At 51.2% G+C, this 446,045-nt stretch overlaps 4 protein-coding genes, 2 long non-coding RNA genes and 2 pseudogenes across 19 annotated transcripts; 3 read left to right on the plus strand and 5 right to left on the minus strand.

Moving 5' to 3' along the window:
* Positions 1-2,866: 2,866 nt before the first annotated feature.
* LOC112205114 (U6 spliceosomal RNA) lies at positions 2,867-2,966 on the minus strand (annotated as a pseudogene).
* A 4,976-nt stretch (positions 2,967-7,942) lies between these two features.
* TEAD4 (TEA domain transcription factor 4) lies at positions 7,943-94,179 on the plus strand. Of its 4 annotated transcripts, XM_508934.8 has the most exons (13): positions 7,943-8,109; positions 8,576-8,668; positions 43,904-44,158; positions 60,383-60,447; positions 61,553-61,615; positions 66,756-66,884; positions 67,903-67,946; positions 68,475-68,530; positions 69,993-70,132; positions 71,210-71,383; positions 87,351-87,491; positions 89,490-89,642; positions 89,748-94,179. In XM_508934.8, exons 3-13 carry the CDS (start codon positions 44,152-44,154, stop codon positions 89,859-89,861), a joined length of 1,086 nt encoding a protein of 361 aa, XP_508934.4. In that variant the 5' UTR covers positions 7,943-8,109; positions 8,576-8,668; positions 43,904-44,151; the 3' UTR covers positions 89,862-94,179. The 4 variants fall into 4 exon arrangements, with proteins under 4 accessions (XP_508934.4, XP_063641470.1, XP_054518985.1 ...); XM_063785400.1 differs by lacking the exon at positions 43,904-44,158 and having other exon boundaries at positions 8,017-8,109; XM_054663010.2 differs by lacking the exons at positions 7,943-8,109; positions 8,576-8,668 and adding an exon at positions 8,831-8,981.
* Positions 94,180-118,812: 24,633 nt separating this feature from the next.
* On the minus strand, positions 118,813-121,507 carry LOC129136502 (large ribosomal subunit protein uL13-like; annotated as a pseudogene).
* A 5,012-nt stretch (positions 121,508-126,519) lies between these two features.
* TSPAN9 (tetraspanin 9) lies at positions 126,520-336,096 on the plus strand. 5 transcript variants are annotated; one of them, XM_016922797.4, is made up of 9 exons: positions 126,741-126,821; positions 133,098-133,164; positions 248,392-248,471; positions 327,966-328,157; positions 328,537-328,611; positions 329,928-330,029; positions 330,744-330,875; positions 331,283-331,366; positions 332,594-336,096. In XM_016922797.4, exons 3-9 carry the CDS (start codon positions 248,409-248,411, stop codon positions 332,663-332,665), a joined length of 720 nt encoding a protein of 239 aa, XP_016778286.1. In that variant the 5' UTR covers positions 126,741-126,821; positions 133,098-133,164; positions 248,392-248,408; the 3' UTR covers positions 332,666-336,096. The 5 variants fall into 5 exon arrangements, with proteins under 5 accessions (XP_016778289.1, XP_016778286.1, XP_016778287.1 ...); XM_016922798.4 differs by lacking the exon at positions 126,741-126,821 and adding an exon at positions 131,339-131,994; XM_016922800.4 differs by lacking the exon at positions 133,098-133,164 and having other exon boundaries at positions 126,520-126,821.
* LOC100610889 (small ribosomal subunit protein eS27-like) lies at positions 258,819-259,171 on the minus strand. Its single transcript, XM_009424638.4, has one exon. It carries the CDS (start codon positions 259,138-259,140, stop codon positions 258,886-258,888), a length of 255 nt encoding a protein of 84 aa, XP_009422913.1. The 5' UTR covers positions 259,141-259,171; the 3' UTR covers positions 258,819-258,885.
* On the minus strand, positions 313,970-328,064 carry LOC107967406 (uncharacterized). The gene is made up of 6 exons (XR_002938713.2): positions 326,874-328,064; positions 323,446-325,611; positions 322,550-322,688; positions 321,210-321,501; positions 319,459-319,727; positions 313,970-315,382 (listed from the first exon to the last, which is right to left on the minus strand). It is a non-coding gene; the product is annotated as an uncharacterized LOC107967406 (long non-coding RNA).
* On the plus strand, positions 332,755-336,096 carry LOC104001423 (uncharacterized). The gene is made up of 3 exons (XM_016924764.3): positions 332,755-332,932; positions 333,889-334,053; positions 334,583-336,096. The coding sequence occupies exons 1-3, from the start codon at positions 332,755-332,757 to the stop codon at positions 335,077-335,079; spliced, it is 840 nt and encodes a 279-aa protein (XP_016780253.1). The 3' UTR covers positions 335,080-336,096.
* A 16,121-nt stretch (positions 336,097-352,217) lies between these two features.
* LOC107967407 (uncharacterized) lies at positions 352,218-415,201 on the minus strand. Of its 7 annotated transcripts, none has more exons than XR_008538217.2 (9): positions 414,848-415,201; positions 380,550-381,131; positions 360,871-380,020; positions 357,286-357,356; positions 356,748-357,014; positions 355,487-356,406; positions 353,313-353,468; positions 352,868-352,934; positions 352,218-352,684 (listed from the first exon to the last, which is right to left on the minus strand). It is a non-coding gene; the product is annotated as an uncharacterized LOC107967407 (long non-coding RNA). The 7 variants fall into 7 exon arrangements; XR_010147937.1 differs by having other exon boundaries at positions 352,218-352,732; XR_008538215.2 differs by having other exon boundaries at positions 352,218-353,468; positions 355,487-355,598; positions 356,302-356,406.
* Positions 415,202-446,045: the final 30,844 nt, after the last annotated feature.

Here is a 446,045-nt window from a genome sequence, read left to right on the forward strand (position 1 = left end):
ACTACAGGCACATGCCACGACACCCGGATAATTTTGTTTTTATTTTTTGTAGAGATGGAGTCTCCCTATGTTGCCTGGGCTGGTCTCGAACTCCTCACCTCAAGTGATCCTCCTGCTGCAGCTTCCCAAAATGTTGGGATTACAGTTGTGAGCCATTCCGCCTGGCCTACATTTGTCTTTCATGAAGACATAATAGAATGAATAGTATGCTTATCAAATTATTGACTACTTTTATTCTATAGACAGTTGGGGAAAACAAAAACAAAAACAAAACAAAAACAAAAAAAAAACCTTTGATAAAGATCCGTTTTGCCTAGGTGGGAGGATAGCTTGAGCCTGGGAGGTCCAGGCTGCAGTGAGCCATGATCCTGCCACTGCACTCCAGCCTGGGTGACAGAGCGAGACTCAGTCTCAAAACAAAACAAGGCCAGGCGCAGTGGCTCACGCCTGTAATCCCAGCACTTTGGGAGGCCGAGGTGGGCAGATCATGAGGTCAAGAGATCGAGACCATCCTGGCCAACATGGTGAAACCCGTCTCTACTAAAAATACAAAATTTAGCTGGGCGTGATGGCAAGAGCCTGTAATCCCAGAACTTTGGGATGCCAAGGCGGGTGGATCACCTGAGGTCAGGAGTTTTGAGACCAGCCTGGCCAACATGGCAAAACCCCATCTCTACTAAAAATACAAAAATTAGCTGGGCATGGTGGCGAGAGCCTGTAATCCCAGCTACTAGAGAGGCTGAGGCAGGGGAATCGCTTGAACCCGGGAGGTGGAGGTTGCAGTGAGCCGAGATCGCGCCACTGTACTGCAGCCTGGGAGACAGAGCTCTCGCTCAAAGAAACAAAACAGGCTGGACGCGGTGGCTCACACGTGGAATCCCAGCACTTTGGGAGGCCGAGACGGGCAGATCACAAGGTCAGGAGATCGAGACCATCCTGGCTAATATGGTGAAACCCGTCTGTACTAAAAATACAAAAAATTAGCTGGGTGTGGTGGCAGGTGCCTGTAATCCCAGCTACTTGGGAGGCTGAGGCAGGAGAATCGCTTGAACCCGGAAGGTGGAGGTTGTAGACAGCCAAGGTCGCGCCACTGCACTCCAGCCTGGGTGACAGAGCCAGACTCCGTCTCAAAAAAAAAAAAAAGAAAAAAAAAGAAACAAAACAAAACAAAACAGGAAATGGTCTGTTTTGTCCTTCAAAGCACAAAATGAAGTTCAGCTGATGTCAAGTGAACATTCTCTTAAGGAAAAAATTAAATAAAAGTATAGGATGGGCCGGGTGCAGTGGCTCACACCTGTAATCCTAGGACTTTGGGAGGCCAAGGTGGGCGGATCACTTGAGGCCAGGAGTTCAAGACCAGCCTGGCCAAGATGGCAAAACCCCATCTCTACTAAAAATAAATAAATAATAAATATAGGATGGAGAGGTTAGAAAAGAAAAAGCACCTGAGTCACAGCTGACCAGCAGGAGTCATTGCATAATACTTTCCAAGGCATGGGGAGCCGCTTTGGGGAAATCTCCAAAGCAAGATGTGGCCCGGCACAGTGGCTCACACCAGTAATCCCCACACTTAGGAGGTCCAAGGCAGGAAGATGGCTTGAGGCCAGGAGTTTGAGACCAGCTTGAGCATATAGGGCAATCTTGTCTTTACAAAAAAAAAAGTTTTTAATTAGTCAAGTGAAGTGGTGCACACCTGTAGTCTCAGCTACTTGGGAGGCTAAGGTGGGAGAATCACTTGAGCCCAGGGAGTGAAGACTGCAGTGAGCCCTGATTGCACCACTGCACTGCAGCCTGGGCAACAGAGCGAGATACTGTCTCAAAAATAAAAAAAAAGTAAAATATTTGCCTTTCACCTAAAAGCTAGGAAACAATCTCTCTTTACTCTGTCAGTTTCCTATTAGGCCATTCGATCCAGCTGTCAGTTGTTTGTTTGTTTGGTGGGAATGGTTTGATTTATTGGGGAAAAAAGTTTCTAGAGTTGTAAACTGGCAGTCAGCAATAGTTGAAACAAATATGTAGGATAATGAGTGGATCGATAAGAAGTCTAGAAGACTTACATGGTGGCGTTTACTCGGAACCTATTCATTGAGTTCTTCTAATCCTATATAACCTTTTTGCTACCACCACCAGCTTTATTGAGGTATAGTTAACAAATAAAAATTGTATATATTTATGGTGTACAATGTGCATTTTTTTTTTGAGACGAAGTCTCGCTCTGTCGCCCAGGCTGGAGGGCAGTGGCACAATCTTGGCTCACTCCGCCTCCTGGGTTCCATGGTTGGCCACGCTAGTCTCGAACTCCTGACCTCAGATGATCTGCCCACCTTGGCCTCCCAAAGTGCTAGGATTACAGGCTTGAGCCACCGTGCCCGGCCACATTTTTTTTTTGAGACGGAGCCTTGCTCTGTCGCCAGGGCTGGAGTGCAGTGGTGTGATCTCGGCTCACTGCAACCTCCGCCTCCCAGGTTCAAGCGATTCTCCTGCCTCAGCCTTCCAAGTACCTGGGAATACAGATGCGTGCTACCACGCCCAGCTAATTTTTGTATTTTTAGTAGAGACGGGGTTTCACCATGTTGGCCAGGATGGTCTTGATCTCTTACCTCGTCATCCGCCTGCCTCAGCCTCCCAAAGTGCTAGGATTACAGGCGTGTGCCACCGCGCCCAGCCTTTTTTTTTTTGAGATGGAGTCCCTCTGTTGCCCAGGCTGGAGTGCAGCGGCGCCATCTCGGCTCACTGCAAGCTCCGCCTCCCGGGTTCACACCGTTCTCCTGCCTCGGCCTCCCGAGTACCTGGGACTACAGGCACCTGCCACCACGCCCGGCTAATTTTTTGTATTTTTACAAAAAAGGCGCCAGGCCTTTTTTTTTTTTTAATGGAAGACTTCACGAATTTGTGAGCTCGGGGGCCATGCTAATCTTCTCTGTATCAGTATCCAATTTTAGTATATGTGCTGCCCAGGCAAGCACCACAATGTGATATTTTCATATGTGTAAAGGGTTTTGTTTTTTAAAGATGTGGAGAAATTAGGGAAGGGTTAGATATATAGTTCTAGTCACATTTGTCCCTGATTATAAACTACAAGTTTGTTACAGAAAATAAAGAATAGGAGGCCGGGCGCTGTGGCTCACGCCTGTAATCCTAGCACTTTGGGAGGCCGAGGCGGGTGGATCACGAGGTCAGGAGATCGAGACCATCCTGGCTAACAAGATGAAACCCCGTCTCTACTAAAAAATACAAAAAATCAGCCCGGTGTCGTGGCGGGCGCCTGTAGTCCCAGCTACTCAGGAGGCTGAGGCAGGAGAATGGCGTGAACCCGGGAGGCAGAGCTTGCAGTGAGCCAAGATGGCGTCACTGCACTCCAGCCGGGGCAGCAGAGCGAGACTCCGTCTCAAAAAAGAAAAGAAAAGAAAAGAAAGAATAGGGCTGGGTGCAGTGGTGCATGCCTGTAATCCCAGCTACTGGGGAGGCTGAGACAGGAGAATTGCTTGAACCTGGGAGGCGCCGGTTGCAGTGAGCCAAGATTGTGCCATTGCACTCCAGCCAGGGCAACAAAAGCAAAATTCTGTCTTAAAAAAAAAAAAGAATAAAAACAAGAAACTAGATCCCCTTAATTTGCAAACTTTTAGAGATAATCCCTTTAAAATACTTTTTCAACTTTTTTCAAAAACAGGGTCATCTGATATATAGTTTTTATTTATTTATTTATTTTATTTTATTTTTTGGAGACGGAGTTTCGCTCTTGCTGCCCAGGCTAGAGTGCAATGGCGCAATCTCTGCTCACCGCAACCTCCGCCTCCAGCGTTCAAGCAATTCTCCTGCCTCAGCCTCCTGAGTAGCTGGGATTACAGGCATGCGCCACCACGCCCGGCTAATTTTCTATTTTTAGTAGAGACGGGGTTTCTCCACGTTGGTCAGGCTGGTCTCGAACTCTCAACCTCAGGTGATCCGCCCGCCTCAGCCTCCCAAAGTGCTGGGATTACAGGCGTCAGCCACCACGCCCGGATATTTATTTATTTTTTGAGATGGAGTTTCACTCTTGCTGCCCAGGCTGGAGTGCAACGGTGCGATTTAGGCTCACTGCCACCTCCACCTCCTGTGTTCAAGTGATTCTCCTGCCTCAGCCTCCCAAGTTGCTGGGACTAAAGGTGCGTGCCATCATGCCTGGCTAATTTTTTGTATTTTTAGTAGAGATGGGGTTTCACCATGTTGGCAAGGCTGGTCTTGAACTCCTGACCTCAGGTGATCCACCTGTCTCAGCCTCCCAAAGTGCTGGAATTACAGGTGTAAGCCACCATGCCCAGCCCCTATATATAATTTTTAGAATCTGCTTTTCCACTTATATCATGAATGTGTCTGGTTTATTTTATTTTATTTATTTTTTCTGAGACAACGTCTTGCTCTGTCGCCCAGGCTGGAATGCAGTGGCGCAGTCACAACTCACTGCAGCCTTGACCTTCCGAGCTCAAACAAGCCTCCCACTTCAGCCTCCCAAGTAGCTGGGACCAGAGGTGTGTGCTACTATGCCCAGCTAATTTTTTTTTTTTTTTTTTTTTTTTTTGGTAGAGGTAAGGTCTCATTATATTGCTCAGGCTGGTCTCAAACTCCTGGGCTGAAGAGATCCTCCAACCTCGGCCTCCCAAAGTACTGGGATTACTGATGTGAGCCACTGTGCCCAATTAATGTGATTTTTAACTTTGACTTTGGAATATAGCCAACACAAATACCCCTACATGAAACCACCCAGCCCTGCCCACACCCTTACTCTCCTCCTCCTGCACAGTCCATCATCAAGCTTGAGTGAGGATCCATTTGTAGGATCCAGACAGCTGAAATATTTCCACCAAAAGACTCATTCCTGAGGGTCAGTGAATTAGGGTCCTGTCCCTTAAGAAATGTAAACATCCCTGGGAAGGGCTGATGTGTGGGTAAAATCACCTTGCCTTTAACTCTTCAGAATTTGTACATCTGTTAACTTTCCTTTACCTAGACATTCCTCAACAGCTCCAAGCCTGAGGTCCCCACAGCTCCAGAGCTCTCCAGGAGACTATAAGGGTATGGGCCAGAAAGTCAAGATCCTGAAGATACACCTTCCCAGCTTGGATCACTGATGGTCTTGGATAGTTAAGACTTAGAGGGAATAAAGATCTCCAAGTTCGTTGTCAGCAGTCTACGCTAAACGTGACACTAGGGTTGCTTTCCTGTTTCCACTCTGGACTCTGTCCTGCTTTCCTCTCCGTCCCCTGAACCTGGCTGGATTCCCCTCCGACCTCACCCCACTCCCCTTTTGCTTGAATTTCTTTTCTTTTTTTTTTTTTTTTGAGACGGAGTTTCATTCTTTTTGCCCAGGCTGCAGTGCAATGTCGTGATCTCAGCTCACTGCAACCTCCACCTCCTGGGTTCAAGTGATTCTCCTGCCTCAGCCTCCCGAGTAGCTGGGATTACAGGCATGCACCACCACGCCCAGCTAATATTGTATTTTTGGTAGAGACGGGGTTTCTCCATGTTGGTCAGGCTGGTCTCGAACTCCTGACCTCGTGATCCACCCACCTCAGCCTCCCAAAGTGCTGGGATTACAGGTATGAGCCACCGTGCCCAGCCCTGAATTCTTATCTCACTTACTGACACCAACCATTGTTCAGCTGTTAAAGGTTAGCGATTTTTGTTTTCTCTCTCACTACACAGCCAAATGATCTGAACCGTTTCCTAGCTCCTTCCCCTCCTCCTCAACCTCAGGACCACTGCTTGAGTTTTAGGGCACCCCGAGTCTCCAGTCCAACTGCAAGACTGTTGCCAGAGGGTCTTCTTGATGGTGCTGCTGATTATGTCACACTTGTGTCTTTTTTGATGCCTAATTCTTCAGCATGGCACGCAATGACCTTCAAAGTCTGGTATCCACTTCCTTCAATCTTATCCACATCTCTATTCTCCAGCCACACCAGTTTACACAGCTTCGCTAAACACACCAGCAGACTGGCTGCCTCACCTTTGCAGGTGCTATTCCATGTGTCTTAAATGGGGTTTCCAGTCTCAGTTTGGCAAACCCTCATTTATCCTCAAGAGCTAGATCAAATGCACTGTAATTGGATTTCACTGTTCCTTCCCTTGGGTTCCCATTGAACTTTGCATAATTGTCTTCTCACCTAGACTGGAACTACTTGAGGAAAGGGACCTACCCCTTCCCTCAGTGCGGTGTCAAAGTCAACAAACACTCCAATGATTGCTGAATTAATATAATTATTATTAATTACTTTGAGACAGGGTTTCGCTCTGTCATCCAGGCTGGTGTACAGTGGTGCATTCACGGCTCACTGCAGCCTCAACTTTCTGGGCTCAAACTATCCTCCCACCTCAGCCTCCTGAGTAGCTGGGACTACAGGTGCAGGCCATGATGCCCAGGCTGGTCTCGAACTCCTGGGCTCAAGCGATCCACCTGCCTTGGCCTCCCAAATTGCTAAGGTGACAGGCGTGAGCCACCGCGCCCCCCATGATTGCTGAATTAAATAGTTGGTGCTTAGTGTGTACTTCACGTGGCGCTGATATGCTGCCTTGTGTTTTGGTCTTTTCATGTGCATGAGGTGTGACCAAGCCTTGACATGACTCATTATTTAACAAGAATACCACAATTCATCTATTCAAATGAGGGCTGCGTCTTCAACGCCTTCACCTTGCAGGACTGGATGCTTAGCTCAGTCATTGCTCGAAACAGTTTTGGAATACCTGTCTTGGAAACAACTTTGGCATCGATAGCACTTTCCTTTCAATATCTTCCACGGTAGCAATTGTTTTTCATTTATGCAGCATTTATCATGCACTTCCCTATCCCAGGCACCAGGCTGGTTCTGTGTGAAAGATAAGATAAATCAGACATTACTCTGTCTTCAAGGAAGTTTCTGTTTGGCAAGGGAGATAAGATCTAGACAACCACCCAACACAACGCTAAGTGATAATGCCCCAGAAAAGGTTGGATTTGATTTTTGGAAAAAGCCAAAAGTCCTTTGGTTTCAGTCTCCTGGCCAGGTAGATGATGGCGCTGCCTGCCAGCACACTGCTTTAAGCCCGTTTGTCCTAAGCGTCTCCAAACAAGGAGCCCAGCGTGTTTCCAGCACCTCCTGCCCCAATAAGAGATTCCTGGGCATGTGTGTCTGAAGTCCAGACTCTCACCGATGGCAGTATACACCGAGGCCTCCCCAGCTAAACTCTGAGCTCTTTGAGGGCAGGTGCTGACGGCTGATCCTGATCTTCACAGTATCTGGACTCATCATACATATTAGATGAATATTCATTGAGTCACTGAGCCCAGAAGGCGTCTCATGGCATGCCACATGGACTTCAAACCGAGTGCCCTTTCTCCCATGTGGTTTACTCGTAGTGGCTGTTTTACAGATGCCCAAGGGGCAGGAGAGAAAAACAGAAAGAGCTAAAGCCGGGGAGGGCAAGCGAGGGGGCACTGGCAGCGGATCTGGGAATGAAGCCCGCGAGTTCCTGCTTCCTGGTTCCCCGGAGCAAGTGTCCTTTGGTGGGAGCCGCAGGGAAGGGAGCAGCCCTTCCTGCGCGCCGGGAGCCCGCCCCTTCCCCGGCCTCCCAGGGACTCGTGCGGAGGGACGCCGGGTGGCGGGGCGGGAGTCTGGGCCCCGTCCACCCCCCCGCCCCCGGGACAGCCCCACCCCGGCGAAGAGGAAGGCTCTCGGCTCCTGGGAAAGGGAGTCGGGACCCCGCCAGGAGGGGAGGGCGCGGGGCGCGCAACGAGCAGCCAAAGAGTCGGAGCGGAGAGATCGAAGGGCTAGTGGGCGTGGGGGCCGCAGCCGAGGCCCGGGTGGAGGGGTCCGCGCCGTCCCTCGGCCCCCTCCCCCGCCGCCCGCCCCGGCCCCGGCCCCGGCCCCGGCCCGGCCCCGCCCCGCCCCGGCGGCCCGGCCCCTCGCCCGCCCGCGCGCGGCGCAGTCTCCTCCCCGAGGTGCCGGTGGCCCCGCCGCCACTCCCTCCGGCTCCCTCCCTCCCGCCGCGGCGCGCATCTCATTCCAGCCCTCATTCCGCGCATTCCAGCGTCCTCCTCGCACACTCGAGGCCAGGGGGCGGGAGGGCCGCAGCTCCGGCGCCGCCGCGTCCCGCCAGGTGAGAGGCGCCCGGGCCCGCCGCACCCGCCGGCGTCCTCACGGGCCGCGCGCCCCACGCCGCCGCAGCCGACCGCTCGCGCCGCGTGCTCGGCTGCTCTTTTCTTTCCGCCGCCCGCGTTCCCGCCTTGGACCTCTGCGCTTCGGCGCGCTCCGTCCCGACCTCTGGCTTCCCTCCGCGCTCCGGCGCTGCTCGCTGCCCCTCTCCCGCTTCCCTCCTGTCCGCCCCGCGCTCCCCTCCTCGCTCCCGGTTGACTCACTTCTCCAGGAATAGGGATCCCCGTGTTTTCCCGTCAGTCCCATTCTGGGAAAACTCCTCCCTCCGCGCGCTCCGCTCCGCTCCGCTGGGCGCACCGGGGCCGGTCGGCGCGGGGTGGGCTTGGCCCCGCGGCCCCGCCTTCACTGCGCCGCCCGTCGGCCCCGGCCGGAGCCCGGCTCTGCGCGCTGACGCCCTGTCGTCCCCGCAGAGCGATCGCCGCGGCCGGAAGAGTTGGCGCTCGGGGCGGACTCCTTGGAACTGGCTTAGCGCACCCATCCCACCTTCCCGCACCCTGGGACCGGTAAGGCTGGGGCGCGGGGACTTGGTAGGACTTTGCCGGAGGGCAGGAGTCTGCGCGGTGCGTGCGGAGCTCCCTCCCGGGACAAGACTGGGAAGAGCGAGGCACGTGGAGGCGGCGCGACTGAGGCTGGTGGAGGCGAAGCGGCTCCAGGGGCGGGTAAGGGGGGTGGACACTCGGGACTTTGGGGGAAAGGGAGGCCGGTGTGGAAAGGACCGGAGAGGCAGAACCGAGAGCATCGGCAACAGAAGAGACCCAGCACCCATGCCTCTTTTCTGCTGGGCCCTTTTCGAGCCTGGAAGGGAGAGACCTGGAGGTAAGCGGACTGCCTGTTTTAAGTGCAAAGGCGATGCGAAAGTGGGGGGACCCCTGCAAAAGGTCCTACACCTCAGGGCTTGGGAAGCTGCTGTGTTTCTTGATGGGGACTAGTGGATCGATCCAGGGAGCAGAACTTTCAAACCCCAAAGTGAACATTTCCCCCGTTGTGCTGAGGCACTTGAGGCCCCGCGGACTGACTGCGTCTGTGCTGAGTCTGTGTGACACCTGACTGCGAGTCCCCCTCGCTTTGAGTCTGTGTGTGGGTGATGTCTGTTCACGTGTGGCTCACCTTGGCTTCCAGTGGGCGTATTTGTTTGTGTTGAACGTGAGTGACAGAGTGTGTGTATATGTCTGCGTGAGAAGGGGCTGTCTGAAAGTGAGTATCTCTGAGTAGGTGTGTAATGCCACGTCTCTTGAGTATGTGTTTCTCTTCGAGGATGTTGGTTCTGGCTAGGACTGTTCTTCCTCCCTACATAGCCGTGGGCAACAGTCAGTGTCTCTGGTTGCCTGAGTGCAGGGATAATTTGACTGTGGTTTTGGAGTGTGTGGCCTCCAGGCTCCGTTTCCCCTGGACCGGGCAGAGCTGGAAGGAAGCTGTCTCCACCTGCCTCTTGGAGCCAGGAGGCTGACTTTCTCAGGGCGAGGGTCTTGTGCTTGCCTGGAATAGGTCAAAAAGCCGGTAGGAGGCTGAAGGAAGTTGAGATCTTTGCCTTTGGGGGATGGGATGGGCGAGTGAGATTTGGGAAGGTTTGTCGGGGTGGATCCCCGGGAAAAGGAGACAGTTTTGAATCTGGAGACTTGTGTAAATAGTGCTTTTAAGTTGGCCCCAAGGACAAACAGGGAGGTATACCAGCCTGAACTACTTTTCCTGGTTTAACTCTCCTTGGAGCTGACCAGGTAACCCAGTAGAAGAATCCCTCATTCTTTCCAACTTGCTAGACTCTCAGCACTTCCTTTGAGAAGAGGAATGAGTAGCTTGTTGCATGAGGGCTTCAACGTGGATATCATGTGTAGGGCTTCTTGGAAGGAAGGAGCCAGAAACTGTCTCGGGGGTTGGGGGTTCTCGTCCTTGCTCCTCCATCCATCCTGAGGATGTGGATGTTCTTGTGGGAAACACCTCACCCTCTCACCTCTTCGGCCTGGTGTGCGACTGGTCTAAAAGCAGCACTGATGGAGTGGAAAGGGCACAGGTTTGGGGTCAGGCAGACCAGGGTACAAATCCTGAGTCTCTCACTACCTTTAAGGCTCTCAGGCTGTTTCCTGGTGGGTAATACGAGCGGAGCTTTTCTGTCCAGAAAGTTTCTTGTGAAAAGTCGATGTCTGCAGAGACCCCACCCAGTAGCACAGTGCCTGGCACATCCCATGGACTCCATAGGATAGCTGTTGTATCCAGTGTTTCCTTCGCTTATTTCAGTAAGAACCCCTTTTTCCTAGGGATTAGTGTTTTTTGAATTAGTGTTTATCGGAGCACCATTTGAGAAACCTTGCCCTGTCTATCATGTTTATTTAGCAAACATGAATTGAGCATTTACTATGAGCCAGGCCCTACGCTGTGTTCCGCGTCCTTAGGAATCCAGGGTCCTAGTGGCCCAGGTCAGGGGGGAGGGGGACAGACAGGGCTTTGTCACCAGAGAACAGAGTGCCAGCTTCTATTTTCTGATTCCAGTTTTGCCTTGGCCCCAGGGTAAGCTTGCTGAACATTATTAGATACCCTAATGTCAGCATCTAAGTCCCCCATTTTATTTTACTTTATTTTCATTTTATTTTATTTTATTTATTTTTGAGACGGAGTCTCGCTCTGTCGCCTAGGCAGGAGTACAGTGGCATGATCTTGGCTCACTGCAACCTCCGCCTCCTGGGTTCAAGCGATTCTCCTGCCTCAGCCTCCCGGCCGGCTAGTTTCATATATATATATATATATATATTTATTTATTTATTTATATATACAAATATATATATATAAATATATATTTATATAAATTTATATATATTTATATATATTTATATATAAATATATATTTATATATATTTATAAATATGTAAATATATATTTATATATATTTATATATATAAATATGTAAATATATATATTTATATATAAATATATATATTTATATATAAATATATATATTTACATATTTATATATATAAATATATATATTTATATATATTTATATATATTTATATATAAACATATATATTTATATATATTTATATATAAATATATATAAATATATATTTACATATTTATATATAAATATATATATTTATATATATTTATATATAAATATATATATTTATATATATTTATATATATATTTATATATATTTATATATAAATATATATATTTATATATATATTTATATATATATTTTTGGGATGGAGTTTCGCTCTTGTTGCCTAGGCTGGAGTGCGATGGTGCGATCTCGGCTCACCACAACCTCCGCCTCCCGGGTTCAAGCGATTCTCCTGCCTCAGCCTCCCAAGTAGCTAGAATTATAGGCATGTGCCACCATGCCCCACTAATTTTGTATTTTTAGTAGAGACGGAGTTTTCCATGTTGGTCAGACTGGTCTCCAACTCCCAACCTCGGGTGATCTGCCCACCTTGGCCTCCTAAAGTGCTGAGATTATAGGCATGAGCCACCACTCCCAGCCGTTTTTTGTATTTTTAGTAGAGGCGGGATTTCGCCATGTGTGCCATGCTGGTCTTGAACTCCTGACCTCAGGTGATCCGCCTCGGCCTCCCAAAGTGCTGGGATTACAGGCGTGAGCCACTGCGCCTGGCCTAAGTCTCCCATTTTTTAGATGGGGAAACTGATGCCCCTAGAGGGACAGTCACTTGCTTAATGCCGCAACCCTGGTGAGTGGCAGAGCGGGGATTAGAACCTATGCTCTCCCCTTGGCGTTCTGTCTCCTGCCCTGTGGATTGCAGTGCTTGTACACCCCCTACTCCCCCTAGCCGCCTTCATCCAATAGGCGCGGAAGCTGGAGCAGACTGACGGGCCATGCCTTGTGGCTCAGATAAGGTTGGTAGGAGGCAGAAATACTCTGCTCCGTCCTGGCAGAAAGCACATAGCTGTTCTGGGGAAGGAGCCGTCTCACTGTGGAATCTGTGGAGTCGGGAAGGGGCCCTCGGGTCTTTAAAACACACCCTCCTCTCCCCTTGATGAGCCGGCAGGTGAAGGTTCTCCCTATCTTTTTAGATCTCCTGGGTTGCAAATGTCACAACCTCCTTTGATTTCCACTCTGGAGTCTTGCCCCGGTGACTGTCACAAAGCAATGCCTGTTGCCAAACCTGTGGCTCCTCCTTCTCCTTCCCAGTGGAAGTGGAGGACGTTGGTCCCCAGCTTTGGACCTTGCCTTTCCTGCAGTTGAGGTCAGTCCAGTGGCAGTTGGAAATTCAGGGCTTGTGAGGGTGGCTTTACCTTGCCTGTCTTCCTTTGCCCCCATGACCCTTTGTTGGCCGGGGCTGGACGACAGCTCCCTTTAAAGCTCTGAAATTGGAGCTGAACAGCTGCTGTCCAGTAAAGGGGGGTGAGGGGGCTGTCAGCAGCCAGGGGGGCCCAGGTGGAGGTGGGGGCAGGGCTTTGTCACTGGGGAGCACACAGTCTCCAGCTCCTATCTTCTAATTCCAGTTTTGCCTGGACCCCTTCTGAGATGACGGTTCTTCCCTTGCTTTTGGTTTTTCCCGCTACTATCCGGGAGATTCTAATCACACCTGTGTGATCTGGCCCTGGGGCCCTTAGCTGGTGGGGACTGGATATTTGGGAAAATTTCCACTAGAACTCAGGTCTCCAAGATCTATGCCCACGTCCTCCTGCATTTAATACAGGGGGGCTCCTGGAAGGGCCAGAGGATGGGCCAGGCTCCCTGTAGCAGGGGCTGGCTCCTTGGCTTGGCGTGGGCAGGCGGGCCCCCATGGGTGGGGACTCTGCTTCCTTTGACCCAAACTTCATGGGAACAATAGACTTCAGAGGAGTCACCAGGGGCAGGAAATGGGAGCTGTGCAGAGGCAGGGGTGACCCTCCTGGGGGATGGGATTGCATATCCGGTAGAGGGTTGGGGGCAGTGCAGAGGGCGCTGGGGAGGGGCTGATGACACATAGGGTGGGCCTCTGGGGTGGGGCCCTCCTCCAAAGGGGGCCGTTGACTCAGTGTGAAGCTAGAGCTCAGTGCCGGTTCTGTGCTGAGCTTTCGGCTCTTACTAGCACAGGGCTCGTGTTTGCCAGCCTCCGCTCGTGCCACGCTCGCCCCTGCCAGGACTTGGTCTTCCCCTTCCCCTCAAGCCCCTGAGATGTCTTTGTGAATCATCCTGGCTGGGATAAAAGGCTGGTGTTGTTGCTCCCTGGCTGGTCTCCACCTTGGCCGTGAGCACTGGACAATTGTGGCTGGAACGGCGATCTTGGGTTGTGGGCAAAGCTCTGGACAGGGAGTCCCCAGGCTGGGGTCGCTGGACAACGTGAGGGATTTCTTTCTTTTTTTTTTTTTTTTGAGACGGAGTTTTGCTTTTGTTGCCCAGGCTGGAGTGCAGTGCTGCAATCTTGGCACACCACAACCTCTGCCTCCTGGATTCAAGCGATTCTTCTGCCTCAGCCTCCTGAGTAGCTGGGATTACAGGTGCCTGCCACCACACCTGGCTAATTTTTTTTTTTTTTTTTTTTAATAGAGACAGGGTATTTCCATGTTGGCCAGGCTGGTCTCGAACTCCCAACCTCAGGTGATCCACCCGCCTCGGCCTCCCAAAGTGCTGGGATTACAGGCGTGAGCCACCACGCGCCTGGCCATGAGGGATTTCTTTAGCCGCAGGCAGAGCGAGACAGTGGAACGTCTGGAGGTGGAGGACTCTTATCTTGCCTCCATCTTTATAAGGGTCGACCAGACTTTGTGAGAAGGCCACAGCTTACCCTGAGAGAATTGTGAGTCAGACCACACGAGCTGCTTTGCCTGAGTTCAGGTTGCCGGATTCTCACAGATAGGCTTTGGGGTCCCAAGAGAAGGTGTAGGAGTGACCCCAGAACCACTGCCAGGACCTGGAAGGAGGGTAGGAGTAGGAGAGACAACACATGCTGTCTTGATTTGTTTCTTCAAGGGAGCAAGATGGGGACCCTGGAAATGGCAGACTCCTAGAATTGATTCCTTGCCCAATTCTTGGTTAGATTTTGTTTTTTAATGATTTTTTATTTTTTGAGACAGAGACTCACTTTGTCACCCGGGCTGGAGTTCAGTGGTGCAGTCATGGCTCACTCCTTGAACTCCTGGGCTCAAGCAATCCTCATTGCCTTAACCTGAGTAGCTGGGACTACAGGTATACTCCACCACACCTGGCTAATTTGTAGTTTTTTTGTGGAGGTAGGGTCTCGCTTTGTTGTCCAGGCAGGACTCAAGCTCCTGGGCTCAAGCAATCCTCCTGCCTTGGCCTCCCAAAGTGCTAGAACTGCAGATGTGAGCCATCATGCCCTGCCAATTTAAAATTTTCTAGTAGCCACCTTAAAAAAAAAAACATGAAGTTAATGTTGGTGTTTTCTTAAACCCTAGTATTATCAAAAATAATTTCAGTGTAATAATTTTTTTTTGAGACGGAGTCTCGCTCTTTCGCCCAGGCTGGAGGGCAGTGGGGCGATCTCGGCTCACTGCAAGCTCCGCCTCCCGGGTTCACTCCATTCTCCTGCCTCAGCCTCCCGAGTAGCTGGGACTACAGGCACCCGCCACCACGCCCGGCTAATTTTTTTGTATTTTTTAGTAGAGACGGGGTTTCACCATGTTAGCCAGGATGGTCTTGATCTCTTGACCTTGTGATCCACCCATCTCGGCCTCCCAAAGTGCTGGGATTACAGGCGTGAGCCACCGCGCCCGGCCATAAATTTTTTTAAATTATCATTATTATTATTATCGTAGACAGTGTCTTGCTCTGTCACCCAGGATGGAGTGCAGTGATGCGGTCATGGCTTATGCAGCCTTGACCTCCCAGGATCAAGCAATCCTCCCACCTCAGCCTCCTCAGTAGCTGGGACTGCAGGTGTACACGGTTGCACTCAGCCTAGGTTAGATTTTTGAACAAACAATATGTGGAGAGTGTGAAAATGAAGTTGAGATACCTAGTAGCCAACCTGGGTTCACTCTACCAAGTCTTAGAGAAAACAACTCTAATTTGAGTGGAGGAATGTTCAGGAAGGCTTTTCAGTCTAATGATCTTCTTGGTACAAGAGAAAGCAGTGTGGTCTGGCTGATACAGCAGGGAGATGGATGTGTGACTGCTTGAACCAATACGCTGGACGCTGACTCCTGACTCCTGGGCTTGTGTTACTGTGAGGAGGTCCCTGTGATGTGCCGCAGGGCTGTCTTTGGCTTAGTCCTCTATGTTTTCCATAGATACGAGCCTCTCCCAGGAGCCTGTGTGTCCTGTGTCTTCTGTTTCTCATTTCTTTTTCTTTCTTTTTTTTTTTTTGAGATGGGTCTTGCTCTGTCACCAGGCTGGAGTGCAGTGGCGTGATCTTGGCTCACTGCAACCTCTGCCTCCTGGGTTCAAGCAATTCTCATGCCTCAGCCTCCCAAGTAGCTGGGATTACAAGCACACGCCACCATGCCCAGCTAATTTTTTTGTATTTTTAGTAGAAACAGGGTTTCACCATATTGGTCAGACTGGTTTCGAACTCCTGACCTTGTGATCTGCCCGCCTTGACCTCCCAGAGTGTTGGTATTACAGGTGTGAGCCACCATGCCCAGCCTATTTCTTTTTTTTGAGATGGAGTCTCGCCCTATTGCCTAGGCCGGAGTACAATGGTGCGATCTCGGCTCACTGCAACCTCCGCCTCCTGGGTTCAAGCAATTCTCCTGCCTCAGCTTCCTGAGTAGCTGGGATTACAGGCACCTGCCACCACGCCTGGCTAATTTTTGTATTTTTAGTAGAAATGGGGTTTCACCATGCTGGCCAGGCTGGTCTCGAACTCCCGACCTCAGGCGATCCACCTGCTTTGGCCTCCCAAAGTGCTGGGATTACAAGAGTGAACCACCACACCTGACCCTGTTTCTCGTTTTTATGGGCGTTGAGGGTAGCAAACATTGGCTGATAGAACCAGGGTTCGAAATCATCTCAGTTGACTGGAATGCTGCCATTAAGTAGAAAGATGAAGTTTAAAAATATTTCTCTCTTAAAATTAATACATGTACATTGTAGGAACCCTGGAAAATAAAGAAAGGCATAAAGGGAAAAAAATGATACATAATACTATAATTCGGGTGGGCTGGTATTTAGGTGAATGTCCTTCCAAATTTGTGTTCATGCAAATCTATATATTTTAACATAATTGCAATTATACTCTATCCCGTTTTTTTCCCTACTGAATGCTATCTAATGGGTAATAGTGCATGTCATAAAAAATATTTAAAACCATAATTTTAAGGATCCAAGTAACATTGCATTCTATGACCATACTATATTTAACTATGCCCTACTGACTTAAAAAATTGTTTTTAGTTTTTAGCTTTTAAAAATTACTTGACATTGAGCAATGTTGAACATATACTTATCTCAAGAAGAAATGTAATAGGTCTAAGTGTAACATCCTGCATTTAAGTTCAAAACATCAATTATGTAAGTCTAGAATAGAGTGGGACTTACTATTCATTCATGTTGAGGGAAAAGGCTTGGGGTTTTTGGCTGAAAAAGGAAGGAAGAGGGAAATGAACATTTTAATGCCTGTTAGGTGCTAGACCCATTATTCTAGACATTTCTGCCTTCATCATCTCATTTCATCCTCTCAGCCCTGTGAGAAAGGTTTGCTTTGTTTTTGTTTTGTTTTTCAACCTCTACTTTACAGAGGGGACACTGTAGAAGTTATACTGCAGTTGGAGTTTGTACCCAGGTCAATCTGACTCTCAAACTGCCCCATTAAACCATAAGCCTGTGTGGGCCAGTGCTGTGGTAAGGTCTGTGTCAAGGGAAACCTTTACCCACTAAGCTCTGTGACCCTCCGGCCACACTGGAAGCCACATCTGGTTTTGGAAAGTTTATATATCCTGAGCTGTTAAGTATTGAGCTCGCCATTTTTGTGGGTCTTCCTCTACCCCCAACCAGTGATCTGATCTCAAACATGTGGGTCTTTTTTTTTTTTTTTTTTTTTTTTTGAGATGGAGTTTCGCTCTTGTTGCTCAGGTTGGAGTGCAATGGCGTGATCTCGACTCACCGCAGCCTCCACCTTCCGGGTTCAAGCGATTCTCCTGCCACAGCCTCCTGAGTAGCTGGAATTACGGGCATTTGCCACCATGCCTGGCTAATTTTGTATTTTTAGTAAAGATAGGGTTTTTCTATGTTGGCCAGGCTGGTCTCGAACTCCCGACCTCAGGTGATCTGCCCACCTCGGCCTCCCAAAGTGCTGGGATTACAGGTGTGAGCCACCGCGCCCAGCCTTTTTTTTTTTTTTTTTTGTGAGACAGGGTCTTAACTCTGTCACCCAGGCTAGAGTGCAGCGTTGCAATCACAGCTCACTGTGGCCTCAACCTCCCGCGCCCAAGTGATCCTCCCACCTCAGCTTTCTCAGCTACTCAGGTCTCAGTAGCTGGGACCACAGGTGATACCATGCCCGCCTAACATTTTTTTTGTTTTAATTTTTATTTTTCATAGAGACAGGATCTTGCTGTGTTTCCCAGGCTGGTGTTTTTTTGTTTTGTTTTGTTTTAATAGATAGGATCTTGCTCTGTTGCCCAGGCTGGAGTGCAGTGGTGTGATCATAGCTCACTGTAGCCTCAAACTCCTGCACTCAGATGGTCCTCCTGCCTCAGTCTCCCAAGTAGCTGGGATGACAGGTTTGTGCCACCATGCCCTGCCAATTTTTAAAACTTTTTGTAGAAACAAGGTCTTGCTATCTTTATTTTGCCCAGGCTGGTCTTAAACTCCTCGCCTCAAGCGATCCTCCAGCTTCAGCCTCCCAAAGTGCTGGGATTACAGGTATGAGCCACTGTGCCGGGCCTGTGAGTGTCTTAACAGAGGCTGGATGAGGACTTAGAACCTGCCCAGCATCTGGGTGCTGTCATTTCTCATTTCTAGAAGGTAGGCACCCTTTACAGCAGTAGCAGGTTAGGTCCATCTGACCTGAAGTCTATTACTTCATTATGTAAAACCACATAAAACTAGTGGGCCCTCTGTATCTGTAGGTTCCACATGGATTCGACCAACCCTGGATCGACAGTGTTCAGGGGAAAACATTCCACAGAGTTCCAGAAAGCAAAACTTGAATTTGCTGCTCACTGAATGCTGCATTGAATCCATGCAAATTAAGTGATGTGCATGCGTTGTGTTAGGTATGATAAGTTCTCTAGAAATGATTTAAAGCACATGGGAGGATGTGCGTAAGTTATGTGCAAACACTATACCGTTTTATATGAGGGACTTGAGCATCCTCGGGTTTCAGTATCCTTAGAGGCCTTGGAACCGATCCCCCACAGATACCAAAGGACTACTGTACATAGAGTTTCATTATGTAGAACTTACTAGGGATGCTTTGGAGGAGTCTCTGCCCTGCATGGGAAAGGACTAGGTCACCTCCAGGGCCACTGCTTCCTCGAAGATTTTGTGGTCCTGGGCCTCAGTTTCTCCACATATCAGCATGCGGGGATTCCACTAGATGAAACACTTCGGGATTCCTGCTACAGGGAGGTAGCGCGAAGCTGCACCTGGAGTTGGAGGCAAGGCTTGGGACGAGGGTGCAGTGTCTGAGCAGTCAGAGGAAGCAGAATGGGGAGATGAGGGAATTATTGCGTGGCTGCCATCGTCTTTGTCCAAACGAGCATGGTGTTAGGAACAGGCGGAATCTGGGTCCTGCCCTGAGGCTGGAGGGTGGGGAAGATGACCCCCCACAACCCCAGAGAGCAGTGGCTATCAGTGCAGACTCCAGAGTGGTGCTGTCCAATAGAAATACAATGTAAGCCTAGGAGCTACATTTAAAAAGTAAAAAGAGCTGGGTGTGGTGGCTTTTGCACATGGTCCCAGTTACTCAGGAGGCTGAGGCGGGAGAGTTGCTTGAGCCCAGGGGTTTGAGACCAGCCTGGGCAACATAGCGAGAACCCTGCCTCTAAAAAAAGAAAGGAAAACTTAACTGGTAAAATGCATTGTAATAATATATTCTTTAACCTATGACTACAATATTATCATTTTAACGTAATCAATAGTAAAAAGTATCCATGAGATAGTTTACCTTTTTTCCACAGAAAGCGCTAGAACTGTAGTGTGTATTGTACACTTAACACGTCTCAGTTTGGACTAACCACGTTTCTTGTGTTCAGTAACCACGTGGGGCGAGTGGTCGTGGTTGGCACTGTGTGGCTTTCCAGCCAGCCCGCCTGGGTTTGAATCTCTGTTCTGCCACTTAACACCTGGGTGGGATAATAAGATTAATAGAACCAACCTCATACGGTGTATGTGAAGACTAAGTGAGTTAATATCTGTAAAGTGCTTAGTTCTTTCCCCGGCACATAATAACCACTGTGTAAGTGTTTGTCAAATAAATGACCTATAAATGGTTCTTAAAAACTGTCGAAGCTGGAATTTGTAAGAGGTAGGGGGTCGATGATGTGTGTGGAAAAACCCAATCGTAGAGTGGCCCTGTGGAGTTACTGATAGTCCACGTCTGTACTGTGGTAGTTCTCCATAATGAAATGGACTTCAGATCCGAAGATCCTAATCTACTCTTTGCTGTGAAGAGCACCTGCCTTCTGGAAGTGAGAAATGACAGCATCCTGATGACAAGACAGGTTCCCATCCCTCAGCAGGTGCATCCTGAGCATCTGTCTGCCTGGGGCTTGAACTGTGCCGGGTGGCATGCAGGAAGCAAAAGCATCCTCGGAAATGCTCCATCATAAATTGCATGACCTCATGTTGGAATGAGAGGTGGGGTCACTTCCAGCACTTGGAGGTTGAAGCAATAGTTGCTGCTTATGCAAGAGAAGAAGTAAGCTGTACCAGTGCCTCCCATACCTCCTCAGGGCACTGCCAGCCCAGCACAGCCAGCTCTCCTCTCTTGGCATCAGCTCCCTCCGACTGCACCTGCCCTCACCCAATCCACAGCAGCCACAGCACCCACGGTGTGCCTGGCACTGTGCTAGGTGCAGTGGGAGTATGGAACGGAAGCCCTGGTTCCTGTCCTCACGGAACTTGCAGGGAAATGGACTGTGAAGCTAGCAGTAACATACTGCAAGACGAAAGAACGTGCACAAGCAGGGTCTGTGGCAGTGCCTGGTAAAGGATGATTGATTCTGTCCCAAGGTCCCAAGAGGAGGAGGCAGTTGAGCTGGCTTTGAGAGTGGGTGGGGTTCTGACAAGCGTGTATATGTAAGAGAGAGAGAAGCAGACAGAGAGGAAGAGAAACAACTATCCTTGAGAAGACAGAGAAAATGTAGTGATTTGAGGGCTATTGTCATGAAGTGATGAGAGGAGCGGAGGTAAGTGGGTTTTGTTTTTTGCAGGTTTTATTTTTATTTTTATTTTTATTTTATTTTATTTATTTTTTTGACAGAGTCTCGCTCTGTCGCCCAGGCTGGAGTGCTGTGGTGCGATCTCGGCTCACTGCAAGCTCCGCCTCCCGGGTTCATGCCATTCTCCCGCCTCAGCCTCCTGAGTAGCTGGGACTACAGGCACCCCCCACCACACCTGGCTAATTTTTTGTATTTTTAGTAGAGACGGGGTTTCACCATGTTAGCCAGGATGGTCTCGATCTCCTGACCTCGTGATCTGCCCGCCGCGGCCTCCCAAAGTGCTGGGATTACAGGCATGAGCCACCCCTCCTGGCTGTGGGTTTTATTTTTATATCCTTTTTTTTTTCTTTCTTTCTTTTTTTTTTGAGGTGAAGTTTCACTCTGTCACCCAGGCTGGAGTGCAGTGGCACGATCACAGCTCACTGCAACCTCCGCCTCCCGGGTTCAAGTGATTCTCCTGCCTCAGCCTCCCAAATAGTTGAGATTACAGGCACGTGTCATGATGCCCGGCTATTTTTTGCATTTTCAGTAGGGATGGGGTTTTGCCATGTTGGTCAGGCTGGTCTCGAACTCCTGACCTCAAGTGATCCCCTGGCTTCAGCCTCCCAAAGTGCTGGGATTACAGGCGTGAGCCACAGAGTCTCACTCTGCCACCCAGGCTGGAGTGTGGTGGTGTGATCACAGCTCCCTTCAGCCTTGAGCTCCTGGGTTCAAGCAATCCTCCTGCCTCAGCCTCCTGAGTAGCTGGGACCACAGACATGTGCCACCACACCTGGCTAATTTTTAAAACATTATTTCTAGAGATAGGATCTCACTGTGTTGCCCAGGCTGGTCTCAAACTCCTGGGCTCAAGCCATCCTCCCGTCTCGGACCCTCAAAGTGCTTGGATTATGGGTGTGAGCCACCATACCCGGCCAAGTGGGTTTTATGAACAGGGTGGGTTTGAGCTAGGCCCTCTGGGCAGGATAAGAAGGTCTTATTTTACGTTTATTTTTTACGTTTATTTAGAATCAGGCATCATCTCTCTTTTTTTTTTTTTTTTTTTTTTGAGATGGAATTTCGCTTTTGTTGCCCAGGCTGGAGTGCAATGGTGCAATCTCGGCTCACCGCAACCTCTGCCTCCTGGGTTCAAGTAATTCTCCTGCCTCAGCCTCCCAAGTAGCTGGGATTACAGGCATGAGCCACCACACTCCACTAATTTTTTGTATTTTTAGTAGAGACAGTGTTTCTCCATGTTGGTCAGGTTGGTCTCGAACTCCTGACCTCAGGTGATCTGCCCGCCTCGGCCTCCCAAAGTGCTGGGATTACAGGCGTGAGCCACCGCGCCTGTAGAAAAACATCTCATCCTATAAAATAGAGTGAATCTTTCCCTAAATTTATTTTTAACATACATACAGCAAAATACACTGTTTTTGGTAAGTAGTAGATGTTGACAAATGCACAGAATGTGTTTTAACCGCCACCATCAAGGTAAAGACTGTTCCATCCCCCAAACGATTCCATCATGCAGTGGCCCCTTGGAGGTCATCCCTCCCCCTTCCCCTCTTGGCATCCCCTGGCCACGCTGATCTGTTCATTCCTATAATTTTGCCTTTCAAGAATGTCTCACAAATGGAATCATGCAGTTACGCAGCTCTTTGGGTCTTTGCTTCTTTCACTCAGCAAGGTCATAGCTCACTGCAGCCTTGACCACCCAGGCTCAAGTGTCCCTCCCACCTCAGCCTCTTGAGTAGTGGAGACCACAGGCACACGCCACCACGCCCGGCTAATTTTTGTACTTTTTGTAGAGATGAGGTTTCGCCATGTTGCCTAGGCTGGTCTTGAACTCCTGGCTCAAGCAGTCCACCCGCCTTGCCTCCCACAGTTGTGGGTGTGTGCCACCATGCCCAGCTGTTGTTCTGAGAGTTCTTTAATATTCTGGATACAGGTTCTTTGTCAGGACAGTCAGATCTGTGATTTACAGATGTTTGGAGGAAATTAATTTATGGAGAAAATCTTCACAAGATGATGGGAGTGAGGAACTCTGAAAGTGAGGTGAGAGTTTGGTGTCCTGAGCTGTGGCCTTTCTCACAGTGCAAGATGGGACCAGGAATGAGGAGTGGGGTACACCTAGAGAATGACATGAAAAAGAGGAGTCACGGGGCCTTCCAAGAAGCTCTGTTCCTGGCGTAGAGCATGGTTCAGAATGAGAGGCACAGGTGGGAATTTTGGTTTGCCAGGCATCCTTCCTGCCTGGCGGGCTGCACCAGGTCTGCGGCTAATGGCCTGCTGGGTCAGGCCGGGCTGGCCCCATCCAGAAAAACAAATGTTCACGTCCAGCCTGCATTTCAACCACTTCCATGGCCTTGTTTCCAAACCGGATGAGCGTGCCTTCTGGAATGGGAGGCGCGGTAACTGGCAGGCCTGCAGGAGTAAGGTGCTGGGTGTGTGGCTGGTGCAAGACAGAATCAGTGGGGGTGAGTTTTCTGGGTCAGGGTGGGTCCTCTGGGATGGTAACCTCAGCCTAGGGTCTGAGTGAAGGCTTCCAGCTATTTTTTTTTCTTTTTTCTTTTTTCTGAGACGGAGTCTCACTCTGTCGCCCAGACCGGAGTGTAGTGTCACGATCTTGGCTCACTGCAGCCTCTGTCTCCCAGGTTTTCAAGGTGCCTTAGCCTCCCGAGTAGCTGGAATTACAGGCTTGAGCCACCACGCCTGGCTAATTTTTGTATTTTTAGTAGAGATGGGAGTCTCGCCATGTTGGCCAGGTTGGTCTCGAACTGTTGACCTCAGGTGATCCACCTGCCTCGGCCTCCCAAAGTGCTGGGATTACAGGCGTGAGCCACCGTGCCCGGCCAGCTTTGAGCTGTTAACAGAATGTCTGAAACATCATAATCTTCCTTCCTATCCCTGACCAGGCAGGGTGGCTCTGGGACAGAAGACTTACATGAAAAATGACCAAGGCCAGGATGGATGCCGCCTCCCACTTCTTGTCCAAGCTCATTCTAACCCCGCCTGCTCCTATGTCCTCAGAGCCATGGCCCAGTCCAGATGCTCGAGTCTTCATTCTTCCCCCGGGGGTGCAGATGCTTTTCCGGAGGTGCTTAGGGCGTAGGGCTGGAGAGTAGGGCAGAGCTGGAGTCCTACTTTCCCGGAGCTCCTAGTGCCCCACTGCCTCCAGCACGTCCTGTGGCTCCCTGAGGCTCTGGGTCCTGGAAGGCATTCGCTGGTGTGGAGACTCCCTCTTCTGCCTGGCTCCTCCTTCTCCCAGGGCAGGGCGTGCACCGAGGCCCCACCCCAGATGCCCGTGCTGCTTGGACACCTGGTTTGGGCTGACCCTCGGGTTCTGACAGGGTGGGATCCTCCTGCCTGTCTTTGAGACAGCAGCTGATTGAGGGCAAACCCACCCCCGAGGCTGAGGAAACAAGTGTGCTGGCTTTGACGGAATTCCAGGGCAAGTGCTTCTGCTAGTCACTCCCGGGCTAAATCTATTAATATTTTCAGATCTGCATTTTCCTAGGACACACCTCCTTAAAGTGAAGCCAACTGGTTTGGTTGAGTACTTTTGCCTCTCAAGTACTGTATTTTCATAATTTTTGCTTTTTGCTTTATTTCACTTTTAAAATTTTGTATTTATTTATTTTTTAGTATCCCTGTCATGGCAACTTTTGCTTTATTCTAGAACCCTGAAGAAAGGCCCCGAGGAGAAAAAGTCTCTCAACCCTTAAAAAAAAAAAAAAGACTATAATTTTGAGTAGTTTGGGGTTTATAGAAAACTTGAGCAGAAAGTAGACTTCCCGTAGATACATTCTTGCCCCGCCCCCAGTCAGTTTCTCCTAGTCTTAACATCTTGCATTTGTTGCAATTGATGTACATTTGTTGCAATTAATGAGTCAATATCGGCACATTATTATTATTATTATTATTATTATTATTATTAGAGACGGAGTCTCGCTCTTGTTGCCCAGGCTGGGGTGCAATGGTGTGATCTCGGCTCATGGCAACCTCCGCCTCCCAGATTCAAGCAATTTTCATGCCTCAGCCTCTCAAGTAGCCGGGATTACAGGCATGCGCCACCACACCCAGCTAATTTTGTATTTTTAGTAGAGACAGGGTTTCCCCATGTTGGTCAGGCTGGTCTTGAACTCCTCACCTCAGGTGATCCGCCCACCTCGGCCTCCCAAAGTGCTGGGATTACAGGCGTGAGCCACCGCGCCCAGCCAGCACATTATTAGAGTCCATAGTTCACATTAGGGTCCCTTCTTGGTGTTGTCCACTCTGGGTTTTGGCACATGGGTAGTAATGTGTACCCACCATTACGGTGTCATGCAGAATAGCATCACCGTTCCCCAAATCCTCCAGGTTCCGTTTATTCATCCCTCCTTCCCACTTCTGGCAACCATTGATCTTTTGACTGTCTCTGTAGTTTCGCCTTTTCTAGAATGTCATATGGTTGGAATCATACACTATGTGGCCTTTTCAGATTGGCGTCTCACTAAGTAATACGCATTTGAGTTTCCTCCTTGTCTTTTCATAGCTCATTTTTTTTTTTTTTGAGACAAAGTCTCGCTCTGTCACCCGGGCTGGAGTGCAGTGGCATGATCTTGGCTCACTGCAACTTCTGCCTCCTGGGTTCAAGTGATTCTCCTGCCTCAGCCTCCCGAGTAGCTGGGACTACAGGCACGTGCCACCATGCCCGGCTGATTTTTATATTTTTAGTAGACACACCATTTTGTGTTTCACCAAGACGCCGGGCTGGTCTTGAATTCCTGACCTCAGATGATCTGCCCACCTCGGCCTCCCAAAGTGCTGGGATTACAGGCGTGAACCTCCACGCCTGGCCAGCTCATTTCTTTTTTTTTTTTTTTTTCTGAATAGTATTACACCCCGCTCCCCTCCCCAACCTTTTGTTTTTGCAAATGGAGGCACTGAGGCCCAGAGAGGGGAAGTGACTGGCTCAAGAGGCACCACGAACCTGTGGCAAAGCTGCGCTTGGAGGCTAATTTGCCTTCCTCTGGGTACCTGTTTCCAGGGGCCTCTGGGCCGGGCGCTGTTCTGGAACTAAACCTGTATCATCACAGCTTTGTCCAGAGGCTGAGGGGAGGCCAGGGGGCAAGGCCTCTGTTCACCACTTGCCTTGACCCACTTCCTGCATGTGTTGGGTGGGGCCTGCAGATACCCACGCCCCTGACGCGGAAGGGGTTGGGGGTGGGGTTCCCAGCTTCCACCTCCCTGAGAGCTGAGGAGATGGGATGCTGGGTCCAGGCAAGTACTCGCCACCCCACTGCCGCCCGGGCCTGGGGGCTGGGTGGGAAGAGACTGCTTGGGTTGGGCCTGGGCTGGGGCCTGCAGCATTTAGGAATCTTATCTCCCTCTGTTGCTCTCTGAGCTGCCCCTCCCACTGGAGACTCCTCCCAGCTGGCCTGCATCCCAGGCCATCTCCATTTACTTAATTTACCTCCCCTCTTGCTAGCCTGCAGGCCTCCTGCTCCTTCCTCTCTGTCCCGCCCTCCATCATCCCTCGTGATGACTACAGGGCAATGACCGTGAATCACGTGCGAGGAGCCCCTGTTTGGGCCGGGCTCTGTGCTCCTGTCTCATGGACATGATGGAATTCAATCCTCACAGCCGTTATTTGGGGAGATTGAGATTGCACTGGTGCCTCTTCAGTGGTTGGGAGGACACTGAGGATTAGAGTAGCTTGCTCAGGACTCCCAGGTCCCTGTGAGGCTGGGCCAGGATCTGAGCTCAGGCGTCTTGAGTCCAGAGCCCAAACGCTAAATCTCTGCCCCAGGCGTCTCTCTCTCTCTTTCTCTTTCTCCCCTTCCTGCTCTCTCTCCCCTTCCCCCTTCCCTTCTTTTTCCTCTCTCTTTTGACCAGTCATTGCTCAAGGGGTCCAGCTCTCTGACTTTTGTTCCAACATCTCCTTAGCCTGGGAAGGATTGTGGGGCCTCCCCTCCTCTCACCTGCTCCCCGTTCCCCATCCTGTCCTGAAGCCAGGTGTGATGAAGGCCTCACACCAAAGGATGGCCGGGAAGGTGCTGCCGTGCATTGCCTTGCAGGGGCTTTACTTGCTTTTCTCAATCCTCAGTGGCTCTGCAGGCAGGAATGCTCATCCCCATTTGACAGGTGATGAAACAGAAGCTTTGGGGAGGTTCAGTAAGTTGCTGAACAGCTGTGCAACGTAGCTGGTGAGAGGCAGGTTTCACTCAGGTCATAGGACTCTGAGGCGTCTTTAACATGTCCCGGACTTCACGTGGCCTTTCCCGAGAACTTGTTGCATTTCAGGAGAGGAAGGGGCACTGCTCAGCAAGAGGAAGGCACTCCAGTGGTGGGAGCTCAGGCCCCGGGACACCTAGGTTTTCTTGGTCTTGTTTTCTGAGAAGGGCCCTTTTTTGGCCTCCGGCAGGCCCTGGCCCTTCCGAAATCACAATGGGATCTGTTTGTTTCTAACTGAGTACACAGCCTGGCCCGGCCCAGCCCAACCAAATCCATTTCTCTGCTGGGTTCTTTCCTTCTCCACCAATCCCTTTCCTTCCATCCCTCGGGACTCACCTGCCTGTGACCTGGGGACTCTCCTGTCCTTCTCTTTTCTTTTCCAGCTGTAACCAGGCCCTTTCCTTTGCTCCTGTATTTTGGGCCCAGGTCCCCTGCAGTCCCTCTTTTCCTTCTCTGCCCTCTTCTTTTTGTCTTCTATCTCCTGGTGTGCTTTAAACAATTTTTTTGGTGAAATGTATGTAACATAAAATTTGCCATTTGAACTCCAAGTGTGCAGTTCGGTGGCATTAAGGACATTCACAATTGTGCTGCAGTCTCCTGCTTCCATCTCCAGAACTTTTTCATCTTCCGAAACTGAAACGCTGTACCCGTTAAACAGTAAGTGCCTGGTTTTTTTTTGTCTTTTTGTTTTTTTTGTTTTGTTTTGTTTTGAGAGGGAGTCTCACTTCACTCACTTTATTGCCCAGGCTGGAGTGCAGTGGTACGATCTTGGCTCGCTGCCTCCGGGGTTCAAGTGATTTTTGTGCCTCAGCCTCCTAAGTAGCTGGGACTATAGGCCTGCGCCACCGCCCCTGGCTAATTTTTGTATTTTTTAGTAGAGACAGGTTTCACCATGTTGGCCAGGCTGGTCTCGAACTCCTGACCTCAGGTGATCCACCTGCCTCGGCCTCCCAGAGTGCTGGGATTACAGGTGTGAACCACTGCGCCTGACAATGACTGTTAATGTTATGAATGAAACTCCCCATTCCCCCATCCCCAACCCCTGATAGTCTCTCTTCGGCTGTCTCTATGGATTTGCATATTCTCAGTACTTCATGGAAGTGAAATAACATGAGATTTGTCCTTTCATGACTGGCTTGTTTCACTTAGTGCAATGTCCTTAAGGTTCATCCATGTTGTAGCCTATGTCAGAATTTCATGCCTTTTTTGTTTGTTTGTTTTGGAGATGGAGTCTCACTCTGTTGCCCAGGCTGGAGTGCAGTAGTGTGATCTCAGCTCACTGCAACCTCCGCCTCCCTGGTTCAAGCGATTCTTGTGCCTCAACCTCCCAAGTAGCTGGGATTACAGGCGCCTGCCACCATGCCCGGCTAATTTTTGTATTTTTAGTAGAGACAGGGTTTCACATTGTTGGCCAGGCTGGTCTCGAGCTCCTGTCCTCAAGTGATCCGCCCGTCTCGGCCTCCTAAAGTGCTGGGATTACAGGCGTGAGCCACCGCGCCCGGTCTCATTCCTTTCTAAGGCCGAATCATCCTCCATTACCTGGATGCACCACATTTTGTTTATCCATTCCTCTATTGATGGACATTTGGGCTGCTTCCCCTTTTGACTATCCTGGTGCCTTTTGACATTCTGTGCTTAGGAACAGTAGACAGCACTTCCGCACTATGCTTGGGGCCACTGGAGGCAGCAAAACCACCTGCAAAAGTGCAGAAGTCATAGCACTAAATAGACCCAGAACAAGACACTTGCAGGAGAGCCGACCCAGGTAGACAAAGTGCGGCGTTGCCGACCTCAGCTGGGAGCGTGCGCGTCAGGCAGTGAGAATTTGTGGCTGCTCAGTGCATGCATGTGTCCGCAAATGACTGTGAAAATACTGGGAGTAGTGATTTGGGGGTTAGAAATTTTAGCAAGTTGGCAAACTTGCAAATACAAAATCTGTGACTATTCTGTGATTAATGAGGATTGACTGTACTTGCATCTTCATAGATGACTCTCCCTCATTCCCTCCTGAGATGACAGCGTTAATCCATTCAGCAAGGCCCAATCACATCTTAAAGGCTCCATCTCCCAACATTCTTGTGTTGGGGATTAAGTTTTTAACCCATGAACTTTGAGGGGCACATTCATACCAGAGCAGCGCCCAATGCCTGTCATATAGTACATGCCCAGTGAACAGTGAGTGAATGAAGGGCACAAGGACTGAAGTACCCGTGCTGAGTTGTTAGGCATGAGAATCAGCAGGGAGAGATCTTTCTGGCAGGGGAGCCTGTTCCTCTCCTCCCTGGGAACAAGCCCTCTCCTGTGCTCACCGAGAGGCATCCAGTGATGGTCATGGAGGTTGGAATTGTGTGGCAGAAAAGTGCAGGCCTGAGATGTAGTTCTAGTCCCAGTTTTAACAGGTTTTGTGGTCTTTGGCAAGTCACTTCACCTCTCAGGGCCTTAGTCTCCTCACTTATACATTGGAGGGCAGTTTTCTCCCCCAAGATTCTTTCCTCACACAAACCCTGGGAACCCTGCCTCTCTCCGCTGGGATCTTCACTGGAGGCTGTGGGAACAGTGGGGTCCACGCAATGAAAGAGACCAAGAGGTCTTCGTGTCTGCAGAGATGAACTTCTCTAGCTCCCTTAGCCTGCCAATCCAGGCTACCCCTCCCTCCAACTCTGCACATCTAACTTGCATCCCTCGTGCTGCAGAGTCAGATCATCCCCCTTCCTATTGCCAACAGAAGTGTTTGCAAAATAGGCCGGATGTGGTGGCTTACGCCTGTAATCCCAGCACTTTGGGAGGCCGAGACGGGCGGATCACTTGAGGACAGGAGCTCGAGACCAGTCTGGCCAACATGGTGAAACCCCACCTCTACTAAAAAAACAAAAATTAGCTGGGCATGGTGGTACATGCCTGTAATTCCAGCTACTCAGGAGGCTGAGGCAGGAGAATCTCTTGAACCTAGGAGGCTGAGATTGCAGTGAGTCCATATCGCTCCACCGTACTCCAGCCTGGGTGACAGAGCAAGACTCTGTCTCAATTAAAAAAAAAAAAAGTTGGCAAAATAGGTCAAAGAAGCATCATGGCCAGGCGCAGTGACTCACGCCTGTAATCCCAGCAGTTTGGGAGGGCAAGGCGGGCAGATATCTGAGGTCAAGAGCGAAACTCCATCTCAAAAAAAAAGCAGCATCATGATGGGCAGGAGGCAGCTTGCAGTGGGGAAGGGCTTCAGAGCCGCAGTCTGAGCCTTGTCTCTTACTGGCTTTGGGCTGGGACACAGCACTTCACCTTAGGAGCCTCAGCATCTTCACCTGCCAAATGGGGCAGTGCAGCTACCTCAAGGGGATGGGGGCAGGATTGGAGGAAGATGTAGTCAAGTGCTTTGCCCAGTGCCTGATGCAGAGTGGGCATTTGAAACTGGCACCTCCTAGTGTTAAAGTAGTAAAACGTGTGTTCCTCGGTGTCCTGGGCACCTCTTTGACACTCAGCCCTCTCACAAGTGCTGGGCTGCCTGTATCCGTCCTGCAGGGTCGCCTGCCCAGTGCACAGGGGCTTGCACTGTGTGAGGAGGCAGCACAGCCCACCCGGCACTACCTGCAGGATAGGTTCTTTCCTGCCCAGGTCCCCTGGCCTCCTCCCTTTGTCTCCCAGCTCCTGAGTTTCCAAGCTTAGTTAGCGTGGAAGACAGCAGACAACTGACTGGCCAGAGTAGCACGGCACATTCAGGCAATCAGTGTAGCAGCTCAGGGGCCTCTGGGAACTGGGGCTCAGGGAACCCTTCAGGGTGGAGGGGGCCTCTCACTGCACTCGCTTGTGCCCTGTACCTACCTCCACCCAAGCCTCTGACTCTCCATAGCACTTACCTGTTTGCATGTCTGTCTAGTCTCCCATCCCCATCTGAAGTCTGAGCCCCATGAGGGTCTGGACCCTTTTCTCTAGAGTTAAGTCCAAGAACAGGTACTTTAAGTAAAGAGTTAGTTGATGGACTGTTGGCAGGAATTAAATTAGTACTGAGGCCCACCCTAAGCAGGGAAGCAGTATGAACAGACTTGGGGCTCAGGAGATGGTGAGAAGCCCAGGGGTGCTGGAGGGTAGTGGGGATGCGCCTGGAAGAAGGCTGGGGTCTGCTGCTCCTCTTTCCCGTCTCATTTTAAGAGATGATTTCTCTTAAAATGAAGAGACTTCTCCATTTCTTATTTTGAGAGATGAAGCCCAGTGACCCCCAAAATCAGGGTGTTTTCTTCTGAATTATCTGTCTCAGCTCTAGAGGCTGGAGGAGTTGTGAGGGGCTTAGGGATCACAGTGGCTGCAGAAGGCTCTGAAAGGAGGGCTCTGGGAGCTTGAGATGGATCGGACTGGGGAGAGGACGTCAGGTTGGCCTGGGGTCTGGTTCTGCCTTTTCTCGGGGCAGGTCCTTTGCCCTCCCTGAGGCTTGGCCTCTCCATTTGGAACTTAGCATCCTGATTCCCTTCCTGTCCTGAAAGTGTTTTGGGAGGAGCTTACTGTTCTGAGTATTAGGGAGATCTTAATAAAAGCCCATACATTCCTGATCCTTCTGGAAATTCCTGAGTAATTAGCACCTGTGGGCCCTAGGATGGAGCAACCTGCTGTCTTCTGGGGTTGCCCTGGGGGCTACCCTGTAGCTTTTGGTTGGGGCTGAGGCAGAGTAGAGGCTCCTGGGCTGGGCCCTGAGAACCAAGTCAGGGATTATTTTTACTCTTCTGTTCACAGCGCATGGCCCAGCTCCACGATGCCATCTGTCCCCCGCCTCCGGCTCTCCCCTGGCAGGCCCTCCTGGGTCACTGTGGAGCACTTGGGGAAGGAGGAGGAGGCTGGTGCTGGCTTACCCCATTCCATGAGCCACAGGGCAGGGCGGTGCGTGGGAGGTTTGCCTGGTGGCGGGAGGCAGCTGCCAGCCCCGGGATGTGGGCCGCGGGCAGATAGGAGAAGCTCGCCAGTGACGGCTGTGAACCTAGAGCACCAGGGACACGTGGGGCTGGGAGCAACTCCATTTCGGTAACAAACCCTGTGGCCCAGGGCCTTGGATGACCTGCTGCCCTGCTTTTCCTGGGACAGACCCAATCCTAGGGACATGGAGTGCAGGTCCTCAGAAAACCCCACTCGTGGGGCAGGGTCTGGCATTAGGAGTCTTTGGTTCTCCCCAGGTGTGTGTTCTGCTGGGCTGCCCTAGGCCCAACTTCTGCAGGGACTGATGGTGCTCACTTCACCAGGCCAGTCCAGCTCAGCTTGGGTGAAGGAAGGGGAATTCTGAGGAGGAGCGGGGCCCAGAGACCATAGAAGGGGTCAGGTGGGGTAAGGGAGGTGGCGGCCCTCCTTTCCATCTCCTGACATCCTGGTCTCCACCGCACCGTCTACCTGACTCAGGGCATCCATCTGTACTTAGTGTCAGGTCCAGAAGAAAATCTAGGCTACAACCAGGACTTAAGAGGCCTCAGGTATTAAAATGATTAATTAAGTATTAATATTAGGCATTAGGGCTTCAGACTTTCTACTTGGCATTGTTTATGGCTTAATAACAATGAAGACAATAAGAAATAGCTCTTATGAGCACTGACTGTGTCAGGCCCTACACTAGATGACATCTCACTATGTCATCTCTCCTGCGGGACAGCCTTCTGGGATGGATCAGTTCCCCAGCCTTCTGAGCAGAGCCACACGTGAAAGTCTGCAAGGTACTTCTAGAGGCCACTGGAGACTTCTGGGATCTGGGGAGGGAGTGTGAACCACAGATACTGCTAGCACAGAAAGGACCCTGGATCCCAATGAGGGCATCCTTCTTGTTTTACAGATGAGCAAAATGAGGCCCAGAAAAATGAGGTGGTTTGTCTGTGGTTGTGTAGTTGGTGGTAGAACTGGAACCAAAGCCAGGCTCTTGCTTCCCATACATCACACTTCCATTCTACAAGCCTCCAAAATAAGCCCCAAAGGGATTTGTGCACAATTCAAGCTCTTTTTCTGGTATGCCAAAATCCAGACATTTCCTGAGGTTTCTTTTGTTTCCCAAAACTAAGCACAGAGCAATCTGTTCTCCCCACAGAGAAATCATTATTCCACAATAACACTTAACAAATATGCCTTCGTTTGTTCATTCTGTGTTCATCAGCTCTGTGCAGCGTGCTGAGGACTTACAGAGGAAGACAGCTGTCCCTGTCCCCATGGTGTCTAAAGTGTGGTGGAGACCAGTCCTTACTGGGAGATGGGGGCTGGATATGGAAAGGCAGGAATCTGCTAAGGTTGGAGTCATCTTCCCAGGGGGAGTGACATACGGCTGGATCTTAAGGCTGAGCAAGGGTTGGTCCGGTGAACAAGGAATGGAAGGGAAGTTTCAGGTAGCAGCACCTCCACCAGGAGTGGAGAAAGAGCCTAGCATGTTGGAGGGTGATTTGGATGGCTGAGTTTGGGGCTTGGAGGTGGGTTCAAAGAAGGTGGTGCCTGTGTGCGGAAGGTATGGCCGGAGAGCAGGGATCAGCAGATGCAAGCGCTAGAAAATCCCATCATGGAGTGTGTAGTGTTATCTTAAGAACAAAGAAAAGGCATTCAAAATTTTTAGGTAGCAGAATCATGTGATCAGGTTTGCATTTTAGAAAAATCACTCAGGCTGGGGTGAAGAGATTATGGAGCCTGAATGGGGTTGCACCCGTCATCCAGATGTGCATCGCTGGAAGCTTGGATTAGGGCTGTGAGATAGAGTAGATTCAGGAGACATGTAGGCGACAGAAAGGCAGGATGTGGTCATTAGTTAGATGTGGGAGATATTAATAAGAGGGAAAAGTCCAAACAGTCATGTGCTGCTTCACGAAGGGGATGCCTCCTGAGAAATGTGTCTCTTGGCGATTTCATCCTTGTGCAACCATAATAGAGCATCCTTACACAAACCTAGATGGTATAGCCTACGACACACCCGGGCTGTGTGGTACAACCTATTGCTTCTGGGCTATAAATCTGTACAGCATGTGGCTATACTCAGTTCTATAGGCAACTATAACACAGTGGTAACTGTAACTGTTAGTATTTGTATATCTCAACATTCCTAAACATAGAAAAGGTACAGTGAAAATAAAATATAAAAGATAACAAATGGCACACCTGTATGGGGTACACCATGAATGGAGCTTGCAGGACTGGAAGCTGCTCTGGGTGAGTCAGTGAGTGAATGGTGACTGAATGTACGCTACTGTAGGCTTGACTGTACACTACTCTACACTAGGACATTACTGATACTACTGTAGACTTTATAAAAACAGATACTTAGGCTATACTAAATGTATTTAAAATGATTTTTCTTCAAGAATATATTAACTTGGCTTTCTGTAACTTTTTTACTTTATAAACTTCTTAATTTTTTGATTCTTTTATAATAACACTTTAAAACGCAAACACCTCACGCCTGTAATCCCAGCACTTTGGGAGGCCGAGGCGGGCGGATCACGAGGTCAGGAGGTCGAGACCATCCTGGCTAACATGGTGAAACCCCGTCTCTACTAAAAATACAAAAAAAACTAGCCAGTCGTGGTGACAGGCACCTGTAGTCCCAGCTGCTCAGGAGGCTGAGGCAGGAGAATGGCATGAGCCCGGGAGGTGGAGCTTGAGTGAGCCGAGATTGTGCCACTGCACTGCAGCCTGGGTGACAGAGCGAGACTCTGTCTCAAAAAAAAAAAAAAAAAAAAAAAAAAAACCCAAAAACGCAAACACATTGCACAGCTGTACAAAAATATTTTCTTAATTTATATCTTTATTCTATAAGCCTTCTTCTGTTTACAAAATCTTTTTTTTTTTTTTTTTTTTTTTTTGAGACGGAGTCTCATTCTGTCCCCCAGGCTGGAGTGTAGTGGCACGATCTCGGCTCACTGCAACCTCCGCCTCCCGGGTTTAAGCGGTTCTCCTGCCTCAGCCTCCCTAGTAGCTGGGATTATAGGTGCGCACCATCATGCCTGGCTAATTTTTGTATTTTTAGTAGAGACGGGGTTTCAGCATATTGGCCAGGGTGGCCTCGAGCTCCTGACCTCGTGATCCACCTACTTCACCTGTTTTTTTACTTTTTAACTTTGTCGTTAAAAACAGAGACATACCAGCCGGGCGTGGTGGCTCACGCCTGTAATCCCAGCACTTTGGGAGGCCGAGGTGGGTGGATCACGAGGTCAGGAGTTCAAGACCAGCCTGGCCAACAGGGCGAAACCCTGTCTCTACTAAAAAAATACAAAAAATTAGCCAGGCATGGCGGCGGTTGCCTGTAATCCCAGCTACTTGGGAGGCTGAGGCAGAGAATTGCTTGAACCCGGGAGGCAGAGGTTGCAGTGAGCTGAGATCGCGTCACTGCACTCCAGCCTGGGCAACAAGAGCAACACTCCATCTCAAAAAAATAAAAACTAAAAAAAATAATAAAAACAGAGACAAACGCACACATTAGGCCTGCACAGCGTCAGGGTCGTCAGTATCACTGTCTTCCACCTGCATGTCCTGCCCCACTGGAAAGCGTTTGGGGCAGTAACTCGCATGGAGATATCATCTCCCAGGGTAACAGTGTCTTTTTCTGGAATGCCTCCCGAAGGGCCTGCCTGAGGCTGTTTTACAGTAATTTTTTTTTTACAAGTAGAAGGAGTACACTCTAAAATGATGATAAAGGCTGGGCGCGGTGGCTCACGCCTGCAATCCCAGTCCTTTGGGAGGTTGAGACGGGCCAATCACCAGAGGTCAGGAGTTCGAGACCAGCCTGGCCAACATGGTGAAACCCCGTCTCCACTAAAAATACAAAAAATTAGCCGGGCGTGGTGGTATGTGCCTGTAATCCCAGCTACTCGGGAGGCCGAGTCACGAGAATTGCTTGACCTCAGGAAGCAGAAGGTGCAGTGAGCTGATACTGCACCACTGCACTCCAGCCTGGGTGACAGAGTGAGACTCTGTCTCAAAAAATAAAAAAAAAATAAAAAAATAGATATAATAAAAAGAGACGATAAAAAGTATAGTATAGTAAATAGTTAACCAGTAACACAGTCATTTATTGTCAAGGATTGTGTACTGTACATAATTGTGTGTGCTAGACTTACACAACAGGAAGCACAGTAGGTTTGTTTTACACCAGTGCCACCAGACACGTGAGGAATGTGTGGCACTGCCATGGTAGGATGGCTCTGATATCACTAGGCAACAGGAAGTTTTCAGCTCCATTATCATCTTATGGGACCCCCTTTGAATGAACGTTTGGGGCTGACTGAAATTTTGTTATGCAGTGCATGACCGCGTTCCTAGCTTTCTGGTCTCTGTGTGGATAGTGGTTCATTTCCTGAGAGAGAGCCGAGGAGGTGAACAGGATTTGGGGACAAGCTGAACACTTGGTTTTGGGCATGTTGAGTTTGAGGAGCTCTGGAGATTGATTAGAGATGCCTGGTAGGCAGTTTCTGTGAGGACCTTCACCTCAGGAAAGATACACAGATTTGGGGATTAAACCAATATAGTGGGAATGCAAGCCTTGGGTGGGGATCCCCCCAGGAGTCTGTTTAGGGTTTAAAAAGAAGAGGTCAGGTCAGAACCCAGGGACACATCTTTATAGAATGAGTCTGGTGAAATATGGAGCCCAGGGAATATGGAGAAAGGAAGCCTGGAGCCGACTTGGAAGACTGGAGACTCCTCCTGCTGCTTCTATGTGTTTTCAGAATCAGCTTGTTTTTTTGTTTGTTTGGTTGGTTTTTTTGTTTTTTTGAGACGGAGTCTCACTCTTTCACCCAGGTGGGACTGCAGTGGCGCGATCTCAGCTCACTGCAAGCTCCGCCTCCTGGGTTCACGCCATTCTTCTGACTCAGCCTCCCGAGTAGCTGGGACTACAGGCGCCCGCCACCATGCCCGGCTAATGTTTTGTATTTTTAGTACAGACGGGGTTTCACCGTGGTCTCGATCTCCTGACCTCGTGATCCGCCGGCCTCAGCCTCCCAAAGTGCTGGGATTACAGGCCTGAGCCACTGTGCCCAGCCTGGAATCAGCTTGTTAAGCTTTGTGGAAAACTGTGTGGAATTTTTTAAAATCACAATTTCAGGGCCGGGCACGGTGGCTCACACCTGTAATCCCAGCACTTTGGGAGGCTGAGGAGGAGGATCACTTGAGGTCAGGAGTTCAAGACCAGCCTGGCCAACATGGTGAAACCCTGTCTCTACTAAAAATATAAAAATTAGCCAGGTGTGATGGTGGCACGTGCCTGTAATCCCAGCTACTTGGGAGGCTGAGGCAGGAGAATCACTTGAGCCTGGGAGGTGGAGGTTGCAGTGAGCTGAGATCACGCCACTGTACTCCAGCCTGGGTGACAGAACAAAACTCCATCTCAAAAAAATAAAAATAAAATAAAAAATCACAATTTCATTGAATTTATGATTTATTTGGAGAGATTCAACATCTTCATAATATTGTTTTCCCATTCATGAACACAGTTTCTCTCCATTTATTTAGGTATTATGACACTGTGAAATACATACTAGGGGTCTGGCGCTGTGGTTCAGGTCTGTAATCCCAGCACTTTGGGAGGCTGAGGCGGGTGGATCACCTGAGGTCAGGAGTTCCAGACCAGCCTAGCCAACATGGCGAAACCCCGTCCCTACTAAAAATACAAATGCAAAAATTAGCCGGGTGAGGTGGCGGGTGCCTATAATCCCAGCTACTCGGGAGGCTGAGGCAGGAGAATCGCTTGAACCTAGGAGGCAGAGGTTGTAGTGAGCCGAGATTGCGCCACTGCACTCCAGCCTGGGCAAAAAAAGCTCAAAAAAAAAAAAAAAAGATATATTGGGACTTCATTCAGTTTCCTGCCATACAACTCCTAAAATCCTTGCAATCTTCAAAACGATGTGTCTTTTTGTATGCTAATGAGTCGATTTAGGGCTTGCAGTCCCTAGGTAGCTTCAGGATGGGACCAGACTCCAGAAAGACAAAGGGCAGGATTAGAGGGGTGGAACTTTCAGCCACACCCTCCAACCTCAGGGAGGCGAGAGGGGCTGAAGGTCAAGTTGATCACCAGTGGCCAATGGTTTAATCAGTCATGCCTATGTAATGAAGCCACCATAGACACCTAGAAGGACTGTGTTCGAGGAGCTTCCAGAAAGCTGAACAGGTGGAGGGACCTGAAGGGTGGCGTACCCAGGAGAGAACATGGAAGCTTCTCGAACCGTCCCACGTGCCTTGCCCTATGCGTCTCTATCCTTTGTGAGATCCTTTAGAATAAGCTGGTAAAGGTAGATAGTGTTTCTCTGAGTTCTGTGAGCTACTGTGGCAGGTTAATTGATCTTAAGGAGAGGGTTCTAGGAACCCCATCTATAGCTGGTGGGTCAGAAGCACAGGTAAAACAACCCAGGGCATGGGATGGGCATGGGAAGTCGGGAGGCAGTCCTGTGGAACCGAGCCCCCACCCTGTGGGATCTCCTGGCTTCAAGCAACCCTCCTGCCTCTCGGCCTCCCAAAGTGCTGAGATTATAGGTATGAGCCACCATGCCCAGCCCTGTTTTTCTCAGTGAGGCTCTTAGATTGGTAAATTCTCTATTATTTTTGTCTAAAAATGCCTCTATTTAATCTTCACTCTTGAATGATTTTTTGTTTGGGTTTTAAATTCAAGATTAACAGATAGTTTCTTTTAACAATTTGGTGATGTTATATTGAGTCTTCTAGTGTTACTGTTACGAAGTTTGCTATCAGTTTGTTGTTATTATTGTTTTTGAAACAGAATCTCCTTCTATCGCCCAGGCTGGAGTGCAATGGTGCAATATGGGCTCACCGCAACCTCTACCTCCTGGGTTCAAGTGATTCTCATGCCTCAGCCTCCCAAGTAGCTGGGATGACAGGCGCCCACCACCACGCCCAGCTAATTTTTGTATTTTTAGTAGAGACAGGGGTCTCACTATGTTGCCCAGGCTGGTCTCAAACTCCTGGCCTCAAGCGATCCACCTGCCTTGGCCTCCCAAAGTGCTGGGATTACAGGCATGACCCATCACACCAGACCAAGAAGTTCAATATCAGTTTAATAGTCCTTACTTTCTAGATAATCTGCCCTTTTTACCTCTCCATGCTTTTAAGATCTCTGTTTTGGGTATTCTGCAGTGTCCCTATGTTATGTGTTCCTTTTATTTGAATTTATCCTGGTTAGGATTCAGCATGGTTCCTGAATTATTGGAGTCATCTCTTCTATTAATCTGGAAAATTGCCTGCTGTTATCTCTTCAAATGTTGCTCTACTTTATTTATTTTCTATGTTCTCTTTTTCTGGAATTCTGATGTTGAATTGCCTTATTCTGTTCTCCTTGCTCTTTACTGTCATTTAAAAAATACATCTGGGTAATTTCCTCAGCTCTGTCTTCCAGATTGTTACTTCTTTATCTAGCTTTATCTAAGTTGTTAATCCCAACCATTGAGTTTTTAATTTCAATGACTACAATGTTTATTTTTAAATGTTTGATGTAGTTCTTTTTCCAGCCTACTTTGTAGTTTTGATAATATCTTGTTCTTTCCCATATTTACAATTCCTTATTTAGGTCAATAATCATTTAAACATAATCTCTTCAGAGATTTTCAGCCTGGGACCACTGTTTATTTTTAAGAATTGGCTAGAAGTTACTAAGTGATATAAAATTCAAATTTCAAATCCATTAAAGGGTAGGCCCTTGGTTACAAATTCTTTTTTTTAAGAATTATTTTTTATATCTACAATTTAGGCTAAGACAGAGAATTTTTTTTTTTTTTTTTTTTTTGAGATGGAGTCTCTTGCCTAGGCTGGAGTGCAGTGGCGTGATCTCAGCTCACTGCAACTCTGCCTCCCAGGTACAAGTCATTCTCTTGCTTCAGCCTCCCGAGTGGCTGGGATTACAGGCGTGTGCCACCATGCCAAGCTAATTTGTGTATTTTTAGTAGAGATGAGGTTTTGCCATGTTGGCCAGACTGGTCTTGAACAGCTGACCTCAAGTGATCCGTCTGCCTCGGCCTCCCAAAGTACTGGGATTACAGGCATGAGTCGCTTCGCCTGGCCCAGAGAATCTTCGCTGTCATATTTTGTCAGTGTTCTACTGGTTCTCTGAGGATTTAGGTATAGTTCCCAGTTTCAGCTTCTCTGCATCTCTCAGGTCTAAGGTCTCATCTCTGAGCAGCCATTAAAACCCGATTGTGGCCGGGCGCCGTGGCACATGCCTGTCATCCCAGCTCTTTGGGAGGCTGAGGCGGGCGAATCACAAGGTCAAGAGATCAAGACCATCCTGGCCAACATGGTGAAACCCCGTCTCTATTAAAAGTACAGAAATTAGTGGGGCATAGTGGCGCACGCCTGTAGTCCCAGCTACTTGGGAGGCTGAGGCAGGAGAATCGCTTGAACCCAGGAGGCAGAGGTTGCAGTGAGCTGGGATTGTGCCACTGCACTCCAGCCTGGCGACAGAGCGAGACTCCATCTCAAAAAAAAAAAAAAAAAAAAAAAAAAACCCAGTTGTGGCCGGGCATGGTGGCTCACTCCATGGGAGGCCAAGGAGGGAGAACTGCTTGAGGCTGGAAGTTCAAGACCAGCCTAGGCAACGTAGTGAGACCTCTACAGTAAATACGTAATCTCTACAGTAAATAAATAATTAGCCGGGCATGGTGGTGCGTGACTAGAGTCCCAGCTACTCAGGAGGTTGAGGCAGGAGGATCTCTTGAACCCATGAGTTTAGTGCTGTACTAAGCTATGATCTTGCCAGTGCACTTCAGCCTGGGCAACAGAGCAAGACCCTGTCTCTAAAAAATAAAAAAATATAAAAATTTAAGTGACGAAAAATAAAAAACCAGCTTCCTCATTACTAAGGGAGCTTTGCTCAGTCGTTTCTAAATTTATTTATAGAGTGAGAGTTTAAAATCATCTTATCTACTATATTGCCAGAAATTAAAGTTGACAACTCTTTTAAGTAGTTTGTTTTGGGCTGGGCATGATGGCTCACGCCTGTGATTTCAGCACTTTGGGAGGCCGAGGTGGATGGATCACCTGAGGTCAGGAATTTGAGACCAGCCTGGCCAACGTGGCGAAACCCCGTCTCTACTAAAAATACAAAAATCAGCTGGGTGTGGTGATGTGTGCCTGTAATCCCAGCTACTCAGTAGGCTGAGGTGGGAGAATTGCTTGAACTTGGGAGGCGGAGGTTACAGTGAGCCGAGACTGCACCACTGCCCACCAGCCTGAGTGAACGAGCAAGACTCCGTCCCCCCACAGAAAAAAAATAAGTTTGTTTTGGAAGTATGGAAAAATGTTTTCATGTTCAGGATAGAATCAAGACCAGAATTTCTGGTAAGAGAATAAGCTAGTTTATTCCCGATAAAGCGACTCTGCCCCCAAACTCTCATGAAAACTTACTTTAACAGCCACAGAGACAACCGGCAACACTTGTTACACTAAAAAGGCCAGTGACTCTGAAGGGCTGAGAACAAGACCTTGATCTGCACCTTGGCCTCACTGCACGACCTGGGGCATGTCCTTAGCCCTCTGGGCCTCAGTGCCCTTTTCAGCAAGCTGAAGGAGCTGCTTAGGTTTCCTGGTGGCGGGGGTTGGGGGGGGCTTTCTGCTTTTTTTTTTGAGGCAGAGTCTCGCTCTGTCGCCCAGGCTGGAGTGTAGTGGCACCATCTTGGCCCACTGCAACCTCTGCCTCCCGGGTTCAAGTGATTCTCTGGCCTCGGCCTCCTGAGTAGCTGGGATTACAGGCACCCGCCACCATGCCCGGCTAATTTTTTTATTTTTAGTAGAGGCGGGGTTTCGCCATGTTGGCCAGGGTGGTCTCGAACTCCTGACCTCAGATGATCCACCCGCCTCGGCCTCCCAAAGTGCTGGGATTACAGGCGTGAGCCACTGCGCCCGGCCGGTTCCTGCTTTACGTGTCAGTGGCTCTAACCTCTTTCCCACTGCATGTCTGTGCCAGCTGCTTTGCCAAGCTCCTTTTGACCTCTCCTCCTGGGATGTGCCTCCCACACTTATGCCCCTCCCTTCCCTCGATCCTCACCCCCTCCCTCACAGTGCCTCTCCGGGAAGGAAATTGTCCTTCTCACAGGCCATGGGTGGGAGATGAGGGGTTTGAGGGTATGGAGGGGAATGATAAGCAAGGAATGCTCTGGGAGGTCCCACTTCAGAGGATCCGAGGTGGAAGTGGTCGAACTCAGGGGTTTAGACCCCCAGCCTGGGTTTGGGCTGCTGGGCTGCATTGCTCCTCAAGGCTAGTGGGGGAGAAGGGACGGGCAATGTGTGTGACGGGGTGAGGTCCTCCTTTACAAGTGGACTCGGTGGCTGGGATGGGGAGAAGTTGGGGGCTCTGGGAGGGCTGTGGGAGGTACGTGGTTCCCAGCTGGTACTCATAACCCAAAAACTGCCTTAAGATTACTGGTATGTCCTGCTCCTTCACAAACCCCTGAGAACTATGTTTGGAAGCTTACAGCTTGGATGGTTGGAGCCAAGAGGTCACTGGATTTGTCTCATGTTAGGGGAAGGTGGGGTTGTGACCATGAGCCTCCAGAGGCACCAGAAAGTCAATCCTGCCGTTGCTCCAGTGTGTGAGGAGCTGCCCAGACTGTTTCTTTTAGAAAGAGCCTGAGTTGGGAAGGGAACAGGAGAATAGTGACCTACATTATATTGTATATGCATTTTTAAAAATTTTTCATTGTGGCAAAAAAGACCACAAAATGTACCATCCTAACCCTCTTGAAGTATGCAGGTTGGTAGTGTTAAGTATATTCACAATGCTGCGCAGCAGATCTCCAGAACGTCTTCATCGTGCAAAACCGAAACTCTGTACCTGTCAAGTCACAACTCTGTATCTTTCTCCCACCAGCCCCTGGTAACCACCATTCTACTCTGTTTCTATTTGTTTGACCACTTAAGAAAATTAAAAAAAAAAAATTTTTAGTAGAGATGAAGTCTTGCTAACTCCTGGACTCAAATGATCCTCCTGCCTCAGCCTCCCTAAGTGCTGGGATTACAGGTGTGAGCCTCTGCACCCTGCCGACTACTTTATTTTTATTTTATTGTATTCATTTATTTTGAGACAGAGCCTTGCTCTGTCACCCAGGCTGGAGTGCAGTGGCGCAATCATGGCTCACTGCAGCCTTGACTTCCCAGGCTTAAGTGATTCTCTGCCCTCACCCTCCAGAGTAGCGGGGATTATAGGTGCGAGCCAGCACACCTGGCTAATTTTTTTTTAATTAATTTTTTGTAGAGATGGGGTCTCCCTATATTGCCTAGACTGGTCTGAAACTCCTGGGCTCAAGGGATCCTCCTGCCTCAGCCTCCCAAAGTGCTGGGGGTATAGGCATGAGCCACTGTGCCTGGCCTAATGTGACTGCTTAGATACCTCGTCAGCGGAATCATGCAGTGTTTGGGTTGTTTTGTAACTGGCGTGTTTCACTCAGCATAATGTCCTAAAGGTCCGTCTGTGCTGCAGCACGTGTCCCGGTTGCCTTCCTTTTTAAAGCTCCTATTTCGCTGTAGGTATACACCACATTTTGTTCATCCATTCATCCATTGATGGACACTTGGTTTGCTTCTACCTTTTGACTCTTGTGAATAATGCTGCCGCGAGCATGAGTGTACACATATATCTTTGAGACCCTGCTTTCAGTTTGTTTGGGTATATACCCAGATATTGGGTCATATGGTCTTGCTCTGTCGCCCAGGCTGGAGTGTAGTGGCGGGATCTCGGCTCACTGCAACCTCTGCTTCTCGGATTCAAGCGATTCTCCTGCCTGAGCCTCCCGAGTAGCTGGGATTACAGGTGCCCGCCACCACACCTGGCTAATTTCTGTATTTTTAGTAGAAACGGGGTTTCACCATGTTGGCCAGGCTGGTCTCGAGTTCCTGACCTCAAGTGATCTGCCTGCCTCAGCCTCCCAGAGTGCTGGGATTACAGGCGTGAGCCACAGCGCCCGGCCTGTACCATTTTGCATTCCCACCAACAGTACCCAGGATTTTGCATGCTTTTTGCCCAGGGTCGATTTAATGTCAGTGCATCCCCGGCACTGCATCCCTGTCTCCTACTTTTCAGCCCTTGTCTGGGTTCCTTGATATCAGGGAGTGCCTAGGTCATTGTGCTCATTCGACAGATGGGAAGATGAGCTCTCCAGAGGGGAAGGGACCTGTTCAAGACCCCAGGCCTGATTCTCACAGATCTTTCACTTCACGCTTTGCTTCCTGAGCAACTGATTCGGGCTCTGGCACTCCCCGGAGTGCCTTCATCCCATGGCCCACGCAGTTCTTCCACCGCTCACCGGGGCTATGGTTCCTGTCCCCGCAGGTCCAACGAGCGCTCCTCCAAGCGGAGCCTTGGAGGGCACGGCCGGCACCATTACCTCCAACGAGTGGAGCTCTCCCACCTCCCCTGAGGGGAGCACCGTCTCTGGGGGCAGTCAGGCACTGGACAAGCCCATCGACAATGACGCAGAGGGCGTGTGGAGCCCGGACATTGAGCAGAGTTTCCAGGAGGCCCTCGCCATCTACCCGCCCTGTGGCAGGCGCAAAATCATCCTGTCGGACGAGGGCAAGATGTATGGTAAGGAGCCCGTCGGGTTCAGCCCTGTACCTGAGGCTGAGGCAAGGGGCCGACACCAGAACCTTGGGGTTCCTGCCGGGCCACGGAAGGGGATGACCACTTGGGGCTTTGTCGGGTGGACACTGCTTTCTTCCCTCCTGGGCTCCCAAGGGATGGGGGCATCTGAGGAGAAGCCTGTGAGGGGGTGTGGAGGGTGGGGCCCCTGGCGGTGAGCAGAGGTGGGAGTGGGAATCTTGGAAAAGGCGAATCTGGGTGGGGTAGAACATCCCCCCAGAGCAGGTGGGGAGCACCCCACAAGCTGTACCCCAGCAGGTGCCTGACCAGCAGGCTGCCCACCTTGGCTGTGAAGGATGCTCACTCATCCCCTCTTTCCCTCATTCACTCACTCATTCATGCAACAAACAGATGCCAAGCCTTCTGTGTGCCTGGTGTGGGTTAGACGGGTCTAGTCCCAGCCTGTCATCTGGGGTGAGGGTAATGTGAGCTCACAGATACCTGCTCTGCAAGGCAGCCTGGAGAGCTCCTAGGAGAGGCAGAGTGCTGGAGACCACTCCCCTAGGAAAGGCCCCCCCCAACCCAGCAGAGGGTCACCAGAAACGGCTTGATCTTTGTGAGTGGCTGGGGTTGCAGAACACAATGGAAACTGTTCAGCACTGCATGGGAAGGACCAAGCAGTTGGCATGGGGCCACGATGACTTTTGGATGGAAGAGGGGGCATCTGGAAAAATGAAGCAGGGGCTGGGCATGGTGGCTCACTCAAGCCTGTGATTCTAGCACTTTGGGAGGCCAAGGTGGGAGGATCACTTGAGGCCAGCAGTTTGAAACCAGCCTGGGCAACAAAGCGAGACACCATCTCTAGTAAAAATAAAAAAAATTACCCGGGTTTGGTGGTGCTAGCCTGTAGTGCCAGCTACTGGGGAGGCTGAGGCAGAAGGATCTCTTGAGGCCAAGAGGTCAAGGCTGCATTGAGCCATGATTGCACTGTTGCACTCCTGCCTGGGTGCCAGAGTGAGGCCCTGTCTCAAAAAAAAAAAAAAAATGAAGCAAGAATAAAAACGGAATGGCTGTTGGAAGGCCCAGATCAGGCTTCTGTTCCTGTTGGAAAGTCCTCAGGAATCCTAGCTCAAAACAGCGGTCTTGGGGCAGGAGTGAGAGCCCTGAGTGGGTCTCTAAGTGGCTGAAGTCAGTGACAACGGGGCCCCTTCCTGGCTTCCAACAGGATGGCCCCAGACCATCTGCCCACCCCCACGGGTTTCCATTCATTTCTCCCCCACACCCAACGCTGGTGCCACCCCCACCATTGTTGCTTGGCTCGGCTTCCCCAGGGTCGCCCTTGCTTCTGGGTTGGCCCTCCAGACTGTCCCTGCTTTGACCACTTCTTGCTCTGATGGTTGCTTGGCTCGGCTTCCCCAGGGTCGCCCTTACTTCTGGGTCGGCCCTCCAGACTGTCCCTGCTTTGACCACTTCTTGCTCTGATGGTTGCTTATTTTTTCCTTTTTCTTTTCTTTCTCTCTCTTTTTTTTTTTTGAGATGGAGCAACTCTTGTTGCCCAGGCTAGAGTGCAGTGGGCGCAATCTCAGCTCAATGCTACCTCTGCCTCCTGGGTTCAAGCGATTCTCCCACCTCAGCCTGCCGAGTAAGCTTGGATTACAGGCATGTGCCACCACTCCTGGCTAATTTTGTATTTTTAGTAGAGACAGGGTTTTTCCATGTTGGTCAGGCTGGTCTTGAACTCCAGACCTCAGGTGATCCGCCCACCTTGGCCTCCCAAAGTGATGGGATTACAGGTGTGAGCCACCGCACCCAGCTTTTCTTTTCTTTTCTTTTGTTTTTGAGACAGAGTCTTGCTCTGTCGCCCAGGCTGGAGTGCAGTGGAGCAATCTCGGCTCACTGCAGCCTCCGCCCCGTGGGTTAAAGTGATTCTTCTGCTTCACCCTCCCAAGTAGTTGGGTCTACAGGCGTGCGCCACCACGCCCAGCTGATTTTACAGGTGTGAGCCACCATGCCCGGCCTTGCATCTGTATTTCTAAATAAAGTACTTGAATGTGTTTGTGGCAGTTAAGATAAAATTTGTCTTTAGCAGATCCCAAATAACAGTGGCTTACATAGGGGAAATTTCCTTCTCTCTCCTATAAATGTCTGGAGGGTAGGTAGTCCAGGGAAGGTGTGGCAGCTCTGCTCCATGAAGCTCTCAGGGACCCAGGATGCTTCTGTCTTGTGGCTCATGAGCATGCCTTCCATTGTGAATGTTCCCTTAAGGCCCAAGCAGCTGCTTCAGCTCCAGGAGTTACATTGCAGCTAGCAGACAGGAGAATGGGATGAAGAAGAGTGACCTGGATACATTTAAGGAAGACACTGGGAAACTAACCCCTGAAATATTTACTGGCCAGAACTCCTGTGAAGTCCCTTCCACTTCTACTTGTGAAGTTTTGCTTCTTACTTTTAGCGCCTGGGGAAGCATCATGGGGGAGACAGCTGTGTGTGGAGCACCTGGGGGTGCCTGGTGTGGTGTTGGGTGCTTTGCAGAGGTTGTTGCCATTTAGCCAGGAGGGACGCAGCCTCTGGAACCCCCCAGGCTCTTTCCTCTGCTTTGGTGGAGGAGGGGATGGGTATAGATTGTAGCTTAGGTGTGAAATGAGAAAGGGCAGGGGGAGTGTAGGGAAGGGCAGGTGGCTTGGCTGGGGAGCTGTGGTGTATGTCCTGGACCCTTCACAGGGCAGGTCTGTGTGCTTTAGAGGCAGAGGTGGGCCGGAAAATGTAAGTGTGCATGAGGCATCCAGCAAGGGGCAAGGGCGGAGGGCGCTGTGGGTGTCTGGGAGGGCCCTGTGGAGACGCCAGAATGCACTAAATCAACAGACATTTGTGGAATTGAGCACCCCTGGGGACCAAGGGCTTAAGGGCTTTGAGGACTTGCTTTTTGGGTGTGTGTGTGTGTGTGTGTGTGTTAAAAAATACGTAACATTTTCCATTTTAATCATTATAGTTTTTCAGTTTATAATTTGATGGCATTAAATATATTCACATTGATGTACAGCCATTACTACCACCCATCGCCAGAAATATTTCATTTCAAAGTGAAATTCTTTACCTTTTAAACAATAATTACCTATTCTCGCCATCCTCCCCGCCCTCAAGCCCTGGCAACTGCCGTTCTGCTTTCTGTCTTTATGGGTCTGACTCCTTTAGTTACCTCATATAAGTGGAATCATACAACATTTGCCCTTTTGTGACTGGCTAATTTCACTTAACACAAGGTCCTCAACGTTTATCTGTATTGTAACCTAGGTCAGAGTTTCCTTCCTTTTTAAGGCTGAGTAATATTCCATTGTATAGACCACATTCTGTTTATCTGTTCATCTGCCGACGGACATTTGGGTGGATGCTTAGTTTTATTTAGTTGTTATAGGTAGATGTTTCTGTCCCTGCTTCACATATAAGGATACTGGGGTTAAGAGACCGTGACCAAGCCTGGGGAAGCGCCAGGCTGTGGATCTCTGGCAGGACTGGGGTTGGAATTCTGTTTGGCAGGAGGGAAGCCACTGACTCAGGGAAGCAGACTGAAAACGGTTTGGCAAACTGTCCTGGCCATGTTGGCATCTCGGATGCTGCTCCTCCCCTGTGCTGAGACCCAGGGAGGGGCATGGGATGGGGACGCTCGGGAGGGCCTGGAGGAAGAGTGAGGAGGGGCAGAGGTGCTGCTTCACTGTGCTTCATAACACGTCAGCGCTCCCAGCATCCTGGGCATCCGTGATCTTTCGGTCCTTTCAAGGGTCCCTTCAAGGAGGGAGGAATGGCACCTCTGCTTGCAGATGCAGAAATGGAAATTCAGGGAAGCCAAGAGTTTCTCCCAGTCTCTCAAGTTGGAAGTGGAGAGTGGGGCTTTAACCCAGTTCTCCTGCCTCCGAGCTTGGCGTTCCTCTGTCAGCTGAATGGCCTTGCTCCTCCACTGCCTGGCCCTGGCTCCAGGTGGGTCAGGCCCTGGGCAGGGCCCTGGAGGCTGTACTGCAGGCTCTGACAACCGCCCAGCCCCCACAGCACCTGTCCTGCATGAGAATAGGTTCTGCTGGGATCCAGACACCCGCTCACCCCGTCTCTTCTTACCAGTCCCGGGGGCCGAGCCAAGGCAGGACTGCGTGGGGACTGATGGAGGGCTCTCAGCAGGCAGCGCTGACCAGCCCGGCTGGGAGCTATAGATAGCTCTGAGCTCACCCGCAGTGTGTGGGATGGGCCCTCTGGGAGGCGGAATGGGAGGCCGAGCTGAGAGCTGACTCAGACCTCAGCTCACCATGGCTGCTCCCCTCCTGTCTTCTCATCTTCCCTTGGGGGATCTGCGCTTCCCATCCTCTGTGTACCCCAGCCCCATTCTGAGCCCCCAGCTGCTTCCAGCATCCCCAGAGCTCTGGTCTTTTCTCCCCGCTCACTTCCCTGCATCCAAAGGCCACCAGCCCCTTTCCAAGTGGGCCGGCCCGGTGGGGTACGGGGTGGGGCTAAGAGGATGATTCCCGACCTGGGGACCGGGCCTTAGCTGTTTGAGGACAGGGGTTAGGCTGCTCCGAGCTCCGCCCACGGCACATCCAGCATAGGACACGCTGACCAAGGCCAGGCAGACATGCAGATGACATGCAAAGCAGCACGGCAGATTAACACCTGCTATTTCTGAGCTGAGTCTCCCACGCTTGTTGGCTCCGGCCCTCCCCTTGAGCACCTCTTACCCTCCTGGGCCGGCTCCCCAGCCCGGGGTGCTTGCCTGCTCCTGCTCACGGCCGCTTTCATTTCTGCCCTGTCACTGTGTGACCCTCCCCCTGGCACAGCCAACGCTGGCCACGCTGACCTCCTTTGGCCAGGCTCACAGTCGGCCTAGCCTAGCGTGCAGGTGGTGGGACTCGAACAACTTCTTGCCCCCTTCTGCCTGCTCCCCGCCTTCCCCGCTCCTCACACTCAGTGCTGGCCGGGTGGGCTCGCGTCCCGCCTCCTGCTCTCTGGAGGGCTGTGGCTGGCTCTGGGGTTCCCTCTGCATTCATCCCTTTCTGCCTCCTATGCTTCTCACCTTCCTGAGGTTGCTCTTGACTTTCCCGAGTCTTCCTGCCTCTTTTCCCTGCCTCTCTCTCTGCTTCTCCCCTCCTGTGTCCCAGGTGGGCCATCCTATTAGCAGCCCGTCAGTTCTGATTAAGTGACCACCCCCCACTGGGCAGGCTGGGCTGAGGCCGTGTGGTCTCTGCTCTCCACGACTTCATGGTCTAATGAGAGGGGCAGGAAAAACTTCTCTGGACAGTTAGCCACCCAAGCAGACACTGGGGTTGTCCACAGCCGATATTAACCAGATTTATCTTGGGAGTTTTCCTGAAGGAAGCAGAGCTGAGGGTGAGTGCTTGTCTTGGTCTGTTTTCTGTTGTTGATAACAGAATACCTGAAACTGGGTAATTTATAAAGAAGGAGTTTATTCCTTACAGTTACAGAGGCTGGGAAGTCCAAGGTTGAGGGGCTGCATCTGTGAGGGCCTTCGTGCTGGAGGGGACTCTGCAGAGTCCCGAGGTGGTGTAGGCATCCCGTGGCGAGGGGGCCGAGTGTGCTTGTTCAGGCCTTTTCTTCCTCTGAGACAGCCCCCAGTCCCACTCCTGCGCTCTGTTAGCCTATTAATCCCTGAGTGGATTAATCCATCGTGAAGGCAGTGCCCTCAGGGCCATATCACTCCTTAAAGGCCCACCTGTCAATACTGCCAGATGGGGATTACATTTCAACATGAATTTTGGAGGGGACTAATATTCAAACCATAGCAGTGCTCCAGGCAAGGGGGTGGAGAGATTGTGAGCATCAGCCTAGAGGCGAGACTTCACATGGTGGGTTTGGGGGACCCTGGTGGAGGATCAGGGCAAAGCACTGTTGATTCCTCAGACTGTCAGAGGTGAAGGGATTCCCTCGTTTTCTGGATGAGTCACACAGCTAATAAGAGGCAGAACCGGGACCAGACTCAGGCTGAGTTTGGGACTAGATAGAGCACGTCGAGGGTCTTTTCACAAAGGTGATGGGACAGAGGTCACGGAGTCTCACCTGGGCTCCTGCCCCCGCTTCTTCACCATGGCCTCATTTGCAGGATTCTCTGCTCCTCTTTGCTTTGTTGCCCTGTGGGTTTCCAGCTGCTCCTATGCTCCTCCCTATGGCCTGCAACCCTGACTTCAGGTGCCTGGAGGCTTGATGACGGGAGTGTTCAAATCTACTCTGTCCCTGAGAGCTGGCGTGACCTTGGGCAAGTTATTTAACCTCCTTGGGCTTCATTTTCCTTTTGTAAAGTGGAGGTCATAATACTACTACCTTTGTGGGAGGTGTTTTGGTTTATTTATTTTATTGTGAGAAAAATATACATTACGTAAAATTAACCATTTAAGCCATTTTTATGTGTACAGGTCAGTGGCATTAAGTACATTCACCTTTTTGTGCAACCATCATCACCATCCATTTCCGGAACTTTTCCATCATCTCAAATAGAAATTCTGTACCCATTAAACAATAATTCCCCATTCCCCTCTGCCCCTATAGCCGCTGGTAACCTGTTCTATTTTCTGTCTCTATGATTTGCCTATTCTAGGCATTTCATAAAGGTGGAATCAAGCCAGCCGCGGTGGCTCACGCCTGTAATCCCAGCACTTTGGGAGGCCGAGGCGGGTGAATCAAGAGGTCAGGAGTTTGAGACCAGCCTGGCCAACATGGTGAAACCCTGTCACTACTAAAAATACAAAATTACAAAATTAGCTGGGTGTGGTGGTGTGCATCTGTAATCCCAGCTACTTCAGGGGCTGAGGCAGGAGAATTGCTTGAACCCGGGAGGCGGAGGTTTCAGTGAGCCGAGATCATGCCACTGCACTCCAGCCTGGGCAACAAAGCGAGACTCTGTCTCAAAAAAAAAAAAAAAGTGGAATCAGGCCAGGCGTGGTGGCTCATGTGGCTTATGCCTGTAATCCTAGCACTTTGGGAGGCCAAGGCAGGCAGATCCCTCGAGGTCAGGAGTTCGAGACCAGCCTGACCAACACAGTGAAACCCGTCTCTACTAAAAATACAAAATTACAAAATTAGCTGGGTGTGGTGCGCACCTGTAATTAGCTACTCGGGAGGCTGAGCCACGAGAATTGCTTGAACCTGAGAGGTGGAGGTTGCAGTGAGCTGAGATCATGCCACTGCACTCCATCCTGGATGACAGAGTGAGACTCCATCTCAAAAAAAAAAAAAAATGTAATCATACATATTTCCTCTTTTATGTCTGGCTTATTTCAGTTGGCATAATGTCCTTAAGCTTCATCCATGTTGTAGCGTGTGTCAGAATTTCCGTCTTTTTTAAGACTAGGTAATGTTCCATTGTATGGAGAGACTGCATCTTGCTTATCTGTTCACCTGTGGATAGACATTTGTATTGCTTCTACCTTTTGACTACTATGACTAATACTGCAGTGAACATTGGTGTACAGGTATCTTGAGTCCCTGGTTTCAGTTCTTGTGGGATTGGAATTGCTAGCTCATGTGGTAATTTTATGTTTGAGTTTTTGAGGAACCACCAAACTGTTTTCCACAGCAGCTGTATCAGTTTACATTCCCGCCAGCAATGAACAAAGGTTCTGATTTCGCATATCCTCATCAACGCTTGTTATTTTCCATTTTTTGGATCATAGCCATCCTAGTGGGTGTGAAGCGCTATCTCGTGGTTTTTGATTTGCATTTCCCTGATGATTAGTGTTGTGGAGCATCTTTCCATGAGGTTATTGGAATAAGACATTGCCTTCTAGTGTTGTAGTAGGGATGAGAGCACACAGTAGGTGCCAAATGCACAGCACAGGGGTGAGGGGAACACGTACCTGCCCTCAAGGAACTCACAGTGTGGCGGGGGAGCATGACTAGGACGGACACTGAGGCAGGAATGGGCATGCCCTCTTGGGTGGGGAGCAGTGCAAGCTTCTTGGGGCTTCCTGGAGCTGTGGCCTTGAAGCCTGGCTGATTTCACCAGAAGCCTCAGAGCCCTCCAGGGACAATGGTAGGAACAGCTCAAATGTCAGGCCCAATTGCTGCCTTCTCAGGCTTCAGTCAGAAGTTCCTTCTCCACAAATAGCCTCCTCCTCCAGCCCCAGGTGTTTATGGCTTCAGTTGATCCCTGGATAGCTGCACCCCCCCACACACACACCCCGGCCCCCGCTTCCAGGCCATTGGGGATTAGGGTGGGGCAGCGAGGATGGGCCCAGCCTCCTCTCCCTGAGCCCCAACCTACAGGGGTGCAGTGTGGCACTTGCTCACTCCACCAGAGGCCTACAGTGAACCAAAGATGTCCACACACACTTCCACCCACTCTTGGGTGGGGAGGCTTGTGCCCTCAGCTCCTCAGTCCTTTTCAAGTTTGAAAGCTAATAGCATTCATTATAATAGGGCTTCGTTAACAATATTAACAGTAATCGCTGACCTTGCTGGCCCTCTGCTGAGTGGTGCGTGCTTTACTTACTCCATGCCATTTAACAGTTTATGGTCTAGTGGGTGGGCTGCCATGGAGAGAGGGGACTCAGCACAGAGGAAATGAGATACAGAAATGACCTAGCCCAGGCAGGATTTTGCAGCTGGGGTAACGTTTTCAGCGGTGCTATGTGGCGGAGGTGGCCGGCAGGGTGTGTGTGAGGCTGGGTGTGGGGCTAGGAGAAAGCGGAGATTCCTCGTGGACGCTGCATCAGGAATGCTCCACCCTCAGCCTTTAGGCCAAGGCTCCTGTTTCTCCACGGGCAGCCTTCGCCCCTGGTGGGGTGGGGCCGTGGGTGTGAGCTGGGGGCTGTCGGACACATGTGCTCTGACAGATGGACAGATGGGCCCACAGTCTGGCAGGGGCGTCCTTCCCATCCCCACCCAGGCCTGCCCTGGGGTTGGCCGAGGCCACCTGCCACGTTGCAATGCGCAGCTGCCTGACTGGCCTCCTCCTTCCCCAGCCTGTGTTCTCAGCCACCAGAGGGGGAAGCCTGCGGTTATGCAGCTAGGGGCAGAGCTGGGACAAGGACAAGGACAAGCCCCTCCCACCGCCACCACCTCAGCTGGGTGCTTTACAAGTTTCTCACTGCCATGGCCCTTCTTTGCCGGCTGTCACTGTGGTTCCCACGCTCTACCTGTAGGCCGACGCTCCCTACTCCCTTCCCCTCTTGCCCCTGACTCTGGGGGCCTTCTGGTGTCTACATGATCCAGGATACGCTGGCTCCCACCAGCTGTGGGTACCACTGTCCATGACTGGTGGGCAGGACCTCAGGTCCAAGTAGTTGGATCTCCCTCCAGGACCTTACCTCATGCAGAGACTTAGGAATCGGGGGGATTGATCCAAAGGGAAGGAGCAGCATCGTCCCTTGCGGAGGAAGCTCAGCCCTGTTGGGGGAGCATATCCTGGGGGGAAATGGCCAGCATGTAATACTCTCGAAGCACTGGGGACAGCCTTGGAAAACATACCTTCTCGTGGTGCCTGGGACACTAGCAAGCCATGAGACTGTGAATAAGTCATTTCCCCTCTCTGGGCTTCCATTTCATCATCATCAGGCTAAACAGGACCTCTAGAGTCACGTGGTCCAGCCCTGCTTCTGAGAGAAGTGACCTCCAATTCCCTGTTCATTCGGAGTGGTACCATGCAGTAGCCACAGATGGGCACTGGCACCAGACTACATGGACCCGAATCTCAGCCACATGCTTGCCTGCGACCCTGAGAAAATTTCTCAACCTTGCTGTTTCCATGTCCATAGCGTCGATGAACCCTGAGGAAATTTCTCAGCCTTGCTGTTTCCCTGTCCGTAGCGTGGATGACAGTACCACCCTCATTTAGCTGTTGTGAGGATCGAAAGGGTGAATGCAGATAAAGCTGTCACAGGATACATATCCGTATCCGCACAGATACTTGTACTGATGAGGTATGCAGCAAGTGTTCATTGTCATTAACATTTTCACAGGAGTGACAGGCCACGGCAGCTCCCTCTGTGTGTAAAGCCTGGATTAGATGCCAGCTGGCCTGGAGGCAGGGAGATGGCTGCGTTGACCTCTAGAGCACCCCTGGTGGCAGGAAGGAAGCTGCTTGGGTCCCCTTGGCTCACACACCCACAGACACCCCACACTTCACTCCCTCACGGGGGGTTCTCAACTGCCGGCATCTCCCCTGACCAGCACAACGAGGCTGGAGGGTCTGAGATGAGCCAAAAAGGGAGAGGAGGAGGAAGCTCCACAGACAGCCAGGGAAAAGCACAACTTTAACAAATACAAACCTGGAGGACAGTATGCCAAGTGAAATATACCAGACGCAGAACCTGGAGGACAGTATGCCAAGTGAAATATACCAGACGCAGAAGGACAAATGCCGAGAGGGCTCACTTAGAGGTGGAATCTAAAACAGTGGAGCTCACAGCAGCAGAGAGTAGAATGGTGGTTACTGGAGGCTGGGGTGGGCGTGACGGGGAGATGTTGGTCAAAGAATATAGTTTCAGTTAGATGGGGAAATGTTTTTGGTTTCTAGTTTTTGTTTTTCCGTTTTGTTTGTTTGTTTTAGACAAGGTCTTACTCTCTCTCCCTGGCAGAAGTGCAGTGGTGTGATCACAGCTCACTGCAGCCTCAATCTCCTGGTGACCCTCCTGCCTCAGCTTCCTGAGTAGTTGGGACTACAGGCATGTGCTACCACGCCTGGCTAATTTTTTATTTTTATTTTTATTATTTTTATTTATTTATTTATTTTTTTTTTTTTTTTGAGACAGAGTCTCGCTCTATCGCCCAGGCTGGAGTGCAATGGTGCAATCTCGGCTCACTGCAAGCTCTGCCTCCTGGGTTCACGCCATTCTCCTGCCTCAGCCTCCCGAGTAGCTGGGACTACAGGCGCCCGCCACCATGCCCGGCTATATTTTTTTTGTATTTTTAGTAGAGACGGGGTTTCACTGTGTTAGCCAAGATGGTCTCAATCTCCTGACCTCGTGATCCACCTGCCTTGCCCACCCAAAGTGCTGGAATTATAGGCGTGAGCCACCGCACCCAGACTTATTTTTATTTTTTTGTAGAGATGGAGTGGGTTTCACTATGTTGCCCAGGCTGATCTTGAATTCCTGGGCTTGGGCGATCTTCCTGCCTCAGGCTCCCAAAGTGCTGGGATTATAGGTGTGAGTCATGACGCCCAGTCAAGGAGGAATGTTTTTGGAGACCTATTGCCCAGCATGGTGACTGTAGCGAATAATAACATATTGCATTTTTCATAAGTTGCTAAGAAAGTAAATTTCATGTTCTCATCATGAAAAATGATAAGTATTTGAAATGATGGATATGCTAATTATTTGATTCAATCATTGCACGTTATATACGTATATCATAACATCACTTTGTACCCCATAAATACAGGTTGAGCATCCCAAATCTGAAAATTCAAAATCTGAAATACTCCAAAGTTCGAAACTTTTTGAGATGTGCGCCTTGAAGGAGATGCTCGTTGGACCGTTTTGGATTTCGGATTTTAGGATTAGGGATGCTCAGCTGGCAAGTATATAGTGCAGATAGCCCCCAAATTTGAAAAAAACCCCAAATCTGGAACACTTCTGGTTTCAAGCATTTTAGATAAGGGCTAGTCAACCAGAATGTACAGTTTAAAAAAAGAAAGAAAAGCCAGGCGTGGTGGCTCACACCTGTAATCCCAGCACTTTGGGAGGCTGAGGTGGGCAGATCACCTGAGGTTGGGAGTTCGAGACCAGCCTGACCAACATGGAGAAACCTTGTCTCTACTAAAACTACAAAATTAGCTGGACGTTGCCTGTAATCCCAACTACTTGGGAGGCTGAGGCAGGAGAATCACTTGAACCTGGGAGGCGGAGGTTGTGGTGAGCCAAAATCGCGCCATTTCACTCCAGCCTAGGCAACAGAGCGAAACTCCATCTCAAAAAAATGAAAAATAAAAATAAACAAAAATAAAGAAGAAAGAAAAAAAAAACAAAGATGGGCCGGGTGTGGTGGCTGATGCCTGTAATCCCAGCACTTTTGGAGGCTGAGATGGGCAGATTACTTGAGGTCAGGGGTTCGAGACCAGCCTGGCCAACATGGTAAAACCTGTCTCTACTAAAAATAACAAAAATTAGCCAGGTGTGCTGGTGTGCGCCTGTAATCCCAGCTACTTGGGAGGCTGAGGTGGGAGAATCACTGGAACCCGGGAGGTGGAGGTTGCGGTAAGCCGAGATCACACCAACTGCACTCCAGCCTGGGCGACAGCGAGACTCCCTCTCAAAACAAAACAAAACAAAACAAAAAGAAGACGGCTGAGCTTGCCTTAGACCCTTGGTGTGGCTCCTGTCCCGCCCCATTACTAGCCTCTCGCCCGGGGCTGAGACGGCCTTTCTAGCAGCAGAGCCCTGGAACCTTGTGGCAGAGGGTGAGGGTAGTTGTGGGGTGGTGGGCAGGGGCTCCTTGCAGAGGCTGAGTCCTCTGTGATGTTTGGGGTTAGGGTCTCAGCTGATGGGGGCCAAGGCCTCCCTACTGCTTCTCACCACAGGCTGCAGAGGAAGCAGCACTGTTACGGGGCAGTCCTGCCTGATGAGAGGAGGTTCCATTAACTAAGCATCCTTGCTTGGCCAGGCCTCGGGCCATATTCAAGCACCTGAGCCAAGAGTCACACCTGGGCAGTTAGTCCTAGGTCTGCTGTGGGTGATCTGGTGCAGTTCTCTGGCAAATAGGTATAATTACCTGCCCATTGCAGGGAGGAGGTGGATTTACTGTGAAGTTAATGAGGTTTACGCGTTAGGACCCAGCACTTACATGGGCCCCTTCCAAGTCCCTAAACTTAATTTTTGCTTCATTGAAGTGTAACTGACATTACAACAAACTGTACATGCTTAAAGTGGCCAAGCTGATACATTTTGACAGATGTATGCACCTGTGAAGCCATCACCACCATCAAGATAATGAATATGTCCATTGCCCCCAAGTTTTTAACCTAATTTTGTATTTTTAAAATTCTTTTTCCCAAAGGGAGCCTCCCAATTGCTAAATGTCTTAGGCCTCACAAAAGTCTGGGTTTGCTCATGTACAGAAAAGTTCAATGAGACCAGGATAGGACACGCCTTAAAAGTTACGTTGGACTAATCAGAAGTAAAAGGTTATTTGCATGTATTTAACTTACCCCTTTGTCTTAGAAGGCTAAAACAGTTACGGGACATCTGACCAGCATCTTAGCATTCATTCCCTCATCATTCAGGCAGCAAGTATTTATTGAGCGCCTACAATGTGCAGGCAGTTTTCTAGGTGGTGGGTATAAATAAGTGAATAAATAGACCAAAAATCCCTATTTGCATGGACTGTGGTTCTGACGGGGGTGAGGGCACAGACAGTACTCAAATAAGTTAGATTATGTATTATGCTAGAAGGTGCTGTGGAGAAAAGTAAAGGCAGTGGGTGCCAGGGTGGGCGGGTAGGAGTATGATTTCAACCCTCAGTGGGGTGGTCAGGGAAGAGACAGTGGCACCCAAGGGGTGCAGGTGGTGTGGGACTCTGGGGCAGAGTGTTCCCTGGAGGAGAAACAGGAAGCACAAGGACCATAGTGGGGCAGGTGTGGGCCTGGTGTGTTTCAGGACAGCAAGAAGTTTAGGATGGATCGGGTAGACTAGATCAGAGAGGTGACTGAACTGGGGTGGCCAGATCCTGCAGGGGTTTCCAGGCCATTGTAAGGACTTGGACACTGTTAATCTGGGGCAGATGGAAGCCATTGGAGGGCTTTTGAATTTCGATAGGGTCGCTGCAGCTGCTGTGTTGAGCATGGACTTGGAGCAGGGAATACAGGTGGAAGGTGATGATCCTAATCCAAGTCAGAGATGGCGGGAGCTTGGACCCTGTAGGGTGCGGTGGTGCACAGTGGCTGTATGAATTCTGGATGTGTTTTGGAGGTAGAGCCACACCAGACTCATTCATTCATTCAGTGAGTAGGTGCCAGGTACTGGAGATGCAGACTTGAATGGAGGCATAGTCTCTTCCTCTGAGCTGTTGAGAGTCTAACAAGGAAAGACAGACACGGATAACTGATGAGCACACGATATCCTGTGTGCAAGGGACAGGCCAGAGGAGCAACCAAGAACCGTATCCCAGATGGTCTGCCATCCCCATCCCTCCTGCTACACTGTCACCCACTTCGCAGCTCTTGGGAACCTCTCTTCCTCCCTCATGCTTTTCCTTGCCCGTAGACTAGTCTCTGAGCTGGGTTACTTACTTGGGCCTAGAGCATGTTCATTTTACAGAAAAGGAAACTGAGCCACAGAGTGTTCTCACTGAGCCAGCGTTGAGGTCTATTTCCTATATCTGTAGAAATTTGGAAGAATCTGCGGGAAAAACCTTAAAGGAACTAGATTTAAGAAGAGACGGCTGGGCTGGGTGCAGTGGCTCACGCCTGTAATCCCAGCACTTTGGGAGGCTGATGCGGGTGGATCACTTGAGGTCAGGAGTTCGAGACCAGCCTGGCCAACATGGTGAAACTCTGCCTCTACTTAAAATACAAAAAATTAGCTGGGCATGGTGGTACACACCTGTAATCCCAGCTACTTGGGAGGCTGAGGCAGGAGAATCGCTTGAACCTGGGAGGCGGAGGTTGCAGTGAGCCGAGATCGTGCCATTGCACGCCAGCCTGGGGGACAAGAGCGAAACTTCGTCTAAAAAAAATAAAATAAAATAAAAAGATAAAAAAGAAGAGAAGGCTGAGTGAAAGTCCTTAAAGGGAAGAGACTTACCGTGCTCCCAAAGCTCATTGGTGGAGCTGCCAGGCTCTAGCCTGGCTCACCAGCTCCCAGGTCTGTGGCCCTACTTCATTCACCCACCGGTGATGACTTAGACCCGAGATGCTGCATGGGTGGCTTTAGTTAGACCTGGGGTAGAACTGTCGACCGTTCACTGGACCGCCAAAGCCTTTCCCTAGAAAGCTTTGAGAGGAGACATCTTGTGGACTCAGGGTTTCAGGTGCAGATCAGACCACAGACAGTGTCCCCAGACTCCAATTCTCCCCCGACTCCTTCCTCTGACACAGACGAGGCAGTGGTCCCAGGCCAGCTCACCTTTTCTGGCAGACCTCTGGAGAGTAGCCTCTTAATTCGGCCTTGGCACTGGGGAAAGGTCAGCTCGGGGGTCAGCTTGGCCTTGGCCGTGCACTCTGGTTACAACCCAGGTGGCAGGCAGCCCACTCCCCTCACCTCCCCGGGCATCAGCAGCTGCCTCCCACGGACAGCCGCAAGCCCTCCCGGTTCCGCAGCACAGGGCGGGCTGGCACCTGCTCCCTCTGATCCCCCCACTCAAACCCTCTTGCTCTGCCTCTCCTCATCCGATGCTTCTCCGTATGGTCTAACACTAGCCAGGGGTGAAGGGCCACCCAAGGGCTTGCCTGACCACCCAGCCTGAACTGGCCCCCGGTCCTCTGAACACGTCCCTGTCCGTAGCACCGGTGGATTCCATTGTGTGGGCACATGCTGCTCCTGAACTAGGTAATGCTTTGAAATAAGGAAGCCCTTTCCATCATCTTTTTCAATACTGGAAACCATGGATGCTCTGGGGTTTTCCAGGTTGCTTCAGGCACTGCAGCAGTCCCTCGGGGGCTGGGCCCATGGGGAGTGCTCAACCTTCCTTGTTGAGGGGTCTGAGTCAGCCATGGGGCTGCACATGTGCACTGACTGGCTTTTCTTTATGAGCGGACGGGCTCAGGCCTCCTCTCCAGGGACACTAAGTGTCTCCAGCAGTTGCACCCCCCCATGCCCGCTGCTGCCTGCAGACAGGACAAGAAGTCTGGACGCTCCTACTCATTTACAGAGGCGGAGGGCACGGTGGCAGTCACACAGGGCAAGGCCGAGGGCCGGGCAGCTCCCTGGAGCCTCCCAAGTGTGAAGAAGGCCCAGGAGAAAGTGTGGGGAGAGGAGAGGAGGCCGCCAGCGCTGGGTGAGGAACGGTGCCGGGGGTCAAGGGAGGCTCTGGAAGTTCCTCAGGCTGTGCGTGTTGGTGGCCACGGACCCTGCTAACCTTGTTCTCGGGTTTCAGTCCCCACAGTGAGGCCTTGTCTTCCTCTCGCTGCTGGGAGATCCCTGTGATCCAGAGAGGGAACCCACAGAATCCTCACCCCACAAATCCGCTTAGGATGGGCAGAGAGTGAGGGCAGGGCTCCTCCGTAGAGGGTACCCCGCACCCCCTCACTGCTTCCAGCCTTTTGTCCTTCTGTCCACTGAGAGGCTGCTGGTGTCTCCGCAGGTCGGAACGAGCTGATTGCCCGCTACATCAAGCTCCGGACAGGGAAGACCCGCACCAGGAAGCAGGTGGGCCTCAAGAGACGGGTAGGGGTCCCGGGGGTGGTACCCCAGCACCAGCCTGCTCCCAAGGTGGGCCAGGCCCTCCCAGGACCAGACGCAGGCTTTTGAGGGGCGGCAGCTCTGGATGAGTTATCCCTGTTGGGCGTGTCACGGGTGGTCCAGTTTTCTTTTTCTTTTTTTTTTCTGAGACGGGGTTTCATTCATGTTACCCAGACTGGAGTGCAATGACGTGATCTCGGCTCACCGCAGGATCTCGGCTCCTCCTGGGTTCAAGTGATTCTCCTGCCTCAGCCTACCGAGTAGCTGGGGTTATAGTCACCTGCCACAATGCCCGGCTAATTTTTTGTATTTTTAGTAGAGACGGGGTTTCACCACATTGGCCAGGCTGGTCTCGAATTCCTGACCTCATGTAATCCACCCGCCTTGGCCTCCCAGAGTGGTGGGATTACAGGCATGAGCCGCCACACCTGGCCGGGTGATACAGTTTTCTTGGGGTCCCTGCTGCCATCACTTAGGAGGAAACCCCTCGCCTCTCTGGAGAGTCATCAGCCCCCATCTCATCCTTCTCCAGGACAGTAGGACAGACAGTAAAACATTGGCACTACTTTTCTTTTTTGTTGTTGTTGAGACAGAGTCCTGCTCTGTTGCCCAGGGTGGAGTGCAGTGGCGCAATCTCAACTCACTGCAACCTCCGCTTCCCGGGTTCAAGCAATTCTCCTACCTCAGCCTTCTGAGTAGCTGGGATTACAGGAATGCGCCACCACGCCCAGCTAATTTTTGTATTTTTAGTAAAAATGGAGTTTCACTATGTTGGCGAGGCTGGTCTCAAACTCCTGACCTCAAGTGATCCACCTGCCTTGGCCTCCCAGAGTGTTGGGATTACAGGTGTGAGCCACTGCTCCCTGCCGGCACTGCACTTCTGAAATATTGCTGGCTTCTGGATTAGCTGGGCAAGGCAGGACTGAGGCCCCACCAGTTGACCCTTTCATTCATTCATTCATTTGGTCCACAGATGTGGGTTGAGGGCTGTGGAGGGCGAGAGTCAGGAAGCCAGGCTGGGGAACACAGGTTGTTGGGAGGTAGAGACAGGAGCCCTCTCTCCCTGCCACAGGTCTCCAGCCACATCCAGGTGCTGGCTCGTCGCAAAGCTCGCGAGATCCAGGCCAAGCTAAAGGTAAGGAAACTGCAGTGGGGGTGCTGGAGTGGCCAGGAGTGGTGGCCAGCAGCATGTCTTCCCTTTGGGGTCAGGGCATCGCTGCTGGTGTGCAAGTCAGTGTGCTTCTCTCTGTTGAGGAGAGCCAGGTTGGGCCTGTAACCTCTCTCCCATCCGCACAAGAGGGCCAAGTGTGTGGATGCCTGGCTCCCCACACCCTGGGAGCTAGAGGCCAGGCTCCTGCTGGGATCCCCCCTTGCTGGCTCCTGCTTAGAGGGGCTCACACGGCTCAGAGCAGCCGGATCACCCGCCAGCCCTCATTTCTTGAGGGCCCCTCAGTGCCCTCGACTAGAACATGCGCAGTGGCAGGGGCATGGGGGGGCGCCTGCTGTGGGGGTGGGGGTGGCGTTTATGGTACTGTGGGAGCTGGGGAATTCCTTCCTGCTTCCTGTCCTGTGGGACTGGGGGTTCCTTCCCTTCCCTGGGTCAGCCCCATCTTGCAGGGCCTCTGCTGATAGGTGACGGCCCTGGGGGGCCTGATGTTGCTGGCATTCCCCTCGGGGTAGCCCTGCTCCCCACAGGAGTCAGGCCTCTGGGACCCTGGAACCAGGGGCCTTTGGGTGAACACTGGGAGGGAGTGAGCTCTCCATCAGGGAGGTGATGACGACAGAGGCTGCACAGCCAGTTGGTGGGAAGATCTGACATTTGAGGCATTAAGTCTAGACCATTTATAAACATTTTTATTTATTTATTTTTAGAGACAGGATCTGTCTCTGTCACCCACGCTCAGTGCAGTGACGCAGTCATAGCTCACTGCAGCCTCGACCTCATAAGCTCCAATCACACTCCCACCTCAGCCTCCTGAGTATCTGGGACCACAGGCAAGTGCCACTGCACGGCCATTTTTTTCTATTTTTTTATAGAGACGAGGTCTCCCTATTTTGCCTGAGTGGGTCATAAACCCCTGGGCTCAAGAGATCTTCCTGCCTTGGCCTCTCAAAGTGCTGTAATAATAGGCATGAGCCACTGGGCCTCGCCTGCAAACATTTTTTTTTTTTTTAAAAGCAATGTAGCCCCTTTTCTTTTTTTCCCCCAACAAAATATCACCCTGATGTGTTACCAGAGGAGCCGTTCTTGTCAAAGCTCCTCTCCTCCCACGAATCCTTTCCCACCCCTTGGAACTTGAACTCTAGGGACCTCAGAACCCAGTTTAAAAGCTACTGGGAGGCCAGGCGCAGTGGCTCATGCCTGTAAGCACTTTGGGAGGCCGAGGTGGGCAGATCACTTGAGGTCAGGAGTTCAAGACCAGCCTGGCCAACATGGTGAAACCCTGTCTCTACTAAAAATATAAAAATTAGCCAGGTGTGGTGGCGCACACCTGTAATCCCAGCTACTCGGGAGGCTGAGGCAGGAGAATTGCTTGAACCTGGGAAGTGGAGGTCGCAGTGGGCCAAGATAGTGCCACTGCACTCCAGCCTGGGCAACAGAGTGAGACTCCATCTCAAAAAAGGCCACTGGGCTAGCTGGGCATGCACGCCTATAATCCCAGCTACTTGGAGGTTGAGGCCAGGAGTTGGAGGCTGCGGTGAGCTGTGATTGCACCTGTGACTGGCCACTTCAGCCTGGGCAACATTGTGAGACCCCATCTCTAAAAATATTTTTTATATTAAAGAAAAGCCACTGAATTAGATGACCTTGAAAGTCCCATCTGGCCCTGGCAGTTCATGATCCTGACACTGGAATCTCAGAACGAGTGGGTGGGAACCACAGACCTTTCTGCCTCCTAGGAAGCCACACCCCACTGCCCACTCAGTTCCATTCCTCCTGCCATCAGCCCAGCTGTTCCCCGAGCCCCACAGCTGTGGCCTGGCACCTCGCTCCTTTTTCCCTGGGACAGCTGACCAGCCCTCAGCTGTTGCTCCCTGCCTCTCAGCCTCAGCTCCCACAGCCATGGAGCCCAGCCCTGCTCCCTGTTTCCCCTCTTTCATCTGCCTCTGACTCACCGGGACCCTGCAGATGACCACGGTGAACAGACTTCCCACTACTGGGTTTAGGGCAATCCCTTGGGGGCCGGCTGTGTGGCCCACATTTGCTTCAGGGAATTGTACTTGTCCTTGTCCACAGGTTCAGACCTGGGGCCCAAGGACAGCCTTCAGTGGATGGCTGGACAGACACCAAGGGGAGCCATAAACTCCATAAAATATGCAAATTTTCATGTATATGTGAGTTGCCTTGGAGAGATTGCTGTGAGGATTTTGTCATATTCTCAAAGGATCTAGAACCCAAAGTGATTAAGCTCTGGGTTGGACAGTGATCCAGTAGAAATCCCTGAGTGAGAGGCTGGGTCCTAGGCCTGGATTTGCCCCGTGGCCGTGAGTGCTTGGGCAGAGTCACTGGGACCTCCTGGTGCTCCAGTTTCCTCATCTGTAAAGTGACAGGCGAGCAAGGTGACATCCAAGTTCCCCTCCCGGCCCCGGTTAGTGGCTCCGTGGCTCCATTGCCCGGCTACTGCTGTCACTCCCCATCAGGTCCTTCCCACTTCCTCTGACCCCTGCCCCACCCTGCCCAGGCCGCAGTTTCCTGAGCCCCAGCCGTTTGTTTAGATCGAGTATCCAGGAAGGCAGGCACTGAGCAGATGCAGCCCCGGCCTCGTGATGGAGTTGTTAAGTGCCGAGGTCTGCGGGCTCGCAGGGGTGTGCCTGCCAAGTCCCTCATGCCCTCCTGCGGGGAGAGGTTGGGGGCTGGCCTGGGCACTTTCCTCCTGAAAATTCCAAGTGTCCTGGGAGGAGACACACACTTAGACTTACTAGTTAGCTCCCTCTTTGGTTATCAGAGACAACCTCTGAGAGCAAAGTCCAAGTTTGGCCCCAAAAGGACAGTGGGGAGGGGGCCAGGAGGGGCCAGGGACAAACCTCATCTATTTCACTGCTTTGTCCACATTGACAATGGCCCACTACTCAGAACAGTTCCCCACTCCCCACCGCCCTCTATGGTGCATCTCCCCCGACCCCTTGGTTTGCATGGCCCCCCGTGTGCCAGTCTGGTCCAAGCTCACCTGGTCACCATCACCACTCTCAGCACCCTAGTCACCCAAATTCTCAGAGCCTCAGTTTCTTCATCTTAATGATCCTACGAGTCCTGTCAGTCTCACAGGACTCAGTGAGGTTGTGTTCTTGAAAACCTTCCGTGGGCTGCCTCATGCCACATGGGTGAAATGGTCACCTTGAGAGGATGAGTGGAAGGGCCTGCTGTGTTCTGGCTTCACACCTGCACGGCACCAGGATGGCGGGGGAGCACTGAGCCTCCCTGAGCCTCCGGGCCGCGGTGCTGCCCACCTCATGGAGCTGCGTGTGGACCGCGTGGAGGCATCCCTGGGAAGAGCTGGCGAGCTGCAGGGCTCACCGTTGCTTCTCAACTTCTGTTTTTAGTTTGTGTTTTAGAGACTCCACTCTGTCGCCCAGGCTGGAGTGCAGTAGTGCTGTCACAGCTCACTGCAGCCTCGACCTCCTGGGCTGAGGCCATCCTCCTGCCTCAGCCTCCCAAGTAGTTGGGAGGTTCTCAACCTTTGTATCACTTAAGGGAGATCCAGGTCTACCAAGTTAATTATTATTAGTTATTCAATAATGGTTTTATCTTTGTCATTAAAAAAAAATTCATGGCTGGGGGCGGTGGCTCATGCCTATAATCCCAGCACTGGGAGGTCGAGGCAGGAGGATCACATGAAGCCAGGCGTTTGAGGCCAGCCTGGGCTAATGAGATGCTGTCTGAAAAAATAATAATAATCATAAAGATATTTATTTATTTATTTAGACAGATTCTTGCTCCGTTGCCCAGGCTGGAGTGTAGTGGTACAATCTCAGCTCACTGCAGCCCCTGCTTCCCAGGTTTAAGCAATCCTCCCACCTCAGCTCCTTGAGTAGCTTGGCCTGCAGGCACACACCACCACACCTGGCTAATTTTTGTATTTTTTGTAGAGCCAGGGTTTCGCCAAGTTGCCCAGGCTGGCCTAGAACTCCTGGGCTCAAGCGATCTACCAACCTCAGCCTCTCCAGGAGCTGGGATTACAGGCATGAACCACCGCTTCTGGCCAGATATCAAATTTCTAATCAGAGCCCCTGAGTTGACTCAGTCGAGCCATTTAGCCCCGATAAAGCTGCAGACAGTGAATAATACTTGCTGTTCCAGCCCGTGTGTGTGTGGTCTTATTTTGGATAATCCCTGCTGGGTACAGTAACGCATGCCCGTGGTCCCAGCTACTCAGGAGGCTGAGATGGGCGGATCATTTGAGCCCAGGAGTTTGAGGCTGTAGTGAGCCATGATTGTGCAGTACTCTAGCCTGTGCGACAGAGTGAGACCCTGTCTCTGGAAAAAAAAAAAAAAAGAAGAAGAAGAAAAAGATACAATTTCCATTAGGCTTCTTGAAATAGGGAATGTTGTGTCATTGGTTTTGAAGACCTTTGGAATTCGGGCACTCAGGATGGAAACCACTGGCTTACATGAATATAACAAACGATTACTATTGTTACCCGTGCCATCCAAGTGGCTTTCCCTGTGTGCTTATTTGTTCCGGGCCTATTCAGGGTGAACCCATCCTCTGAGGTCTTGGAACCTTTGGAGGGCAGACAGTGGGTATTTACATTCTGACACGTGAAAGATGGGTGAGTCCCAGGTGCCTGCAGTGCCCAGGGAGATCCTTAGGGCAGGACTGAGGCAGGAGGGGCCACAGGAGATGGTCTCTTGCCTCCAGACAGCCCGTGTGGCCAGGGATGATGTTCCTGTGCACTCGAGGAGGGATCCAGCAGATATTCATGCATCGTTTTCACAAGACAGGTGCTGAGCTAGGCACCTGTGGTAGAGAGGTGAGCAAGGCATAGAAGGTGGCCCCATAATTAATAAAATGACAGATAATGTCTCTGTAAGCTCTGATGAAAGAAGCAGGGCAAGTATCATGCCCCTTTGACAGATGAGAAAACTGACCAGAGAAACCAGCTGACTTTCTCAGTTGCAAAACAAGTTAATAGCACGGCACAGACTTAACGCCTGGTCCCCCAGCTCTGGCCACTGGCAGCGAGACAGCTTCCCTGACCCGAGGGCCAGACCTGCCTGGCCTCAGCCTGACTAGTGACCCTGCTGAGGTCCTCCCTTGCAATGTCTCCCCCAGGACCAGGCAGCTAAGGACAAGGCCCTGCAGAGCATGGCTGCCATGTCGTCTGCACAGATCATCTCCGCCACGGCCTTCCACAGTAGCATGGCCCTCGCCCGGGGCCCCGGCCGCCCAGCAGTCTCAGGGGTAAGTGGGCTGCCGAGAGCTGGAGGCCAGGCCAGCCCTCTCCTCCTCCCTCCTCCCTGTTCAGAAGAGCCAGAAGCATTGGCCAGCCCAGATTTCTCTCACCTGAGTCCTCTTGGCCAGGGCAGTCAGGGAAGGAGGGAACAAGGACCCAAGGGCCACACACGTCCCGGCTTGGCTGGTATTGGGACGGCTTTCTTGGGGTCCTCGGCAATGACTCCACAGACTTCACAAGGGGGAAGGGGGAGCTTCCAGGAGCTGACCACCTGGTAGCTCTGCCAAGTTGGCCTAATTTACAGATGAGGAAGCTGAAGCCAAGGGGGCTGAACTGAAGCCTGAGACCAGCATGTACCTGGGCAGCTCGTGCCACGCAGCCTCATTTCTGCCCTCCTGCCAGGTGGAGAGCTGGTGCCCCAAAAACAAACCCCTGGTCAGATTTTAACTTTCCCAGCCATGACCATGTTGGCCACACTCTCAGAATGATCCAGAAAGGCCCCTTTTCAGAGCTGTCTCCTCACAGGGGCTTTCTTGGCTCCAGGGACTAAATGAGTCTTCAAGGCACCTGCAGCACCGCCCTAGGCACGTGGGGAAGGGGCAGTGCCAGGCCACAGCATTTTTCAAAGTGCGTCCCAGAGAGCACTAGTCCATCTGCATGTTAAACAGATAGGACACAGTGGTTCTGTGAGTAAGTTTGGGACCCTTGGCATTAAGTGGGTTCTTGGCACTGGGACTTTTCTGAGCCTTAGGTCTGCACTGTGACTCTGCGGGGGTTGCCCTGTGCCGTGTGGACCACACCTGGGTGCTTTTCCCATGGAGCCCCTCATCCACAGGGCCTGAGAGTCCCCTGAAACTCACTCTGGGGGTGCTGCTGTGGCCTGTTAGCATTCACTAGCTAGGCGAGGCCTCGGGCTCCAGCCTCTCCTCCCAGTGGAGGCCCTGCCCGGTCCCACCCCCACCCCCACGCCACAGGGCCCCGGGTGCACCTGGGGCTGTGCTGATTCCATGCCTTTTGCCTCCTCAGTTTTGGCAAGGAGCTTTGCCAGGCCAAGCCGGAACGTCCCATGAGTGAGTATGGCCTCTGGTTTCTCTTGCCAGTTGCTCCCTGAACTGAACTTGAACCCATAAACTCATGACATTAAGCCTGGGCCCCAGGGTGTGCTGGGGCCGCTGCTGGGGTCGGCCTTTCAGGATGGCTCTGAGCTCAGGGATTGGGCTCTCCTACTGTCAGCCATCACTGGGCTCATCTGTGATGTCCACACCCTAGGGTGGTATTTGCCAAAACTCCAGTCTGTCCAGGGTATAGGCAGGGCCAGAGTTGGGGTCCCCCAGGGGAGGAGGCTGGGAAGCAGACCTCTGGCTGGCCTGGGAGGAGGAGAGGGAGGGGTGGATTTCTTCATCAGACACGCTGTGTCTGTGGACCCGCCACGAAACCCAGGGGAGTCGGCAGGGGCGGGAGTAGGAGGCCAAGGCCCATCAGGACCACTGAAATCCAGACCACCAGGACCTACCACACAGAGACCACTGGACCCAGTGCAGGGATCCGGGGCGGCGGCCTGCCCGAGGCTGACACCTCCCCTCCTGTCTCTCCCGCAGTGTGAAGCCTTTCTCTCAGCAAACCTATGCTGTCCAGCCTCCGCTGCCTCTGCCAGGTGGGTGGGCGCTGCGTGGCCCCCTTTCTATCGCAGCCATGTGGCTCCTGCCTCTGGGCCCAGGCCCCCAGCAGCCAAACGCCTGCGTGTCCCTCTTCGATGCTGCCCCGTCATGCACTCTGACCACACGTCCTAGTCCCTGGCCACACCCCATTCCTTGCCCCCAGCATGCACACCTCAGCCGTGTGCCAAGCCCCTTCATGCCCCTCGGGTTGCCTTGCTCCTGTCTCCTCGAAGCTGTGCTCAGGGCTTGTGGGGCACGTGCAGTTCCAAGGGCAGTGCCTGTGCCCTGGCGGCTGCCCCACTTGGCCGGCCTTGTTACTGCAGTGTGCCTCACACACCTGGTCCTGGGAGGGCCAAGGGGTGTCTAGCTCACCAGCCTGGGGCCCCTCCCAAGAAGAGGGACCCTTGTGGGAGAAGACCTGGTGGAGGCAGCCAGCGGTGCTGACAGGAGCCCCCACCCCGCCCTCTCACTGACAGGCTCTGCTCTGTCCTCGCCTCTTTCTCAGGAGGGGCCCTCACCACCTCCCACTCTGTAGGACAAGACCAGCTCCTCACTCTTAAACTGCCCTTTCTGGTGTGGAGTCTGCCTGCCCGGCCCCTTGGCTTTCCCTGCCACCAAGAGCAGCCCTGCTGCCTTCTGCCCCCCAGGTCCTGAAGGCTGCTTTCTCTCGTTCACACATCAAAACAAAGTCACAGTGTCAGGTCCCGTCCACCCTCTGTCTCATGCCAGTCTTCTGTCCACACTGACCGTGTCTTCACTCCAGGCCTGCTGGCTTTTGCCTGCGTTCCTGCAGCGGCCTCTTCACCGGCTCGCTGTCTCGTCTCACCTCCTCTCGTCACCCTGTCACTCACCAGAGCTTCAGTCTCACGGTGTTGCTTCCAGGTTTATGGTGCCTTCCTGGCCCCCTGGTGCCTTCAGGACACGATCTAAACTACAGTAGGACTGGAGTAGGTTCATCTGTTAGCAACGCTGGATTGAGAGGCTCTTCTGGGCCAGGCCCTGTTCTGGGAGCGGGGGAGACACATGTGATGCAAACAGGAAACGTCCCTGTCTCTCCGGGATGATGCCATATTGTAATAGCGGATTCATCTGGTTATTTCCCCGACTGGAACAGAAGTTGCTTGAGGGCAGGAACTTAACAGTGCCTGTTCTGGAAGCCTCTCGGTCCCGCAGGGCCCCAGCTGCCCTCCAGAATCCAGTCTTGCTCGGCGGTTCCATGCAGAGTGCTGAGTGGCCCGAGTTGTACCAGGCGAGCCCCTCCCCACCAGGGCAGCTCCAGGATGCCCTGGCCCAAGCCTGGCACTCCCTCCACCACCTCTGATAGGAGGTCCATTTAGGGAGACAGGTGGTCCCCCAGGCAGCACGTGTCTGTCCGAGGAGGCCTGGGGTCCTTGCAGAGGGTGCGGGCAGGGCGGGTGTCCGTGACCAGGTTCCATGTGCCTTTCTCACTTTCTGCAGGGTTTGAGTCTCCTGCAGGGCCTGCCCCATCGCCCTCTGCGCCCCCGGCACCCCCATGGCAGGGCCGCAGCGTGGCCAGCTCCAAGCTCTGGATGTTGGAGTTCTCTGCCTTCCTGGAGCAGCAGCAGGACCCGGACACGGTAGGTCCTGGCCTCTGCCTGTCCAGCTCCCTGGTCACCCCCTCTCCCTCTGTTTCTGCTTCCGGCAGTCTTGCCCCACTCCATGCTGGGGCTTAATTCAAGTTCCCTGTTCCTTTCCGATCTTCCCTTCTGCCCTTCCCCCCACTCCTCCTTTCCTCCTTCACGTCACCCCTCTTCCCTCTTTCCCTCCTCCCTGGCTTCCTTTCCGTGTCCCAGCGCCCAGTCAGCGTCACGCTTCTCCCTCCCTGTCCTGTGTTCCTCCTCCCCTCCTAACCCAACCGACGCTTAGTCCAAGGTTGCTCTGGTCCCAGCCCCACCCCTACACTGTCCCAGCCTCTCTCTGGCTCTGAGAAGCGGGCAGGAAGCTGAGGAGTCTCCTGTGTCTGCTCCATATCCTATGGGATACCAGCCTGTCCCCTTCGGTGTCCAGTGTCCTGGGTGACCAGCGTCACCTGCAGAGGTCAGAGGGGGACCTGGAGGAGGCCAAGGTGACAGGATGCCAGGGCCCTTCTCACTCTGACATCTTCAAACTTCTTCTTCTTTTTTTTTTTTTTTTTCCTTGAGACAGAGCCTCACTCTGTCACCCAGGCTGGGAGTGCAGTGGCATGATCTCAGCTTACTGCAACCTCCACTTCCTGAGTTCAAGCAACTCTCCCGCCTTAGCCTCTGGAGTAGCTGGGATTACACGTGCCTGCCACCACACCTGGCTAATTTTTGTATTTTTAGTAGAGACTGGGTTTCACCATGTTGTCCAGGCTGGTCTTGAACTCCTGACCTCCAGTGATCCACCCACTTCGGCCTCCCAAAGTGCTGGGATCACAGGTGTGAGCCGCCGCGCCCGGCTCAGACTTCTTTTTAGCTGAGGAACCCATGAACCAAATAGACCTTTACTTAGAAGTCCAGGATGTAAAACAAAAGGAGTAGACTTTTACCATCTCCATTTTACTCATGGGGAAACTGTGGCCCAGAAAGGCCAAGCGGCTTGCACCAGGTCACGTGGTGGGCGCGCAGAGCCGGGGTTGTCTGTCTGACCGTCTGGCCTGTGCTCCGTCTCCCTCAGACCCACTCTCTCCACAGTACAACAAGCACCTGTTCGTGCACATTGGCCAGTCCAGCCCAAGCTACAGCGACCCCTACCTCGAAGCCGTGGACATCCGCCAAATCTATGACAAATTCCCGGAGAAAAAGGGTGGACTCAAGGATCTCTTCGAACGGGGACCCTCCAATGCCTTTTTTCTTGTGAAGTTCTGGGTAAGCCTGGGATAAACCCTTCCTTCCTGCCACCAGCGTGTCCGTGGTAGTGAGAACGGGGCGAGAGTGCCCAGAGTGTGCCCTTGCCACGGTAGAAACTTGGGGAGGTGGCACCAGTGAGAAGGGGAGAGTAAGCCCAGCATGGCTGTGGGATGGTCGGAGCTGAGCCGAGGAGCGGGGCGGTGATCCCAGAGAGCTGGCCTAGTCGAACGAGGCCTTGTCTCACGGGTGGGGATGCAGCTAAGCCCGGCTAGCAGTGGAGCCCTCAGGAGGTGAGGAGGTGTAGTTCCAGAAAAAGACAAACGGGACCCTGCGGGGATAAGTGAAGACATGACTAGGAGCGCCCTTGTCACCCAGGTCTTTGAATGACAAGTCCTGCATGGGTTTCCGGGCCTGGAGCTGGTCCTTCGGTGCTCGTGTCCAAGGCATGTTGGGCTGAACAGAGCTTGGAGAAGGGGAGGGAAGTGTTGGATGGGTCACCCAGCTGACTCTGCTCCAGGGCGAGGCCACCCCACAAGAAACACCCACCCAGCTTCTCAGATAGCTCAGCCTGTAGACTTGGCCTCTGCTGCCCTCCCACCTCACCCCGGGCAGGTATTTTGTGGGTGGAACCTCCTCCATTGAAACGTCTTGTCTGAGGCCGGGAGGTACAGTAGCTGCTCTGGGAGCTTAGCTTCCTGGGGGCCCAGTGTGTGCAGAAAAGGGGTGCGAGGAGAGAGTCAGACAGGTAAGTGCTAATGAAGCCAGCGGTGAGGAAGGGCAGGAAATCAGGCTCTGTGACTGAGGCCTCGAATATTCTCAGGACACGGACTGAGGCTTGGGCGGCTCTGCCCGCATTCCTCTTCCCCACTCCCCTTCAGCTCTCCTCACGCTCTTTTCAATGCCTCTTGTGCGGAGATTCTTACCCTTTATTTACTCCCAGACCACTTTCATAATCTGAAAGCTTTACTTTTCCTAGAAAGAGGCATATTCACACCAAAGTTTATATAGATGTTCAGATGGCTTGCCGGCTCCCAGTGAGCAGCTCCCAGCCTGGCTCTCATCCACAGCTGAACTTGGGGGCAGGCTGTCTCCAGAAGGGGCAAGTGTTGGAACTGAGACCTAGGGCCCCTGACCTTTAAGACACTTAGCATTTGCGCTCTGCCAGCGGAATGGAAGTTGGACCCTGGCCTGAGGGATGGGCACATCTATTGGCAGAGATGGGAAAGGCTGTTGCGGCCTGGGAGTGCATGAGTAGTAAAGGCAGAAGGAGGTGGGCTCTGGAGTGAAGTTGAAGCCGTGGGTAAAGAGGGAATAAGAGGAGACAACTGGGAAAGTGAGTTAGATTCTGGAAGGTCTTGATCATACTAAAGTTTGAGTTTTAACCTGTTCTGGAATGAAAAATAAGTAGTATTTTATTTTACTTGGTCTTCTTTTTAAATCAATGCATGTTCATGGTTAAAATGTTAATTAATACCAGGAGGCTTATTTAACGAAAGAGAATGAAGGGCCAGTTGCGGTGGCTCATGCCTGTAATCCCAGCACTTTGGGAGGCTGAGGCGGGCAGATCACGAGGCCAGGAGTTCAAGAACAGCTTGACCAACATGGTGAAACCCTATCTCTACTTAAAAAAAAAAAAAAAAATTAGACAGGCGTGGTGGCACACGCCTGTAATCCCAGCTACTCAAGAGGCTGAGGCAGGAGTAATCGCTTGAACATGGGAGGCGGAGGTTGCAGTGAGCAGAGATGGCGGCCACTGCACTCCAGCCTGGGCAACAGAGCAAGACTGTCTCAAAAAAAAAAAAAAAGTGAAAAGCATCATATTCTTGTCCTACTCCTCCCCACACCCAAATCCCAATCCCCAAAGGTAGTCACTGCAAATTTCAGCTGTTTATTTTGGGCTTTATCTCTTTAGTTCTAAGTAATATGCTTATATTGCTGTATCTCGATGTCAGGATTAAGACATTATATTTTCATTTCATTATGGTAGAAAAAATTAGCTGTGTTACATCACTTTTCCCCCTCATCATCCCAATGTAATAATATCCAATAAGTTATTTAATTTAGTAAAAGTCATAAAATGTTCACTTTTTTTTTTTTTGAGTCTTGCTCTGCCACCCAGGCTAGAGGTGCAGTGGCATGATCTCGGCTCACTGCAAGCTCCACCTCCCGGGTTCACGCCATTCTCCTGCCTCAGTCTCCCGAGTAGCTGGGACTACAGGCGCCCGCCACCACACCTGGCTAATTTTTTGTATTTTTTTAGTAGAGACGGGTTTCACCATGTTAGCCAGAATGGTCTCAATCTCCTGACCTCGTGATCTGCCCGCCTCAGCCTCCCAAAGTAATGTTCACATTTTTTGACAATGTAGATTGAACACCAAAGAGCCAAGAACGGGCTGGGTGTGGTGGTTCATCCCTGTGATCCCAGCACTTTGGGAGCCCAACGTGGGCAGATTACTTGAGTTCAAGACCAGCCTGGGCAACATGATGAAACCCCATCTATACAAAAAGTAGCTGGGTGTGGTGGCGTGGGCCTGTGGTCTCAGCTACTCAGGAGGCTGAAGTAGGAGGATTGCTTGAGCCTGGGAGACAGAGGTTGCAGTGAGCCAAAATCGCACCATTGCATTCCAGCCGGGTGACAGAGCAAGACCCTGCCTCAAAACAAAAAAACAAAAAACAAAACAAAAGTACAAAGAGTCAAGAAGGGTATTATGATTACATTTTTACCTCTTGTACAATTTTTTTTCCTGCAAATAAATGGCTCTTGCATATTTTTTAATAAGCCTATTCTTAAAATTTTACAAATTGCTCCATCAGAACCACCATATAAAATTAAAAATTTTTTTCCCCAAATATTCAAAACTATTAGATAATTTATCAGTTTCTCCTTTCTTCTGGAGATCTTTCTCCTGGCTGCCTCTGTTCTGCTCCAGTTTGAACGTGTTATTCTTTTTTTTTTTTTTTGAGACAGAGTCTTACTCTGTCGCCCAGGCTAGAGTGTAGTGGCGCGATCTCGGCTCACTACAACCTGTACCTCCCCGGTTCAAGCAATTCCCCTGCCTCAGCCTCCCGAGTAGCTGGGATTACAGGCACCCGCCATCATGCCTGGCTAATTTTTGTCTTTTTGTAGAGACAAGGTTTCACCGTGTTGGCCAGCCTGGTCTTGAACTCCTGACCTCAGGCGATCTGCCCACCTCAGCCTCCCAGTGCTGGGATTACAGGTGTGAGCCACTGCGCCCGGCCTGAGGATGTTATTCTCTAGGCTTGCCCTACAGTTGTCATCCTGAGCCTCCCCTATATTGATACAATTTCCTAGCTCTTGCATTTCTCTCTTTATTGGTATAACCCCTTCATTTTGTGGGAACACATCCTCTAGTACCTTCTAAGAAAAGATGCGTGGTACATAAATGACCTTGCTTCTTTGAAATGTCATTATTTTTATTATATCCTTATACTTGACTGATTGGTATTGGTAGTCTGGGTAAAGAATCTAGATCATACATCATTTTCCCTAGAAAATGATGACTTTTTTTTTTCTGAGACAGGGTCTTGTTTCGAGATGGAGTTTCGCTCTGTTGCCTAGTCTGGAGTGCAGTGGCGCAATCTTGGCTTATTGCAACCTCCACCTCCCAGGTTCAAGCAATTCTCATGCCTCACCCTTGCAAGTAGCTGGGATTACAGGCGTGTGCCACCAGGCCTGGATAATTTTTGTATTTTTAAGAGAGATGGGATTTTTCAGTGTTGGCCAGGCTGGTCTTGAACTCCTGGTCTCAAGTGATCCTCCCGCCTCGGCCTTCCAAAGTGCTGGGATTACAGGTATGAGCTATCGTGCCTGGCCTAGAAATGATTTTCGAGGATCATTCTTTAGTGCATTTGTCATTATCTTCTGACATAAATAGTCTGATAGCATTCTAATTCCCTATCCTTTATTATGTAACTTTTTTTTTTCCTCTGGAAGTTGTAATATTTATTCTTTCTCCCTAATGGCCAGTTTCACATTGGTGAGCTTTGGGATATGTGTTGTTTTACTTCCCCGTCTTGAGCCAGGTACTTGGTAGGCACTTTTAACTGTGAGATGAGTCTTTCAGTTTTAGGAAATTTACTCGTATTATTTCTTTGATAATTTATTTCCCTCTTCTGTTTTCTTTTCCAGGAATCTCTGTTATGATGTTGGAACCCTCTATGATGTTTACCATTTCTTTATTTTCTTGGACTTATCCTCTACGATTTTTACCATTTATTTTCAATCTTGGTCTGTTTTCTTAGCGATTTCCTTAATTTTGTATTCTAACTCTTTTCTGAATTAGTTAAGGTTGTGTCCAAGTGCATATCACACAAACCCCAAAGAAACAGTGGCATAAATAGTTTTTCTTTCACATCAAGGAAGTCTGGAGGTAAAGACTGTCCAGCGCTGGCCCAGTGCTCCTGACATCATGAGGGACCTGGCTTCTCTCTATCTGCTGTCCTCAGTGTATGACTTCTGTACTCAGGGTCATGACTGCTGGAGTTCCAGCCACTGTAGCCATCTTCCAACCATCAAAAGAAGCCAGTTTAGCTCCCTGTAAGGGGCCTGCTGGGAAGCCCCATAATTAGTTGTGTGGCTGCATCTTGCCGTAAGGAACCAGGGAAAGGTACTTTTTTAGTTGGGTAAGTTGCTGTTCTGAATAAAATCAGAGCTGTAATACTGTAGAAGAAGCTGCATACATCCTTTTATGGATGTATCTTAGTTCAGTTGATGACATTTTGTTTTTTCTGGGTAGTTTATAAAGTGTGCATCCTACAGTTACGGGTGAATTAGATGAGTGGAATACAGCAGCATCTCTGCCACACCTTCTGTTGAATATTTAATTTCGGCTCTGACATTTTAATTTTCCAGAGCTCCTTCTTGTTCTGTGATTGCATCAAGATGTTTGATGGATGTAGTTTTTCTCCTCTTTTTCTTAAAGGTATGAAGTAAGCGTTATTTCTTAAGTTTTCTCCTGCTCCTAACCCTCCCCCCACCCACACCGAGACTAAGTCTTGCTGTGTTGCCCAGGTTGGAGTGCAGTGGTGTGATCTCGGCTCACTGCAACCTCCGCCTCCCTGTTCAAGCAATTCTCCTGCCTCAGCCTCCCAAGTAGCTGGGATTACAGGTGCCCGCCACCACGCTTGGCTAATTTTTGTATTTTTAGTAGAGAGAGGGGTTTCGCTATGTTGGCCAGGCTGGTCTCGAACTCCTGACCTCAAGTGATCGATTTACAGGCGTGAGCCACCACACCCAGCTTCCTGCTCCTTTCTTTGTCTTTGTTTCTTTTTAATTCCGTTTTTCTGTTTGTTTTGGTCCTTGTCTTTCCAGCTGGAGGGTTTTCTTTGGTGTCTTTAGTTCTTAGCTGCCTGTCTGTATTTTTTTAACAGCTTTCTTGCAGTGTAATTAACTTACCTTACAGTTCACCTACTTAAAACATACAGGCCACGCACAGTGGCTCACATCTTAATCCCAGCAGTTTGGGAGGCCGAAGCAGACAGATTGCTTGAGCTCAGGAGTTTGAGACCAGCCTGGGCACATGACAAAAACCTGTCTCCACAAAAATAATACAAAAATTAGTCAGGCGTGATGGCATGTGCCAGTAACCCCTACACTTTGGGAGGACGAGGCAGGTGGATTGCCTGAGTCCATGAGTTGGGGACCAGCTTGGCCAACACGGCAAAACCCCATCTCTCCTAAAAATACCAAAATTAGCCGGGCATGGTGGTGCGTGCCTGTAATCCAAGCTACTCAGGTGGCTGAGATGGGAAGATCGCTTGAGCCTGGGAGGCAGAGGTTGTAGTAAGCTGAGATCACACCACTGCACTGCAGCCTGGGTGACAGAGCAAGATCCCATCTCAAAAAATAAAGTATACAATTCCGAGTTTTTAAGTATATTCACAAAGTTATGCAACCATCACCACAATCAATTTTAGAACATTTTCATCATCCCGAAAATAAGCCCTGTTCCCTTTAGCTGTCACTCCCCACTCCCACCCCCCAGCCCTGTGCAATAATCTACCTTCTGTCTTTGAAGCTTTGCCTATTCTGGACACTTTGTATAAAAGGGTTTGTGGAGGATGTGGTCTTTTGTGACTGGCTTCTTGAACTTGGCATAGTGTTTTCAAGGTTCAGCCATGTTGTAGCACGCACGTTCCTTTTTATGGCCAAATGCTTCCTTGTACGGAGAGTCCACATTGTTTATCCATTCATCAGTTCATGGGCATTTGGGTTGTCTCCTCCTCTTGGCTGTTAGGAGTAGTGCTACTGTGAACATTACGTACCAGTGTTTGTGTGGACATTCATTTTCATTTCCATATGCTTACGTCTGGAATTACTGGGTCATATGGCAACTCTCTTTCACTTTCTGAGGCACTCCCAAGAGTCTTCCGAAGTGGCTGCACCGTTTTCTGTTCCTACCTCCAGGGTATGAGGGTATGAGGATCCTATTTTCTCCACATCCTCACCAACACTTGATATTCTCTGATTGTAGCCATCCTAGCAAATGTGAAGTGGTATCTCATTGTGGTTTTTATCTGCATTTCCCTGATGACTGATGATGGTAAGCATCTTTTCATGTGCTTACTGGCCATTCGTATATCTTCTTTGTAGAAATGCCAATTCAGAAATTTAGGTCCATTGCCCTTTTTTTTTTTTGAGACAGAGTTTCTCTGTCACCTAGGCTGGAGTACAGTGGCGTAATTTTGGCTCACTGCAACCTCTGCCTCCCAGGTTCAACTGATTCTCGTACCTCAGCCTTCTGAGTAGCTGGAATTACAGGCACGCACCACCATGCCCAGCTCATTTTTGTATTTTTGGTAGAGGCGGGGTTTTACCATGTTGTCCAGGCTGGTCTTGAACTCCTGAGCTCAAGCGATTCGCCTGCCTCAACCTCCCAAAGTGCTGGGATTACACGTTTGAGCTGCTGTCCCCAACCCCATTGCCCATTTTTATAATAAATAGGGTTATTTTTTATTATTGAATTATGAGTTCTTAGTTCTGGATGAAAGTTCCTTATCAGTTACATGATTTGTAATTATTATTTCCCATTCTGTTGAATGTCTTTTCACATTCTTTTTTCTTTTTTTCTTCAGAGACAGGGTCTTGCTGTGTTTTCCAGGCTGGAGTGCACTGGCATGATTATTGCTCACTGCAACCTTGAACTTGGGCTCAAGTGGTCCTCCCGCCTCAACTTCTTGAGTAGCTGGGACTAGAGGCATGCACTACTACACCTGGCCAATTTTTTTTTTTTTTTTTTTTTTTGAGACGGAGTCTCGCTCTGTCACCCAGGCTAGAGTGCAGTGGCGCGATCTCGGCTCACTGCAAGCTCCATCTCCTGGGTTCACGCCATTCTTCTGCCTCAGCCTCCCAAGTAGCTGGGACTTCAGGCGCCCGCCACCACGCCCAGCTAATTTTTTTGTATTTTTAGTAGAGATGGGGTTTCACCGTGTTAGCCAGGATGGTCTCGATCTCCTGACCTCGTGATCCACCCGCCTCGGCCTCCCAAAGTGCTGGGATTACAGGCGTGAGCCACCGCGCCTGGCCCAAGTTTATATTTTTATTTAAAATTTTTATAGAGGGTGTCACTATGTTGCCCAGGCTGGTCTTGAACTCCTGGCCTCAAGTGATCCTCCTGCCTCAGCCTTCCAAAGTGCTGGGATTACAGGTGTGAGCCACTGTGCCTGGCTCCTTTTCACATTCCTAGTAGTGTCCTTTGATGCACAAATGTTTCTAGTGTTGATGATGTCCAGTTTATCAAGTTTTCCTTTTGTTATTTGTTCTGGTTATATTTAGTAGTGACTGGGAGCTCTTCGTGCAAGGTAGAACTTGTCACCTGGTGGGTTTCGCTTTAGGGTGATTGGGCTTGGGGAGCTAGCTGTTTGATTGGGGAAATCAATAAATATATGTGTTTACTGGACTTTTTTTTCCCCCTGAGGTGATTTAGTTTCTCCAGAGACGATTCATCTAATTTCCCTGGAAGGGACATACTTGGTCACAAGTGTTCTGGTAGTGGGATAAAGGGTCGGGGGTAGGGGCCCTGACCATTTCTGATGCTGGCTTTCACTTAACTCTCCTGTTCTTACTCCCCCTCTTCCCTCTCTTTTGAATAAGCCCCGTGTCCCTGAGACCCGATGCCCTCCTGTTTAATTTCTGAAGATGGTCACCCTTTGGTCTTCTTTAAAAAGTTTTTTTGTTTGTGTGTGTGTTTTTTAATTTTTAATTTCATAGAGACAGGGTCTTGCTATGTTGCCCAGACTGGTGTTAAACTCCTGGGCTTAAGCCATCCTCCTGCCTCAGCCTCCCAAAGTAATGGGATTATGGGCGGGAGCCACCACACCCGGCTGACCCTTTGATCTTCTACCGATGCATGGGAGGGGTGGGCCTGGGGGCTGGACTGTCCAGTGTACAGACTTTTTGTCAGTTCCTGGGGACAAATCCTGTTCCCTCCAGCTCCGAGCCACGCAGCTCAGCTTCTTATCTGTCACCCCTGAAGATATTGGTAGGTTGTGACTCTTTTTGCTTTCTCTACCTCGTGGAATCCAGTCTGGTCCTAATCAGCTTTGAGTCTCCAAAGCTTGCCCAGCTCTCTTGTCAGCTGGTCTCTTTGTTTTCTTTATCTTTGTGGTGCTGCATATTGTTTAAAGTTACTTGCTGTTGTCCTTCTAGCTGGGTCTCTGGAAGGGGAAAAAATAAACTTGGGTAGTCAGTCTCCCACCTTTAGCCAGGTGTCCAGGATGATGGGGTGACCTGTGTGCCACTTTGAAGGGGTCGGCAGTCGCTGTTTGGAGTGCTGGGCTGAGAAGGCTCTAGCAGGGAGGAGTGCTGGGTGGACGGTCACGGCCACGTGTGTAGCCAGGGAAATATTTGTCAGCCCTTCTCCTTAAGCGATGAGGAGTCACTTAAGGTTTTCGAACAGGGCAGGACGTGGCCAGGGTTGTGCTTAGTTGGTTAACTCCGGCACCCAGACTGGAAGCAGGTGTGAGACTCCTGCAGTGAAGACCAGGCAAGACGCATGCGCCTCCTGAGGACCTCGGCCGAGAGGCTGGCCTCAGGGTGTGGCGTGGGAGGCAGGATGCTGTCCACTTTTTCTCAGGAGGGGCTTAAATCATCTCCCAGTCTCCCTTCCAGCCCCGGTTGTGGGAATTGGAACCTGTACAGCTGGCAGTGGCGCTTCCCAACCCTGCTGTGAGTCTGAGGGGGCCCCCAGCCCCCTGGAGAAGCCTTCACCCTTGCTTGAGCACTCACCGCCCCCGGCCTGTCCAGGCTCAGCCCTGACTCAGCGGAAGGAGCTTAGGCGAGCTGATCTGTGGCTCTTTCCCGGCATGGCTCAGGACCCTGGGGATACAGTTGGGGTCAGAGGGGAGACCCAGTTGGCAGTGGCAGGAAGCAATCATGGGAACACTGCCTTGGAGCGGGAGGTGGCATGTCCGGGACCCTCTTGCACTAGCTCCTGCCTTTAGCTATTGGTGATATTCTGTGTTCTTCTAGCCACCCTCCAGATGAGGACCATCCTAGGTCTCTTGTTTCACAAGTAGGGGAAACTGAGGCATGGAGTAAGCAGGGCCTGGCCCTGAGTCCCCCAGCCGGGGTGACCTCTGTCCTGTGGGCACTCCTGTTGGATACTTGCTGTGAGATAGATGGGCCCAGATAGACTGAGAGAGATGACAGCTGCACTCTTCTCACCACGTTACATACAGTCACACGTCTCGTCCTCACCACAGCCAAGACTGTGGATAACCTCATCTGCAGAGGGGAAACTGAGGTACAGACAGGTAAAATCACCTGCCAAAGGTTGCCCAGTTCATAGTACCAGACCCATACCAGACCACGGATCCATACCTGAGCAGCCTGACCCCAGGGTGTGTGCTTGGAGCCACCATACTAAACAGTCCTCCTTGCGAAGTCGCTGGCTGCCCTCCATGCAGCGTCCTGGAGCTTCTCCTGCTCCCACTGGAGAAGGCTCTGAATTGTCTAAAACAGATCCCCAGCCCCCTGAGGAACAGCAGGCAGTGGTAGCGTGGGGAGAGCAGACTTAGCTCTGTGCAGTCAGTGTAGAGCCAGCCCCTTAGGCTTCTTGTGCGTTCTCGACCTCAGATATCCCTTCCAGAAAATAGGGCAGTGGCCCTGCATGGAGACTAAGGTTGCCAGGGAGGAAGGAGGACCTAGAAGGTACTTTTCCAAACTTGGTAGTGGCCTGTGTCCTCTCTTTCTTTCTGACTCTTAGGGGAGTTTGGAGGTGGGGGTTGATGGGAGAAGAGAGGGTTGGGACAGCTGGTGCCAAGGACATGGGATCCGGCAGGTTCCCTTGTGGACCGTGTGCTCCGGCCGTGTGCTGTACGGACCCAGCGCGGCCCTCGGCTTCCAGGAGCCCGCACTCTGGATAGGAGGATCCAGCACGAGTCTCAGGGTCCTGGGACAGGAGCCGCTGGACAGGGGGCTGTGGTGTGCCCACCAGCAAGGCCCTTCTGAATGTGTCATGGCAGGGCACGGTGGGCAGCAGTTGGCCCCAGCTGGGGCAGAGTCTCAGTTCTACCACTTGAGAACTGTGTCTTGGGCAAATATTGGCTTCTCTGTGCCTCTGCTTCTTTGTGTGAATAGTCAGCAGTTTGATCTTGGGGACCTGCCAGGGGCTGTGTCGCTGAAGACCCCGTGTGTGTGGCCGGCTGGTACTGAGTGGGGGGCTGTGGCCTGCCCTTGCCCCACCCCTTGCCTGAGCCCTCTGAGTGCCAGCGGCCTGGGCAGGATGAGGACGGGTGAAATCAGAGATGAGGGAGCGCCGGAGGCCAGGGCACCTTGGCGGTCATCTGCTCCCTCCTCCGTATGTGTGGGGCGGGCAGAGGCACCAGAGGAAGACACATATGTGACGGGGAAAGGTACATATTCGTGTTTGCTGACAACGAGACTTTGCGTCAATCGTGGGTCCTCACAGGCTGCCCCGGCTCCCCCTGCATCGGGAAGCTCCTGTCTTCTGCTCCCTGGCCTGGTCCCGCCTTCCCCCTCCATCAGCTGGTGTGAACTTGGCCACACACAATTAGGAAGGAAAACTGCTCAGGCAAGGAAACGGTGTCGCCTCTCCCGGAGCCTTTCTTTTCCTGCCTGGCTGTTTTCTCAGTCCTGGCTCCCAGGCCCTGAATGTGCGTGCTGGAGAGGCAATCAGAACCCCCTTGGAGTGGGAGGAGGACTTGTCCGTCCCCAGTCCAGCCTCCCTGCCTGCCCCCTGAGTTACTGCTCTTACTGAGGGCGCTGTGGTGGTCATTCATAGACTCTCGGACTGCTGGGACACATTTCCAGCTAGAAGTAGCATCTGCCAGCCTGAAGGGCTGAGGCTGCTAGGGCTGTGCACAGCCTCAGCCCTATCTGATGAGCGCCACGGGGCCTGGAGCAAGGGACTGATGTGATTAAGCCCCCTTCCTCCCCCAGAGCCCCGCAAGTCCAGCAGAGGCCACCTGTCTCTGGGGCCGGTGAGAGGGGGCCTTTGGTCACTGGTGGCCATTAACGCCGCTCTGCACATTGGAAATGCCAGGCAGAGCCGGGCTGCACCGTGGAGGCAGCAGAGTACCCCAGGCCTTCCTCCCATCTCAGCCTGCTGTTCCCTTTCAGGCCCTGACATTTCTCCCAGGCACATACCAGCACATGACAATGAATCTGAGCCCCTCCAGGCCCCCACACCCGGGCTGCGGCTGTCTCTGCTCATCTGTCAGTCACCCGATCCCCCACACCTGTTCCAGGCACAGCTGCCCACCCGCACGCACAGCTATGAATAGGGCGGAGGGAGGGTTGCAAGGGGGCACTCACAGGCCAGGGGACCGGGGCAGCTCTCATTTTTTCTTAGGCCAAGAAGCGTAGCTTGTTTGGGGTGGGTGCTCAGTGTGGGGGGATATGAGGGTGGACAGGAAATGTCAGGAGTATAGCTGCAGGAGAAGGGGTGAGGCTGTAATTAGAAGGATCCAGGCACTGAGGACCAGTCGAGGTGCTCTGGGGCGGGTCGTCCGCGTCGCCGGCTGGTGTGTTCCGGGTTTATGCAGTGTGAACATGAGTTCTGGGGCTGATTGTGGGATCTCTCTTTCTCCCCCTGACCCATTGCTCAACCCTAGCACTTGTATTCTATTTGTTCTCCCGATTATAAATTCCCTGAGAGCAGAAACAATGTCTCAACCTCTCTGGGCCCCCCTGCCTCTAGCACTGCTGGCCTGGGCTGGATAAATGGGCACCTGAGCGATGGGAAGAGCCAGGGAGTGGGAGCTGATGACAGAAGAGTGTATTTGAGATGGGGGTGGAGCTGGGGCGCAAAACTCTCAGGGTGAGCAGGACAGGGTAGGTTCCTGCTTGCGACTGAGGGACCTTGCTCTTCTCACTGGTGCCACCCGGAGGTGAGAGGGTGAACAGCCGCCTGCAACCTTGATTGAAGGCCCACCCTACTAAGGCCCTGGGAGAGCTTAGTTCTTGCCTCCAGGGAGCATCGTATCTGGAAGGGGGCAAGGACATCTGGACAGATTATAACAAGCAGGGTAACAGAGGGGGATCTGCCAATTGCTCCTGGGGGCTGGGGGCAGCTGCTGCCTCTGTGTGTCTGGAAGAGCTTGGAGGTGTGGATGCCAGTCCTTCCCAGCTTGGCACATAGGATACTTGTAAGGTGGCACATGGATATGCATTTTTTTTAATAGTTAAGTAGTTGCCCAGGCTCAATGGCTCATTCTTGTAATCCCTCCACTTTGGGAAGCTGAGGCAGGAGGATCACTTGAGCCCAGGAGTTCGAGACCAGCCTGGGCAGCATGGCGAAGCCCTATCCCTGTGTTTTAAAATAACTTTATTTGAAAATATGAAAAATAGTTATAGGCCAGACGCGGTGGCTCACGCCTATAATCCCAACACTTTGGGAGGCCGAGGCAGGTGGATCACTTGAGGCCAGGAGTTCGTGACCAGCCTGGCCGACATGGTGAAACCCCATCTCTACTAAAAAAAAAAATACAAAAACTAGCCGAGCGTGGTGGTGGGCACCTGTAATCTCAGCTACTCAGGAGGCTGAGGCAGAAGAATCACTTGAACCTGGGAGGCGAAGGTTGCAGTGAGCTGAGATTGCACCACCACACTCCAGCCCAGGCGACAGAGCGAGATTCCGTCTCAAAAAATAAAATTAAAAAAATAGTTATATAGTTATTTTCATATATATTAGAAAGAATAGAATCCTTGATTTCATGGATTTATTGCTTAGAACGGAATTAAGGAATAAAAGTGAGTTGATTTAAAAGAATCAGGATGTGTCGTAGATGGCACATGAATGTGGCATTGATCAGAGGGGCCATGCACGGTTAAAGTCTGAGGGTCACCACCATTGATGCCTGGCCTCATCTCTTGGTGTTCCCCACCATGTCCAGTGCATCCTTCCCAGGCAGCTGGGCTTCCTGCCAGCGGCATTTCAGGCATTGTTCACATTTCTGCCCTGTGCTTCCAGCTACAGCATAAGTCCTGAGCACACAAACTGTCCCCCAGCCCCTTTTTAGGAACAGTCTGACAAAGTCAGTCTCCTAGGAGGAGCAGGTGACTTCGAGAAAATAGGAGACAGGCCAGGTGCAGTGGTTCACACCTGCAATCCCAACACTTTGGGAGGCCAAGGTGAGAGGATCACTTGAGGTCAAGAGTTTGAGACCAGCCTAGGCAACAGCGAGACCCTGCCTCTACAAAAAATTTTAAGATTAGCCAGGTGTGGTGGCACATGCCTATAATCCTAGCTACTCAGGAGGCTGAGGGGGGAAGACTGCTTGAATCCAGGAGTTCGAGGCTGCAGTGAGCCGTGATCATACCACTGTACTCCAGCCTGAGTGACAGAGCAAGATTCTGTCTTTAACAAAAAAAAAAAAAGAAGAAGAAGAAAACAGGAACCCGAAAGCCTGGGTTCTGGTCCCATTCACCTTATATTTGCCTGTAAGACCTTCGGCCAGTCACAGCCACAGTTAAATCTAGTCCGGCAGAGGCCTCAGCCACCTCTGCCATGCCCCCCTGGGCACCCTGCCTACAATGTGTCATCCCCTCCCCCCCGGCATCACAGATGGAGACAGAGTGGGGAGACTGAGGCCAGCTCAGGGGTGGTAGTGGAGGGTGCTTAGGATAAATGCTGCTGTCTGTTTCAGAGGCTGAGCATTGACACGAATGCTTTTTTCCCCTAATGGCCTCATCAAAGCCGAGGCAGGTGCACTGAACCATATGCCATTCTGTTTCAGCATGAAAACAGCCTTTTTTTCCTCATCATAAACGTAATCCACCCTCATTCTGCTCCGTAGCCTGCTTTCCCACTCAGTGTGTTTGTAGTCATCCATGATAATAAATGCAGGTCCTTCTCAGCGTTTTTTGTGGCTACATAATGTTTCTATTGTGCTATAGACAATCAACACCCCCCGCCAGTCTAGAGAAAGGTCGTGCTCTGGGAAAACTTCTCCAAAGGAGAGAAAAATAACGATTGAGTGTCCCCTCATGGCCAGTAGTAGAATTGCTTGGTGCCTGGCTCTGAATCTGGCCAAAACCTTCTGGGGTTCTAGGGATCCCCTTATCTTTGCACGGAAGAGTCCTTGGTGTCAGAACCTTGACCAAGGCCTGACGCTTTACTGCATTCGTAGGGCTGCGCTCTGGGCACAGCTTGCAGTGATTTCAGACCGGGGTGTGGGTGGGAGGAGCGGCCTCCCCTGAGAATAAGCCTTTGTAATGTGCCTGTGCGTTGTTTCTGAGTCTTGACTTGTTCTCTTAGCACCCCTGGCTCAGATGGGGTGATTTGATGTGGGGCTGGAGTTCTGGGCATGGGGACCCCTAAGGCGTAGGGCTTCAGGAATACAATTCCTGCCTCAGAGTCCCCGAAGCACCAAATTGTCTCATCTGGTGCCTTCCTTTCTTCGCTGTGGCGCTCTGCTGGTTTGGGACAAGTATTGGGGTTGGAGGCTGAAGACCCGGGGTCTTTCACTTACCAGCTGGATGGTGTTGGGCAAGGCTAACAGTCAGGACCCCTCATGGATAAAGCCGAGGCCGTGGTTTTGGGTGTGAGATCGGCACAGAGTCTTACTCCGCCTTTTCTAGAAGGGAAGTTTCAGATCAGCCCCACATCCAGCAGGAGGCTCCCTGGGCTCTGTTTTCATCAGGGGAAGGAAGAGCAGCCTGTCTGAGGCAAGGTGAGAAGCTGACCTAGAGCACCAGTGGCTGGGCCTGTGAAGGGCCTTGTGAGCCAGGCCGGGGACCAAGACTCCTGTCCCTTGTGGCTAAATGGCTCAGTGAGACGGTGCAGTGACTTGTCTTCTGAAGAGACTCCCAGGGCAGTTAAGAGAATGAACCAAAGGGAGGGACAGCTGGTGCTGGGGAGATTGCTCTGGAGGCTGAAGCAGAGATGTCAAAAGATCCAAGATGACGGGACCCAGCAGTGCCTAGAGAGGGAAGAGGCCAGCCCCAGAGCCGTTTCTGAGGGAGCATCGATCAGGTCTCTGGCGAGACAAGAGGATGAGACAGGAGCAGCCTTCACCCCTTCCACCCTCCCCACTGCCGGTCTCTTGCCCTGGTTTTCTGTTCTCATGCTTCCTGCACTATCAAAATTGACTCTGGAATAATTCTGATAGACGCATTCAAACTAAAATAGAGCTGACTGGTAGAGATTCAAACCTTTGCAGTTTAACAAGAACAAAGTCTTAGACTATGAAACTTGAAGTCTTAAAGATGGAATCTGGGGCTCCCACCTGCTGGGTGTGTTAATATCGGGGCAGGCAGCAGTGGCCTGAAACTGTGTGGGTCCCAGTGTCCTCTTTTCCCATGATTTAGGCAACACGACCTGATTTTGTACCAGGCAGAGATGTAGAGGAATGTGGAAGCTTTCTGGCGTCCTACTGTCTACCCTCAGTCTGATTTCTTCCCAGCCCTAGAGCCGGGACCGGGACCCTGAGGTCTCCTTGATGCTCCCGTCTGACATGGCACCTGCTGACACTCCCTCGCCTTCCCCCTGTCTCCCTCCAGGCAGACCTCAACACCAACATCGAGGATGAAGGCAGCTCCTTCTATGGGGTCTCCAGCCAGTACGAGAGCCCCGAGAACATGATCATCACCTGCTCCACGAAGGTCTGTTCTTTCGGCAAGCAGGTGGTGGAGAAAGTTGAGGTAGGAGGCCACCCTGGCGGGTGAGGGCCGGTGGCAGTGGTCTGTGTTTGCTGGGCGTGGCTTCCATTTGCTTTCAGGAGGAAAGCCCTCCGTTAGGGAGCCAGGACAATCCCTTGTTGCCTTCCCTGTCTGCTGTCAGTGCTGTGTGCCTCCCACACTCCCCTTGGCACGAGTGTCCTGCCCAACTCACCAGAGCCATTGCTGCCCTTTCAGGATCTTCCAAGCACGTCCTTGCAGGCACCCCCGGTCCTCTCCAAGGGCAGAGCCGCAGCACAGGCAGGGCCCTGGGCATCTACCTAGTCCAGCCCTCTGGCTTCACAGCGGAGGCCCCGAGAGAGCGGAGGCCTCCCACCAATCGCCTGCACGTGGTCACACAGCTCACTAGTGCAGAAGCAGGGCTAAGATCTCTGTCCCCTGCTCAATTTGAACTCCATGAATGCCTAAAACTTTTCCTTCCCTGATTTTCTACTTATGGGTACCCTGGAGACCCTGCTGTAATGGAAGTTACAGAAAATTCAGGCCTGCCTTTTACAGTTTCTCCCACTCTGCTAAACCCCCGGCCAAGGGCAGTGCAGGGCAGTGGTGAGGAGCATAAGCTCAGGTGAATCCCCACCCAGCCACCCTGCTTTCCGGTGCGTGTCTGGGGGGTTGTGATAAAATCCTCTGTATTTTGGCCCTAAACAAGGGCCAAGTTATCTTCACTGTCCGGGACACGGTCTCCTGCAGCACCCTGTGTTCTGGGCCCGCTGCATAGTGGCAGTGACAAGGAGCTGGGACTGAAGGCCTCCAACCCAAAGCACCTGTGGACTCTGAGAGTCCGCGGCCCTGTGCCGCCCACACGCTTGTTAAACCTCCTCACCATGCAGGCCAGTCTTCGTCCCTCTCCTCACCCCGTCCCCAGATTGGTCTGAATTAATGAAGTCCTACTCTCACAGTCTGTCAGTTATTGATAGCCTTCCTCATGCCAAATGCAGCCAGATGCCCGGCCAGCACCAGGGAGGAGACATTCCCCCACACAGTGCTTCTCCGCCTGGCTGCACCTTACAGTCTCCTGGGAGCTTTGGAAACACACCAGTGCCTGAAACCCATTCATCACCCCTCAGTCTCTAGGGTAGAGTCCAGGCATTAGTGGTTTTTGAAGAGTTCCTCAAATTACTTATTTCTAATTAAACTTGTAAAACTTTTGAGATAATGATGGATCCACTTGGGCTCATAATCCCATGTGCGCTTTACCCAGCTCTTGCCCTGGCCATATCTTGCATAACTAGAGTGTAAAGTGGACAACCAGGAAATTGACGTTGATGCAGTCCACCAAGCTGGTTCAGATTTCACCAGTTTTATAGGCACTCCTATGTGCGCTTGCATGCGTGTGTGTAGACAGGGAAATTTGCATGATCACCACCAGACTCCCAGGGGTCCCTGTGTGCCCCTCATGGTGTCCTCATGTACAGCCAGGATTGAGAGGCTCCTACCACTGCTCCTGTGTCTCCTTAAGCTCCCCTCCTGCCATCCCCGGTTCCTGCTGGTCACCCATGGAGAAAGGAGGTCTTGTTTAATGTCCACCAACCTAAGAGGGTGACTTTCTTTTTTTCTTTTTGTGAGACAGTCTCACTCTGTTGCCCAGGCTGGAATGCAGTGGTACGATCTCAGCTCACTGCAACCTCCGCCTCCCGGGTTCAAGCGATTCTCCTGCCTCAGCCTCCAGAGTAGCTGGGAGTACAGGCACGCGCCACCGTGCCTGGCTAATTTTTGTATTTTAATAGTAACAAGGTTTCACCATGTTGGCCAGGCTGGTCTTGAACTCCTGACCTCAGGTGATCCGCCTGTCTTGGCCTCCCAAAGTGTTGGGATTACAGGTGTGAGCCACTGCCCCTGGCCGGGGGTGACTCTTTTCTTAAGGGCCCCCAGGCTTTCTGCCTTTCCTTCCCGTGGAGTTGGGTCTGGGCTGGAGGTGGGCAGAATGGGATTCTAAGCCCCTGCTGTCCCCGGGTCCTGCAGACAGAGTATGCTCGCTATGAGAATGGACACTACTCTTACCGCATCCACCGGTCCCCGCTCTGTGAGTACATGATCAACTTCATCCACAAGCTCAAGCACCTCCCTGAGAAGTACATGATGAACAGCGTGCTGGAGAACTTCACCATCCTGCAGGTGTGCGGCGGGTGCTGCGGGTGTGGCTGGAGTCTGTGTGTGGGTAGCAGCCATGGCGTGCCCCATCTGGGGCCCTATTAACCCTTGTCTTTTTCTCTCCCACAGGTGGTCACCAACAGAGACACACAGGAGACCTTGCTGTGCATTGCCTATGTCTTTGAGGTGTCAGCCAGTGAGCACGGGGCTCAGCACCATATCTACAGGCTGGTGAAAGAATGAGAGACTCGGGGAGCAGGGAGGGGGGAAGAGACGTGTGTGCAGGAAACGGGGACGTGGGGAGGGGACCTGCAGGGGCAGCCCCCTGAAGTGCCAAGAGAGCTGAGAGGAGCAGTTGTGACTCTACCCAGGAACAAACTGTGCCTGAACCTGAGGTGCCCAACCCCAAATAAACCCAAGATGCTGTGTATTTTCAGAGGACCTGGTCTGGCTGTGTGAGCCTCGGGAGGGACTGGGGGAGCAAGGGGGCCATCTGGGAGGCAGGCCGGAAGCAGTGCTCAGAGACGTACCCCGGGCAGTTCTGAAGCCAGCGTCCCAGTGGACTCAGCCGGGAACATCGCTGGACCCTGGAACTGAAGATGTGACGGTCCCTGTGCTACTTCTCAAGCCCCTGCACTGTGGTGCTGGCCACGCTGTGAGGCCCGATGAATGCATGGGCCACGCACCCACAGCCACGTGCGCCCCTGCTGCACTCCCAGGACGGTTCACACAGAGAGGCCCCCTCCCCTGGGGGGTGGGTTTTAGGTGTGGCGGTGACAGTTGTTGGACGGGGACACTGTTAGAATTCTCTGGATAGTTTCCGTCCATCTCAGTGGATGTGGATTCCGTGACCATCTTCCGTGACCATCTTCCGTGACCACGTTGGGGGCACTGGTTTCAAATCAAAGGACCCTGAGGCGGGGAGGGCAGGAGGCGGCAGGGCTGAGGCCGGCCTGAGGAGTCTCGGCGGGAGGTTGGGTGCACCAGTGTCCTCTTGGCTGTGGCCAGGAGGTTGATGAGAGGTCTCTGGTGCTCCGCTGGTCCCTGAGAGCCATTGGTGCTTGTGAGGCTTGTTCAAACTCTGTCCCAGCCAGGGTGCCTGTTAGGTGGAGGCCTCCTCAGAGCCAGCCTGCACCATCTAACTTCTTCCCTGAGGGGTAGTTTCTGTGCTCCCAGGGGTGGAGGAGGGGAGTGGACCCCACCCTGAGCCTAGACTTAGATATGCAGCTGAAGGGGTTCCTGGGTTTCTTTCTCCTGAGAACTGGCATGGGCTCTGAGTTTTGCCAGTCCTGGCTTCGGTCCTAGTATTCTAAGCTGCCTGACCTTGGGCATTTGTCAACCTGTCTGAACCTTAGTACCCTTTCCTCTCTGTAGAGTGGAAGAGATGGAGTCTGTGAAGCGCCTGGTGCAAGCTGTACTAATACATCTAACAATGAGCTCCTCCCTCCCTCCCTTCCTGCCTCCCTCCCTGCCTCCCTCCCTCCCTGCCTCCCTGCCTCCCTGCCTCCCTCCCTCCCTCCCTCCCTCCCATGGGGAGGCCAGAATCTGGCTGCTTGCTGCCACCTAGTGGCTCTTTGGGGTCATCTTCCCTCATAGGAACCACAGATCCAGTAGCCTAGAGCAGAAAGGGAAGGAAGATTCAACCTAGGGGTGTTTATGTTTATCGTGTGTCCGGCACTCGGGGAGATAGTGCATGGGACTACATAAGTAAGACAGCATCGAAGAGGTGTCTTGGAGTGTGGTTAGGAGCGAGGGCTCTGGAGTCAGACAAGCTACAGACTAGCTGAGTCACCTTGGGGCAAGTTATTTCATTTCACTGTGCCTCAGTTTCCCCATCTGTAAAATTTGTATAACGATAACCTACCTCGCGTATCTACAGTGCCTAGCATAGTGCCCCACATAAATGTGTTCACTAAATGTACGTCGTTATTAATCATAGGAGCTTGCAGTCTCACTAGGGCCGACTGGAAAACTATTAAGTGATCCTCAAAGCCACTGGCGCTCAGAGACTAGAGAGATCAAGGTGCAGAAGACTCAGGGAAGGGTAGTCTTGAGGGCAGCTGCCCTTAAAGGGTGGGCAGCATTTAGTGAAGCAGATGGAGGGAAGTTGACCAGCATCCCAGATGTGGGGAAGAGGCCAGCAGCCTTGTCTCCTCCACGGCCCAGCCCCCACTGTCTTACCAAAGAACAGCTTTAACCAAACCCCTCTGGGCATCAGGACCACCGCTACACCTCTTGCCAGGCTGCAGAGCTATGCAGTCTGGAGGCCCAGCTCTCGTCAGAAGCTGGGGCATGGGCTCTAGGGGAACCTGGGGTCGGATGAGCCCCTGAGCAGGTGGCAGGTGCCTACATGTCCCAGTGTGGGTTCGTGTTTGTGTAAGGCTCTCCTGCCCCCACCCCCAGGCACCAGCACAGCCTTTGCCTTCACTCTCTCCCCTCCCCTGTCCCTGGGGGATTGAATAAGGGAAGCTGGGGTTGGCCGTCCTTCTAGCTTGATTGGCAGCACCAGCGCTGTGACGGAAGGATGTGTCGTGCCAGCAGCCTCTTGGCCGCAGGACAAATGCACATTTAAAGAGATAACCTTTTTGTGTCCTGGCTGGGAAAGAGGTCAGTGCAGATGTTTTTGGGTCCAGGTGTTGGCTGTGAGTTTTCCTTTCCTCTATGAACTGACCTCAGCAGCCTAGTGGACAGTCACCTCCTTACAGGTGTAAAATCCAAGCCAGTCAACCATAGCAGGTGGCAGACTTAGCTGCCTTCCCTGTGGTGTGGTGCAGACCATGACCCTTGAGGCAAATGGGTGAGCTGGCCCCACCTCGCCTGCAGCCTCCTCTGAGGCTCCCCTGCTGCCTCCCCACTAGCCTCCCTGAATCGCCTACTTCCCAGCACCCCCAGCCCGTAGTTCTCATCCCGTCTTCCATCTGCGATCTGGCGCTCATTCTTCCAGAGCCAAAGAGGAATCCCCTCTTCTCATGCAGAAGACAGTCATGCCTGCCCTTGTGTGTCAAAAGCATTGCATTTATGCCCTGTTAGAACCCCTGTCACAAGCATGGTGCCTGAACACAGGTGCCTCTGTGGTCTCTTCTCATCCTCACCCAATGGGTACTATGCTAGCCCCATTTTACAGATGAGGCAAACGTGGCACGGAGAGCTCCACTAACTTGCCTGGATGATTCATGCATCCATCCATTCACTTAGCAAATACTTATTTAACTTCTGCTTTGTGCTAGGCAGTGGGGATGTGGCAGTGGGAATGTGGCAGTGAGGAAGACGACAGACAGGCTCCTTGGGAAGCAGAGTAAGCAAGTGAGACAGGCGGGCGTTTTGAGGCTGCGCAGGCGCTGAGATGAGTTGCTGGGGGAGGCCTCTCTGAGGCGGTGGGGCTTGAGTTGATTCTGAAGGACAAGAAGAGCCAGCCCTGGGGGGGCTGGGGGAATGGTATTCCAAGTGGAGGGAACAGCAGGTGCTGGGGGCAGGGAGGTGACAGATGTGTCCCAGGTACAGAGAACAGAGTGAACAGGAGAGAGGAGGGGGCCAGGGCATTCCAGGTGGGGAAAGGCAGCAGGTGGCCCAGTGGTACCCCCTCTTTTGGCGAGGGCTTTGGACCTTACCCGGTGTGATGGGAAGTCCTGGAAGTGTGTTAAGCAGGGGAGTCTTTTTGATCAGATTTTCTAGAAAACGACAGTGGGCTGCTGTGGACCTCAGAGAGGCATGTGTGATAATGTGTTTCGGGCTCTTCCCACGAAACTCGGCTCGGCTCATTTCCTGGTTCTGTTTGATGAGTGAGCGAATGCACATGGCAGGCGGTCATGTCCCTTGGGCCTGTGAGGTGAGGAAGGGTCCCTGAGCCCTGTGGGGATAGAGACTCTTCCACCATTCTGACATGATCCGAGTTAGCAGGCAGCACTGTCCAGATGGAAATGGGGATGGGAGACAGACCATCTCTCTCAGCGGGTCCAGCCATGAGCCAGCAGACTGTTTCCCGTTGGCCCCCATCTTTCAGAGTGGGATGATCTTTCTAACAAAGAAAGCCACACAGGAGTTTGGTGCGTGTGTGTGTGCGTGTGTGTGTGTGTGCACATTACCTTTCAGGATGGAAGCCGGTGGGGTGTGGAGCGAGGGGCTGGCATGGTTGGCCTCGCCCAGCTCCTGTACCCTGTGTGTGCCTAGAGCATGCACCTGCTCCCTCTGCTGGGCTGAGACTCAGAGGACACTGGGCAGGTGGTGGGGGGTAGGAGGGTCGTGGCTGTGTTGGGTGGGGCCACATCAGGTGTGTGGCACAGAGGGGGAGGGGGAGGTGGAGTGGCAGTGTGTTCCACCCAGCAGTCCCTGTGTTTGACCTCTTCGTACACTCTCTGTTGTATTAGCTCTCAGAATGAAAACGAGATACTTTTCCCCAATCTATGTACGTTGTTCTTAAGAATGTACACTTGGCCAGGTGCAGTGGCTCACGCCTGTAATCCCAGCACTTTGGGAGGCCAACGTGGGTGGATCACCTGAGGTCAGGAGTTCAAGACCAGCCTGGCCACATGGCGAAACCCCATCTCTACTAAAAATACAAAAATTACCTGGGTGTGGTGGTGGGCACCTGTAATCCCAGCTACTAGGGAGACTGAGGCAGGAGAATTGCTTGAACCCAGGAGGTGGAGGTTGCAGTGAGCCGAGACCGCGCCACTGCACTCCAGCCTGGGCAACAAGAACGAAACTCCGTCTCCCAAAAAAAAAAAAAAAGAACTTAAAGTTAAGCCAGGCCAGTGATTGAATTGACCTCTTACAAGTCATGTGATCTTGGACAGACACCCTCTAGGGAACTTCATAATCTCATTTGTGAAATGGGAATAAATGCTGCGACTTGGGACTGCCACTGGGAGGAGGACAGGTCATGGTGTGTGAAGGAGCAGGGCCACCCCTCGCTCACGGCGCACTCAGGGAATGTGAAATGTGGGTGTGTAAAAATGTCCCCTGACTCCGCCCTTCCCGCCCCTAAAACACGCACATGCACGCATACTTATTTTTAGAGAAAAAAAGCTCTAATGTCCCTCAAAGAAGGTGAGGAGAAGACCTCGAGTCTTGGTTTAGCGAAAACTGCCCCGTGCAAGGTTGTGCTTTTAGATTTTCGTCCTCACCCTGGTGTCAGGAGAGGGGAGGGAGTGTTCTAAATCGGGGAGATAACTTTGTGGCCCATTAAGGGGAGAAAGAGGCCCCAAGGGAAGGTCTAGAAAGGAAAGACAGGCCGGGTGCTGTGGCTCACACCTGTAATCCCAGCACTTTGGGAGGCTGAGGCGGGAGGATCACTTGAGCCCAGCCTGGGCAACATGGCAAAACCCCGTCTCTACAAAAAAATAGAAAAATTAGCAGGGCATGGTGGCGTGCTCTTGTAGTCCCAGTGACTTGGGAGGCTGAGGTGGGAGGATCACTTGAGCACAGGAGGTCAGGAATGCAGTGAGCTGAGATTACATCATTGCACTCCAGCCTGGGCAACAGAGCAGGACCCTATCTCAAAAAAAAAAAAAAAAAAAAAAAAAAGGAAAAGAAAAGAAAGGGAGGGCAGAGCAAATGGAGGACTAAAATACTCTAAGAAACTGTCAGGAAATCTGGCTTTCATTCAGCTTCCTGAGAAACAGCAGGGAGAGGTGGTCAGGTGCCTTCGTAGAAGGCGGGAGCCCCATTGGTAGAAGTGGCTGAGTCTTAAGCTCATGGATGTCTAATACTCAACCTTCAGGTTTTTTTTTTTGTATTTTTGCTATGTAAAACCCCTTCATCTCTCCAAATCTTCAGTAAAGTCTGCTACATACACAAAGGCCTTTGTGTGTGTGATCTTTTTCTTGGAAATGACAGGTGCACACCTGTCCACAGAACACAGAGGTGGCAGCAGCAGGTCGCAGCCACCGAGGCCATCACAGCCTGAAGCAAGGCAGTGGAAGTGGGGACTCAGCTGTGCAAGCTGCCCAGCCTCCCACCCAACCCCCCCTCCCAGAGAATGAAAAGCACTCAGGGACGCCTCCAAGCCTGGGGTCAGGTTCAAGCCAGTATCCCTGGGCTCCCCGGGAACAAGTGTCTCCATGGCTATCTGGTTATCTCAGTCCTTTACTGTCCCCAAGTGAGGTTCCAGGAGGGAGTTCTGTCACCAGGTTCTGTGAGCACTGCACCTTTAGGAGCAACAGTAAATGGACACAGGACCCCCTGGATTTGAAGAGTGGTCAAAGGGAGAGGTTCAGGCAGGGGCCGGCAAGATGTGATCCCTAGCTTGGCATCCTAGGAACTCGAGTCTAGCACTTGGCTCAGGAATAAGCAGTCTTACTAGCAGCCCACATGACTGACTTGCTAGCCAAAATCAGAGCAGCGTGATTGATAAGCCCAAGTGCCACTTCATTAATTCACACGGAACAGCACCGCTCCCAGCACATGGGAATGCTTGTATCTGCCTGTCAGCACATTCCTTCCTCCATGGAACACCAGATCACTTGCACTCGGGAGCTTGTGCCAGTGCTTACGCAGGGAGTTGCCCAACCTTAAAGGATTGTAGGCCATTGATGTTGAGGACCTGGTGCCCCTGCATCCACTACAGGGACCTGAATTCTCCCATCCGAGAATCAAGAAATCCTTTTTTCTGGACATTGGTTAGCAATGACTTTTTGTTTGTTTTTTTAGAGATGGGATCTCACTATACTGCCTAGGCTGGTCTTGAGCTCCTGGCCTCAAGCAATCCTCCCACCTCAGCCTCCTGAGTAATTGGGATGACAGGCATGAGTCACCGTGCCCAACAACATTTTTTGCCACCACAAGTCCATTCTATCAGAGGTCCCCAACCCCTGGGCTGCAGGCCAGTACCCATCCGTGGCCTGTTAGGAACCAGGCCACATAGCAGTAGGTGAGCAGCAGGTGGGAGAGCAAGCATTACCATCTGAGCTCTGCCTCCTGTCCAGCCGTGGCGTTGGATTCTCACAGGAGCACAAACCCTGCTGTGAACTGTGCATGCGAGGGATCTAGGTTGCGCTCTTCTTAAGAGAATCTGTTGGCCAGGCGCGGTGGCTTACGCCTGTAATCCCAGCACTTTGGGAGGCCGAGGCGGGCAGATCACAAGGTCAGGAGATCGAGACCATCCTGGTTAACACGGTGAAACCCCGTCTCTACTACTAAAAATAGAAAAAAAAATAAGCCAGGCGTGGTGGCGGGCACCTGTAGTCCCAGCTACTCTGGGCTGAGGCAGGAGAATGGCGTGAACCCAGGAGGCGGAGCTTGCAGTGGGCCGAGATCGCGCCACTGCACTCCAGCCTGGGCGACAGAGCGAAACTCCGTCTCAAAAAAAAAAAAAAAAGAATCTATTGCCTGATGATATGAGGTGGAACAGTTTCATCCCCAAACCATCCCACCTGCACTCCCCGCTCCATCCGTGGAAAAATTGTCTTAAATGAAACCAGTCCCTGGTGCCACAAAGGTTGGGGACTGCTGCATTACATCATGCAGAAAGCGACGATGCTGCTGGATAGGGTACAGTATGCAGCTAGCGGTCACTCCCCAAACACTACTGAGCACCTGAGAGTTGGCTGCTCGACTACACTCATTTTTAGTAGTTTAGGGTTCAGAGGGGGATCATTCTGAAGCCCCCTTTGTACCTGGAGCAGTTTCTCCCCGCTTCCTCTCCCCGTCTGGGTGGAGAGACAGGAGGCCTGCCGGTCACATGCTCAGCACCTTCCTTTCAGACTGTAGGCTGGACCAGTGACCTTTAGGGCTGGGAGGGTGGAGGAGGGTCTGCTTTAGACTGAGTTCTTTTTGGTTCAGGCTTGTGGGTTGTGCTGGGCATCACAGACAGGCTTACAATTTGAGACTGACGAAAGCAAGGAAGGAGAAAGGAACAGGAAAACACAAGTGGAAGGGATGTGGGAGGAGCCAGGCTGGGAGTCCCATTATTGTCCCTGAGAGTTGTCCTTTCAGGCACTGCCAGCAGTGATGAGCGGGGTGAGGGTGGCTGGCGCGGCCCAGTGCTATTCTGCCACAGCCAACAGCTGCATTTCCTGAGCAAACGCTAGAAGCAAGTACAGTCCTAGGTGCTGGGGATACAGTGGGCCAGAATGCAGAGGTCTTCAATCTCCTGTGGCCTCCCTTCTAGCAGGGGACTTCCAAGAAACAAGCAACAAAAAAGGTAGGTAAACAAGAAAGCAGCAGGAGGTGATGTGTGCTTTGATGAAAATAAAACCGGATGATGTGCTGGAGTAGGGTTTGGCTGAGTCCAGCCCAGCGCCTGTTTTGTTTGTTTTTCTTAGAGACAGGGTCCCACTGTTGTTGCCCAGGCTGGTCTTGAAGTCCTGGCCTCAAGTGATGCTCCTGCCTCAGCCTCCCAAGTAGCTGGGGCTACTGGCCCACACCATCACATCTGGCTAAGAATGGTTTTTACATTTGTTTGTTTGGAGACAGGGTCTTGCTCTGTTGCCCAGACTGGAGTGCAATGGCACAATCACGGCTCACTGCAATCTCAACCTCCTGGGCTCAAGTGATCCTCCTGTCCCAGCCTCCTGAGTAGCTGGGACCGCAGGACAGCGCCACCTTGCCAGCTAATTTTAAAATTTCTTGTAGAGGTGGGGTCTTGCTATGTTGCTCAGACTGGTCTCGAACTCATAGGCTCAAAGTGATCCTCCCACCTCAGCCTCCCAAAGCACTAGGATTACAAGTGTGAGCTACCATGCCCAGCCAGATTTTGTTTTAAAATGATTGAATAAAAATTGAAAGCAGAATAACATTTGTGACCCTGGAAAATGATATGGAATTCCAGTTTCAGTGTCCACAAATAGAGTTTTGTTTGTTTGTTTTGTGAGATAGGGTCTTGCTCTGTTGCCCAGGCTGGAATGCAGTGGTGCTATCTCAGCTCACTGCAGCCTCCACCTCCTGGGCTCAAGCAATTCTCCTGCCTCAGCCTCAAGAGTAGATAGGACCATAGGCACATGCCTGGCTAATTTTTGTATTTTTTGTAGAGACGAGTTTTTGCCATGTACTCCAGGCTGGTCTCGAACTCTTGGACTCGAGTGATCTGCCCGCCTTGGCCTCCCAGAGTGCTGGGATTACAGGTGTGACCCACTGCGCCCGGCCATAAATAGAGTTGTATTGGAACATAGCCACAGTCCCTTGTTTACAGATCTTCTCTGGCTGCTTCTATGCCACAGTGGTAGAGCTGAGTGGTCGTGGCAGAGACCATATACAGCTCACAGCACCTGAAATATTTACTATCTGACCCTTCACAGAAAAAGTTTGCCCACTCCTGCATTAGGGGGTGGCTGGAATGGCTTTTTCAGAGTGGGTGGTCCTTGAAGGCCTCTCTGAGGCGACATAGCAGCCAGCCACGTGAAGACCTGGGGAAGGAGCCCAGGGCAAGTGTGTGGAGGCAGGAGAGCGCACATGTTCAGGTGGAGAAAGGGGGCTGGAGTGACGTCCTGGTCCTGCTCCACAGGGTGTATCTTTAATCATTTACTAGAGGAGAGTAGCGGTTTCGGGAGGTGGTTTTTTCTCCCGCTCCATCTGTTTCCTCCCAGTTGGCTTTCTCTTGGTTAGTTTGGGTCTTGGCCATTCATGGCAGAGCCCTTCCTCAGAAGCCCAGCAGTCCTGGTTGTTCAAACTTAAGACTGGGAGCTAAAAGCCGATGAGAGGCTCTGACTGTGCAGCAGGTGCTGGCGGCTGGGTCGTGCTCTGTGACCATCTGGCTGGGCTCTTATTTTAGGAAGTGAGTTTCTTTAGGGTATTTCCTCCTGGCCTGGTCAAATTCCATGGATGGGGTTTCTTCAATTGCTTGCTGGGGAGAGCATGTGGCCACCAGCATTCTGGGAACCAAGTGCTGGAATGTCTCAACCTGCAGTATGGAAACTTTCACTAATCCCCCTGTTTCATGCACTGTGTGCTCTCGCATTCAGCTGTAGCTGGTGTCCCCCAGGGAGAGAACTCCCAGCTGCTGCCTGAGCTGTGGAGGGGAAGTCCCCCGACTGCACGGGGTTGAGGAGAGATTTGGGGAATCTATCTCTTCTTGAGCTCAATTTGATCAATTCTTCTGTCTTTGGCCCCATCTCTATCTCTACTTCCAGAGATACCTGGTGCCACCAATTCATGACTTTTGAAGGGTTCAGTGGTATGAGTCATGCTCCTTTGTGGCTTTTCCTGGTTTAGGATTCAGCTTCCTTCCCCTTCTCCTTTCCTTCCTTCCTTCCTTCTTTCCTTCCTTCCTTCCTTCCTTTTTTAAGAAGGAGTCTCGCTCTGTCACCCAGGCTAGAGGGCAGTGGCGTGATCTCGACTCACTGCAACCCCCACCTCCTAGGTTCAAGCAATTCTCCTGCCTCAGCCTCCCGAGTAGCTGGGATTATAGGCATCTACCACCATGCTGGGCTGATTTCTGTATTTTTAGTAGAGACGAGGTTTCACCATATTGGCCAGGCTGGTCTCAAACTCCTGACCTCAACTGATCCGCCTGCCTTGGCCTCCCAAAGTGCTAGGATTACAGGCATGAGCCACCATGCCCAGCCCCGTTCTTGCTTGTTTCCTTGCTTGCTTTCCTTCTTATTTCTTTCTCTTATTAATATTATTTTTTTGAGACAGGTTGGAGTACAGTGGCATGATCTCAGATCACTGCAAGCTCCACCTCCCCGGCTCAAGTGATCCTTCCACCTCATCCTCCAGAGTAGTTGGGACTACAGGTATCTGCCACCATACCTGGCTAATTTTTGCATTTTTTTGTAGAGATGGGTTTTCACCATGTTGCCAAGGCTGTTCTTGAAATCCTGGACTCAAGCAACCCACCCGTCTCAGCCTCCCAAAGTGTTGGGATTACAGGCATGAGCCACTGCACTCTGGCTTGGCTTTGCTCTTTCTTTCTCTTTCCTTCCTTCCTTCCTTCCTTCCTTCCTTCCTTCCTTCCTTCCTTTCAGCCACCACACTCTGGTCTCCCTCCCTCCTTCCCTCCTTCCTCCCTCCATCCCTCCCTCTCTCCCTCCCTCCTCTTTCTTTCTTTCTTTTTCTTTCTTTCTTCTTTTCTCTTTTCCCTTCTCTTTCTCTCTCTCTCTCCTTCCTTCCTTTCTTTGTTTCTGTCTGTCTGTCTTTCTTCTTTCTTTCTTTCTTCTTTCCCTCCTTCTCTCCCTCCCTTTCTCTCTCTCTCTCCCCCTTCCCCTCTCCTCCCCTCCTCTCCCCTTCCCTTGACAGAGTCTTGCTTCGTCGCCCAGGCTGGAAGCGCAATGGCATGATATAAGTGATTTAAGATAGAAAAGTATTTCTCTCTCATGAAATCTTTCCATAATTGTTAAGGTACTCCATGGTATCAAGGACCCAATATCTTTTTTTTTTTTTTTCCAGACAGTCTCACTCTATTACCCAGGTTGGAGTGCAGTAGCACGATCTCAGCTCACTGCAAACTGTGCCTCTCAAGCTCAAGGGATCCTTCTACCTCAGCTTCCTGTGTAGCTGGGACTCTAGGTGTGTGCCACCATGCCCAGCAAATTTTTTGTATTTTCCACAGAGACAGGGTTTCACCATGTTGGAGTATTTTGGACTCAAGCAGTCTGCCCCCTTGGCCTCCCAAAGTGCTGTGATTACAGGTGTGAGCCACCATACCTAGCTCCAAGATCATTTTACCTTGTTGCTTTACAATGGGTAGTTTCTATTCCTAAGGTAATATCATGGTCCAGAAGAGCTTCAGGAAATCCAAGACCATTACATAACATTCCATTCAACTGAAAAGAAAAAGGAGCGAAGCTTTTGAAGGCCCTGACAAGATTTTGTGGTAGGGAGACTGCTTTTTTTTTTTTCTCCTAACATCTGTTAACAAAATTTCTGTTATCATCTTTTTCTGGTAATATCTGGTAGTTATGTATGTTGCTGACACCTCAATGTCTGAAATCGAGTAAGAAAGTAAGATCTATGCGGCCGGGCGCGGTGGCTCATGCCTGTAATCCCAGCACTTTGGGAGGCTGAGGTGGGCGGATCACCTGAGGTCAGGAGTTCGAGACCAGCCTCAACATGGGGAAACCCCATCTCTACTAAAAATACAAAAAAAAAAAATCAGCTGGGCGTGGTGGTGCATGCCTGTAATCCCAGCTACTCGGGAGGCTGAGGCAGGAGAATTGCTTGAACCTGGGAGGCGGAGGTTGCGGTGAGCCGAGATTGTGCCGTTGCACTCCAGCCTGGGCAACAAGAGCGAAACTCAGTTTAAAAAAAAAAAAAGAAAAGAAAGTAAGATCTGTGCTGCTATGGTTTTAATGTGTCCCCTGCAAAATTCAGGTGTTGTCAATGTGATAGTATTAAGAGGTGGGGCCTTTAACAGGTGATTATATCATAAGGACTTCTCGCCTCATGAACAGGATTAGTGCCCTTATGAAAGAGGCTTCCCATGGCTGTTGGCACTTTTGCCCTTCTGCCTTCTGCCAAGTGAGGACAGTGTTCCTCCCCTCTGGAGGATGCAGCTTTCAAGCCACCATTGTGGAAACCAAAATTGGACACTCATCAGACACAGAATTTGCTGGAACCTTGATCTTGGACTTCCCAGCCTTCAGAACTGAGAGAAGTAAATTTTTATTTTTTATAAATAAACCAGTCCCAGATATCTGTTATAGCAGCACAAAAGGACTAAGACAATGCTTTCTTAGACAATGGGTTGCTCAAATGTCGAACTCTGCTGTTTTATGCTATTTCTATAGTTTACTTTTCAAGATTTTACTTTATTAATATAAGCTTTACAATTTTATAATGTACTGATACACATTTTTATGGTGTTCTTATTATATTCCATGGAAAATGGCAAAATAAATTTTAAGATTCCAGAAAAAAAAAAAGAAAGAAAGAAAGAAAAAGGAGTGAAGAAGAGCATGCCCCTCCCTTTTGGGAATTTCTGGAAATTGCATTTCTGCTTACCTTCATTGGCCTCACTTAGCTGCGGGAGCCCCTAGGAAATATGGTTTTTATTCTGAGTGACCATATGCCATATGGAGGAATCCTATTACTCAGGAAGCAGAGGAAACCAGGGATCTCTACGACAAATGCATTTCTCTGCCCTCATCTTAACTCTCTGTCAGTAGCATTTGACCACTACTCCCGGAAACTTTTTTTTCTTTTTTAGAGATGGCCTCACTCTGTTGCCCAGGTTGGAGTGCAGTGCCGTGATCATGGCTCACTGCAGCCTTGAGCTCCTGGGCTCAAGTGATCCTCCCACCTCAGCCTTCTGAATAGCTGGGGACGCAGGCATGCGCCACCACGCCTGGCTAATTTTAAAATTTTTTGTAGAGACAGGGGTCTCACTATGTTACCCAGGCCAGTCTCAAACTCCTGGGCTCAAGCAATCCTCCTGCCTTGGCCTCCTAAAGTGCTGGGATTACAGGCCTGAGCCACTGTGCCCAGCTTCTTCTTCTTCTTTTTTTTTTTTTTTTTTCCAGAGACAAGATCTTGCTTGGTTGTCTGAGCTGGAGTGCAGTGGTGTGATCATAGCTCACTGCAGCCTAGAATTCCTGGCCTTAAGCAATCCTACTACCTCAGCTTCCTGAGTAGCTGGGACTACAGGTGCATGCCATCGCACCCAGCTAATTTATTTCATTTTATTTTTTAGAGATGGAGGTCTCACTATGTTGCCCAGGCTGGTCTCGAACTCCTGTACTCAGGTGATCCTCCTGCCTTGTTTTCCCAAAGTGCTGGGATATGGGCATGAACCACTGTGCCCAGCCACCCTGACTACAGCACTTTTCAGTTTACAAAGCACTTTCTTTTTTGTTGTTGTTTTTGTTTGTTTTTTGTTTTTGAGATGGAGTCTCGCTCTGTCGCCCAGGCTGGAGTGCAGTGGTGCAATCTCGGCTCACTGCAAGCTCCGCCTCCCGGGTTCACGCCATTCTCCTGTGTCAGCCTCCGGAGTAGCTGGGACTACAGGCGCCCGCCACCACGCCCAGCGAATTTTTTGTATTTTTAGTAGAGACGGGGTTTCACCGTATTAGCCAGGATGGTCTTGATCTCCTGACCTCGTGATCAGCCCGCCCACCTCAGCCTCCCAAAGTGCTGGGATAACAGGTGTGAGCCACTTCGCCTGGCCCCCTACAAAGCGCTTTCAAATACGACGTCTTTCTTGCCGTTTACAGCTACACTGTGATACTGTAGACATCCTCTTCACAGATGAAGAAATAGAGGCTCAGAGAAATCACTAACTCAACGCCACTTGGTTACTAGGTTGCAGATCTTGCACTGTACTTCAACTTGGAAGTCCTGGCGCCTCCACAGTGCTCGTGAAAAGAGGTGGACAGCAGGTGACGCATGTGCAGGGTTTGCCTAAGGCCAGGTAGGAGAGTTGGAAGCTGGCCCTGAAGGCCCCAGAGAGCACCAGCATTAAGCGAGAAAGCAATCCCTTTTTGGTGCAACAATTACCCTCCCTCCCTGCCTCTCTGCCTCCCTGCCTCCCTGCCTCCCTGCCTCCCTGCCTCCCTGCCTCCCTGCCTCCCTGCCTCCCTGCCTCCCTACCTTCCTACCTTCCTTCCTGCCTTCCTGCCTTCCTGCCTGCCTTCCTGTCTTCCTGCCTTTCCTCTCTCTCTTTTTTTTTTTTTTTTCTTTTTTTTTAAGACAAGATCTCATTCTGTTGCCCAGGCTGGAGTGAAGTGGCCTGATCTTGGCTCACTGCAGCCTCTGCCTCCCAGGCTCAAGCAATCCTCCCACCTCAACCTCCAGAGTAGCTGGGACCACAGGCACGCGCCACCACGGCCAGCTAATTTTTCGGTATTTTTTTTTTGTAGAGACAGAGTTTTGCCATGTTGCCCAGGCTAGTAAAATACTTATATTTCTATAGGGGTGATGTGGGGTGCAGGAGATTGTGGAGAATAGAGGGAAGTAAACATTAGACAAGCACCACGAGAGGGAAATGTGCTTGCCAGCTGGCGCGCTAGCAATCCCATCTTAGAAGTAATCAGGGAGTAATCAGATGTTCAGACCAAGAGTCTGCTGAGTGTCTTGTGACTATATCAATGTTTTCTCAGAATCAAAGGGATCTGCTTCTCTTTGCAGCCTCCCTCCCTCAGAGGCCAAGCTGAGAAGTTTTGAAGTTTGGCATGATTCTCTTATTCTGCTTTTCCTTGTCAGTAACTACTTTGCTGACTTCTTTCCAATTTCTTTCTCTAAATCTCCACCAATCCTGCACAGACCCTTTGGGGCTGGTGTATGCCAACATTATGTTGAAGTTGCCGGGGACACACAGATTTCTGATTTTAAGCTGTTTAAGGGTTTGCACCGTCTTAACAGCAAGCAAAGGTGAGTGACTTGTACGTAACTCGCTCAAGTTGACACAGTCGGAGAGTGGAAGCTGGGACTCAAAGCCAGCCTGTGACTTCTTAGACCACATGCTGTCTCCCAGCATTAGTTCTGGAAAAGGAAGAGCCCCCAGGAAACACCATTCTGTCCATCACATCCCTGTGCCCCTTTCATCTTGAGGGACCCACCCTAGCACTGGCCCTGGAGACACATGAAAGCACGCCTCAGATGCCTGCTCCTGGGAAGGCCTCGAGCCCCTCCCGGCTTATAATTGGCCCACTTGCTCTTTCTCTTCATCTGGCTGGGGCTTGGATTCCTGGCTGGAGTCCCTGGCTTTGATACTTGCTTTTGCTCTCCTGGTTTGGCAACTCATCGCATTCCCCTGGTGGCCTCCATTTTCTGTTAGCCCTCTGCCCTGCTCCCTCCTCTGGGTTTGTGTCCTCCCAGGGCCTCCAGTAGGAATTCTAGGAATGCCTAGAGTCCAGACAGGCCTCATTCATCCCATAAACATGTACTAAGCACCTAGGGTGTGTCTGTCTGCTGGGGATGCAGCAGTGAAGAAAATCAAAGTCCCTGCCCTTAAGGAGCTTATATTCTACTGGGGGGAGTCACATAACAAATGAAGAGTTGTGTCAGGCCTCCTATTCTATTTCTCCCCCTCCCAGCCATACCCAAACTACTCTTTGATCTGATCTCTGTGACAGAGGCAAGGCCACACACACACTAGATCAACAGAGGGAGTGTGAGACGCAGAAGTGAGAGGGGGCAGGTGCCCCAAAGCCTCCTGACACAAGGTCACCGCTGCTGTGTGAAAGAAAATGCTAGAGAAGGCTGGGTGCAATGGCTGACATCTGTAATCCCAGCATTTTGGAAGGCTGAGGCAGGAGGATTGCTTGAGTCCAGGGGTTTGAGACCAGCCTGGGCAACATAACAAGACCCCTTGTCTATAACAAAACAACACTACAGAGAGAGAGGGCGGACCTGGCTGAGGGAACAGCTCCAGCCTGTGTTCACTGGGACCGTGGAAGGAGCCACATGCACAGGTGCTCACTTGTGAACAGCACCTACTTTCTGGGCTTCAGAGCATGGTCCCCGGAAGAGTGGCAGTGCATCATCTGGGAGCCCACTGCACGTGCAAACCTCACCCCACCCACTCCAGTCCTTCCCAATCAAAATCCGCAGGGGGTTCCTGAAGTTTGAGAAGCAACAGAGCTAGACTTTTTGACCAAGTACAGATTGATCACCCCAAGGCCATGGTCAATCCATGATAACTCCTCTCCCCCATGGAGATGGAGTAGGGATATGAGTGGGATACAGAGACTTCCTTCCATGGAAAGATATGTATTTGAGCAGCATATTCATCACTGTTTGTAAAAATTAGTGACTTTTCTCTTTACAAACAAAACACCAATAAAAATGAATGAAAGAAAATTTAATTTGAAAGAGGTGCTTCCTTTTAATTTGACTTGTAATATTTTTAACTGTCAAAATTTCAACAAATAAATCGCTTTCTATACTTTTGTGTTAGTTTATAAGCTACTGAGTCACGGTCAGTTGAGTTTTTAATGCCTGAGGGAAGCTTTTATGCATGAAGAGGAACAAAGTTATCTGTGTATTTTACTTATGTTTCCAGTTTATTGAAGGTGTACATTTTATTGTTATTTTCATTTTTATTTGTTTTACTTTATTTTGGGGGGACAGAGTCTCGCTCTGTCACCCAAACTGGAGCATAATGATATAATTATGGTCATTACAGCCTTCAACTCCTGTTCCCATGTGATGCTCCTGCCTCGGCCTCCCAAAATGGTGGGACCACAAGCATGAGCCACTGCACCCAAAGTTGTACGTTTTCAAGACTAGTTTTGTTAAGTTCAACTCATACGATTTATTACTTTGCTCATAAATCTAGTATTTTTATGTTACTTTGCTCATAAATCTAGTATTTGTATCACTTGTTCTTTGATTAATGCCTGATTAGCTTATAAATTCTCTAAACATTAAATATTACTTATAAGCTTGATTAATTAAATTAGCTTAGGCTCTTTAAACTATATTAATATTAATATTCAAACATCTAACAAGGCAGATATACAAATCTAACAAAATCTTAGACACTAAGCATGTAGCACTAATAATTTAAACACTATTCACAAAACATAGCCTCAATTTATAGACCCAATTAGATTTATTTAAGCATTTAACCACCAAACTTAATCTACCTAAATACTAAACTAATATCACAAGTTTAATGTCACATGCTTTTACACTTTTCCAGCACTTTAAAAAGCAGATTTTAAAATTCTATACTTTAAAGTTGTTAGTGGTTAATTTTATATTATGTGAATTTTACCTCAACTAAAAAGCAGATAAAACCCAAATCATCCCAGTGTTTGCAGTAGTTATTACCTAAAGCTATTAAAGTAGTTACTCCTTAAAGGTATTACAAGAGTATTAATCTACGTTCGTGTCCATCATCTTCTTTATATTTATTTTTAAGCCTCCATCCAAAGAAAGAAAGCAGAATTAGCCTCACAGTTGGGCTGAAATGGCTCAGTTGAAGATGTAGGTCTGAGGTACGGTTACAGATCGGGGTATGAGTTCCAGATTTGGAGCTGCCGTGCTGTTCCAGTATGGAGAGATGCTTGGAGCCTGGGCACTGGGTCTGGGAGTGGGGCCTGGATGTGCCTCCTACAGTCATTTCTCCCAGGCTGGCAATTATCAGTGTGGGTGGCTTCCTTTGGTCAAGTTTTTCCTGCCGCATCAACAAGATTCATAGAACTCTCACTGTTTTGTTTTGTTTTGTTTTTTGTTTTTAAATAACTCAGTGCATCTTTCATCCCTGAGTGTCCTTTAAATCTCATTACCTGATATAAATACATAAGTACAAGAAATTCGGGCTGGGTGCGGTGGCTCACGCCTGTAATCCCAGCACTTTGGGAGGCCAAGGCGGGCGGATCACAAGGTCAGGAGATCGAGACCATCCTGGCTAACACGGTGAAACCCCGTCTCTACTAAAAATACAAAAAATTATCCGGGCGTGGTGGCGGGCGCCTGTAGTCCCAGCTACTCGGGAGGCTGAGGCAGGAGAATGGCGTGAACCCGGGAGGCGGAGCTTGCAGTGAGCCGAGATTGCGCCACTGCACTCCAGCCTGGGCGACAGAGCGAGACTCTGTCTCAAAAGAAAAAAAAAAAAAGTACAAGAAATTCATAGCTTAATTATGAATCAAAACTTGGCTATGGTATGCACAGTGTTTGAAAAGTGGACACTTCAGAACAATTGGCTTTGGCAAAACAACAACAACCAAAAACCAGTTGACATTTTCAGGAGCTCACATATACTTCTTTTAGTATAACCCATATCCAGTACCATTATGGACTCAGGCTTTTCACTACACTTTTGTTTTCTTTTTGATAATCAGATGATCACAGTTTTGCCTTTTTTTCCTTTCTTTTCTTTTCTTTTTAGAGACAATGTCACTGCAGCCTTGAACACCTGGGCTCAAGGGATCCTTCCACTTCGGCTTCCCAAGTAGCTGGGACTACAGGTACGCGCCACCACACCCAGCTAATTTTTTTATTTTTTGTAGATATGGGGTCTCGTTATGTTGTCCAGGCTGGTCTTGAATTCCTGGCCTCCAGTGACTCTCCTGCCTCAGCCTCTCAAAGAGTGGGGATCACAGGCATGAGCCACCGTGCCTGGCTGGCTTTGACTTTTTTTTCTTTCTTTTTTTTTTTTTGAGACGGAGTCTTGCACTGTCGCCCAGGCTGGAGTGCAGTGGCACCATCTCGGCTCACTGCAAGCTCTGCCTCCCGGGTTCACGCCATTCTCCTGCCTCAGCCTCCCGAGTAGCTGGGACTACAGGCGCCCGCCACCACGCCCGGCTAATTTTTTTGTACTTTTAGTAGAGATGGGGTTTCACCGTGTTATCCAGGATGGTCTCGATCTCCTGACCTCATGATCCGCCCGCCTCGGCCTCCCAAAAGTGCTGGGATTACAGGTGTGAGCCACCGCACCCGGCCCAGCTTTGCCTTTGTATGCTGCGTCCTTTTTCCTTTTAATACTACCTCAAACATTTTTGTTTTTTAACTTACATACTTCTAGCAAAGTCTGCTCAGGCCGACTCTGATTTTTCTTGCACCAAGGTATGGAATCAGCTATTCCCCAAGGAGCCCTGTTTCTTTGAGTGGCAAATGTTATCAGTTGAATGTTATGTCTGGGCGCTCATGGTGCGAATCACATTATCCGTGTGAGAACTAAAGGCAGGCGTCTACTTCTAGTGCACTCCAGTGGGAGCTGGGAAATGAGTTTGTGCTGATGTGTCCAATCAACTCCAACTCTAAGTCCTTTAAAAAAATACACCCTGTTATAAAAGGTTTTCATTTGTTTCTCCCCTTTTAAACTTCCAGCTTATTCTTCTTTTATAAAAACAACTACATATATATATTTTTTTCTACCTCCTTCCGCCCATATGTGTATTCCAATTAAAACATTAACGAACTTTTTAATGTCATAAATGGATGTATACCTACTTAGATCCCAGACACCCTGGCAAGGGCTTCAAATGTGCCATCTTCACTTTTATACTCCTTGTGTGTCTTATCAACCATCATCCTCTGGTCATTTATTGACAGTCACACAATTTCATTTCACCCAACTCTATTGAATTCATGAGACTTTGATTTCAATTTCAAACCATCGGCGTGGGTTCCTGCTGTCCAGGAGCAATCGTGCCTTCTGACTCTTCCCTGCGTTTGGTACTGGAGATCGGGGATGTCATTTTCTCATTGTTTCTCCCTGTTGTCTTCAGGGCTCCTCTCAGACGGTCTCTGCGACGTGCTCTTCAGAGAGCTTCCGGAGGAAATATAATTAACATGCATGTAACAAAGTTAACCTTTTTCACAATTTTTTTTCTTTTTTTTTTGAGACAGTCTTGCTCTGTCACCCAGGCTGGAGTGCAATGGCACGATCTCGGCTCACCACAACCTTCGCCTCCCAGGTTCAAGCAATTCTCCTGCCTCAGCCTCCCGAATAGCTGGGATTACAGGCTCCTGCCACCATGGCTGGCTAATTTTTTTGTATTTTTAGTAGAGATGGGGTTTCACCATGTTGGCCAGGCTGGTCTCGAAATCCTGACCTCAGGTGATCCATCTGTCTCGGCCTCCCAAAGTGCTGGGATTACAGACATGAGCCACCACGCTCAGCCACACATGGGTTTTTATAAATAAGCAGATTTCTTTTTCACAGTGCATGCAATGGAGAAAAGCAGATAACTCTATCTCCATCAGCTTGTCCCCAAAGTCCAAGCCCCTCTCCTTGTCACCCAGCACACCCTCATCTCAAGTGCTCAGCCTTTCTTGTCCTGACCCAGCTCCTACCTTCCCCACATCCCACTTCCTCCACCCTGCTGCCCTGACGTAACCAGCAAACGTCCTATATCCTCGCCCCTTCTGAAGAGGACACACCCTAAGAGGCCACCATGATCCCTGGCTCCTGGTGCTCACACCTCTGTGTAATGCCCTCTCCTTGAGTACATGTGCACCTGTCACTTGCTTCTAATGAACAGAATATGCAGCGGGGTTGGATGTCACACTGTGATGGAGTGATATTATGAGACTGTCTTGCTAACAGACTTGTTCTGGAGACTTTTTGCTGGCTCGGTGAAATGAGCAGCACATTGGAAAGGCTCACGTGGCTAAGAACTGAGGGCAGCTTCCAGCAGACAGCCAGTGAGGAATCAGGAAACGAATTCTGCTGCATCCCGAGTGAGCTGGAAGCAGATTCTTCTAGTGGAGCTTCCAGATGGCACTGTGGCCAACACCCTGATTATAGTCTCCTGCGATCCTGAGCAGACAGCCCAGCTAAGCCATGCTGAGACTGACTCACAGACCCTGTGAGATACTAAGTTTGTGTTGTTTTAAGCCTCTGAATCTGTAGTAATTTGTTCTGCAGCCATAGATAAATAAAATCATACCCCAGTACACACTGTGTCTTCCGTAGCCCTCCTACAGTGGTGGTTGTCATTTTCTCCGTGCCACAGCTTAAAAGCTGGGCAGTAAGGTCATTGTCTTCTTTGCTTTCCATTTCCCTTAGGCTTTTTCTGAGCCTCAACCATACAGCTATGCCACCCTCTTCCCTTCCTGAAAGCCTCTGTCATCCACCGACCTCCAGGTCCCTCCTTCTTCAAAGATCTCTGCATCAGTCTCACCACTTCCTCCTCACCTGTGTGCTGCTGTCATCCTAGGTCAATTCACCCCTGGTTTGGGTGAAATTGTCAACAGTCCAACTGGGCTCTCAGCTTCTTGACTCCCTCTTCCCTAAAGATCACCTCTACTGTCACTAAGCCACCCACTTCCACAGTCACAGTTTGGGCTTTGGCACTATTGGAAGTTGAGACTTTCCACTTCCAAATCACTGATTATTCACTCTCCTCTTCTCTGACTGCTGCTCCTTTCCCCATGGCTGGCCTGTGCGGGTACCCCCACTGCACCTGTTCACCATCATCAGCACCTCTGATCTGTGGCTGTCTCTACTTATCCCCATACCATCAGCTGTCTCTCTCCCTTCCTTCCTCCTTTATCATGCTTAGAGTCCATGTCTCTAACAATGTTGGTCAAGCCCTAATCTTGATCCTTTGTCATTTTTTTATCCTATCTGGCAAAATCCCAACTGTGTATGGACCCAACTACCTATTACTGTGCCTGCTCTCAGGCAGCCTCTGGGAAAGTCACAAAACAGGGCATATTGGTTCTACATAAATTCATGATTACTACATCCAGAGGTACCCTCACTACACCTGGGGAACCCCGATAAGTGTCTGATTAACTTACTTTCCCACAGCGATTATTTCAAATCCCTGTCGATCTCCCCAAGCCCCTGGCCCTTCCTTCAAACCTCCACTTGCAGATGACCTTGTCTCTTTCTTTTTTTACTTAGAGACAAGGTCTTGCTCTGTGGCCTAGCCTGGAGTGCAGTGGTGTGATCTCAGCTCACTGCAACCTCTGCCTCCCAGACTCAAGTGTTCCTTACATCTTGGCCTCCCAGATAGCTAGGACCACAGGCAAGCACCACCACACACAGCAAATTTTAAAATTTTGTGTAGAGACAAGCTCTCACTATATTGACCAGGCTGGTCTCAAACTCCTGGGCTCAAGCAATCCTCCCTCTTCAGCCTCCCAAAGTGCTGGGATTATAGGTGTGAACCAATGCACCCGGCTTTGTCTCTTCCTTTCTCTTTCTTTCTTTCACTTTTACAGGGAAATAGAAGCCACCAAATAAAAATTCCCATCTCGAACCTATAAATCCACCTGTATTTGCTCTCATCCTATACTTCTTTTCCCTCTGAAATAGCCTTTGCCATATTATGACTGCAGAGAAATCTGGCATGGCTGACTCCATCTTGCTGCTGGCCTCACAGGCTGGCTGTCTTTGCTCATTCCTGGGCATGGGCCAAGCTAACTTTGTGAGAAATTTAGTTCATAATTTAAATGATAATAGCCCCCAAACTAAATTGCCCTTGTAACGCTAATGAAAGGCCATTGCATTAGGAGGATGAGAGGGGTCTGAATTCTACTAAGGTGTGGGCATAGTGAAACGCTTCCTAGTCATTATTGCAGATGTCACAAGATGTGGAATTTCCCCAATTACTCCTGTAAATAACATCACTATTGTAGAATCTGGCCTTTTGAGATGTCTTTTCTGGTTTTTGCATTTCTGATGATCAGTGGCTCCGCCTGGACTTGCCAACCAGTCCTGTCCCCACCGCTCCCCCCAAGGAACCAACTCAGTACAAGAGAACAGCTTTGACTTCTTATGATTTCATCTCTGACCCAACCAATCAGCACTCCCCAATCCCTGTCCCCCTACCCAGCAAACATTCCTTGAGAAACCCTTGTCTCTCAATTTTCAGGGAGGCTGATTTGAGTAATAAAACTCTGTCCCCCTACCCACCAAACCATCCTTGAGAAACCCTTGTCTCTGAATTTTCAGGGAGGCTGACTGAGTAATAAAACTCTGGTCTCCTGTTAAGACAGCTCTGTATGAATTAAATTCTTTCAAAGCCAGGCATGGTAATCCCAGCACTTTGGGAGGCTGAGGCAGGTGGATCACCTGAGGTCAGGAGTTCAAGACCAGCCTGGCCAACATGGTGAAACCTTGTCTCTACTAAAAGTACAAAAATTAGCCGGGTGTGGTGGCACTTGCCTGTAATTCCAGCTACTTGGGAGGCTGAGGCAGGAGAATCGCTTTAACCCGGGAGGCAGAGGCTGCAGTGAGCCAAGACTGCACCACTGCACTCCAGCCTAGGTGACAGAGCGAGACTCCATCTAAAAAAAAAAAAAAAAAAAATTCTCTATTGCAATTCCCCTGTCTTGATAAATTTGTTCTATCTGGGCAGTGGGCAAAATAAACCTGTTGAGTGGTTATACCTCCTGTTGCGATGCAAGTGCTGTCATATTTTCTGCCTTAGCCAAATCCCTACCCTTACACTGTGAATTCTATGAACCCATTTGTGGACCTCCCCAAAAGCTTCTAAGTGTATATTTTTTATCTCCTTTCTTTTTTCTTCTCCTTCTGAAATTCCAATTATCCATACATTAGACATTTTCATATTGTTCCACAGGTCTCTGAGGCTCTGTTGTCTCTTTTTCTTTCCAGTGTTCCATTGATCTCTCTTCAAGTTCATTTGCTCTTTCCACTGAGATGGTGGAATGGTCATTAAGCACATCCAGTTAATTCTTTGTTTTTGTTTTGAGATGGGGTCTTGCTATGTTGCCCAGGCTGGTCTCAAACTTGTAGGCTCATGTGATCCCCCCACCTCAGCTTCCTGAGTAACTGGGATTACACTGCACTGAACACAGCCAGTGAATTTTTTATTCTACATATTTTTGTTCTAAAATTTCCATTTTGTTCTTTTTAATATTTTGTATTTTTTGGCTGTGGCTTCCTATCTGTTCATTCATTATGTGTGTGTTTTTCTTTATATTCTTCAGCATAATGATAGTAGTTGCCTTAATATCCTTGTCTGATAATTCCAACATCCAAGTTACCTTGAGATTGGCTTCTGTTGTTTGTTTTTCCCTTGAGAATGGGTCATGTTTTCCTGGTTCTTTGTATGCTTAGTAATTTTGGATCATATCCTGAGTATTTTGAAGGTTATGTTGAGGAGACTCTAGATTCTGTTTAATTCCTCAGAAAAAGGCTAATCTTTTTCCTTTAGCAGGCAATTCACTAATCTTTTTTCTTTAGCAGGCAATTTATTGCAAACCAAGTTTGCAATAAAACCAGTTGCAAACTTGGTTTTATCCTCAGTGGGCAGGAGCTCGGGTCTCAGTTTAGTTAGTTAGTTAGTTAGTTTGTTAGTTTGTTTGTTTGTTTTTGAGATGGAGTTTTGCTCTTGTTGCCCAGGCTGGAGTGCAATGGTGAGATCTTGGCTCACTGCAACCTCTGCCTCCTAGGTTCAAGCGATTCTTATGCCTCAGCCTCCTAAGTAGCTGGGATTAGAGGCATGTGCCACCATGCCTGGCTAATTTTGTATTTTTAATAGAGACGGGGTTTCTCCATGTTGGTCAGGCTGGTCTTGAACTTCCAACCTCAGGTGATCCTCCTGCCTTGGCCTCCCAAAGTGCTGGCATTACAGGTGTGAGCCACTGCACCCGGCCTCGGTTTAGTTTTTTTATCTTTAGCTAGGCTGCCTGCAGGTTACCCTGTGCATGTGAGGTTAAGCAGGAATCAGAGACTTAGGCAGAGTTTATATACAGAATTCTGGGTTTCTCTTCTCTGGCTTTCCCCTTTCCAAGACTCACCCCTCACTCTTCAATAACTTTGATTACTCTGGGCTCCACTCTCGGGTTCCTCTCACTGGAAAGCCAGCGGGCTTCTATTGGAATTTTAGCTGTAAACCAAAAATAAAATTCTAAGCCCCCACAACCAACTGAAGGCCCCCTGCCACCTCAGCTGAGGGCATTCCAAAGTAAACTTGAAAAACTAGTTTGGGCAGTGATAAGAATAGGTGTTAGGACATGTCTCATTATACCCTCCTGCCTTTGGGATTCAGGCACAACTGACCAGCATCAACATCAAAACAGAGATCTTAAGACTGACAAAAAGACTCTGTGCAATAAGACACCAAATTCCAATCTGACTCTAGTATAGCATCACATGACATAGCAGTCTCTGAAATAAATTATAGTATTTTCCTCCAAAACGTATTTCTTTGACATATTTAAAAATGGTCCTGCAAAGCTGTCTCTTGTGGAGGAAATCTACCTTCTATAGAGAATTCCCCTTTTTTTCCAGGTCTTTTCCTGACCCAGGAGAGAATTAACTCCAAGTTTGGTGCCTTTTTAGATCTGATAAGAGACATTTCCCATCTATTCTCTCTGATGCAATAAGAAACTTGCCAGCCTGAACAATATGGTGAAACCCCATCTCTACAAAAAACCCCAAAATTAGCAGGGTGTGGTGGCACACGACTGTAGTCCTAGCTACTTGGGAGGCTGAGGTGAGAGGATTGCTTGAGCCCAGGAGGCAGAAGTTGTAGTGAGAGAAGATCATATGACCGCATTCCAGAGTGGGTGACAGAACAAGATTCTGTCTCAGGAAAAAAAAAAAAAAAAAAAAAGCCAGGCACAGTGGCTCATGTCTGTAATCCCAGCACTTTGGGAGGCCAAGGCGAGTGGATTGCTTGAGCCTAGGAGTTTGAGACCAGCCTGGGCAACATGGCAATACTCTGTCTCTACAAAAAAAACCCCAAAAATTAGTTGGGTGTGGTGGTGCGTATCTGTAGCCCCAGCTGCCCGGGAGGCTGAGGTGGGAGGATCACCTGAGCCTGGGAGGTTGAGGCTGCAGTGAGCCATGATTGCACCACTGCACTCCAGCCTGAGTGACAGAGTGAGACCCTGTCTGGAAAAAAAAAAAAAGAACCTTCATCCTCACAACCCCTTAAGCCAGACACTCCCTTCTATTGATTCCAGTTCTTTAGATAATAACTCAATCAATTGCCAATCAGAAAATCTTTGAATCCTTTGAATCCACCTATGACCTGTAAGCTCCCCTCCCTGTCTTCAAGTTGTCCCACCTTTCCAGACCAAACCAATGTGTACTTCACATGTATTGACTGATGTCTTATTGTTTTTTTGTTTTTTTTTTTTTTTTTTTGAGACAGAGTCTCGCTCTGTTGCCCAGGCTGGAGTACAGTGGTGTGATCTTGGCTCACGGCGATCTCTGCCTCCTGGGTTCAAGTGATTCTCCTGCTTCAGCCTCCTGAGTAGCTGGGACTACAGGTGTGTGCCACCATGCCCAGCTAATTTTTTTGTATTTTTAGTAGAGATGGGGTTTCACCGTGTTAGCCAGGATGGTCTCGATCTCCTGACCTCATGATCCACCCGCCTCGGCCTCCCAAAGTGCTGGGATTACAGGCGTGAGCCACTGTGCCCAGCCGGACTGATGTCTTATTGTTATGGGTAGTTAGGCATGAGTGAGGAAGGAGGGGGCTCCCCCACCCACTAGGAATGTCAGATGATGACTTGGCAATGATCACATTGCCTCTCTAAGAGTGATAAATGGCAGCTGGCACCAGGGAGAGGCCATTTCCTGATGGTCCACACCTGTTGCACTAAAGTGTTAACTGAATGCAGGCGCCAGGGAGAAGCAGCTTCCTGGGCAGGTGCATCAACAGACAAAATGGCAGAGTATGACTTTCCGGGGGCAGTCCACTGGAAAATCAAAGAAAGCCTCGGAGGGGTGAGCGTACAACTTCCTAAACACACTGTGTGTGCTCACTTCCCAAGGGTAAGGGGGACAGCACACGTAAGGGCAGCCCACCCTAAGGGAAGAATCTTGGGATGGGGCCAGCCTATAAAGTCCTAGGATCAAGGTTAAACACTGCACTTGACCTTGGTGCCTGCTTGGGTCTCTTCCAAGTGCACTCTCCTTTCCTTTCTTTCCTGTTCTAAAGCCTTCTAAATAAACTTCCACTCCTGCTCTGAAACTTGCCTCAGTCTCTTTTTCTGCCTTATGCCCCTCAGTCGAATTGTTTCTTCTGAGGAAGCAAGAACTGAGATTGCTGCAGACCCGTACGGATTCGCTGCTGGTAACTGGGATACCTTCCACCGGTAACATTATGCCTCCCTGAAAGGTGTGAAACCAAACTGTAACCCAGCCACCTTGGGCATGTGTTCTTAGGACCTCTTGAGACTGTACCTTGGGTCTTGGTCACTCATATTTGGCTCAGAATAAACCTCTTCAAATATTTTACAGAGTGTGACTCTTTTCGTTGGCATAGCCATCCTATGCTATGACCGTGGCCAACACAAGGAAAATCCACAAAATCGTGGACCCATTTCATGCCAGGTGCTTCCTGAACATATTGATTCCCCTCCAAAACCTACCTGCTTGGGTTTACTCTCCAGAGCCCTTAGGTAGGTAGGTTTTCTGTTTGTTTATATATTTTGTCCAGAATGTATAGATTTTATCTGTGGGGGATTGGTCAGCTAGGCACTGATTTCTCCATATCAGAAATAGGACTCTGCCCATGAGTTTTAAGTGGGCTCAATTCTCCCATAAAACTCCCCAACCCTCCCTTGATTTCCAATCTCCTTCAGCAATCTGCCCTATGTGTCTTCCCATCCACAGCCAATTTTCTTGAAAGAATCATTTTACCATCTTTATTCCTCAGTCCCTACTCCCTTCTCAGCCCCTCCAACACAGGTCTCTGCCTCATCATAACAAACAAATGGCTTTTGCCAAGTTCCCCAGTGACCTTCAACTTAACTAAATCTGATGGACACTTATTAGCTCTAATCTTCCTTGAATTCAGCATATTTCCCTTTACATCTAGTCCTCTTCCACTGTTTCTTATCTCAGTCATTTACTCCACCAACCATCCTCTTAGACTGGCCAGAATATAATGAGTCCTTTTTTTTAAAAAACACGGTTTTGCTCTGTTGCAAAGGCTGGAGTGCAGTGGCATGATCACAGCTCACTACAGCCTTGAACTCCTAGGCTCCAGTGATCCTCCCATCTCCATCTCCCAAGTAGCTGGGACCACAGGTACACACCACCATGAATGGCTAATTTTTGTATTTTTTGTAGAGATGGGGGTTTTGTTATGTTGCCTAAGCTGGTCTCAAACTTCTGGCCTCAAACTTCTGGCCTCAAGCCATCCTCCCATTTCGGGTTCCCAAAGTGCTAGGATTACAGATATGAACCATTGCACCTGGCCAATGTGTCTTTGTTTACACCTTCCTTTCTCTTATTCCTTATGTTCATTGCTAATGTAAATTTCACGTTTTTTTTTTTTTTTTTTTTTTTTTTTTTGAGACAGAGTCTCGCTCTGTCGCCCAAGCTGGAGTGCAGTGGCACAATCTTGGCTCACTGCAAGCTCTGCCTCCCAGGTTCACGCCATTCTCCTGCCTCAGCCTCCCGAGTAGTTGGGACTACAGGCACCCGCCACCACGCCTGGCTAATTTTTTGTATTTTTAGTAGAGATGGGGTTTCACCATTTTAGCCAGGATGGTCTCTATCTCCTGACTTCGTGATACGCCCACCTCGGCCTCCCAAAGTGCTGGGATTACAGGCGTGAGCCACCGCGCCTGGCCCTCAAAGTGCAAATCTAATCACGTCACTCTCTTATTTAAAACACTTCACTGATGACTTACTTATATACATGCCAACATTTTTTACCTGGCCTGCCATAGGCTGAGGCTTATCTAATTCTTTGTCTTTAGCTCACACTGTGATCCCCACAACTTCTGCTGCAGACATATTAACATTTTCTGTGCGCTGGGAAGTTTGTGTTTGGGTTCAATGCTTTTAATAGGTCAGACCTTTTATAGGTGGTTTTGGTCTGTAGGGCAGAATTTAAAGTGATTTTAAACCATGGAATTGCCCTTGATAAACACATAGGAATATTGTAAGTTCAGTAAGAAAGCTGATACAAATATAGCTGATATGGCTATTACTATTACATTTATTGATTCCAACCAACCATGCAAATTCCTCAGTTGTTACCCACCTGTTCAGATAGATGGTGTACATGTCCACGTGTGAGCACGTGTGTGCATGCACACGCACACACAGAAGCACTTGCAGATAGTTCCCATGTGTTTCTGAATACTGTACATCAGGTTGTCAAATGCCAACAGCTTTAGCTATACCTGAAGACCTTTTGCAGGGGCATTCTGCTTTTCTTGGCCTCTGTATTTACTGTCTGATTTTACAATGTTGTCTGTGCATTTCTGTCTTTACAGAGTACATGCTGACCATCAGCAATCCCAGACATAGAATCTGCTCTTCTTCAGACCACGACCTTGTAAAACCTAGGTGGCTCCAGACACCCTCCTACTCCAGAAGTGCATGCTTTCTGTAGGCAGTGACCCATCTCAGGTCACACACACACACACACACACACACACCCACAGAATTACCGGCACTCATTACGCTCAATGCTTCTGATCAATCTTTCTGTTTTTTACTCTTGGGAACTTGGATCCAGCCCACTCTCACCCCCACAAGACATCTGAGGATAGCCAGGAGTCTGAAGGCCCCAATTTGAAAAACACACAGTCTGGTATGGTCCCTGATGCCTGTTTTTGTAAATACAGTTTTATTGGAACACAGTCATGCTCATTTATTTATGTATTTTTTATGACCGCTCTCCTGCTTCAATGGCAGAGCTGAGTAGTTGGGACAGAGACTGTATACCCTACAAAACTGAAAATATTTACTATCCGGCTCTTTACAGACAAAGTTTGCTGGCCTCTTCTAATCTATGTTTTCCAATAGTCTTAGCAACAATCAGTAACAAAGTAGAGTTGCCAGATTTAGCAGTTAAAAACACAGAATATTCAGTTAAATTTGACTTTCAGATAAACAAATACTTTAAAAAAAAAAAAAAAAGAATAAGCATGTCTCAACAATCACACGGCAGCCCTGTATAACAAAGAGTTACACAAGACCCCTGTGGTCCTCTCAATCCTGCCACCTGCCTCACTTTGAGCCTTGGAGGAGAAAGAAGGTGAAGAAAGGAGGGGCCCTTGGGATGATGTGCACCCGCCAGAAGAGGGCATTTGGGATGGAAGCAGAAGAACAGTCTTTGGTCACTCTTCCCTGCCTCACCTTGACGACTGTGGGAGCTCCAGCGTTTGAGGTCCTCTTGGTGCCTGGTAGGTGTCCGTGACAAGTAACCACCCTACAAATTGCACGAGCGAATGTGGTCAAGGAGGTGAAGTAGGGAAGGAACTGTTTCCTCACTCTGGCATGTGCTTCTTTAAAACAGCAGCTCCAGTGGGCATTTAACTGATGGTTTATAAGTTTTCCCCTTGTCTAGTTTCTTGCCCTGTTTTTTTAAAAAATTATTATTTTTTCTCTTTTTCTTAAAAAAAAAAAAAGCTACAAAAAGTGGAAACAAGGGCTCACTATGTTGCCCAGGCTGGTCTCAAACTCCTGAGCTCAAGTGATCTCCCGCCTGGGCCACCCAAAATGCTGGGATTACAGGTGTGAGCCACTGTGCCCAGGCAATGCCCTGATTTTTATTTTTTCTTTAAAAGTAATTTATTTGATTCTGATTACAAAATACAGCTAAGGAGCACGGGCAATGCCTGCAGCCCCTTGGTGGCACATCTTCCCAGTCTATGCTTCTATAAATACCCTTTGTACAACAGCAAGCTCATGCTGTCCCAAAGCGCTTGCGCGTTCTAACAGCTGCAGAGTTGTATGACCAGGTGGAAAGTTAAACAGACGCTCCACTCACAAGGTAGGGCCCCTCTAATTAGTCTTCCGGCTCCCTTTTGCTAATAGTAACTGGTTGCTCTTCCTATTGGTCATAGATAAATTACACCTGCATAATTCTCCAAGTGCTTTCAAGTAACCTCAGAAGGCAGTGACTAAGACCCTTTCCTTGCTCCCAGCTTCCTATGTCCCAGGCTGCCTGCGGCACCCGGACTGCTGCTGCCCCCGGGTCCCGCACATTCCAGGGTGATGATGGAGGAAGGGCAGGCCAGGCCAAGCATGAGGAATGAACAGTCTTTATTGGGCTCAGACCAGGGTCTGTGGGTCTTGAGGACCTCTGTGTATTTGTCAGTTTTCTTCTCCACGTTCTTTTCGGCCTGTTTCCGTAGCCTCATGAGCTGTTTCTTCTTCCGGTAGTGGATCTTGGCCTTCTCCTTCCTCTTCTCCTCCAGGGTGGCTGTCACTGCCTGGTACTTCCAGCCAACCTCGTGAGCCAGGCGCCCCAGATAGGCAAACTTTCTTGTAGGCTTCACACGCACGATCTTGAGGGCAGCAGGAACCACCATCCGGTTTTTCTCGTCGTAGGGCGGTGGGATGCCGTCAAACACCTTGAGGCGGTCCAGGGCGGCCTGGCCTCGCTTGGTCCTGTGGGGCAGCATGCCTCGCACCGCCCGCCGGAAGATGCGCTGGGGGCCCGGAAGTGGTAGGGGCCTCAGGAAGGTTGGTGTTCATCCGCTTGTGGAGGAAGGCCAGGTGCTTTAACATGCAACATGTTTCTGTAGAAATTGCCAGAAATGTTGATGCCCTCGCAGCGTACGACCACCACCTTCTGGCCCAGCAGTACCTGCTTAGCCACGATGGCCGCCAGGCGGCCCAGGAGACGGCCTCGACCATCGAGCACCAGGACCTGCACCTCCGCCATCTTCCCTGGTCGCCTGGGAAAGCATTTATTTTTTCTTTATTTTTTTTTTTTGTGAGACGGAGTCTTGCTCTGTTGCCCAGGCTGGAGTGCAGTGGTGCGATCTCTGCTCACTGCAACCTCCGCCTCCCAGGTTCAAGTAAGTCTCCTGCCTCAGCCTCCGAGTAGCTGGGATTACAGGCGTTCGCCACTACGCCTGGCTAACTTTTTTTTGTATTTTTAGCAGAGACACGGTTTCACCATGTTGGTCAGGCTAGTCTCAAACTCCTGACCTCAGGTGATCTGCCCACCTCGGCCTCCTAAAGTGCTGAGATTACAGGTGTGAGCCATCGTGCCCAGGCGACTTTTTTTTTTTTTTTTTTTTTTTTGACAGAGTCTCGCTCTGTCGCCCAGGCTGGAGTGCAGTGGCATGATCTTGGCTCACTGCAACCCCCCCCTCCCGGGTTCAAGCGATTCTCCTGCCTCAGCCTCCCAAGTAGCTGGGATTACAGGCGCCCGCCACCACGCCCAGCTAATTTTTGTATTTTTAGTAGAGACGGGGTTTCACCACGTTGGCCAGGCTAATCTGGAACTCCTGACCTCAGGTGAGCCACCCGCCTCGGCCTTCCAAAGTGCTGGGATTACAGGCGTGAGCCACCACGCCAGGCCCAGGCGATTTTTATAGATGTGGAAACTACTATTCTGTACTGGTAGACATGAGAGTGGAACTCTTTTTTTTTAGACGAAGTCTCGTCCTGTTGCCCAGGCTGGAGTGCAGTGGCACGATCTTGGCTCACTGCAACCTCCGCCTCCCAGGTTCAAGTGATTCTCCTGTCTCAGCCTCCCGAGTAGCTGGGATTACAGGCCCAGCTAATTTTTGTATTTTTAGTGGAGACGGGGTTTCACCATGTTGGCCAGGCTGGTTTCAAACTCCTAACCTCAGGGGATTCACCCACCTCAGCCTCCCGAAGTGCTGGGATTATAGGCGTAAGCCACTGCGCCTGGCCGAGAGTGGAACTCTTCATACATTCTACCTCTCGCTCTACCCTCAGGTCATCTCCATGTCAGAGGGGTGGTGGAAGTCTCTTCAGGTGGAAGATTCCTCCGAAGTAACTTTGTGCATTACAGTCTGGATGGAGCAGTAGTTAACTGTGCAGGCCCTGCAGCCAGACAACCTGGGGTTATATCCTAGCTTAGTCATTTGCTGGTGAAATGACCTTGGAGAAATTACTTAACCTGTCTCAGCCTCAGTTTCCTCATCTGTAAAAATGTCGGGATGGTGATGCTACTACCTACCTCATGGTGTTGTTGTGAGGATCAGTGGGTTAGAACATGTAAAGTACTTAGAACTGTGCCTGGCACATAAACACTTAGTACATGTTAGCTGTCAGCTGCTTTGCAAGTCACTTGAAACCTATGGCCGAATGTGAAGTGTTGGCGGAACCCCGCTCCGGCAGTGTGCACTTTCGCCACTAGGTGTCGCAATTCAGCAGGCACAGTCCTGAAGCTTGACTTGGGGTGGTTGGCTGGGACTTTAATTTTAGCCTATTGTCATTTTTGATTTGATTTGGTGATTTTAAGGGGATAAACTGACATGCTATCTTTTGAAGTCCCTGGGGATCCAGAAATTCCAGCAGAGTTGCTGACATCCAGGCCTGGAAGGAGCTGTTTGGAGTCCTGCCTTTGTTCACAGTTAAAAGGGCATATAATTTATCATCCACACCAGGATATTTCGAGAGTGAAAGGGGACTTAGGAACTATGCCAGGACAAGAGGAGTAAGTAGGATGTGCCCCCGAAACCTGGATACAGTCACCCTACCTATATCTAACCTCAGCATTTTTCAGAATCTCCTCCAGAAGGGAAATGCAATGACATTTCCTCAGAAGCCTGGTATGATAAGCAGTGACTTCATGCGTTTGTAAGTCCCTTCCCCAAGAGGGTGGTGCCTCATTGTCAGGTTTACTTGCGTTTAGTCCTCAGTGGACACTATCAGTGTGTCTGCTTCACAGACCACTAGTCACCTTTGTGTCCTTTATGCTGAATAATCCCATCTCCTCTACAGCTTTTCTTCAGAGCTTCCTTCCAGCTGTCAGCCCCTCAGAGGCACTGAGGCATTCATCTCTGAATGTGGTGAAGGAGAGTGAGCAGTGAAGCCATTTTCTGGGCTATTGCTGAGGGATTTCTTCTAAGATTTCATCTATCTCTAAGACTTCACAATTCCATTATTTCAGATTTGCTCTAATTAATTAATTAATTTGAGACAGAGTCTCACTCTGTGACCCAGGCTGGAGAGCAGTGGTATAATCATGGTTCACTGCAGCCTTGACCTCCCGGGCTCAAGCAATCCTCTCACCTCAGCCTCCCGTACAGGCATGTGCCACCACGCCCATGCACACCTGGCTAATTTTTGTATTTTTAGTAGAGATGGGGTTTTGCCATGTTGGCCAGGCTGGTCTCGAACTCCTGGGCTCGAGTGATCCACCTGCCTTGGCCTCCCAAAGTGCTGGGATGACAGGTGTGAGCCACTGTACTCCGCCTATCTTTTTTTAAAGGGCAGGAGGAGTTTGGGAGGCCAAGGTGGGAGGATTGCTTGAGGCCAGGAGTTCAAAACTAGCTTGAGCAACATAGTGAGGCCTCTGTCTCTACAAAACAAAACGAAAACGAAAACAAAAACAAAAACAAAACAAACAAAAACCCCAATTAGCTGGGTATGGTGGCATGCACGTGTGGTCCCAGCTACTTAGGAGTCTGAGGTAGGAGAATCCTTGAGTCCAGGAGTTGGAGGCTGCAGTGAGCCATGATGGCATCACTGCCCTCCAGCCTGGGTGGCAGAACAAGTCCCTGTCTCAAAAACAACAAAACAAAACAAAAACCAAAAAGGGCAGGAGGAAGCTAGCATTTGTAGAGCAGTCACCACACATCACATGTTGTGCTTTTGCTCCATCATCTTGGTCAGCCCATCAACCCTGTGGAATTGGCTTTTTTTTTTTTTTTTTTTTTTTTGAGACAGTCTCGCTCTGTCAACCAGGCTGGAGTGCAGTGGCACGATCTTGGCTCACTGCAACCTCTGTCTCCGAGGCTCAAGCAATTCTCCTGCCTCAGCCCTCTGAGTAGCTGGGATTACAGGCATGTGCCACCACACCTGGCTAATTTTTGTATTTTTAGTAGAGACGGGGTTTCACCATGTTGGCCAGGCTGGTCTCAAACTCCTGATCTCAGGTAATCCACCCGCCTCGGCCTCCCTAAGTACTGGGATTACAGGTGTGAGCCACCATGCCCATCCCCATAATTGGTATTCTTATGCCCCATTCCACAGGTGAGAAAACAGGCCTGAAGAGGTCCCAGCCCATAAAAGCAGAGCCAGGATTCAGACAGGTGTGTCTGGCTCCCAAGCCCTGCGGCTACTCCCTCACCAGGCTGCGTCCAGTGGTCTGCCAGTGAGTTGGCTTGCTGGCAGACAATCCTAGTATATCTCTTTCCCTGTCTGAGACCCAGTTTCCTTTTCTGGGTACATGTACCCAACTCTGCCGCAGTGACTGGAGAGATTGGGGCTGGTGGGGGTTCCTTGGGAAGACTTTGTTAGGGGCATTGAACAGGGCTTTGGATGAAGCAAAATGTGGAAGGAGAATATTTTCCTTGTGGGGAAAGGGAGATCAGAAGGAAATGGGTTATGGGTTTAGTCTAATAGACAAAAACAAGATTGCATGTGTGTGACGGAAAGGGGCCCAGAAGATGAGTGGAAACTTCCAGTCTAATTAGCAGAAAGCAAAAGTGACCCTAGTGATTATAGCCAGGTTTAAAAAACTTGTCCCCAGTCAAGCTTAGTGCAGTGATAGGGCACGTGGGAAGCACAGCATACAGTTTCTTTAAAATTTTGAAAAATTTCACTTTTAAAGACAGGGTCTCCCTCTGCTGCCCAGGCTGGAGTACAGTGGCATGATCCTAGTTTACTGCAGCCTCCAATGCCTGAGCCTCAGCCTCCGGAGCAGCTGGGGCTACAGGGGTGTGCCACCACACCCGGTTAATTAAAACATTTTTTTTTTTTTGAGATGGGGTTTCCCTATGTTGCCCAGGCCGTTCTTGAATTCCTGAGTTCCTGAGCTCAAGCAATCCTTCCACCTGGGCCCCCCAAAGTCCTGGGATTACACGCGTGAGCCACCGCACCTGGCCTACAAGACATTTTTGATGACAGTAACGATGAGAAGAGATGGCCTTTTAGTGCTCTTTGGAAAGAAGTTTAGGCCTTCTAGCTTTAAGAATCCGGGCCTATAATCCCAGCACTTTGGGAGGCAGAGGCAGGAGGATGGCTTGAGCCCGGGAGTTTGAGACCAGCTTGGGCCCAGGGAGACCACCGTCTGTACAAAAAAAATCAAAAACTTAGCCGGACGTGGTGGTGCGCGCCTACAGTCCCAACTACTCTGGAGGCTGAGGCGGGATCACTTGAGCCCAGGAAGTCGAGGCTGCGGTGAGCCGTGATCGCACCACTGCACTCCTGCCTGGGCAACAGAGTGAGTCCTTGTCTCAAGAAAAAACAAAACAAAACAGAAAAACAAAAAACAAAAAACACATAAAATCCAGGCCTGAAAAAGCGCCCGGGCCAGACATGCCTAGCTGGAGTTTCTCCTGCCTTAGCGCACCCCTCAGGCACACAGTGCCCTGTAGTCGCCCTTGGAGGCCGCCAGCTCCCGGGGAGGCATGGCCCTTTCTGCAGGAGGTGTCTCAGGCAGGCTCCAACACACACCCGCGCTGTCAGCATCTCACACAGTCCGCCCGAAACACCAGGGAAGGGGTTCGTAGGTGTGGGGGTGGGGTGGCGAGGCCAGGCAGCCTGGAGCGAGGGAGAGAGCCGAGGCCTGGGCCAGGACGGCCCTTGGGTGCCGTGTGGGCGCAGAGCCCAGGAGAGCGCACTGCCAGGCCCGGACCTCCCCGCCCCTACCCCGGGAAGAGGCCCGTTCGCCGCAGGGGGAAGGCGTGATCATAGCACCTCGGAGGAGCGGCCGGTCCCGGCATGCGGGCGGCGGGGCGGGGAGGGAGGCTTCCGGAACCCCGAGAGAGCACCCGTGCCTCGCGGGCCCCGTGCCCCGTCCCCGGGCTCCCCTTCCTTTAACGCAGGGGACCCAGCCCGGGGCAGTGCCGGGCGCTGGCGCTGGCGCCCCCCTCAGCCCTGCGCTCCTTCTCTGCCCCGCCCCTCCCCGCTCCGCCCCCCGGGCCGCCCAGCCCCGCAGGCTCGCCATTCCCGGGCAGGCCCCGCCCCCTGTTTCCGCTGGCGGCGGCGGCGGCGGCGGCGGCGGTGCCGGAGCGCGAGCAGAGCGGAGACCCCCAAGTCCTGCGGGCGCGGTGAGTGCGGCCCGGGCGGCGGGCGGCGAGGCGGGTCTCGAGAGCGTGCGGAGTCGCGCGGCCTTGAGCCGGCGCCGGGCGGGCTGGGCACCCCCAGGCCGAGACCCGAGAAGGGGGAGCGGCCGGGGGCGCCCACGGGAGGCAGTGTGGGCAGGGCGGCGGTGGGACGAGAGGACGAGAGGAACAGAGTAGGCGCCGTGCGGGAAGCGGGCCGGGAAGGGGAGGATGGGTGCGGGGCCCGGGCACCGAGCGAAGTGGGGTCCTCCAGGGAATGGCTCCGAGGAAGACCGTTTCAGAAAGGGAGTACCCCGGGGCCGGCAAGGGTTTCCGACTGTGTGACCCAGTGCACCGCTTGGGACAGTCCATACAAGGACCCCAGAGAGGGCCAGGGGGCCTTCGGGCAGGGCTGGGATATGGCCTGCAGCCCCCCGGCACCCGCGACCGCTCCCTGGGCCACTGCTGGAAGATCAGCACTCCGAGTGACAGGACTCTGGCACACCCCGAAGTTGGAGATCTAGCCCATCTGTGCACTCAAGTTTGGGACTTCAAAAAACTTTCTTGTGGTTTTTAAAAAAAGATCCAAACAAGAAACCGGCTTGTGGTTGTAAGAGCAATATTTGTACTCGTACCTCTTGGAACTGGAGTCTTGGATCTCCTCCCTCTTTGAAAAATATACGAGTCACTTCTTCATCTTCCCCCAAATGCCTGTATTGTCTGGGGAAGCTTGGGCTAGTATGGGATCCCTTGAGCCACCTTTTTCTCGCATCACCAAAACGGGGGGTAAGAAGGCAGGGGCTTACCTGCCTTACCTGGTAACTCTTAGTTCAGAGACCCAGTCTCATTATGTGCGCGTGCCCTTCTGACCTGCAGCTGTCCTTTTCCCTGGGGTGACTCAGGTATTTCCTCCTCCAGGAAGCTTTCCTGGACTAGTGGAGAAAACTGGAGACTCATGCGAGGATCCCTATATATACCTGCCAGCTCCCTTCTCTTTACTGAAAATAGCCACAGAGAATGTTGAATATATGCTTTGCTCTAGAGATACGCAGCCAGCTTGCCATCATAAGTAATGGGGAGGGGAGGAGAGGGATTATGGATAATTTCAAACAATAGCCTGGACAAATCATTTATATTTAGCTAAGGAATGCAGCCAGAGAGGCAGACAATTACACCGGCTTCCTACCCTCGGCTTGGTCCTGGCATGGCTGATGCAGCTGGGCTGTGGGTTGGAGGGAGAGGATTGCGGTAGATAAAACTTGAAGTGTAATTCAGTTCTACTCTCACTCACTGAAGACCCCCTGTGTGCAAGTCCCTGAACAGGTGAGAGTAGGATTTTTTTTTTTTTGGTCTGGTTTAATCAGATTTTAATATTCTGGCAGGGCTTTTTAAACCTATGAACAGATATTTAATATTAATAACAATAACTAGTGTTGATAAAGTAATTTATAGTTGGCCAAGTTTTTTCTGTGCACGTTACATTAGCTGTATATAATTTTATTTAATTCATTCGTAATCTTGTGAAGTTTGTTACTTTTTTTTTTTTTTGAGACAGAGTCTCACTCTGTTGCCCAGGCTGGAGTGCAGTGGCAGGATCTCAGCTCACTGCAACCCCCGCTTCCCAGGTTCAAGCGATTCTCCTGCCTCAGCCTCCTGAGTAGCTGGGATTACAGGCGCGTGCCGCCACGCCTTCTAATTTTTGTATTTTTAGTAGAGATGAGGTTTTGCCATGTTGACCAGGCTGGTCTTGAACTCCTGACCTCAAGTGATCCACCCGCCTTGGCCTCCCAAAGTGCTGGGGTTATAGGCGTGAGCCACCGCATTGGCTGAAGTTTGTTACTTTTAATTGCCTTCTTATAGGTTAAGAAAATGATACTCAGAGAGAATAAGTATCTTATCTAAGGTCACAAAACTCATTAAGTGAAAGAAGCAAAACTTGAACCCTGGCTTCTGACCTTCATTCCTTGTGCCATCTATTCTGCCATCTGCCTCTCTGCCCTTCTTCTATTTTATTTATTTATTTATTTTTGAGACAGACTTTTGCTTTTGTTGCCCAGGCTGGAGTGCAATGGCACTATCTCAGCTCACTGCAACCTCTTCCTCCTGGGTTCAAGTGATTCTCCTGCCTCAACCTCCCAAGTAACTGGGATTACAGGTGCCCGCCACCACACCTGGCTCATTTTTGTATTTTTAGTAGAGATGGAGTTTCACCATGTTGGCCAGGCTGGTCTCAAACTCCTGACCTCAGGTGATCCGCCTGCCTTGGCCTCCCAAAGTGCTGGGATTACAGGCGTGAGCCACCGTACTTAGCTCCTTCTTCTACTTTTTTTTTTTTTTTCAGAGACAGGGTCTTGCTTTGTTGCCTGGGCTGGAGCACAGGGACGCAAGCAGCTCACTGCAGCCTCCAACTCCTGGGCTCAAGTGATCCTCCCACCTTAGCCTCCCGAGTAGCTGGGACTATAGGTACAGGCCCCATGCTCAGATAATTTAAAAAAATTTTTTTTTTTTTTGGTAGAGACAGGGTTGTGCTGTGTTGCCCAGGCTGGTCTCTGGTCTTGAACTCCTGGTCTCAAGAAATTCTCCTACCTTGGCCTCCCAAAGTGTTGGGATTATAGGCGTGAGCCACCACGCCCAGCCCCTTTCCTCTATGTTGAGCCTTGTCTTCACCTGGCACCACCTATTTGTGCAACCTTGGGCAATTTACCTCCTCTTTCCAACTCTCTGTTTTGGTGGTATATTGGATTAGAAATATTCTAGAGTCTCTTCCAGCATCAGATAATTAACAGTGTAAGATATTGGCAGCCACTCAATCAATTAGGAAGTGTGCTTTATATAAAAAATTTTAAAATTGTGGTTAAAAAAACACTGAATGTAAAATCTTTTTTTTGTTGTTGTTGTTTTTGAGACGGAGTCTCACTCTGTCGCCCAGGCTGGAGTGCAGTGGCATAATCACAGCTCACTGCAACCTCCGCCTCCCGGGTTCAAGCAATTCTCTGCCTCAGCCTCCCCAGTAGCTGGGACTACAGGCGCCCGCCACCACCCTTGGCTAAATTTTGTATTTTTTTTAGTAGAGACGGGGTTTCACCATGTTGGCCAGGCTGGTCTTGAACTCCCGACCTCATGATCCACCCTCCTCGGCCCCCCAAAGTGCTGGGATTACAAGCATGAGCCACCGCGCCTGGCAAATGTAAAATCTTAAGTGTACATTTTAACCATTTTTAAATGTACCATTCAGTAGCATTAAGTCTATTTACATTGTTGTGCAACAGAGCTCCAGAAATTACCTTGTAAAACTGAAGCTTTAATATTCTTGAAACAACTGTTTCCCCCTCCTCCCAGCCTCTGGCAGCCACTATTCTGTCTGTTTAGTGTGCTTTATTAAGCTCCTGCTGTGTGCTTAGTAAATGCCGACCTTGAGGAATTAATCAGGAGAGTTGTGGAGAAGCAGCCCAGCTTAGGTGGGAAGCCCTTGAACCTGGGGTGGCTGGAGGGAGTGCCCCCTTTTCGCAGGCCTGTAACCCCAGGGCCAGCCAGCACTGTTAAGTGAATGGGTGAGTGGGTTGGGACTTGGGCAGGTGCCTTCACCTCCTTTAGTCTCAGCTCCTTGCTTGCAAAATGAGGATAACAATACCAAGTACTCAGGGTGTTGGGAAGGAGCCATGAGCTGATGTATGTGAGGCACGTAGCTCAGGGCCTCATATACAGCAGGTGTGCAGTAAACGGTGGCTGTTATTTATAACCTCGTGGAGGAGACTGGACTAATATGCTTGGAACAAGAGAGGACAAGACTTCTTTTCTCTGCCGTGAGGGCCCGGCCTGCAGTGGTTGTCATCCTTACTGACTAAGAGGGAGTGGATCTAATCCAGGTGCATTCGCCTGGCATTCAGCATCCTGCCCTGTCTAGCCTTATCGCCACTCTCCTCCCTCCTGGAACCCTTGGTTCTAGCCAGACTTATCTCCCAAGCATGCTTTGCGCATTCCTTCTTGGCCCCTTAGTTGATCCTCTTCCACCTTCCTGGATAGTTCTTCCATCATTCTCCTCTTTCAAGACCTTTCTCATGTCTGAGCTCCTTTCAAGACCCTGGCATCCCATCCCAAATGAACCTCTTTTTCCTGGGAACCCCTGTGGCATTTTCTGTCTTCATTTTGCTCCTGGCCTTTATATACTTCCTTGGGTGGTTCTCTAGTGAACTCCACAAACAGTGTATGTGTCACATGTATAAGAGTCTGTGCTGGGCTGGATGCGGTGCCTCACATCTGTAATCCCAGTATTTTGGGAAGCTGATGTGGGAGGATCACTTGAGCCCAGGGATTTGAGACCACCCTGGGCAACACAGTGAGGCCTCTGTATCTAAAAAATTGTGTGTGTGTGTGTGTGTGTGTGTGTGTGTATATATATATGTGTGTGTATATATATATGTGTATATATATGTGTGTATATATATATGTGTGTATATATATGTGTGTGTGTGTATATATATATGCCAGGTGTGGTGGTACACACCTGTGGACCTATGGTCCCAGCTGGAGGTGGAAGGATCGCTTGAGTTCAGGAGTTCGAGGCTTCAGTGAGCCATGATTGTGTCACTGCACTCCAGGCTGAGTAACAGAGCAAGAATTCTGTCTCTTAAAAAAAAAAGTCTGTGCTAAGTTCTGATGCTGCAAAAATAAAAAAGATAAACGTCCTTTTCTTCATGGGGCTTATAAGCCAGTAAAGAGTTGAGAAACGGGTTTGAAAGATGACAGTTCAAAGGACAAGGCGAATGGCTTCTGAGAGCAGAATGTTATGTGGGTTGAAACAGTTCAGTCACCTTGATTGAGGAGCACCATTGCATGCAGCAAGTGGTGGTGGACATGAACCCCGGAGGGGAGCTTGCATTTCAACAGAAGGAGGAAGGATCAGCCTGGGGCTAGGCACTGAGAAAGTCGAATGGTGCTTGTGAATGGTGCAGGTGGGCCAGGTGTGGCATGTGTGCAGGGAAGCCATGGAGGAGAGGTTGGGCAGGTAGACAACAGCTGTATTGTGGGTGGCCTTCAGATCACCAGCCAAGAACTTTATCTGTCCATTCATTCTTCCAAGAGAACTTGAGTGCCCACCGTGTGCCAGCATTAAACTGGTGCTGTGGAGATAGCCATCAACCTTGGGAGGCCCTGGGAAGTTTGCAGGTTTTGAGCAAGGGTAAGAGAAGCAGGGCTGGGCTTAAGGAGGGTGAATCTGAGGTCTGTGAAGAGGGGACATCATGGTAGGGAGAGTGGCTGGGCACTTGTGAGGAATGGTGAGGAGGCAATGAACCTGAGACATTTTGGAAGTAGGATCAGGATCATTTGTAACTTGATTGGATGGGGAGGTGAGGAAAGGATGAAGGTGAAGGGGGATTGAAGCTGATTCTGTGCTGGGTGATTGTGAAAATGCAATGCCATTTGCTGTTTCCAGTAGGCATTGTTTCGTCCACTAGATTGCAAGCCCCTTCAGGGCATGGATTCTAACTCCCTCTGATGTTCTCCTTGACCCTGAAATCACTGCTGTGAGGCACAGAACAGAGTAGGCACAGTGGACCCCTCACGATCTCAAGAAATGAAGCTTGCACTTTCTGGCATCCCAAATTTGTATCCACAGCAATATTTGTTCATGGGCCTGGCTTTCTCCGGAGTCATGTTTCTGCAGAGTCAAATGTTTCCTGTATATATCCTCACACCCCAAGTTAACTGCCCTTTCAGTTTCTGCTGCAGTTTTATTTCTCACTTGATGGCCATTTTCCACCAAGTTTTTATTGCTCCATAAGAGTAATTTTGAATGTGGTAGAGATGAAAACAACAAGGTGGCCCTTTCCTTTATATTGACCTCATAGCGTACGCGATGCAAACACATCTCAGTGAGTTTACACACTTTTACATATCTTGAAACTTTGGGTCACTTGTGAGTGGCCAAAATTGTAATATTAAATCCTTGGATGACAAAGGTCTACCCCAGGGATGACAAATACATGGTGAGGATTCTGTTACTTCTGTAACTGCCCGTGGCAGACATCACTAATCAATCGCAGCTGTCTTTCCTGCTGGGCCAGGGCTTGGGTTCTGCTCATAATGCCTTGGGTACCCACCGCCAACTGAGTGGCATTAGCACACTGCCTTCCTGTTTGCCATTTCTGGCCTTCTCCATTTGTTGAGTGAGCAGTTTCTTGGTAGGGGACTGCTGCCCCAAAGAGTGGTCCTTGATGGACAGAATTCACCCGGGAGTGGCTTCTTACCAAAGTGATGACCTAATTTTTTGCCTTCCTGCAGGAATATCCTGGAACCTTCTTTTGTTTGTCAGCAGCCAAGGTGTTTCCAGGAAGTTCAGAGAGAACAGGTCAGTGTTGGTCCGGGTCCATTGTGGGGTAGGGCCTCTGAACGTCTGTGTGTTACAAACTCTGTCTGAAGTCAAGGTCTTTCTTGCCCTTTAACTGTGGGTTGGGCAGGATAGAAGAGGATGCTGACATTTTCTCGTTGTCGTGCCCTGACTCCTGGCTTTGATTTTCTAAGCTCCTTAAATTGGGCTTTGGGGGCCAGGCAAGAATGATCTCCTCCCCACTGTTTCTGATTGGTGGCTGATGGTACTCTTAGATTCTTTCTTGGCCACCCCATTTGTGTGGAGGAAGCCTAGGGAGAGGCCTGTAACTTCCTGCTTCCTGTCTCCTCCCAGCAGGCTTGGGAGCCAGGGTGGAGGGGCCTCCCACAACAGGCCAGAAGAGAAGATGCAGGAGTCCTGGCCAATCCTTAGTGTCTCCATTTTGCTCTGCCCACCGCCCTCCACCAGGACCCCTACGGGGCCCTCTTCCCTGATCCTCCAGGCTCCTGGGGGTCTTGCTGATGGTTTGTTCATTGTTCCTAGCACTTGTGCATTGAGGCCTCCGCTGTGCCAGACTACAGACCAGGCAGCCAGACAGTGGGGGTGGACGGTGCTGATTCAGGTTCCCTTGGGGTGCTGTTTACTGACCTGGGCCTTTTTATGTTTAATTTATGTGTGTTTTCTCCTGCGGCTTCTCCCTGCTGGGTGATTTGTAAAATCTTACCTTCCCTGAACCCAATGGTGTAGTCGGTGGAGCAGGGAGAGGGGGTGGAATGGTGCTGGCTGGTGGCTCATCTTGCCAAAGATTCTCTTGTCTGTGAGTTCAGCAGGGATTATTTGGTGTCCCACGAGTGGCCAGGAACCTCTTATTGTCCTGCCATGCCTTGCACGTTATACTTAGGATGCCAGTATTCATATTTGTCATCATGATCAGACTCAGTTTTAGACCCTTTACAAATGTCCACAACCAATTTAACTTAATCAGATGAAGTTATAATTTAAATCTCATTTAACTTTCACAAAGGCCCCGTGGGGTAGCTGTCACGTCCTCCTCCTTTACCAGCGGCAGCAGGTAAGGCCCACATAGAGTTAGCCGGAGCAGGGGCTCCAGCCCAGATGCTATGACCCTGCAGCGCCTGCCTTTTCTAATGCAGACCTGCGGCTGTTCTTAAGTGACTCTGGGAATCCGCTCCAGGTCCCTCCCTGAGCCTGCTTGTGGCAGGAATGCCTGAGCTCCCATTTTAAGTCCTCCTCCTGCCTCCCTGGGGCCCGGATGGGTGTCTGCTTTCATTCTTGCAGCTCTGGGATTTGAGGCACCGCGTATATCACTGGATGGTGCAGTGCCGCTAGGCACGTGGGCCTGGGTGGAGGAAAATCAGTCTGGTGAAGATCAGGCAGTAGCCGTCCAGGTGCAGTGGCTCACGCCTGGAATCCCTGTGCTTTGGAAGGCTGAGGCAGGAGTTCAAGACTAGACTGGGCAATATAGTGAAACTTTGTCCCTATTTAAAAAAAAAAAGACCGGGCGGCAGAGAGGGAAGGACTTAAGGACAAGGGAATGACCGTCCTGCTGTGCGGCACGTCCCCCACATCCCGTGGGGCCTGTTCCTGGTGGGCCCTGCCAGACAGAACTTGGTGAAGGGCTCCCCAGGAGGCCTGTATGGCCTTGGGGAGACACAGATAGCCCCTGACGTCACCAGCCGTGTCTATCCAGATGACTGTCTTTCCTCTGTGCATCTGCGTTGAAACCCAAGTGAGGGAGACGTGAGTGGAGGCCTCAGCAGACAGGACGTTGATCCTCTCTGATGGCTGTGGCTCCAGGGGGCTTTGGTTTTGCATTTCTCGTCATGCTCTGGAGCCGTGCTCTGGGATGTTGACCAGCTCTGGGGTGGGAGGTTCTTGTCCTGGCTCCTGCTCCTACCTGTAACTGCTGTGCGAACTTGGGCAAGTCGATTGGCTTCTTCAGGCCATTTTCCTCACCTACAAAGCGGCAGGTTGGGTGACCCACTGCCAAGGTTCTTTCTGGCTCTGCTGGAGGTGGTTTCTGAGGTGGGATGAGTTGGTATGCCTGGGTTTTGGCTTCCAGTCCTGGGCCTGCCTTCTGCCTCTGACTAGTGCCTTCCCGGCCTCTGACCTGGAGGTGGATGGAGGAGGAAAGAGTGAAGTTAATGAGTAAACTGGAGATGCTGACTTCTGATAGGAGCGGACTGGGGGTGGAAGTTGTTTGCGGAGATGGTCCCCTGCCCCGTGAGTAGCGAGTGGCAGGGTCCTACTGCGTGACTTCTGTCCTGTGTAGACGGCTCTGCTGTTGATTTGGTTTAAACTCTCTTCTTCGTGCCCGTGCCTGAGGCAGTGAGGAGTAAGCCTCCATTGCTGGACTCCAGCCCTGCATGTTAATCATTTCAACTTCAATCATAGCCACAGCATAACGAAATGAGAATATCTGCCTGGAGCAGGTTAGCTTCCAGACTCTCTCCTTGCTCTCAAACCAAAACTGTAACCAGAATTTTAGCCTGAACCAGGAGGGTGCTCTTCAGAATGGGAAGGAGATAGAAGAACCCCTTTGCTGGCATCTGGAGTTGGGAGCATGATCCTATCTGCATTTCAACCCGATACTTTGGAGCCAAATGTAGATTTTTTTTTTTTTGGCCTATTGTTTAGTATTATCTGTGCTTTGATTTACCACACCCCTTCCGCCCTCTGTTTTCTCTCAGGCTCCCTTACAGTGGATGGCTGGAAATTGATGATACTTTGAATATTCACTCACTTTCTGAGAGTCTTGTGACCATTTCTACTCTCAATGGTCATCATTTTTAGAACATCTGATCTTGTGTTAGGAACAGGAAAAGATCTGGTAGAGAGCAGTCCAGGGGGTCCGAAGAGTCAGGAAGCTCAGTAAGTGCCCCCTGAAATCCTCCCACCTGCTGGAGAGGCTTTGCTGTTATTGCAGGAAGCCTGGAGGGTCTTGTGGCCTTTGGGGTACAGGATCTTGGTGAGGCTTTGGCCTTGTCCTTAGTAGCTTAGGGTTGCTGCTAACTCTTACAGCACGTTTGTGCGAAATTTGAAAAATGGCCCTTCTTCAGGTTACAAGCAAAAATTAAAGTGAATATATTATTGTACAGCTGGAACAAGGTCCAACTGTGTCTGAGGCAACCCCCTTGAGCCCTCGTGGGCAGTGACCCTGGCTGTGCGCACACTTGGAGGCACGCCGCCTCCAATCATGGGGTGCACATGTTGCTGGAAACACACACAGTCTGGTCCCTCCCCTTGCAATGTGGGGAATGTGTCAGGTTCAGAGTCAGGGAGAGGGCCTCTGAGGACAGTGAACAGGTGAGGGAAGTGAGCTGGGGTGGGAGGGATTCTCAGAGCAAGATTGAAACAGGGTGCAGCCATGCGCATGTGTGGGTGTTAGTGACTATGTGCACACTTGCCTTACATGTGTGTTGGGTGTGCTTGCATGGGTTTGTGTGGGAGGGCACTCTGCATTGTTTTGGCAGTCAGTGGAGGGGCCCACGTGTGCACTCTCAATAGATCAGTATAGGCCAGACACAGTGGCTGTCATCTGTAGGCCCAGCACTTTCGGAGGCCAAGGCGGGAGCATTGCTTGAGACCAGCCTGGACAACATAGTGAGACCTCGTCTCTAATAAGAATAGAAAAAAAATTAGTCAGGTGTGGTAATCAGTGTGTGCCTGTAGTCCCAGCTACTCAGGAGGCTGAGGCAGGAGGATTGCTTGAGCCCAGAAAGTTGAGGCTGTAGTGAGCCATGATCGTACCACTGCACTCCGGGCTGGGTGACAGAGTGAGACCCTGTCTCAAGAAAAAAAGGGTCCGGGCATGGTGACTCACACCTGTAATGCCAGCGCTTTGGAAAGCCAAGGCAGGCGAATCATGAGGTCGAGAGTTCGAGATCAGCTTGGCCAACATGGTGAAACCCCATCTCTACTAAAAATACAAAAATTAGCCGAGCTTGGTGGTGCGCACCTGTAATACCAGATACTCGGGAGGCTGAGGCAGGAGAATTGCTTGAATCTGGGAGGCGGAGGTTGCAGTGAGCCAATATTGGCCACTGCACTCCAGCCTGAGCAACAGAGCAAGACTCCATCTTGGAAAAAAAAAATGTCAGTATATACCTGTGATATGAGTGCCTTCCTCTTAGATGGCAGGGTAAAACCTGGACACGGTACCTGGGAACCCTGCTGACGGCCTCTCCCCTGGCCACCTGCCAGTGTGGAGACTGAGGCTTAGGGGCCCAAAGCTCTCCGACAAGCCCTGGGGGTGGCAGTGCCAGGGACAGTAGGAGAAGATCCTGCCTCAGCAAGTCCCCAGCCCCGTCTCAGGGCCAGGCTCTACAGGAGGGCTCAGAGGGGCAGGGTGCCCAGCTGAGTTGGGATGAGCTGTGTCTTTCCGGGCGTGTGAACATGCAGGATGACATGTTTTGTTTTAGAGAAAATGAGGCAGAGGTCTGGGCTTGCAGTTCTCCACTTGTCTTAATCCTGGGAGATTCTAAACAGCTGTGTTTAAAAACTGGACATGCAGATTGCAAAGACCTGAGTGAGGAGGAGCCATTGGGTCCCCCAGGAAAACAATTAGGTTTGAAGCCAGAGTTTGGATTTGTTCGACCATTTTGAGTGCTGTCTGCAGCATGTGGGACCTGGAGGCGCTTACAGCATCACCCATGGTGTGAGTCACTCCAAATTAGCAGCCATTTCAAATTGGCTTCCACTGACTTGCTGCTGGGGATGGGTGGGGCTGGGGGGGAAGCTCCAGGCCTGGCTGTCACCCATCATCCAGGCCGTGGCCGGCAGAGAGGGGAGGGGGCTGGAACAACCTGTCTTGGCTCAGCCTGCCCCCACTGTTGGCCAGAGAAGCTGGAGCTGGTGGTCTGTGAAGGTCTCCTGGACGGAGCAGTTCGTGCCCGCAGTGCAGGGAGAACACTGGAGACCATGCAATTCAGGGCAGGGTTGGTGGAACTTTTTCTTGGCATCCATTTGAGAAACTCAGAGGGGATCAGGCTGGGCCTTGAGGGAGGGCTGGGATTTAGGGAGGGAAGAGAAGGGTCTCTGAGGGGTTGTAGTGCTGGCTGGGAGCTTGGTTGGGGTGGGGACAGGTGTGGCCTGCAGGAGAGGGTGAGCTGTTCCGTCTGGGGCACCTGACATACTGCTTGGAGCAGCTTAGGCGCGGGAGGCTGGTGGTGGGAGCCAGTGTTGGTCTTTGAACAGTGGAATGACAGGATGAAAAGGGACATTATAGGCTGGGTGTGATGGCTCACGCCTGTAATCCCAGCACTTTGGGAGGCCGAGGCAGGCGGATCACGAGGTCAGGAGATCGAGATCATCCTGGCTAACACGGTGAAACCCAATCTGTACTAAAAATGCAAAAAATTAGCCGGGTGTGGTGGTGGGTGCCTGTAGTCCCAGCTACTCGGGAGGCTGAGGCAGGAGAATGGCATGAACCTGGGAGGTGGAGCTTGCAGTGAGCTGAGATCGCGCCACTGCACTCCAGCCTGGGTGACAGAGTGAGACTCCATCTCAAAAAAGAAAAAAAAAAAGAAAAGGGACATTATAGGAAAAATTAGATTGTAGCAGAATTCAAGGTGAATTTTTTTTTTTTTTTTTGAGACGAGTCTTGTTCTGTCCCCCAGGCTGGAGTGCAGTGGCGCGATCTTGGCTCACTGCAACCTCCCACTCCCTAGTTCAAGCGATTCTCCTGCCTCAGCCTCCCGAGTAGCTGGGATTACAGGCATGTGCCACCACGCCTGGCTAATTTTTGTATTTTTAGTAGAGACAGGGTTTTACTATGTTGGCCAGGGTGGTCTTGATCTCCTGACCTTGTGATCCGCCCGCCTTGGCCTCCCAAAGTGCTGGGATTACAGGTGTGAGCCACCGCGCCTGGTCTCAAGGTGAATTTTTTTTTTTTAAAGCATCCTTTTGGCTGGGTGTGGTAGCTTATGCCTGTACTCCCAGCACTCTGGGGGGCCGAGGTGGGAGGATCAGTTAAGCTCAGGAGTTTGAGACCAGCCTGGGCAACATAGCAAGATCCTGACTCTATAAAAAATTAAAAAACGTAGCCAGGCATGCATACCTGTAGTCCCAGCCACTCGGGAGGCTGAGGTGGGAGGGTTGCCTGAGCCCAGGAGTTTGAGGCTACAGTGAGCTGTGATCACGCCGCTGTACTCCAGCCTGGGCAACAGAGTGAGGTCCTGTCTCAAAATAAATAAATAAATAAATAAATAAATAAATAAATAAATAAAATAAAAGCATCCTTTTTTTTGTTGCAAAATAATAAAAACTCATTATAATATCCAAACATTACATAAATTATAGAAGAGGAAAATCTCCCCTAATCCTACCCATCAGAGATAATCACTGTCAATACTTTGGTTTGTATTATTTCCAGATATTTCTGGATAGACTAGCATCCAGCCATCCACCTATTTATCTTCTCAATTTCCATAAATAGAATTGAATTCAACTTACTGTTTTGCCCGTTCTTTAGGCATCGTTTCACATCAGTACATTCAGAACAACCTTATTCTTTTCCGTAGTTGCGCAGACTTGCTGAATGGATTTTGTTCCATTCATCACTGAGGTCTATGCTGCATAGACCACCCCAAAATATAGTGGATTAACACAAACACCATTTTCTTTGCTTCCAGTTCTACGGGTTAGCCTTTTGGGCTGGTCTCTGCAGTCTTGCCTGGGCTTATTAATGCGGTAGCAGTCAGCTGGTAGCTCTGCAGGCCCTGGACAGCTCAAGGAAGCTTCATCATATATCTGGTGGTTGGTGCTGGCTGTCAGCTGGGCTCCCCTGCTACATTGTTTCTCACTGTCAAGGAAACTAGCCTTTCAGGTGAAAACAGTCTACAAGACCTCTTAATATCTAGGCCCTGAAGCCTCACACACGCATTGTCTGTTGATTGCTGGTAAAAGCAAGTCATGGGACCAGCAGAACTCCGGGGGCGGGCAGACTCCACCTCTTGGTGGGAAGGCTGGCCACGGCACAAGGAAGGTATGTGTGTTCCAGGTGGGGAGGACGCGGACATGCGATCCCTCCCTGTGCCCAGAAGCATGAGGAATAGACCCCACAGGTAACGAGGAATAATGAGGAATAGACCGCAGAGATAATGAGGAATAGACCCCACCGATCTTTGGAAGATAGTGCAGACCCCTTCTCCTCCCAGATCACTGTTCATCCCCAGATGGGTCATCCAGGGAAACTGGCAAACACTTGATCTTCATGTTGGGTGTCCTTTGAAGTGGAGTCAGTGTGTTGTGTGTGTGCACGCGGCTAGCACTGGCAGAGGCTTGGGCTTTGTAGTAGACAGTGTCTCCTGCCCTGTGGCTCTGAGAGCTGTAGAAGTCAAACCTTCCTGCCCTCTGCAAGCTGCCAAGAGCTTGTCTTCTTGGTACTCCCTGCTAATTTTCACGGCATCTCTGAAAAATGTGTCAGTGAGCGACAGGTCTTTAACAAAGCTAGTCCGGCCTTCCAGGCCCAGGCGTCTGCTGGGATTTTATTCATTCATTTGCCAACCACTATGCTCCAGGCTTCCTCCGCATCCGCTCATAACCTCGGATATGAAATAAGAGGGCCCAGGCCTATGTGATTCACAGACTCACTTTTCCTTCTCAGGCAACTCACAATGGACTCGACACCGTGACTTCCCACAAGGTGTTCGTTTTTATATTTAGTTTTCTCATCACCTGCCTTAGTGGCTGTTCCCTTCCTGTGAAATGTCACCAATGGCAGGGAGGCAGGAGGAGGCAGGGGAAGAGCCAGTGATGGGTCATTAATGCATCCCCAAACCCCAGCTTAGAGGATGCTGCAGTGAAGCTGCTGGTGGAAGAGTTCTCCCCAGCGCCAATCATTCATCAAACTTACCTCTCCCTGGAGATCCGAGGCTGGACCTGATGAAATGCACTTTCCCGTGCAGCAGTGTTCTTTTGCCTGTCAACTGCTGGGTGGTTTTTGCATTCATCAAATAAGAACAAAGGCAGAGTGGGCTTAACGCGTTTGAAATCCCCTTGGTGTTTTATTGTCTCCCTGCTCCCCCTCAGCAGCTTTTAGTAAAGAAATGTTTTGTAGCTGAAAAGGTTCACTGTGAAAGCATTCTGCACCCCCACAACTCCGCCTCTGGCCTGGCCTCTTCAACTGTGCTGTGGGAGAGGAGGTGCTGAAGACTGTGTTGGAGGAGGGAGTATGGCCTGGCACCGCAGCACCCTTGGGAGCTCCCAGTGCCTCTGGGTGACTTGGGGGTGCCAGCATTGTGCTCCTGTTGCAGGGTTAATGAGCTGATCAGCTCACAGGTTTTATATTAATCAGTGCTCAGTGTTGACAAAAACATGCAATGCTGACTGTGCAAACCTTTGAGAAATCTGGCATCACGGACAAGAAAAGAAACCTCAGCAACTGCTTTTGGCCATAGAATTGGAAAAAACTGGATAGAGCTCCTCAGCCTGCTCCAACTGAGGGCTCGCTAGCTTGAGGCCTGTAGCAGGTAAATTCCCCAGAAGCAGAGACCTGCGAGGCCCTCCCTGACTCCTTAGTTCTCTGCTTAGGTCCCCACTCCACCCCTCCATTACTTGTTCTCCATGGCTGTGAGGATGGATTCAAGTCATACTGTCAGTGAATCAGTAAGTCGTTACTGTGTGCTTTGATTCCTCAAGGGTCTGAGGCATCTTTTGGCCCAGGTGCTCCGTGTGATAAGAGAGCTTTAGCCAAGTGTAAAGTTAGGTCAGTCCCCAGCTCTTTCTGCTCATGGCTACAAATGTCTATTTCTGTTTTACCCAGTTCCCTCGTAGTTCCCGAGGGCCCAGTCCTGCAGCACCTATAACACCCAGGAGTGGGCTCTGAAGGCAGCAAGCCAAGTAGGAAGGGATAAGATTGCTACAGATACAGCCAGAGCCCCCTGAGAGGAGATGCCTGCCTTGACTCAGCAGGGAGCTCTCACTGCTGTGTGGTCACACCTAATTTGACATAAAAAATGACGCTACCCACTTTCATCATCCACCTTACCCACTGCTTATCCAAATGGGTCTCAGTTGTTCGGCACATTGGATGTCCCCGTAAGGACAAGGATGGTCCTTCCCTGAGGATGCTCAGTGGACTCCCTGGGCGCTGAGGATTGTTCTTCAGGAGCACAGTAGCAACATCTTCGGAACCAGTGTGTGGCTTTCCCAGAGAGGCCGCAGTCGACTGGCTGAGAGGGAGGTTAGAAATGAGTAGGCAGACCTCCCTGCCACCACGCCCAGGGCTGGGGGAACTGGCGAGTGCTTCCAGCCTGCTCTTGGCCTGGACACTGCAGGCTGGGCCTCTTCCTGCGAGGAGTTCACGTTCTGATGTTCAGATTGAACCTGGAACATGGAAAGCATTCAGAGTCCTGGCGTTGACCTGAATCATACACATTGTCTTCTCTGGGAATACTTTTGGGGCCGCTGGCCTTTGGGATGCTGACACGAATTGTGGGACACACTTAGGCCAAGAAGGGAAGCCACAGAATTGCCCCCAGTTCTGGGAGATGGGCTGGCAGTCTGGTTTCCTGGGCCCACCTTCCAGTTGGCTTTGGTTGTGCTGTGCCCATCAGCCGAAGTAGATGGACTTGACCCTGTCTTTGGGGGCCAGGCGTGGAGGGCAGTAGGGATCTTGAGTGTGAGCCCCCATCCTGATTCTGGGGCAAGGGAGAAGGTGAATTTGACCACAGGAAGAAAAGTGGAGAGGTAGGGTCTGGTCTCCAGCTCACCCATAAAAGCTGGTGAGTCTCCGAGTGCCCTCAGGTCTGTGGGGAGGGCATCAGCTGCAGTTCCTGATTCTGCTACAGAACGTGGATGGGGGCTGCGGGCTACCTCATGCCACCTCCAACCCAGCCACAAGTTTCTGTTGCAGGGAACAGAGGGCAGATCAAATGGATCCCCCATTAGAAGAGTGCCTGACATAGAGTAGGCCTTAACAGATATTTGTTGATGGGAGATAAGAAGGGGATAGTGAGTTACAGCTATGGAAAGAAACTCAACTGGGCCAATCACAGTTTGAGGGATTGAGGGAAAGACCCCATCCTACCTTAAAATGCCTCTTCACTAGCTTGGCCAGCTGGTGGAACCCCTGCCGTTAGATGTTTGTTCTTTTGGAGGCTCTTTGGTTTTCAGGAGTCTTCTCTTGATTTGCTTTGTTTTATTGTTAATTTGTACTTATTTATTTATTTTTAGAGACAGGGTCTCGCTCTGTCATGCACGCTGAAGTGCAGTAGCGCAATAATAGCTCACTGCAGCCTCCAACTCCTGGGCTCAAGCAATCCTCCTGCCTCAGCCTCCTGAGTAGTTGGACCACAGATGTGCAACACCATGATTGACTAATTATTATTTATTTGCAGAGATGGGGTCGCACTATGTTGCCCAGGCTGGTCTTGAACTCCTGGCCTTAAGGGGTTCTTTTGCTTCTGCCTCCCAAAGTGTTGGGATTACAGGCATGAGTGAGCCACCACGCCCAGCCCAGGAGTCTTCTCTTAAAATGCCACAGCCTCTTGGAGAGGCTTCCTGTTTCTAGCAGTGGCAGGAGATCAGCATGGCCTTTTGGAGATGAAATCTAAGAGGTAGGGTCAAGCCACCCCTAGATTCCTGCTTTCTTTGCGCACCTTCCCAACACTGCCTCTAGAGGAGAAATTCCCAAACCTTTTCTTTTTGTGGAAACTGCAGCAGAGCAGAAGACTCCAGGGACCTCCCCATGCCTCTCCAAGAAAATTATTGCCAAGCAGTCCTCATAGGCATTCATAGGATGATGGCGTGGCTTTAAAGAAACACCTAAGGGAATATCTGTTTTTTTGGGTGGTTGTTTTAAATCAATTATCTTCTTGTTGTTGTTGTTGTTGTTGTTTTGAGACGGAGTTTTGCTCTTGTTGTCCAGGCTGGAGTGCAGTTGTGCAGTCTCGGCTCACCACAACCTCCGCTCCTGGGTTCAAGCGATTCTCCTGCCTCAGCCTCCCGAGTAGCTGGGATTACAGGTGGCTGCCACTACTCCTGGCTAATTTTGTATTTTTAGCAGAGATGAGGTTTCTCCATGTTGGTCAGGCTGGTCTTGAACTCCTGACCTCATGTGATCCTCCAGCCTCAGCCTCCCAAAGTACTGCGATTACAGGCGTGAGCCACCACGCCCGGCAAAAATCAATAATCTTTAATACAGTCTTGATTCAAGTCAGGAACTAGAATATAGATACTGCCACATCCTAAACCCAGTGCTGTAGGGACTGGTCTGTGCACCTGCTGTTTCTGAGACCTTGCAGCCACCTCTGCCTCCCGATTCCCCACGACTCCAGGGTCTGCGCTGCCTGCTAGAGAACTGACTTACTGGCATGGGACTTCTGCGGCCTCACTGGCATTCTTAGAGGCAGGGGCATTTCTAACATCTCTCCTAAGTATCTCTTGTGCGTTGTCTCTTTATTCCTTCTGAAGAGCAGAGGCCTTGGTTTTCCATTCACTGGTGCTTTCCCTGTTTTCTCATTGCCTGGCACCTGGTGGACACAGAAATATTTTTTGAATGAATGAATGAATGAATACTGCACTTGTGATCTAAGAGAGGTGGCCCTAATCTCGTCCATTTCCCCAGGACACTTAGACACTTGCTTGCTTTAAAACCACCCATCTTCATATCGCAGGGGTTTCAAACATTTCAGGAGAGGCAGTGAGGATCTTTCTTTCTTTCTTTCTTTCTTTTTATTTTGAGACGGAATCTTGCTCTGTCGCCCAGAGTGCAATGGCATGATCTCGGCTCACTTCAAGCTCCGCCTCCCGGGTTCACGCCATTCTCCTGCCTCAGCCTCCCGAGTAGCTGGGACTACAGGCGCCCGCCACCATGCCCGGCTAATTTTGTTTTTTTGTATTTTTAGTAGAGACGGGGTTTCACCATGTTAGCCAGGATGGTCTCGATCTTCTCACCTCGTGATCTGCCCGCCTCGGCCTCCCAAAGTGCTGGGATTACAGAGGATCTTTCTTAAGTCAGGAGCTCCTTGTTAAAGTGTCCATGACTCTGGGAGGGGAGTTATGCTGCCTTTCCCAAAAGAGGTGGCGAGGACATTGAGGGAAGAGGAGGCCACTGCTCAGAATTTCACGCTGAGGATACTGAGGCTGGCTTTCCTTGGGTGTCTGGGCAGTTCAGCAGACGAGGCTGGAGCCAGGCTTTCTGGATTGTGACCCAGATTCTGTCGTTTCTCTCCCCCTCCCATGCCTGCTCCCGTCTTCGTCAGCTCGACCCAGGGTCACCTCAGAGCTCCCAGCAGAGTCTGTGGGCAGCTTTGGAGGAAAACATGCGCCCAAAATGGCCAAATCCATGAGGACTTGAGAGAGGCACGTGTGTGGCTATTTTGGGTTTGGTGGGCTGAGCTCAGATCTCTCTGGCATTCCCAGCCACTGGCTTCTGAGAATTGAGCAGAATGGAAGGATGTTAAAAAGCGAGGCTCCAGGAGCAGCCCAAGAATTTGCTCATTCTTCACCTCTGGGAGGAGGTGCTCACCCCGGAACCCACAAGGAGGAATGGGGCTGAGGGAAGGGACTATGGCAGGGAGGGGGCAGGGGAAGAGAGGGAAAGTTCAAGACGATTTCCTCTTCCTCTTCTGTGACTTCCTGGAGGAGGGGTGGCAAGTACAGTGCTGGCCCAGGGCCAATCTGATAAGGTAGCAGGACTTAGAGCCCAGAGGAACGGCTCCCCCCACAATCCATGCCTCTGGGGGAGTTGCCTGGTAACAGCCATTGGCTGGGGTGGTGCATCAGCCTCTCTGCCTCTCTGAATGTCTCTTTCAATTTCTCTGTCCTTCTCCCACATCAGGCTAGGGACAGCTCTGGTCTCAAATGATTGGGGAGTCCTCATCTCTTTCTCCCTTCCCCAGAGTCAGGCAGAGAAGCCCCTTTCACTCAGTGCACATGAGGGAGACATGTGAGCACCTCCTCCGTGGAAGTTCAGGAGCTCAGTGATGCCGGGGTCTGTCTTTGCCCCTGAGGAGCTAGTGTGGACGTGTGGAGACACGCATGTGTGGATGTGCATCGATGCAGGACGTCAGCCAGAGTGCAGAGTGCAGAATGCAGCCGGATGTGACAGGCAGAGCGGGTCAGTGGGAAGAGCTGCCCAGTAGGAGTCAGGGCCCCCAGCTGGCCTGGGGCAAGTCATGTCATTTCTTGGTGCCTCAGATTTTTCCGTCGGTCAAGTGAGGGGTTTACGATCTCTGAAGTCCTTTCTGGCTTAAGAGTTACCTGATTCCAGGAGTTGCAGGGAGAAGAACCTTAAAGATGGGTAGAATGTTTTCATTGCCTCTGTCTTTGTTCCAAATGGGGTCTACCCTTGGACCCATCTCAGCTGGGTTGTTCCCATGAAGAGGGGGCAGGCTGAGGGCTCAGGTGTTACACTCGGATCCCAGACCTCGCTTCTGTTCTCTGGACCCTCCTGTTAGGAAAACTGCCAAATTTGCCTTTAGATTCAGAAAATCAGTTGCACCTGTCTAGAACAAGGTGGTTCATCCTTGGCATGCAAGGGAGGGCTGAGTGACTGCCTGAGACCCACAGAGCCTGCTGGGGACTGACGTCTGCTCCCATCCAGCCTCGTTCTCCGCTTAGAGTCACTTTGTCCGTATTGTTTCTGTAATGCCAAATTACTTGTAGCTCTTCCTTCCTTTCCCAGTCATGAGGTTTCATTTTTCATTGTTCTCAGTGTGATCTACCTTGCTTGAAATGCTTCCCGGATATGGCATTGTTTTTTTTTTCTCGCTCTCTCTTTTTTTTTTGGGATGGAGTCTCACTCTTTTGCCCAGCCTGGAGTGCAGTGGAGTGATCCCGCCTCTCTGCAACCACAGCCTCCTGGGTTCAAGTGATTCTTGCTCCTCAACCTCCTGAGTAGCCACGTGACTATGGGTGTGCGTTACCACGCCCGGCTAATTTTTGTGTTTTTAGTAAAGATGGGTTTCACCATGTTGGCCAGGCTGGTCTCGAACTCCTGACCTCAGGTGATCCACCTGCCTTGGCTCTCCAAAGTGCTGGGATTACAGATGTGAGCCATGGTGCCTGGCCTATTTTATCTCTTAACTGCATTGTTTTAGCAAATTTGAAAATTTGCTCAGCTGTTGTTTAAGTATTTTTCCGTCTCCACTTCCCTCTCCTTTCTTTCTGGTACCCCAATTATATGGATATTTGACTGTTTGCTATTGTCCTGTAGGTTGCTGATGTTGTTATTTTTTCAGTATTTTTTCCTTCTGTGCTTCATTTTGAATAGTTTCTATTGCTATGTCTTCAAGCGCACGGATCTTCTGCAGTGGGTAATCTCATGTTCAATCATTCCCTCTGGTGTATTTTTCATTTCTGACATTGTATTTCCCATTTCTAGACATTCCATTTGAGTGTTTGTTGTATCTTTGTCTCATCATGTTGATGTTTTCCTCTGCATTCTTGAGCTTTGGAGCGTACTTATAATACTTGTTTATTTCATCTTTATCTACTAGTTTCATCATCTCTGTCATTTTTGGGTTTGTTCTGTTGACTGATTTTTCTGTTTATGATTTTTCTCCTCCATATTTTTCTGCTTCTTTGAATGTCTACTGATTTTTAATTGGATGCCAGATCCTGTAAATTTAATGTTGATGGGTATTGGGTTTTGTTATATTTCCTTGAGTGGTATTGGGCTTTATTCTGGCATTCATTTAAATTACTTGGGCTCAGTTTCATACATTTGAGGTTTGCTGTTAAGCTTTGTTAGGGTAGACCCAGACCAGCCTTTAGTCTAGGGCTCATTTAGCCTCACTGCTAAGGCAACACCCTTCAGAGGATTCTACCGAATACCCTGTGTTTTTGAGGTCTGTCCACTCTTTTTTTTTTGGGACAGAGTCTTGCTCTGTTGCCCAGGCTGGAGTGCAGTGGCACAATCTCAGCTCACTGCAAGCTCCGCCTCCCGGGTTCACGCCATTCTCCTGCCTCAGCCTCCCGAGTTGCTGGGACTACAGGCGTCCGCCACCACGCCTGGCTAATTTTTTGTATTTTTAGTAGAGACGGGGTTTCACCATGTTAGCCAGGATGGTCTCGATCTCCTGACCTCGTGATCTGCCCGCCTTGGCGTCCCAAAGTGCTGGGATTCCACGTGTGAGCCACCGTGCCCGGCCAAGGTCTGTCCACTCTTGCTGGTGGGAATGTGAACTCTGTCTGGCCCTGTGTGTGCTCCACAGATTGTTGGGCCTGTCGCTTTCCAGTGGTTCTTTTCTCAGTCTTGTGGATTTCACCCCACTGGTGTGCAGATCAGCCAGAGAGTCCGGGTACTCTTCTAGAAGTCTCTTCGCACTCTCTGCTGTCCTCTCGTCTCTGGTATTCTGCCCTAAGAATCTTAGCTGCATGAACTCTAATTCCTGTCTCCTCAACTTGGTGAGACCTCTGGACTCCATTTGGATTCCTGTTGTCTGAACTGCTGCGTGGAAGCTGCCTCCAGGAAGTAAGCTGGACAATCAGAGGACTTGCCTGTTTTGTTCCATTCATCTGTCAGGGATTGCAGTCCTGTGTTGCCTGTTGCCCGATGTCTGAAGTAGTTTCGTGTGTTCTGTCCAATTTTTCAGTTGTTTTAGGTGGGACGGTAAGTCCAGACCTTGTGGCTTCACCAGGGCTGTCCCCAGGAGTCCTGCATTATTTGAAGACTCACCCCAGGCATCACCTCCTTTCCTGGTGTCATCCTTCTGCACTGGGGTGGGTGCCTCTAGGAAACACTCCTACAAGAACCCATAAGCAGCATGTTCTTTTCCCCTTACTTAATTTATCTAGCTTTGTTGTTATCTCTCTAAGTTGGCTGTGTCTTTGAGTACAAAGATGATATGGCGTTTTTCTCATCATCCCTTGTACCTAGCTCAGTGCTAGGTGGCCAATGTTTGTTGATTGAACAAGTAAATGAGAATACATGGAAGACAATATAAGTGAACCATGCTTCATGGTTACTAAGAAGAACAGTACCATCCCGGGTGTGGAGCTTGGGCTCCCAGGAGCTCAGATCACACCTGTAGCATTGGGTTTACTTAATTCTGGTTGGGGCATTGGCAAGTCTGAAGTCATCTGGAGGAGGGTGACTGGGAGAGTGGAACCTACACTCCATAGGAATTGGATGAAGGATTTGGGAATGTTCATTCTGTTGGGCAATTGTCTTTTATGGAGTACTATTGGAGGGGGGCATAATAACAGTTTTCCAACATGTGTAGGATTGAGGACTGAACTTAGGACTCTTGGTGAAGGATTCTAGGCCATTAGATTTGGGTCTAGGTCCAGGAAGAACTTTCTGAAAATTGAACCATCCAGCAGAGAAATGGGTACCTTGAAGATAGTGAGCTCCCTGTTGCTGCTGGGATTTAAGCCAAACCCATGTCTGTTGCTTAGGGATGCTGTGTTTGGAGTTGTAAAGTTAACCAAGATGTTGCATGAGGTATCTCTTAGATGCCACTCTACACAATTTTGGATCTTACTCCTCCTCTGAGCCCCATGATTCATCCTCTGGCAGCCTCCCATCCCCAGCCTACACACACATCCAGAAAACACACCTGGAATGTGCTCCTTACTACTGTTTTATGAAACAAGCACCCCCTGTTTCCTGCCTAAAGTGGATTCTTCTCGGGCCTCGCGGACTGGCTGCTGCCACCCCTGGGCGGTGTCTGTGCTCATCTCCATCCTTCTGACTTCGGCCTGACTGGCACCCCATTGATCTGGGTCAGCCCCTTCTGTCAGCACCTTGTCCCATTGTCTCCTGTGTCTGGAGACATAGTGCCTTTGAGACAGAGGATGGCTCTGATTAGCCCGTTGTTTTCCCTGCTCCCTGGTGGCTGGGAGGCTCCCAGCGAAGCCTGGCGGCCTTGCTGCAGCCATTCCACTGCTCAGGAATATGGCTCTGAATGGATACTGTCACCCTTGATCTGTTCATCTGCTCCTTTCTCTGGGTCTCATGTCTCTTCCCCTAGGGTCTTTCTTTTCCTCGGACTGGAAGCTCCTGAGGAGGTGTCACCCCACTGGGTCAAGGATGGTTTGCTGCGCATTGTAGAGGCTCAGTTAGTAGTGGTGCTGGCAGAACTCTTGAGAGAATCTTGGACGCACCTGCTCTTTCCCCCTGCTTTTTTTTTTTCTTTTTTTTTTGAGTTGGGACCTTATTCTGTTGCTCAGGCTGGACTACTGTAGTGTGATCATGACTCACTGCAACTTCTGACTCCTGGGTTCAAGCAATCCTTCTGCCTCACCCTCCTAAGTAGCTGGGACTGCAAGCTCATGCCATCATGCCCTGCTAGCATTTTTAAAATTTTTTTGTAGAGGCGGAGTCTTGCTATTTTGCCCAGGCTGGTCTCGAACTCCTGGCCTGAAGTGATCCTTTTGCCTTGGCTCCCAAAGTGCTGGGGTTATAGGTATAAGCTGCTTACCCTGGCCAAGGAGGAATTTTTTTTTTTTAGACAGAGTCTTGCTCTGTCACCTAGGCTGGAGTGCAGTGGCGCGATCTCGGCTCACTACAAGCTCCGCCTCCCACCAGGTTCATGCCATTCTCCTGCCTCAGCCTCCTGAGTAGCTGGGACTACAGGTGCCCGCCACCACGCCCGGCTAATTTTTTGTATTTTTAGTAGAGATGGGGTTTCACCATGTTAGCCAGGATGGTCTCGATCTCCTGACCTCGTGATCCGACCGCCTCGGCCTTCCAAAGTGCTGGGATTACAGGCGTGAGCCACCACGCCTGGCCCCAGGGAGGAATGTTTTTTTGAGAGCTATTGCACAGCATGGTGACTACAGTAAATAATAACATGTTGCATATTTCAAAATTGGATCTGGAACAGAGGTCACTTAACCCATATTTGTGGACTGAATGAGTGAGCCCCAGAGAGGGACATCCCAGTGTCCAGGTGGGCAGGACAGTGTTCCACCCAACCTGCCCATCTTTTGAATGAGGAAGATGAACTCACGAGGTGAAGCCATGTGCTCCAGGCCACTTGCTGTTAGGTGGGAGAGCCTGTCTAGAAACCTACATGTTCTGCCTCCTAGTTTCCAGCTGGTTCCCTTGGGGGATGTCAAGACAGTAATAAAAACATGATATAATCCCAGTCAGCGTTGACCAAGTACATTCTGTCGTGATGTGCACAGTTTTGTCCTACTTCTTAAAATGCACTCACTGAAAAGAGATTTCCTGAGCCTGTTCTCTATTCCCCTTGGCTGCATCACCAGTTCCTGCCTCAGAACACACTTGCTCTCAGTGTGACTATGATGAAAATATATTCACTATTTTTGTCAGCCTTGTCTGTGGTAGCTGTTGTCTGCATGCTGTTTTAGGTCAACTAATATTTTACCGAGGATTCTTATGTTGGTTATCTTTCCATTCCTCACGTGCTTATGTGTATGGGATTTGCTCACTTATGCTTTAGCTGAACACTCATTGAACACTTCTGGTGTGCAGGCAGGCTCTAGGAACCAGGGACTCAGTGGTGAATCGGACTGGACGTGCCCACCTGGGGACCTCAAAGGTCCTGACAGCTGGGTCCCCAAGGCAGGAGCTGTGTCTCTGTGACTCTCTCTGTGGTTTCCTCTCCACACTCAGGGCCCCTAAACTGGGACTGCAAGTTGGCCTGGGGGATGCTGCTGGGAGAAATCATTTTGGGGTCTTTGTCTCCGTAGGGCTCCCCACCATGCCATGCACGAACATGTATTCCTAGACACTGCTCCTGTTGTCTCTTGGCTGTGACTTTGAGAAGTGGCTGGGATGAGGCAGCCACCAGCCTCAAAGGACTGGCACCTGGAGAGTGGGAAAGTGGGCTTAGGGCTTGTGTTTCTGGTCCCAGCCTCTGCTTGGTTCACACTAAGTGTCCTAAGCCTCATCCCACAGATATTTGAAGGGCTCCTCTGGCCAAGCACTGCTCCCGGCTCTGGGGCTGCAGGAGTGAGGAAAAATCCCTGCCCTCAAGAGCTCATATGTTGGTGGAGGAGACAGACAATGAAAATTGGTGTATATCAGGAGGTGGCAAATGCTATGGAGGACAGTAAAGCAGGGCAGGACGGGAGGATGAGGCGGGGTCAGGGAGCCGTGAAGGCGTTACTGAGGAGCTGGCATTTCAGGAGAGACTGGAAGACAGGGAGGGAGTGAACCTGTGAACATCTTGGGGTGGTGCCTCCTGGGGCAGCGGGAGCAGGAGGTGGGAGCACATGAGGCCTGTTCAAGGCTGGTACAGCTGGAGGGGAGTGAGCAAGGGGAAGGTCATGGGATTTGGATTATCTAGGCCATCTTAGGGGCTTTAGCTCTTATGGCAGAAGAGATGGGAGCCATGGAGGGCTTTGAGCAAAGGAGTGGGAGAGCTGGCATACATTTCAAAAGGATTGCTGTGGCTGCTAGGTAGAAAATCGGCTAAGTGACAGTAGCAGTACTAATAACTGTTTTTTTTTTTAATTGTTGTTGTTTTGAGGTAGGGTCTCACTCTGTCACCCAGGCTGGAGTCCGGTGGCGTGATCATGGCTCACTGAAGCCTCAACCTCCTGGGTTCAAGAGATCCTCCCACCTCAGCCTCCTGAGTAGCTGGGACTGTAAGCATGTACCACCACGCCTGGTTAATTTTTGCATTTTTTGTAGAAATGGGGGTCTTGCTATGTTGCCCAGGTTGGTTTTGAACTCCTGGGCTCAAGCATTCCTCCTGCCTCAGCCTCCCAAAGTGCTGGGATTACAGGCGTGAGCCACTGCGCCTGGCCTCTAATCACTGTTAGCTACCAAGTGCTTATCGTGTGCCTGGCTCGGTGCAGACTCTTTGTGGCACCTCATTTAATCCGCCCAGCAACTTTACTCCAATTTACTTAGCAAGAAGTTCAGAGAAAGTCAACATTTTGTCCGAGGATACAGAGCTAAAAGGTGGTGGAGCCAGCTGTCAGCTTAGGTCAGGCAGGTTCCAAAGGTTGTGCCCTGGACTCTTGTCCATATTTCCAGAGCAAAAGGACCGGTCATTTAGGACAACAGTGGACAGGCGTGTGGGGGTGATGGGCAGGGGGACCCTGTTCCTGTTCTTTGGCTGCTCTCAGGCGTTCAGCTGGTCACCCTGGGAGAGGGGTGAGGGCAGACCCTCTCCTTTAACTCACTTGTGTGGTAGGAGGAAAAGCAGATTGTTTCCAGATGAGGGGAGGCTGCCTGGGGAGTGGAATTTGTGCCCCGTCTGCGCACAGCAGCCTCTCTGGGCCTACAGGACCCTGTGTCTTTGTGTTCAGACAAGCCCTGCTGTGTAGAGGCCTGAACTTTCTGCCGACTTGGGCTCAGCGCCCCGAGGCAGGCAGATGGAGGAGTGCGGCAGATGTGCCGTCCTCTCCCAGGGGAGGGAAGCTCCTTCTGTTTCCGAGTGAAGTCTGGGCCAACATGCCCCGTATTTTACCTATCCCTTTCCTTCCAAGTAGTTCAGATCATTTTCAGAACGTCACTTCCATAATCCTTATATTTATTGCTCCCTGAGGAAGTAAGGAAGATATTTTTCCTTGTCTTAAAAAAAAAAAAAAAGCTACAGGCTGGAAAAATTGGGGTCAGAGAGTAAGGCTGGGGTGGAGCAAGGGAGGGAACCCGGGAGCCCAGGCCTCCGTGCAGCTTGCCTTGAGGGGGCAGGGAGGGAAGAGGCGAGCTGAGCGGGAAACAGGGGCTTCTGGATTTGGGGGTGCTTCCTTTTCTGTTAACCGTGTGCTTTGGTGTCTGAATCCCGGTGGGGTGAGGGTCCCTGCCCTACCTAGTAGCTGTCTCAAGGAGTGAACATGCCCCTGGGGGCCTAGGGCCTGCTTTGTGCGAACGCGTGCACACACACACACTCACGCATGCACACACTCACACATTCACACACACGCGCGCACACTCACACGCTCACACACACGCATACACACTTTCACACACGCTCACACACTCACACACACGCTCACACACACTCACATGCACACATGCTCACGGACACTCATGTTCTCAGGTGTGCTTGGTCCCATCCACAGTCATCACCGCCTCTCTTACCCTCACGTGCTCATTCGTATGTGCAGCGCACACTCAGTCTTGCACACACACACTCATATGCCCACTTACCCCTCACCCACTCCATCCTCACCCCATGTGCACCTACACATAGCATGCACACTCGCTCTTGTGCGTGCACGCACACACACACATGCCTGCCCATGCTGTGGCTCTCACACACACGTGCGTGATTGCTTAGTTCGCCTGTGCATATACCCACCTATACCCACAGGGTGGTGTTTGGGGGACACATGTCAGAGACGGGCACCAACAGCTGGCAGCTGACTTGGCATGGGAGTTTCTGACAGTGGTGGAGTCCCACAATAATGGCTTTTAGCTTACCATGTCCTGTGCCTCAGTTTACTCCTCTTGTATAATAAAGAGAGCTTGGAGAGACTGAGGACACAGGAGACACAGGTGGTTGAGTGTTCTGAGATCTGCAGACTGGGAGGCATTATGCCTGTAAAATGTAAAGTTCACAAAGGCAGAAACTGGTGGTGGGAAGGGGAGGAGGTCCTTGGAAAGAAAGATGGGACTGGGCCTGGTGGCTCACGCCTGTAATCCCAGTGCTCGGGGAGGCTGAGACAGAAGGATCACTTGAGCCCAGAAATTTGAGTTCACCCTCAGCAACATAATGAGAACCCTGTCTCTGCAAAAAATAAAAAAATTGGCCACACGGGGTGGCACGTGCCTGTAGTCACAGCTGCTTGGGAGGTTGAGGTGGGAGGATCACCTGAGCCCAGGAGTTCGAGTCTGCAGTGAGCCGTGACGGTGCCACTGCACTCCAGCCTGGGCAACAGAGTGAGACCCTGTCTCGACAAAACAAAACAAAACAAAACAAAACAGTAAAAGAGGTGCCCCTCCCTAGGCTTCCTGGCTATATAGCGCCAGGCTGCAGCTGGCTTCTCAAGCTCAGGCTGACTGTCTTCCCCGACCTTGAATATGTACCATCAGCAAAACCAAGACCTTGGCTGCAGAGCCCTTGGGGCCCTGGGGATGGAGGGTGCATTGGTCAGTAGGGTGGGAAAGGACCATTTTGGGAAGGAAAGGCTCCCTCCTGGCTGCTCAGATCCCAGCGGGTTTCCAGCCACAGAAACAAAGCAAACAGGCCCCTGACTTTGTTTCTATTTCAGAAACCTTGCCGCCACCACCACCACTGCTGCCACCGCAGAGCACGAAATCATCACGGGGCTGTGGAAATCCAATTAGACTTGAGCCGCCGGCGGCCCCCTCCTTGGGGAGTGGGGGAGGGAGGCTCTATCTAGAAAGCTGCCTCCACAAATTTGAGTTAGAGTGGTGGAGGGGCCAGACTGTTACTCATCCTTGACTGTTTCTTCTGACCTCGAAATCCAGCGAGTGAAAATCTGCGTGAAAACCTGAGGTCTGCCAGGCGGCACTGCAGGGGGTGGGAGTGGCCTGGAGGCTGAGATGAGATCCCCAGCCTGTTTGGCTGCCTGATGGGTTGACTCAGGGCCTTCGTTCCCAGTCTTTGGGCCTGGGATCTTTCTGAGCCTTAAATCTCTGGGTTTCACAGGCTGGGGTGAGGAGAGAGGGACCAAGGACAGCAGACCCCCAGTCCAGCCCCCCTATCCCTGTGCCCTTCATCTGGGGCCATGCATGCCTCTTGTTAGGTCTGGCTTTCCCTTTCTGTTTGGGGCACTGGCTTCGTGGTGGCCTCTTCCCTGTGGGACTGCCAAGCTGCTGCAAGGACCTTTAGGTCACCCCCAGAGACAGCCTTTTGCTTCAGTGTCCTCGTTCTTCAGGCTCAGATTGGCTGTATTTTATTTATTTGTAAATTACCTTGTTCCAGAAAAGGTGGTCAAAACAAATCCAGATACCTGGTGATATCGCTAGTGCTACCTGGGCATGAATTCATTTTTTCCTGGCTTGAGTTTTAAATGTCAACTGGGACTCTTGTCTCTGTCCAGGCCCCCAAGCCTTTGCACATATTCCTGCTGCCTGGACCAACCTCGTGCTATTTATACTTTTAACTCTATTCCTAAACCCAGTAAGAAACTCCCCAAAACCTCCATACCTGATCCTCACATTTCTGGATACTCCTTGTGTACTCAGTTTAGATGTCACCTCCCTCCACTAACTAAGCGTTCCCCTCTGGGTGGAGTGCCTTTCTTGTGTAACCCCATAGCACCTGTGCTCACCCCTGTGCTGAAGGTATTGAAAGGAATAAGACACAGTCTCTCCTCCAGAGTCTGTGGCGTAGACAGTGAGTCATCGGATGCTACAATGTGCTGTGATAAATGTATCACAGGGACAGTGCAATGGACCACATAGTAGGTACTCTGTGAATATTTGTTGGTCTTGCAAATCTGAAAAAACTATTCATTCTGCATTCACACTTCCTTGATATTTTGGCTTGGTATAGGATCTCAGCTAGGTTCCAGCCCCGCATCCTGTGCAAAGCATTGCTTAATTTTCTTTTAAATTCCAGGGTTACTCTCAAGAAGTCTAATGCCATTCCAGTTTTATTCCTTTGAAGGTAGCATGGCTTTTCTCTCTGGAGTCTCTGGTGTCCCGTGGAAAAGTCTCTCTGTCTCTAGCGTTCTGCTGTGTCACACATGACGTGATTTAGTGTGGCTCGACTTTCATCCACTGTGGATCCTTTCGGTCTTGAAACACCCACTGTTTAGTTCAGGGAAATTTTCTTGAGTTACTTCACCGATGGTCTCCTTCCCCCGTTTTCTCCTTTCTTTTGGAACTCATAGAATTTAGATATTAAATCTCCTGGATTGGTCTTACCATTTTATTTTCTTTCCTATCCCCCTCCTTTCCTTTCCTGGAGATTTCTTCCACTTTATCTTCCAGCCTTCTATCGGGGTTTTTATTTTAGTTAGCAGATTTTTAATTTCAAGAAATTTTGTTTTCTAAGTATTTGTCTTTTATAGCAGCCTTTTGGTTTTGGTTTCATGGGTACAATATCATTATCTTATTTGTCTAAGGATATTAATGATAGTTTCATTTTGGGAGGAAGGATTCTTTTTTTTTTTGAGATGGAGTCTCGCTCTTGCCCAGGCTGCAGTGCAGTGGGCGGTCTCAGCTCACTGCAAGCTCCGCCTCCCGGGTTCACACCATTCTCCTGCCTCAGCCTCCCGCGTAGCTGGGACTACAGGCACCCGCCACCATGCCCAGCTAATTTTTTGCATTTTTAGTAGAGACGGGGGTTTCACTGTGTTAGCCAGGATGGTCTCGATCTCCTGACCTCGTGATCCGCCCTCCTTGGCCTCCCAGAGTGCTGGGATTACAGGTGTGAGCCACCGCTCCCGGCCAGGAGGAAGGATTCTTTACTGTTTCATATAGTCTGTGTGTGTATGTGTGTGTGTGTGTGTGTCAGAGGGAGAGAGAGAGGGAGAGGGAGAGAGTGTGTGTGTGTGTTGGTGTGTGTATTTTCTGTCTTTCCTGTGAACATTTTCTTCAGAAGTCTAGTGATCCTCGGAAGTCCTTACATTTTTAGTGAGGCATTAAAAGGTGATTGGAACTTGTGTGTGTATGTTGCTTGTGGATTCTGGGCCTTGTGTAGGGTGACCTAGTTGGCCTGTTTTGTTAGGAACCTAGTAAGTTAGTGCCAGGCGTGGTGGCTCATTCCTGTAATCCCAGCACTTTGGGAGGCCGAGGAAGGTGGATCACCTGAGGTCAGGAGTTTGAGACCAGCCTGGGCAACATAGTGAAACCCGTCTCTACTAAAAATACAAAAAATTAGCTGGGCATCGTGGCAGGCGCCTGTAATCCCAGCTACTCAGGAGGCTGAGGCAGGAGAATTGCTTGAACCTGGGAGGCGGATGTTGCAGTCAGCCGAGATCGCACCACTGCACTCCAGCCTGGGCAACAAGAGCAAAACTCTGTCTCAAAAAAAAAAAAAAAAAGACTTTTTAGGGCATAAAACTACAATTTTAAAGAGACCAGAGGAGTTGATGATAGCAACACAATCTTAGAGACTGTAGGTAAAAGGACAGATGTTAATTGGCTTGTGAAAGCTGAATCCTAAAGCATCAGCAACCCTATGAGCACCCCAGAGCCGCCAAAAGGCTTAGCAATCTGCAGCACCAGGAGGGGCTGAAAACAGGAGGTCAGGTTAAATGTCTGCTTAAGAATCAGTCCCACTCCCCAGATCTCTGCCCCCGCTTCCCTTAGCCAGGTAAGTGTCCCTCCTCCACCTCAGCACAAGACTGGGGAGTGGGCTTTTTCTGTGGAGGGGGTAAAGCAGGAGGTCCTTAGTCTGTGGACTGAGGAAACCAGGCCCAGGGAAGATAGGGTGTTAGGTTTAAGTACAGAGGCCAAGACCCTGCCCTCTTCCTCCATAGGCTCCTGGGCACAGGAATTCCGTTTTAGATCTCCCTGGTAGACTAGAAGGTTCTGCTCTAGGAAATATTAACAGCTCAATAAAAAATACCTAGGATACTAATTTACAATTTTTTAAAAGAGACAGGGTCTCTTAAAGCCACCACGCTGGCCAAAAGTCTCTTTTCTCTTGATTTAGTGAGGTATGGGGCACAGTGGAGGTAAGTGTACCCATTCTCTTGGAGATCTTTGGCCAGGACATAGCTGGTGCATTTACTTGCCTTCATCTGTTGTTTTTAACAGTCCAATGAGTGTTTTTTTTCAGCCTTGTGGGAAAGGAACAAAAGTCCATTTCCTTATGTCTGTTTGTTGCAGGATCCTTTATGCCTAGAGCTGTGCTGGTTACATAGGAGTCCTCAGTCCTTGCTGGCTGAATGAGTGAACACATGAATGAATTGCAAACAGACTTGGAAACAAAAATGCAAACACAAGCACAGTTCACCCAGGTTCAGACTGTTCTGATGTGCCAGTCATTTACTGTAACTCTGAACATGTTACATATGCAAGTATTTAGCATTGTTTCTGGCTAGCGGTGGGGACACTGTTGACTTTTTCTTCATCCTGGTTTATTTTCTCTGGCTGTAGTGAACATATGTTGATTCTTCAATTTTTAACCAGGAGTTAAATGAACAAAAATAAAAAAGCATCCAGTTTAGAAAGGAAGCGGCAACCCAGGCACAGTCTACAGCTTTTACAACCTTCTGCAGGTCACTCTGTCGCCGTAGACTGTAGTTCTTGTTCTGTAAAACAAGTGGTTGGACCGGCTGCATCGAAGGTTTCATCCAGGTGCGAGTGCTGGGATTTTGCTGTTGTCCTCTCTCATTTGTGGCACAACAGTGTAAGTCTCCTGTGGAAAAGAACTGCTGTACCTTCACTTTTCTGGGCCAGAATACCTTTCTTCTGCTCCTCCTCTGAATTCTTGTACCACTTCAGAACATAGTCCAGATCCTATCTCCTCGTAACACTTCTCAGCTGCTCCAGGAGATGCCCGTCCCCTTTCGCCAGCCTCCTTTGACATTTTTGGTTCATAGTTGGATATAGAGGAAGGAGGATAGAACTTGAGGCCTAATAGTGCCAGGTTTGAGTTTTAATTCTGTTACTTGTTCACTGTGTGACCTTGGAAAACTCACCTAGTATCTCTGAGCTTCTCTTTTTTCATCTATCTAAAAGAAATTTATCATAAAACTTACCTGATGAGGTTTATGTGAGGATTAAATGAGATATGTATTTAAAACTGCTCTCCTTTACTGTGTGACACAAAATAGATACTAACACAAAAAATGATAAGAATGATCAGTGTTTATGTGCATTACCTTTTTTTTTTTTTTTTTTTTTTTTTTTTTGAGACAGAGACAGAATCTCACTCTGCCACCCAGGCTGGAGTGCAGTGGTGCGATCTTGGCTTACTGCAGCCTCCACTTTCTTGGTTCAAGCAATTCTTGTGCCTCAGCCTCCTGAGCAGCTGGAATTACAGGTGTAATTCCACACCTGGCTAATTTTTGTATTTTTAGTAGAGACGGGGTTTCATCATGTTGACCAGGCTGGTCTCGAACTCCTGACCTCAGGCGATCCACCCGCCTTGGCCTCCCAAGGTGCTGGGATTACCGGCTTCAGCCACTGCACTCAGCTGCATTACCTTTTTTACTCACATTGATTATTTTTATCTCACCATGAGGAGGCTGAGCTGTAAAGAGGTAATTTGCTCAAGGTTACAAATCGAGGACAGGTCGCCTTTACATTTTCTTTAGGTGTTTTGTGTTTGTATTTAGTCCGTGAATATTTATTGTCTAGGAATTTATCCGTTTCTTCTAGGTTTTTCAATTTATTGGCATCTAGTTGCTATTAGTAGTCTCTAATGAGCCTCTGAATTTCTGTGGTATCAATTGTAATGTTCCTTTTTTTTTTTTTTTTTGAGATGGAGTTTCACTCTTGTTGCCCAGGATGGAGTACAATGGCACGATCTTGGCTCACTGCAACCTTGCCTCCTGGGTTCAAGCAATTCTCCTGCCTCAGCCTCCTTAGTAGCTGGGATTACAGGCATGCACCACCATGCCCAGCTAATTTTGTAGTTTTGGTAGAGACGGGGTTTCTCCATGTTGGTCAGGCTGGTCGCAAACTCCCAACCTCAGGTGATCCTCCTGCCTCAGCCTCCCAAAGTGCTGGGATTACAGGCATGAGCCACCGCGCCCGGCCTGTAATGTTCCATTTTTATCTCTGATTTTATTTATTTGGGTCCTCTTTTTTTTTCCTTAGTCTGGTTAAAAGTTTGTGAATTTTGTTTTTTTCTAGAATTAAATTATTTCTCTTTTTATTTAAAAAATTTTTGTAAAACTGATTTTGTTTAATTGATCTTTTACATATATATTTTTTATTCTCAATCTCATTTATTTTTGCTTTTTTTTTTTTTTTTTTTGGAGACAGAGTCTCACTCTGTCACCCAGGCTGGAGTGCAGTGAGTGGTATGACCATAGCTCACTGCAGCCTTGACCTCTTGGGCTCAAGTGATCCTCCCATTTCAGACTCCCCAGTAGCTGGGGCTATAGGCACATGCCACCACACCTAGCTAATTTTTAATTTTTTTGTAGAGATAAGGTTTAACTGTTGCCCAGGTTGGTCTTGAACTCCTGGCTCCTGCGATTCTCCTGCCTTGGCCTCCTACTCCTAAAGTGTGGATATTATAGGAATACACCATTGTGCCCAGCCTGTTTCCAGAAATTCTTACATTTCCTTCTTAACTTCTATATTGACCCAATGATTGTTCAGGAGCTATTCGATGAATATTTATTGAGAGCTAACTCTATGTCAGGTCATAGTGCTGGGAATACAGCAGTGAGAAAAACGAAGTTACCGCCCTCATAAGCTCACATTCTAATGTAAGAGCCCATCAAGGGAATACATGTCTGTTGGGCAGCGGGAAGTGTGGTGGAGAAAGGGATGGGGTAAAGGCCTAGGGGCTGCAAAAGAGGGCATGTGTGGTGGGGAGGGAGAGCATCTCCAGTCAGTCACATCTGACGGACCCTCCAAAGGATGGAGAGAGCATCCTGGTGGATGCCTGGGGAGGCTCATTCCAGGCACTGGGAACACAAGTGCAATTATGTTTGAGTAGTGGGACCCGGCTCTGATCAGGTCCTGAGGCCATGATGAGAAATTGGGCTTGTTTCTTCAACTTGCTCTTTCCCGTTGAAGTCAAAAGATGGCTTCTTTCTTATTTTGTGTCCTGTACTATATTGGGTAAATAAAGTGATGTGTACTTTGTTAAGTGATCAATAGATACTTTTTTGGTTGATGAACTCTTCCATCTTCTATCGTCTTAGGCTGCCTGGTGTGGGGTTGTACTAGGTGTATCAGATGGTTCTCAGTCCCCTTCCCACATTCTCCAGTGACACAGACCTGGAGCTATGAAACCCGGGAGACCCTCAGGGGTGTGCCAGTTCGAGAGTGCCAGCTGCCATGCACGCCCTGCCCTTCACTCTGCCCTGCAGCCTCAGTGTCCTTTTACTCTTCTATTGGGCCTTGCGCCCTCCCTCTTTGAGGTTTTGCAAATGTGGCTCCTTCCATGTCCCCAGGTCCAGAGGCAAGTCCTTCTGCAGGGACGCTGTCTTTGACCTTTGGCCTGGGCAGGTCCCCTTGTTCCACGTGCTCACTGGGCAGTAGGTTCTTCCCCTCCCAGCAGCATTTCCCCCCATTTATCATTGTGTACTCACTTGTGTGATCCTCAGACCCTGACTGTCATCCTCAGTGGGCCATAAACCCCACGAGGACTTAATCATCCCTTCTCCTCTCCTGCATCTCTGACATCTAGCTCTGTGATCAGCCAGTTTCATCTGTCAAGGACCTGACTGTAAACATGTTAGGCTTTGTAGACCATATGGTCTCTGCTGCAGCTTCTCAACCCTGTCCTTGCAGCATAGAAGTGGCTGCAGACACTACGTAAATGAATGCAGCTGTGTTCCAAAAAATGTATTTACGGACATTGAAATTTAAATTTCATGTCATTTCCACACCATGAATATTCTGCTTTTGATTTTTTTTCAACCTTATAAAGTATAGAAACCATTTCTAGCAGGCAGGCCATACAGAGACAGGCGATGGGCTGTATTTGGCCCACAGACTGTAGTTTGCTGACTCCTCATGTAGGGCAGTGCGTGGTGTATAGCATGTGTTTAATGAGTTTGTTGAGTGAGTGAATGACACCTTAGACACTGGCAGGAGGTGGTGAATTTGTGGGGTGCTGTCTTTCTCATTAACGCCATAATCGCTCTCCTTCATCAGATTCCCTGCAGTCTGGCCAGGCATGGTGGCTCACACCCAGCACTTTGGGAGGCTGAGGCGGGTGGATCACCTGAGGCCAGGAGTTCGAGACCAGCCTGGCCAATGTGGTGAAACCCCACCTCTACTAAAAATACAAAGATTAGCCAGGCATGGTGGCGGGTGCCTATAAGCCCAGCTACTCCTGAGGCTGAGGCAGGAGAATCGCTTGAACCCAGGAGGTGGAGGTTGCAGTGAACCGAGGTTGCGCCATTGCATTCCAGCCTGGGTGACAGAGTGAGGCTCCATCTCAAAAAAAAAAAAAAAAAAAAAGATTCCCTGTAATCTGATAACATTAAGGAAGAAGGCCAACAGGTTTGTTTTATTGAGATGTTACTCACATACCATAGAGTTTGTCTATCCGAAGAGGACAGTTCAGTGGTTTTTACTATATTCTCAGCGTGTGACCATCAGCACTGTCAATTTTAGAACCTTTTTATCACCCCCAAAAGAAACTCCATTAGCAGTCACTCCCATGCCTCCCTTCCCTGCCCCCAGTTTTTCTCCCTGTCTGAGTCAACCATTAATGTATCTTTTGTCTCCATGATTTACCTACCCTGGACATTCATATGAATGGAATTATACAATATATGGTCTTCTGTGACTGACTTCTTCCACTTAGCATAAGGTTTTCAGGGTTCATCTGTGTTGTAGCATGTGTCAGAATTCCATTCCTTTTTAGGGCTCAGTAATATTCCAGCATACGGACAGACCACATTTTGTTTATCTGTACCCATTCGTCATTGACTGACATGTGAGTTATTACCACCTTTTCTGGCTCAGACATAATGTGGCTGTGAAGTTCATGTGCCATGCTTTTGTGTGGCCATGTGTTTTCAATTCTCTTGGGCAAATACCTGGGGGTGGAATTGCAGGTGGTCTTAGCTCAGGCTGCTGTATATCACAAAGTCCCACAGACTGGGTGGCTTATAAACAATAGGCATTTATTTATCCCAGTTCTGGAGGCTGGGGGTCCCAGATCGGGGTGCCAGCATGGTCAGGTGCTGGTGAAGCCCTCTTCTGGGTTCTAAACTTATATCCTTACGCAGTGGAAACAGGGCAAGAGAGCTCTCTGAGGTCCCTTTTCATTAGGGCACAATCCCATCCCTGAAGTCTCCATCTTCATGACCTAATCACCTCCCAAAGGCCCCACCTGCTAATACCATCACCTTGTGGCCCAGGATTTCAACATGAGAATATTTTGGGGACACAAATATTCAGTCTGTAGCACCGGGTCATACGATAACTGTGTGTTGAACTGTTTAAAGACTTCCAGACTGTTTTCCAAAGCAGCTGTACCGTTTTACATTCCCACTAGAAGTGTGTGAGGACTCCAGTTTCTCCACATCCTTGCAGACAACCTTTATTTTTATTTTTTTAACAACCCTTTTTACTGTCTGTCTTTTTGACTGGCTAACTACTTCTTAAGCAGACACATTTCTGATTGCAAGACAGTGGGCTGAACTTGATCATTTAGATAAAAGTTTCGCTATTTTCTTTTGTAAAAGCAATGTATGTTTATTGAGCATTCTGGGAAAACAACTTGATCCCTGCTAGTGATGTCCCTGTTGCATTTGATCACAGCCTGCCAACTCTTTAACAGGTCTCTCAAGACCAAGGCTGCTACCCCTATAAGCTGCATAGCAGATCAGGATGCAGGCCCTGAGGCTTCAGACTGGGGTTCACAAACAAGTTCTGCTGCTGCCTGGACACTTGACCTTAGCAAGCTGCGAATCCTCTCTGAGTCACAGTTTTCTCATTGGTAAAAGGGATGTTTCTGGGTACCTACCATGTGATGACAGGCATCGTACTTGTCTTACTAGGTTCTGATGAAGATGAAACACGGCAATGCTTGTGAAGTGCTGGGGATAATGCACTTCCTGAGCACTTAGAATAAACGATACTCAAAACCGAGAAAGAGCCCTCCGTCCTGAGGTCACGCAGCTCGGCAGGGCTTGTGGTTGTTGTAAGGTAAAGAGAGGCCCTTGGAGGAGCAAGGGTCCCCGTAGGTCACCCTCACACTGGATTCCCGTCATGTGGCCAGCATTTGCTTGGCTGTTTCTGCTGATGAGAGCTGCCCCCCGCTGCTGCACAGCTCAGGTTTTCAGCCCTGCCTTTCCGGAGCCATCCTTTGGCCGTGCCTCTGCTGTCAGAGCCCGGGAGCGCGCGCCTGCCCTGTCGTCCACATGACAACCTGGGAGTATTTGACAACAGAACCCCTCTGTCTCTTCTCCAGTTCCATCAGCTGTTTCTCAGATAACTTCATTTCTAGACCCCACCACCCCTGTGGCCGCCCTCGGACGCATTCTGGCTTGGTTGTTGTTTGTTGTTTCCTGGACTCATCCTCAGCCCGAGGTGGCTCTGAGGGGTACAGGGACATCCCCACAGGGGACAGACACAAACCGAGTGTCAGAAGAGTTATTAAGCCTTTCAGGGTGACAGATCTTCACCTTTCCAGGCAGGATGGCTTTAGGAAAGGAAGTAGTCAAGCAGGATAGATAGTCTCATTCTAAATTACGGAAAACATAAAATTCCAGCTAAGGCTTGTCCCAATTTCCCCTCCTGTTTTCCAGGCTGTCTTGGGTGGCTGCACAGACAGTTCCTCGTCATCCAGGTTTCCTGATGGGTGTTGCAAGGGTGACCCATTCTGCTGGAAGGGCTTGTGATGGGAGGGTTTTGAGTTTTCCTGCCGTCATTTCCTATCCTGATAGGGCAGAGTCGTTGGTACATTTTTTGGACTCTGTTTTATAAGCTGCAGGAGGGAGATTGTGGTGAGTGGCTCATTAATAAAAGCACTTCAGCAGAAACAGAACAAGGGGAGGGGAGAGGAACTGGTTGGACTATTTGCCCGATTTTTGTATCCTAGGGCCTGTCTCTTCCGTTGGTGGGAGAAATCCAAGTGCGTTTAGCAGTCCCTCTGCTGCTGCCCGTGGGGTAAAAACCTTGTCATTTTGTAAAGAGGGGCAGCCTGGAAACCCACCGTGGGCCCAGCTCTGCCCCGGGGCAGGCAGCACACATTCTGGGTATCTCCCACTTCCTCAGGCTGAGTTTTGGAAAGGCCATCCCTAATTTCTTTGTAATTGTGCTCCAGGCTGATTTACATAACTTTATTTTTCTGTGGTTAGTTACTCATTCAGAAATTCTCCTGTCCATCTGTTCTTCTGGGAATCTGAGACTGTGGGAACAGCACATCCCAGGAGAATTCTGGCCTGATTTAGGGGGTTGGAGCAGTTGTCCAATCCCCTGAGCAGATCCAGGTCCTGGAGCCCTCCAGCGAGAGGAAGCACCTTGGGAGGCAGTGGCTGCTGGTCCTGGGACCTGCGGAGCTGTCACCTCAGGGCTGGGAGGTGAAGGGAATGGCCTGAAGGTGGAGGAGGCATGTGTGGTAAGAGGCAGTGCAGGGAGGTGGTTAGCGCCCCATGCCAGGTTCCCCTCCTGGGCCTGCCACTCCCCAGTTATGTGACATGGGAAGCTATTTAAGACTCTTTTCTCGCCTGTGAAGTGGGGATTATAAAGGCTCTAGTTCACAAGGTTATTCAAATGTGAAGTGAGTTGATACGTGAAGCATGTAGAACCCCCCTGGCATATAGAAAATCCTCATCCTCATTTCCAGCACTAACAGCTGCATTATCACATTTACCTGATTCCCACACCGCACCGCCCCCCCACCCTCTGTTTTTTTTTTGTTGTTTTGTTTTGTTTTTTGAGATGGAGTCTTGCTCTGTTGCCCAGGCTGGAGTGCAGTGGCATGATCCTGGCTCGTGCAACCTCTGCCTCCTGGATTCAAGTGATTCTCCTGCCTCAGCCTCCCGAGTAGCTGGGATTACAGGCACCCACCATCATGCCCGGCTAAGTTTTGTATTTTTGTAGAGACGGGGTTTCACCATGTTGGCCAAGCTGGTCTCGAACCCCTGACCTCAGATGATCCGACCGCCTTGGCCTCCCAAAGTGTTGGGATTACAGGCATGAGCCACCGCGCCCGGCCAGACCCCTCTCTGCTCTTTTTTTTAATGGAACAGGGATACTTATTTTATATTTATTGACAAACATGGGGAAACATTCCTCTCAGCTCAGCCCCACTGCATCTGCAGCCCTTGGCCTCCTTAGCACTCCCTCCCTGCAGCTGTGCCCAGCGGGTCTCTCCCACTCCCAGCCACGGTGTGAATTGGCCTTGCGCTGACTGCCAGGTAGCAGCAGCCTAATTTCTCTGCCTAGTTTCATCATCTGTGACCTGTGGAAAACATTTATGCCTCCTTTTCTTCCCTCCGGCCCCTCCAGAGATGTGATGAGGGTCAGGTGACATGTTAAGCCTGGCACGCAGGTTGCAAAGACAGGCGGGACTTCGGTGGACAGTGTGGGAGAGCTGTGGGCGCAGGACCGAGATCGCCCTGTCCACAGGGACCCTGGAGTATGGATGGAGTAGGGTGAAAATGGAGCTTAGCACAGCCTTTGGGACACTGTCAGCAGATGCAGCCTCTTGGGCTGTACCCTCGACAGCGAAGGTAGGGGGATGTTGTTTAGAAAGTCAGTCCACGAATGGGTATTCTCCAAGCTGGATCCCTGACCCCACACTGGACAAGTTGCTATGCTCTCTGCCCTCAGGATGCTTATAAAGTGGCCAAGGGTGGATAAGATATCAGGAGGAAAGTCTCAGTGGTGTGAATAACCAGCAGTTCCTGCTTTACCTTTGATGCATCAGGTGCTGCACTAGACATCTATTTATAGGTGAGAAAAACAAGGCTCAGGGGGGGTTCACTGACTCCCCAGGGTCATCCAGTTTGAATGCCAGAAAAGGGATTTAAACTCAAATCTGGGGCATTCCAAAGTCCGTGTTCTTTCCAGGTGGGGAAACTTGGGTCTGAGCTTCGCCAGGCCTGCTGGGACTCCCGGATCAGCCCCTGCCTTCCAGGAGCTCCGTTGTGAAATGCCCTTGCCTGTGTGATGTTTGTGTGTGCTTTTTTCTGCAGGAAGTCTTGGCCTTCTCTCCCTCCCCATCCTCTCAGCCCGTCCTGCCCCTGCCCGGAGGGCTGTGTGCTTCACTGGAGGGCCTCTCTGCTGTGAATGCACCCCCGCTTCTCTCCACTGACCACATCCTGTGCACCCCTTCTCCCTTCTTTCAGGTCACCTCCTTTGATTTGGGGAGGAGAATGAGCCATTGGCAGGTGAGAGAAACCTGTGCTGAAAGGTGTGGGTGACTTTGGGCTTTTGCTCCTGTGGGGAGGTGTTGGCTCTTCCCAGGTGAGAATATGCCCTAGCCCAGGTTGGGCTAGGGCAGGAGGGGAAGTACGGTGCCCTGTCACTCAAAGGGCACGGGCCTGGCCGCCAGCGCCCCGGAGTCTGGTGTTGCTCCAGATGGGCTGGCTGTGTGACCATGTGCACGTCACTCTGCTTTCTGGGCCTGGGTGCCTCTCTGTAGTGCAAGGAGTTCGTGCCAGATGATCCTGGAGGTCCTTTCAGCCCAGCAGTTCCGCGGTTTCAGATGCCTGCTTGGGAAATTCATTGCCCACTCGTTCCCTCTTCCTTTCCTCTGTTGCCTCTTTAAAATGAAGGTTTACTTTTCAGCTGGTGTTAATTGGAAAGCTTTAATGTATGCTTTGGAATGAGTGGGAGGAATTCCAAGGCCATAACTCCCTGAGCCCTCAAGCGTGGAAAGTTTTTCAGTAAGAACGAGTTCAAACAGGATCTTGGGGGCCTGGGGACAGGACACAACCTTGGCGTGCTCATTCACCTCAGGGAACACAGCTGGCTCTTTGGAACGTGGCTGATTAAACCTGGCAGGACCTGGGTGACAGAAACCCAGTAGGGCCAGAGCTCCTCTGTCTCAGGACCCTTGTGCCACCAGCAGCCACAGCCTTCCCCTGGAGCCTGCTCTCCCCACTCCTGTGCCAGCCCGTCACTCTCTCTTCCCCATCTGCGCCAGCCCGCACTCCGGCCCTGCCCCAAATACACGTCATGTCCCTCTGGCTTGCCTTCTTTAGCTCAGCCCTTCCCTGTCCCCTCCTCATCTCTCTACCTATTGATGTCACCCCTTTCCTTTTATGCCCAGCGTTTCCTTTCCACTAGCCCAGGTTGGGCTAGGGCAGGAGGTTGAGCTTGGCACGGGCCTGGGCCAGGGACCACATACAGTGTAAACTGGACTGTGGGGCTGGGAGGGCTAGGGGAGCATTGCCGCTGATCAGTCAGTCAGTTCATGTTGACCAAGCCCCCATCACCTGCCCGAGGTGAGGCCGAGCTCTTCCAGTGAATGAAAAAGATGTACACACAGCACTTCCTTGGGGGAGCTACCCATAATGGGGTAGACCAGCCCCCAGGAGGGACCCTTACGGAGTGGTGGGTGATAAACTGCTTCTGTAAGTGAGAGAGGCGGCTTGGGCCTTCAGAACTCAGGTGGGAGTCAGTAGGCCTGGGTCCAGCCTGCCACTGGCCACCGGCTCCTTTGCAGGTTATGGCTCAGTCACAGGACCTGTCTGAGTTTCATCTTGTGGAATGAGAAGGTTGGGGTGGGTCTTCCTGAAGTCCCTTCCAACTCTGCATAGTTAATAGTCACCATTTATCAAGTGCTTTCTGTGTGTCAGGCGGTGTGAAATGCTTGACAGACCTAATCCCATCTCATTCTCCCAGAACGAGGCTCTTTTATTTGCCCTCATTTTGCAGATCTCAGGCTTAGAGCTGAGGTTGCAATCCAGTGGCCTCTAGGTCTGATCCAGGCCACAGATGCATTTTGTTTGGGCGCAGCTGACATACTGGAGAGATTTTTCAAAACAGGGGATGTTGGCTTTTTTTTTTTTTTTTTTTGAGACAGGTTCTTGCTCTGTTGCCCAGGCCAGAGTGCAGTGGTGTGATCACAGCTCACTACAGCCTCGACCTCCCAAACTCAAGTGATCCTCCCACCTCAGCCTCCTGAGTAGCTGGGACCACAGGCACATGCCACCGTATCTGGCTAATTAAAATGTTTTTTTTTTTTTTTTTTTTTTTTTTTTTTTTTTTTGTAGAGACAAGGCCTCACTATGTTTTCCAGGCTGGTCTCAAACTCCTGAGCTCAAGTGATCCTCCTGCCTTGGCCTCCCAAAGTGCTAGGGTTATAGATATGAGCCACTGCACCTGGCTGATGTTGGCTTTTTAAAGTTGGAAGGTCTAGTTACACTGAGCCTGTGCTGCCCGGTGGCAACAATTGGCTGGATCTGGCTCTCAGGCACCACCTCCATATGGGGCTGTGCTTTCCTGACCCCTCAGTCTTGACACAGTACTGGGACTTGCCCTTGTACACAGTAACTTCATGAATTTATGTTTTCCGCCTTGCAGGTACTTGAGTTTGCAAACCTTGACTGAAGGCTGTGATGTTATACTGTATCAGTCACACAGCTACTGTTAGGGACAGTATTCCAGCTTGAGTCTGTCTGACTTTAAACTGTGAACCATCCTGCTGTTTTTCTGAGTTCTCCTCTCCCCTCCCCTCGTTTTTTCTCTTAAAAAGAGATAGAGTTGGCCGGGCGAGTGGCTCACGCCTGTAATCCCAGCACTTTGGGAGGCCGAGGCAGGCAGATCACGAGGTCAGGAGATCAAGACCATCCTAGCTAACACAGTGAAACCCCATCTCTACTAAAAATACAAAAATTAGCCGGGTGTGGTGGTGGGTGCCTGTAGTCCTAGCTACTCAGGACGCTGAGGCAGGAGAATGGCGTGAACCCGGGAGGTGGAGCTTGCAGTGAGCCGAGATCACGCCGCTGCACTCCAGCCTGGGCGACAGAGCGAGACTCTATCTCAAAAAAAAAAAAGGAGATAGAGTCTTGCTCTGTCACCCAGGCTGGTGTGCAGTAGCACAATCATAGCTCACTGCAGCGTTGATCAGGGCTGAGTAGCTAGGACTTCAGGCACACACCACCATGCTTGGCAAATAAAAATTTTTTTTGTTTGTATGTTGTCCAGGCTGGTCTCAAACTGGTCTCCTTCTGTCTTGGCCTCCTAAAGTGCTGGGATTACAGGTGTGAGACACCACGCCTGGCCCTGAGTTATTTCTAAATCCTAGCAGGGATTTTGAATCTTTTATCTCTGCCTAGGAGACCATAGATAAGGAAGTTGGCAAGAACCCCTCTTAACAGAGAGGTTTGAATCCCCGCATCTGTTTGAATGTGCTCCTGCAGGGAGGTGGCGTCCACTTTTGGATGTTGCTCATGTTTTAGTCCAGAGAAAAACTGTCCTCTTGCTACACAGTATGTCCTTTCCGAATTAATTAAATGTCATTGTTTTTTCTCTACCACTTGTTTTCCTACACCTTGGTTTCTATTTACTGGCAGGTTGAAAGCAGGTGACCCCGCCTCCTTGCCCCTAGGAGGGCTGCCAAAATGCCAAACAGAGAGCTTGCGTTTTGCCCCAGGCACTTGGAGGCAGGAAACAGGGATGTCTGTTTGGACAGTGGATGCTTCAGGGTTGGTCAGGGGTCCCTGGGGGAGAGGCAGGCAGGATGCTAGGCCTCCCAAACAGGGAGGCGGCCCCACAGGGAGCCCTGGTGGAGCTTGAGGCTTCCTGCATTTAGTGTTGGTCTGTCCGGCTGTTTCCTCCTGATAGAGTGGCTGGACAATGCCACAGTGACTCAACTCCAGCCCCGTCGACAAACAACAGGAGATTTGTCCAGGGTCAGCTCGGGAGTGGCGTCTGCATCCCTCACCTGCATACAAGCTGCCAGTTGGGAGGAACCTGTTGCTCCTTGAACCGCTTCCCTGCTTACTCTTGGTGCCCTAGAGCCCTGTCCCAGTTGGATTGATTCAGGCTGTTTCTTTTTGATTTCCCTGTAGCTTGTCCTTAACCCTTCTTTGTGCACAGCTGACCTAGAGCTTCTGTGGCTCTGTGCTGACCAGCTGCCCGCCTGCCGTCCCAAGCCTGGCATTGCCAGACCTCCCTTGCCCTTGGCCTGAGGCTCAGTGGGTTTGGCACAGTCCCCAAAGGTTCTGAGTCTCTCTCCAGGCATTCAGGGCCTGAGCGAGCTTCAGATGAGAGAGACAGCTGTATGATTCATTAATCTCCTCCAGTGTGTAGAGGATTAAACAATTTTTTGGTGAGTTTGTTATTATGTATTTTTTTTTTTTTGAAAAAATTATTACTTATTGAGTATTTTCTAAGGCTCCTGTCATGGTTACTAAGAGCTTTGCATGCATTACCTACCTTAATCCTTGCAGGCACTCTCTGGGAGAGGGATGGTTACTCCCATTTTACAGATGAGTCTGAAGTCCAAGAGTCTAGGGAGCTTGCCCAAGGTCTCAGATCCTTCCCACTTCGTATCCTGTGACACATGAGTTAGGGAGGGATGAGGATGTGCGGAAGTTTAAAAAATAGTTTGAGAACTGTTGATGAAAGATGAGAGGTTTAAAAGGAGCTGTGCAGGGAGGAGGCAGAGGTGAGCCGGGCTTGGCCCTTGCACTCCTGGAGTGCAGGAAGCAGGCAGGCCACCAGCTGCCTCTGATGTAAGATACAGTGTGGTTGGTGCTAGCAGTGGAGCTGCCAGGGTAGTTTGGAAGCACATTTTCAGCTGGTATATGAGCAACTAGTAGAAGACACTTCAAAACAGAAGTGAGAAATTCCTGGCCCACAGAACGGATTTATCTGTCAGCATGACTTAAACTGTCCATGTAGAAAATACTGAGATATAGTCCCATTTATGTCTAGAGTTGCAAAAATGCAACATTGCTTAGAATTATTTTTAGTGCAATTATTTGGAAGTTTATATCAAAGGCCTTAGAAACATTCATTCATAATTCTGTTCTTTGGAGTTTATACCAAAGTAGTTATATTTTTTCATTGCAGCACTATTTATAGTAGCTAAAAATTGGAAGCATACTGAATGTCTAACAATAGAAAATTAGTTACATAAATTTTGATACATTCTTTTTTTTTTTGGATGGAGTTTTGCTCTTGTTGCCCAGGCTGGAGTGCAATGGCTTGATCTCGTGGGTTCAAGTAATTCTCCTGCCTCAGCCTCCTGAGTAGCTGGGATTACAGGCATGCACAACCAACACGCCTGGCTAATTTTGGATTTTTAGTAGAGACAGGATTTCTCTATGTTGATCAGGCTCATCTTGAACTCCCAACCTCAGGTGACCCGCCTGCCTCGACCTCCCAAAGTGCTGGGATTACAGGTGTGAGCCACCGCGCCCAGCCTGATGGGCCACTGTGTGGGCTTTTAAAAATTATGTCTTCAAGAATTATATATAATGACTCAAAATAGGCCAGGTGTGGTGGCTCACATCTGTAATCCCAGCATTTTGGGAGGCTGAGGCAGGAGGATCGCTTGAGCCCAGGAGTTCAAGACCAGCCTGGGCAACATAGTGAGATCCCTGTCTCTACAAAAAAATTTTTAATAAATTAGTCAGGTATAGGGGTGTGCCTCTGTGGTTCCAGCTACTCAGGAGGCTGAGGTGGGAGGATTACTTAAGCCTGGGAGGTGGAGGCTGCAGTGAGCTATGATCATGCCATTGCGCTTTAGCCTGGGTGACAGAGTGAGACCCTGTCTCTGAAAAAACAAAACAAAATAACGTTAATGAAAAAATGTCAAGCAAATATTGTAAGATATAACACTACAAATCCTAATTTTTTTTAAAAAAGAAGAAAGGTTAGAGGAAATACACCAAAAATGCTAATGGTAGTTAGTGATTATTAGTGATTTTTTTATTTTTTTATGTTATGTACTTGCTAACATTTCTCTAGTGAACCACAACAACAAAAACATCAGAAGTGCTTTGGTGTCTCAGAGGATTGCAGAGTGTTTTGCTGCGTGCTCAGCACAGCACCTTTCATTGCAAAACAGGCTCCAGCACTTTCCAGAACAGGGCTTTAAGTGTGCTTGGGAGATGGGGCCTCTGCATTGGAGTTCCTTCTTCCTCTCCTCTAACACATTCTTCCCCCTGCCGTTTTCTCCCTTAATTGAATGTAAATTTACAACTAAAGAATTATTTTAAAAAAAATAGGTACTGTTCTTATTGGCTGTTTTTCCGAATACTCTGACGAGAGAGACATTTCATATTTTTCACTCTATAAGAAGACGCTAATTTAAGTTTCTTTCTTCTCATGCAATTTAATTGATTTTTTTTCCTCTGTGATTCAGATGATGTTTGTCAGATAGAAGAATTTGCTACTCCTGCCTTAAATGGCCTTTGAAAGCCCAATGTAAAATAGTGCCTTGTTGTTGTGGCCTGCTGGGTGACACCAGGGCAGCCTGGTGTCACCACAGAGGAATGGGAAGGAGGGAAGCTTGCTGTTTTAACAAAGTTCTGTGGCTGACAATACGTTTGAAACTGACCCTCAAGCGAGCCCAGAGAACACTTGTGATCATAGCCCAAGAACAGCCTTTTTGTTTGTGTTTCATGGATTATGAACGAGGACTCAGCACATCGCCTGGCATTTGAGGGCTCAAAACCTGTTGTTTGGATGAATGCTGGCCTTTGTGGCAATATTCCCTCCCAACAATAGAGATTTCTGTTGCGTTTGTTGTGTTCAAGTGTCTAGTGAAAATGCTCTCCTATAGTGGTTGAGAAAGTAAGTTTTGGATGAGAGATTCAGATCCTGGCTCACTAGTGTAGCAACTGTGAACACTTCTCTTAACCTTTTGCAGCTTCACTTTCCTCCTCTGTCAAATGCATAAGACCTCACAGGGATGTTGTGAGGGTTAAGGGAGAGTACTTATAAAATGCTTAATAAGGGATCGGTAACTATACAGCCACGCGTTGCTTCACGACTGGGCTGTGTTCTGGGAAATGCACTGTTAGGTGATTTTGTTGTTGCGTGAACATCAGAGTGCACTTACACAAACCTGGATGGTATGGCCTACGGCACACCTAGGCTCTAGGGCAGAGCCTTTTGCTCCTAGGCTACAAACCTGTACAGCATGCTTCTGTGCTGAATACTGTAGGCAATTCTAACACAAGAGTGTCTGTGTGTCTATACGCTGGAGCTGCCAGAGTGATTTGGATATGTGTGCCTTTACCGCACCTTTTCTATGTGTACACTAAAAATACAGTATAAAAGATTTAAAGTGGTACCCCTGTATTAGGCTGTTCTTGCACTGCTATAAAGAAATACCTGAGACTGGGTAATTTATAAGGAAAGAGATTTGGGCCAGGCCTGGGGGCTCACACCTGTAATCCCAACACTTTGGGAGGCGGAGGCAGGAGGATCCCTTGAGCCCAGGAAATTGAGACTAGCCTGGGCAACATAGTGAGACCCTGTCCCTACAAAAACTACAAAAATTAGCTGGGCATGATGGTGTGCACCTGTAGCCCTAACTACTTGGGAGGCTGACGTGGGAGGATTGCTTGAACGTAGGAGGTGGAGGAGGCTGCAATGAGCTGGGATTGCACCACTGCACTCCAGCTTGGGCACCTGAGTGAGACCCTGTCTCAAACAAACAAACAAAACAACAACAAAAAAGATTTAATTGACTCATGGTTCTGCAGGTGATACAGGAAGCAAAAAAAATTCATGGAGTCTCGCTGTGTTGCCCAGGCTGGACTCGAATTCCTGGATCAAATGATCCTTCTACCTTTGCCTCCCAAGTAGCTGGGACTACAGGCTTGGTAGCATGTCCAACTTGTGCTAGACTACACTAAATTTATAAATTTATATAAATATTTTTCTGGCCAGGTGTGGAGGCTCACGACTATAATCCCAGCACTTTGGGAGGCTGAGGCAGGAGGATCACTTGAGCCCAGGAGTTGGAGACCAGCCTGGGCAACATAGTGAGACCTCTACATCTTGTCCCGCTGGAAGGTCTTCAGGGGCAATACATAACGGAGCTGTCGTCTCCTGTAACAGCGATGCCTTCTGGATACCTTGTAAAGGACCTGCTTGAGGCCGTTTTACTTAACTTTAAAGAAAAATTTTTTTTTTTTTTTGAGACGGAGTCTTGCACTCTTGCCCAGGCTGGAGTGCAGGGGCGCAATCTCGGCTCACTGCAAGCTCCGTCTCCCGGGTTCACGCCATTCTCCTGCCTCAGCCTCCCGAGCAGCTGGGACTACAGGCGCCTGCCACGATGCCCGGCTAATTTTTTGTATTTTTAGTAGAGATGGGGTTTCACCGTGTTAGCCAGGGTGGCCTTGATCTCCTGACCTTGTGATCCACCTGCCTCGGCCTCCCAAAGTGCTGGGATTACAGGCGTGAGCCACCGCACCCGGTCACTTTAAAGAAAATTAATTAAAGGCGTATACTCTAAAATAATGGTAAAAGTATAGTATAGCAAATACATAAACCAGTAACATAGTTGTTTATTATTCTTAAGTATTATGTACTGTCCATAATTGTATGTGCTGTGGTAGACATATTTTTAAAAAATTCATGGGGTCTTGCTATGTTGCCCAGGTTAGACTCGAACTCCTGGGCTCAAGTGATCCTTCCACCTCCACCTTCGTATTAGCTGGGACTACAGGCTTGGTGGCATGCCCACCTTGTGGTAGACGTTTTTACACGACTGGCAGTGCAGTGGGCTTGTTTACATCAGCATCACCACACACACGTCAAGACTGTGTGTTGTTGGATTACGACACCTATGATGTCACTGGGCGGTAGGAATTTTTCAGCTCCGTTGTAATCTTAGGGGACCACTGTCATATGTGTGGTCCGTCATTGGCTGAAGCATTGTTATGTGGTGCATGATGGTACTACCGATATTACAATATTGTTATTTTTGGCAGAGAGGTTTTTCCCATTCTTGTCTCTGTTCTCAAGTTGTTTGGGGTGGCAGACGGAGCCAGGGATGTGGTTCAGTGTCCATTATCTCATAGATCCAGGGCCCTGACCACTTTTTCTCCAGCTCCACCTGTAGGATGCCCTCCTTTTGGGCCTGCAAACACAAAATGGCTAATCTCACCGACTTTCTTGGATATTCAAGCTCAGTGGGAAATGAACTTTCAAAACACAGAAGGCGTGATTTCAGAGTGTCTTCAAGGGGGCCTTACACACAAAAGGAGGCTGGGCGTGGTGGTGCAGCTGTAGTCCCAGCTACCCAGGAAGCCAAGGCAGGAGGATTGCTTGAGCCCAGAAGTTCAAGACCAGCCTGGGCAACATAGTGAGACCCTGTCTCAACCCCTGCCCCAACAAAAGCCCCACGAAAGGCTGAATTACCCATAGCCCCCCAAGAAATACCTTCCCGGCTTTATGATGAGTCAGGCACCCCTGCACTCTGCACGAGGCTGCCTGGGTAACCACTCTGTTCCTCACTAAAAGGAAAGACTAAACACTTTGAGATTCAGCACCTCATCACGTCACCATCATTATATTTTGGAATTTTTTATTGTGAAATATATGCAACATAAAATTTACCATTTCAACCATTTTTAACTGACATTAAGTACATATACATTATTGTGCAATCATCACACTATCCCTTTTCACAACTTTTTCATCATCCCACACTGACACTGTGCACCCATTAGACGATAACTTCCCATTCTCCCCCTACTTCCAGCCCCTGGTTACCACCATCCATTTTCTGGCTATGAATTGGATTATTCCAGGTACCTCATGTAAGTGGAATCATGCAATATTGAACCTTTCGTGACTGGCTTATTTCACTTAGCATCGTGCCCTCAAGGTTCATCCATGCTGTAGCCTGTATCAGATTTCCTCCCTTTTTATGGCTGAGTAATATTCCATTGGGTGTATATGCCACATTTTTTTGCCCTTTTACCCAGTGATGGACATTTGGGTGTTTCTACCTTTTGGCTATTGTGCAGCATCATATTTTAAAATCAAGTGCCCACTCTCCTCCTCTCCAGTCACTCCAGTGGCTCCCCACTGCCTGCACACCCACCCACAGGACTTTGCACAACCGAAATGGATGCACATGTTAGTAATGTGACATGTGTTTTCCGAGGTAGTTTTTCTATGCATTGGATCCGTCTATCCATCCCCTTTATGAAGCTGTAAATGCTCAAAGGTTAGGAGCTAAGATTAATAATTCCTTCTACTACCTCCTGAGAGTCTGTTTCAGGAAGTGGTAAAGGATGTTGGTTAGGAGTGTGGGTTGTGAGGTCAGACCACATGGGTTTGCATCCTAATTCCACCACACACAAGCTCATCATCACATGTATCCCTTAACTCTTTGGCACTCAATTTGTCCACTTATGAAATGGTGATGTTGGTGGTAACTACCTTGTAGGGCTGTTAAGAACATTAAATGAGATAATCCATGTATAGGACTTGGCCTAGTGTCTGATACATTGTAAGCCCTTGAATGTTAGCTTAAGCAAAAATTAAGAGCTCAGCTTCCTTTCAGCATTTGCCTTTTTCATCTTCATAATTCCCTTGCTGGGCAGCTCAAGGGTAGGATGAATGGTTCCTGTCGTGTGGAGTGGTGTCCCTGGGGCCAGCTGTCCCTCGGGGAAGCAGTGATGGGAGCCTGGCAGAGGTAGAACCCTGTTTATTGTTCATCCCTGACCACCCCCTCCATGCCCTCTGCGCATTCAGATATCAGGTGTACTTGGAGGTGCCCAGGCCCCTGGGTCTTCTTTGATCCCTCCCTGCAGCCTCTTTCTTGCGTGGATCACCGATGTGTGGGACGAACTTGGCAACTTGGGAAGGTCTCTGGGCGGCTGTACCGCCTCTTTGGCCCTCTCCAGGATAGTGCTGTTGGGGTGGCCAGAGGGTCGCTTCCCTCCTACTTCCGCTTCCCCCGGTGGCCAGCCCTGCCCCACCAGCCTGGGAAACCTGATTCCTCCTGCCCTCAGTGCCAGCGCACTGGCAGGATCTGGCTGGGCATTTGGCAGCCCCTTGAAGCAGCCTGCGGTTTCGCCCTAAAGCTGATCGAGCTGGTGAAAACAGAAGTTCCCCATTTTTCCCCCTCTATTTAACAACATTTCCCCAAATGTTTACTTGATCCTCTCATGTTTTCTTGTTCGCGTCAGCTACTAGCTTTCCGCTTGCTGGCCACAGCAAGGCAGGGAGAGGTTTGCTGCTGCTTGGGGCTGATTTTCTGCTCTGGAAAGGCATCTCCAGGTGTGACGGACAGCAGAGGGTGGGAGCTGGGCAGATGGTGTCTGGAGGCAACACCCCAAAGTCAGGTGACTGCATCCAGGTGATAGGGCTTCTCGGGACTGGCCTGGGGCAGGGTGGCAGAGTGGGCCCTTCTTAACTGCGTGACCTCGGGCAAGCTCCTGAACCTCTTTCGGCTTCTGCTTCCTCACCAGTGAGATGGGGATAATAATAACCGGCCCACAGAGATGTGCAGAGTCAGTGAGATAACCTACACAAAACGCTTAGCAGAGTGTCTGGCACACATGGCCATGCTCTAAAAATGTGAGTTACTTCTATTTTTACCGGCAAACTTTATTTTTGCTGTTTCTAGCCTTCTGTTTCTTTGCACATTTTCTTTTTTTGTGGCGACCTTGATTCCTTTAGGATCCCAGTGCTCTTGGATCACTCCCTTCTTGCTTCTAGCAAAGCCCACTCTCGGGAAGGGGTCTTACGTGGTAACCGCATCAGATTTCAAGGGCAGAACCTTCAAGGTCGTTGGGGCCAGTGCCCGTGTGGTATTTGTTTTTGCTGAGCGGCTCTTTGCTGTGCTGCATCTCCTCACCTCCTTTGACGGGGTACACACGCTCTATCTACCTGCCGAGACAGTCTCCTCCATCTTTGTCGTTTTCTCCACTTTTGGGGAAAAAAAAAAAAAGAAACCGGATGTTTATGGAGCCCTTTACGTGCCAGGAGCTGCTGGGCACAGTCATCTCATTTCATGGTCCCAGCAGGCCTTCGAGGTTGGCGGTGTTAATTGCAGTTTTTACCGAGGCACCGCGTGGCTGAGTAAATAGTCAGAGGTCACATGCAAGCAAGCGACAGTGGGACTTGGTTGAGCCTGGACACGCCGAAGCTGCGGCCCACGTTCTCTGTGCTGATGGTGGCGTACAGCAGCAGCCAGTTGCACAGGTGCTCCCATTAGGATCTCAGCCCCTGCACTTACTGGATGCCTGTGGGCCAGTTACCTACCTTCTCCAGCCTCATTTTCTTCACCCGAAACTGGGGGCCCAGTCCCATCTACCTCCTAGGGCTGTTGTGGGTATGAAGTGAGAAAATCCTCTAATGCTGATGAAAGCTTCTGGCCTGACCGTGGCAGGTGTGCAGGGAATGCTGGCTGTGATGTGTGCTGTGATGCTGGAGCTTGGCTTCCGGGAGGTTCCGTACTCTGGGAACTTGCAGGACAGGTCCTGTCCTTGGACCCTCGTCGGATAGGCCCTCAGGTGTTTGTTACCAGGTATTGTGTCCTTCCCAAAGTCCTCGCAATTTTTTAAAAACATTTTTTTCTTGTGGTAAAATACATACAAAATATATCATTATAACCATTTTAAAATGTGTAATTCGATGGCATTTACTACATTCACCGTGTTTGTAAAACCATCACCACTACTTGCTTCCATGGCTTCTTCATCACCCTGACTATGAATCCTGCACCCCTTACCTGTGACCCCCCAGGCCTCTCACCACTGGCAACCACTGATCTGCTTTCTATCTGTGGATTTGCCTCTCCTGGACATTTCGTGTAAATAGAATCATACAGTATGTGGCCTTCTGTGTCTGGCTTCCTGCACTTAGCGTATTTTCAAGGCTCACGCATGCTGTAGTGTGCATCAGTACTTCATTCTTTGTAAGGCTGAATACTACTCCATTATACCTATGTGCAATATTTTGTTTTTCTGTTCTTCTGTTGATGGACATTTGGGTTGTTTCCACCTTTGGGCTGTTGTAAATAGAGCTGCTATGAACATTCATGCACAAGCTTTTGTTTGGACACCTGTTTGCAATTCTTTTGAGCATATACCTAGGAGTAGAATTGCTGGATCATATGGTAATTCTATGTTTTAACATTTTGAGGAACAGCCAAACTGTTTTCCACAGCGGCTGTACCATTTTACATCCCTGCCGGCAACGCATGAGGGTTCCAATTTCTCCACATCCTTGCCAACACTTGTTATTTTCCGTTTTAAAAAAATTATGGCCATCCTAGATGTGAAGTGGTATCTTACTGTGCTTTGATTTGCATTCCCTGATGGACCATGACATGGAGCATTCTCCTTCAGTTCCCGCATTCCTGTTTTCACCTGACCCGGTTTGAGTCTCTCCCACTGTTCTGTTCATGCTTCTCAACATGTGGCCCCATTTGTCTAGATCCTGTTTAAAACACCAGGCCCCAGGGCAGGCCTCCAGCTAGGTTGGGCGAAGCCTGGCATGGACGACTCCCACTTCCCTGGTTCCAGATATTTGACTTTTTCCTATTCAGTCTCCTCTGAAAGGCGCCACCCCTCCCCAGCCCATGAAGCTTCCCAGGCTCAGGTTCTTCCATCCCTAGTGGCCCTGTGGCTCTCAGCCTCATCGTCCCCACCGCCCGCCTGTCAGGTAGGTCAGGGTGAGGACAGGCGCCACCCTGAGGCTGCCACAGAGCTCCTCCCCATCACCTTTGGGGCCATTAGGAAGCGGTCAGGTCCTGCCTCCTCCAGATTGTCTCGAGAGGCGTTGTAAGAGCCTCACTCCCCAACACCAGCAAGCTTGCGCCCTTGGAGTATGACTTGAAGGCACCATTTTATGTCTTTCGGGTGGGTTTACGTTTTCAGGCCTATTTCTAACTGGAATCAAAGACTGTCCCTCGGTGAAGGAATTTCAGGCATGAATGAGCAGATGCGTGAGGTATTTTGGGGGCAGAGAGTTTGTCCCTGTGCTCCAGAAACCACTCCACCATCTGCCTCCGTGCACAGGCCCCACCCATCCTGGAAAAAGAGGGGTCCTCTCCTCCCACTTCAGGGCTCTGTCCCGGGAGGCCTGGTCTGTCTCACCAGGCACTTCCTACAAGTACAGTTTGGTCATCTGCCAGCAGTCTATCTGTCTAAAGTGTTTATTTACTTTAAAATAAGACTCAATTATTATATAATTTTTTTTTTGCTGTAAAAAATAAAATAACATAAAAGTATCAGTAAAATGTGAGGCCCCATTCCTATGCCCCTCTCCCAGCCCCAGGGAGCCTCCCAGGGGAAATCACAGGAGAGCCTTGGTATGGACTCAGAATCCTTCCAGGCCTTTCATTCCAATGCAGTCATCTTCCCTCCACCCTCAGCTAAGGGCAGCTCCAAAACAGACAACACCAGCAGGCTGAGTGTACCAAAGAAAACGAGGTCAGTGCCCTAAAATCATGCTGCTTGAAGTTGGATGAGCAGGTGGTTTTTTTTCTCCCCAGGTGGCTCTGCTCAACTCTGGTGTGCAAACTTGAATAAGGGGTGACTGGGGAAGGAAACCAGAGTGCAGAGGGTGGAGGTTTCCAAAGAAACAGGTCCTGTGAAAATGGATGGATGACGGGGAGGAGAGGAAATTGGCATTAGCATCACCTCTTGATCACCTGCCATGGCACGGGGTAATGGCCAGACAGCCACCCAGGCGCAGTTTCTAGCTTGACACTTACTGGCTTTGCATCTTTCGGTGAAGGTAAGTTATTGAACCCCCCTGGGTCTCAGTTTCTTTGATTTTAAACAGGGTCAGCGCTTAGGGCTGTTGTGAGGGACTGATTCTTGGAACAGCCCCTTAGAAGGTGTGTAATGTAAGGGTTGCCGTCCCGATCTTGCAGGGTGTCAGGCTCCAGGCTGGTGCTTTGCTTCCTGTGTCAGCTCAGCATGGACGCTTGGCCTTCCTCGTCAGCCTTTCCCGCCGTGGACTGTGGCTAGAGCAGAGCTCAGTAGGTGGCATTGCTAAAAACAGGCACCCCACTCCCAGGATTTGGGTGTTTAGTGTGTTTTTACTGTGTGAATGAATGGGTGATGGGTTGAGACTTTCTCCTCTCCCAAGATGAGAGTATTGTGGGAACAGTTACACAATTAAGGGTCACTGGCACTTTAGCAGGAATTAGTGTCATAGAGATTTTGACCTGAAAGGGACCCGAGATGATCATTCATTGTATAAATGGGGAACTTTGAAGGTTCAAGGAGGGAAGAAACTTGCCAGTCATGTCATACAGCCAGTTAGGGGATGGTCAAGGCTGGAGCCCAGCTCCCCTCATTCTGTCTGTCCTGCCTCATATCTGCAAGGGTCTGCTTGCCTCCGCTTGGGGCTGCTGCTTTGGGGTGGAAGGTCGCTTGGGTCAGAGGGCCTTGGGTCACAGGCAGATGGGCCCTCTGGAGGGATGGAGGGAAGTTTGGGGACAGTGGCATGGCCGATGGCTGTTTGGGGCCCCCAACTTCTGAGACAGAAGGCGGGAAGCATTTGGGGCCCTGGGATCCAGTTTGGTCAGGCCTGGAGAGCCAGCTGCTCTGCTGGTGAACGTGACTGTGAGCTGAGAGCAGGGGCTAGCTCTGCTGGGGAAGGTGGACGTATAGTCAGGCGATCACAGTCCAGGGTGGATGAGGGTGATGGCGTGCAGCGTGGAAGCGGCAGTGACGTTTGTACAGGCACATCATCCATGTATAGAAGGGAGGAAGAGGAACAATGTGGGGAAAAGCATGGCAAACGCAGGGGCTGGCTAGCTGTGGAGGACATGGGGGACGCAGGGGCTGGCTAGCTGTGGAGGACATGGGGGACGCAGGGGCTGGCTAGCTGTAGAGGACATGGGGGACGCAGGGGCTGGCTAGCTGTGGAGGACATGGGGGACGCAGGGGCTGGCTAGCTGTGGAGGACATGGGGGACGCAGGGGCTGGCTAGCTGTGGAGGACATGGGGGAGTAGGGGAGAGACCACTCGGAGGTGCCTGCAGTCAGGGCTGGCATCTTGTTTGCCTGTTCCTTCTCAGTGCCTAGGCACTGCATTGCTTTAGAGTTGGGGCAACATTATTAATTGATTGATTGACAGGGTTTTGCTCTGTCACCCAAGCTAGAGTGCAGTGTCACGATCGGAGCTTACTGCAGCCTCGAACCTCCTGTGCTCAAGCAATCCTCCCACCTTGGCCTCCTGAGTAGCTGGTACCACTGATGCACTCCACCACACCTGGCTAAATTTTAAATTTGATTTGTAAAGATGGGGTCTCACTGTGTTACTCAGGCTGGTCTGGAACTCCTGGCATCAAGTGATCCTCCTGTCTTGGCCTCCCAAAGTGCTGGGATTACAGGAGTGAGCCACTGTGCCCGGCCACCACGTTTTTATTTGTTACGGGGGTGTGTGAGGCACACTCCTTCCTTAATCCCTGGGAAGATAGGCAGCAGGCTTTTGGTGTTCTGTGGGTTTTTGACACGTTTTCTCCTTCTTACACCCTCTGCTTCCTGCTAGGTTCTGCCTCAGCCAGCTCATCATTCAGCCCTGGTCCAGGCCTGCAGGGTTGAGGGGCTGTGGCCCTGAGGCTTGCTTGGTGGCCTTCTGGCTTGTTGCTGTTCTTACTGATGTTGACCACTAGATGGCAGCAGGAAACTATCAATTTCTCCCCCAGGTCCATTGTATTCAAGTCAAGCCCTCTGGTCTGGGTGGATCAGCCATCGCCCCTTGATGGGGACTCAAATCCCACATCTCACCGATTCCAGGATGGGTCTGAGGAAAGGCTGGGATGAAGCCGAGGCAGCCCTCTCAGACGTACCCTGTGTCCGACTCTCCTGTGACATTCTTGAGAAGTGGCTGTCTCAGCTCAGGTAGTCCCAGGGTTGGGAGATACCCTTTTAGTAGAGTTCCCACCATTAGGAAAAGCTTTGCCACATGTGCTGGCTGGGTTTTCAGTGTCTTAAAGGGTCCAGAAGCTGAGACCCAGTGTCCCTGAGGAAAGTCCTGTTGCTCCCTGAGGAGTCCCCGGCTTGGTAACCTGTGCAGTTATTGAGGGCACTGTGGTGGTGGGAAGCAGTGCTCCTGGCCTGGGAGGGACAACAGCGTAAGAGCAAGGGCCATGCTGCACATCAGCAGTGACATGCAGTAACAGCAAACATGTAGGAAGCACTTCGTGAGCCAGGGATGCCCTGACTCCTTTGCTTACATTTATTGGTTTCCTCCTCTTTGAGGGGCAGCCCTGAATCCCTCCTAATCAGGTGCAGCTGAGCGGGGCCTTGAATGCAGGCAGGCTGGCTCCAGAGTCCCGGGATGAGTCACGCACCACTCATCGTGGGCATTCTTAAGCCTTTGCGTGGGGCTCGACAGTTTGTGTTACAGTTCACGTGGCTCTTCCTCAAATGCCTTGTCTCATTGGTCTCCCCCAAGCCCCTGTGTCAGGTTCTGGGGGATCCTCCTTTTTGCAGATGAGGAAGTTGAGGCTCAGAGAAGTGAAGGATGCCTCCAGCATTGCAAAGACAGGACACCAAACCCTGTCATTAGATTCTGAGTCGGGGTGGCTCTCCTTTTGTAGTGAAGCGGGTTTGCATGAGTAGGGTTGGAAGGAGGGAGAGGAGCCCTCAGATGCCTGAGGTCAGGGCAACTGTCAGAAAATCTATTCTGTTCCCAAACCCTCTGTAAGAGGAACACATGTGCAGGTGCCCGTGGGAAGCTGAAGCTCCTGCCCAGCCAGTAAGTAAACAGGAGCTGGAGGGAGAGAGTGCGAGAATGAGGAGGTGGTGACCGCAGCCATCTGCTCCCGCCGTAGTGTACCCCTCAGCTGGAGGCAGGGGTGGGGGGCACATTGGCTGGGGACCCCCTCTAAGGCAGGGCTGGAGAAACAGTTCCCACTGTGCACTGTGGAGCCGCCAGGTGGTCCCAGCTGCCAGAACCCCTGCTCCGTCCAGTCCTGCTGTGAAGGCTTCGGGTCTGGAAGGGCATCGTGTGCTTGTGGTGGGATCTGAATCCCAGTTGGCCTGTGGAGCTACCACTGCTACTCTGGGATCAACTGAGGCAGGGGACTGTGGCCGGGACCCTCTTTCCAATTGGACCTTCTCAGGGGCAGGACCTTCCAAGCTAAGGGGCAGCAGTGGATGGCTCCTGGGCTCCTTGTCGTCTCCTCTCTGGGATGGGTGTTCTTGAGGCCTTGGGCTTCCGCCCCCATCCCACCCTCTCTGGGGTGTGGAGACAGGGCCCACTTGGGCATGTCAGCTTCCCTGGAGCTCCCGCAGCTGGGCCCTGCCCACGTTTCCCTGGGCCACGCTCTCCTGGCTGCCCCAGGCCTCACCACTCTCTCACTGGAACACATAAGTGCCTGCCCCTGGAGCCCAGGCCACTGTCCTGACTCCTCGCCCTTCCCAGAGCCCCGCCTCCTGCTGCCTGCCTCCCATGTGGCTTCACATCCTGCGGGTTTTTCCAGCTGACACAGCCCTTGTAGATACATACTCTGCTGTGGGCACCCCACATCCATGCCAGGCCCAGATTTGGGCCCCAAGGGAGTGCTACCCCCTGGGTTGCAGTTCAAAGGCTTCTGCTTTCCAGCCAGATGGAGGAGGGCTCTATCCCAGGCTCCAACATCCTGCTTGGCTCATCTCCCCCACCCCCTGCTCCAGCTGCGTCCTCCCTGTTGTGCTCCTGGCAGTAGGTTTGCTGAGAGGGAAGGGGGATTCCTTTCCTCTTGGCCTCTCCTCTCTCTATTACATCAGCCTACAGCCCAGTACCCCTGGGGTCTGCTAAGGGAGGGCTTTTTATTTTTTTCCAGGGGAAATAATTCCACCTCTTGTCACACGGATTTCTGCATGCAGCTCTTCAGGGGCTTGACTTCCTTCCCTCGTCCTATCCCAGGCCCCTTGAAGCTCAAGAGAGGGGCAGCTTTGTTTCCTTAAACAGGGGCTGCTGCTGGCTCTGAGCCTCCGAGGAAGGTCATGTGAGGAGTCGGGTGTCTGGGTCCCGCTGTCCCCCTCACTGGCTGTGTGACCCCAGGACCATCCTTGCCTTCTCTGGGCCTCAGCACTCCCTTCAGGAGCCTAGGACTGCATTTGTCGTCCATGGGTGGTGAGGGGGCAGTGCCCAGCGGTGCCCGTTCTGGAATGGAGGACTCTGCCCGTGGGTTTGGTAGTGTGATTTTTCCACCCCTGGGCTGGCCCCTCTGCCTGGGGCGGGTGTAGCTGGCACACCTGTTAGGAATGAGGCATCTCCTTAGTGCCGAGGAGACGAGAGCCCTGGGGCTGGCTGGGAAGTGCAGGGCCCAGCTGAGAAGGAGAGTGAGCTCAGTCTCCTCACTGCGGGTCATTCACCACCTCCCGGAGTCGGTTAGAGGAGGGGGCTAGTCCAGGGTGAATTGGTGGGATGGGAAGAGGCCCCAGTGCCCAGCTCTGCCCAGTCCTGTCTCCTCGCTGGGCTCTCTCCTCCTGTTTCTTTTTTTCTTTTTTTTGAGACAGGGCCTCGTGCTGTCACCCAGGCAGGAGTGCAGTGGGGTAGTCATGTGCAGCCTTCACCTCCTGGGCTCAAGTAATCCTCCCTCCTCAGACTCCCAAGTATTTGGTGTCTGGGACTATAGGCACGTGCCACCATATCCGCCATACAAAAAAAAAAAGGGGGCCTTTTTTTTCCTTTTTTGTATTTTTGTAGAGATGGGGTTTCGTCATCTTGGCCAGGCTTGTCTCAAAGTCGTGGCTCAAGTGATTCGCCCACCTTAGCCTCCCACAGTGAGCCACCGCATCCGGGCTACCCTGTTTCTTCTTTGTTTTGCCCCATCTACCTCCTTCCCTTTGCTTGGCTTTCTTTCCCTGCCCTTGTCTGACTGCTGGCCGAAGGTTCCAAGCCCTGTGGGCAGGGTGGGTCCTGGACCCTGTTCTCCGCCCCTCAGCCCCTGCTCTGTTCTTCTTCAGGCAGGCGGAAAGCTGCACCCTGCTCCCCAGCTCAGAGCCCAGGGCTACAGGCTGTGGACGCCCTGAGGAGGGTTTCTCTGGGCCTGCTCCCCCACCCTCCCTACACGCTGTGCCCCAGCCCCTCCCCAGAACCCACATCTGGCCCAAGTGCTCAGTTTTCTGGGCTGTAAATTGCCTCCCGCTGCCCCTTGGCATCCTCTCAGGTTTCAGCTTCATGGCTGTTTTGCTTTTGGTGGGGGGCGGTATCCAGGGAAGGCTCAGCTTGTTTCCTCTCTTCCTCTGTCTGAGACCATGGAGAGAAATCCTTGGCAGGGTTGTTCTCGATCCTTCCGTCCAAGTGTTGGTGAGCTGTGGTTTTCAGCAGGTGACTGAGTAGGAACCAGTTCTAATTAGATTTCCCCCTTTTCTGTTCACACCTCCCCCTCCCCCTCCTCCCCTCACCCTGCCAGTGGCCAGCCTTCCCCAAGTGTCCCCTGCCGTGCAGTGGAGGGGCTTGCAGTCGGCCAGCCTGGGGATGGTGGGATTCGCTTCAGGCTGCGCTGCCCTCTGCTCCTTCTTGACCTGGCCCTTGGCCTAATGCTCAGCCTCAAGGGTCCCCTCAACTCCCTGCATCCCCTCAGATAACTTTTCCTTTTTTTCTTTTTTTTGAGACAGGGTCTTGCTCTGTCACCCAGGCTGGAGTGCAGTGGTGTGACTCCCAGGCTCAAGCCGTCCTCCCACCTCAGCCTCCCGAGTAGCTGGGACCACAGGTGTGAGCCACTATGCCCAGCTCATTTTTTTGTATTTTTGGTAGAGATAGGGTTTCACCATGCTGCCCAGGCTGGTCTCAAACTCCTGAGCTCAGGTGACCCACCTCCCTCGGCCTCCCCTAGTGTTAGGATTACAGGCAGGAGCCACCGTGCCTGGCCTCAGATAGCTTTTCTGTTCCTTCACAGCAGGTGACTCTCTAGCCCCTGCAGCTGACCGTCAGGGGCTCAGGCCGTTGCACCCACGTGGCCTCCCCAGGAGCATCAGCTCCAGCTGGTCCCTGGGCAGATCCACTCTCCCCGCTGCAGAATTTGCTTTGCACTATCGCCTTAGCTCATCCACACACCTGGGGAAGCCTGCTTGCTTAGGCCTAGGAAGGGTATCTCAGGGCAGCCACCAGGACAATCGGGTGCAAGTAATCATCAGATTACTACCCAGAGCGTGGCCCGTGGACCTGGGCTGATCTGTAAGGATTTAAGTCCTGGAGTGGAAAGCGTGCATTTAGTAATGCTGTAGCGGTTGACCTGGCCCTGACATTTTATGTTGTTTAGTGTTTCCCAGGGGTAGCTCCAGGGGAGTCTCGGAATTTGGTGGTTGGTACCAAGGAAACTTGTAGGGATTTTTAGTCGACACTGAAGGACTTCTCTCATCGAACAAGGTACAGGCCAGTTTGGGTGTTGTTGAAATCTGGAGGAGAGTCGTGTGTGGTGCGAAACAGGTCACAGTAGGATCATGCACTGGCCCGGGATGGACGGGAAATAGCCTGGCATTGGCCACGGATCAGCTGAGAAGTGCTGCCCTCTGCGTCCCAGGCCTGCAGAGGAGTCCCTGCAGGGAAGTTCAGAGGGTTTCTTAGGAGCAGCTGAAGGGATTTTTAGATTTGGTATGGGGTGGTGAGGAGGCGTTTGGGGTTCGATGATGAATGCCCAAGGAAAGTTCAGGATTTCTTGGGGGAATTGGAATGAGGAAGATTTGTAGTTTGGTGTGGGAAGTCAAAGGGTAGTTTGGAGTTTGAGGTAGGAGGACTCGGGATGTTTGGGGTGTGGGGGCCCACAGGGAAGGCTCAGGGAGGGCACAGAATGCTGTGAGGTTCCTGGGAAAGCCCAAGGGAAGAGTGGGTTCAGGAGTGTGGACCAGGGGAGGTTTGGAGGTGATAGTGGGAGGCTGAGGAGAGATTTGGGGTTTTACTTGCCAGGTGGAAGGGCGTTTGGATGTGTCTAGATTAAGGACCAAGGGTGTTTTGGGTTATTGGAGAAGGCTGAAGGGAAGGCTGGGTGGGGAAGGGCCGTGGGAAGTGTTGGGGTTCATAGTAGGGGAGGGAGGGGGAATTTTTGGGTTCCGTGCATGGGGCCAAGGTGAGCCGTGAGATTCAGTTGACGAGGACCATGGGGCTTTGGGGTCCTCGCCAAAGGAGAGGTTTGAGTTTTGCCTTTCCCAGGGTTAGCTCAACTTCCACAGTCTCTGTCGGCTCTCAAATACCCCGTGTCAGGAGGAAGTCTAAAGGAATCTTAACCTGTCCCCTTCAGACCTGCTCCTTGGTGCCAGAACCTTCTTCCTCCCTCAGCTTCCCCAACTCTCTCCACACAAAGGCAGCTGTGGCGTGCTGTGAGAGCACACAGGGATCTTAACTCAGGGTGACGCCCAGTGTCTTTTCCAGCCCGTTCGCCTCGGTCTCCCAGCCTGGTGGTGATGGCTATCCGGCCGGCCTCTGCAGCGCACGGTGATGCCCTGGTCTCTGCCAGCTCACCTTCCTCCTGCCCCGGGCCCTGCTCCTCTGAGGCCCACACGTCTTTCTAGGGCCAGCAGGAGTCCTGTGTCTTTGAGGAGGCTGTGCGTGACCCCGTCACCCAGTGGCCTGTCCCTCATTCCGTGCCCTCATTTGCCCTTGGCTGTGTCTCGGCTGCAGCTGCGCTTGTGTTTTGCCCTGACTCCTCGGTGTGCACGTGTCTCTCCAAGTCCTAGATGGTGGCACCCCAGAGGCTGGGCTGCGCGGCCTCTGTGTTGTATCTTAGCCGCTGGGGAAATGCAAGGCCACTGGTCTAAAGGCTTTTCTCTGAGTTGGGGCCACCCATCCTTAGTCCCCACCCACCAAGCCTGGCCCAGACCTGTTCTGTGGGCTGCTCTTGCTTTTCCCCTTTGCAGGAACAGCCCCACATCAGAACAAGTCACCTCCTCCCAGTGGCAGCCACCTCAGACTTGGATGCAAGGACCCCATCCCAAGGTGTCCCTATAAGTTTCTCCTGTGCCTGGAAGCCGACTTCCTCTGTCTGGCGCTTTCCCATGTGGCCAGCAGGTGCATAGCAAGGCTTGGTGTCAGGCATTGCGCTGAGTGTCTTACCATGGCCAGGTGCTCACAGGAATCCTGTGTGGCAGGTGCCTTCTATGGAGGAGGAGACCAAGGCGCAGAGAGGTTAAGGAAGCTGCCCAGTGTCACACAGACTGAGATTGTCACCGCTCTGCCTGACTGCTGCTGGGGTGACGCTGCTGGGCCCAGATGCCCTCCAGGGAGCCCGCTGCCTGCTGTCCTCCCTCACTGCAGCCTTTATTTTACCATGGAGTGTCCCCACCCAGCCACACCACTGGGCTTCCCACTTGGCAACGGAGTTTCCCCTTTTTCTCTGGCTGGGAACCCCTCCTCCTTTCCTTGGAAACTGAATGGGGCTCACGTTGGCCCCTGTGTGTGGGCTCCCTCCCCGCCTCTCGCCTCCTCCCTTCCCTGAGAAGGGCTGAAACCGTTCCCAGGCTGGCCCTAGATGCGGGACAAAGGCTGTGGGATGAAAGGTGATATATAAATGTAAGGCGATGATTATTTATTTGACAGGGACAGCTGCCTGTGGTAAAAAATGTAATCTAGTAATCCTTTTGTGAAAATCGGATCCGAGGCTCAGCAAGCCGCCTGAAACAGCAAAAGGCCATGTTCCCTCCCTGCTTGCCCCTGCCCCCCGCGCCATGCTCTTACTCCTGGTGCCCCGCATCCCTGCCCCCGGGTGCCTGCAGCGCGTATCTCCCTGTGTGCGTGCTGCACCTGTGCATACGTGCTCTTGCTTTTGCTTTTTTGGGTTGTTGTTAACATCCTACATAATCATAGAACAACTGTCAAAACCAAGAAGTTAACACTGGAATAGCGTTATTAACAATAGACTTTATTTAGATTTCACTGTTCCCACGAGCGCCCTTTTTCTGCACCAGGAGCCTCCATTGCGTTGAGTTGTCCTGTCTCCTTAGGCTCCTCCGTCCTGCGACAGTTCCTTAGTTTCTCCAAATCTTTCATGACCTTGACAGTGGTGAGGAGTGCTGCTCGGTCACTCTGCAGGACGGTTTTTCACTCTGGCTCTGTCTGGCGTTTTCTCATGGTTAGACTGAGGTTCTTTGTCTTTGGAGAGACCACTGTGGCATGGTGACGTGTCCTTCTAGGTGTGTGGCATCAAGGGGAATGTGATGTCTGTTTGTCTTATTACTGGTGATGATGCCCTGCTCACTTGGAGAAGGTGATGTCTGCCAGGTATCTCCCGTATATAAAGTGGCCCCTTTTTCTTTATAATTAATATTTATAATTATATTAATTATAATTAATAATATTTATAATTATATTAATTATAATTAATAATATTTATAATTATATTAATTATAATTAATACACCATTAATGTCTTGAGGGCAGGCACTTTGAAACTGTCCTGGTTTTTTCTCAAACCTTTGCTCACTAATTTTAGCATCCATCAGTGGTTTTTGCTTGCAACTCTTATAATTGTGGTGTTTGCCTAATGGTAATTTTCTGTTTCCCTCATTTCTTCTGCATTTATTAATTGGAATTCTCCAAGAAGGAAGAGCTATTTCTTCTGTCCCACTTATTTATTCAATTAGTTATTTTTATCATTACAGACCCATGGATATTTATTTACTTCATAGATAAAAAATATAAATGTATGGATATGGGATATATAATAAATATCAGGATATATATTTTATCCTATAGGTTAGAGTTACAGGAACAGCACAATAGATATTTGTTTTGTTGCTCAATTTGCTGCAGCCTTGGCCATGGGGAGCTCTAGGGAGCGCTTTCAGATGGGCTTCTGTGCCCTTTGGTGTATTCCTGTCTTTTCTTGAGCTCTTCCTTTCTTTCTGGCACACGATGCTCCGGGTCGTGTTATGTTTCTCCTGCCCCAGGCCTGAATCGATCACTTCTCTAAGGAGCTCTGCTTCTTTTTGCCGGAGCATGGTGTTTAGAAACCAAGATCTAGGTGCTAGGTGTGTTCATTGCTACTGGGGTGTCATTGCTTCTAGGTCCTCTCAGAGAACAGAACTAAGAGATAGATATATATGTCAACCCAGGCATGGACACATATCTGTATCTCTGTTGTTCTGTTTATTTGTGTTTATATTTACAAAATCACGAGTTTGTGCTGATTTATTTATTTATTTATTTTTTATTTATTTTACTCTTTTGAGACAGTCTTGCTGTCACCCAGGCTGGAGTGCAGTGGTGCGATCTTGGCTCAATGCAACCTCCACCTCCTAGGTTCAGGTGATTCTTCTGCCTCAGCCTCCCTAGTAGCTAGGATTACAGGCACCTGCCACCATGTCTGGCTAATTTTTGTATTTTTAGTAGTGACAGGGTTTCACCATGTTGGCCAGGCTGGTCTTGAACTCTTGACCTCAAGTGATCTGTCTACCTTGGCCTCCCAAAGTGCTGGGATTACAGGCGTGAGCCACTGTGCCTGGCCAGTGAGTGGTATCCCTATAAGAGGGACACAGGAAGCACCATGTGATGACAGAGACGGAGGCACAGGTTGGAGCAATGTTCCTGCCAAGGATTCCCAGCAATGACCAGAAGCTAGAAAGAGGCCAGGAAGGATCCTCCCCTAGAGGCTGCAGATGGAGCCTCTGCCAATGCCTCCATTCTGCACTTCCAGCCCCCAGAACCGCGAGACCGTAAATCCCTACTGTTGAAGCCTCCCAGCTCGGGGTACTTTGCTGCAGTGGCTCCAGGAATCACATGGAGTGGTTTCTAGTGGGGGTTGCAGGTGCGGGCAGCTTCTATCAGGCTCCTGCCTGAGATCATCCTCTCTCACATCTGGGTAGCCCTGGGCTGCGCCCTGAGAAGTGAACACAGAGGCATTGCTAGCATGTCAGCCATGGCCAGGTGCCCCTTCGGTGAAGCTTGTGTTTGGGCAAAATTAGAACCCAAAAAGCTTGTATTTAAACCATAGCTGCTGCTGATATTTGTCCCTTTTCCCTATTCCCCCAGACCTTTATGTTACGAGGATAATCTGATCATCAAATTGTGTTTCTTAGCATTTAATTGGACTTCAAATCAGTTGCATTGCTTTGTTTCCTTGTGCAGAGAGCTCAAGGGCACCTCCTAGGAAATGTCCCTCCTTGATTTCACACATCAAGGTCATTCCTAGGGCTCCTTTTTCTTCCCCCCACTCCCTTGTGAGCACACAGTGCGTGCAGCAGCCCTCGGCGTCCTCTGGTGGATGACGCGTTTGTCAACTGCTTGGACCGTGAGGCCCTCCGGTCAGGACCGCGACTGCCCTTGCATTCACCTCTAGACTCTTGAGCACGTGCAGAGCTCTCAGTGCCAGCTCAAGGCTCTCTCCCGTTGTGTCCTCCCTGACTGCCAGTCCATGGTGCTCTTGTTCTTCCTTGGCAGTGCTCTTGTTTGGGAAATGACCTTTTTGTGTGAACTTGTTTTGACGTGCCAGCTTGATGAAGAGCGCCTCCAGGGCCAGGGTCCTCCCGTCCCTAGGAGGTGTTCAGCTAGGGTTTGCTGTGGATTTCCTCCTTTTTGATACCCGTGGGCAGAGGAGCACCCACCTCAGTACATCTTGCTGAGTTTGGGGCAGAAGACTCAAGTGCATATGGAGAAACTGAGTCCCACGTGAAGAGAAACTCACTCGTCACCCTGCATTCTAATAGCACATACACAGTGAGGGCAGAAGAACAGGGACCAGGTGTCCGGAGCTTCCCGGCAGTCCTCTCTGCCAGGATCATCCTGTCCTGCTCATTCCTCATTTTTCTGTCCAGATGGCTGGGGGAAGGCGTGGCTGGCATCCGCCAAGGTGATGCATGAACACATGGGGTTCAGAGCAGAGAGGGCTCAGACCATTAGGGGTGTCAGGCTGGGAAATCGGAAATGAAAGGCCTGGCGTGGTGGCCAGCAAAACCTCCTCCTGGTGCAGTGTTCCGAAATCACCTGTGGTGGGTTTCATTAGCACGGGCACAGGGGAGGGAAGGCCTCTTGGCAGGCAGAAGAGACAGATGGGCTGCAGGCACTGGCTTGGCCTTGCGAGCGAGCCACGGGGCACGCGGGGCCTGGCGGTGGCCTTCCACCGTGAGGCTCCCGCAGGCACAGGCACGAGGACCCTTTCCCACTTTGAGGCTGTGAGCTCCCCCGGCAAGCCCACTCCCCTCCTGGACCTCAGTCTTGTCATCTGTAAAATGAGAAGATTGGGCCAGGCGATCTTTGAGGTCTCTCTGGCCCTGACAGCCTAGATTTATGACCCGTGGTCATCGGGGGAGTGGTGACTAGGTTTGTGACCAATGGCAAAGGGGCAGGAGGGCGCTGGGATGCGAGGTCAGGGGATGGAGCCCATTGGAGGAGGACAGCTTCCCCTGGGTGTCTCAAGGCCCTCGGGGAGCTTAGGGTGGGGAGACTGTGTGGAGATGGTGGTCTCTGAAAAGAGGACTTTTCTTTCTCCATAGTCCCCTGACAGTTTGGTTTTCATTCTGCCCACCTGTCTGTCTACCCTCCGTCTCTCCTACCAGTATCTGTGGAGCACCTCCTGTGCAGGGAACACAGCTGTGCACGAGACAGACAAGGTCATTGCTTTCATGGAATCCAAGATCCAATTGATGAAGACAGGCATTAGACAAACAGTTCACAAATAGTTAATTACACTTGGAATAAGTTTAAATGCCTCTGTGCGCTCTGCTCTTCCTCCTCGATCTTACTTTTCTGCTGCCTCCACTCACCTCCTCTTTCCTGCCTCCTTACCCTTCTCCACCTGCTTTGTGTCTATGGCCTTTCTCCACCCACCCAGTGCTGAGATCTTCCTGGGATTCTGTGCTCTCTAGGCCAGAAATGCAAAAAGCTATAGATCTTGACCTTTCTGCTTGTGCGTCTGGGCATTCTCTGGGAGGAGAATGGTGGTGGATCCTGTGGCCTCCTGAAAGGGGTGTGGGTAGATTGTAAGCTTTGGGGCCATGCTTTTTTGGGTTTGCATTCAGATTGTGACACTTACAAGCTTGCACAAGTCCCTTATCTTCTCTGAGCCTTAGTTTCCTCATCTGAAAATGGGTTTAGCCACACTCACCTTTCAGTATTATTTTGGACATCAAATGGGTAGATGTAAGTGAAAGTTCATTGTTGGTGCCTTGACTATAAGGTGTTTGATTAAAACTAGCATTCTCTCCCCTTTTCTCCTTACTTCCTTGCTGCAGGGTATGTAGTGAGATATTTTTGAGTTTAGGGTGGAGACTGGAAGCAGGGGAGCCCTGGCCCTCTGCAGGTCACGCTCCAGCCTGGAACCCAGCTGAGGTATGGAGGAGCTGCTGGGCAGCAGGAGGCGGGGACCACGGTCCCTGCCCTGGGATGAGGAGCCCGCCAGGGGCTGGAGAGAATGACAGGCGTCCCATGTATCCCAAAAATGCAGTGTGGTGTGACAGCTGCCTGCTGCATCCTGCTGAGTGTTGGGGCCCGGGAGACCCTCGCTGAGGAGCAAGGTTGGTGGTGGGCATGCTGCAGCCTGCGTCCTGGTGGCATCTCCACCGACACGACGGGAAGTGGCCTCTCCCTCCTTCAGGATCGCCCCCACCTTCCCTGCCCACTTCCAGATTCAGTTTGAGCCACCTAGGGCCTGTTCTGCCCCCGAAGAGAGAGAACCAGCCAGCCCAGTGCTGCAACGATGGAAGTGTTCTGTTCTGTACCGCCCAGTACAGTAGTCACCGGCTACATGTGGCCGTTGAGCATTGAAAATGGGACTGAAAATGCCCCAAGGAGCTGGATTTTAAATTTTATTCAGTTTTAACTTAAAATGGAAATGGAGGTGGCCACATGTTGCTAGTGGCTGCCACGTCGGACAGTACTGTTCTAGACCAGCGGTTTTCACCTGCAGTGTTGGCTCACACTGGTGGGTGCCCTTTGGTGAGAGGTGCGTTGTGAGTGCCTTGCTCTTAGTAAGAGATTACTAAGCTGTGTGAGTGGTGTACACATATGTGGAGTCGGGTGGGTCGGGGAGCACAGCTTGGCAGATAAAGGATGGGCTCCTGCAAGTCTAATCTGGGTACATTTGGAGATCGAGTGGAGGGTCTGGATAGGGGAGAAGGAGGAGAGAAGTCTCAAGCACTTCATTCATCCTGGAGACAAAGCGCAAAACTAGGGAAGGAATTTTGAGCAGTGATTCCTTTGAAAGAAAGGGAGGAAGGGCATACATCCCAGGGCCATTGGCTAAAGCATTGTATGGATTCTATAGGGGCTGGAGGAGACCTGAGGCACTAGTGTGTAGCCTGCTCATTTTACAGATAAGGAAACTGAGGCCCATCATACATTGGACCAGAATCTGATCCCTCTAAGAACTACCCTGTAAAGTAAATTATCTGCCTCATTTTGCAGCAGATAATTGCAGAGAAACTGGAAATCAAAGCCATTGGGCATTTTAGTGGAACCAAGTTTTGGTCCCAAGTCAGTCCAGAGTCACAAGCTGAATTTCTCAGACTCTCAGGCCAACACCCACACTGCCAGCTCATGGCATCCTTTCCAGCAGCTCGGGCTGGGTTCAGGATGCTGGTGTTCCTCCTTCAGCACCTGCGGCCTGTGAGGTGGCCAGCGGTGGGGCTGTGGCTGGCAGGGTATGGAACGTGGGCAGGGAGCGTGGCCGTGGTTGTGTGGGGCTGCCTGCTCCAGGGCCTAGAGCGTGCACATGACCACACTGCCAAGTGGCCCTGCTCTTTGTGGAATCCAGAGACGACTGCCTGAAAGGGACCAGGAGGGACAAGGGAGCAAGGTCAGAGTGGAGCCGAATGCTCATATTCCACTCCTTACAGAGCAGCACTCAGAGGAGACCTGAGTCTCTGCATCCTCTCCAGCTCGGCTGGGAAGCTGCCCAGGCGGGGGAGGGACTGCCCCATCCAGCTGTTGTCCACCTCCCAGCCTCCCCACGGCTGCAGCTGTCCCAGCTCCATCAGTCACGTCCAAGGCTGGGTGGGAGGAGGGGATGAGGAGAAGAGGGGGCCTCTCGGGCGTGCCTGGCCGAGGTAACTTTGGCTCCTGCCTCTAAGGAGGTCTCCAGTTGCTGAGGGAAGAGGGGAGGGTGGTGGCTGCCTCCTGGATCCTGGGTAAATTGTGGGGTGTGGGTAGCTCAGCTTTCAGCCCCCCGCCATTTGTCTCTCTGGGAGGGCCAGTGTTTTATTGAAAAGAATAGAAATGATCGAATGCTTCCTTCATCTACATCTAACAAGTTCTTTTGGCACTTCTTAGCTTTGCTGTAGTTTTTGTGAATGAATAAATGAAGGGCTCCTCACCTGCCTCCAGGGTAGGGAGATGGGGTCTTTGTTTCTTCCGGCTTACTGGTTTGATGATGGTCAGGCCCTGTGTGTAGGGGCTGGACTTGGGGAGTGTGAGCTGTAAGGATGGGTGTATTTTGTCCTCCAAGTGTGGTAGGAAGGAGGGAGATGCCCATCTTGGCATTACCATTTTCTGCAGCCAGATACATGCCTTGCTTTGTTCTCTCTTTTTTACCTGAAATTCAGCAGAGTCCTTGAAGTCTCTAACGACCTTGCATTGTTCAGAAGCTAAAGAGAGAGATGCAAAGAGAGAAGTGGTCCTCTTTCTTGGCCAGACCTCAGTTTGCCAGGCTGAAGAATGGAGAAGCATTGCCACCTGTCTCACTCCAACAGACAACAGCATCATGGTGTAAAGAGTTGATTTGAGCCCTTTGGAAAAAAGGCCCTAGGGGAGAGACACTTATTTTGTTTTTATTCTGAGCTTTATCTGATCTCAACACAGGACAGGATGGATGTTAGCCAAGTAATAGCCACCAGTGATTCAAGACCTGGCTTGGAGTTAGAGACATCTGGGGAGCTTTTCAATAATTCAGGCTCCTGGGCCCCCATCCCAGATCTTCTGAGACTGAAGCTCTGGGAACGGGGGCAGAAAGCTGTATTTCGAAAAGCTTCCCACATGATTTTGATGCAAAGGTAGGTTTGCCCCTTTGAGGAGAAATCCCTTGCTGAACAGATATTCGTAAGTGCTTTTCTCTGAAGTATGCCTGACTTTGGGAGCATTTGTTAATTGATTTATTCATCCAGCCAGCGGACATGTAGTGAACGCCATGGCGTGCCAGACACAGCTCTGGGCAGAGGGGTGTGGGCAGGATTAGGTGGAGTGTTCTTCCCTCAGGGAGGGCACAGTCCAGTTTGGGAGACAGACAGCACCAGCAGTGACAATGTAGCATGAAAGGTGAGGTGTGGGAGATGCCCGCTGGGCCCGTTACATTTGGCTGGACTTCAGAGAATGTCTCGGCCTCCCTCGGTCTGTTTCCGCCCCTCTGCCAGTTATAGGCTTAATACCGTTTTTATGTGTATTTGAACAGAATAGGGCACATAGCTGACTTGATGCTGGTGCCCAGAGAGATTAGGGGGCTTGACTAAGGCCGCACAGTGAGTTAGTATTTTGTTGATTGGGGGGGGGGGGGCAGGAATGGGGAGGGTTTCCTTTGAAAAATCTGTGTCATAAAACCCCTAAATGGATTGTAGTATATATGGGCTCTGCAGGTGGCAGACAGACATGGTGTCAGTCTTGGTTTCAGTCTGTGGCCCAGTGTGAATCTTTGGTTTCTTGTCTACATGCTGAGGCTGATATATACGCACGTTGCTGCTGGTTCTTAGAATTAGAGATATGGTATGGTTGGCCCATGCTAGGTGCTCAGTGAATGCCACTTTTTCTTCTCTGCCGTTGTATTTGGTGTCTTAAGTGAGGAGAGTATGCTTTTTGGGGCCTCAGACTCTCTGAGCCCTCCTTCTAGCTGGGGGTTGCCTTAGCTAATTCCCACTTACGAGCTGATTTCAGGGTGCTGAGTTCCAGGCCCTGCAGGAGATCGAATGCTGCCCCTTCTTCACCCCACGCCTGGCCTGGCCTTGGGGAGCCCTCCCCTGTCCTGTGCCTTTTAACTCAATACTCCCTGACAGCCCCATGCAAATTGCTAGAGCACTCAGAATGCGCATTTCTCATAAGGCCCCTTCATCCAAGCCTTTGTCCTTCTGCTCAACGTTAAACTCTGTCAACATTTTTTCCCAATGAAGTTCTTCCTCCCTCTGCAGCGTCCCCAGCCTCCAGCCAGCTTCACTAGCCAGGGACACAATTGGATTGCAATTTCTAGCACTTCCTGGAGATCAAGTCCCTGAAGAGCTATAAAAATCCAGCGGTGTTTCTGGCCACCTTTCCATGTGGTTTGTAGTGCACTGTCAGTCACACACGCCTGCAGAGCATGTGTGTGTGTGTTTGCAGTCGCATGTTTGCACACGTGTGTGCATGTGTGTGAGTGGGTGCATGCATGCATGTGTATTTGGCTTTAAGGGAGGCTCTCATATTGCGTTACCTATGTCGCTAGTTTCTGGCTGCCAGTTTGCATTTCTTAGGCGGATTTTCTGATTCCAGGCTCGGGAGGGCTCCCCTGCACTGTATGTAATTGGGCACGAAGCCCGTGGTGGGGTGGATTTGGGTAATGGCAGGGCTGCATTCCTCCCATTCTTTTCTCACAGGAAAAAGTGCCTGGATATAACCCTGTGGTGGGGATTGCTTACAGGAGGGGCCGGCTGCCTGCCACCAGCCTTCACATTTGGCCTCTGTCGGCCCCCTCCAGCCTTGCCCTCCCACCTCCCCTCAAGGCAGATGCCACCAGCTGGGCGGGCACTGGGGCTGCGCATGCCCCCTCAGTGATTAATGGCCTGCAAGACTTGGCTGCCCTCTTCCCGCCCATGCTTGGTGGGACATGGCGCCCATTTCCAGGGTCTTCTTCCTTAAACCCAGATATGAAACAGAATAGGGCAGCCTCCAACGTGAAATGTCTCTTACTCCCTCCCTTCCTTGCTCCCTCTAGCCTTTTTTCCTTTCTTAAAAACAAAACAAAACAACCGTGGTGTGCGCCTGTACTCCCAGCTACTCGGGAGGCTGAGGCAGGAGAGTCGCTTGAACCCGTGAGGCGGAGGTTACAGTGAGCCGAGATCGTGCTATTACACTCCAGCCTGGGCGACAGAGTGAGACTCCACCTCAAAAAAACAAAAAAACAACAAAAAAAAAACACACAGCCAATCTTTGGAATTGAAAAGTAAAAGCCCAACAATCAGGCGTAAGTAAATTTCCTGCAAATGGGATGCCTGGTGGAGGGGACTGTGATTTGCTGCTTGGCGCAGACAACTCTGAGGAATTTTTCCTCTCCAGCTCTCATTCCCTTGGGGAATTCATGGCGAGGAATCTCTCCCTGGGGAGTCTGACCAGCTTGGAAGGAGGTAAGGTAAGGAGGGCTTCCTGTTTTCCAAGGCACCCCCCCCCCGCCGGTCATAGCTCATAGGGAAGCAGCTGCCACTTCCCAGCCCTCCTTGCCTGGCCACCAGGGAGGCTGCTGCGGGGTCAGCCCTCCTGATTGTCAGTAGGATCCTGGCACCCAGCTCCTCCCTCACCCGCCACAGGGTTTGGCCTGATGCCAGGGTGGGCTGGGATTTGGCATCCCACCGGCCCCTCTTTTTGGAAGGTCCTGTGGCAGTCCTTCTGTCCTTCTGACACACCTGCCCCCACTTGGCAAGCAGCCTTCCCCTGAGATCTAGTTCCTGAGTGTCCCCAGCGATGGACACAGTGAAACATGTATTGAAAAGAATGAGGGAAGGACAGTCTTGGGGGAGAATGCTGGACTGGCTGTTTCTAGCCTAGAGGCTGTCGTCAGAGCCCCGTTCTTTTCTTTTCTTTTCTTTTTTGAGACGGAGTCTCGCTCTGTTGCCCAGGCTGGTGTGCAGTGGCGCGATCTTGGCTCACTGCAACCTCCGCCTCCCAGGTTCAAGCAATTCTCCCTGCCCCCGCCTCTCAAGTAGCTGGGACTACAAATGCCTGCCACTATGCCCGGCTAATTTTTACATTTTTAAATAGAGATGGGGTTTCACCATGTTGGCCAGGCTGGTCTTGAACTCCTGACCTCAGGCGATCCACCCGCCTTGGCCTCCCAAAGTGCTGAGATTACAGGTGTGAGCCACCATGCCCAGCTGAGCCCCCTTCTTTTCTTATGCTGCATCAGAAGACAGGGACTCTGAAACCAGAGCAGAAATGACAGAGCAGCAGAGGCGCACAGACACCTGACGGGTGGGGGCCCCAGGACGGCATCTGTGCTCAGTGCGAACGCTGAGCTTCCTTTTATGGTGCGTGCACGCCTGCGCGTGTGTGGGGTGTGGTGGTGGTGGTGGTGGTGCAGGGCAGGCCTTCCTTCAAGCCCTCTTCAGACTGATTTGTGACACCTTTTCCTTGTGCCTTACCCCTGTGGGAGTCCCGGAAGGGCCTGAACAAAGCAGACATTTCCTGCCTAGCCCTTATCATCATGTGCTAGTTTATTTCAGGGTCAGGAGCTATTGGGCATTTTAAAAAAATACTTATCATGTAAATAATGCCGTATAATAAGAACACAAATCAAAGAAATAGGGGTATAAAATGCCTGACAAACCTGCCATCATGACAAATCAGTTTTTTATTTTCCATGATGCCTTCAGTCTGTATTTGCTTGCAAACATAATTTTTTTTTACATGGTTATAGTCAATAATGTAGATAGAATTTTGTGTTCTATTTGCTTTCTTTAACATTTTAAGAATTTTGCATTCTATTTGCTTTCTTTAACATTTTACTATAAGCTACATAATCATCGCAATTATGATCATCATCATCATCACACTTTCAAGTGGTTACATAGGAAATGTTTCCTATTTATCCGTTTTCCTACTGTTGAATGTTTAGCTCACAATTTTAACTTACCTAAATAGTAGAAACTGCATTAATACATTAATATGTTAATATTATATATATGTGTGTGCGTGTGTGTCTGTGGATGTATCTGTCTGTTTCTCTGTCTAGCTGTCTGTTCCCCTTTCCTACTGTTGAATGTGTAGCTCACAATTTTAACTTACCTAAATAGTAGAAACTGCACTAATACATTAATATATTAGTATTATATATGTGTGTGTGTCTGTGGATGTATCTCTATCTGTTTCTCTGTCTAGCTGTCTGCTCCCCCTTTTGCGTTATTTCCTTAGGACAATTCAAGAAGCCAAGCATTCTTTCCTAGAGCAATGAGGGATCTCATTCTGGGTTATTAAATACCAGCCGGAAGTCAGGTGCCTGAGAGCAGCCACAGGGTTTAGCTGAGATCTTGGCCCAAGTCTGTTTTCACACACTGCCCTTGGGAAGGCAGTCAGGTAGCAGAGGTCCTGCTTTAAAGGCTGTTCACTCTGCATTTTTATCTTATCTCCAGCTTCGAAGCCCGCTGGCCTGGTACATAGATTTTGAGTATGTTGCTTCACTCATTCAATAATTCCTAAGTGCACTCCCCATCTGACCCCATTCAAAGCAAGAGAAATAGGTCTCGCTCGCACCCTTAGGGAACTTGCAGTCTGAAATGACCGTGGGCTCACCCATTCAATTATATTCAATCAACTTTATGCAAGCCTGCAAACTCAGATGAGCAATAATAGCCCAGGGTGGTGGGCCCATCAGCGTGTTCCTCCCTTCCTCCCTCTCTTCCTTCCCTCCCTTTTCCTCAGCGTCCTGCTTTCATTGTTTTGCAGCAGAATGCCCAGCATAGAACATGATGTACATGTTCGGCCGTGCAAAAGAGGAGCTAGTGCTTAAGTACAAATAGGAGACATGATTCTTTTGTTTTAAATAAATACTTAGCCTGACTTCGGTCCTGTGAGCATCTGCACTCCAGGCCTGAGCAGCTGAGCTGCCTCTCACATGGACCTGCCATGATTCCATGATTGCCTGCACGCCCAGTCATCACTACATGGCATTAGGGTGCCAGTGGTTGAACGTGATCACAGTGAGCCCCTTTTCTAGCGACTTCTCCAGCCCCCTATAGACATGATCTAGCTAGGACAGAGACAACTGGAATTTCTCAAAGGGCAGTGGTCTGTAACAGTTAAGCATTCTACATGGTTCTCTTGGTTCCCTAGATCTTCCATTTTTCAAGGAAAATTTGAACTTCTGATTTTTGGGTAAAATCTCCTAATTTTTAACTATTGGCAGCTAATTAAAAAAAATTAAAATGTGATGCAGACCAAATAAAACCTGTGCGTGGGCTGAATTTGGTCTGGGGGTACCAGCTTGTGACCCCTGCTTTATGTATTAAAGGTAGGGTGTTATGCTGGGCACTTTGGGGAATATAAAGAGCATAAAGTGATGAAATTAATAAAAATCATGGGGTGTGGGAGAGGCAGCTCACACACAGAGCATAACACAGTTGGCTACGCAAGTGAAACCGAAGGCGGGCTGTTCCGGGAATGCTGGGCAGAGACTGTTGATCGTGTTCTGAGCTTTTAGGAAATCAGCACGAGGAGACCTCTCCTGAATACCTGTTAGAAGAGACCATATCCTCCAGGCCTGGTGTGGTGGTGCGCACCTGTAATGCCAGCATTTTGAGAGGCCGAGGCGGGAGGATCCCTTGAACCCAAGAATTTGAGGCTGCAGTGAACCATGATTATGCCACTGTGGCCCTGATGACAGAGCAAGACCCTGTCTCTTTAAAAAAATAAATAAATAAAGAGGGAGCGAGAGCAAGACCACGTCTTCCTTTTCTAGTCCCTTTGGGAGGAGTTAGGCCTTGAGTGAGAGACGGCTTGAAGCATGGAGTTGGAACTGGGAAGACTGGATTAGGTGGGTGCCGAGTAAATTTCCTTTTCTCCGTTTTCCCATCACACAGTGAGGAAAATTGTCCCCTTTGGGCAGTTAGCAAGTATTTATTGTAGGCACACTGGAGGCGGAGTTGCCAGGGCCCCCTCTTCCTCCCCTCCGAGATCTCTAGGGGGAGATAAAGGGGAGTCTGTCTGAAGTGCTTTGAACTCTTCAGGACGCCGAAAGGACTTGAAGACGTTGCTCCATGGTTTTCCCGGATGACAGCCATGACGTATGAGCCTAGTGATACTTAAGAGATACGACTTGCTAGGGAAGTAAACACCCAGTGTTATTTATTAGTTATTTAAAAAACAAAGCTTTTCTTAGCTGGGAGGTTTCAGATCAGTGACAATGTCAGCTCCAGTTTTCCTCTGTTAATAACAGGCCAGCCTCCTCCCCAGCCTGTGTCAGCGGCATTGAGAAGTGTGTCTGGGGTCTGGGTGCACCTTTGGCATTTGATGATTCCCTGAGAGGAAGGGAAAATGGTACTGAAGACCCGGAAGGTTGTGCAGGGCCAGGATGGATCTCGTTGTGAATAATAAAGCAAGCTGCCTTCCAGTGCTGGGCCTTTTGCTTTTATCTGTGTCCTCCCTCCATATAGCCCCCTCCAGGACTGGGAGAGGGAGGGGCAGCAGGTGGGGAGTCGGGGGGCCAGGAGACAGGGTGCTGATAGAGGCATCTCCTGTCTTCTTGATAGGGGAGGTGTTGGAGTTTGGGGTCTAGGCAAGACTTGGACTTTGCTTCTTACAGTTGTTTTTTTGTTTTTGTTTTTTTTTGAGATGGAGTCTCACTCTGTCACCCAGGCTGGAGTGCAGTGGCATGATCTCGGCTCACTGCAACCTCCCCCTCCCAGATTCAAACCTCCCAGATCCTCCTGCCTCAGCCTCCCGAGCGGCTGGGATTACAGGCATGCGCCACCACAACTGGCTAATTTTTGTATTTTTAGTAGAGATGGGGTTTCACCATGTTGGCCAGGCTGGTCACGAGCTGCTGACCTCAAGTGATCTGCCCTCCTCAGCCTCCCAAAGTGCTGGGATTACAGGCCTGAGCCACCACTCCCGGCCTGCTTAGAGTTGAATGGAATCTGGAGATGAGTGGGAGGGTTAGCTGGCTAGCTGGGAAGGCTGTGGAGCAGGAGAAGGGCCCAGGGCAGGGGGCAAGGGCTGAGGGCTAAGGTTGAGGTGAGGTCTGATGAACTTGAGGGCCACTGCATTTTGACCTTGAGTAACTATAGTATTGATAAGGACAGTACCTTTGCAGTATTGAGTACAAATTCCCCCCCGCTGAGCCTCATAGAAACAGGCGAGAGAGGGCAGAGCAGGTTTTATTATTTCCACTTAATTCAGGCTGAATGTGGTTTTTTTTTTTTTTTTTTTTGAGACGGAGTCTCGCTCTGTCACCAGGCTGGAGTGCAGTGACGCGATCTCAGCTCACTGCAAGCTCCGCCTCCTGGGTTCACGCCATTCTCCTGCCTCAGCCTCCCGAGTAGCTGGGACTACGGGCGCCCGCCACCATGCCCGGCTAATTTGTTTTGTATTTTTAGTAGAGACGGGGTTTCACCGTGTTAGCCAGGGTGGTCTCGATCTCCTGACCTCGTGATCCCCCCACCTCGGCCTCCCAAAGTGCTAGGATTACAGGCGTGAGCCACTGCACCCAGCCTGAATGTGGTGTATTTTAAGAATGTGGGTTTTTGAAGCTAGACACATGTGGGTTCAAGCTTAGCCCTCTGACCTTGACGAATCTCATTAGCCTCTGAATCTCAGTTTCTCCATCTGTAAAATGGGGAGACCAATGCTTGCCTCACTGGGTATTTTGTAAGGGATGAAAACCTAAAATAGTCTTTGGCATATAGTAGACATTGAATAGTGAATAGCAGCTGCTACTGCTGTCAGTGTAAACTAAGAAACAGACCTACAGCGGTCATCTGTCCTGCTGGAGGTCACAAGGGAAACAGCCAGGACTGGAACCACGGTCCCGGACCTTTTAGGCCATGTTCTTCCATTCCCGGGACACTTCTTTCCCCTTCCCTGATCAGGTGGGCGCTGGGCAGACGCGGGCAGGCAGGCACCACCGCTGTCCAGGACGCATTTATGCCTGAATTGTAAGTTGTGGGCTGTGCCTGGCCTCAGACATGATTATAGGGTGCTGACAAAAACAGCACCCCCTGATTAAGATGATGAGCGAAAACGCACCCGGGCTTTTGTTCACTGAGCAACTCCATTGTGTCTTTCTCCCCTTTCCCACCCCTCCCTTTATCTACTAAAAAAAAAGAAATGGAAAAGATGAAGGACTGTCAGCACCAGATCACAACACGGGCTCCAGGAGTTGGCGGCTTTTCAGTGCCTGCGGTGTTTCCTCTTCTTGCTTTCCTCGACCAAGTCTAATTGAGATAAATCTGAGGGCTCCCCTCGGAGCACAGGGCTTCCTGCTTCCCTGTGTCCCAGAGGAGCGTCCCCTGGGGCTTGCTTTGTCAGCACTCTCCCCTGTCCCATGGATGCCTCCTACAAGATCTGTGGAGGTGGCTGTTCAGTCTGTCTGCTGCCTGTGGGTGGAGCCACCTTTCCCCAGCACCCCACAGGTCATGTCACACTCCCTTTTCCTATCTCAGATCTGTGCTTCCATGTATAGTGTGCAAGGCTCTGCAGAACTTGACCTCAGCTTGTCTTTGTGCTGCCATCCTCCACTGTTCCTTGCATAAAGCATAGGCTTCCGTGGCTCACGCCTATAATCCCAGCACTTTGAGAGGCTGAGGCAGGTGGATCACGAGGTCAGGAGTTCGAGACCAGCCTGGCCAGCATGGTGAAACCCCATCTCTACTAAAAATACAAAAAGTAGCTGGGCATGGTGGCGCGTGCCTGTACTCCCAGCTACTTGGGAGGCTGAAGCAGGAGAATTGCTTGAACCTGGGAGGCAGAGGTTGCAGTGAGCCGAGATCGTACCATTGCACTCCAGCTCAGGTGACAGAGCAAGACTGTCTCAAAAAAAAAAAAAAAAAAAAAAAAAAAAAAAGCATAGGCTTCCACTGTGTCGGCCAACTTGCTACTTCCTGACAGGTCTGGAAGCCACCTGCCTTTGTGCTTTTGATCACTCAGCCTCTTTTGCTTGGACAGCCCTCACCCCAGTGGAATTAGGCCCAATCTTCGCGGATTAGCTGGAGTGCCAGCTCCTCTGTAAAGCGCGTCTTGCTTGGGAACGTACTCCTCCTTTGCCTGGCACGTCACAGATATGAAATTAATGTTGGCTTTGCTTAGGGCCCTCTGCTGTGACTGTGCAGGTCTCTTCCAGGGCCTCCTCAGAGCTTGATTGTCTGCGCTCCCCACCCCCTGCCAGGGAGCCTATTTACACTTCTATTGTACATGATCTAAGTTCTTAGGCATTTTTCTTTCTAAGTTTAAAGTTCTCTTACTTTTCCCATTATTGTCCGTTGTTTCTGAGCCTCGGAGGCTATGGCAACAGGAGGGTGAAGTAGAAAGCGCACTAGGTTGAGAGCAGGAGCCGTGGCTTCTCCTCCCAGCTCTGCCTCTCACCAGCTGTGATTTGGGGCAAGCAGCTGACCTTATCTGGGTCGGTCTCAGTTCCCCATCTGTAATACAAGGGGTGGGCTAGCTAATTTCTAGGATTTGTGGATGGGGTTTTAAAGAACAGTTTTCCTGAGATATAATTTGTATACCATCACACTCTCCCATTGTTACAGGCTCAATTTTGCCCCCTGCAAATCCTAACCCCATACCTCAGAATGTGACTGTATTTGGAGGGAGAGAAGATCTTTAAAGAGGTGACTGAGGTTAAATGAGGTCACCAGGGCAGGCCCTAATCCACCATGACTGGTGCCGTTATAAGAGGATATTAGGGGCCTGGCACCATGGCTCACACCTAGAATCCCAGCACTTTGGGATGCCGAGGCAGGAAGACCACTTGAGTCCAGGAGTTTAAGACCAGCCTGGGCATCATGGCAAGACCCCTCATCTCAATTAAGAAACTGTATATATAGAGAGAGGATATTAAGATAGAAACAAACACAGAGGGAAGACAACGTGAAGACATAGGGAGAAGACGGCTATCTACAAGCCAAGAACAGAGAAAATGGAAGAAACCAATCCAGCTGACACCTTGATCTTGGACTCAGCCTCCAGAATCATGGGAAAATAAACTTCTGTTGTTTAAGCCACCCAGCCTGTGGTACTTTGGTTATGGCAGTCCTAGCAAACTGATAGACCTATTTGTATATTTAATATACAACTCAATGGTTTAATCTGTTCAAGTTGTATAACCACTGCCACAATTTATATTTTTAACACGTTATCACCTCAGAAAGAAACCCCATACCCACTGGAAGCCATTCTCTATATCCTCCCAACCCTCATTCCTCCCCCAGCCCTGGGCAACCACTAATCTGTGTTCTGTCTGTGGTGTTGCTTATATTGTGGATGCTTATTTTAAATGGAATCATGTAATACGGGTTTTGATTTTTTTGTGATTGGCTTCTTAGCATAAGGTTTTCAAGGTTCATCCATGTTGTAGCATATGCCAGTACTTCATTCCTTTTGATTACGGAATAATATTTCATTCCATGGGTATGCTACGTTTTGTTTATCCATTCATCACTTGATGGATATTTGGGTTGTTTCAGTTTTTTGGCTATTTTGAATAATGCTGCAATGAACATTTGTATATAGATTTTTGTGTGGACATGTTATTTATTTCAGGTATCTAGGAGTGAAATTGTTGGATCGTATGGTAACTCTATGTTTAACTTTTTGAGGAACCACCGAACTGGTTTCCAAAGTGGCTATACCATTTTACATTCCCACCAGTAATGTATTCCAATTGGGAATTAGGTTCTTTTCCAATTTCTCCACATCCTTGTCCACACTTGTTAATTTCTGTCTTTTTGGAGCCATCCTAGTGAGTGTGAAATGGTATCTCATTGTGGTTTTCATTTGCATTTCCCTAGTGATGAATGATGTTGAGCATCTGTTCTTATACTTATTTGCCACTTGTGTATCTTCTATTCATATACTTTGTTTATTTTTAAATTGGGTATTTGTCTTTTTATTATTCAGTTGTAAGAATTCTTTACATATTCTGGTTATAAGCCCCTTAATCAATATATGATTTGCAAATATTTTCTCATATTCTGTAGGTTTCACTTTTTTTGATGGTGTTATTTGCAACATAAGAGTTTTTAATTTTGTGGCCGGGCTGCGGTGGCTCACGCCTATAATCCCAGCACTTTGGGAGGCTGAGGCAGGTGGATCATCTGAGGTTGGCAGTTCTAGATCAGCCTGACCAACATGGAGAAACCCTGTCTCTACTAAAAATACAAAATTAGCCTGGCATGGTGGTGCATACCTGTAATCCCAGCTACTCATGAAGGCTGAGGCAGGAGAATCGCTTGAACCCGGGAGGCGGAGGTTGTGATGAGTCGAGATTGCGCCATTGCACTACAGCCTGGGCAACGAGAGTGAAACTCAGTCTCAAAAAAAAAAGTTTTTAATTTTACTGAAGTCCAATTTCTCTAGTTTTTCTTTTATTATGTTTTTGGTGTCATATCTAAGGCATAATTGCCAAACCCAAGGTCACGAAGAGTTATACCTATCTTGTCTTCTAAGAGGTTTATAGTTTTAACTCTTACATTTAGGTCCATGATTCATTTTGAGTTCCTTTTTGTGTATGGTGTGAGGTAGGGGGCCAACTACATTTTTCACCTGTGGGTATGCAGCTGTCCCAGCACCATTTGTTGACATAAATAGGATCTTAAAGGACACCTGGAGCCCTTTAAAACCCACCACCTGGGGAGCAGGAGGTAGGTGGAGCACCTAGCGTGGGGCCTGGCCTGGGGAAAGTGCTCTTGGAAAATGCCCTTTCCTGCTGGAAGAGCACCAGTGAGCAGCTCCCCAGCCCCTGCTTCTCAGCCTTTTGTGTTGATATTGTACAATTCTGTGTGTGTGTAACTTGCTGTTCACTAGACCCAGAATGGTGCTTGCTATGGTTTGAATATTTGTCCTCCCCAAATCTTGGGTTGAAATCTATCTATCTATCTATCTATCTATCTATCTATCTATCTATCTGTTGTTTTAGAGATAGGGTCTTACTCTGTCACCCAGGCTGGAGTGCAGTGGGTGCACTCCAGCTCACTGCAGCCTTGAATGCTGGGGCTCAAGCCATCTTCCCGCTTCAGCCTTCCAAAGTGTTGGGATTACAGGCATGAGCCATGGTGCCTGCCTGGCCTCCTCAGGTTGAAATTTGATCCCAGTGTTGGGGGTGTGGCCTAATGGGAGGTGTTTGGGTCATGAGGACGGATCCCTCATGAATAGATTAATGTCCTCCCTGGCGAGTGAGTACATCCTCACTGTAATAGTTCCTGTGAGAGCTGATTGTTTAAGAGCCTGGCACCTGGCACCTCCCCCCACTGTCTTGCTTCCTCTCTCACCACGTGATATCTGCCTATGCCGACTCGCTTCTGCCTTCCACCATGAGCAGAAGCAGCCTGAGGCCTCACCAGATGCTCAGACATCAGAATCGTGAGCCAAATAAACCTTTTCCCTGATCAATCATCCAGCTTCAGGTATTCCTTTATAACAACACAAAACAGACTAAGACAGTGCTGTATGCAGCTGCATGCTAAATAATTGATTCAGGTGACGGTGAAGGTCAGAACAGGAGGATGTGGGCTTACATCATAGCAGGGGAGTGTCCCTGGCTGAGAGACCTGCAGGAACCAACAGCAGAGAGGTTATCAACTCTTGTTCTACCTGGAGAGGTATTTGAGGGCCCCTAGGTCCAGCTGATGGGGCTCTTGGAAGCCGTTGATCAAGCCAGGGAAAAGATGATAGTGACAGCCAAGACCAGAGGTGATGAATGTTTAGAAAAAAAAAAGTAATTTTCAGCTTTTTGGCTCCTTTAATCTAACCCTGCTTTTGGGCCAGAGGAAGACCATTTTCTTTCCCCTCAGCTCTTTCTCAGCAGAGCTAATAGGTCCCCGGGGTAGATTTAAGGGAAGTTAATGAAACAAGTTATGGTTATACCAGGCTCTAGGCTACATGTCGCCCTTCTCTCCCAGGCCTCCAGGGCTGAGGCTCAAGGCACCATCTCCCCTGCCGTGAGAGCTGAGGCAGCCCTGGAGGCCCCAGGCAGCCTATTGGAGAGAACGTCAAGGTAGGGGCAGCAGAACATCAGAGGGACACGTCTTCTCCTTCCTCCCACTGTGGACAGCATGGGAAGGGAGAGTCTTGCCAGTCATTGGCGAATCTCCCCAGTAGGGCCCCAACTCTCTTCTCCAAGTGTATTCCCATCCCCTTCCATGGTCCCTGGCTGCGGTCCACACAGAGCACTCCCATGCTTGTTCGTGCAGCTCTCTGCGGAGTCCCCAGCATCTAGACACTGCCTGGCATGATCAATAGTGGTTGAATGAATGAATGCTTTTCTACCTTGAGCTCAAGCTATTCCTTTCACCTCATTCCCCGTTGCCCTCTGGCTGTTTTCAGAAGTCTGCCAACTGTTCAAGGGCCAGCTTAAATGTCTTGTCTATAAGCCCCATAATTGAATATGACAATCCCATCTTTTGCTTCTCTCGCTCTTTTGTTTCTACCTCTGTTTGGCACTTTCCACACTCTACCCCATGGTAAGATATTTGTGTGTCTATTTTAACCCCAGCATTGAAACACCCTGTATAGGGCAGGGACCATGGCTTTCTGTTCGCATTTTATGTCATTTCTCCTCCCTTCCACCCCGCTACACCTAGGATGGTGTTTCATAGACCTTTGCCACGCAACAAAGTCTGCTTAACTATAGCACCTGGGTCACACATCGTTGGTGTTGGGTCTTTTTCCCGGGTTACTGTTCTGCCTACAGCTTTTTGCCACTCAGAGGATTTTCCTGGGTTTCGCATCCTGGAGTAGGAGGTATTTACGAGAGACAGATGTCAGCGTGTGGTGTTCCCAATCCATTGCGTATAATTTACATATCTCTGTGCAGCTAGCATCAGTGAGACCACACTACTAAGGTATTATGCTTGACTCCTGGCAGGAAGAATTGGAGCAGATAACACATCAGTGGTAATCCCTTGCTCTGCCCTGGAGGATACAGAAAACCTCTGGTGTGAGTTACTGCCTGTGGATATTAGAGACTCACCTGCTGTCATTAATGTAGAGGCTGGATTTCCCTCTCCAATCGATTAGGCAGCTCTCTCTGTTCTCTCCTCTTTGCAGGGAGGAGGCCACTCCTTCACCCCAGTTCCTGATCTGGAGGGTGGGGCTGAGAGGGGCAGGAGGGCCAGCGGGAGGGGACCCAGTTAGAAGGCCAAGCTATAGAGGTCCTTTGGGATAGACCAGTGGTACTGAGGCTGGACCGTTCATTAGGTGCAAAGTCCCCGATGAGAGGAAAGGGAAGGAAGGAAACGGTGGCCTGCTCTGTATTTAGATGAGCTTTCTCTTTCCTAAGATGCTTTCATATGAGTTTTTGCTTTCTATTATCAAAACAGTCCTGGGAGGTGGTTTATCTTTGTTTTCAGACGTAGGGTCTACAAAACAGAAAAGAAGGTGATGCACAGCAGAAATGAAAGAGGAGTTTGCTTTACACTCTGTGGTATGTAGCATTGATCAGGGAGCTCCACCATGGCTGGCATGCAGTAGGCATTTGGTATGTGTTTGTCCAATAAATGAATAGCAGGCACTCAACAAATCATCCTTGATTTGAAATAAAAGTTTTTCTGGATTTTGCTTCCAGCTCACTCTGGTCTTCTTTACTCTCTGGCTGTTTCTTCTCTTCCCTGTTGGGTTAGCTCCTCTCCCTGGCCCTTGCACTTGTCCCAGGCCTGCGAGGGGAGATTGACACCCAGAGGTTGCTGGATCGTGGTGATGCAGAGGCATCTTGCGGTGACTCCTGGGAGCCAGCAGTGTCGTGGTAGGTTGGCAAGTGCCTACTGCAAAACCCTCCTCCTTTGCTGCAGGTGGATATTGCTACTTGATCACAGCACTGTTAACTCTGCACCCAGACTGAGCCTGCTGAGCCTTCTCGGTACAGCACTCCAGGTTGCTGCCACCAATGGGCCACAATGGCATTTCGGATGGCAAGGAGGTCCTGTCTTGGGTAGAGTAAAGAGCATTAGGGTGAGGGTCAGAGGACCTAGCTCTGAATCCTGGCCTCTCCATTTCTGCTTTGTGACCTTGGGATAATCCCTGGACATTCCAGAGCCTTGAACGTGCTGGCTTCTCAGGTCCCTTCAAGCCCTGAAATTCTAGGATTCTGTGGTTCCTTTGCTTGGGAGGAAAGAGGCTCTCGTCTGGTGGCCTGGCCGTAGACGGGTAGGATTAACCTCCAGGGTCAGCGAGCTTGCAGAGCTCAGGAAATGCCTCTCTGTGATCTGTATTTGGTCCAGAGACAGGTGGTGGAGCTAGAGGAGGGGAAGTTCACTCACAGCCCTAGGCTGGGGGAAGGGAGGCCTAACTCAGCTGCTGTTTTTCCTAATGGAATGAAGGTCTTTGGACCTGAGTCCTCATTGCATCTAGATCTTAGCAAAGAAGCAGGAAGTACTGGCCATGAATCCCACTGCTCATCCTCTCTGTTCGTGGGGAAAATAGAGGGATTTCTTATTGCTAATTAATGGGGGTTTGCCAGGAATCAGGGTTCATTTGCTGATTTTTCAGTAAACTTTATGAAGTGTCAATTCCTTGGGCAGAATCTGCTCTTTGGACTTGGAGATGACCGCCAGGAAATCACTTCCTTTGAGACATACCCCATGCTCTCTTATTTCACGGGGGAGTCTAGAAGTATTTAAAATGTTAGTGAGTGAGTTCTGTTGCTGCCGCCATACTGCAAGGCGAGGGTCACGGAGCGTTTCTCCCCATTGTACAGAAGGAGATACTGAGGCCCAAAGAGAGTTGCTCGCAAAGCTGTGGGTCTGCTGGCAGCTGGGAGGGAGGCGCCTCTGCTTGTAAGCTCTCAAGGCTGCGAGTGAGCTGTAGGCAGTCTGTCTGTGTCTTTGTGAGGCGCCCGTGAGATTAGCCACTGAGCAGAGGTTTAATTTATGATGGCGCCTAGTATTCTCGTCCTGCTGCCTCCTAGAATCTGCTGCATCATTGGAGTTGCCGAGCTCCCAGGGGTGTCTTAAGTCTCATAAGTAATCTGTGTCTCAGCCATGTTCGAGGCAGCCTCATGCAGGGGACGGGCCTCAAGGAGTGGCTCTGCACTGAGGCTCAGGCCAGGCTCAGATTTGCCCAGGTGTGGATGGAACTCGTCGGTCTAACAGGGCCATGGAGGGAAGTGGCCGAGGTGTGGGAATGATAGGCATCTGAGTCAATGTCACTCTCGAAACGCTCTCATTTGGTCACTAATGATACAGCAGATGTAACAGTTTGGCATTCATGACTCCTCTTGATGAAAATGGTTGAAATGAGGACCTAACATGGGAAAGACACAGAATTCTAACAATATTCAAGCAGTATTAAGTAATGTAAGCCTAATGTATATTGTAATATTTTTCATTAACTTCAATTTAATAGACATTTATATTTTAATTTGTGATGTGCTTAGTTCTTGCAGTAACGCTGCCTTTCTTTAAACAAACGTTCCATATTTTGCACTTTCCACTAATTTAGAAAGGATTTGTTATTACTGATTAATGAGGTTTTACTAAGAATAGGATCAAAGCATCATACTATCTAAAGCTGGAAGGTTCCTTAGAGATTATCTCATATTCTTCATTTTAGAGATGAAAAAAGACTAGTATTATACATATAGATGATCAGTGATTTATTTTCCATGAACAGCTTTGTCCTTTTATATGAAAGGGCTACTGGGATGAATAAATGGATAGAAATGGAAAATGTTCTAACCTTCTGTTGAAGTATAACATATGTATGCAATGCAGCATTTGATGATTTTTTATAGAGAAGTGAACACATCTGTGGGACCAGCATCCAGATTGAGAAACAGAACATTACTAATACCTTGCACATCACCCCCATTCCCCTTTTGAGACTTTACTCCTGCTCAAGGGTAGCCACTAACCTGATCTCTAACAGCATAGATTAGTGTTTTGTTTTTTGTTTTTGTTTTTTTCTTCTTTGAGATGGAGTCTCGCTCTGTCACCGAGGCTGGAATGTGATGGCGCGATCTTGGCTCACTGCAACCTCCACCTCCCAGGTTCAAGCGATTCTCCTGCCTCAGCCTCCTGACTAGCTGGGATTACAGGCATGTGCCACCATGCCCAGCTAATTTTTGTATTTTTAGTAGAGATGGGGTTTCACCATGTTGGCCAGGCTGGTCTTGAACTCCTGACCTCAGGTGATCCACCCTCGGCCTCCCAAAATGCTGGGATTACAGGTATGAGCCACCACGCCTGGCCCATAGACTAGGGCCTTTACATAAATGGGATCATACAGCTTGTGTTCTTTTGTCTAGCTTCTATTTCTCAACATTAAAAAAAATAAGATTCATGCACGTTGCTGCAAGTGGCTGTAGTTCATTGATGATCTCTCACTAATGAGATATCTCACTGTGACTGTTGATTTCACTGATGGCCAGTGAAGATGAGCAGTAGGAATGGGATTTTGAACATAGATGGAGGTTTTTAGCTCTTCCATTAAGTTAGCTACTCTGTGCCAGCCAATGAGGACACAGAGAGACTGCGACACATTTTAGGGATGATAGATAAACATATAACTTGAGTGCAGTATTGATCAGCTTAGGAAAAAACTGTGAGCCCCTGGAGATTGGGCTTATCTCTTGTGTACTTTTGCACATCTTTCCCCTTAATGATTAGGATGCTGCTTGGTGTACAGGTGCTAATAAAACTAGTGGGAGGGTCAGCCCAGGATTGGGCTGGAAGGGATGATGGTGATGGGCTGGGGTGGATGTGGAGTCATTAGCCCATGATGAGCTGGATTTGGGGCATGCACAGCCCTCACAAATGTGGCTCCAAGTCCAGGCAACTGCTGCCTAAGTGCTGTGAGCATGGCCTCCCGCTTGGGATCGGGATGGCAGGGGCTAGGAGCTGCTGGGGGCCAGATGTGGCTGCTGACCTGGTGTGCAGGGGCCAGGGCTGACTGACTTTCCTCCGGGGGCTTTGGCTGGCATCAGTCTGGCTGGGGGTGGGGGAGCCTTAGACCACACCTGCAGAGTTCCCATCTGGGGCAATGTGCCTGTTTGCCTGGACCACCCTCCTGGGCCCATCCCACTGGCTCCTTTGGGAGCTCTGGGTCTTATTCTGCAGGGTCAGGTCATGGGCCTGTCCTCCTGGGAGGATTGGGGTCAGTTTGGGTTGCAGGCCTTTGTGGATAAAAGCATGTCCTGGGGTCCAGCGGACAAGCAGCAGCAGGAGATACCCTCCCATGTCACTCATTCTGTGCCACAGAAGCCCAGGCCGGGGGAGACCACACCACCGTTCCACCGTTTAGCTCAGTGCCCTGCAAGGCAGGAGTAGCACCAGTCATCCTTGGCAGGGAATCATTCGCTCTTTTGTCTATCATGGGAAAAATCTTCATCCCTCTACACTGTGCCAGCTCTTTCCAGATGCTTCAAACCTTTTTAGTTGCTAAGGTCTTCATAAAATCTCCCCTCTAGCGCTCGTCTTTTTGCTTCCTTCAATTCAAGACCGAGAGGGGAGCCAAAATCTGTGCCTTCCCAATATGTTCCGGGTGCTGCAGGGGTGCTGGGTGAACAAGAACTGGGCCTGTCTGCAGCTGCTCAGCGTCAAGCACACAGGACAGAATGAATTCAGGACAGAGTCTAAGAAGAGGCTGCAAGGGGTAAGAAGAGAGTGTCACAAGCTGGGAGGTGCCAGAGCTGGGGGGCGGTGGGGAGCTGACTTACTTTCTCTTTGCCCCCCTCTATTTCTATGTGTGAGTCATTGTCACTTGCTTGTGAAGTGCTGCATCCAATCTCTTTACGAATGGATGTCTCAAGAGCAGTTATAGGCATTGGGAAAAAATTGAGCTCTGGATGGAGAGGATTTGATAAATCTCAATTCTCTTCCCAGACCAGGCCCTGTCTCTCGGGGAAGCTGAGGCCACTCTCCGCCCCCTCTCTTTTCTGTGTCTCCACCATAAAGTACTCGTTGAGTAAATGAATGAATCAGATGCGCTGCCTCGAGGGCCCCGCCTCCCTCCCGGCCAGTGTGGGCGTGCAGATGGATGAGCTCAGGTTTGGACGTGACTCAGAAGGAAGGTAGTGGGGAAATACAAGGTGGTGATCTCATGTGGCATTAAACGGAGCTGGGAACATGAAGTGTGTGTACGCTTCTCTTTTCGTCATTTCTCTCCTCATTCCAGACCCCCTGGCAACAGTCCGCCAGGATGAGACTATGGGGCAGCCAGAGGAGAGGAAACTGGCTCCATTTTCACCCGCCTGTGAGTTCTCAGGGACCATTCCATCTTCTGCACGTGGAGCGTGGGAGAGGGGCAGAGGCCATCACTGCACCGCCCACCTTCAATGCTCTGTCTTCCTCCTTAGTCTGCAGAATGCACCCACTCTGTTTCGGGTGGGTGTGGGCAGGTTGACCTCAGGGCTGGGGGAAGGTTTGATTGACTTTGGCATTCTCTGAGAGAGGAGTGGAAGAAGCCCCTGCTTTAGAAGTCAGGGCAGAGAGAGGGAGTTCATGTGATCTGGTGGAAAGACCTTTGGCTTAGAAAGGAGAAGCTCTGATTTCTAGTTCTGGTTTGGATATTAGTTTGGTGTCCTGGGAAAAGTCCTTTATCCCCTAGATCTCAGCTTCTCCACCTGTCAAATGGGCAACACGTGTACCTGCCCTCCCTACCGCCCAGAGTGGCCATAAGGACCACATGAGTTAATGGTATGACAGCCTGGGAAAAGTGAAAAATGCTGATAAAAGTAATGTGATCCATTATTAATAACAAACCCTGTGAACACTCAGCACCATAGGCATCAGTCTGGATGTGGGAATCACAGCTAGAAAAGGCCTAGATCCCTGCCTGGGCATTTGGGAAAGGCTTCCATGCCTGTGAGCTTGTTGGAGGAGTGGGAACCATGCGAGTGAGTTTGGAAGACTTATCAAGGAGGCAGTTTTGAATGACATTTGAAGGCAGGAAGAAGATTGTATCAGGTGTCAGGGTGGGCAGGGTGGCTTCCTGGAGCCTGGGGGAGGTGGAGGGTGCAGAGAAGCTTAGAGGTGTATGCAGCTCCCTGAGTGGGACTCAAGCCATCCACTTGAACCCAACCATGGGGCACCTTCTCTCCTCATTTTTGCTAGGCAGCATGGGGAAGGAAAGAGCCCTGATGGAGGAGTCAGAATGTCTTGGGGTGGGGGTGGGGGCATACTGAATCTCATCTCTGCTACTTTCTGGCTGCCGTGACCTTGAGCAAGTCCCTTTACTTCTCTCTGTTCCACGTCCTTCATCTGGGAATGATAATACCTGTCTCACTGGGTTGCTGTGAGGATTGAGTGAGGCAAACAGCCTGGAAATAGAGGGTGCTCAATAAATGTCACTTACATCTGAATTTCTCTCCCATCCATCTCGTTTATGGTGTTTGCAGGGAATATTCTGCACTGATCCCTGCCAGGGCTCAGTATTTTCCTTCCTTTTCCATGGAGACAGACTTTGCAGTTACTCCAGTTTTATACCTATAGCCCAAACTCCTGCGTTGGACACACCAATCTACGGCCAGCTTGCTCCAGATAGCATGTAGCATAGGATTCCGCATGTAATATACATCTGTGGGAAGAAACTCAGACTCCAAAGGCAAACTTTATAATTAAAAGACTTTTAGAAGCAGATTTTGTTTTTCTGTTCCTCCTTGTCAAAATTACATTGTTGGAAACAAAATCTGATCTGGTGGATGTGCGTGGCGTAGATAAGAGATCACTGAGTCAGTTCTGTGTGTGGGGGTTGTGATGGGGGAGGAGATGGCCCTGGTCATGCATGTGGCTTCTCCTGGCCACAGAGCACCTTATCTGTAGAATGAGATGGCTGCAGAGATCAGGCCTACCCAGCTGAAAACACCGCAGGAGAGTTGGGGAGGATGGCTGGAGGTAGAGCGGAAGGACCTGCACAGCTGTGGCACCTGTGGGGCTGCTGGCTGAGGCTTCGAGGTCCACAATCACCTCGTTACCTGCCGGGTAGGGACTCCTGGGTTGGTGCTCTCTAAAGCTGCTTCTGTTTCTAAAGTTCTTGGACTCATAAAAGCATCGCATCCGTATCTCCACTTGGATGACTAATAGATGTCCTAATGTACTGAAAAGCACACTCCTTGCCTCCCCACTCCTGTGTTCCTTTGTAGATCAACCAGCATTCTTCCTTCTTTTGCTGCTTCTGTGGCTATAGCCCTGATCCAGCCACCGTTCGTCACCTCGTGCTTGGATCATGGGAACAGTTTCTCAGCACGTCTCCCTGCTGCTGCCCTGTCCCGACGCGCGCCGAGACCTTCTGACTTTTCTGTTTAAAGCAGCTGCCCCCGCCCAGTCCTATCTTCCTTATCCCTCTTTATTTTTCTACATAGCATATGATATATATATTCTTTTTTCTTTATTTGTCACCCCCATGTCCTCAAATTGGAATGCAAGCCATAGGAGGGCTTGTTTGTTTTTCCTCCTGGTTTTGTGTACTGCCATAAACCCAGTAACTAGATCACATAACTAATCCGTAATCCACAGAAACTGTTTGCTATCAGTCTGCAAATAATTGCCCACTCTCTTCTCATGTTTTCCATAATGCCAGCCCCAACCTTGAGGATCCCTTAACCCTGGATGTCCTGATAGCCCCTGCTGTCCCCTCTCTCATTCATCAGACCCACCTATCCTTCCTGTATTGTTAGTTACCCATCCCTGTGTGTCCCTGTGAGTAGATCTGATAGATAAGATAATTGAGTACTTGGTCTTATACTTCTAACCCCCTTTACCCAGCACAGACCTAGTACATAATAGAAAATGCCCAGTAAATTCAGCATTCACTCATTTACTGCCAAATTTCTTGATGAACTGCTATTGACAGATGATTAAAATTCAATCCCAGAAATATTCTGGGCCTTTGAAAGGTGTGTCCTGCTGGCCTGAAGAAGGGGCCGTGACCAGATGGTGGTTCTGCACTCGTAGGTAGGGTGTGGTCCTTGTTTGCAGTGAATCTCTGGGAGTGTGGCAGTTTCTCCCGTGTGTCACGTTCTCCCTGTGTCTGCATCCAGAGTGGCCGCAGTCCCCAGGGGATGAAGGGTGCACCTATTTCTTTAAATTTCCATGGAGGGTCGAAACTGCTCCTTGAGATTTTAAAATACGCTTCATTGTCCCCACGGTGTCAGGTAGCTAGTTTATGGGTCCCGTCCTGGTTGTGATAACTCAGGCTAAGCTGGATGATAAACGAAAGTGGGACAGAGCTGCGGGATAAATATTGCTACAGGGCATCTCCAGCGGCACAAATCACAGGGAAAATATCTCCCAGGCTTTTCATCTCTCCTCTTCCTCCCTGGCCCTCTGGTAGCAGCCAGCAAAGCAGGATCCATCCGTCACCCTTCCCCCGCCCCCACCCCAGCCTCAGCTCTCAGCGCACTGCTGGGAGCCAGGGATGCAGATTGGTCCTGGTGCAGGCGGCCCTCTGCCTCCCCGCCCAGCTCTGGAGGCAGCTCCGGGGAGCCGGCATGGTCAGGGTCATGCTGTTTTCAGTTGTGGACGAGTGCTTAGCTTTGCAGACCTGATTCTTTATCTCTAAAACGAGAGAGATTAATAACTGGTGGTTCTTAGTCTGGCGCGAGCGGGTGCTCGTGTCACTCACCGGGGGAACTTAAACGCCACTTGCTGAGTCCCACCCTAGCGCGTAGAATCACAACCGCGGGGGTCTGGTCTGGGGTGTTTTCACTGACGTTTGATTGGCCCTGCCAGCGGTGCTCCCGAGGCCCACTCCTGGCCAAGAGCCACTCCTGGTACAAGTGAGGACTGAGATGGACAATGGGGCGGGCGGTGCGATGGGCCACTTCCTTGACCGGCTCTTGTACTAGATCCATCAGCACTGTCACTTAGCGAGGCTTTCTTCAGCTTTGGAGGGATGCTGGCTTCGTAATCAGCGTCACCCTGTAGGTGTTGATTGAGCCTGCAGGGAATACCAAGCACGTAGGCATGGAAAGGTAACTAACCGCACGCGGCAGGCGAGTCTATTAAACAGAGAGGCTGGTCCCAGCGCAGGTTGTTACCACCGCTGGGCCCTCCCACCACCTGACCTTGAAGCGCACTCAGCGGTTTCTCTCACTCCACGCCCGGGTTCTGCTGACTGTGCCTCTGCCTTGTCTCTGGATGCCACTTTCCCAGTTCAGGTGCTCAAGGCGTCTTACCTGAACATTACCACAGCTTCCTGACAAGTCTCCTCCAAGCTGTCCTTTGCTGTCCTGCAAAGCGGCTGTGCCCACTGACCTGGTCAGCTGTGCCTGGTTGGCTGTGCCTGGTTGGCTGTGCCTGGTCGGCTGTGCCTGGTTGGCTGTGCCTGGCATGTGGAGGATGCTCACTGTGCCCGGGTGGATGAGTTCAGTGGTTCCCTGTCTTCCGGAGGAAAGCCCAGAGTCTGTGTGGCTGCAGCCCTGCCTGTGGCCCTCACGAGCTGTATGACCACCCGCTAGACTCTTCTTGTGCTTTCTTGATTCTGCCACGTCCTTGCCGTCCGCTGAGTCTCGCCTGTGCTATTTGCTCTCCCTGCAATGCCCTTTCTCTTCCCTCTGCCAGGCAGACTGTACTCACCCGCTGGGCGCAGCACAGGTACTCCCATGGGACACCTCATCTATGCCCATACTGGCATTGTAGCACTTACCACATGCTTGTGCTGTTGAAAGAGTTTGTTTTTGTGTATTTTTTTTTATTTTTAGAGATGAGGGCCAGGCTGGAGTGCGGTTGCATGATCATGGCTCACTGTAGCCTTGACCTCCTGGGCTCAAGTGATCCTCCAACCTCAGCCTTCCAAGTACTTAGAACTACAGGTGGACACCACCATGCCCGGCTAATTTTTAAGTTTTTGTAGAGACGGGGGTCTTGCTATATTGCCCCTGGTCTTGACCTCCTGGTCTCAAGTGATCCTGTTCCTCGGCCTCCCAAGTTGCTGGGGGATTGCAGGTGTTAGCCACTGTGCCTGGCTCTGCCGTTTGTTTAAAGATCTCTCTCTCCTTCCTGTCTCCCTCCCTCCCTCCCTCCCTCCCTTCCTTCCTCCCTTCCTCCCTTCCTCCTTCCTCCTTTCCTCCTCCTCCTCCTCCTCCTCCTCCTTCTCCTTAAATTATAAGCTGCTTGAAAACAGGAACCAGCTGAGTTGAGCCCATCTACCAAGTGAAATGCCCAGCAGATCTCTGCCTGATAAATGTTTGTTGAATGACTACAGCGTGGTGTTAAGGATGTGGACCAGGAAGGGATGTTTGTATTTGTTGTGTTCTGACCTTGCCAGATGACCCTGAATACATTCATTTATCCTCCAAAACTTCGTTCTCCGTCATTTGTTTGTTTGTTTTTGAGGCAGGATCTTACTCTGTTGCCCAAGCTGGAGTGCAGTGGCACGATCACTGCAGCCTTGAACTGCTGAGCTCAAGCGATCCTCCTGCCGAGTACCTGGGGCTACAGGCACGTGCCACCATACCTGGCTAGTTTTTTAGTTTTTGTACAGACAGAGTCTTACTATGTTGCCCAGGCTAGTCTCAAACTCCTGGCCTCAAGCAGTCCTCCCACCTAAGCCTTCCAAAGTGCTGGGGTTACAGGCTTGAGCCACTGCATCTGGCCATTTCCCTCATTTGTAAGGAGAGTTTACAGCTGATGATTTCTAGATTTCCTTCCAATTCTAACATTCTGAGATTCTGTGTGTTAGAAAATGAAGAGAGGTTTGTGTGTTCATTTCCAGGAGCCCGTGTGTTCTGCTGTATTTGGGGCCAGGGGCTTCTTCTTGTAACAGGCCCAGCACACCTGGCCTTCAGCTGTGGCTTTTTAAAATTTTATTTTTATTTATTTTTATTTTTTGAGACGGAGTCTCGCTCTTGCCCAGGCTGCAGTGCAGTGGCGCGATCTCCGCTCACTGCAAGCTCCGCCTCCCGGTTTCATATCATCCTCCTGCCTCAGCCTCCCGAGTAGCTGGGACTACAGGTGCCCGCCACCACGCCTGGCTAATTTTTTGTATTTTTAGTAGAGACGGGGTTTCACCGTGTTAGCCAGGATTGTCTCGATCTCCTGACCTCGTGATCCGCCCGCCTCGGCCTCCCAAAGTGCTGGGATTACAGGCGTGAGCCACCGCGCCCGGCCTCAGCTGTGGTTTTAATGGACATGATTGATACCTGAGGAGCTCCTGATTTGGTAGTGTGAGAAGGCCGCCCGGACCTTACGCCCCCTGCCCTGCCTGTCTTCTTTTCTTCCTTATTTTCTGAGGAGGTGGCCAGGAGAACTGGGGAGGCTTTTGTCCGCAGCTCTGCGCCTTGTGTGATATGAAGTGTTGCGGACACACCCCTGAGTGCTGTGCACACGACCCCTGCAGGGCGAGGCTGGGGGCATCATTTGGGATGAATGTGCTGTCCTGCAGGACCTAGGAGCAGGGGCAGCATCTCACCTGGGGTGAGACCTGGCAAGCAGCAGTGCGCTAAGCCTGAAACCAGAACTGGGAGGGAGAAGTGGCACGAGAACGGTCAGTCTTCCTCGGCCTTGACCTTGAGGACATCAGGTTGTCTGGGCTCCTGGAGGCGGGTGTGAGACAGAGAGGCAGAGAAGGAGGTGGAGATCAGTGCCCGGCAGGGACCTGCCAAGCTGTGGCAGCCCCTGTGAGCTGCAGTGGCACGGGCTGCCTTGCAGGAGGTGTGAGATAGAGAGCTGCAGACACCGGGAAGGTCAGAAGCGTGGCCAGGGAAAGCCAGGCACCTCGTCCTTCCCATCTCTCTGGGTTCATTTCCTTTGGTACTCGGTAGAATAACTTTGAAAGACCCAGCCTCTCTCGCTGTGCTCACGGGAGCCCAGAGCAAGAGCTGCACTTCCCAGCTTGTCTGGAGGCCTCTAAGTGAGCAGGCCCCAGGGTCGCGGGAGGGAGTGCATCTAGCCCAGATTTCTTTCGCTGTTGCAGTAAGTACCTGGCCTTTCTGGTGTCTTGTTTCCAGGCCTCAGTTTCTCCTTCTTTGCTACCCTGCCCCACCTCCGTGGCTGGGTGTGGGACCGGCATCGCACCACTGCAGCCGAGTTGCTTTATAAATAGAAAGATACTTAACACCGACCCTGGAATCAAACAGGGAGGTGGCTCTGGGGAGCAGAGTTTTAAAAATGAGCATTGATTTCTGGGAATCGGCACACTGCATGTTAAATAGACCCACGTTGGCTCCCAGGGCACTGCTCAGCCCTGCCTGTATGCCTTTCTCCTTCCCAGAACAAGCCCTGCCCATCCAAGCTCTCAGAGGGTCTGAAGAGCCACGGGGATGAGATTCGTCCCAGCCCTCACCTCTGTGGGTGCTCCCTACCTGAAGTGGCTCTCACGCGCTTCTGTTCCCTGGCTTGTTCATCCCTTTGTCCCCTGCTGTGAGCCAGGGACAGTGCTAGGTTCTGGGATTGAAAGATGAACAGCAATCACCCCAGTGCCCCTTCTCCTCTTGTCTCAGCATCGAGCCTTACGGAGCAGTGTGCAGAGTGAGAGTCTGAATGGGGGGAGCCCAGCGATTGGAGAAGAGAAGGTCCAATTTTGCCTGGGCTGGGGAAGGAAGAGCCTTCATGGAGAAAACTGAGCGTCCAAGAGAGGGGCATGTGCTCTGCACAGGGAACAGAATGTGCGAAGGCATGAGGAACCACGCGGCTGCGTGCAAGCAGCTGGCATATACCAGGCACCTCATGGCTGCTAGTTAAGTGTGGGCTGGGGATTGTCACGTCCGTGTGCTGCCTGCCACCTTCTTTTAGCCTCCTGTGGTAATGAAGGACATTCCGTCCACATCTGTTGATTGATTAAGATATTTTTGTCTCTTGGTCCAATCACAATTTAAAAGTTAGCTGAAAGAAGACTAAATAGTTTAAGAACGTCGCTGCTGCTAAGACTTCCTTCCCTTTCCTTTGGTGGCTCAGACTCTATTCTGGGCCCTCGTCACAGCGAAGAAAGTATCTGTCCTACATTAGGGAAAATCCCAAGAAAAACCGAAAGCAGCTCTCCCATCTTTACATCATCTGCCTCCACACCTGGCTGAGAATCGTGCACCTTTCAGGCCCTCCTGAGTTGCCCGGTCTTTCCTTGATTACCCACCAGAGCCCGTCTTTAAATATTCCATGAAAATTGGGGCCACTGAAGTGTGTCAGCTGCGAGTGAAATGCACAGAGCCGAGTGTTAGGAAGGTGCCCCGCATTAGCAGGAAGAGTACCATGGATAGCAGGGCAAAACGAGGAGTGGCTGGGAGGCCAGTTAGGAGTCCATGAGCAAGAGGTGGCCGGGGGAGTGGGGAGGTGGTGGGACCCCCAGGAGATGTGCCACACTCTTGCCAGCATTGAGTAGCCTTGTTTAAATTAAAAAAAAAAAATTTAAGCTGATAGGTATTTTGTCACTTAAAAAAATTTTTTTTTGAGACAGAGTCTCACTCTGTCGCCCAGGCCGGACTGCAGTGGCGTGATCTCGGCTCACTGCCAGCTCCACCTCCTGGGTTCACACCATTCTCCTGCCTCAGCCTCCCGAGTAGCTGGGACTACAGGTGCCTGCCACCATGCCCAGCTAATTCTTTGTATTTTTAGTAGAGACAGGGTTTCACTGTGTTAGCTAGGATGGTCTCGATCTCCTGACCTTGTGATCTGCCCGCCTTGGCCTCCCCAAGTGCTGGGATTACAGGCGTGAGCCACCGTGCTCGGCCAAGAAAATTTTTTTGAGATGGAGTCTCGCTCTGTTGCCCAGGCTGGAGCACAGTGGCGCAATCTTGGCTCACTGCAGTCTCCGCCTCCTGGTTTCAAGGGATTCTCCTGCCTCAGCCTCCCAACTAGCTGGGATTACAGGTGCCTGCCACCATGCCCAGCTAGTTTTTGTATTTTTAGTAGAGATGGGGTTTTGCCATGTTGGCCAAGCTGTCCTTGAACTTCTGACCTCAGGTGATTTGCCTGCCTCAGCCTCCCAAAGTACTGGGATTACAGGTGTGAGCAACCGCACCCAGCCTTAACCTGCTAGGTAAACAGTGATGGCTTGGTTGTTTTAATTTGGATTTCCATGATTTGTAATGTTCCCAAGTTTACAACCAGGAAACAAAGAAGTGAAATTCCTAATCACAGAATGATTCAGTCAGAGCCCTCTTACTCAAGAAGGACAGGCGGGTGACGGCCAGTGTCCTCGTCCGCCAGGGTGTGAGGTCCTGTCGGCTGTGTCTGGGCCGTGTCTTGCCCGCCGATGGGTCTCTGGGCAGATGGTTAGCCCCTGGCCCTCAGTCGTGCAGGTTTCTGTTCTGCAGGTGGCATGGTGTCATGGGCACAGAGGGCAGTGGTGTTTTTCTGTGGTGGTATTGATCAGGGATGGGTAGTGCCGGCCTTTCCCCGCTGTATGCTCTTGTATCTCTACCATTCTTATCTTTTTTTGTGAACTTTTCTCACTGTCTCCGCTACCCATGTATCCACTCCCCATACAGTGCTTACCATAACAGCTGTGCTTTGTTTTTTCCCTCCATTTGCATTTCTGTCTTCAGCTGTGGCCTGTGACCCATGGAGATGAAGGGGTTTCTTTTTCTTTTCTTTTTTATTTTTTTTTTGAGACAGAGTTGTTTCGCTCTTGTTGCCCAGGCTGGAGTGCAGTGGCGTGCTCTCAGCTCACTGCAACCTCCGCTTCCTGGGTTCAAGCGATTCTCCTGCCTTAGCCTCCCGAGTAGCTGGAATTACAGGCATGCACCACCACGCCTGGCTAACTTTTGTATTTTTAGTAGAGATGGGGTTTCACCGTGTTGGCCAGGCTGGTCTTGAACTCCTGACCTAAGATGATCTGCCCACCTTGGCCTCCCAAAGTGCTGGGATTATAGGCGTGAGCCACTGCGCCCGGCCAGATGAAGGGATTTCTGATGCTCATGCTTACCCCGGTGCCTGACGCTTAGTAGGCACTCCATAAACATCTCTTCTTCCCTTTCCTGAGAGTTTAGTTGCAGTTTTCACAAAATGTCAACGAGACGGGTTGTGTAGAACATTAACACTTAGAATGTGGTGTGTCTGGGTGGGGGTACAGGTGGGCCTCTGGTCGCGCTCACTTGCCCTTGGCTGTGTGGTTTGAGGGTGGGCTTAGCTGTGGGTCAGGCAGGTGAGCTTTCTGGGCATTCTGTGCATCTGCTGTGGGGGATCTGATGGACAATGGTGGAGACACCCTGTGGCTCGTGCCCATCCCCCTTGGTCCCCATCACATGTGGGGATCTGGTTGCTTATTCTCTGATGTGGTTTCTCCTGGGAGGGCAGAGGAATGAGAGTTATTCTGTAGCTTTTTCTGAAGAGGAATGTGTGATTTGAACAATGCTGGGCCCAGGATGCCCTGGATTCCTCTGTCAATGTTGGCATTAGACAGGAACTATCAGGAGCTGGAAATAGGCTGCGGGGCCCGGCTGAGAGGGCCCATTGTTTGTGGCAACCCCACACTCACCATCCTGCCTCATCCTGGAACCATGGATGCCGCAGACAGGAAGGCACCTCCCAAAGTCATCTAGGAAGGAAGGGACCGTGCTGGGTGCATTACACACCACGACACTCACCCCACTCTGACTCCAGGTGGGGTGGGGTTCAACCGGCCCAGGGTGGTAGCTAGCACCTGCTTCAGTCACCTGTTCCCGTCTTTAACAGCTCTGTCTTCTGTAGGCTTCCTGTTGCATTTTAAGCCCATTCCTCTCATTCAGCCCTAAGTGAAACAAGAGAGGAAGCCACTGTCCCCCTGCTCGGAGCCTTCAGATGCGTGAGGGCGTGATGTTTTCCTTCTGTTTTGGAGAACCAGCAGGAGGTGGTGTCTACTCTAGACACGTGAGGCAGACAGCTGAGTAGAATTTGTAACGGGTAAGATATTGGCTTGGTTTAGAATTGGTTTTCTCTAATTTAATAGGTTAGGAAGGTATAGTTGTATTCTGAGCTAACATCATGCATTTTTTTAAACCAACGTTGATTTGTTTCAGCAATCAAGTGATGAATCCATGAATAAAGAGTCCACATTACATATTGTCCATTCCAGATTTGGGGCACGATTCTCCCCATTTTGCAGGCGAGCATGTTAAATCCAGATTCTCAGCCAGAGTTCTATCTGGCAGATAGTGGTGAGATTGACGGACTCAGGAACACATTTCCACTGACAAGACGTGCGCCGTCTCTTCTCACGGTACACGTAACGTTTTGGCACATCTCCATCTTGAGAGTGAATCCCAGTGTATTTCCTGCAGCTGGTAAAGCTTCCTGGCCAGGTGCAGCTCCTTGCAGAAAGTAAGCAGCTCTGAGTTTCATGCCTAGAAAGTGCAAATTCTCATGGGCGGTCTACCCATGTTCCGAGACTTGTGGGCCATTCGTGTCACCATTAAAGACCCAGGGCATTGTTTCTCCAAACATTGTAATTCAGCGCACACACAGCTACACCTGAGAAAACGTTTCATTAATTAATTCTTGTCTTTACTGTGTGAGATGCCTTCTGGTGTTTTCTGTTTTATTTTTAAAAAATACTCTTCTGGGCTCGGCACGGTGGCTCACACTTGTAATCCCAGCACTTCATGAGGCCAAGGTGGGAAGGTTGCTTGAGTAACATAGTGAGACCCTGTCTCTACAGAAAAAATAAAATTAGCCAGGCTGGTGGCCCATACCTGTAGTTCTAGCTACTCAGGAGAATCACTTGAACCTGGGAGTTGAAGAGTGTAGTCAGCTGTGATTTTACCACTGCACTTCAGCCCAGGCAGCAGAGCGAGATGCTGTATCTAAAAGAAAAAAAAAAGTCTTCTGACCCCTCAGCCGATTTTATAACCCAATAATGGGTCACAGCCTGCAGTTTGAAAAGCATGGATCTAGGGGTTGCTACAGATGAAAGCAAATGGAAACAATTAACAGGTTAACTTACTTGGCTCACAGTTAAATATCTGTTATAACTCAGATGCTTTATTTCTTGAAATTGGATTTTCACCTTCTTTATTTTCGTCGATGTTTCCAGAGTAAGTGCCTGTCACCTAGGAAGCTTGGATGGGCCCTTTTTAACAAGGTCTCCATCACCTTAACATCACCTTTCTAAAATAAATTTGGTCTTGAGACAGAGGTCTTAGGATCTTAGGTTAACAGGATTATTTTTCATACTAAAATGATAAACAGAGCTCTGACTTGTGAATCCACGAAGTTATTCTATTTTTCTGTGCACCTGCTGTGTGCCAGGCGCTTAGGTGGTGCTAGAGGTACCGCACGGCTCAGATGTAGGAGTTCAGGGCCCTGCATTTTAGGGAGGGCACTGGTAGACCAGGAGGGACAAGGAGGAGACTGGGCAGGGGGCTTCGGCATGAGTCACAGTGGAAAGATGGGTGGGGGGGATGTTTGCTTGGGGAAGAGAAGACTCGGGGCCCATGGCACCATCTTATGTGCGAGCGGCTGGCGCCCGGGAGAGGAATTAGGCCTCTGCTTTACTACTCCAGAGGGGAAGACTAATTGCATTAGCCAGAATCATGATGGGGATGATAATTAAAAGAAATATTATCTACTGTGTATGAAGTGTGGTGTGTGCCAGGCACGGAATCGGGCCCTGGACATAGATCATCAACTGTGTGTGGTTGGACATTTATTGTATCCATAATTCAGACAAGGAAACTGAGATGCAGAGAAGGAAAGTGCCTTGTCATGGGGCAGAGCTGGGATTTGAATACGATAGGACTGATTTGACCCATGTCTCCCTACCACCTCATCTGCATCTCTCAGGCAGAAAGTGGAGGTAGGCAGGTGGGGGCCCAGAATGCTAAGGCAGTGCCCATGGTAGTGAGAGCTGAGAAATGACAGCAAGGCTGCCTGGTGACCTCTGGCCTGTGCAGAGGGGAGGAGATTGGACATAAGTAACACCTAGTGAGCTCATTTCATCCTAGGACAGCCCAGAAGGGAGGTAGGCTTTATGCCCCATGAAGCTCATGGGGTTAAGTGACATGCCCAAAGTCACATTGTCCCTAGGAGATAGAACTGGGACTCACACCTGGGCCTTCTGACCCCAGCCCTTGTGCCCTTCCCTCTGCCCTGCACTGCCTCTTACTTTCTGTGATTCACTTCATCAGTCTTTTCTCCAGATTCATTTTACCTGCTTCTCCTTGCTCCTTTGCTGTATCTGACAGGCCACCTGCAGCGTCCCATGGGTGCCTGAGCTCAAAACTGCAACCACAGCCAGAATCCAAGCTGACTGAGAGGTGTTCCCACAGTCAGTGTGTGGACATGCACGTGCACATGTGTTGTGTGCTTGTGTTTGTGTGTTGGAGGCCTGTGTGCCTTGGGAGGGGGCTTTGAGGTCTTTGGAGGCCCGTGTGTGATATAGGGTAGACAGGAATTTTTGGCAAGTTGGGGCTGGTGGAGAAGGCTGTAGCCCCCTGGACCCCCGGCCCCCAGTCAACCCTCCTGTGGGGCACTACCAACCCTTTCTGAAAGGTGGGCTGGGAGGGAGCAGATCAGGGAAGTTAATTACTCAATTAATTCACCCAGATCAGACTGGCTTTCTGCTTGGGGGATGCTCTGCTTGATGGAATGAAGAAACTGCTAATTTGCTAATTCTGGTTAGTGATGGAGGGTGGGGGGCTTCAGGGTTTTGGAGGTAGGAAGGCTGTTGCTGCGCCCACCCGAGGCTGCCTGGGGCCCACAGCCTCCTCTGAGCTGATGGCCTTCTTCTTGGCCTAAGGTGAGGGAGCTCTTTTCTCTTTCTCTTCCTATGACTTTCTTCCCTCTTCCTACCTTTTTTTTTTTCACTAGATACCACCAGAAAAGTTGGCGGGGCTGCAGTTCTTCGTTCATTCATCTGCCCATTCATTCATTCGACAGCGCTATTGAGCAACTGGCACACGACTAGGGTGTGGGAGATGCTAAAGGTGACTCAGCAGGAATACAACTGGCACCCCATTCTCTCGCAGCTGACAGGTCTGTCCGCAAAGAGAGACCTGCCCCTCAGGCTGTCAGCCAGGCCATGTGATCGAGAGGCAGTGAGGGGGAGAAAGTGGGAGGAAGTTGTGTGTTGAGACCAGCAGGCGGGGATCTGTAACTGGGCCATCAGCCTGAGAAGCCTCCATGCCAAGGGAGGGGAGGCTAATTGGAGCCTAGAATTGGGGCAGGCAGAGAGGTGAGCCAGGCCACGCAGCCCTCCCTGAGGCTGCAACAGCCAGTCAGGAGCTGAGCACAACACAGAGTGGCGGAGACAGGGTCAGGGCCGCATGGTCGGAGACAGATGCCCGAGGCAGGTTGAGAGCTGTCTCCGGGACTGAGGCTCGGAATACTGGGCATCCGCTCTGTCGGCTTTGCTGGGGTTAGGGCGTACCTGAAAGTGAACAGTCAAAGGCAGAGCTAGCGCCATTGCTGATGACACATGGAAGTAGGAGCACCCGCGGTGGCCAAGTGCTCAGAGAAAGCTTCTGGAGGGGTGGGGGCCTCAGGGTGCCATAAAGAAAGGCCACTCTGGAGTGATTTCATGCTGCTGCTTCCTTTCCTTTCTCTCCCACTGCATCCCTCTGTGCTAGGCACATCTGGAATATGGGCTTGGGCTGAACAGAGGGATTTAGGCAGATCTGAGATCTGTCCCTTCTCAAAGTGGGGAGGGGAGGTTTTGGCCAGGATTTTCTCCGCAGCTGGCGTGACCTCCAGTTCTTGACAGAAATGTGTAAGGGTCACCTTGGCGGTTAGGTGCAAATGTATCTTCAGGGAGATGAACCCAAGGACAGCAATGGAGGTTTTATACCCAGAGAGGCTCTAGTTTGGGGAGAGTTGCTGGCGGAGGTAGGAGATTAGCTGCTGCTTGGTTAGTGAAAGGATGAGCCAGTTAGATCCAGTCAACAAAGAAAGCAGGGGCTCTCAGGGTTGAACACAGTTCAGAATCCCCCACAGAGCATTCACAGGGCAGGTTATCAACATTCTGCCTCCAGATACTTTTAGGCCAGAGTGGGCCCCAGAATTTGCATTCATCACCAAATACCCAAGGATTCTAGAGCAACTGGCCTGGGACCCACGCTTAGAGAAGTAGTTTTAGAGGGAACTCGGCATTTGGGAAAGAACACTGGACTAGATGTATGAAGACCCGGGTTCCAGTCTACTCGGTGATTGGCCTCAGGTGTGTGCCACTTCACCTTTGGAATCTTTTTGTAAGTTGGGTACAATGATGTCTGCTGCAGTGACTTCCTAGGGCTTTTGTGATGGTCGCGTATGTGAAATCCCTTTGAACAGCATACATTTTTCTATAATTGCAGGCTGTTGTCATTGCTTCTACAATTATAATAGAAATGTCCAGAAGGGTCTGGATTGATTGAAGCCAGGGAAGGGAGGGGGAGGGAGAAGTAGACCAAATGATCTCTGACGGCCCATAGCTTCTGGGATCTTCCGTCAATAAGAAAATCCAGCCAGGCATGGTGCACACCTGTAATCCCAGCACTTTGGGGGGCCGAGGTGGGCAGCTCGCTTGAGTTCAGGAGTTCAGGAGTTTGAGACCAGTCTGGGCAACATGGCAAAATCCCGTCTCTAGAAAAAATACAAAAATTAGCTGGGCGTGGTGGTGCACACTTGTAGTCCCAGCTACTTGGGAGGCTGAAGTGGGAGGCTCACTTGAACCCAGGAAGTGGAGGCTGCAGTGAGCTGAGATTGTGCCACTGCGTTCCAGCCTGGGTGACAGAGTGAGACCCTATTAAAAAAAGAAAAAAAGAAAGAAAGAGAAAGAGAAAGAAAGAGAAAGAGAAAGAGAAAAAAAAGAAAGAGTCCAAGGAATGTCCCTCTTCCCCCAAATCCAGGTTGTGAATCTATTTCTTTAAGGTGTGGGCGCTGGTTTGGTCTTGAGAGAGACAGGTAGCAAGGGGAAAGGTAGCAGGCCTCCCTGATGATAGCACCGTCTGGATTTCCTTCCTCTTTCCCTGGTGCTGATGTTGCTTCAGCTGAGCGATTAGAGCCAGGGATGCTGCCGGGAGCCCCGGGCATGTGTGACCCGTCCTGCCCTGCATGGTTTTGCTGACGTTCTACGGCATGAGGTCGGGGATGGGAATAGCTTGCACCCGGAGTTCCTGTTCTGTGCGTTCCTTCTCAAGCCAGCTCTCGGAGGCTTGGGTGTCCCTGGCAGAGCAGGGTTGGAACAGGGCCTCTGTGTTGCACACCTTCAGGGGGCACAGTTCACAGGGAATGCAGTGTAACTGTCCCGCTGGGGTGGCGCAATGGCAGACTTCCTCCCTGGCCAGCAGGGAGGCATCCTTGCTTTGTTACTAAACTCCGTTGGTTCCTTGGTTCTATAGTCTTTATTCTGTTTCAGTGTGCAATGAGGTCAGCAGAAACAGATAATAACGAGGCTCATGATAAGAGTAGTGAAGACTGTGTTACCCCTAGACCACTTCCATCATGTTTGGTTTCAGCATGCATTTAGAGGCAGTCATTTAATCAGCAAGTATTTATTGAGTGTGGCTGTGTGCCTGGCACTGTGCACAGTCACTGAGGGGAGACGGGGCGGGAGAAGGGAGTTGGGGGACTCGGCGGATAAGCTATCTCAGACAGTAGCAGGTTAGCTCCTTTCTTTGGCCTGTGCTTTTGGTATCTGTCTCATGTTGTTAGCACTTGGAAGATGGGTGCTGTGCTTGTTCTAGCTTTGCTGGAATTTCTAGGGGTTGGCAGGGTGGGGCTAGGAGTCATTTTGCTGTGGAAACTCAGGGGGTCACTTTCAGAAATGGAATGTAGGCGTGCCCAGTGCAGCTCCTGACTCACTTTCCCCATGGCTGGTGGATTTGAGGGTGGGCCTGGGAGTTTCCAGTCTGTGTAGAGAAGGGGTGGTGGTAAGGGGATGACCAGTCTCCCCTTTCGGAGCGCCTCAGGTCAGCACTCCTTAGTGAGTTTGCTTCCCTACCTCCACCCCGGCTGCCAGCCTGCTGTGGCTACGTGCTGCAGCTGGGCCCGCAGAGCTTAAAATAGCAGCGTGAGCTGGCCGCTGGGCATGTGGGGAGCCCGCCTGAGGCCTGATGGGGCAGCCGCCTGGGCTTGGGGCTCTACTGGCTTTAACCACTGGGGTAGAGAGTGTTTTGGGGGGTTTCTTCTAGGCCCAGAGCTGGAGAATGGGGAATGGATGTAGCTGGAGTTCGGGTGTGGCTGGTGCAGAGGGGAAGCAAAGGGCTTGTCTTTCCTAGACCTTTGAATAAAGGGAATGCCTCGAACCTGACCTTGGAGGCTCTCACTGTGGAGCTCAGGGGCCTTCAGACTTGGTGTCCTGTTTGGCCTTAGCTCCGGCCCTCGGTACTGCCCAGGGTTAGCCATGTAGGTCCCATTAGAGCCTAAATGAAGAGAGAAGATGAAGTGTGAAGGTGGGATGGAGGATGCAGCTGTGCCAGGTCACAGATGTCAGGGCCAGGGCAAGAACGCAGGTATCCTGAGTCTCAGCTGGGCAGGCGCTAACTACAGGGCTCCCTCACTCCCCAGTTGCCTGCTCTTGGGAAGCCAAGATGGCACCTAGGGGTTTGGGAGAGACCTTTCCCAGGCATTCATACATTCTTTCAAAAATACTTACCCCTGTCTTGTGTGAAACTCTGTTCGTAGCTTTGGGAATACAGCAGTAAGTGAAGCAGAGCAGGAGAAGAGGGATGGAGTGTGCTGGGGGAGGTACAGTTTTGAATGGGGTGGTCAGGGAAGGCCCCATGGAGAAGATGCCATTTGAGTGGAGGTTTACAGGAGCTGAGAGGAGTGGCAGTGCTGAGATCTAGGAGAAGAATGTTCCAGGCAGAGGGGACAGCCAATGTAAAGTCTCCAATGTAAGAAACAGCACAGAGGACAATGTCGCTGGAGTGGAGTGAGTGGGCCAGGAGTTCGTTTGTGTGTGTGTGTGTGTGTGTGTGTGTGTGTGTATACACACAAGTTCTAAGAACTTTGTCTTTTTCTTTGAGAGACATGAGAAGGCATTAGGGGGTTTTGCACGGATCAGTGGCATGGTCTCACTTAAGAGACACGATCACTGTAGTATAAGAGCTAATTTCAGTTGTGTTTTTCTTGGGGAGGCCCCAGGAGACCAGACAGGGGGCTGCCCCATCCTTTCCCTATGACTCATCCAGCCTCTGTTTCTATTCCCCAAGCTCTGACCTGAGACTTTTACTCCTGGGGAGGAGGGGGCAGGATGGTGCTGGATTTCTTTTCTCTGCCTGGAGTTTCTTTTGGAGGGAGGGAGATGGGTTTGTTACAGTCGTTTGCTGGAGCCTACTTGTACTGGTTCTTGAGAGCCTATTAGAAAGTAATTAGAACATTTGCCTGCCAGTAGCTTGAAATTGGCTGTGGTGGGAGTACTTACACCATGGCATTGGCAAGCACTCTGAATCGGGGCTTTTCCCCTGTAGAGCTGATTGTTGAACGTCTACCAGCCCACCACGGGATCGTTACCTCTACTCTACCTGTGCTGTGCTTTCAGAGGGGAGGGCCTCTGTTTTCTTTCACTTGGCAGATCACCTGTGTTCATGCCGTGTGGTCAGAAAGAGCACAGGGGACACTGGATGAGGGTGATGAAGATTGGGGTTGGCGGGGCAGTGGTGTGTTTTCCAGGATTGGCAGGGCTTGTCCTTTGGTGTTGTGATGTGGGGCGTCTCTGCTTTTCCTAGCTGGGTAATCCTAAATGCACGAGTGTCCTCTCAGCCTGCTTCCTTCCTTCCTCTGCCTGCCTTTGTGCAGGTGGCATGGGTACGTGTATGTCCAGGAGTGGCCAGCTTCGTCCATAAAAGCGGGGCCCAGCACTGGACCCAGGTAAGGCCGCTTGGTGTAAGGAAAGATCACTGTTTTCACTGTTTTGGAAGTCAGGAGACATAGGTTCCAGTCCCAGCTCTCCTTACCTGCTTAGACGAGTGCTCTCCCCTCTTTGGCCCTTTGTTCCCTCTTTTACAAACGGAGACAACTTCCCTGCTTATCTTGCAGGGGTGTGGTGAGGGTCAGATGTGATCATTAGTATGAGAGCCCCTCAAAAAAGCTGCAAGAGTCACCATGAACAGGCCTTGGCTTGCGGTATTCAGGCACGCAGGCCTCTCTCTCCTCTGTCCTCATTCTGTTTGGATGCCATGCAAGCCCAGCACGTACCCCTTCTCCAAGAAGCCCTTCCTGATGGGCCAGACTCTCCCTGGGCAGGTCCTCGGGGCACTCCCAGGCTGAACCCCCAGTTCTCGCATGTACTCAGGGGTACTTCTGTTCCACCCTTTCATTTGATTGCTCTTTGCCCAGATGCAGATGGAGCGTTTGCTCTGTAATGCTAATTCTCCTTGGCAGCATCTGCAGTGGCAAACCCAGGGTGGCGTACCTATGGGTGCTGGGGAACTCTGCAGGGACTGATTCATCAGCATAGGTGTCTCGCTTTTATCGAGCTCCTATGAAGTGTGATGGCTGGCTGTGGTGTGTGGGGGTGAAAGGTTCCAAAGACAAGTGCCTCCCACTTGATAAAGTAGTTTCCCAGACACTGCCTCATCTGTCCCTCACGGTCACACTTAACCCCATTATACTGATGAGGAAACAGAAGCATGCTCACATTCATTCATTCATTCATTCATTCATTCAAGACGTGTCCTGCACTCAGGGAGCTGTCAATGTCTCCCCAGGTTCCACAGCACTGGGGTGGCCTGCTCTGTGCCCTGCCAGGCTCCTGCAGTACTACTGTGCTTGCTGTGTGTTCATCTCTGCAGGAAGCAGATGGGGCAGCAGGGGGAATGTGCATGCATGGAGGGATGGGGGCTGCACCAGGGTGCTAGTCAGGTACCCGGGCCTGGGTGGCAGAGGAAGGGAGGGGGCAGCATCAGTGCCTGGGGTGTGTCCCTGCTGTGTCCGGCTGGCCGTGGCTTCGGGCTGGCATTTCCTCTGGCAGCAGTGTGGGGGAGGGGAAGAGCAGGTGTGCTCTGGCACCTGGCCTGGCTGGGATGTGGAAGCGCCTCTTGGGGCTGGAGCTTGGGGGATGAGTGACATGCAGCCACCTGGACACATTGGGCCTCACGGAGCCCAGCCACATTCTCAGAGCTCCAGGCTGGACATCTGAGCCCCCCGGTGGTTTCTGTAGATGGCTGGATCTGGTGGGTGACTCCCGAGAGGGCCTCCAGAGAGGACTCATGGTGGTGATCTGTCAAGGTGAATACCTCCCAGATAGGCCGAGGGCAGTGTTAGAGGGTGTCCGATACGTACACTGAGGTGAGTATGTGTGGTGAAGGTGGGGGTGAGGCTCGGGGGCTCTGTGCAGTGTGGGAGGGACTCAGTTTCTCTTTAGTTTCCTAAGTGTGCACCATGTATGGGGCTGCGCTGGTTGCCGCAGAGGAGCGCGGGTGAGCTCTCCCCGCTTGGAGCTTCTAGTCTTGTACAAAGGAAAAGCATTTATGCAAATAGCTGTCATGCAATGCAGAGTAAAATCAGTGTCCAAAAGAGATGACTAGAACAAGAAGAGTGCCTCTTCATTTTGGGGGATCTTTCTTGGAGGATGTGGCATTTGAGATGAACCTTGAAACATCTCCTCAAGGCTGAGCAGGATGGGGGAGGCTTCGGAGGTGGAGGGCAGGTGCATGCAGGCACAGGGGTGGGCTGCACCTTGAGGGGCTGGTGTTGCTGGAAGCAGAGGGCACAGCTCTGGGATTTGTGGGGAAGAAGGCTGACAGAGTACCATGTAGAAGGGCCCCAGTGACAAGCTTGAGTATTTGTGTTTAAATCCCTGGGGAAGTTTTTGAGCTGATGGCATGTGCCAAGCTCTGCCTTGGGCCAGTACTAGTGGCAGCATGTGGCAGGGTGACTACAGAGGGAGAGGGTGCAGGGAGCCTGGTCAGGAGACTGGCAGACAGGAGGCAGCCCAGTCATGTGTGACTGGGTTACAACAGGAACAGACCTGGGCTGGAGCAACCTAAGAGCCTTTGAAAGCACCTTTTGGGACTGTAAGAGGCTTGGTAGCCTGGATGGCTGATTTGAGGGTGTGAGTTGTGACTATTTTCACCTCAAGTACCTTGAAATGAGAAAAGATGCCTCCAGGTTTCAGATGGGCTAGATGCCTTTAGGAGGCCCCCTTCAGTGGGAGGCACCTTGAATGACAGCCCCATAGCTATGGGCCAGCCTGATGGGGAGGAGGGAAGAGAGATGGAGTGAGACGACAGCCGGTGCTCCTGTCTTACTTTACAGAGCGGCCGATGGAAGTTCAGAGGCCACAAGTGACTTAATGCACTGCGGGCCTTCAAGCCATAAGACAGCCATTAGGGATGCCCAAGTCTGTCCCTGCCCCCATCCAGACACCTCTCACTCTATCAGCGAGAGTGGAACATGCACAGGCTCCCTCCCATGAGGGCTGCAGAGCAGTGTGGAATCTGGGGCGCTGGTTCTTCTCCATCTTCTTCACTTTACAGCACCCCCAAGTGCTGCTGACACACTGCCTTCTTCCACATTGGCTCTAGTACCAGCCCCGTAGAGGGAGAGTGGGCCAAGGGAGGCAGCAGGCAGCAGCTCCTGAAATCAGCAGAAGGGTCCCAGCTGCACAGTCAGGCTGGATGTGAGGTTGCAGAGCGCCGTCCCAGCTGGCAAGTCAGCACCCTCTGTGGAGTGGTTTAGGAATATTGGATTTGCTGGGTCAGTCCATTTCCACTGGTGCATGGTAATAAGTCGCAGGCTTCATCACACTTCCGTGTGCCCGGCGGTCTGCCTTATCTCATCCTCCCCGCAGCCACCTGCCTTCCTTGATAAGTACTAATAACAAATGCCTTCTTTCTCCTGTTTTCCAGGAGCAGTGGGCTCAGTGTGTGCATATGTGTATGGGCAGGTACATCTGTCTGTCCAGCACAGTGGCTCTTACTCCAGGCCCTTTTGAGGACCTGACAGGGATGCTGATTGGCCTTAGGATGAAAGATGGGCTGCTTTGGAACTTTCCTGCAAAACAGGGCCTGAGAGCCCAGAGTGGGTGACTCTTTGTCCAGGCAGACTATCAGCCCCGTTCTTCTAGGGCCCAATCTCTGCTGCCCGCTCTTACCTGGTAAACCTTCTCTAAGAGGAGTTGACTGTCCTGCAGGAGTGGCCATTCTGACTCTTTTTGTAAAGCTTGCCCTGCTCCAAGCAAAGGCTGATTTTTCTAAAGAGCTGCTCTCACCTTAAGGTGCACACAAAGGTTCTTCCTGTTGCTACTCATGCATTTAGCAGTGGCTTTAGAGCACCAGTGTGCTAGACAAATGCCAAGTGCTTGGAAGACAAAGAGGAGGGACACAGTCCTTGCATTCAAAGAGCTCACAATTTGGGAGTGGGGGAAGGTCAGGGAACAGGTGGCATCATGGCAGGATTAACTATGTGTTATTGGTATACCAATGAGGCTTCCTGGAGGAGGTGACAGCACCCTGATGCCAACTGGATTGTGGATGTTAGCCATTCGGGGTGTGGGGGAAAGGGGGTTTCAGGAGGAGGGAGCATCCAGTGCAGAGGCCAGGGGATGAGGGGGAATTTGATGTGGGTTAATTTGGTGGGAGTGTAGGCCAAGAAAGGTATAGGAGATGGAGTTGCTGAGAGGAGTGGGATGGGCAAGCACCTGTACAGATTTTAAACTGGCATCCACGGTCATCTGTGCTCTGGCCCACCCTCCTTTCAGGCTCCCTTTCTGCAAAGCCTCATTCCAGTGGAGCGTGTGGGTGCCCCCCAAATGTCCTGGGCCCTCTGCTGTGCCCTGGCTCTGCCCAGCTGCCCCCCTGCCAGGGTGCTCTTCCCCTTCCCCCCTGCCTGTCCAGTGCCATTTCATAGGGTGCGAATGTCAGGGCTCCAAGGAACCTTAGAGAAACAACTAGTCCAGCCTGCTTGTTTTGTAGTTGAGGAACCAGAGGTTGAGCAACTAGAGGCCACACAGGTCATCAATGTCCTCAGGCTTTGTTCCTTAGGTGGCACGAGGTGATCAGACACCTGGAAAGCCCCGGAAGCCCTCCCTGCTGGCCCTGCCTGCCCTGTGCCTGCCCTCCCTTGAGCTCCTCTGCATGTGTTCATCAGGTATTGATTGGGCCCCTACTGTAGGTCAGGAATAGTACTGGGTACTGGGTGTAAAGCAGTGAGAGAGACATAGGCAGTCTCTGCCTTTCTGGGGTTCATGGTCTAGTAGAAGAATCAGACAGTAACATTGTCACCCTAACAAACATGGATTTTCCAATGATGGTGACTGCTATGAGAAAAAAAGGGGCAAATGGTGCTGTGAGGAGTTGTATTGAAAGAAAGGGGGCTTTAGTTTTGACAGTGGGGGGCAGCCAGAAAACTAGAATAGACCTTCTTCAATAATTCACAAGAGCTCAGGGGTGAGTAGAGTGAAGCCAGGCAGTGGGCCCAGGAAGAGCATCCAGGCAGAGGGAACAGCATGGGCGGAGGCTCTGAGGAGGTCAGAGCACCGAGAGTTCACGGCTGTGGCAATAATGGGTGAGCAGAGAATGTTGGACGGGGGCTGGAGAGAAAGGCAGGGATCCGTCATGCCGGCCCTTTAGGGTTGCTCTAAGGATTTGGACTGTACTAGAAAAGTAGACTAGGAAACACACAGGCACACACACAATTGTAATCCAAGTAAGATGGGAAGCCACTGATGAGGTTACAGTGGAGAGGCACATGAGTGGGAAGATTGCATTGGCTGCTCTTGGTGAATGGGTGGGCGCAGGAGGGAATGGAGGGCTGCAGGGGCTGCCGCAGGACCCCAGGCGAGCCATGAAGCAGGGCTGGACAAGGGCGGGGACGAGGAGGATGCCAGGTGCAGGGAGGCTCTGCGGCTTGGACTTGTGTTTGCTTCGAGGTGGGAGCAAGTGACAGCCGGGAGCCAAGGATGAGTCTGGGGCTTCTGGCATAAGCAGTGGGGTGAGAACTTAAGCCGTTTGTTGAGAAGGAGCGGATAGTGCCAGGGAGCACATCCGGGGCAAGGTCAGTCCCTCCTGGAGCTGTCTGGGAGACAGCCAGGGGGATGACAAGCAGGAGTTGGGGACCTGTGCTTGGGGCTCAGGAGACAAGTCAGGTCCAGGTGTGCATTTAGGGGTCCCCAGCATGCAGATGGCCCTGGAACGGAGGAGATGGTCATATAGAGGAAAGTTGGGCAGAAGAGAAGAGGGCTCAGAGCTGAGGGCCTCCCTGAGGAGGAGGAAGAGGGCAGCCAGCATTTCCCTTAGAATTTCAGCCACACAACATTAGCTATTGATGATGTTTCTTTCTCTGTTCAGCTACACTGTAGCTAGACAGGAGCTGGTTCCATGTTGACTATAAGTATTGTTGGGAATGATAATAGTGCCTCCATCCATTGAACAGCTTCTGTGTTCCCTCGTAACCTTTATTCCTTATTTTTTTACATAGTGCTGGGGAAGGTGCATATTATTTCCATTTTCTAGCTGAAGAAACTGAGATATGGAGCAATTAAGTGGTCATTCTAGGCATCCAGCAGTGGGGTAACTCACTCTAGATGGGATTTGGACACAGATTCATCTAGTCCCAAGGCCCAGAGTGTTCCCCCTTTGTGATTTTACTAGAGTTTTGTTCTCTGTGGTTGAGTTGGATAGTGGTATGGACAGGGGCTGACCCACAGTAACCAGGGCATGTGGTGGGAGCCGATTTCGGGGACAGTGGGAGTGAGGTTGGCTTTGTGACAATCCACACCACCTGCCTGGCTCCTCATGGTCCAGAAGCCACATTTTCAGTACTCCTGGCTGGGGCAGGATTGCTGTAGCTGGTTTATAGCTGTGCCCGTGTTTCCTCGGCGCTAAGCTAACTGATCTTTCCGAAGGGCCCAGTACATGCTCTGAGCAGTGTGCCCACCTGTCGTGGGTAGACTGTACACACAGCCAAGGGTCTCTGCATGGCCATGTTTTCTGGTAGCCAGAAGTGGCCTCTGACAAGGGCTGACCGTAGCCGGGGGGCAGCTTTGCTCTTGGGCTTTGAGAGGTGACACGCAACACTAGGGAATGTGTAAGGGTTCACCAGAGACTTGGAGCTGGGGCAGCAGTGCTCCTGGCTGTGCTCCGTGGAGCCCCTCCAAGAGGCCCAGCCCACTCCGATTGGGCAGAGGTCGAGGGGCTGCCTGTCCCTGACTTGCTCCTGTCTCAGTCTTCTCTTTTTTCTACCTCAGATCTTTCCCACTTCTTCCTCCATACATTTGTTTATCTGTCCTTCTGTCTGTCCATCCATCCATCCATTCCAGGCTGTGCCACGTGCTGGGGATATGGCTGTGAGACAGTTGACCGCATGGCATTTGCACTCCTATCTGTAGCTGGGTGTTTCAGCTGGTCAGGTTGAGACGCCCTTGGATAGCCTGCTTTCCAGGAACAATTCCATAGATTTCTGGCTTGGGCCCCATCCTTTAGTTAATGAACTCAGGGCTGTCAGGCTGTCCTTGAGGAGAGCTCAAGATTTAGGCACGCTGGTCTGCCTTTCCCCTCCGTCCTCCAGCACTTCCTGAGTACCTGCTGTGGGGTGGTCACTGACAGGCACTGGGGGGTGGGGTAAAATGACCCAGACACAGCCTCTGCTTTCTTATAGAAGCTCAGTGACCGGAGCAGAGGCAGGTGGGCAAACTGTAGTTGGAGTCTGAACAAAGGGCCAAGAAGGAGGGAGGAGCAGACCTTTCTCCAGAGAGGGAGGTACCCTGGCCACCCTTTGTGTCCCTCTGTCTGTGAACTTTCCCACCAAAGCCAAACCCTGCTTGTTTTTTTCTTTTCTTTTTTGAGATAGGGTCTCACTCTGTCACCCAAGCAAAGTGTGGTGGCACAATCATGGCTCACTGCAGCCTCGACCTCCCGGGTTCAAGTGATCCTCCCGCCTCAGCCTCCTGAGTAGCTGGGACTACAGGTGCATGCTACCACACCCAGCTAATTTTTGTATTTTTTGTAGAGATAAGGTCTCACTATGTTCCCTAGGTTCATCTCGAATTCCTGGGCTCAAGCGATTCACCTGCCTTGGCCTCTCAAAGTTTTGGGATTACATGTGTGAGCAACCATGCCTGGCCTTTCTTTTCTTTACTAGTCTCAGAAACTTAAAAAAACAAACAGATTAAAAACAAGTAACAGTACCATTCCTTCTTTTCTACCCCACCCCTTTCACCATCGATGTTACCGTCCTTCCTGAATCATGGCCAAGTATGGTAACACCCAATCTCCTAGCCCCTGCCCTGTAGCCTCCCCCCACCATGTGGGCCCCCTGCTAGGGATCTCTCCATTGTTCTCTTTTGGCATGGTTGCTAAATGGTTTGCTCAGCAACGAAAGCATTTTCTGTACTGTACAGTGGAAGAAGATCCCAAATTTGGAGTTTAAAAATTGGGGGGAGGTGAGTAGCTCTCCCTTCTAAAATGGTGCCCGTCTCACAGGCTGTTTTGGGTGGCAGTCAGTGCTTTGTGTCTAACCTGAACCCTGGCTTTGTGGGAGGCTGCCTTGTTTGAGGCTTAAAGGCACAGGGTGCCTCACAAGCTGTACCTTGTGTCAAATGTGGGAATATTCAGCATGGGTCAGAAAGGGGCTGTGGGCTGGCCCATTGGTTCTGATTGTGTGTGGGTGAGGGAGAGACCAAAGACTGAGCCCTGTCTCATGCTGCCAGCCTGAGGAATTCACAGAGAGGCAGAGAGAGCTTGGCATTTACTCCAAAGCCCACATCTCCCCAGTTGCCAACCAGCAGAGATGTGGCATGTTGATTTCATGTATTCACTTTTCTTCTTCCCCTCTGAGAATGCTGTACTTACTTCACTTTTCTTGTTAAAAAAAAAAATAAAAGAAAAGTGAAGTCAGGCTGCCTTGTTCACATGCTCAGAGAGCCCCCTGAAGGGCAGCCTGCACCTGCCAGCTTGCCTGGGTGGCAAGCTGAGAAGGATCAGGAGCTGCCAGAGGGATGATGTCTCACAGCACCATTTCTATCTGATTGTTCCGTCTGCACCCCCAATCTAAGGAACTGAGGCAGCCACAGCCACTGGTCTTTTCATCTCTTGCCTCTCCTCCACCCTGATGCCAGTGCCAGGCCCAGCTTCCTAGGGCACCGGTTAATCATGGGCCCCACTGCTTGGGACACTGCAGGATGCAGCCCAGACTTTTCACATGCCATGCAAGGCTTCACAGGGTCGCTCACTTTGACCTCTAAGCACCTTCTCTTGCTTCAGTCAGGCCTGTCCCCTCCCTGCCTCCCGAAGGTACCACACTCACACCTTTCTAGGGTGGCCACCCACTTCAGAGAGCCCTTCTGCAAGGGACAGCTCGGTGCCCGTCCTGCCACGGTCTGTGCTCTGTGCATCAGTCTGCTTTGGGCTTCTCTAGCTGCAGTCGTGAGTGGGGGTAGAAGGTGGGTCGCTTCAGCTAGATCTGAGCTCCTTGAGGCCCACGCCTTGTCTTACTCAGCTCAGCTTTGTGTCTTCCGTGGGTCCTTGTTCCGCGTCCTCTTATCTTGAACAAACCAGCACCAATGGATGGTGTGCTCATGGTGAGAGAGGGAGGAGGAGGGACGTGTTCCTAGAGCTGCCTTCCTGAGGCTGCTCTACCACCTTCCCCCTAAGATAGGACTAGATTACGCTGCGTCTCCCCACACCAGCTTCCTTCTTCCAGCCTGTGTCAGGTAACTCAAGGCCATCTGGGTGATGACTCGCCTTTCTTATTAGCAGTCCAGGAGCACTGCCCCTTACTCAGGGTCCTTTCATCTAATGACATCACATCAGGACATGGTATTTCAGGTTCCCCGTTGTGCTTTAAGAGTCTGTTAGCCTGGAAGATTCTTAAGGGCAGAAACTTGTAGAGTCTAAGAGAGTGTGGCGCATGGGCTGTGAAATCAGTTTTCTTTTCTGTAAAACGGGGTAATAGGGTATACCTATCTTGTAGGGTTGTCATGAAGATTGAGTGAGTTACTTTGTGGGAAGCTTGGTCCCTGGGGTAAATAAAGACTTATACGTTAAAGTTGCTTTTATGATTCTGATGACTAAGCTGAGTGCCCTGATGGGACTTCACTGCAGCTTTGCTCAGGGACTGACAGGTGTGACTTCAGTGCCCTTTGACAAGTGTGACCAGAGGAGGCAGAACTGTTGCATTGCAGCCTCCACTTCCTCTCTTACCTGCCTGTTGTTTCCCCCTACCTGCTGGGGACCATCCCAACCCCAAGGCCCTCAGACTTCTGAGGAAGTGGTTAGTGGCACAAATTCATTTATAATCAGAAATGAAGATGGAAAGATCCAGGGACAATGAGGCAACTATTCTGCCTGGACAAAGTGTGAGCTGGGCAGAAGAGATGAAAAAGGGTTAGGAAGTGGAGGGGGCCACCCTGCGAGGGCCCTCCGTGACACCAGGCCCCCATCTGAGACTGGTAGGATCAGCCCCTCCAATTTGTTCAGTCTCATGTCCTCAGACTCTCCTCACATCCACCAACTGACTTTATGCTTGTAACACCTCTAGGGGGTAGGCTCTTTTAATCCCCATGTTAAAGAAGAGGAAACGGGAGCTCAGAAAAGCAAACTGCCTTGCCCTTGATCACACAGCTAAAAAGAGCTCAAAGTGAAAAACAGGTCTCTTGACTCTTGGTCCAGCTGGTAAATGATCTATCCCTGCATCAAAGAAGTAATGTTGTGAGAATGAAGCGGCAGCCGTGGGCCCCTCAGGAGCGGCCAGGTGAGGCTGCAGAGGACAAAAGGCATTAGCCATGCCAGTCAGGCAGCCCTGATGCTACATCAGGAGGCGACTAGACATCTGCCCCTTCATCTCCAGACAGCATCAGCGGGACTGCTGTGCCGAACCCAGAGAGAGTAGCTGCTGGTGGCTGTAATACACACTAGGTTTTATTCTTGGGCTCCCCATCTGAGTTGGGAAGGGGCTCAGGATGGTAAAACCACTGCAGGTTCCTTTAAAGTAGGGGAGCTGCACTCAGAATGGGAGAGCTCTCACCTCTAGGAGGCGGGCCTGCCAGGGAGCCAGTGAGGCTGCAGGCTCACCAGCACAGGTCACCACCAGCACAGGTCACACCAGCACAGCTCACCACCAGCACAGGTCACCACCAGCACAGCTCACCACCAGCACAGGTCACCACCACAGCTCTGTGATGAGGGTCTGGAAGTCCCTTTGGCTGGAATTCATGTCCCCCTGCCACCATGGCCATGCCTGTTGTGGTAGCTCTGTGTCTGCCCATTTGTGCTGCCTTGGTGATTAATGCCCTCCTGTCTTCCTAACTGGATTGTGGCTGCCTGAAGGGCAGGGAGCCCCACTTCTCATATCTGTTTCTTCGAGGGCCTGGCCCAGGGTTTAGCACACAGTTCTAGGTGTGACATGAATACCTGCTGGGATCCAGGGAGGACTTTTCACACCCACCGCCCCAGGTAGGACATGAATTCTTCCATCCAGCCATCCCTATTGAGCGCCTCCCAGAGGCCAAGCCCTGTGGTAGGGGATGGGGTTACAGAACCTGGTAAAATGTGGCTCTTGCCCTCGGGTGCTCTCAGTACTCTCTTCCTGAGCGACTGGAAGGGTAGCAGAAAAGAGAGGTGGGCTCCCCACCCGCAAGTCTTCTAATCCTCATCATTTGCAAAGTGTGGTGTCCCGGTCGGCAATGCAGACTTCTGCACTAGCCCAAGGGAGGCTGCCCAGTTGCAGTGTTTTACGGTAGGATGTTCCCAAGCCCCGAGCAAAAGCTCGTTTCTCTGACCTCACGGGAGAGCACCCAGACAGTGGCCAAGGGCACCCCTGCATCACTCTTGGCACAGGCGGGGTGAGGAAAGGCAAGGTAGGACCCCGCTTCGTCCACCTGTCCCTGTCAGCCTGCCTGGGGTTCCAGCCGCCGCAGCGTCCCAACCGAGAACGCGGGGCAAGGGTTCGCGCAGCTGCAGGAGCCTGGCGGAGCGCCTTGTGTGCGCGCCCGTGCGTGCGCGCCGAGGGGGCGGGGAGGGCGGCGCGCACCCCGCAGAGGCCCCCGGCGCTTTCCGATACCTCGCGCCTCCCTGCGGTCCCTTCTCCCTGTGCGCCCTAGCCAGACCCACGTGTGCAAAGGCATGGAGGGGGGCGTGTGTGTGAGAGAGTGTGTGTAGGTCTATCCGGGAGACCGCGTGCCCTGGCCGGACAGGCCCCCAAGTGCATAGGGGGCAGCGGCCAGCTCGACAGCGGCCGCGCTTCTGTCCCCCTCCAGTCCTTCTCCCCAGACCGTTCCTCTGGCTTGCTTGGGCCGTGGGTACCTCCAGCCATCCCCCTCCTTTCGCCGCCTCCTTGCTCGGGTAAAAGAGACCAGCGCTTTCCGTTGAAGGTTCTGGTTCACCCCTCAGCTGCAGAGCCCTTGACATTTAGCGAGTGCTCGCGGCGCACTTGTTTAGGCACACAGCAGAACGCTAATCCCATTAAAGATAATGTGTCATTGGGGAGGGGGTGGCTCCCCAGCGGGGCCGGGAAGGCCTCGCGCCCATTGGTCGAATGCAAAGCAGGGGGCGGGGCCGAGGGCCCGGGGAGGGGGCTCCAGGCGATTTCAGAGTCGCGAGTCGGGGCCGGGATTTCGCAGGGAAAGCCCAGCGGTTGCAGCTGCGGCGGATCCCTCGGCACTGTCCGCCGCGCGCCGGGGCAGCCCAGGGCCGGCGGCAGCTCCGCAAAGTCGCGGAACGAGAGGAGGCGGAGCGCCGGCCAAGTGGTGGGGCTCAGCGCTGGGGCTGGGCTGGGCTGGGCTGGGAGAGGTGTGCCCAGGGAGCCTGGATCCCGGTGCCCTTCTCCCTCGTGTGGAGCGGCCAGTGCGGCCAGAGGCGAGCTGACGCCCTGGAAAGAGAAATCAAATTGCAGCCTCCCCAAAGACGCTGAGTTACGCGGGCGAGCCGGTTCCCGGGGATCGTTCGCGAGTGCGCAGAGAGCCGCGCCGCGCCGCGCCGCAGAGCCCTCCCGGGCCCGCCGGCCAGAAGCGGGGCGCCGTCCGACAGGCAGCAGCCCCTGGGCGCGGGGTTCGGCCGCGAGTGAGCCCCGGTGCAGAGAGGGGGCGTGCAAGGCTCCGCCGGCCCGCCCGCAGCCCGCGCCCGACTTGGGCGCCCCCTCCGTCCCATTCTGGGAGCGATGCCCCCCGCTCCTCGCACCCCCCGGGAACGCCGCGAGCATGGAGAAGTCGAGTAGCGAGGATTCTTCGATCCATCGGAGTCCATCTTTGGACAGCAAGGACTCGGACTTTGCCAAGCCGTCCACCTCCGGCCGCCCGTTCGGCCGCGGCTTCACGGCCGGCGCCTTCTACGGCACCGCGGGCTCCCGGGGCCAGAGCCGCGCCGAGGCCGGCGTTAAGACCGACAAGTACAATGCACCCAAAGGCAGCAAGTACGTGGTGTTTTACCTGGACCTGTCCTTTGTGTTCCTCCTAGAATTTAAGAAGTGCAACATGGCCAGAGGCTGCCTCTGCTGCTTGAAGTACATGATGTTCCTCTTCAATTTGATATTCTGGGTAAGTCCTTCCGTTTCTCTCTCCCTTTGCCCTCTTCTCGTCCTCTTGGCTTACCATAGCGTGAATACCCTCTCCCTCTTCGGTGCTGCATTGCTCTGCTCTCTGCACAGTGGTAGGTGTGCTTTAAAAAAAAAAATTGCCCCCGCCCCCCTTTCATGCACCTTTGTCTTTCCTTTCTCCCTCTCTTTGGTGGCTGAATGGGGGCTCCAGCTTGCCTGTCTTCAGGAGAGACTTGCTCTACTCCTAGGAGGCTGGCAAAGTTTGGCACCACCTCCTTCCCCATAAGAAAACCCAGGCTGGAAGTGCCTCCGACTGGGCAGCCTGCAGTAATGGCTGTGGGCTCAGAATTTTTAACAGCTGTGAGCCTGAGTTGGCGATAGGCACAAGTGAGGATGTATTTCTGAGTTTCTTCTTGTATTCCTCCTGAATGCACAAGAATACAATCTGCAGCATTTTATGGGAGTGGGTTGGAGGGGGGCGGGGTGTAGAGGCCACATGTTCCCACTCCTTTCGGTGAATCCTAGGAAAAAGAGGAGGGGCCCCTGGCTCAAGCCGATGGACCTGCTTGCTAGTCCTCAGATATGCTCCCGGGTTGGGGCCTGGGTGGGAAAGGAGGGGTGTGGGGGCATGCTGCCATCGGGTGGCTGGTTGCTGCTTTTGAGGGATTGCAGTGGACCGGGCAGGGAGCTGGCTGGCCACGTGCTTCCAGGTTCTGGGAGCCCCAGTGGCCGGAAGGGACAAAGGGAGACAAGCAGGGTGCCCCTGTCCTTGGTGAGAGGCACTTTTGTAGAGAAGGTATGAATGGGTAGGGCAGCTGGGAATTGCTCTCTGTCCTCTGTGTGACTCTGGAGGCTGTGCGCACATATGTGCACGTGCATAAGAAATACTGGTTAGGAACATTTGAAAACTTCTTAAATTCATCTCGAATCGTTCCTTCATCCCAATTGCCGTCTCTGCCTTTCTTCACCCAAGCCCCGACGTAGCACAGATGTTTGGCTCAGTCCCAGAGTCTGTCCTGCCCTCTGGAGGCTGTCAGCTGTCCGCTGCCCGTGGTCCAGGAGGAGCACTGGGGGCAGGAGAAAGTCATTCAGAGTGAAGTTGGGAAGAAGCAGTTGTGCCGAAGAGGCATTCAGCTTTTGTGTGGAGTGATCCACATTAGCCGAAACACTTTTTAGGGCGGGGGTGTGTGTGGAGGGGTGACTTTTCCCATAGAATGACAAGCGCAGGAAGAAGACTGGGCTCTAGTCTTGGTTCTGCATTAGCTTCTTGTGTGACCTTGGGCAAATCACTTGGTCCCTGAAGGACTGGACTTCCTTTCCAGTCCAATAGGGGCTGTCGTGATGGTCTCCCTGCTTGTCCTCACGTCACTAGTTACATGCCATCTGGGGTGGGGGCAGGCATCCTCATCTTCTCTCTTGGGGAGAGAAGCCCCACTCCCTGCCTGGGGTGTGGGCTGCTTTTCCAAGGAGACTGGTTTGAGGTGACTTGAGTTGGATTCCCCTAGTTGTCACCATGGGTTGGGCCCTCCAGCCACCCTAGTAGGATGTTACCTGTCATGTGCCTAGAGTTTTATGGAAGCTGGGGCAGATAGTCTCACTCTTTTTCTGGTGGCGAGCACCACTGGAATGTCTCTGGCTGCCTTGTGGGCCAGTGCCTCCTGGTCCTGTGACCCATCTGCCAGCATCTGTCAGCCAAGTACTGCTGTGTGCTTCCCTGGTGCCTTTGGATTCACACGAATGCTGTCCTTTTCATTGTTCACAGCTTCCTTCTCCATCCTTTTTTGTAGTCCCAACTTATCTTTTTGTTTTGTCCCACCCTGCCTATATTAAGCCTTATTAGGAAGACCCTGGGGCTTGTAACCCCACTCAGCTGCGCTCACTCCTCCCCACCCCCACCCTGCCACCTGCTGGCCGGAGTTGGTATAACTGCCTGCGGTGCCTTTCTTCTCCAGGATGAGCCCAACGTGGTTTGGCGACCTCCTCACTGGCTAGTACAGTGATCTGTACCCTGCACGTTGTAGGCCCTCATTATATGTTTGTGAATGAATGCATGGAGGGTCAGAGCTGTAAATCCACAACATGTTGTCATGTGGTAGTGGTTCCTGAGTTCCACTTGATGGGGAAGAGAAGTTAGATCTCACGCTTGCCTCTGATAAAGGCTCTCCTAGCGCCATAGCTATGGGATGACAAGCAATTCTTCCCATCTTCCCTTAAAACCTTGGCAGAGGTTAATGAGCTAGTTGGTGGAATATATTTTCGTTACGGTTGATAGCGAGAGAACTTGCTGTCGCTTCCTAATTAGAAGGTACTGATTACATTCTCTTTACCAGGCAAGGAGTTGTTCTCTCCTGGATTCTGACTTTTCTGATTACTTAATATTTTCAGAATTCCCATGACATGCTGTAAGCAGGGAAAAATTGAATCTCCAAGACCCACTTCTTGTATGCTAGTAGCAAATGAGATGATTAAATAAGACATAGACCTTAGGTAAGATGGGGATTTTAGCAGAAGACAAGTTCATGCTTGTGTGTAAGAGTGTTTGCCACTGTGTTTATCGGGAGGTGGAGGAGCAGGTGCAGCAGGGTGTTGGCCAGGATATAGGGGCTGTGGGTCACTGTGCTCCACTCAAATGAAGGCTTCCTGCAGGCTGGTGCTTGGCCTGATACTAGGGAAGGAGCAGAGGAAAGAGCAGAATGGGAAGGGAAAACCTCAAAGGCGGGTGGGGTGTTGATGAGTCAGGGTCCCTGGGAGGCCTCTGTTGCTGTCTTGTGCAGGGGGGCAGGGGGAGCATGCAGGCTGGGTCAAGCCCAGCCCTCTGGGACCGGGTGCAATTGTTAGGAATTTTGTAGCCTTAACTTGTTGTAGTCTTGTGGCTCAGATCCAAAAAGGAGGCTTTTCTGAAGGATTAGAGTTGAACCTGAGGGCTGCGATCAATAGATAGAACTCTTCTCATAGATCCCGGAGCCTACCCGGTATTTCTCCAAACTCACCGCTGCCGCCACACCACCCTGCCCCGTGCCTCTGAGCGCTTGGGAGGATTCCCATGTGGAAGAGAGGTGCAGCTGTCGTACACTGCAACCCTTCACAGGCGTGCATAGGTGCCTCACCACTGGGTGGAGCTTCTAGGGTACTAGTATTGGTGAGGGCTGGGTGACATCACTGGGGGTAGGTTGGCAGGTGGAGCCACACAGCCCATGGTCCTCCTCCTTACTAAGAAAAGGGCAGGTGCCTCACAGGCTGCTGGGTGCCTGCCTGCCTGTGGGGGTCCAGGTCTGCTCCTGACACTGCGACTTTAACCAGACAGTTCTAGCCATGTTGGCAGCCCAGTGCACTGTGGTAATCTGGGGCCTCCAGGAGGGCAGCAAGGTGAGGGTAGAGGAGAGGGAGTCAGTGGTCACTCCTGACTGAGTCCCATCTCCTCTTTGTCTTCTGCATCCCCTGCCCCGACTCTCAGGGCTAAAGACAATGCTGGCTTCTAGGTGGATAGGGAATAGGAGATTTGAATTGGGATAAAAGTTTCCCCATACTGAGGATCCTGTTCCCCAGTAAGCACACCCACCCTAAGGGATTTCTCCTAGCAGTGAAAACCATCTGGGCATTTTCCTCAGTCAGCCCCATCTCTGGGTCCTCCCGGGGCCATCTGGTAGAATACTGGTAGTAGAGATTAAATGATTCTAAGCCCCTCCCAGAGGGCAAAGGAGACTCGGAGCTTCAAACTGTGAGTAGAGAAGAGCGTATAGGGGTGGGCTGGAAAAGGGACCTCTGAATGCTGGGGTCATGTGTACCCTTCCTGGGGCAGCAAGTCCTGATCCCGTCCAGCTCTTCCCAGCCCAAATCAAGTTCCTGTCTGATGTGGAGGGGTGGGGGCGGGGCTGGGGCTGCTGGCATAATTGCTACTTAGGATAATGGTCATTTTTCATGCTTGCCAGCAGAGCTGTCCCATCACTTTAAATTATGGCTGGCAGAGCAGTGACATTCTGGCCCATTGGAAAGCCTATTCCTTGTGGATCGCTCCCTTAATGAAGGCTAATTAGCTGAGGAGGCCGTGTTCAGCCAGCCTGCTGGAACAGGGAAAAGGTTGGCGCAGGGTGGCCCCGGGCAGAGTGCTGATGGGGCCCTGATTAAACTCCCTTAAGTGAGGTCAGGGCCCTCGCAGACGCTGGCTGTCTTAGGGTGCAGGCAGCATGGTCGGGCTCTCCAGCTGCATTGGTGGCACGTGCTTAGTACTGGCTCGGCCATGTCACGAGTGCCTCTGTGGGCTTGGGCTGGGGTCTGTGCATGGTCAGTGTTGGGTGGCCTAGAGTGTCATAAGGAGTCTATGGGGTGCCTTCTGTCTGAAAACAGGAGTAGTGAGTGGGCTCAAGGGTCCCAGCAGGGAGCTCGGGTTCAGACCTGGCCTCACCTGGCATCTCCAGGCAGAGGAGACACAGGGTAACCTGGGCAGCAAGAGGCACTTAGGGCCCCCCCGCCAGAGTGCTCAGGTGTGAGGGGTTCAGGCTGTCTTCCTAGGGGCTGCAACAAGTAGATCTTAAGGGTGGCTCAGGCTGGCCTCTGCTGGGGGAAGGGGGACAGGTGCGGGGCCTGGCAGATACCCCAAGACTCCTGGAATGTGGCCGTGAGGGAATGCCAGGTCTGTGTTCACTTCCTCTCCACAGCATTAAAAATTAAACTTCCTTGTCTTAATATCTATTTTTAAATCTTGTCAGAGCAAGCATTGGTGTCAATCAGGAGGGGGTGGGGAGGAGGCGGGTAGAGAAGAGAAAGTCCCAGCTGAAACAGGGTAAGCAGCTCGCTCTAGCCTGAGGAAAGGGCCGCTGGGCCCTCCACCCTGGCCCGTGAAGAGCACAGAAAACACCCTCCGGCCTCTTCCCCAAATGGAGAGGCCTCGTCCTCCCCTGCTCCTATCTCCATGCGCCTGGCTGCCCTTGGCTGAACTTGGTGGCAGACTCTGTGGCCAGAGGCCTCCTGTGGCTTATCAGGGTGCTGGGGTCCCAGTTGGGTCCATTCACTCATGCCACAGCTATTTACTGAATGCCCGCTCTGTGCACAGTATCCTCCGGTTGGTGAGAATGGGCTGACTGGGCTCGCAGAGGGCGGATCAGTTTTCTCGTGCCAGGAAGTCGTGGAATCGGGAGGTCATCTGGCCCGTCCTGCGCTGAGCATTTGAACACAGGGCTGCCAAGGGAGAGGTGAGAGCATTCTAGGGTGAGGCAGCAGCAGGCCTGCACCCAGAGCCCTGGTGGCCTGACTTGTCCTTTCCTCCCCTCTACACCCACACAGCCACTTTCTGACTCTCCTGCTCTGAAATGTTTATTCCTGTCAGTAAGAGAGGCGAGAAAAAGAGCCTTCCTTTTTTTTTTTTTTTTTTTTTTTTCTTTAGTTTGAAAGAAAGAATCAGCGAATCCTGTGGCCTTTCTGTTTCTTCCACCGAAAGGGCTGGCAGATGCTTTGTGGCTAGTTGAGCACCTGCCGTAAGCCGGGACTTTGAGCTGCTCAGAGTTGCATGGAGAAGTCAGACACATAAGCAGATCATTACAGTTCTGAGTGGTAGCTGCTTAATAGAGCTCCTTAATGGAGTAACTAATACTGTGTAATAGAGACAAGATATAGAGATAACAGAGTAGAGCAAGTGACACCTGGGTTTTGAAGGATGAATAGGAGTTTGCTGATTAGATCAGACTAGGGGGTCCAGGGCAGGGAGAAGGGTGGGAAGAGAGAACACAATGGTCCAGAGCCTATGCCAGGGGAGAGCTAGCAGTCCAAGGGGGAGACAGCACCAGCTGGACACATGCAGTGGGCTGAACCCAGAGAAACAAAGGGTCGTGCCAGTCTGGTGGCACCCTTCAGGAATGGCTTCTGGGGGTGGAGAGTTTGGAGTGGGTTCCGAAGTTGAGGGGCACTGCAGCAGTGCCTGGGGATGCTGGCTTTCCAGGGCTCCTAGGACAGGGTTGTTTTGTTTTTCTGGCAGAGACCACCGTGACAGGTCTTGCTGTGTCACTCGGGCTCAAGCTGTCACTGTAGGTAATCCAGCTTTAGAGAGATGCCCCTGTTTTCTCCCCCCTTTCCAGCCTCTCCCATCCAGCTGTGATATGCCTGTTTATTTGGTTCCAGTTAGGAAGCTTTGAAGCCGAGCTAAACCCATCGGGCAGAGTTAAGTCTTCTGAGCCAGCTTTGTCTCTGCTCACATTTGAAAGCTAATCTGCCAGCAGAAGTGGTGGGGGGTTGGGGTCCGCTCCTGGCAGGGATGTTAAAAATGGCACACGGTCAGGCGGGGGAGCAGCACAAGGTCGAGATGTGGCTTCTGACTCGACTCTTTAACCAGCCATGGGACATCAGGGGAGATCTGAAACCTCTTCTCACTTAGTGAGTCCCTGGTTTGATTCAGGTGGGGTCTATCTCCTCTCCTGTGCACCCCAGCAAACTTTGAGGCTCCCAGGAGAACTGGAGAAGCCCTTGGGCAGGGGAGGCTGCAGGATTTCAAATCTCCCTTGCAGTGGCTAGCTCACTGCATCAGGACCACGCAGAGAGGCCCTGTTTTAGTGGCTGGTGCGGGGTGGGTGACCGGCCAAGGAGGAGAGGGACAGGGCCCTGCTTTCAGGTAGCTTTCTTTCCACTCCAGGGGTTCTTCACTAGAGTGGATGTTCGCATCAGCCAGGCAGCTTTTACATGAACAAAGCCCCGCCTGAGTGGGAGCCTCCAGAAGTGAGGGCTGTGTTTTGAAGGTATTCCTTTAACCTCTTGCTATCTGGTTTCCTCACCTTGGACTGTACCACCTCTCCTATAGGTCCGTGCTGAGGCCTGCAGGAGGTGCTGTGTGCATGATGCAGGTCTACTGCTCAGCAGGAGGCCTGGCGCCTTGGACTTCGTGCGCAGGAGCTGTGGTTGTTAGTATTACTGTCGCTCCTGCAGTGAGAGCGTGTGAGCAGGAAGTTAGGTGCCCACGGGTTGGAGTACGGACCGCTTGGATGACAATGCCAGGCAGGGCGTTGGAGCCCTGGGAGGATCCCCAAGTGTCGCTTGGGCTGGGGATTGCTCTGAATGTCTTCGGGCCTTCGGGGTATATGGGAGAATGGGGGCAGCTGGGAGGGCCAGGGGGGTTTCTTGGAATGAGAGTTATAGGTAGGGAGAAGGATGTGGTCTCTGACCCCAAGGCCTGCAGGTGCACCTGCCATGCCTCTGGGCCTCCCAGAAGGGGCAGCTCCACATACTTCTTCTGCCTCCCTTTGTCCTAGGGGTGACAAGTGGGGCCTGGACCCAGCCAGCTGGGCTGGTGGTCACAGTGTGGGGCCCCCACAGGCCCTTCGGTGGATGTTGGATTCCACTGGCCAGCTTGGCTTGTGACCTGGGCTGACCAGGACACAGAGCACACAGGGCTCCAGGTCCGGGTCACTTTCCCAACCAGAAACACCGTCACCCAAAATAAGTGACAGTTGTAAAATACATCATATGTAAATTCACGTACTTAAAAAAATCATAAAACAAACGCCTACCCACTTAGAAGCCTAGCTTATGAAATAGAGGACTTTCTATACCCATGAGCCTCTGTGACCCCCATCCTCTGCCTGAGAGAGGACCATTCTCTTTGAATCTTGTGTGAAGTGTACTCCACATGTATTGGCATTCTTAAACACGGCATCATTTAGTTTGACTGATTTTTCAACTTTTGGTAAACAGAATAGTTCTGGATGTAGTTTTAAAAATTCGGCGTTGTGCCAGGCGCAGGGGCTCATGCCTGTAATCCTAGCACTTTGGGAGGCCAAGGCGGGTGGATCACGAGGTCAGGAGTTCGAGACCAGCCTGGCCAACATAGTGAAACCCTGTCTCTACTAAAAATACAAAAATTAGTCGGGTGTGGTGGCGGATGCCTGTAGTCCCAGCTAGTCAGGAGGCTGAGGCAGGAGAATTGCTTGAACCCGGAAGGCGGAGGTTGCAGTGAGCCAAGACCACACCATTGCACTGCAGCCTGGGCAACAGAGTGAGACTCCATCCCAAAAAAATAAAAATAAAAAACTAAAAATTCAGCGTTGTGTTTCTGGATTCACGCACGTTGATAGTTGTGGCCATAGTGCACACCTTTCCATGGCTCTTGGTATTTCATTACATCAATGTGCTGCAGGTGTATTCTTCTGGTGATGAACATTTGGGTTATTTCCTCCTTTTTCTAAACAACACTTCTGTAAACATTCTCGTATAAGTCTTCTGGTGTACATGTGGAGGCGTTTCTTTAGGACAGTGCTTCTGGAAGTATCTGTGGTGGAGGACTGTCTTTTAAGTTTTCAGTTCTCAGAGGTGGTCCTGCTGCACGTGACTAGTACACGGTTGAGAGCACACGTGTCTTGCCTGACGAGCTCAGCTGTACCTGAGTGAGTCAGCTGATGGTGTGCTGGGGTGTTCTGGCAATGTCAGATTGCTATAGACGTTTCTAAGCGTGGGCCGGGCACGGTGGCTCACGCCTGTAATCCCAGCACTTTGGGAGGCTGAGGCGGGCGGATCACGAGGTCAGGAGATCGAGACCATCCTGGCTAACACGGTGAAACCCCGTCTCTACTAAAAATACAAAAAATTAGCCGGGCACAGTGGTGGGCGCCTGTAGTCCCAGCTACTCGGGAGGCTGAGGCAGGAGAATGGCATGAACCCTGGAGGCAGAGCTTGCAGTGAGCCAAGATTGTGCCACTGCACTCCAGCCTGGGTGACAGAGTGAGACTCTGTCCCAAAAAAAAAAAAAAAAAAAAAAAAATTAGCCGGGTGTGGTGGCGGGTGCCTGTAGTCCCAACTACTCGGGACGCTGAGGCAGGAGAATGGTGTCAACCCAGGAGGCCGAGCTTGCAGTGAGCCGAGATCGCGCACTGCACTCCAGCCTGGGCAACAGAGCAAGACTCCGTCTCAAAAAAAAAAAAAAGAAAAAAAGTTTCTAAGCATGAAGCAGTTCCATGGACCACACCTTGAGGAGCACTGCTCTGGGTATATAGGAGTGTAATGGCACCGTGGAGCTTCAGGATATGTACCTGCCACCTTTCCTAGATAATGCCAGATTGTTTTCCAGTGAGGATGTATCAGTGGACATTCCCACCAGTGGAGAGTCAATGGGGAATGGTTTTTGGCATTCTCCAGTACAGTGGATGTAAAATGCTATATTATAATGGTTTTAATTTGCATTTCTTTGATCACTAGTGCACATCTTTTCATATGTTCCTTAGCCATTCTTTCATCTTCTGTGAATGCATGTTTGTCTTTTGTTCATTTTTTATTGAGTTGCGTTTTTTCTAACAATTTTTAGGAGTTTTATTTATGTTTTGAATACTAATGTGTTAATTAAATGTATTGCAAACAGTATGTAGCTTCCAGTTTATAGTTTGTCTTTTCACTTTCTTCATGGGGTCTCTTGGTAAACAGAAATTCTTTATTGTAATATAGTCAAATTTTCAGCCTCTTCTTTGTTAGACTGTACTTTTTATGTATTTAAGAAATACATGCTATCTCATGGATGTCTTTTTTTTTTTTTTTTCCTTTTGAGGCAGGGTCTCACTCCTGTCAGCCAGGCTGGAGTGCAGTGGCACAATCATGGCTCACTGCAGCCTTGACTTCTCTAGGCTCAAGTGATCCTTCCATACCAGCCTCCTGAGTAGCTCAAACTATAGGCACGTGCTACCAAGCCTGGCTAATTTTTGTATTTTTTGTAAAGGTAGGGTTTCCCTATGTTGCCCAGGCTGGTCTCAACCTCCTGGGCTCAAGCAATCCTTCTGCCTCGGCCTTCCAAAGTGCTGGGATTACAGACGTGAGCCACGGCGCCCTGCTTCAGCTTTACAGCCTGGTAGTAAGACAGTGCTTGTCGCAACATAATCAGTGCCTGTGAATTGTTGAATGAATAAGTGACTGAAGATGAGTTCCTGGACTGATTTCTGGAAGCTTTTCTTTTTATATTTAAGTCCTTAGTATATTTGGAATTTATATTTGTATATAAGATAGGCCTCTGATTTTTCCTCCATAGCTCCATTGATTAACTAGTCCACCTTTCCCCACAGACCTGTACCGCCACCTGTGTTTCTGTGTATGCCTGGGTCTTTGCCACTGGACTGTTTGTCTATCCTGATGCCACACTGTCTTCGTTACTACAACTTTATAATAAGTCTCAATATCTGGTAGGGCAAATCCTTTCCTCTTATGCTTTTTCAAGAGTATTTTGGCTGTTCTTGGCCCTTTGTTCTTTTGCATACATTTCAGAATTAGTTTGTCTTGTTTCACCAAAAATCAGTCAGCCAGCCTCTTCCCCCAAACCCTTTTGATATTTTGGTTGACCTTTCATTGAATTCATTCATCATCTCAGGGAAAATTGCTGTCTTATTTATTTATTTATTTATTTTATCCAAAATGTGTTTATTGAGATGGTTTCCCACTCATCTTGACTCAGAGTGCTTTTAGTGCTGCTTCCTCCTGAAGGAACATCCTTCTGTAAGCCTTGCTTTTCCTCCTGTAGGCTGGCAGAGGACAGTGGAGCAGCCAACACACAAAACTACCGTTTGTGCATGGTTAAAGACCGTGGTGATTTTATAGCATCCTGGGCATTTCACATCCATGGAGTAGGAATTGGGGCTCTGCACCAGGCGTTTCTTCTTGTGTTTCCTCTTCTCCTCTTCTGGAGAGGGATGAAGGAGATCCTTTGCAAGAGGCATGTTCTCGTGTGCGTAGGTCGTCACCGCCGGAAAGCAAAATTGCTGTCTTTGTATTTCTTTCTTTTATTTTTTGAGATATAATCTTTCTCCGTCACCCAGGCTGGAGTGCAGTGGCACGATCTCAGCTCATCGGAACCTCTGCCTCCCAGGTTCAAGCAATTCTTATGCCTCAGCCTCCCGAGTAGCTGGGATTACAGGCGTGTGCCACCATGCCTGGCTAATTTTTGTATTTTTAGTAGAGATGGGGCTTCGCTATGTTGCCCAGGCTGGTCTCGAACTTCTGACCTCGTGATCCGCCAGCCTCGGCCTCCCAAAGTGCTGGGATTACAGGCATGAGCCACCATGACCGGCTTATCTTTATATTTCTATTCATGAATATGAATAGTATTCTACTTATCTATTTCTATTCATGAACATGGTATATTTCACCATACATTAGGTCTTCTTTAATGTCTTTCTGTAAAGTTTCATGAAGGTTTTATACATCTTATGTTATATAGAGACTTCTTTTTATATATTTTTTAAATTTTTAAATTTTTTGTAGAAACAGGGTCTCCCTGTGTTGTCCAGGCTGGTCTTGAACTCCTGGCCTTAAGCAATCCTCCTGCCTTGGCCTCCAAAGTGCTGCGATTACAGGTGTGAGCCACTGCATCTAGCCTAGAGACTTCTGATCTTCCATGCTTTGCCACCCTCCCCCAGGGTTCAGCTGAGCTCTTGTGCACACGCACTGCAGACCTGATGAGGGAATGGGGCACCCAGAGGTGAGAGGGTGGAGGAGCCCGCTAGCCAGCTAGTCTTCTAGTGGGTGCAGGTCAGGGGTGAGCACCAGGTATGGTGCTCAGTGCTCTTGCCTAGCAAGGGGGGCCTAGTGTCTGTGTTCATGTCCCGCACCTGCCATCTGTCTTCTGATCAGAACAGGGTTTGTAGAGGAGGCAGGCTCTCCAGGGACTATGAGAAGGGTGAAAAGGAGAGGGCTCGAGGATCTGGAGGATGGAAGATGTACAACGTGGGAGGATGCCTATCCGGTGAAGGGATTGTGGACAAGCAGAGGGAGTGGGGAGGGTGGAGAAGGAGAAGGCAGGAAAAACATGGTGATATTGGAAGCCAGAGAAAGGGGCTAATGCAAAGGGTGTCAAACAGATCTGTGGAGCGCTAGGAATTGCTTGGGTACAGCAGTGTGCTGGTTGCGGAAGACCCCTTTTAGCAATGGCACTTTGGATCATGCGGGGAAGGGCATTAAAGAACGCCAGGTGGAGGAAGGTCTGGAGGACATGGGACTGTGGCTGGGCGGGCAACCTGGGGAGTCTGTCTGCAGGGGTCTCTAAGCAAACGGCAGTTGCTGGCGGTGAGGATCCTGTGCCTTCTGTTCTCTGTACAGTGAGGGCGGGTGTGTTCTGAAGCCTCACTCTGCCCCCTGCCCTCTCAATGGGGGCTTCCCCCGCTTGTTGGCAAGAGCTCATTGGACCCAAATCAGAGCGACAGCTTGTCAGGCCGATAAGCCTGGGCTCTGGGCAGGAGCTCTTTGATGTCTGAGCCATTTAGGACACTCATTGTGACCAGTCCCTGGGGCTCAGAGGCCTGGTTGGGGAGGAGGTTCAGGGACCCTCAGGAGAGAGCAAGGGTGGAGGGAGGAACGCTGATGCAGTACTGAGTGCATGAGGTGCTCACTTTGTTCCCATTTATGGCAGCTAAAGAGAGCTGCAGCGAAGCACCCCCTCCCCCTTCCAGCCCCCCTTCACCTGTCCCTTTCTCAGCCTGCCTGCTGGGAGGAGGGGAGTCTGAAAAGTGCATATTTCACAAAAGCCACTCCGTAGAGGGCTGTGGGTCTTACTCAGGAGCTGTGGGAGGAATATTGACAAGATTCTCTGCATTGCCGATTAGCTTTCTGTCTTCCCACCTAGATGGAGACTTCTCACAACTTGGGGCAGGGAGGGGCTGGGCTGGGTGGCCACCCAAACAGCCTGCGGGATCCTGGGGTGCCTGGCCATGCATCCTGCATTTCCTCCCCACTCCTACAAGTGCAGGTGTGCAGCTCTTCTTGGAAGATGCATGCCAGTTAACTCTCGCTTGTATCTGGGATCAAAGTGGCAGAGTGGAAAAGAGCAGGGAGTTGATCCCAGAGACCTGGGTTCTAGTCCCCGGCATGCTTGCTAACTAGCCGTGTGATCCTGGGCAAACTGCTTCTCTCTCTGGGCCTCAGTTTCCACATCTGGAAAATGTAGACTTGGACCAGCTCATCTCTGAGGTCTCTCTGGGCCCTGACATTCTGTGGTTGTATATGTTTCTTTTGTTCCCTTTGTCTTTTTAAGGAGCTGATGATTATTGAGATATTTTATCTTCCTTATCCTCATAGTAGCGTCGGTAGAGTGATGGACCAGGGATGAGTTTCTTCTGTCTCATAGGTGGTGACACTGAGAGGGGACTGCCTCACCTGGACTGCGTGTGTGCTCAGTGTGCTGGAACTCACTGCCTGGACAAAGCTGCCCTAGATTTTGCCATTCCTGGAGCTCACAGGCCTGGAGTGAGCGGCTGCCTGCCGCGGGGCTGGGTCGGGACAGGAGCGCTGGGTTCCAGGGTGGACGAACTCCGGTTGGATTTGCCTCTTCGGACCTCCAGTTCCTTGCTTAGTGGTGGGGGGAGAATCTTCCCTGTTAGCCCATTTCCCACTTCAGGGCAGCAAGAAAGGGAAGTCGTTTCTGGGCCTGGGCAGGAGATGGGGCCACAGCCACAGCAGTCAGTTGATTTGAACACGCCCTCCCCCCTGCAGGGGAGGGCCTTCACGCCCTCTAAGCAGGTAATGAGGGGGCGGGCTGCCGTATTAAGCACCCTGGCTACGCTGGGGAGAAGCTCTGCACCTTGTTTGACACACACAACTGTCGCGGCTCCTTCCTATTGTTAGAAGCCTTAATTACTATTGTTCCAATTCCTCCCTCCAGCGATCCTCATTAGGAAGAGCGTTCTTGTTTCTTCCTCCTTCCCCCCATCCCCCTGAACACGTCTTCGGGGCTGTTCCCTGGTGCTGCCTGCCTCTCACCCGGCTCTCCTCTGTTCACTGTGCCCTTCTACCCAGGGCAGCCCCTGACAGCCCACCTCCCTCATCCCCTGGCCCTGGCCTGCGCTCCCACCTGCTACCTCTTTAGGAAACAAACACATACCCTTCCCACCCCCATCCCCAAGTCTCCCCGTTAAACTCATGGCTCAAAGCCAGGGATGCTTTACCTTGTGTGTGGATTCAAGAACCTGTCCTACCCGCTTCTCTGGTGGTTGTGAGAATCCAAACCAAGAGAAGGGTGGTGCCTTAAACTGGAAAGTACTGCACACATTTAGGGGGTGTCCGTGCACCAGCGCCACAGGCCATAGCTGGCTGGGGGAAGGCTTGGGCTCCCCTGCTGCTCTGCCATTGCCTCCCTGGGAGGATCTTTGACTTCAGCTTCTCTTCCATAAGGTGGGAATCAAATCTTAATCAAACTTGCCTGGCCAACCTGGGAGCCTTGTCAGTGGGCTGCAATGGGATGGTGATCCTGAAAGTACTCTGAGGCCTAGGAAGGGTTCTGCTGATTGGAATCAGGATCGCCAGCTTATTTTTCTTTTCATGACTTCCTGTTGTTCTCTGTATCTATTTCCATCCCATCTCTCAGCCTTCCTAGAGGGCCCTAAAGCTGTGCAATGATTTGTTCCCTGGGGAATTTCTCCACCAGGCAGCCCCAAGTCATGTTGCTGGCTCCTGCAGTTGCCTGCTGAGGCACCCCAGCGCCTGACACCTGGGGAACCCCACTTGTGGGCTGTCTGGGAAGTGTGGGGGTGGGAGGGGCCCCTCATTTCCCTCCAGCTGCCATTTGCTGCTCTCTCCAGGCTCCGTGGTGGGCCCGGCACAGCCTGTATCAGAGTGGAGAACGTAGGTTGGTCCAGAGCACGTTCCACCGGGACCTCTCTGTCTGGCTTGCTCAGGCTCATTTCTTCTGTCTGGGGACTTACGGGGATGAGCATGAAAACCTGTGCATCCTGGAATCACAGGGACATGGCTCCATGTTCCCAGCGGTTGATCCATTATCCCTGGTCGCCCTGCTTCCTTCTCAGTCGCTCTGGCCTCTGCTCCCTCCTGGAGTCCTGGGCTGGGAAGTAACCTCAGTCCATGCTCAGAGCCACCCCATCCCCACCCCACCCCTACCCCAGCCCTGGGGCCCTCTGGGAGCTGGGGAGTCTGTGCTGTGATTGGCAGGAGTTGGACAGATTTGCTTGCTTGGGCTATCTGCCCGTGGGGCTCTCAGCTGGATCATCTTGCGACTACTGACTAAGCAGCCAGATGGCTTCTGCTGGGACCATCCAGATGTGGGAGTAGGTTTTGGGCTCATTCGTGCCCACATGGCCCTGGGTCCACGTCTCTTTTGCTCCCCTGAGATGTCCAAGCTCACACTGGGCACTCGCTGGTCAGAGTGGTTGGGGTTCTGGAGGCGGGGCTTGGGAGGATATGGGGAGCTTCTCCAGCGTCAAGCCTCCCTTTTACCAGGATTTTCGTACTGTCTCAAAGCACCCAAAGCTCTTCTCAAACACATCTCGTCAGTGGGGAGGCTTATACAGAGAGGGAGATGGGGTGCCTGGTGTCCAGGTCCCACTGGGCACAGGGCCTGCAGGGCTGAGGTGGAACCCACTGGAACCCGGAGTGGCCCTAGTGGGCCTGGAAGCCCATTTGTCACAGGTGTGGTCCGGAGGTGGTTCTGGCTTCCAGATTCAGCCATGTGGATCCCCTAAGGGGTCACCTGCTGCCTTTCTCTGCTTCCCAAAAACGTCCACGTGGGCTTTTTTCTCTGCAGGCACCCTAGGGAGGTGGAACCTCCTTGGCCAAGGCCCTCATCTCTAGCCTTCAGACACAGATCCCCAAGGCCCCTGCTTTGGAGGGCTCTGAGGGCTCCCTGGGTCCTGGTGAAGGTCCAGGCCAGGCCACCACCCCAAGGGCCCACTGTCCTGGGGGAAGCTGAGCCTCCTGAGTAGGCCCCTGAACTGCAGTTGGAGGAAGGGCTGGAGAGGAGATGAGAAGCGGCAGACTGGCTGAGAGACTGCTCAGAGGGCAGCCTGTTGCCCGGCTGTTTAATTTACTGGAGTTATTTTTCCTCATCGTTCCCTTTCTTTGGTGTTCCCAGGCTGCTATTCGTGGCTCTTTCCCTGCTGAGCTCTCTTCACGTCACTGTATTTAGGAGATAACTGAGGAGCTGAGCCTTCTACCTGCCCCTGGGCCTCATGCCCGGACCTTGGATGCCAGGGGCTGAAGTGTAGCATCCTGGGGTCCCTGATGGCAATGTCCCCTGAGTTGGCTGGGGTTGGGCTTAGATCTTGCACTCTACGTGACCGGCAAGGGAGGTGGTCAGAGACACCCTCAGCTTCTCTGACATCTGTCTAGCTATGGAAGTGTCATCAGGAAAGATCCTGCCCAGTGTTGCTGGGAATGAGCCACTCCTTCTCTTCTGTCATGCTGGGTCTGTGATGTCCAGAGGCCCCGTGTCATTGAGGCAGCGGTGAGGGCCCTGTTTGGGCTTGTTCTTGGAGAGGAGGAAGTTGAGTCACCCCAGACCATATTACTCCCTTTCACTTTCCCCAGGGAATTCAGAGACTTTTCCCTTTGGGAGGGGGAGAAGATGACCAGAACCCGCAGGGACTCAACTCCCCTGGCTTCAGCTGTCTGCTGCCTGCATCCCTTCACCCCTTCACCCCTTCACCCCAGCATCTGATCATCTGTCCCTTCCCTGCTTCCAGGCCTTCTCTAGCCTGGTCTGGAAAGTGAGACGTAATATGGGGAAGACAGCACGCGCTCTAGGGATGGGTGAGCTTGCTTCTCGGTGTCACCACTTCCTGTGTGTACAGTACAGAGCAAGGTGCTTAACTTTTAGAACCTTGACCTTCTCATCTATAAAATGGGTTGATGATAAGACTACTTTCTAGATGGGTTCAAGGAGCAACTGAAACACTGTATGAAGAGGTTTCAGGTCATTGTGTGGTGTGTGGTGGGTGTGTTGGGGCCGGCTGAGTTTTGCATGGGATAATGATACCCTCTGGGGTGGCATAGCCATGCTCCTTGGCAGGACAATATAGGATGTGTACAGATTTTGGGTGTGCATGCCTGCGTCCTGTGCTCAGCCCCCATTTTTTCTGTGGGCCCTGGTTTTCTCTAGGCTTTGTTTTGGCTTTCTCTTCAGCAGAATGAGGTGTTCTGTGTCTCCCACCAACCCCAACTTCCTCGGGGGCAGGGAGCAAAGGACAGATGGGGAGTGAGCTCACAACTCCGAGTGCTTTGAGATCACAGCTGAGGTCAGGGAGGAAAGAGAAGGAGGCGTGTTCTCTGCTTTTAGGATGCTCCCTTGAGACTGCATGTTTAAACTAGATTTGAAACCTCTTACTGAGCTCTCAAAAGGACCGCCAGGAGGAGACCTTTGGGGCCTGCAGTGGCCAGACTAGCTAGGGATCTGGTTGGGGCTATGATGGCCAGGACTTCTCACCTGGCCTTCTCAGGCAAGCCTGGGTGGGCCGGGGGTGATGGCGGTAGGAGCAGGCCTGGCTGCCTTCCTGAGGGCCTTGGCAGAGATGGAGTAAAAGATAAAAGTAGGACCTGGGAATGGGGAGGAGGAGAGGAAAAACGCGAAGGGGAAAGGAAGGAGAAGGCACCGGGAAGGCTAGCTACTCTAGCACTGGGGGCTGAGCCCGCTTGGCTGGGTGCCTCGGGCCGCCTCCCTTCCTCTCTGCAGTGATTAAGACATCACCAGCTGCCTGTGTTCTTAGCCCCGCTGGCTCTCCGCTGCCAATAACAAATGCATCTGGCTGGAATCTGGGTCATTAAAAAAAACAACCTGATATTTCTCTTTTTCCTTTACCCCCCGGCAATCCATCCTCTGGAATATAGCTGGAGCCCCCCAAAGAGAGGTCAGAGGTCGCAGAAAACCATGGTGGACATGTCAGCTGTCAGGGCCACTCAGGCAGCCAGCCAGCCACTCTTGCTGGATGTCTGTTTTCTGTTGTGTCTGAGTTGTTGTGAAGTGAAGGCCCCAAATACAGAGCGATGTGCCAGAGACAAGGGCTTACAGGTGGCCCTTCCCACCCGTGGGCGGCCGGGGGAGGCCGGACGGTGTAGTGGCTGTGATGGGGGCTGTGTGTGTAAGCTCGGAGTTGGACAGCCTTGGGTGTCAGTCACTGTTGCCTGTGTGATCTAGCAAGAATGTTCGACCTCTCTAGACTCAGTTTTGTTCCTTTTTGTGAACAATGACAGTGACATGCAACCTGCCCTGTGCGGTTGTTGAGTGGGATGCACAGGGACTGTCCTAGCACAACACTCAAGGAAGGGTGGCCATTGCCTTAGTTTGTCACCATCATTATCCTATCTCTGTTGAGTGGCACCTCCTGCGGGAGCTGTGTTTGCTCAGCCGCAGTACCGACCCCCATCTCCCGGTGTGGGTCGGGCACCTGTCCAAGGCGGACCTTCTGTGAGGATGGAGGGAGGGCGCCTTCACCTGCTGCCTCAGGAGCCAAGAGTCAGCCAGACAGGCAGCTCTCCCAAATGGAGATCCTTTGAAGACTATAAAGATTTGTTTGTACATCTTTCTCTGGGATTCGAGAATATAGATGAGTAGAGAAAAATGGAGGGAAGGTGGAAGGGATGACTTAAAAAGGGAATGATAGGGAGGGGAACATCACACACTCTGGGGCCTGTCGGGGGGCGAGGAGCTAGGGGAGGGATAACATTAGGAGAAATACCTAATGCAGATGATGGGTGTAGCAAACCACCATGGCACATGTATACCAATGTAACAAACCTGCACATTCTGCACATGCGTCCCAGAACTTAAACTATTAAAAAAAAAAAAAAAAAAGGAATGAGACTGGGTGCTGTGGCTCACGCCTGTAATCCCAGCACTTTGGAAGGCCGCGGCAGGCGGATCACCTGAGGTCAGGAGTTCGAGACTAGCCTGGCCAACGTGGTGAAACCCTGTCTCTACTAAAAATACAAAAAGTAGTGGCGCATGCTTGTAGTCCCAGCTGCTTGGAAGGCTAAGGCAGGAGAATTGCTTGAACCCGGGAGGCGGAAGTTGCAGTGAGCCGAGATCACGCCATTGCACTCCAGCCTGGGTGACAAGAGCGAAACTCTGTCTCAAAAAAAAAAAAAAAAAAAAAAAAAAAGGAATGAATCTAGGAAGTTTCTTCAAAGAGGCCTTATTAGTAGTTACCTGTAACAGCTACCATTTCTGAAGCTGACACCGTGCTGCGCCGTGGCCCAGGCTCTGAACCTGTGCTACCTTATGTCTGACTGATTCCAAAGACTTCCGTGCTCTTAACCACTATTTTGCCCTTTACTGTCCCAGGCTGGTAACAGACCGAGGTGTCTCACTGGGAGTAAAGCACCCTCAGGGTTAGGCGTGGGTCTAGGGTGCATGGGTGGGCACCCCAGAGGCTGACCGTCACCTTCCTGACTCTCCAGCGGTGCCTGCATAGTCTGCGGCACAGCATAGCTCACAAATATTGGCCGAGATGCTTCTTTGGAGCAGGCAGAGGTGAAGCTTCGTCGATTCTGCTGCACCCGGGCCATTGGCTGGGAGGTGGAGGCATAGGAGAGATCTGCAGAGGAATCCGATGTTGATATGTTTTCCTGGGACCCACTGGAGGACCCAAGTCCGGAGGCTTAGTCCTGCTGCCCTGGCCTGTGGGGGATGTTACTGGTGTGCTGGGCCGGGGCTGTCTCAAAATAATATGAGACCTGTTTCCTGTGCTGCCGGGGAAGAGCGCACCACACCGCCCAGCACAGAGGGCTCTCGGTGGGAAGGCAGGCCCAAGGAGGGCTGTCATTTCTGGGTTCTTCCGTTCAGAGGACAGGGCCCTTCCTATCTTAGACCTTGGATGAGGAACACATTGGCCTTTCTCTGTGAGGTGGTTCCTGACTCTGGGGCCATCCTTCATCCGTTGCTCTTTTCCAAAGATGCAGAGAGATATTTCAAGTCTGCTTTTATGGCTTGGTGACTGGAGAGTCCTGGAGACTCAGCATCAGGCTGAACTTTTGCAAGCCTGCTGGCTGTTGGTACGGGGAGGAGGGGAGAGAAGCCACAGGGACCGGGATACTGGGTCGCCACCCTCAGCAGGTGGCCAAGACTTTCCAGGCTGTCCTGACTGCAGGCGTTGTTAGGGCAGTCCTCTTGTTGGGACCACACTCTAGGTTTTGCACCCATCCTTTACTGGTCCCTTCCCTTATTCATTTATTCATTCAAATATCTGCTTATACTGGGAAAGACAAAAGCAAGGATGAAACAGTCTTTGCCTTGTCATGGCTAGACTGTGCAACATATTACAACAGTTTATTTTCCATTGAAGATAAGTTATTTTTTATTTAAAATATTTTTCTCTTTTTTCTTTTTTTTAGATGAAGTCTCATTCTTGTCGCCCAGGCTGGAGTGCAATGGCGTGAATTTGGCTTATTGCAATCTCTGCCCCCCAGGTTCAAGTGATTCTCCTGCCTCAGCCTCCCAAGCAGCCGGGATTACAGGTGCATGCCACCAAGCCCGTCTAATTTTTGTATTTTTAGTAGAGACAGAGTTTCACCATGTTGACCAGGCTGGTCTTGAACTCCTGACCTCAGGTGATCCACCTGCCTTGGCCTCCTAAAGTGCTGGGATTATAGGTGTGAGCCACCGTGCTCAGCCTTAAAAATTTTTTTGAGATAGGGTCTCACTCTGTCACCCAGGCTGGAATCCAGTGGCATAATCACAACTCATTGCAACCTTGAACTCCTGGGCTCAAGTGATACTCCTGCCTCAGTCTCCTAAGTAGCTGGGACTACAGGCATGTACCACCACGCCCAGTGAATTTTTAAATTTTTTGTAGAGATAGGGTCTCCCTGTGTTGCTTAGGCTGGTCTCAAGTAATCCTCCTGCCTTGGCCTTCCAAAGTGCTAGGATGATAGGTATACGCCACCGTGCCCAGCCTAAAGAGAAGTTTTAAAGATACCTGAGCATCTAATTACAGCTTTCCTTTCGATGTTGTAAAACATGTTGTTTAAGGAACACGGGACGAGAGTGTATTGGAAAGAAAGCGGCCAGCTGCCTTAGCTGCTCTGTTATGAATGTATCTCCTTAGACCCACACAGGGTTCTCTAACTGTCTTTTCCTGAAAATTCTTCCAATAAGCATTTATTGAACTTTTACTATGCTCAAGGCACAGGGCTTGGTCCTGCTGGCATGCAGAAGGAGGGGACGTGGCCACAGCTGCCCTGGGAAGAGGGGGGCATGTGGAGGGGATCCCCATTTCCTATACACAGGGCCCTGGCTCCATCACAGATGAGGCCTGGTTGGTCTTGGGTCCATAACTTGTACTTTCAGAGTCAGGAAGCAGATGCTGGCAGGCTCGGAAACCTCGTCCAGGTTGGACGGTGGTGGTAGCAGAGGGATGAGCAGCAAGTGCTTCCTGGGCATTTATCAGCACACATCTCCAGGCGTAAGACCTTCTGTCTGCCAGGCTAATGGGCCACCCCTGGCACCCCATGGCACTGCATCTGGATGGATTTACAGGGGTCTTGGCTCTCAGCCTCATCTCTGTTCCTTAAACCCGGCTGCCTCTCTGGATGCTGCCCAGAGGTGACGCTGATCAGATTGTGTGGGGAAGCCTGTGTGATGGATGGCTCATTTTGTGTCCTGGGTCTGCAGCCCACATTCCTGCCAAGAGCATACCTGATGCAGGGCCCTTTCTGCAGTGGTCCTCAAGAAATATTAACTGGTAATGAGGACCAGAGACTGAGGTTCACCCGTGCTGGCTTCTTCAGGTCCTTGTTCTACCATGACTAATAGCCCTCTCCTTAAACCACCCCCCAGGTCCCACCCTGGGATGAAAGACCAGCTGACCCTGATCCTCACTGCAGGTTTGTCCTATGGCGGAGATCCCGAGGGGGCCCTAAGTCACAGCTTTGGCCATCCAGACCCGGGGAGCCATCACTGGAAAGTGCCTATCAGGCTAAGGCAGAGGGGTGGGGTGTGGGCGGACTGTGCCAGCCCACCGGGCAGATGAGGGACCTGCAGGAGCCGAGTGCCTGAGCTGTCCTCCCCTGTCTATTAACTCCCCATTAGCATGCGTCAGTGCCGTCGCCTCTATCAGTTTGATTTATGCCACCGCGGTTTTGCTTACAAATTAGAAGCCACTATTGTGCTAGGTCGGCTTTAAAATCGATGCAGAGTAATTGCAGTACATGGGTAGCTGGACGACATTAACATGAGAAATGTGCTGTAGTCGTCATCCTTGGAACAAACATGTCCAATTACAGTGAAATTCTGTGCCCCTTACCCGGCTAATTTGAAGACAGCTCACCGCCAAGGCCTCCTCCAGCATGGCCAGCCCTGGGCAGAGATCGTCACGAATGGATTTGACGGGAATGGGGCTGGGGACTGTCATGTTGAAGCCCCGTGGAGATGTGGGACAGGGACCTCGTTTGTTCCAGAGTCTGTTCCAACCCTCCCTGGCTTTTGTGGCATGTTTTCTATGCAGTTTGCTGCAAGGATGCGTTGGGCATGGAGTAACAGCCCCGAGACCGTCCTGCAGTACTGCACGTGTGCGTGTCTGTGCTTTGGTTTGTCTGTGTGTCTACCTTGTTTTAGAGTAAAAAAGTGAGTCTGAGGCCAGATCATCAGTCTGCACCTGCCTCTCCAGCAGTCCCTGCATTTCCTCACCTATAAAATGGGAAGGGGAACACTCCTTATGGAGCTGGTTCAAGTACTGAGCGAGAGACCGGGACTACAAGTGTTTTCTAACACAGGGACATGAATTCAGCTGTGGCGGCGGCAGCTTGTTAGGAGAGCGATCAGCCTAGGGGCTGACGGGGTGGCCAGGCGTCGGGATGGCATCCAGTCTTCTCTGTCTGCATGCTGGAGTCACGTGAGAGATTTACAACAGAATAGGGATGCTGGGTTCCATCTCCTGAAATTCTGTGTCATTGGTCTGAGGAGTGTCCTGGGCATCTGGACACGGGAAAGCTCCCCAGCAGGGTCTCCTGTGCAGCCAAGGTTGAAGCTGCTTCCTAGTCCATTTCTTGCTCTTCAGATGGATTTGTGCTTCTTTAGGTAGGACTCATCCTAGTAAAAAAAAATTTTGTTTTTCTGAATTGATAAGCAGGAAGTTCCTCCTTCCATCAAGTCAGAATCCTTACCGCCTCAGACGTAGCCTACTTCTTCTTTTGTTAGCTGAGACGTGGGTAGGTGGCCCTTCCATCTCTCTGTGTAGTAGGTGTCAGGCAGCATCTGGTTTCCCTTGGGACCCTTGTGCACTTACAGATGGGACCGGGAGGCTGTGGATGACCGAGGGTGGTGCTGCTCTGCTGGACACCGTGCTAGGCGCCCTCACGGGCTGGTGAAGTGGAGTAAGAGCCCTTGGAGATCTGTGGAGCGTCAGAGAGGGGAGAGCAGAATGCAGCGAGTCTGGCCCTCCCTTTTTCACACACGAGGAAGCTAGGAAGAACCTACAGAAGGAAAGGAGCTTGGCTGGGAAATGCCAGTGAGCTGGGGGCAGAGGCGGAATCAGGACCCAGGCCTGGCTCCCGTTCAGGGTTGTTTTCCATGCTGGGGCAGCCCAGCTGGGAGAAGTGACCCCTGGACTGTGTATCTGGGGAAGCTGTGCCCAGAGGGGCAGGATCCGCGTGGTTGATGCCGAGCAGCCTGGGATCTCCGATGAGGCCTAGCGTCTGCTCATACCCAGATGAACGTACTGCGCCAGGGTGGCCGCGTGATGGGCGGGGGTAATGACAGCTGTCGGGTCTGGTTTGACGTCAGCACGGGCCCCCTGACAGATTTCCCGGTTCTGTCAGCTTCGCTTCAGCAGTGCTCTTCCTGTCTGGTAAAAGCAGATTTGTGTGAGATCGGCCCTCTTGAGGGGCTTGTGGGAGGCTGCTGCAGGGAACAGAGCTGTGGTCAGGGTTACGGGGCGGCCACGCTCCCATGGCTCATCCTGATGGGGCAGCCAGAGCTTCAGAATTCATTCAGAGGTTCATCCAGCCACTCCACTATGTGTGCAGCTGGTGGTGGGCACCTTTGCGGGGCACAGGATCCCATAGCCCATGCGGTCAAAGAGCTGCCATTCTCTTTGACAGTGGAACAGAGACAAAGAATCATCCTCACACCCTGTGGTCTGAGCTGGGTTGGAGGTAAACACAGGAAGCCGTAAGGGCACCCAGGAGGGGCCCCCAGCCTCCAGTTGGGGGACCGTGGGAAGGCTTTCATCTGACCCACAGCGCACAGAGGTGAATGATTTCAGGCGAGGCCTGGCTTTTTCTCCTGCTGTCTCTGTACCCTTAGCACCTGCCACTCCCCAGCCTGCCCAGGGGGCCTGGAGGACTGCCTCTCACATGTGCACGCACAGGACAGCCTGTCCTGTGCGGTGGCGGTCACAGCATTTTCTCTACCTTTCTTGAAAGTGAGGCCTACAGAGACTGAAGGCGCTTGGAGGGAAGGTTGTCACACTCACGGTGGGGAGTGACCGCTTCTGGGCAGAACAGGAGTCACGCACGTGCAGAAGCGCTGGTCTGGGGGCAGTGTTCAGGCAGCTGCCAACCAAGCCTGATGCCTGTGGGATGGGGGACCGTTGTTGCATCCTCGTGGGAAGATGAGCAATGTACCCCTGCACAGTGCCTGACTCATGCTTGGTTCCGGAGCTTAAGAAAGTGGGCAGACAGCCCCCCGCCCTCCACAATAACAGGAAGCCAGGGGCCGAGTAATTGCCTTAAGCCTGGGGAAGCAGAAGGGATTTTTTTTTTTCAAATAGGTTTCGCATATCAGAGGGTCTTGTGACTAGGGCCCATCTTTACCCGTGGGCCACCAGGCTGAGAGAGGTGGACTCCCTAGAGAGGTGGACAGGTTCATCCTCAGCTGGAAGAACAAAGCCATGCCAGAAGGACCAGAGGGACAGTCCCTGTGCACGCATTCTACCTGCTGGGCCAAGCTGGGAGCCAGCTGGGGACTGTTTTTTCTTTCCTTCTGAAGTCCCAGTAAACCACACAGGGCCTGTTGATACTCTGAGCCTGACTCAGGGAGAGGGGTCAGAGTTGTGGTTCTGCTGTCTCTCCTGCCGAAGTCTGTAGGGAGAGGTGACATTAGAGGGGAGACTGGGGGAAAGGAGGGGACAGGGTTGCTCTGGCTGAGTGCAGAGGGAGGAGATGGGGTGTGATGGGGTGAGGGGAGGACAGTCGTGAGGGGCTGGTAGAGTTAGGAAGGCAGACGTTTTTTATCCTCTAGTTGCACATAGCGGGAGAAACTCCTTTAAAGACCAGAGAAGATAACCTGCCATTCTTGGTCTTTGTGCTTGGAAAGGAGTATTCTCAATTTGTTCACAAGTTCAAGGGGACGAGCCTGGGTATTAGGGAATGATCCGCTCTTGAAAGGTCAGATTCACATCCAAGCAGCCTTAGGAGGGCTTACTCCTGAATCCTCTGGCCGTGAGCATTCTTAAGGGGCCATGTAATCTTTTTTCCCTCCTTCTGGGTAAAATGCTGACTGCTGATTTCTTAGGGATGGAGGGTCCTAAGCCTCTGTAAGTGTGCTTGGATTTGAGGGTGTGTATATATGGCTGAGGCAGAAGGATTGCTTGAGCCCAGGAGTTTGAGGCCAGCCTAGGCAACATAACAAGACCCCATCTCTTAAAAAAATTATATATATATATATGTGTGTGTGTGTGTGTGTGTGTGTATGTATGTATATATATACATATATATATATATATATATATTTTTTTTTTTTTTTTTTTTCCTCTTCGAACTCCTGGGCTCAAGCAGTCCTCCTGCCTTAGCCTGCCAAGCAGCTGGGACAACAGGCATACACCACTGTGCCTGGCTTCTCCTAATATGTGGTCTGAATCCTTCCCAAGAAGCCCGAAGGGTTTCCAACAGTATCCTTGATGGTAGAGAGAGGCCAGGTTATCCTCCCATTGGTTAGTGAGATACTGAGTGCAAGAGGGAGACCTGACACTTACCTGCATGTCTGGGTGGCTGAGGCTGGAACTGAATCCTCGTCCCTGGGCCTCTGCCCGTACCTACACTGCACTCTGTACTATGTTGTATCTGGCCCTCTGTATGCTGGCAGTAAACACCACAGTGGGCAAATCCAAATGATTGTTTAGTGGTAAAAAATTAAATGCAAGAGCTGAAGCCAACAGCAGTTTCATTGAACACAGGGAGACTAAGAGCCCCAGAGCAGCATCAGAAGTCATCGGCTGTACATGTGTCCTGGGCTGAATGTGTCCCCCAGGGCTGCGCAGCCTGGGCCATTTTGCCCTGCTGGGGGCAGGCTTTGGAGAGCAGCTTTAACCCTCTGACAAGGGCTGGCTTCTGACAGCTCTAGGGCAGCCCATCATGGCCTGTGCTTCCTGGGCCCTCTGAGACACTAAGGTCAGACGCCTGAAGGGACAAAGCTGTTTTTAGTGGGGAGACTCCCCATGGAGGGTGAAATTTGCATTGAGTGCTTGGAGAGTGGCAAGTTAATGCTTCCTGGCAGCACCAGGAAGCCGCAGGTACCTGTGGACAGGAAAATGGGTCATGAGGGAGTGTTTGGTGTTTGTGTGACAGGCAGGCTTGCGTGCCAGGCCCGGCCCCAGCCTCCCCTTCTCACACGGACTCACACTCCATCTCCACTGGCCTCTGGCTCTTCCAGTCGGGCCACGTCCTCTCCATGTGAGGCAGGGGACTTAGGTGTGCTCACTTGCAGCTGGGGCTTGGTGTCCATGGGAGGCTTGAAGACAGGAGGAAGCCGGTTGGCAGGCCCCAGGGAGGGCTGGTCCTGCTCGGGTGGGCTGGGTGGTACAGGTTTGACTTCTGCCGAGGTTATAATAACGATCTAACAATGACTGGTGTTCATGGGGTGCTTTCTGGCTCAGAAAACGCCTTCATATACATCTCTCATTTGGTCCTTGTGGTCCTTTTCAAGGAAATAAGAAAGGCAGCTAAAATTCATTGAGCAATTACTATGTACCAGGCACTATGCTAAATGCTTTGTCTGTATTTAAAAAATCCTTGGCCTGATGTGGAGGCTCACGTCTGTAATCCCATCACTTTGGAAGGCCGAGACGGGAGGACTGCTTGAGGCTAGGAGTTTGAGACCAGCCTGGGCAACATCACAAGACCTCAACTCTACAAAAAAATATAGAAAAATTAGCCAAATGTGGTGGCATGCACCTGTGGCATGCACCTGTAATCTCAGCTACTTGGGAGGCTGAGGCTGGAGGATCACTTGAGCCTGGGAGATTGAGGCTGCAGTAAGCTGTGATTGCACCACTGTGCTCCAGCCTGGACAACAGAGCCAGACCCTCTCTCTTAAAAAAGAAATAAATAAGCTCTCCTCACATCCTGCTTTTGAGTCCCCATTTCACGCATGAGGATACTAAATCTCAGAGGTGTTGGGGGACCAGTCACACAAGCACTAGGGGGAAGATCCAGGACTCGCTTAGGCAGTTGTTTCTGAGGCTTTGCTCATGCCCTCCCCACCCCATAGGGTGGATGAAAAAGGCCCCACTATTGGCAGGCAGGCCTAGAAGTGAGTGCTCCTAGCTTTAGTGCTGAGCCCTGTGCTGCCTGGCTGCAGAGCAGCGCCCCACTCTCCTTTCAGTCCCAGCATGAGTTGATGTTGGTACAGTTGATGTTGCTGGGAGGAATCTTGGCACAGCTCCCTTCCAGGGTGTGTCGGTTTTCTGGGACTGCTGTAACAAATTACCATAAACTTGGTGGCTGAAAACAACAGAAGTCTATTATGTCACCATTCTGGAGGCCAGATGTCTGAAATTGAAGTGTTGCAGGGCCATGCTCCCTTCGAAGGCTCTAGGGAAGAATCCTTCCTTGCCTCTCCCAGCTTCTGGAGGCTGCCAGCATTCCTTGGCTTGTGGCTGCATCACTGCAATCCCTCATCTCCTCCTCCTCTGTATATCTCCCTTTGCCTCTCTCTCATAAGGACGTTCCTGTTGGCATTTAGCCCTCCCAGGTCATCCAGGATGACCTCCTTATTTCAAGATCCTTCATATAATCACATCTGCAAAGACCCTCTTCCAAATAAGGTCACATTCACAGGTTCCAGGGATTAGGACATGAAGTTATCTTTGGAGCCACCATTCAACCCATGGCACAGAGCATCCCCAGCTACTGTGGGCACAGGGGACAGGAGTTGGTCCCATTTCGGGCCCAGAGAGTTGTGGGGGCCACAAATCTGTACCAGCCTCCTAGCAAGGGGCAGCAAATAGAATCAAGAAGATGAATCCCTGCCTTGGGTCTCAGCCTCAGTGGTCTCGTGGCCTGGCCTTCGAGTTGCCTTTGACTGTGAACCTGCACTGGGTGTGTGGCCCTCGCTCTGCCTTCTTTCCTTCCATCTGTCCTCATTTCACTCTTGTGTGGCTTCCTAATTATCTTGCTCCCAGCAAATCCCATGTATTCTCTCTCCCTTGTCCTCCCAGGATCAGAGGCTTTCCCCTTGCCTCTGGCCTGACCGCCTTCTGCAGCATCCCTGTCTGGGGCTTGCTGGCAAGTAGCTTTCACCAGGACCTATCTGTGTATTTGAGGGCTGTGGCCAAACTGAAGGCCCTAGATTCAGGGCTGGCTGGGGGTAGAGGATGCCTCAAAGATAGGGCTGTGTGCCATCTTCCTGCTGGGTTTTGCTGAACTCAGAGTGAGAGGAAGCAGGCCTGCAGCGGTTCATCACACCTGCCAGGCACAGCTGGGGCTGAATGCAAATGAAGCCCCTTCCAGCCATCTCTCTGCCCAGCAGCCTTCTCTCTGGCAGGCAGGCATGGTTGCACCAGCTTCCATTGCATAGACATGTCAGGGACCCTGCTGCTGTGTGGGAAGCCAGAGTCCGACCTGGCTCCCCTGGGCTGGATACATTTGCCTCTTAAGCCCTGGGTTGGAGAGAATCCAGGGCTTGGTCCCCATCAAGAGACAAGAGCACAACGGAGCAGTGTGTAGATACTTTTCTTTTTCTTTGTTTATTCCCCCTTCCTTCCCTCTCCTCCCATCATCTGTCTGGGACTTCTCTCCACGAAGCAGAAAACCTACCAGCTGGTTGTGTCCTGCATCACTCTATGGAGGCGTCCCCATCACTGGTCTCTCCCCAGGATTGCCCAGAGCCTATGGGGACTCTGGGTGGAGATGCTTGGAAGGCCGGTGCCGGTTATAGGCATCACACATTGTCCAGGAGGATGAATGCTTTTGAAGGTCAGCAGGACCCAAGTTTAGTTTCCAGGACTTCCTGGTGTTCAGCTGGAAGAGTGGATGAAAAGACAGGTCTTCCTGAGGCATAGTCTCACAGCCAGGCTTCCCCCTCCCTTGTGAGCCTGACTCCCCTGCCTGCATCTCACCGTCTCCTTTTTCCCCGCCTGCCTTCACCCCACCACCAAGAAGGTAGTGTTTTCTATTGTAGGGTGGCGCCCATAGGAACTTTTCTTTCCAGTCCTGGAACTGAACGTCCCTAGGAAACAGTAAGTCATTTGCTTCTGCAAGCGTGGGTGCCCACGGAGCGCTCTTCAGCACTTCGGGGTGTGGTCTTCTCAAGTGGGGGTGGCAAGGTTTCCTCAGCCCCTGGAGACCCTGCCTCATACCCAGGGGTTTTCCCCACACTGCTCTGGGAACTGAGGGGTAAGAGTCCATGCCGGCCTGTCCCACCAGCTGCCCTCAGTTATCTCCTTCCATCTGCAGCACACCCCCGTTCTCATCCACATGCAGCCCCTGCTCCGATCCTCAGTTCCCCCGAGGAGATATCAAGTTGTTGGAAGGCTCACCTGTCCTCGGCCCCCCTGGAGACCCCTGCAGGACTCCCTGGGGCCTCCTTGATCCCCATCTGGAGGCCCCCATTCAGTAGGATCTCAGCGCGTACCTTCCTGCCTGGAGGTGCGGAGATAGGGTTGGGAGCTGGGGGCGGGGGTGTATGCTATAAAGGGCCCAGCGTGACCTACATAAACCTTCTGCCTGGGAAGTGAAGGATGCCTTTAATTGGGAACGGTGCTTAGTCGAGAGAGTGCTTGCCTGGGTGTGTAAGGATTGTGGTTTTTTAAAAATAATTTTAATTTCTCACCGGAGAATGCCATACATTCTTTCTTTCTACCCTGTGGAGTCTCTTATCGCCGCAGAAAGCAACAGAACAGCAGGTGCAGAAATGAGAGAGGCAGGGGAGAATGAAGGGAAGCGGGGCAGTCCCAAGTTCCCTAACTCTGTGACCTTGGGCCAGGCACTGCCGCTTTTGGGGCCTCAGAATTCCTATCAGTTCACTTGAGCCCTAGGATACCTCTAGGCAGAAAATTCTGGTCCTGCTGTTACCACTGAAAACATCAAACATGCTCTGAGATGGGGAGTCAGCGAAGACAGCACTCCAGGCTGGACCTGGCCCTAGCCCGGAGAGTCCTGGCATCAGCCCCGCGTCACTACGGAGAGATGCCGTCGGCAGAGACTGAGAAGGAGCTAGTCAGATCCAGCCATCCCAGCCTGACCATCCCATGCCCCATGCCAGCCCACCCTAAAGAGGTCAACCTCAAGGGGCAGAGGACTGAGCCAGCAGGGGCGGGGTGGGTGGAAATTCACATGGAATTGGCCAGCCCCCATGCCAGGGCAACAGATGTTCGCTTTGGAGCCTGGATGGGGTTCGCTCCAGGTTGTGGGCGGGCGGCGCCTTCAGATGATCTCCCGGCTCGGGTTACTTGTTGGCTCTGGGCAGGGCCTTTCACTTTGGGGGCTGTCTGGCCTCCAGGATTCCTCCCACCTCTGCCTTTTCACCCGCTGTCGCGTGCATGCCCAGCCAGCAGAGCTGGCCACCTTGCCCCTGACGCTCTGAGCTCCCTGTGCCTGGGCCTGGCTCTCAGTGGGGCTGTCTCAGGCCAGGGCAGCGTCTCCCCTCTCCCTGGAAGTACCCTGCTTATCCTGATTGCAGCAGTACGGTTATTTGTGCCCTTGGAGGGATTAAGAGTCTGTAGGGCCTTCACCACGGGCCTCTTCCAGAGGTCCCTTCTGTCTGGTTAGGAACTGCCGTCCTGGATTTTTCTTTTTGGTATGATTCTTGTGGGCCTGAGGATGGCAAACTTTGGAATTTAAGTGGGCATAGAATTCCCAGCTACCAAGGTGCCGTTACAACCAAGTACCCGTTCCTCCTATATGGTAAATCCTGAGAAATGTGTGTAGTTTTCTCTTAAAAATATCTCCTCTCTTGATCGCTGGCTTCTGTTATGTTTTTTTTTCCCCACAGTGAGATATGTTTATTTTTAAGAATGCTTCCAATAACCAGAGGATATGAAACCAGTTTAATTTTTTACCCCACTAAGAGATAAGAAGGAGGAGTCAGAGGGAGGGATATGGACACAGCAAGAAGGATTTGGGTGGGATCATCAGGGTAACTGAGGACCAAAAGCCCATCCCCTGCCCTGATGCTTTCCGTCTCCTGCCTTCTGCTCCCTGCAATTGGTCCATGGAACCTTGAACTAAAAGAAAACTTAGAGGACATTAAATCGGGTGGTTTTGAGGCCAGCTTTGCATCGGAATCACCTGGGAAGGTTGCAGAACTATAGACTTGCAGTTCCTACCTCTAGCGACTGAGTTTGTTGGTCAGGAGTGGAGACTGGGCTGTTTGTTTAACAAGGTCCCCCAGTGATGCTGGCGCATCCAGCCCTCCCTGTCCTTGGAGCGGGATTTGGTGCATGGGTCTGGCGCAGCCCTGGCTCTCCCGTTCCTCAGACACAGGAAGCGCAGCTCCAGCCACTCTCAGTGGGCACCTGCAGGTGTACGTTCCCTGCCTCCAGAGGCTGCTCACTCCATTTGGGGAAGTTTTAGCCATAGGAAGTTTTCTTGCTGGGCCTGGATCTATTTTTCAGAGCCACACAGAAAGATTTTCCTTTCCCTACTTGGGGTCTGGCCTTCTCACAGGAGGACAGCTGTCCCACCTGTCCAGTCTTGTCACCTCTGTCTACATACTCTCTATTCCTTCTCAGGCTTTTCAGGTGCCTTTGCTGATCACAGGTGTGGGGAGGAAAGCCACCCAGGAATGGGGACAGAGAACTTGAGACTTTGCTGGCTAGGTCAAGCCGATTTTTTCTCTCCAGGGCCACCTGTCGTCTCATTCCTTTCTGTCTCTTTTGGTAGCTTCAGCTTGAAGCTACCAAAGCTTGAATTCTCAAGCTTCCAGGATTATGTAAATTAGTAAGGTTAAAAGCATTTAAAACTATTAAGTAGTGTTTGATAAATACAAAAGAATACATGTAAGTTACAAAGTTTAAGAAACACTGTGGAATCCACCACCTAGCTGAATGTGGATTGTCACAACACATCACCTCTAGCCCTGCTCCATCCCTGTCCCATCCCCTGGCAGAGGGCACCCTTCTCCTGAGGGCATTTTTATCAGCCTTTTGCCTTTTTATGTAATGTTGCCCCTCAGATGTTTCCCTAAACGATGCACTCTATAGTTGCATGTGCTTCTGAGCTGTGTAAAATGGTATTGTGCTACATGTAGCTTTCTGTAGCTTGCATTGCTTCTACTAAATATTGTGTTTCTAAGATTCATCCATGTATCGTTTGTACTTGTAGTTCATTCATTTTCCCTGCTTTTTAATATTTCATTGCGTGTTCATTGTTACCAGTTTTTTGCTGTCACGAGCAAAGCTGCTGTGAGCATCTTTGTGTACATTTCTTTCATGCACATGAATAATATTTCCTCTATGGCATACACTGGTGAAATTGCTGCATCACGGGGCAAGGAGTTTTCCTCTTTTGAGAAATGCATCAGATCTCAAAGAAAAGAGCAGTCCTGTTGGCAGGGGTTGTGGGCTGTAGAGGTGTGTCTGTCCTAGCCTGAGTAGCAGCCAGGTCTCTGCAGGGAATATTTCCCAAGCTGAGTAGCAAGAGCCAGGTTCCTTCCAGCACTCCCATCTCGGAGCCCCCACAGGCTGCAGAGAATAGCAGAGTTACTTTACACAGAGCGGGGATGAATGGAGCTTGTGTAAACGTGGGTGTGTAGGGCTGAGACGTCCTCGAAGATCTAATTTACTGCCCTGCTTTCCCATCCTGGAACCTCTGCCAAGTGCCTATAAAAAAGATGAAATATTTAGCCAAGATCGGGGAAGGAAGAATCAAGGCAGACTTTCACATTGGCCATGCTGTTGAGAAGGTGGTTTGGGCAGTTTTCTTCTACACCATCCCAGATTTAAATCCTGGCCATCCTTTGATTGTCTAGTTGAAATTCCATGGTCTGAATGAAATCTTTTTGTCCCCACATGCAGGCATCTTACCTTCCTCTGAATTTCTCAGGTGCACTTAACAGCTATGTTGTAGTTGAGACTATGGCCTTGAGGGCAGGGCCTTTGTTTCTTACTCTTTCATGACCCCCTCCCTCTGCTCTGCCCACCCTGCAGCACTGACATAGTAGTAGGTACTCATTAAATGCAAGCATTGATTGACCTGCCTGCAAACTGGGTGACAGGCTACTTTATCATCTTTCCCGTTCCTTCCCTCCAAAAGTAACATCCCAAGAGCTGTATTTCTGGGAGGCTGAGACACCTGTTTTGAAAAAGGCTTTTAAGTGCACTGTGCAGTGAGGGGCACATCCTAGGCCAGGCCTGCAGTCAGAGTGGAAGCGTGGAGTGGTCTGTGCTGCTCTCAGCACTCATTCCAGGATCAGCTGCTGATGGCAGGGCTTGGAGAAGGGCTGAATCCTAGCAACTCTACAGGAAAGAAGAAAAATATCATCTCAGTATCCCAGGTTTTCTCAGGCAGCAGAAGGCAGTAGTAAACAACCCAGAGGGTCCTGAGTTGTCGCCGTTTAGGAAAAAAATATAGGTAAGTGAGGCCGGGCGTGGTGGCTTACGCCTGTCATCCCAGCACTTTGGGAGGCCAAGGTGGGCGGATTACGAGGTCAGGAGATCGAGACCATCCTGGCTAACACGGTGAAACCCCATCTCTACTAAAAAAATACAAAAAAAAAAAATTAGCCGGGCGTGGTGGTGGGCGCCTGTAGTCCCAGCTACTCGGGATGCTGAGGCAGGAGAATGACGTGAGCCCTGGAGACGGAGCTTGCAGTGAGCAGAGCTTGCGCCACTGCACTCCAGCCTGTGCGACAGAGCGAGACTCCGTCTCAAAATAAAAAAAAGAAAAAAAAATATATATGTAAGTGAATGAAGGAATGAGTGGAGTGAAGCGGCAATGAGTGAACGAGAGCACAGACCAACAGCGTGCTGTAGTGGCAGGAAGCCTGGCCGGAAGCCTGGAGCCTTGGGGTTCGCACGCTAGCATTTTCCTTACTTTTTGGGTGACATTGGAAAAGCTGCCCAATGTCTTCTCAGCTTCCTTATCTGTAAAATGGGGCAAAAGTACATATGCCCCAGGGTGGTTGAGAAGATCAGAGGAGATCATGTTTGTGAAAGTTCCCACTTCCCTTGAGTCCTTGTCTAATGTCACCAGGGGCTACATGGATCAACAAGACTGTGTGACGAATGCGTGTGTGATTCCCTCACTGAGTAGGTTTGAATTTGGAAGGTGTCGACTGCATCCTGTCTCCCACCCTCTGATGATGGCTGGTTATTTCAGATGGGGAAGGCGGTGCCTCTGTGAACTGGGCTTGTCCTGCAGCCAGTTTGGTGCTTTCCCTGTGAGCTGGACTGTGTGAGGGCTGAGGGCTGACTCCAGTCAGTGGCACCTTCCCAGTTTGCCTGTGTGGGGGGACAGCAGGTGCCAATATGATTAGCTCTGGGGGCTTTGGCCTAGCTTGCCTGCAACAGCACTTAATTTGGGGGAGTCCAGCCAATCTTCTCAAATGAGGACTTGCTGAAGCCATGGCTCATGTTCCAGGATTCCCCTGGACCTGCTGCCGCTGGGGCGGCATGAGGGATCCTGATTCAGGGTTCCACAGCTCTGTCCCTGTGACTTGAGGCTGCAAACTTCCCCAGGGCTAGGGGCAGGCTCTGCTGTTGTTTCTGTTCCTTTAGCGTCCCCTGCAAGCCTGTGGTGTTTGGAGAAGAACAGTGCACCTGAAGTCAGAAGGCCTTGGTTTGAACCCCCTGCTCTGCCTCCTGAGCAGCAGCTCTGTGACTCTGAGCCAGTTGCTTAATGTCTCTGAGCGTCATCTTCCTCACTGGTGGAGAGAAGACAATAATCTCTACCTTGAGGGAATGGTGCAATAATTTAATGTTAATTACCATTTATCTAGTACTTTCTGGGAGTGACAAACACTTGGTAAACACTTTACAGGCATGATTTCCACAGCAAACCTGAGAGGAAGGTGTTATGCCCTTTTACAGATGAGGCAGCTGGAGCTCAGAGAGGTTAGGTAACTTGCCCTGGGCTGCACAGCTGGTAGGTTGCAGAGCCTGTTCACTTCAGCTGCCTGCCTCTGAGGCCCGTGCCCTTCGCTGCCACCAGGATGCTTCCTCCAGTAGATAAGATGATATGTAAAGAACGCCCGGCATGCTGTTGGCTGGATCTGAGTCTCACCCAGCCCGTGGAATTTGCTGAGAGACTGCGGCTTTCTGGGGACTGGAAAAAATGGAGGCGGGGGTAGAGAAGAGACGAGTAAGCCTGGGTCTGTGCTTCCCAGCCTTTGTAGGGGAATCATCCGAGAGTCCAGGCGGTGGGGTATTTTTGGTAGCAGGCTCATGACTCTTCTCCAGGTTCAGCAGGAGGGAGAGGGTGGGTAGTGACGTACAGGGACATAGCTCATTCTGCAAGTTCATGAAAAGCTCTGCAGGCTCAGATCCTGTAATCACTGGGCACCCTCTGGGTTCCTAGTACTGTAGGGCACATTTGAGCAATGTCATACAGATGTGGCCCTGCCCTTAGGGAGCACCTGGTTGTCAGATAGAAACGAGCACACATGTGAAATGACTGCGAGCAGCAGCCAAGGCAGTGAGCAGTGCGGTGTGAGGATTTGTGGGAGGGGCCATTGCTTTGAATGACTCATCAGGGAGGGCCTCCTGGAGTAGGTGGGGCGGCAGCTGAAGCATGGGTAGAATGTGTCCAGGAGAGAGGAGGGGCTGTGAGATACATCAAAAGAGAAGGCTCATCCCAAATTTGGGCCACGGGGTCATTGTATTATCCTGATCAATGTCATCCCCTTTGTCACATTTTTAAAGTCTCCTGTGTCAGCCGCTCTATAGGAAGCCCATCACACAGATATTCCTGGGCTTGCCTCCTGATGACTTACAATCAAAGACAGGCTGGTGCCCACCTACGTGAAATGTGACCTGCAAAGCATTCTGTGAGGCCGTTCTGGTCCCTGTATTTCCCACCTATTCTCCTTATACCAGCGCTACCTGTTGGCCACAGAACAGAGTGTCCCTCTGGCCGGGAGAGACCTCAAGTTGGCTTTGCCAAATTCCTTCCCTCCTCCCTCACCAAGGACACTCCAGTGGACAGCCAGAGCCTCTGCAGCCCTGTCCCACCCGAGGCAGGCTGCCGTGGAAGGGGCAGTGCTCTTAGCCCACTCTTCTTTCTCTGAGCTTGGCCTGCCCTCCCGGTTGGGCTGGAATCGAAAACCTGATTGATCTCTCCAGAACAAATGGCAGTTTTATGATGTAGGGTTTCAGCTTTCTGCAAGTCTCCCCCTCCCCAGGCACAGAGAGGGCAGGGTCAGCTTGCCCCCTTCCCTTCCGAAGCCAGAGGTGGGCATTAGCTCCCTCCAGCTGTCCCTGAGTCCACACAGCCAGCTGCTGCCTGCTGCGAAAGGGCATTGCCGCCGCCATCTGCAGCTCATTTCCCTGGTGTGAATTTTGCAAACAACCTTTTTAATCATGTTTATGAACTCAGCGTACATTTGCTGCAGGTTGAGTTTCCCGTGATGATGGAAAGCTTGGTTATAAAGCCAGCAGGTTGGGTTTCAAAATCCAGCCTCATTGTGGATCCTTCTCTACCTTCCTCTCCTCTTCCTTCCCTCCTCTTCCCTCCCCAGTCAACCTCAAGAGAAGCACTAGAATATTCCCTCATTTTCCCAAGCTGTTTACAAAGCCCTTCTCTCTCTCTCGTAGAGAAGATGCATTATCCCCATTCTACAGGTAACAGTACCGAGGGTCAGAGACACCACGTGATCTGCCCAAGGCTCATGGTTAACAGCCACCGAGCTGAGCCTTGAACCCTGCTTCTGCATCTGTGTCCTCTGCTGTTCCCACTCTGCTGAGCAACTTTGACCTGGCTGGCATGACAGGCGCCCTCCCTGTGCATCTCTCAAAGTCTTCTCCTGCCCCACCCTGGGGACATGTGGCCTGAGCACAGTCCGCAGCTGCCAGGGGCCAGCTTTGTGCTGAATTGTGGTTTGTGGCTTTTATTTCTTCCCACGATGCCCTTCGTGAATGTCATTGAGTTTATTAGGTCCGGCTCCTTCTCCTTTGCTAGCTAGGAATACCAAACCCTACATGGTCCTGTTACCCAGAAAACATCGCCGACCCTTCCATGCCTCACGGGAACGGCCCTGGCTGAGAGTTGGGGCGTGTTGGGTTTAGATTCCAAAGGCAGCTATCCTTTATTCCCTGTTCGAGGAGAAAGTCTCATGCCTTCATTTCTCCACTCAAAAAACGGGGTAAAGATTCTCTCTTTAAACCCTGGTCCCTACTGGGGCAGCAGGAAGGTGCACTGGGAAAGTCAGCAGAGGCCATCTGACAGCAGCAGCAGATGCACCGTTTAGTGCTTGGCGTCTGTTGAACTGGGCCTCTCACCCATGGGCGTGCAGCATACGTAGGTGGGTGGTGGGGCCGCCCTTTGTGTGTGTAACACCTTCATTCCCAAGCTGTTTCCTTGCTTCATGCTCTCTCTCGTTTCCCTGAGAACATGCAGACCCTCCCAAAGGAGGGTCGGGTGGCCGCCATCTCAGCCCAGAGAGGGGTAGGTGAGTTCCCACTGGCACCCAGCATGGCGTTAGACCTGAGGGTGCCCTGATTCATCCCCTGATCATGCCTTCTGTTTTCCAGGCCTGACTTCATCATCCTGGGAAGAAGAGAGCAAGTGCACATTCCTCCCTTGTGAAAAAGAGGGAGAGAGGCAAGGCGTAGAGGGGTGCCTGGTGGGTAGTGAAAAAGAGGGAGAGAGGCAAGGCGTAGAGGGGTGCCTGGTGGGTAGGGAAAAAGAGGGAGAGAGGCAAGGCGCAGAGGGGTGCCTGGTGGGTAGTGAAAAAGAGGGAGAGAGGCAAGGCGCAGAGGGGTGCCTGGTGGGTAGTGAAAAAGAGGGAGAGAGGCAAGGCGCAGAGGGGTGCCTGGTGGGTAGGGAAAAAGAGGGAGAGAGGCAAGGCGCAGAGGGGTGCCTGGTGGGTAGTGAAAAAGAGGGAGAGAGGCAAGGCGTAGAGGGGTGCCTGGTGGGTAGTGAAAAAGAGGGAGAGAGGCAAGGCGTAGAGGGGTGCCTGGTGGGTAGTGAAAAAGAGGGAGAGAGGCAAGGCGCAGAGGGGTGCCTGGTGGGTAGGGAAAAAGAGGGAGAGAGGCAAGGCGTAGAGGGGTGCCTGGTGGGTAGTGAAAAAGAGGGAGAGAGGCAAGGCGTAGAGGGGTGCCTGGTGGGTAGTGAAAAAGAGGGAGAGAGGCAAGGCGTAGAGGGGTGCCTGGTGGGTAGTGAAAAAGAGGGAGAGAGGCAAGGCGTAGAGGGGTGCCTGGTGGGTAGGGAAAAAGAGGGAGAGAGGCAAGGCGCAGAGGGGTGCCTGGTGGGTAGTGAAAAAGAGGGAGAGAGGCAAGGCGTAGAGGGGTGCCTGGTGGGTAGTGAAAAAGAGGGAGAGAGGCAAGGCGTAGAGGGGTGCCTGGTGGGTAGGGAAAAAGAGGGAGAGAGGCAAGGCGTAGAGGGGTGCCTGGTGGGTAGGGAAAAAGAGGGAGAGAGGCAAGGCGTAGAGGGGTGCCTGGTGGGTAGGGAAAAAGAGGGAGAGAGGCAAGGCGTAGAGGGGTGCCTGGTGGGTAGGGAAAAAGAGGGAGAGAGGCAAGGCGTAGAGGGGTGCCTGGTGGGTAGGGAAAAAGAGGGAGAGAGGCAAGGCGTAGAGGGGTGCCTGGTGGGTAGTGAAAAAGAGGGAGAGAGGCAAGGCGTAGAGGGGTGCCTGGTGGGTAGGGAAAAAGAGGGAGAGAGGCAAGGCGTAGAGGGGTGCCTGGTGGGTAGTGAAAAAGAGGGAGAGAGGCAAGGCGTAGAGGGGTGCCTGGTGGGTAGTGAAAAAGAGGGAGAGAGGCAAGGCGTAGAGGGGTGCCTGGTGGGTATTGAAAAAGAGGGAGAGAGGCAAGGCGCAGAGGGGTGCCTGGTGGGTAGTGAAAAAGAGGGAGAGAGGCAAGGCGTAGAGGGGTGCCTGGTGGGTAGGGAAAAAGAGGGAGAGAGGCAAGGCGTAGAGGGGTGCCTGGTGGGTAGGGAAAAAGAGGGAGAGAGGCAAGGCGTAGAGGGGTGCCTGGTGGGTAGTGAAAAAGAGGGAGAGAGGCAAGGCGTAGAGGGGTGCCTGGTGGGTAGGGAAAAAGAGGGAGAGAGGCAAGGCGTAGAGGGGTGCCTGGTGGGTAGGGAAAAAGAGAGAGAGAGGCAAGGCGTAGAGGGGTGCCTGGTGGGTAGTGAAAAAGAGGGAGAGAGGCAAGGCGTAGAGGGGTGCCTGGTGGGTATTGAAAAAGAGGGAGAGAGGCAAGGCGCAGAGGGGTGCCTGGTGGGTAGTGAAAAAGAGGGAGAGAGGCAAGGCGTAGAGGGGTGCCTGGTGGGTAGGGAAAAAGAGGGAGAGAGGCAAGGCGTAGAGGGGTGCCTGGTGGGTAGGGAAAAAGAGGGAGAGAGGCAAGGCGTAGAGGGGTGCCTGGTGGGTAGTGAAAAAGAGGGAGAGAGGCAAGGCGTAGAGGGGTGCCTGGTGGGTAGGGAAAAAGAGGGAGAGAGGCAAGGCGTAGAGGGGTGCCTGGTGGGTAGTGAAAAAGAGAGAGAGAGGCAAGGCGTAGAGGGGTGCCTGGTGGGTAGTGAAAAAGAGGGAGAGAGGCAAGGCGTAGAGGGGTGCCTGGTGGGTAGGGAAAAAGAGGGAGAGAGGCAAGGCGTAGAGGGGTGCCTGGTGGGTAGGGAAAAAGAGGGAGAGAGGCAAGGCGCAGAGGGGTGCCTGGTGGGTAGTGAAAAAGAGGGAGAGAGGCAAGGCGCAGAGGGGTGCCTGGTGGGTAGGGAAAAAGAGGGAGAGAGGCAAGGCGCAGAGGGGTGCCTGGTGGGTAGGGAAAAAGAGGGAGAGAGGCAAGGCGCAGAGGGGTGCCTGGTGGGTAGGGAAAAAGAGGGAGAGAGGCAAGGCGCAGAGGGGTGCCTGGTGGGTAGGGAAAAAGAGGGAGAGAGGCAAGGCGCAGAGGGGTGCCTGGTGGGTAGGGAAAAAGAGGGAGAGAGGCAAGGCGCAGAGGGGTGCCTGGTGGGTAGGGAAAAAGAGGGAGAGAGGCAAGGCGCAGAGGGGTGCCTGGTGGGTAGGGAAAAAGAGGGAGAGAGGCAAGGCGTAGAGGGGTGCCTGGTGGGTAGTGAAAAAGAGGGAGAGAGGCAAGGCGTAGAGGGGTGCCTGGTGGGTAGTGAAAAAGAGGGAGAGAGGCAAGGCGTAGAGGGGTGCCTGGTGGGTAGGGAAAAAGAGGGAGAGAGGCAAGGCGTAGAGGGGTGCCTGGTGGGTAGTGAAAAAGAGGGAGAGAGGCAAGGCGTAGAGGGGTGCCTGGTGGGTAGGGAAAAAGAGGGAGAGAGGCAAGGCGTAGAGGGGTGCCTGGTGGGTAGTGAAAAAGAGGGAGAGAGGCAAGGCGTAGAGGGGTGCCTGGTGGGTAGTGAAAAAGAGGGAGAGAGGCAAGGCGTAGAGGGGTGCCTGGTGGGTAGTGAAAAAGAGGGAGAGAGGCAAGGCGTAGAGGGGTGCCTGGTGGGTAGTGAAAAAGAGGGAGAGAGGCAAGGCGTAGAGGGGTGCCTGGTGGGTAGTGAAAAAGAGGGAGAGAGGCAAGGCGTAGAGGGGTGCCTGGTGGGTAGTGAGTGGTGGGGCTCTGTTCTCTGTTGTCACGTTCTTGCTGGGAACGCTGGGCAGGAGCCTGCTTGGCTGGGACTTGGCCCCTCTCTGAGCCAGGCCTGCCCGTGAATGCTGCCTCCCTGACTCAAGCCTGTCATCTGAAAAGCACACGCTGGCACACCCACACTGAGGGCAGCACCTTCTTTCCCCTCTTGTTCTTAACTTTTACCCTCATTAACATGATCATGATGGTGCCTGTATTCCCATTTCCTCAAGCCCTCCATGGGCGAGCAGTGTGTGCCAGGCAGCCGCCACCTTTCCCGCTCCACTGCCCGAGTTGGATCCCAGCAAACGAGGTCAGAGAGAGAGGGGCTCATTTTTTGCCTTTTAGAAGTAGAAAGTCTCTTTGCCGGGTCTGCTGAGCTTTCATTTGGTCTGAACTGGGTAGAGGTTACTTGCATAAGTCAGCACAGACAGTGGCATTGCTGGGGTGGAAACCCAGGAGTCCTGGTTCCTGGTCTGCCCTCCTGGACTTACCCTTCTGGGAGAGTCATCGGAGCTTCCGACAGGGTCCTGATGGGGAGTGGTGGAAAAGGGATTCCTTGATGGGGAATAAGGAAGGAGCTGAGTGCGGGGGAGGAAAACAGCTGGGGATGTGGAAATTTTGAAAGGGAATAAAGCCAGAAAAACACTGACTATATGTAGGGGGACGAGGGAGGGCATTGCCACGACCAGAGGTGCAGAGGAGAGGCTTGACAAAGAAGGGCCAGGTGTAATGAATGACCTTATTTAGTCCTCCTGTCCCTATTACTCCCTTTTTTTTTCCTTTTAGCTTTTTATTGTGGAAAATCTTAAACATTCACAAAAATAAAGCACATAATGTAGAGAACCCTTGCGTAACCCTCACCCGGCCTCCACAACCTTCCATTCCTTTATTTCCTCTACTTTCACCCCCTGTTTTCCTCCTGGAGTATTTTAAAGCAGGTCCCAGACATCCTGTCATTTTACCCACAGCTACTTTTCCAGCTCCTTGAGGGGTGCATTTGGAGTCCAGAGGCCCCGCTGCAGGCTACGGGGAGAGAGAGAGTTGTGTGGACGAGGTGGGAGAGTGTGGGGCCAGGTGGGGGAGCAGCCCGGGAGCATCGTGGATGGTCCTTGAGGCGTGCTCAGCCAAGGGGGCCAGCAGTCACTCTCGCTGATTGAGTGCTTGCTACGGGCGGGACATTGCACTGGGTACTTCACACACTTCGGGTACTCATTCCTCAGCACAGTTAAGAATGGTGGGCTCGGAAGGGTCTGGTGACGTGCGCGAGCTCACACAGCTGGGCAGTGAGGAGGCCAGGATTTGAATCTGGGTCTCAGGACTCCAAAGTCCTGGTCTTGTCTGTTGCTGCACTACCTCTGGGGGTGTTAAGACACAGCTGGCACTTGAGGGAGTAGGTGTTTAAACCCAGGGCTGTCTGGCTTCAAATCTATGATCCTTACGCTACGCCAGCCTGTCTCCACTGCACTGTGGTGTTAAATACGAGCATAATATGAACTCCTGTGATTTAATGTAGATTTTATATGTTACAACAATAGCACTGAGATGGCGTGGACGTTGGAGAGTTGTGGCTTGCTGGCTGTTGCTGTAATTAGGTCTGTATAAAAAAAATAGTAGCGATCAGTAAACATGACAGAATGGGGAATATCACTAGTAATCAAAGAAATCCAAATTATGCCAACAATAGTATGCTATTTTCTTGCCTTTCACATGTGCATGGATTTTTAAACAGATAATTGCTAATATGATGGAGCTTTCTACTACAGCACTGGTGGGGTGTAAGGTGTTAAAACCTTTGAGGAAAATCACTTTGCAGAGGGTTCCAAGAGCCTTGAAAACAGGCTCATCCTCTGGCCCGTAACTGCAGCTCTAAGACTCCATTCTAAGAAAACAATGAGAAATGCTGTCAAAGATTTTATGTGTTAGGGTGCTCATTAAGGAAGAATTTATAATAAAAGAGAATTAAAAGCAATTTAGGTGTCCCACATTAGGGAGAATGGCTAAGTAAAGTATGATATGTGCGTGGATAAATGAGTTTGGGGAACGATTAAATGATAGGGGGAAAGTGTTCACACTGTGGCATGGCATTTATATACTATGTATTATAGATGTCTAATTATATATTATGAACATACATACTGTAAAGTTTGCTCTTTTTGGTGTACAGTTGAGTTTTGAAAAACACAGTCATACATGTGTCAATATAATTTTAGGTGAGGAAAAATGGTATATGGTATGTTCCTAATTTTTAAAAACATATGTGTCTACAAATACAACTTCATATGACCAGAAGGACATCAGTAAAGAGTGATCAAACTAAGTGGCCCTGGAGAAACAGCCTGCATAATTTTAAACAAGCACTTTCCTTCTGGGCTCGTTTCTTCCCCGACATTCCGTGAGTGCCCTTATCCCAGTCATGGTCAGCATGGTGGGTGTGGGCTCCGAGCCGTGACAGGCGCTGACCTTGGGTGGAGGCCCCGGCCTTGCCAGTGTGCCCAGCGGGGCTGGGGAGGCGGCTGGGCACAGCGAGCCTGGGCTCCGGTGTGTGTCACTCGGCTCAGTATAGAATGGAATGCTGCTCACTGGGGCCGTGTCCTGGCCGAAGATCAGTGGAGGGCAAAGTCCTCTCCCCTGCCCCCTCCTCACCGTCTCTGCCATGCAGCTGCTTCGGAGTTGGGGCTCCAGCACGCAGGGGGCCACTTGCCCTAGAGAAAGAGAAGTCCGCCAGTTCTCCCAAAGACCTAGAATTCCTCCTTTTCCTCTGAGTGGGGTCAGCGAATCAGGGGAGAGAACATTCTTGCTCCCCGCCCACCCTGCCACCTCTGATGTTCCTGAGGCCAGCATCAGGGGTCTCCCGGTTAGGGCTTCCTTGGACCCCTGGGGGTGACATTATTCTTAACTTTGTTCCCAGCAGGGAGAAGCCTGTGTGTGTAGTTGGTCCAAGCATCTAGAAGCTGCTCTTTCAAAGTCATGAGCTGGGTTGGGATGGGGTTGAGCTGCTTCAGGGCAAGGAGGCCCTTGCCAGCAGCCTGGGAGTGGCTCTGCCACCCGCCCTGCTCTAGGCTGGTGTGGGTGTGGCCCAGGCCCTGGACATGCCTTCTGCCCGATGTCTGGAGCCCTCGGATGCCACCCAGCCAGCCCCACCTCCCACCTCTAGCCAACAGCAAGCACAGCTCCCATTCTGTAGATGAAGAGCAATAGCCTGGACATGTGACACGGCCAGTCCAAGCTCCCACAGTGAGTTCTGAACAGAGCCCAGAGTAGAAACTGGGTCCCCTGGTGGCCAGGTGTTTCTTTCCCCTTTGCCTGCCAGCTCCCCGAGGATGGGGACTGTCCCTGCTATCCTCTGCGGAGCCCAGCTGACAGCTCAGGGCTGCGTGTGGAGGATGTAATGGACAAGCAAGGGGCTCCAGCGGTCACCGGGCTTGACTCAGGCCTCAGCTGGAGGGGCAGCTGCCACAGTGGGGAGCCCCAGCTCTGCCCTGAACATATTGTGGAGCCTTGGACGCATTGCCCCCTCTCAGGGCCTAGCCACCTGCTGATCTCCCAAGGACTCATGTCTATTCTGGTTTCTTTCCTCCCAGGATTTTGAGTTGTGCCGACTGCCAGGCATCGTGTTTCCCTCTGGTGGCTGCACCACACCTCACACGTGTTCCCTGCTGTGCAGAAGTGATGTGTGGGCCTGTCATAGAGGGACCCTGTGGCAGGGCATCCAGACGGGAGCTCTGTGGGAGAACTGGGTCTCCAGGTCTCCTAACCAGTCTCTGAATCAGCCTGAGAAAGTTGGGGTGTGGATGGTACATTTGGAGGGATGAAGGAGCAGGGAAGATGCCATCAATGGACCTTAAAATCCAGTGTAGAAAACAACCCAATAGAGTCATCCCTGCAAGCATCATAGGATGCCTTGGTTTCCCTTGAGCTTTTCTACCGCCTTCCCTGTACCCGAGTTACTGTCCGTGGTTGAGTTCCCCATCTCGTTGTCTGCTGGACTCACCCATCATCTTTCCACCATCACCATCGCAACCACTGTATGTGGAGTGTTTCTCATGGGCCGGGCACGGAGCTGGGTGCTTTACCACCTCATTGAATTCCTGCTGCAGCCCCAGGAGGCAGGGGCTCCTGTCGTACCTTATGTTTTGCACATAGGGCGGCTCAGAGAAGTTAAGTAATTTGCTCTGGTTTCACGGCAGTTTGTGGTGCACCAGCTCTGTCTGACTCAAGCCCCTCACCCTTCCCATAAGGCTGCACCGATCCCCTCATCCCCACAGGGCTGAGCCCTGAGCCCAGGAGATAGGGCTGTTGGCTAAGCAGCTTAGGGCACAGCCAGATCACGGCACAGGAAGCTTCAGTCATGGGGACCGATGAGGTGGAGAAGCAGCCAGGCATCGGCCCTCCTGCTGTCACCCTCCCTGGCTTCCTCTTCAGGGAGGGTGACAGCGTAGGGGTTGACACCCGTGGTCTGGTCTTGCCCAGGCTGGCTGAGGAGGGCCATGTAGGCCCCTTTGATTTTCTGTCTCCTCTGATATGGGGTGTCAGGCAGGTGGAGAGCCCAGCCCAGCTGCTCTAGGCAGCAGGGGAGCGAGAGGTGACTGACCTCAAGGCCGCCACCTCTGAGAAGACTTCTCTTATTGTACTACCCCCTGCAGTCATCCTGGGGTTCTGCTGCCTCCACATGCCCTTTAGTTCTGCATTCCTGGGAACCAGGGCTTACCCGCAGGGTCTTGGCAGTCAGTCATAAGTTCTCTGGTGCCTGGCACCTGGGCCAACACTGCCCTTTCAGCTTGCCCGTTGGGACTGCTGGGTGTAAGCTTTAGCAGCAGGGCCTGTCTGGGAGCACTTTGTCCCCCACAGTGGACTCCAGGGTGATGGGTGCTTAAGTGATGCTGTTTTTGACCCCAACAGTCTTCTTGGGGGCAGGGAGATGTCTATGTCTGTGACGCAGCCTTCTTGACCCAGACTCTTGTCCCCTCCCCAAGAGACTGCCAGCCACATGGGCCCTGGTCCCAGTAGGTAAGCGGGTCTTGGCTGGCCTTATCCTCCCCCTGCACTTCCCTTCTTTTTCTGGACCTCCAAAGCCCTTCAGCCACTCCCTCAAGGCCTGTGGACATCTCGGGGTGAGGTGTGTGGAAGCCCCACCTACTCCCGCTCCACCCCAGCCGGAAGGAGGCCATGTCCTTATTCTCTGCCAGCCGCAGCCCTGGAGCCAGGTCCCAGCCCTCTGCAGATGGCGTGAGGTGCACAGATGGGGGCAGAGGCAGCTGGTGACGTGGGCTGGAGCCTCTGAAGAATGGCCTGGCGAGGTCTGCTTTAGGAGAACGCACTTTTGAGCCACCTCACACCCCACCGGACCACGCGCTGCAGGCAGACAGCGAGCGCCAGTAGCAGCAGGTCCCACCAGATGGCGATCCCCCAGCCACCCCCCTAAAGGGGACCATGTGGTAGATGGTCTCTTTAGTCACGGTGTGAGACCCGGGTAATGGGGAGAGGGTTTGCGGGGGCCAGAGCTCAGCAGTAGAGAAGGGAGGGTGTGTGGTTCACTAGGCTTGCCTGCCCCAGCCAGGCTCGGTGGAGTCGGGAGCCTCGAGGGTTTTCCCTGCTGAGGCTCTTCCTCCCCTGCTCCTCCTGGGGCAGTGGACACAGCCTCACCTCTCAGCATCCAGTATTGTGCTGTGGTAGTTTCAGGGGCCCCCTTCTGCCAACCTCTCTCTCTCACTCTGTGCGTTAGCCTCTTGACTCTGTGGGCATCCCGGTCTTTCCAAGGACTCTGTAGCAGCCCAGCCTATCTAGGTGCTAAGTGCTCCTGGGAAGAAGAGAGGAAGACAGACCACCACGTCCCCAGGTACGGCCACACTCCTCTCCAGCCCAGGCAGGTGCATTCCCTCTGCTTCTCTCTGGCAGCGCCTGGTTCTGGAACTCGGCACTGCTCTGACCAGACCATCCAAGCGAGTGAGCAGGTGCCTGGACCAAAGCACGTTTCTTGCACCTGCCACCCGGTGGAGCAGCCCTGGAAGGTGCCAAGCCCATTTCTGGCTCTCGGGCCTTGGCCAGGGGTGGTGCCCAGGGGGTGCAGGAAGGATGACCCTGGAACCACTCCTGGGTCTCCACCCTGACCATGGAAAGGGAAGGCTGACTCTTGCCGAGGGAGAGAAATGGTTTTCAGTGTTCTTTTTCTCAGCCCCCTTTTGTGTGCTGCAAAGGAGGGAAGCAAGTTGAGTTGGCAGCCCAGGGGAAGGGAGTGAGGCGGGGGCAGTTTCCCCTTGATTTGCCGTATGACCTCGGAACATCTCCTTGGGCCTGGGCCACCTGTAAACTGAGGAGGGAGAAGCCTGCCTGCTCCCTGTCCTCTCTGCCTGGCCTCCTTGCAGTATATCGGAAGAATCAGAGCCACCAAAACAGTCAGAAGAGGGGGTGGTGGAGGCATTTGGCTGCATCTCCCAACCCCCAACACGCTTTGCTCGCAGCACCTGGGTGTGGTGGGCAGACCGGCCCGTGGCACGGAGCCATCGTCAGCATGGATGCTGTATCTTATCTGCATTTGTGGTAACTGGTGGGGGTCTCCAATTCCTTGTACTGAAGAGTCTTTGCTGGGCAGATTTGGGCATTCTCCTGCCCAGCCCGCCTTGCCTTCTGACTGTGGCGCAGAGAGGAAGGTGGGGTGGGCAAGAGAATGCCCAAATCTGCCCAGCAAAGATTCTTCAGTATCTCCCTCTATATTGGGCTATTCTTGCATTGCTATAAATAAATAACCTGAGACTGGGTGATTTATAAAGAAAAGAGGTTTAATTGGCTCATGTTTCTGTAGGCTGTACAGGAAGCATGGTGCTGGCATCTGCTTGGCTTCTGCTGAGGCCTCAGAGAGCTTTCAGTCATGGTGGAAGATGAAGGGGGAACAGGCACTAAACATGACAAAAGCAGGAGCAGGTGAGATTGCGGGGCAGGGGGTGGTGCTACACACTTTCAAACAACCCAATCTTGTGAGAACTCACGATTGTGAGGACAGCATCAAGGGGATGGTGCTAAACCAATCATGAGAAATTCGTCCCCATGATCTAGTCACCTCCCCACTTCCAGCATTGGGGGTTACAATTCAATATGAATTGGTGGGGACCAATATCCAAACTCTATCACCCTCTTCCCCACCTTTTCCCAGCTCCAGCTCCCCACCCCACTCTTTGAGAGCTCTGCAGCCTTCGCTGAGGTCAGGAGAACTTTGGCTGCCTTGGCAGAAGGCCTTGAACACTGTTTCCTTCCTGAGGATGCGTCCTGTGCTGGGCAGGGAAAGAGGCAGATGGACATCTGGCAAAATTTCCCACTTGAGAAGTTTGGGATTCCGAGCCCATTCCCCCCTCAGTGCCAGGGAACAGTAGCCCAATTGTTCCAAACCCGTGTTCTCTGTGTCAGTGTGCCTACATCCCTCCTGACCATGACACTCCCATTCCTGGGCCTAATAATAGCCCCTTTTGGGGTAGGGCAGAGCAAAACTTGAGTTTGTGGCTGTTCAGATCCATCTGGTATCTTCCCCAGCTCCGCTCTCTGAATACCGCCCCACCATCCCACCAGCCTGCCATCCAGGTGGCTCAGAGGAACTGCCCTAGGACCAGGGGGGAAGACATCTCTGCTTTGTAGCCTCACTTGCTTCCTGGGGCAGAGGGAACAAGACCAGGACCGTTCAGGGGATAGTGGCGTCCTGGGTGAAGTGGGGCAGGTTCCAGGATAGATTTTCTGCAATGTGCTTTTGGCCGCTGGGAGGATGGGTGGCCTGAAAAGAGCACAGCCTGGGAGAATGGGTGGAAGGGAGGGTGCGTGTTTTTCAGGGCAGAGAAGAGGAGCAACGTACTGTGCACACATGGAAGGCACCCAGGACATGTTCACTGTGTCGAGCATCGTGGGGTTTATTAAGAAGGTGTCTTGGGAATGACTGTGAGCATGTCCTAGGCCTGGCCCTGAGCAGTTAAGGTTATAGCAGAAAGGACTTGACAAAGGCCCGTGAAACTTACTAAAGGCAGAGTCAGAGAGAGGAGCTGCGGTGACAGCTGCTTGTGGCTGATGAGCATTACTGGCCCCCCGACCCGCGTCCCCAAGTAGAGTGAGTGCCAGTCGCCAGATGGTTGGAGTGTAAGCCAGCTTGGGGCAGGAGATGGGACCTAAAGACGTCTGGGGGTCCTTTCTGCCTTTGACTCTAAGTCTTCAGGGCAGGAGAAACCACAGGAGTGCCGAGAGAGCGTCAGTTCAGAAAGACTTGCAGGGTCTCAAATCCTCTTCGGAGACAGACATGGGCGAGGGAAGACACCTTAAGAGAAATGGAGTTTTCCAGTCTACAAAGTACCCGTAGGGAGTACCCACTGAGTAGGTGTGACTTTGCCTGTGAGCCAGTCTAACTTCACGTCCATTGTCATCTCCTTTTGACGTTGGCCATCTGGTTTTGAGAATAGGCTGGGCGGTTCAAATCTCGGTCAGCCTCCTCCATGCTGGTGTCTAGCCCAGCCTCCTCTCCATGGATCTGTTGATGCCAGTTCGCTGCACGGGCTGTGCTTGTGGCTTCCCTGTCAACATCCCCCTGGGCTATTTGTTTCCCACTGCTGGGCTCCCAGACTCGCTATTGAGAGGAGGGGCTCCCCCACCATCCTGCAGAAATGCTGACCCCTTGCCTGTCGCTTCTGTTGCTAGAACAGGGCAGCATGTACCTTCTGTGTGTGCATGCCAGTGGGGAAGCGCAGCGGGGCATGGAGGATGATGGATTAGAAGACTGCATCTTAATCAAATGACAGACTGACTGTCTGCTTGCCCCTTTCCCAGAGATGTGCTCAACCTCTCCGGATTAGAGCAACAGCCACTTCATTTTAATCAGGGAGCTAATGGCTCCCTGAATGCCTCTTTCCTGGCAATGTCTGTCCCCTGGGGATTTTGATGAGATTGCCCTCACATGACACTCATACTCCCTAGGTACTTTCCAGACTTCCTTCAAGGTGCTGTGGCCCCCCTAGGCACACTCTCTACTTATTTAGCTTTGAAATTGTCCTGCCTTTTCTGAACAGATTGGAGGTGTCATTCCTTGTGGGATAGACATGGGATAGAGTTTGTGAGGGCTGCAGAGGACCACTGGGGTGTAGCCCTTTCTTGGGGCTGCTGCTGTTTCTTTATGAAAATGTGTGCTCACTTAGTTTCCTTCTGCCTTCTTGCCCTGGACTTAATGTTTCTGAACATTACGCTCCTGATCTCCTGCCCTCTCTTGTTCTTCTCTCTTTCCTTGACAAACCTGCCCAGCCTCTTGGTTTCAGCTATGGATTCTGATAATAACTTCTTACATTAAGTGCCTTTGTAGTTTACAGAGCATTTTTATGTCCATTACACTCATTCCTTACAGTGAGCCTGGGAGGTGGAATAGATCATATATATATATTTTTTTGGAGGATAAAATTGAGGCACAGAATGATTAAAGCCACAGTTTGGTTATGCCCCCTGCTCCCCAAAAGAATTTGACTTTGAGGTCACACAGTGTGTGGCTGAGCCCAGAACGGACCCTCCCTCACCACGTTTACAGCTACATCTGGTGTCTCCATAAACATCTTCCACTGGTCTTTCAAACTTGTTTCAACTTCTTGCTTCAAAAGTCCTCCTTGGTCCTCTGGTTCGGTAATGGATCCCACCACCTGCCCAGCTCCCAGGCTGGAAACCTCTGTCTGCCCCCCTCCGCACCCACGCCGCCTCCCTGAGGCCCCTCCTGTCCGTCCCACCCGTTCCTGTGCGTTTTTACTGCCATGCCCCTAGGCCAGGCCTCACTTTGCCCAGTCACTAGGTTGTTCCCTGATCTCCCTGTCCCTAGTTCCTCTTAGTTCATTCGATACAGGCCTGCCAGAGTCTGCTTCCCAGGGCCTTAGCCATGTTAACAGCCCTCTGTCTGCTTCTGCACAAGGCCCCACCACAGAAGCCGGTGGAATTCATGTTCCTCCATCTTGTCACCTGGACCCTCCAGCTGCGAGTCTTTCTCAATGACTCCAGGCACCCCGCGGGCGGTCAGACCTCACTGCTCTCTGTTCCAAGCAGTCACACATGGAGCCTCCCAGGAAGTATCACTTCCTGTCCCACTTCCTGCCCACACGGCTCCTGCTTTCCTTCCTGCCCACCATTCTCTCCAGATCAATTACCCGTGCTCATTACCAGCCCTCCCCCTTTTCCTTAAAGTTTCTGTCTCAAACGTTGCTTCTTCCATGAAAACTTGCTCTCTCCTCAAGGCAGAACCTCTGAATTCCTCTTGGCTTTGCCTCCCTCCTACAATCCTTCATGCTTTTCACTCATACCTTGGTCGTCTGTGCCCATGCCCGACGTTCCTGAGGGCCGAGCCCATGTCTGACTTGTCCACAAGGTCGGAACGGACTGTGGTTAGGGCTGCTCGCCGAGCACCTCCATATAGCAGGTGCTGTCTTAGGGCTTCACATATGTTTGGTTTCATCTCCAGATCATCCCTCCAGGGCAGACATCCTTACCTTTGTTTTATGAATGAGGGAACAGGCCCAGAGAGATTATGTGATTTGTTCAAAGCCTCTGAGTGAATGATGGAGCCAGGATTTGAACTCTGGATGTCAGACTCCAAATCCCGCATGTTTTCCTCCTGCAATGCTGCACCTTGTTGATGAGTGGGGTTGATTGCCCCTTGTCCTCTCACCATGCACAAGGGCAGTGCTGGCTTAAAGGATTTCATTTTAAATCCCTTAAAATTAAAGGATTTTATTTCAAAGAAATTAAACTTTCCTCCATTTCTTTGAAGAAATTAGGACTACCCATGCTGGGTCAGCAGTCCACCCATCGGGCATGGATGGTGGGTGGGGTGGGATGTTTCCTCCAGGGCTGTCTTTGAAGGTCAGAAGCGTCCAGTGCCCCTGTTTCCTGTCATGGCCCTTGTGTCTCTCTCCCTGGTGAGTTTATCAAAGTTCTCTTGATCTTAGCCATGTTTTTATCCTGTGCCACCCTGCATGGTAATGAGCCCCTTGCCTTTGCCCATTGCGTAAAGCTCAGACGCCCTTTATTTGTCCTCAGATAATGCTTTCGAGCTTCAAGGGTTGCCTGGGGTTCTATTTCAGGATCTGTTAGGCAGGTCCGTGTTGGCCCTCTTCACTGTCCTTCATGATTTTGCAGACTCTGATCCAACCCCATCAGCCCTGTTTTTCCAGAATGGAGTTCATGCCTTTCTAGGGTTCACCCATCATGTCTCACTTTTTCACATGCCTCTTGGGTGTCTGGTGTATTTCATGTGTGAGAATGAGTCTCCCCAGAAGAGTGGGGTGCCCTGAGGGAAGGGCCATTATTCCCTTTCCTCTAGACCTGCTCACAGCTCCACACACAGGAAGACCTTCTCATTGCACAGGTAGCCCAAGACGCCCTGTCCTTCTCCCACTCCCAGGCCTGGCCAGCCCATGCTGAGGCCAGCTTCTCAGCAGCCACAGATATCACCCGTCTCAGGTTGGCTGGCTCAGGGTGCAGTGTCCATGACACCAGAACCCTTTCCTGGTCCTGTGACGGAGCGCCAGGGGTATGCAGAGCTTGGCTCTCGGGTGACTGTTGGCTGCCAGGCCCGGGGAGCGGCCCGGTGAATGGCCATGATGGGCACAGCAGCCTGCCCTGAAGAAGGGCCTCGGGCCCTGAGAGGGACTGAGGTTGGACCGGGGTGACAGGGTGGCATATGGGGATGGCACTGGGCTCTGTTCCATGCACTCTCTCTTCTCCTTTCTTCCTCATCTTTATCTTCTTCCTCCCCCTCCCCCTGTGTTTGGGGAGTTATCTCAGTCAGAGGCATGATCTAGTACTACCCTCTCCCCAGGTTAGTGTCTGAAGGATTTCAGTTGGTGACTTTGTGGCACTGTGGGCTACTTAGAAGTTGTGGACATTTTCAAGATCAAAGGCTGTCTTTGGAGATGGCTGGGGAGACTTGGTGGCATGTGGAGCCCCAGCAGAGACCTCCTCCATGACTAAGCATTCAGCTTGCGCCCGCTGTGTGCCGCAGGCTGTCCGCAGGCCCCAGCAGTGAGCTGCCCCGGTGATGAAATCCCCTCGCATTGGTGGCATCCTCCCTGGTGGAAGGGTGCTGGGGGTGTGGGGAGGAGGAGGGGTAGGGTCGGGGACTCTGAGTGGCAGATCTCGACTAATGATGGTCATGTCTGAGAGGGGAGAAGGAAGTTCTTTTTTCAAAAGTTCTTTTTTCAAAAGTTGATTTCTGATTATAAAACTAGTATAGTCACTGGAGAGTACTGGAAATAATAGAGAGATACGAAAATAGCATAAATTAAAGTCATTCACAATGCCATCATCTAGAGATAACCACCGTTCTGCTTCTGGTGAATTTCTAGGGCTGTATGTGTGGGAAGAGGTTCTTTTGTTGCAAAGGACATCTTTAGTTTTAAGGGACAGAGGGACACACAGGACGGTGGGTTCCAGCACCTCTGGCTGCCTGGGCCTCCTTCCTCTGACCGTTGGCACCAGCTGTCAGCCCCTGGAGGAATGGGCGGCCTGTCGGCACCGGCTTGAGCTCAGAGCTGGGATGGGAGCGTTATGCTGGAAAGGGGACCCGGCTCCCAGGGAGCCCCTAGTGTAGTGGAGAAATACGGAGCCAGAAGGGGCTGGGACCAACAGCTCACGTGACAGCCCCTGCCTGAAGCAGAGTCCTGGCAGGGGGCCACTGGGCTTCCACCCAGACTTCTCATGGTGGGGACCTCATGGTTAAGCCACCACATCGGCCAGCTCTGGGTCCCTGCGTGAGTGAGGGTGAGGGGTCGTTTTTTACTTTGTAGCTTCTAGCACCTGGCCCCTGTTCTGCCCCGCTAGTGTCTCATGGGGCAGACCCCATGAACCATGGAGCCCCCCCTGCACTTAAAACTCTGCATACCTCCATGTTCAGAGTTGCCGTGTCCCTCAAGTTCTCTAAGAACAGACACCTCTAGTTCCTACCCAGTTCCTGTGGGGAATATGATTTCCACACTCCCTGGTGCTGGTGTGGCCAGGGAGAGGTGTAGCCTCTGGCCAGGCTTCATGGAGCAGGTGAGACTGGAATGGCGTTTAGAGGGTATGGTGATGGCAGCGAGATGGGGAAGCCCATTCCAGGCCAGGGAATGGCACGCAGGAATGTTCATCCGTGGCAGGTGTGTGCACAGGCCTGTGTGAGCGGGTGCTCTCTCCGGGGCCAGGGAGAAATCCCAGCCCCTGGGCTCCCCCCAGCCCCATGCCCTTATATAGCCGTCCCTGCACTCCCAGAGCTCCGGGGGTGGGGACGGAGCCCCCTCCTACTGTACACATGCGGGGAGCCTGCCGCTAGCTGGGCCGGGGCCGACTCTTGCAAGATCCTCTTGTCATCACAGCCGGAGTCAGCTGTTGGTTTGGGAAGCCTTCCCTGGTCCAGTGTTTCACGGTGCGCAGCCAGAAATATAACCCTCCTGTTTGCCAAGAGCATGGGATCTTGGCAGGCATCCGTGTGGCCTATTTTAAACTGAAGGGAACAGAAAGAGGTGCCTCTCAGGCTAAGCTGAGGACCCTTCCTTTGCAGGGCTGAGTGAGCAGGCTGCTGGGGGCGTGTCACTTTCTCCCTTGAGGGCCAGTGGACACCTGTTAGGGGGAGGGGGTGCAGAAGGTGGGAAATGGGGCTATTTCAGGGCAGTCTGGAAGAAGGTTTTCACGATTGCACGGCAGGCCCTAAACTCACATTTGGAGACCTGGTTGTCATGCCCTCCCACTGAATTGCTGCGTGGCGTGTCCGAGTGAGCCACTGCACCGCCCTGTTTACTCTCTCCCACCTGGAAAGCAGGGGCTCATGTGGATCTGACCCACCTCTCAGAAGTGCTCCTGTGTCCTCGGGGGTGGTGATCAACACGTTCTGGGATGTCTACAGAGCCTGTCGTACTGCTTCATGTATTACAGTCTCTCTCTCCCACCAGCCCAAGCCTGCCCTAAGCAGGCCCGCGTTCCTAAGAAAACCAAATAAAAAGACGATAGGAAAAATGCAGTAAAGATCATTAAATTGCTTAGGAGGCTGCCTGCCGGCTCAGTGAACAAAGTAATAACAATCAGTCATGAAGGGTGCAGTGGAGCCTGGTGCTTAAGATTTTGGATTCTGGCTTTGACCTGCCTAGCTCTCACCCTGGTAAGTTCCTTGACCTCTCTGGGCCTCGTTTCTCATCTGTGAATGGGGGTGACAATGGCACCCACCTCTTCATAGGTTGTGGTGAGGATGCAGTGAGATAGTTGGTGGAAAGGAAGGGTGTCTGCCGCAGGAAGTGTTCGCTGAGCTCGGCCAGTGCCATGGGGTTTGCAGAACATCCTTGTAGACAGACAGTCCCTGCGATGATGAAGCTCAGAGAGCACAGGCCAGCGATCAGCCCAGGTCCACTCGGGTAGAAATGGCAATCTTCATTAAAGGTCCACAGGGTGACAGGTGGGAATTGGGATCTGGCGACTGCCCTTGGACCCCTTTTATTGAGGGTGGGAGGCTGGTGGTGGTGGTGACAGGGTGTTCGTTCTGGAGGGAATGTGGGCAGTGTGTCCCTGGGAATGTTCTATCTGCTGTGCGTGGGCCTGGTGGTGTGCCCTCCTGGCCAGGCATCAGCAGCACCTGTGGATGTTTGGAAGCCCCAAAACCCCAGGTGCGTGGCTGCAGCCTTGGGGACTCTCGTGCAACAGGAGGTCCAGGGTGGAGCCTGGACATCCACGGTGTGAAAATGCTCAGGTGATTCTGATGCCCAGCAGGGGAGTGGAGGGATAAGGATGATAGCGTCAAGTGGGGCTGGGAACAAGTCCTGGCCCTCCTGCTGAGTCTTGGTTATCAACACCACCTCCTGTGACTGGTGTGAAGTTAAATGGAACGATGCATCCGGGGCACCCAGCCCCGAGCCTGGAGCACAGGCTGGTTCTGTAAATGGTGCTGACAGTAGTCACTCCTGCAGCACAGGCTGGGCAGGGGCCCATGCCTCTGTGAGGCCCTGCCTTGTTTTATTGGGGTCAGGTGCTTACTACCTTCAGGACTCCAGCTTCTTTTCTGACCTTTTCAATGCTCAGACGCTCTCTTCCTTGCCCTCATCCCTGCCCCCTGCCCCACCTCCTCAATGCTGAGGGAGTCTCTTCATTCTAGAGGTGAGAAGCGAGGGAGAACTGCCCACAAGTCAACAGAAAATGGACGCGAGTGCCCAGCCTTGCCCCTTCCCCTGGGTCAGGCCTGTGGGCACCTTCTACACCAACCTTGTGCCCGATCCAGGTTTCCAGCTACATGCTGGACATTTCTTCACCAAAGTGACAGCTAAAATGGATGACTCCTGTGTTCTGTCTTGTCCGTTCTGATGATGATGATGACAGCAGCATCCAGCCCTGTAGAACGTTCACCAGGCACCAGGCACTGCTTCAAGTGCTTTTTGTGTATTAACTTATTTTTGCTTTCTGGTGACCTTGAAGGGCATACTCTTAGTAAACCCGCTTAACATATATAGAAAATGGTTTGCACATGAACTGTGGGTCGCCAAGGGCTCTGTTTATGAGTATGCCTTCCCCAGTCCTGTCCTTATAATATTGATTCCAAGTCAGTTTCCATTAATGATCCATGAATGATGTCCAGCATGCACCACATATTTTCATGTGGACATTTCTGTCTACGGTTTGTGACCACTGCATGGGGTGGATGCATCATGCACACATGTGTGTTGACTGTTGAGTGACTTGTATTTGTCGGTTTCCAGGGGACAGGGGAGAGGCTGGAAGGAGGGCAGCAGCTGCCCTGTCGCCAAGAGATTGGCTTTGACGCCAACCTCCCCACCCTGTGAGCTTCCTGCTGCAGTCTTCAGCTCCCCTTTGTCCCCCAGAGCCCAAAATAGCAATGCACAATCAGGAGAGACAATGAGGAGCAAGGCACGCAGCTGAGCAGGAGGGCTGATGGGTGCAGGGACAGTCAACCTTGGGCCTTCCGGCCTGACTCTGTCTGTCCCGCCAGCTCCGGGCTTTTTATAGAGAGGCTGTGTTAGGCGAGCCCGGGTGAGCTGTGCATGGACCTCATCTGACTGTGGCATGTGGACCCTTCGCAGAGGTGGCCTGAGGAGACATGGCCCCCAGGCTGACCTGGGTTTGAATCTCCCCAGCAGCTGACTGGCTCTGCCCACGGCCACATCACGTAATGGGAGCAGCGATCAGGGCAACTGAAAAAGGAAACGGGCCGAGCCCAACCCAGCTCTATTATTAAACTTTTCTCCAGCACTTTCTCCCCACTCAGCCCTTTGCCACCATATTCCTGAGATTGTCCCTGTGCCACCCCAAAGGCACATGGCCTTTGTGAGCTGGTGTGGGGAGGACGGCACGGGGGCCTGTGTCAATTCCATGGAAGCACCAATGGGATTTCTTTCTTGTTTGGTGTCATAGGGTAATTGGTTTTTAGAAAGAACTGGGGTGTCTAGCTCAGTAACCCAGAAGCCATAGACGCTTTTTCTTTTAGGTTACCCTTAGAATTTGGTGAGTATCTTTCAAACAGACATGCTCTAGGCAAAGCCTTTGTGTAGACAAATAAATGAACCCATGAGGGTTTGGCTTTGTTGGAAATTGTTAGCATTCTCATCCGTACAGAGATGAGAGCATGATTTGGTAGAGACGTAGATCGTGTGGCAACAAGCTGGACACCCCTTTGTACCTCTGGTGTGGGAGGTCCCAGTAATCAGGACGTATGCTTGTGAGTTTTCTTGAGTTGAAAGCAACCCTTCTCTTGCCTGCTATGTCTTTCAGGCAGGGCTGTTAGCTGGTCACCCGCCTCTTGCAGTAGGTGGAGGTACCTCCTGCACCCAGATCTAGGCCGGTCCCCCATTGCCATAAATACCCCACTCCCACCCCTTTGCTGCTTTGGCCTTTCTTCAGACTGTTGGGTTGTCAGGAGCCAGAGAGGTGATGAAAGAATGAGAAAGAGGGAGGAGAGCTGTGGGGGCGGGGTCCCGAGGCCCAGTGGTGAGCTGGTGAGAGAGGCTGCAGGAGCCAAACCACGTCCGATAGCAGTCCTGGGGGCTTCGTAAGGAGCTGCCCTGGAAAGGCCGGGCCCCGCTGAGCGCAGCACTCAACTCATCAGAGATGACAGGACAGAGCCACTTAGGACCAGGGAAGGCACTTGCCGCAGGGGTCCGGCAGTCGCAGCCAGCATGACGGAGGCCCTGAGGCCAAGGCCACAGGCCTGGCGCCGGGCACCGCATTGGGGTGGGAGGTGTCTGGTTCCCCCCAGAAGGCGAGTGGGTTATAAATAGCGGATGACGGGCTGTAGCGAGAGCTGCCTCTAGCGTAATCGTCGATTTCGGGAGTGGCCCGGCTAGGGCTGGGAGGGCTGGATGAGGTTAAATTCGGCCTTCTTGGCTGATTGGCATTTCTTGAGCTGGGTGCTAATCTCTTCAGGAGGTCAGATAAGCTCCCCAGCGGCGCCCCTGATCTTGACTTTGGTAGCTGGGTTAACTCTTTCGGGGGACTACAGAAAACCCCAAAGTCACGACTATTTCGCATTGCCTACAAGACAGCAGGAGCCATCATGGAGCTGGACTTCAAGAGGGTCCATCCAAGAGTGGGTTGGCTCCTGAAATACACGGCGACTCTCCCATATGGCCATCTCTCTGACGAGTCCGTTCCCTGGGGAGGACTGTCCTGGGATAGTCCTGTAGTAAATGAAGAAATCAGCTTCTTCGCCCTGGGGAGTAGCTTAGATCCAGGGAGAACCTGGTTTAGTTGAATATCGAGGGTGAGTTGGGTGACAGGTACCAGGCAGGTGACATGAAGTTTGGGTTTTCTTCTCATCCTGTCACCCTTCTCACAGTCTGATGAGTTAGGAGACTGCTCCCCACCAAGTTTCCAGCGACTCTTGTACTGTTCTCCAACCTTATAGGCAAGAGCAGAAAGTGCTGCTCTGTGGGTCTTGGGCTTTTGTACCTGAGTCTGCTGGTGGCATGACATCTCGCCAGTTCTGCAGGGAGTAAGGGTGGGTTTCTAGTCCTGCTTTCTCCTAGGGGTCTCGGAGGAAGCCTGTGGGCAGTTCTCTGCTCTTTTTCCTTCGTGCACCTTGGGGTTTCAACCTGGTTTTCTCTTCCAGGTCCTACCCCATTTCCTCCCAAGTGGAGGATGCTGCTCTACTTCCTGCTGGGATTTATAGACCATACTATGGGTTTCTTGGAACCTCTTCTTTCCAGGACTGTGAAATCTGGTTCCCATGGAGTGTCCCAGCCCCTGACGAGCCATCCTCTGCTTGATGGCTGCTGTCTCTGCAGCATCCAAGAACAACAGTGGCTGCTTGTCCTATTACAAACTCAACTGACTGAAACCTGCTGAGACACTGTGGGAATAAATTATCCCCAACAAGCTCTCTTGTGAAAAGCCAGGCCTGTCTCCTGCACCTCCCGCCCCCTCCTCGCTGGCATCTCAGCAGGGTTCCCAGAGGCAGCCTGCTGCCTATCCTGTTCTCACACCCTTTCTACCTACTGTGATGGTTTCTTTCTAACCACAAGTGTGATAGGTCAAGAGACTTTGGGCGGGAGGGGTGGGGGGGCGGCGGGGAGGCGACTTGTGCAGCAGGTGCCCAGAGGTGGTGAGGGTCTGATTCATTCCTTCTGTTTCTTTTTGTGTTCACCAGAGAAAGAGACCTCAGAGGAGGAGGATCTTAGATGGTTCTGCAGGACAAGCAGGCCCTTCCCCCCAGGCAGAGGTGTGGCCTGAGCAAAGCCATGTTTGTGGGATGACAAACTTCCCTCCCTGTATTGTGGAGTAAGATGTTCACAATGGGGCTCCCTGGGAGATAAACCTGGGGTCAGCTCATGGAAGACCTTGAGTGCAGGGCAGAGGATCTGGGCTCCACTCATGGGCAGTGGGTGCCAGTGAAGCTCCTGAGCATGGACATGGCATGGTGAAAAGCAATTGCAGAAAGAATGATTGAGGGGGTGGCAGAGGAGAGAGGTGCAGGGATGGCTTTGACAGCGTAGGGGTCTCAAGGGCTGGTTCGTCTGCAGGTGCAGCTTGCTCAGTCTCGGGCTGAGTCCACAGGCTCTGGGGGTTCAAGAAGGGAGAGCCTTGGCGAGATACATTTTGTGTCTGAGTCCTGTGGGTCTAAGACATGTCCTTTCCATCCAGGGATATATTCTGGGGCCCAGAATCACCTTGGTGTCCTCTCCTTTGAGATGGGGAAAGAGAGGGCAGGCCCTAGATTACTGTGGGGAGGGAGCCCTTAGTGAGTGTCTCTGGCCTGGGTCATGTAGCTTGCTGTCTTCTGGCAGCGATGAAGAGTGGTCGTGGGAGCCTTGACTAACCCTGTTTTGAGCTGCTGCTTGGCATTTGAGACCACAATGTCAGGCAATCTTGTGGACACCATTTCTTATCTTCCCTCCTCCTCCTCCCACCAAGGCTGCAGGGAGCTTGGGGTAACTCTAGAACCCAAGCAGCGCTGAATAACATCATTCCTTGACCCACTCCCCTGCCCTCAAGTGCCAGCTCCCAAGATCTTCTCCCAAGCCATGAGAATGGTGGGTTGACCTGGGGCCAGACTTCCCTTGGTTACTTCCAGCAGAGATTTATTGAAATCTCAATGCACAATGCAAATGAATTCATGGTCTCAGTGGACCAAGAGTGCCCAGAGGGCAGCCAGACTACGTTGCCCCCCACTGTCTCTTGTCCTTAAGGTGGGACCCTGAGATGAGATGGCTGATACCCCAGTGATGGTGCCTCTAGGCAGCCCAACACCTGTGGAGCTAGAGGTTGGGCTGATTTAATTAGAAATAGAGCGTGGGTCTGAGCCCCCAGCCAGCATCCAGAAAGAAGGAATTTTACATGAATGTCCACTCTGTACTGAGCATGGTGCTTATTTAGCCTATTAGTTTGCTGCTATCATTTTCATTTTGTATGTGAGGAATGAAGGCATAGAGAAGTTAAGTCACTTTCCTGAGTTTGCAGAGCCAGGACAGGTATTTTGCCTCACTGGAGTCCACTGACTTCATAGCCCAAGTTCCTTCTTGCTCTTCTTTGACAGAGCTTTTCACGGCCTGCAGCATTTTCTCTTTGCCGTAACTCAGTACCCTGCTACCACTCCCAGGATCCTGGTGATGCTCTAGAACTTTATTCATCATATACTAAATGGTACTTTAGAGGAAAGTTCTCAAGGACAGATTTCCAAGCCCTGGTCTCCTCCCTCCCTCCATCCCTCCTTCTACAGGTATTTACTGAGCCCTTACCATGTGCCTGGCACAGTGCATCACCGTAGGGGGTGCATGAGGAGCAAGTCAGGATCTCTCCTGTCACAGAGCTCACGTTTAGCAGGGAAGACAGACAATGATAAATAAACACTTGAAGTAGTAACAGACTGTCACAAGAAACAGAAAGGAAGCAAGGAAAACTTGAAGGATAAGCATGAGCCAGCCATGTGACTACCTAAGGAAGATCATTCTGGAAAAAGGGACCACCAAAGGCAAAACAGAGTGATGGGCCTGGGACCCAGCAGAGGCCTGTGAGTGGGAACCCAGCACGGGGGTGGCGAGGAAGGCAGAGGCCAGGTCTTGTCGGCTGTGGGAAGGACTCTGTTCCACATGTGAGCAAAAACCACTGGAGAAATTTGAACAAGGACCATCCTGGCTGCTCTGTGGAGAATGGTTTGGAAGAGCAAGAAGGGCTGCTGGGAAAACAGAAAATGATAGCAGTGTAGCAGTGGAGGTGGGGAGAGATGGATGAACTGGAGATGGGAGTTGGAGGCAGAGCTGGCAGGCCTCACTGATGGATGAAAGAGTCACTTGGTTCTCTGTAGCTTGAGCAGGAAGATTTCTGCTGAGAACCTAGTACGCGTGAGATGCCTGTGAGGCATCCAGGCAGAGATAACAAGGGGGCACGTGGGTGCAGGAGTCTGGAGCTCACAGGCAGGGCTGCCCACTCCGCTCGACGGTAGTCAGATGGGGGTGGCCCCTCAGGGCATTTTACCATCCTGTGCGGTGCTGGACATAGTTTTTGGCATAGTTTGTGCTTAATAAGTGACTATGGAAAGAGCAAGATGATGGCGTGAATGAGTTACCCGGACAAAGCTCATTAGCAGTCCCTGTTGTCACATGCCTTGGGGTGGGGATGCAGGTTTGTTCCCAGTGGATGTAACACCATTTCTGTGCCAGTGAAGAATTTGGATGTACTTGGTATTTGTAGGGATGGGGCTTGACCCTTGTGGTTCTTGACAGCAGAAGTGGAAACTTTTCCCCAGGGAACCAGCTGGGGCTACGCAGAACAGGGCGAACCCTCATAGTCCCGTGCAGCTGGGGCTACACAGAACAGGGCGAACCCTCATAGTCCCGTGCAGCTGGGGCTACGCAGAACAGGGCGAACCCTCATAGTCCCGTGCAGCTGGGGCTACGCAGAACAGGGCGAACCCTCATAGTCCCGTGCAGCTGGGGCTACGCAGAACAGGGCGAACCCTCATAGTCCCGTGCTGCTGGGAGCTGGCCTTCTGTGAAAACATAGTTCAGCTCAGAAAATATCTCTTGGGAGCCTACTCTACGCGAGGCACCGTAGGAGATGCAAAATGAGCAAGATCCAGGCCTGCTTTCAAAGAGTTCGCTGGGGCAAGTCCAACAGGAGTGAATATCTGCAGGGCAAAATGTGTTCAGTGAGGGAAGTCAGGTGCTCCTGGAATACAGAGGTGGAGGGGCAGGGAGGGCGCAGGCCATGGGCCCTTCATGGAAATGATAGGCACTGCTGAGTGGTGGAGGGTGGAGGGAAGGGCGTGGCTGGTGGAGGACTTCCAGAGTAGAGGCATCAGCCCCAAAGACAGGGGGTGTGTTCCCAGAGGGATGAGGACCCTAGATTGCAGGTATAGTTGCAAAAGAATATGGAAATGATGAGCCTCTAGAGGCCTTGAAGGAACGCCATCATCAGCCATATCCCTTGGGTTGTAGGAGCCCTCTCGGGTCTGGAAGGTGTGATGTGCTCTGGGCAGAGTGATTGGATTGTGGTGACAGAGAGGAGGTGGGGTGACCAACCCGAACGCCTACCCTGTGTTCTGGCCAAAGGGATGAGACCGGGAACCAGGTCGGGAGAGTGGAAAGGAAGAGGTGGCTGCAGGAGATTTGCGGGGATGTGGCCTAAGGATTAGCAGGTGGATGAAATGTGGAGGGTAATAGTGGTGATGGTGATAGTTAACTTGTATGAGTACTGACTCCGCGTTAGGCTGCGTTCTTGTTCTAAGAGCGTTAGAAGTTTTGTCCTATTTAATATTCACAACAGCTTAATATGGTAAGTACCGTATGCATTTTTGGAGAAGATAGCATTATTATCCCCATTTTACAGATGAAGATTTGGAGTCACTGAGGTCAGCTCACCCAGAGTTATATCTGGCAAGGGGTAGAGCTGGGATTCAGAACCTAGGCGCTGGCTCGAGCCTACGCTCTCAACCGTGGGCCCCAGGTCCAAGCTGTGACTCCCGGCTGGAAGAATAGATGGAGAACTGCGTCTCCAAAGTAGGGGACACAGGCGGAGAAGCATGTTCAAAAGACTAGGACAGACACTCTGCCTCCGAAGATGTGACTCGGGGCATGCGTGACACACAGGAAGTGGGCCTACTGCCTTTCAGTGCAAGCAGGGAGTTTCGGGCATTTTGCGATTTGAGAAGCAACGTGGGCACCCTGTTTGGGAAACCTTGATTTTCACCCTCATGATGAACTGGGAAGAGAAGCCCTGAGGGGTACCTGCACCTGGTGCAAGAGCAAGACCCTGACCCGTCCTGCATGTCCAGTGTCCACAGTGTTGTGTCCACAGACTGAGGACACTGGGCTTTGTGTGACTGTGAGGGCACCTGACGCAGCCTTGCCCTTCCCCCAAGGATGCTCTGGCCTGGGTGGCACTGGCTAAGCATCCCCATTTCAGGGACTTGGTGACCCGCTTTTTGCGGAAGGGGCAGAGTCTGCAGGATTACATCGTTGGAGGTTTGCTTTTGCAGCAGAGGTCAGAGTTTCCTGAACTGAAGCCAGACTCTAGCTCCCCTGAGCAGCTGGTGCCAGGAACCTTAAGGTTCTAGCTCCAAGTAAAATCTGGTTCTTTTTCTCTTGAATAATTTCTACTTCCAGAGATGCAAAGCCGCCACGTGGATGGCAGTGGCACTGCTCCCTGCTTGTTTGAGGGTGTCTGTTTTGTGGGTGCCTGGAGGCAGCACCCTAAATCCCTCCACTTGCAGTGTTATTTCTTTTGGCTCCCGTGCCAGCCTATATCTCAAAAGTCACTCTTTTGAGAGCTGAAGGGAACGCAGAGCCACAAAGTGCAGGCGTCTGCATTCTGCCGTGCCCTCCTCGGCTCTCTCTGGCTGCTGCTCTTTTTTTTTTTTTTTCTGTTGAATAAGCAAAAGCAAGAGCAAATGTATTCCTCGGATCTCATATGAAAATGTGTAGTAATTGTTTCTTTTTGCTATTTTCAATGTATTTCTGTTCTGTTCATTGAACTTTGTTCTCGGTGCCTCTTGCCAGCTCACTATTTATCACATAGGTCATCCCTCCACCCTGCCGTTTGCCCTTTATGAAATGGCATCTTTCCGCCTCCAGGTCTTGGTGGTGGGAATGCTTATCCTTACCGTGTAGGGGTGGGAGGAGCGGAGGGAGGGCCTGCTGGGATCTGACTTAAGAGCCTCCCCCAGCCTGTAATTGGTCAGAGGCCGCGCACAGCTCCGCTCGTTCCAGGTGAGTAAAGCGCCTGGACTCAGACGTAATTGATTCTGACTGATATCCAGGTTGGGGTGTAATTAGCAGTCTTGATTTAATGGCATTGTGGCCTGAGACTGCCATCTCCTCCCTTGTATTTAAATGGCCGTTTCCCTCGGCAGGCAGGAAATTGGCATCAGACCTCGACGGTGGGACCCTGAGTAAGTCGCGTCTCCGAGCCTCGGTTTCCTTAACCAGGGCCTTTGACCATGATGTCGTCTCACAAGGGGGCGAGCAGTAAATGGCAGCACGTCTCAGGCCCAGCTCACGTGACACTTGGACATCATTTCCTGCCACTCTTAGGGAGGCAGATGTGCTGGGTTCCAGCCTCCTGGCTCTGTGGGCAAGTCACTTAGCCTCGGAGGCCTCTGCCTGCTCACCTGTAAAATGGACTCATAGCAGTTGCCTTACCTGTCTCATACAGCCAGGGAGAGGACTAAGCAGAAGCACAGTCATAGGTTCTTAGGGCTGGAGAGGGCTTTGGATATTATTAGTTTCAACCTTTTGTTTTATAGGTGGGAAAACCAAGGCTCAGAGGAGTGAGTGACACCCAGGATGACCTGGCCCGTTGGCAGCACATAGTCAGTGAGCCGTGTTGTTTGGGCTTCATGACATCGCTTCGTCTAAAGGCTTACCTGTCTGTTAGCTCATAAGCATATGCGGAGAGGCGCACCTCTCCATGTGTGGCGGTGGACGGGCAGATGGCCCTTCTCCATATGCTCTGGCCTGTATGAGCAGGAGGGTCTGAAGGAGGTGGTGCAGCAACGCACCGGCCTGGGGAGGCGCTCCTGTTGCTGAGCTGAAAACTTCTTTGCTTCAGCATTCCCACTTCCCTCCTTCACTCGGGCTCCCACAACCCATATATGTCTGTTTATGAAAACCAGGGCCTCTCTGTGCCCAGCGTTGTGCTTGATACTAGGGAATTGTGCAGAGAGGTCTGAAGGGAGGCAGGACAGGCACCCGGCAAAGGTCAGCACTAACAAGGCAGGAGAACGTTCTGGGGCCGATGACGGCCAGTCGAGCCACTGCAGAGTGTTGGGGGGTGAGGGAGGATTGTGAGCCTGGAGGAGGAGGTGGGGCTTCAGCTGGGCCTTGATGGCTCTGGATTGGACCGAGAACGGTGCAAAGGGAAGAGGAAGGCTTTTTAGGTAGAGGGACATGCCGTGAGCGGGTCTGGAGGTGGAGGCGTGGAAGGTGCATTTTGTGAACCGGGTTTACAATGAAAAGCAAGGAGGTTCTGTGAGAGGAGCATTTTTATTTGCAGAGTTTTTATCAGGTAGTGATTGGGCAGGCAAGTGTCTGAGTGATTTAGGTCACCCAGCAGAGCACTTGGGACCGTTACTTTGGCTCAGAGCATTGCTGAGAGCCTGACTGTACCTGTCGCTGTGACACTTGGCTCACCCGCCTCGAGGAGGTAATGGGGCCAGAGGGAGGCAGGTGACCTCCCAATCCTCCCCCTGTCTGAGAGGCCTGGGTCGAATGGGGCACAGGGGACCTGGGGAAGGGGGTGGGGACCGAGTCTTGCTTTGGATTTGCCTCGGCCCCTTCTGGGTCACAGAACAGCTTCCCGCCCGCCAGCCCGCCTCAACCCGCCTCCTCTGGAGCTGGCTTTCCGCTTATCTTAATTTATTGATGAAAACTTGTTTTACGGTCCAGAGCACAGACGGCAGCAGCTCCCTGCCAAAAGAAAGCACGCCTGCAAATCGGGAAAGCAAGCCGCCTCCCGGAGACGGGTGCCTGGGGACCGGCAGGACGGCAGAGGGAGTAGAGCCCATCTGGGCAGACGCTGCTGCAGGCCTGGGTGGACAGGGCTCGGGGAGGCCCAGGAGCAGCTTCTGTGTGCCGGCTGGGGCCGGGGCAGTGCGGGCAGTGGCAGGACCTCCCTGCCTCTCTCCACCACAGGCTCCTGACTCACGGCTGGCCTCCGTAACCTGGGGAAGGATGGCTGCAGGCCATAAATACTCATAATGGCTTTCATTTATAGTTGTGTGCAAGGCGCCATGCTAGGAAGTTTATTTTCACGAACCTCATTTAATCCTGACGACGACTCTATGTGGTAGGTACCATTAATTCCCATTTAAAACATGAGCACCAGAGAAAAAGTCGTTTTCTGCGGTCCTGCTGGCTGGTAAACGAGGGAACCTGGAACTTTAACTGGGTCTACCTGGACCCAAGGCCAGAGTCAGCCACGGCTGTCTCTAACCCACACACTCCAGCTCTGGCCATTGTCCTATCTCACACTGCAGCCACCTCTCCAGCCTGGTGGTGTTGGTCCAGCTGGCCCGGCTATTCCCAGGGTAGGACCCTGTCTCATGATCTTGTGTGTGGTAGAAGCCAGCGCAGTGCTGGGCTCAGGGCAGATGTGTGCAAGGTACCTGCTGAGTAACTAACTGGCTGGAGGATCCCATGGGCAGGTTACTCTTTTCCAAAAAGCAGAAATCCTTTCAGTGGCTTCTGTGCTTTCCTCTGAAACTCCGCATCCTTGTGGGTCAAATAAGGAAATTCTCAACATTCTTGCTCACTACATCAGTCAGTTACAGGCACCGCGTGGAAAAGGGTCCAACTCCAAGGGCTCCAGTGTTTTCACCTGTAAAATGGGCTCCACTCAAGATCGTCATCACCGTTTGCAGAGACACGGTACATGAAAGCGCCCTCTGGAAAACAAATGGCAAAGCATTGTTATTATTTCCATGAGCTCCTGTTTTGTGGAGATACAGGTGCAAAAAGGTCCACTGAGCTGCAAATTTGTTTATTTTGTTCCTCCTTGCTTCCTCTTGGAGAGTGGTGGAGCCAACAGCTTTCACAGCTCTGGCAGAATCAGCAAAGCAGGTAGTCGCCCTCGGCTGGACTGAGCGTCTGTCCGCTGCTCCTGCCTGCTGTGGCCGTGCGCCCCCTCCTTTCCCCACCCCACCACCTGGGCTGTGTGTCTGGGTCCCTCCACTTCTTGGCATGCCTGTGTCACCTCCCCCAACTCAGGTTGGGCTAGAAATTTGTCGAACATGTTTGATAAAATGGAATCTTAGATCTTTCTCAGGTCTGTAGGAGGCAGGTAGAGGTTATAATCACAAGGGTCATAGCAAATTGGGTTAAAATCCCAGCTCTGTCAGCTCCATGTGTGAGCTTAGACAGGATACTCAACCTCCTTGATCCTTTGTAAAGTCAGAGAAAATAATAGTAACTGCCCTGTATGGCATTTGTGGAAAGGGTGGGACTCAGTTCTTGGTGTGTGATACGGGCTCGGTTAATGCCAGCTTTCTCCTCTACTTGGCTGCCTCCATCCCCACTAGTGTCTTCACCAACACTACTTTTTCATCCTGTCCTCCTCGGCTACAAGGAGCACTCCAGGCCCAGAGGCTTGTGTCTGCACACTCTATCACAGCTAGCCTTCCTTTCTCAGAGTAGGGATGTGTCTGGGTGACACTCTTTCTGGCTTTCATGGGAAAGAGCCAGGCAGATGACCCAGATCTCAGCAGCGGGAGGTGGTGGGTAAGAATGTGGTTTTTGGAGTCAGATGTCCTGGGTTTCTTCACTGAACCTCGCTATGCTTGTGTTCTGTCATCTGCAAAATGGGGAGGACAAAGATGCCACTGGGTTGGGAGAATTAAATGAGGCTATAGAGGCAAAGCACTCAGACTAGCACTGGTGCACGATCGGCACTCGTCCACAGCCACAGAACATGAGGAGGAAGGGCAGGGAAGGCGGGCCGTGGGCGCTGGGAGCAGGTGCAGCTGCACCACGAAGAGCTCCGTGACCTGGGACACGTTTGTCTGGGGAAACTGTGGACAGGCCAGCAGCTTTCAACGGAGTAACCTGAATTGCCATGCACATGTTGCAAACAGGATGGGTCACAGCCTCCTGTGTGACCAGGAGAGCCCTGAAGTGGGCACAGTCTGGCACGGGGCAGGGAGGGATCTCAGGTTGTCACTTAAGTTGGTGCTGAGACCATCTCTGGCAGAGAGACCTGCACTGAGCCATCCCGTGTCCCCCATGAAGCATGTCAGAAATGCCAAAATGCTGGCGTGGGTGGACGCGGCTCCCGGCTGGCAGTATAAATAATCAGGCTGTGGGCACAGGATCCCCAGGGAGAAGATGCTCCACGTGTGGGCCCTGTCAAAGGGCTAGAGCTAGAGAGTGTGTGGGTGGCTGTGTTGGGGCCAGAGGTGGACCTGGTTGTCAGGCAGTCTTTCCTGATACCTATTTGTGTAATTATGGTGTTACTTGCTGAGCTAGAGCCATGGAAGATCACCCTCATTACATTATTGAAAGGGCCTCCGACCTGCCATGGGTGGAGCCGAGGCAGCTGTGCCGAACGAGAGGCACCCAGTCATGAAGTCTTCACTGTGTGACTTTTCTTCACCTCTGGGGGCACCTCCTTTCCCAAAACAGGGAGAATGGTGCCCCCAGCCCCTTTGCCATCCTGAAGAATGAGTTACAGTCTCCTAGACGATTGGAGCTCTTTGCCAGAAAGATGGTATCCTTGTCCTGTTCTCCTGCATTTTCTAAGGAGTTTGAGTAATAACACCTTGTACAGCATTTATATTCTGAGGAACACAAAGTGCTCGGCAGGCGGAACCCTGTTCATCCCCACGGTGTCCCTGAGTGCTGGGGAGGTGCTCTTCTCTCTCTGGTTTATCAGAGAAACATCTCAGAAAGGTTAAGTGGCTTGCCAGAGCTGCACTGCACCTCCTGCTCCCCTGGGCTCCAAGTCCTGAGGTCTGGGCTGCCCATGGTTCTGCCTTCTCTGGGAAGCCCAGGTAGCTGCCAGTTACATTGCCATCCTTGAAGGTTGGTTTCTTAAGCCCATCTTGCCTCTCACAGCAGCCCTGGCTTCACAATTACTGTGTGCTTTGATGCTGTCAGAAATGCCTTTCTCCCCAGAAGCACAAAACAAAACAAATGCAGGAAGGAAAAAATATGCTGGTGGTTGGAAAATCCTTTCTCAGACCCCTCTGACAAGCTATTCTGAGTTCTTGGTGCCTTCCCTTCCACTTTACAGTGACCTTGGGAGTTGAGACAGTGCCGTGTGCCGGGGCCTCAGGCTGCCTCCTCGTGGTTCCTCCCTGGGCAGCCGTGGCTCTGGCATGCAGGTCATGAGAGCCACCTGACCATCCCCCACTCCTGCCCAACGTAGAGTGCCCACCCTGCACATCATGCAGTGTTACTGGCTGCGGGCGGCCTGAGGCTCCACGCTGCCTTCTGACCAGTGCTGACAAGTTCCAGAGTTTGGGGAAAAGGCATGTCGAAGGGTCCTCCTCACCCCCTACTCTCCCAGCAAAGGGCAGTCCCTTCCACCAGCTCAGGGAAGCGAAGCCTCCAGTGGAGGCCGTGACTGGTTTGTCAGCCTCCCTCTTGGGAGTTTCTTCCCCATGCCTGTTCCGTAGGTGCTGCAGCCTGCCCTCTGTGCATTCCTGCAGCCTGCCCTCCGTGCGTTCCTGCAGCCTGCCCTCCGTGCGTTCCTGCAGCCTGCCCTTTGTGCGTTCCTGCAGCCTGCCCTCTTTCTGCAGCCTGCCCTCTGTGCGTTCCTGCAGCCTGCCCTCTCTGTGTTCCTGCAGCCTGCCCTCTCTGTGTTCCTGCAGCCTGCCCTCCCTGCGCTCCTGCAGCCTGCCCTCCATGCATTTCTGCAGCCTGCCCTCCGTGCGTTTCTGCAGCCTGCCCTCTCTGTGTTCCTGCAGCCTGCCCTCCATGTGTTCCTGCAGCCTGCCCTCTGTGTGTTCCTGCAGCCTGCCCTCTGTGTGTTCCTGCAGCCTGCCCTCTGTGTGTTCCTGCAGCCTGCCCTCTCTGTGTTCCTGCAGCCTGCCCTCTGTGTTCCTGCAGCCTGCCCTCCGTGCATTTCTGCAGCCTGCCCTCTCTGTGTTCCTGCAGCCTGCCCTCTCTGTGTTCCTGCAGCCTGCCCTCTCTGTGTTCCTGCAGCCTGCCCTCTCTGTGTTCCTGCAGCCTGCCCTCTCTGTGTTCCTGCAGCCTGCCCTCCATGCGTTTCTGCAGCCTGCCCTCTCTGTGTTCCTGCAGCCCGCTCTCTCTGTGTTCCTGCAGCCTGCCCTCCGTGCGTTCCTGCAGCCTGCCCTCCCTGTGTTCCTGCAGCCTGCCCTCCGTGCGTTCCTGCAGCCTGCCCTCCCTGTGTTCCTGCAGCCTGCCCTCCGTGCGTTCCTGCAGCCTGCCCTCCCTGTGTTCCTGCAGCCTGCCCTCTGTGCGTTCCTGCAGCCTGCCCTCTCTGTGTTCCTGCAGCCTGCCCTCTCTGTGTTCCTGCAGCCTGCCCTCCCTGTGTTCCTGCAGCCTGCCCTCTCTGTGTTCCTGCAGCCTGCCCTCTCTGTGTTCCTGCAGCCTGCCCTCTGTGCGTTCCTGCAGCCTGCCCTCTGTGTTTCTGCAGCCTGCCCTCTCTGTGTTCCTGCAGCCTGCCCTCTCTGTGTTCCTGCAGCCTGCCCTCTGTGTTCCTGCATAGGGATGGGAGACAGCTGTGCCCTCTTGCTCACTTGATCTGCCCAGGGTCTGCAGCAGAGGCTTGCAGTCTAGGGGCCACATCCTTCCATGCCCAAAGTGAGCAGGAGCTGCACGGGCTGGTAGGAGCTTGGGATTGCTGAGTCACAAGCGCTCCCTGTGTGGCCCTTTTTCGCTGCACCCACCCGCACCCCCTCTCGTGGCTGCACTGTGCATCCTCTGTCTGGGAAGAGCCCCTGGCCCCACTGCCCAGGCCCAGGATGGGCTTGATTGGGAAGAAGATGTGGTTCTGCCCCACCTGCGCAGCCTGTCCTGGTAGGGCTGCGGCGGCAGCGGGAATCGATGTTTATGGACTGGTGAATGATCACTCCTCCTCTACAAGGCTGGCAGGTGCTCTCTATTATCTGCTGCTCTTTGGCATCCCGGCCACACGTCATTTTGTGGTCCTTCTGAGGGCTGTTCCTCGGGCTTTGTTCCTTCTGACAGCTTCGGCCCTACACCGGGCCCCCTAGGAGGTTCTGAACGTGCCTCTACCTTCTTTTCCAGTTCCCCATGGAGGAAGAAGGCCTGTGGGTCAGTTTGAGAAGTAGAAAGATGCTGGCACCCAAGAAAGTGGACTTGAGGCCTGCTGTCAGGTGGCCTGGGGATGGGGTATAGATGGAGGTGCGGGAGGTGACCTGCATCGCCCTGTAGGCTTTCTCCCAGAAAGAGGCATAGCTTATAACGGGATGTGTGGGGACAGCACATGGTAGATGCCCCCATCCCTCCCCGTCTCTGGTCCTTGCTATCTAGGCATCGCCGTGTTGGGGACTGGGCCATCTCTCACCCATGCCTTCATCTTTGAAGCCCGGAACAGATTCAGGTTCTCCCTGCTCCCAGGGCTATACCAACCTCTAGAGTCTCACAGATGCCTTGGTTGGAGCAAGCCTCCAGGCAGGGCAGGTGCCCCCCATACTGAGGCTAGGCCAGGAAGCCCAAACAGATGGGTAGCACTTCAACAGGGCCAACCCTGCTCCCAGCTAGGGGCCAGAGGACACCAAGCCCTTTGTGGAACTGGGGGCCAGGACTGCTGGTGACTGGGCATTTATCCCACCACGCAGGGCCCTGACACCCCTGGAGGGGGGTAGGGGCTGTCCCCAAAGTCTCGGATAGAATCTCCTTCATCGTGGACTCTTCCACCCCAATATACACTTCGGGGTTTTAGATTGCAAGAGGTGTAGGTATTGTAACAGGACTCACTCTCAACTACTAGGGGTTTTGGTCAATTGGGGAAGGGTTACAAAGTTGGCTGGAGAGAATTGACACTCTTGAAACATAATTCAGGAGCTTTATAACTGCAGAGGCTTGCAGCCCCCAAACACGATGCCCCTTAAGTTTGGCCATGGGTAGACATTCTCTCTTAGAACTGTCTCACATGGAGAATAACCCCATTCTGGTGTAATCAAAATGTAACTGGGTTGTAGATATGCAAATGCTTTATGTAATGTTTATTTGGAGGAAAATTAGGCACAAAAATATGGGTGTCATCTCCCTGACACCTATGTAAGTTGGTGAGATTAGGGGCTGCAAAGTGAAGGTGTGAAGGTGAATTGGAGGCTTTGAGAGAAAGTGTGGGGTCCAACAGTAATGACCAAGGAATCATGCCATCCGGCTTGAAGTTATGCACCAGCTCGGTGTGAGACTAAACTGTGCTATGGCTGCCACTCAAGCCAATGGGGCCTTAGGCTGAATTACTAGAAGTATAGAGCTCAGAACGTAGGAGGGGAAGAGCTGGTCCTACCATAGCTGGAGCCTAACTTTCAGTTTGAGACAGGCCTGTTTTACTTGTTCTTAGTGGGCTTCTTGGGCAAAACTAGGATTGATGCATGTTAGCCACAGGGAAATAGATTCTTGCATTAATAAGAAAGAATTCCTGACTCATTAGAGGTATGCAAAAAAAAAAAAAAAAAAAAGAATGGAGTGCATTGTGGGATGGTGAGCATTCAGACCCTGGGAGACCCGTGTGGCTGCATCCCACTCCATGGTTCCAAGGTGCTGTGGTCCTCCTACCTGCTGGGTGACTTTGGCAAAGATGTGTCTGTGACTTTGTCCCTTCATTTCTCTCCATGCAGAATTGGAGGCATCGTCTGCTCTCTTGCCTTCCCTGCCCCTCCTGCCTCTCCCTTTATGGCTGTGAGAATGAATGAGCTGCGGGGGCCCTTGGAGGCAAGGGGTGTCTGAAATACAAAGCAGCGGCTGCGCTCCTGGCACCGATGTATTGTCTCTGCTCCCCATGATGAAGTTCTTGGCAGGTTGGCTTCTTCCAGAGCCAGGCAGGTTCATTACTAGCCAGCATGTCAGGCTGTGAAATTAAAGCTGTTTTGGTTTTTTCCTTTTTTAAAAATTCTCCACATCCACTAATTTATTAAATGCCATTAAATGTTGGGCCTGGCCTTGGCTCATAGAAACATTAGGGAGCACTGAGTCCTAGCATTTGAAAATTTCCTAGCAAAAAGTGGATGAGGGTGTCAGGGGGGCCAGGTCGGGGGCCACCAGTGACATCTGATGCCAGAAGCCCAGGTGCCTTGTGGGGCTCTGCAGACACATGAGGCAGTGGGGATTAAAATAGGGCAGCAGAGGTGGGAACAACCCGAGGGCACTGGGGGTTCCAGGAGTGGGGAAGACGGGGTGAACAGGAGGCTGCTTTTTCAGGAGGATTTGCATGTCTGGGTCTGGTCCTGTTCCCCAGCTATGGCCTTCTCAGGCCCCTCCGTCCATCCCCATCATTCATTCATTTATTCATTCCTCCAGCAAATATTTATCTAGTAATCCAGGCATGTTCTGGGCCCTACAATGGAAGAAAAATGGATAAGACACAAACCTGGGTCCTGGAAGTGCATGTGTGTTTTTTTTTTTTCCCCAAAGTGCTGGGATTACAGGCGTGAGCCATTGCACCCGGCCGTGTGTGTGTTTTTAGTGAGGGTAGGCAGCAAGTCTACACAGAAGCCTGAGAGGTCCTAGATGTGTCCTCTGCTGTGGGCCCGGCGCTGGCAGAGGAGTCATCCCTGGGGAGGGGCCGCTCCCACCAGTGGGAGACCGATGGGACCCATGAGATATGGGCAGTGGCTGCCCCTGGGATCTAAGCAGCATGGAAGTGGGTGGAGAAGCTCAGGACGGGGAAGCCTGAAGGGGGAATTGTGTCCCTCACCCCCAGAGAAATAGGATGCCTGCGTGAGACATACGTAACGACACGTGGCAGAAGCCTGTATTTAAACCACAGTCAGCATGGTTCAAACTGAAGACAAGGAAGACACCGTGGGGATATTAGCTAACTACAAGACTTAACAAATGAGGTGAGGCTGGAGTGTGGGCTCACTGTATGGCCATAGCCTGACTGGGCCTCAGTTTACCTGCTGCGCGTATTGTGGATGGGCCCCTGATGACAAAGAAGATCCTGATACAGCCTGATGACTTGAGGCTTTTCTCTGTGCTGGGGGCCTGCACCCTTTCCCTCCTCCGGAGTCAGCGCACGGCCCAGACCAGATCGCCCTGTGGGATTTGAAGGCGTTGCCAGCCCTGCTCTAGGCTCTGCGGATTTAACCACAAAAACAACAGACCCAAATCCTGGCCCTCAAGGAGGCCATTGGCAAATGTAAGGATGGGACTCGTCTTCTCAAATTTGGATGTGGATTTGTTTGTAGCCCTGATTTGAAGTTATTTTGAAATGCCTTCGGTTGGGGAAGGGGCAGGGGAGGCTTGGTACTCAGGCTGGCCCCTGAACCTGCTCCTGCTCTGGGGAGGGCATCAATCAGGCCTGGACCACACCAGGAGTGGCTGGTGACCTTCTGCGGGTTGGTGCTAGCATTGCCTGGGGCCCAATCCCCTGAGTCACCCTGCCTCACCCCAGATTGTCCCATCGTGGGCTAGATTATAGCTCAGTCATCTCAGCTGAGACAAACCCCTGGTTTTGGAAGGGAATTTTCCCAAATGCCACCAGCTAAGCTCTCCGGCCCTGAGCTTTGGCTGTGCCACCACAGACAGGCCTTGCCTCCTTCCTGTGCTATATGCTGGGCTCCCTCCACCAGAGGCGGCTCCCCTGCCCTGCACCTCCCTCTCCTGCTCCTGCCGCACCCTCTCCCGCCCGCTGCACTGGCTTCAGAGGTCAGCTTCCTGACTTCCCGCCCTCCTGCCTGTGCGGGGCAGGCCTGGCTCACCAAGACTTCATGGCCAACCTGTCTCTGCCATCACCTCCTCCCTCCTGCCCTTGCTCCCTCCCCGATCTCAGCCCCGGCTGTCCCCAGCTCACCAGCTGGCATCTTTGGGCATATCGCTGTCATTGGCTCTCCCTTCCCCACCGCTGGAGGGAACACATCAGATTCTTTCTCCAATGGCTGTTCTCAAGATGTTGGCAGCCCAAGGGTGGGTGCCTGGCGTGGGGGGATAGGGTAGGGGGCGGGGTTTCTCAAACTCTATTGACAATTGGGGCCAGGCAGTTCTTGACCGTGTGGGCTGTCCTGTGCGCCGCAGGGTGTTCAGCAGCATCCCTGGCCTCCACTCACCAGATGCCAGGAGCAGCCCCTCCCGTTGTGGCAACCAAAAACGTCCCCAGACATGCCACATGTTCCCTGGGGAGCAGAATTGCTCCTGATTGGGAACCACTGGGCTGAGGGCTGAGAGCACCATGTCTCAGACTCGGCTAAGACTGCGCCAGAGGGACCTGAGAAATGATCTCGTCCAAATCCCAAGTTTTAAAGGAAATTGGGCCTCTGAGAGCTAAAGAATCTTAAGGTCACACCAGGGAGCAGCATGATGAGAGAGGCATTTTAGGAAAAGAATCAGGCAGCTCTATGCAGGCTGGGCTGGAAACTAGAGGCCAGGGGCAGGGAGGGCAGTGGGGGCCGTGATCTGGACATGGGACCTGTGGCGAAGGCCCAGTCTTGGTGCCTGTCCCCTGTCAGTCGGAGGTCCCCTGGGAGCAGGTAGTGAAGGCTTCTGCACCAAATGCCAGAAACCAAGGTTTTGTCCCAGCCCAGCAGTGTGACTGGGGACTTCCTTGTCCCCCCGCTTAGCTTCCTGGAAAATCAAGGCGTGACCTTTGTGTTTTCTTCTTGCCGGGAGGCTCTGTTAGTGTTGGGCCATCAGAAGATGGGAGCAGAGAGCTCATCTCGGCAGGAGCCCCTTGAGGATGGGAGCATGGCAATGGGGATGTGCGTGGCACCCGCTGTACTGCACAGGCCTCCTCACTGGGCAGACGTGCACCATGGGTGGAGTTGTGCCAGGCGGGAGCTGTAATGGAGGCAGGAACAGGTTTGAGGGCTTGGAGAGGAAGCCTTCCAGTCCAGACTGCGCCCCCGTAGGGTAGGCCGCAGATCTTTCCTGGGGGCCTGGAGGACTTTGGACAGGAAATGGGAAAGGAAGCAGATTTGGGGACAGGGCACCAGCTGTGTTCCCTGAGAGGTAGAAGGCTCCCAGGTGGGTCTGGCAAGACCAAATCAAAGGATGTGGAGTGTGAAGTCAGAGAACCAGTTTGAAGAGAGGTGACCAGGTCCTGGAGTTTCTGACCTAAGAGGTTTTCCTAGGTAGAGGTACCTGAGCATCCCAGCACTTCCCCCAGGAGGGAAGTGGAGAGAGGGCTCGGAAGGGGCCCCCCCCTGCAGGTACACCCACAGTGGGAAACCGCTTCAGGAGAAGGCTGTGCTTTGAGAACTTTTCCAGGCCCGAGAAGGGTCCAGGCTCTGAGCTCTGGGGTCCTGCGTGTCTCCAGCTGCAGTGTGTGGGGGCGCCCTGCAGCTCCCCTGCAACGAGTACCTGCGGCAGTGGGGTTTCCGCTTACTCATTCCAGGGTCTGGCTTTTAGAGCCATAAATCTTCAGCATGAAGATCATAAATTCTCCATGGTATGATTAATGAAAGAAAAATTGAGACGGCAGCATAGAAACTGACCAGATTGAAGAAAAGTCAGAGTGACTATTTGGATGAAAGTTTCAGCCATCACCGGCGAACCCAGAGCTTCTGAACCAGCCTGGAGCGCCATCTAGTGGCCGTAGGCGGGGCTAGCCCCGTTCCCGGGCGAAGCTTTGTGATGGCCCAGCTGGGCGATGCTGTGGGTCTGAGTGTGCCCATTCCTTGGGAGCCCTGACCTGGTTCCATGTGGGGCTGCGCCAGGGGACAGGAGGCACAGGCCCACTCTCCACAGTGTGAAGGACCCAGGCAGCTGCTGGACGTAAATCATTCGGACCCCCTGCAGCTCCTTGCACTGTCTCTTGGTTAATAATACGTGGCGGTGTCTGTTCCTACCTTTTTCTTCATGCCCACCTTTCTGGTTCCCCATTTATCAAAATCCTATTCATTCTTCAAAGCCCAGCAAGGCCTGTCAATGCCACCTTCAAAACATCTCAAATTGGACCATTTCTCACCGCTCCTCCGTAGCCTCCTGGTATGAGTCGTCCCCAGCTCTCAAGCTGGTCTGGCTCCTGGGAAGAAAGAGAGGCTCGCAATTAGGCAGGGTAGGGATGCCCACGGGAAGGTGAGGGGAGGGGACAGACGCCTCCCTGAGGAAGGGCATCTCCTTCTTATTCCTCCACAAACCCAAGCCTAATCACAGCAGCCTCCCAGTTGCTCTCCTGGCCTCCCTCGGGCCCTCCCACGGTCGCTTCTCCAAACAGCAGCCAGAGTGATCTGCTGAAAACCTCAGTGAGATCATGTCACTCTCCAGCTCTGGGGCCTTCCCGTCACACTGAGGACACTTGCACGTTTCCTTTACCTGCGAGGTCCCAGCTGGCCTGGCCCCCGGCCACCCCGCCTGCTTTGTCTCCTACCACGTGTCACCTCACTCACTGTTGTAGCACACGGCCAGCGTGCTCCTCCTTGGCTGGCCAGGCTCCTTCCCACTCCGGGGCTTTTGCACCTGCTGTTCTCTCTGTCTGGAACGTTCTTCCCCCAGATAGTTATGTTGCTCCCTCCCCCTGTTTATTTGGGTTTTTGCTTAAACACCACCTCTTCCAAGACACCTTCGCTGCCCACACCCTCCCCAGTTATTTTCTGGCTCTTTACATTGCCTTATTTTTCTTCGTGGCGCATGTCAGCAACTGAAGTTACGCCATTTGTTGCTTACATAAGGTCAGTGTCTCCTGTAAGAATCTACTCTTCGTGAAGGCAGGGTCTTTGCCAGTGAGGTGTACCACTGTCTCCCCAGCTCGGAGAACAGGGCCTGGCACTGAATACACAGGTGTTCACTTGGGTTGGTGGAGGAATAAGCGAAGGAGATGCCCTTCCTCAGGGAGGCGTCTGTCCCCTCCCCTCACCTTCCCATGGGCATCCCTACCCTGCCTAATTGCGGGTTGCCCTGTCTCAGCCCTGAGCCTCTGTTTCTTCCCAGGAACCAGAGCAGCTTGAGAGCAGGGGCTGGGCTGATTCCTGGAGTCAGCATAGTCCGCACAGGCCCTGGCACAGAACAGCTGCCCGGGAAGTGCCTTTCCAGCAAGCAGTGCCCGGAGCTGGCCACCCACTTCACGTAGCTTATTCCAATCTCATTCTCACAGCAGTCCAATAGGAAGGGGATGATATTCTCACTCTGCATACGAGAGGTTTGCAAGCTCACACCACCAGGATAAGCTGGAGCCGGGAGTCCTGTTTGGGTCTGTGACTCCCAAGCCCTTACCACCTGCACTTTCACCTGGCATAGAATGTTCTCGTCCTCCATCTGCCCCTAGTCCACCCACCCTTTAGGGACTACCTCCTTCAACTGGCTTCCGTGACTGCGACAGTGATTGCCTCCTCTGAGCGCCCGTAGCGTTGACTGGGCACCAGTCCATCCCACCTGGGAGTGGTAGATTTTGCACTTTGATTGCTCCCATCCAGCCAGAACAGAGGCCCCTGGAAAACAGGTCTTTAAAGTGGTTGTAGCTTTTCTGGCATGGCACACTGCATGCTGTAGGCACTCAGTAAATACTGTTTCACTGATTGATTGGCTCCTCAGACTCAGCACACTTCCCATGAGCTGGCGGAGGGAGTCGGGGAGTGCCAGCTATATCGAGCATAAAATAAGGCAGACGTGGAGATTTGCAGCCGGTGAAATGGAAGCTTCCCCAGGTGGAGCTGGTGGCGCCGGCAGCCCCAGGGGTGCTGTTGGGGAGAGTTGCTTTTTGGTTTTGGGGCCGATCATGCCAGAGACCAGCTTATTGGATGGGTGGTGAAGGCAGCCATGGACTCCCACGTCCCGCACACTGGCCAGGCCCCCAGCCAGCCGATGACTGCCTCCTTTCTCCATCTGTGGGAAATTGTTCTTCAGACTCCAGTGGACAAATGGCCCTTCGGGTCAGAGTAACAGGACACAGTCGCTGGAAGTTCTGGCTCCAAGAAACCCGACTCCGAGGGTCCCTTCCCACCTCCAGAGATGAAGTCTTTCTTGCTTTTCCTGACCCCAGTTCTCCCCTCTCACCAGGCCTCCGTCTTGGACACTGGGGCCTCTTCTCTATCACGCAGAGTAACCTAACCACTCACATGTGTCCAGTACCTTCCATGTATTTGTTACGCACTTTTGCCTCTGTGTGGTTTAATCCATCCTCAGAATGACCTGGGAGGCTCTTGAAACTGGCACAGTCTCCGTTGTCACATGGGGAGACTGAGGCACAGAGAGGCTAGGGGACCGTCTGGGTCACACAGCCGACATGCTTCGGGTCTGCAGCCCGACGGTAGTCCCGTTCTCACCTTGTCGGTTCTCACTTTGTCTGTGTCTCAGAGCATGGGGTGGGGACCTGCAGTGTTCCCAGGTCCATTGACGAGTGTGAGAGCAGCGCCAGGCTAATGGGCTTTCCTTCCTTTCCAGCTCTGTGGCTGTGGGCTGCTGGGAGTGGGCATCTGGCTCTCCGTGTCCCAAGGCAACTTTGCCACCTTCTCCCCCAGCTTCCCTTCGTTGTCTGCAGCCAACCTGGTCATCGCCATAGGCACCATTGTCATGGTGACGGGCTTCCTCGGCTGCCTGGGGGCCATCAAGGAAAACAAGTGCCTCCTCCTCAGCGTAAGTTCTGTCCAAATCCCCAGCCCCTCCAACTCCTGATCTCCTTGCACTTGGACCCCTGGGACAGGCAAGACCTGGAATATTAGCCACCTGGGTGTCCAACCTGAGCCCAGTGAAACTGCTTCTAGAACGTTCTAGGCTTGACCACACCCCTCCTCCTCATGATTGGTTATGCCTACCCCTAGTTGTCCCTCCCACTCCCTGATTAGTCAGCTCCTTTATGTCCCTGTCCTAGCTATCTGGGTTTCCTCAGGAGGAGCTGGCTTCTCCCAGACCTGGGAAGCCCCACCTAGGCGCCGCCTGTCCCTGCCTTCCACACCTTCCTTGTCCTCAGCCCTGCCCATTACCACCTACCCATGCCTGGCCCTTTCCTTTCCAGTTTTTCATCGTCCTGTTGGTCATCCTCCTAGCAGAGCTGATCTTACTCATCCTCTTCTTTGTCTACATGGACAAGGTAAGCCTTACCAGATGGGAGGGGGCATATGGAATGTCACTGCCCTTAGAGTTAGGCCAAGCAGGCCAGGGTCCCTTCCCTGGCCAGAGGAAGAGTGCTGGCAAGCAGCACCTGTGCAGAAAGGAAGATGGAACCAAAGGTTGGGAAAGCTACCAAGGAAAGAGCAGATGGAAGGTTTTGATGGGGGCAGCATGGGGCAGGCAAATTTGGAGGATGGGAGAGTTGACTTTGTATAGTCCCAGGAAGTGGAATCCTCTGCATGACCAGAGATGAGAGTGGGCTGCCTCTGGCGCTAGTGAGCTCCCTCTCACTGGAAGGAATTAAGCTACTTGGAGAAGGGATTCAGACCTCATCAGGTGGTTGGGCTGGGTGATTTGAGAGCAAACCATGAGAAACAAGGAGGAACTCTCTGGGCGATGCTGGCTGAGCAGGATTGACGGCACAGGGAAGCTCTGTTTCCTGCACTAGAGCCCTTGAGGACGGGCGCTGCTCCTGGGTTCAGGAGGTTGGTGGGTGACCCCCGGTAACCTCGCCAGGCTGGGCAGTTCGCAGTCAAGAGCGAGGTTGGCCGGGATTTCAGTCTCTTGGGGCGTGGCAGGCCCTTTGGTACCGTGCACTCCAGAACTGTGTAAGGAGCAGTTCTTGAAATAGCTGCCTGAGCCACACTGAAAGTTAGAGACATCGTTAGGATGAGAAAGAATAATCTTTTAGTTTTGCACTCGTGAAAGGGAAGAAAGAACAATGTTGAGAGATTTCTCTGTGCCAGCCCTGTTCTTGGCCCTTTTATGAGAATTGTTTCCCTTCATTCTAACAACAACGCCATGAGTAGATGCTGCTGTTCAACATCAGGTAGAACAGCGGTGAGGGAGGTGAAGGTCACATGACCTGTCTTCCTCCCTCTAGTTCCCAGGGTGTGTTTTGAGAGGGGCAGTCTGTGGGGAAGCTGTGTAGTGGGGGGCGGGGGTGGCAGAGTGGCCTGTGTGTGTGGCTGGTCCTGGGATGGGGGAGTGGAGGCACGTGGTGTGTTTTTTTGCCTCTGGGTGTTACAGCCCTGGCCCTGAGTTTAGCTCTGCCGGGAGGCGGTGGGTGCACCAGGGCCTGCTGTATTCTGAAACTGGGAGTGTGTGCCTACCCCCGCACCTCTGTTGGGCCAGCAGAGGCCCCCACCCCAGTGGGCAGGGCCTTCCAGACCAGCTGCCTCCCCTGCCTTCCTCACTCCTCATCTGTCACCCACCATCCTGGGTGACCTGAGGTGGGCTGGAGAGACGAGCTGCGTCCTGGTTCCAACCATCTCACTGTGTCCCTCCGCCTGGCAGGTGAACGAGAACGCCAAGAAGGACCTGAAGGAAGGCCTGCTGCTGTACCACACCGAGAACAACGTGGGGCTGAAGAACGCCTGGAACATCATCCAGGCTGAGGTGCGGGCTGGGCCGCCCTGGTGGGGCCAGGCAGGGAGGAGGGGTGGCGGCCGGTACTTCTAGCTGCCTTCCCGGGTGACCTGGCCGGGCACCTGTGCTTTCTGGATTTTAGCCGGGAGTGGGGTGGTACCCACGGGGGCATTTGCCTGAACTGCTGAGTCAGATGTGATACAGCAAGGTACAGCCAGGGAGGGATGAGGATACAGGAGGGGCAGGCCTGAGAGAGCTGTGGCTGAGCTTTGGGATGAATGACTGAATTTATTTTAGCAACAGATTTGCCTCCATGATGGGGCTTGGCTTAGGTGAGGAGGCCCTGGCTCTAGGAGGAGAACAAGTCCATAGTCCCAGATGCTCCCATTTTAAGCCCTGGGGAGGGGCCGGCAGGGGGTTGGGTGGCAGTCAGCTTGGGACGGTTTACAGAAAGAGCAGAGGTGCTGGTGGGCAAGCACAGGGCTGAGCCCAGGGGCCCAGCCCGAGGGGTGGGCTGCATTGCCCTCTCCGGCTCTGGTCTCCAGGAAGGAGTGCTCGCTCACTTCTCCAGTGGGCCCGGCTGAAGCCCAAAGAAGGGACAAGAAGCAAGCCCTTTGTCTCCTCCCTTAACTGCAGGGTGGCCACTTTTGCGGGGACTGGGGTTGGCCTGGGCAGGGGAAGGCCCTGGGGAGGAAGGGGCGGGCCATGGCATGTCTGACCGCCCCTTCCATTCCTGCCGGCCAGATGCGATGCTGTGGTGTCACTGACTACACAGACTGGTACCCAGTGCTGGGGGAGAACACGGTTCCCGACCGCTGCTGCATGGAGAACTCCCAGGGCTGCGGGCGCAATGCCACCACGCCTTTGTGGAGAACGGTGAGGCTGGGGATGGACTGCTTGGGTCCAAGAGCCCGTGTGTGGATGCCCCGGCACGGGGAGCCCTATAGGGGAGGCTGGGCCCGGGACACTAAGAGGTTGGCTGAATGTGGGGTGGGGCGGGGGCTCACAAAAATAAAGCCAAAAGACAGGTGGAAAATGGGGGGTGGGGCTGGACCCACAGTTGGGAGAGTCAGAGGGTGAGGGGTTGAATGGGGTCTGAGGCTCTGCAGCTGGCCTTGCGGGTGGGGCGGAGGCTGCGCCAAGGGAGGGGGACAGGGCTGAGGCCAGGGAGGGCTGGGAGGTAAGAGCGAGGACGAGGTGGAAGGAGAGAGTGAGGTGGGGGCTGGGCTGCAGGGAGCGCGTGCTTGGGCTGGGACCCTAACCTCGTGGGCCTCGCTCCCCAGGGCTGCTATGAAAAGCTGAAGATGTGGTTCGATGACAATAAGCACGTGCTGGGCACGGTGGGGATGTGCATCCTCATCATGCAGGTAAGAGGGGCGTCCCCAGCAGCCTCGCCCACCCTGCTGGCCTCAGCCGCAGAGGGAAGGAAGCACAGAGAAGTGAAAGCAGTGTTGGTACACGGCGGAGGGTCTGGAATTCATCACAGCTATTCAAGCTTAGCAGCTGTGCCTGCCACCGTTTCCGCAGAGCTCTGATGTGAGAGCACGTGTCTACTCAGCACTGAAAGTGGTGCTCAGGGCTGCCTGTGGCCAGGCCCAGGCTGGGATATTGAAGCTGGAGTCAACCCCCGTGGGTTCCCCCAGTTCTGCCCAAACCTTGAGCTCAGAGAGCCATGCAAGACACACACAGTGTCCCCCGGTCACCATCTTTACAGCCTGTGCACATGGCACACTCTCTGTGGTGACCGTGAGACCACACCGGGCTTCCTTCTGCCTTCTGCACTCCTCTGGGTCCCCAGCTCCTTTGAGGATTCAGGAGGGAAGGGACACAAACAAGTAGTGACATGGTCCTGACCACACATCACTGGAAAGACAGCCCTGCTGCTGCCAAGACATCGCACCATGTATTCCACAAGCAGACAAGAGAGGCTTGACAGGAGTCCTTTATTTTTCTTTTTTTAAGAGACAGGGTCTCACTTTGTTGCTCAGGCTGGAGTGCGGTGGCGCCGTCATAGCTCGCTGCAGCCACAAACTCCTGGGCTTAAGCTGTCGTCCCACTTCAGCCTCTCAAGTAGCTGGGACTACAGGCATATACACCACCATACCTGAATGATTTACAACTTTTTTTCAAAAACAGATGGAGTCTCCCTCTATTGCCCAGGCCGATCTCAAGCCATCCTCCCACCTTGGCCTCCTAAAGTGCCACCGTGCCCGGCTGGCCTGAGTCCTGAATGATCCCTGCCACCTCCCACTCCCCACCTTGGCTCCTGTGAGCCCCCACGTAGAGCCAGGTCCTCCGTGCATTCCGTGCCTGCCGCGCCCCTCTGAGTAGGCACGCGTGTGCATCCCGCAGAGGTTCGATGGCTTCTGGTCTAACAGCCCTACGAGGCTGAGCCAGAGTTCACCTGTGTGTGTCTCCAGGGTGACCTCTGTTCACGGTTTTCTTCATGTCTTCATTCCATAAGCATTTTCCTGGCACACCAGTGGCCATCCCCGCTTGCTCTAGGTGCCCTGTGACATCCCAAGCCTCTCGGGGCTGAGGTCAGGTCCAGGCTGCTGCAGCTCCTGCCTCAGGCCCCTCCCCGTGTCTTTCAGATCCTGGGCATGGCCTTCTCCATGACCCTCTTCCAGCACATCCACCGGACTGGTAAGAAGTACGACGCATGAGCGGGCTGGCCGGGAGTGCCCACCCCGCCCTGCTGCCCTGTGGAGGGAAGAGGATTGAGCCTTGTGTCGCCTGCCTGCGCTCTCCAGATATGACCCCTGCACCCACCCCCCACAGCCTGCCCTACCCCACCTACCCTGCCTCAGCCTCGGACTTCTCAGTGGGTGGAGTGCCAGGGAGGAGGAGGCACACGGAGACCTGGGGCTCGGGGCCCCTGGATTCCTGCATCTGCATATGCGTATTTGCCAAAGACGACAGGGTGGGCTGGGGTGCGCTCAGGAGGAACCCCCGGCACTGATGGGCTTCTGCCCCTGCCCTTCCTCACACTGACACTTTGTCCCCACATGGGGTGGGGAGCAGAGTGCCCGCCCCGTGGAGATACCGCCCCAGCGGGGGGTGCCACCATGGGGCACCTGGCGGGGCGGGGGTCTGCCGGCCTCTGGGCAAGGCCCCTGGAGCATCTCGCCCAGGCTTTTTATACCTTACAATGTAACTTTTTTATTTTATTTTACTCTATGATTATTCAGGAATATTATCTCTCAGATAAGTTTAGGGTTAGATTTCTGATTTGTAACTTTTTACTGTGTTGATTTCTTTAATGGTTTGACTTTTTTCCCCTGAGGGTGAGGGATGGGTGGGAAGAGAGGACATCTGTCCAGTCTCTATCAGGACAGACCACCGTGCGACACCCAGGAGGCTCTCGGATGGGGCGCGCCTGCGCCCTCAGAACGTGTGGGAAGAAGGGGGCGTGGACAGGACACGGGACCTTGCCAGGCCTGGTGTCTGAGGACAGGAGCCTGGGAGAGGCGGGTGGAGCGTGAAGCAGGCTGGAGGTGCCCCTGCACGGGAGGTGGCGTTTGCTAACCAATCGAGCTGGAAATGCCAGGGCAGGGGGGCCCCACGGTGCTGTGGCAGAGCTAGAGGGGTCCTTAGACTTTTCACTGATGAGCAGTTGTTGGTTTTTTCATTCTTCCTTCCTCCCGCTCTCTGCTGGCACTCGAGGCTTCCCCTTCCACCCCATGTGGGTATTCCCACAACAGGTTCTGCACACCCCAGTTATTTCACAGACATTCCTGCTAGAAACTGTCAGACAAATACCTCTCTAGTTCGGATGCTGCTCACTTTCTCCCTTGCTTCTGGAAGGGGAAGCAGTCCTTAGGTTTTGCTGTGCTGGGACAGTGGCAGGGGACCCACAGGGGTGAGGACCCACGGTCCTCCCCACCAGCCTTGCTCAGCTGTGGGTTGCCCTGCTGGGAAGGAGGGAATCACGTCCACCTGGGTCCCAAGATCTTCGCCTCCTTCCCTGGGGCCATGGACATCAGCAGTGGGTTGGGTGGCGATTATATCATCTGTGATCCCAAGGAGAAGAAATACAGAAAACCCAAGAGAGGTCAGACTGGCTCTTGTTGCCGGAGCCACGGGAAGAAAGCAGCTGGAGTCACGCACGTGCAGAGCTGGGCCTGGGAGAGAAACGGGCTGGGGAGTGAGGCCAGGAGTGGGATTCAGCTGCAGCAGGGCGCCCCCTCCAAACTGCAGCTGGTCTGGCTTACTGTTTTGCCGTTCAAAAAGGTCGCGAATCCGTGGGACTGAGCACGGGGACCTCACCCGCTAGCCAGCGTCTGCTGCACTTGATCAGGTGGGACCTTGGTGGGCGGCTGCCTTTCCTATACAGTTTGTCTTGTCACCCTGGTTTCCCACTGGGGCCAGGTCTCTTCTCCAGCCTCCACCTGCCTGTCTGATCCAAGAGCTGAGACACGGCCACCCAGCACCAGTCACTCCTCTGTTCACCTTAAGTAACACACAAATCGGGAACAGGAGGACAGAACCGTTGGCATTATCAGGATTCGTGTTTTGCGGGGGTGGGAGTGGAGAGTAGGGTGGTCTTGTGAGTTGGGCAGGGTAAAGACCGCTTCCCTGAGACAGGGGCAGTGGTGCTGATGGAACGCGGGGGAGGCCCACATTTGAGCAAAGCTGCCCTGCCCTTGTCCCCTGGCCTGGCTTCCTGGTAAGGAGTTTCAGCCGCCTCCGCAGGAACCCCCAAAGTGCAGGTTCCGGAGCAGACACATCCGGGCGGAGAGACTCAGCACACAAGTGCTGCAGTTGCACGGTGGGACCCGAGGCCTCGTGCGTTTTTTGCTGTGGGTGGGGTGGGTGGGTTGGTTTATGCCTATCAATGCAATTTTTAATTTTTGTTAATATCAACAGCAAAAGCCTAGTGCATTGGGAGATGTGCAACCTCCCTGAAAATCTTTTCTGTTTCTGGAGTGCTTCAGGGGTGGCCTCTGGCCCCAGAGCCTTTGCCGCAGTGCCCCCACCAGCCCCCACCTCATCCGTCTGTTTGCAGAGCCTCATCTACAGGACCCCACGCTGCCTTCTTTACTCACTCTGCGCTTGGCCGTTTTGTTATTTGGCTTAGTCTACATTGGGCGGGAGTCTGTGTGCACAGAGTGGGTGTTCCTCCAAGCCCCTTCCGCTCAGAGGGCCACACCCAGCGATGCCAGTGAAGGTGGCACAGCCTCTCTTCAGTTTCTCCTGACTGTGATCTCACTGGGGCAGAATTCCCCTGAGAGAATTCCCTCACTCACGGCTCCCTTTGCCAGAGTTAGTTCAATCAGGTCTGATGTGAGCAATTTACACACTTGTCTCAGAAAGTCCCTCAGGGTTTGTAGAGGACTGCAGGGGGGCATCCGCTGCAGACTCAGCCTTTCTCTGCAGCCATCCTGCAGCGGGGGTGAGCGGGCACAGGCTGAGAACTGCTCTTGGGTGGTGGGAAGCAGGTGTCACGGTGCAAGTCTCCCCCTGCACCCCTCCCCCAGCTTGAGCCGTGTCACCCCCTCTCCCTCCAGCATGGGCCTGCGTCTCAGGCTCTCTGGAAGGCAGCCCTGCCCCGGACTCTCTTGCAGGTGTCCTGGTTTGACTTGGAACTAGGTGGCCATCTTTCCAGGCTTTGGTGGCCCAAGAGCAGTCTGGGTGGATGGAAGTGGCTGTCCCCTCCTCTCCAGCCCCTGCCCACCCACTGGTGGAGGTGCTAACTAGCAGGGACGTGGCATAGGATGGGAGCTGGGCGTGAGGTGCTTGGGGTCCATTCTTTGTCCCTCAGCTTCTCAGAGTCCGGCCAGCCCTTGTGTTCCCGTGCCCCCCACTTTCCTCCTCCCCACTGCAGTGAGGCAATAGTCCAGGGTGGGGCCTGGCCTCCCTGCCCTGATTGGGGACTCAGGAGGTGAGGCCTGGGGGGCTTCCTGCCCCCTCTTTGCCCACCTGCCTGCCCCCGGGCAGCACGGGAGGGAGAGCAGGGTGAGCACGCTTGTTGGTTTCAGATGCACTTTCTGCTTGCAATGCCGTATCTGTGCGTTCCTTCATCCTGGTCCTGGCTTTATGGAACACCATGTTTTTAGCATGTTTTTAAATAAAAACGGATAAAGTGTCAAAAGCACAGCAGGCTGTCTCTCAGTGGTGTGTTTTGTTCACTCAGCCAAAACTGTGACTTAGGTCGTGGTTGGTGTGAGGGACCCAGAGGGATCAGATACCACTCCTACCCTTCATCCAAGACACACCCCCAGGGGGACCTCATCTCTCTTTTGGGGCCCAGGTCACATATCTGCTGGCGTGGGGAGGGTCTCTGTCCTCTCTGGGTGCCTGAGGAATCCTAACATCCCCCCTCGAAACAGGCTGGATCAGGGGGCAGTCCCAGTGCCCGAGGCCTTCTGCCTGAGAGGCTGAAGTCCTGTCTCCGTACCAATCACCCATCACACATGGCCAGTCCTGTGGCCAGGCCCCGAAGTGTATCGTGGGACGGGTATGGAATAAGCCACTAGCAGCTTCCAGTAGGGTAAGGGGCTTCCTGTAGGGGTGGGGGCTGTCAGTTTCAGAAACAGTCTTCTTCCCAATCCCTGTGATGTTCCCGGGGTTCATCTGACCTTGATGTCTCCTAGGACTGAGGGGGCCTCACAGTGTGTCTTGGCCTTTTCAGGGTGACTGGGACAGCCTCAAAGAAGGAACAAAATCAGGATGAGGATGGTCAGCAGGGAAGGCCATTAAAACCGCGAGCAGGAAGAGCTGCTGGCTGGGCCACTGACGTTGCCGCCTTCCTGCAGTCGAAGTCTCCTGCGGCCTTGGTTGGGGTCCTGGTGTGTGGGGTTTCCTTGGCTGTCAGTCAAGGTGACCAGTTGCAGATGAGAAGCTCAGAACTCCCCTTGCTGGTCCTCACTGTGTTCATGTCCCCAGGGTGGAGGCAGGCGTGAGGGTGAGTGTGCATGGGGGTCTGAGAGCAGTTGGAGGTTTGGAGGTGAGCATCTTGAAACCCCTCTGCCTGTGGAACTCTCTCTCCCGCCTTCTCAAGGGAGTGGCCAGGTCCACACAGAATTATCCCAAAACATCAACCTCCGGGGCCCCCTCCTGCAGCCGCTGTGTCCCAGAGCCTCCAGAGACGGTGCCTTGAGTCTGAGCCACCCTCTGTCTAAGGTCCAGCTGGAGTGATGTCCCTGGGAACCTCCCCAGGATATTTACCGAGAGAGACTTTGTGGCTGTAGGGTCAGGATTGATCATGGCTGAGGAGCAGGTGACCCCCTCATCGTCTGCGGAGGACAAACCAGCTCATAGGAATTTGGGTGGATGCCACCCTGTCTCTGCTCATTCTTACTCTCGCTCCTGCCCCCAGGCCTGTTGAGATGCCCACTGGGTCACTGTGCTGTGTTTTGGGGCTTCCAGGCAATGGAACACACTGGCTGTTCTCTTATCCCTCGGCTCTGGTTGCCCTGGCTGTGCGGGAGAGGAGCATCTTCTTTTTCTGGGGACTTCTAGTGACGAGGCTAGCACCTCTGGGCTGGGTCTGGGCTCCTCGGTCTAGGGAGTGGCTGAGATGACCCTGGGGGGGGGGGGTCCCTCCTTTGCGCCCCCACTCTTGTGTGTTGTGATGGAACTGCCTCCCCATTGGTGCTCAGCAAAGGGCAAGTGAGAAAGGGTGGCTTCTGAGCCCCGCCAGCTTTCCATGGGGCCAACAGTGGCGCTTGCACAGACAAATGTCTGTTTGCCCAAAGACTTACTGAATACTCACTCGTGCCAGGCACCTAGAACACAGTCGTGGACGACACAGACCCAGTCCCTGCACTTTCAGAGCCGACCATTTAGTGGGGACCCCAGAAGAGTGCCTGTGATTGCAAGTAAGTAGTGGCAGCAATGTTCCCAGGGCACTGGGAAGCCCTGGGGGACAGTCACTGGCTGAACCTGGGGAAGTGAGGTCTCCAGAGCAAGTGATGTCAAAGCTAAGGGCTGAAGGTGGAGGTGTTCACCTGGCAAGGAGAGGCAGGAGATGTGTCCTGTGGATGCTTGTGGTCCACAGAGCTGGAGCGCAAAGGGTGAAGGTGAAGGTCTGGAGATGGGGGTGACCACCAGATCACAACCTTGAGAACCAGGCCAAGGAACTTGAAGTTCAGGCTGAGAACAGTAGGAGCTGTGGAAAGGCTTTAAGCCCAGGTGTGACAGGCTCAGATGTAGCCTTTAGAAAGCTGGCTGTGGCTGCAGTGTGGAGAGTTGTCAGGGACAGGGGAGGCCACCGGGGGACCAGGCACAGGTGCCGCAGTGATTTAGGTGACAGACGATGGAGCCTTAGGGAAGGGCAGTGGGATGGAGATGAAGCCGGAAGATTTGAGAGATGCACAGGAGAATCTGTGAGCCTTGGTGGTTAATTAGATTTATGCAAAGAGAAGGAGCGTTCTTGCCACTCGCCCAGCATGACACCCTCAACCCAGACAGGCAGATGACTAATTGTTTGCATCAAATGGATGGATGAATGTGTTTTCTGGGTTCGGTGCTTCTGTGCAGGAGATGACAGAGATCAGCATGGTGCAGTTAAATCTCTTTGTTTGTGTTGAGCTGCACAGCTTGCAAAATGCTTCCATAAATGTGATCTAGGCTCCTCCTGACCAAAACGGTCTTATCGGCTGTCACTGTGCTTAAACTTTCACCATCAGAGATGCACCAAGGTGTGCATGGAAGGAGCACTGATGTGGGTGCCAGAGGACCCGGGTTAAACTCCCAGTTTGCATTTGGTGTCCCTGTGAGCCTCGGAACTTGTCTTGGTTTTGTTATTTGCAAATGAGGATAATGCCTATTTTATAGATTTGTTGTGGGGATTAAATGGAGACATGTATGTAGAGGCATCCGGCTTGTTCCTGGACCAGGATAGGTGCTTGGCAAGAAATTGGTTGAACCTGGGTCGCCACATGAAAGGCAGGACCCCAAGGAAGAGCAGCTTTCAGCCCAAGGACACAGGAGAGCGGTCTGGGAAGGGGCGCTGGTGTATGAAGGGAGAGTGAGCTGCCCGCAGGGGCTCAGGGAACAGGCTTCCCCATGCCTTTGTTTTGCCCTGGGCTGGCTCAGCAGCAACACTCAATATTCCACAGAAGCAAGAAGGAAGCCAGATTAAATAAATGTCATTTTGGACACAAAAATATTGACATTGCGATGGTCCCTTCTTAAAGCCGTCAGCAAAGCTTGGTAGGCTATTGATTTAGCCATCTCATTTTTGCTGACTTTAATGACAGGAGCGAGATAGACTATTGTCTCCTAAAGCTAACAAAAAGAGTAACAGCACTCCACAGGGCACGCTGGAGCCAAGCCCTCCTGATTGAAGCTGACACCCTGGAACCTCTCCTTTGCAGCCCAGAGACTACCAGGTAGCTGAGAGCCAGCTGGGGCAGAGCTGGGCACTGCCTCGTTTTCCTTGGCCCTATGTGCAGAGGAGAGAGGTGAACGGGGACACGATGGCCGCACAGTGGCCTGTGGCCGGGTCTTGCGGTTAGCACCTGTTGCCCGGAGATTTTTCTTCTGGTTACTGAGTTCTGGAACAGCCTACAGCAGTGTCCAGAGCAAGGCCAGGCTAGCTTTGGTGGTCGAGGGGAACTGCAGCCCACACGCTCTGATTTAATGACCTCAGGAAGCTCATTGTCCTTTGCCTCCCTACTCCCACCTCAACTCCTCCACTCAATTTCTGGAATCAGAATACAGTTGGTCCCTAATTTATAATGGTTCAGTTTATGATTTTTTGACTTTATGATGGTGTGAAAGTCATAGGTATTCAGTAAAAACGCTTATCACTTTCTTTCGAGTACACATACGACCATTCTGTTTTTCATTTTCAGTGCAGCATTCCATAAACGACATGAGATACTCAACACTTCGCTGTAAGGTGGGCTTTGTGTTAGATGATTTTGCCCACTGTGGGCTAATGCAAGTGTTCTGAGCACATTTAAGTTTGTCTAGGTTAAGCTGTGATGTTGTAGGTTAGGGTTTTTTTTTTTTCCTGAGACGGAGTCTCGTTCTGTCACCCAGGCTGGAGTGCAGTGGCGTGATCTGGGTTCCCTGCAAGCTCCGCCTCCCGGGTTCACGCCATTCTTCTGCCTCAGCCTCCCGAGTAGCTGGGACTATAGGCACCCGCCACCACGCCCAGCTAATTTTTTGTATTTTTAGTAAAGAAGAGGTTTCACCGTGTTGGCCAGGATGGTCTCAATCTCCTGATCTCGTGATCTACCCGCCTCGACCCCCCAAAGTGCTGGGATTACAGGAGTGAGCCACCGCGCCCGGCCATTAGGGGTATTAAATGCATTTTTGACCTATGGTATTTTCAACTTATGATGAGTTTATTGGGATGTGACGCCTTCGTAAGTCAGGGAGTGTCTACATGTTCTCAATATATTTCTTTTCTCTGGCAAGGGACCCTAGTTCCTGAAAGGACTCAGCCTTCTTATTTACCAGATGGCCCCTCCAAGAGAGTGTGTTGGGTTTGACCTCTGGCCTCCAACTCAGGGTTCTCTAAAGGAATATTAGAGATTCCTGAGCTATTCTCAAGATTTTAAAAGTCCCAGCGAAGTTGTTCCTCACCCCCATCATGGGAACATAAACCCTTTGGGTCTGGCTGGCTGTGTTATGCCCTTAGTGCAGTGGCATGGTTTGTACCTTTTGCTAATGGAAAGGGCTGGGTTCCCGCTTCACTCTTTCCCTCCTCTCCCCTGGTCTGGTGCAAAGCCTCCCACCGGATGCTCCGCAGGTCCTCTCCTTCCTGCTCAGGTCACTGCCAGATAGGGCTTGACCAGTGACAGAAGCAGGAGGAAAAAGAAGTACGGGCTTCTTGTGTGTTTGCTTTTTTTTTTTTTTTGATACAGTTTCACTTTGTTGCCCAGGCTGGAGTCCAGTGGCGCAATCTTGGCTCACTGCAACCTCGGCCTCCTGGGTTCAAGCGATTCTCGTGCCTTAGACTCCTGAGTAGCTGGGATTACAGGCACCTGCCATCATGCTAGGCTAATTTTTGGTATTTTTAGTAGAGATGGGGTTTCACCATGTTGGCCAGGCTGGTCTCGAACTCCTGACCTCAAGTGATCTGCCCGCCTCGGCCTCCCAAAGTGCTGGGATTACAGGCATGAGCCACCACACCCGGCCTCATGTGTTTGCTTCTAAGAGGAAAATGGCTGTTGGCCCCTGTGCCCTCGCCTCCCCACCAGCAGCCTCACTCTTTTCAGTTGTGGAGAGAGAGTGAGAACCAGGGTCCCCAGCTCGAGGCACCCTGAGGCAGCAGTGACAGCCCAGCTGGGGCTGACATGAGGCATCAGTACCTGCTAGGAAGTAGTGGCAGCTGACAGGCCAGCCGGCAGCCACCAAGGCACAGCTTCAGCACAGCTTCTCGCTGCCTGCCCGGATGACAAGGCCCAGGGCTGTGGGGACAGCAGTCACCAACCACTGACAGTGCTGTGCAGCAGGGAGGGTCCTGGAGTGGTACTTGTTCCTCCTCGGTACACACACACTCTCAGTGATGGTGGAGGTGAGTAGATGTCCAGGTCCAATGGGACAGATGACGGTGAGCATGCCCTGGGCTGGCTTCCTTCCCCTGTTCAACATCCAGACAGTCAGAGGCTGCTGCTGTGGCTGTTGAGTGAACGACTGAACGTTGGCCAAGGAGGTCCTGAAGATACAGGAGAGCGGGGCAGGGCTGGGGCTCTCGTGCGGAGCGGGTCCCCGCTGGACCTCGGGTGGATCCACCTGTTCACACAGCACGTGGCCAGGCTGTGTCGGGTTCACACCACACCAGGTGTGGGGTTCCATTCTCAGCTGCCTCCCAGGCCACCCCCACCCCTCTGTCTGGGGATCCCCTGAGTCCAGCTTACCCGGGTACTCCTCAGGCTTCCCACCCCACCTCAAGCAAGTTTTCTAGACAGAAGAGTGAATGAGAGAGAATGAGTGTCCATGTCATAGAAGGGAAAGCGTATTTCTTTTTCCTTGCGCTGGGCAGCCTGATGGCCTCAGCAAAGATTCGTGTTTTTGCATTGAGATGAAAAGGTGTCCAACTCTGGATCTGGGGATGAGGACAAACCAGCTGGTCCAAGGTGGAGAAACCCTGTCATTGTGGAGTGAGGTGGTCTGGGGGTCCAGGTGGCAGTAGGAGTGTGTGTCTCAGCCAGGGGGAGCCCCGTTGCTTGTGACCTCTCCCCACACTCTGCCTCTCCTGCATCCAGGCAGAGGGCCATGCACGAAGTGGGGAAAGGCTCACCGCAGATTTCTTAACAGGCTGGTCGCGCATCCTGGTAAACGGTGTGAAGATATTGACTGACCCGAGGCAGAAAGCTTTATGAGGAACACAATTCAAGTACACATGTTTGAGCCTGGCTCTCGCTGACAGCCAGGAGCTAATGACACTTGTGAGCAGAAGAAGTCAATTCAAACAAATCATGACCAGAGCTGACAGAAGGGTAAGCAGGACCTGCGCAATGTGGCCAGCGGGTTTACTCACGGGGAAGCCACAGCTAACGTGGCTTCAGGATGTCACCATACATTTGGTGAACTGATGGCAGGGGTTTCCTCGCAGTGGAGGGAAAAAAATCAACAGAGGTAGTCTAGATAGAATCCTTTATTAATCATTACCATGCCCCTAGCACATGAAGCTGGGCTTACACTGAGGTCAGCTATGGAGAGGGGTGTGTTTACAATGAGAGCAGTTTCTCTATATGCAGTAGGTTAAGCCATCGTCTCTGTTTCTGGAATACTGTGATGACCCACATCCATGGGCCAGCTGGTTCCAGGAGCCCATCTGGCCTTGCTGACACTGGGCTGCCTGAAGGATTAGCCGCACTTGCACAGGGCGGGCTGGGGAAGGGGAGTCCCAGGTTTATAAGCAGGAGGAGGCAAGGCCCACGGGAGGCAGGGAGCATGGGCTGGGCCGTGTGCTGAAGCAGGAAAAGGGAGGCAGGGCACAGCGGCTCATGCCTGTAACCCCAGCACTTTGGGAGGCTGAGGCAGGAGGATCACTTGAGCCCAGGAATCGGAGACCAGGCTGGGCAACATAGGGAGATCCTGTTTCTACAAAAAACTTTAAAAAAGTAGGAAAAGGGAGCAACAAGGATGTTGTCGTGCCTCTCCCAGGGCACATAGGAGGTGGTGGGAAAGCAGGCTGGGGAGTGCAACCTGTCTCCTTCCAGGAAGGGACCCAGCCACCGGGTCTCCTGGCCAAGGCCACAGACCATCCAAGAGCCGTCCAGGGCAGGGCAGGGCAGGCGCCGCACAGATGCACAGTGCGAAGGCTTTCCTGGTCGGCTGTGAGCGACCATAGCGGCATGCTTCACCCCCAACCCCACGATGGAGGTAGGGGGACAGTTGCAGCTAGGCAGCCTGAGGGATTTTTAAACCCTGAGGGTGGTGGCAGTGCCCCTGGGGCGTGTTCTAAAGCAGTGGTTCTTAAAGTGTGGTTCCAGGGCCAGCAGCAGCCCCTGGGGACTTGTTAGAAATGCAAGTTATTTGCTCTGCTTCTCCTGATTAGAAACTCTGGTGGTGGGGGCAGCAATCTGGAAAAGCATCCCCCCGCCCAGGTGATGCTGACGCCCACTCAAGTTTGATCACTCCTGGCTTAGACGCTTGGTCACGACGTTCTCAGCAGACGTAAGCACCACCCAGCGGCGGTACCAGAGACTGGTTGTCTCTGCAGCCAGTCAAACCCCCTTTCCTTCCTCAGGCTCAGAGTGGCCAGTACACGGAGCATGTTTTCAACGCAGGTCCTAGGGTGGGTGGTGGTGATGGTGACTGTTCCACCTCACTGCCCCTGCCTGAAATCCTTGAAGAGGGGCCCGGAGTGGCAGACTCTGAGACCAAAGCTGGCAACAGGGCTGGAGGGTCCCGGGCACATCATACTGACATACCATGGCCCCCCTGCCCCCAGGGCCACATTGGGCCCTTCTGGCTGTCAGGGCCTTTGGCCGTGCACAAGGTGAACTTCCCAAAACAGAAAGTAGTGTCCACTCCAGAGCCCCGGCAGCAGCAGGCGCTTCGTATAGCATGGAGAAAGAAGGCAGAGAGGGGTGTCGCCTGAGGGGGAGGTGGTCAACACACCCCCAGGCGTCCCCTCCCTGCCCAGGCTGGCTCTGGCAGGGGGCGTGACCTGAGGTTTTCTCCAACCCCCAGTGATCTCCACACGGGCATGAGATTCCACACCCTGTGTGAAGGCTCCGAGGGCTGAGGGCCAGTCCCTGCTCTCACTGCGGGGTCAGCATTGGCACCTGAGACGATGGGCCGGGCTGTTGCCAGGCTCGCTTGCTGCCTGAGCCCCTGCTCCAGGGGGGCCCGGCTGTCAGCCTGAAATAAGCTAGGCTTCTGCACCACGCACATGTGCAGGGCAGCTGGCACCTGGCCCAGATGCCAGATTCTGTTCAACCTGGTGGGAGGGGGTGCCGAAGCTGCTGCTATCGGATGGTGCCCTGAGGGACACTTTGTTTCTGAACCTCAGCCTGAGCACTTGTTACAGAGATGGAGAACCATGGGACGCGGAGGACAGGGGGCTCCCAGCTCAGCTTTGCTTCTTTCTACCCGGCTGGAGTGGCAAGACAACAGCCATTATTGCTGACCAGCAAGCCTCTTAACCCTGCTGAGCCTCAATTTCCTCACCTGTAAAATGGGGGAAATACCTTTTTGTTGGAGTAACTGCAAGCGAATGTACTGACGGCAAGTAACACGTTCTAAGTGCACAGTCGGCCCTCAGTAAGTACAAGGCATTCGCCAGACACCCCGCAGGTGGCCCTGCCTGGAGGGCTCCCGGGGTTGAGGCTAGACTGTCGGGGAGTGTGGAGGGGGAAAGAGAAGAATGGGCACACACACTTCATCCCCTCCCCCAAGGCCAGGTTCCATCCCTGTCCACTCCCTGCCTCCCACCAACACTCGTCATGCGGGGGACACAGGGACGGACGTACCCTTCTGTCTTGGTGTCTGCCCCTTAGGGAACGGTGGCATGGCATGTGCAGGGTGTGGACGTGCTGGCCTGAGCTGTGTGGGATCCCAGTACCTGTTGCTTCTCTGCCCGGGCCCTGGTGGGCAGGAGGCTTTTGCCCTATACAGGACTGGTGATGACTTTCCACAGGCATGTCCTCTCTCTCCAAGGAACTCAAGACTGCTGGCCTCCAAGCAGGGGCCCGGGAGGACCTGCCCTGGGCATCCATCTCCACCCTGGGCAGCAGGAGGGCTACACCCAGCTGGGGCTGCATCCTGGGCTCTGGACTCCAGCCATTGTGCATTCCTAGGCAGAACCTGCCCTGTCTTGGGCCTCTGTTTCCTCCAACCCTGTCTCATCTCCCAGGCTGCTGGCCTGGACATGGAGGTCGTATTTCCAAGAAGCTCTGGGCTGTCCTACCACTTTCTGCAGCTTGGACCAGCCAATCTCCCCAATGGAAATCTGGGCTGGACAACCGCCAGCGCAGGAATCACAGCTAATCCTGCCCCCAGTCAGGCTGGCCCAACCCAACACATGGGGCTGGGGCCGACGGGGCAGGCTCTCCTGGGCTGCCACCTTTGTCTCCCATCCCTGCCAGGGCAGACAGGTCAAGCCATAGCCTTCCTACCCACTGCTGCCTCTCTTGGTGCCCCACCAGGAAGAACAAGACCCTGGCCCAGCACGCTCCCTCTTTCTCAGCTCTCAGTCTGTAGGTCTTGTCAGTTGATATGCAGCACTTCAGAGCTCTTGGGAGTCACGATCAGTTTTCGGTGATCTGCACGAAGCCCAGCTTGGAGGGCAGCAAGGATAATCACGTCACACTGTTTCTCTTGGCCGTGGAGCCGTCATTTCTGGGAAAGCTGGTTTTCCTTTTAATGAGTTCACATTGGCCACCCCAGGCCTTTCTAGGCAGAGGAGATAAACCAGCCCAGCCTCTCAGTAGCCCCTGGGGAATCCTCACAGTAGAGGCGGCAATCTGCCCCGAGAGGCTGGCTTTCTCTCTGTCCACGTGGGCACTTCCCGCTCTGAGGATACAGTTTCTGGACAGCTTAGGGCTGTGTTTGTGACCGCAGTGAGGGGCCTTCAGGTCACTCCTGTGTACGGGAGCAAGCACACCCCTCCTCAGGGCCAGCCCAGGTCAGCAAGGGCTGTGCTCAGCAGGCTGGGAGCTGGAACATGTGGAGAGACCAGGTGTGACCTCTCCCAGCCTCGGCCTTCGCATCACAAGGCGCTGTGCTTCATGGGGGAAGAGGGCCCACCTCTGGGGAGAAGTGCAGGACCTGGGAGGTATGGAGGCCAGGCGTGGGGTTCCCGTGTTATGCTCAAGGTGCCCACTTGTAATAGCCATTTGGGGGGGTACCTATGGTTGTCGCAAAAGTTGATACCTATCCTTCATGAGACTGCCAGCATGAATACTCTGTATTTCCTAGGATTTCCGCTCTGTTCTCCCTTAGTATTTGGGAAAGTTCTTCCTGAAAACTCCCTGCCTAATTCAAGACAGATGCAAGACAGGACCAAAGGAAGGGACTCTATCCAGCCTGGGACAGGTGGAAAAAGGGAAGGAGAGCGAGAATCTCTGGAAGCAGCACGGTGGTGGCCCCAGGGTTGGGGAGAGGGGGCCCCAGGAAAAGTGAGGTTCGGGCAGATCCCCTGTATTCAGAGCTGCCCCTTCTCAGCCCTCCAACTCTGCAGGGCCTGTGATTTAGTCCACCCTGGGATGAGTTTTACACCCACCAACATTAAGAGCTGAAGATAGTTTTGAAACCAGGCATGCCTCAGCTGGGCGAAGTGGCTCACATCTGTAACCCCAGTACTATAGGAGGCCAGGGTGGGAGGATGGCTTGAGCCCAGGAGTTTGAGGCCAGCCTGGGCAACATAGGGAGACCCCATCTCTACAAAAAGTTTAAAAATCAGCCACGTGTGGTGGTGTCTGCCTATCATCCCAGCTGGTCAGCAGGCTGAGCTGGTAGGATTGCTTGAGCCTGGGAGGTCAAGGCTGCAGTGAGCCCTGGTCACGCCACTACCCTCCAGCCTGGATGACAGAGCAAGACCCTGCCTCAAAAACAAAAAACCCACTGGCATTCCTGAGAATCAGGCCCCAGACCAGGAGATCCCCAAGGGGCATATTACTATAGAGGCCGGGGCTTGGGGCCAGGGTCTCCCAGAGGGATTTCTCCTGGGAAAGCCACTAGGTGGGGTGCAGGGCTCTGCTCCTGGTGCAGCATGTGCTAGTGTGGCCAGCATACCCCACATCCCTGCCCTGGCAGCTCCACCCAGCCTGTGACTGCCCTGCCTCTAGCCTCCTCACCTCCAGGCCCTGCAGGAAGGAGTGAGGCCAGCAGGACACGGCTTTCCAGGTGAGGCAGTGTGGGGAGTAGGCAGGTCGAAGGGCTAGCTAGGTCATCTAGGGGAAGAGCCACTCCTACCTGTCCCACCCCATGCATTTCCCAGAGGGGACAGCAAAGCGAGGGCTTCTGAGCACTGGTGGGGATCCTGCCCAGAATGCAGGCATCCCAGGGGACCCGGGTTTTCAGCCTTGTCCCAGGTTTGGGAGCTGGGAGGGAGCAGAGGGCCCAAATATCACCCTCCTGTGGTCCCTGGCACCCCCGTGCCTGGTGAGGGTCCTTCTCCTGCCAAGGCTCTGGCTGTGAGGGCTCAGAAATGGAGAGGAGGGGGCTGAGGGTCCCCGCCTAGGTGGGGAGCCATGGTTTAAGGCACTTGGTGCATTTGCAGGGGCTGGACACAGAGGAGGGGGCATCTGTGGCCCTAGTGGAGCTGGTGCTAATGCTGCAGGCCTGGCAGGTGGATGTGGCGCCTGTCCTTCGAAGGGCAGTTGGCAGGGGACGCAGTTGACCATGTGTAAAAATGTCGCTGGAGCCTCGGTGCAAGCAGCAGATGAGACCCATCCTGCAGGTGGAGAGGGCAAAGGAGCAAAGAGAGATCAGAACTCCCTGAGGCTGTCAGCCATCAGGGCTCTGGAGCAGTGCTGCTCATGCCCAGTGCACATGTGAGTCCCCTGGGGCCTGGAGAAAGGGCAGCTTCCCGCTTAGGTTGGGGTGGGGGCTGCAGTTCCACACTTGTAACAAGCTCCCAGGTGATGCCCGTGAAAGTGGGGGAGTCGCACTCTGAGAACTACTGTCCAAGAGCAGGGCGTCACGCACTTTAATGGACATAAACCACCCGGGGACCCCCTTATTACAAGTTTGCAGGCCTGGGTGGGGGCCTAAGGGTCTTCGTTCCTAACAAGCTCCCCGTCGATGCTGTGGGTCTGTGGTCCTAGGGCTTCTCCAGAAATGGCCTAGTTTAATGAGATCCCGAGTATTTCTGCTCCCTCATCAGAGCTGTCTGAAGCCGCCTTCTTCTCTGGGAAACGGCCTGTATTTTGCTGCCCTCAGACTCCAGAACAAAACTCAGGTCCGTTATGGATGCTCTGCCATGTGCAAGAGCCATGGGGGAAACGGAGACTCTGGGAGGAGCCCCTAGAGCTGTCACCAGCTCTGACAATGAGTGCAGAAGGCAGCGCCAAGCCCAGCTGCAGGAGTCCCGCCTGCCATTCCCTCTGTCGGCAACCAGGGGCCGAACAGGAAGGGGCTGGAGCATCCTGCCCAAAGCACGCGCAGGCTTGGGAAGGTCGCTGTCCGCCCCGTCTCACTTCCCATTTCTAAAACACAGAGGACCTTTATTCTCCCACCTTGCTCTTCATGGACACCCCCCGCCCCCCGCCACCTTCTTCTTCCTCTCCTCCCTCCCACTCAAGGATGCACTGGGATAATGTCATCATGATCCTGATGATGATGATGACCTGTTGTCAGGTCTCGACTCTGTCTGCAGGAGAGGGGCACTGGGCTAGAGCAGCCCCGTGAATGTCCCGTGCCACCTGGGGTGACAGTAGATTCCCCTAAGTATAGAAACAACACCCCGACTTTCCCCAATGTTTCCAGCTGCTGCTGCTGCCCTGACCTTGCGAATCTGGATGTAGAGGGCAGGCTGGTGGAGGTGCCTGTGGGCCGTACCCACTTGTCTCTCAGCAAGGCTAGTGAAGAAGGTAGCTTCTTCCCCTCCTCTCCTCTCCATCCCTCCGAACCTGGAGGGCAGCAGGGAGTGTGACCACTGCCTTCAGCTTGGAGACTCGGTGCTGAGGGCTCTGTTAATCCACCTCGGGGCCTCAGGGTCACAGCTGAAATGTGGCTTAGGAGGTTATTTCACGTCCCACTAGCTTAAGCAAGTGGCTGTCACGGCCCCTCCACCCACGCAGGTGTTATGCAGCATGCCCTCTTCCCCTGTCCCCACCTCATGGGTTGATGATTTTCCTGTGCACTTTCTGGATCTTTCTGATCCATGCTAAGGGGGAGGCCAGAAGGGAGCTGTTAGGCCAGCACAGATTTGTGCTGTAAGCGAAATTCACGTCTCCTACAGTGTACATCTCATGCTGGGGGAGGACAGGAGGAGCTAGGCTCTCAAGAGACACACTTCTGCATGACATGTGTGTTCCCAGGGTGCTCCCAGGAGAGGTCCAATAAGGGTGGAGGTGTATGGGCCAGACTCATCAATGTGGGTCCACATGCACACACACACGCGCACACCCCCACCCTGAATCGTGCAGAGGGCACAGGATACTGACCCACCGGATCCCTGAGTAAGCATCAGCATCTCTCTCCTGACAGAAGACGCGAAGAAACCAGCACGGAATGGCTCCAGGCAGCCAGCAGGGGGCGAGCAGAGACAAGACAGGACAAGTTCCCTGCAGGTGCTGGAGAAGGCCGACCGGGTCGGGCCGGGCCCTGGGGCCCAGCTGCATGGTGTCTGGTGCTTTTTTTCGGCAGCTGCCTGGGTGTGGCACTCGGCCACACGTGGGACATTTTGTTAACAGGGAAGTCGTCATGCCTTCAGCTTCTTATGAGGTTTCTGAGTCAGCTCCTGGCTGTCATCAGAGAACACGAAGGAAGGGCCAGGGAAGTTCCAGGAAGTCATTCCAAAGTGATTGCTTGGTTTCCCTTTTCACCACCTGCAGATCCCAACACTCCAGGATGGTGCAGGACATCAGTCTCAAGGTAACTGGTCACAGAGGTGAGAACCTTACTGAAAAATCAGAATGTGAACCCTGGAAGGTTCCTGAAAGATGAGCTAGACGGTTTTGAAACTGTATTGGGAATCCCAAGTGTAGCTCAAGGCTACTGGTCTTCGAGGTACCAGGCTGGGTATGTCGGGGAGGTAGGTGCCTGGTGTCTGCCTGCTGGCGACGATGACTGCGAGCCCTTTCTCAAGACTTCGGCCCACCTGGGACTTGGGCAACGTAGTGCCCAGCATCGGCCGCCAGAGGGCGCTCTGACCTGAGACTTGGCGGCCGCAGGGCTGGCTCAGTGGACCGCAGGGGAGAAAACAGGGCAAGGGGTTGAGCCCATCAGGAGCCATTCCACAGTGACCATGGAGGAGCAGAGACTGCATGGTGGGGGTTGTGAGTGGGGAGAAAGCGTCCACTGCCCAACGACCTGGTCTCCTCGGCATCAGACTTACACAGCAGCTCCATCCACCTTGACCTTAGGGCTCAGGGCATCTGCAGCCCTACTGCCGGCCCTCGGCCTCACTGCCCTCATCTGGCAGCTTCTATGGGCTCTCGGGGCTGGAGAGGTCAGGAAGAAATAGACAGAGTGGGCCAGGCTTGGTCGGAGTCCATACAGAGCAGGCCCCCTCTGCACGGGGAGTCACAGGTTTCTGGAAACCTCAGCTGAGCCTGGTGCAGTGGCACAGAGCAGCCCTGCCCCAGTTCCCAGTGGTGACTCCTCTGGGGTTCAGCACATGGGACAGAAGATCTGCCCTGGGGAGGTGCAAGAGAGCGGCAATGCTAACGCCTCCTGGGCTCCCTGGCCCTGCAGGTGAGTGAGGATGAAGGGGAGCAGGCTGGTCTGGCCAGGGAGAAACTGGGGCTTTTTTTTTTTTTTTTTTTTTTGAGAGACAGTGTGCCCTTGCAGAGAGAATACAAATGATGGTGTCACGTGTTGAGCACCTGCTATCTGCTCAGCAGTGAGCCAGACACTTCCATGGGTGTTGCTAATTCCCATCACCAGCTACCAGATGAGGTCCGGTCAGCCCCATTTCACAAATCAGTGACTGAGGCTCAGAGATGAAATAAATGGCCCTAGGTCACACAACTTGCAGGTGGCAGAACCAAGGTGAGTGTCCCTCCAAAGGCTAGAGACCCTCCTCCCAGCATGTTAGGCTGTAGCTGGACCCTCCAGGCCCACAGACCATGTGGGTAGCTGGCACCATCATCTGAAAGGACCCTATGCTGGGAGGCTCTCCAAGCCAGCCAAGGCCACCATCCCTTGCTTCTCTTTCCCACAGACCTCTGAGTCGGGGTAGGGAGTTTGCGAAAGCGAAGGGCCAATATCAGGAGATCGGGGCGCCAATTCAGGGGGTGAGACCCTGGGCAAGTTGCCTCTCTGGGTCTCAACTTTCTGATCTGTAAAGTGAGAATGCTACTCGTTGTCTGGCCTGGGTCTCAGGTTGTTGTATGGACCCAGTGAGAGGAAGTATCGGAAATCCTCTGAAGTCTGCGGACAGCTGGATAAAGGCTTACGGAGGCTTTCCTTTGTGCCACGTGCTGTAAGTGGGTCACAGGCATCACCTTATTCTTATTTAGACCTTAGGAGGTTGAAGAAATTATCCACATTTTGCAGATGAAGGGTTGAGGGATAGGGAAGTTAAGTAGCTCGAGGTCACACAGGAGCAAAGCCAGGACTGGACTCGGGTCTTCTGAGGCCTAAGCACTACTCTTCCTCTTCCGTAGACGGTGCTCATAGCACTGGACGGGGAAGGGCTGGGCAGGACAGCAGGACTGCTGGGCCCCTTCTAGAAGGACAGCCTACACTTGCGGGGGCTCTCGCCTCTGAGGATTCCCTCCTGGCTCCCCTCCCTTGGACCCTTGACTACAGCAGCCTGAGAGAGTGACCTTGACTTCCTGGGTGGCAGCAGGGGGACTGGGTGGAAGGGAGAAATGGGAGCCAAGGGCATTGCTTATCCTCAGGGAGAGAGCTGGATGTACATAGGGGAATGTGCGTGCACACGCACGCACACACACACACGCACACGCGCACATATATACAGTTGTTCTGGATTCCAAAATCCACTGATGCTCAAGTCCCTGATATAAAATGGTGCAGTATTTGCATATGACCTCTGCACATCCTCCCACATTCTTTAAATCATCTCTAGATTACTTGTAATTCCTAATACAATCCACAAGCTATGTAAATCGTTGTCACGCTGTATTGTTTAGGGGGTAATGACAAGGATGTTCAGTGCAGACATAACCATCCTTTTTGTTAGTACTTTTATTCCACAGTTGGTTGAATCCAAGGATACAGAACCCGTGGATATGGAGGGCTGATGGTACACACACACACACACCCCCACAGACACACACACAGACACACACACAGACAGACAGACACACACACACACAGACACACACAGACGCACACACACACAGACAGACACACACACAGACACACACAGACGCACACACAGGAATGAATGCAGATATGTACACACTCACACATGCACAAGCACCCTAAACACACATAGTGCATACCACCCCACCCACATAGACCCGGGAACATGGGGACCCCCACGGACCCACACACACCACGGCAGGCTTGCACACTGACCCCCACATGCACACACTCAAGGTGCATGCGCGTACCTGAGCCCACATCCGCACTCCTCCCAGGCCCCTGTTCCTGACAAGTTCATGTTGTCCCTCAGGCATCTTCCTTCGTGTTCTCTGGGGGAGAGACTGACTGTGGGAATCAGCCTTGGTTGCAAAGGGAAGCTGAGAGAAGAGAGCAGCGCAGGGCACGGACATGCCAGCCCAGTTACTGGAGATATCTGCCGCTGGAGACGGGTTCAGAGCCTAGTTTAATATCCCGAGTGAGTATTTCCTCCTAGTCTCCCAACTGCAACTCACCTCCAGGCAGGCCACCCTGATGCCCATCGCCCCCATGAGTAGCAGGTAGCTTGGTGAGGCAGCCTCCCTGCAAGGGAAGGGCAGGTGTCATGGCTTTGGCTCAGAAGCAGGCACAGGTGGGGAGGAAGGGCTGGCCGTCCCGGTGCATATGGCAGAGGCAGAGGGTGGACCAGAGGACTCATGGGCTGGACCTGGCCTTGAGTGGCTCACAGGTTTCGTGGGTGGCCCCAGGGGCATGCCGTGGTGCCCTGGACTCTCTCAGCAGGAGCTGCTTGTCCCAGGGCTTTGTAGAGCGTCTGAGGGGCCTGGCACTGTGGGCTCGTGGCCAAGAATCATGTGTGCTCTGCTATTCCCACACCCATCTGCCTGACCCCAGCCCGTTGAGGGCTCCTGGAGGCCAGGCTGGGGCCCTTTCCTTGTCCCCAGCTTGCGCTGGGGCACTTACCACCCCCTTGCAGATGTTGGAGGGGTGGGCCGGCTGGCTGCAGAGTGCCACCACTGCCTTGCAGCCGCTGTCGGGCACTGGCGGCTCTCACCTCCCACGACAGCAGGTACGTGCTGCGCTGCCAGTCGCTGAGCTATTGCATCCGTAGCACTTGAACTGCAGGGGGAGGCAGAGGCTGGAGGTGAGAAGCCTGTATGGGGTTCCAGGGCCGACGACACAGGATTCAAATACTCACCCAACCCCTCTTTGCTCTCCCTGCGATTTCTGCCTTCCCTGTTTGAGCAGAGAGCTGGTCGCTGGGGGCCAGCACTGCCCGCAGGACACCTATCTGCTACCTGCAGCCACCCAGGTCCTTTAGGGAGATTATGCTGGGTGTCCTGGGGGCAGGGTAGGTCTGTGAGGTGGGCAAGATGGAGGGGGGGGTCCCCAGAGAGGGGGGCTGTGTACTGCTGCCTGACAGAACACAGGCTGGTGACAAGCCACAAGGGGCAAGGAGGCCCTGGTCATCCAGGAGGCAGGACACGGGGACAGGGACCAGCCTTGCCAGGGGTTCCCAGGTGAAACCTCAGAGCCCCAGACATGCAGGGACACAAAGGGTGTCCCAGAGTCCACGGTGTGGGCAGGTCAGTGTTGGCCAGAGGGGCCGGTGTGAGTGCTGAGTGAGGCCCGGGGTGGTCGGCACCACTCCAGGGCAGGAAAGTGCCAGCCAGGGTGGAAAGCAATTCAAAGGCAGCGGACTCAGGCCACTTCCTGCCCTTCTGAGTCAGGGCCCTGAGACTCCAAGTCCCTACACAGGCCACAGAACACAGCGGCCGGGAGGCTGTCTCTGGTGTGGGAATGGGGCTGGGTGGGCGGAGCCGTATTAGTTCATTAGTTCAGCTACCAGCGTTTTGCTAGGTTCGCCATGTGCCTGGAGTGAACAAACATGAGTCAGGCACCAGTCCTGCCCTGAAGTAGTGTAGCATTTACTGTAGTTTAGTAGAAGACAATGGAAGCTTGTGTGTGAACCCCAGAGAAGGAAGGGGTGAATCCTCTGTCCAGGGCTGGGAAACGTCCACAGGGATGGACGGGGCTGCTGGGCGTCCTGGCCGAACATAACGGCAGCAGACAGGGCAGGGACTGGCGCAGTGAGGGCAGGGAGTCACGCGGCCTCGCACATCCCTGTGTCTCTGTCTGTGTGTGCTGGTGCCGCACGACTGCTGGGCCACTTGCTTGTAAAATGGGGCCAACAAAAGGACCTGCACCCTGGGCCGTCGTGCGGACTGAAAGAGGTGATTCATGGAAAGCAATTACAAGAGAGCCTGGCGCAGCACCCGCAGTTAATGAGAGACACTTTTGTGATCATCGTCGTGTGAATGCAGGTGCTTGTGCCCGTGTCATTTACATCCATGGGGTGCTGCTGGGGGGCCCGACGCTAGCCCTGGCTCTGCAGCCACTGCTTTCTGGGGTTTCGGTCTCCTGCCTGAGATGCAGGTTGGGGTTCTAACTGTTCCCAGCCTGTGTGAGGGCCTGCGTTCGCGTGCACCGGTGCCCTGCAGGTCTTGGTTGGTGACACGGCCTCTGCTCTTAGCGGCACCTTTCCTCGTGCCACTCCCACCCCCTCCACCTAAGCAAACCCTGCCCCTGCCCCACGGAGCCCTCCCCACCTCCCCTGCTCCCTATTCTGGGGGTGCCCCAGCCTCGCACTGTCTGCACGTTGCCTGCTGTGTGTCTGGCTTTCTGAGCGAGCCCGCGGGCGGGATTCTGTCCTATTCTTGTCTCCCCCAGGTCCTCACAGGCGCGGCCCAGTGACTGCACACTTAGTCTTGCACAGGGCTGACCAGCGGTGTGTGCTGCCCCATCCCAGTCCAGGGCTAAGTCTGTGGGGTACACGTGTGCCTGTGGGTGTGCACCTGTGTATACACGTGTGCCCTAGGCCACTATTTCAGAAAAGAGACCCCTCTGCCAACTGGGAGCTGAGCCTGAGTCTCGGGGAGATGGGGTGAGGGCTTCCGCACTGAGCCATGATGCCCCTGGATCTTGGAGCTCATGATGTCTATGTCCTCCACTTGCCTGACGTTCCCTGGGCCAAGACCAAGGCCCCAGGCCCAGGGGGTGAGGGTGGGGAGTGGGGTGGCAGAGAGAGGGGGACCAGAGCAGGTGGGTAGAGCAGACTTGGATTTTCTGACACAAACCCATCAGGATCTGGAACAGTGGCGTCCAGGAGAACTTTCTGCGATGGAGGCAGCGTCCTGCATCTGTGCTGCCCAGCTCGGCGTTCACTCACCATCTGGGGCTCCTGAGCGCCTGAAATGTGGTTGGTGTGAGCAAGGAACTGGATTTTGTTTAATTTAACTGTAAATAGCCACATGTGGGCGGTGGCTGCCGTATTGGACAGCACAGCTCTGAGGTCCACTGCCCGCCCCCTATGTCTGGCAGGATGGTGGGCCTCGCTGGAGGGATCTGCCGCATCTTTTCTTGGAAAGGAGACCACCTTTCTGTCCCTCAGCATCCTGCCTGCTGGCTCACAACTGGAGAGTTCTGTTGGTGGCTTAGCTGAAATACCCCCGTCGGGTAGCGCTCCCTCTTATGGGGCTTCAGCTCCCCGCTCCCCAGGGAAGAAGGAAGGCAGCCTCACAGACAGAAGAAACCCGGAGAGAGGCTTCCTGGCCCAGATCCTGGCAGGAGATGGAGTTCTCCTGGTACTGCCAGCTTCCTGCCCACCAGGACCCAGAACGGGAAGACAGCAGGGGTGGGTTTGGAGGAGGGAGTCAAGGAGAGGGAGGGAGAGGAACCAGGCTTCAGCAGGCACTTCTCACGGTGGTAGGGACTTTACAGGTGTGACCGAATTTAATGCTCACATACCCTAAAGAGGCTTCATTTTAGGGATGTGGCAGCCGAGGCTCAGAGAGGGTAAGTAACTTGCCCAGGGCCACACAGACAGGAAAGAAGAGAGTCAGGATTTGAACCTGTGTCTGCTTGGCCTTCAAGGCCATAGGGCATGGTGTACCTCCTGCTGCAGCCGGTCTACTGAGGCGGGGATCTGTGTGGCTCTAGCCTGCCCGTAGTTCTTGGTCAGAGTCTGGCTCAAGTGCTGCTTCTGTTCATCACTCAGCTGAGGAGTGATAAGATGGCATCAGCGGGACCACCCCACCCTTGCCTACCACCCAGGCCTGCTGCCAGGCCTCCCCAGCTAACTCTAGAGCACTGTGGCCTGTGGATGGTGTGATGACTATCAGTGGGAAACAGGGTAGAAGATGGCCATAAAGAGGAGGTTACAGAAGCTGGGCCGTGATTCAGGGCGCAGGTGCACTGGGCAGAGCTGAGGGAGGCTGGGAGGCTCAGGTAAAGGGTGGCAGCCAGAGGTGGTGGGAGGCGGAGGTGAGGCTAGACACCAGAAACTGAAATGTCTGTTGATCTTAATTTTGATTAAGAGGTGATATTCAAAATACTTACAATTGTTACCCTGTGAGCACCATTCCAGCATGGCTTAAACAGCCAGCAGGGTTGTGTTGTCTCTACCAGCTGAACGTTACCCTGGTCATGGCCTCAAACTCTCGATTCAGAGGGCAGCAGGGTGGGAGCAGATGGGACTGGTCACTGCATCCCTGTTCAATCCAGGCAGGTAAGACTCGATCCTGTCTTCAGGGTCTTCCATGTGATCCTGGCCCAGGCCTTTCTTCTTGGATGCCTCTGACAGTTGGATTCATCCTCTAGACCATCCTTGAAAGGGGAGAGGGATGACCTAAGCTCCCACGGGAAGCCCCCCTCCCCAACTCCCATGCAGAAGACCTCAGCATCAGTGGAGTCAGGGAATTGCTGAAGCCAGGGCCAGCAGCTGGGATCCAGATGTGTGGAAGATTGCCAGGGTGGAAAGCGGGACCACCCCTGTGCCTGCCGCAGCTTCCCCCATCACCACGCACCCCCCTTATCCCCGCGCATGGCTTCATCGGTACATGGACAGAGAATGGAGGAGGAGGAAGCGTCCACTCACCCTCTGGTAACACACATGGGCCGGGACTCCCGCCACCAGCTCAACCAGATAATAAGCGACAGGCAGAAATACTAGGAGCAAGGAGAGAAGAGGGTCACCACCAGGGATCAGGACACGCCTATAACCGATGTTTCCCCAACGTGGTGGGGGTGGTAGAGATAGCTGCTAGGGACCCCCATCACCTGTGCCATCTTCCTTCTCTCGCCAGCAGCTCTGGACATCCCAGCCTTGCTGGCTGCTGGCAGCGAGTTCCCTACTCATCCCTTTGCTCATTGGACTGGCAGCAATTCAGTAATCCACCCACCCATCCAATATGTATAAATACCTGCTGTATGCCAGGTGCCAAGTAGCGTAAGACAACTATTGTCCTCAAAGTTATTAATGGTGGGGAGGACATTTGAGTGATTACAATCAATGTAATTGCTATCAATGTAACTATGGGTTAAGCCCTAGAAATGATGGGAGGCTCCTGGCGGGGAGGGGAGTCAGAGAAGGCTTCCTGGAGGCGGTGACACCTGAGGGGCATCTCTAAGGACAAGCAGGCATTAGCCAAGCGAAGAAGGAGGGAAGTGCATTCCAGGCAGAGGGGAGCACACGTACAAAGCCTGGAGCCTGAGGAAAGCATGGGGCACTTGTGTTCAGGGAGCAGAGTGCGCCCACATGGCTGGAGTGCAGGGCTGGGCAGCAGCAACCAAGGCTCAGGAAAAAGCAAAGGCAGAAATCAGAAAGGTGATTCGTGTGTCCTCTTCTAGCCCCGATGCCCGTTCCCTGTCCTGCGTGGCCCCACAGGGGTTCTCAGTTCCTCTCACCGCTGCCTGGCTGCCTCTAGGCTTGGGGTTGCCCTTCTTGCTTTATGGCCCCACTGCAGCCACTGCCTGGCTTCCTGGCCATGCGCACACGCGGGGAAGGTGTGACCCTCCTCATTCCCAGCTGGCTTTCCACCTCAGGGAGGCTCGTGCTCCACCCTGACCCTGGTGTGTTCTTGCAGCAGCCAACAGGTCTGAAACGCATGTCAGGCCCACTTGGGCTGGAGGGGGCAGGGAGAGGGGGATGAAGCCAGATAAGTTCAGGCAACCGAGGAGCACTGGGCAGGAACAAGGGAAGAGAAGGGAGGAGAGAAGACGGGGGAGGACTGTTGATGGAAATTGGCCCTGCCCTGGGGGAGTTCAGCCGCACTCATGAGCACCTCTCCCCGAGCTGCCCCTGGGCACTGCCCACCCCTCTGGCCACAGCAGGGCAGCTGCCCGTAGTCACTGGGATGGCTGGGTTCTAGGGAAGGCCCAGGCTATGGGTGACACCTGACGCTCTAGGGTTCACCCAGCAGGGAAAGGAGGGTGGGCTGGAGGGAGACAGTTGGGGGTGGGGGGCTCCTTAGGATGGACTGGGGCTGTGGCCAGTTTCAGAGGCAAGACCAATGCAGGGGCCCATGGGGCTTATCCAGTCACCTCCTGCACCATTTGGCAAGGAGCCTGGTATGAGCAGGGCTTAAGGGACACAAGGAGAGGGGACATTTCTTCATACAGGGAAAGAGCCTCAGCCCAAGAATAAGGCTTTTAAATGAAGCGAGTTACTCGCCCCCTGCTTCAAGTTTACTGCGCCGTATTTGTTGTCTCCCAGCGTTGGAGCTGGCCAACAATGGGGATAGTGGGGGAGTTTCCCGTCTCTGAATAACGGTGTCAGGCCTGCCCCCATCACTTGAGGGCCTGAGACAAAGCCTATGAAGCAGGTCCCTACCTCACTCCTTTTCTACCCCAGGCTCTATGCTGCACCAGGAAAGGCCTCCTGTCCGCCCTCCCCCAGGGGGAGATGCCCCTTAGCCGAGCCCATGGAGAGGGCTGGGTGTGGTGCTGTGTGGGTACAGGTGAGAGGGGCACGTCCCAGGGGTCCCGTCAGCTCCAGGACACCTGTGCAGATGCTGCATGCATAGGCTGAATGGACAGAGGATTCCAAGCTCCTGGGTTCCTGGGAGGAGGTCTGGAAGTGGGGGAAGGGAGCCGCAGGTTCCACAAAGGGACATCTCTCAGCCCCACAGACTTTCCACTCCATGGGGAGAGGTGTGGAGGAAGGAGGGCTGAGTGCGGCCCAGGCAAAGGCCCCGCTTGCCTGGGTCTGTGGGTGGTATTGAGTGGTATCCCCAGGAAGCTGAGGCAGGAGGCTGACGAGGGTTTGTGGATGGTTCCTCTGCTGGGGGAGCCCCTGAAAAGTAGGGCCTGAATGCCAAGGGAGGCTGGCAGAGATGCCCATGAACTGGCCTTGGGTCCAGTCTCCACCATCTGCTGACTCCAGTCGGGTGGCTGCTAGTGCCTTGGTGTAAATTAGAAAAATGTGCTCCAATGAGAAAAAATGTGGCTCAGCAAGAGTCGAGTGGCCCGCATTTCAGCCTTCTCTGGTCCCCTTGCATAGGACGCAACGTTTAGGGCCATCCACGGTGGCCCTGACTGTGGGCTGTGCCTCCCTGTCCTCATCAGCAGATGGGGAAGATGACAGTACTGCCGGTTCTGTCCACCCCAAGTGGATGGGGGCACCCAACAGGGAAGTGGTGGGAGGGACAGGCTTCAGTGGTCTGCCCTGCCTCCTGACTTCCCTGAACTTGAGGTCCCATAGCATGAGGTGTGTGGTCCTTGTCACCCAGTGGCAGGTGCGGTTGGTGCAGCCCAGCACTCACCCTCCTGGGAGCCGCCTGGCCCATCAGACAGAGTGTGGCTGCTTCCACCCGCACCCAGGGGCTCTCCCAGACCCCCGCACTGCTGGGCCCCACAGCTCCTCTCTGACATGGGTGCCTTTCCCGCTGGCTCCAAATTGCCCTCCCCTCCCACTGTGGTGCACAGGCCGACTCCCTGCTGCCGCCCAGAACCTAGAGGGAGTGAGGTGCTGCAGCGTCTGTAACTGAACGGGAAGACCCAGGCCGCTGGCAGCAGGGAGGGCTGCATCCTGGCATCTCACCACCTTCCTTCTATTACCACCATGGGCTGGGAGTCAGGCCCAGAAGATAGTCCTGAAGAGGTGGCAGCGTCACGCTGCTCCCCTGGGAGTCCCTGCCCTGGTTGCTATTCAAGACAGGGTGGGGAACAGGGAGGATGGGAAGGGAGAGACAACCTCACTGCTTAAGTTTAATGGCAGGCTGTTAGCACCCGCCAGTGCTGCGAAGTCCGGTCAGAGGCATCACACAGGCTACCGACCTGCTGGAGGGGTGAGGAGGAGGGGGCCGAGTGCTAGGCAGGGGTGAGGGGTGTGGGGATAGCCTCCCGAGTAAGGGGCTCCAGCATGTAAGGACACCTGGGAGGGGAGCGAGGGGCCGGCCTGGGGCTTCAAGGGACTGAGGCTGGGTGGCCCCAGCTGCTGGCTCTAGGCAGCAGCTTCCGCAGCGGGAGGGCTGCAGGTGTGTGACTCACCTGGGTGGGGGAGGCCCTGAGTCACGGCTCCTGGTGTGACAGCCCCAGGAAGCAGGCCAAGAGCCCTGCCCATCTGGATCCTGCACTGAGGCTGGCTAGAACTCCCGGGCAGTGGGCCGGGCTGTTGGGCCTTTAGCTGTGTGACAGCACAGATGCCAACAAATCCACCTTTGCCCCGCTACCCTGCATTTACCCAGCGTTTCCTGGCTCCCTCCGTGCATCGGAATCATCTCAGGGCTCCCGCGGCACAGGTTGGCTGTCTGCAAAGTGGAGAAACATCCCTCGTGTTGCTTTATGGAGCTCCTTTCATGCAGGCCAGGCATCTAGCCTTCAGCCCTTTGCTCTCCCCGTCCCCAACTGCCTGGAATGCCGGTGCCTCCTTGTCCTTCAATACCCAGCTCAGCTCAGTCATGGCTCCACTAAGCCATGCCAGGTAGCAGCGATGGCTACTCCCTGCCCTCCAATGCCTGCAGCATGTCATCTGCTGTCTCCTGACACCAGCACTTTCTGCTTTGCCCCTTCTCTCCTCAGCTAGGCGGGGCTCCGCCTCCGTGTCCCTCCCCATGCCTACTGCATGATTCCTGGGTGTAGGTCTCCACTGGATGAACGGCACAACTTCCCCCACTGCCCTGTATCAGTTGCTTTTGTTTCAGGTGTTACCACTGTCCCCCCAGAATGACTGTGAGCTTCTGGGCATGGGGACCAGCGTACTCCTCCACGGTGCCTGGTGTGGCACTCAATGTAGAGGCATGCTTGGTGAACATCCCCTGATTAAGGTGTGGGTATGCGCTGTCTTACAAAGCACACCTGGGAGGCAGCAGGAACCCGTGGGAGCGTGCCAGCCCCACACTGAGGGCAGTAGTTTCATCTTTTTCTGGTACTTCCGAGAGTACCATAGAACAATTACCTTAGTTAAATTTATACCAGTGCTTCTCAACCTGGCTGGATTTGGCCCTCAGGGGACATTTGGCAATGTCTGGAGACTTTTGCTGTTGTCATTAGCTGGGGAAGGAGTATTACCAGTGGGTAGAGACCAGGGATGCTGCTGAGCGCCCTACAGTGCACGGGGCAGTCTCCCGCAGCAAAGAATTATCAGGCCCCAAATGTCGGTAGTGCCGAGGTTGAGAAACCCTGGGCCACACATTGACAGCTGACGCTGGGACTTGATTTGTTTATGTGCCCCTGTATACTACAGGAGGCACAAATGGAAGATCCGAGGAGCCAGGAACGGAACACGGACAGAAGCATGCACGGCCTTGTGCGCTGTGCCTGCCTGGGAGGGCAGCTCTGTGGCAGGAGGCTGCTCACCTGGACACAGGAAGGATCAGGGAAGCCCGTACTGCTCCAGCTCACATCCTCACGGGACCTGGAGGCTGGAGAGGGAATTCCAGGAGTCCAGGTACATCCTGTCTGGTCCCAAGATCTCTGAAGGGTTCCCTGGGGATAGTCTGTTTCCTGAAGCAGCTGTGGAGTCCTCCAGCTTCCTTCGTGAGCTAGGGAGGGGGGTGCTGCCGTGATTCTGTAAGAGCTTGACTCTAGGAAGCACGAAGAAGGCTCCAGAGACAGCTTTTGCCTTGATTAAGTTTGATTTGATGTGTTTTTGAATTATTAAACAAAAGTCAGTAAGAAATTCTCAGGTGCCCTGTAATCTGGAGGAGTTCTATTTCCACACGGTTAGTATCACTGGACCCCATGCTGTCCTGCTTCTCCCAGCTCACCAGACCAAGGAGGGTCCATGCTGCACCAGCAGAGCCCCGCATTCTCTTCAGCACCCCCACCCCCCCAGAACTGCTGGCCAGTGGCTTAGGAGGCAACACCCCAACTCAGGGTGTGCTGGTCTTGCTTCTCAAGCCTAGTAGGAGAAGAGCAGAGGGGCACGCAGTGTTTTCAGGGCGGGAGCAGCAGAAAGCATCCCTTTTCTTTCTCCAAAAGAAAAAAAAAGCACCCTTCCTTGGCAGAGTCAGTGCCTTGCTCATGTGAGCAGCCCAGGAGCACCAAGCAGAGCCTGGCACACGGTGGTGCTCCATGACAGTGACAGTCAACATGTATGAGTGCTCCCAGGTGCCGGCCCCCTTGCAAGCACTTTGCGTGTCTCTCCCATCCACCCTCAGAGATGAGTACTAGCATTACTCATCACATTGCCACGTGGGCACGAGCATCAGCCTCGTTTTCTAGATGAGCACACGTGCGTGGAGACACTAAGTAGCTTGCCTGAGGTCACCCAGCAAATACGTGGCTGGGTGAGGCATGGAACCCAGGAATTCCGGCTGCAGAGCCTGTGCTCGCACCTGCTACGTGCTACTTTCCCCACTGAACAACGGATGCGCGGATGGATGGATGAGCACTGGGCTCATTTAGTGGGGATTTGGCACGTTAGGGCTGGTGTGGTTCGGGTGGACACAGGGGTGTTAGGTGCTCCCCCAAGGGACAGGGTGTCAGGAGGGGTGAGGGATGAGAGGGTGAAGATGGAGAAAAAAAAGGGAAGCCCAGGGAAGCTTTCCCCAGGCACACGAGCATCCCTCACTGCCCTGCGCTCAGCCTCTTGCCAACTGTCCAGGGCACCAGCCTTCTGTGGTCCCCTTGCATAGGACACAAACTTTAGGGCCATCCATTGTGGCCCTGTGGGCTGAGCTTCTGTATCCTCGCCAGCAGATGGGGTAAGTAAGTCAGTGATGCTCCAGGCAGTACCCCCTTGGGCAGGCTGCCCTGCTCCTTGCCAGCAGTGGTGGAGCATCTCCTGCCTGCTCCTCCACCCCCGTGGCTTGTCCTGGGTTCAGGGCCACGGGCTGTAATGTGGGTCTCTGCCCCCTCCACCCTTCCCTTTACTCAGCCCAGCCTACTCTGATCTCAGAAGCTAGTCACTGTCTCTACAGCCTGTGAAGCATTCCCTGTGTGTACACAGATCATCACACAGCAAAGCCTCCAGCCTCCCTGCCTTTGCTCTCTGGCTGTTCCTCCTGCCTGGAATTCCCTGCCCTGGCCCCATCTGTGTTCCGTTTATTGGCTGCTCAGCCACCAATATTCAGCTCAGGCATGGCCTCCATAAAGCCTTGGGCCAGAAGCTTCTGACCCGTGAGCTCACTGCTGGCATCCTTGTTTCCGAGCCTCCTTCTGGCTCCAGGCCTCTCTGCTTGTCTTGCTCCCTGGGCTGTGTACACTTGGATCCCTGCTTGCCCTCCTGGCTCTCACCTGTGCCTTTTTGTGCCTTTGTGGACCCTGTGCACCGGGGTGTGAACTGAACCTGCCCAAAGAACTCCAGTCCGACCCCCCAGCTCCACTCTGGTTTTTGTGACCGGTCTGCCCCCTGCAGACTCAGGGCTGCCCATCCTTCTAGAAGCAACCATCTAATGGCCTGGTCTGATGGAAACGGGTAATGAGAATCCCAAAGAAAGCTCCTCTAGCATCTGCCTTCCATAAGAACGATTCAATTTCAGGCTCAAAACATAGAGGGAACCAGTGTTTTAGGCACAGAATGGGACCCAAACGTTAATTCCCACCCCCTTCCTCATACCATAGTGGGGTTTTTTCCATTAACTCTTTAACAGAACAGCTTAAACTAGAAGCAGAGTTGGATACTTTCTAAAACTATAGATCCAAAGTGAAGCTGGAACAGCATAGCATTTTCTGAATCAAACCAATACTTTCTTTAATGAGACGCTTTGCAGGAAATATGCAGAAATATTTCTCATTGTGACATTGAGACGAGTAACTAGAAATGGAATCTTTGGAGGGACTTATACCACATGGGGGCAAACTGAGCCCCAGATAAGAGTTTCTGGGGCAGATGCTCTGGTGCATAAGAGACAGGGCAACTGAGCTTCAGCTGGTGCCATCCTTGAGGTAAGTTTGAAGAACTTTGTAAAACTGGAATTTCAGAATTTCTCCATTGGACTGATTCTGCCACAAAGAGGGAGCTTCGTGGAAGCATTCATTCCTCTTTTGTCTCTCCAACCATCCTGTATGATTAGAGAGACACAGGGTTTGCAAAATTTCCTGCAAGTGATAGCCTGATGGTGGAGGCTTGGTGTCCAGGCAGGTCGTGACGAGGTGGAGGGACTAGCCTATTCCCAGAACAGCCTCGCATCAGCACAACACGAGGATCAAGACGTCGCCAAGTTAAGGTGGAGGGAGAAGAGCCCAGCCTGAGGCTCCCAGCCGGCTGTGTTTGAGAGGATCACAGAAGCAGGTGGAGGGAGGGCCAGGGAGCCCAGAACGACCGGCCAAACAGGAAAAGACGAAGCCAGCTGTTTAAACGGCAATGACCTCAGGGCGAATTATTTTCTGGCAATTAACCATGGACTGGAGGCAGCTCAGAGGTGCAGCTGCCTGGCCTGTTTGTGCAAACCAGAGGATGTGAATTTGGAAGCCTCAAGCCATTCCTGTAACAAGATGTCATTGTCGGAAGGCTGAAGGTGACCTCTACCCGTCCTGGCCCCAGCCCAGGGCTCACAGCCTGGGCTATCCAGCCGCAGCTATGGCGGAGGTTGGGACTCAGCCATTCCACTGGGAGCAGCTCTACAGTGAGGACAAGAGGATGAGCTCTGGCCAGTTTCTGATACTAACATACATTCCTGACCCGGGGGGCTGGGAGCAGAGAAGAGGACCAGGGCTGGGGTAAGGAGAGCTGTAGATGAGATGGAGTGAGGGTTAAGTTGGAAGAGGCAGGGAGGGAGCAAACTGGATGCTGGGGAAGCAGGAGGTATTCTACAAGCACATCAAGGAAATGCAGCTGAGCAGTTGCACTTGCTCACACCTGTAAGCCCAGCAACTTGGAGCTGAGGCAGGAGAACTGCTTGAGTCCAGGAGTTCGAGACCAGCCTGGACAATATAGCAAGACCTGTTTCTCAAAAAATAAAATAGGAAAAAAAGAGAAAATGTGGCTGAGGCCATCCAAAGCGCCAGCCCAAATGTTGGGGTCTAAGAGGAACGTGTGTGTGTGTGTGTGTGTGGTGGGGGGTGGGCCCGGAAGGAGAACAGAATTCCAGAACTACACGCCCAAGACAGGTGTCCACTGAGCTTCAAGCTGGGACTATGAAGAACTTAGTTGGAATGGGCTGAGTCAGGGCAGCACCCAGAGAGGGCAGCAGGGCCTGGCCAGCAGGCTGGGGGGATGGGGGCCAGGTGCCCCATGGGGAGACACAGAGCAGGGGACTCAGAGGATGCTCAGTGGATTCAGGTATAGGGAGATGACCAATTGCCACTTCTTCCCAGCCCCCGCTGGAAAGCACTAGACATTCCCGTGGCTGTCTTCTCACAGGCTTTGGACAGAGATGGTGCAGCCTGCAGATACCTGTGCACACAGGTGGACAGAAGGGACTGTGCAGGTGGTGAAGGTGGGATAAGAGCAGTGGCAAGGGCCCCAGGGCAGGACTAGTGGTGTGTCCCTAGCAATGGTAATTCGTTCTAGGACAAAAGTGGCTACGGGGGGTAGGGAAGGCTGCCAAGAACAAGAGTGAGGAGATACCAAGAACAGGACAGCCTAAAGGTTAGGAAAAGTCCTGAGGCCCAGAGAGGTCAGAGCCTCTGACCAAATCCAAACACAAATTCAAACCACCTGCACGGTCCTTTACCTTTTAATGCAGGCACCTGGTGTTCCTCGCTAGAATCCAAGCCTAGAACTGGGCCACAGTCCCGTGCTTCCTCTCCCCTTCTCACCCTGCGTTTTGCCCAGCAGAGCAGGAAAGCTGAGAATGTGCTGGAAATGCTTGTTGAGGCCGACGTGTCAGGCAGCCCATCAGTGCAGGATGGAGCCTCGGTTGCAGAGAACTGCAGGGAGGTGGCGTGGAAGCTCATTGGCTGTGAGAACTGCTCCGCTGCGACAGTGCTGCTGGAGGTGGCGGTGAACAGGTACACCCACTGCAGCCTGGAGAGGTGGATGTTGACGCAGAGTCTATGAGTCTCTTGTGCAGCCAGCTCAAGGCTGGCTCTTCAGGATGTCCTGCTTCCCAAAGAGCCTTCAGGCTTCAGAGGTCATCTTCTCCATTCCCCTGGCTCTACCACACAAGCCACCCTGGATGGGGAGAGGTTCATGCCAGAGAGGGGTCGGGATTCTCCAAGCCCTGGCTGCAGGAGAATTTTTGGAGCATGGGGGCTGTCATCTGACCAAAGATGAAAATACCACCTAACAGACGAGGCAAGGCCCACCGTGGGGCTGGGTGGCTGGTGGAGCAACAGAAAGGAACATGTGGGTGAGAAATGAGGGGGCGATGCAGTCCAGTTCCCGGGTCCAGGGACCCAGGTTCCCCCGAACTTCCCACCAGTCCCAGCTTCTTTAGAGGATGTGGCCCAGCCAAGGCTGTGGGGGTCTGGGGGCAGTGGGCCCAAGAATAACTCTTACTTATGTAGGTCTCTTCTCAAAGGAGCTTGGCCATGGTGATGGTGATGAGAATGTTCACCAGAGCCACATTTTTACAATCTTTATATAATGTGGTGACTCGTTTCCTAAGACCTGAAAAGACTTCCTCCTTATCCTCACACCTCGTCCCAGATAAAATGGCAACGCCAAAGTGGCAAAGCAGAAAGCAGTGACTTACCTGAGGCCCCAGAGCAAGCTGGGCAAGCTCCATGAAAACCAGCTTTTCAGCCTGACCCCAGCTATTATCTTTGATCCTGGACCCCATTGCCCTGGCTGACCAAGCCTCGGCATATTTGATGGAAGTGTTGCAATTCTGGCTCCCCTCATTTTCAGAAATTAGTTTCTAGGACTTCTTACTTTTTAATCCATCCCCTGATAAAGACCCAGTTAAGTCTGAACCATCCATCATGATCTTCATTTGGCTTAAGATGTAAAAGTTTTCAGAGCCCACATTCAAAACTCTAAAAATATCTTCCTCTTTTGATCTAGGTGGCATCTGTCCTGGTCATCGGCCTCGGGTCCAGATGGCCTGAATTATCTGTCTCTCTCGTGCAGTCTTTGCTAAAAGAGAAGGTCTGGTGTAAATAATTTAAACCCCATTCCCTTCCCCTCTCTGCAGATTTCTGATGCCAAGCTGATCATCGTCTCAGCACCAGCAAAGACATGCTATTCCCGTCCCTGACGAGCATTTCCTTCTTGAGAAAGTGATTTTGAGGGGCTGCAGATGTACTTGGAGGAAGGTTTGGGCCGGGACAGATGACGTGCCCACGTGGGAGCTGGACGGCCCCTCTCTGGGTAGCTCCCTGGGAACTCCCATGTCCGCCTCCCACTGCCTCCTGATCCAAGGTGGATGCACTTCATTCGAGGCCTGGTCTTTCATCCTTCCCTCTCCTCTTCGGGGACCACTTTGTCTAGTGCTAGACTCATCGTGCTTCCCCCTTGGGGCTTCCTTCTGCCCTCAGCTGATTCAAGATTTCAAAAGGAAGTTGGACATGGAGAGGAAAAAAGAAATGAAACCGGGAAGGAACCGCCAAGAAGCACACAACGCGTTTATGCTGCCTTAACCACACGCTTGACTCTAAATGGGTTTAAAAATTCCTACTTGTGTTAGCCCAAGAAAGTTTCTGCAGCCGTCTTTTTGGTTTAAACAATCAAATGCTCAATAATTCTGGGGCTGGTGGGCCAGGATATGGGTTACTCAGATCTTCTGCTTCACCCCATGCTCGGTCCCTGAGCCAGTTCTGTCATTGGTTCTTTCACACCAGGGCAGGAAAAGTCAAGAAAGCAAAAGCAGATTCTAGGCCGTGGGGTTTGCTGTTTGCTAGCCCCCTGGCAGAGATGCCTGTCCTTGCAGTCCTGAACTGGTGGCCAAGTGTGCATGCATGCACGTGCAGGTGTGTGCGTGTGCAGGTGTGCATGCATGTATGTGCGCGCACACATTCATGCTTGTACATGTTTGTGTACATGCACACTTTTTTCTGCTTTCAATTTCAAGCTGTTGCCTCCCTGATGTGTCTGTTTAGTGACTTGAACCAGAAAGATCCCCGGTTCTATGTGGGATGAGAATGAACACAGGCAGGTCTCCACAGAAGTGAGTAAAGTAGAGCTGAGAAGAAGGACATTGTCTCATGCCAGCCTGTCCAATAGCCACTTTGCCCCAGCCCTGCCTCAAGCCCCAGAGAGATGACAAGGCTCTCTCTGTTTGTTGACTCCTTGAAGCTCAGAAAGGTGGGTCAAGAGGTGCCCATCAAGCGTTTAGGCAAGCACAGGACCCTGATCTTTACTAAGTCTCCACATCTCTCTTACACAGCCCTGGGCTCAGGGCTTGGTCCCCTCTGGGCAGGCCATCCAGACTAAGTGACAGTCAGATTGTGTGTGGGGAGGCTAGAGACATCCATTCTTCATGGATCAGCCTGAATGGCTGGACAGATCGTGCAAATGGATTGTGTAAGGCAGAGTGTGGAAGAGGAGGCTGTGATCAGTGGCTTGGAGAGCAGAGTGTGGTCAGGTGCTAAACCTAAGGCTTTTCTGGGAAGAGCTCTTAAGATTAGACTGTTCTCCCCAAAAGCCAATAATTCTGAGTGTCTCCATTAATGCCTAGGTAGCCCATACTCTCACCCAGCCAGTGCCCTTCAGCCTGGAACCTTTGGATGGAGGATTGGACCTTGTGACCTTCAAGTTCCCTTCCAAACCAAATATGCTCTAACCCAGGTATGCTGTTCTTTTCTTATATAATGGGAGCAAGGAGGCACTGGGATGCCCAAGGCGTCTAGGGTCTCACCATGACACCCCTGGTCTCCTGCCCTAGTGGTCTGGGCTGGGTCCTGCACAGAGCCCTCTCTTGTCATCAGCCAGATCTCCAAGAGCCACGGCTCCACACAGACCTACCCATAGATGGACGGCAGGGTGTGCCCTGCACACATTCATCCCTGCCCCGCTCAGCTTCCTGTCCCTCTGCCTTCCTTCAGCCTTGGCCCCCAGGAGAAGCAGACTCTTGGAGGCAATTCCAACAGACTGCAATTCCCAGTCCAGCTCTGGCCCTTACTTCCTGCACGTCTCAGCCTGGCCTCCTCATCTGTAAAGCAGGGGTGAATACTACCTCTTTGGATGCAGTGGAGTGTGGTGGGCCATGGTGGGTCAGAGCATGGGCTTGGAGCTAGACCACATGCCACTCACCAGCAATGTGTGTCGCACATTTGAAAACTTCACATTTTCCTGCTGCCTCCACATCCCCAGACACAGGTTGTGTGCACCTGCCTGGGTGACCCAGTGCACTATTGTCATGGGGCCGGCTGTGCCACAAGTTCCCCTGACTGTGACCTAGTAACATTCAAATGCACTGGTGGAATTCCCTCGTGTCTGTTTTTGGTGTGCTTCACTCTGATCCCCGATAAAAAAGCCTCACCCGCTCTCTGCCCCCCACCTGCTTGGTGGAGCCTGGGCCCTGGGTGCTCCTCCCATGCGACCCCTCCCAGCGGAGTGTGCAGTGACTCTGTGGGGCCTGTGAGTCTAGGAACATCTGTTGTCCTGTGCCTCTCCTGTGCCCCCTCTTGCGGCTGCCCCCGATTGGCCATTGCCTAAAACAATCACACACACAGTGTGGTTCTGGACAAATCACTTCCCTCCCCCTGCCCTCTGTTTCCTCCCCTGTCAATGCACATAGTAAGAATAAGCTGCTCTTTGGGGCACAGAGAGGACCGAGTTGACATGCGTGAGTGTTGAGAATGGTGCTTGGCAGAGAGTTCAGATTATCGGGACTTTGCAGGTTGCTATAGTAAGGACAGAGGTAGGTGGCTCTCGGTGAACAGTGGCCATTTGTGTTCTAATCAGGCCCCAGGAGGAATGCAGGGGGCTGTTTCCCCGTGCTGCAGGGACTACTGGCCTTTAAGGGCTCCTCAGAACCAAGGGTCTGGGTCAGAAGAAAGGTTCCAGGTGAGGGCTTCTGCCTTCCCTCTTGTGCTGTCCAGAGGTGAGTCCTGTCCTCCCTCAACAAGATGACCTGGTGGAAGGAAGGAGGCAGCGGAGACCACGCGGCTTGGCTGCCTGCCTGTGGGCAGACCTCCAGGTGTGAGGGGCGGAAGCTTGGCCTGAAGCCTGAGGCCAAGCTGAAGGCCAAGCCTGCTGAGGGGCACGGAACCAGACAGGACACAGTGGGCTCGCCAACACTGCAGAGGAAAGGGGTTCTCTCTCTGGGCCCAACAGCACTGGTCCCGCAAGCCTCAGGCCCCCTAAGGGCTGGTCGGTGCTGCACAGAGAGTCTCCACCCCAGGCCATGGTACATGCCCGGTTCACTGTCCCACCACATGCCTCCATCCAGCTATGTTGGTCAGGTCTAGGATGTGCCACTCGGCTCTCGGGGACCTCAGCTGAGCGATCGCATTGCCCAGGATGCTGGAAATCCTCACGATAGGCCCCAGGCTGGAGGGCTGGGTGGGCGTATGGCTGGCCCCTGGCACACCAGTCCCCAGTGCTGGAAAAGAGCTCAAAGCCCATGCCCTGGGGCCTTCACCCTGCAGGCCTATCACATCCACTCTCCCAGCGCCCTGGCTGTAGGCTCTCCCTCTCTTCAAAACGGGAGGGCCATCCTAAAGGCCCGTACACAGGTGCTTCATATCCACAGCTGGAAAGTAGGTCGCTGCTGGTGAGAGGCAGCAGGGGACAGTCCACGGGCTTTCGCGGCACCCTTCCTCTGCCACTGGCTCCCTGGGTCACTGTGCAAAAACAGAGGCTGCAAAGTCTGTGGTGGAACCCGGGAAGCCGGAGAAGGAACACGGGGGCCTTTGAGGCTTCTTCCCGCTGCCCGATTCCTTTCAGGCTTGGCCTGATTTCTCTTTGAGACTTGGGCTGGTTCTGCCCCTCACACTTCCTTGCTGGTCTGGACATTTTTCGGCCTCATCTGTCCTCTTCTTCTCTTCCCACACACTAGGCTTTGACCCTTGGGAGGGGCTGTGGGGTGAAGAGAGGCCCCAGGCAGCAGGGAGCTTGCCTCTGCCAAGAGGGCATGGAAGTTAGGGAGTTGGGGTCTGCCTGAGTCCTGAGCTGGACTCCAGGCCTCTGGTCCTGCACGTTCCACCCCAGCCTCCCCTCCTGACACTCTGGGCTGCTGCGGATCTTCCCAGCTTCCCAGGCGGAAGGCTGTCAAGGAGGCTCTGGTGCCTGTAACACCAGCCATGCACCAGGCGCTCTCCAAACATTCAGATCAGTGGGATCTGATCAGGCCTCTAGATCTAACCTCCAGGTGGGCATGTTAGACAACATCACGGGGGTGTCACCAGAAAATCCAGACTGGGAGAAACGTGACAGGACAAATGACCTGGTTCTTCAGCACATACATTGCAAGAGGAGAAAAAAGGAGAGAGAGAGATTGATGGTGGAACTTAGAGGCTAAAGGAGACTTAGGAGACCAATTAACTGATTTTAACACATGGACGTAATTTAGATTCTGACCCCAATAACTTTTTTAAAAAGAACAGTTTATGGGTCAGTTGGGGAGAGCTGAAACTGCCTGCTTATTTCGTGATATTAAGGAATCAACTGTTAATAGTTTTTAGGTATGATAATGGTAATGTCACTATGTTTTCTGAAAGAGGATCCTTAAGTTTTAGAGGTACATACTGAAATATTTGTTTTTTAAATGTTTTAAAAAGTTTATTGCTCTTTCAGAAATATGCTGACATATTGACAGATGATTTGATATCTGGGATTGCTTCAAAACCATCCTGGGGTGGGGAGAGGGAGGGATGGAGGGGAGGGTGCAGGCCAGCGAATGGAGATGGACTATGAAGTGGTAACTGTTGAGCCCTGGGTGATGGGAAGATGGAGGTTCATTAAAGCACTTTTTAAAATTTTTGCACATCTTTGAAAATTGCCATGATAAAATCTGGAAGGAGCAGGAAGAGAAACAGGAAGAGAAAGGATGAAAGAGAGGGAGAGGAAGACAAGGGGAAAAAGGAGGAGGAGGAGGAAGAGAAGGCAGAGGAAAAGGGAGAAGAAGGAGAGGAAGGAGAAGGGAAGGGAGAAGGGGAAGGAGAGGAAAAGGGAGGAGGAGGAGAGGAAGGAGAAGGGAAGGGAGAAAGAGAAGGCAGAGGAAAAGGGAGAAGAAGGAGAGGAAGGAGAAGGGAAGGGAGAAGCGGAAGGAGAGGAAAAGGGAGGAGGAGGAGAGGAAGGAGAAGGGAAGGGAGAAAGAGAAGGCAGAGGAAAAGGGAGAAGAAGGAGAGGAAGGAGAAGGGAAGGGAGAAGGGGAAGGAGAGGAAAAGGGAGAAGGAGGAGAGGAAGGAGAAGGGAAGGGAGAAGCGGAAGGAGAGGAAAAGGGAGGAGGAGGAGAGGAAGGAGAAGGGAAGGGAGAAGGGGAAGGAGAGGAAAAGGGAGGAGGAGGAGAGGAAGGAGAAGGGAAGGGAGAAGCGGAAGGAGAGGAAAAGGGAGGAGGAGGAGAGGAAGGAGAAGGGAAGGGAGAAGGGGAAGGAGAGGAAAAGGGAGGAGGAGGAGAGGAAGGAGAAGGGAAGGGAGAAGGGGAAGGAGAGGAAAAGGGAGGAGGAGGAGAGGAAGGAGAAGGGAAGGGAGAAAGAGAAGGCAGAGGAAAAGGGAGAAGAAGGAGAGGAAGGAGAAGGGAAGGGAGAAGGGGAAGGAGAGGAAAAGGGAGGAGGAGGAGAGGAAGGAGAAGGGAAGGGAGAAGCGGAAGGAGAGGAAAAGGGAGGAGGAGGAGAGGAAGGAGAAGGGAAGGGAGAAAGAGAAGGCAGAGGAAAAGGGAGAAGAAGGAGAGGAAGGAGAAGGGAAGGGAGAAGGGGAAGGAGAGGAAAAGGGAGAAGGAGGAGAGGAAGGAGAAGGGAAGGGAGAAGCGGAAGGAGAGGAAAAGGGAGGAGGAGGAGAGGAAGGAGAAGGGAAGGGAGAAGCGGAAGGAGAGGAAAAGGGAGGAGGAGGAGAGGAAGGAGAAGGGAAGGGAGAAGCGGAAGGAGAGGAGGGAGAAGAAGGAAGGGGCAGAGGAGAAGGAGAGGGAGGAGGAGAGACAGATGAGAGGGAGCTGCTACTGCAGCTGCCGAGGCTGGCCTCCTGGCCTGTGTCCTAAGATCCTGGAGAACACCAGGCTGGAGAGCAGCCACCCCCTCTCTGGCTGTCCCATGGCCTCAGCCGCTTCCCACTCCAGGACTGGAGCCCTTCTTCCTTGCTGGGGACCTCACTGGGAAATAGGGTGGTAGTGCAGGGTCCCCCTCCCTGCAGAGCATGGAGAGGCAGCCCTTCTGCTCCTAGGAGATGGTGCTGTTGCCCAGGAAGCCGGTCACCATGACGAGAGTACCCGCTCAGATGAGGATGCAGGCGGAGGCAGTGAAGGTGCTGGAGGCCAGGATGCTGAGGTAGCTGCTCCTCTCCACCAGGGTCCAGATGCCCATGGCCAGGACAGCTGCCCCCCTGACCTGCAGGAGACCACCGGGTTGGAGCAGGGGGTGGTGGGGGCCTCAGGAGCTGCCATTCCTTGAGTGCCTGCTGGGTACCAGGCACTTCTCGTGCATTGTCTTATTCAATTCAGGCCTCCTAAGAGCCTGTGAGAACAGTGTGGTGGCCTAGCTTTACAGATGAGGAAACGGAGGCTGAGAGAAGTTTGCAGGCTTGTCCAAGGTCACACATGTAAGCGAGCTGCAGATTTTGCATCTGGGTCTGACTTCTGATTCTGTGCATCTTACTATGGTTCCTACTGCATATGAGGCGGGGAGAAATGACTTCAGTTTTGGGGATGACTAATATACCTGAGTCCCTTCGCCTCCCCTCCCCTCAGAGCGCTCCCTCCCTCTGTCCACGTTTCCCTGATGGATGTGGAGGTGCCATTTTGAGCACCTCCCCTTGTTCAATCCTTATATTTGCCCATTGGGGAAGCACGGCTGGGCACCTTATCCCTCCCTGTTCTACAAAGGAAGGAACTGAGGCCCATGGAGGAGAGGTAAATGGCCCGAGTTAGGGGCAGGGCCAGGACCAGGACTCAGAGCCCAGGGCCTGCTCGCTCAGTCTCGCTGCCTCCATGATGGCAGGGCCACTGTGCTGGACAAGTTGGAGCTCCCTGGGACCACAGGAGGAGGGAGGAGAGCCTTCTTTGCTGTCTGATTCCCTTTCAGTCCTGAGAGGGGGCAGGGACGGGACACTGCTGATTTGCAGGTCTGGGGGATGCCTTCTTGGAAAGAGAGTACCTGGGAAATGTAGCTGGGGTGGTGGGGCTTGACTGTTCTTTCCTGCCATGAAGCTGAGGAGCCCTTTAGTGACTGTTATCCTCAGCAGAGCATAGTGGGTGGGTGCAAGTGTCCTCAAGGTGCTGGATGCAGGCTGTTTGGAGTGTTTTCCCAGGATTTGGGTCCTCTGGGACCTCTGACCGTCTCTGTCATTTGCTCCTGGGAAGGTGGACTTCTGTCTCCCAGTCTCTCTGCCCGCCATTTAGGGACGGGTCCATTTCCTCTGATGGTCAGTGTCTGTGGGAGGGGGACCCAGCCATGAATTTTTTATGAAGTTCCCGGGTGATCCCAGCTGAGAACCATTGCGCAGAATTAACGAATGGGGTCCAGGTGTCCTGCCCTCCTCTTCCCAGTTGGTGGCGCTGTGCTGAGCCTCGCAGAACACAGCGGCTTCCCGGTCGCTCAGTCCCAGGAGGGGCCCCTTGAAGCTCCAGGTTCCCTCCCCTGGGAGGGGTTGCCTGGAGGGCTACTGAGATTTGTTCAGGACCTGAACCCCATCCTTTCCCTCTGTCTGTTTGTTAGGGTGTTTGCTTTGGCAGAAGCTTTAAGGTAGAAAGTGGGGTAATCCTGAGGAACAGAATTTTCATCTAAAGGGGCAAAAATCAGATTATGCAAGAAAGGAAAAAACCATGGCTCCCAGGGGAGTTGGAGGCTATGAGAAATGCAGCCCCGGAGAGGAGCAGTGTGGATTCGGCCGACGGAGGCCTGCTCTCTGCCAGGGCACCTGCAGGCCACACAAATGGGGCTGGGATCTTGCAAAGCTTGCAAAGTGACGCCGGATCCTGGGCCACGGGGCAGGGTCTGGAGGGACACACTTCCCTGATTCAGGTCTAGAGAACAACAAATCCACATGCATTGCTGTCCAGAAGAAATCAGGAGATGAGTCTGGGTCAACGGGGCCTGGTTATACTTAGCCAGGGGTCTGCAGGAGCCAGAGTGCTGCAAGTCCTCCGGGAAGCTCCTGCCGGGGACGTGGCCAGCTCTTTAGAAAGCAAGCTTTCCTCTGAGCAAGGGAAGGAAAACTGCTCACTGTTGGAATGGGTCACCAGAGGGTGCCACGGGAGGGCGGAAGTCAGCAGGTCTGCGTGCCAGTCCTGGCTGTGCCCTTGACTGGGTGTGTGACTGTGGACAGACAGTTGGCCTCTCAAAGCCTCAGTTTCTTCATCTGCAAATTGGGGGCACTGGATGGGAATATCTCTGAGGTCCCTTCCACATGGTTAAACTGTCCCTGTTAGTATTGGGCAACAGTGTTCTGCCAAGACACCACCAGCAAGATGCTTCTGGATCAGCGGCTCATGGCTGTCACTCAAACCACTTGGAAACTGCCCAGTTCAACAGAAAGCAGTGGAAGACTGGTGGGGCAGGGAGAGCGCTGACCCCAGTGAGCGGTTTTAACAACCATTGGCGTAGAGTTGATTCAACAGTATTTGGCTCTTTGTAGAAACTGGGTTGGTTTTCTGTGGAGTATTAACTGCATTTCTCAAAACCATAGTCTGTGGCCGATTAGCCAGCAAACCCTGCATAGGGTGAAGTCAGGCAATGAGGACGTGAGCAGACCAGTAAGGGCAGAGCAGGTCACCCATGCCGTGTAATTTTAGGAACTTCCCATTTATAGGAGAGAAACATTGCCAAAGTGTGGCCAACGTCATCATGGGGAGAAGCGTTAGCTTGAACTGCCACACATGCCTGGGGCTGGATAGAAATAAGGCAGCAGGCCTGAAGGAAAGCAGGCAGCGGCGTAACAGTTAATGTAGGATTTTTCTTTGTCCTGCTAGCTAGGGCTTCTGTGTTGAGAGCTGGGGGGAGGATGGGGTGGGGCAGGAGCCAGGACCATGGGACGCCCAGTAAAGAAGGATCCCCCGGGCAGGGGAGTTCTCTACCTTCGGTGCTGGGGTTGGGTGGGGGGAGCCCATGGCATGGGAGGCAGAAATGCACTGGCTGACAGTATAGTTCATTTGTTTGATGTTTGCTACTAGGAACCAAGCATCACGCTGGACTGAAAAGGTTTTTGGCCTGGACAGGAGTTCCCCCACTGGGAACCACACACATCATCTGTGTCTCTCCTTCCAGGTCGGTCTGGTCAATGGCACCATCACCCACCCACCCTAGACCAGACTAGACACCTCAGGGTCATTATTGACTCCTTCCTCTCCTCTCAATGACAGCCAGTTCTCCTCTGCTCTCAAACCTGTCTCCATCTCCCCACCGTCAGCTCCCAGCTCCTGCCCTACCTGCAGGCTGGCACGCTGTGCCCCAAGGCACCCCCTGCTGAGCAATCCCCACAGGCTCCAACAGCCAGAGCCCCAAGCCCAGACTCTTTTGCATGGCCTCAGGGCTCTTACGTGTCTGGCCTTAACCTATTTTTGGCTTTATCTTCTGCTACTTTCCTTCCTCCGTACCTGGGCTTTAATCACCATGAACAAAGTAGTTGCTTTTCTTGTAAACATTGTAGATACCCATTAACTATGGCAGCAATAGTAGAGTGGTAAAGAGGGTGAACTCTGGGGTGAAGTATCGGTGTCCGAGTCCAAGCCCCTCTGTTTACGGCTGTGTGGATTTGGATAGGTTACCAAACTCTGGGCCTCTGAGAGGCTCTCTCCTGTCCCTTCCCAACCTGCTCACATTGTTCTCTTTGCCGTTCCTTTTCCACTGAATTCCTGCTCACCCATGAAGCCTCATCTCCAGTGCGGCACCTGCTCTGACTGTGCTGGGCAGGTGAGCTTGTCCCTCTCGTGCACACCTGTGGCACTGCTCCCCTCACAGCAGCCCTCGGCCCAGGGGTGGGAGACTCCCCCGACTCCCCTCAGAACCCCGGGCCCAGCAAACCACCTGGCACCTGGCAGCCGCCCACATGAGCGTGGGACTCCACGAACGGGGCTTTGTAGGGGGTTTTGGAAATAGCGGCATCTGCTCCCCTCACCCGTCTGTCTGCTGAGCTTCTGAGGCAACAACGAGTATCCCCCTTCCCTGTTTTATGGCCGTTTTTATTTTTGGAGGGGCAGTCTGCAAAGCGCCAGCAGTCCCCGAGGGCAATGGACTTTCCTCCAGGTCATTAGGAAGAAGCCCCTGGAAAGGATCTTCATGCCAGACCAATGCTTGGCTATTCTCGTTCTTTCTTTCAACCCACACCCACTGTGCACTTGCTGTGAGGACGCCAGGCTCTCAGGCCATAGTGGGGTCCACACCTGTCACTGCCCCTGCCCTCATGTCGCAGGCCAGTGACTGGATGGGAAGGCCCAGCAATCACCAGGGTGATTTCCATTAGAAAGAGAGGAGAATGGGTCTAATTTCAGGGAGCGGGGCTGGCAAACACAGCCTGGGGGCTCAGGAGAGGACTGGGAGGCCATGTCTGAGCAAGGCTCGGTTGCTTGTAAAGAATGGTACCCCGTTCCCACATCAGAAGAGTCAGCTGAACCCCGGGCTGCAGTCCCAATAGTGCACTGCTGAGCCTGGCGCTCACCTGCAGGGTAGATGGCACCTCAGTGCCACACCTGAGCCTCTGAGCTCTCCAGGAGGGCATAGGCAGGCATGTATCAGGCACCACTGCTCACCCTGCTTGTGAGTGACCTTTTTCTGAGCACCAGGCAAGCATTTCTCCCCGGCTCTGTCCATGCTGCCATTGCCTTGGTTTGACTGAATCTTCAAGGACAGGCTTGTCATGCTAAGGGCCATTTTCCACTTTGAGGCATTCTTTTCTTGGTTCTCTGGTTTTAAAGAGCACTTGATAAAATAAATCAGAGCACTGCTTCCCCCTCTGTCTTCCCCATCCCATCTACCCTTATAACAAGAGCAGAATCTCATGGGACATACCGAGGGGTGGAGCTGGAAAGGAACATAAAATCACCTTCCAAACCCAGCTCAGTATCCAAGGGAAACCTTCCTTGGAGCTGTCTCTCCCCACTCCTCAGCAAACCATTCTGTCCTCTGTACCAGCTCCATGTCTTGCCCATGTTTTTGTAATTATACTCATCACTGACTATTTGTTTTATTTGCTACCTTGTGTGTCCTCTTTTAGCCTCTTGATAAAACCTTATTCATCTTGGTATCTCCAATGGAGTCCTACATGTGGGAGGGAAGAAGGAAGGAAGGAAGGGAGGAGGGAATTGAGTTCAACCCCTTTTATATTCTGGAGGGAGAAACTAAGGCCCAGAGAAAAGTGACTTTTCCACAGTCACACAACTAGCCAGGGGAAGCATGGAGTCTAGAACTCAAGAATCCTAATGCTCAGTTTAGTGTCCATTTTACCAATTGGGCTGCTGACCCACACGAAGCTGCTTGGCCCAGGAAGCAAGTTGTGCGGTGCCTGGGCTACAGCAGATCTAGAGTCCCTGAGCTGCAGAAGGGCAGCTAGGAGGGGTGACCACAGCTTCATCCTGACTTGTCTCACTCACCATGGCCCCGAGCAGACCAAATGCACATCCCTCTTGATATGGTTCGGCTGTGTTCCCACCCAAATCTCATCTTGAATTGTAGTTCCCATAATCCCCACATGCCGTGGGTGGGACCTGGTGGGAGGTAATTGAATCATGGGGGCGGGTCCCCCATGCTGTTCTCATGAGTGAGTTCTCATGAGATCTGATGGTTTTGTAAGGGGCTTTCCCCCCTTTGCTTGGCACTTCTCTCTCTCCTGCCACCTTGTTTGCTTCCCCTTCCACCATGATTGTAAGTTTCCTGAGGCCTCACCAGCCATGCTGAACCATGAGTCAGTTAAACCTCTTTCCTTTATAAATAACCCAGTCTTGTGTATTTCTTCATAGCAGCATGAGAATGGACTAATACACCCCTCAACCATGGCCCTGTCCCCCAGCAGATCCTGACAGCCAAGAGGAGTAGAGGTGCCCCGAAAGCCGTGGGGAGTCCCATGCCATTCAGCATCTCAAGAAGCGGTGCAGCAGAGAAACCAGCTACTGGGTCCCTCACCTGTTTTTCCTCAGATGGCAAGCCCAGGAAGGGGGCAGAGGCCACGTTCAGTGGGGTGATGCTGTCCGAGGTGAAGGGCTTTCTAGCTCTGGCAAAGAGGTGAGCAGAAGGCCCCACCAGGGCCTCCCTAGATCCTGAAGTGATGCTCCCAAGCCACCTCATTCCCCTGCCAGGCTTGGTCCTCCATCTTCTCTGCCACCTGTCTTGGTCCCATGCCTCCTTTAAGGGCTCCCAAGCTTCCCTGTAGGCTGAGCCCTCCTGGCGGCCTGGGAAGGAGCAAGGTCTCCGCTTCAGGAGCAGAGGCAGCCTCTCCAGTCACGGAGTGCTTCCCATTGCCTGGCAGAACTCCTGGGAGGCTGGAAAAGTTTTGATTATGAACACAGCCAAGCAGCTAATTAAAATAATAAATTAGAGAAAAACATTGCAGGGGTAATGGTAGCTGCAGGGAGCCGTGGAGGAAAAGGGACGGGAAAGAAACACATCTTCTAGGTGGCCGCCTAGGAAAGCCTGGGCCACATTTTCTTTTTAGGGCCATGAAAGAGGCATGAAAGTGTTGGCATTTTGGTTCCTCCCCTGCTCAGCAGGATCATCCCATAATGATTATGACTTAACTGAAACCCTAGGTGGGGTGGGGCAGTGGGAGTCAGAGATAGGGTGACGGGGAAGAATTGCCACCTGAATCCTGCTTCATGTTTTGCAAACTTTGGAATGTGACCCATTTGGGTGATAAAATAAATTTAGTGGGTTGTAACCTGCACTAAAAAAAGTGAGCTAAAATAGTAGAGAAAATATCAGCATGCATCTGTATTAGGATTTTCTAGATGGGCAGAACTAATAGGATCTACGTATATATGAAAGGGTGTTTATTAAGGAGAATCGACTCACAGGATCACAAGGTAAAGTCCCACGATAGGTCGTCTGCAAGTTGAGAAGCAAGGAAGCCAGTGGTGGATCAGTCCGAGTCCCGAAACCTCAAAAGGAGGGAAGCCGACAGTGCAGCCTTCAGGCTGTGTCCAAAGGCCCAAAAGCCCCTGGCAAACTACTGGTGTAAGTCCAAGTGTCCAAAAGCTGAAGAACTTGGAGTCTCATGTTCGAGGGCAGGAAGCATCCAGCATGGAAGAAAGATGAAGGCCAGAAGACACAGCAAGTCAAGTCCTTCCATGTTCTTCTGCCTGTTTTATTCTAGCCACGCTGGCTGCTGATTAGACGGTGCCCACCCACATTGAGGGTGGGTCTGCCTGCCCCCGTCCACTGACTCAAATGTTAATCTTCTTTGGCAACACCCTCACAGACGCACCCAGGAAAAATACTTCACATCCTTCAATCCAATCAAGTTGACACTCAGTGTTAACCATCACAGCATCATATACGTAAGGGTAAGTTTAGTTTTCTGAATGTTTCGTGTGAGCATTTTTTATGCTTCCATGCATATCATGAGTCACCATCAGAAAAGTCTCGAAGTCAGCACTATGGACAGAGAAAGTCATTAAAGAGACCAGGCATGCCCATCAGTCTAATCATAATAGTTATGCATAATAGCTAAGCACCGACTATGTGGCACAAATTGTGCTATTTTTCTAAATAGTAACCTCTAATTCTTACAGGTATTGGTATTCTCATGTAGCATATGAAAAAACTGAGGCTCAGTGAGATTAAGTGATTTGCCTAATGTCTTAGTTCAAGCTGCTGTAACAAAATGCCACAGTCTGGGTGGCTTAAACACCAGAAATTAATTGTCTCACAGTTCTGCAGGCTGGGAAGTCCAAGATCAAGGTGATCTGTTCTGGGTGGGGCTCTCTTCCTGGCTGGCCAATGGCCGCCTTCTTGTGGTGTTCTCACCTGGTGCTTGTCTATGGAGAAAAAGAGAGCTCTCCCTCTCTTCCTGTTCTTAGAGGATCATCAATCCTAGCAGAACAGAACCATGCCCCTATGGACTCATTTAGCCTTACTTACCTCCCTGTCTCCAAATACAGGCACATTGCTGGTTAGGGCTTCAACATATAACTTTTGGGGGGACACAATTCAATCTGTAGCACCCAATGTCCCAGGGCAAATAAATAATGGAGTCTGAATTTGAATCCAAACTTGAGTCTGAGCCTTCCCAGCATGCTGTGCTGCCTCGTTAATTCATGAATGCCCCGAGGACACTAGGAAAGTATGCGATTTAGAGCTGGGGCTGCAAAGCGTGGTGACCAAGCACACAGGCCTGGGGCCAGGCAGCACTGGGCTACAGCTCCGGGACAAGGCAAAGTGCTTCCCATTCCTAAAGCAGGGCTCTAAGAGAGCCATTCACAGCTTCAGGCAGGGCTGGGAGGATTAATGGGATGATGCACCTGCAAGGACAAGCACAGAGGCCCACCATAGTGAGTTCCAGGAACGCTGGGAACTTTGTTTACTGATAGACCCTATGGGCCTAGACCCATGCCTGGCACTTACTAGGTGCTTCATACAAATTGTGGACTGAGTTTTTAATTGTCATTTTCATCACTGACCTGGTATTAGAATACTTGGGTGCCAGTGTTAGCTTTAGCAACACTATCAGACCTTGGGTGAGATTCAGAACCGGGTGGCCTGTTCCCTGTCTGTAAAGTGAGGATAATAATGACACTTACCATCCAACAGCTCCTGTCAAATGCTGGGCTCAGAACTGCACTGGGGCCAACCCAGGTTTCCCCTCTCTGTGCTGGGTTTCGATAAAGAGTGCAGGGTGATAGACTAGAGAGGACCTCGTTCTGGGGGAGAAAGGAAGCTTGTGTTTCCCCTGTGCTGTGCCTCATACCTCGGCAGGCTCAGGCAGGAGGACAGCAATTGGACGCTGGGGGTGTCTGTGTGGGAGGGAACCTTCTCTTGTTGGAAGGGATCCTCACTGGCCAACGCCCCCTCCTGGGGAATTCTGGTGAGTTCCTAGGGACTTGGTGCTCTGTCCCTAGGGACTGGGCCTGCAGGCTGCCCAGTGTCTACCCCGGAGGAGATTGCAGCAGGTCTTGGGGACCGGACGCCAGGAACCCCTGTGTTGGAGACTGAGGTCTGAACCTTCAAAATCCAACCATCCCCCACCAGGGAAAGAAGTCTGAGCTGAGCTGGTCCCTGGGAAGCTGGTCCACGGCCAGCCAGGCCCTCGGCAGGGGTATTTTTAACTGGAAGCAGGGAGCGCTGCATGAAGGAAGCTCCCCTTGCTGGCAACTGCACCAGTAACACACTTGCTGCGCAGCTGTGTGCACTGCCACCCACAGACCCTTCTCCTTCCCTCCCCAAAAGGATGCACACACCCAACAGGCCCTGGGTCCTCCCCAACCGTGGTCACCATGTCTGCTGCCCACTCCCACCTACGGGACATTGGCACAGGCAGGAACGCAAGGTCCGAGGCCTTCCACAAATATTTGGGCAGAGCACCTCAAGACAGCCCTAGGGACTAAAGAGCCGATGACCCTCTGGCCCCATCTGCTACTGCCCAGCCCTCTCCTGGTGCCCGGCCGGTGGTGTCTACACGGAGTCCACCTCCTCTACCCTCCCGTCTCTGCACTTTCCTGAAAGTGCTTTCCCCGCAGCTGCCCCTCTGTTGCTAAGCCCAGTGGCCTCTTCCAGGCCTCAGAACACTTGATGTTGCCTTACCCTTCAACACCGCTGACCTTCTCAGGCCCCTGGCTTCCCTCCCACCTCGCTGACTGTTCTGCCTCAGGCTCCCCTGATCAAACTGTAAGCACTGATCAGCTTGTCTGGGGCTCTCTTGGTTTTAGACTAAAAGTCTCACATCCTGGGAACTCCCTCAGTTCAGGGCAAACTGGGACTGTGGGTCACCCCAGACTCATCCTGACCTTGGGGACACCCTAGACTCACCCTGACCTGTGGGGACGCCCTAAACTCACCCTGATCTGTGGGGATGCCCATGTCTCCTTCTTGCCTCTCGTTTCCTCTCGATCTCCATGCTCTCCCTAAGGGATCTCCCCTATTTCTGTGGCTGCAGCTGCCATTGGGGTGGGGATGATCCCCAAGTCTGGGGTGCCAGCCTAACTCTCTCCTGAGATCCAGACCTGTAAGCTAACTGCCTACAGGGCATCTCTGCTCAGAGGTCTCCTGGCACCTCGAAAAGTCACCATGTCTACATCTGATCTCACCATCTGACCCCAAACTTCTCTCTCCAGTCTCTGGTTTCAATGAAGAGCTCTACCATCCATCAGGAGATTCATATCCCAGGCACCTCTTCCAGCCAAAGGAATCTCTTCTTGTCAATTTCACCTCCTAAATCCCTTGACTCCAAGTATTTCTATCCCCACTGTCATTCCCACAGTGCAGGTCACTACCATCTCTCACTTTGATCAGTGCGAAGTCTAGAGGAAATGTCAACAGTGGCCATTCCTGGGATGGCCAGTGTTATGGGTTGGACTGTGTCCCCCCAAATATATGTTGAAATCCTAACCACCGGAACCGTGAACATGGCCTTATTTGGAAATAAGATCTTTGCAGATGTAGTCAAGTTACAGTGAGGTCAGAAGGGTGGGCCCTAATCCAACATGACTGGTGTCCTTGGAAGAGGAAGACGTCACGCGAAGACAGAGACACACAGGAGAGCAGCATGTGACAGCAGAGGCCTTAGAGATTGGAGGGAGGCAGCTGCAAGTCAAGGAGTGCTGAGAATTGCCAGCCACTCTCAGAAGCTGGAAGAGGTGATAAAGGGTCCCTCCCCTAGACGCTCCAGAGGAAGCACAGCCCTGCTGATGCCCTGATTTTGGACTTGTAGCCTCCAGAACTGCGAGAGAGTGAATTCCTGTTGCTTAAAGCTATCCAGTCTATGGCACTTTGCTACAGCAGCCCTGGGAAGCTAACATAGGGAGATAAGGACAATTTTCATTTTCTTAGCATACTTTTCAGTATTTTAGAGGTGATCTGTAGTGGATACACAAGACTTTTATGATTAGGAAAAACATAGTCATTCTTAAAAAGAAGTGCTCATCAGTAGGAATCCTAAGCATCCTATTGGATTTGTCCCTGAGAATTGAAGCCATCTATGCCACACAGTTTACTGTCCTCATCAACACAGCTTTTTTATTCCACAGGAGACTCTTGCCCAGGAAGATAAAAGCTGAACATAATTTTATTGTTCATTTCGGGGACTTTGCAAATAACATTTACACAAACAGCAGATTGTACAACTTTTTAATAGCATCTAATGACTGTCTTTTCACCAAGACTCTTCAAAAACTCTTGCCTTGCCATGTCTTCCCATCCCAAACTCCTAGGTCATGGCTCTTCCCAATCTTAATCAAGTCCCTGCAGGAAAGATGCTCAAAACTCAGACATATCCCATTTGCATTTGGTTTTCTGAGATGATTCTAAGACTCTGTAAAGGGTCTTCTCCCTTACCATGGTAGCAGGAAACCTGGCTGCCTTATCTGAGGGTTGATTTGGTGGTATTTTCAGGCATTTGACATCTGATATTCAAAATATTGCATTTATCGAATGCAACCCCAATCATCCCTGAATTGTAGCCAGGGAAACAGGCTCCTCGAACTTCAGTTGCTCAAGGCCACACCATTAGTAGCTGGCAGAGCCTAGGTCCAGCTGCCTGCAAAGCCTGCACTCTTACCCTTCTCCTACTTTCCCAAATTTAGTGAGACTGTAATACAAAATACTTATATTCTGGTGTCTGGCTATTTTTGGGTGGTATTCGGCTCCCAATTGTCCAGATAATGGCCCCAAGCGGACAGGCTATGGTCCTCAGGAAGACATCACCCAGGCAGGTTTCCTGCGGGGAGTCACCATAGAGACCATTTCCATCACAGGCAGCAGCCCCCTGAGCTTCCAGGACTTCTGTTTCCCTGCCCTGGGCCTGGAGAATGTTAACCATGAAAGGCAAATGGGCTTCGGTTGGAAACAAGCCATTATTAGCCACTATTTCAGGCAGTCACATTTCCCACAAGGCACTTGCGCAACAAGTTAGCAGGGAAGAAAGAAGCCGAGCCTTTGTACAGCGGGGCCAGAACACAAAGCTCATTGTGATGTTTGTGCTTCTATTCAGACGCCACGTGGTACGGACTCCACGCCAACCTGCAGACCGGATTCTTTTCTTCCCCCTCAGTAGCAAACATACACATTTGCTTTAAAGTAGGCAGAATTTGCCCATGGGTGGTCTTTGATTTGGAAGAAATCAACTTCAAAGTGGTGACTCACAAAAAACAAAGGTGGCTTGACTCATTCAGTGCTCGGGAAAGGGGATGTGTGTGCAGAATTCACTCATCCAGAAGCAGAAGTTGAAGACAAGGAGTAAATACTTCAGGTAGACAATCAGCTAGTCATCCTGCTTGGTCTTGTAATGGGCCATGGCTGCTGAGTCTAGAGAAGGCACACAGGCTGGGCTGGGGAATTACCGAGAGCCACCTCACCCCTCCAAGAGCCAGGGCGCCTCAGCCAGGTTCCCTTTGAAGGGCTTATTTGCCTGTCTTGCCAGGGATCTTTGAGGCTGTGGGTGTGCAGCATAGAGTAAAGATCAGGGAATCGCAAAGGCTACTGGATGCCTTAGTGGAGGTGAATGTGGGCAGAATTTTCCAGACCTTCAGGTGCCAGTTTTGTTCTCTTGACAAAGGTCTAACCTACAAATCTTCCACAGATTTCCCTGGCCTTGTTGTGTTCTTATTCTCTTTCCCTGTCTCATCGGGGTTGCAGGACACAAGTTTATCTGTCATAGACACACACTCTTTCTCTCTCTCTCTCTCTCTCTCTCTCACACACACACACACACACACACACATGTTCAGCATGGCTGCTTTGCAGTGGAAACCTGTACTGCACATCCACAGGTGTGGCAGGAGTCCCATATCAGAGCATCTGTGCCGGAAAGACCTCAGTGATGACCCATTCCACCTCACCTGGCCTCTACACCCCTTGACTTCCCAGATGAGGAAGCAGGTCCAGACAGGCCCAGACTGTTTGGCAGAAGAAGTCTAAGAGCCTCTGGAGTCTTAACTCCTTGGGTTCAAACCCTGATATGTCACAAGATGTGTGACACTTTGGGCAGTGACATGACTTCCCATCTCTCAGTGTTCTCATCTGTAAATGGGGATAATGATACCTACATCATAGGGTTGTTTTGAAGATTGAATGGGATAATCTATGTGACGTGTTTAGCATAGTCCTTGGCACATAGTATTTAATGTTAGCTTTTATTATTACATGCCGTAGAGCTGGTACTAGAACCTAAGACCCCAGTCCTAAAACTCCACTCTTTGCCCCAGCACCATGCTCTGTCTCTTGTCCGGACACCCATCAATGGACTTTCTAGGGAAAGTCAACATTGGTGATAAAGGCAGAGAAGGCCCACTGTACTCAGTAATCCCATTTGCTTCTTAGTCAGTCTGAACCTCAGTAAGTCTGAAGCCTTTATGGTTTCCTCTTCACCTGGACCTACTTGTACCCCTGGGCACCTGCACACTCACAGAGTAGTTGCTCTTTAAGAAATTGTCCCCATTTTGGGAAGCTCTTTTATTTCAGAACATACGCAATGAGGCATTGGTTTTGCCCATGACCTTCTCTTCCTCTATCATTCCCAACCCCCCATCAGGCCCTCCTCCCCCCTTGCTCTTGCCTCTTTGGCTGGTGCTGGGCCAAAGCCCAAATTACTTCCCTGAGCCACTGCTCTGCCTTTTATTTCAAGCTTATGGGCTCACGGAGACAGGGAGAGAAGAGGAGAGAAAAGAAAAGGTGGCTGTCTTATTTGGGATTTCTATTTGCAGACCTTGAAGAAGGTAATTTAAGACTGTTAGTCTTCTCATTAAAAAAAGACAAAACCCATTTTTCTTCAATTTAGTTTGAGAGATAGGGTGGTGGAAGAAATGTAGGAGAAAAAAAGGAAGCCTGTCAAGAATGGTGATGGATGGGGGTGGCCAGGCAATCGAGCAGAAGCTGTTTGGAGGTCATTCTGCAGTCGGCCCTGACAAGAGACTGGGTGCAGCGTCCTCTGGGCGCCATGGGTTTTTAGTAAGCTGAGGGATTTGTGGGGGCCTGGGCGCTACTGTCTGCAGTCTCCCTCCCTCTGCACGTCCCTCCCCTCCCAGCCAGGGCCCACTAGACTCCTAACACGGAACCTTCTCTCGATCTGCAGCAAAGGGGCACGATTCACTCACTCAAACCAAGGGGTCAGGGCCCCTGAAAGGAAAATTGTATTTTTTAAAAAGGACTTCAGGCAGAAGATAGGACTTAACAAAGAAAAACGTAATTCTAATGGTAAAATTATAGCCATTATTGGTAGAGAAGATAGAACCACAGAATGTCAGGGTTAAGGGGAAACCTTGGGGCTCACTTAATTCAATCTTTTGCAGACAGAATGAGGAAATTTACCCATCGGAGCTAAAACGTACATTTTAAAATGACTTCTCTAGAAGTCTGTAATCGATGGTTGCAGTTTTCTATCCCCCACTATTCAAGGCTCCATCTCCTGTAATATCCCACCACACTTGGGTCCCTGTGCTGGGAGTGGCAAAGGCCCCAAAGAAACTTGGAGCCAGATGCCTGGATCTCAAAGCTAGCCTTGCCATTTTACTGGCTGTGTGACCTTGGGCAAGTTACTTAACCTCTCTGTGCAGGTCACATTTATGGAACACTTTCACGTGCCAGATGCAGACCTAAGTGCTTTACGTGCATTATTCTGGTGCCTCTTTCCAATACCCCTATGAAGTAGGGCTAGTCCCATTTTGCAATATAACCGAGGTTCACACAGGTTAAATAACTTGTCCAAAGTCACACAGCAAGTAAATGGCAAAGCCAGAGTTGAATGAGGAATCCCTGGCTCTGGCCTCAAGCTCTTACCCACTGTGCAGTACTCTCAGGACCAGGGAACCCAGGGCAAGGCAGGAAGGGGTGGGGGGCAGAGACTGATGGTTTCCCTAATATTTGTCCTCCCCTTTTTCATTGGGAGTAGAGCATCTTCATTTTAATTGGGTACTTGGTCACCTGGAGCAAAAGACATTTCCCAGCCTCTCTTCCCGCTAGGCATAGCCAGGATTCCCTGTTTGCCGGAGAGCGGTATGTAAGCAGAAGTGGTATATGCGGCTTTTTAGAAGGATCATCTTTTGGTATCTGTTTCATGTTCATTTAAAAAGAATGTACATCCTGTCATTGTAGAGTACAAAATTCTGTATGTGTCGATTAGGTCAAATTTGTTAATTGCACTTTTCACATCTTCTGTATCCTTACTGATCTGGTGTCTGATTGGTCTATTGGCTATTGAAAGATGCCTATTACAGACTCTCCCTACAAGTGTGAATTTGTCTATACCTTATTTATTTCTCTTAAATTTTGCTTCGTATGTTTGCAGATATTTTATGGAGTACAAACAGATTTGGAGTTAAGATATTATTCTGGTGGATTAATCCCTTTATCATTAATAATGTCATTATCTGTCTTTTAACAGTTAGAAGTATCTTTTTTTTTTTTTTTTTTTTTCTGAGACAGAGTTTCATTTCGCTCTTGTTGCCCAGGCTGGAGTGCAATGGCGCAATCTTGGCTCACTGCAATCTCTGCCTCCCAGGTTCAATCGATTCTCTTGTCTCAGCTTCCCGAGTAGCTGGGATTACAGGCATGCACCAACACACCCGGCTAATTTTTTGTATTTTTAGTAGAAACGGGGTTTCTCTATGTTGGTCAGGCTGGTCTCGAAGTCCTAACCTTAGGTGATCCACCTGCCTCGGCCTCCCAAAGTGCTGGGATTACAGGCATGAGCCACCACACCCAGCCAGAAGTATCTTTAGAGTGGTGGGGGCATGTCTCTCTTCACCCTTTCCTTCTTCCTGTTGGTTGGAATGCTGATGTTGTGGCTGGAGCTGAAGCAGCTCTATTGAACCATGAGCTGAAAACTATGGGTTGAAAAGGAGTAACAATTAGTTCAAAGATTCTGGGTCTCAGATGGTTTTAGAGCTGCCGTTCATCCCTGAGCTGCTTACCTCCAGACTTAGTTTACATTAGAGAACAACAAACTTGTAGCTTCTTTAAGCTACATGTTTGTGCCAGGGGCACTGCAGTGGGGGCAATAAGACCAGAGGCCCGTGGCAGGCAGTGGTCGCCGAGCTCTTCTGACTGTACACCCCCTCAAATTTCTTATTTATAATTTTTATTCATGTACTATTGTCCATTTATATAGCAGGTATTCATCAAAACTTCATTTTGCAGTTTTGAAAGTTAAAAAATAATGAGGGATAGGGATTTCAGTAAGTTTTCCCTGTATCCCAGTATATTGTCTGTTGCCACCTTGGAGACCACTGGTGCAGAGTGTGCATGGAGTGGGTGAGAGCTGAAGGTTAGGTGGGGTCAGGTCAAGAGTGACCTTACATGTGAAGCTCGGGGACTTGAATTAATGTCCTGAAAGTGATGCTGACCCCAGGAAGGTGGTGCTTAAGTTCGAGAAAGAGATGGTGGAGGAATGGAGAGTAGGGGACAGACACCTGACTGGCGCAGAGGGAGGCCCCATCAGGCAGGCAGTGTGCTCCAGGAAGAGGCAGGAGAGGAAAGACCCCAGGAGTGGGCAGAGGAAGAAGCAGCCAGGTGGGAAGTTGAAACAGAGGCGGGGGTAGAAGGAGAACCAGGGGAGTGGGGGTCCAGGAAGCCAAGGAGGACAGGGTGGGCTGCAGTACTGCATGCTTGCTAAGAGGTCCAAGCAAGGGCTCACCTTTGTCCATGAAGGATACATGGGGATCATAGGGATGCACCATGAAGGGAGAGGAAACAGAGACCTGGAGGTGAATATTTTCAAATGAGAAGGCTGGGAGGGAAGCAGCTAGAAGGTCAGGGAAAGGAAGTGCTTTTGTGTGATGAGGGAGGGCGGCTTGGGCATGCCTAGGGCACTGGGAAAGGCTCCAAAGCCTGCTTAACTCTGCTGCCTCCGGGGAAGGGGACAGGGCTGAAGGAAGGTGAGCGGAAGAGCTCCAGCCACCACTTCCAGCCCTCCTCCTGACTGTCCCAGTGGATTCCCCTCTCTAGGACCTCATTGTACCCCAATTTCCTTTTGCCTGGAGAGTGATATATCAGGGGAGGTAGGTGGGGGAACATGGCAATGGCTGCAGCTGCCCCTGGAGAGGAGAAAAGCAAACATAAGCCACTTGATGTGAGCTTATCTGCCAGCGAATGGAGGGGCCAGGGCTTTGGATAATCCCCCAAATCATTTTTCATTGAGCTTTGAGTGTCTTATGATGGCTGGGAAGCCGACTGGCCTTCCTAAGTGGGTGTTATTTCTGTTCATAGCAGTTGGGAGCTGGGCTTCGGAACCAATTGAAGGAAGTGTTCCTGAGGGGCACCAGCTAGACAGCAGGGGGCAGGCAAGGCAGAGACTCCCACTACGGGTGTAACCAATGCTGGATGCAGAATCATGGACAAGCCTCTGAGGACAAAGGAGAGGGACCGTACCTCCCAGATCCCTGGCCTCGCGACGCTGATCTCTTCCTTGGCCTCTAAAAGGCACATCTGTGTCCTCCCTTTGGCCCTTTGTTCAGGCTGTGGCCTGAATCTGAAACCCCTGCTACTCTGTCCCAATGCTCCAGGGCTCAGGGGGACTCTACCCCTCCCTGAAGGTGGCTATTTCCACCTTCCCAGACCCCCAGGGCAAAGCCCAGCATCCACGGACTGCAGCAGTTGGCCTGGGTGCTTCTCAGCATCTTATTTAACAGGCTGACTGATTTGGTTACCTTCCCGAGCTTGTGGACTGAGATGGGGACAGCGGTGCCACACAGTGGGGTCCAGACCCTCTTTCTGGCTCTGCCCTTTACTTGCTGCCTGTGCTTGGCGAGGCAAGCCACTGCCCTCCCTGAGTGTTTGGTTTCCCACCTGCAGGGAAAAGCAGCGGTTCTCCTGCTTAGGTCTTAGAATTACCTGGGGCACTTGTTAAAGTGAAGATCTCAGGGCCCACCCCCAGAGTTTCTGATTCATTAGGTTTAGTGTGAGACCCTGCAGGATTTGCTCCCAGGCAGGGTGACTGATAATCCCCATTTGCCCGGGACAGAGGGATTTCTTGGGATACAGGAGTGCTGTTCAGGGTTAAACCTGGGCAATCCTGGGAAACCAGGATGGCTAGTCACTGCTCCCAGGTGCTGCTGGTCTTGGGACCACACTTTGCATCAATGTTCTCTAAGGTCCCTTCCAACTCTGAAAGTCCCTGTGCCTGCAGTATAAGTACCCTTCACCTCTGAAACAGGCATAACTGGGTGGGACATGAGGGTGGGCCCGTCCTCTCATGCAAATTCACATTTAGGACACAGTTCCTGTTGAAATGATGAAGATCTCCCAGATTGCCCGGCAATGAGCCTCAAGGTGCCTTCCCCCCAGGAGGAAGTTCTGACTGTAGCACAAAGGTGGGATTCAGGGGCAGCCAGCAGGTGCGGGGGCAGTGAATGTCATCGTCAGGATCCATGCCATAGGACATCTCAGAAAGGCAACCACAGATGCCTTGATGGTGAACTGATGCATTTTGGGGACTTTCATCAGGGCTGGATGTGTAATGGCATGGCTGTGAGACTTGAGGATCATTGTCCTCCTACTGCATCCCCCCGCTCTCCCAAGCAGATGCGGCTCAAAGCACAGAGATGCAGGATGTGTAGGAAGAGCCCAGCTGGCTGGCCAGATGTGCCGGGAGTCCTGGTGAGCAGGGCAGGCTCCAGCCGGGGCCAGTGCCCAGGAGCACAGGGTACCACAGGTGTTGGCTGGTGGGCAAGATCAAGTCCTTTAATAGTGATGGGGAGCAAGGGGTGGGAGCTGGCTGTATAGATCATACATAAACACATGGCGTTTTGAGGCCCTGGGTGAGCTGCATCCTTCACTCCCTCAACAAACATGTATTGAGTGCCTGCTATGTGCTATGTGCTGGTACTTGGAACAACTGGACTTGCTCCTTCAGGAGGTCACAGCAGTCGTGAGGGTGGGGCACATGCATGCAAACAACTTCCAGACACTGGAGAGCACTTTCAGAGATGCTGGCCCGTCCTGATGGGAGCGCAGAGGGACAGGCATTGATTCTGCCAGACGAGGGTGGTGGGGGTGGATGGCAAAAGAAAGGGGCATTTAATTTGGTCCTTAAAAACAGGCAGGGTTTCTGCGGGCAGAAAAGGAGGGAGAGCTGCCCAGGGAGAGGGGACAGTGTGAGCAAAGGCCTGGCGGCATGGCTGGGCAGGGTGGGCCGGTGGGGCAGGAAGGGCTGGGAAGCCCTGTCTGGGCCTGGAACAAACTTGGCCTCACTAAGTTGTGACTTTCTGCTTTCCCCCACATTCTCTACTCCTGGGATCTCACCAACCTCTTATTCTTTGTCTGCTCCCATTAGCAAAAGCTGAGGTTGGGAGGGACCTGACTCTCCGTTCCCTAAGGGAAGAGCACCCCATACCAGGGGAGGGCTTTTGGGGAGCCTGATGTTTCTGAAAACAAACAAGCAAACAAACAAAACTGGCATATTTCACTTAACATAACGTCCTCCAGGTTCATCCACATGTCACAGACAACAAGATTCCCTTCTTTTATAAGGCTAAATAGCATTCCATTGTATATATATGCCACATTTTCTTTACCCATTCATCCCCTGATGGCCACTTAGGTTGATTCTGTATCTTGGCTATTGTGAACAGTAATGAAATGAACATGGAATGCAGATAGCTCTTCAACATACTAATTTCATTTCCTTTCGATAAATACACAGTAGCATCTTATGTTAAGTGAAATAAGCCAGGCACAGAAAGACAAATACCACATGATCTCACTCATACGTGGAATCTAAAAAGTTGATCCCATAGAAATAGAGTGTAGAATGGTGGTGGGGGGAAGTGGGGAGGGGAAGAGATGTTGGTTAAAGGGTATAAAATTTCAGTTGGACAGGAGGAATAAGCTCAAGAGATCTATTGCATGTCGGGACTCTGTATGGTTAATAACATATTGTATTTTTTTTTTATACTTTAAGTTCTAGGGTACATGTGCACAACGTGCAGGTTTGTTACATACGTATACATGTGCCATGTTGGTGTGCTGCACCCACCAACTAGTCATCTACATTAGGTATATCTCCTAATGCTATCCCTTCCCACGACAGGCCCCGGTGTGTGAAGCTCCCCACCCTGTGTCCAAGTGTTCTCATTGTTCAATTCCCACCCAATGTATTCTTTTTTTTTTTTTTGAGATGGAGTCTCACTCTGTCACCCAGGCTGGAGTGCAGTGGCACGATCTTGGCTCACCGCAAGCTCCGCCTCCCGGGTTCACGCCATTCTCCTGCCTCAGCCTCCCGAATAGCTGGGACTACAGGCGCCTGCCACCACGCCCAGCTAATTTTGTTTTTGTATTTTTAGTAGAGATGGGGTTTCACCATGTTAGCCAGGATGGTCTCGATCTCCTGACCTCGTGATCCGCCTGCCTCGGCCTCCCAAAGTGCTGGGATTACAGGCGTGAGCCACTGTGAACACATTGTATTCTTAAAAAATGCTGAGTGATGATATATGTTCTCACCCTAAAATGCTATTAGGTTGGTGCAAAAGTAATTGCAGTTTTTGCCATTGAAAGTAATACATGAAATACATATGTTAATTGGCTAGATTGTCACTCTATGATGTATGTGTACTTCAAAATACCATGTTATACACAGTAAATACTTATAATTTTATCAGTCAATTTTTCAGAAAGCAAAAATAAAGATCCCCCCTCCCCCAACAAAACCAGTGCCCCCCCCCCCCCCGCCGCCAACACACACACACACCCGTGCCCCTTCAGTTAAATAAGTGTCAGTTTCCACCTTTGAGTTTCTGGCCAACAAGAGGCCACGCCTGCCTGATGGGCAAAAACAGTAGGAAAGGAAAAAAACAGTCTACGTGGTTGAATGTATGACTTCATTTTGGGTTTTAATGAAACTTAGTGACAGTCCCCGCACGGTGGATTTCCTCTCTCCATCTAGACAGCCTCGCCCTTCTGTGCCTTTGCTTCCCTGTGGTTTCATTCCACTTGTCTGTGGTGGGTGTACAGTGCGACTGTCCTTCTGAAGCAGAGAAGTAGGACTTCTTCAGACCCTCGAAATGGGGCAGCTGGAAGGAGCCAGAAGGATTCTGAGCTCAGTCCTTTTGAGAACTGAGGCAGCTGGGCCCTCGTGGGGTGGGAATTGGGGTGGGGGACCAGGAGGTCACACTGTGGTCAAAGCCACACTGCAGATCAGTGGCAGGGGAGGACCTGGTCTCCTGTCTCCCAGGCCAGTGTTTTTTCCATGGCCACCAACAAGATTTTGATTGGCTGATACAATAATAAACATTTACTAAATGCTAGCTCATGCTAGCCACTAACCTAAGTGCCATACGTGCATTAGTTAATTTAATACTTATAATAATCCCACGATGGGATTATCTTCCCCTTTTACAGAAGAGAAAACTGAGGCACAGAACACTATTGGAGAGCCAGGCACATGAGTTATGTGCAGAACAGATGTTTGACTTTTCCCAGCACAGGTCTAGTTTGGATTTCCTGTAGCTTGGGGATCTCTGGTGAAAACTAAGAGCTGGGGGATCTGTCCAGGGCAGAGACCCCAGTTGGGGGCTGGGAGGCACAAGGCCAGTATTTTCTGAAAGGATCCTGGGTCAGGAGGACCATGATGGCTGTCAGTAGAAAGAGACCAACTGTTTGGAGAACCCTCTGGAGGGAACCATACCTTCTCCCTAGTCCTCTATCTCTCTGACTTTGAAGCTGGGGATCCAGCGGCTGCCAGTGCCACCACTGAGGCACAGGCTGGGCTGGGGTCTCTGGGCAACTGCCTTTCCTTCCTTCCTTCCTTCCTTCCTTCCTTCCTTCCTTCCTTCCTTCCTTCCTTCCTTCCTTCCTTCCTTCTTTCCCTCCCTCCCCTCCCTCCCTCCCTCCTTCCTTCCTTCCTTCCTTCCTTCCTTCCTTCCTTCCTTCCTTCCTTCCTTCCTTCCAGGGTATACCCAGACTGGAGTGCAGTAAGCGCAATCGTGGTTCACTGTAACCTCCGCCTCCCAGGTTCAAATGATTCTTGTGCCTCAGCCACCACAGTATCTGGGATTACAGGCACATACCACCATGCCTGACTAATTTTTGTATTTTTAGTAGAGACAGGGTTCCACAATGTTGGCCAGGCTGTTCTTAAACTCCTGACCTCAAGTGATCCACCCGCCTTGGCCTCCCAAAGTGCTGGGATTACAGGCGTGAGCCACCTCGCCTGGCCAGCAACCGCCTTTTCTTTTCCATTACCATGTTTGTTGTGTGCAGGTAAATGAGCACAGGCAACTCTTTTGGACTAAACTTAGGGTTTGATTGCTAACTATAGAGTCATGTGGATGGTGCTGTAGGTGGAACTTGAATTAAAACCCTAGCACTAAGAATTCCTAGTCTTTATGCCCTGAGAGACATGGTTTCCTAAGTACATGACTATTTTTTACTTCATTTGCAAGTACCAGATTGCATTTTTGTATTAGTCAGGATTCTGCTCCTACTGTCAGGCAAGTGGTTCAGCTTCTCGCATCCTCTAGGTGTATACATACACAGGGAGACTCTGGAGGTGCCTGTACGCAGGATCACAGTTTGCTGTTTTTCCTAGATCCTTTTTTTTTTTTTTTTAATTCTGTCTGACCTGTGAAATGAGGACTTCTCCAGCGCTTGTGACAAGAATCAGTGACCAAACAAACACAAACCCAGCGCTAGTCAGCAGGTTAGGGGATCTGGGTGTGAGTACCAGCTGCCACCTACAGCAGTGTGACCCTGGGCAAACCCTGTGACCTCTGGAGCCTTAGCTTCCTCCTCTGTAAGATAGAGATGACGCTGGGCTGGCTTTGTCTCCCTTGCATGGTGGCTGTGAGGACTAAATGGGATGGAGAGTTGCAAGAACTATGTATACTGCAATTTTATAACTTCATTGCCAGACAAGGGTCATGATGAAACTCACATCTCTAAGAGCTTCCCAAATGAAGGACAAGAGGCAAAGGTTGGGTAACCCTAAATAATACACCGGCCAGACTCTGTGTCTGATGGTTATGGATGGAGTCTCAGGGCCTCTGCCCCTCAACCCTCTCGGCCCGCTTAGTAGACTCTATACAGATGATTGAGAGGGGACCCTGTCCCCAGGTGGCCGTGAAGAATTCACCTGCAGAAAACCAGGACCTCTATTTAACAAAGCAGATTGGTTCAGACAGGAAAGCCATTTTAAAAGAAGAGAAAAAAGGCTACGGCTGCAGTGAACATTACGCACCTCATCTCTGTTCTCAACACGACAGCAAGGCACTGCAAAAGGACACCCTGGGCGGGGTGGGGGGGTGGGAAGAGGTGCCCCCCAGCTGGGGCTGCAGGTGGGGTGCCCTGTGGGTAGGGCTCCAGGAGGCAGCACCTGGGCCTCTGCCATCCCAGCAGGGCTAGTGAGGTCATCGAGTGCAGAAGGTGACAGCTGTCTTGGTGCTTGGGTCACCCCTACACATTCCTTCTCTTCTGATCAACCCTATCCCCAATCCTGCAATGTAAGGGGGGCTGAGCTTATATCTAGGAACCTGGGTTCTGGTCTCGCTTCCATTTCTAACTTGCTTGTGACTGTCGGCCTTGGCTCTTCTCATCCATAAAACTGGAATGACTGTCTTCTTTACCAGGTTGGGTAAAGATACTTCCTCACTCTAAGACTTACTGCAAGCGCAGGAGTTGTGGGCCATTGCTGTATCACTTAAATCTTTGTGCATTTCCTTGTGAGCCCGGGAATAACTGTGGTGTGTCAGGTATGGTTTTAGTACAGTTGTTCCTCGGCGTACATGGGGGATTGGTTCCAGGACCCCCTTGTAAATCAAAGTCCACACATGCTCAAGATCTGCAGCCAGCCCTGCAGAACCTACATACATGAAAAGCCGGCTCTCCATATAATTGGGTTTTGCATCCCGTGAATACTGTATTTTCCATCCATGTTTGGTTGAAAAATAGAAGTGGATCTGCACAGTTCAACAAGCCCGTGCTATTCAAGGATCAACTGTCCTTTGTAAGTAATATCTCTTTTAATCCTCACAACCCTTTAAGGTAGGCACACACATCTTCCCCACGTTACAGAAGGGGAAAGAGAGACAGAGGTTAATCCTGCTTTGCACCTATTGTCAACATAATTAAGAGCAGTACTCCAGTTCACTTCAAAAATGTCCCGGCTGGGTGTTAAGTCCTGGCTCTTCATCATGATGTTACACTGCTTGTCAACAACATTCTGAATCTTTCTGCCCCATCTCCTCCATATTCTAAAGGTATCTCCAACCCACTTCCTGCTCTTATACCCCATGGTCACCAACCCCCATGAATGAAGCCCAAGGCATGCCCCTTAACTACATTACTTGACAACATCTGAGCTAAGTTCTGGGGTCCTGAGAACCCAACACAGCACCCCATGTATTGGTGTCCGATGCTGAATGAATGAGTGAACGAATGAGCAAATGCACTGAAGAGCCACGTGAATGCTCATGAACTCTGGGAGAGCTACATAAATACCTCTCACCCCATCTTGCTCTCACCCGGTTCCTCAGGAAACCTGTCAAAGAAAACAAAGAGGAGCTTTCCCTGAGCTTTCTCTGCCTTCTTTGCATGTTCTTCTTTTTTCCCTCCTTCTTCAGTGTCAGCCTCAGATGAGAAACACAGACCTATATCCATTGTACATCAAAGTAGAATATCTTTTTGAAAATAATCCAAACGAGGCACAAATGGGAACAAGACAGTTTCCTTGATGGGAAACACCTGAAGGCACAATCAGACACTTCCGTAGAGGAGTCAGACCTCAGAAGAAACCCACAGCAGGAGGGGACAGCTCTGAGAGGTATCGGAAATGAACATGCAGTGGACCCCCTTCTCCTAGCTCTACACCTTCTTTTCTTTGCCTTTGCTCCAGGTCTTAATGATGGACCCACAGCAGAGGCTGGGAAAGCCCAGTGCCCCTAAGGCCCACCAACAGTGAGATCTCAGTGTGGCAAACACAAGTGGCTTCCTTCTCCTGCCGCAGAACCCAGCATCACAGACAGCTGGTAGAGAGAGACAGTGTGCGTGTGTCGGATCTGAAAGTAGCTCATTAAGTAAACACATGCCAGATCCAAGGAAGGCAGGTCACCCTGCCTGTTCCAGAAATGTATGATTTCCTAGTCATGCAGACAAGGTGTTTTAGGGCCCCGAGAAGCCACCTTGACCCCCTGCACGTCCTCCAGACACTGGCCAGTAGTTGGAAAGCCCAGCCCCCGGCAGCTTCAGCCATAAATAGTGGTGGGGCCCTCATATGGGCCAAGTTTCTCATTTAACTGTTTCAATAACTCACTAAGGCAGTTGCTATCGCTTCTGTTTTATAAATGAGGAGCTGAGGCTCTGCTGGCAGACCCAGGAATCAAGCCCAGGTGTTGCTGATGCCAAGGTCAAGGCTTCTCAGGTTTGGGCTTTTAGTAGACTTGGAGGAGGGAAGAAAAGCTGCTCCCATGCAGAACTGATTTATCTGTCCAGGCTTGGTCCATGAAGCACTGAGACACCTCCTGAGAAGCTGTTCAGAGGAAGGATGGAGGCTTCAGGAGTGGCCCATTCAGGGTGAGCCTAAGCTCACCCTGATCTGTAAGGCAATGAGCAGCAGCAACAGGAATGCCCAAGACCCCAGGGTGCTGGGGTTCAGCAGAGGGTGGGACATGGCTGAGACACAGGTGCCTGCATCACCCTGTTCCAGGGGGAGCTATCCACATCAGAGTGACTGTGAATGGCTGCCCCTGGAATTGTGCAGTGCACAGTCTGGGCAGGTGTGCATAAATGCCCAGCAAGTACCTAGCTGCTCACTGGACAAGCTGCTTATCTTTCTTCTAGCTCTCATTTCCAGCAAACCAACACCTCTTTACCACCCATCCTTCCCTGCCAAGCCGGGGTGCCTTCTTTCGGATGGGGCCAGCTGGAGGAAATCCTTTTATTGGATGTTTCCAACCAGGAACTGGGCAGCACAATGTATCTCGGATGAGCAGGTAAGGTAGGTGACTAAGTGTTGGGCTGCTCATGTCCAGTGAGGGTTTGGAGGCTGGTACACCTGACAAGAAAACCCTCATGGATCCCTTTAAATAGATAGGCCTTAACTGTGATCTGTAGGTAGATTTCTTTCTTCCAAAGGATGGGAATTGGCATTAAACTTAACTCAAGTTTGATTCAAGTAGCCAAGACTGTTAGTGATCTCCCAAAATTTGTTCTTCTCTTCTTCCATTATAATGGAGCTGTGACTGGGTACATGGCCACCTAACCAGTGACTGCATTTCCCAACCCTTCAAGCAGCTAGATCTGGGCATATAGTAGTTCTTGACAATGGAATGTGAGTGGAAGTACCGCTCCATGCCTGGACCTTAAAACATTGTCCCTACACATCACCACAATCTTTTCCCTTCCTGAGAACTGGGACAGAGATATGTCTGAAATCCAGCTTCAACCATGCAGACAAGGACAGCACCTCAGAGAAGTGTTTCTAAGCTTAAGGGTACATTAGAATCACCTGAAGGACTTCTGAAAACGCAGCTGGCCCCACCCCCAGCGATTCTAATTCAGTAAGTCTGGGGTGGTGCCTGAAGTTTGCATTTCTGACAAGTTTCTGGGTGACACTAGGGCTGCTTGTCTGGAGGCCACATTTGGAGACACACGCTGTCCTCGGGGATGGTACAGAAACAAGATGGCAGGATCCGGGATCCCTGTATGACTGTGTGGAGCATAACAGCTTGCCTACCCTGACTGTAAGATGAGAGAGAGAGAGAGAGAGAGATAGAAAAACTTTGTGTTTTTTTGTTTTTTTTTTTTTTTTTAAGCCACTGTCCTATTGGGTCTCCGAGTTAGTACCTTAGCCTTTACTCTAAACTGACTCATACCCTTGGTGGTCAGAGTCTTCTCTGTATAAATGTTCCTCTCAGAAAAGAAAAAGAGCTCCTACTCTAGCTCCAGCTCTAGGAGCAACAAATTAGTCCTTAATCAGACTAGTACATGGAGCCGGGATAGAATCTCAGCTGTAAGACTGCAAAGCTCAGCCTCATCAGAATGCATGCTGTCTCTCAAGTCACCCACAGTTTCCTGGATCCTGTCTCCCTCTTGAGTTACTGCCAGATCTTTCTTCCTCTGAAGCTTTACTTCTTTGTCCAGTCATCCTGCACCCCACCACTGTCTGACCTCCTCGCCCACTCTACTCATCCCAAAGTTACTGTCATTGCCAGAGCCAAAGGTGGCTTTTCAAACCTCCTCCCGCTTCACCTCTGCTGAATTTGAAGCACTGATCACACCTTCCTTTTGAAGACCCTCTCCACTGCTGGTTTCGTGGTACATTCTCACCTCGTTCTTCTCCTGAGTTTCTAATTTGCCTTGATCTGAACATCATGACCTCCAAGTCTCCAGCTTCGTCCTCTCTTCCTTGGCCTCATCCACTCATCTTCTTCCTGGCTTACCCCTTTAAGGCTGGCACTCCCTCCAGGGTGAGGTGGGGAACATTTTTTGTTCTTTGCCACCCCCATTCATGCCCAACCCCATCCACCTCCAGCAATCTGATGACTCAAAACCCTGCTGAGCTGCAGGCTCCCTCCCATGGCTGCAGGTCCCTCCCATTCAGCACGCCCAAAATGCAGTCAACAACATCTCCCTGCGACCCATTCATCCCCTATTCCTAATCTCAGTAAGTGACACTCCATCGCCTGTGCAATGCTCACCCCTTTTTCTCAGTATCACCACTTGCCTCCCCAACATGCAATGCTTTACCAAGACACCCCCTTCTGCAGCTCTCCTCAAAGAACATCCTGCAAATCTGTCTATTGCACTCTTCTCACTGCTGCCCTGCTTGCGTCTCCCCTCCTCATTTAGCATTGCAGAAGGTCTGCTGAAGGTTCATGTATCTGTTTTCCCCTCTGAGATTAACTAGTTAATTAATCTATTAATTTATTGAACATCCCTGGCCTCACTATGTGGCATAGGTGCTGGAGAGAAGAGAAGGGAATGAATGCCGCTGTCTCTGAACTCCGAGAGCTCACAGCTGGAAAAACGGACACGTCAACATCACAATGGATGAAGTTCAGGGGGAAACGTGTGCAGGAGGGATGAAGAGGGAACTATGGACATAGGTTTTTAAGGATGAGCAGGAATTAGGCAAAGAAGGTGAAGGGAAGGTATGGTTCAGGCTCATGATCGTGGACTTTGTAAGCAAAAGGGGACCACCAGATTATGAGAATTAGAGTCACCAATTATGAGGTTAAATGAAAGAAATCCAAATGGCCCAGTGGGTTATAAACCAGAGTCTGGGGTTGGGGAATGAGCATTTATTTAAATGAATTCTAAAAATACACTTAGCAGCCCAGCTATCTGAAGGGAGAATTGGGCATGTATTAATCGATTTCCTGTAATTCTGCAAGACCACAGCGGAGGCCAAGTTGTCTAGGACAGTCAAGGGCTGTCCAGTCTGCCCTGCAGTCAGTCCATGGAAGCTGGCCCAGGCTGCCCACCTGCTGGGGTGGACCTAGCTAGAGGGGCAGAGGAAACCGATGGTGAGAAGACAGACCCTAAGCTCACTCATGAAAATCACTGGCTTTCTACACTAAGAGCACAGAGTTTTAATTCTGACACACTGGGTCTTCAAAACACCTTTCAGAAATATACTAACATGCTTACTGCTCCCTTGAATGAGCTTAAATATAGGGAAGGAAACAGTCTATAATTTTTCCCATACTTGGAGAATGGATCTATGATTTCCATAGAGAAGAGCCCATCTTTTCTTCACCCGTGCGGAGCCACATGTAAAGAGGCCCTGTCCATGTCCATGCGGGAGCTGCTTGCTCACCTCCCCTCCTCGCCCCCGAGTGAAGGCCAGTGCTTGGCAAGAGAGAATCTGGTTGGGGAAGAATGTGTGCTCCTGGATCCCAGGGGAGGGGCAGGGGCTGAGGAAGTCCTCACTTCCCATGATGATCAAAGAAAGGGGAATTGCCAAAGTGATGCTAGGGACAGGGCCGTCCGCTAACTGATGTGCTGTGTTTATAAAGGCAGAGGACACGATCGCAGGGGCAAGCAAAGGCCCAGGTGTTGGGGATGGGGTCTAGATTCAGGAGGCCTTCTCTACTTGCCAGCACTTTGAGCAAGTCACCACCTCCCTCTGTGCCTCAGTTTCTTTATCTGTACAATGAGAAAGTTGGTGTTCTAGTAGATTCTTTCAAATAAGTTTTTATGTAGAGCCTCGATATATAAAAAAGATAAAGCAGAGCCCCTCTGGTTGAAGGGGTGTGTTAAGCCCCTCTCCACTCATTTAAGCCCCTCTCCACTCATTTAAGCCCCTCTCCACTCATTTAAGCCCCTCTCCACTCATTTAAGCCCCTCTCCACTCATTTAAGCTCCTCTGACCACTGTCTCCCTCCGCCACCGACCCCAAAGCTGGGACCACAAAATTCCTGCTTGGACACTCTAGGAGACCAACAGGCAGCCAGCAGCTTTTCCATTCTTCAATTGCCTATCATCATTCCACACTTGTTTATGGTTAAAATGTGGGGAGAGCTGGGACCATATCACGGACTCACAAGACACTTTTAGAACTGAAGGTGGCCTCCAAGACCATGGAGAAGCCCTTCATTTCATAGACAATATTCATCTTCTGCTGACCTCCAACCTGGTCCCAACCCCTTTCCATTTCTTTCTTTTTATTGGGATAAAATACACACAACATAAAAGATACCATTGTAACCATTTTACAATGGGAGTCCTTTCAGATCAGCTCTGCTCTGCCTCCTCAGACCTGGAGCTAGGACAGAAGCATCTTAAGGGGGTCTTCCCTGTCACTCTGCTGTCCATCCAAGCTGGGCCAGCCAGTAGCTGGAGGCTGGTGCCTTGCAGAAACTCCAGAAGGCCAGAGGGCTGGGTAACCATGAGGCTGACAGCAACATCCACAGTCCCCCAGGAAGCCAGGCAGAAGCAGACAACACTGCAGGCCCAGCAGCCTCCCAGGCTTGGGTTTAGGACCCAGACTGGAGCTGGAGGCCCACATGCGTCTCTGTTCTCAGGGGCCAAGGTGAGTGTTCACTGCTGTGTACAGGGGTGAAGGGAAGGCACAGAGACCATGGATCCTCAAGGCTGTCTAGAGGATGTGGGAGGCACGTCCATGCCCCTGATCAACAATGATCCCAGCTTTCAGACTGGTCTGAACCAAGAGCTCTCCACTAGGCTTGATGCAGAGGACTCAGAGCCTAGGACAGGGGGCCCTCAATAACACTGCTGGCCCTTCTAGGGTGGGGTCTCCAGAGCAGCACCCCCCAGGTCCACAGCTGCAGCCACTGGGAAATGACTCCGGTTGGATGCTGCAAAGGACACCCACAAGCTTCAGAGACAGGTCCTCTGTAGGGCAGCTCATACACCATCCTGAGCACAGGCAGAAGTGTGGCTTTTGTCCCCTTCCCCATCCCTGGTGCCAGGAGGTGGGTGAACATAAATGTGAGCCTGGCTCTCTGGTGTTTGCTTCAGGGGCTGGGATGTCACATACATCGAGGGAAAATTAATGTCACCCTTGCCAGCTGCAGGACCTTGGGCAGGTCATCTGATCTACCTGAGCCAGTGTCTTCTGCCCAGTGGGGATCAAATGCTGAGGATCCCCGAGAGAGTGACCGTGATGCCCCAGCCAGTGCCTGAATTCAGTAAGTACTGGCTGGACGTGCAGCTGCCCCTCCCCAGCACACAGCAGCAGCCCAGCAAGGGATAGTGGCAGTTTGGATGTTCTGTGGCTTTGGCAGGATGGGCCAGGCTGGAGAAGAGTTTACTGCGGGGTGGAAGGAGGAGCTCTCCCACAAAAGCCTTCCTCATGCACGACATTTCATGCTTAAGGATATTCATAACCTGCCCGCTGGGAATAGGAAAGCCAGCGACATTTCCTTCCTGGCAGCAGGAATTGAATAAACAATGTCCAAATAACTTAAAAACTCATCTTCTTTCCCAGACAGAAGGATTTGTACAATTTCTCATTTGCTTTCAAAATAGTGCCTGTCTTGTCTCTGGAACAGGATACTATGGCTTAGCAATGAGACTAAAAGACCATTCCTTGCAGGGAATTATAACTTTGGGGCCCCTGAAATGGTATGAAAAGTTTTACTATTTATGTGCTGCAGTTCCACAGGTTTTAGCAGGTCTCCAAAGGGGTTTGCGACTCCCTCACTCAAAAAGGGTAAGAACCACTGACGTGCAACCCTTCTTTTTTTGTGTAGGCCTGAACTGTCAACTCCCAAGAGTAGACTATTTTCCCGGTGCAGGCTCAGAAACCCAGTGGGCTCCAGAGATGTTACTAGAGGCCGAGCTGGAGCTAGAAGCCAGGTAGCCCAGGTGTCCAGACTCCTGGCCCAGCCTGCCTTCTCCCACACCACTCTGGCTGATAAATCTGTGTTGAGGGTGAGGGAGAGAACACTGATGCATCCAGATTTGAATTCCAATGTTCACTTTGGGACTTGGATGTAAATCTGTTAGGTCTTAAGTCCGAAGGTGATGTGATTTATTGAAGAGAGCTTGGAAGTTGCTAAGCTCCCTGACAAATAAACCATGCCTCTCCATCTCAGGTCTGTGAAAACATGTATTTTAGGGACTTAGAAATCCCTTTGGAAAGCATTAGAATCTTCTGCTTGCAAGAGAGCCAAGCACACAGATACTTGTCTGTTAAAAAGATGCTCGACCTTTTTGGGCAAGGAAATAATGCACGCACATGGCGATTAACCAACGACCCCCACACTGTTACCCCAATTCTTTCCAAAAAAAGGAAGATTTTTAGTTCCATGAGTTATTGAGGGAGGATGTTATAGAAACCAACTTGGCATCAGAATACCCTCGAGAGTGCCCAAATCAGCTCCTTCATCATGTACTCATCACATCACCACTACCATCATCACGCACGCCCCATTGTTTCCAAGGTTTAGAAAGCTACCTGCCTGTCTCACATGGAGAAGGAACCTTAGAAATCAGCCCACTCTCATATTTTGGCTAAAGAGACCAAGAGGGTGGATGTCATTTCTCCATTCTCAAGTCGATCAAGTCTGAGAAGAGTTGAGATGCAAATCCGTATCTCTGATTCTCAGCCCAGTGCTCCAGGCTAGGGAGGACTGTGGACTTACAGTGTTACCCCCCGCCGGGTCATGGCCTTTGTGCTCCCATTGTCTGTGGCTGTAACCAAGGATAACGATACTAAGCCATCAGAAGCTAATGAGCACACAGCGCTTTGGAGACATGAAGATCTGAAAGGCTGCCTCATTATTATTGACGAGGATGATAATGTGTAATATTTATACACCACCTTGACTGCTAATTTCCAAAGTGAAGGAGGAATTTAAGGACCCAGTCAGCTCTGTTGGTAGCGATGGCATTCTAGACAACCTGGACAGAAGATCTCTGGTTGCTCCAAGTGCCTCTGGTCCCTGGATTCTAAGATGAGCACATCACCAATCCAACCTTTGTATGGTGTGGACTCACTTCTTGCCAAGGAAACCCAGGAAAATGGGCAAGACTTGGGAGGGCTGGGAACGATCACTTTGCATATTTATAAACTCAACTAGTGTAGATTAACTGAAATGCCATATCACGCCTGATCACAGGCAAGCTTCCCTACCTCCAGTCCCGCCTATTTTGAGGCCAGACCTCCCTGGGTTTGAATCTCAGCTCTGCCATTTATTGGTTTTGGGATTTGGGGAAGGTCTTTAAGCTCTCTGTGCCTCAACATTCACAACTATAAAATGGGGATAATAACGCTGACTTTAGAGAGTTGTAATGATTACAGGAGATAATGTATGTTAACACCTCGTACTGTGCCTGGCACGTGGTAGGCCTTCAGTGTAATTCTTATTACATTCTTATAACTGCCCCACAGGCTACATCACTGGAGGGCAGGAATCTGGGGCCAAGTACCCTGTGGGAATCTGTCCTCCCATAGGGGGAGGTTAGGAGAACAGAATTCACCCATCAATTACGAGGTGAAAGTCAGCCTACTTCCCAGGCATGTATAACATTTATTTAAATTATTTCAAGATAGTTCAAAGTTGTGTTTAAATCCTTGTTTACCAAGTGGGTACCTTCTGTAAATTAATATACTAACATTAAAAGATAAATATACATGTAATAATGAAAAATAGAGCCCAATGTTAAAAGTATTATAAATGATAATTTTCTAGGGAGGAATTCATTATTATCATTGGTGGAGTTATTCTGTCCCAAGCTCTGGTTCCTGCAGCTCACTTCACCTCCCAGGGCCTCAGTTATGTGTAAGAGAACAACTGTGGTTATTTCCAAGCTCAGACCTGAAGCCTTTCGGTTCCCCCCCTTGTCAGCTTCCGTGCTTTCAACCTGATCCATTCGTGAGGTTTGCCTGCCATGAGCAACCATGAGCACGGCCTTTAAGTTTGAAAGGCCAAGCCTTAGAGCAGTGTTCTCAAACTTGAACGTGCTTCAGAATCACCTGAATGCACACTGGTAGGTTGCTGGACCCCTCCCAAGAGTTTCTGAGTCAGCAGGTTTGGGGTAGGGCCTGGGATTTTGCGTTTAACAAGCAATGTTGATGCTGCTGGTCCCAGACCTCACTTTGGGAACTACTGTATTAGAACTACTTTTGACCTCAGATGTCCACTAGAACCACCTGAGGATTAAAAAAAATCAATTCCCAGGCTGCACCCCAGGCGAATTAAATTGGGACCTCAGAGGCTGGTACTCAGAGAGACAGCAGTGTCATGCACTGAACTGACTTAGGTGTTGATAACCCCAGGCTGATGCGGGAAAGATTAGGGGTCAGCAAACTTTTTCTATAAAGGACCTGTTAGTATATATTTTTGGCTTTGCAGGCCACATATGGTTTCTGCAGTATATTCTTCTTTGCTTTTTGTTTGTTTGTTTCAAATCTTCGAATATGTAAAAAATAATTCTTAGCTTTCAGGTCATAGTGTAAAAACAGTTTTGGAGCCCTGGAGAATTTGCATCAACCAGGCACGAATCTGTCAAATTTAATGATGAAAATAGCTACTCACAATTAGCATTATTTATACAATAAATTAAAACCAAGGTGAATGTGGATAATTTAAATGAATTAAAGGTACAATGCAAATGTGGCTTCTCCTTACCAAACTTTTACTGTTACCCATCACTGCTCTTTCTAACCGAGTTCTCCTTTCTGAAAAAGAGGAGAGGGGTTTCCTTCTGCCTCCGCCCCCTTTCTGGTTCACTGTACTAGCATTTGATTCCCTGTACTTGCGAGTTGAAAGCCCTTAGCTATCTGTTCAGTGCCGTCAGAAAGTGTTAATTGCCTTTCTAGGATTTCATTCTCTCCCAGTGCTTCCAGTTCTAACTTCCTGTCTCACCCTCTCTCTCCACACAGAGGAGTTTCTTTCTTCTGGAAAGCCTGGCTTAGAAGCCTCTGCGTGTACAAAAAAGGATCCCCAAATGCGGAGTTATCTGGCACTTTCTCACATCCTCTTCCTTGTGCCTCTCTTCTCTCCCAAAGAGTACTCCCTCAATAACTAAGCCACTCCCTCCTTCCCTCCCGCCCTGCCTCATCCCAACCTATCTGCTCAGCTTTGGTATAAAAATGGTCATGCCTAGAACAGCAAGTGAGTATCTGAATGGGCCTAAGAACTCCTAGAAGTTTTTTACTTTTCAATCTGTTCCAAATCTCAGACAAAATGGACAATTCCACCTCTACTCCGATCATTTGCTTTTAGAACCTGTTAGTAAAACACCTAAGCTCTTAAAAAGGTAAATGATGTAAAGCAGGAGGGTGGAGATCTGGATATATTAATAGAAATGGAAGCCTCCATCATTTTCTAAACATACAAATGACTAACTTGAATCCTAGGGCCCTTGGATGGCCCACCTGTTGAAAGGACTTGTGTTGCCTTAACTGGGCCACCATTTAAAAATGTGACCACAAAGCCTTGAGGCAGGGCTGGCTTCATGGGTGTGCAACATGTGTGGGCTCACAGGCTCACATTTGGAAGGACCCTGCATTTGGTTTAATGTCCTGCTGTTGGCATCTTGAAATTCTTGATAATTTCATCTTTGAACTTGTGTCTCATAAGTGAAGTCCAGTGGGACAGTGGGACATGAACATTAGCTGAAGACATGTGCAAATGTCTGCTCTCCATTTGCATATGGTGTTCACGATGCCTGTGAGCACAGAATTCCAGGGATCCACAGTGCATGGGAGCTCAGAGAACCTCAAAGTGAGCCCAAGACAAGATCTCTGCGACAGAGTAAACAGGTCGTTCACAGCACTGAAAAGCCACACTCTATGTTGGAATCAGAACTTTGTTCAAATGCAGAAAGATATACATTCTAAGAAACACGAACAACCGAGGAACCTTATGATATCCTATCCTTTCTCATTTGTGTTGCTTCCTGATTTAACCAACCACTAACACCAAAATGATGACATAGAAGGAAAAAAAAAATAGGGTCATGGATAGTTCCCTTTTCCTTTCATCCCTCTTAACTTATTGTTAGGCATTTCAAGGAATTCTTTAAATTAGTTGGGTGTAGTGGCACATGCCTGTAGTCCCAGCCACTCTGGAGGCTGAGGTGGGAGGATGGCTTAAGCCTGGGAAGTTGAGGCTACAGTGAGCCATGATCAAGACACTGTGCTCCAGCCTGGGTGACAAAGTGAGACTCAAAAAAATTTTAAGAAAAAAAAAAAAGGTTCAGAAGAAAAAAGTACAAAGGATAGAGGTGAGCTGTGTTGTCCTGTTTGTTTGAGGTCAGTTAGAAAAAAAAATTACATTATCTTATTTAACCACATAGCCGGTATGGTAGCTAGACTGTACAGCCTTTTTGGCAAGTAGAAGTTTAAGTTTCCATAAATATTCTTGAAATACTATAAAGAGATTTCTCTTTCATAGCTGCCTTTCATAGATAAGTAGTAGGGTTTTGACCTTTGTCCTGTACCCTGGTTTTAGAATAATAGCCCTCAACACTACCTGAGAATAGAATTATGTTTATTATTGTGGAGACGGCGCCTTGCTCTGTTGCCCAGGCTAGTCTTGAATTCCTGGGCTCAAGCGATCTTCCTGCTTCAGCCTCACAAAGTGTTAGGGTTACGGGCATGAGCCACTGCACCCGGCCCCTTTCTGAGCCTTTTAAACACACTGGAATTCTGTTAGTAAATGACCTAAACTGATTTTTTTTAAAAAAATGTAAATGATATAAAGCAGAAAGCTAGACACTGGATAGTAAAACCAAACTATTAATGATATGGCCTTTCATTAATATTTTTAAGATACAGAGTCAAATTCTCATTTATATGGAAGTCTGGCTGACAAAAGTCTTTCAAACGATGAAGTCCCTGTTTAGCAATAGTAAATTGGAACGAGGCTGAGAGCCACTGGGGGGTTATCCCACGCCACCATCAATGGGGGGCCCCTACTCAATGCTTCAGAACAGACTGGGGAACCATCAAAGCAATTCTCCCGAACATTTCCTGAGCCTCTGTAACATCCTCAATTTTCGGCGTTTCACAACAAGGACACTTCAGCTCTAAGCAGGGCCATGCGCTTACACATGAGCGGTGAGGAAGGGAGAGGAGGCTGTTGGGGTGCAGACACTTTCCTTCCCATAGTTGTGTGTGTGGAGTAGCATGGAAGTAACAGTTGGAAAGGGAAGAAAGGGGTTGCCTGGTTGGCCTGGGGCCTAACCAGCAGGAGGTCACAGACCTCTGGACTACTGACAGAGGAGACCAGCATCAGACAATCCCATAGCGGTCACCATCTGAGAGCCCCCTCCTCACCATGGGCCCTTTTCCAAACCACTTCACTGTGGTCATCAGACACTTGGGTGCTCCATACCCTCTACTGAGTTCAGCTCAGGCAGGCATCCATGCACCTGATTAGGAATTACAGGTCATTTTCTCCATTTACAGATGAGGAAACTGAAGCTTAGTGAGGTCACATAACACAGGGAAGTTCTCACGGAGAGGAAGGGGCATAGCCAGGATCCACGCCTGGACCATCTACCCCCACAGCTGAGCTCTCCTGCCACCCTTGCTGCCTGCTGCCTTCGCCTGCAGGCTTTGCCCACCTTTCCTTTTTGGGAGCTCCAGGTGTGGCTTGGTGGGTGCCAATCAGTCTGCACTGGGCTGTTTTCTCATCTGTTCCTGGGTGTAAGTTTAATCTCTTCAATAACCAGCACTCAGCATTCAGGGGCTGGGTCCTGATGCATTTCTTAGGGCCTGGAGGTTCAAGCTTATAGCAGACACTTGGTGAATATTTGTGCACAGTGTATATTTGTTGCCCCCTCTGCAACTCTATCTGTGCTGTGGTGTGTAAGCCCAGAAACACACCAAAGTCAGCCAGAGTGGGGACATGTACAAGAAGCAAAGGAGTGTCAAAAGGAGTGAACAGAGGGCCCAGTTCTTTACTCCCATCTTCTCTCCATTTGTCTCCACAATCTCCCTTAACAGCCTTCCTAAACCAACCAAACAAAACAATGATGCCCCCTTGTCTGTTGCGGGCATGGCCAGTAATGCTCCTCGCACGGGGCTTAGGAAAGGGAGAGGTAATGGCCAGGTGCAGTGGCTCACGCCTGTAATCCCAGCACTTTGGGAGGCCTAGACGGGTGGCTCACAAGGTCAGGAGATCGAGACCATCCTGGCTAACATGGTGAAACCCTGTCTCTACTAAAAAAATACAAATAAATTAGCCGGGTGTGGTGGCAGGCACCTGTAGTCCCAGCTACTCGGGAGGCTGAGGCAGGAGAATGGCATGAACCCGGGAGGCGGAGCTTGCAGTGAGCCGAGGTCACACCACTGCACTCCAGCCTGGGCGACAGAGTGAGACTCTGTCAAAAAAAAAAAAAAAAAAGAAAAGAAAAGAAAAGGGAGAGGTAATCTAGGTTCTGTGCCCCAAACCTGGGCACAGTGTTGGACACAGCAGTTGCCCTACCATTTCCAAGTGTATTTATAGAAGAAAACAGCACGAGACAATGTTTTACATGGAGACGAGCTTGGAAACCCTAGGATGCATGGCTGCTGTAAATACAGGCCAAGGCTGGTGCACCACGTGGCTGTCCTGCAGGCTCAGCACTCACCCAGAGAGCAGAGCTCCCCTGCACTGCCAACTACTCAAGCAAGACAATGCTGAGTGGGCATCTCCTGGGGATGAGGCACATCTGGGCAGGCTGCCTGGGAACACACCCAACAGAGGACGACGACAAACACAGTCACCTTAAATAAGGAGCTATCAAATATCCATGTGTGGTTTCTCCACCTTGCAGATGTGTTGTGTTTTTTCCCTGTCCAGGGCCTGTCTCTCCCATGGATCAGAGTTCCCACATAGCCCTTGCTACTGTATTGTATGCAAAATCGTTTTCATATTAACTCCAACCAAAAATTCAGGAAATTAAATCAGTTGCATAAAAATTGCTGTGGATCAATGCCATGGCCAAACCGAAATGAGCCACGGAACAACCACTCTGTGTGCGTGAATCCTGCCTGTGACCCTCACAGAAGGCCAAGTGTGCATTACTTCCAGGTGCCGTACAACTGTTTCAACTTGGAGCTGAAAAGATGAAAAGACCCCTTGAAGTCTTCTGGTGCAATGGCTTTCTAGTTTTATTTTAGTGGGAGAAAACTTTCTTCAAAGGAAATCCTACCTGGAAGCCGGCATGTAACTTAGATGAACCCCAAGCTGCTGGTGTAAGGGATCCAGGGCCATGGGGCTTGCTCTCCCTGTCCAAAGCTCCTAGGAGCACAGTTTGAAAAACAGGCATGCATCACCCCCAGCCCCTTGTTAACCTCTTTGTTCACTCATTCACACAACCATATTTCTTGAGCACCTACTGTGTCTAGGTGCTGGTGAGCCAGCAGGTGACAGGACAAACGCAGTCTCCGCTTTCATTAAGCTCACACTGTAGTAGGACGTGGCAAAGGGAAGTTCAGAAAGGGTGGCCCGTGCCACAGAGGAAACAGATCACGGAAGTGATGTGAACGTGACAAGGAGGTGGCCACTTTAGATGGGGATAAGGACAGGCCTCTCTGAGGAAGTGAAACACAAGCTGAGATCAGAATGACAATCTGGAAAGATGCCCTGTTTTGGACCAATGAGGAAGCAGACCCAGTGAGGCAAAGCAACCTTCCCCAGGACATGGCGGGCAGGGGCACAGCTGGGACCTGACTTGGGTTTCCAGCATCCTCCACCCAGGGCTCTTCGCTTTCACAGACATTACTAAACAGCTACCACATACAAAGATGTCTCAGTGGGCCCTGTGCAATGGTTCACACCTCTAATCCCAGCACTTTGGAAGGCTGAGGGAGGTGGATCACCCGAGGTCAAGAGTTAGAGACCAGCCTGGCCAACATGGTGAAACTCTTTCTCTACTAAAAATACAAAAAGTAGCCAGGTGTGGTGGCGGGCGCCTGTAATCCCACTCCATCTCAAAAAAAAAAAAAAAAATTCTCAGTGACAGGTGACATCCAAGGGCAGATAAACCACCAAACCACGTCCTGCTGTTTGGTACTGTCTGGCGTGACTCTTCCCTCCCCTCCCCTCCCCTCCCCTCCTCAGCTGGGGCCAGGGCTGGCCCTGGATCTGAAGGCTCTATACCGCAAAAGACAGAGCCCTGCAGTTGACACCCTAGATCTGTGATCTTGGCTGGGAAAGCTTCTTCATCTCCTATCTCTCCAGCTGCAAACAGGAGGGTGTTCCTTACTGCTTCATTTGGCATAAAGGTAAAAGCAAGATGGTGGGCATAAGCCCACTGGTTCATCTGGAGGATGGCTCTCTGGAAAGGCAAAGTGCTCCGGGCGATTTAAAGACATCAAAGCCAGTTTTCCTCCTGTGCTATAGAAGGTGTTCATACAAGAACTATGAGAAACTACACAGGTCTATACATATTTTACACGCAAGAGTCAGACACTCCTGCTGTGCTGAATATGACAGGAAGCAGCCTGCAAATGGCTCGCCTACTATCCACAAACCAAACAGCTCCAGGCCACCCAAGCACTTCCCAGACCACCAATTCTGCACCTGTGGCCCAGCAGTGCCCCTGGCCCTGGGAACCTTACTGCTGCCAAAGCACTTTCAGGCATTAACTAATGGGAGCTTCCAGCCTCCTTGGGAGATAAGCCAGTGATTATTAGTCCCGTTTTGCACACAGAGTAACTGAGCCCCAGACGACCTTTCCAGGCAACAAAGCGAATGACACAGTGACAACCATTAAGTTCCAATTCAAATCTAGGTCTCCAGACTCCAGCTGCTGCTTTCCACTACAAGCCAGCTGCCCCCAAATTGAACACACCCTGGCCTAATACCACCCTCATCCTCCTGCCACCCCACCCTCCGCCTGCATACACCCGATGCCCCAGAGTGCACTTAGGACTTTTTTCAGAAGCTGCCTCTTCTCACAACCCCACCTCAGAATACTTGCCACACACTGCAGACCCCTGGGACACTATTCCTGCACACACAGCAGCTGAGACCCATGTTAAGATGCTGTTCGGCCGAACCCAATTGAGCCGCCTCCCTTTCACACTTTCCAGCCAATGCACACGTTAACACTGCACATATCGCTTAGGAAAGCTATACACCCCAACACCTCCACACCCTCCTCCTTTCATAGGAGCCGGCCAGCCGCATGTGCAGGGATGGGCCCACAAACAGGTGACAGGGCCTGCATAATCATGTTGCCACAAATGCACAGACGTGCCCAGGGAACACAGGACTCCCCTGCACAGGCAGCCTGACCCACTGGGAACAACGTGCACCACACACAGCAGGTGCCTGCATTTAGCAAACCCTGTGTTGCACGGGGTAGGCAGCCACGGCCTGTCCACATCTAGCTAAGCCGACTTTGAGCCTGTCGGCTAAGCTTGTGCACAAGAGGCAGCTACTGGAATTCAGGGTGGGCAAAGAGAGTGACATTTTGAAGAGGGACAGCCATGTCCCGGGAGGGCCCACGGCCCTCAGAGGCCCAGAGCTCTTCCCAAGGCACAAGTGCAGAAGGCGAACTCAGGCGTGTGGTTAAGGACACCCTGCTGCGGGCCCCTGCACACACCAACGCGTGCTCCCACCCGCCGCGACTCCCCCGGGATGCCTGCCCCGCTCCTATCCGCAGCCAGCGTCCCCCTGCCCGCCGGCCCCGCCACGGTCCATCAGGGACTGCGGGCGGCGGAGGTGGCGGCGCCTTGCCGGGACCCCCCAGCCTCCCTCCCCCGCCCCCGGCGCCCCACCCCACGCGGGCGCGCTTCTCCCGCCGCAGCCGCCCGCACTTACCTGGCCCGGACACGGGGCTCCGCTACGCGGTGATGGAAGCTGAGCCTAGAGAGGCGGAGAGCGGCGGCTCGCAGGGCCACCCAGCGGCACCTGGCCCGCGCCTCGGCCCGCCCCTTCCTTGCCGGCCGGGGGAGTGTCCGCGCGCCTCCAGCCCGCCCCGCGCCCCGCTGCGGCGCCCAGTGCCCGCTGTCCTCACCTGGCCAGCGGGACGCGCCCGGGAACCCCGCACGCGGGCGGGCCGCCTCTTTGTCAGCAAGTTTGCCTTTCTGTGATTCAGAGCACGCGGAGCGAATTAAGTGGAGTTAGGGGTACTGTGCGATTGTCTGGGGGAAACCTGCGGGGAGCGCGGGAAGGGGTGGACTTGATGAGCGGCGGCGGAGCGGCTTTCAAACCTTCCCGCCCTCCGCAGCCCCCAGCCCCCGCCCTACCCGCCCTCTCAGATCCCTCTGTCTCCTGCCTAGGTCGGCCCCTGGGAGAGGTTGGCTCCTGGGGGTTCCCAGGGACTTTAGGGACAAGGTTTGATGACATAGAGCTTCCCCACTCCCCCTTCCTCCCCTCCCCTCATCCTCCGCCCCGAGACTCCCATCACTGCCCTGTCCCTCTCAGAGTCCTGGGGACCATCGGCCTTGCATTCCCTGGGCCCAGGGAGAATCAAGATTCTTCCTAATCTGGAGCAAAAAGAGTAGACGGTAGGGCCCAGCTGTCCCTGCCTGCACCCAGCGGAGGTACAAAGCTGTCCCTAAGTGGGTCTGTCCTAGCAGTGGGGCGTGCATTATGGGTTATTTCCCAGAGCAACGGTGGCCTTGTGCTTATCCAACCATGTTCTTTTGAAACTTGACTGCAGCGAGCCGGGTTATCCATATACCAGGTTGCTAGGTCAGGGAGGCCGCTACTGGGGGGCAGGGAACGCGAAGCACGCCACTGTGCCCCAGAGCACCAGTGCTCTCAATGCCGCAGCTGGCCGCTGGGAAAGGCTTCGCACAGGGCCATGCGGGAAGGAGATGACAGCCACAGTCCCCTGAGATGAAGACCTGAATGCAGAAGCTGCCGCGAAGGAGTCCCCAGAGCTTGCTGTGCGCGGTGCAGGAGGAGGAGTGTGCTGGGGGTGAGGGGGTAAAAACCTGAAGTCTGGAGGAGACCTGGAGTGATGTGAGGTTGAGTTTCGTGTGGGGCAAGCCGGGTTTGAGAAGCAGGCCACCTTCTTCCAGGGGCACACATCCAGCAAATGCAGTGGGAATGACCTGTGGTTCTTAGGAGAGAGGCTGAGGCAAGAGATGCGATTTTTGGAATCATCTGGAAAGAAGTTGGGCTGACAAGAGAAGAAAATGGAGCAAGAGGGTAGAAAAGATAGAGAGAACAGGGCTGAAGACAGAAGCTGTCTAAGGAGGGGAAGGAGCCCATGAGAGAAACCATGTGGGAGGGTCGGGACTGTGTGGAGTGAGAGAACTCAGGAGAAGAGGGATGTTCAGTGGGGGCCTGGGCTACAGGGACATCAGGAAGGAAGTGCCCAAGAAAACAGGTTTAGATTTGGAAATCAGGAGATCTCTGGGGGCTTTCAAGAGAATTATTTGAGTGGTGGGTTGTGTAGACAAGATTGCCACTCCTTGGGGGGCATCAGGATCCTGGATCCAGTTGGTTGATCCAGGGACACAAAGGTTCATTTCTTTGCTTTCCTTCAGGGGGACTCCGAAGGGCCTCCCCAGAGCCACAGCTTCCAGAGGGATCTGACGAGGCCTCTGTGGAAAGCAACGCAGTTCAAGTTCAGTCTCTGCCTAATCCTGTTTTCCTCACTCTCTCAAGGTGAGTGAGGTCTATGGCGGTAAGCCCCCCCGCCTCCCCATAGACCTCCTGGAATGCCTGGAACAGCTCAGCAACCTGGGCACAGGTGGCTTGAGACAACCTAGCCGTTCGGGCCTGCTGCCAGAGTGAACGCCACAGGGAGGCCTGCCGGGTCTGGGGAGCATGAGCTGGTCAGGCCCCCAGTAGACCTCTTGCAGGCTGATCTCCATCTCCATGCAGAGTCTGTATCCTAGAAATCCAACCTGAGATCCAGCGGCACCGAGAAAGGGTGAGTGAAACAGAGAAAAGGTGGGATGGAGGGAAGAACAGAGGTGGGAACCACTCAGCAGGAGCAAGAAGGGGTGATGGTGGGAGACAGGCAGGAAGGAGTAGGCGTGTGATTTGATGCCTCTCCCCTCCACCTCCAAGGAAGCTGTTTCAAGAGATAGGAATTGTCAGAAAAAGCCGGAGAAGGTGGTGTTAAAGGAAAACATTGAGAATGGGGAGTGAAGACGAGGGTTTTTCGTAGCAGAAGATGGATCTTCAAAAGCCAGGAGGCAGAGGAGAGCAACGCCGTCGGTGAGATAAAGGTGGAGGGAAGCTGATATTCCCTGAAGTTAGTAATATTAAAACAGTACTGAAGAAAGAGAAAGTTGGAAAATGGTCGAGAGGGACCTTTTAGCAACATGAGAGGGCGAGGGATGAATGGAGCTCTGGACCAGGATATTCCCTCTGCGGCACCATCCCTGGGAACGTTAGACGTCTGGGGTAGTGAACCAACAAAAATAGAATATGCGATTAACAATTTCCCAGGAATCATGTTTACACATGTAAAAAAAAGACAAACAGGTGAAAGTAATTTCAATGATGTATTTTATTTAACACAATATATTTTAGATATGTGTTAAATAAAATATATCATTAAAATTGACGTGTCAATATAAAAAATTAATAATGAGCCATACATTTTTTTCCTTCTAAGTCTTCCAACTCTGGTGTGTATTTTACCTGTATTGCACATCTAAGTTCAGACACTAAATTTTCTTTGGAAATACCCGATCTGTACTTAGATTTCATAACATTGATGGTTGAAGAAGTTCATTTACAAACCTAAATTGCCCCATATATACCTATGCTTTCTAATAACAGAATAAAATGATCAGTCTTTAAGTTAATTAAAATGAAATAAAAAACCCAGCTCTTCAGTTGCATGGAGCACCTCTCCAGTGTTCAGTGGCCCCACATGTGGCTAGTGGCTACTAGATCGGACCACACAGGTCTAGAATTGGAATTCTGAGACTTTTGGATTTTGGCTTTTATTTTGTCCTGATTTTCTGTGAAGGAATGGGCTTGCCTACCCCCAGTGCTGTACCACTAAAAAGATCCTCATCTGTTCCACCTCATTTCACAAAACTCACTTGAAGAAGACGAGGGAGAAGTCTGAGAGTCCATCTATGAATAGGGAAATGGGGCTTTGGCTTGGACTAGAAATGGTATGGAGGAGATGAGATATGAGTTGGAAGTATCCCGTTTTGATTTTTGTTCTATGTTCATAAGAGGAACGAGGTTTATTTGTCAGGTTGGGTGCCCCAAAGAGCGAACCGAGAGTGCGCTGTGATAATGCACGGGGCAACTCTTTCTTGCACAAACTCTCATCTTAGTAGTTTCCCTTGAGCTCTGGGCACTGGCTGCGTCACAAACAGGTGGACGCAGCTGCTATATCTAGGCCTCATTTTCTGCATCTGCAAACTGGGAGAGTAGTTCCTTATTTGGAAAAATAGGAGGGACCAGGGAAATCCCAGATTTGGAGACGGGTGCCTCTCAGCCAGGCCTGTAGCTCATCTGCTGTCCCTAGCTGGGTGCCAGCAGCTTCTGCATTCAGTCCACAGTCTGGTACCATTTGCCTGCCTTTATATCTGATGGGAGAGATCTGTCATGGGATGCAGAAGGGAGGGACGTTCTAGATACTCCTTTAGAAATGTAAAAATAATAATACTTAGGCATCCTTGCTTTTATCTGAAATGGCCTACATCTCTTGCTACTTGGAGGTTCAGGATAGATCTTGTGAGACCTCCTGCATGCCAGCACAGGGCCTGATAGCCTTACCATGCAGCAGCAGTATCTATAACCATTCCTAGAAGTGGAGTCACAGAAAATACCATGGTAATTGTGGCTTTGTTTTGAGGATGGTTACCACACACACACACACACACACACACACGTGCATGGCATGGAGGAGCCTGACCTGTTATTGTTGGCATCCCCAGGATACATGGCACATTAGCTTAGTGTTCAGGTTGTACATAAACCCTCAAGGTCAGGAGCTGTAACACTTGGATTTCTCCGTCCCCTGGGCATAAGCCTGTCTTTCAAAACAATTTCTGGCCACTGCCTAGAAGAGTTGCAAGATAACAAAATTTCCCTTGACAACCTCTACTCCTGCCTCCCTGACATCCCTGCTTGGTTAAGCTGCTGTCCTGATGTGGCCTTAATAAAAGTACTCTGTGTATAGACTCTTGACAGAGCCATTCCTGGGAAAAACAGCTCCGTTCTTGGAGACAGGAAACAATGCCCTCAGCATACAGATCAGAGACAGCTTGTCTGACTTGGCCCGCTTCCCCATCTTTAAAATGGGGAGATCTTCCTGCCTCGGCTTACCAAAGTGCTGGGATTACACATGAGCCATGTGCCCAGGAGAGTCGCTTGAGCCCAGGAGTTCGACACCAGGCGGGGAAACACAGGGAGACCTCGTCTTTACCAAAACCAAATATATACATAAAATAAAATAAAGTAAAATACAATAAAATACAATAAAAAATGGGGAGAAACTCCTCCTAGGATTCTTTTTACAGTCTTAGAGAATGGAAACTGGCCTTGGTTTCTTCATCCATGTGAAAAATAGAGCTAAAAAGCCTCTCGTCAGCACCTTTCTCTCTTCTAGCAGGACTGAGGAATGACCAGAGGTTAAATATTGATGAGCTAGAATTAGCTTCAGTTCAATCTGCATTTGACTAGGAACTTGACGACTGAGCCTGCTCATTTTTGCAACAATACCTGGGGTAAAGACATGACTGTAGAATTGAACCTCACAATCTCAGGTGTAATTCCCATGAGAAAGATATTACACCAGAAATAGGAGGTTTCCAGCTGTTCTCAGGCATGCTTTCAATAACACTAAGAACGTCAGTTGCACTAATTGGTGCTTGAAATAATTATTGATCTTCATCAGGTGTGTCAAAAGCATTGCTCAAATGTCCAACTGCTTGTCATGCTCTCTTGGCATTCTACGTGAAGGACTTCACAGCCTGTTTCTTTCCCAGGAGAGCATTAGCTAAGGCAAAACATAGAAAAACACATCTAGGATACAGATAACATAAGTACAGACAGCTGAGCAAATATATAAATAACACCCGAAATGACACTTAAATATTTACAGCTGGAGATTTCTGCTACGTGCAGCACATACTGCTAATCCTCTCTCATCTCCAGGAAGTTTTCAAAAACCTGCTTCTGTAACTAGCAGACAGGTCTTCTGGATCCAAGGTCACCTGCTGGGGAGAAAGAGAAGCCTTTGGATAAACATCACAAGTTTTCCTGGAGCATCGATTTTATTTAAGATTTTTTGGAAAGAAGGGAATAAGGTTTTTACCTTTGTAATGTTTTTACAAATATTTTCAAAATTGTAACATGTATATATGCTCATTTTAGAAAGTTTGATCAGTATAAAATATTAAAGAAGAAAGTAAAAGCTCATTTGGAATCTTATCTGTTGGAAGGAATCACTGTCTTGCTATATGTTGGTGAATATCCTTTTGATGATGTGTATGTGTGTCAGTGTGTGTTTGTAACCTGAATTTTTAAAGTTTGAGAATATATTCTAGTCGTCTTTTTATGTCAATGGATATAAGAATATATTACATCATGTTTGATGCAATATTTTGATATACCACGATTTGTTTAATCAGTCCCCTATTAATGAATATTTAGGATGGTTTTAATTTTTAAAATATTTTACAATGTGGTTATGAAACATTCTTTCATATATATACTTGCCTACTTATTCAACTATTTCTTCAGGATACATTCAGAAATGGAGCCACAGAAAATATTTCTTTTGGTGGATGGACGCAAACACACACATACATATGTATATGTGCATATGTACATACATTCACACATACATGCTACATACGTGTGTGCGTGTGTGTATATATATAGACAGAGGGAGAAAGAGAGAGAGGAGAGTCAGAAAATATATTTTAAACTTAAATATAGCCATTATCTCTTGAGAAGGGACTTGTATTGGGGATGTATTCAAAGAGGAATTTGACCAAATTTGTAATGTTTAAGTTTTTTCACAAGTAGAAAATATATGTGTAACTTAAAGTTAGTTAAAATTAAAGGTAACAGTAACAAAAAAGGACAAACTAAAATAGTTATCAACCAACAGTCACATATCATTGGAAATTATTTGCTTTCTTCTGCTGAAAAAACATAACTATTAAAAGAATACAAATAGGATATATTGACGTTAGACTGCCAAAAGAAAAGAAAAGGAACCAGAACGTCGAAAGTCTTGATTAATCCAGCAAAAGTAAGGAGTGGAAAAAAAGAAAAGAAACAACAAGAGAGCACAGCAAATAAAAAGTACAAGGATATGAAAAAGTAAGTCCAAATATACCAATATTTAGAATTAATACGATTTGGTTAATATTTCCATTAAAAGATAGCAAGTCTCTAGGTAACAAAACAAAATGCAGTTATATGTTCTTCAAAAGGGACATGTACAAAAAGAAAGTGATGGAAAGTTGCAAAATAAATTAATGAAAAATATATACACATTAACCCAGGAAATGTTAGCACCAAGAAAAAGCTGTGCCAATATTAATAGGAAATAAAATGCATTCAAAGCCAAAAAGAATTGATAGTCAAAGAAGAAATTTTTTGTTTTGTTCTTGTCCATTCATGAACCTTTGTGTACAGCTTCAAAATGTATAAAGAAAAATGATAGCACAAGTAGACAAAAAATAACCAAGGATTTACATGTGCACTGTTGAATGTAGTAGCCACTAGCCACGTAGTACAGCCAATGGTCACTAGGTTATTGACCATTCAGAGATGGCTAGTCCAAATTGAAATGTGCTCTAAGTGTTAAACTTACACTGGATTTCCAAGACTTGGTATGAAAAAATAAAGTCAAATAGCTCATTAATATTTTAAAATATTGATTACATGTTGAAAATATCATATTTTAGATGAGTTAAATCTACTAAAATTAATCTTACCAGTTTCTTTTTACTTAAGGTGGATGCCAGAAAATTTTAAATAACACGTGGTTCTCATTATATTTTTATTGGACAGCACTGAAGAAGATTTAAATTAATACAAATAAAAATACGGACCAATAATTACATAAAAGAAACATTTTGACTTATCAGAGATTTTATGTTCTTTTCAATAATGCAACACTTATAAATTCATCAATTACCTGACCATAGGAAGAGCTCAAAAATGTTTAAAAACTAGCTATTGCAGAGGCTGTGATACCTAACTACAAAGCTTTTCCAGGACTCAAACGGAAATCCCTGTTGCCTGTACCAGTTACTGTTGCCCTTCCCAGTGATTGTGGGGAAGTGCCTGTACAGGTGGGGTCTGTGTGTAGCATGACCCTGATGATGGGGACTACATCCTTCTTGGGAGCCCAAGTCACCTGAGGTCCTACTCTGCCTGTTGGCCCCACCTCACAGGATTTGTTGAGTCAGAGCTCCCCTTTCAGAGAGCAGTGACAACAGCTTTAGCCTGGGAGGCTATCTACAAATTGCTCTGTGTTTATGGAGGTCTGGGAGGGGATAGACCTGACTGGCCCAGTGGTTCTGAACTATTCACCTGATGACACTGATGTCCCAGGCTCTTTCTTCCACATGGATTTTATCACTCATTACTTGGGGTGCTCTAGAGCTATTCTTGCCTTGTGTAGTTCATCCTACTTATTTTGGCTTGAGGGTTTTTTGTTTTTTACTTCTCTGTGTGTTTTTTTTTAAAATCAATTCAAACCTATTTCTAAAAAAAAAATCATCCTTAATATTTCTAGTCCACAGGTAGAATCCTTCCTTAATTTCCAGCAACAATATAACTCTATTTCTTTTTCAACAATTAATTTCTATTATTTGATGGGACTTTCAGTAGGTGGGGGTATGAAAGCTAGTATGCTATCTGACCCCTTGATCCATGATGAAATGTAAATTTTTGTATATTTATCTCATAACCAGTCACCTTACTAATGATACTTTTCATACCAAAATAAACACTGATATATCATTAAGAAGAATGCATGCAAAATATGCAAGCATTTTTCAATGACATAGGAACTGAAACAAATTGGACAGTTGTGGAGGGCTGCTATACTGCAGCTCCCTCTTGTTATTAGGGAAAGGTTGAGAGGACACCACTTTGGAAGTTCAGCTTCAAAAAGGATATCTTTACTGCCTTGAGATGGCCTCTCACTCTCTCTCTCTGTCTGTCTTCCTTTTTCATCCAAATAAATCAATTCAATTCCAATAAAATGCTCTAATAAGGCCGCTTGGTTGCCCTCAACTATAGACAAGGCTAAGTTTGTGCGTGTGTCACACAAAGGCCTGCACTCAGATGGGCCCAGCCCTCATTTAATGCTCTGCTGTTGCTATCTTGAAATTTTTAATTGCTTTTGACTAAGAGGCCCACATTTCCATTTTGTACTGGGTCACACAAACTAGGTAGCTGATCCTGAATACAGGCTTCTACTCAGCAGAACTTGGTCCTTGGTGTTTCTGCCAAATACCTAGCTAGTGTAATGCATTTTCCACCCAAGCTAAAAGATTAAGGCTTGTGGCATTTTGCTGAGCCCAAAGAGGGCTCCATTACGTGTATCTTAGGAAAATTCTTACCCTTTCTTCAGGGTTGGTGGTGGTGGTGGTGGTGGTGGTGGTTTGAATCTGGGGGAAGGAATATAACCAGAGCCACATCGCTAAGATTCTTTTGTGAGCTGGCTTCACCTCACCTCGTGACACTCTGTTACTGATGGTTTCCTCTCCAGTCCGTATCAGGGCTTGCAGTGCAGTACATGAAACTTGTCCTTTCTTCCACACATCTGCCCAGTTGGTTCCCGTTGCTTGACATAATGCCCTTTCTCACCCTGGCTACTTGGTGAACTCCTACTCAATCGTCAAAATTTGCTTTCGTTATCACCTCCTTTAGGTGATAACTTGGCTTCCTCGGACTCTCTGGGTGGAGCTAAGTGACTTGTTCTTATTGATGTGACATCTCCAAGAATAACTTAATCATGGAGCAGAAATTATTTTTTGCATAAGTTGTATTATTGTATAAACCTCTTTTTCACTAGAACCACTAGACGGATGGTTCCCAACCTTTTTTTTGTTTGTTTACTGATTTTTTTTTTTTGAGGTGCACACATCAAGACATGAAAATGCTAAAGCATATTAAACAAGTCAGGAGTCATCGCAGTGCAATCACTGCTGCAGTATCACTGGGTCTCACAGCAACTGTAAAAGCATCCACTGTGTCCACACTATCACTTGGTCTCCATTTATTGCTGATTTTTCTGTTCTGAGTTTATGGTCTAGTATATCTCACATGCTACATTTTCTTATGTTGCAGTAAACACCAAGTTGGCTGGATTTTACATTTCTCACCTCATCTCATAGGCAGCTTACCCGGTTCTTCACTGTCATGTGACTCTTTGGGTCTGTGCTCAATTTGACAGACGTTACTAACATCTATATCCCATTAGAACAAAAATATACATTAGACATTTATCGAAGTTTGGCAGCCCACCGTAATCACCAGAGTCAGCTGCATAGATTGCAGGCTACACCAGGGTACTCAGCTGAAAGGGCAAAGGGGACCGATGATCCGTTATAATGTGCACCAGGCTTTGTGTTCCCCAGATGGCATCTTCCCAGAAGGGGGGCCCTTTCCTAATTTGTACAAAAGTATCATTTGGACTAATGGTGGATGCTCTGACTGGGCGCATCCAGGGTCAGCTGGGAACTGCTGGAGACCAAGGGCTGGATTCTAGTTGTCTTTTCTTTCCTAGCACTTGCATAGTGCTAGAGAGTAACAGACTTAATAAATGTAGAATAAATATAAAACTATCAAGACAGTCTGCTGTTGGTGTGCAGCATGACTTGGGCCTAGTCTATAACATTGTTAACGTGAGTTTCCCAATCTCGTCTGCTGCTGGTGCAGATTTAAGTGGCTCTTAAATGTGGTGTTGGATACACTGGTGTGACATGGTAAAACTACAGCTGTCCCCCAACTCCCAACCTCCAGCCTCCAAGAATCATTCATAGCCCTGGATTCTTCATATCTGTGCTGCAGTCCAAAAAATTCCCTGGAAATACATCAAGCTCTCAGTCATCCTTCATCAAGTGAACTGCTGTTGAAAGATAGGGTGGGGTCTGCTGCCCTGACGGGCTTTCTTCTTTTCAAACTGGAACCCCTGTAGTCTCTCTCCCCACTCCCTTTCTTGCATAGCACAGATGTGAAGACCACACCTGTAGAAATTAGCACTCACTGAGAATTCAAAAATCCTAGAACTGGGTGATAGCTTAGAGGTCACCTTGTCTAATCTCATTTACAATCAGGAGACTGAGAGTTGGGGAGGGAAGTATTGTCACAGGGTTGGTGTTGTCAGAATAGCATCCGGAGCCCAGGTTAAGACCGCCTCTCTCCTGCGCTCATATGTGTGCCTTATTTTTTCCTTTCATTCAGGTCTGAAGCAGTTTCCCTTCCCATCTGCCCCCTGAGCTGCTGATATGGTTTGGCTCTGTGTCTCCACCCAAATCTCACCTTGAATTGTAGCTCCCACAATTCCCATGTGCTATGGGAGGGACCCAGTGGGAGGTAATTGAATCATGGGGACAGTTCTTTCCCATGCTCTTCTCATGATAGTGAATAAGTCTCATGAGATCTGATGGTTTTATAAAGGGGAGTTTCCCTGCACGAGTTCTCTTCTCTTGTCTGCCACCATGTGAGACATGACTTTCACTTTCTGCCATGATCGTGAGGCCTCCCGAGCCATGTGGAACTGGGAGTCCACGAAACCTCTTTCTTTTCTAAATTGCCCAGTCCAGTGCAGCACCCAGAGGCCAAAGCCACATGCTTTCTTCAGTCACAGAGTTCCCGCCACGCCCCTCATTATGTCTCCAGCATTTGTTTCTGAAGACTTGGGAGAGAGAGAGATGGGGCCAGACACAGGCTTTGCAAAGATGCCTTCTTGGAAGCTTGGTATGGGGTCTGACCCTGCCCCAGGCTCAGAGCCTATGGTTGGTCCTGAGGGTTAGGGGTTTTCTGTCATGCCCTCTGTCTCTCTGCTCCCAGGCTGGCCTGGGGGCCTGCCTGCCTGCTGTGGGACCCTCCAAGGATGTCTGAGCAGCAGAGTCAATCTCTGGGGACACATGTGGGGACTCCAAAGACTGTGTGCTTTGTTCTCCATGATAGATGGATACATGAGACTTCTGGAGAGAGGAGGCAGTGCCCAAGGTCACAACAGGACTGTGAGCCTGGACAAGGGTCAGACCAAGTTTCCGTGCTGCTCTCTGTCTGGGACTCAGGGCCGCCCTGGCTCTTGTCTCACTGTGATTGCACATACTGGATGCCAGGCTTATCTGCTTGCATTCAGGGTCACAGACAGTAAGGCTGAGCTTGGAGGGTGTGGGTGGGGAGGGAAGGATACCGAGGTAAGACAGTGAGTCCCTGGGCAAGTATTTGTCAGAGCAATAGGAGAAGAGAGTGAGGTGGGGGAGCAGCGGAAGAATGCAAATAGCTATTGTGGTCCTTGGCCACTTTGAGACTTCATCAGGAAGGCCTACCCTGACCCTCATGCTCTAAATGAGACCCCCCCTCATTATTTTCTCTGTTCTTTTTTATTATAGTACATATTACAATGTTTGACTACTTCTTTGTATGTTTGTTCTTGTTTATATCTGTCCTGGCCACTAGACCATATAGTCATAAAGGCAGGAAAGACGCTGGCTTTCCCTTTGCCTAGGACCCAGCAGCGCCTGGCATATAGCAGGTGCTCAACAAATATGTGATAAGAAAATGTGGTGATGGGTTGATAGGTGCAGCAAACCACCATGGCACACATTTACCTATATAACAAACCAGCACATTCTGCACATGTATCCCAGAATGTGAAATAAAATGAAATAAAGAAAATGAAGGAAGATTTTTTTTAACTTTCCTGATTCAGTTTGGGCAATGATATAAACCAAAATACCATTGACCATTGAATAGCTGCAACTTATCTGTGAGTACTCACCATTAGGTGCAAGTTTAAACCCAAATATAAATTATATAAATGATAGAAATATATTTTCTAATGGACATGAGTTAATTAAAAGTACAAGATTATTTTAGATTTTATTATTTCTCGTATTTACTTCATGGCGTAACCAATGATCAAGTCTTGGACATAATGATTTGTAATCTGTCTTACTTTGTGTAGAAAATAATGTTAAAGGGGTTTCTGTTTTGTCCCTTTGATATGAGTACATAGGGGTTGTAAGTATTTTTGAGCATCATAAGGGAACAAAAAAACCCTGATTCACTATGCACAGCCTCAGAGGGTGCTGTTCCTACTGCAGTTTATGTGCAAGGCACTCCTGCAGTTGGGCAGTGCACATCCTGCACAACCTTGCAGGAGCAGCCTCATGAAAACCCAGGCTTGAGCAGTGCACATCCTGCACAACCTTTCAGGAGCAGCCTCGTGAAAACCCAGGCTTGAGCAGTGCACATCCTGCACAGCCTTTCAGGAGCAGCCTCGTGAAAACCCAGGCTTGACAACTCATCTCTCTGCTTTTACTCTTGCCCTTCTTCTGTTCTTTTCACGCATTTAGAATGATCTTTTCAAAGCTACAGTGAGAGCGTGGCACTTGTCACCTTAAAACCCTCCAGTGACTTTGTACTGAGAACAAAGTCAAAACCCCTCTCCCTGGCCCACAGGGCCCGGCAGGACCTGCCCTTTGCCTGCATTTCCTACCTGTTGCTTACCTTCCCTCTCTCCCTTGCTCACTGAACTCAGGTCCCACTATCCTTGTTTTCCTTCATCATTTAGCCAAGCTCATACCTGACTCAGGGCTTGCCCCTGCGTGCCCTTTGCCTGGACCAGTCTTCCTACCTGGCTTCCGACCTTCCACCGATCTTCACTGGCTGTTTTCTTCTCATCCTTTCAGGTCTCAGCTTCAACGTCACCCCTAGGACAGCGCTTTCCTGACCCCAATTCTAAAGTGCACTCCTCAATCACCCTTCATGACATCTGTCTGTCTATTCCCTCCTCAGAACTCACTCCTATCTACTATGTCCTTGTTTCTCTGTATTTATGTACTTGTTATCTTCCTCTCCACTAGGCTATAAGCCCCACAAAAGCCGAGATGTTATCTTGGTTGTTCTTTGCTGCACTTCCAGTGCTGAGAACAGTGCCCACAGTAAGTGTGCCAGAAATACTTGTTACATGAATGAGTGAAAATCCACAAGGGGACTTGGTCATGGTGGCTCCCGATCTGGCTTGCTTATAGATTGGGATCTAGAAAACCAACAGGAGCCTGCTGTGCTGGAAAGAGCAGTGGCCCAGAAGTCTGCGTGCCTTTTCTTGCAGTGGCCTTTAGCCTCTCTCTCGGGGTCTCCTGAGATTGGGGGTCTCTGAGTCAGGGGCCAGGAATCTTTGTGCCCTTCAACTACACAGTGAGGGCCTGCTTTTTCCTGAGGACCAGAGGTTTTGGGTAGCCGTGATGACAACACCTCCACTTTCCATCGTCACAATGACTTTTCTATGGGATCCTGATGTTGGGGGAGATGCCTGACTCTTTTGGTCTGAAACTGAAAGTTAAACAGAAAGCAATACTTTTGGAGGCAAGGAGACATACTGGGAAGGGGACTGGCACCAGAACAACCTGGGCTGGGGACTCAGCCCCTCACTTACCAACCAGATGACCTTAAATATTTTCCTTATTTCTCTGAGATGTAGTTTTGGCAAATAGGAATGCTCATCCCTGCTCACATATTTGCAGTGAGGAGTACAGGAGTGGACATACCTGCAGCTGAAAGATGTCAGCTCACCTCCCAATGCCTGAGCAAGCTCCAGCGTGCCTTCAGGAAAAGCCCTAAGTCCGGGTCAGAGATCCCAGCCTGCAGGTGATTCCCATGGAGGCCATCAGGGGCTACAGGTGAGAGGTGGGCTTAGCTTGGTGGAGGGAAACCAAAAACAAGTCACTTGTGAGGAAAGCAAAACAGTTTGTTTATTTATTTTGCGCCAGAATCTTCAGTGCGTGACCCTACGGAAATGGCTCTGCAGAATTGGAAAGGATGGAAGCGTGTTTATCAAGCTTTCCTGGGTAAACTTCATTTGCATTCCTAGAGTTTTCATGGTAGTTTTCCAAGAGACGAAGTTGTTTGTGGGCCGGCTTACCTCCTCCCCAAAACAAATCACTTGCATTTTTCCTCACGTGTGGAGGTAGAGGACTACTCTTTGTTGAGCTCTGCTATGAGCCAGAGATGGTGCCGAGTATTTTAAATACTATGTTAGACACAATAGAGGGGCTTGCTCAGCAGCAGCCAAACACAGACTTCGTCCCTCATCGTCCTCTTTTAGAGAGCCTGGAAGTCTAAACACTCAACTTCCCAGCACTCTGGAGGTGGCCATGTGACATGGTTCTACCCAGTAATATGTAAGTGACAGTTGTTAGAGAAGGCACCTCTTCCGAACTAAAAAGGCAAAGTTTCAAGAAGAGAAAAGTCTTTGTCTCCTTCCTACTTACCTCCTCATCCTGCCTGTAATATGGTTGTGATGCTGGAGGGTGCAGCAACTATGTTGCAATCATGAGGCAAGGCAAAAGGATGAGGCAAGGCATCCCCAGGCTAAGGATGGAGGAGATAAAAGACAGAAAGAGTCTAGCCCCTGACAACATACTGTCTTTCATTGAAAACAGAATATTGGAAGACATATCTTTAAGTACCATTAAGACAGATAAAGTATTGCTAATTAAACTACAACGGGCCATTGTTTTCAAGACACTTCCACAATGTTTGAGATGCTGGAGATGTTACCCTGATCTTATCACTGTATATTATATGGACTGAAACATTAGTATGTCCCCTGTGAATGTGAGCAATTATAATTTGTCCATTAAAAAAGTAAAATTAAGAAAAACATCATGCAGAAAAAAAGACACAGCTAGATTCCCAAGACATTAAAATGTGGGAAAAAAATGTAGATTTTGAACAGGTGTCTCTGAACCTTGGAATATCTACCTGTGGACTTCTTATGTGAGAACAACAAACTCCTAATTCTTTTAGGTGTAGCTGTTGGGCTTTCTGTTAATTGCAAGCAAAACACACTCCTAAGTCCATGGACTCCTCCCGATCACTTCTTGAGAGAGGCATTAATATTTGTATTTTTCTAATGAGGAGATCGAGGCACAGACGTTCAATGGACTTTCCCTGGTATGTAATCACACGGGTCGTAAATGGAGGCCGAGCCCACCGTGAGGGCCTCCAACTCCAGTGTTCTTGACCCCACATCTCACTTGCTCCGTTGCTGTTCCTGCCTTGTGTGTGACCTTCATGGCATGGCTGTGAAGAGTGATGAGCCACACCGTTTCCCTGTTTCTCTGCTCAGAAGGACACTGCCCCAAAACACACCAAGAGATTCGAGCCTGTGAGCTGGGAGCCAGGACCTCAGGGTTCAATGACCTTTCTGGCACCAGGTTTCCTTAGTTATTTGGGCAGTTTGCTTTCTTGATCTTGCTTTTTAAAAATTTTTTATTTTCTTAACTTTTATTTTAGGCTCAGGGGTACATGTACAGGTTTGTTGTACAAATTATTTCCTCATCCAGGTACTAAGCCTCGTATTCAATAGTTATTTTTTCTGCTCCTCTCCCTCCTCCCACCCTCCACCCTCAAGGAGGCCCCAGTGTGTGTTGTTACCCTCTTTGTGTCCATGTGTTCTTGTCATTTAGCTCCCACTTATAAGTGAGAACATGTGGTATTTGGTTTTCCGTTCCTGAGTTCGTTTGCTGAGGATAATGGTCTCCAGCTCCATCCATGTTCCTGCAAAAGACATGATCTCATCCTTTTTATGGCTGTATAGTATTCCATGGTGTATATATACCATATTTCTTTATTCAATCTGTCATTGATAGGCGTTTAGGTTGATTCCATATCTTTGCTATTGTCAATAGTGCTACAGTGAACATTCACGTGTACGTATCTTTATGGTAGAATGATTTCTATTCCTCTGGATATATACCCAGTAATGGGATTGCGGGGTCAAATGGTAGTTCTGTTTTTAGATCCTGCTTCTTGCTTTCCTTCTCTCTGTGCCCTTCCTCAGCCTCAGTTGAAACGAGAAAGAACAATTTGCATGTGGAAGACGCTCTTATTCATACTCACCGTATAAGCCTACATGTTTCCAGTGTGTGGGGCTGGAGAGGCCACAGATGAGCTGGAAGTTTGGAGTAAGAGAATCCATGTCAAGGCCTCTTGCCAATTAGTCAACTTTCCTTTGCCCCTGCGAACCTGGCCTTTGAGGACAGCCACCTGGAGAGGGAGGCATAGGGGAGGGCTTAGGACTCCAGGCCAAAGGCTAGAGAAAGAGGCAGTGTTTGTGTCTGTAGCTAAAGGGAATGCCCCTTTCTAACTGATTTTTGTTTCCTGAAGCAAAAGGAGGAGATGAAATTGTTAAAGGGGTGTTAGTGTTAAGTAAGAAAGAGTGGGCTTTTCCAGATCTCTCTTTTCTGATCGGTAGAGTACGTTGAGAACAGCAGGGGAATATTACATGAGATATGGGTCAAACGAATACATTAGAACATTATGGGTTTTTTAGTGTGTGGTTTAAAGAATCCCTTGAAATGCCTAAGCAGCACATTAGGAAGGGAACTGCTCCTTTGGGAGTGACTCATGTAAAATGGGCCCGGTGCAGAAGCCAGAGTGTGCAGGGTAGAGCAGCTCTTTAAGGCGCCAGGCGGAGAGGCGGAGGCTTGGCTTAATGTGGGACCATGCGTGCTGGCGTTTCTCCTAGGACCTGGACTAAGGGAATTGGGGGTGGAGGGTGTGGTGGGGGCTTTGTGCCATCTCCTGTTCCCCCATCAGATGCAGGAGCAAAGTGGAAAAGTCCTCTGGGGATTTTCTTCTCTGATACAAGGGAAGCACACACAAATGATCTTTTCCTGAGAAAACCCATTGAGAGCAGTTTCCCACACGCCCCGACACTCAAGGTCCAAACCAGTCCAGGCTGCTGGCTGGAGAACCGACCTTTAAAACTCTTGTTTATGTACAGCCACAGCTTCAGCCCAACTCCAGCCTGGCCTGGCATGGAAAACCAGGAAGTTCCTGTAAGAAATATTTTTAAGGGTCTGTGTACCTCACAGGAAGCCTTCAGATTGCAAACATGTGTCCAAACTGCTGACTTGGAGTAAATGGATCAACTTACTCAGTCTAAATTGGAGAGCCTGATTTCTGCACCAGGGAGGCTGGCTGTTTGAATGTGTGCCAGGTTGAATGGAGTCTCTGGCTTCAGATGGATTCAAGCTGAAAGAGGTTTCTTCTGTAAGTCAGCTTGTATGGTAATTTCTTTCCTTTCTTCTTCCTGCAAGTGAAATAGTGCAATTTATCTTGACCCCGTGTGGGGCTGTTGGCTTTTTTCCTCTTTTTCTTCTGCAGAGCCTGCTCATGTCTCTGTTTCTAAGTTCATAACATGCTGCTCTGGGCTTTGCGGCTCCACAGTCTTATTGACTGTACACTGGTGCTTTTGTTTCAATTAAACTTTTAATTTTGAGATAATTGTGGTTTCATTTGCAGGTGTGAGAAATAATTCAGAGAGATTCTGCTTACCCTTTACCCAGTTTTCCCTCACCTTGCAAGACTATAGCACAATATTGTAACCTGGAAATTGACCTTGATGTAATCAAGATACAGAACATTCCATCAGAGGATCCCTCTGTTGCCCTTCATAGCCACGCCCACTTCCCTCCCACCTCCCTAAAAGAGGAGACTCCTTCTTTTATCTTTGGCAACCACTAATTCATTCTCTATTTCTGTAATTTTGTCATTTCAAGATAGCTACATAAATGGAATCATATAGTATGTAACCTTCTGGGATTGACTTTTTTGGTTTTACTCAGCATAATTCTCTGGAGATTCATCCAAGTTTTGCCTGTTATCAATAGTTCCTTTTGTTTAACTGTTGAGTGGTATTCCATCTTGCGGATGTACTATAGTTTGTTTAACCATTCACTCATTGAAGAGCATAAGGACTGTCTCCAGTTTTTGACTTTTAGGAATAAAGGTGCTGTGAACTGTCGTGTACAGGTATTTGGGTGAACATGAGTTTTCATTTCTCTGGAATAAATGCCCAGGAGTGTAATTGTGGGGTCATATGGTTGTTGCATGTGTGGTTTTTTGAGGAACCACCAAACTGTTTTCCAGAGTGGCCGTACCATTTTACATTTTCACCAGCAATTTATGAGAGGCCCGGTTTCTCTGCGTCCTCACCTGCATTTGCTGGCCCTACCTTTTATTTTAGCCATTCTGTTAAGTGTGTAAGATAGCTTAACAGCTTAAATTTGCATTTTCCTAATCGCTAGTGATGTTGAATGTTTTTTCACCTTCTTATTTGCCATCTGTACGTCCTCTTTGGTGAAACGTTGGTTCATATCTTTTGCCCGTTTTCTAATTTTTTTAATGTTGAGTTTTAAGAGTTCTTATGTATTGTAAATACTAGTTCTTCGTCAGATATGTGGTTTACAAATATTTTCTCCTTGTTTGTGGCTTATTTTTTTCATCCTTTTAACAGGATTTCTCACAGAACAAAAGTCTTAAATTTTAATGAAGTCCAGTTTATCAATTTTTCCTTTTATGAAACATGCTTTTGGTGTCAAATCTAAGATCTCTTGGCCTAACCCTAGATCATGAAAATTTTCTCCTGTGCCTTTTCTAAAAGTGTTATAGTTGTATATAACTCCATGATACATTTTGAGTTAACTTTTGTATACCATGTAGGACTTAGGGGAAGGGAGCTTTTTTCTCTTGTAGGAATCCAATTGCTCCAGTACCATTTGATGAAAAGGTTCTCATTCCTCCGTTGAATTACTTTTGTAGCTTTTCCAAAAAATCACTTATGCGTATTTGTGCAAGTCTATTTCTGGGCTCTCTATTCTGTTCCAGTAAGCTATGTGTCTATCCTTCCACCAGTACCATCTAGTCTTGGTAAGTGTAGCCGTATATTTTGATATAATAAGTCTTAAAATTGAGTAGACTAATTCCTCCCACTTTATTCTTCTATTTCAAAATTGTTTTAGCTATTCTAGTTCCTTTGCCTTTCCATATACATTTTAAAATAAGCTTGTCTATATCTATAAAAATCTTGCTGGGATTTTGATAGGACTTGTGTTAAATCCATATATACATTTGAGGGATAATTATCATCTTTCTTCTGTTGAGGCTTCTAAACCATGAACGCAATGTGTCTCTATTTTATTTAGGGCTTTGATTCTTTTAACAGTATTTTGTAGCTTTCAGCATAAAAGTCTGCTATGCGCTGAATGTGTCCCCTCAAAATTCATATATAGTGGTATCCCCAGTGTGGTGGTATTAAGAGGTGGGGCCTCTGGGAGGTGATTAGGTCATGAGGGCAGAGCCCTCATTAATGAGATTAGTGCCCTTATGAAAGAAGCTGAAAGAGTTTGTTCACTTGGACACAGCAAAAAGCTGCCATTTATGAAGCAGAAAAGGAGTGCTCACCAGACACTGAATCTGCTGGTACCTTGATCTTGAACTTCCCAGTCTCCAGAACTGTGAGAAATAAACTTCTGTTGTTTTAAACTTCTGTTGTTTTACCCACTTTAGGGCATTTTGTTACAGCAGCCTGAATGGACTAAGACAAAGCCCTTGCACATGTTTTGTTGGATTCATATCCAAATGTTTCCTTTCTGTTTTGAGTGATTGTAAGTGGCATTGTATTTTTAATTTTTGTGTCTGTGTGCATGCTGGTATATGGTGATATACTTGATTTTTGTGTGTTTATTTTGTATCCTGCAACATTGCTGAAGTTACTTATTAGCTCTAGAAGCTTTTTCTGCATTCTTTGGAATTTTCTACATAGACAATCTTGTCATGCAAGTGGGGAGAGTTTTATTCCATTCTTTCCAATTCACATACTTTTTATTTCCTATTCTTGTCTTATTGCACTGAATAGAACTTCCAGTACTACATTGAATAAGAGTGGTAAGAAAGGATAGTCTTGCCTTGCTTCTGATCTCAAGGAGGAAACAGTCAGTATTTCACCGTTAAGCATAATGTGAGCTGTAAATATTTTTGGAGATGCATTTTATCAGGTTGAGCAAGTTCCCCTCTATTCCTATTTTTTTTTTCTGAGAGTTTCTCTTTAAAAAAATCATGAATGGGCATTGGATTTTGTCAAATGTTTTTCTGCTTCAATTGCTATGATCATGTTTTTATTTTTGTTTTTTCACCTGCTTTAGGCCAAACAATATACTATTTACACTATTCTGAATACTTTGAACTGCAAATGATAGATTAAACCAGATTAAAATTTGATTAAATTAAAAGAAATGTATTTTTTTCTCTGAACAAGATATCTGGAGGCAGACAGTTCCAGGGTTGGCTAATTCAGCATCTCAGTATTGTCAGGGCTCTGGGTGTTCTCTGTGATTCTCTGGGCTTTTCCTCGTGGTTGCAAGTCGGCTACAGAGGTCCCAGGTGCCACTAGTACGAGATGTTCTCCTTTTTTTTTAATCACAAGGAAAATCTTTCTCAGAATCCTAACAGGCTTTTATGTCTTGTTGGCCAAAGTGAGCCCATGTCCAAACCTAAACCAGTCTCGCAAAGAGAATGGAAACGGGAGTGGAGTCCCATGAATAGTTTAATCCAGTAGTTCTTACCAGGGGCCCTCCTGGTGTGTTGGATGACAATTTGTTGTTGTGCAGGATTGTCCTGCTCACTGCAGGACATTTAGCATCCCTGGTCTTCACCTATTAAGTGACAGTGGAGCCCTCCAGTCATGGAGACAACTTCTTTCCAACTTCCCCTGGGTGTGGCGGGTGGGGGGTGGGGGGTGGCAATAACACTTCTCATTGAGAGCCATTGGTTTAAACCAATTATGATTCACTCCAAGGTCAGTCAGTGGAGTGACCAAGCCAGGACTGGTTTAGTTTAATACTATATATTGAATTCCCAATTATCTGCTTTTATTTCTCATCGCTGTGACATCTAATGATTATTGTGTGTTTATTATGAGACACAGTGTGCTAATTGATTTATATCCTTTATCATTTTACTTTTTATAACAACTTTAGGGGATATGCATTCTTATTGTCCCCATTTTACTGATGAGGAAATTGAGGCCTAGGAAGATTAAGGAAGTTGCCCAAGGTCTGATTCCAGAATCAGCATAAGCTGCTACACCATACTGCTTCCCCAGGAAAATAAGTCTTTGTTGTCTTTTGCTATCATTTGTTCTGAGTGGTAGCAAGACAGTCTTCAAAAGTCGGGTGATTCTTCCCAGACTGTACCCACAATTTCAGTCCTCCAGTTGGAGGAATTATAGAGGGAAGATGAATGCATTTACTCTAGTTATGTATGGCGGAGAAGGGGTAAGAGATGAAAAGCATGATTTAGCCATATTATTTTGCTTTTTCTAAAAAGAAAACTCCTTATTAGATCAACACTGTAACTATTAGGCTATGTCTTAATTATAACTTAGGCTTTACAGTTCTTAAGCAAAGATATGACTAGGGCAAAATTAAAATATGGCAATGAGTATACGTTGTCTCACCCAAGTACTGTTTTCAGTAACTCCTTATCTAAGCCTTGGCTTTCTTTACACTTTTACATATTCTAAGTGATTCCAGGCATTGCAAAGCTCTTTTGCCTGTGCAAGGCTTCCAGGAACCCAGCCACTGGCAGCTTTGGTGTAGGCACATTCTTAAGAAGGGACATTTTCTATTTTGCCTTCATTTGTAGCTATTCATGACTGACTCTCCATTCTTTTGTCTGCTTGTTCATCTGTCCATCCATCCATCCATCCACTCAGCCATTCTTTTGTTCAACAGTGATTTACTGAATTCCTACTTACTATGACTCTTCTATATTTGACATGCCACACGATGTTCAGCAATGACTTCTACTCAAGAGCTAGTTTTTAGTTTCACACTGCTTTTCTCTTGTTCTTTATCTTTTGCTTTTGTAGCTCAGAACAGAAAAATCTATAGAAAAGATCTTGCTACCAGGCTATGGGACCCTCTGGTCCATGGCGATATCTTACTGTCTTTGTGTCTTTGGGCTGAGCAATGCCTGCAGCATGGTGTATGCTCAATAACGCTCATGGAACAAAACGGTGTGGTTCCTCTTCCAGGAAGTGCTGCCATCTCTCTTTTGATTCAGAATAGGTTTACCTAGGTGATTACATCACTAACATTGTATTCCTCTGATTTCTTCCTCATGATAGGACAGATTTTACTAAAAAGTCAAAAATTATTTATTACATTATGCCGTTCCTCTTACTTTTCATGCCAGATTAAATTTTCTTGGTCCTTCAATGCCCACTTCCAATATCAATAAACTAGTAACCTTTCCCCAACCTACTGAAGTCGCCATGTGGAGTTGGTCATTCTTTCTGTTGATTCCATATCATCCCCTTCATTCTTTTGTCTGCCCGTTTGTCCATCCATTTATCCATCCACTTAGCTATTCGTTCGTTCAACAATGATTTAGTGAATACCTACTTACTGTGACCCTATTAAGTTTTACAAGCCACACAGTGTTCATCAAGGTGTTCATATGCCTGTCTACCTTCTTTTTCTTTTCTTTCTTTTTTTTTTTTTTTTTTAATGGAGTCTTTCCCTGTCATCCAGGCTGGAGTGCAATGGCTCAATCGTGGCTCACTGCAACTTCTGTCTCCTGGGTTCAAATGATTCTCTTGCCTCAGCCTCCTGAGTAGCTGGGATTACAGGCGCCTGCCACCACTCCTGGCTAATTTTTGTATTTTTAGTAGAGACGGGGTTTCACCATGTTGGTCAGGCTGGTCTCGAACTCCTGACCTCATGATCCGCCCACCTTGGCCTCCCAAAGTGCTGGGATTACAGGCATGAGCCACCGCGCCTGGCCTAATTTCTTCATTATGTGTTTGTTTCCTCCAATAGGCTATGAGCCCTTCAAGCAAAGACAAGAAATAATGTTATTGCTCTTTTTGCATCCCAAGTGCCTGACACAAAGGAAGGTGGAGGAAAGCGTGCAGTCAATGTATGTAGAATTGCACTGTACATGCAATAGGGCCTGCCTTCTCTTCAACAGGCATTGCTTTTCCTCTTTTAAGCTGCGTAGAACATTTAAAAAGCACACAGCAACAATAATTTCATCAGCAGATGAAAGAGGATGTCAAAAGAGAAAAATAAACCGGGGTAGAGTTGACACAAATAATCAGAGGATGTCCCCATTATAATTACAGCAACATGGATTGAGTTATGCCAGCTCCTGAGAGGAATTTGATTTCCTTATTGTGTGTATACTTTATCATCCTCTCAGCATCCCTTTTCTCTTTGGTATTTCACATATGGCTCTGATGTCTCCCTGCTTTGTAGATGGGAAAACTAAACTCCAGAATGGGCTAATGGCTTGAGCCATCTCACATAGCAAGGCAGACACTGAGAGGTGGGCATAAAATAAACATGTTTAGATTTTAATTATTTCAATCAAATCAAGAGATCACCATCACCAGAATATCCTATTAACTATATATCAAACGCTTATTATGTGCCAGGAACTTTACATGCATTATCCTTTCTCCCCAGTCTTTATTTTGAAAACATTAAAACCTTCAAACAGCTGGGAAGAATATACAATGAAACATCTAGTTTCACTAATTGACTTATTTCTTACACCTAGTTTCTTCCACTTAGTTTCACATTTTTGTTTTATTTCTCTCTAAATATATTTGAATATATTGAATTACATGCAGACATTATGACTTTGCTCCTAAATATTCCAGCATACATCACTTCAGAAGAAGAGCATTCTCTTACATAACTAAGATACAATAACCACACTCAGGAAAGTTAACATTAAAATAATTTCATTATCTATTACATAATCCTTATTCAAATTTGCCTTATTTTCTCAATAATTCCTCCCTTCCCTTCCCTTCCTTTCTCCTTCCTTCCTTCCTTCTTTCCTTCCTTCCTTCCTCCCTCCCTCCCTCCCTTCCTGTCTGTCTGTCTTTCTCCCCTTTTTCTAAATTCAGGAACTAATTGAGGATCACACGTTGCATTTACTTTTCATATTTCTGTAGTCACCTTTAATTAGAATCACTTCCCAGCCTTCCCCCTCAACCCCGTTTCATGACATTGACAGTTTTGAAGAGTTCAAGCTTCTTGTTTTGCAAAATCCCTTTAGTTTAGATTTGTGTGATGTTTCCTCATGGAAAGATTCAGGTTAAATATTGTTAGCAAGAATATTGCGTAAGTGACATTGTGTCCTTCTCAATCATCCCATCGGGGGCATAAAATGTCAATGTGTCCCATCACTCATGATGCTATGATCACTTGGCTAAGGCAGTGTTTGCCAGGTTTCTACATTGCAGAAGTACCATTTTCCTTTGTAATTAACAAGTAATCTGTGGAGCGATACTTTGAGGTTGTGTGAATACCCCTCATCAGGTTTTGTCTAATGTTTTTAGTATCCACTGATGATAAGTGTTTATTATCATTTTAGAGTCTCACCATAACCCTGTGAGGTAGACACTATTATGACCCATATATTTACAATGAAGAAACTGAGTCTTAGAGAGATGAAGAAACTTGCTCAATGTCTCACAGCTAATAAGGGACAGAGCTGAGATTTCAGCCCACATCTGGCTGTCTCTAAAGCCTGTGCTCTACCTACTACACTGCACTAGCTGAAAGTAGACTTTCTTATCTCGCTTGCTCCAGGCAAGACAAGAAAAAAGTGATAGTCAAGATCATATAGACACAATTTATTTCGTCTCTCAAGTCTCTTCCCTCTTATTTCCTAAGCACTTTTTTTCCCCAAAGCCTGATGCGTGTCAGTCACTCTTCTCTGACTGTTAACCTGGAATGTGGTGAATAAATTATATTTTATTCCAGTGAACCTTAGGCTGTGGAGTTCTGCTTTGATTCCATCCCACGGTGCCCAGGACCACCTGCTTGCCAGCACCACACTGGGAATGATGTCATTACATTCTGGAATCATCCATTCCAGTGTGAGGAAGACCACTACATACATTCATAGGGAGGATTACAGTGAATCCTTCTGGGTTCTTTCATAAAGGGGAACTTGGGGGTACCGAGAGATGGAGGTGGGGAATACATTTTTCTATTAGTTTCAAAGGAAGAGCTCACCTAGCCCAACTCCCTTCCTTTGTAGATGAAGAAACTGAGCCCTGGACTGGTAAGTGGACTGTCCAGGGTCAACGCTGGTGACAGACAGATCTGGGGCTGGAACTACAGATTCCATGCTTATCACGCTGCAAAATCCCTAAGGTTACACTCTCGTCTAGCCCTGCTCGCCCAGCCCTTGGTCCTCTGCTACTCCTCCCCACCCTTCTCTTCTCAGACTTGCCCTTTGGAAGGCATTCGCTCATTCTTTCCTTCCTTCCTTCCTTCACTGGGTTGTTCATTCTTCAATAGCATTTGTTGTCCTCCTACCATATGCCAGATCCTGTGCTGGCCTTAATGGGTATGAAGCAAAAAGAAACAGTGTCAGCCTTGAAGGAGGCCACTGTTTAGGTGAGTGGAGGGGAAGCATATAATATGACACCATGATCGGATGTGCTAAGCACTAGAGCAATGCTCATCTACTGCCCTGGGGACACAGAAAAGGGAAGGATGCTTTGAAATTATGCGGCTGCTTGGGAGTTTGCTGGGGAGCTACCCAAACATAGCTCCATTACTCAGGGAATCCTGGAATTCCCTTTCCTTCTGCTAGTCTTCCCAGAGGAAAGGGAGGGCAAGTATGGGAAGCAAGGGAAGGGCAGAACATGGCTGGTTGATGAGTTTGGGGGGGATTCTAAAGGGACCCAGAAACATACCCGATCAGACTCAGGACTAATTGGTGCAGCTGGGTGGCTGCATCCGCTGCAGGCCCTTAGGAGCCTAACGCTGGTTATTGGCTTGGCTCAGTTAAGACAGCTTGAGCCTCCTCCAAGGCTGCCCAGTGTCCAAAGCCGCCTGTGCTTCTGGGCATGGGGAGAGAGAGTGGGGATAAGAAGTGGTGAGGATGCTGAGAAGCCAGGACGCAATTGCCCTAGGGCACTAATTGCAGCTCCAGCTGCAGGAAGCCCTGTGATCTTCCCACTTGCTGCTCAGTACACTGCATAATGGGCTCTTAGTTATGGGATTTAAACTAAGCCTGAATCTTATTCTGCACAAGGGAATAATCACATCACAAGCTGGAAGGAAGGAGTATGCTGTACTGATTAGACCAACGCAGTGAAAAGTTCTGGCTGCTGTTTTCTGTTCCTACTGCTGACCGATGGCACAATTCAGGCCAATTAGGAAATATCTGCTTACCTATCAGTGAACTGATGTAATGACATCATACAGCATGGCTTTGGGCTATGCTGGACCTCCCAAGTGAGCCCTCCTTTCCTTAACAACTGTGACAATTGAATGACATTTTACTGTGCCAGTCTGTTTATGGATCACCTATTTAATCCTCACAGTAACCCTAATAGTAGCTACCATTACGATTCCTGTTCTGCACAGGAAGAAATAGAAGCTCAGAGAAGGTAAGTTACTTACCCAAGGTCACACAGCTAATAAATATGGCACTAGGACTGAATCAAGCAGTGTGATTTCTGAGCCCACACTCCTAGCCACTAAGGAAAATTGCCTCTTAGTCCCAGGAGGATGTGACTTGGGCAGGAGTTCTAGCACTTGTTACAATTCATGGTCATGTTATTCATTCCTTTTGCTGTTCGTTAGATTATAAGCTCCATAAGGTCAGGGAACAGGCAGACTTGTTCACCACTGAGCCTCCGGAGCCTAGCACCTCTTAGCACATAGTAGACGCATCATTCATGTTTTGGGCTGAGCGAATAGCTCTGGATCAGGCCATATAGCCTATTTAGTATTTTGCCAATTACACTAGTAGGAGAGGCCAATGGTATAGGCCATTCCCTGGGTCTGAATTGTTCAGTTATGGGAACTAACTGTGTTCTAAGGAGTGGGCTCTGAGGGGATTCACCAGAGTTGCTCCTTCTTTTGCCCTTGCTCCCATCTCCTATAGCATGCACTCATCTTGTGATTCATTTTTTTCGATAGATCTTTAATGAGCACCTATTATGTGCCAGGTGCTGTTCCAGGTAGTTCACTGGAACAAAGCAGATAAAAATGCCTCTGACACAGAGCTTGCAATCCACTGGAGGGGAAAACCATGAGCAATAAATAGGCAAAACGCACAGTGCATACAACAGAATACATGCTTAGGAAGGTAGATATGAAGGATCAGGGAGATGGGTGGCCACTAAAGCCCTCATTAAGAAGGTGGCATTTGACAAAAGGCTAGAAGGAAGTCGGGGCAGCCATACAAATGCCTCAGGGAGAGGGAACAGCCAGCACAAATGCCCTGGGGCAAAATCACTCTGTCTGTGGGACGAGCAGTGGGGAGGTCACTGGAGCGAGAGACGGGAGTGATGGGAGAAGAGTTTGGAGAAGTGACCAGAGCTAGGTTATGTGAAATCTTTTAGGTAATAGCTGTAAACTTGGCTTTAAATCTGAGTGGAATGCGAAGCCACTAGAGGATTTGGGCAGAGGAGGGATGTGATCTGACTTTCCATGTTATCCTGTACCAAAGCTATTTGCATATCTTTCTCCCCCTCTAGTCTGTGAGGTTCTCAACACTGGGACCATGTATATATTCCCAGTGCCAAGCACAGTAATGATACATGGTAGATGTTTCAATACATGGCCATCAAATGAATGAGCACATGAAAAATGCAGAACCAGTGCAGAATGAAACCAACTGAACTAGGGTGCAGATGGGGACCCAGAGGGCAGATAAATGCACTCTGAATTGATGAATGAAGGGCATTTAATGGAGTAGGTGCCTTTTAATCCAGGACTAGAAGCAAGAGAAGCCTATCCACAAATAGAGAGAGGAGAAGGATATTGCTCCTGAGCAAGGAACAGGAGCAAAGGGTTGGAGGCATGGAAGTGCAGGGCAAATTAAGAAAATACCAAATAGACAAATGTTTCTGGTATGCAGGATGAGAGGAGGCACACAGTGGCATCAGAGGCCAGAATTACAGCCTGGGGCCAGATCATAGAATCACTTACATGTCAAGCTAAGAAATTTGGATTTTATTTTATTTTTTTATTTTTATTTTTTTAAATTTATTATTATTATACTTTAAGTTTTAGGGTACATGTGCACAGTGTGCAGGTTAGTTACATATGTATACATGTGCCATGCTGGTGTGCTGCACCCACTAACTCATCATCTAGCATGAGGTATATCTCCCAGTGCTATCCCTCCCCCCTCCCCCCACCCCACAACAGTCCCCAGAGTTTGATGTTCCCCCTCCTGTGTCCATGTGTTCTCATTGTTCAATTCCCACCTATGAGTGAGAATATGCGGTGTTTGGTTTTTTGTTCTTGTGATAGTTTACTGAGAATGATGATTTCCAATTTCATCCATGTCCCTACAAAGGACATGAACTCATCATTCTTTATGGCTGCATAGTATTCCATGGTGTATATGTGCCAGAGTTTCTTAATCCACTCTATCATTGTTGGACATTTGGGTTGGTTCCAAGTCTTTGCTATTGTGAATAATGCTGCAATAAACATACATGTGCATGTGTCTTTAAAGCAGCATGATTTGTAATCCTTTGGGTATATATCCAGTAATGGGATGGCTGGGTCAAATGGTATTTCTAGTTCTAGATCCCTGAGGAATCGCCACACTGACTTCCACAATGGTTGAACTAGTTTACAGTCCCACCAACAGTGTAAAAGTGTTCCTATTTCTCCACATCCTCTCCAGCACTTGTTGTTTCCTGACTTTTTAATGATTGCCATTCTAACTGGTGTGAGATGGTATCTCATTGTGGTTTTGATTTGCATTTCTCTGATGGCCAGTGATGGTGAGCATTTTTTCATGTGTTTTTTGGCTGCATAAATGTCTTCTTTTGAGAAGTGTCTGTTCATGTCCTTCGCCCACTTTTTGATGGGGTTGTTTGTTTTTTTCTTGTAAATTTGTTTCAGTTCATTATAGATTCTGGATATTAGCCCTTTGTCAGATGAGTAGGTTGCGAAAATTTTCTCCCATGTTGTAGGTTGCCTGTTCACTCTGATGGTAGTTTCTTTTGCTGTGCGGAAGCTCTTTAGTTTAATTAGATCCCATTTGTTAATTTTGGCTTTTGTTGCCATTGCTTTTGGTGTTTTAGACATGAAGTCCTTGCCCATGCCTATGTCCTGAATGGTAATGCCTAGGTTTTCTTCTAGGGTTTTTATGGTTTTAGGTCTAACGTTTAAGTCTTTAATCCATCTTGAATTGATTTTTGTATAAGGTGTAAGGAAGGGATCCAGTTTCAGCTTTCTACATATGGCTAGCCAGTTTTCCCAGCACCATTTATTAAATAGGGAATTCTTTCCCCATTGCTTGTTTTTCTCAGGTTTGTCAAAGATCAGATAGTTGTAGATATGTGGTGTTATTTCTGAGGGCTCTGTTCTGTTCCATTGATCTATATCTCTGTTTTGGTACCAGTACCATGCTGTTGTGGTTACTGTAGCCTTGTAGTATAGTTTGAAGTCAGGTAGTGTGATGCCTCTGGCTTTGTTCTTTTGGCTTAGGATTGACTTGGTGATGTGGGCTCTTTTTTGGTTCCATATGAACTTTAAAGTAGTTTTTTCCAATTCTGTGAAGAAAGTCATTGGTAGCTTGATGAGGATGGCATTGAATCTGTAAATTACCTTGGGCAGTATGGCCATTTTCACGATATTGATTCTTCCTACCCATGAGCATGGAATAGTCTTCCATTTGTTTGTATCCTCTTTTATTTCCTTGAGCAGTGGTTTGTAGTTCTCCTTGAAGAGGTCCTTCACATCCCTTGTAAGTTGGATTCCTAGGTATTTTATTCTCTTTGAAGCAATTGTGAATGGGAGTTCACTCATGATTTGGCTCTCTGTCTGTTGTTGGTGTATAAGAATGCCTGTGATTTTTGTACATTGATTTTGTATCCTGAGACTTTGCTGAAGTTGCTTATCAGCTTAAGGAGATTTTGGGCTGAGACAATGGGGTTTTCTAGATATACAATCATGTCGTCTGCAAACAGGGACAATTTGACTTCCTCTTTTCCTAATTGAATACCCTTTATTTCCTTCTTCTGCCTAATTGCCCTGGCCAGAACTTCCAACACTATGTTGAATAGGAGTGGTGAGAGAGGGCAGCCCTGTCTTGTGCCAGTTTTCAAAGGGAATGCTTCCAGTTTTTGCCCATTCAGTATAAGATTGGCTGTGGGTTTGTCATAGATAGCTCTTATTATTTTGAAATACATCCCATCAATACCTAATTTATTGAGAGTTTTTAGCATGAAGGGTTGTTGAATTTTGTCAAAGACCTTTTCTGCATCTATTGAGATAATCATGTGGTTTTTGTCTTTGGTTCTGTTTATATGCTGGATTACATTTATTGATTTGTGTATATTGAACCAGCCTTGCATCCCAGGGATGAAGCCCACTTGATCATGGTGGATAAGCTTTTTGATGTGCTACTAGATTCATTTTGCCAGTATTTTATTGAGGATTTTTGCTTCGATGTTCATCAAGGATATTGGTCTATAATTCTCTTTTTTGGTTGTGTCTCTGCCCGGCTTTGGTATCAGGATGATGCTGGCCTCATAAAATGAGTTAGGGAGGATTCCCTCTTTTCCTATTGATTGGAATAGTTTCAGAAGGAATGGTACCAGTTCCTCCTTGTACCTCTGGTAGAATTCAGCTGTGAATCCATCTGGTCCTGGACTCTTTTTGGTTGGTAAGCTATTGATTATTGCCACAATTTCAGAGCCTGTTATTGGTCTATTCAGAGATTCAACTTCTTCCTGGTTTAGTCTTGGGAGAGTGTATGTGTCGAGGAATTTATCCATTTCTTCTAGATTTTCTAGTTTATTTGCGTAGAGGTGTTTGTAGTATTCTCTGATGGTAGTTTGTATTTCTGTGGGATCGGTGGTGATATCCCCTTTATCATTTTTTATTGCGTCTATTTGATTCTTCTCGCTTTTTTTCTTTATTAGTCTTGCTAGCGGTCTATCAATTTTGTTGATCCTTTCAAAAAACCAGCTCCTGGATTCATTAATTTTTTGAAGGGTTTTTTGTGTCTCTATTTCCTT

The sequence above is a fragment of the Pan troglodytes genome, chromosome 10, assembly GCF_028858775.2.
Source record: "Pan troglodytes isolate AG18354 chromosome 10, NHGRI_mPanTro3-v2.0_pri, whole genome shotgun sequence".
Classification (NCBI taxonomy): Eukaryota; Metazoa; Chordata; class Mammalia; order Primates; family Hominidae; genus Pan; species Pan troglodytes.

Bases quoted from the DNA above. Each gene is read 5' to 3' on its own strand.
- LOC100610889 (XM_009424638.4), bottom strand. From the start codon at position 259,140: ATGCCTCTTGCAAAGGATCTCCTTCATCCCTCTCCAGAAGAGGAGAAG.
- TEAD4 (XM_054663010.2), top strand. From the start codon at position 8,930: ATGCCTCTTTTCTGCTGGGCCCTTTTCGAGCCTGGAAGGGAGAGACCT. The intron at 44,159-60,382 runs GTAAGGAGCCCG...GTGTCTCCGCAG, and splicing joins GGACGAGGGCAAGATGTATG to GTCGGAACGAGCTGATTGCC. The intron at 66,885-67,902 runs GTAAGTGGGCTG...TTGCCTCCTCAG, and splicing joins GCCGCCCAGCAGTCTCAGGG to TTTTGGCAAGGAGCTTTGCC.
- LOC104001423 (XM_016924764.3), top strand. From the start codon at position 332,755: ATGACCCCTGCACCCACCCCCCACAGCCTGCCCTACCCCACCTACCCT. The intron at 332,933-333,888 runs GTGCGCTCAGGA...CCTCCCCACCAG, and splicing joins AGACGACAGGGTGGGCTGGG to CCTTGCTCAGCTGTGGGTTG. The intron at 334,054-334,582 runs GTCAGACTGGCT...CGCTTCCCTGAG, and splicing joins ATACAGAAAACCCAAGAGAG to ACAGGGGCAGTGGTGCTGAT.
- TSPAN9 (XM_016922796.4), top strand. From the start codon at position 248,136: ATGGAGAAGTCGAGTAGCGAGGATTCTTCGATCCATCGGAGTCCATCT. The intron at 248,472-327,965 runs GTAAGTCCTTCC...CTTCCTTTCCAG, and splicing joins TCTTCAATTTGATATTCTGG to CTCTGTGGCTGTGGGCTGCT. The intron at 328,158-328,536 runs GTAAGTTCTGTC...TTTCCTTTCCAG, and splicing joins ACAAGTGCCTCCTCCTCAGC to TTTTTCATCGTCCTGTTGGT.